Source organism: Aquarana catesbeiana, linkage group LG02, assembly GCF_042186555.1.
Source record: "Aquarana catesbeiana isolate 2022-GZ linkage group LG02, ASM4218655v1, whole genome shotgun sequence".
In the NCBI taxonomy this organism is placed as follows: Eukaryota; Metazoa; Chordata; class Amphibia; order Anura; family Ranidae; genus Aquarana; species Aquarana catesbeiana.
In genome coordinates, this window is record NC_133325.1 from 662,844,349 (window position 1) to 663,421,064 (window position 576,716).

Below are 576,716 nucleotides of genomic sequence, written 5' to 3' on the forward strand. Positions count from 1 at the left end.
TCAAAAAAGTGTGCTCTGTCCTCTCCCTCTACACGGAGGCGGGCCGGGAAAAGCATGGCGTATTTGATGTTTTTGATGCGGAGGCGCCTTTTGACCTCCATAAATGTGCGCCTTTTCCGCTGCACCTCTGCAGAAAAGTCTGGATAAATCGCTATCATTTTATCATCCAAAGGGATGTTCCCTTTCAGTCTGCTGAGGCGAAGTATGGCATCCCTATCCCTGTAGTTCAGGAACTTCGCAATAAAGGTGCGTGGGGGGGCTCCAGGTGGTGGTAGTCTGCCCGACATGCGGTGTGCGCGCTCTACTACAAATGTAGGGGAAAAGGAATCTCTGCCGTATGTATCGCAGAGCAGATTTTCAAGAAACGTGGGGGGGTCTCTCCCCTCTGACCCCTCAGGGAGACCCACAAATCTGAGGTTGCATCGCCTGAGGCGATTCTCAATGTCATCTTGTTTCTGAATCAATTGATTCACTTGATGCTGCAGCTCAGATGTTGTATTTTGCAGGGGGGGGAGGGAGTCCTCCATATTGCTCAGCCTGTTCTCTGCCTCAGTGACCCTGCCTTTTAGTTTTTGAAAATCTTGTCTTACCAGTGAAATGTCCACCTTAACCTCTTCTATCCGCGCTGTGAGGGATGTCTGGCATACTGTTACGGCTTCCTGGCATGATGAGATCGCCTCCAGCACCCTCGCTGTGTCAGTCCCAGCAGGAGGTTCTTCGTCCGGCGCGGCGGCGCCATCTTGGCTGGAGGGGTCCGTGCCTGGCCGGCGGTATTGCTCAAGTTTTGCGGCCGCAGCAGATGCCTTTTTGGTAGGTGACATGGCTCCTGTAAGTTGCAGGTACAGCGGCGGTATGTTCAGGGCTAAAGAAAGTCGTTTGTCGGTCCCAGGATGTGAGAAACGGATCAATGGCCGGCGGAGCTCTGTCTAGTTGCGTCCTACTGCATGCCGCTCCAGGCCACGCCCATGTCTCAGGACTCTTATGATGAGATACTTGCGCTTCAGTTCCTGGTCTGTTTACCTGCTGTATGAGGGGATCTTCATGTTGGAGTTTATCATGTGTTTAATATCGGGGACAAAAGATGCTGGAACATACAGAGGTGGTCATGAAGGCCCAATAGTCCACAATGGTGAGGAACAGAGTTGGGCATTAGGCAGAGAGAGCTCCCTGTTGAACTATTGCGAAATATTTTACTTTTTTATTACGAATTAATAATTGAGTTGGTCAGCCAAATTATGTTAAGAATGCTTTTTATATTTTGCATGTGCAGGAATATAATACAGGTTATAATAACATCTATTAGGTCATTACACTGATGATGATTAGCATAGCTCTAATATCCCCCTGTATTATTAAGTACAAAAAACAGTGGCGGTTGTAGTCAGCAAAGGACTCCTGTGGAAGAACAATTTTTGTGACATCCCCCATGTACAAACATCGATTCACTGTGCATGGAAGGGCAGATAGATATCTGAATAGAGAGCAACTGTGAACACCCATATATATCCCAATGTGGGGCGCTACAAGTCATTTGATTAATCATATGCAGGGTGACACAAATATGGATAAAATACATAACAAATAATATATAACCTATGAAGTAAAATTAACATATCCCAAACACAGTGCAGTGTTTTGAAACAAACAGTAATGGTAGTCAATAATAGCAGCAAAGAAATAGTTGAAAAATGGTGTCTTCATGCAGTGTGTATTCTCCCCCACCAGGTGTACCCTCACCTTAAGGGCTTTAAAATTAAGCCTTTAGTTAGTGGCAACAGCTTAGATGATCATCCTGTGTTTTCCTCATCCATACAGTGGCTGGTTAACTTCACGAGGTGTGACAAAACCGGTAGGAGGAGCTTGACTGGCTGACACAGAAGGTAGTAGGAAGTGCTGTGGAGATACAGGACAGGGGAAACGCCGTACACCGGGGCTGCAGATCCAGAATACAGGTGACGATCTCACCCCCCCAACATATCAGCACACTTTTAACCTCCCTGTTGGTTTGATTATGTCAGATATTTGATGCTCAAAGCGGTACAATATTTTGCATGGAAATTTGGCATTTTATATTGTAGGCCTGTAATTCTTAGGGATAACTAATTTAAATCTGTCCAAATAAGAGTCTAGTAGACATCCCGGTTATGATAAAGTTTGAAACACGAAATCATAAATTATAATATAATAAATAACTGTAAATAATTATAACAAATAATAATATAATAATAATAATAAAGTGTATTCAATAATGTAATCAAATCAAAAACATTTGCTCAGTTGCAGTATTGTAGTGGTAGTTACTTTCAGTGTTTGATGATGAATTTCCCAACAAATCTCTATCACTCAATTCTGCAAGTGTTCTAATTTATTATCGCTTCTTTCTAGCTGGTCTAAAACCACTTTTGATGTAAAGGGACACTTTTTGGTTGCTATCGACAATCTCCAGTTTCCAGGCAGAAAGAACAGTATATATAATATAAAAGAGCATGCAGGGCACTGGACAAAGCACTAGGGACAAAAGGGATGTGAAATAATTTGATACAGTAATGTAATCTGTAAGATTATAGTGTACTGTATGTATTGTGTGTTTTTACTTTTTGAATTTGACGCCATGCTCCGTCTCCGTGCGTTGCAACGCTCGCAGGGAACGGAGCTCGGCACTGTGATAGATCGAGCGGAGGACACAGCTCGCACACACAGCGGGGAGACATCGCAGGGTCCTGGGGACAAGGTAAGTAACTTTGCCTGGATCCTGCAATGCGATCCCGAGTGGTGGCTCGGGGTTACCACTTTTGGTACTGAAAATTCACCCCGAGCCACACTCGGGAATACTGCCAGGGAGGTTAATACTGTTTTTTTATTATATTAAATGTGAGTGTAAATATATGAGCTTAAGTTGATATTAAATTCTTTTTAAAACGGAATTACATTATTGCTTGCCTCTGTTATTCCTTGTATGCATATGAGGTGGCTTAATTTTAAAGACCCTAAGGTGAGGTTATCCCTGGTGGGGGAGAGTGCACACTGCATGAAGACACCATTTTTCACCTTTTTCTTTGCTGCTATTATGAACTACCAATACTGTTTGTTTAAAAACACCATTGAGGATTGTGTACAGATACACTGAGCACTTGCACTTTATCTTGGACAGTATATATAGTACAATTGAGCACTTGCACTGTGTTTGGGATATGTTAATTTTACTTCATAGGTTATATATTATTTGTTGTATATTTTATCCATATTTGTGTCACCCTGCATGTGATTAATTTACTTTTAGCACCGCACATTGGGATATACCGTATTTATCGGCGTATAACACGCACTTTTTTCCCCTTAAAATCAGGGGAAAATCGCGGGTGCGTGTTATACGCCGATCCCCTGCGATCCTGACCTGTCAGAACTAAAAAATCGCTGACCGCGATTTGAAAATGGCGCCGCCGGTGCCGAAATACACAGTGCCGGTCCTCGGCTCTTCTCGGCGGCTTTCGGTTTCACTCGAGCGCCGCTCGAACCTAGCCAAGTATACTCGGCTAGTTTCGGATAGCTCCGCTCACCGTCCGAGTGGAACCGAAAGTAAACGAGAGCCGCCGAGAAGAGCCGAGGACCGGCTCTGTGTATTTCGGCGCCGGCGGCCCCATTTTCAAATCGCGGTCGGCGATTTTGAAGCTCACAGGCTTCAGCAAGACTGCACTGGGGCAAGGCTGGACTGGGGCAAGGCTGGACTGGACACTGACATGGCTGCACTGACATGGCTGCACTGACATGGCTGCACTGACATGGCTGCACTAGCAAGGCTGCACTGACATGGCTGCACTGACATGGCTGCACTGACATGGCTGCACTGACATGGCTGCACTAGCAAGGCTGCACTGACATGGCTGCACTGACTTGGCTGCACTAGCAAGGCTGCACTGACATGGCTGCACTGGCAAGGCTGCACTGGCAAGGCTGCACTGACATGGCTGCACTGGCAAGGCTGCACTGGCAAGGCTGCACTGACATGGCTGCACTGGCAAGGCTGCACTGACATGGCTGCACTGACAAGGCTGCACTGGGCAAAGCTGGACTGGGGCAAGGCTGCACTGACATGGCTGCACTGACAAGGCTGCACTGGGCAAAGCTGGACTGGGGCAAGGCTGCACTGAGAAGGCTGCAATGATGGGCATTTAAATGTAAGTTTTTTTCCCTTCAACTTCCCTCCTAAAAGTTTTTTTTCCTTAAAATTCCCTCCTAAATTGAGGTGCGTGTTATACGGCGGTGCGTGTTATACGCCGATAAATATGGTATATGTTTGCATTGTCACATTTTGAGGAAGTGTGGGGAGTATTGGCAGCTACTCTATAGTTTAGTTGACACCTTTTTTATTGAATATATTTAATTTTTTTGAGGTTTTAGTTTGGCAGCTCACAAGGTTTATATTTGTATTAACTGTGAACACCCCCACCCTCCACACATGCAGACTTTCTGCCAAAAAAGTCATTAAGGCAATGCCCATCAGGCAGGATGTGAAGAAGGGCTTGCTACTTAATACCACTTAGATATTTCATACCAGTAGACCAGTTAGGGTATCATGATGAATGCCCCCGCATTCTTCCATCCTTGATTTAAAGGGCATTTAAACCCAAAAATGTATTATACCTCACCTGTCCTTAGATGCAGTGTTTCTATATTTGCACCTGATTATCTTGTGAATAACACACTTCCTGTCTTGGGGTGACAATGTTTACTTCTCCATTGAATTGATACAGGGAGCTACGGTTGCCACACAAGATGGACATATCTGCTTTTGTTCATATCTATTACATGGAGGATGATATATTAGTAGTTTACACATTGTTTTTTTTACTTTCAGGTCAGCTCACAAAAAGTGTGATGGAAAAAGTGAATATGTTATTATATGTTATTAGCCTGAAAAATGAAAACTAATGCAGCCACCACATCTAAGGACTGGTAGGCTGTAGTAGGTTAAATTTTTGTTCTTGACTTTTGTTATGCTTTAAATACTGCCCTGGCCTATGCTTTAAAGGGGAGTGGATCAGAGGGCACCTAACAATATCTTACTCCCCTAAACCCCAACCGGCTCTTGTGCAGCTGCAGTCGCATTGACCCCACCCCCTATCCTCACAGATACATTAGGAGTTACACCAATTGTGCCTATAACCCCTGAATAAAACATCCTCTGCAGCTTCTTCATACTTGTAGTAAAGCACCAGCCCGTGCTCTTCGTCTCTAATAAATTTGGACCTTGCTTTGCAATTTAAAATTGAACTGCTGTTGGACAATGTCATCTGTTCTCTCGAAATTCTTTTGATAAAACACTGCCTATACTTTTTTTTTTCTCAAGTGCATTTTGCTATGGTATGTGAACAAGCATATGCAACAAGTATGAAGTAGATGTTATCCGAATTTGGCTGCAAAAGTGGAAATTCATTTCAAGGCATCCCCCATGCATTGTCTTCGAAGCTGCATGAAAATGCGTCTTCTGCCCTGTACAGGATTTTACATTTCTTTACCTGTTCTAAATATGTTATATTCTAAAATGCTAGTGCACAGATTCCCACGCCTTTTTTGACAGTAATTTGCCTATTGGCTCTAAAATGGAAAGAATGTATTAACAAGATTCACCACCTCCCCTCTTAGACTTAAGTGGGATTTGCCACTAAGTTCAGGTTTGCTAAATTTTCAACGAACCCTTAGAATTTTATTGCAAGTTTTCCAGACCTCTACATGCAAACAATTAAAGTGGGACTTTAAATAAATACTGTTTGTGGAAAACTGGCACTTCATTGTTCTTGCAAGACAGAAATGGACTGAATTGAATGTGACATTTACTTACCCCCTCTACAGTTAAGTTCCAGGTATGACAGTGCTTGGTGGCTTAATAGTTTATGGCAAGACATTCTTCCTCCTGGCTGATTGTGGAAGCCCTTTCAGTGTAATCCTCCTGCTGTGAGCTGGAGAAGTTTATGGAGAAAGAAGACTGAATACAAAGTTCACTTAGAGGGACCTGCCTTGAATCTGAAAGTTAAATTTAGTTTGAAAGAGAAATTCTTTGCAAAAGACTTGTATGGAAACTATTTTTAATAGATGAAATTCCTCTTTTTATATTTGTGTCAAAGAATGTTATGTCTTACAATTCCTTGGCTTCTGTTGCTATTTGATTTTGCTTGCATGTGAGTATATTTCACAGGATAGAGTAACCAAATTAATTAGGATCAGCCGATCTATGGACCATTGAAAGGGAATCTTTCATCCAGGTTTAGAGTATCTAAAGCCTAAACATTATTTCTAGTTTTGGATAGCGTAGGGATAATTAAAACCCATGTCAGGTTTTTTTTTTTTTTGTCCTATTGGGGAGAATTTGCTTCCCGCACTCTATCCACTGACTGTCAAACTGTCAGTCTTTGGAAGAAGAACTCTGCCCAAAGCAAATCTCTACAGCTTCTAAAATAGAGATAAATAGATCTTAAAATGTAACCTACTAAAAGGTATCAGTTTTTGAACCTAGGAGGGCTGATAAAACTGTGTCTTCATGTCTACTTCCCTTGATTTTTGTTCTGGTGACAACTCAAAATTTTGGATATTTTTCTTACTTTCGGTCCCAGTGGTCAGCAAGACAAGCAGAGAGAGTGATTCTCCCTCACTGGGACACTAAAATAACCATTTCCAGCGCTGTTATAAAAAAAAGCTTTGGATAAACTCTAAAGTCAACCTTAACCACCTCACCTCCAAAAGATTTACCCCCCTTTATGACCAGGCCATTCTGTAAAATACAGCACTGCGTTACTTTAACTGACAATTGCGCAGTTGAGCGATGCAGTACCCAAATAAAATGTATGCCCTTTTTTCCCACAAATAGAGCTTTCTTTTGGTGGTATTTTATCACCTCTGCATTTTTTATTTTTTGCATTATAAACAAAAAAGACCAACAATTTTGAAAAACAAAAAAACACATTTTTTACTTTCTGCTATAAAACATATTCAATAAAAGAAATGTAAAAAATCTAATTTCTTCATCAGTTTAGGACAATATGTATTCTGCTATTTTGATAAAAAAATTCCAAAAAGCATATATTGATTGGTTTGCGCAAAAGCTATAGCGTTTACAAACTATGGGATATATTAAAAGAAATTTTATTGATTTATTTATTTTTTAGTAGTAATGGCGGTGATCAGCCTCTTATAGCAGGACTGCAATATTGCGGCAGACAAATCGGACACTAACTGACACTTTTGACACTATTTGGGGACCAGCGACACTAATACAGTGCTAAAAATATGCACTTTCACTGTACTAATGACACTGGCTGGGAAGGGGTTACCATCGAGGCAATCCAAGAGTTAACTGTGTGCTTAGCCAGTGTTTGTGTACGGTGTGGGAGGTGCTTTTATTAGGAAAAGCCATTGATTCATGTTCCTGCCTTGCACCTCCTGTTCCTGCGCTAGTGCTGGAGACATCTTGTGTGCTGGTAAAAAATGCCACACTTTATGGTTAGTAAATTTTAACTCTTGCTGATGGAGAGGCTAACTGTGCCTGAGGGAGAATTCTGACACAAGTCCTTGTACATCAGAGCTCAGAGGGGGGCAAAGAAGCAACACATAGGGGTCAATTCACTAAGAGTTAAATAACGGCCAAAAAAATGCAGTAAAATACCGCATGCGGTAAATCAGTTGTGAAAGTTCAATTCACTAAGAATTTGCTGTTAAATACCGAATGCGGTATTTGTTCTATTTAGCGGTAATTACCACATTATTTATTGTGGTAATTTACTACATTGGCTGGGATTTGTCAAGAAACAGCCTGGGGGTCGGGGATCCCCAGGTTGTTTTTTGACAATTCTGGTTGCTAAGCAGTGGGTCCGGAAGTGTCCTTAACAACTGATGACTCAGTTTGACAGTTCTTATATAGGTAAGGACGGGGTCCGCCCCCTTGTGATGTCAAAGACTGGTGCATGCTGGGTCAGTGACCTCACGAGAGGGCAGGACCACCAGGTGGCCCCGCCCTTACCTATATAAGAACTGTCAAACGACAAAGGAGGTATTCGGTGGCTAGCCATCCTCGGGAGCAGGCCTCTTTTTTTTGTGCTTGTTTTTCAGGTTTCGGCGGTGTGCGGGCGTCATGATTGATGATAGATTTACATTGGGGGACTGTTTTTTTTTTTATTTTTTAATAAAGGAATTGTCAAAAACTGTCTCATGGTTTTTCTTACTTTTTGGCACTTTTTTGATGAATGGGTAGGGGTACTAGGTGCTTTGGGGGTGGGGGGGGGGGGGGCTCTGCTGAGGGTTGAAGGCATGTGACCTGGTATGGTTCAGGAGGGGGGCGCTCGCTCATTCCCTCTTTACTGACCTGTCGGCTCGGATAAGGGTCAGGTAATGGTCTGCATGCTCGGATAAGGGTCTGGTATGGATTTTAGGGTAGACCAGATGACGTTTTTTTTTAACATTTTGGTGTAGTAAAATAAATCCATACCAGACCTGAAGGGCCTGGTATGGACTGTGTGGGACCCTAGGCTGTTTTTTTCTCATACTTTTTAATTGTCTGCTATTTTTTTTTTTACTATCAGCTGTTAGCGGGGAAGCCACTGACAGCTGATGAGTCATCGGTTGTTAAGGACGCAGTGGTTGGCTTCCTGCTTAGCAACTAGCTATTTGTCAAAGAAGCTGGTAAGATTATGAAACCAGATCAAGTGATGTGACGTTTGATTGATTTTTTTGATTTTCTTAAATATTTTTGTTATAAACTCATGTATGATATAGTATCCATGTAAACTTATTTTTATTTTGTGTAACAACTCCTTTATGATATCTCATCCATGTTCTCTTATTATCTTTAGTACTCCTTAATATATACCAAAACTCCTGAGGAAGCTCCCAATGAGCGAAACATGTAGAGTGGTATTCCGTTGAGTGGTATTTCCCTGACTGCTTGCCTTTTTTGAGATGTGGATATTGATACACTTTTTTTAACTATGTTGTGTAAATTATATCAATTGTAATAAAACCTTTTTTATGGATAAATCATACATGTCTATTTACCCTATCTATTACCAATATACCAGCACCTTAAAAGTCCCGGGGGCTTTATAAACCCCCTTTCCCCCCCCCCTTTTTTTCTTTTGCTTACAACTCTCATGCATGTATTTCATCTGTGTATTTAGCTGTTTGCCTGGCGTTCAGCTTTAAGATAGAGGTTGAAGAGCCCAATGCCGCTATAAATATTTTTCTTTATGACCCAAGTCATACACAGTTTATTCCCTGAAATATAGAAATAATATTTTTAATAATAATTTTAATATTTGTACATCACTGAAATATCATAAGTTCTTGTGTAGGCCAGAAGGACTGTATTATTTTAAGCTGCATAGTTTAACAGCTCTGTTATCTGCAAACCCAGTTATTAACCACCTGCCGACTGGCTTACTCATATATACGTCGGCAGAATGGCTCTCCTTTGCAAATTGACGTACCTGTACATCAGTCCATAAAAGCAGGATATTGGGAGCGCGTCCGCAGGTCCCGCGGACTCGATGTCTGCCGGCGGCCCATGGTTGCGGCGAGGAGAGGCAGAATGGGGAACTGCCTATTCAAACAAGGCTTTTCCCAGTTCTGCCTAGTGACATGACAGGGATCTACTGCTCCCAGTGATCGGGAACAGTGATCTCTGTCATGTTTAAGTAAGCCCATCCCCCCTACAGTTAGAACACGCTGAGGGAACACACTTAACCCCTTGATCGCCCCCTAGTGTTAACCCCTTCCCTGCCAGTGTCATTTTTACATTGATCAGTGCATTTTTATAGCACTGATCAATGTAATAATGTCACTGGTCCCCAAAAAGTGTAATTTGGAGTCAGATTTGTCCGCCGCAATGTCGCAGTCCTGCTAAAAATCACAGATCGCTGCCATTATCAGTAAAAACAAAAAAATAAAAATAAGTCCCTAAATCTATCCCATAGTTTGTAGATGCAATAACTTTTGCGCAAACCAATCAATATAAGCCTATTGCAATTTTGTTTACCAAAAATATGTAGAAGAATATAAATTGGCCTAAACAGATGAATAAATTAGTTTTTTTATATTTTTTTGGATATATATTATAGCATAAAGTAAAAAAAAAAATGTTGTTTTTTTTTTCACTATTGTCGCTCTTTTTTTGTTTATAGTGCAAAAAATAAAAACTGCAGAGGTGATAAAATACCACCAAAAGAAAGCTCTATTTATGGGATTAAAAAGGAAGTCAATTTTGTTTGGGTACAGCGTTGTACGGCTGCGCAATTTTCAGTTAAAGCGACGCAATGCCGTATCGCAAAAATGCTCTGGATGTTAAGGGGCAAATTCTTTTAGGGCTGAAGTGGTTAAGCAAAGTATCAGCCTACTAAATATTTCCCATACAGCTCCTTCTTTAAGGTAGAATCAAACAGTCACCTTCTTTAGACTATGCTCACATCTTACATAGCTCACCGAATATTGACTTTCATCTCTATATCTCAGACTTCTCCCTCAGGCACTGTTAGCCTCTCCATCAGCAAGAGTTAAAATTTACTGACCATGAAGTGTGGCATTATTAGCCAGCACACAGGATGTCTCCAGCACTAGCGCAGGGACAGGAGGTGAGAGGCCAGTGCGTTATACAAGAGTAGCTGGATGTTTGTTATAAAAGCTACATGTTAGTGCTGTATGCCATAATGCAATATATGAAGAGATGCTCAATGTAACAACAATAAACATCATAACTGAACTCATTGCTCAGAGCAGAAATGTAGCCTTTTGCAAGTTAGTTCTGTTAAGTATACAACTAACATTGTTAGGCATCACCTCCATCTACCTCTCATTTGTAGATCAAGTAAAAAATTAAGAATTCCATAGCTGAATGCATCATGTGTCTTATCTGCTTAAGAAGACCATCCATCAGAGCAGAGGCATCCATTCTCTTGGTTGACTATGAATGACAGAAATGTACCCCAGCATTTACAGCCTCAGTCATTTTATTCTAAACACCATTAAAAATGTTAAGGCAGATGCCAATTGTCCAAGGATATGATGGGAAGTGTTAAAGTTGTAAACCTACCCTGTTCTAATTGCGTAATTCCTATCACCATGGTGCCAGGAAGTCTGGGACAGGTGTAATTGTACAAAATGCATGCCTAAAGATGTTGTCCCATACCTGACTGTAGAGCCTGAGATGACAAGGGTGGCCTGTTACACAATTACCATCCACTGCACACTGGTAGTGGAAACAGGGGCTCCAAGGGCAGCAGAAGGATGCAGGTACAGGTTTCCACTGGGTGGAAATATGGAGTCAGCAGCCAGGCAGATAGGTACAGGATAACGATCAGGTTCTAGTTCAGGGACAGGCAAGGGTTGGCAATGTGCTGGCAATACTGAGGTACAAAGTCAGGGGGCATAGTTGTGGTCAAAAGTCCAGGCCAAGGTTGGTAACATAGATGAGCAGCATGCATAACAGGCAAAGGAATTCTGAAGAGAAGCATCAGAAGTAGCAAGATCAGGAATACAGGACAAAGGGACCAGAGATGAAAACAATCCAGCAATGATCCTAGGCAGGCCGGAGTTTGAAATGAGCTGCCGAGAGCATGCTTGTACATCTTGTCAAACACCTATTCCATGAGTATGTGCACGTTACTGCACACAAGCACGAAATGGGCATGGCTGGTAAGTTCTTGACAGGTGTCAATTGTCAAATTGCTATGGTAGAGATGTTAAAGCAGCATTGTGAATTGGTGACACATAGGGATTGATTTATGAAAACTGGAGAGTGCAAAATCTGGTGTAGCTCTACATAGAAACCAATCCAGTTTTTTTGTCAAAGCTTAAAGCAGAGTTCCACCGAAAAGTGGAACTTCTGCTTGTTCGTCTCCTCCCCGTCTCCGGTACCACATTTGGCACCTTTCAGGCTTCCACGGGACAGTGCCGTGGCCCCGTCTCTTGGAAGTTCGGCCCCCCTCCTCCTTCCTCCGCAGCCGGACCGATTAGAAAGAGCAGCACATGAGCAGTAGGGAGCTGAAAGGCTTCACTGTAGAGTTCCCTTAACGGCAATGGCGGCGGCTGTGGTGCCAACATTGTGGGCTCCCTGGACAGGTAAGTGTCCATATATTAAAAGTCAACAGCTGCAGTATTTTGTAGCTGCTGACTTGAATTTTTCTAGGTGTGGGCGGACCTCCACCTTAACTGAACAAGCTGAAATTAGAAACCGATTGGCTACCAAGCACAACTGCACCAGATTTTGCATGCTTCAGCTTTAGTAAATCAACTCTATATTGTCAAAGGCTCCCACCTCTGTTTAGGGATGTTTTTCCCAATTTGCTGTAGATGGCCTCTTTCACAACACTTGTGAACTACTCTTTTCTTTCCAAAATATGCACCTTATTGTCCTCAAAAGAATATCCCTCTCTTTAGGGTGTAGGAAGACTGCGGAGTGCCGAGCTGAAGACATTTTGCTACCTATGTCAGGCCGTACATTTTTTGATAGTTTTTCTCCCAATGTCAAATATGGCAGCCTCTAGAGAAAATCTCGGTAACAGGTAAAAAAGATTGGTGAGCTACTAATAATCCAGCAAACAATGCAAAATTGCTTTAATCAGATATTTTTGCAATTCACTGCAGATAGAATCTGGAGAGATTCTCACAGTATTCTTTCAAATGTATTTACTGAAAAAAAATTTGTTGACTGTTTACTTGACTTATTTTTAAGAGTTCTAGCAAAAAAAGTTCTCTCTTGCACTGTTCATTTTCAAACTGCAATAGTGGCAAGTAATGTAAGAAGTAGACATTCTAGTGCTGTGAAAACCCTAAAGACAGGGATACTGGTGCTTGAGCAGAAAGAGTTTAAAGGTCCTGAGCCAGGAGGAGAGTTTCTACCAGGTTTTCTCCTGGACACTGTGGCTCTTTGGATGTTTGCTACTCTTGGTGCCTGACTTGCAGGTTCCCTATGCAAGGCCACATCACTGAACCAGTGGATGCATACAGTTTTCTCTATACTTTTAAAAAGGGGGGCATACCTCTAGTACTCTAATCTTACTATCATGGAGTAAACACATTGGTCAACCCACTCCATTACTAAGTCCTCCCTGATTCTTGAAGCACACCTACTGTACTTAACTGCATGCTCAGTCTCCTCTGAGCATACTGATGACTAAGCTCCCATAACTGGCCCTCACCATTGCCTAAATATCTCAGTTTGTATTTCAGGGGTACAGCTACTCCCACAGAGTAGGGAAACCCTGATGTTTCTAGGCAAGCACACACCGTAACTGCAAAATTGATACAGCTAGGACTTCCCTTCCACTTTGACATTCTAAGGCCAGTCACAGGCTTCTCCAAAGAGCTTCCTGCCTCTAATCATGCTAATGCAAATTTCTGTTCAATAGGCATAGTCATCACAGATTCATAAGTCACATATATTTTTACAATATTTAGAAGTGCCATATTTTGGGGAAACACGTGAACCCTTTATGAAAGTTTTGACAATCTACTGCAAACTGAAGTTCAGTAGAACAATTTTTACAGCTGGCCATTAATAGATCACACTTCTCAGAAGAAGACTGAAATACACAGCTTAGTCCTAAAGTGAATGATAGTTTCTTGAAGGTACACAGTCCTTGCACTGCAGAAAGACTTAATTTTAGCTTCCTTCCTGGAATCCTGTATGCAGAGGTTCACTTGCTGCTGGTATTTTCCACACTGCTCTGCTCTCTACTGCAAACAGACTGTAATGGGGTCTGGCTGCTCAATTGCAACATACTATATATAGCACCTAAGAATCCCACAGAAAAATGATACAATGACCTTGCATCAAAGGATGAAATATGAAATGGTATTTATATCCATTTAGAGTGCCACATCCAATATTAAAGTAAAAAATGAAACCCCTATGGTGGACTTTTAAGGCACAAATAACTAAATAAGAGTATATATAGGTATCTTAGTAGAAAATTAATTATTAAATATATTCGATAAAACAAACACATGAAGTATGGAATGTATCATTCCATACTTCACCGTTTGATTTATCGAATATATTTAATAAATAATTTTCTACTAAGATACTTATACATACTCTTATTTAGTTATTTGTGCCTTAAAAGTCCACCATAGGGGTTTATTTTTTGACTTCCATCGAAGGATGCTTCAGTCTCCAAAAAACAGCATATGTACTTCCTCATGTTGCTGTTCTATCCCCAAGCTGGGAATGGATTTCCACTCTAGTAGGAAAGCTTACTTCCATGAATTTACTACTGTTCAACCACAATTAACAAACTGTCACCCACTTTACATATTGGGATAAACAGCCCTACATGGCCTTCAGAGACTCTGAATTTGGCAAGGGAGGGTTAGGATGGGGCTTTGGGTACCACTCAGTCCTAGAATTTCACCTAGCTGGTGAATTGGGTATTTTAGAAATCAGGAAACACCTGTTTGTGAAATAAGACATACAGACACAATGAGGTTGATTTACTAATGGAATAAAGACTGTTCCTTTAGCAAAGTGTTAACTAAGCTTTTCAAATACAGTGAAGCTCTGTTCATATGGAATACCCAATCTTGTAAAAAGGAGATGACTGAAATAAATGCTTCTTCACCTTATCCACTTAAGCCGTAGTACACAATGCTATTTTTTTTTCGTTCAACCCAGCAGGCTGAACACACCGCTCTGAGAGCGCTGATCAGGAGCCAGTCTGTGTAAGGTACCTGTGATAGGTAGTGTCCGAAGTAGAGCTTGTGTGCTGAGGATTCAGGAGAAAACTTAGGCAGATCAGGATGGCAACAGATTAGGCAATGCGGTACACAATCGAAACCCAGAGATTGGTCAGGCAAGCGAAGGTCATACACGTGATGGCAGTGAAGTACAAAATCAGCAGGCTAGAGAGTAGTCAGGAATTCAGGCAGAAGTTCAAACACGGTATTCAGAGTCAAAAAGCAGTCAAAACACCCAGGAAGCTAGTCCAAACAAACGGGCACTGAGAGATACGAAGTGCTGCTGTTTTTGGGCTGCTTTTATAGTAGATTATCCACAGCTGGCAGCAGTAGGGGCTAGTGAGTCCAAGGTAATGCATCAAACTAAGAGAACATAGCTATAACTCCAGAGCTCCACTGTGGCACAGCAAGCAATACTACAGCCATGGGACCAGGAACATCCCGGTTCAAATACACCCAGGTACATGACAGTCTGTAGACCTTTTTCAGTCATGCCCCTTTGACAGAAGCTGGACATTCTGTCGGACTGGCTGCAGGACAAAAGTGCCAAATGTCGCCTGGTTTCTATTGAACCGGATGATGCTGCCCTTCATGTGACTTGTGTGTACGAGGCTTTAGGGAAAAGAATATACACTTTGAAAATTGAACATACACTTTGCTAAGTTAATAGTTTTGTTTGCTTTCAATTTATGAGAGAAGTATTTAATTGAATAAGGGTGGGCTAATAAGCCTTGAAACTGTCAGGGTGCATGTACTAATTCTTGCATACTCACTGTTTGGTGCCAAACCCCTCAATACATACAGTATCAGCAGAATTGTATTCTTTTATTTGGAGTATATGACAAACAATGTAAATGCTTTAAGAGTGGTATGCAAGTGAAGGACAGATAGACTTATAACTGAGTTGTAAATGAAGCATTCATGAGAAATGCAGCCAGTCAAAAAGCTAATAGCTAGTGCTAAAGTAACTGTATCTGATATACACTCCTGATGACTTTGAGATTACTGGTTAAAGGAGTTTCCAAGACCTTGTAGATCCATCTCTAAATTCCAATACACTCAAAGCATATGTCCCTGGATCTGAAGGAGAATGGATGGTGGCCGACTCTTTGGTTTGTATACGTAACTAGGCAACTGGAACCACTTTTTCCTAAAAGCTTTTACAGACAATTCTGCTTAATGGATATCTTCCACAAAAGCAAATACTTCCAAGAGAGGTATATTTTATTTTAAATGTTGTCAATTCTGGTTAGTAGTTTGGTGATTTTTTTTTTTGGATATTGATATATGGATACGAATCTAATTGAGTACCACTCTTTTGTCTCTAAGTACTTTAATGATTATTATTACAGACATTGATCTAAAGTCCATTCTGTAACAGATTTAGCCACAGATCATTTCCAAATCTTAGATTTGAAGTTACAGATTGTGTGAAAAGCAAACACAATCATAGTTCAATGAGCAGAAAAGAGCACATTTATTACTTCAAGTTGCTCTAACCACTTAGATTTTGCTGCACTCTTTTTTTGTTGCTCTGTTGGATCAGTCGTAAAATACCATGTGCTTCTGAGTATAAGGGAACATGTGACCTCCTCCTTTAAAGCACCCCTTGGGCTTGAGTACCCCACACAGAGCTTAAACATGGTTAGGATTGTGGAGGAATAAAGCAATGGGGAAGAACAGTATAGGAGGGTGGAAGTGTAGGCTTTTCAGGGATGTGTTAGAGGTGTACTCCCCTTTTGAATATAGGAGACTCTAGAGATTGTAGGATTACTCCTATACTGTATGCATCTGTAACTGAAATAATCTGGGCAGACTGACTTTTTAATATCAGGCAAACTAGTCATTAAGCTCTTGCAACAATGGACTCTATGGTTTTCTTTTTTGCTGTTGAAGCAATATGGGTGGCCATACATGGTATAATATTTGCCATTTATGTGACTATTGAGAGCACTTGGTATAGTTTACAATGCTTGTGTAGGGATCTGTTGCCCTCTACTGTCTGTATTTGTAAATACCTGTGTTTTTAATTTTACACGGTTAATTATGTATGCGCTTCCTGTCTCTGGGAGGCTGGGTTAAAAAAATCACAGAGGAAGGAAGTAGATAGAGAGGTTTTTGGAGAATACATGGCCACATATTGGTGTTGCTGTTTTTTCACCCAGAACAGAAGCAGAGACTATTAGGCAAGTATTCCTATGTTCTAATAGTTTAATTGCAGCTGCCCATATCTTCTTAAGTGTATATCTAAATCCTTGTGATAGACTTATCTTAATCCTGTTGGTATTGTGTTACACGCACAGTGATAGATACCTAGGTATGTGCTTGTCAGGTGCTGGACCTGAACCTGGGACCTCTGCTGTGTCTGGTGCTGGCTGTTTTTGCTGAGCTACCTGAGATGCTGGAAAGCACACTGCCTGATTCATTGAACAACCCTTCCTTGTGTCTTGATTTCTTCTGAACCTTGAACTCTTTGCGTCACCTATGAACTTCCTGATTTAAAGCGGAGTTCCATCCAAAAGTGGGACTTCTGCTTTAAGGCCTCCTCCCCAGCTCCTGTTTGTGAAACAGAGATTTTGGGGAGGAGGGGGGTAGCAGGTACCCAATTTTGACAGGTACCTGCTTTCATTTCCGTTACAGTCGCCTTCGGCGATCGGAAGAAGAAGTTTTCCCTCCCAAAGTCTTCTGGGACACGACAGATCCTAGAAGACTTTCGGACCAGTCACAGAGTGCAGCGCCACTCCCTCATGTGCAGTTGGCATCTGTCTGTGAAGCCGCAAGCTGTCACAGCTGGATGCCAATAGTAGAGATGTCGGCGCCGCCAAAGGAGGACACAGGGAAAACACAGCGTGGGTGAGTGCACCACTGGATCGTGGGACAGGTAATGGCTGTTTCTTAAAAGTCAGCAGCTACACTTTTTGTAGCTGCTGACTTTTTTTTTTAAAAGTTGTTTTTATTGTAATTTCAAGGTAAATACAAAACAATACAGAGCCTATTGGGCATACCCAGGCTCAGTCACTACAACTACCAAACTAAGAGAAAAAAAAACAAAAAAACCCCCATACATATAAAGATATATATAATACTAACTAAACCACTGTACGCTCAACCACCTGTGCAGAATATTTAAAGCAATCCTCCAATTCCACATATGCCCTACAAAGGTTACTTTAGTTATTTATGAAATGAAGTGTACATTACAATTACATATTCATATCCCCCCCTCCCCATAGCTATTGATTGAGCAACCCAGGGACACTTATGAGATCAGGAATGCCACTTGAGCCATTATCGGTACTTAATAGAACATTACTAATCATCCATCGAGTCTGCATTAGCGGACAGGGATTCCGTCCAAATATCCCATATTTTGTGGATTTTTTTGCCACAGCCGCGTGACAGGTAAGTAGCCATGTACAGTGGTAGAGCCGCGTTCACTAACCTCTTCCAGAAATTTATTGAGGGTGCGGATGAGGCCTTCCATCTGAGTACTACAGATTTACGGTCATAGTATAGTAATAATCCTAGCAGGGTTCTGATTGCCCGGCGTGGGGCCAGTGGTTCTACAAGTCCCAGCAGACATACCTCTACAGACAATGGCACAGGGACAGTGGTGACAGTCAAGATAAAATTGGTTACCTCGACCCAAAAAATTTCAATCTGAGGACAGCTCTAAAAAATATGAATGAAGTTCGCTGAGGGTGAGTTGCATTTCCAGCAAGAGGCAGAAATAGATGGGTAGATTTTGTGTAGGTGTACGGGTGTGTAATACACTTTATGTACTATTTTAAATTGCACTAATGTATCTCTAGCTGATACTAGCTGTGAAAAGGGACACTCCCACATTTCCTCCCAATCTTCAGTGTCTAGTGTAGTGAAATCGACCACCCACTTTGCCTTAAGGTTTTCTAGTCCTGTGTGGACGTTAGGGAGTAACGCTTTGTATATGGTGGATAAGGGCTTAGGTAGGGCTTCATCTTTGAGCAGATTCTTCAGATTCGAGGTGTAAAAGGCCACGTGAGCATTTTCAAACAGAGCTGCCACAAAATAGGAATGGAGGCCAGGGCAAGCTAAGCCTCCCTCTCTCCAAGGTCTCTGTAGCACCGTCAGCCTAAATCTCGGCTGACCGGTTCCCCAGGAAAAAGATAATAAAATAGTGTTTATCAGGTGAAATACTTTTTTGGGGATCCAGACAGGTGCATGCCTGAGAGCATAGAGAAAGGCAGGCAGAAGCTTCATCTTAAATAATTTAATCCTCCCGATTAAAGAGAGGGGGAGATGTGCCCAAGCCTTTAGTCTTGTCCTCATCATTTGTATCAGTGGTTCCAAGTTAAGGGTTGATAGTCAGAGGTAGATGTGGAGATGTGGATACCTAGGTATTTAATTTTGTCTGTCCATAGTAAGGGGAGGTTGGGATCTGTTACGTCTTTTGTGGCTTTACCTATCGGTAAAATCTGGGATTTATCCCAGTTTACCTTGAGTCCCGAACAGCTAGTGAAATTGGAAAGAATGGTCAGCGTCTCTCGAAGGGACTGGGCAGGGTCATTCAAGAAAAGAATGAGATTATCTGAGTATAAAGCAACTTTCTCATGTATGGATCCCACCTGTATGCCCCTGATCCTATTTGCCTGTCTGAGGGCCGAGGCAAGTGGTTCCATCACCAAGCCAAAGAGAGCTGCCAAACTAAGAGAAAAAAAAACAAAAAAACAAAAAAACCTCTTCCAATAGAAAAGGGCGTTGACAGAGCACCATTAAGTTTTATCTGCGCTGTCGGGTCCTTATATAAAATATCAATCCACCTGCGGAATACTTCTCCAAAACCCATAACCTCTAGAACCGAGGACATAAAAGGCCATGCCACCGAATCAAATGCCTTTTCAATGTCTAGTGTAACCATTACCCTCGTGGAGGACTCAGTGGAAGATAGCTAAAGATGTGTAAACACTCTACGTAATTTTATATCTGTTGATTTCCCTGGCATGAAACCAGTCTGGTCTATGTTAATCAGGGATGGTAAAATTATCCGCAGCCTGGTCGCTAATATTTTTGTCAAGATCTTGAGGTCATAGTTTAGCAAGGATCGGCCGATAGGAAGTACAAAGGGATATGTCTTTGCGGGGCTTAGGGATGAGGACTATGTGTGTCTGATACATAGAAGGGGGTAAGGACATCTGGAAAAAAATATATAATCTAAATATATCAACTCGCGCTGATGGTGTAGAAAATGGGTGATAAAGAATGAATGTAGCGGCTATACACAAAGTGCTAAACACTTGACCATAGTGACAAAATATATAAATACAGCGCTCACAAACAGAGACCCATAATAGGTGACAAAAACATATACTCCATATAAAAAAAGTGTTACACAACTAAATACAGTACATATAAAACTAAAAAGGTGCTTCACAACTAATGTGCGAAATCGCAGGGAATGCTACACATCTTGTGTGCAAAGAGTGCAGAGAAAAAAGTGCAGAGAAAAATGCCGGAAGTGAGTCATGTCAATGCATTTTGCCCTCCCACAGGGCGTCATCAAAGGTCCTTTTAATGATGCCCTGTGGAGGGCGAAATGCATTGACGTGAATCACTTCCGGCACTGACATCACTTCCGGTCTCGTAGGAACGCCCCCAATGGTGTTTGCTGCACCTTCTTACAATTTCAATGCCTGTTTTTAACGTACTTTTGTAAGTAAACCTTTTTAGCGCAATAAATTTGCTTTCTTAGCATACTTCACTATTGGTCCCTCTTTTTTCTTTCTTTTTGGGTATATGTTTTGTATGGCTGAGCATTTACGTTGAAGGATCGTTTATCATTTCTTTAGTGAACCTGCCATCCTGTGTCGTTCTCTGGATATCGTTCTAAGCCTTATTGACTCCCAGACTGAAAAGCTGAGTGTCATTGTGATTTGGTGAGTGGGGACACATGTGGGGGTACCTTGGTATGCCCAATATTTTTCTGCAACATTTTTCTCTGCACTTTTTGCACACCAGATGTGTAGCATTCCCTGCGATTTCACACATTAGTTGTGAAGCACCTTTTTAGTTTTATATGGACTGTATTTAGTTTTGTAACACTTTTTTTATATGGACTATATGTTTTTGTCACCTACTATGGGTCTCTGTTTGTGAGCGAATTCCCTGCGATTCCCTGCGATTTCGCACATTAGTTTTGAAGCACCTTTTTTTTATATATGGGCTGTATTAAGTTGTGAAACACTTTTTTTATCTGGACTATATGTTTTTGTCACCTATTATGGGTCTCTGTTTGTGAGCGCTGTATTTATATATTTTTCGGTAAGGACATCTGTTTTTTACTTTCAGAGAAGACTTTTAACAGTTTTGTACATTCTGTACCATTCACTGGGTAGGCCATCTGGTCCCAGGGTTTTACCACTGGGTAATGAGCAAATCGCTTCCTCTATCTCCCCGGTGGTAAAATCTTTGTCTAAAAATTCAACATCCTCCTGCGAAAGAGTGAGTAGATGCAGGAAATGCAAAAATTCCATTTGCCGGTCTTCAGGCCAGCCAGGGACTGCCTTATATAAGTTTTCATAGAAGGGTATGAATTCATCTAGAATTAGCTCGGGAGTAAAGATCAGCTGACCATCCAAACCACAGATTTCTGACACCACTGTCTGCATTTTAGAGTCCGCAACTAAATTCGCTAGGTGTTTGCTATTTTTGTCTCCGGACTCAAAGATCCTCCCTGCCAGAGACAATGCTCTTCCTGCCTCAGCTGAAGTGATCCAAAGTCGGGGAGCCAGAAAAAACCTCCGCTGCCCTAGCCTATCCCTCCTAAAGTGTCTGGACCTGACAGCACATCTCAGAACAGACCTCTTTGATAGCTGAAATGTATTTTCCCCTGGTATTGGCCTTAAAGGCGTCCCAGCCTACCTGCGCTGAGGCTGAATACTCATTGATCTCCCAGTATTGTTGTAATTTAGGAGAGACGTCCTCCCCCACCTTCGAGTCCTGCAACCATTTGGGTGCTAAACGCCAACAGTCTCGACTCCTGGTGACCGACAACTCCAAGGTGACCTCTAGGGGTGCATGGTCAGAGAGGCCTGCAGGTAAGTACGAGACCCCCTCACCGCTGCCAGGGCACAGGTGTTTCCAAAGACCAAGTCGATCCTGGAGCCTGACTTATGAGTGGTGGAGTAAAAGGAGTAAGCTCTAGTGGTTTGATGCTTCCATCTTCAGATCTCAATATAATTAAATGATTGTGCCCATTGAAGTAGGTCTGGTGAATACACCCTGTTTGGGTTGGACAAGTCCAGGGACAGATCCAAAGTAGAATTAAAGTCTCCAGCTATGTATAATTTGGAGAATTGTAAAGCAGCTAAATGCTCATATAACTTGTAGAGGACCCGTTAGTTAAAGGGAGGAGGAACATACACATTTACTAGAGCATAGACCACCGCTCTGATCTAAAGTAGGAGGATTATGAATCAGCCCTCCTGATCAGTTTGTAGGTGTAGGACCTTATATGGAAGGGATTTGTTCAATAGGATGGCCACTCCCCTTGCATAACTGGAGTATGTCGCATGAAATGATTGCCGTACCCAGGGTCTGCGTAGCCCCAGGATCTTATTCCCCAGAAGATGAGTCTCCTGCAGGAACAAGATATGGGGTCTGTGTTTATTCAAGTATTTGAACATTAATGCCCTTTTTACCTTGTCATTGAGACCCCGTACATTCCATGATACCAGTTTTAACTCCATGAAGGCAAGGACAAATTATGATTCAGCATAATGATACCTATACGTGGGGGGTCGGCCCCCTCGGGACCAAGGGAGAATGCTAAGAGGAAAACAAAATTTGCATTGGGCATGGTGAGCATTAACAGAACACATGATATATAAGCATCAGTCAGTGGATATAGAGCGTACAAAAAAAAAACGGTAACCTGTAAACTCCCTACTGACCATGAAGTACCCAAAAAGAGAAAACAGAACAAAAAACAAGAACTTGGTCAGTTTAATACCCATAACCTGAACTCAAGCTCTTAGATCTTCAGACTTCTTTTAAAGTTCCAAAGTGTGGCGATTCAGTGCCGCTGACGCCTCTTCGATTGGCAGAAGAAAAAAAAGAAAAGAAAACTGGGGGGGTTAGATACCTCAGTGAGTTATGTCCAACAAGGTAGCTCCGGGGTAGAAGATTGTAGAAGAAATGCATATCCAGTCTAGAACTAGAAGGATCTCTAGTGAGCAATGGCTCTTAGGAAGAAAAATAAAAAATAAAAATCGCGGTCCGGGGTAAGTTAAACACACCAGCTGCCGGGGGTACACCTACAAACTGATCAGGAGGGCTGATTCATAATCCTCCTACTGTAGATCAGAGCGGTGGTCTATGCTCTAGTAAATGTGTATGTTCCTCCTCCCTTTAACTAACCCAAAATAACACGTGAGGGGCTCAGGAGTCAACAACGTCTTGTGGTGAGACCTAGGAGCTATACAACAGAAACTGATGACTGGATAAGCAAACCCTCTGAGCATGGATCCGGTAGGGAAGAAGGAATCTTTATGGTAACTTTCAGATAGCGACTTGTAGTGAGGGATAGCATCTTGTGCTTACCACAGGCTGTTCAGCCAGTCGTCTGCGTCAGCTAGAGAGTCGAAAAACCTGACCGAGCCATTGTGAGGGACCCGGAGACGGCTGGGATACAACATGCTGTATTTAATGTTCTTTTCACGTAGGCGCTTACGGACGTCATTGAAGGACTTCCTCTTGCCCTGTAGGTCGGCCGAGAAATCCGGAAACAAAAGGACTGAGGAGTTACCGTATGGAAGCGAGGGGTGTTTGCGAGCTGCGGAAAGGATCCTGTCACGGTCCCTAAAGTTGAGGAAGCGGACCAAGAAGGGTCGGGGATTTGCGCCAGGGATAACGTGACCCCTGGGTACATGGTGGGCATGCCCAACGACATAGGTCGGGAAGATATCCGCGAGGCCCAGTATTTTTTTGAAGAATTTTTCCGCAAACTCCACCGGTCGGTCACCTTCCTCCCCCTCCGGGAAACCCAAGACGCGGATATTGTTGCGTCTCGCCCTGTTTTCCACATCATTGGATTTAGCGACAAGCAGTTAAACCATGAGTTGCAAATCTGCTATGGTGTTGGTGTGGTTAGCTGTAAGATCTTCAGTGGCAGAAATTCTAGATTCTGATTCAGTCAGCCTGCCCCTGATCTTATCCAAGTCATTTCTAATGAGATTGCATTCTTCAGCAAGGTAGTCTGTTCTCACCAGCATGGAGGTTTTGCTTTGTTCAATGTCGGCCAGGATCACTGCAGTGCTGTCCTGGGAGGGTGGAGCATGGAGGGCTGTACCTCAGGCTCCATGGCTAACTCGGTCAGCAGAGTCTGCAGCCTCCCTACGAGAGAAGGATCCGGCTTTATAGGGGCCGGAATGCCTGGCGTGGATGAGTTCTTGGGCCGGTGCGAGGGCCCATGAATAAAGGGTGGGCAGTGGTCACCAATAGTCCTCTGCTAACTCGCAGGTAGTGTCAGTCTAGTAGGGAGGGCCGGCCGGGGGTACCAGGCAGAAAAGGCTTAGGGATGGAGGAAAGAGGGTGAGAAAGATGCTGGGCCCCAGGACACCTCAGCCAGCCCACCCAGGCAGTCTACACCAGATGGCTTGGCTGTTTTTAGCAGGAAGGTGGAGAGCTGGTAGGGCAGCCAAAAGTGGCAGTATCCTCGTGCTTCAGTCCAGGCCAAGCCGGCCGCGGTGCTCCGGCATAGGAAAGTGCGGTGAGCGGCAGGCTTCACTAGGCCGCACTAGGCCAGACTAGGCCGGGGGGGGCACACACCTGGCTGCAGATCACCCAGCTACCTCTGCCTCATCAGTAGGGATGGTGCTAACAGTTCGGCCAGAGCATAAGTTCGGGCTGAACTTTCGTTGTTCGGACGTTTGATGAACAGCCGAACAGGCGGGTCGTTCGATGGTTTGTTCGCCCCCCCGAACCAACCACAATGCATTGCGGCACTGAACATAAACCTGTCTCCTTGTCCACATCTATTCCTGCCATAGCCCCAACATGAGCCATTGAGGAGTCAGCTGAGTTATTTGACCACAGCATCAGCCACTTGCTCCTTGATGATGCCAAGCCATTACTGGATTCAGATGTTGGTTTTGAGGTTGAGGATGACAGGAACATGAGCCTAGAGAGAGGGAGGAACACTGGTAGAAAAATTGGCATTCATGTTCCCCAAGCCGCAGCGTATTGCCAAGTTGTCTCCAGTGGTATTGATGAAGATGGAGATGATGATGATGATGCTGATGATGATGAGGTCTCTGATGCGACTTAGGTGCCAGATAGAGCAGAGGAGGAAACTGAAGGTAAGGCGGCACAACCCCAAGGAGGCCGTCATCAAGAAAGAGTAGAGAGCAGTCATCTTATTCCATCACATTCTGCAGCTATTAGCCCACTCCCCAAAGCTCAGCTGTTTGGGCCTTTTTCAGCATATCTGCAGCAGATCGCACTGTTGCTATCTGCAAGCTGTGTCTCAGGCACATCAAACATGGCAAAAACACCAACCATTTGGATACCACATGCTTAACAAGACATTTAACATCCAACCGCTCAGCCCATTGGCAAGAGCACCTAAAAGCCACACAAAAGGGGCACAAATCTGTCCCTCCTCCTTACCCACTTCAGTCTGCCCCTGCTATACCATCACCGATTCATTACCTCTCAGCAGCCTCCACTGACAGGGATGATGTATAGCACAGGGTGTCCCAGGTCCTAGCAGCACATCTGCCAGTAGCACACCACCAGCTGTAGACTGTAGCCGGCAAATTTCTCTGCCCCCTCTGCTGCAGCGGAAAAAAAATACAGTCCCTGCCACCCACATGCCCAGCGTCTAAATGCAAGCTTGTCAATGCTGTTGGCTCTGCAACTTCTGCCTTTCAGCCTGGTGGATTCTGCCCCCTTCTGTGAATTCGCACAATGTGCTGTACCACAATGGCAGGTTCCCAGTCGCTACTACTTTCCACGTAAGGCTGTTCCATCTCTCTACCATCATGTGGAAGGGAATGTTCTGGCATTGTTGGGCAAGGCAGTCAGCCAAAAAATCCACCTTACTGCTGACACGTGGTCCAGCAAGCATGGACAGGGACCATATATTTTGTTCACAGCACACTGGTTAATGCTGCTTGCAACTCGAAAGGATGCAGGACAGGGCTCGGTGCTGCAGCTTGTTGTGCCCCCAAGTCTATATACAGCTGGTGGTGATGATGCCAGACCTGTGAGCTCTACCCCCTCCTCCTTTGCCACCTCCATGCCCTCCTCTGTAGAATAGTCCTATGAACACCAGGTACCCCCTAAGTGTTCAAAGGGCTATTCCCAGAGTCAGGCTAAAAGGTTCCATGCAGTGCTTCAGCTGGTGTGTTTAGGGGACAGGAACCACTCCGGAGCAGAGATTCTTGCACCTCTGCGGGGACAGGCCCAGAGGTGGTTCACACCACGCCAGCTGGAGCCAGGAATAGTGCTGTGCGATAATGGCTCAAACCTCCTGTCCGCCCTTAGACTGGGAAAGTTGACACATGTGCCATGTTTGGCACATGTCCTCAATTTGTGGTGCAGCATTTCCTAAATACATACCCAGAGTTGCAAGATGTGCTAAAGCTGGCCAGAAGAGTCTGTAGCCATTTCAGGCAGTCATACACAGCCAGTGCTCGGTTGACTGAAATTCATTGGAAAATCCACCTGCCCGTAAACCGCCTGATTTGTGACATGCCCACCAGGTGGAACTCGACTTTGTCTATGCTAGAGCGGCTATACATGCAGCAGAGGGCCGTCAACGAGTACCTGTGTGAATACGGCTCAAGTCGCCTTGGCTTTATTTCCCCAATGGCTGATCATTAGGGATGCATGCACTCCTTGACCACCGTTATGAGGGGAAGGTCTCAGAACTCATCCCATCCCCACAGGGAGTGCAGAAGATAAAATCTCATTCCTATGGCAGTTCAGTAAGAAGATTTTACACAGGCCCTGAACTCAGGGGGGGTTGGCCTGTTGTGTTGCATTTGTTACAATATGATTTTTTTTTTATTAATCAGACTTACGATACATGGGACATAACAATAGTGGTTGGTCATAGAGATATTGTCAGCTTTTTGGCTTGAGTAGATTTCTCAAGCAAATGCTGTTTTATACAATGGGGGTAAATATCATTGTTGTATTCAATTGACAGTTCAATTAACAGGCTATTGTCTCTATAGCTACAGTAAACAAGTAAAAAATATACTCGTCTGAGGTTCTTTCAGCTCTCAAACTGAAAGAATGACTGTTAGATTACTGTCAGGTGTTGGCTTGATTAGACAGTGGTACATAGATACCATTTTTGTATTCAATTGACAGTTTGCAACAGTCCATTGTTTCTACAGCTACAGTAAACAGGTATGTTTTCTGTTGTTTGGTAACTATGGTAAACAGCCTGACACATAAAAGGGGTGAGTAGGGACACACACACACACCGTCATGTTGTAACATCTGACGCCACTCATGATAGAAGAAACTTGCCTGATGCTCCAGGATAATCGTTGCCAATGGAGATCACGAACATACAGTAACAGAAGATAAGTAACATTTAAGTGTATTTGTACTATTATAGACCATAGGCTGTTCAGTTTGCTAGGCATTCTGCTTGTTATAGATATCTGTCAGCCTTGTATTGTATTCCTAATATTGTAATAGTTTTTGTATGTACAGCATCTTTGTATAGTAAAGCACATTTACACACTGCAGAAATCTCAGCTTCCTTGCTTATACCACAGAGTAACCTTGCTAGATAGACGCAAGAAAAACACCTGTCCGGATCTATATACTTATTTCTTAGCAGCTCCACCATGCCTATGGATCACAATTTGATCATGCAGCGATTTGCTTAGAACAGGACGATCTGAAGCAGTTCTCAAGGCGCCCCAACAGGTCATCTTCTCAGGATTTCCCTCAGATGAAACGACTGTGGTAATTACTAAGGCAGTGCAACTAATCAAATCACCTGTGCAAAATAATGGAAAGCCTGAAAACATGACCTGTTGAGGTACCTTGAGGACTGGAGTTGAGAAACACTGATCTAGAGTCTCTCCTTCAAGATGAAGATCTCCATAAACCCCTTTCTACAATTTATAAAGCATTGCTGCCATCCATTCAGGTAGGACTAGACACTTTGAAAGCCCAGTGGCGCGGTGAGGAGCAGGATCTAGATGAGGAAGATTGGGAGGATATTTGGGAGTATCCCTTTCAACACCTAATAGCTACCAGAGACAGGGTGATCAAATTTAAGATTGTGCATAGGTAATACTATACTCCACAAAGGCTACATCATATATATCCAAGCTTTCCTGCCCAATGCTGGAGATGCCCAGTGGAGCCTGCTGGTTTCCCTCATATCTTTTGGGAGTGCTCACAAATACAACAGTACTGGCGAGAGGTGACCATATTTATTCACACCCTGACTACTATACCCATTCCTTTGAAACCTACTGTCTGTCTTCTGGGATTGGTTGAATCACTGGCTTTTCCAGGTCTACCCGCACGCTATTGGAGATACTACTGTTCTATGCCAGGAAGGCCATTTTGCTTAGATGGAAATCTGACAGAGCTCCTACCTTGTCTCTTCGGAGACAGTTGGTCAGTTCAGTTATACCTCTGTAACTACTACTCCCGAGGCTGGCCTAAAAAAATTGAGAAGTATGGGACCTCTGGATTAAGTCTAATGCAGACACCAAGATTTTAATCCATAGCTTTCCTGCTTTGGGCCACTTGTTGGACTAGCTAGGCAAGTGATCTGCCCCCATAAAAATAGGTCCTGGTCCTCTTACATCCCTGTGTGTGTAACTGGAAGATTATGCGCATCTTTTTTCCTGCTTTAACCACTTGCCAACCGGCTCCTGTACATATACGTCGGCAGTTTAAAGATGGATACCTCGGTAATGGCAGCTGCTGCTGTCACAACCGAGGTATCCATCTTCTGGGCCGGTGGTCCTGTTTACGATAATGGCGCTCTCTGTGGCAGATTCACTGTGAGATCACCGTTATCAGTGGTGGGAGAGGGGCCACCCTCCTGCCGCTCTCCCGCGCCCTCCGCCACTTACCGGAGCCGTCGGCAGTGGCGGAGGCAATTGGGACCTGTCCGTGGCTGGGTATGGAGACGAGTGAGGGGAAGACGGCCCCCACCCTTCTCCATACTATAGCAGGGCGGAATCTACGTCAAAACGTCACTTCCGCCCATACGTCTTAAAGGGCCATTTTACTGTTGTCATTTTTTCAAATGACAATTTTTTTTTTTTTATTGCATTTAAGTCCAAATATGCGATCTGAGGAGTTTTTGACCCTAGATCTCATATTTAAGAGGACCTGTCATGCTTTTTTTCTATTAGAAGGGATGTTTACATTCCTTGTAATAGGAATACAAGTTCCTTCTCAAATAATAAAAGCACACTTCTCAAATGTGAGTTGCCAATTTTAAGTGCTATTAAAGTTGTCATGATTCTACATCCAGAGGTGCCTCTCCCCTTGTCTCTTTCAGTTTTGCTGGAACCCGGTTTCTGTTCCTATATGATGGCAGCCCTGAGTGTCTGGACTCTCACTACTCCCAATTAATTCATGGACTTTTTTAGACTGTCTTTTTTAGACTGTTTTTATACAATTGTGGGATAAAGTCTTCAAGCTTTGCGCCTTTACTTGTCAAATCAAATCCTCTCTCCCCCATCCTCCCCAGCACACACACTCTTTCCCCCAAATCCCCCATACCAGCACAAGTCCTCTCCCCAGCTCTATCACAAATCCTCCCATTGAAATCCCCCCTCCCAGTAAAGATCCTAAAAACACAAATCCTCTCTCCTTGTAATATAAATCCATACTTTCCGACTGTCTCAATTTGGTGGAAGATATGAACAAAACCCTGCAAATCCGGACTAAGGGCCAGTTCACACCATAACGGGCTGTGGGAAATCTGCTTTCCGTTCTTGTTTCCCACACCTCATTAAAAATGCACTGCGGTTGTGATCTGCAGAAGGTATCAATGTTAAATGAACAACATCCCAAGCGCAGTGCGTTTGCCTGCACTGGATTGTATGGTACAGTAATACCATGCAATCCAGTTTCTGTGCATTTTTAAAAGTAGTGCATGCACTACTTTTGGTGAGGTCTGGCGCAATTTCAGCTCATTCAGATTAATGGGCTGAAATTGCACTATGCATGATCACATGTGAATCGCAAAATAAGTTTCAGCACTTGGCTCCACTAACTTGCCTGGCAGGAGGGCACTAGCTTGGGTACCTGGGGAAATTGCCCCGCATCTCTTGCAGGGTGCCTAGGGTCCAGGTGCCATGAGCACCCCCCCTGCTAGCATCATTTATTTGGGGGGAAGAGGATGTGTGTTGGGGGGCTTGATTTCATATCCAACCTCCCTGCTAGCACAAGTCCTCTCTCCGCCCTTAGCGCCTTTAGCACATATCCCCCCCCCCCCGAAATCATTCCAAATATATTTTTGTTGCTTGCCCCCTTCCCATGCACTGTATCCTCCTCTACTACAAAGCCAAATGTCTATCACAGACCTGAGATCAGTGTGGCATCTGCAGAGCTCTGTCCCTCCTCCTGCCTCCTCCTCCTGTCTGTGAAGAGAAAAACATCACAGCAGGGGAGGAGGAGCCGGGTTCAGCTGCTCTGCACCTGTGTGAGATGCCGACTGCCATGTAAATATGTGCTTGCCGTGTGGGACCCCAGATACCCCCCACAAGTCGTGGGCAGATTTTACTGGTGCCCATGCTAGTGCACTCCTACTGGGTAAGTCCCTGTTCTGGCACTGGGCTCCGTTCCAGGAATCGTTGGGACTCCTGGACTTACATCAAATCCTGGGACGGTCCCAGAGAATCTGGATTGGTTGGGAGGTATGTGTTATAGCAATTACCCCCATAGGTATTCTATGCCACAAGGTGCGATCAGAGTTACAGATAAAAGTTATGGTTACATTCCTATATTTCCCAAGTTGTGAATTCATTAACCACTTCAATACCAGGCACTTAGACACCTTCCCGCCCAGACCAATTTTCAGCTTTCAGCGCTGTCGCAATTTGAATGACAATTGCGCGGTCATGCTACACTGTACCCAAACTAAATTTTTATCATTTTGTTCCCACAAATAGAGCTTTCTTTTGGTGGTATTTGATCACCTCTGCGGTTTTTATTTTTTGTGCAACAAATAAAAAAAGACCGAAAATTTAAAAAAAAAACAAGTTTTTCTTTGTTTCTGTTAAAATTTTTTGTAAATAAGTACGTTTTCTTCTTCAATGATGGGCACTGATATGGCTGCACTGACGGACACTGATACGGCGCCACTGATGGGCACCGATGAGGTGGCACCAATGAGGTGGCACTGATGAGGTGGCACTGATGGGTACTGATGATGGGCACTGATAGGCAGCACTGATAGGTGGGACTGATGGGCACTGATAGGTGGCACTGGTATGTGGCACTGATGGGCACTCATAGGTGGCACCGATGGGCACTCATAGCCGGCACTGATGGACACTCGTAGGTGGCATTGATTGGTACATATGGGTGGCACTGATGGGTACTTATGGGTGGCACTGATGGGTACTTATGGGTGGCACTGATAGGTGCCACTGATGGGCACTGATAGGTGGGCACTGATGGGCACTGATGGGCACAGATGGGCACTGACAGGTGGCACCGATGGGCATTGACAGGTGGCACCGATGGGCAATGACAGGTGGCACTGATGACACTGATTGGTGGCATTGCTGGGCATAACTAAAACATGGTGCCAAACAGTGCCCATTTGTGGGCACTGATTGGCACAGATTGGGCACATTGGGCACGTGTGGATGGCCATGGGGTACATACCTGGCCATCCACATGTTGCCCCTTCCCTGGTGGTCCTAGTGGCGATCCCTGGTGGTCCAGTGTGGTGATCTGAGGGGGGGCTGCGCTGATAAACAATCAGCACAGACCCCCCCCCCTGTCAGGAGAACCACCGATCGGCTCTCCTCTAGTCGCGTCTGTCAGACGTGAGTGAGGAAAAGCGGATCAACGGCTCTTCCTATTGACATCGTGATCAGCCTTGATTGGACACGGCTGATCACGTGGTAAAGAGCCTCCGCCGGAGGCTCTTTACCAAGATCGGTGTAGCGGTGTGTCAGGCTGACACACCGCTCCACCGATCGCCGCGATGCGCGCCCCCGCGGGCGCACGGCGGCATGTTATCCTGCTGGACGTCATATGACGCCCAGTCAGGATAACGGAACCACTTCCCGGACGTCAATCCGCTATAGGGCGGGCGGGCATCGGTTAAATAATATTAAGTCTTTTGGGGAGTGTACTGATTCAACAACTAAACAACAATTTAGCTAAAAAAAACTACCATTTTTCATACAATACTCTTTTCCTATTTTTATGTTTTTCACATTTCTGTGCTGTTAATCTCCTCCATCCTCTTTCAGTCTCTTCCTGTCTACATGCACCTACTTCAGAATTAGCTGCAAATCATTGCTCAGGACCAGCTCCTTGATGTGAAATCAGTGGACTATGCTTGTGCAATGTGTGTTGGCACAGCTTTTTATAGTCTTTACCAGGGGTATGTGTGACAGGATGACAAGAAAGGAACATAACTGTGGGACAGTTGTCACTCTACAATAGCAAGTGCCTGAACTAGGATCTTAATGACAGAATCACCTGCAGGGGTGGATTAATGCACAGGCTGGTCTAGGCTGCAGCCTAGGGCCCCACGTGTGCAAGGGCCCCCGATTGGCCATGATATTTTTATTAATTTATATATATTTATGTATATGTAGAATAAAAACCATGCCTGCGTGTTATACGAATACGCAGATACATTTTTTTTACCAAGGGGGGCGGGGATCGGGTGGTCCTCCCCGGGTGCCACCCATTGGGGGGGTGTCAGGCCAGCTGTACCGTTTCTCCTGGTCCTGGGACAGCGCTGCCAGCATACTTTAAAGTTGAGAAAACATTACTGCCAGCCCTTTCTCATGCACAGCTCCTCGTGTGTCACTCTCATTGAAAATGGAAGTCTCTTAATACCTCAATTAAAGCCGCTCTGTCTGGCCACTCTCCTCCTCCCGCTCCACCTCCTTCCCGAGTGTAGCCTTTGATTGCAGGAGGAGAGCGGTCATGTGACCGTCAATGAAACAGCAGAGGAGAGCAGTCACATGACCGGGTCAGGAAGAACGGCATTAATTGAGGTATTTAGAAGCTTTGATTTACAATGAGTGACACAGGAGGAGCAGTGTATGAGAAAGGGCTGGCAGTGATGTTTTCTCAACTTTAGAGTATTCTTTCCCAGGAGACTGGGGGTTTCCTGGGAGTGCAGGTGGGCTTTATAATGAAAGAGGCCTGTGTGATATGCAGGCAAAGGGGTCTGTGTACTATGCAGATGTCTGTGTACTGTGCAGGGAAAGGGGTGTGTACTGTGCAGGGAAAGGGGTCTGTGTACTGTGCAGGGGGGCTGTGTACTGTGCAGGAGGGCTGTGTACTGTGCAGGGGGTCTGTGTACTGTGCAGAGGGTTGTGTACTATGTAGGGAAAGGGGTCTGGATACTGTGTAGGGGGGCTGTGTACTGTGCAGGGGGGTGTGTACAGTGCAGGGGGTCTGTGTACTGTGCAGAGGGTTGTGTACTGTGCAGGGAAAGGGGTCTGGGTACTGTGCAGGGGGGCTGTGTACTCTGCAGGGGGCTGTGGGAAGTTCTTTTTCCTGAAACTTCCCTCTTAATGTTAGGGTGCGTGCTATATGCACTCTGAAAATTAAACAAAGGCGCCACTCTAAGTGCAGTAAAAAACATGGAGTTTAATAAAACTGTAAAACGGTACTCACAAAAGTACATGGTGAACAAGCATGTTGGCAAAAGCTGCCAGATATCCTGGGAGTGAGTCTGGTCCGTTTACTGGATTGCAGTGGTGTCCGATGGACAGGCTGCGCCGATGGATGCTGGCACTTCCCACCATTGGAACGTATGATTGTTCTGCTGTTGATTATTGCTTGCTTTTATGTGCTGCTGCTGCTGTTTATGGTATTTTATGGCTTTTATTTTATTGGAATATTACACAGCGTTTTGATTGGTCTCTGTCAGGATGTTGTGATTTTGCCTCAGTTAAACAGGAGCTGCTGCAGACGTTTTTGGCCTAACTGTTGGTTTAGAAAAGGTAAAATCTGTTACCAGCTTGCAGGTGTATTTTGAATGCTTTTTTTCTGTGGCATTGCTGTTTATAGTTGGCTCATGTCTGAATGTTTTTGGGCTGTAGACCTGAGAGTTGCACTTGAGGTGTGTAATATAGGTCTACCCTTTTACACATGGCACTAAATAATTTATTTTCTGGTAAAGCATGCTTAGGAGGGGGCCACACAAAAAGTAGCCCAGGGGCCCATGACCACCTTAATCCTCCACTGATCACCTGGTAGAATTTTTGTAGCGGTTGGGTTTAGATGTAATTCAGCTTTAATTATGAGACCAAATTCCAAAGGAAATGATCAAAGAATGATAGGGAGAGAGTCTCTTGTACATGGGCACCTGCAGCATCAATTGCAGTGCATTTCCCCACCCAGAACGTCCAGGTGCTACAGTATGTACAGCCACCCTCAGACATGAATGACTGTGTACAGCTGTACTTGAGTATATAGTGGTGCTAATATAAACACAAGTATAGAATATGGGTATATGCGCCATATGCCATATGCCATACTCAGGCACTCAATGTAAATTTGATTCATGAGTTAATTGTTATGAATGTATAGCAATTTATTCATAAAATCTTTACTGTCTAGATAATTGAAGCTGAGATTTGCTGTGTGTTTTGTGGCTATAACTGGAAGCTAATGTGTGGTTATATTAGAGAGTGGTGTATTGCACTGGATCCATCAGTAAAGATGTGCATATATTCAGTTTAGGGAAGTAGCAGTCTATGGAAGTAGCTGGGGTGGCTTTATACTGCTGTTCTTGAAAGCCGATACATGAATTAATAGTTCTAAAACTGTTACACTGAATGGTTCATCTACAATTTTGTAATATCACAGAACTAGTTATTTGTTCAACTCATGGCCATGTTCATGAACATGACAACTTTGTATGGGCTTGGCGAATACACTTAGGCCCCTTTCACATAGGGTGGCCTCCGCCTGCGATCCGCTTGCTTAGCAGGGGGCCTGTCCGTTGATCCCCGCTGAGCAGGTGGATGACAGGTCCGTGTTCACTCTGTTTATGCAGAGTGGACACAGACACAACCCGCTCTCCTCTATGAACTGGCAGATGTAAACAGACCACATGCTTGTTTACACCTAACTACCATCTGATCCCCTAGACAGAAGGGGAATGGATGCCCATCCATCTGTTTTTTGTGGATCGGATTGGATGTAGGTGGGTGTAAACGGACATATATCCGTTTACACCTGATGCTCCATAGAGGAGAATGGAGGTTTCAATTGGGTCCATCTGAAAAACAGACAGGCAGACCTGATAGGAACTTTCATGTGAAAGGGGTCTTAGATTGCCTATAACTGATATTAAAGGTCTGGGGGCACATCCATAAACCAATTATTCTGTCCCACTGGAGTAGCTGAAAATAGAAGCATGGCCATGATGAGTTCCCTCAGCTTTAGGTCAGACAAAATTATCACACTTTTTCTTATGGATTCCCTGCAGAATATTGGAAATTGGTGGTCTAACAGAATTTGTTGTTAGGCTCTTATAAAAAAAAAAATTTCAAGTGTCAGCAGTGACATTAGGGTCAGCAGGAGGAACCAATAAGTATTGCCAGAGACCCAGAGAAATCGACTCTCAAAAGTTTTGGTTTTTGTGTCAATTTTGGAGGAAGATTTTTGCTGATTGAAATTGTCTTTTGGTGTTGCAGGCAGCAAGAAAAGTAAGCATTTACTTGCTTATTTTTCAGGTAAGTCTGTTTGCAATATTTTTTAATAATTAATGACAGGGCCATTTTATAGTACAAGCACAGTTCTGCCCATCCGTCAAATTTTTCGAAAGCCTATGTGTTTTCTCTATTCATCCTGATTTTACTGGTCCATCTCAAGATCCAACAGGAAGGATTCTGCCATTCTGACTGAGAAGGCCTAGGTGTCTGCTGTTGTGGCGCATGAATCAGACAACTCCAGTTCCACTACCAGTGACCAATTTGCTCATGCAGAAAGACTTTCTGCATTCCAACATCAGGCTTTCAAACCTCTTGGCCTGGTTGTTGAGTGGTCATGAATAAAATATCTCCAGATATCTGAATAGTTGATAGATATCATAATGAAAGTTTGAAAGTCTTCTAACAGTTCTGCCTATAGAACGTAAATATATATATGATATACATAAATATACAAAAGTGAGTACACCCCTCACATTTTTGTAAATATTTTGTTGTATCTTTTCATGTGACAACACTGAAGAAATTACACTTTGTTACAATGTAAAATAGTGAGTTGACAGCTTGTATAACAGCGTAACTTTGCTGTCCCATCAAAATAACTCAACACACAGCCATTAATGTCTAAACCAATGGCAACAAAAGTGAGTACATTCTTAAGTGAAAATTTCCAAATTGGGCCCAATTAGCCATTTTCCCTAGACATTAATGCCCCTTAGACATTAATAGCTGTGTGTTGAGTTATTTTGAGGGGACAGCAAATTTATACTGTTATACAAGCTGTAGACTCACTACTTTACATTGTAGCAAAGTGTCATTTCTTTAGTGTTGTCACATGAAAGATATAATAAAATATTTACAAAAATGTGAGGGGTGTACTCACTTTTGTGAGATACTGTATATATACATAACCGCAGTCAGCTTTTAGGTTTAAGGGCCTTGCAGCCCATTTTTATTGAAAGAAACAAAAATAAACGTTTATACACAGGATTACCAATGCAGGGGTTCTTCTCCAATAAATGCAACCAATTAAAAATACTGAGCCACCTGGCTCATAGGCTCACTCTGCCTTGACTTGCAGCTCCTTCCTGCACAGGCCTACTTCTGGCCTTAACAGGATTCTGCAGCCCGCCTGGATTTGCGCTCTCTTATTCCAAGAGACTTCACGACTTCCTTCAGCCCCCTTGGACTTGCTAGCTAGCTGCCTCAGCTTTCCCAGCCTCCCAGACCCTGTCTTGGTCACCCAGGCCCAGGTCACAGTCCTGACATTCAAGAAGGCAAGAAGTCCAGGGATGCAGGGATGCAGTCTCAGACCGAGACAACCAGGTTCTCTGACAGGGCTCTGAATCCAGTTGGCAGCAACTGCCCTGAGCTGTGCTTAGATTTGGCTTATAATAAGTGTGGACGTACACAACACCTCCAGAATGTCAGGAAGACCTGCAAACACGACTGAAGACTCTGTCCCACCCAATACCCTTTGGAGCCTTCAAGGACTTACCAACTCTGGAGAAGAATTAAAATACAGTTTTTTCATATCTGTTGGCCCTTCTCAAACTGACTTTTTGAGAGTCCTGTGTCCATTTTAACCCCATTTTCCCAGAGACAAGGATTCTCACTATCACAAACAATAGATAGATAAACAGCCAAAGCATTAAATCAATCCACTTTATTGTACAAAACACATATTAAAAAACAAATATACTTATACAGTATATAAAGCAACCTCCACTCTGCTCAGACAATTGATGCCCTAATGGATGCTGTATAAACTTTGATCTTCGTAAATGTTTCTGTAAGTACAGGGGCAACTCCCTGTATGTGTGGTTGGAATAAAACCTCCTCAAAAGCAAGCAACAAAAAAACTAAAGGAATTACATAAAAAGTTGTATGATCGTATCAAAAACCATTCATGGCTTCACTTGAATATTGAAAGTTTGTTTTATATAGAAAAAGTGCTGGTGTCTGTTTGGACATAACCCCCACTAACCCCCACTGGATATGCATCTTCCATATAAACTATGCATCCATTCAAATAAAATGTAACATTGTGGAGGTCTATATAGTATTCAAGATCCCATTCAAATATGAATATAAAACTGTTAAAACTACTGTGTTACTCAGAGGAGGAATAGATACTTTCAAACCATCAAGCGTGGTATTATGCCTCCCTCAAACACTATAGTTGAACACTGTAGTTGAAGTATAGTAAACAATTTGATCCAGAGGAGGACTAGATACTTCCAAACCATAAAGGATGGTATTATGCCTCCCTCACACACTGTAGTTTAGCACGGTAGTTAAAGTCTAGTGAACCGTGTGATCCAGAGGAGGACTATATACTTCCAAACCATCAAGGATGGTATTATGCCTCCCTCACACTACGCAGTTGAACACTGTAAATGAAGTATAGTAAACAGTGTGATCCAGGAGGACTAGATACTTTCAAACCATAAAGAATAGTATTATGCCTCCTTCAGACACTGTGATTGAACATTGCAGTTGAAGTATAGTAAACAATGTGATCTAGAGGAGGACTAGATACTTTCAAACCATAAAGAATAGTATTATGCCTCCCTCACACACTGTAGTTGAACACTGCAGTTGAAGTATAGTAAACAGTGTGATCTAGAGGAGGACTAGATACTTCCAAACCATCAAGGATGTTGTCCTGCCTCCTTCACACACTGTAGTTGAGCATCATGCATTGATGATTTTTTTATGAGCACATTTATACACGCAGTTTGCTGATTTTAGAAGAAAGTGGATGTCCCCATTGGAAAATAAACTAATACACATTTACTATCACATATTTATTTGTCTGTGGACTGCACTATTATTATGCACTTTATAGTTTATGAATTGTCTGATACATGCACTTTATAGTTGATGAATAGTTATATATATTTTCATTTGTATCATTTGAGATTTATGTTGTATTTTATACAAGTGAGTTTGCACAACATCTCATATATTTATAAATGCAAAAAGTATACCATATATAAGCATAACTGCAATCACCGTCATCTAGTGGGCACAAAAAAACATGACCATCACATTGCACCACAACTTATTTCAAATACAACTCAGATGTTACATATCTATAACTATCATGCAGTGATGGCCTTATTCCGCACTGACCGATAGGTATATACCAAAGAAGAAAACCTAAAAACAGTTCATATTAATACAAAAAAGAAGTTTGAACAATGCTCCAGCCTAAATACTTTAAGTGCACCTCTAAAACAAAAATTCACAGTGCCTTATTTAAATCTCATTGACCCAATCCAAAAATATACAAAAAAAATTGAAAACGATTATTTCACAAGGGGCAGTGAGGATGTAGCTAAGGATGGAGGTATGGCACATTTGAAGGAAGCTTCCTGAACATGCTGTTTAGCGAAACATGTAGAGGCAGTGACGTGTGTGCCATATCTGGTAAGCATGGTACAAAGCTGCATGGTGACGTCCTTTCCATATTTGGCAATTGGAACGCACATCGGTTCTCGCAAGCAGAATGGCCGAGGGGCATACAGGCTGATTACATTGGCGCCGAGAGACCAGGCACCAACAAATGTGAGTGTACTGATTTTAGCTTTATTTGCAATTTTTAAATAAATACTGCACTATGAGATCACTTTCTGTCCTTTTGCTGTCTATGGCCATTCTATGAGAAGAAGTAGTAGTATTACTGGGGAAGAGATATCTATGAAGAAACAGTGTCATCATGCTATCCACCAGCTGGAATGTGGTTGTAAACTCTGGGAATAAGTGACCTTTCAAGGAGCCATTTAATTGTGGTGAGTGCTTTGGATTGTCACTTGTGGTGAAACACTGGGCAATAAGGAGTGGAAGGTTATTGTTACTAGAAGCATGGATTTTACTTTTCTTTCAAATAGAGTTTAATTTGGATTTTAATATCACATTTTTATTTATATTTACATATTTTTGCACTTATAAGAATTATTGGATTATGAAATTTGAATATATTTGTTTGAACACATTATGAGAGCGCTGGACCATATTTTGCAATATCTGGATGTCATAAGTGGCACCAGGTGATGTAGCCGGATGGCTCAGCCCTTTGCCTATAAAAGAACTATTAAAGCGCAGAGCGGGCAGACAGCAGGAGGCCTCCCAGGAGGCAGAGCATTTTTTTTTCTTGTATTGTTTGAGTCCAGCAGGCATCGTGATCGACAATGGATTTACATCGAGGGACACTATTTTTTTATTTTTTTAATAAAGGATGATGTACCCAATACCCATTCACATGGGGGGGTGGGATCTGGGGGGGCCCCCTTTTCAAAGGGGGCTTCCAGATTCCAGAAAGCCCCCTGCCTGCAGAACCCGACAACCACAGCCCAGGGCTGTCGGGAAGAGGCCCTTGTCCCCATCAACATGGGGACAAGGTGCATTGGGGTGAGGGGGCAGAGCCCTCCGCCCCAGAGTACCCACTCCCCCATATTGAGGGCATGTGGCCTGGTATGGTTCAGAAGAGGGGGCCGCTCGCTCATCCCCCCTTTTATGGCCTGCCAGCCTGCATGCTCGGATAAGGGTCTGGTATGGATTTTGGGGGTGACAACTTTAAAAAAAAAAATTGGTGTGGGGTTCCCCTTAAAATCCATACCAGATCCAAAGGGCCTGGAATGCATTAGGGGGGAACCCCACGCCATTTTTTTTTTCATTTTTCTTTTATCTGTTTTACCGCGAGGAGGCAATACATTACAGACGCGAGCAAATTTAACCACTTGCTGCACACCATATAGCAATATGACATCGGCAAAGTGGTTACGATATCCTGACCGGACGTCATATGACGTCGCCAGGATATCAAGCCGCTGCGCGCCCCCAGGGGCGCGCATTGCGGAGATCGTTGTTGCGGTGTATCAGTCTGACACTCCGCAACTCCGATCTAGGTAAAGAGTCTCTGATGGAGACTCTTTACCATGTGATCAGCTGTGTCCAATCACGGCTGATCACGAAATAAACAGGAATGCTGTTGATGGGCTTTTCCTCACTCGCGTCTGTCAGACACGAGTAGAGGAGAGCCGACCGGCTACTCTTCTGACAGGGGGGTTTGTACTGATTATCAGCGCAGCCCCTCCCCAAGGATGCCCACACTGGACCACCAGGGACGCCACCAGGACCACCAGGGATGCCCACCACTAGTCACCACCAGGTATGCCACCCATGGCCACCAGGGATGCCAATTAGTGCCCACAATGGATGCCAATCATTGCCCACAATGGGCATCACTTATTGGCAGGCATTATTGTTTGGCACTGATTGGCATCCATCAGTACCATCCATTAATGTACATCAGTGCCACCTATCAGTGCCCATCCATGCCCATCCGTGCCACCTATCAGTGCCCATCCATGCCACCTATCAGTGCCCATCAGTGCCACCTATGTGCACCCATCAGTGCTGCATATCAGTGCCACCTAACAGTGCCCATCAGTGCCGCCTATCCGTGCCCCATCAGTGCCGCATATTAGTGCCCATCATCAGTGCCCATCAGTGCCACCTCATCAATGCCCATCAGTGCCGCCTTATCAGTGCCAGTCAGTGCAGCCCCATCAGTGCCCATCAGTGAAGGAGAAAACTTACTTATTTACAAAGTTTTGTGACAGAAACAAAACAAAAACTTTTTTTTTTCAAAATTTCCAGTCTTTTTTGTTATTTGTTTAGCAAAAAATAAAAATCCCAGAGGTGATCAAATACCACCAAAGAAAGCTCTATTTGTGGGAACAAAATGATAAAAATTTACTTGGGGTACAGTGTAGCATGACCGCACAATTGTCATTCAAAGTGCGAAAGCACTGAAAGCTGAAAATTGGTCTGGGCAGGAATCTGTATAAGTGCCCTGTATTGAAGTGGTTAAATTAAATTTTTTCCTTGAGAAATGTCAGTTTTGCTGCAGCAGGTTCTATACATGGTACAGATAAGCCACTTTACAGGCAAACTAAGCGGACCCCCCCAAGCACGATATTTAAAGGAATTTTTCATTTTCATTGTTTCACTTTAACCACTTTCTGAACGCCCGCCATAAAAAGTTTTACGGCGCCACTTTGAAGAGGAATATCGTTGTTATGGCAGCAGCTAGCTGCCATAACCCAGGTATCCTCTTCTTCAGCGGGCGGTCCGCTTTCAGATAAAAGTTGTCTCTGCGGCAGATTCGCCGCAAGATCACTTTTATCGGCGGCGGGAGAGGGGACCCCCTCCCGCTGTACTCCGGTGTCGCTTACCGGAGCCGTCAATAGCGGCGGAGGTGATTGGGTCTGCCCCTGGCTTGGTATGGAGAAGACTGAGAGGAAGATGGCCCCCATCCGTCTCCATATCATTGCAGGGCGGAAGTGTCGTCAAAACGTCACTTCCGCCCATAGCTCTTGAAGGGACATTTTTTTTTTCAAATGACATTTAATGATATTTTTTTTAATTGCATTTTAGTGTGAATATGAGATCTGAGGTCTCTTTGAAGCCAGATCTCATATTTAAGAGGTCCTGTCATGCTTTTTTTCTATTACAAGGGATGTTTACATTCCTTGTAATAGGAATAAAAGTGACACCATTTTTTTTTTTAAAGAACAGTGTAAAAATAAAAATAAAAGGTAAAATAAATAAGAAAAAAAAAATTTAAAAGTGCCCCATCCCGCCGAGCTCGCGTGCAGAAGCGTGTGCATATGGGAGTAGTGCCCGCATATAAAAAAGATGTTCAAACCACACATGTGAGGTATCGCCACAATATTTAGAGTGTGAGCAATAATTCTAGCCCTGGACCTCCTCTATAACTCAAAACATGCAACCTGTAGAATTTTTTAAACGTTGCTTATGGAGATTTTTAAGGGTAAAAGTTTGTCGCCATTCCGCGAGCGGGCGCAATTTTGAAGCGTGACATGTTGGGTATCAGTTTACTCGGCATAACATTATCTTTCACAATACAAAAAAAATTGGGCTAACTTTACTATTGTCTTATTTTTTAATTCAAAAAAAGTATATTTTTTCCAAAAAAGTGCGCTTGTAAGACCGCTGTGCAAATATGGTGTGACAGAAAGTATTGCAATGACCGCCATTTTATTCTCTAGGGTGTTAGAAAAAAAATATATAATGTTTGGGGTTCTAAGTAATTTTCTAGCAAAAAAAAGTGTTTTCGGCCCTTAAGTGGTTAAGCTTTATTAAAATCACTGCTCCTTTAAAAACAATCATTTCAAAAAAAAAATTGCATTGATACATGTCCCCCAGGGCAGTACCCAGGTCCCCATACCCTTTTTATGGTAATAACTTGCATATAAACACTTTTTAAGCAATTACAGTAACAGAAACCAAACTCAAATTTTGATTGGACTTTACTGGTACAAAGAGGACAAACACATAAATGAGTACAAATGTTTACATAAAGTTTATTACAGTTATAGTAAAACATTTTGGGTATTTGAGAAGAGGTTTATTACTAGTAATGGGCCAAAACAACCCCCAGTTCAGTTCACACCACAACTCCCAAACAGGCAAAAAGTTCTGACCCCACCCACGATTTCTATTAAAGGCTATGAGACCCGAGCATGAAAAATCAAAAGCCCCCATTTTTAAGGCTTATATGCAAGTTATTGGCCATAAAAGGTATGAAGGCTCCTAGTACTACCCTGAGGGACATGTCTCAATGCACAAAAAAAACTTTTAAAAAAGATCGTTTTTAAAGGAGCAGTGATTTTAATGATGCTTAAAGAGAAACAAAAAAAAAGAAAAATTCCTTTAAATATAGTGCCTGGGGGCCCCCTTAGTCTGCCTGTAAAGTGGTGCATCTGTACCGTGTATAGAACCTGCTGCAGCAAAAATGACATTTGTAAAGAAAAAAAAATGTTAAATTAATTATCTTGGCTGCAAGTTATTGCCTGCAATACAAAAAAAAAAATGGAAAAAGGGTGTGGCCCCCCAATCCATACCAGGCCCTTTGGGTCTGGTATGGATTTTAAGGGTCCCTCCTCAAAATCAATACCAGAACCTTATCCGCTCATGCAGCTTGGCAGGTCAGGAAAGGAGAGGGACAAGCGAGCCCCCCCCCAAACCATACCAGGCCTCATGCCCTCAACATACCCAAAGCACCTTTCTCCATTTGATGGTGACAAGGGCCCCTTCCCAAAAACCCTGGGCGGTGGTTGTGGGGGTAAGTGGGCAGGGGGCTTTTTGGCATCTGGAAGCCCCCTTTAACAAGGGGGCCCCCAGATCCCGGCCCCCCTATGTGAATGAGTAGGGGTAAATTATACCCCTACTCATTCACCCAAAAAAAAGTGTTAAAAAGAAAAAAAACTGTGCCTGCCACAAAGACTAACCGCCGAATGCCTGCTCTGCTGTTTGACAGTTCCTGGTGATGTCGCCTGGTGGCACCACCCCTTGTGACGTCACCGACCTAGCAAGCATCTGTCGGTAATGTCACAAGGGGGCGGTGTCACCAGGTGACATCACCAGGTGGCCCAATGCCTTACCTATTTAAGAACTGCCAGAAGGAGGAGCAGGCATTCGGCGGTCTGTCTTTGCTGCGTGTGGAGAATTATTTTTCTTTGCAGGTTCGGCGGTGCAGCGGGCATTGTGATTAACAATGGATCTACATTGGGGGACAATGTTTTTTAATTTTAAAGACATTTTTAAAAAATGCCTTCTGTCTTTATTTATTGTTGACAATTTTTTTTGGGTGAATGAGTGTGAGATACAATGTACCCCATACTCATTCAGATAGGGAGGGGGGCCGAGATATGGGAATTCCAGATTCCAATAAGCCCCCTGCCTGTAGACCACCACAACCATTGCCCAGGGTTTTCAGGAAGAGGCCCTTGTCCCTATCAACATGGGGACAAGGTGCTTTGGGGTGGGGGCAGACCCCCATGTTGATGGCATGTGCCCTGGCATGGTTCAGGAGGGGGGGGCGGGGTCGCTCACTCGCCCCCCCTTTCATCGCCTGGCAGCCTGCATGCTCGGATAAGGGTCTGGTATGGATTTGGGGGGCCACGCCATTTTTTTAAAATTTTCTATTTAAATTCGTTAATTTTTTTTTTTATTCAGCTGTCAGCAAGGAAGCGCGTTGACAGCTGTTGACTCATCCGTTGTTAGGGATGTGGTGGCCTGCTTCCTGGCCCCACTCTTTAATAACCTATTGACTGTGCTCTTGTCGGGCGAACATCCCGCCGAGCACACAGCAAATTCAGGTGTTCGGCGAACACCCGAACAAGCAATGTTCAGGCCAATCTTATGCTTGGCCCGAACCGTTCACCCATCCCTAGTTATTGCATAATAAAAAAGCTGGCTGCTTTAAACACACTGGCAGTCTTATGGTTTGATCAAGCTACTGTAACTGGCATTTTTCCTGGATGGCTCAGTTTACATGTAATTGTATCAAAAAAAGACATGTGAAATAAAAAAGAAAGGAATTCATTTACCGAATACTATCATTACAGGTATTATTATTATTTTTTTTTTTAACAGTAATAGGCCTTTAACCACTTGGCACCTGCGCTATAGCCAAAAGACGGCTACAGCGCGGGACTCGGCTGATCACAGATCGGGTAAAGCGCCAATAAAAGCGTGCCCTTTACTACGTGATCAGCTGTCAGCCAATGACAGCTGATCATGGAAGTAAACAGAAGCTGGTTATTCAAAAGGATTGGAAGCCAGATCCCCAGTCAGGCGACCAAGAAGTGGGGGCATGTTGGACTATTCCGGTACGATGAACAGAGGTATGGGTATGAAATATAAAAAAGCAGTAATAAAAATTATAATTGTTTTTATTGATGCAGAAAACACAACAATGGTAATACAATAAAACATAATAAAAGTACAGGTATATCACCAGTAGGATCATTGGTATACAGTACAACACAAAATCTCAGATATCATATCCTCGACTAGTTTCGCGGACATAAACCGCTTCGTCAGGAGGGAATCTGGAGATGATTTTGAGCAAAACAGTCTCAACCTAGCAAATAGAGGATATACAATAGAATTACCAAATTACATAATTAATATAATTATAATCTAGCATCAATGTTCACAAAAAGGGTAATGCAACATTCTAGGGGGAAGGGGAGCGAGTCTGCTTACCCAGGTCCCAACAGGTCCCAGGCGCGCGGCCCCACCGCCCAAGAGTATTCTCCCACGGCGACCTGGGGGAGCTAACAGAATGACGGGGGTAATAAGCGTAAAGTAAATATTATCGGGTAATAAGGTAACCTAAATTATCACGCACAGAGGTAGAAATAAAAAATAATGAATAAATAATAATTAATAATGAATAATAAAAATGTGGGGGTGATACTAAAAGATAGTGATAAGGGGAGTGACTGGTGAGGGATATGAAATGGCATAATTTGAACCTTAAGTGTACGAGAATAGAAGGATGAGTATGTGACCGAAAGGGTGAGGATAGGTGATAAGGGCCAAAAGGCATGGTGGTGCATAAAATGAGACAGTGGGGAGGTGAGAAGGAAAGATAGGGGCAAGGGAAGGGAGGGGGAGGGGCTGGGGACAGAGAGGAGGAAGGGGAGGTGGGGAAGTAGGGAAGCCCAGGGGGGGGAAAGGGGAGGGGGGGGAGAAGGGGGAAGGGAGGGCCAGAGGAGGAGGGAGGGGGGGGGAAAGGGAGGGGGGGAAGAAAACAAGGGGGGAGAATAGAAGGGGAGGAAGGCAGGGAGGGGGAGAGAGGGAAAGGGGGGAGGGAGGATGTGACAGTGGGGGCTAAGTGAACGAGGGGTGGAATTACCTGATGCTAGTATAGACGTGGATGGATATCCATGGGAGGCATCCTGCCAAAGCAAGTGCCATGGTGGGATGGGTAAGAAGGTAATAGAGGCTGTGAGCGATGGGTGAGCACAGATCACAGCACGTTCAACTCAGCCTAGGGCAACTGCAGAGGGGAAAAAACAGTATGTTGAATAGTCGATGCTAGTGCCCAGAGGTACGGGACTTGAGTAAAAGATAGAAGGGTACTGACCTCAGACTTGCGCCAGGCTGATTTAGGTATGGAGACCTAGGAGTGATGAACCGACCGTCAAGATAGCAGGACTAACCTGCCATTTGTAGCTCCCAACCCTGCGACGCTGCGCCGCGCTCCTGTGGGACGCTGGCGCGTGACGTCACAGGGTCGGAGGTTCCACATGGCGCGCGCACGAAGAGATCGCGCGCGCACGCATGCGCACTGGCCATCTGGCCACGGGGACGACCTCCCCACCAAGACCTATGCAAGAGGAGGGAGCGGTCCCGTGTCCGAGACCAATCCCTCCACCAGGGACCTCACCAGGCCGCCGCGGGAGAACAGGGAGGAGGGGCCCACGCCGGTGCCCTGGGCGGAGCCAGGGAATGGGAAAGCAGAGTCACAATACAGAATGGGTAAAAAGCAACGATAAGGAGGTTTAAGCAAAATAAAAACGAATAATAGAATGGTAGAACAAGTTGAAAGGCTTAAATAGGTGAACTAGGGATTGGTAAATACCCTAGAAACCGGTGCAATAAACCCTCCGAGGCATAGACCCATAAACACCTAATAGCATAAATGCATATAAGTAAGGAGGGCCAAGAACAGAGCCACATGAGTGGGTAAAAACATGTGGATAAGAGGGCGGGTAGCCAAGTAAAAGTGTCTGGCCGACCTAATGGGCGTCTGTCTCGGAGGGTTGCAACGGGGCTGGCAATTAGCCGTAGTGGTAATAACAAAAGATAAACTTGCATGTAGAAAGAGGCCCCCCCAGAGAAACACAAACTATATGTGTCAGTGGGGGTAAATTAAAAATGAAGGGTGGGGCAACTGGGGTCTGTAGGGTAGAGGGCAAAAAATGACCCATCCCCTATAACAGCCCACCCCAGTATCCCACTCGACATGATGCCGGGTGTGTTATCCACCCAATGTATACGATTAGTGAAGTGGCCTCTATAATGGGTAATTAGAGTAACAAAAATTGTATAGGTGTACCATCATCCAAAAATGAATAATCAAAAGGATTGGAAGCCAGATCCCCAGTCAGGCGACCAAGAAGTGGGGGCATGTTGGACTATTCCGGTACGATGAACAGAGGTATGGGTATGAAATATAAAAAAGCAGTAATAAAAATTATAATTGTTTTTATTGATGCAGAAAACACAACAATGGTAATACAATAAAACATAATAAAAGTACAGGTATATCACCAGTAGGATCATTGGTATACAGTACAACACAAAATCTCAGATATCATATCCTCGACTAGTTTCGCGGACATAAACCGCTTCGTCAGGAGGGAATCTGGAGATGATTTTGAGCAAAACAGTCTCAACCTAGCAAATAGAGGATATACAATAGAATTACCAAATTACATAATTAATATAATTATAATCTAGCATCAATGTTCACAAAAAGGGTAATGCAACGTTCTAGGGGGAAGGGGAGCGAGTCTGCTTACCCAGGTCCCAACAGGTCCCAGGCGCGCGGCCCCACCGCCCAAGAGTATTCTCCCACGGCGACCTGGGGGAGCTAACAGAATGACGGGGGTAATAAGCGTAAGGTAAATATTATCGGGTAATAAGGTAACCTAAATTATCACGCACAGAGGTAGAAATAAAAAATAATGAATAAATAATAATTAATAATGAATAATAAAAATGTGGGGGTGATACTAAAAGATAGTGATAAGGGGAGTGACTGGTGAGGGATATGAAATGGCATAATTTGAACCTTAAGTGTACGAGAATAGAAGGATGAGTATGTGACCGAAAGGGTGAGGATAGGTGATAAGGGCTGGTTATTGGCGTTTTTTTTCCTTCACGCTGTCAGCGTTAAGAAAAGAAGAAAGCTATTAACTGGCTTCTGTTAGAGGGACATCGGTCCCCTTAGTGCCCACCAGTGCTGCTAATCAGTGCCCTCTAGTGCCGCTAATAAGTGCTCGGTAGTGCTGCTAATCAGTGTCCACCAGTGCCATCTATCAGTGCCCATCAGTACTGCTAATTAATGCCCATCAGTGCCACCTATCAGTGCCTATCAGTGCCTCATCATCAGTGTCACTTATCAATGCTGTTTATCAGTGCCACCTACCAGTGCCTATCAGTGCCGCCTATCAGTGCCACCTATCAGTGCCAACTCTCCGTGCCACCTTTCAATGCCACCAATCTGTGCCACCTATCAGTGCCAATCAGTGCCACCTATCAGTGCCCATCAGTGCCACCCATCAGTGCAGCCTCATAAATGCCTTCTTATCAGTGTCCACCAGTGCCACCTCATCGGTGCCCATCAGTGCCACCTATCAGTACCCATCAGTGCCGCCTCATCAATGCCCATCAGTGTAGCATATCAGTGCCCATCAGTGCCGTCTCATCAATGCCCATCAGTGCAGCCTATCAGTGCCCATCAGTGCTGCTCCACCAGTACACATTAGTAAATGAGAAAAATTACCTGTTTGCAAAATTTTATAACAAAATCTGAAATGTTTTTTTTTTTTTTTCAAAATTCTCTGTCTTTTTTTGTTTAGCAACAAATAAAAAACCCAGTGGTGATTAAATACCACCAAAAGAAAGCTCTGTTTGTGTGAAAAAAATGATAAAAATTTTATATGGGTACAATGTTGCATGACCGCGCAAGTTTCATTCAAAGTGTAAGAGCGCTGAAAGCTGAAAATTGGCCTGGGCAGGAGGTGCCCAGTAAGCAAGTGGTTAACTATATCTGACAATACTAACACTAGTACAGTTTATCAGGCAATCAAATCTAAGTAATTAGTTTGTTTACTATTGTTTTATTACCAATTTGTTTAGTTTTATGTTTGTGTGGAAGCTGGAGGAGAGCCATCACCATTTACATATTCAAACGTTTATCTTGAGGGAGATATTATGTGCTAGGCTCTTTCCATCTATTATTACTTAGGAAAAATAACAATCACCTAAGTCAGGGTACTGCGATTCAAAGGAAATTGCATGCATTATCCTGTTGGGAGGACTTTGATTTTGAATAGCACCTCAATGTACTAAGGCAGTGCAGCTCCGACGCATATACATTGCAGTGCACCACAATGCATAGTAATGCACTACCATGTGTTGCTCTGTGCTGCGTTGGAAAAAATGCTGCATGTCTTTTTTGGTTATTTTGGTGTGTTGGCAGCCTATTCATTATAACGCAACATATGTTAATGAGTACCAAAGTGTGTTAATGTGTATGTGTTAATTCAACGCACCAGAATAGATATGTCTGAATAGGCTCCTAGGCCCTGTGGCTAACATGGCTATTTATTGATTCATGGAACCCATATCTTGTGAAACGTGTCAAACTTGAATTGGAAGTATAAAAGATAAATTTCATACTGTGAATCCTTTTGATTTTAGCCACTAGCTGTTAGTAGGATATGGAAAGTTTTTTTTTCAGGTTTTAGCAATTACATGTCTGCCAGTTGCACAGATGTGAGAACCAGTTTATTTGTATGATTGCTAAGTCCAGAAACCTTTATAGCAAAAAAAGGGCTGTCTACAGATTCAATAGAAGAAATCAATTGAAAACACTCACTCCAGATCTGCTCAGGGCCCATTCACGCCTGTGTGTTACGTAATGCACACATTACACGGCAATGCGGATTACATGTATTTGTGCATTGTGGTACTATTCATTTTCAATAACACCCCAACACATCTAAGCAATGCACCTGTGTTGCAATAATGCATAATAATTCATTACCATTATGGTGTGCTGCTTTGGAAAAAGCGGTGCAAGTTCAAATAAATTGGCATACCTAATGCAACAACTATTAACAGACAACATAACATGCCTTAAGGCATGTTTAATAATGCACCAAAACCATCTGAATGGACCCTTAAAGGATAAGTTCACCTTTGTTTACGTTTTTTTTTTCTAAATTCCAGCCCCCCATGTACCAATATAGCATTAATGTACTTATTTTGCAAAAAATATCAAAGCTTTCCATTAAATCTGCAGACACTTACTTCACTTGTCCTCATCCATGTTTTCAAACGTATCCATTAGTAATGCCTTACTTCCTGGACAGACTAGAGGTCATGACACAGGAAGGAGTTGACCAGCTGACCTCATTAGCACACACTCTGCATCATCTATCCTCCTACCTACCCACCTATTCCCAGCTGCACATTATTTAAATGAAACACCATAAGTGATCAACCTTCTCACTAAATACACAATATACAATCAGATTGCATAGTGTATGGCCATCTTTATACAAGTACATAGGAGGGAGTGGACAGAAACACTCAGCTGTCAAGCCCTGTTCATATCTCTGCATAGTGGGAATTCAAATTCCCACATGCGGTTTATTTATTTTTTAGCGAGGGGGGGGTGTGTTTTGGAGCATTTTCACTCATCACGTATAGGGTAGCCCATCCACCTGAATGGGCTGCCCTGCACGCAGCTGCTTAAAAAACGCACCTAAAGCAGCGTTTGCGTATACATTTAGGCTCATTTAGGTAGTCAAGCATTTGAGTGTTTATGGATTCTATTGGCCAGAATATTAATTGTTTGTGGTCATTGGAATAAATGAACTTTTATTTAGGCATGTCAAGTGTTTTTTCTGCCCAAAAGCTCCTCTCCAGATTGTTTTGGTGATGGGTTTTTATTTTTCAGTTTGTAAACCAGGGACGTGCAGTCAGGGGAAGCAGGTGAGGCAGAGCATGAACATAAAAAAAGAAAAAAAAATGTTCAAGCTTCGAGGGTCGTAGCTTGGTGACACTGGTCAAAATTTGGGGCTCCTATCATCTATGGGTCCTGGGGATACGGGGCTCGTTGCATAGCCTGTCAGAAGCTACATACAGAGTATCCAGTTTAAATGCAAGCTGGCACACTCTGTTTGCAGCAGACTGAGAGTATGAGCTCACAGTGCCTCTCCTCACTCCTTGTCAGAAGCACAGAGCTCAATGAACAGCTTGAAGCCTTGGACCAATAGTAAAGTACCATTGGCCCAAGCTGTCCAATAAAAATGCTGCAGTGGAGGCTCTCCTCTCACTGTGGTGTCATAGAAGGGGGCATGTGTCTAAAAGACAAATGCTCCCTTCCAGCCCAGCTCTTATAACTAGTAAAAAACATTGGTTTATGGGTAAAAGCAGGGTCTGCCCTACCATGGGTCCCAGTGGGTCCATTGGACCCAGGCAGCACTTACAGAGGGGCAACAAACTGAACCACGGCTGTCTCTCCTTCTCTTCTATTTACCCAGCAACTTGAAGACCAAGATTTTTTTCCAGCAGTTTTGTGTGTCATGAAAACAACTGCACCCCGAGCCAATCCGCCTGCCCCTATACTACCCTAGCCTGTCCATATACTACCCTAGCCCGCCCCTATACTGCCCTAGCCCACCCCTTGGAATTGAACATAATGGTATGTCATATAAATTTGCATATAGACAAGGTGCCCGTTGCATGTAAATCTGACTTTCTGATAAAATTCATTTTGGTTTTAATTATCATGATATAAAATAATGGATGTGGAGGCCTTTTGGGGGGCATGATTTTTTTTTGGGGGGGGGGGGTGTTTAGCATTTCATTCTTGGTCGCACAATGTCTTGGGCCGGCCCTCGGTAAAAATTTTACCCACAATTCCATGTTTTTCTCACACAGTTAAGAGGAAGAATGAGAATCTGCTACTGTTGAAAATGTACTGTTTTAATCAAGCTAATTCATATATTATTATACTATACTGTATGTTATAACATCATGTAGCACTAACTCACAGTGGAGCTGCTGGTGTAAAGCGGGCTGTTACCGTCACCTTGTTACCTGTAATTTCACCAATACCGGGTCTAGGGGTCCCCGTTGAGCTATAAGACAATGTAGGCACCAGTCACTTGAGTACTTTTCCAATGCTTTAATGGGAGATAACTGAAAGAAGTAGCAGGAAAGAGGTAGAAGGAGAGTTGCAGGGAAGTTCAAATACCTTTTCTTGGCGTAGCATCAAGGAATTTAAATCTTTAGAATGAATGTATCCTCAGCTCAGGATTGAATCTCTGCCCGTCCGGATAGGTCTCTCTCACTAACCTAGTACATGGAACGCAACACGAACAAAAAATCTCTGCCACAGACTTGAATGAAACAAATTCATACGATCCTCTGCCACAGGATGTAGTAGTTTTCAATGAACAGCAAACCCAGTACCAGAACCTTTAAGCCGACCCGGCAGTACTTGTGAGATAGGGTAGTTTAGGATATGTCCTCCAATCGAGTCACCAGGCGCTTCTTAAGACCAGCCTTGCATGGTCTCTCCCAAGATGGGTCCTCCCCGGATCTTCCTAATTGTCCGGCTTCTTCCCGCAGGACAGACAGCACAGGACCATCCCAGCTATAGCAGGCCCCAGACAGGCTTCTGGGTATACCTGCACGGCTGCAGCAACGCAACCCTCCAGGCCAGAGGGCTACGAGATAGAACTCACTGACACATACCTCTAGGCCAGGAGGGCCACGAGGCAAAAAGACTCCTAGAAACATGGCGTCTGTCCCATAAATACCCTCTCCCAGAATGCAACTCAGAGGACCACCTCCGCCGAGTTATCTCCGGGACAGAAGAGCACTCATACACTTCAGCTTGTCGCTTTTCCAACACTGACCTATGATGACAACACCCACAGGCACATAGTGGAACTGCACACAACACAGCCAAGCTGGAACAGAGGCTAATCTAACATTAGATTGAATCTGAACTATGTACAAAACAGATGACCCACTAAATTTACCTATAAGCAGTAGATTGAAAAATCTACCAGCGCTACAATAATAAATGTATTATTTATCTACTGTGAGAATACTTCAGTAATTTGATCGTTAAGCCACCTGCTTGAGTACAGTTTTTGAAAATATAGTAAATGACCTTAAAAACAAAATATAATAATTATTTGTATATTACTTACTTATGGTAATTAATCCCTTGCCACTCAGGCCAAATCTGACACTTATATGTCCAAATAACCAGGCAGGCCGTTCAAAAGCCGTTCCGGTTTTGAACGGCCCGCCTGGTTATTTGGACATATATATATCTTTTGTGGCCCCCAATGATCTCCCAGCGCTGGGGCCACAAAAGATATATATGTCCAGATGCCTTGGAGGGGACAGGGAGGGGGCGGGACGAGTGCTCTGCACACAGGAGTATTTCCTGTTTACACAGCGGCCTCTGTAATAGGAAGTCCCGTCTTCGGCCATTGGACGACTGTTCTGTCCATTAAAGGAGGCAGGACTTTCTATTAAAGAGGCAGGAGAAAACAGGAGTTTCTCCTGTATCTAATCTTTTGACACTCGTCCCGCCCCCTCCCTGTCCCCTCCGAGGCAGCAGATGAATGGGCATCAGTCAGGCTGCACTGATTGCAATGGTGAGTCTGCATTCCTGGCAATGATGGGGGGCTGCATTCCTGGCAATGATGGGGGCTGCATTCCTGACAATGATGGGGGCTGCATTCCTGACAATGATGGGAGCTGCATTCCTGGCAAAGATGGGGGCTGCATTCCTGACAATGATGGGGGCTGCATTCCTGGCAAAGATGGGGGCTGCATCCCTGACAATGATGGGGTCTGCATTACTGGCAATGATGGGGGCTGCATTCCTGACAATGATGGGGGCTGCATTCCTGGCAATGATGGGGGCTGCATTCCTGACAATGATGGGGGCTGAATTTGTGGCAATGATGGGGGCTGCATTCCTGACAATGATGGGGGCTGAATTCCTGGCAATGGTGGGGCTGCATTCCTGACAATGATGGGGGCTGCATTCCTGACAATGATGGGGGCTGCATTCCTGGCAATGATGGGGGCTGCATTCCTGTAAAAACTGCATTTTTCAGGCCCAGTGTTCATGAGTCCTTAATTTTCAGTTTAAAAGCCTCAGCCCCTCAATCATAGATGCAGAAAAAATAAAATAAAACATGTTAGGAATGCAAAGTGACTCAGGAACCACAGCCTACCTGGAGTTCTTCTTTACGATAGATTTAGTGGAGTTTCCAGCCAGCACAGTGGTAGTCTTTCTAGTATTGGCAGTTCACTGATTCTTAGTAGAAGCAAACATTTATAAAGTGGTAAACAATGGCTGACAGTGCTACTCAATACAAACATAATGAAGTGATTTACTAAAGCCTTACCATACCAACAAATCTATGTGCATTTCAAACAGTCAATCGGGTTAAGGAGGAACAGACTACAAAACAAAAGTAGCAATAACAATCTAGATCACACAAAAACAGATTTATTAGTTTGGTCAGCTTAGTTTTACTAAGTAAATGTATAAATGTCCAGTTTAGTTCTCTAAATATAGAGACGACATCTTGGAAAGTAACCCGTTGAGCAACTGGTAAATTGGCTGGATCTCTTTGGATGAGTGTAAATAGTTACAAAACCAAAGGCACGGTTCACACTAGCATGGCTTCAAAGTCGTGGGACTTTGAAGCCTACATCTCCGCACGACTTAATCACAGCTTGAATACGACTTCTTTAACAGAAGTCAATGTAAGTTGTGTTGAAGTTGCCCCAAAGTAGTGCAGAAACCTTGTTCTAAGTCAGAGCGACTTGAGTCACACCGATAAGAATGGTTTAATTGCCATGTGGGCTTAATGGTAAATATGATGGATTAAAAAGCAACTGCAGGCAACTAGTGAAATCAGTAAATTGGCTGCTAATGCCTTCCATTCTAAAGCCAGAGCACTGACTCAATTTAAAGCCCCATACCGCCCCTTTAAAACTTCTCTAAGCATTGCAGCTGCTTTTAAAATTAAAAATGCAGTTTTCATTTTGCAACAATCAGTTTCTTTCTGGCACTGTCCCCTGCAGACTCACCACTATGTGGTTCAGCACCAGTCCACTTTTGTGTTGAATGAAGCCCAGCTACTAGTAATGAGCTTCATGTTCGAGTCAAACCCATGTTCGACTCGAACATCGTCTGTTCGACCATTCGCCGAATTGCGAACGATATGGGCCGTTCACGCCAAATTCGTGTGGCGCGTCACGGCCCATAATTCACTGCGGCATCGCAGTGCATTGCTGGCTGATGATTGGCCAAGCATGCACTATGACCCGCATGCTTGGCCAATCACAGCACCATCAGTAGAGAGAGCTGTAATTGGCCAAAGCCAGGGTGGCTTTGGCCAATTATGGCTCAGGGGGTTTAGAACACGCCCCACACTATATAAGGCCGCCTGCACGCCCTGTGTAGTGTGTTCCGGCGTGCTGGGAGATAGAGAGAGAGAGACAGTGTCATTTCATCTGAGTTAGATAGATTAGTCAGGACAGTCAGTCAGTTAGCTGCACTTACAGTGTATTGTGTATATATATGCATCCCAGGTGTTGTAAATATAAATATATATATATATATATATATATATATATATATATACACTGTATTCAGTTTAGCTAGATCCGTTCCTGTTATCTTCCTACTGACAGGCAGGCTTGTCTTATTACAGTATTTACAGCTACCTGAAGAAAATTGCTGGTGTTCTTTTGATCCTATTAGTACCACAGTCAGGCAGCTAGACTATTTACAGTTAGTGTAGTGCGTCCTCCTCACAGTGTTCAGCTAAAGCTACAAGTTAGTTTAGTGTGACTTCTGCACAGTGTTCAGCTAAAGCTACAAGTTAGTGTAGTGCGTCCTCCTCAGTGTTCAGCTAAAGCTACAGGTTAGTTTAGTGTGACCTCTGCACAGTGTTCAGCTAAAGCTACAAGTTAGTGTAGTGCGTCCTCCTCACAGTGTTCAGCTAAAGCTACAAGTTAGTGTAGTGCGTCCTCCTCACAGTGTTCAGCTAAAACTACAAGTTAGTGTAGTGCGACCTCTGCACAGTGTTCAGCTAAAGCTACAAGTTATTTTAGTGCGACCTCTGCACAGTGTTCAGCTAAAGCTACAAGTTAGTGTAGTGCGTGCTCTGAACAGTGTTCAGCTAAAACTACAAGTTAGTGTAGTGCGACCTCTGCACAGTGTTCAGCTAAAGCTACAAGTTAGTGTAGTGCATCCTCCTCACAGTGTTCAGCTAAAGCTACAAGATAGTGTAGTGCGTCCTCCTCACAGTGTTCAGCTAAAGCTACAGGTTGGTTTAGTGTGACCTCTGCACAGTGTTCAGCTAAAGCTAAAAGTTTGTGTAGTGCGTCCTCTGAACAGTGTTTATCTAAAGCTACAAGTTAGTGTAGTGTGTCCTCCTCACAGTGTTCAGCTAAAGCTACAAGTTAGTGTAGTGCGTCCTCCTCACAGTGTTCAGCTAAAGCTACAGGTTAGTTTAGTGTGACCTCTGCGCAGTGTTCAGCTAAAGCTACAAGTTAGTGTAGTGCGTCCTCCTCACAGTGTTCAGCTAAAGCTACGGTTAGTTTAGTGTGACCTCTGCGCAGTGTTCAGCTAAAGCTACAAGTTAGTGTAGTGCGTCCTCCTCACAGTCTTCAGCTAAAGCTACAAGTTAGTGTAGTGCGACCTCTGCACAGTGTTCAGCTAAAGCTACAAGTTATTTTAGTGCAACCTCTGCACAGTGTTCAGCTAAAGCTACAAGTTAGTGTAGTGCGTCCTCCTCAGTGTTCAGCTAAAGCTACAGGTTAGTTTAGTGTGACCTCTGCACAGTGTTCAGCTAAAGCTACAAGTTAGTGTAGTGCGTGCTCTGAACAGTGTTCATCTAAAGCTACAAGTTAGTGTAGTGCGTCCTCTGAACAGTGTTCATCTAAAGCTACAAGTTAGTGTAGTGCGTCCTCCTCACAGTGTTCAGCTAAAGCTACAAGTTAGTGTAGTGCGACCTCTGCACAGTGTTCAGCTAAAGCTACAAGTTAGTGTAGTGCATCCTCCTCACAGTGTTCAGCTAAAGCTACAAGTTAGTGTAGTGCGTCCTCCTCACAGTGTTCAGCTAAAGCTACAGGTTAGTTTAGTTTGACCTCTGCACAGTGTTCAGCTAAAGCTACAAGTTAGTGTAGTGCGTCCTCCTCACAGTGTTCAGCTAAAGCTACAAGTTAGTGTAGTCCGTCCTCCTCACAGTGTTCAGCTAAAACTACAAGTTAGTGTAGTGTGACCTCTGCACAGTGTTCAGATAAAGCTACAAGTTATTTTAGTGCGACCTCTGCACAGTGTTCAGCTAAAGCTACAAGTTAGTGTAGTGCGTGCTCTGAACAGTGTTCAGTTAAAACTACAAGTTAGTGTAGTGCGACCTCTGCACAGTGTTCAGCTAAAGCTACAAGTTAGTGTAGTGCGTCCTCTGAACAGTGTTCATCTAAAGCTACAAGTTAGTGTAGTGCGTCCTCCTCACAGTGTTCAGCTAAAGCTACAGGTTAGTTTAGTGTGACCTCTGCACAGTGTTCAGCTAAAGCTACAAGTTAGTGTAGTGCGTCCTCCTCACAGTGTTCAGCTAAAACTACAAGTTAGTGTAGTGCGACCTCTGCACAGTGTTCAGCTAAAGCTACAAGTTAGTGTAGTGCGTCCTCTGAACAGTGTTCAGCTAAAGCTACAAGTTAGTGTAGTGCGTCCTCCTCACAGTGTTCAGCTAAAGCTACAGGTTAGTTTAGTGTGACCTCTGCACAGTGTTCAGCTAAAGCTACAAGTTAGTGTAGTGCATCCTCCTCACAGTGTTCAGCTAAAGCTACAAGTTAGTGTAGTGCGTCCTCCTCACAGTGTTCAGCTAAACTACAAGTTAGTGTAGTGTGACCTCTGCACAGAGTTCAGCTAAAGCTACAAGTTATTTTAGTGTGACCTCTGCACAGTGTTCAGCTAAAGCTACAAGTTAGTGTAGTGCGTGCTCTGAACAGAGTTCAGCTAAAACTACAAGTTAGTGTAGTGCGACCTTTGCACAGTGTTCAGCTAAAGCTACAAGTTAGTGTAGTGCATCCTCTGAACAGTGTTCATCTAAAGCTACAAGTTAGTGTAGTGCGTCCTCTGAACAGTGTTCATCTAAAGCTACAAGTTAGTGTAGTGCGTCCTTCTCACAGTGTTCAGCTAAAGCTACAGGTTAGTTTAGTGTGACCTCTGCACAGTGTTCAGCTAAAGCTACAAGTTAGTGTAGTGCGTCCTCTTCACAGTGTTCAGCTAAAACTACAAGTTAGTGTAGTGCGACCTCTGCACAGTGTTCAGCTAAAGCTACAAGTTAGAGTAGTGCGTCCTCTGAACAGTGTCCATCTAAAGCTACAAGTTAGTGTAGTGCGACCTCTGCACAGTGTTCAGCTAAAGCTACAAGTTATTTTAGTGTGACCTCTGCACAGTGTTCAGCTAAAGCTACAAGTTAGTGTAGTGCGTGCTCTGAACAGTGTTCAGCTAAAGCTACAAGTTAGTGTAGTGCGATCTTTGCACAGTGTTCAGCTAAAGCTACCTGTAGAAGGTTGGTGGTGTTTTCCTGATCCTATCACTACCGCAGGCAGCTAAAGTATTTACACGTTAGTGTAGTGCTACCTCTGCACAGTGTTCAGCTAAAGCTACCTGTAGAAGGTTAGTGGTGTTTTCCTGATCCTATCACTACTGCAGGCAGCTAAAGTATTTACAGGTTAATGTAGTGCGACCTCTGCACTGTTCAGCTAAAGCTACCTGTAAAAGATTGGTGGTGTTTTCCTGGTCCTATCACTACTGCAGGCAGCTAAATTATTTACACGTTAGTGTAGTGCGACCTCTGCATAGTGTTCAGCTAAAGCTACCTGTAGAAGGTTGGTGGTGTCCTTATACTGTAGGCAGGCAGTTGATTTTGCTAGCTGCAGTATCAATATATATATATATATATATATATATATATATATATATATATATATATATATCCCACCTTAGTGCAGCTACAGGCCATTAGTATGTCTGGAAGGCCAACAAGGAGAGGCAGACAGTCACAAGACAATAAAAGAGGGCAAGCAGGCTCTGTGTCTACGGTGCTGGTCGTGGAGACGGTGCATCCTCATCAGCACGTGGCCGTGGGACACCATTGGCCTTTTTTTCGGCAGCTGGCCGTGTTGAGCCGCAACATGTGGAAGACTTGGTTGAGTGGATGACCAAGCCGTCCTCATCCTCCTCATCCTCCCTCACCCATGCTCAGGGTACTTTGTCTGGCAAAGCAGCTGCCAAAGCGGTCTCTTCCCTTGGCTCAATGGCATCAGTGACTCCTTCCCTAGCCCTACCATGTCCTCCTGAGGAGTCCCTCGAACTGTTTGACCACAGTGTTGGGTACATGCTCCAGGAGGATGCCCAGCATTTAGAAGGCTCTGATGATGATACTGAGCTAGATGAAGGCAGTAACGTGAGCACGGACAGAGGGGGTGCCCAAGAAAGACAGCAATCTGGCAGTCATGCTCCCCCTGCTGCAGCATACTGCCAGGTTTGCTCCAGTGATGAGAAGGAAGGGGATGATGAGGTCACTGACTCAACGTGGGTGCCTGATAGGAGAGAGGAGGAGGAGGCACATCATCAACGAGGCAGGATGCCCTCCAGTGGCCAGCCTAAGGGCAGCACACTGACTGCATCACACCGCAAAGCTCCGCATGTGCAGGGCGCTGCTGTCTCTGCACGTTATAACAAAAGTTCTTTGGTGTGGGCCTTTTTTGAGACGAGTGCATCATATCGCACCCCTGCTATTTGCAACATATGTCTCAAGCGTATCTCGCGTGGCCAAAACATCTCCCGCTTGGGCACCACATGCCTGACCAGACATATGTTGACCTGCCATGCAGTTCATTGGCAAGCATATCTAAAAGACCAACACCAAAGAGCAAAGAGTACCTCTCCTTGCTCCTCATCAGCTGAGATCTCCAACCCCACTATACCTTCAGTCCTCTCTGAGACCTGCACTGAGAGGAATGAAGGTGTAGAATTAGGTGTGTCACAGCCAAGTACTTGTGGGCAATCTGCTTTCGGTACACCAATGTCAGTGTCGGGGACTATACTCACCGAGGCCGAGATGCCGAGAGCGGCTCGCCCTTACGACCACGCGCACCCGACCCCTGGAGATGATACAGGGAGTTGGGGGCACGCGGAGGCACGGGCTTCCGGAAGGGACTGGATTCCTGAAGGAAGTCCGAGTAACTGTGGACACAGGAGAAGCTGCAAACAAGTGGTTAGCTGAAACTGGGGTAACTGGCCAGAGCAAGTCCGTGTAACAGGCTGAGATCAGGGGTATCAGGCAGACAAGGGGTATCCGTAAAACAAGCAGAGGTCAGAGGTATTCAGCAGGCAGAGAGAGTGTCCGTTTAACTAGCAGAGGTCAGGGTATCCAGCAAGCAGAGAGAGTATCCGTTTAACTAGCAGAGGTCAGGGTATCCAGCAAGCAGAGAGAGTATCCGTTTAACTAGCAGAGGTCAGGGTATCCAGCAAGCAGAGAGAGTATCCGTTTAACTAGCAGAGGTCAGGGTATCCAGCAAGCAGAGAGAGTATCCGTTAACTAGCAGAGGTCTGGGGGTATCCGGCAGGCAGAGAGGGTATCCGTTAACTAGCAGAGGTCTGGGGGTATCAACAGGCAGAGAGAGTATCACAGGGAGTATAACAAGGAAACTGGGTACAGGACAGGGCACAGCTGACGACTAACCAGCAACCCGACTGGGCGCTGGAGCCGTCAGAAGTAGCCCACCGGCGAGCGCGTCAGCGTGACGCGCCGCCGGGCACCCGCACGGCCACGGCGCGCACACGGGGACCGCCGTGCACCCGCGCGCGCCGCACAGCTGGGCCGCGAACGAGTGCACGGCGCAGCGTGAGTCCTCCGCGCATGCGCCGTGGAGCCCGGCGGACGGAGGCGGCTTGTGCCTCCTGACAGTGCCCCCCTCCTAAGGGCGGACACTGAACGCCCAGACTGGACATTACTTCCGGGTGGTCTCGGTGGAAGGCTTGAATTAAGCGTGGTGCATGTAGGTTCCTTGCAGGTTCCCAAGAGTTGTCCTCAGGTGGATAACCCTTCCACTGGATCAAATACTGCAGTTGTCTGCCCTTCTTCTTACAGTTAAGGATGGACTCCACCTCAAATTCATTCTCACCATCCACCCTAACTGGTGGTGGAGGAGGTTCCCCTCTTTCCGGAAAGGTGTTGTCCACCACAGGCTTCAGTAAGGACACGTGGAAGACAGGGTGGATCCTATAAGTCTTTGGTAATGCTAGCTCCATAGCCACAGGGTTGATAATCCTTTTGATGGGGAAAGGACCAATAAACTTGGGTCCCAATTTCCGTGAAGGCACGGATAGTTTAAGGTTAGTAGTGGATAACCAGACTTCTTCTCCAAGTTTAAAGGTTGGATCTTTTCCCCTGCCTCGGTCATATTGCTCCTTGTAATCCGTTTGAGCCCTCAGCAACATGTCCTGAATTCTTCGGAAATTTGCCTGTAAGGAGGTCACTCTGTCATGCACGGCAGGGACTGCTATTTCGGGAACATTGTTGGACAGGAAGGTGGGATGAAAACCACAATTTGCCCAGAAAGGCGTTTGGTTAGTAGCGGTGTGAACAGAATTGTTATACGCAAATTCAGCGTATGGGAGAAGGCTTGCCCAGTCATCTTGGGATCCCGAGCAGAAGCATCGCAGATATTGCTCTAGGGTCTGGTTCGTCCTCTCCGTTTGGCCGTTACTCTGAGGATGGTAGGCTGATGAGAGGCAGACTTTGATATTTAAGGCTTTGCAAAGCTCCCTCCAGAATTTGGACGTAAATTGTACACCCCTGTCCGATACGATGTTCTTTGGTACGCCATGGAGTCTGATGATTTCCTTGAAAAAAATATTGGCAGTTTCTAAGGCCGAGGGGGTGCCTTTCATGGGCAAAAAATGGGCCATCTTGGAGAGACGGTCAACCACGACAAAAATAGTGGTAAAGCCCCCCGAGGCTGGCAGGTCTACTATGAAGTCCATGGAGACGTCAGACCATGGTCGTTCAGGGATCGGTAGGGGTCTTAGTAAACCCCAGGACTTGGTGTTTCGCCCCTTGTTCCGCTGACACGGAGGGCAGGATGCCACATACCTCTTGCAATCCTGTCTCCACCCAGGCCACCAAAAGGAACGGGAAACCAGCTCAGACGTTTTCCTCACTCCAAAATGCCCTGCGAGTCTATGGTCGTGGCACATCTGGAGGGTTAGTGACCGTGTCTCCTGAGGTACAAAAATTTTTCCACGGATCCAGAAGAAGTTACCATTTCTCTTCAGGGACTGCACCTCTGGTTCCGTGCAAGAGTTGGATGATGATTTGATGGATGACATCAAATCCACTTGTGCCACCCCAAGGAAGTTTTGGGAAGACAGGATAGTACCAGGTTCTGACGTCTGGGACTCTGCCGAGAACATCCGTGAGAGTGCGTCTGCCTTTCCATTCTTTGAACCGGGTCTATAGGATATGTGGAAGTTGAAGCGGGAGAAAAAGAGGGCCCAGCGGGCTTGTCTAGGTCTTAATCGCTTTGCTGTCCGTAAGTACTCCAGGTTCTTATGGTCTGTAAATATCATTACCGGATGTAATGCACCTTCGAGCAGATACCTCCATTCTTCAAGCGCAAACTTTATGGCCAGCAACTCCCTGTCACCTACATCATAGTTTAGCTCGGGCGGGCTGAGCTTCCGGGAAGCGAATGCAACAGGGTGAAGGATAGCCTTGGGCCCTTGTCTCTGAGAGAGAATTGCTCCTGTGGCAATTTCTGAAGCGTCCACCTCCAAAACATATGGTTGAGCAGGATCAGGATGGCAAAGAATTGGAGCCGAACTGAACAGATTCTTTAATTTCGAAAAAGCCTCTTGTGCGGCCTCACTCCACCGGAAAAGGTTGTGCTGACGGGTTAGCTGGGTGATGGGTGCTACAATGGTCGAGAATCCGACAATGAATCTCCGATAAAAGTTAGCAAAACCTATGAAACGTTGAACCCCCTTTTTATCAGATGGAGCTGGCCAATCTTGGATGGCCTGTATCTTTTGGGGATCCATTGCGATTCCGCCGGCCGATATGATGAACCCCAGGAATTGTACCACTGATCTCTCGAATTCGCATTTCTCCATCTTTAGATAAAGCTTGTGCTGTCTTAGTATAGTAAGGACCTTCTTGACATGCCCCCTGTGTAACTCAATCGTAGGAGAGAAAATGAGTATGTCATCCAGGTAAACGACAAGGAAGTCATCCAGGTATTCTCGGAATATGTCGTTTACTAGGTGCTGGAATGTGGCTGGAGCATTGCATAGCCCGAATGGCATCACCAGATACTCGAAGTGTCCAAACCTGGATCTGAACGCTGTCTTCCATTCATCCCCGGCTCTGATTCTAACAAGGTTATAGGCACCCCGCAGGTCTAGTTTGGAAAAGACCCTAGCAGATCGAAATCGTTGGAATAGCTCCGGGATGAGTGGTAATGGGTATCTATTCTTAATGGTGATATTGTTGAGCTGCCGGTAGTCCACACAAGGTCTAAGGGACCCATCTTTCTTCCCGACGAAGAATATTCCTGCTCCAGCAGGTGAGGATGAAGGACGGATAAACCCCTTTTCCAGATTCTCATCGATGTACTGTCTGAGCGCCTCCAGTTCGGTCTCGGAGAGAGGGAATATACGACCGAACGGAATCACGGATCCCGGCAACAGGTCGATCGGACAGTCATAAGGCCGATGAGGTGGTAGGCGGTCAGCCATTTGTTTATTAAAGACCTCCTGGAACTCCAGATATTCAGAGGGGATCTGTTGAAGGTTGTCTGACGAGGCAGTAACCGTGGCACAGACCTTCGGGGTTAGAGGGAGGCAATGCTCCAAGCAGTATGGAGAGGAGAAGGACACCATCTTGGAGCTCCATTGGATCTGCGGATCATGAGCTTGTAACCAAGGCAGGCCAAGGATGACTGGGAAGATGGGAGAATGGATGAGGTCGAGCCGTAGGAATTCCTGATGCCCGGAATCGGTGATTACTAAGATAGGCTGGGTCTCCTGGGTGATGGGACCTGAACTGAGAAGAGAGCCATCGGCTAGATGCACTTGTAAGCCTTGGGCCTTTGTTTGCAAGGGGATACGGAGGCTGCGGGCCAAGGCTGCATCCATGAAGCAGCTACAGGCCCCTGAATCAATGATGGCGGGTAGGCGAGACTCCCCTTCCGGCAGCTGCAAGGAAACAGACAACATCACATAAGATTTTGGAGCATTGTTATCCAGATGATTCATTAATCTAGGCTGGAGGAACTTACTGGGCCTTATTGGACAATTGCGCAGGAAGTGTCCCGCTCCCCCGCAGTACAGACACAGATTGGACTGTCGTCTGCGTTGCCTTTCTTCCGAAGTTAGCGGGGCCCGGACCAGGCCTAGCTGCATGGGCTCAGCTTCAGGAGGTGTTGTGGAAGACGGTGGTGGCGTGGATGGAGTTCTAAACGGCGTCCACGTAGGGCGTGGACCCTGAAACCGCTCCGAGCGACGTTCACGCAAGCGCCTGTCCAGCTTCGTGGCTGCTTGAATGAGCTCTTCCAAGGTCTCCGGGGTCTCCATCCTGGCTAGCTCATCTTTGAGGAGTTCAGACAAGCCTTGACGGTACTGGTAGCGGAGAGCCGGCTCGTTCCAATTTGTGTCGGCCGCCCACTTGCGGAATTCCACCGTATAATCTTCGATGGGTCTTCTTCCTTGGGACAAGTGGTGGAGAGTGGCTTCAGCGGTAGCCTTCCGTTGCGGATCATCATAGAGTTGGGACATACCCTCGAAGAAGGTGTCTATGGAATTTAACATAGGACTTCCCTGTTCCATTAAGCCATGAGCCCAGGCCTGAGGTTCCTCTGACAGCAGTGAGATAGCAAAACCCACTTTGACGATCTCTGATGCAAATGTCCGGGGCTGAAGGGCAAAGTAAAGCGAACAGGCGTTTTTAAAAGACCTGAATCTTTTACGGTCTCCGGAGAACCGTTCGGGCGTAGGGACCCTGGGTTCAGGAAGTGCCATGACAACGGTAGGGCTGGCGGCGGCCTGGGGGAGTGCCCCTTCATTGCTGGGTGCCGGAACTGCAGTGGCGGAAGGAAGTACTCCAGCAATCTGTTGGAGGCGGCTGTCAACTTGAGCATACCCCTCCTGTAGCTTCTGGACTGAGTCGGCCAGGGTGGAGACCTGTTGGCACAGGATCTCCAAAGGAGAGCGCGCTCTGTCGGCCTCAGACATCTGGCTGGTTAGTACTGTCGGGGACTATACTCACCAAGGCCGAGATGCCGAGAGCGGCTCGCCCTTACGACCACGCGCACCCGACCCCTGGAGATGATACAGGGAGTTGGGGGCACGCGGAGGCACGGGCTTCCGGAAGGGACTGGATTCCTGAAGGAAGTCCGAGTAACTGTGGACACAGGAGAAGCTGCAAACAAGTGGTTAGCTGAAACTGGGGTAACTGGCCAGAGCAAGTCCGTGTAACAGGCTGAGATCAGGGGTATCAGGCAGACAAGGGGTATCCGTAAAACAAGCAGAGGTCAGAGGTATTCAGCAGGCAGAGAGAGTGTCCGTTTAACTAGCAGAGGTCAGGGTATCCAGCAAGCAGAGAGAGTATCCGTTTAACTAGCAGAGGTCAGGGTATCCAGCAAGCAGAGAGAGTATCCGTTTAACTAGCAGAGGTCAGGGTATCCAGCAAGCAGAGAGAGTATCCGTTTAACTAGCAGAGGTCAGGGTATCCAGCAAGCAGAGAGAGTATCCGTTAACTAGCAGAGGTCTGGGGGTATCCGGCAGGCAGAGAGGGTATCCGTTAACTAGCAGAGGTCTGGGGGTATCAACAGGCAGAGAGAGTATCACAGGGAGTATAACAAGGAAACTGGGTACAGGACAGGGCACAGCTGACGACTAACCAGCAACCTGACTGGGCGCTGGAGCCGTCAGAAGTAGCCCACCGGCGAGCGCGTCAGCGTGACGCGCCGCCGGGCACCCGCACGGCCACGGCGCGCACACGGGGACCGCCGTGCACCCGCGCGCGCCGCACAGCTGGGCCGCGAACGAGTGCACGGCGCAGCGTGAGTCCTCCGCGCATGCGCCGTGGAGCCCGGCGGACGGAGGCGGCTTGTGCCTCCTGACAGTCAGATTGTAACAGGCAAATTTCCCTGCCCCAGCTGCTGCACCGCCAAAAGAAGCTCGCTCCCAGCCATCCACATGCCCAGCGGTTGAATGCTAGCTTGGCAAAATTGCTAGCACTTCAACTGCTACCTTTTCAGTTGGTAGACTCTGCCCCCTTCCGTGAGTTTGTGGAATGTGCAGTTCCTCAGTGGCAGGTACCCAAACGCCACTTTTTCTCATGGAAGGCGATTCCGTCTCTCTATTGGCATGTGGAAGGCAATGTCTTGGCCTCGCTGGACAGGGCGGTCAGCGGTAAGGTGCATATTACCGCTGACTCATGGTCCAGCAGGCAAGGACAGGGACGTTACCTAAGTTTCACGGTGCATTGGGTCACTCTGCTGGCAGCTGGGAAGGATGCAGGACAAGGTGCAGTAGTGTTGGAGGTTGTTCCACCACCACGCCTCCAAACTGCCACTACTAATGATTGTGACACACCTCTCTCCTCCACCCCCTCCTCCACACTGGGGCAGAGGTTCTGTCAGCTCTGCAGGGGCAGGTTCAGAGGTGGTTGACACCACGCCAACTTAAGGCAGGAATGGTGGTTTGCGACAATGGCACCAACCTCCTCTCCTCCCTCTGACAGGGACAACTGACCCATGTGCCCTGTTTGGCTCACGTCCTTAACTTGGTGGTGCAGCGGTTCTTGGGCAGGTATACGGGCTTACAGGATGTCCTGAGGCAGGCCAGGAAAGTCTGTGTGCATTTCCGCTGGTCATATAATGCCAGTGCTTGGCTGGCAGACCTCCAAAAGGAGTTTAACCTGCCCAAGAACCGCCTAATCTGTGACATGCCCACCAGGTGGAACTCAACGTTGGCCATGCTGCAGTGGCTGCACACGGCAGAGGGCCATCAATGAGTACCTGTGCGACTATGGCACCAGGACAGGGTCAGGGGAGCTTGTTTTTTTCCCCACGCCAGTGGGCCATGATCAGGAATGCATGCACTGTCCTGTCACCATTTGAGGAGGCCACGAGGATGGTGAGCAGTGACAGTGCATGCATCAGTGACACTGTCCCCCTTGTCCACCTGTTGGAGCACACGCTGCGTGGAATAATGGACAGGGCACTTGAGGCAAAACAGAGGCAGGAAGAGGAGGACTTCCTTAGCTCTCAAGGCCCCCTTTATCCAGACAGTGTTCCTGCGATCACACAGGAAGAGGACGAGGAGGAGGAGGAACAGGAGGAGGATTGTGTCAGTATGGAGGTGGAGCCTGGCACTCAGCATCAGCAGTCTTTAAGGGATCAGTCCCAAGAAACACATGGACTTGTACGTGGCTGGGAGGAGGTGGCTGCGGACCATGTCGTCCTTAGTGACCCAGAGGACTCCGGACCTAATGCCTCAGCAAACCTACGCTGCATGGCCTCCCGGATCCTGCGAAGCCTGAGTAAGGATCCTCGTATTCATGGTATCAAGGAGAAGGACCAATACTGGCTGGCAACCCTCCTTGATCCACGTTACAAGGGTAAGGTTGCGGACCTTATCTTGCCATCGCAGAGGGAACAGAGGATGAAACATCTTCGGGAGGCCTTGCAGAAAGGTCTGTGCAACGCGTTCCCAGAGACTGGGAGGTTACAAACTCCTGTTCCTGGACAACGTGTTGCTGAGGCTTCGGTCGATCAAAGAAGGAGCGGTGGAGAAGGTGGCCGTCTGACCGATGCGTTCAGACAATTTTTTAGTCCGCAGCCCCAAGGTATGATTGGTTCCAGCAACCATCGCCAGCGTCTGTTTTACATGGTGCAGGAATACCTAGGGGCAAGATCTGACTTGGACACCTTTTCCACCGAAAATCCTCTGGGTTACTGGGTCTTGAGGATGGATCATTGGCCAGAGCTTGCAGAGTATGAAATTGAGCTACTGGCCTGTCCTGCATCCAGCGTTCTTTTGGAACGCACTTTCAGTGCTGCTGGAGGCTTTGTAACTGATCACAGGGTGCGTCTGTCCACCGACTCGGTCGATCGACTGACCTTCATAAAAATTAATCGGTCTTAGATCACCACCAGCTACCAAGCACCTGATGCTGATGTAACCGAATAATTGTTTTTGAAATGTCAGATCCCTTCAAAGACTGCCTATGCTGATGCTGAGTGACTGTCCTGTTATGCTGAGTAATTATCCTCTTCCTCCTCAATGATCATGCTGATAGCTTGTAAGAACATTTTTGGTTCTGGGTGCCGCCACCAGTGCCTAAGGCCCAATTTTTAAGCCCCTGTTTAACAAAGGCATGTAATTACAATTTTTGATGCAATTCTTTGCAGCAGGGCTAGTTCCTGCACTCCAACTAGAGTATCTGTGAGGGGTTGCAGTGTTGTGGCACCAGCACCAGTGACTAAGGCCCAATTTTTCAGCCCCTGTTTAACAGGGGCGTGTAATTACAATTTTTGATTCAATACTTTGCAGCAGGGCTCGTTCCTGCGTTCCAACTAGAGTATCTGTGAGGGGTTGCAGTGTTCTGGCACCAGCACCAGTGACTAAGGCCCAATTTTCAGCCCCTGTTTAACAGGGGCGTGTAATTACAATTTTTGATGCAATACTTTGCAGCAGGGCTCGTTCCTGCGTTCCAACTAGAGTATCTGTGAAGGGTTGCAGTGTTGTGGCACCAGCACCAGTGACTAAGGCCCAATTTTCAGCCCCTGTTTAACAGGGGCGTGTAATTACAATTTTTTGATGCAATACTTTGCAGCAGGGCTCGTTCCTGCGTTCCAACTAGAGTATCTGTGAGGGGTTGCAGTGTTGTGGCACCAGTGCCTAAGGCCCAATTTTTAAGCCCCTGTTTAACAGGGGCGTGTAATTACATTTTTTGATGCAATACTTTGCAGCAGGGCTCATTCCTACGTTCCAACTAGAGTATCTGTGAGGGGTTGCAGTGTTGTGGCACCAGCACCAGTGCCTAAGGCCCAATTTTTCATCCCCTGTTTAACAGGGGCGTGTAATTACAATTTTTGATGCAATTCTTTTGCAGCAGGGCTAGTTCCTGCATTCCAACTAGAGTATCTGTGAGGGGTTGCAGTGTTGTGGCACCAGCACCAGTGCCTAAGGCCCAATTTTTCAGCCCCTGTTCAACAGGGACATGCAATTAGAATTCGTGATCTAATATTTCACAGCAGGGCCTGTTTCTGCGCCCACCAAGATTAACTGTGAGGACTTATGCCCTGTACACACGGTCGGACTTTGTTCGGACATTCCGACAACAAAATCCTAGGATTTTTTCCGACGGATGTTGGCTCAAACTTGTCTTGCATACACACGGTCACACAAAGTTGTCGGAATTTCCGATCGCCAACCACGCGGTCACGTACACCACGTACGACGAGACTAGAAAAGGCCAGTTCAGAACCAAGCACCCTTTGGGCTCCTTTTGCCAATCTCGTGTTAGTAAAAGTTTGGTGAGAGACGATTCGCGCTTTTTCAGACTCGTGGTTTTCAGATCGTTTTCTGCCGTTCAGTTTGTGCTTGTGGGTTTGTATCTGCTCTTCAGTGCGTGCAAGCAAGTACCATTGACTTGTCAGTGTGTTCTTGTGCGTTCGTTACTGTTTTTCAGGTCGCTCTTCACAGGCCTTGCTGTTCTTCAGTGCGTTCTGTTACTTCGTTCTGAGTAGCCTTGTTGCGTATGCGTACTCCTCATAGAGTTCGTGCTGTGCGGGGGCTTGGTGTTGGGGTCCTGACCTTGACACAAGTCCAGTCCATGAACAGGGTGGGGAGGAGTTCATGGACCAAGAATTGGTTGCTTCAGCGTGACCAGTTCTCTCATATGCCTTTGCTCCGTGAGATCCGTGAGAATAATCCTGATGATTTCAGGAACTTTCTCAGGATGACGGACCCCGTATTTCACCGTCTGCTGGCTTTGCTGACCCCCTATATCAGCAGGCAGGATACCTGCATGAGGCAAGCCATCACTCCGAAGCAGAGGCTCGTTGCTACCCTGCGGTACTTGGCGACAGGGAGAAGCCTGCAGGACCTCAAGTTCTCGACAGGCATCTCCCCCCAGGCTCTGGGTATCATTATCCCAGAGACCTGTTCTGCCATCATCCAGGTCCTGCAGAAGGAGTATTTGAAGGTAAGATTTTTATCCTTTAATATCACATTTTATTGTATTGAATGTTTGATAATATCTTGTATTTCTTTCCTCATTCCCTAATTACCATGATTGGAATATGCTGTGAATGTCCCCTTTGTCCTCATGCATGCTGGATTTTTATGTAATTAATTTTTTAGGTCCTACATACAGATTGTCCTTCACTAACATCCCCAGCATGCTGTACAGCCCCCTTTATTCACCTCATGTAGTCACTTAAAACAATGTATTTTATCAGCTCCATAGTAGTGCTTTACCCCAAACACCCCCTAAAATGTTTTGAAATGTTATTTTAGCTTTAAATTCAGGCAGAGTGGCAGAGGCTTCTTTTTGTGGTGTCCCCAAATCATTTTTAGTAATCCTCCCTCCCCCAACTGCTAAGTCAGCTGATCCCAATTCTCTATCTATCCTCAATCATCTATCTGCTGACTTTGCCAAACCCATACACACTATACCCATCTCTTTAGTGGTCAGATTTATGGATGAATTCCCCAAAGCATGTAGTGCAAGGGCCTGCCTGTATACTTTCAAATGGTACTGTTTAAACTTTCCTATTATTATCTTGATAGGTAATAGCAGAATGTCCAAATGTGCTCAAATGTGTACAGTGTGTATTTATATCTTTGTATTATGACACTTCTTACCTGTCCAGTGGGCTGCCAATAGTGTAACTAAGGAGGGGCTGTTCCAAGTAATACCCTGTATTTAGGCATTCATCTCTCAATGAAGTGGAGAGGGTTACCTGTCCAAGATTTCCCCACCCCCCATAATGTTAGAAATGGCCCATGAGAGGGGGGGAGGGGGAATATGATAGGTGTACCTTATACTTTGGTGTTGTTAAATTCCCCTTAATAAATGCTATCTGGAGGTTACCCCAGAATGTTTGTGCCTAATCTGCTTGCTATGTTTCCGAGCAAAAATATTAATTTTTATTTTTTTTCCTCAACAGTTTCCTTCCACGCCACAGGAATGGCAGACTGTGGCCTCCCACTTTGCCCAGCGGTGGGACTTTCCTAACTGCGGAGGGGCAATTGATGGGAAACACGTCCACATCATCCCACCACCCAACTCGGGGTCGTACTATTTCAACTATAAGGGGTTCAATAGTATTGTGATGTTGGCGGTGGTGTCTGCTAATTACTTCTTGTATGTGGATGTGGGGAAGAATGGCTGGATGTCCGATGGTGGAGTCATCGCCCAGACGGAGTTCTACAGGCGTCTCCAGAATGGCAGCTTGGACTTGCCAGCTCCAGAGGACAATGTGGAAGGACTCCCATTCGTGTTCGTTGCTGATGAAGCGTTTGCGCTGGGGGACCATCTTATGCGGCCATTCCCGATGAGGACCCTCACCCCGGGAACAGAGGGTTTTTAATTACTGGCTGGCCAGAGCCCGAAGAGTGGTGGAGAACACATTTGGAATCCTGGCCAGCCGGTTCCGCCTATTTCTGACACCTATCCATATGGCGGAGTATAAACTTAATCATATAATCATGGCGTGCTGTATTCTCCATAACTTTTTACGGAAACATTCGGCCAACTATGCTGGCTCAGTTGGGCCTGAGGCCGGAGTGATACCTGAAACAACACTGACGGCGCTTGAAAGCGGCCGTCCTGGCTTGCCCTCCCTGAGTGCCCGTGATGTCCGGTTACGATACCTGGAGTTCTTTGCGGGTAGGGGGGCCATCAATATGCCTGCAAATTTGTGAAGCCTTTTTCAAATAAAAAAGCAAAAAAAATAAATTCTTTGTGGACATTTACTGCTTGTGTTTGTTTTAGCTGACCCTGACAGAAATGTGTTGAGTCCAGAAAATGGCGTGATTGTGTAACCTTATACAAAGCACTGTTGGCTGTTATTTACTAAAGGCGTATACACTTTTTATACTAGAACTGCTCTTGAAACTGCAATGAAAATGCTCTTGTAGTGCAAAGAGGATTTCCCCCTAGGAAATAACCACCATTTTCTCAGAAAACAGCAATTACATCACCACAAAAGTGTTGTAGCGTTGAGACAATAATCCACACATTCTTGATTAACAAACTTTTTAATACCTGCACAATCACATGTGCATTTAGAAACGGTTTTTAAAACAAACCAACATGTTTGTTGTATAACAATTTTTGGGGTGGCATTATCAAAAATAGAAATGTCCATTTACGATAAAACAGGCCTGTGTAAAACCAACAAGAAAGACAAAAAACTTGAACTTACAAAGTTCACATTTGGTAAAACTTGAAGGCAATATCAGACATGAGTATTTAGGAACTGTGTTTGATATTGCGTTCAGATGGGGTCAAATCACCCCTTGAAAAGCCAAATTTGGAAGATGCACACCAATTTACGAATGTCAACATGTGTTAGCTGCCATCACGGGGGATCAAGGGACGTGTTTTGTGGGAGCAAGCCCTTCCTCACCGCTACTTTATTATTGAGGAAGGGGTTGCACCCCCAAAACGCGTCCATTGATCTCCCGTGATGGCAGATAGCACATGTTGGCACACTGTGTGCATCCTCCAAATTTGGCTTTTCGAAACATTGCAAAAAAATGTAAAACATTGTACCACACAAAAACAAAAGTGATTTTGTGGGGTTTTAAATTCGCCCCAAAACATCAATGATGTTATTATTTTTTTGTATCACATCATTAATTTTTTTCTTGATGTTTTCCAGTTCTAAATTACACCCCATGATCTCCCCGATCAGGATCTGGGCACTTTCTGATGTGAAAGGATCTTGATCCCTAACCTCACGATCACCTAAAAAGAGAGAAACCAAACAAAAACAGGTATCAAAAATCTGCCAGCATCCATCTCTTACCTGAGTCTGTGGTCGCAGACACTCACCTGTTGTGGTGCCAATTTCCACCACATCTTCTTCCTCCTCCTGCTCCGCTTGTGTTGGGGGTATTTCACCTTCTTCCTGAGGTGGGGGGTCTGTGGTCTCCTCGGATGAGGGGTGTCCTCCGAGTCTTTTCTCCCCTATGTAAAACAAAAATGGTATAATTAGCACACAGATATTTGATGGCAGAACTATAAATAGGAAACATTGCTTGGAAGTGGGGTACAATTGTCAATTTTAGCAGAGTTCCAAGATGTTGCTTTTTTATTGTCCTTTGTCAACCTGCAATACTTTACCTGTTTAGTACAAGCTTCACAGATGGAGACCCCCCTATAGTATACACTGGAGCACCTGTGTACCCCCCCTAATAAAAAGGGTGTTCTGGTGTCCCACACTAGTGCTCCAGTGTCCAGATGTGAAAACAGCTGCTGAGTGTCCTCTCCTTACACAGAATCTAGTTTGCATTTCATTCTAGTAACAAACCCATCTACACAACCAAATATTTTGCATCCAAGTAGGCCCTAAAAAATGTAGGAAAATGCATATGGCCTAAACAATGGTGTTTTAGAGGGCGAAAAAAAAATGTTTGATACGAACGAATAATGGGCCCATGAACATTAAAATTGACATTTTAAACTGTACAATTAAGAAAAGCATATGGAGCAGCACGAACGTAATAAAGACAAAAAGAATAGGAACACAGCACAACTACTTACTTTTTTGCAGCACTCTCCGGATCTTTCGGTACTGCTCGGGCTCTCTTAATTTGAGGTCCGACCACCGCTTCCTGAGCTGATCTTTCAATCGTCGTACCCCGAAATTCCTGTGCAGACTTTTGACCACTTTCACCATGATTTTGGCCTTTCTGATATTGGGGTTGGGGTAAGGCCCATACTTTCCATCATAGTCGGCCCGCTTCAGGATGTCCACCATCTCCAACATCTCCCCAAAGGACATATTTGTGGCCTTAAATCTTCTCCTTCTGGATCGGGACGTTTCTGTCTCCGGGCTTTTCTCCTCCTCCTCCTCATTGCTATAATTAGCACGCACCTGCTGTGACTCCGCCATGTGCTCTTCACCCGCTGTGCCGAAAAAAAAGGGGCGGGGAATAGACTAGAAAGAATGTCAGGGGCGGGCGGAGTTACACGCATGCGCAGTGTGTATAAAGCCTAACACACGTGCGTATTACGTACGATCTGTAAGCAGAGGAAGGAGCATTGGACGCGCCGATTGTAAGAACAACGGTAAGAGACAAACTTGTGCCTATACTGCTTCTAGATTGAGGCCTATATTGTAACAAGATTAGGAGAGTTTTGTCTGACATTAGGCTTTGTCTTGTGTTGTGTCTTGCAGTGAACATGGATATCTTATTACAAGATCATGACTATTCATTGACATGTTCAGGGAGCTGCCCTGTTTGTGGGAGATCAACCACCCACATTACAGGAACCAAACAAAGAGGAAGGCAGCACTGGATCAATTGTTGGAAATTGTGAAGCAGCTGATCCCCACGGCAGACATCACATATTTGAAGATCCTAATTGGTGGCCTGAGGAGCACATATGTAAGGGAGCGCCAGAAAGTCCAGGATTCGCAGAGATCCGGAGCAGCAGATGACATCTATGTCTCCAGGATGTGGTACTATGACAGGCTGCATTTTCTGGCAGGTCAGACTGAACCCAGGTCATCACTCTCCAGTCTTCCTTCCACGCTTCCTTCCCCTCCGGCTGAGGCTTCTGACGCCCAATCTGGACCTTCCAGGCAACAACATGTGGAGGAGCCCAGCTTGAGCCAGGTATAGCATTCCTCTAAATAGTTCAGGTTGTCCAATCAATGATGTTAACTAGATGTTAGTTTGGAGTACTAATTTAGGATTGTGATTGATGATGCAAAAACTAAAACCGTGTCCCTTTTTCATACACAGGGAAGTCTCAGCCAGGAGGTGGCTGGGCCGAGCCGGCTGCCTGATATGCCGGTCCCTCCCCAACACCTGGAAAGAGAAAGTGGCAGGAGAAGGAGTGCCCTAGAGGAGGCTGCCATAGGCCTCTTTTGGAGGGCTACAGAGGCCCTGGGAGCACCACACACAGTGGAGGAGGACATTGCTGCCATCATTGCCTCTAAAATGCAGAGGATGGAGGAGGGACAACAACTCATGTGTGAGTCGCTCATATTGGAGGCTCTTAATAAAGGTATGAGGGGCCAAATTAAATCTCAGACACACCTTTGCGAACAGATGGTCCTCCTCCTCCTCCTGCAGGTCCTCCTCCTCCTCCTCCTTCTCCTCCAGGTCCTCCCAGTCCTCCTCCTCCTCCAGGTCCTACTCCTCCTCCTGCCACATCTCCAACAGCACAGCCACAGCCCGGAATGAAGCGTGGAAGGAAGACCAGAAAGTGAGGACCCTGGGTTCAGTCTGGTCGGCCAAAAGATGCAGCCTCTTGTGGTACCACAGCCTGGGGACACAGATGTCATCTGCTGCTTTCTGGATCTCTGGGACTTCTGGACCAGACTGCCCTCCCTTACATATGGACTCCTCAGGCCACCAATTTTGATGTTCAAGAATTGATGTCTGCCCTGGGGGTCCCAGGCTTCGCTAATTTCTCATGTTTATCCAGTGTTGCCTCCCTCTTTGTTTGGTTCTGAGCCCTTAATAAAGGATTTTTGTTTTGAATTATACTTGCCTATGTGTGTTTTACTTCATAAAGGACAGTTGGTTTGTGAGGATTCAGGTACATTTCAAAAATACAATGTGAAATTAACAAGGGACACCAGCACCAAACAATCTCCTTGAGATTAAATAATAAAAGATATCAATGGTGTTGTGGTAACTTGACACACAAAACACACACAAAAATAGTCTGGAGTAAAACTAAAAATAACATTAAACAAAGATCAGCCTTGGAAAAAATACAAACATAAAATCTAAACCAAAAATGGCTTTAAATCAAAAAAAAGAAAACAAACAAAAAAAAATTCTGTCAGATGTGACAAATAACAATATATTCAGGGAATCCCAAGAAAAAAACAAAAAAATAAGTTTGTGAGAAGTGTGTGTGAGCAGCAAAACTACTTAATTCTTGTCACATTATAAAGAAGAAGAGAGTGCGCTGTATTAAACCATTTTTAACATTGCAGCGTGACGAAAGTGCTGTATCCATTGCGAACGCTAATTTTACATGACCGAGCTGTTCCGTGTCGAAATTTCTTCTGAGCATGCGTGGCACTTTGTGCGTCGGAACAGGCCACACACGGTCGGAATTGACGCGATCGGATTTTGTTGTCGGAAAATTTTATCTCCTGCTCCCAAACTTTGTGTGTCGGAAAATCCGATGGAAAATGTCCGATGGAGCCCACACACGGTCGGAATTTCCGACAACACGCTCCGATCGGACATTTTCCATCAGGAAAATCCGACCATGTGTACGGGGCATTACAGTGTTGTGGCACCAACAACACCACCACCAAAGGCCCAAATTTTCAGCCCCTGTTCAACAGGGGCATGTAATTACAATTCTTGATCGAATATTTCACAGCAGGGCCCGTTTCTGCGCCCACCAAGATTAATTGTGAGGACTTACAGTGTTGTGCCACCAGCACCACCACCAAAGGCCCAATTTTTCTGGCCCTGTTTAACAGGGGCATGTAATTACAATTCTTGATTGAATATTTCACAGCAGGGCACATTTCTGCACCCACCAAGATTATCTGTGAGGACTTACAGTGTTGTGGCACCAGCACCAACACCACCAAAGGCCCAATTTTTCAGCCCCTGTTCAACAGGGGCAAGTAATTACAATTCTTGATCTAATATTTCACAGCAGGGCCCGTTCCAGCACCCACTAAGAGTAACTGTGAGGACTTACAGTGTTGTGTCACCAGCACCACCACCACCATCATCAAAGGCCCAATTTTTCTGGCCCTGTTCAACAGGGGCATGTAATTACAATTCTTGATCTAATATTTCACAGCAGGGCCCTGTGAGGGCTTACAGTGTTGAGGCCAAAACAACACCTAAGGCCCAAATTTCTGCTGAGTATATAGGGCAGGCCCCTACTTTCAAACATCCAACTTACAAACGACTCCTACTTGCAAACGGAAGGAGACAACAGGAAGTGAGATGAAATCTACCCCATAGGAAGGGAAATTCTCTCCTGTAAGAGTTAATATGGGAAAAAGTTTTCTCCTTTCCACTGATGCTTTATCACCAATCCTTGTTTCACTAAAACTAAAGCCCCCAAATTTTCAAAAAACATTTGTCATTGGGACAAAAAGTGAGGTGAAATCTTCTGAAGAGGAGCACAGACAGCAAAACAAATGTCACAGGGGTGATAACCCTTCCCTATGTTTTCCAAAAAGCTTAAAAACAGATTTTTTGGCTGGAGCTACACTTTAAAAATGTACCAGTTCAAAATTACAAACAGATTCTACTTAACAACAAACATACAGTCCCTGTCTTGTTTGCACCGCCTGTATACTGCTGTTCAGAGTATAAAGGCCCCACGCCTTTCCTTTTTTTAATTTGGGTGCGGGGTTCCCCTCAATATCCATACAGGACCCAAAGGGCCTGGTAATGAACTGGAGGGTACCCATGCCGTTTGTCTCACTGATTTTCATCCATATTGCCAGGACCCGACATTACAGTAAAGCTGCAAGCAGTTTTAAATGACTTTTTTTCCTTTAAAAATGTCATTTTGTGCAGGGACTGTTCTAAGCACGGGAAACATGCACCACTTTACAGGCATACTATAGACACCCCCAGGTACGATATTAAAAGGAATATTTCACTTTTTTTTTTTTACTTTAAGCATCATTAAAATCACTGCTCCCGAAAAAACGGCTGTTTTTAAAAGTTTTTTTTGCATTGATACATGTCCCCTGGGGCAGGACCCGGGTCCCCAAACCCTTTTTAGGACAATACCATGCAAATTAGCCTATAAAATTAGCACTTTTGATTTTGAACGTTCAAGTCCAATAGATGTCAATGGGGTTCTAACGTTCGTGCGAATTTTCGGTCCGTTCGCAGGTTCTGGTGCAAACCGAACGGGGGGGTGTTCGGCTCATCCCTACCAGCTACCTTTTACCCACTTCTTGTAAACCCTATGAAAGCAAGCCCCCTAGGGGACCCGTTATCAAGTAACCTGGGCTCATGGCACAAAGTTGCAGAGATGCATGCTCATCATTGGTAACCGCCCAGCCAAGAAGCCAAAAGGAAAAGGAACCTGTGTGTCACGTGGAGGTGGAGTATCACGTACCTGGTAGCAGAGCCTGATATAGTGAGGAAGGCCTCTCTTACACCTCTGACTCGGGGCCCCTGTTAGTATAAACAGAAGGTGTAGGAGTGCAGGGTGACACGAGAGCCTGTAAGTCTTGCTAGCAACAAAGCAGATATCCACACTGGGCAGGTGAAGTTGTTAGGGGTCTTCAGTAAGGCAGGCAGACTCAGAGGCAGCCAACTGAAATAGACTGGTACTGTTGACAGTTGGCAGATGAGACGGTTGCTGGTAGCAGACTGTAAGTCAGCAGGAACAGCAGGGTAGTAGGCAGTTACCGGTGACAGCAGGCAAAGGAGCAGCGTCAAGCAGGCTGGGTCATACACTGGCAGGCTAGTTCAGGTGCAGGGGCACAGGGACACAGGCAGAAGTGTGGTCAGGGTACAAGCCGGGTCTGGAACCGATCAGTGAAGCAGAAGCCAATGTACTGTAACTGACAGGAGTGGAGGTAAGAGGACAAGCCAAGTTCAGTGCAGGCAGAGTTCAGAGGGTAGTCAGGACAATCCGTGTTAGCAACTGGAATCAGGATACAGGAACACAGAATACAATGGAGGCTGAAGACAAAGCAGCACCAATCCTGAGCACTGACACAGTTTAAATAGCCCTTCTGGTGCCAACATCTGTCACAAGTGCACACAAGAACACCGACTCGAACTTGTGAAAAATACTGTAAACAGATGGAGCACAGGAACTCGCAGTTGCAGGAGTCAAAGCCATGGTCAAGAAATGCAAGAGTGAGCAACAACTGGACAGAAGAGGCACCAATTCGAAAAGGTAAAAGCAGGGTCAGAAGCCAGGCCGATATATAAAGGAGCAAATGTCCCCCAAATAAATGATAGGACTTTTCAGGCAACAAGAAAAAGGGGGTCTAAGCAAACATTAAATAAAAGTAAAATTTTATTAATATATAGGAGAAAATATAAAATTATTCAGGTGCAGACACCACTGAAAATAAAGTAGGTTAAAAACAAGAACAAGTATACAAAAACTGTATCGTTAGTGCGTGGTAATTGTAGACATTCAGCCCGACGCGTTTCAGGACACTTGGGGTCCCTTCATCAGGGGTGTCCCTTCATCAGGGGAGTTTAGAGTGAGGCAGAGTTACCATAGCATATTCAATTAGATGAACTGGATAGTGTGCACACCTCCAAATAATGTGACGGCTACTGCCGTATGGTCGTTGGATAACAAATTAAAAGGCCGTAGAATAGTATGTAGATCACTGCTTGGCTATGTAGAACCAAGGAGTCTGCGTGCTTAACTGCAGGTTGGTTTGAAGCAGACAATGACACTATTATAAACTGTCTTGCAGTCAACGATGTGCAGAGCGATCCGCAGCATCAACAGCACATCCGTTTGGATGTAAGTGAGAGAGGCTAAAGCTTTATATATTGTATTTGGGATTGGCAACCTCTAGCCCCCCCCCCCCTTTTTCGGTGGATCTCTTTAATCAGAAGCCAGGCCGAGGTCAATAAAAGATTAGCAGAAGACGTACAAAAACAGCTGACAGAGGACAGAGTCAGGACACAAGCCAAGGTCAGCAACAGGGGATCAGAATCAAGTACAGTAAGGAGGTAAGCCAGGTTAAAACATAAGATAACCAGGATGCAGGTTTATTTACAAGTCACTGAAGGTGATGACCAGTGATCAGTTCTCCTCAGTACTGTAATGCCTTAAATAGGCTACTGGGCACAAAAGTCTAGTGCTGGATGAGCATGTTAACTCACACTAATGAGCATGCGCATATCTTCGGACATGGCCATAGACTGAAGGTGGGGGTAGGGCTTACATTTGAATTTACCTTATTTACAGTTCTATACAATCCCATGCAACTAGATTTTTGCCAATAACCACATGTGGGTTTGCTTCCTGATTCTGCAGGGCACAGGTTCCTCTTTTTTGCTCTGTAAGAGATAGTAAAGACTAGGAACATATAATAGTTGGTACTGAATGCTTGTGTGTTGAATGCTGTTCTTGTTTCTTATTGATGTTCTTCTCAGTTCTGTCCTCAGAATATTCCTTGTAAATCCTGTCTCAGCTTCTGAGCTTCAGTTCCTGTATTCCTGGTTCCATATCCAAGCTCACCTGACTCCTGCTCCTTGCTTGCTCCTGGTCTGCCAAACATCTCCTCGCCACTTTCCTATTCTTAAACCTGCTTTCCCTTGACCTACTGAACTCTCTAAATCTGACTGCTAAAGCCCCGCACATATGGGCAGAATGTCAGGAGACATTTGCCGGTTCAACAAAAAACATCCGACACTCTGCTCGTGTGTATGTTGATCTGTCAGACTTGCATCCTGGAAAGCCAGCAGTCGACCAACTTCTGATCAACTCTCTCAGCCAATGGCAGAGAGCGCTGATCGGAGTGTTCTAGCAGTGGGGCCGTCCCCCTGTCAGTACACAACAGCTCAGCAGGGGAGATCACTAGACTAACCTTGCATGGATAGTACAGTGTCTCCGACCAGAGTTGTCAGTATATTTTTCATGCGACCCAACTGTAAAACCGCGTACACATGATCAGAGAATTGTGTGATGACAGGCTGTTGGCGAACAAATGTTGGATGGCAGGCTTTAAAATTTTTCCGCAGTAAAAATGTCTGCTGTTGGATTTTCCGAGCGTGTGTACACAAGTCCGTTGGACAAAAGTCCAAAGTACAAACACGTGTATTCGGAAGCAAGGACGAGCCAGAAGCGGTCGGTCTTGTAAACTAGCGTTCGTAATGGAGAATTAACATTCATGAAGTGGCAAATTACGAAATCTTGAAATGCAGCACACATTCTCTTCTTCTTTAATGGGATAATAATAAAGCTGCTTTGCTGGTGATACTGATGGAGTTATTGCAAACTAATTTTAAAAGGCTTTTTTTTCTAGTGATATCAAGAACAATATTATTATGCTTGTTATTTTTATTTTGGTGCAAGTTACCACAACACTATTATCCCATAGTTTTTAAGATCAAAGATACAACTATGTTGGTGTCCCTTGTTAATTTTACATTGTATTTTTTAAAATGTAACTGCCTACTCCCAAACTGTCATTTGAAGTAAAACACATAGCCAAGTATTATTCTCCACAATTTTTTATTTTATATGTGCATTAAAAAAAGAAAACAAATAAAATGAGATATGCTATCTGCCAATAGAACTTGCATCCAAAAATATAGAAAATATAACTAATCAAATCATTATTATTCAACCAAAAAAAATAAAATAAAAACCTCATGCATGTGTCCTGCTTCTTAATCTAGGGGGTCAACAATGCCAAGAGTTGGTGAAAAAAGGGGTCCTTCATCCGGATTATTCTCCCGGAGCTCCCGCAGCAAAGGCATATGGTCACGATTAATAAAGCAACCAATTTTTGGTCCAAGAAATCGTCTTCCTCCTGTTCCTGGACTGGACTTGGGTCAAAGCAATAACTCCAAGGCCAATAATAAATAACACGTTATCTCCTCCGATTACGCAACATGGCTGGTTGGCGAACGGCCGTTCAGAAACAAACTGAAAAGTGCGAACTGAAAAGTGCGAAATGAAAAGTGCAGATCAACACTCCCCAAACTTCTACTAATATGAAATTAGCAGAAGGAGCACAAAGGGTGGCGCCTGACAATTGAACTTCCTCTTTTCGGCTCGTAGTACGTCACTACATTCGTGTTTGTTGGCTGACAGTTGTGTACCATTTGTATGTAAGACAAAATTCAGGAACACGCCTTCGGACAAAAGTCCAAGGTTTTGTCTGTGGAAAATCCAATCGTGTGTATGAGGCTTTAGTGTGTACCCGGCTTTACTTCTCCTCATCTTACTAGTATTTGACAACCCCATGACCTCTGCTGTTTACCTGACTATGGGGTTGATTTACTAAAGGCAAATGGACTGTTCACTTTGCAAGTGGAATTCTCACTTTGTAAAGGAATTTTCCTTTAGCTTAGTGAATGTGGAAAAATCTATTGTGAAAAGAATACTCAATCACGTGCAAGGAAATTTAAAAAAAGTAATTTGCTTGCACATAATTGAATGATATAATTCAACAGAGATTCACTAAAGGGAAATTCCCTTGCAAAATAAACAGCCAATTTGCCTTTAGTATATCAACTCCTATGTGTCCTCTACAGACTACTCCACATGTCCTAGCTCATCCTTTGTGGGGAAATTCCTACTTCTGAAAGGACTCCTGTCATAACAGAAACACGGAGATCACTATTATTAACCTTTCCTTCTAAACACGCTAACTGCCTGGCTGTTCTGCTGACTTTCTTATTTCAATACTCGATGAGCCAGAACAAGTGTAAATATAGGGGCTAATGACAGTCCCCAGGTTACGAACAAGAAGGTTCTGTAGGTTTGTTCTTAAAGTGGAGTTCTGATTAAAAGCCAGCAGCTACAAATACTGCAGCTGCTGACTTTTATTAATCGGACACTTACCTGTCCCAGGGTCCAGCGATGCAGGTGAACAAAGCCCTGCTTGTCTCCCCCTCCTCTCTGTGGCGCTGGCATAGTAACTGTGGGCGCCCGGCTGTGGCTTCACAGCCGGGCAACCACTGCGCATGCGCGAGCCATGACTGGCCGGGCAATCATCTGGGACCTGTGACGTGTCTCAGATGATTGCCGAGAGGGGGGGAGAGGTGATCTCCCTCCGGTGCCGCGGTGCGCCGGGAGGAAGTGGGAACTGGAACCCTCTAAAAAGAGGGTATCTGCTCCCCCCCAAAAAAATGACATGCCAAATGTGGCATGTCAGGGGGTCACCTTCCCTTAAAGCGAAAGTGGAAGTTCCATTTTTGTGTGGAACTCCGCTTTAAGTCGAATTTGTATGTAAGTTGGAACAGGTACAGTACATTTTTTAAGTGGCTGCCCAACAGTTTCAGGGGACCAGCGTGATGTCATGCTGCCTCCATTCTTAAAGTGGAACTCCAGCTTTAAGGAGTCCTAACCCCCTGATGTGCCACATTCGGCATGTTATTTTTTTGGGGGGGGGAGTGGGTACTGAGTTTTGACAGGTACCCAGCTCCCACTTCCGCTGGCACCGCCTAGGCGACTCCTCTTCTCCCCCTAGGTGACTCCTCCTCTCCCCTCCCTCCCTGAAATTTTCTGGGAAACGTCACAGGTCCTAGAAGATTGCTCGGCCATTCAGAACAGCGCAGCGCGACTCGTGCATGCGCAGTGCGCACCCGGCTATGAAGCCGCCAGCTGTCACAGCCGGGTGCCCACAGTAGTGATGCCAGCACAGAGAGAGGAGGGAGAGAGGAACAAGGCTTCAGGCGGATGTATCGCTGGACCATTGGACAGGTGAGTGTGTGTTTATTAAGATTCAAATTGGTGACTCAGAAAGCAATAAAGCAAGACAATCAGCAAAAAAGTAAGGCAGCTATGATTTTCAGAAAATGGCCAGCAATGGTAACCTTTATATTTTTATAATGACAGGTTTATTAAAGCTCAGATTCAGTGCTTAAGTTTGAGTCACCTGAGTACCAATGCACGCATGAAAAGTGGCCTAGAATGGTAGCTGCTAAAGGTGAAGTGTGCCACATCGGTGGTCATCTGGTCCTTACAGAAGCCAGACTCATACAGACTTCTGAAAATCCCCTTTTTAATTTCACGATCAACATTTCACTGGGTGCAAACGTTCATATTACATTGAAGTTATATATGTGAAAAACATAATATATTTTTTAACAGGAAAACTAAAAAGAATACTTTAATTACAGATGCTCTTTCATTGAATAGTGGCCTCTTGCATTACTGGTATGCCAAAAAAAAAGGAATGCTAGGGTAGGTAGGTAGGTTTTGTCCTCTGTATGCTGTTCAAGGTAAAATTTTGACTCTGGTCTTCCTTCAAACAATGTAAATGGCACACAGTTTATTTGTATGTCATTTTCTTAAGTTTGTCAGTAACAAATTTGCAATTATAAGCAGTTCATAGACTGTAAACATGGTTGGGGTATACATACTGTATTCTGCTAGTGCTAGGAGCATATACGTGAAAAGCTAGATACTAGATAATATATGCTGTGTATGTTTATGGCAAGTAATATTTTTTTTACAGCTGTGAAACTATACTGTCAAAGCAAGTATTTTTTCTTTCTAACACCTTGACTGCGTAGGTTACAGTACAGTAACGCTCTGTTGCCCAGATTGCTGGATATATGTGGTTGTTAACATTTGTGGAAAAGTTGTTATTCTTCTGTCATTTCAAATTATTGGGGCAGAAAAAATCCTAACCATATGGATTACATGGTAGATGGATATTTGAAAACAATCTGACCTCTAAAGCATATTTGGTCTCCCTGTGTTCACAAATATATAAATGTGCCCTAAAAGGTAAAACTATGCTCCAGTTTACTGTATATTTCCCCAATTTAGCAAAAAGTGCTTTGGCCAGGTAATTGATCTGTAAACATGACATTGGTTCCCCAAAGTTCTATGAGGTTACCGTCTAGTATGAACCTAGTGCCCATGTGCAAAATGTAGACTTGTACCCCAGTATTGCTCAAAAATACATCCACTTCAGCTACATGTTTAAAGTGACTCTATGGTGCTAAAAGTGTATCAATGATAGTAGGAAGGTGTTTAGATGTGCCTACATGTGTGCTTCTGTTCACTGTGCAAGCCTGGGCAACCTGGAATACAAATAACAACTTCAGGAACTGATTTCACACATGACCCTGTCCCTTCTTGCCTCCCTAATGATGCATAGGAAAGCCCATCATTCATTTAAACCAATAGAAAGACAAGAAAACATTGTGGCCAAGCTCAGTCTTCAGAATGGCTACTCTTAAATCTAATGTGCAAGATGAGGTGAAAGGGGATGCAGTGGTGTTCCTAGCATATTTGACGCCAAACTTCTTGCTACCCTTCTACTATAATAATATAGTAATACTCATACAAATAGACTAATAATAATAACAGCCATAATAAAATGCAAAAGATGGAAACTGTACTGACCCTGTAGTTTGGTGGTTAGTATAGTTTCCCCTAGATGTAGTCTATAGGAGGCACATTTTAATATTCAATTTGTTACTTTTGTGGGGCATATAAACAAATTATTGTCAAAAAGTGGCAAAGAAAGCTGAGCACCACCATGATGGCTATTTACCAATGCCAAAATAAAAATAAAATAAACATACAGAAAGGAGAACTCCTTTTTATGAGGTTTGAGGGCTACATTGAATATACACAGAGCTTTAAATTGCAGGTTTGAGGGATGTTTTAAATCTATATGTGCTGTTACGGAACAGCACAATATTCATGGACAGTCTCAGAGACTGTATGGCATTGCATATCTGGCTATGGAATTGATATTTTTACTTTTAGAAGTAGCAGACACACAGCAGCACTCCAATCTTGATTACAAAATGTATTCCAGTTAAAAAAAACAAAAAACAAAAAACACACTTTTTCTCAGGTAGTTTTATCAGTATAACATGTCATTGAGATAATAAAAGTTCACCACTCCAAGATAATCACCCCTCCTAGTATCAGCTGTCTCCACAACGAAATGGGTGTCAGCTCTGTTTGCAACAGGAACATGGAAACAACAACACTGGATAGCTACATTCCAAATATTCACCTTTTATTGTGTAAAAATAAAGTCCAAAAGCATCCACAGATAGGTACAGACCAACTGGCATAGCTAACACATTTCACACCGGTTATGGTGCTTACTCATAGCTAAAGTGCTACACACACATACAGGCATATCTATCTATCTATATATATATATATATATATATATATATATATATATATATATATATATACACACATACACACCAAAACAATCAATGTGACAAAAACATGTGAGACGTTGTCCATGAAAAACACCTGTGAATATCAAAATATAAATAGCCTATGTCCATTAATCAATTAATCAATGAATTAATCTTCACAGAGAATTTCACATTAAAAATATACAGTTGTGCTCATAAGTTTACATACCCTGGCAGAATTTATGATTTCTTGGCCATTTTTCAGAGAATATGAATGATAACACAAAAACATTTCTTTCACTCATGATTAGTGTTTGGTTGAAGCCATTTATTATCAATCAACTGTGTTTATATCAGAAACCATGAATTAGACTGAGACAGAAGTACAGTTAAATCACACTTGTTTAATAATAATCTAAAAAGGTAAACAGAGTAAATGTAGTCAAAATATAGCCAGAGTTTAGGAACCGGAACGGATAGTCAGACAGGCCAAAACGTCAGGGAGCCAGAGAACAGTGTAGTAGAACAGAAAACAAGATCTGGAGCTAGAAGGAATGTCAGCCAAGCAAGTCTTTAACAGGCACACAGGAGAGCGTCTCTAGAGATGTGACCAAGGCGAAGGCAGAGATCATCTGGACTGGATGGCTTAAGTAGGCAGGACTGACGAGCAGGATATCCTCAACAGGTGAGTCACTGTGGAGAGATAGGAGCCGACAGCTGAGCGGCCAGCTCAGTGATGGAAGGGCTGAGCCCAGCCCTGACAGTTTACTCTTTTTAAATCATAATGGCAAAAGAAACTACCCAAATTACCCTGATCAAAAGTTTACATACCCTGGTGATTTTGGCCTGATAACATGCACACAAGTTGACACAAAGGGGTTTGAATGGCTATTAAAGGTAACTATCCTCACCTGTGATCTGTTTGCTTGTAAATTAGTGTGTGTATATAAAAGGTCAATGCGTTTCTGGACTCCTGACAGACACTTGCATCTTCCCTCCAGTGCTGCACCGACGTTTCTGGATTCTAAATCATGGGGAAAGCAAAAGAATTTTCAAAGGATCTGCAGGAAAAGGTAGTTGAACTGTATAAAACAGGAAAGGGATATAAAAAGATATCAAAGGAATTCAGAATGCAAATCAGCAGTGTTCAAACTCTAATCAAGAAGTGGAAAATGAGGGGTTCTGTTGAAACCAAACCATGGTCAGGTAGACCAAGTAGGTCAGCCTGACAGGAAAATTGTTCGGGATGCAAAGAAAAACCCACAAATAACTTCAGGCGAAAAACAGGACTCTTTGAAAACATGTGGTGTGGCTGTTTCAAGATGCACAATAAGGAGGCACTTGAAGAAATATGGGCTGCATAGTCGAGTCGCCAGAAGAAAACAGCACAGAGACAAGCCTCAAACCTTCGGGCACAAAGTCATTTGAAGTGATGAGACCAAAATTTAGCTTTTTGGCCACAACCATAAACACTACATTTGAACAGGAGTCAACAAGGCCTATGATGAAAGGTACGGAGGTAGATCGCTGATGTTTTGGGGATGTGTGAGCTACAAAGGCACAGGAAGTTTGGTCAAAATTGTTGGCAAGATGAATGCAGTATGATATCAAAAAATACTGGAGGAACATTTGCATTCATCAGCCAGGAAGCTGCACTTGTGTCATGTACCTGGTCAGAGGCCAAAGTGCTGAGAGGGCTTCCCTTGCCGCTAAGTGCAGAGCGCCCCCTGAAGGTGGTACAGGGAGTGCTATACTCAAAGAAGCAGGGGTTGCCAGCTGCGACAGGCTGAAGTGATGAAGAGATGTCCACTGGAAGGTGCCTGACAAGCAGGGTGGACTGCTGGGTGGGAGTCCCTCAGGAGTACCAGATGAGACTTGGCAGCAGGGAGAGCCAGGAACAGAGTCAGGAGCCAGGCCAGAAGTCATACACAGCGGATCAGCCAGGGGTAAGCCGGGGTCATACATGGATCAGCAGGCAGAAGCGGAGTCACTGGAACAAGCCAAGGGTCAAAGCTAGGAAATGGAGATAAGACAGGTCAAAGGCAAGCCAGGTCGGTAACAGGAAATCCAATGATAGCAGGAACAAGAACTCAGGAATACACAGGAAAGCTGAAGATCATCCAGCAGTTAATAGTTGCTGCTGCAGGCTTTAAAAAGGCCACTGGGCACCAGGGTCTATCACGTATTGCGTGCGCTTTGGCGTACGCGCATGCGCACTGGAGAGTATAGCTTCCTGATCGTTCTGCCCGTGTGCGCATGCGCATTAGCATTGCCAAACTTGTGTTTGTCAATCAGCGTTTCTACTGGCTATTGATAGATATGCCAGTTCTTTTGCGGATTGTTCTCTGACAGCATGGGACGTACTTGGATATTCCAACATGACAATGATCCAAAACACAAGGTCAAGTTGACCTCTCATTGGCTACAGTACAATAAAGTGAAGGTTCTGGAGTGGCCAGCTCAGTCTCCTGACTTCAATATCATTGAGCCACTCTGGGGAGATCTCAAACGTGCAGTTCATGCAAGACAGCCCAAGAATTTATAGGAACTGGAGGCTTTTTGCCAAGAGGAATGGGCAGCTTTACTATCTGAGAAGATAAAGAGCCTCATCCACAAATACCACAAATGAGTTCAAGCTGTCATTGATGTTAAAGGGGGCAATACACGGTATTAAGAACTGGGGTATGTAAACTTTTGATTAGGGTCATTCGGGTAGTTTCTGTTGGCATTATGATTTAAAAAGAGTAAACACAGTTGATTGATAATTAATGGCTTCAGCCAAACACTAACCATGAGTGAAAGAAAAGTTTTTGTTATAATTCATATGATCTGAAAAATGGCCAAGAAATCATAAATTCTGCCAGGGTATGTAAACTTATGAACACAACTGTGTATATAAAAGAGAGCAAAAATTAAAAAACAAAGAACAAAAAATGTCCACACACAATATAAAACTTTTTATGTAGTAAAATATATGTGCACAGATATATACAATGAGGTAACAGAATATAGTACACCTCACCCTCTCAATGTGTACGAGTGTGCACACACAAGCAGAACCCATATTGAAATACACAAAATCATATACAGCATACACAGTAACAAATCCCCCTTCCAAAACATCAAGGTATGCCATATTGGTAACCATAATCTAGGGAAATGTACATACAGTGAGGAGGGAAAGTATTCAGACCCCGTAAATTTTTCACTGTTATAATGCAGCCATTTGCTAAAATCATTTAAGTTCATTTTTTTTCCTCATTAATGTACACACAGCACCCCATATTGACAGAAAAACACGGAATTGTTGACATTTTTGCAGATTTATTAAAAAAGAAAAACTGAAATATCACATAGTGCTAAGTATTCAGACCCTTTGCTCAGTGTTTAGTAGAAGCACCCTTTTGATCTAATACAGCCATGAGTCTTTTTGGGAAAGATGCAACAAGTTTTTCACACCTGGATTTGGGGATCCTCTGCCATTCCTCCTTGGAAATCCTCTCCAGTTCTGTCAGGTTGCATGGTAAACGTTGGTGGACAGCCATTTTTAGGTCTCTCCAGAGATGCTCAATTGGGTTTAAGTCAGGGCTCTGGCTGGGCCATTCAAGAACAGTCACGGAGTTGTTGTGAAGCCACTCTTTGTTATTTTAGCTGTGTGCTTCGGGTCATTGTTTTGTTGGAAGGTAAACCTGTGGCCCAGTCTGAGGTCCTGAGCACTCTGTAGAAGGTTTTCGTCCAGGATATCCCTGTACTTGGCCACATTCATCTTTCCCTCGATTGCAACCAGTCGTCCTGTCCCTGCAGCTGAAAAACACCCCCACAGCATGATGCTGCCACCATCATGCTTTACTGTTGGGACTGTATTGGACAGGTGATGAGCAGTACCTGGTTTTCTCCACACATACTGCTTAAAATTAAGGCCAAAAAGTTCTATCTTGGTCTCATCAGACCAGAGAATCTTATTTCTCACCATCTTGAAGTCCTTCAGGTGTTTTTTTAGCAAACTCCATGCGGGCTTTTATGTGTCTTGTACTGAGGAGAGGCTTCCGTCGGGCCACTCTGCCATTAAGCCCCGACTGGTGGAGGACTGCAGTGATGGTTGACTTTCTACAACCTTCTCCCATCTCCCGACTGCATCTCTGGAGCTCAGCCACAGTGATCTTTGGGTTCTTCTTTACTCTCACCAAGACTCTTCTCCCCCGATAGCTCAGTTTGACCAGACGGCCAGCTCCAGGAAGGGTTCTGGTTGTCCCAAACGTCTTCCATTTAAGGATTATGGAGGCCACTGTGTTCTTAGGAACCTTGAGTGCAGCAGAAATTTTTTTGTAACTTTGGCCAGATCTGTGCCTTGCCACAATTCTGTCTCTGAGCTCTTCAGGTAGTTCCTTTGACCTCATGATTCTCATTTGCACTGACATGCACTGTGAGCTGTAAGGTCTTATATAGACAGGTGTGTGGCTTTTCTAATCAAGTCCAATCAGTATAATCAAACACAGCTGGACTCAAATGAAGGTGTAGAACCATCTCAATGAAGATCAGAAGAAATGGACAGCACCTGAGTTAAATATATGAGTGTCACAGCAAAGGGTCTGAATACTTAGGACCACGTGATATTTCAGTTTTTCTTTTTTAATAAATCTGCAAAAATGTCAACAATTCTGCGTTTTTCTGTCAATATGGGGTGCTGTGTGTACATTAATGAGGAAAATAATGACCTTTAATGATTTTAGCAAACGGCTGCAATATAACAAAGAGTGAAAAATTTTAGGTGGTCTGAATACTTTTCGTCCCCACTGTATATTCTACTCTTTCCTTCCTCCTTATATCTATTCTATTCAAAAACATATACATAAATAAAGAATATATATAAATCTAGAAAATACAATATAAAAATGGAAGAGAGGAAAAAAGGAGGAAAGGGGCAGAAAAGGAAAAAGGGGGGGGGGGACACAGAGGAGAATGCCCCAGCATCCAGTAGAGGTGATACTGTGGTTTACTCATAGAAATGCAAAATATCCCATCCGAAATTGAGGCCAATATGCTTTCTAGGTTTGAGATGGAATATCCAATACACCTCTCTTTTTCACATTAATCTAAACTTGTCACCTCCCCTCTTAGATAGCACCATATTTTTAACTCCCTGAATATGCAGACTACTAACATCTTTATCATGACATTGGTTCACATGTCACTGAGGACAACATTGTCGTCCAATCCTCACTCTTTCCAGGTTTTGGGAAAGTTGATAAGTTGATAAGTCCCACCTTTCAGCTTCTCCGCCCCATGAGCCCCAATCCTCCAATTTCTTGGCCTAATAATGAAGACATGTAGCAACACTGGCACACGAGCAGAAGCCAATGTTCTCTTCAAGCTACTTTAGGTCCACACAGCAATGTGGGCTTTCTCAATGTTTCTACTGCCAACAGTACCCTTGTTATCAGCAGCCTCTGCCTGCAAATAGATAAGCAAATTTTTTGCTATGGAGTTTATTTTTATTTATTGTATTTTAAACTATGGATGAACTCAGTGTATACTAACAATTTTTACTTTTCAGATGAGTCAGGCAAATTGGGGTCGATTTACTAAAACTGGAGAGTGGAAAAAATCTGGTGCAGCTGTTCTTGGTAGCCAATCAGCTTCTACTGTAACTTCAGCTTGTTTAATTAGGCTTTGTAAAAAAAAAAAAAAAATTGAATGCTGATTGGTTTTTATGCAGAGCTGCACTCTCCAGTTCTAGTAAATCAACCCCATTGTGTTAAAAACTATAGTGGTGAAAAACTCTAATGTAACTGCTTTTATTAGTAAGATGCTTTCTTTTTTTGGTTCATTTAACCACTTAAGGACCAGCCTCGTTTTGGAATTTAGGTGTTTACATGTTTAAAACTGTTTTTTTTGCTGGGAAATTACTTAGAACCCCCAAACATTATATATTGTTTTTTTTCTAACACCCTAGAGAATAAAATGGCGGTCATTGCAATACTTTTTTTCACACCGTATTTGCTCAGCGGTCTTACAAGTGTGCCTTTTTTTTTTAAAATTCACTTTTTTGAATAAAAAAATAAGACAACAGTAAAGTTAGCCCAGTTTTTTTTACATTGTGAAAGATAATGTTACGCTGAGTAAATTGATACCCAACATGTCACGCTTCAAAATTGTGCCCGCTCGTGAAATGGCGTCAAACTTTTACCCTCAAAAATCTCCAAAGGCAACGTTTAAAAAATTCTACAGTTTGCATGTTTTGCATTACAGAGGAGGTCTAGGGCTAGAATTATTGCTCTCGCTCTAACAATCGCGGCGATACCTCACATGTGTGGTTTGACCACCGTTTTCATATGCGGGCGCTACTCACGTATGCGTTCGCTTCTGCGCGCGAGCTCGTCGGGATGGGGTGTTTTAAAAAAAAAATTTTAATTATTTTTCTTATTTATTTTACATGATTTTATTTATTTTTACACTGTTTAAAAAAAAATTGTGTCACTTTTATTCCTATTACAAGGAATGTAAACATCCCTTGTAATAGAAAAAAGCATGACAGGTCCTTTTAAATATGAGATCTGGGGTCAAAAAGACCTCAGATCTTATATTTACACTAAAATGCAATAAAAAAAAAGTCATTAAAAAAATGACATTGAAAAAATATGCCTTTAAGACGTATGGGCGGAAGTGACTTATTGACGTCGCTTCCGCCCTGCAGTGTCATGGAGACGAGTGGGCGCCATCTTCCCCTCACTTGTCTCCATGCACAGCTAGGGGAGAGACGCGATCCCCTCCGCCGCTGCTGACGGCTCCGGTAAGCGGCGGAGGGCACCGGATTGCGGTGGGAGGGGGGCCCCTCTCCTGCCACCAATAAAATTGATCTTGTGGCGAATCTGCTGCAGAGACCACTTTTATCTTGTAGCCGACTGCCGCACGAAAACGGGGATACCGGGGTTATGGCAGCTAGCTGCTGCCATAACAACGATATCCGCCGCCAAACTTAGGACGTATATGTACATGCGGTGGTTGGCAAGAAGCAAACATTTACTTTAAAAGACCTAAAAATAAAAGGAACATGACAAACACATTAAGCCTGAATTGACCTTAAAGTGGTGTTCCACCCATAAAACAAAATGCTTTACTGTGCTGGAAATCCAGCACAAATAAAGAATTGGATAAAAAAAAAAAAAAATTCACTTACCTTGTTTTCTTGTTGCTATGTGGTCCCTCAAAATCTGCCTCTTCTATTGCCTGGGCTGAAGACATCACTTCCCTCTGCTCCACCGTTCGCTAGTGCTCCTGGGAGATGTGTGTCACCATTTCCCAGGAGGCACTAGGCAGCGCTGAGGGCTATCACAACGGGGCGGGACTTCCTACGACGCCGCTCGTTGTGATGGCAACCGGAGCTGTTGACGGCGCTCCGATTTCCCTCTACTGTGCATGCACGAGATTGTGAATAGAACGGGCGGTGCATGCTGGTCGATCAGCAGCACCGTATCCCGGAAGAGGATGCCTGTGGGCTTCACATGCGCACAGGCAAGATGAAAACCGTGATGAGCATATTTTATAAGTTTCTTTTTATGGAGAAAACAGACAGCAAAGATCTTTAAAGTCGGAATACGTGAGCGAATGGAAAATAATAAACATACATGCTCACCACTATGGCTACAGCATCACTGTAATGCTGCAGCTGTTTCCCATCAACTCTAAGACTGAGAACTAAGTGATCACATGACTGCTGATCACTTAGTTCTCCATCGGTGCTGAACAGATAGCCAGCTGCCGATCAGGCATCTGGATGGATTTAAAAAATATGGATGGGATCTTTACAGAGCCTTTAACCGCTCTGTGACGTCCCACCCACTGTCGGCTGACTCTGGGTCACAGGAGACCACAAGTAGGGATGGGCCGATAAGACCCCTGTTTGGTTCGGACCAGAACTTAAGAACACCGCAAACGTTCGGACCAGAATAACGAACCCCATTAAAGTCAATGGGGTCTGAAAGTCAAATATTAAAAGTGCCCATTTTGAAGGCTTAAATGCAAGTAATTAGGCATACAATGGTTATAGGGGTCTGGGTCCTGCCCTGGGGGACATGGATCAATAAAAAAAAAGTTTGTGAAAAACGTAATTTTTAAATGAACAGTGATTTTTTGATTTTTAAAGTGAAAGCCTAAAAATTAAAAATTCCTTCCAATATAGTGCCAGGGGGGTCCCCTTATTCTCACTGTAAAGTGGCAGATCTGTACCATGTCTAGAATCTGCTGCAGCAATAATTGAATTTATAAAGCCAAAAAAAAGACATTTTTCCTGCAAGCTGCCTTTATTTTGCTCAGCAACAGCTGGGGAGCCAGTGTGTATGATGAGGCCACAATGTAGTGCACTGGGAACAAGATTGGAGATTTTTTGGATACATTCTGGTGTTACTTTGACTTCCTGAAAAATTGGTCTTTGGGTGTCGGTGGTGCCTTCCCACCGTAACCCCATAAAGATAATCTTGATGAAAGCAAGAATTTGCCTTGCTGTAAAAAATTGCAATGATATGCACCTGTCAAACAGGTGCAGAAAAATTGGTGTTTGGGTGTCGGTGGTGCCTTTCCACTATAACCCTATAGAGGTACTCTTGAAGAAACCAAGAATTTGCTTTGCTGTAAAAAATTGCAATGATATGCACCTGTCAAACAGGTGCAGAAAAATGACTCATTGGGTGTCGGGGCACCTTCCCACCGTAACCCTATATAGGTGCCCTTGATGAAGGCAAAAAAATTTGCAATGATATGCACCCGAAAAATTGGTCTTTGGGTGTTAATTGTGCCCATGAAACCTATACCAAAAACATTTTTCCAGGTTAAATGATTGAACCCTCAAAGCTAGGCAGCCTGCTGGCCCCTTACAGTACCAAGGGAACGTCTGCCTCTCCTTGTTGTTCTCCCAGACATTATTGGGAGGGAGGGAGGGGGCGGAGCTTATAAGCAAATGTAACGAAGACGTTGAAATCTGTACGTAGATGCACTTTAATCAATGTAAAGAGGTGTTTGGTGCCCTTTAATTTGAGTACTCACACTACACAGACACACTCCATGGATACAATATAATATACTGCAATATAATGCGCCAAACATACAGTGATGCACAGAACTATATGGCGTTAAACTGGCAGTAACGCACACAGAAGTAAATGGCATTAAACTGGCAGTAACGCACAAAACTATATGGCGTTAAACTTGTAGTAACGCACACAGAACTATATGGCGTTAAACTGTCAGTAACGCACGCAAAACTATATGGCGTTAAACAGGCAGTAATGCATGCAAAACGATATGGCGTTAAACAGGCAATAACGCATGCAAAACGATATGACGTTAAACTGGCAGTAAAGCACACAAAACAATATGGCCTTAAACTGGCAGTAACGCACGCAAAACTATATGGCGTTAAACAGGCAGTAACACACGTAAAACTATACAACGTTAAACTGGCAGTAACGCACGCAAAACTATATGGTGTTAAACTGGCAGTAATGCACACAAAACTATATGGCGTTAAACTGGCAGTAACGCACACAAACCTATATGGCGTTAAACTGGCAGTAACGCATGCAATACAATACGGTGTTAAACTGGCAGTAACACACGCAAAACTATAGGGCGTTAAACTGGCAGTAACGCAAGCAAATAGACGGTGTTCAACCGTCACTACACTGAAGCTATCTGAACTGTCCCTACTCTAGCTATATACTAATGTCAAGATTACTGACATGGTCTCACTACACTACACTGAAACTATCTGAGCTGTCCCCACTCTAGCTGCACACTATGAAAAGCTGAATGATGGTCCTCCTCACTACACTCACACTATCCCTAGACTGACACTAAACTAATATTCTACACTGTCAATTGAAGCAAAATAGCACAGTATAGCACACTAACTAATAGCACTGAACAGAGCCCTGTTCTATCTCTCTCCACACCAAAATCACACTGAAAATGGCTGAAAATGGCTGCCATAATTAGATAAAGTCATGAAGACAGTGTCCAATCATGACTCTGACAGTGCTCTGTGCCCTGATTGGCTGAAGCTTTCACTGCTTCAGCCAATCAGGACTTGCAATGTACTGTTCAATGCCACAATGCATTGTGGTCGGCTCAGGGGGGCGAACAAACGGTGGAACGACCCGTTTGTTCGGGTGTTCACCGAACGTCCGAACAACGAAAGTTCGGCCCGAACTCATGCTCGGGCTGAACCGTTCGCCCATCCCTAACCACAAATAAGTGCACTCCTGTGACCCACAAGAGAAATATAAAAAAGCTTTGGCCAGATTTCTCTTTTAAAATCAGAGAAGTGTAGCAAGGGTTTCCTACAATAAAAATTATAGCTTTGCAGCTGAGGCACAGCTACAAAAAATTCCAGTGATAGGATAACATGTTTTTAGACCGAACAGACTTCAAATTCAATATATAAAGCAGAAAGTACCCCCCCGGTACTGTGGGACTTTAGGGGCAACCTATAATAGACACTTATGTTAACCAGTTCCCGACTGGCGCACGCCCATGTACATCGGCAGAATGGCACAGCTGGGCAAATCACGGAGAGGAAGAACGGGGAGATGCTAATGTAAACAAGCATCTCCCCGTTCTGCCTAGTGACAGTGTCACTGATCTACAGGGAGCAGAGATCAGTGATGTGTCACACATAGCCACGTCCCCCCCACAGTTAGGCTAGTTAGTTATGTCTTCATAGGAAGTCGGTATTCCCTGTGACCTTTTGGAGCTGCTTGTGCACTTAGGGGTCTCCGCTCCTCCCCGGGATTTTGGGGTCTCTTGTCTACTCTCCCCAATAATTTTCCGTATGAACCATTACTAGGGTAAGCTATGCGTATTAGAGTATTTTTACTCCCACGCCCCGCCTGGACGCGGATCCGCATGGTGGATATGGAGTTCTGCATCCACGCTGTGGTGGTTATCATTACATGTTTTTTCTTTGATAGATGGACACCAGCCTACTGGGTTTTTCTCTTTGTTTCAGACACTCCCCTTTTGGTGCTTTTTCAATTGGGATTCCTCTGGGATAGTGTTGCCCCTGCTGAGCTTGCTCCTCTGGGGCCACACGGGGGGACCAGTGTGGATAAGGCGGGGCCAGACATACGACCGATTCCTTTTGGATTCTCGTGGCACTCTGTACGTACTCACCTCCGAGACCTTGACAGTGAGCTTCCTTTACTGAATATACCTGGGTATGTGTGTTATCTCTTTTGTATATATATATATTTTTTTTTATGTTAAATTACACAGAATGGTTTATGATGCAGACAATGTGTTTAATACATATGATCTCTAATTATCTTAAATTTATATTTCATTATGTAGTGTAATTCCTCCTACAAGTTTCCCCTGATGAAGGGACTCTATAGGTAGTCCCGAAACGCGTAGGCCCAGGTGGAAGACTACACGAACATACATTCGAATCCCACATCAGTATATTCATTTTTTATATTATCTATTGTGTATTGAGTGAACTGTATCAGACTTTTTTCTATTTGTATTTTTGTATATTTGTGTCAATAAAATTGTTTTTTACTACTTCGTTGCCTTTAAAGTCCCACCTATCTTTTGAGGGGTCAGTTTTTCTTCTCCTTATACTAGGGATGGTGGCAACTCATATGACCTTCTTGGATGGTATTCTCCTTTTTATACCCCACAGTTAGAAACACTCCCCAGGACATACTTAACCCCTACACTGCCCCCTAGTGGGTAACCCCTTCCTTGCCAGTGTGATTTACACAGGAATCAGTGCATTTGTATAGCACTGATTGCTGTATACATTACAATGGTCCCAAAAATGTGTCAAAAATGTCCGATTTGTCTGCCATAATGTTGCAGTCACCATAAAAATCGCTGATCGCCACCATTACCAGTACAAAAAAAAATTATCAATAAAAATGCCATAAAACTGTCCCCTATTTTGTAGACGCTATAACTTTTGCACAAACCAATCAATAAACGCTTATTGTGATTTTTTTTACCAAAAATATGTAGAAGAATACGTATCAGCCTAAACTGAGGAAAAAAAATATTTTTTTAAATATTTTTTGGGGATATTTATTATAGCAAAAAGTAAAAAATAATGCGTTTTTTTCAAAATTTGACGCTATTTTTTTGTTTATGGCGCAAAAAATAAAAACCGCAGAGGTGATCAAATCCCACCAAAAGAAAGCTCTATTTGTGGGAAAAAAAGGACGTCAATTTTGTTTGGGAGCCACGACGCACGACCGCGCAATTGTCAGTTAAAGCGACGCAGTGCCGAATCGCAAAAAGTGCTCTGGTCAGGAAGGGGGTAAATTTTTCCGTGGCTGAAGTGGTTAAAACATGAAAAAAGTTTTATTAAAGTATTAAAAACATGGTGCGAACATCAGCATAGAAATGCATGATACATAGTGCAAGTTATGATACCAAGCTCATAGAGAGCTAATGAAAAACATGAAGGTTGCTTCTCATGCAGCCAGATGCATTTCGGGAATCTTGGAGTATATCCCTTCTTCAGGGGAATAGAGAAGACCATAAACTTGAAAGTACTCTAACACAGAACAAAGCACAGAATTTTAAGGACATATATCAGGGCATGAATTACGCACACATGTACATTGTGGCAGCCGCAAAATCTCATACATACCAATACTGCATCATGTCAAAAATAAAAGTTTTCTTGAAAAAACTATTATATGAAAATGGATGGACTGAAGAAATCCCTGTCGGTATATCACCCAAATGAATGGGGAACCCCTGAGGCCTGAGATTTCCCACACAGGGATCTCAAAGAAAATGCAGCCACCCCAGAATGCGAGAGGAGAAGGCTTTCCAGATGTACCCGTGAATTAACAAAATGAAAATCTTGAAAGCAGATAGATATTTAGGTATATAGGTGAGATGGTTTGACCTGAAAAAAGAGAATAAATGCATGGGGTAGACCATAAAAGGAATGGCTAAATATAACATATGAATTGATCCTCATGATGTCTTGTAAGAAGGGGGGATTTCTTCAGTCCATCCATTTTCATCTGATAATTTTTTCAAGAAAACTTTTATTTTTGACATTGTGGTTTTCTCTTTTGAAAAAAACTAAAATTCAAAGACATGTGTCAGGAGTTTTCTTACAATTAAAATGATAGCTTTGCAGTTGTGACAAAGCTCTTTAAAAAAATCCCCAGTAGGAGGACAATACTCTTTTATTTAAATAGTCACAAAATCAAAGACACAAGGCAGGGATTTTCTTGTAAGTAAATGGAAAAGAAGAAAGGGGGGTGCCAAGGGGTGGTCATGTTGAGAGGGTGTCAGTAGGTGTCAGTAGGGAACGGTGGTCAACAGAGGGATCTCTTGTGAAAGTGGTGCATTTTGAGCTCTCTCTTGGATGATAGCAGTTGATTGGCCACTTTGAGTCGACACCCAGTAACTGTGCTTCACCTTGATCACCCAAATTGGTAAATCCTTGTGTAGGCAATGGAGCTTGAAGAACTTGAAATGCCACAAATACTTACTGGACCAGGTGTCTGGGGTCATGTGAACTCTGCCTTTGACAATATGGTCGAGCAACACAGACAGGTTTTCTCCAGGTAAAGTTACAGAGCAGGGATGGCCATCTTGGAAAGCAATAGCACCTAGGTTTCTGTCATCCTGGGACAGCACAAGCTATACATTTGTGTACGTAGCCTATTTCCACCATTTTGTATGGAAGCAGTTGTAGTGCCAGCATCTCTACTAGGGTGGCAGTGAAACACTAGACGTTCTTCTGAGAGTATTTTTTTTCTTAGGCAACAGAAACCGGGAAGGGTGAACCGAGCCCTTAGGGTTGTCTCAGTCAAGTGCTGCTGCCACCAGTCACTCTCTTGCTGAGTCATGTGTTTGCACATTGCAGTAATACCCAAGCAGATGTTAGGATTTCCATGACACATGTGCGTCCTGCAGAGTTTGCAGATCACAAAGCTGTTGTTAGCAGCAGACATAGTAAATAAGAGCCACACTGCAGGGGAGGCTGGACTGGCCTTAGGAATAACAGCGACCTTTGCCTTTGGGGTAGTGCCACCAGAGGGATTTAGATGACTGCTGTTTATTGCTCTCAGCTAACTGCCCACTCCACTCAACAACTTTCAGAGCAGGGTATGGGAGCAGTTCACCCCAATGCAGCAGCATGTAGTTCAACAATTACTAATAAGAAGAGTGGGGGTTTCCAGCTGGTCAACATCAACATGACAGACATTTTCTCAGAAGAAAATGGAGTCAACCCTGACTCTCAGCTGCAGATTGGTGCCTAAGAGCCTTGTGACCTGAGACTGAGGGGCTTTGTGGTTAACTGATCATCGCAAGGGGTTTATTATGGAAGCATAGGAAGATGGCTAACCTGATGAACAGTGTTCTTCACTGATGTGAATATGTTGTTAATATGTTGCCTGTATATTGCTGGTGTTCTGCAATAAAGACTCTATCAGTGATTCTGTGAAGATGTGATGCTGTGTTGTATATACACCAATTATCCATACCTTTATGACCACTGACAGGTTATATGAATAACACCGATTATCTCATTACAATGGCATCTGAGTCGGTGAGCTATTTTATGCAGCAAGCAAACATGCTGTCCCTGAAGTTGATGTGTTCAAAGCAGAAATAAATGTGCATCACAGTTTGTTATGAATGGGGCTGTGTATCCGCAGACTAGTCAGAGGGCCCATGCTGACCCTTGTCCACAGCCAAAAGTGCCTACAGCAGGTACATGAGCATCAGAACAAGACCATGAAGCAATGGAAGAAGGTGACCTGTCTGATGAATCATGTTTTCCCATTATGTGGATGCCGGGGTGTGTGTGTTACTTACCTGGGGAAGAGACGGCACCAGTATGCAGTACTGAAAGAAGGCAAGCTTGTGGAGGCAGTGTGATGCTTTGAGCAATGTTCTACTGGGAAACCTTGGGTACTGCCATTTATGTGGATGTTACTTGACAAGTACCACCTACGTACCATTGCTGCTGACCAAGTGCACACTTTCATGGAAATGGTATTCTCTGATGGCAGTGGCCTATTTCAGCAAAATAATGTGTTCCGTCACTGCAAACATTTTTTAAGAGTAGTCTGAGAAACCCAATGAGTTTGAGGTGTTAACCTGGCCTCCATTTGCCCTAGATCTCAATCCAATTGAGCATCTGTGGGATGTGCTGGAAAATCAAGTCTGATCCATAAAGCCCCCACCTTGCAACTTACATAAAGGATCGGTTACTGATGGCTTAGTGCCAGATACCACAGTATACCTTCAGAGGACTAGTGGTGCTCATGCCTCAATGGGTCAGGCATGTTTTGGTGGCAAAAGGGGACCTACTCAATATTAGGTTGCAATAAGGTTATGGCTGGTTAGTGTACTGTTAATGTGAGAATAGTTGCAGTAAAGTGTTGAGATGCATTTAAGAGTGAACATCACTTTATTTAACTATTTGCCTCTGGTCAGGGATGTTTTGGGATAGCTGGAAGACATGTCCAAGATGGTGGATCCAAAGACAGGTATGTGGTAGCTCTATCCAAGAAGATGTGAAGCAGGACCTGGGACAGCTTAGTGCCAATGTTCCCTACATTTTTTGGCATAGTTGGCAGGATTCAAACCTGTGTGGGGAGACCCCTCTGTTTGGAGAAATGGCAGGGGATGATGTGAAGAAGGATTGAACCTTTGACTGTGCTGTGGTGGTGTCAAGTTGCTGGAATGGGACTGATTGTGAACATGCATGCTATCCATGCCTGTCTGTCAAGAGCCTGAGAAGAAAATTCAAGAGTCGGCAGCCTTGAATTGTGACCAGTAACCATCCAGCAACACTGGTCGTGAGACAGCTACAGAGCCTTTTGCTGCAAGATTACCTGCAGAGCTAAAGCCCAATTGACCAGTGTTGTTTGGTCTAGGGGCATAGCGGGATGTCCCGAGGAGTGCCGCGGTGGCTGCAGAGCCCCGGATGAAGTAAATGAGTGACTCTATGAGTACTCCAAAAGATACAGGGGCTGAGAAGTTAAGCCATTGTCATGAGGAATCTTACCTCTACAATAAAGTGAAGGATGCTGGCATGCGATTAGGGCCTGCTTCAATGTTGGGGCCATGGCTGACAAATTTTTGGCTCCTGGATGAGGATTGGGTCAGTGACTGACCCGGTTGTCCCAGCTCAACCTATATTTGGTGTATTATGTTCAAGAGCTTTGCAGTGTACCCTTATGTTCCAGAGCCATTGTTCCTGTTATTGGAAGTGGAGCATCCAAAAATTTATGAGACTGCTATGGGAACTGCTATGGGAACATTTGGAGATTCCTGTGTCTCAGTGGTCTTGGAAGGGAAATTCATTGCTGGCTAAAGAGTTCTGCTTTGTAGAATGGTATAATGACCACCACATCTACATGAACAACGTAGTAATAGTCTAGCCGAATGGCAAAGAGATGCACTACTATGTGTGGCACAGAATTCAGGGACTAGGAAGTGGTGAGAGTACCCGGACCACTATTTCCACTTCTAGTTTTACAGACTACTGCTGTGTGTAGTTTCTGCAATTTTTTATTGTGTTATTATTCCTATAGTATAAAAACTGCTGCCATGTATTCATATTATGTTTGATTAAAATTGCCTATGTTTTTTTTTTATTGTGCTTCCTTCTAACATGTACGGGATATAACATTAGTAAAGTTTGGCTAAACTTATTGATGCATATTATATAAAATTCTATAGGGAATAGTTCTGCGTATCTGCTCCCTAAAATGGTTAGGAATATTTGTATTGTTTGCAATGGTTTAAGAGCTAATTCAGGCACTTGGATTTGTTTACCTAGAATTATATTTCCTGTTTTATGTATGTTTGCATTTTACTGCTGTTCATCTGTGAGGTTATTGCAAGCCAGCTTCCTGGGTTGGGTACCCACTGGCACAGGGACCTGCCATATTTAATTATGGGGTGGGGGTGAATGTAGGCAGGTGAGTTAGCTGGCTTGCCAGTAGATGGCTCTGTTGTCATTATGGCATGGTAAGGGAAAGATCTTAAGCAAGTGTTAGCTTCCTTTTTAGAGAAAACCCTCCTGAAGTTATGTTGTGGGTGGAGCTAGTGCCCATATATTAGCAGTGGGCAAGGCTGGTGCAAGGATTTTTGACACCCTTGGGGAAACCTAATTTCACCACCCCCTTGGCTCCGCCACTAACTCCATCACCTGTGCCCTGCCCATGTAACACATGTGACCTACCTGCCCCCTACACTGACCTACCTAAACTAACCTACCTGAATATTACACTGACCTACCTGGCCATTACACTGACCTGCCTTCTCCCTACACTAACCTACCTGACCATTACACGACCTACCTAACCACTACCCTGACCATTACATTGACCTACCTAAACACTACACTGAGCTACCTACACTGACCTACTTGACACATAGGCTGACCTACCTGACCCCTACACTGACCTACTTAACCACTACACTGTCCTATCCTGACCCCTCCACTGACCTACCTAACCACCACACTGTCCTATCCTGACCCCTACACTGACCTACCTGACCACTACACTGACCTACCTGACACATGCACTAACCTATCTGACCCCTACAATGACCCACCTGACCCCTACACTGACCTACCTAACACATACACTGACCTACCTGACTACTACACTGACCTACCTGACACATACACTGACCTATCCTGACCTCTACACTGACCTACCTGACCACTACACTGAGTGAGGAGGAGATGTGACAGCAGGGAGATCAGCAGGACACATCGGGGGGGATTGGCGGCACCTGCAGCGGATGTTTTCCAGCAGTGAACAGGGCTCACAGTGACCAGAAGAGGAGAGCCAAGTTCACCTTCGCCTGGGGCTTCACTGGGACAGAGGCTGTGGTTGCGCCCTAGGCGGCTGCCTAGTGGTAGAGCTGGCCCTGGCTGTGGGTGGGGCCTAAGTCAGAGTGGGGTTTGGAAGCAGTACCCCCATGTGCAAAACCATGTAATTCCGCTAATAAGGACAGTGTGGAGGTGCCCAGCTGGGCAGCATCAACAAACTGAACAAATGGACTTTTTCTCAGAAGCAAATGGAGTCACCTTGCCAACCCTGACCCTCAGTGGCAGGACCTGTGGCTTGGTGCATAGAGGCCTTGTGGAGCTTTGGGGTGAGCTGATTGTTGCAAGGAGCTTATTATGAAAGCATGGGAAGATGGCTAACCTGATGACTAGTGTACTGCACTGATGTGAATACACTGTCAAGATGTCGCTTGTAGTGTATATTGCTGGCATTCTGCACTCAAAACTCTGTCAGTGATTCTGTGATGATGTTATTCTGGGCTGGATATTTATGTGAGAAGAAATGCAGTAAAGTGTCAAAACAAATTTAAAAAGAGACATTCCTTTATTTAACAATGGGTTTCTAACCAGGGATGTTGTGGCAGGGCCTGTCTAGTGTGGGTTCACTACATGTGTCCCCTCAGTCTTCCTCCTGCAAATCTGCTTTGGAATGGTCAAATAGTTCTGCAGACTCCTCTGTTTTCACAGCTATGGCAGGATGTTTCTAATACAGGAAAACAATAGTAGAAAGAAAAATTGGGTCTGGAGAAGATCTATAGTGGATGGGGGGGGGTGCACAAAGGTACAGTATGTAGCCCACCCCACTACACTCCGCGGTATAGCACTGTATTTCTCCCTACAAGGATTTGTTAACTTTCCCTAACCATCTCCAAACAGAAGAAGTGCTCCTTTTCACTGGTGTGCTGTTAGTTTGGCAATAAGTTTAGTCCCCCTACATTGGTAGTCACTGGGAAGAATGCCCCTCACAGTGGAGCTTAGCCCCCTTTGATGGTCAGTGCAGTTCCCCTTTTTACAATAGTGGTCAGTTTTGAAGTACCCCTTACATAGGTGGTCAGTGGAGATGTGCCCTCTTACAGACATCTAAAAACATCAATGGTGTTTATGGTTACTGAGCTGAGAAACTAGAAGAAATGCAGACACTGCTCACCTTAGTGAAAAGTGGAGATGCACCACTGGTCTTTTTCCACTAGCTCTGCTGAGTAATGTTGGTGTCAAAACTATGCAAACAATGTTAAGTAAGAGATCAGCTGAGTGGCCTCCATGCAGACAATGCACAACCTTATTGCGTGCACCTGGGGTGGACCACATTCAACACTCTATTTATGGTATGCCACTGGGGGAGGTATTTAGGTTGCCCTACAAGAAAGAGAAGCTTTAGTCTGAGGTGTCACCAGGTCCAAGCAATGTGGCAGTGACACAGAGTCTACAGAACCACATGCATTGGACACTGGTTTACCCTCTCTATTCTATTCATATTCTGGAGTACACTGTACAATATGTGACTACAGAACAATATCCATTTGTTTATACATTTTTTTTTTCAGGCTAAGCAATCTGCATATATGTTTTTCAGCTCTGTATTAGGCAGTTTGGCTGGAGTTTCACTTTACAAGCAATACAGTTGTGTGTTATATTTTACATTGATCCTATTACCCTGAGATATGATGTCTATAATGCCTTTTACTTTCCAATAGGGATACATTTTTCCTTATTAAACATATGTTTAATTTGTTAATAGAAAACTGCATATATCAGGTAGAAAGCATATTAGGATTTTACAATTATGTACTCCACCAGGGATCGCTTAGAGATGAAATTGCATAGCATACATCATCTATATATTTTGGAAGTGTGATATCAGTACTCTGAATATTTAATGTAGGCTGTATTAGCTATGATAATCTTCCTAATACAGCTGTATAAATTGTTAGACAGGATGATAAATGGAAAATAATGTCTGATTTCAAACAGTGGTCTGGGTATTTGGTTTGAGTGGGGAAACGGCAAACCTCCGGTACAAAAGATCCATTGAATACTGATTACATAAGAGAGTAATTGATGTGTTATTGTCCAATTCAGCCAAGCTTGTATATGTTGAAACTGAACATTTGCAGTCAGGGACATAACTACAGAGTTGCTGTAGTTTTGATTGGGCTCCTGGACCCCCTAACACCCCCCCATGGCACCTGGCAGTGTCAACTTTGAGGATACCATCACTGTTCTTAACATAAAGTATACCTAAATCAGTGGGCAGGTATAAGGAGCCTATTCGCATAGTCAGTGTTCGACAATGGAGTGGAGCAGCAGTGTAAGGAACTCATTTTTAACCTTAAAGTGGTAGCAAACTCCATTTTTTAGCTTGTACCTACAGGTAAGCCAAAAATAAGGCTTACTTGTAGGTATAGTTATTATCTCCTAAACATGCACCGTTTAGGAGATATTCACATATGTAGAAGCCGGTGACGTCACCAGCACATGCGCACTGCTCTCTGAATGAATGATTGTGCTGTCCATTGAGAGTGTTGTATCATGATCGTGATTCCGATGAACATGCACAGGAGTGACATCATTGCAGCTCGGCCATTCAAGCAGCCAGGGCCCACAAACCCGGAAGGAAGACTGTGTGAAGATGGAATCTGTGTCATTTGTGACAGCGTGCCTACAGAAAGAGGAGAATGTGTACAAAGAGAAGGGAGTGTGTACAGAAAGGGGGGAGTGTGTACACAGAGGCTGTGTCAATTAGGGGTGTTCTCAATTTTGTTGCCAACGGTTTAGACATTAATGGCTGTGTGTTGAGTTATTTTGAGGGGGCAGCAAATTTACACTGTTATACTGTGTTATACTATAAGCTGTACACTCACTACTTTACATTGTAGCAAAGTGTCATTTCTTCAGTGTTGTCACAGGAAAAGATATAATAAAATTTTTACAAAAATGTGAGGGGTGTACTCACTTTTGTGGGATACTGTAGCTCCCTTTCACATCACTTCATATTACCACATCACACCACAGTGGTGTCATGTGCGTCCAACCCCCAGTAGTGTCCTCTTCCCCCCATCACATCTTCCCTCCCACAGTAATGTCCTCTACCCCTCTTCCTCCCCCCACAGGCAGTAGTATCCTTTGCCCCCCCCACCCACAGTAGTGTTCTTTGCCTTCTACCCACAGTAGTGTCCTCTGTTCCTCTGCCCCTCTGCACCACCCCCCCACACGGTAGTGTCCTTTGCTTCCCCACAGTAGTGCCATATGACCCTCTGCCCCTCCATAGCAGTGTCCTCTGCCCCCCTTTACATCACCCCTCCCACTGTAGTGTCCTTTGCCCCCCCATAGCAGTGTACTCTGCCCCCTCACAGCAGCCCTGCACCTCCTTATAGCAGTGTCCTGAGCCCCCACAAACGCAGTATCCTCTGCCTCTTTACATCACCTCTCCCCCATGGTAGTGTCCTCTTCCCCCCTTCACATCATCCCCACTCTAGTGTCCTCTGCCCCTCTGCCCCCTCATAGCATTGTCCTGTGCCCCCCCAAAGCAGTGTCCTCTGACCTGCTTCACATCCCTCCCCCCATAGCAGTGCCCCCCCCCCCCCCATAGCAGTGTCCTTTGCCCCCTCATAGCAGTGATATCTGCTTGCCCATAGCAGTTACCCCTGCCCCCCTTCACATCATCCCCCCAATTACTGTAGTGTCCTCTGCCCCTCATAGCAGTGTCCTCTGCCTCCTTCACATCACCCCTCTCACGGTTGTGTCTCTGTTCCCCCACAGCAGTGTGCTCTGCCCCTTCACATCACCCACCATCCACAATATTGTCCTCTGCCTCTCATAGCAGTGTCCTGTGCCCCCCCAACAGTAATGTCCTCTGCCCCTCTTCACATCACCCCTCTCCCCTCTCTGTAGTGTCCCCTGCCCCTCCGTACCCCCCTATAGAAGTGTCCTGTGCCCTGCCCAAAAGCAGTGTCCTCTGCCCACCTTTACATCACCCCTCCCCACAGAAGTGTCCGCTTCCCCCCTTCACATCACCCCCCACTGTAGTTCCGCTGCCCCCCCCAGCAGTGCTCTGTGCCCCCCCAAAGCAACGTCCTCTGACCCCCTTCACATCCCCCCCACATTTAGTGTCCCCCCCAAAGCAGTGTTCTTTGTCCCTTTCATATAACCCCCCCACACACACACACACACACAAAAACACACACCAGTGTTTAGATAGCACTCTCCTACCTTACACAGGTGTACTACAGAGCAGAAAGCAGGAGGCAGCACAGAACTGGATGGAGGGCATAAGCAGAAGCTGCCTGAGTTAACGTTTCCTATTAACAAGCTGGTGATTGGTTGCTAGGAACACCTCGATTCCTAGCAACCAATCACTTGCTGGTTAACTCAAAGGTTAACTGAGGCAGCTCCTGCTCCCACCCTCCATCCAATACTGTGCTGCCTCCCACCCTCCGCTCTGCCAGAGGCTGGGGGGTGGGGGGGGGTACACTGGAAAAGTCCTCTGTGTTCACAATCTACCCATCGGCTGCCCTTGGTTGACAGGTAGATTGCGACTGACGACTTGCCAACTGCTGCCCTATGCTATTTCTGTACATTTTCCTTTAGCTGTACCAATTATATATAATGTGAGAACAAATCTTAAAAATGTATGCAATAAGTCATCAGCCAGGTCCTTGCAGTACATAGTTGATGGTTAATAGATCTAAAGGTGATTGTACAATCAGATTGCATAGTGTATGGTCAGCCTAAGGCACTCCCAACTGTGGTAGCATTTCTTCCTCCTGCTTAGTATGTGATGATACCAAAGGAACTGCCCAGAGCCCAGGATGCCAGAGCAAGAGGAGTAGAGGCCTGAAGCCGACTGCAGTGTGGGTAGCTCCAGTAGACCTAATGATAACTGAACTCATGTAGTACAGGAGGGTGGCACTACATGGATAGATTTTTGAAGTTGTCACTGCTGACTTGTTTTAAAGCCCAACTCTAGACATTACACAAAATCTTCCCTGTAGTGTTCCCTCCCTGTACTACAAAGGTTAAATGCCAGTTGGGTCTAGGGTGAGATAATAGGCTGCATTACTTACCTAACTCCTGCTCTCCTGTTCTCCCTGTGTATGGTCCCTCTGGGTCATCACATACAATGACAATGATGTTTTATACTGGCCATACACTATTCATTCTAGTGGTACAATCTCCTTTAGATCCACCATCAACTATGTAATACAAGAACCTGCCTAATTTGCTGCACATTTAATAGATTGTCTTGGTTGTCCTCATATTTCCTCACATTAAAACATTTTTTATAAATTTGAAGGCAATTGTACAGTGTACAGCCGGCCTAAAGGCCACCATACACCATACAATCTGATTGTACAATCTCCTTTAGATCTAACATCAATTACACATTTTAAGGGCCTGCCTGATCTGATTTAGATGCAATGAATTGTTTTGGTTTGACCTCATTTTACATAGGTTTGGTAAACATGAAAGAGATTGCACAGATTGTATAGTACAGTATATGGCCAGCTTTAGAGAAGAGGCATGGTGAGACCAGTCACATGAATAGTGGGAGCAACAAGAGGAGGAAATAGGGTAAGTATTACTCCTTATTTCTGCAACCCTAGACTGAATGAGTAGTTAAGCCCTGCAGGGTGGAGGGGGGTCAAGGTGTCATTGCAAGGTTAGATTTTGTCTAATTCCTGGAATTGGGCTTTAATGATGCATTGATGACTACAGTGTCTCAGCTTGCTGCCATGTGACAAATCTGCTTTAAATATGCATACGCAGGATGCCAGTGTTATCTGAAAATGAAATGATTTTTCTCTGAGGCTCACTATTGAACTCTTTAAGCATTAAGTTATTAGGAATGTATTTGTTCTTAAACCTTTATGCAATATCACAAGCATGTAGCCTACATAATTGATCTGGGGTCAATGGCCTGAGTTCCAAATCCATCATTTTGGGAAAAAAACTGGAAGCGCCCTCTGTCTGTCTGTCCTTCCTCTACTGTACGCTTCTATCAATAATTCTGTTTTTTCTAGTAGTTGATACACTCTTCAAAGCCAGAGAAAATAAATCCTTCTTTTAATAAGCCGCCACATCGCTGAACTCAGGCAAAAAATCTCTAAGAGAACTAGATTTATGTAACACAGAGCTGGGCCTCAGGAGCCTGTCTGGCGCTGGCTTGGTTAACGGGGTTAACTTGTCCCCACTTTCTTCTCCTATTCAAGGCTGAGGGTAGAGAACAGATAACTGTGGACACACCAGGAGGGAGGCAAGGAAAGGAGGGGGCACTGGCCTTTTCTTATTTCTATCCTATTAGAGCGCATAGGGAAGGCAGCTTGCTGGGTTTGATCTCTCAGATCAGGGGCTGGAGAAGTTGCTGCTGATGTGAGCAGACAGCCTGGGGGCATCCAGCAAGGCAGACACATGGGTGCCATGGCATGGAAAGGGCAGCTACCTGCATTCAGTTTGGCATCTCTTGTTCTCCAATAGGAGCAGCCACAGATTCGCTTGACTGAAACTCTCAGTAACAAAGCAGCAGGGGAAGAGAGAGAGGAAAAACACCTTAAGAGGCAGCAGCAACATCACATGGCAGCTGAGAGCAGCCTGCTCTGGGAATAAGATGGTATTTTTGAACTCTGCAAGCAAAAAGCGCTTTCATAAATTTTATATGGGAGGCGTTTTATGAGAGAGAGAGAGAGGAGAGGAGAGAAATACAGGAGGACGAGAAGAGGAGAGAAAGAGAGAGGGAAGAACAGACAGAAAGAGCTTAGAGTTTAAGAGTATTGGAGAAACAGTGGAGGTAGGTAAGGAGACAGAGAAAAAGTGAAGAGGGAGGGAGAAGAGGAGAGGAATACAAGAGGGAGAAGAGAGGAATACAGGAGGGAGAGGAGAGGAGAGAAAGAGAGAGGGAAGAACAGACAGAAAGAGCTTAGAGTTTAAGAGTATTGGGGAAACAGCGGACATAGGTAAGGAGACAGAGGAATACGGGAGAGAGAAGAGAAGAATACAAGAGGGAGCGGAGAGGAGAGAGGGAGAACAACAGAAAGAAAGGGCTTAGAGTGAAAGAGTGCTGGAGAGACAGGTGAGATAGGTAGGAAGACAGAGTGAAAAGATAAAGAGGAAGAAAAGAGGGAGCAGAGGGGAGGAGAGAGGAAAAAAGGAAGGAGATGAGAAAAATACAGGAGAGGACAGAAAAGGAGAAGAGATAGAGCTTTGAGTGAAAGAGTGCTAAGGAGACAGGGGAGATAGGTAAAAAGACAGAGTGAAAAGGTAAAGAGGGAGGAAAGAGGAGCAGAGGGGAGGAGAGAGGGAGGGAGGGAGGAGAACACTGAGGAAGGCTGGAGCAAACACATACATACACAGACAAGCCGGATCGCAGAAAGGGAGCAATTGGCTGGAAGGGGGCTCTCATCAGCGCTGACTGTCTTTGGCAGTCTTTCAGCCCCTGGCTCAGCTTCTAGTGACAAGGGGCTCAATGACTCTCCTTAGACTCCTCTCCCCCAACACTAAGGGGGTGGAGAGGTGTGAGCCGTTCTCAGCCAAAAAAGGGGGCGTCTTCCCCCCCTAAATACCCAGAGACAGAAGACTGCGAAGAGAGTTGCTGCTTCCATAGCTGGGGGGGACACCCAGCCCCTCTCCAGATTTATAGGACATACTCCACTTTTTCAGACCTCCTGCCTTTTCCAGGACTTGTGCCCCCTAATTCTCCTCGGATTGCCTCTTTCTGCTGGACATTAAAGTGCGGACAGGGGAAGAAGGGCTCCGATTCGTGCCTCTCGGATTAAACAGGAACGCCCGCAGGAGCCGGACAGTCCCTGAGACGCGTACAGGTGGCATCATGCAGCGCACAGGTAGGGTGCAAACGGGGAACCCGCTCATGTGACAGGTCATCACACACTGACAGCTACTTCTTACATCCCGACAATAAGACATCCATCATTTAATGTGTATGGATTCTGAGCAGACACATCCACATCTTCTGATGTTAGTTTACTGATATCCGACATATCATTGCATTGCTCACACATCCCAAAAAATGCAGAGCTCTCCCATGGTCCTTACAACTCTTATTAACGATCGCTGCTTATTTCCAGCAGCCTATTATTGTATTATAGATGCCTGAAGTTCTTAGCGAGCCGAAAGCTCGAAGGCAAGAGTCTAGGCAGGAATGGTTAACCTCTTCTTGGTCCTGAATCCAGAGCGGCATCGTCCTGAAATCCTCAGCCTTGTCATCTCTAAGCTGCCCGGTATTATTCTTATTAGCGGGTGCTGTCCACGGTGCTGACTATAATGCTGCCCATGGGACTCTCCATAGTTCTGTCCATGGTGCTGCCCATAGAACTCTCCATGGTGCTGTCCATAGTGCTGCCCATAGAACTCCCCATGGTGCTGCCCATAGTACTGACCCTGGTGCTGATTATAGAGCCGTCTATAGAACTCCCCATGGGGCTATCCATAGTACTCCTCGTGGTGCTGTCCATGATGCTGATTATAGTGCTGTCCATATAACTACCCATAATGCTGCCCATAGTACTGACCATGGTGCTGATTATAGTGCTGTCCATATAACTCCCCATGATGCTGCCCATAGTACTCCCCATGGTGCTGTCCATAGTACTCCTCATAGTGCTGTCCATATAACTACCCATAATGCTGCCCATAGTACTGACCATGGTGCTGATTATAGTGCTGTCCATAGAACTCCCCATGATGCTGCCCATAGTACTGACCATGGTGCTGCCCATGGTGCTGATTATAGTGCTGTCCACAGAACTCCCCATGATGCTGCTCATAGTACTCCCAATGGTGCTGCCCATGGTGCTGATTATAGTGCTGTCCATAGAACTCCCCATGATGCTCCCCATAGTACTCCCCATGGTGCTGCCCATAGAACTCTCCATAGTGCTGTCCATAGCGCTGACTATAGTGCTGTCCATAGCGTTGACTATAGTGCTGTCCATAGCGCTGACTATAGTGCTGTCCATAGAACTCCCCATGGTGCTGCCCATAGTACTGACCCTGGTGCTGTCCATGGTGCTGATTATAGTGCCGTCCATAGAACTCCTCATGATGCTGCCCATAGTACTCACCATGGTGCTGTCAATGATACTCTCCATGGTGCTGTCCTTGATGCTGTCCACGGTGCTGCCCATGGCACTGTTCATAGTGCTGCCCTTGGAGCTGTCTTTGGTACTGATGGATTCTTTACTGATGTACATAAATCTTAACTGTAATTAGACAATGGCTACTTGGCTGTGCTTGTATCTTAAATGCTCATAGTATTGTCAAGACTATCCTTTAATAAAATGGAGTGCATTAGGTGACAAAGGCAATATAATGGAAGTAAATTGCTTAGAGAATGTCACCTGCCCATGTTGTATTCATGGCTGTGCCCAGATGGTGAGGCTGTGTGCCTGCCCACTTCACCTGTCTGCCCTTCTGTTTTCATTCTTGCACTAGGTGCCACATTCCCTGAGCCTGTCAATGTCATCTGCTGCTATATATGTTCCTGGTTGCCTAGTGTGTGCTCAGCTGATCCGCGCCCCCTTTCACCTGTCACCTACTATGCATTCGCATGGCTGTGTGTATCACTCTAATGTTACCTGTAATGATCTGGGGCATCTGACTGAACATTAATTTGGTTCCAGGTTAGCTGTGCTCTTGTGTGTGTGTGTTAAGTTACTTGTTGTAAGCATTTGTCACTGTGAGAGAGACAAACTTAAGATGTCATCTCTTATTACTGGCCCAAGTGTTGCAACTGAAGAGCGAACGTTTTGCCAGCACCTTGCACTCAGTGGAGCAGAAAGCCTGTGTTAAATGTATTGGCTCATTTTACAGGAACACAAAGAAACACACTCGGTCTAGCAATGCATAGAGCAATGAAAGTGTTCAAAGTGCAATAAAACAAAAAACAACAAATCACATATATTGGAGTCAGGACTGTTAGATGATATCTTACACTGGCCATACAATTAGGAGATTTGTTGCTTTCAACCAGAAAGGTTTCTTGTTTTCAAGAAACCAAGCAATAATCTTTGGAAAATGTCTTTTTGAATGGCATTGATGTGGTTCTGTTCAGTGTGTATCCTATTTTTATTTTTAGTATCTGGGAATGATAAGATGGTTGTGGCTGAAAGCTGAATGAAATGGACCAAATTGCCACAAAATTGTCTAGTGTTTGGTCAGCTTTATTGTTGCACATCCTCATTTGTTTTGTCCTATTGAATATCCCCCAAAATGTGTTGGGTTCACAGCTAATGTAATATTTTTATTTTTATTTTTTTTTTCATTTCTATTGCACCATTGTGTCATGTAAAGTACTGTAAAACAGTGCTCATAGTACAGAACATAATTGGAAACAGAAGGCAAAAGCACGCTGCTATTGAAGCTTACAATCGACTCAATCTTAGGACTCATAGGTATAACAAGGAATGCAGTTGGCAGATGGAATTCAGTGGTATATTAGTAAACTTATCAATAATTCAGTTATGATTTAGGTTTATAGTGCTTGGATGCACAGCTATCTCATCACTATGGTCTGAAAAGTCTGCCGGGTACCCATCCATAACTCCAGGACTGGTACCAGCAGATGGGGGGAGGTTCATGGTGCTGGAGTTGGGATGGCGTTTGGTCACAAATGGGCATTAGGAAGAGCCTGTGAACAAATGCATTATCCTTGCAAAGAAAAGTCAAATAGAAGAAAACAGATGGTGATGTAATTCCCTAAGGGAGCAGGGACATTACACATTAGCATGGATCACATCAGCAGGTTATTAAAGGTGCGAGAGACTTGCTGCTTCTCTGAAGGAAAGGGCTGGAAAGTGGGGATGAAGCAAGTGTCTGAAGCGATTTCTCCAAACTATCTCCTGAGGACAACTCAGTCAGTCCTGGTTTGTGCGAAAAGCACACTATTAATCCCATACGTGTATAAGGGCTAGCAACACTTAACAGTGACAATCTATGTAGACAGCTAGGCTGAGGTGGTGTTAACAAGCTTTCATTTTCATGTTTATGTGTGACTTCTACTAAAACATGCCTGAGACTCTTATGGCGAGTTTATCTGTTGGTACTCACACACATTATAATATGTTTGCTTACAGGCCAAATTTTCAGATTGTTATGGGTTTAGTATGGTCATATTAAAGAGAATGTAGAAATGCAGCGACCTGGAGCAGATAAAGAGTTCATAGTGCACTAATCTTGCTACAGCAAATTAAAAGCTGATAGGTTGCCATGAGTTACTGTGCTGTACACATCATCATTGTTCTGAGCACCATTTAATTAAATCAGCCTGATCTAAATGCATGTAATATGATAAATATTTTTAGTGTTATACTAACTAAAAAATTGAGGAAAGTTTAAAAGTTTGCAGGATCACACACCTAAAGGTTCTGATCATTCAAATCCAAGAATCCATTAATATTTAAAGTAGAAAAATCACCTACCAATGCTTTCTCATCCATTAAATAATTTTTTTTATACATTTTTATTATATATTTGCAGTCCTTTTGTATATGGATGTCTCATGAATATTTCCTCCTTGTACAATTTACCATAATTTTTGTAAACTGTACAAGAAGACTGTAAACTAGGCACATAGGCAATTAGACCCTAAGACGATCATGTTGTTGATTGATATATACATTAAACGGTGAGTGTTTATTAGGTGAGTTCCCAACAGTATCTAACATGTGCTGCTGGCTTATTTACACATGATAAGTACACTTGAGTAGAGGCAGAGAATAGCATGGCAGTCAGGCCACTAGATTAGGGACAGTAAGAGTTGGTCCATGTATATAACTCACTGGATTTATGGATTTGTTGCAATGCATGACTGCACTGGATTCCTTTGTGCCATGCAACAGTTTGGTCTTCTGAAGATTTCAGAAGTTTATGTCTTGAAAAGGACTTTAAAAAGTTGTCATATAAATGTTGTATGATCTGTATGAGGAAAGACATTTTACACTGTAAGGGATTATTTTAATACTCATCCAGGTAACAACTTTTCAGTGTCTGCATATGGATTTTCGCCCCCTAGGAATTCTAATTTACACTATATAGCTGTGTCTTCTATGCCCAGCAGGTTTATACAGGTCATTCCCATCTGCCTAGGTGCTTTGGTGTCAAGGTGACAGGTTGCTGGGAAAAAATAATTGGTCCTTTGCCAAGGGAGTTACTTCAGCATACATTCCAAGTTGTTTTTGTTCTTTCTACATACAGCATTGGAAATATGTGTGTACTTTAAAACAATTATTTTGTAAAATATCATCATACACATCCTTTTAGAAAATTATTCTTGTTTTAAGATTCCTAAGCTTACTGAAGGTGCAGCACTCTCAGCCTATGCCATATTGACTTAATTCTTTACAAGAAGACTTCAAACCTACTGTACTAATCAACAGAAATCTCCAGCCTCAGAGTGATGCTTTCTCACCGCTTGCCCTTGAAGAGTGTTCAAGGGCACCATGCAGACAGAAAAGTGAACCCTTGGAGGCTTCCATTAATGGGAGCATTGATTCTTTAAAGCCCTTTAGTCTTACCAAATAGCTTAATATTTGCTGCAAATTTTTTTATGCAACACATTAACTAATGCTTGTAATGCTACAAGCCTGATTTCACAGTCAACAACACTGCTGTAGGAAATCTACTGTATATATAACTATGCTATGTGTATTACTACTCTGCTAATACCTTGCCCATATTAACAATTTACTATTCTATGTTATATGTCAATATTATACTATATATATTGCACTATTATTCCAGGTATCATATTATACTGTTATTCTAAATATGTATCTACAGTACTCTTGTTGGTATACCAATTCTATACTGTGCCACTGTAAGTAAAGTTTTTAAAAGTAGGAATATGAATGCTTCCACTATAGACTAATTTTTAAAGGTGCATGTTTGGGGGCTGACTTCCTAATCTTTGCTCTACTACTTAAGTAAGTATTTGATACAGGACAAGCATGCAGTCAGTGAAGGATGGTACGTCTGACCTGCATTCTTGATCCAGTTCAATGACTGAATGGTGAAACAAGGGGGCTAGAACAGATCCATTATATACAAACACACAAGCATAAACACACACATTAACACACACAAAATAAAATGTTAATCTTATTACATGGAAAGAGGGACCCCATTACATAGAGAATATTTAGGAAAATTACACATCACGGTCACATTGCCAATCATGCACATCATTAAGATTTAAAGCATGGAAATGGTTCTTCAAACCTACCGTGCTTATTTCACACCTACTTTTTCTTTACATTAGTGTATATAAATAACCAATGAAAAGGGGATTAGGTTCACAAGGGAGACAATCCATCCAAATAAGGGGCAATTGAATGTTATATGCATACACACAGTCTCATGCATAGCCATAATATTAGCAAAAATGCAAGTAGCATATAGACCTTTCATCAGATTTAACTAAGGAACATGAAATGATAACATATTTTTATATTGATCATACTGGCATATAAACCAGTGATCATCATGATGTATTGAACAAGCAAAAATCTACATATTTATTACCTTACTTCATAACTTCATATAAACTCACACACTGGCAATACACAGAAAGACACAAAACATGGCACCATGCACACATACACCATGCGAATAAGCACAATATGGTACCCTTTTTCATTTTTTAAAATATTGTCATTATTATTTTTGCATGTTGCACAGTATATTCAGTGATGGCACTGATATGTTAAATAAATGTAAATACAAATTTGCTGTGAAGGAACAAACAGTATAATTTACTAATTAAAATTTCAATTGACACCTTTCTGTTTATTACTGTAACACAATCAGGCTACATATACAGTAATAAATTGGTTCATGTTTTTGTGTATTTTTAAAAACTGAGGCCAGCCATACACATTTTAAATTGTTAATAGGCAGGCTGAATGTACCAAGTTGACAGAACCATCAACTTGGGTACAACCAGCCTGCTGGATTCTCTTGGGATTATCGCTAACCTGTGGTTGCAGGAAAGAAATTTACACCATGTATGACCAGTGCTGAAGAAAGGGAAACCCTGTTCAAGGATCATGCTGGAGAGTTGTACCACTGCTATCACATACAAGCAGCAGCCCTGCTCTCCAGCATTCCAATTACACCCCCCTCCCCACACACATACACACACACGCACTTCTCCAATCAGCATTCTACCTCCCTGAGCAGTGCTGTTGATTAGAGTAGTGTGCAGGTGATTGTGGCAATACTGAAGATCCAGGCTGCTGCCTGTGTGTAAGAGCGGTGGTACAACTCTGTAGCATGCATAGCATAAATCTTGGTGTGCCTTGTGTATTTCTTCCAGATCTGTGCATTAATCCAGTGTGAAACTTTTCATGTGTGCAGGAACTTCCTGTGATAAAGACCAGTCATTGCTGCTCTCTCTCCTTATGCTGATTGACTGGTTTTGGCTTCACCCCCCCTGTAGATTTTTGCAGACAGCCTGTACTGGGTTGGCCTGTTTGGCCCCTCCCAAAGCTTTGCTCTCTGCATAATAAGGATTTCACCGCTAAAAGTAAAAACTGGGTTTCCAAAGCCAAATGATGAACACATCCATTGTGGCTATTGAAGAATATATTTGAATGAAAGTTTTTGTATCTGGAATTCAGCATTAACCATTGCAGCAGCACATAGTATGTAAAAATGCACATAAACAATAACCTATTTTATACCATGTATGTAGCTTGATTGTGTTACAGTAATAAATAGGTAGGCCTCAATTGGTCTTTAATGCAAAAACAACTAATAAGCAGTAATGGTCAATGGCCATTCAGATGTCAATGTTTCATTGTATGACTATACTAATGAAAGTAGATTTGTGATTGTTATTGTTCTTTGTAAGAATGTAACTGGAGACATAGTAGAACATACAGCTGCTATTGGACCCAGAAGCATAGGGGACCTGACAACTGCATGGCTGCATGGAGAGAGCTATCTGAGATTTTTGGGACCTTTTTACATATTATTTTGTATTTGATATTTATCATGTACTAAAACAGTCTAGTATTTTGATTAATGTATTGTACAAAATAATTCATGTCTGTGTATTCCTTAGAATAATATTTAGATTGCCAGCTCTCCATCCTTTGAAATTGTGTCTTTCTAAAAGATCAGTTACTGCCATGTAAATTATAGCAATTATTCTATCATTCAGTAAAGTACCCAGTCTTCTTTTAGCCATTTCCATGTTCAGAAAATCAGTAATTGGCAAAGTATGTTGTATACATTTTCCTAAGTGTATAATGTCTGTTACTTGCATGTATATTTTCTTCACGTCCCATGTGCATTTAGTAATTAAATGTGGTGTTTCTTGTTGCTAGGATCAAGGCAAGATAAACAGGTTAGCACTTTACTATAGATTTCAGTTTGCAAATCTATGCAGATTGACAGCAGTGGAACATTAAATGTTAATTTGCATGACATTAGTGACTGCAGGCAAAGCACCCCGTCTCTCTATGTTTCCTGAGTCATATGCATATATTTTCTAGAAATTAAAGGCAGGCCCTAGCACAGTAGTGTTACTTTATCCCGATAGCTAATTCCCTGCCTGGATCACTTGTCTTCGGCACATGCAGGTCTTATCACCTTTTCTGTAGCAGCTTTCCCAAGACGCACTGCAAACTGAGATGTACAGCAAAACTATCAGCATGTTCACCTCTTGCTAACATATGTTAATAAAATAATAACCTCTTCATGTATAACGGGGAGGTGGCTAGAAATGTAGATGGGGGCTTAAGAGTGCTGATTGGCAAAAACCAACTTCAAGCCTCTGGGCAAATTGTGAGTCTAAAGTTGTATCTTGTTAAGCATCGAGTGCCAGTCGAGCTTTGTTAAGTGGCAGTGTAATTAATTATTTAAAATCTTGTAGCTGTCTTTCATTAGAATTTATCTGTACATCAACCACAAAATCAGTCAAACACACTCATTTATAAGTTAATGCAAGCTCTGAATTATTTAGTGAGAGTTAGATCAGGGCTGGGCTGCACTCTCTCGCCACACTGTCTCTCCTCTGGGTTTAATGGTTCCCAGTAAATGGTGTGGGCGGAAGGGAGGGCTGATGAGGGTGGAGAGGATTCTGGGTGAGGAGAGGTTAGGGGTTCCTTTATTGTCAGAGCAGAAGTCTACTTATTACACAATTGTATTGGGAAGATAAGAATCTTAAGGGGTCAGTGCATATAAATTGCAAGCTGTGTTGTGTTAGGAGATTTTGCCAATCTTGGATATGTATGTGTGTCTTTTCTAGGTGCCCTGGTTTCCTCCCAGAAAAATACTAGTAGGCTGTCAGCTTCTATTCAGTTTGGCTCTAGTAGTTGTCAGTGAAAGACTGTGAGTAGGGACATTACCTCCTTTAGGGTTATAGACTGAGCACCTCCATGTTTTTTGCAAAGTTCTGGAGAATTCTACCAGAACTATATATACAAGTAAAATTAAGAAATGTTTTAGGATATTATAAGTACAGAAGAGGGTGTATAGGGAAGTAATATTTTCCAACCTGGTCAGCTTACTGTCCAGTAATATAATTGTTTAAAACTACCATCTAATAAGTTGGTGGTACGGTTTGTCCAAATTGGTGGCTAACACAGCAATATGTGAGTTAGCCAAGTCAGAAAACCTGTTCTGAGTACTGTTGTTCCTACAACATGCTGGCACTGGCCTCCTTCTTGCAGCTTATTGCTCCTATTCATGTAAACGTAATATCAACTATCCAGAGAGAGAGAGAGAGAGAGTGAGAGAGAGAGAGAGGCTTGTATACCAGCGTAGAGGATGCCCATAAATTTACAAAATGTTGAGAAAATGGCTAGAAACCCCAGGCTTTTTACCTACATCATTACTTTTACACAGACTCCTAGCTTGATGTTACAAAGAGTACTTTGCATGTTCTGGATATATGTCTCAGGTAGCAATGCTCGAAAAATTACAGATGACAGACCACAGGCAGGATTAAAAGAATAACATCCTAGTTAAATGTTGAAAGTTAAATGTTAACTCAATTGTCGACCAGTTTATTACCAAAATTCGGGAACATTGCTGTTATTGAATCAGCACTCTAGTGGTAAAAAGATATATCATTTGTATACTTTTGTAGGACATGCTCTTTTTTTCAACTGTAGACATTGGTGGACTATATGCTATATGAATGGATATGTGAATGTTTTTACACCTAGCAATGATATTGTTAGCTGGGACCAGTTCTGATTGGGTGGAGGGAGCATGTAATAGATTTTGTTTAATTGTATCCACTAGGTTTTTGTTTCTTTCTCTGCAAAAATACAAAAACCTTAATAAAAAAATGTATCTGACTAAAAAAGAAAAAATAATAATAATACTAGATGAGTCGATCTAATAGGTTTATAAAGGCATCTGAAATGCTCTGCAGACAGCTTACCCTGCAGCCCATCAAATTGTGAATGCATGAAAAACCACCCTTACAATTCTGTAAACAGCTATACGCTAATGAGACACACTGTTGATATTTTGCTGCTTGCTAGTTCCAGGGCACTCATGTTAAATGCAGTGAAGCTGGACATGTGCTCCAAGTTTCATGTAGTAATGCTATGAGGTCAGGGGTTGAGGAATCTCCCACCAAGTGATTTCTAGCCAGGTAGCAAAGAACACAGATCATGTTTACAATTTAAACTAACATATAAGATGGTGAGAAAGATAGCACACATACAAAGAAATGGTAAAAGAGAAACATACAAAAGACAAAAATGTTTTATTATATACAGTGTAATCAATGCAAGAGTACACATTGAGTTTTGATGCCATTGTCTAACAAAGTTTAGTTGTGGTGTTTTGATTTACCTGTGTTATGTATTAGAGCAGGGGTCTCAAACTGGCGGCCCTCCAGCTGTTGCAAAACTACAAGTCCCATTATGCCTCTGCCTGTGGGGGTCATGCTTGTAACTGTCAGCCTTGCAAGGCCTCATGGGATTTGTAGTTTTAAAACAGCTGGAGGGCCGCCTGTTTGAGACCCCTGTATTAGAGTATCTTAATTGATCCTTTAGGACTTTGCATGGCCATGGAACCCATCTGTGACTGTTAGATTCCTGCAATACACATTATTAGGTGCAATATAGAGTATATCTACAAATGGATAAAAATATAAGTAGTACAAGTGGATGCTTAGCAACCAGTCTGACTCCACTGAGCTTATTAGAAGAACAAAAAGCAATAAGCTGTGGCAACCTGGTTGACTTAAGTGGGTCCCTGCACTTTACTTAACACTGCTCATGATTGGCTGTAATCAGGCTCACTCCACAGGTATGGCTGGCAGATAACGGCAAGCCCAAACCTGTAGTCTGCTTTCAAATGCCATTTATCCACTGTGGATCCCCAGCATTAAGAAGACAAATAAAATAGTTCTTTACCCATTAAAAAGGGGGACTCCGTGTCATGGTGTTATGGCACACTCATAAGGCTATGTAGCTCATTGTCAATAAAATTTATGTTCATCTATTGATCCATTGAGTATGGCCAACAGCTGTACACACTGGGACACAGACTAGAATGTCAATTTGAACTCTGCATGCAGGAAGTGAGCCATAAACAGTGTAAAGTTATCCGTTTGCTGTATATCCACACGATTTACTGTGAACTGGTTTGCTAATCATTAGACTTCATCATTGCTATTTGTATTACCTTATTAATTAGGCTTATATTATATTCCAGTGCAGGCTTGGAAATGTGAAACGGAATTTAACAGACAACACTTGTACTTTTCCTTTCCTCCATCTTTTCCAAAGCAGCCTTGTAACTATATATAATCAAAGTTTCTTTTGAAAGTTGACTGTGCAAGTTGGCATAGAGATTATGGGGAGCATATTTTTGTAACAATATATTGTACCTACCACTTAGTAAATTTTCAAAGATGGCATCAAATACAAAATGAATCGAAGGGAAGAAGGGAAGGGAAAGACGGATCAATATCAAGGAGTGATCATTAGTACAGCGACATCAAAAGAATGAAAAACATATTTTAAACATAACACAATGTGATTGTTAAAGTAATCACCTTCGACCATAATTCTGGGGGACTGTTTCTGCAGGAAAACTTACAAATTTGTTGTGGTTAGCCGCTGCAATTATATAATGACTTGTTTTGACTCATTTCTAAACCAATTTTGTCTTTATGTCATAATCATAAAGCTGCAATGACAAAAACCACAATACCTTAGCTCAGCCTCTCTCAACCTTTTTACCCTTGAGGAACCCTTGGATACATTTTCAGGTCTCAGAGAACCCCTGAAAAGATTTTCTGATCTAAAGCTCATAGTGTGTTAATGCATTGGTGCTCAGTGGGAACACTAATGCCCCATACACACGGTCGGACATTGATCGGACATTCCGACAACAAAATCCTAGGATTTTTTCCGACGGATGTTGGCTCAAACTTGTCTTGCATATACACGGTCACACAAAGTTGTCGGAAAATCCGATCATTCTGAACGCGGTGACGTAAAACACGTACGTCGGGACTATAAACGGGGCAGTAGCCAATAGCTTTCATCTCTTTATTTATTCCGAGCATGCATGGCACTTTGTGCGTCGGATTTGTGTACACATGATCGGAAATTCCGACAACGGACAATGTTTAGAAGAATATTGACTTTTGTGCTTTGGGGATCTGATTAGACACTCTAGACTAGGGATAAGCCCGATGTTCGAGTCGAACGTAAGTGTGACTCGAACATTGGGTGTTTGCCCGTTCGCTGAATTTAGAAAATTATAGGGCGTTCGCAGGAAATTCGAGCGCCCGTGGAATGCCCCATAATGAACGGCGAGATCATCAATGCACTGCAAGATCGCAGTGCATTGACAGCTGCTGATTGGCAAAAGCATGCACCTGACTCACATGCTTTGGCCAATTACAGCACGCTCTGCTTTCAGAGACATGATTGGTCAAAGGCAGGGTGCCTTTGGCCAGTCATGGCTCAGGTGGCTGAGTCCATGCCCGACACTATGTTAGGCTGCTTACATAGCAGCTATACAATTTTTTTCTGCAATGGGATACAGATAGCGAAAAAAAAATCTGACAGGGGTTATAACCTTTACTTTGACTATAGTTCTACTTAAAGGCTTTCTAAGCACTTTGTGAAATTGTTTTATATGAAGTAATTTGCTTTTCTAATGCTAAAAGCCTTTTTATAAGATATTTTTTGTTGGTGTTGGGGTTTTGTAACAAGCATACAGTAGTTACCAGCTGCTCTCCCAACTATCGGTACTTGTGAATAATGAGCTGGTCTTCTCATCCCATGTATGCTCACAATGCTGATGTCAGGTGCCAGAACCTAAAAAGTGTCAGCAGGCTAATATCAATTAACCCAGTGGTACTCAGTTACTACAACTAAAAACATAATTTGGATTACATGAATCTGCCACAGCGGTAGTCTCTGGGGTGGAAACTGGAGCCACCATTGGGTGGATAGAAATTTGCTGAACCCCTTGGGACCTCTAACAGAACCCTAGATAAAAAAAACTCTGCTATAACTTGTGAAAATAACAATTTTACCCCTGTTCTTTCTTTTGGAGAAAACATGCTTGAGTGCATTATTTTTGTGAACCTTTATATGATGTCAGTATATACTGAATGTCATACTGTAGCTCCCTTTCTAGATGCTGTCTTGTAAGTCAATATCAATGTAATAATGTTTTGAAGCTGTTGTTCATCATTATGGCATGTTGTATTTTTATTGTCTTGTGAGCTAGAAAGGAAATGACTACTTACCAGATTATAATTTTTATTAGGATTACAGTTCAGAAATCTACATTGATTAAATCAAAGGCTATTGTATGTGGCAAAGAGTCCAATGGTTTTTAACCTGAACTGAAAAAAGTGACTGATGCATTTTTATTTGTTTTTGGGGCAACACCTCTGCTGTCCTTTAGATCTGCATTATTCGTAATTTAAACATATTATCAATATTGCATGGTAATGTTGCATTAAGGTAATATTTACTAAAGGGCACTTTAGAATTGTAACAGAGAAGACAGAAGTGCCACCTCCCATTCCTCTATGGCTTTTCCCAAATCAATGTCCAAAACACTACAATCCTTCCAATTAGCAGATGCATGGCGATCACATAATACCGGAGCATGGGATTACACCTTTTACTCTCACCCCCACAACTCTTTTGCCAGGTTGGACCACATTTTCTGTACGCCCATTTTTCTGGCCAACTCCACAAACTCAGATATCCATATGTGTCCATGGTCTGACCATAATATAGTGACCTTAGCTACTACCCTCACTGGCCTGTCAGACACCCCTTACACATGGCGTTTAAATGAATACCTGCTTGCAGACCCTATCACACGACAAGAAATCTCTACTGCCATCCAGGAGTACTTTACTTTGAATGCCACATGGGACATATCCCCTAGCACTCTATGGGTGGCTCACAAGGCTGTTTTAAGGAGCCATCTCCATAGCATAGCCTCAAGGAAAAATAGAGAACGCTGGCAACAAATTTATGCATTGACCATAGAATTGGACAAAATACACAAGATACAAATAGGGAATCAGACATTGTCCAATGCACAATTGGTAGCCCAGAAAAGGCTGGAGTTAGATACCCTCTTATCCACAAAAACTGAAAAGTCCCTCCACTGGTCCAAAGCCAAATTCCTTCTACATAGCAATTTTGCGTCCTCCATGTTCGCCCATAAACTGAATCAGACTATACACCCCCCTCATCTATATAAACTCCGTAATACCTCTGGTCATATGGTCTTGCACTCTAAAGAAGCCCTGACTATTTTTGAAAATTTCTACTCCAACTTACTTTCCCACCCACCCTCCAACCCTTGCCAAGCTTCACAGGACTGGCTATCCTCCCTTCCTCTACCCTCTTTAACAACCTCTCAAGTAGAATCCTCTAATGCATCCTTTACAAAGGAAGAACTGCTTAATGTAATCAAATCCTTGAAATGATTGGTTGACCCCAGGTCCTGATGGGTTCACAGACATTTATTACAAACACTATGCTTCTGTCTTGATCCCACGTTTAACCAGCATGTTCAATAACATCCTTAATGGAGACCGTTTCTCAAATGAACTGACCTTGGCCAACATGTCCCTGTTACCCAAGCATCTTAAGGATCACTCACTCCCTCAAAACTACAGACCGATATCAGTCATTAACAATGGCCTTAAAATTTTTAGTCGCGCTCTGGCAGACAGACTAGCCAACATTATTGAGACTCTGACCTCTTCCGACCAATCAGGATTCATTCCAAATAGATTTATCACAGACAATATTCGCCTAGCCCTGAATGTGCTTCAAGAAGCTAATCTACACAAAAAACAGGCCCTTCTGTTGAGCCTTGACATCAATAAGGCCTTTGATAGTGTACTCTGGCCTTACTTGTTTTCGGTCCTACAACAGATGGGCTTTAGGGACGAATTTCTAAGGGGTGTAAAGGCCCTCTACTACCATCCTAAAACAAGAATTAAATTACCAGGATGCAATTCGGACTTCTTCACACTTGGCAGAGTTATCCTGTCAAGGATACCCCCTGTCTCCCTTATAATTCGCCCTAGCACTAGAACCCCTTGCAATCGCCATTAAACAACACCCAGACAGGTTATCCCCTGGAATCTTCCCACTTTAAACTCTGCATGTATGCAGACGATGTCATGCTGTTTTTGACCCAACCCCAAATCTCCCTTCCCAACTCATTCACCACATTAAATAAATGTGCCTCTATCTCGGGGCTTACGGTAAACATACCTAAATTCACAGCACTTCAAATTAATTTACCCTCTGCACAGTGTGAGACACTCCGAGAATCCTCCCCATTCCAATGGTCAAATGACAAAATTCTGTATCTTGGCATCTATATCACAGCACAATTCTCATCCATTTTTGCGGCTAACTATCCAGCATGTGTGTACCGATTCCGGAGTTTGCTTAAAAGTTGGAGTTCATATCATATATCATTCTTGGGGTGAGTCATGGCAGTCGAAATGACACTGCTACCGAAACTCTTATACCTATTCAGATCCCTCCCTATCACTATCCCTAAATGCTTTATTGACAAACTACAACAGGATATTAATAGATTCATCTGGCAAAACAGATGGCCCAGGTTTTCCAAACACATTCTAAATAAATCTCAATCCACCGGAAGTTTGGGTCTTCCTAACCTTTGGATTTTACTTCTTAGCTGCCCGTTTTTCCCAGATAGCTCAGTGGAACATCCCGGATTCCCTGGGTCAAATTTGAATCCACCTCCATTAGACCTTATTGCCTTCCGTACATATTATGGTCACCCTCCAACTCCACACACAAGCTTACTCCCCTTAAATCCATCATTTCCCAATCACTCACCCTCTGGTATCGGTATAAAGGCAAGCTTGGACTAATTTCACCTGCACCTCCTGGCTCGTCCTTTCTAGGAGAGCACAACAAAAAATCCCACTTCAGGAACACTATCATTTTATACAAATAAGACACTTTTATATCTCCCATCATAATCTTACCCCCCCCATATACTTCGAACGGATCTGCCATGACTCTTCCAGAGGCAAAGGCCTCATTTCAGCTTTCTACAAAACAGCGTTGGCTTCGTATTTTCCAGATGAACATCCATATAGAAGTAAATGGGAGACTGACTGTAATGAAAAGTTCACTCCGGAGGATTGGGATACCATTCTAAAAAAACATGTAAGGCCACTAAATCACTGGCAGTTAGGGAAACGGCCTATAAGGTATTGACCAGATGGTATTACACTCCTTCCAGACTCCAGGTGATGTTCCCAGGAACATCTGGGCTATGGTTTAGGGGCTGCCAACTTCCAGGCACCTTTAGACACATATTTTGGGATTGTGGACTACTATCTCCAGTGTGAAGAGGAGTAACTGCTGTTGCCTCTGCAATATCTGAAACTCCTCTAAAGCTCATCACCTCAGTGTGTTTACTTGGAGCGACAATCCCAGGTATCCTCTGCAAAAAGGAATGTCTTATACATACTATTTGTATATTCACTTTGTCCATATCTATATCCGCTATGCTGAGCCTAAGAACACATTATTGTTTTTGCGAGTAATTGCGTGACAAAAGGGCCAGTACAAAACAGCACCATGTTTCATGTTGTAGGTTTCCACTGCTGGCTGGCTTAATAAGCCTGAGCTAAGGTCACTGTAGCAAAAGCACTGAAAAGCACTGAAAAAACCTGGCCTACATTGGCCAGATCATAATATGGTTTGGGTATGAGCGGAATATGATGTAAAAATAATTAACTTACTTTGAGGAATGAACTGGCCAGAGACACCATTATACACTTTTAGTAGACATATTTTTATAATCATTTTTTCAGTGTTTACCGTTTTGTTGAAGTTTTTATGTTACTTTCATATTTTTACATGCTTACTCTTCCATATTTTGGTATTGTATTCGTTTTATAGATTTGCAGGTAAACTACTAGAGAGAGTTCTGCTTTTGACTCAACATCTTTCAACCTTGTTTGAAGTGGAATGCCAGGCAAATGTCTAAATACACAGTTGAAATACATATTTGGCAACGGACTTACATTTGTAACTGGGTTCAACCATGTTTGTGATCCTGGCCAGTTATACAATAAAGCCTGGCTACCCCCTTCCCCAATCCAAACAAGCTCGCAGATTAGACAGTGATTACAAGAAGCTGATATCAAATTCAGGTATTTGTGCTAGTGTTAAGTAAAAACACTTTTGTTGAGCTTTTCTGAAAAGCCAATGCATAGCTAGACTAAATGGAGTTTTTTCTACATCTGTCTGGAGTTTCACCACTGAGATAAGATATTGGCCTCACAGAGATTACATTGTTTTCAATGATTCATAGGCCCACTGTGCAAGAAAAACAGAACCACTATGTAGCACTGTAGGACACAGAATCTGAGTATGTATATACTAAGCCAATATGGCTGCCCCATGTACTTGTATAATTAAAAACTATTAATCGAGACAAATTTATTTTAGACAAGTGTGATAACATTATTTACATCATGCTGATCCCTTTTCTGCATACTTCTAATACATTATCAAAAAGACTATACAATTCCTTTAAAAAGTAAGGCTTTGATGAAATAAGAATAAATGGTATAGTATTTCTTAGGCAAAGGTTTGCTTATAGTACCTTTCGTTTAGTGAACAACTGCTTCATCTAATCTAAATTGCTGTTCATCTCATGATATATCTTGAATTAAACCATCTTTTTCAATTAGAAGAACAAGATGCCTGCTTGCATGAGTTCTGACTTGCTTTGTAGTCTAGACATTGTCAAGAATAGTTTCTGATTCTGTGGTAAAAAAGACCACTTAGTAGCTTAATGTTATGAATGGGTTTATTCAGACAATATATTACCAGTTCAGGCGACAGACGAACATTGACAATGATCACATCATTGTACCAAATTGTGCTATTTTCTAGAATCAGTGGGATACGGTAACCACAGCTGAAAGTGAGCTGCAGAAGAACAGCCATCATGGTCACTGCTGCAATGATACAGATGGGACATGTAGTCTATTTCAGGCTCCTGGTATATTGATTATAAAATGCTGATTTTAAATAAAACTGTTTTCAAAGGTTAAACTGTGTTCAGTGTGTGTTGATTTAAAAAAAACTTACCCAATACAGAGGTTCTTTCTTAATTTCTTCCAAAAAGATTTTCTGGGGCCCTTCCTCTGCTAGTATGCTGTGAATAAAAACTAGTTTACAAGTAACTAAAAGTTTATTCATTAGCTGGCCAAACATTAGTAGATGTTAAATGAATGTTTGGATGAACATTCATACAAAAATTCCCATCAGTACTTTCGATGACTTGATGAATGTTGATCAAATTTTCGCTTGCTTTTAACATTTGGTTTTGGAGTGAATAGACTTTCCTAAACAAATTCACACATTCCACATTCTTTCCTTTAAAAAAAAAATCTGTCCTGCTCTTTTAAATTTTCTGTCACTGCCATCTAAAGTTAAAATCAGTTTGACCCCACTAAAGATTAGAAAAAATATTTTTTCTTTTTAAAATTAAAATTCTTCTAGTGGGCGATCTGCTTTTGTTTGGTCAGTAAAACAGCTAGATTTAAAAATACAATTATCCATCTTCTACACACAGTAGGGGGCATTTTTGGGCTGAAATTATGTAAACTCAATCACTAAAACTATACAAGATGTACCAACCATAGTATGTAGAAAATTGGCAACAACAATAAATGATTCATTGTACAATAAACATATGACCGCTGCATCAAGATAATACATTGTAGGGTAAATATATAACAGCTATCCAAGCTACCACAGACCACCTCAGAAACAGTATAAGGATACAATCTGTATATATAAAACTGGTCTAAACCATCCAATGAAGATGAGATGCATTCAATAAGCCCTACGCATTTTGTGGATTTATTCCACTTTTCAGGGGCAAATGCATATAATATCTGTGAAAAAACACAAATATATAAAGTAGATGCCCACAGCCAAAAGTGCCTATATGGAGCGCCATGTGAGCATCAGAATTGGACCAGGTAGCAATGGAAGAAGGAGGCCTAGTTTGATAAATCACATTTACTTTTACATCACATGGATGAGTGGACGTGTTTGTGTGTCACATACCAAAGGGAAGCTTGAGCATCTGAGAGATGTGCTGGAAAAACAAGTCCATTAAGGCACCACCTTGCTAATTACAGGTCCTAAGGATCTGCTACTAACATTTTGGTGCCATAAGCCCACAGCATACATACCTTCAGAGGTCTAGTGGTGTCAATGCCTTGAAAAGTCAGGGCTGTTTTAGTGGCAAAGGGGGCTGTTTTGGAGGCAAAAACAGGACCTACTCAATATTAGGAATGTGGTCATAAAGTTATAGCTGATCAGTGTATATAATCATTTCTAAAGCAGTGCAACAGTTTCATCATACATCCAATCTGCCCCAGATTCTACTCGACTGTCCTGGGATTTCAACAAAATCCCAGTGTCTCACTAATCTGGGCTGTGTCCCGAAGCCAAGGGCCTGGAACCCTTTGTTGCAGCACTTGGCTCCACACCTAAGCTTTCCAACTTCACTTCCACACTCCTCTGCTATCATTGGCTTCCCATTCATCATGAAATCTAGAGTTTCTGGACTAGGCCATGGCCTTTCCACCTGTTTCTCATCCCTCCACATTCTCTCATTCATTTGCTCCCTGCAATAAAGCATCCGCAATTGTTGCTCTGATTTTCTTTTGAAAGAAACTGATGTATAACATAATTCCAAGTACTGTGTCAGTTCATTCCTTGACTTTGTGCTTTACTAAAAATGATGATGATTCTTGGCCCATTCAGCAAGAAGTTACTGGTCTTTGAGAGCACATTTTAAATACAGTGGATATCAACTGAACTGAGATGGAGTCAGTTACATTGGAAAGCCAAACATTCCTATTATGATTAGGTTTCCAAGGAAGCTATTACCTTACTGAAACAGCTTCGTGCACCTCATCAGGGACAGTGAATCATGATTTGGTGCACCGATTTAGCTGGGGGTTCTGGGTCAGTTGTTTGCTTTTAGCGTTTTGCTTGAATGTAGAAATTTCTTTTATGTTTGAGCACTAAATAGTCAAAAACTAAGGAGATGGACTGAGTCTGGAAATTTGACAGAGCACAGTGGATCAGTATAACACAGGCTGGAGCTGTTTTTGGAGCTGTTTCAGTTCTCATTAAATTAAGTGATCTTGTTGTTCGACCAAATCCTTGTTCGTCTGGACACCCACATTGCTTAGAATCCCACAGGCATGTGATGGGAAACAGCACATAACTGCAAAGAAAAGCATTGGAATGGCTAATGTATTTTATGGAGATAAGCTTTTTTTTACCCTTAATCTTATCCTTGCCATTGACCTGCTATGTTTTCATCATAAATATCCTCATTCTCTAGTACAGAATTTTCTTAGAAGCCAAAATTTAGACAGACATTACGATTAGATCAGATTTACTGTGTATAGCTGCAGGATTGAAAATATTAAATAGCATCAAGTTTAACAACAGGGTTATTACATTGTTAACTAAAGGGTTTAGATTTACAAACTGAGCAATCTCAACTTCCATCCCACAGAGATTAAAGTTCATACAATGTGTGTATTGCAGCCTAACACCACAGAAAATGTTTACGTACAGTATCTCACAAAAGTGAAATACAGCCTTCACATTTTTGTAAATATTTTATTATATCTTTTCATGTGACAACATTGAAAAAATGACACTTTGCTACAATGTAAAGTAGTGAGTGTTCAGCTTGTATAACAGTGTAAATTTGCTGTCCCCTCAAAATAATTCAACACACAGCCATTAATGTCTAAACCGCTGGCAACAAAAGTAAGTACACCCCTAAGTAAAAATGTCCAAATTGGGCTCAAATAGCCATTTTCCCTCCCTGGTGTCATGTGACTCATTAGCGTTACAAGGTCTCAGGTGTGAATGGGGAGCAGATGTGTTAAATTTGGTGTTATTGCTCTCACTCTCTCATACTGGTCACTGGAAGTTCAACATGGCACCTCATGGCAAAGAACTCTCTGAGGATCTAAAAAAAAGAATTGTTGCTCTACATAAAGATGGCCTAGGCTATAAGAAGATTGCCAAGACCCTGAAACTGAGCTGCAGCACGGTGGCCAAGACTATACAGCAGTTTAGCAGGACAGGTTCCACTCAGAACAGGCTTCACCATGAACGACCAAAAAAGTTGAGTGCCTGTGCTCAGCGTCATATCCAGAGGTTGTCTTTGGGAAATAGATGTATGAGTGCTGCCAGCATTCCTGCAGAGGTTGAAGGGGTGGGGGGTCAACATATCAGTGCTCAGACCATACGCCACACACTGCATCAAATTGGTCTGCATGGCTGTCATTGCAGAAGGAAGCCTCTTCTAAAGATGATGCACCAGAAAGCCTGCAAACAGTTTGCTGAAGACAAGCAGACTAAGGACACCATGAAACCATGTCCTGTGGCCTGATGAGACCAAGATAAACTTATTTGGTGTCAAGTGTGTGGCGGGAACCAGGTGAGGAGTACAAAGACAAGTGTGTCTTTCCTACAGTCAAGTATGGTGGTGGGAGTGTCATGGTCTGGGGTTGCATGAGTGCTGTCAGCACTGGGGAGCTACAGTTTATTGAGGGAACCATGAATGCCAACATGTACTGTCACATACTGAAGCAGAGCATAAACCTCTCCCTTCAGAGACTGGGCTGCAGGGCAATATTGAAACATGATATTGATCCCAAACACACCTCCAAGACGACCACTCCAGAAGCTGAGGGTAAAGGTGATGGACTGGCCAAGCATGTCACCAGACCTAAACCCTATTGAGCATCTGTGGGGCATCCTCAAATGGAAGGTGGAGAAGCACAAGGCCTCTAACAGCCACCAGCACAGTGATGTCGTCATGGAGTAGTGGAAGAGGACTCCAGTGGCCACCTGTGAAGCTCTGGTGAACTCTATGCCCAAGAGGGTTAAGGCAGTGCTGGAAAATAATGGTGGCCACACAAAATATTGACATTTCGGACCCAATTTGGACATTTTCACTTTTGTTGCCAGCGGTTTAGACATTAATGGCTGTCTGTTTAGTTATTTTGAGGGGGCAGCAAATATACACTGTTATACAATCTGTACGCTCATTACTTTATATTGTAGCAAAGTGTAATTTCTTCAGTGTTGTCACATGAAAAGATATTATAAAATATTTACAAAAATGTTAAGGGTGTACTTAATTTTTTGAGATACTGTCTACATAGTAAAGTAGATCCATATACCTTAACTGGATTACCTTTAGTTTCCTTTTGCATCTTACTGCTGCTGATCTTCTCCAGCCTCTTTCATCTGTATACTATCTTTATATACCTGCTCCAGCATTGGCTGCAAATCATTGCTTCGGACTAGTTACTGATAGTGACAAGTGGAGCATGCCTGCACAATGTTTGTCAGCACAACTGCTGATAGCCTCCACAAGGGCTGCATGTGACAGGGAGACAATACAGAAGCACAACCTGGAGAAAGTTGTCAACCTGTAATATGAAATGCCTGAATAAGGGCTTTCAGAGCAGGACCATTAGGTATTATTTCAATAAATGCTTTAGATTTAGAAAGATTACAATTATGTTACCATGTGAAATCAGAGCTACATTTAGCAGGGTAGTGGTGGGCTCTTGCAATAGTGTGAAAGTATGCACAGCATATTTGAACATTATGGCACATTTAACTCATACAGTGCCTTCTTCCAGTGGTGACAGATCCATCCTTCAATTACCGATCCTTCTAATGTCACCACCATCTCCCCTTCTGCTACTTCCTGCTCTCACAACACCCCTTTCCAGCAATTAGATGTCCATGGATAATGTAACTCCTACAAAGGTCACCCAGCTCTATTCTCAGCATACCAACACTGCACTAAATTGCAGCGTATTGGGACAAAAGTTTTTGCACCTAGCAATTTTTCACAGCATATCTTTCATTCCTTAGCTAATAAGGAACTGTAATGATTGGCATTGCCAATGCTTGGCTTTGGCTAGGTGACTCAATCTGCAGCTAATTTGGCTATCCATGAAGTGGGTGGGGATTTTCCATGCCAAAGACAGGCCAGCAGATGTCATTGTACAATAGCATTCAGTTGCATACATTGACACATTTATTGTACAATCATACATCCTGGCATTTTGTCTCTGTGAGTAGTCTGCTGTAGAGCTCCTGCTATTAAGTGGATGAGTCTAATTTGGTAGCTGGATGGACTTTGGTTTTGACTCCTAGAGATTACACTAGATTTGAACTAAATGCGAGGTTTACGTTTTATGTACGTCCTTCATCAAAAGAAGTGGCTGTATCATGTCTCACTTGATTTCTGTTTCCCTTGAAGTGTCTTGTGCCATCTTGTAGGGGCACCGTTGTATGATAATGGCTGTGATTCAGGTTGGCCATGAACAAAGTATTTGAGGAATATTCAGTTAATATTCTTTACGTATGAGGCATACGTAACTGCACAACATTAACATATGAACTCATATTTTGCAAACATTTATGTGACTTTGTATTATATTAGGGTAATTCATTGAAATCTCCTACTTGTATTTGAACAGTAGCAGATGTTTTTCATATTGTAACTGCCCTGTGTGCTAAATGATTATTTGTTTTGATACAGTATTTCAAAAATGGATGTTTGATAAGTTCGACTAAAATCTCACTTTTTATCTGTCAGATATGGGTAAGTGGTTCTTTTTGTATATAGAATGCTGAATGTTCATTGGATATTTTTAAATAATAATTAGACTCTTTTTCTTGTTCAATTTTATCAAAGTTGGCTCATCTATTGCCAACCTTGGGATCTATGACAAAGTTGATTTCTGTCTATTAATTTTATTCACTTGCACTTTGTACCCACTAAAAAAATTAAAGGATTTCTTGTGTCACAATGGGGCAAATGCCTTTGTTGCATCAACAAAGTTTTGTGAGAGCAATTTAGCATTATACCCATCTGAACAGGGTAACATTTGCACATGGGATGCGTGCCTTCCGTGGATAGATATGCACTAGGTGTGCATCTGTGTCTATGATGAATGATTTCTTGAAAGGTTATTCTACTGCATCAATCATCATATCAGTCTGTCAGAACTGAGGATATCAAGGACCACACTAAACTAGTTATTTCACCATTGTGATGTAAAAGTATGTACTTTTTGCTGGAGAAAAGCACATTGTCCGAACTTTTTTTTTTCTTTTTGAATACCATGCTGTGCATGTGAAATTTTGGCAATGAAGGTGTTGGTGTTTTAGCTGGTTTAGGATTTCTAAATATTTTGAAAAATAGCCACATTGAATAAAAGTGTCTTCTGAATTTAAAGATATCCATTGCTAGATTAGTAAATCACAATGTTTTGGTTGGCTGGTCTGTTTTACACTTAATTTTTTTTTTTAATCCCCCACTTGATTTGGCATACTAGATGCCTTGACAAGCTCCATGTAGCTTCCTTAGCTTTCCAGATGTGCATTCCTTATAATTCAATTCCCTGTTATATCAAGGGTGTTATTACACCAATCAAATTTGCTGTAAACTGAGAAGCACTTGGCCTTTGTGTTTAGCTGGTGTCAATATAGTAACCTCTGTCTTTTCTTTTATAATTTTAATAATTTAGGGTTTATTGGTTCTGAAACTTTCATTAAAAAAAACATAGATTTTTGTTAAAAATGCATGCATGCACGTTTTTCTTCATGGCTATATATGGAATTATAATTGTAAAAAATAGTTGATTAGCTTTCAGGTCTATCATCATTTTTTGTCTTACTTTCATCCAACAGGTATCAGTTTAATATTAGCATATTAGCACTGTAATTTTAATTTCAGTTTTCTCTTGATCTGCAATTTATTAACCATTTAGCTGGTATTATTCTTAAAAGCACCAACAGATGATTATTTCCATAAATTTGGTTTCTACCATAGTTGTGTTATTTAACATAATTGATGCACAGGATCAAGTTATTTTTGTACACTTTGTCCTTTTTAGGTTTTTTCTGTGTAAATGATGTTGCTAGTAAAGAGAATAGTGATCTTGGTCATTCACAGTTTAGCTGTCCATGGCTGATATGAACCCAGACAAAAAAAGAATAATCATAATCTTGCACAAAATACTACTACTGCAGATTAGGGATGAGCTGAACACTACCCGGCTCAGTTCGCACCAGAACATGCGAACAGGCAAAAAATGTGTACGAACAAGCGAACACCGTTAAAGTCTATGGGACACTAACATGAAAAACCAAAAGTGCTTATTAAATTTAAAAAAAAAATGCGTGGGGGTCCCCCCAAAATCCATACCAGGCACTTCAGGTCTGGTATGGATATTAAGGGGAACCCTGTGCCAAAATTTAAAAGAAATGGGGTAGGGGTCCCCCCAAAATCCATACCAGACCCTTATCTGAGAATGCATCCTGGCAGGCCGCAGGAAAAGGGGGGACGCCTCCCTCCTAAACCGTACCAGGCCACATGCTCTCAACATGGGGAGGATGCTTTGGGGTCCCCCCTAAATCACCTTGTCCCCATGTTGATGGAGACAAGAGCCTCAGTCCCACAACCCTTGCCTGGTGGTTATGGGGGTGTGCGGGCGGGGGGCTTATCGTAGTCCAGAAGCCCACTTTAACAAATGGGACCCCCAGATCGCACCCCCCTATGTGAATGGGTATCGGGTACATTGTACCCCTATACATTCACCAAAAAAAGTGTCAAAATGGTAAAAATGACAGTAAAGAATTTGGGACAAGTCCTTTATAAAAAAAAAACTGTCCCGCGATGTCCATTCATCTTCAATCACAGCATCCGACGACCCGAGAAAAAACAAACAAAAAAACGCAACAACTCCGCCTCCCGCTGACTGAAGCCTCTTTATGATGACAGCTGTTATATAGCTGAGGGCGGGGCCACACAGTGAGGTAAACGGATGACTCCGCTTTCCTCTGATGTCACGTGGCATCAAAGGGGGGCGGGGTCACCCGTTTACATCACTGCGTGGTCCCGCCCTCAGCTCATACATCAGGCTCATCCCTACTGCAGAATAATTCGGGGATGTCAGGATATTTGAAGGTCATATAGAAGTAGTTTGAATAGAGAAAATGCGTGCACCTGAACACAGGATGGAGAACAACTAGTATGTAACTCACAACAACATAATTCTTACATTTAGAGCTGCATGAGTATTCACTATGCTCTGGGAAAAATTTCCTTGCAAAGTGCAACTTCCCGTACAAAGTAAACAATGTATTTGCCTTTAGTAAATCAACCCCTTAGTTTTTCTAAAGCTTTTGTTGGACAGACCTACATAAAATCATTTATGTTAGCCTGTACTGTGTTAAAGTGAACATTTGTTCAAAGCGCTTTTCCCAACTATTGAATCATTAGAAGTACTGCCAGGAAAGGTAAATGGAGAAGGTGGGATGTGCAGACTGAGCCTTGAAATCAATTACTTTTTTCAGTACTAACCCCAGAGAAACACAGCACAATGCAGGTGGTCATCATATTTAATTTGGAAGGATAAAATAAAATGATCCATAATCCTATAGAAGCTCTTGCCTTCATAATACTTGTGGGGCTCAGTGGTTGCATAAATGCATCAGAGGTGCTGCTGATGCTCAACATGTAATGATTTTATGTCAGAAATGTCAGAAATCTAACGATAGGAAAAACCTTTAGAAGAGAAGCACCTGCATTGCTCTGCCAGTGTGAAAGCTATCAATACCAGCACAAATATATACACTAGAGTTATTCTTGTACAGTTGACATTGGTCCTGGTGACGGTGTATAGGAAGACAAGATGCACATTGTCGGGAAACCCATTATACCACACATGGCCTTCAAAGGCTGACAAACACCCCCCTAGGTAGAAGTCAGTTTTATTGGTAAAGCAAAGCTATGGATCATTGTACAGTACCAAAATATTCTTCAGCCGTGAGTCACACAGCAGTACTTGATGCTATTTTAAACATTTTACATGGATGGAGTGTCAGTTGGTTTTTGAGCACGGATATTATTCTGGAACAACATGGTGAAAACTACAAAATTGCCATTCCATGTCTAGAGCTAGAATTTGATTCTGAATTGGATAGACAACCAGAAAGCACATGCTAAAAGTTATCAAGTGAATGCAAAGCTTCTGCAACAAGAACACTGCTGGCTTGATGTTTAAAGATAAGCCACATACAGAAAACACTTAAGGAAAGAATGGAAAAGTGCATAGACTGTCAGGAACAAACGTTGTCGTGTGTAGCAATTTTTCTTCAGCCTCCCTACATTATATGGCAGCAGAGCGCAGTCTTCCTATGCATGATCTGTTTCATGTTACAAAGCAATGTGACCAATATGCCTCCTGCAATGAATACCGGATGAACATGTAGCTGACAGACAGTTAATGTACTTTCTAGTAAATCTAGTTATAAAAAGACCTAGGGAACTAGTAATATAAAGGAAGCCTGGATGTTCCTGCAGCTATTTAATATGAGCGAATGACCTGTGACAGGTAGGACTACTCTAAACAAATATAAAGAGAAATTTAAATACACAGCCCCTACCTTTTTATATTAAAAACTGACTGTATCCTAAACATTGGAGGTAAACAAATCAAAAAAGATGAAACATGTTTTTAATAAGATGTAATATATAAAGTACAAAATTGCAACACAAAATATTAAATTGAATGTGAGTTTTGACATTGAAAGTAAAAAAAAAAAAACTGTTGGTCACTTCTACTAGGTACATTTGTCGAACTTTGCCTGAGAATAAAATGTTTGTTCAATGGCTGTGGGTAGCAATGCTTTTTTATTTGGTACATTTTTGTTAAATCGGCTTTAAAGTGGAAACAGGTACGTACACGGAGCTTTAAAGATCTGAATACTTACCTATTTTCAGGCTGTTCAGTTCTGGTCACGTGACCTCCTGTGTCAGCCAGAGTTGGCTGCAGGGGAGAGGAGAGAGCACGCAACAACAACTGAAAATGCCTGGGTGTGGGAACATGACCTGTAGGCTCCTATGTTGCTCCATCCTCTTCCCTGCAGCTGCCACTGGCTGACAGAGGGGAGTCGGATCATGTGACTGGACCAGAGCTGCCTGAAAGTAGGTAAGTATATAGATCTTTCTTACACAGGTTAATCAGAATAGGTATTTGGAAGGGGGAGGGAGTATTTTAAGAGTAGTTAGGTTTTGAGTGGACTTCTACATTAACACCAACTATTATTTCCCAGGTTATCTCACATATTGCACAGCACCTTGCAGAGCATATGCTCACTATCCATGCAAATCCTGTGGAGCTCACAGTCAAATGACCCAGTGCAATCACACATGCCTAAACCTATTTAGAAGAAAGTGGATTACCAAGAGAAAATACGCAGAGAATAAACAAATTCCATGCAAACAGGTTCCTGGCAGGATTCAAATGTAGAACATCATCATAAAGCATGGACAAAATAAATTAAGCTTTACTAGGTTACCAGGTTTTTTGATGGATACAGAAGTTTTTGACTTCGAAATGCAAATGGTAGCTGCATTAGGCAATGATTTCAGCTATGTCATATGCATTGATTTAAAACAGAAGTAAAATATTAACATGCCACAGGGGTATAAACTAGAGTTGCTGATCAGCAGGTGTGATAGAAGTCTACAGGAACCACAAATATAAAATATTCACAGTGTCTAACCAATTTTAGAATAGAGAGAGGTGTCCTGTATTCCTTTTGTTGATGTTAGGTGTACAATTACATTTTATGGCAGGTTCTGTTGATTGCTTTTTCTCATTTTGATTAGGTGCTTATTTAACTAAAAAGAGGATGTCTTGTATAAAAGATCATATCCTCCTATCAAAATAAAATCAGTGGTTTGATGAGTTAGGTGCTCAGCATTGAAATAATGCTGTCTTGACAGAGGGAGGACATGTCTGTTAAAGTAATGATGAAGATTATGAAATTAAAAAAGGAACATAAACACTTAAGTCATATTTTTGTTGAAAACAGAACTCTATGTTTAAAATCCAAAATAAATTTGCCATCAGTAGTAAAAATAAACCCACAGTTTTTGCTGCAATATCCGTCTTCAGTCTGGCAATGTCCCTCGCAGTCATCCAAGAGATGGCACTTCCCTTTAAGGTTCAATGATGACCAGTCCATCAAACCACTTGGCCACACTGGCCTGGGTTCACAGCACCACTGCACTGAACAACACTCTACTTATTAGGTGACTCATCATTCAGTGAGATGTTCAGTACAGGAGTAAAGACTGTCCACTGCCAATACCGAAAAAAAGAAAGAAGCACCCATGAAGTTAGGTGAAGAAGCACTTGTGAAGTCTATGGTTAAAGACAAATTTCATATATGGATATTTTCCACATAGCTGCATTGGTCCAGTTTGGATCAGTATGTCTGTGTATATCCCATACCTGGCTGATGCCCCTGGAAGCTGTAAAGTAGACTAAAGTAGACACTGCTGCTCCAGTGATCTCCACTTGCATCCGGGTCCCCTGCTGATCAGCTGCCCTGCTGCGTCCTGAACCCAGGAATATGGCTGCTGGGCTCAAGTGCTTATTTAATAATGTTGTTTTGTAGACTTTTGTTTAAGAAAAATAATTACAGGGATGGGGAGGTAATTCAAAATGAGGATATGCTTCAATTACTGGCAGAGTGGCTTTAATGATTTTATCATTCTGGATGATATTGTTAAATTTCTGCCATTACCTAAATAGCCCAGCATTTGAAGGCAAATGGAGGATAATACAAAGCCATTTTTTAAAGGCGTATCCTATCTACCTTTATGCAATACGGTCAATAAGGTTTGCTGCTAGCCCTGCCTTATTATTGCTCAAATAAAAGTAACAGTTGCTGACATTTCACAGTACCATTTCAGTTGGCAGAACCCTCAGAACTCATCATGTTCAATTTTAAAGCAATAGTATGGTGGTCATCCAAAGTCAATTGATATCAGCACCAGTTCAGGCTGGAAGGTAGTGCATGGATATTGTTACTGTCTTTCAGCTCCCTAGTTATTGGTTATTTTTCAGTTTAGATTGCTTGGTTCCATTTTGATTCATCCTTTTATGTACTACACTCAAATACCTTAATACGTATTATGGTCAGCAAGCATGTCATGATCAAAGGGTCGCTTGATTGTGTTCACACAGGACCACGCATCACCTAACATCATGTGACAAGTAGCTGAACCAGCACCATCACCCGACCCTATATTTAAAAGCTGAATTCTGTTTCCTTTGTCCTTTTTTAATCCTTGGATTTAAAATGCCTTGCTATGAAAAATCACACCAACTTTGGCTTGCAAATGAGTTCTCTGCCATGAATAATGGTGAGAGGACCAAGGGTTTCTAATGATATGTTGCATTTAGCATACACATTTTAGTTTTTGGCTTATAAATATATTAATGTAGCAACCTCTGTGGTAGAGCTTAGATTATTCCTGCTGCTTTTGGTCTGCATAGCAGTCTGTAAAGGACAAGGAAAAGAGTTGTGACCTTATTATAAACCAATTACAGGCAGATAACATGACATACAGGGAGATAAAGTGATTTCCCAATACCAATCAGGGAGTGTAAATGAGCACTGTAATAGGGTGGTATTTGGCGAACTATAACACTGGTGTGTCTGGAAAGGAGAGCTCAGTGTCTGTATGCTAGTTTAAACAGTTTAGAGGAGACATTCCTGGATTGCTTAGCTTTCAGGAATAATCAGAGTTGGAATTGATTGTTAGGAAGTACAAATCTGTACTAGGAACAAGGTACTATGTGTGCCACAAGGTTGCTTTCTAAATATAAATGAGCATTCTGGAAAGAGTTAATGCCCAAGTTTAGTTTCAGATTAAATGAGCTTGTTACATTCCAGGTGCATCACAACAAAAGGTATGCAATGTCTTATGCCCCGTACACACGATCGGACTTTCCGACAACAAAACCGTGGATTTTTGTTCGAAGGATGTTTGCTCCAACTTGTCTTGCATACACACCGTCATACAAATGTTGGCCAACAATTACGAACGTAGTGACGCACAAAACGTACATGATATCTCCATTACGAACGCTAGTTATATCTTCGGCTCGTACTTGATTATGAGCATGCATGGACTTTTGTCCGACGGACTTGTGAACACATGATCTAAAAGTCTGACAACAAACATTTGTAGGCGGAAAATTTGAGAACCTGCTAGCCAACATTTGTTGGCGGAAAGTCAGACAACAAATGTTTGATGGAGCATACACACGGTTGGACTTTCCGCCAACAAGCTCACATCCAACATTTGTTGTCGGAAAATCCAATCGTGTGTACGGGGCATTAGGGTTTGCAGTCTTTTTAAAGCAGCCACAGCCTGAGTAGAAAAACCCTTTCCCCTGCTATCATGCTGTAGAGTAGAACCCTTGCTATCTATGTGGAAGCAGTGGGCCAACACACCCTCATCAGAGTCAGAGCTCTCTAATCAGTTCAAGTGTGAGCTTTGCTGACGGCAGCATTATAAGTCTGGCTCAGGAAAGTGCGTGTCAGACCTCTGCAGAAAGACCATTGTCCAGACCAGAGCAAGGGTCCTTTTTGCAAAGACTTGCAGGGAACAGGCTTTTGTACTCAGGCTGTGGCTGCTTTCTAAGGGCCATGTCACACTAACAATTCTGTCACTTGTGAGAACTCCAGAAAGGAGTGAGTGCCAGATCATAGTCGGACAAAAGAGCCCAAGTTTGGTCTGGAAGCAGTTGTTGAAAAGCAATGTCCATTGCTGCCCAGCAACTGCTGTCAAGTTGTTGTTCCAAAAGGAAATTCAATACTGTTTCTAATATTGATTGGTCAAGTTTTCTCCAAGTTTTATCCTCTGTTGAGTCCTGATGAAGGTGTTGTGGTGTTCCCCCGAAAGGCATTGTCTGTTTTTATGTGACTCTTTATCAAAAACTAAAATGATCCAATACTCTTGTGTCTGATTTCGAACTGGTACTCATTTCTGTATTTCTATGGTTTGAACTACTCTTTGATGCCCATTGAGGGAAGCCTTGTTGTGTGGGAACTGCCTCACCAGAGCTGTTGAGCTTGTTTGAAACTTTCCTTGATCTGACTACACTTGCAATCTAAAAGTTTCCAGCGCATCTTTGAGTATGTTTTTCTGGAGTTACAAGAGTTTGTCAGTGGCAGGATTGCTAGAAAAGTTTAGAGAAAATGCAAATCTTCTTTGTATATGCTTCCATCCTGGGAACACCACCTAATTTCTCGAGCCAGTAATGCCACGTACACACGACCGGACATCACGGCATACTTGGTCCGGCGGCCCGGAGTCCATCGGACAATTCGATCGTGTGTGGGCTCCAGCGGACTTTTTTTTCCCAAAAGTTCGACGGACCTAGAAACGAAACATGTTTCAAATATTTCCGACGGACTCGAGTCCGGTCGAAAAGTCTGCTCGTCTGTATGCTAGTCTGATGGACAAAAACCGACGCTAGGGCAGCTATTGGCTACTGGCTATGAACTTCCTTATTTTAGTCCGGTCGTACGTCATCACGTATGAATCCGTTGGTTGATCGTGTGTAGGCAAGTCCGTTCATTCGGAAAGTCCGTCAGAAAGTTTGTCGAAAAGTCCGCCGGACCAAGTCTGCTGTAAAGTCCGCTCGTGTGTACGCGGCATTAGTGTTTCACTGCCTCCAAGTGCCTCTCAAAACAATGCTGCTGTTGGCATTTTCTACTTTCTGAAATGGAATTAGATCTATAGTTAATCAATTAAATTTAACATGCCATAGCACTGATACGCAGGCAGTGCTAATTGGCATGACAAAGCTCCCACAATTCAAGATCCCTGGTTCAAGAATATGACTGGGATCAAGACAAAAATATTGGGGACAATAAAAGCTCAAGCTGTCTTCATGTGGTGTCTGCAATGCAGCTCTTTCTATTACCTTACTCTGAATCTGTGACAGGCTATTCAAGTTACATTTATTCTTTATTTAGATGAAGAAAAGTTATGTTCTGTTTGACTGCATGGAAAGCGGAATATGCACAAATAATGGTAGAAGTGTCAGTAAAAGTCAAAGCACTCACACAGCAGTAAGTAGTGTGAGTAAACACCTCGGAGTGCTCTAACACAATTTAAACTGAATATTGAACGCTCTAGTTATCATATGCACTATGACCCCTAAACTGGCATTCTCCAGGGACTGCAGCAATACGGGTCTGTTCTCGCTCTCATTTGTTTCCTACCACAGTATTTTTTTCCTTTCTAGTTGAGCAGCCAGCACATTAGAATTTCAAAGGCCCTTGCGAGAGCAGAGCTGGGACAGCAGCCGTGCAGCTGCCTCACATCTCCTGCGATCTGCTTTTAATAATTGAGGATATTATATATGTGTTTCTAGCTCTTATTTTTTTTCTGGCCTATGCTGCTTGTCAGCGCCTAGTGTCTACCCTCTGATCATACACAGAGCTGCCTAAACACGGGGAACCTAAAACCCAAGCAGGGTCTACAGTATGGTTAAGCTCTGAAAGTAGGTCTCTTGCAGAATATCCCTTGAATTTAAAAAAGCTGAAATAAATCATAGTTTCTAATAGCAACCAATTAGTTTCAAGCTGCCATATTTTTAGTTCATATTACATATAAATGACTAACGGCAACATATGGGTTTCTATAACCAACATCACAGTTTAGCTTTTGCTCTTTGCTTCAGTTTTGTATAGCAACTTTTTTTTTTTTAATATAATCTCTATTGGGTGTTGTTTATGAAAGCATCAGGAAGACTTGTGCTTGATCCCAACTGCAACTAGATCATACCTTTATCACTGCATCACATGTGACTGCAAATGTTAAGACTCTTTGGGCTCTCTGAAAGCAGTTTTAAACTCAGATATACAGTATATATATCTTCCCAACCTAGCACTCCAGTGAGCGCTGGAGGGGTGTGATGACCGACAGCCACTGCTCTCCCAAATGCAACCCAACCAGGAGCTGACTGATCAGTGGTCAAGAAATCTCTCAACTCTCTGTCTGAAAGCCAGCATGGGGAAGCTGCAGAGTCACATGGATGCTGCAGCATTGAGTATGTATGTTTGTTTTTTGTATACTTTGATATCCCCAGCCTGGTGAGTTAACTTTGGGAATTGAGCCTCATTTGTTTTTTTTTTGCCTCACAGCCATCAAACAGATTCAACCTTGCTTCAACTAGAATTAAAATCACAGCAGCCAATCAAATTAGAATGTGTATTGTGCAGTAACATCTGATTGGATATTTTGCATTCAATCGGTTGCTGTGATCTCTCTGAAAAAGCGTTCCCCTCATTCACCTGGGAGTACTTAGGCATACATCCATGTGAAGGACTGTATTGACAGGTGTCCCATGCATCTACGTGCAAGCAGTCCCATCTGTGTCAATTTGGACTTAGCAACTGCACGCACCCAGCCACTGTTCCCAATTTGACATCTATGTGGGAGCAGGTGCATGCAAGTCCACAAAGGCAGACAGCGTGAGTTCAGGGACCAGCTTATACCCACACCCATATGGATGTCAAATTGGGAGCATGCAGCACCTGTGACTCAATTGACATGAATTGGACTGCATGCATGTAGATGCGTGGATTACCTGTGCATCACATGCAGGCAAACCAAACCTGTACACGGGTGTATGCTTGAAGTGGTATTAAGGGTTGAGCATTTTGTTAAAAAAAATAACAAACATGGTATACTTAAAGTGGAGTTCCACCCACTTTTACAACTCTTCAGCATCCCTCACTAAACTGTGCACTGTAAACAAATTGGATATTTTTTTATTTTTTTGCTCAGCACCTACTGTATATCTGCTTTATTCATTTTTCACTTCCTCCTCCCTGGCCGTGGCCCATCGCATCATTTCCTGTTTGCAATGCCTTCTGGGAAGGGGCGGCAACTTCCTCTGAAACTGCCATTGCTATGGAAACCTGACCTGAAACCTATTACACTGCTTGTGCTGCACTGAGCATGTGCAAGATCTGCAAGGATGAGATCCAGGAAGAAATACAGTCTGGCTTCAGATGCCCACACTTAAGATGGCCACGGCCTGCTGTAAGTTTATAAAATAACAAACTACTGCTATAAACTAACAAAACAGACCTTAGTTTACAGACTAACATTACTAGAATACATTAAGCTTGTGTATTATAGGGGTATTTTTATTTAAAAAGTATAATTTCGGCCGGAACACCACTTTAATACCCAATTAACCAATACAATAGTTTTGTACAGAACAGTCCTGATCCTCTTCTGCTCGGGTCCCTCCCTGGCACTCCTGGCTCCTCCCCTATGACCAGTTCCCTCGGCTCACTGGCTTTGATTGACAGCAGTGGGAGCCAATGGGGAGAAGGAGTCCTGGGAAAGCTTTGGCTCTTGTGTACAATGCTAGATTGAGATTGGGCTCAGGTGCGTATTAGGGGGGACTGCGGTGGGGGCCAGCACACAGAAGGTTTTTTACATTCATCTACAACCACTTTAAGTACGTCTGTGTGAACGAGGCAAAACTGAATAGTTTCATAAATAAAAAAGTATATAAATCAAATGTATAAATAATCATAGATCATTTCTGCGCATGGATACAATTGGTGCCTTACAGGCCTACATTAAACAAGGCCCAGTTACTTTAGCAAAAGTGGGTGATACAATTACCATCTATACAATTTAGATTTATGCAACCTATTGCTATTACAGCTCCAATGTTACATATTACTTTTGGAAATCTAAAGGATGTACCTAATAATGCTGCTACAGCTTAATCACTTTGATTTGTGGAGCTTACAATCTAATTTTACCCTGAACACATCAAGATAAATGTATTCATGGGCTAATGTACACAGCCAAGACTCTCCCAAAGCATAAATAGTGCATTTATGAGCTGGCACTAGAAGAATATGCTAAAATGTTAATCTCTGCACTGCTAGGGGGTGTAAAAGTGTTAATGGTGTTTGGGTGGCAGGGTGTCTCGTGTGTGTGTATGTGACTATTTGTCCAATGGCATTGTGCCTGTGGATAGGACACACTGAACAGTATGTAATTAGAGAAACATTGCCAACTCTGCCTGAATTTTAGACAGACTACTGAAAATCCTGGCAATTTCACGTCTTCTGCAAACAAGAAAAAGTATGAATATTCACCGCTCAAGGCTAAGCAGTAATCACAGTTTCAAAACCAGTACACAATTGGTGGTGAGCCTGCCAGCCCTCCTATTTTAATCCTGTATGTGGTAGAAGACAGACAGATTGGTAGAAGCTTAACAAAGAAAGAGGACCGGGTGAATCGCAATATGAGAGATACTGCAAAAAAAAAAAAAAAACAGTGGACGAAGCTCTCATTTTAAACACTGCAACAGAAAGGAAGGGATTTTTTTAACCACTTTCCTGCTTTTCCGTACAATACCAAATGTATTTTTGCAAATCCAGCCTCTAGTGTTTTCCAATAATATCTTACAACTCAAAGTACCAAGAGGGAAGGTTAACCCTTATTAAATTAGTTGTGTCATCAGGGCAATTTATTTTTTTCTTGATTTTCAATGCTTCAATCCCCACCTGTCAAAGAAAATGGAAAGTGCCCTGATGACGCTGCCGCTGGAGACTGAAAAATTGAATATTTCATAAGATCCATTATATCCAGTTTTTATACATGGAATACTGTACGCTAAGCTTGGTGGTCCGTGTTAGTCAAATCCATCTATAGCAGCAGTGACAAAGACGCCAGCACCAATCCTTCCCGTTAGAGGTACCATAACCGGCTTGCATCGGCAGCTGAGACGCGCGCAGAAATCTATTAATAGCACAGTTCACTTTGTATCTTATTTTCTGGCAATCCTTGCTGATAAACAGACCTGAGAAAGATGGGTGCACGTGTCTCCCGCGGTGCCTGGTGTGTCCTCTTTTTTTTATCCCTCTCTAGGTTCTTTTTCTGCTTCCTTATTTTAATAAATAAAACCTATTTTTTTTATCAACTGACACTGCTACATTTGCTTGACAAATCACTCCTGTAAACTATTGTTACTTATATTTTGCTTTAGCTTGGAAGTCTGGTTACAGAAGCTGACAACAACAGGATAGGGATATGGCATTTGAAGTGAATGGAATATATATATAATGGTGTGCTCTGATTGTCGATAATAGGAAATAATAGCCGTGCATACGCCTGAATGTGTGCAGACAGAAAAACAATGGGTGAAAGTACAGCATGGACTATAGTAGTAAAAACATCAAGACGATTGAGCTGAATAGACAGCTTTGAACAAACTGTATTGTGTGCCACATCGAGGGCTTGATATGTGTTCAGAAGGTATTTTTAATCAGGTGTTCTGCTAGCAGGAAGCAAGAGTCTGCTCTCTGCTAGACATGCATTGTAAATTATGGGCAAGGTCCCCTCGAATTTATCATTGCTTTTTTTTTTTTCCTGCCTTGGTTTCAGTTTTTGCCCAATACTTCTTAATTGGATAATCATCTTTTTTCTTCCTACATTTCATACTTTCATAGGAGGTAAGGTTCAATAAAGACAATAGTCCATCCAGTTCAACCTGTGTAGATGCACGTGTGTCAGTGTCTATACTTATTTCCCATATCCCTGTATGTTTTGTTCTTTAATATGCACATCAAGAGTCTCTTAAGAATATATACATACTCCACCACTGCCAGCACCAATTGTGGAAGAGAGTTCCACATCCTTATTGCCCTGACATTGAAAAACCCCTTGCGCAGTTTAAGGTTAAACCGCTTCTCCTCCAATTTCATTGTGTGGCCCCAGAGCCTCTTACACTCCTTGAGACCGAATAGATTTTTTCCTATGCTGGGATCGCCATTGAGGTATTTGTAAATCGCTATCATATCTCCTTTCAAGTGTTGTTTCTCCAGCGAGAATAAATTTAGTGTTTGCAGTCGTTCCTGGTAATTGAGGTCCTCCAATCCCCTTATTAGTTTTGTTGCCCTTTTGTGGGCTTTCTCCAGTTTCAGCACATCCCTTCTGAGGACTGGTGACCAGAACTGGACAGAATACTCCAGATGTGGCCTTACCAGAGTTTTATAAAGTGGTAGGATTAAAGTTCTATCCCTGGAGTATATCCCTTTTTTTATGCATGCTAATATTCTGCCGGTTTTGGTAGCTGCAGCTTGACATTGCATGCTATTGCTCAATCTGTCATCTACTAAGACCTCCAGATCTTTCTCCATCCTTGATTCCCCCAGCGGTTCTCCCCCTAGTGAGTAGTTTGCGTTTATGTTTTTTTGCCCCCAAGTGCATTACTTTACATTTCTCCACATTAAACCTCATTTGCCATGTAGTTGCCCAATATAATAATGTCTATATCCTGATGTGAAGTTATTGCTCTGCTTAATTTTGTGTTGTCTGCAAAAACTGAGATTGAGCTATTTATCCCATCCTCTATATCATTTATGAATAAATTGAATATAATTCAAGACAGAACCCTGGGGCACCCACTTACCACTCCAGACCAGTCTGAGTACACGTTATTTATCACCACCCTTTGGACACGCCCCTGTAACCAGTTTTTTACCCAAGAACAAACCTTATGGTCCACGCCTGCAGACCTCAGCTTGTAGATTAAGCAATTATGGGAGACTGTATCGAATGCCTTTGCAAAATCCAGGTACACTAAATCCACTGGCCTTCCCCTGTCTAGATGGCAGTTCACATTGTAGTTTTGATTTTCTTCACTCATGTTGAAGTTATCAATTCCTTTAAACCTTGAACATTGGCAGAAGAAGAATCAGGAGCGGAGCTGTTTAGGGTCCTGATGCAAAATGTTAACAACAGCCCCAAAGATGGGACTATAATCAAAATAAGACATTTCCACTACCCTGCTCACCCCATTTAACTGAAGCCCTTACAGTATTAGTTTACCTTTATCAAAAAACTGCCTAAGCAGGTAAGGGGTTCCTGTAGGTAAAAACAAACTGTTCAGCGTTTACCAAAGTTAAATAAGGCCCTTGCTAAAGGTGGAATCCATTTGCATACAGTACCCCCTGAAGTCTGGCTGAAAAGCTCTCAGATATGGCTTTATCCCATCCTGCCTTGGTGCTAGGATGTTACTAAGACACCCCTAGATGATTCAGACCCCCTCGCATGAGCGCTCTCTTCCCTGTTACAGTAGCTCTGAACTCAGCAATGCTGTAAAGGAGGAGATAGGGGACCAGAAATGTAAGGAGGGTTTGAGAGCTCACGTCTGTAATGGTTGGGGTAAGCAGTATTGGCTGGGACTGTCTTAGCCATTTCCTAACAACAAGGCAGAACAGGATTATGCCATCTCTGGGAGTTTTTCAGCCAGCTCAAGAGGTACATATGTAACCTACACCTTTAGCAAGGACATTATCCACCTTTAGTCAAAGCTAAACAGTTTGTTTTTATCTACAGGTGCCCCTTACCTGCATATGCAGTTCTTTTTTGCAAAGGTGAACTTAAATAATTGGCTGCAGAAATATGTGTTCTCAGACTTTCCAGTGGTGGGTAAGATGAGCTTACTTATTGGACAAGTATTAAGGGATTGGATCTGTAATCTGTTTTAAATCTGTGGTAAAGTAAAACTAAACTCTACTATCCTACAACTAAGAAAGCTGCCATCTTAGCCTTTGTTTAATCCTATGTTGTTATGGTGTTGCGCATGTGTTCAGATATGACACCAGATATCTAAATTGTGAGGATTAGTTCTGCTTTAAAGAGGAGCAATGGCCAATCTGAACTCTGATAGCCCCCTTCAGTAGAGATATCATGATCAAATGCCTTTGGTTATGCATATGGCTGTAGCTAAAGCCGGTCATGGATGACACAATTTTCTTTCTAGCAACCAAGGTTTGCAGGAAAGAAAATCGCACGAAAATTTGCACGAAAGTCCCTCAATCAGCACAGTCAGTTTTGATAGAGGAATCCCTCCCGCTGAGTCATTGGCATTGATTTACTAAAGGCAAATAGGCTGTTTACTTTGCAAAGTGCAGCTCTGCTGACTTCCATCATTCAAGCATGTGCTGTTTTTTTTTCCTTGAACGTGACTGGGTATTCTTTGCGGAGTGAAGCTTTATCTCGTTCACTAAGCTTGAAGGAGTTGGAAGTCTGGTCCCCAACCAGGCTGCCAAAAAACATAGGGGCATATGGACTATTGTGGTACAGTAAAGTTTGATAAAGTAATAGATGATAAACAATAATATAAAAAAATTATACAGTTGATTTTATTGATGCAGAAAAACAAATCAACAGTTTACACCATAAAACATGATTTACAGATTTCCTCTCGATGAACGGCTATGGTCCGCGAAACTAGTCGAGGAATATGACATCTGTGATGAATTGTTTAACTGTATATTTCCCCCTTTGGGGTCCATGATTTCACTAGTGATATATCTGTATGTCATCATGTTTTATCGTGTAAAATGTTGGTTTGTTTTTCTGCATCAATAAAATCAACTGTATAATTTTTTATATTATTGTTTATCATCTATTACTTTATCAAACTTTACTGTACCGCAATAGTCCAAATGCCCCTATGTTTTTTGGCAGCCTGGTTAGGGACCAGGCTTCCAACTCCTTCAATTCTAGATTCCTGGATGATGGTACAAGTTCCTACATGTTTACCTTAGTTGCTTACCATAGAGGCCACTCGCTTTCCTCGTTCACTAAGCTGTGGAGCAACTGCACTTGCAAAGTGCACAGTCTATTTGTCTTTAGTAAATCAACCCCTTGTGTTCTCCCAGAAGGGGGGGAGGGGGGGAGCCGTATCCACCGGGAGAACACAGTGATTACTGCTAGCGCCTATAAAAGGCACTAGCAATATTCACTTGAAAAATCTGACAAGCTGGTTGTAATCAAGTTAATTGATCGATCAACTTGGGTACATTCAACCTGCCCATACATGGTTCGAATCTCAGAAGGTCCCTGCTGAACAGGCTGTGATTTGAACCCACTACGCCCAGCATAAATCTCTAACCAGTGATATGTAACCTATATAAGCATTTAGATGCTCTTGCTATCCTTTATGTCTTTAAGGTGGTGGTGGTGATCACTGAACAATCTTCAGCCTCTTCAATCTGCAGCACCTCTATATCCAATTCTTCCTTCTCATTAACTTTCCTAAAGCAGCATGAACCAGAAACCAGTCCTGAGGACATTTCCCTTAAATCCCTCTATCCTGTGGCAATTCAGAGGCTTTCAAAGCCTTTTTATCACTCTTTTTGTAAAGTGGAAGTCCAGATGGAACCTTTTTTCTTGGTTTGGAACACAGTGAGGAGGATCAAATTTTTGGATGGTTTTGTTTCCCTGTGGGTTCAGAAGATTGTCTCTGAAAAGGTAAAGGGGAGCCAAAATTTGTCACTGCAACATATGTTCTCTGTGGGTGATTTCCCCTCACCTCCTGTTTCCATGACAGATGCCAAGTTTTGAATCTCCCCTCAATTTTTCCACCTGGTCAAGCCAGAGAATGCCTTGTTTTCATTGAAAATAAAAATGCAAGGCATTCTCTAAATGGTGGCGATGTGAGACATCTGTCTAACTGCAGTTAACCTCTCACTGTACAAATGCATATAAAGATTGGTGGACAGCTGTCCGCATCCACCTGTTTGCTCAGCTACAGCAATTTGCTGTCTTGTCACTGTCTTTGTCTGTTCATCTGTGAAAGAGACCTAAGTGGTAATATGATCACTATGTAAAAGAACATAAATGGTCCATAAATTGGACTTGGTGCAAAGTTACTCACTGCAATGGAAAAGGGGGCACTTTTTTTTGCGTCTGGAGGAAAAAAGTTTAAACTCTACATACAGAAAGCCTTCTTCACAGTAAGAGCTGTGAAAATGTGTAATAGACTCCTCCAGGAACTCTAGCTCTAGTTAATTGTTTTAAAAAAAACCTTGATGCACTCCTATATGCACAGCATATGAATAGCTATTAACATTAATAAGTATAAACACCAGAGATTGTTGATCCAGAAATTATCTGACTGCCTTAGGGCAGTGGTTCTCAACTCCTGACCTCAGGACCCACTAACAGGCCAGGTTTGCAAGATAACTGAAATAAATCACAGGTGATATAATTTGCTACTCTCAGTGATTTCAGTATTCTAGTCTGCATCTCCCCAAGATAATACTTAAAATCTGACCTGTAGTGGGTCCTGAGCACAGAAGTTGAGAACCACTGCCTTAGGGGATCATGAAGAATTTTCTTCCTTTTTGAAGAAGCATACATTATAAGGGTTATTTTGCCTTTGGATAAGCTGTGGATATAGGGTTCTGTATACAGAGGTTTTTACTTACCGTATTTATCGGCGTATAACACGCACCTTTTCCCCCTTAAAATAGTGGGAAAATCGTGTGTTCGTGTTATACGCTGATATAGGCTGCCACCGATGGGAAGGAGGGGAGAGCTCTGTCGAGCTGGATCTTCTGTGTACTCGGCTCGGCTCGCAGTCATGCTCAGTCCCACCCCCTGGACATCTAGCATTGACGTCCCGGCATTGGACCGGTGTTATATCCATCATAGGATCCGGGCCAAGGGGCAGGACTGGGCGTGATGCCAAGCCGAGTACACAGGAGATCTGGCTCTATTTCGGCAGCGCTCGTCCCCTCTTTCCCCTCGATGGCAGCCTATATTTTGGCAAGGCTGCAGATGGACACTGATCAAGCTGCAGTGAGGAGCAATGCTGCAGGTGGGTACTGATTAGACTGCAGATGGGCACTGATTAGGCTGCAGATGGACACTGATTAGACTTCAGATGGGCACTGATTAGACTGCAGATGGGCACTGATTAGACTGCAGATGGGCACTGATTAGACTGCAGGTGGGCACTGATTAGAAATCAGATGGGCACTGATTAGACTATACGTGGGCACTGATTAGGCTGCAGATGGCCACTGATTAGACTTCAGATGGGCACTGATTAGACTGCAGATGGGCACTGATTAGACTTCAGATGGGCACTGATTAGACTGCAGATGGGCACTGATTAGACTGCAGGTGGGCACTGATTAGACTTCGGATGGGCACTGATTAGACTATACATGGGCGCTGATTAGACTGCAGATGGGCACTGATTAGACTGCAGGTGGGCACTAATCAGGCTGCATTGATGCTCACTGACTATTATTTTGCTTCAAAGTGGTTTATTTAAAAAAAAAAAAATTTTCCTGAAACTTCCCTCTTAAATTGGGGTGCGTGTTATACGCCGGCCCGTGTTATACGCCGATAAATACAGTAATTTCTTTCTGATTTCTTTTCTATTGGTTGAGTGTGACAGACTTGTGTCTTATTTCAACATGACTAACTATGTAACTATACAACTAGTCACTTTCCTAATTGTCTGTGGTGTATATAGACCCTGCTCCCCCCTCCCCCCATGTAAGATTAAAAAAAGTAAATATTTTATGGGCAATGTTTTTACATGTACACATTATGACTTTTCTTTTGAATGTATTTTTTGTGAGGCTAGAAAAATAAAAAAAAACAAAACGTATTTTTCACCGATTCAAAACATAGTGGAAACTCATAAATGGAAACCTAGTTAGGATAGGAGTCTGTGTATGCAAAATTTAAACTCGCTTTGCATCTAAAGTAGCTTTGTCTCCCATCCCTGGAAGATGCTATGGTATTTTTTTTTTTAACATGTCGCATTTAATTAACCTAACTTGTAAAAGGATGATAATTTCTCTCACAGCAAGGTTTCAACAGATTAAAAGAGTAGAAAGCTGCAAGGTAAACAGACCTGAACCAAACTGCAGTAGTTGAGATGGGGTAGAATGTTATCACACGTTTTCAATATTAGTGATGCAGGAAAGTTGAATTTTTATAAGTGCAAACATAAAAGAGTGAGAAACTTGGAGGAATGATGCTGGTATAGTGTCAATAATAGTGTTGAAGGGGAGTTCAAAGGAATTAGGAGCAGCCAAACACTGGAATAATACGTTTTTTGGTATCCGCCGACCGAAAAAGAGATAAAAATAAGATGAGGTTATTTTTTTTCAGTAAAGGATTATATTTTGCATTTGGCATGTCACAAAAATAAATGTCTTCATTTTCCATATTGATTTTGAAATAAATTCACTATGTATGTTAGGACTTATTAGAAGAGGTCTTTTATCACAAAGACAACAGAGATTGCAAAAGTACTTCAAACAGATACCTAAAACAGCTTTTAGTTTACTACTGTCTATATACTGCTGTGCTGCAGACCAGTAGTAGCACCTACTTCGTACGGGCCAGTGCACATGGTGCATTTTAGAAGCATATGCGATGCCCATATCATTTGTTCACACTGACTTGTACACAGGAAGAAAATATTGCACAAACTGATCTCATACTGAGCTTAACCGCTTCAGCCCTGGAAGAATTTACCCCCTTCCTGACCAGAGCACTTTTTGCGATTCGGCACTGCGTTGCTTTAACTGGAAATTGCGCGGTCGTGCGACGTTGTACCCAAACAAAATTGACGTCCTTCTTTCCCCACAAATAGTGCTTTCTTTTGGTGATATTTGATCACCTGTGCGATTTTTTTTTGCGCTATAAACAAAAAAACACAGCGACAATTTAAAAAAAAAAAAGCAATATTTTTTACTTTTTTTGCTATAATAAATATCCCCCAAAAATATATAAAAAAAAATATTTTTTTCCTCAGTTTAGGCCGATATGTATTTTTCTACATATTTTTGGTAAAAAAATTGCAATAAGCGTATATTGATTGGTTTGCGCAAAAGTTATAGTATCTACAAAATAGGGGATAGATTTATGGCATTTTTATTATTCATTTTTTTAATTAGTAATGGCGGCGATCTGCGTTTTTTATCATGACTGCGACATTATGGTGGACACATCAGACACTTTTGACACTATTTGTGGACCATTGTCATTTATACAGCGATCAGTGTTATAAAAATGCACTGATTACTGTGTAAATGACAGGGGCAGGGAAGGGGTTAAACACTAGGGGGCGATGAAGGGGTTAAGTGTGTCCTAGGGAGTGATTCTGACTGTAGGGGGGATTGGACTTCCACTCACATGACAGAGATCACCGCTTTCGATGACAGGGAGCAGTGATCTCTGTCATGTCACGAGGCAGAACGGAGAAATGCCTTGTTTACATAGGCACTTTCCCGTTCTGCGGCTCCGTGACACGATCGCCGGGAGACTGGTGGACATCGAGTCCGCGGGTCCTGCGGGCACGGTCACGCTTGCGCCCGCTAACTCAGCCAATTAAAGGGGACATACAAGTACGCTCATATCCCCACCGCTGCCATTGTGCCAAAGTATATCGGCATGCAGCGGTCGGCAAGTGGTTAAAGCTGAATTCTAGGCAGATATAAAAGACATAATTTAATGCAGCTCTGTAATTAAAGTAGATGCAAACCTCTGAAATGAAAAACGAACAAAGCATTACCCCCTATAGTATGTACTTACCTCAATCCAAAGCCTCCCTTGTGATTTCTGCTCTGTCTTCCCTCTACTATCTGCATGAGAATCCAAGGAGATTGCCCACCCCCCCCCAGTACACTGAACGTGATTGAAGCCTCATCTGTGCTTGCTTCTATTTGAAACTGTGTCTGTTTGTGTCGACCATTTCGTCTATCGGGGTCTCAGATTATACTCAGCTCTCCTCTCTGTGCTGTGCAGTGCTCAGAACTGCTGTGTAAATTGTAGACTTTAAACAGATATAGAGATGACTGCAGATAAACAGGTACAACATACGAAAGAGGATTATCTACATGTCTGTATCACCCGAGGCCTGCCACGTCACTGGGTATATATAAGGGTTTACAACCACTTTAAAGGCCATTTCCATCATTCACAACATGATTTGTGTTAAACCCATATTTTAGGGTGTAATATGTAACATGGTGCCATTGCTCAGCACCCCCTCCACTTACATGATTTTAAGGGGTGTTTCTCCCTGTGGACTGCTTTAACCAAAGTGATATTAAACCCTCATAACAAAATGCATAAAATTCTAATGCCCTGTACACACGGTCGGACTTTGTTCGGACATTCCGACAACAAAATCCTAGGATTTTTTCCGACGGATGTTGGCTCAAACTTGTCTTGCATACACACGGTCACACAAAGTTGTCGGAAAATCCGATCGTTCTAAACTCGGTGACGTAAAACACGTACATCAGGACTGTAAACGGGGCAGTGGCCAATAGCTTTCATCTCTTTATTTATTCTGAGCATGCGTGGCACTTTGTCCGTCGGATTTGTGTACACACGATCTGAATTTCCGACAACGGATTTTGTTGTCGGAAAATTTTATATCCTGCTTTCAAGCTTTGTGTGTCGGAAAATCCGATGGAAAATGTGTGATGGAGCCTACACACGGTTGGAATTTCCGACAACAAGGTCCTATCACACATTTTCCGTCCGAAAATCCGACTGTGTGTACGGGGCATTAGAGTGCTTTTCATGAATTTTGTGTGTTTAATGAAAATTCTCTCCTTCCTGGTTTTTAGTGTCTCCTTTACCTTTGCCCAGTGTCAGTGTCTCCTTTGCCCAGTGCTCACATTTGGGTGCACGCTGTCGCTGGAACTTCGTGCCCTTCTCTTTCTTGTGGTGGCATTAATAAGGCACCAAACCACTCCCCTACTCCTTTCACATCCAATGAGTGACTGAGAGGGCAGTTTGAGCCTGCACTGCCCCTACACAGAAGTTGGAGGGAAGGATGCTCTCACACCTGGAACTGGTGACAGTGAAAGAAAGAAAATATGAGTAATTTGGCACACAGAAGAACAAATTATGTACTTCATATTGTCTTAAAGAACAGATTACTGTAAAAATCTTGAGCCTTCAGTACAAATTTTTTTTTAATTTGACAGGGCTGTGCCTGACTCCGCCCACACAGCTGCATCATCCATTCACATTGATAGATGAAGGAGGATGAGCGCCTTACTGTGCAGCTTCCCCTTTCACTGTCCGATAATAGGTTGGGGTGGGACCAGGACAGCCTTGGCTCAGAGGAAGATGCTGGCCATCAGACTGAGAATATCTAGTGGTAGAAAAAAATAGAGCAGGCGGACATCTCTGGTTTGAACATGAATGTTGCAGCAAAACCTTGTTTTATTATTTAGTTATTAGGTTATTTTTTTATTCTGGTATTTTAGTTGGATTTCTGATTAAACTAAAAAAAAAAAAAAACAGTTTAGATTGGCCTAAGATGATAGAGAAAGAGAACTCCTTTAACAATTCAGTGCTAGTGAGTATGGTCCTAACAGAGGCAAGGGAAGGGGCAGTGGCTCCTGATTCTGTGGGATTTCAGCCTCTGGAAAGTGTTGTCACCCTTTCATGCTATATAGCCATATAGTACAGCGGGGATGGGTAAATCGGTATTAAATAGTTGTTTGACTGGGGTTGTCATTACCATGGAATACCTTTGTTTCCTACCAGTTTTGTTCATACCCACTCCTCTGTGTCCCCACATAACATTATATTCATGAACAACAACTGTCCTAATTTTTCCTTTTAAAGAATGGGCTCACATTTGCCAAGAGAATCTCTATTTTGTTTTTTAGGAAAACAAACTGCAGAATCTGCTAGGAGAGTTCTGTACTATTGGATCCAATGTTACATTTTTCATTAAACCATTTCTTTGGGGTTCGGTTTAGCCAAACAAAGGCTGCCTCCGGTGTTCAGAACATGCAATCTCATTGTTTTCTGTGGCCCAGCATAAAAACTGGAAGCAAAGCACATGCAAGCTAAAACAAATATTATAGTAATATGCAGAGATCCCATAAAGTTCCATACAAGTTTTATCACTTGTCAGAAATGCTGCTTTCCTGTTCTGTAATTACATAACTGAGTGTGCTCCATGGTTGGGGATCTTCTACCTACCGTTATCTGTGCAATTTTCATGATTGCAGGAGTGTTTATTGGTGTTGTATCTTTCTTTATCACATTACCCTTGACAAAAGTTATCTCTTTAATTATTAGAATATATACTGTTCAGTTCAGATTTAGTATGTTGATGGCTCCGTTATGATATTGGGGTCCAGGAATATTCCTGTTAAGTGGAGTGGGGATGGTCTGACCGATCCTAGAATTGATAGAAGAAGCTGTCCCCCACTGGATTCTCAAGATAATGCAGCCTCGGTGTCTTTCTATGATTGGATGTAAAAACATCCTCTCTAGAATCCATGACATTGTACAGAATGGAGAACGCAGTGTGATGGAGATTTAGAAGAGTAGTTAGCAATGGAAGGCAGATCCGTAAGCTGATAGTAGCAAAGGCAATGACCGGGAAAGATCAAAAGGGAACTTACCTCTTCTTATCTCAAGTAATCTCAGAAAATATAAGTCTATTCATACATACGGTATATGAGCAGTCTAAAATAAGTGATCATTTTGAAATACATGTCATTGCCAGAAAATTTAATTTGTAGAGCTGGAATTTCAGTGTTTCTACTTGTCTTTTAATCTTTTTTCAAACATCTTTTGGTAGAAAAAAGTACTCAATGAATGTTTTTTGCATGAAAAATCCCTTTGGAGAAAAGCCTATCTTATTGTTGTGTGTAGCCTGAAAATTCTGATCTCACTTAATTCCATTTTATGTTACATTTCCTAAAGTGAAGGGCCTAATTCATTAAATATGAGTGAGTGAAATGTTACTATGCATTCTGGTGTGCTAAAACGAATGTAAGCAAGGTGCATTGGGGTGCCATTAACAATGGATGGCACCGCAAAACAACTACAACAAGGATTCATTAGAGATGAGCCGAACACCCCCCCGTTTCGGTTCGCACCAGAACATACCGAACAGGAAAAAAATTCGGAAGAACGCACGAACACCATTAAAGTCTATGGGACACGAACATGAAAAATCAAAAGTGCTAATTTTAAAGGCTTGTATGCAAGTTATTGTCATAAAAAGTGTTTGGGGACCAGGGTCCTGCCCCAGGGGACATGTATCAATGAAAACATTTTTTTAATGCTTAAAGTGAAACAATAAACATGAAATATTACTTTAAATATTGTGCCTGGAGGGTGTCTATAGTATGCCTGTAAAGTGGCACATTTTTTCCCGTGTTTAGAACAGAACTACAGCAAAATGACATTTCTATAGGAAAAAATTAAAACTGATCGCGACTGTAATGAATTGTCGGGTCTCGGCAACATAGATAAAACTCATCCCCCCCAGTCCATTATCAGGCCCCTTGAGTCTGGTATGAATATTAAGGGGAACCCCAAACCAAAATTAAAAAAAAATTGTGGGGGGGTCCCCCTAAAATCCATACCAGGCCCTTCAGGGCTAATATGGAAATTAAGGGGAACCCTGCGCTAAATAAAAAAAAAAATGGCTTAGGGCCCCCCCCAAATCCATACCAGACCCTTATCTGAGCATGCAACCTGGCAGGTCGCAGGAAAAGAGGGGGGATGAGAGAGTGCCCCCTCTATTGAACCATACCAGTCCACATGACCTCAACATAGGGAGGGTGCTTTGGAGTAGCCCCAAAGCACCTTGTCCCCATGTTGATGGGGACAAGGGCCTAATCCCCACAACCCTTGCCCAGTGGTTGTGGGGGTATGGGGGCGTGAGGTTATCAGAATCTGGAAGCCCCCTTTAACAAGGGGACCCCCAGATCCCGCCCCCCATGTGAATTGGTAACGGGGTACATTGTAAAAAAAAAGTTTCAAAAATGGCAAAAAAGACAAGAGACAGCTTGGGACAAGTCCCTTATTAAATAAAAATAAAAAAATAAAAATGTCCAGTGATGTAAATTCATGCCGCCCGATGGACCAAAAAAGAAAGAGAAAAAAAGGCACAACCGTTCCGCCTCCCTTCTTCTGGGTGACAGTTCTTATATAGCTGAGGCCCATAAACAGTTGACCCCGCCCCCCTCTGACGCCACAGGGAAGCCACGGGGAAGCACCTGTGGCATCAGAGGGGGGCGGAGTCACCTGTTTACATCACCGAGTGGCCCTGCCCTCAGCTATATAAGAACTGTCGCCCAGAAGAAGCGTCAGAAGCGTTCGGATGCAAGCATCACCATACATCTGTGAGGGCATAGGTGGAGGCCCACTGTGCCAGGGCAGACTCACCCCAGGTCTCCCCCCTCAGTCTGTCCTGCCCTGGGTAGGGAGCCATATTAAAGTCTCCCATCAGAATGATGGCTGATGTGTCATAGCCTAATTTGCATAATATCATTCAAGATAGGAAATGATGCTGGGGATGGCAGGTACAGTCCCACTAGAACCATGTTTCTACCATAAATGCAGGCGTGAATTATAGCATATCTCCTGGGCCGGATCTGTGCGCACCTCCATATTTGAAGGGGCAGGGGCCTCCGTATGAGAATACTAACTCCTCGGGCATAATTAGAATAAGTTGCATGGTAATGCTAGCCAACCCAAGGCCAACAGAGTCCCTTAACCCTTGAGCCCTGGAGGTGAGTCTCCTGTAGGAAACATATGTGTGGATTGTACTTTTGAAGAAACGTAAACACTAAAGATCGCTTGAAATTACAGTAATTTGCAACATGGGCAAAGAGGCATATATAACAGATCCACACGTGATATGGCATAGGCCATCAGCAGCAAGGAAATCAGACTGTGCACAGGAGAGACAGCATTAGCAGTAAGAAATAGCACATTGTGAATAAGGTATGTATGTAGACTACAATATAGGACATTAGAAAGAGAATAAAGCACAGAACATAATGAGTAAAAAACTTTTAGAACAAAACAGAACCGTGCTCCCAACCTTCCCATACCCTCAGGGAGCAAAATAACACTCCCCCTCCCTGCATCCCCATCCCAAACATGGAGTGATGACATGGAGTAATATCCCAAACACCAGACAACCAGTCTGTTAGGTCAGGTTAGGAAACAGAGGGACGTGAGCTAGATGGATCAGCTCACAGGGCTAATTACCAGTAATACACCGGAGATGCTGGCAACCATTAAACAGCATATGGCTATTCATAGGGTAGTAGTAGTTCTCCAGAGCAGCACAGGAGTTAGAACATGTGTAGGCATTAGAGGCAGCAGTAGGTCGTTGAGCCTCCAGATATCAAAAGGGAGATCCCATAAGGGGGACAACAGTAGTATTATGCTGAAAATAAACTTCTCCTGCAAGCAGGGGCACAGGGCTTGAACATTCACGGGGCCTGGGTATCACATGCACTATAGTGCTGAGGCACGCGAGACACCCCTAACAACCATTTTAGTGGAACAAAGAGGGGATCCCATATAGCAAGGCGGTCAGGCATTCAAACTCAGGAGGAAATAGGGACAGAAGACTTTTGCCCCTAGCCTGACAGGTGCTTCTAACTGCCCCGATCAGCAGTGAGGTGGCAGGGTGTCAATCCAGGAGGAAGCTTCAAGTGGAGAGGTAAAAAACTGGACCGGTTCCCCATCCTGGACACTGTACCGGATATTGCGAGCCTGCAACGCCGCCTTCACTTGGTTGAACAACTTTCTAAGCTTCTGGGTCTTTATGGAGTAGTCCAGGAAGATGTGTAGCTTGCCATACTGATAGCGTATTTCCCCTGCAAACTGGCCAGTCTCAGCACCTCGTCTCTGTCCCAAAAGTTGAGGAGGCATAGGATGAATGTGCGTGGGGGAGACCCTACAGGTCCAGGCTTAGGTGGGACACGGTGCGTCTTCTCCACCGTGTAGTATAGGGAGAAATGGGCATTAGGTAGCAGAGTGCACAGGAGATCTTCCACAAACACCGTGGGGTTGAGGCCCTCCACACCTTCCATCAGCCGCACAATATGCAGCTTATTCCTCCTATTACGGTTCTCGGCATCATCCACATTGTACTCCAAGGCTTTAATTTTGGTCTGTATGGTATGGAGAGCTGAGGAGAGCTCTGTTACCATGTCTTTAGAGAGGTTCACACGCTGTTCCGTTTCGGACACCCGGGAGCGGAGCTTGTCAATGTCCTGCCTCATGAGACCCATTTTAAGCTGCACCGCCTCTATCTTAGTAGTTAAAGTGGCCTGGCAAGTAGCTATTGCCAACATTATGTCTGCCACAAAGCTTGGCAGAGGAGAGGTGTCCTACAGCGGGTCCGTCTGAGACGCCATGTTGCTCCTCCTCGTACCACAAGGCTCCACACGGGCCACAGGAGACGGGAGCTGTACCTCCTCGATTGGTGGGAATCTGAGCTGTTTTCCTCTGCCAGGGGTTCACTTAGCTGAGTGGCATCTCATCTGGGTAGAAACCACTCGCGGACAGATTAAAATAGTGCCCAGGAGACTGATAATATTCGGGTCAGCAAGCAGAGCACCGTAGTATGCGGCCGCTCAAGTCGCCATCTTGGACATGCCCCCGGCACGATGTATATTTTCAGCAAGACACTTGTCACTGCAGTTCAGTCTCATGATTTTACATGTTTTACAGTAATTGATTGAAAAAACAACATTTCCAGAAAAACTAAAGAAAATGGAACCACCTACAAAGGAACCAACTGCAAATATAGATTTCAGTTCAGCAGTGATTAAATTGGTCACATCTAGGTTCAAATAACAAGTCAACTTTTTTGCAAGTCCCTTTCCACACTGTCCACCCACAAAGAAATCCATAAAAATCCTAAGTTGGTATAAAGGCACTCAGGGTTCTTGCTGGGGAGATTGATCAAAACAGCGATATTTCGATGAAGCTCAGTCTTGAGAAAGATGGATAGCGCTTCATTGAAACATCAACAATAAAAACACTGCTGTTTAAATCTACTGTATGTTCTCTGCAAGACCCATGACTGCCTCTATACCAGCTTTGAAAAAATAAATAATTATATATATACACATACAGTATCTCACAAAAGTGAGTACACCCCTCATTTTTTTGTAAATATTTTATTATATCTTTTCATGTGACAACACTGAAGAAATGACACTTTGCTACAATGTAAAGTAGTGCGTGTACAGCTTGTATAACAGTGTAAATTTGCTGTCCCCTCAAGATTACGCGACACACAGCCATAAATGTCTAAACCTCTGGTAACAAAAGTAAGTACACTCCTAAGTGAAAATGTCAAAATTGGTCCCAATTAGCCATGTTCCCTCCCCAGTTTCATGTGACTCATTAGTGTTACAAGACCTCAGGTGTGACTGGGGAGCAGGTGTGTTAAATTTGGTGTTATCGCTCTCATTCTCTCATACTGGTCACTGGAAGTTCAACACCTCGGGGCAAAGAACTCTCTGAGGATCTGAAAAAAAGAATTGTTGCTCTACATAAAGATGGCCTAGGCTATAAGAAGATTGCCAAGACTCTGAAACTGAGCTGCAGCACGGTGGCCAAGACCATACAGCAGTATAACAGGAGAGGACACTCAGAACAGGCCACACCATGGTTGACCAAAGAAGTTAAGTGCACATGCTCAGCGTCATATCCAGAGATTGTCTTTGGGAAATAGACATATGAGTGAGTATGAGTATAGCTTTTTTTTTTTTTTTTTTCTTGTTTCATCAGTCTATCAATTAAGGGGTGTGATTAATTGCTCACAGGTGCCTATTTAACTTGTTGTAGGACTCAGTCTGAGCGTGCTCAGTTTGAAGCTGTGGAGCTTGGTGTAAGTGGAGCTGGATTAAGTGGGAGTTAAAAACAAGAGTTTAAAACAGGAGGTTATAACAGGGGTCATAGTACCTGTGTAGTGTGAGTATCTGAGTGTTGTCTGAGTAGTGTGTGTGGATCGTTAGTACTTGTGTATTGTGTACCTGTGTATTGTCTTGTCGTGTACCTGTGTATTGTCTTGAGTATTAGTGCCAGGAAGCTAGTTGTTAGGTAATTTGGACAGGGTAAAATCCCCAAATCCTCACCAAATTTAATAGGTACGATGCCCGGCGGGTGTGGAGAGGCGACTCTTTGTACATCTTGCCGCATGTATGCGTTCCTTGATCATCCGATCGAGGGCGAATACTGCTGTGCAAAATATAAGCACATTGTTTCCCTGGAAGCCCAGGTTCTGATTCTGGGGAAGCAACTGTCAGCACTGAGAAGTCCCTCCATACTAAAGGTGAGCCAGGAACGTACACGGCAGGTGCCGGCAGGGGCCAGCACAGAGGCGGGTGGAGACAAAGAGGTGCAGGCACTAGCAAAGAGTAGATGGGTGACAGTCAGGAGGGGTAGAGGGGGAAGTGCCAGGGAGGCCGATCCAGGAGTGGAGCATCCCAATAAGTACGCTCCATTGAGTGACATTGGTGTAACCAGTTAGGGACCAGCACTGCTGGAGATGAGGGACTCTCCTAGCTGCCAGGGGAAGAACTCCTCCAGTGAGAGTGGGGGGGCAGCAAAGGGAAAGGAAAGACAGATTCTGGTGGTAGGGGACTCAATTCTTAGAAGGACAGAGAGGGCAATCTGTAACCAAGACCTGAAGCGCCGAACAGTATGTTGTCTACCGGGTGCTCGGGTTCGGCACATCACGGATCTTGTGGACAGATTACTGGGAGGGGCTGGGGAAGACCCGGCTGTCATGGTGCACGTTGGCACCAATGACAAAGTCAGAGGCAGATGGAGTGTCCTAAAGAACGATTTTAGGGACTTAGGAGCTAAATTGAGGAAAAGGACCTCCAAGGTAGTGTTCTCAGGAATACTACCGGTACATCGAGCAACACCAGAGAGGCAGAGGGAGATTAGGGAAGTAAACAAGTGGCTGAAGAGCTGGTGTAGTAAGGAGGGGTTTGGGTTCCTGGAGGACTGGGCCGACTTCTCAGTCGGTAACCGGTACTATAGAAGGGACGGACTGCACCTAAATGAGGAGGGTGCAGATCTGCTGGGAATGAAGATGGCCAAAAAGTTAGAGGGGTTTTTAAACTAGGCGATGGGGGGAGGGTCCAGAGACAGTGATAGCCAGCGCGGAAGATATTCCAGAGGGTAGTATTGGGGGCATTAGTGGTAGGTTAACCAAAGCACAAAAACACAAGGTGAGTATAGTAGCAAGTCCAAGTTGCAATCTTGAAACACCCAATACGAGGACAATATGCGACCGGTCTAAACTATGTGGCATGTTCACCAATGCCAGGAGCCTGGCGGACAAGATGGGTGAACTAGAGATACTGTTGTACAAGGAGGATTTGGATTTTGTGGGAATTTCAGAGACCTGGTTCAACAGCTCTCATGATTGGCTGGCAAACATTCAAGGGTATACCCTATACCGCAAGGTCAGAGAGGGTAAAAAAGGGGGAGGGGTATGCCTATATATCAAGAATAATGTACAAGTGAATGTGAGAGATGACATCACTGAGGGGGCTAGGGAGGAGGTGGAATCTTTATGGGTAGAGCTCCAAAGGGATGAAGCTAAGGGGAAAATAATACTGGGAGTATGCTATAGGCCCCCTAACCTGAGGGAGGAAGTGGAGACGGATCTCCTATCACAAATTGGATTAGCAGCAAGGATGGGAAGTGTTATCATAATGGGGGATTTTAATTATCCAGACATAGACTGGGCGGAGGGAACCGCGCATTCATTTAAGGCTCGCCAGTTCCTTAATGTCTTGCAGGACAATTTTATGGGTCAGATGGTAGACGCACCAACTAGAAATAAAACATTACTGGATCTACTGATTACCAACAATACAGACCTGATCACAGATGTGGAAATACGGGGCAATTTAGGTAACAGCGATCACAGGTCAATTAGTTTCAGTATAAATCACACAAATAGGAGACATGAAGGAAACACAAAGACACTGAATTTCAAAAGAGCCAACTTCCCTAAACTACAAACCTTGCTAAAAGGCATAAATTGGGATAAAATATTAGGAACAAAGAATACGGAGGAGAGATGGGTTTGCTTTAAGAGCATATTAAATAAGGGCATTAGCCAATGTATCCCATTGGGTAATAAATTTAAAAGAGCGAACAAACATCCTGGATGGCTTAACTCCAATGTAAAAATGCATATAAAAGCAAAGGAGAAGGCCTTCAAAAAATTCAAGGTTGAGGGATCATCCACAGCATTCAGAATTTATAAAGAATGCAATAAGAAATGTAAGGGTGCAATTAGGATGGCTAAGATAGAACATGAAAGACACATAGCGGAGGAGAGCAAAAAAAATCCCAAGAAATTCTTTAAGTATGTAAACAGTAAAAAAGGGAGGACAGACCATATTGGCCCCATAAAGAATGAGGAAGGACATCTGGTTACAAAGGATGGGGAGATGGCAAAGGTATTGAATTTATTCTTCTCCTCAGTCTTCACGAGTGAATCGGGGGGCTTCAGTAACCAAAACTGCAGTGTTTATCCTCATGACACAACACAGGAAGCACCTACATGGTTAACAGAGGACGGAATTAAAATTAGACTTGAGAAACTTAACATTAATAAATCACCGGGACCAGATGGCTTGCATCCGAGGGTACTTAGGGAACTCAGTCAGGTGATTGCCAGACCGTTGTTCCTAATTTTTACAGTCTATTGACTGGAATGGTACCAGCTGATTGGAGAAAAGCCAATGTAGCACCAATATTTAAAAAGGGCCCAAAAAACATCCCTGGGAATTACAGACCAGTTAGCCTAACATCAATAGTATGTAAACTCTTGGAGGGGATGATAAGGGACTATATACAAGATTTTAGTAATAAGAATGATATCATTAGCAGTAATCAGCATGGATTCATGAAGAATCGTTCTTGCCAAACCAATCTATTAACCTTCTATGAGGAGGTGAGTTGCCATCTAGATAAAGGAAGGCCCGTAGACGTGGTGTATCTGGATTTTGCAAAAGCATTTGACACAGTTCCCCATAAACGTTTACTGTACAAAATAAGGTGCGTTGGCATGGACCATAGGGTGAGTACATGGATTGAAAACTGGCTACAAGGGCGTGTTCAGAGGGTGGTGATAAATGGGGAGTACTCAGAATGGTCAGGAGTGGGTAGTGGGGTTCCCCAGGGTTCTGTGCTGGGACCAATCCTATTTAATTTGTTCATAAACGACCTGGAGGATGGGATAAACAGTTCAATCTCTGTATTTGCAGACGATACTAAGCTAAGCAGGGCAATAACTTCTCCGCAGGATGTGGAAATCTTGCAAAAAGACCTGAACAAATTAATGGGGTGGGCGACTACATGGCAAATGAGGTTCAATGTAGAAAAATGTAAAATAATGCATTTGGGTGGCAAAAATATGAATGCAATCTATACACTGGGGGGAGAACCTCTGGGGGAATCTAGGATGGAAAAGGACCTGGGGGTCCTAGTGGATGATAGGCTCAGCAATGGCATGCAATGCCAAGCTGCTGCTAATAAAGCAAACAGAATATTGGCATGCATTAAAAGGGGGATCAACTGCAGAGATAAAACGATAATTCTCCCGCTCTACAAGACTCTGGTCCGCCTGCACCTGGATTATGCTGTCCAGTTCTGGGCACCAGTCCTCAGGAGGGACGTACTGGAAATGGAGCGAGTACAAAGAAGGGCAACAAAGCTAATAAAGGGTCTGGAGGATCTTAGTTATGAGGAAAGGTTGCGAGCACTGAACTTATTCTCTCTGGAGAAGAGACGCTTGAGAGGGGATATGATTTCAATTTACAAATACTGTACTGGTGACACCACAATAGGGATAAAACTTTTTCGCAGAAGAGAGTTTAATAAGACTCGTGGCCACTCATTACAATTAGAAGAAAAGAGGTTTAACCTTAAACTACGTAGAGGGTTCTTTACTGTAAGAGTGGCAAGGATGTGGAATTCCCTTCCACAGGCGGTGGTCTCAGCGGGAAGCATTGATAGCTTCAAGAAACTATTAGATAATCACCTCAATGACCGCAATATACAGGGATATGTAATGTAATACTGACACATAATCACACACATAGGTTGGACTTGATGGACTTGTGTCTTTTTTCAACCTCACCTACTATGTAACTATGTAACTATGAGTGCTGCCAGCATTGCTGCAGAGGTTAAAGGGGTGGGGGGGGTCAGCCTGTCAGTGCTCAGACCATATGCCACACACTGCATCAAATTGGTCTGCATGGCTGTCGTCCTAGAAGGAAGCCTCTTCTAAAGATGATGCACAAGAAAGCCCGAAAACAGTTTGGTGAAGACAAGCAGACTAAGGACATGGATTACTAGAACCATGTCCTGTGGTCTGATGAGACTAAGATAAACTTATTTGGTGTAGATAGGGTCAAGCATGTGTGGCGGAAACCAGGTGCGGAGTACAAAGACAAGTGTGTCTTGCCTACAGTCAAGCATGGTCTTGGGAGTGTCATGGTCTGAGGCTGCATGAGTGCTGCCAGCACTGGGATGCTACAGTTCATTGAGGGAACCAATAATGCACACATGTACTGTGACATACTGAAGCAGAGCATGATCCCCTCCCTTCGGGGTTTGGGCCACAGGGCAATATTCCAACATGATAATGACCCCAAACACACCTCCCAGATGACCACTGCCTTGCTAAAGAAGCTAAAGGTAAAAGTGATGGACTGGTCAAGCATGTCTCCAGATCTAATTCCTATTGAGCATCTGGGGGCACCCTCAAACGGAAGGCAGAGGAGCGCAAGTTCTCTAACATCCACCAGCTCTGTGATTTCGTCATGGAGGAGTGGAAGAGGACTCCAGTGGCAACCTGTGAAGCTCTGGTGCACTCCATGCCCAAGAGGGTTAAGGCAGTGCTGGAAAATAATGGTGGCCACACAAAATATTGACACTTTGGGCCCAATTTGAACATTTTCATTTAGGGGTGTACTCACTTTTGTTGCCAGTGGTTTAGACATTAATGGCTGTGTGTTGAGTTGTTTTGAGGGGACAGCAAATTTATACTGTTATACAAGCTGTACACTCACTACTTTACATTGTAGCAAAGTGTCATTTCTTCAGTGTTGTCACATGAAAAGATAGAATAAAATGTTTACAAAAGTGGGAGGGGTGTACTCACTTTTGTGAGATACTGTGTGTATATATATATATAAATATAGATTTAATTCGGTAGACCAACACAAAGTGGCACATAATTGTGAAGTGGAAGGAAAATGATAAATGGTTTTCTGTCAGATTGGATGGGCAGCCTCTGTGAGCAGCAATTTTCAAGTTTTACCAGAGATCCTTAATTGGATCTAGGTCTGGACTTTGACTGGGCCATTCTAACACATGCATATGCTTTGATCTAAACCATTCCATTGTAGCTCTGGCTGTATGTTTAGGGTCATTGTCCTGCTGGAAGGTGAACCTCCACCCCAGTCTCAAGCCTTTTGCAGACTCGAGCATGTTTTCTTCTAAGATTGCCCTGTATTTAGCTCGATCCATCTGCCCATCAACTCTGACCAGCTTCCCTGTCCCCGCTGAAGAAAAGCATCAACACAACATGATACTGCCACCACCATGTTTCACAGTGGGGATGGTGTGTTCAGGGTGATGTGCAGTGTGAGTTTTCTCCCACACATAAAGTTTTGCATTTAGGCCAAAAAATGCAATATTGGTTTCATCTGACCAGAGCTCCTTCTTGCACAGGTTCGCTGTGTCCCCCACATTGCTTATCACAAACTGCAAATGGGACTTCTTATGGCTTTCTTTCAACAATGGCTTTCTTCTTGCCAGTCTTCCACAAAGGCCAGATTTGTGGAGTGCACAACTAATAGTTGTCCTGTGGACAGATTCTCCCACCTGAGCTGTGGATCTCTGCAGCTCCTCCAGAGTTACCATGGGCCCCTTGGTTGCTTCTCTGATTAATGCTCTCCTTGCCCGGCCTGTCAGTTTAGGTGGACGGCCATGTCTTGGTAGGTTTGCAGTTGTGCCATACCCTTTCCCTTTTTGGATGATGGATTGAACAGTGCTCCAAGAGATGTTCAAAGCTTGGGGTATTTTTTATAACCTAACCCTACTTTAAACTTCTCCACAACTTTATCTCTGACCTGTCTGGTGTGTTCCTTGGCCTTCATAATACTGTTTGTTCACTAAGGTTCTCTAACAAATCTCTGATGGCTTCACAGAACAGTTGTATTTCTACTGAGATTTAATTAAACACAGTTGGATTCTATTGACTAATTGGTTCCACTAGATTTTAGTTAGGGGTATCAGAGTAAAGGGGGTGAATACAAATGCATGGCACACTTTGCAGATATTTATTTGGAAAAAAAATGTAAAACCATTATCATTTTCCCTCCACTTCACAATTATGTGGCACTTTGTAACATGAGAAAATGTGGAAGATTTCAAGGGGTATGAATACTTTTTTCAAGTCACTATATATATATATATATATATATATATATATATATATATATATATATATATATATACTGTGTGCTGTATGTATTTTTTAACCTTTTGAACATTGGAAGGTTTTACTCCCTTCATTATCACATTTTTTTTTCTACATACTGTCACCGGTATGATATGGTATCATCAAATGACTGGTGAGGTGGTCATCAGGGTGACCGATGTTAAAAAATAAATACATCATTTTTTATTCAATTTTTCTAAACATTTTTTAATAAAAAAAGATGAGAATTTTACACACTCACATCAAAGTAGTTCTGTGTAACCATAGTGACGCTGTACGACTCTGGGGGGGGGGGGGGGTGATCAAGGATTTCTTTTTTTTTACATTATTATTGCTTATAGTTTTATTCGTCATGAATGGCTTTCAGCTTGCTTATGATTGTGATCTGTGATTGGCTACAGCTAATCACATGGTACAGGGTGCTGTGGTACATGATACATGATCCAGGTATCAAGTGATAGCTGTGGGCCAATCACAGCATCACAATAGTAAGCAAAACTGTTTTGTTTATATTGTAATCATGTGATCATTATTTATAGCAATCACATGATGCCATGGCTGCTGTGTCCACCGGACATAGCAGTCACAGGATCATGGCTATCCTATGACATTACATAGGCTATCTCCCCTTCAGTCCACTATGAATGCTGCTGCCAGGCTCATCCACCTTATTAGCTGCTCCGTGTCTGCTACCCTCCTCTGCCAATACATTAGCTCCTGCTCACCCAACAAATTAAATTCAAAATAATAACAACAACTTACAAAGCCATCTACAACTCAGTCCCCAGCTACATCACTAGCCTAGTCTCAAAATACCAACCAAATCATTCTCTTCATTCCTCCCATGACCTCCTACTCTCTGGCTCCCTCGTCACCTCCTCCCATACTCATCTCCAGGACTTTTTCAGAGCCTCTCCCATCCTATGGAACTCCCTACCCCAATATGTCCAATTATCTCCTACTCTGTTTGTTTTTAGACGATCCCTGAAAACCCACCTCATTAGAGAAGCCTATCCTGCCCACACCTAACAACTGTACTTTAACTTTATCTATAAGCTCATCCCCCACAGTTATTACCTTTTGTATCACTTGACCCTCCTTCCAAGATTGTAAGCTCTAACGAGCAGGGCCCTCTGAATCCTCCTGTATTGCATTGTATTGTAACTTTACTGTCTGCCCTCATGTTGTAAAGTGCTGCGCAAACTGTTGGCGCTATATAAATCCTGTATAATAATAATCATGCTACTGCACACCCCAGGGAGCATGCCAGTGCGCATGTACAGCCCGAGGTACCTGTAGCAGTAAATCTACTGTTAGCAGGCAGCAAGTGGTTAAATTTAGATGATTGAAGATGAATTTCTTATAAGAGTCTTCCAGATGGGGTAATTAATCACAAATTAATAGAAACCCTACTCTAGTATTTTTAATGTACAAAATAATGCAAAATACCATCTCTTTGATTTTCCTAATTTGATTGCTAATTCCCTAACTTTATCGTTGGAATGTAAAATGATATATTCATTTCACACTGTATTTCAATTAATTCTAGCCTACGCCTATTAATCTGAATGATTTGAAGTTTGTAAAACTTACTTTGTGAAGATCCCCCACACATTTACTTCCTTGAATTTTGTGACACATTCACTATGCCCTTTAAATAGGCACTGCTGTGTCACGGAATTCGCAGATCCTGTGTGAACTACAGAGGTGCTGAAAGGAGGAGTTTCAGCAGGGGGAATCGTTACAGGAATCACCAATTGCAGGCAGTAAGGTACCATGGGATATGTAGCCCTTAGAGATTGAAAGTAAAGAGCAAAGGACAAGCTGCAAAGCATGCAGAGAATCCAGGAAGTTATGGAAAGAGGTGGAAAGCAGACAGGCAGCACTCTCAACATGAAAGGAAAGTTTTCAAGTAAGCTGGAAAGGATTTGGACAAATAACTATTGTTTGTATTGTTATTACAATGCTGGTGTTAAAAAATGAAATGAGTATGCTGTGACCATAAAGATTCCCTTTCTGTTTTCCAGTGGACCATGTTCAAGAATGAGAAATGTTCTATCACCTGACACCTTATTTCTGGCTGCTTAGTAATACATAAAGCTCTGCAACCAGCAAAGCTCATGCCCTTTATTGGTTGGAGAGTTTTTCCTTTGACTCAGAAGGGGGGTATCAGATTTCTGAAGAGAGGCCGCGACTTCCCTGCAGAGAGCAATGTCTTTCTCTGCAGAATGCTAGTAGGGGACAGGCTGATGTTTTCTAAATTAAATTAACTGTAAAGCCTCGTACACACAATCGGATTTTCCACAAACTGTCAGACTTTTGTACGAAGGGCGTTGGCCATGAACTTGTCTTGCATACAAACGGCACACAATTGTCGGCCAACAAACACGAACGTAGTGACGTACTACATGGCTTTTCAGCTCTTTAGCGCCACCCTTTGGGCACCTTCTGCTAATGTTGTGTTTGGTGAGCATTGATTCCGAGCATGCATGTTTGTACTTTGCACTTTAGTCTGACGAACTTGTGTACACACGATCGGAAAATCTGACAACAGAATGTTGTCCGCGGAAAATTTATAAGCCTGCCATCCAACATTTGTCCGCGGAAGATCCGACAACAATTGTCCGATGGAGCGTACAAACAGTTGGATTTTAGATAGTATAAAAATCAAAAAGTCGCGCTAGAAACTGAGGGTGACAACAGGAGGTGTCAAAAAAATCTCATAAAAATATGAGGGTGAGTGATGATCACTGAGTGAATAATAGAAAATTTTGTGCTTATCAATGTAATTAAACACTGTGAAAATAAAAGATAAATCTGAAAATGACAATTAGTTGATGGAACACAGATATTGACCACTATGTCCGAAAAAAGTAATCAATAATAAGTGACACAATCACTAACAGATGAATATCTCAAAATAACAGAAAAAGTGATAATGTGACACATCTATGGAAACTATACCATAATTCATATATAAAAACAATATAAAGATGAAGAAAAATAAACCCAAAAAAAGTCCATAACTCAAATGAAAAAATAATGATTAAAGTCCATCCATGCTAGATGACATGCATGAAACCAAGTTTGTCTCCAAGTGCTCTGTGAAAATGGAACATAAACTTGCTGTGATGACAGTAGAGTGCGCAGATAGACCTCCACCTCTTAATAAAAATGCTGCCTCTTACCAGATGGAATTGGTCTCTTACTAACAGGAGACCTAAAGGGCGGATGGCTGCAACCCCAGCCAGGGATCTTTAAAACAGGCGCTTGGCGTCCAAATCCAGGGACTCTCCTCCTCCCTGAGCTACGTCCCGACGACACCGCTATTCACATACCCGGAAGACACGGGTTACCTTGGAGCCGGCCAGCTTTCGCATATACGCTTTTTAACTACAATGGTTTTGTAAGTGCAACCTTTATTTTTACACTCAATAAAACGTTGGATTTTATGCTATGTGGAGCACTTTGTTTTTTACATGGGGATATTTCCATTTATGCTGATGTGAGTTGGAGAGAGTCCCTGGATTTGGACGCCAAGCGCCTGTTTTAAAGATCCCTGGCTGGGGTTGCAGCCATCCACCCTTTAGGTCTCCTGTTAGTAAGAGACCAATTCCATCTGGTAAGAGGCAGCATTTTTATTAAGAGGTGGAGGTCTATCTGCGCACTCTACTGTCATCACAGCAAGTTTATGTTCCATTTTCACAGAGCACTTGGAGACAAACTTGGTTTCATGCATGTCATCTAGCATGGATGGACTTTAATCATTATTTTTTCATTTGAGTTATGGACTTTTTTTGGGTTTATTTTTCTTCATCTTTATATTGTTTTTATATATGAATTATGGTATAGTTTCCATAGATGTGTCACATTATCACTTTTTCTGTTATTTTGAGATATTCATCTGTTAGTGATTGTGTCACTTATTATTGATTACTTTTTTCGGACATAGTGGTCAATATCTGTGTCCCATCAACTAATTGTCATTTTCAGATTTATCTTTTATTTTCACAGTGTTTAATTACATTGATAAGCACAAAATTTTCTATTATTCACTCAGTGATCATCACTCACCCTCATATTTTTATGAGATTTTTTTGACACCTCCTGTTGTCACCCTCAGTTTCTAGCGCGACTTGTTGATTTTTATATGATTTATGGTTTACTACTTTCTAGTCGCAGCTTATGCCAATTAGTGTAAGCGCAGTATTTATTTTTACCTTTCTAGTTGGATTTTAGGCCAACAGTCTGTCAACACACAATTCCCGTCGGAAAATCCGATTGTGTGTACGAGGCTTAAGACACACCTTTAGTTTTGATGCACTTGATTAGCTGGTTTAAACTGAAAGTTTAGTTGCACTGTAACATTTTTCTGCATTTTGTTACTACTTCTTAATGTCACTTTACCTCCTTTTGCCATCTTTGTTCTATTCTGTGTCTGACCTTCTGTTTTAATGCTCATCTCACCATTGACAGAGCCATGACTTTTGTGGCCTTCGGCATGGTGCTAAGATTGTATGGGATTTTGCCTGAGGCAAGATAGAATGCAACCCTCACTTTCTGACAGGTGGGAAAAGGGCTCCACCTGCAGTGATGAGAAAAGAGTATCAAATACTGTATATGGCTTACATTTCTTGATGACTGCTCAGTTTGCCTCTTTTTTTTTTTTTCTTTTCTTCTTTTAATAAATCTGCCTTTGCTAACTTCAAAGAATTTCTTTCTATGTGCGCCTTTTTAAGCTTCTTCTCCTGGCATTGTATGTAATGAGCTGATGAGCGGTGGGGCTTTAAATGAATGTGGTGAGGACCTGCATTTGTTGAGCTATTTTTAGGAATACCCTAGTGAGTGAAAAGTCCCAGGGAATTGCAATTTATCTCTGTAAACCTTGTCCAACTTAAGTCAAAAGTGCTGGCTATGCAAAAATTCTGTAAATGCAAGCAGTATCCCTGTAGTTTTGGACCATCAATGCTGGTGTCTGATGCAGAAGGCATGAGTGAATGAATATTAGCACTATATAAGATGGCATTTTGTATTTTTCCCATCTAGGATGTAATGCAATATTTCAGCACAACTGACCTCATGAGTTAAATCGTTTGAAAGGAAAGTGGGTTTCCCATAATAGCTTGTCAGGATCATCCTTTCATTTTCTGTCTTGCACTTAGTAAGGAAATCTGGAATCTGGTTGCCATAGGCAATACAGAATCCCTATAAGATTGTTGCCCTAGGCCTGAGAGAATGTAAGAGAACCTGTCACCCCTGAACTTACAAAAGAATGTGAATATTCACTTTTAAGTCATTACAATTATTCAGACTTAAAGTGATTGTAAACGATCACCTTGTAAAACGACCCATTCAGTTTAAAATATAAATGAAAGACAAAACAATTTTGTATAGTTAAAAAACTGTTATAGTTGAAAAACAACATTATAAATACATTTTTTTCCTTGTGTATAAGTGATCACAATCCCTCTGTTCTCAGCTGCATAAGAGCTGGGGGGAGGAGAAGCAGCAGCAGCACACTGCGCTTCCCAGTGAATGGCTGTGCAGTGGGGGCGGGTCAGGACAAGTCTGATCATTGGAGGAGAGCACACTGAGTGCCCAGCAACTGACCACTGTGTGCTCTCCTGCTTAGTGTGGTAGGTTTTTACTAGGAAAGCAAAGGGACTGGCAGGAACAGTGCAAGGAAGCAATACAAAGAGAACAGGATACTTTCTCATACAAGTACATGCTACAGCAGGCACATATCAAAAATATGAAGAGTTGGGGTAACAAACGCTTTAACAATAAAATTTGTATATATCCCCCCCTTTTTTAGCTTTACTTATCTTGTTATTGATCTGAAAATCAGTCGCTGGTCTGTGAACTGCTTGACTTCATTCTTTAACGCATACTGTCCTCTAAAAAAAAATAACCATGGATTGCAAACAGCTCCAGGTCTCTGTTGTTCAATATGGTTATTAACACTTAAGACTGATAAATTGAATGTTTTCAGCACAAGGTTGGGCAGCTGACAGACATAGTGAGGCATTGCAACTCAAGAGCTGCTTTTGGCCAGATTGTTTTAAGAAAGGCTTGGATTATTTTCAAAATGTACATAACATAACTGGGTACTAATATTTATAGGTAAAGTTGATGCAGGGAATATCCAATTGCCTCTTGGGGGAACAGGAAGGAATTATTTTCCCTGCTGGAGCAAATTGAATCATGCTTTATTGGGATTTATTTTGCCTTCCTCTGGATCAACTGTGGGTATAGGATAGTACAGTATCTCTCAAAAGTGAGTACACTCCTCACTTTTTTGTAAATATTTTATTATATCTTTTCATGTGACAACACTGAAGAAATGACACTTTGCTACATTGTAAAGTAGTGAGTGTACAGCTTGTATAATAGTGTAAATTTTCCGTCCCCTCAAAATAACTAAACAGACAACCATTAATGTCTAAACCGATGGCAACAAAAATGAGTACACCCCCTAAGTAAAAATGTCCAAATTTGGCCCAAAGTGTCAATATTTTGTGTGGCCACCATTATTTTCCAGCATTGCCTTAACCCTCTCGGTCATAGAGTTCACCAGAGCTTCTCAGGTTTCCACTGGAGTCCTCTTCCACTCCTCCATGACAACATCATGGAGCTGGTGGATGTTAGAGACCTTGCACTCCACCTTCCATTTGAGGATGCCCCACAGATGCTCAATAGGGTTTAAGTCTGGAGACATGCTTGGCCAGTCCATCACCTTTACCCTCAGCTTCTTTAGCAAGGCAGTGGTCATCTTGAAGGTGTGTTTGGGGTCGTTATCGTGATGGAATACTGCCCTGCGGCCCAATCCCTGAAGGGAGGGGACCATGCTCTGCCTTAGCATGTCACAGTACATGTTGGCAAACTGTTTGCGGGCTTTCTTGTGCATCAATCTTAGAAGGGGCTTCCTTCTGGGATGACAGCCATGCAGACCAATTTGATGCTGTATGCGGCGTACGGTCTGAGCACTGACAGGCTGACCCCCCACCCCTTCAACCTCTGCAGCAATGCTGGCAGCACTCATGCATCTATATCCCAAAGACAACCTCTGGCTATGACACTGAGCATGTGGACATAACTTCTTTGGTCAACCATGGCGAGGCCTGTTCTGAGTGGAACCTGTACTGTTAAACCGCTGTATAGTCTTGACTACCATGCTGCAGCTCAGTTTCAGTGTCTTGGCAATCTTCTTATAGCCTAGGCCATCTTTATGTAGAGCAACAATTCTTTTTTCAGATCCTCAGAAAGTTCTTTGCCATGAGGTGCCATGCTGAACTTCCAGTGACCAGTATGAGAGAGTGAGAGCAATAACACCAAATTTAACACACTTGCTCCCCATTCACACCTGAGACCTTGTAACACTAACAAGTCACATGATACCGGGGAAGGAAAATGGCTAATTGGCCCCAATTTGGACAATTTCACTTAGCGGTGTACTCACTTTTTTTGCCAGCAGTTTAGACATTAATGGCTGTGTGTTGAGTTATTTTGAGGGGACAGCAAATTTACACTGTTATACAAGCTGTACACTCACTACTTTACATTGTAGCAAGGTCTCATTTCTTCAGTGTTGTCACATGAAAAGATATAATAAAATATTTACAAAAATGTGAGGGGTGTACTCACTTTTATGAGATACTGTATATATAGTACTATACATGTGTATGTGTGTATGTATGCATCTCTCTCTCTCTCTCTCTCTCTCTCTCTCTCTCTATATATATATATATATATGTATATATATATTTTTTTCCTTTTATTGGTTGAGCTGGATGGACGTGTGTCTTTTTTTCAGCCAGACTAACTATGTAACTATGTAAGGATCAGGGTCTTATAAAGTAAGTAAAGCTAAATAAAGGTGCAGAAGTAAAATTTTCATATGTATGGATACACAATTGTAATTAAATTTAGTATTAAATATCAAAAGTCTTGCATGATTCCATTTGTCACAGGTAACCCACACTTTTGCCATCTGGTTACAGTTTATGCTGCTAAAGACCCACATTTTGCAGGCCATAAGAAGGAACAGTTTAATATTCTTTCCTATTTCACCTTATGGGCCAACATTCTTCATACTTCTGGTGCCATTCATGTCCTTCCTGTGCCACAATCTTGGTCACATTTTACCTGAACAGTTAAGTGCTCTATCTTTTCTAAATAACTTTTCTTCTACTAGTGAATGCTTGAGTTCACCCATAAACCTATTTTGATTGGTCGTTTTTTAGGAGGGAATACTATTTGACTGATGCTGACACTTTCTCATATACTGTACCTATGCTAGCCACTTAGGAGGTTGTTTTGTGTTTGCATAGCCTCCGGGATCTGCTTTTTCCCCTCAACTGCTTTTGAATTTTTATGATACTTTTTGTTTCTTACTAATATGCTTCTGTATCAATTGTGGAGGAAAGGGAAGTGGTATTTAGGAATTTTATATGTCTGTAATTTAATGAGAAGTCAAATGCTTGACTTTTATGTAGAAGATAAGTGGTAGAATGACTGGAAAAATTTGGTGACATGGAGAGTCTAAAGTATTCTGTGGATTCAGATTTATAGGGGTTTTCTTAGATGTTCTGATAACAATTTTGCTGATAAAAACAGAAAATTAAATGGTACGTCTTCCTCCTTGCAGAACTAATACAAACTGTTGTATAGTGATTGGAGATGATGTTTGCCATGATCCAATCGCTTAATGGTAGATATATTGATTTGTTGGAAGACCAGTTCTGCCTACAATCCAAAAAGCTGTACATTGCCCATCTCTCTGGGAAGCGCAAAAGCACCAATGCATTATTGTGGTATTTGCATCTGCTTCTGCAAGTTTAAAGGGACTGTATAGACTTTTGAATTATGTGTATATATCTAAATTAAAGAGATCAGATATTTCTAAGTAATCATTAATAAGTACCAGTGCATTTGAGAACCCCTATGTTTGCAATTATATGCGAGGTCTGTCTATTAAATAACTCAAATTTATTTATATGTATTCCAAATTTAATGCTTGTCCCCTTCAATATATTTTTGCATTAATGCATTGCTGTAGTCTGGTTTTCCACTGGTTGAATGCATGGAGAAAATCAATTTCTGTCAGCTGTTTCAACACATCCGCCGTTTTCTTCTTTACAGCATCAACTGACTCAAAACTTGTCCCTTTAGGCACTTTTGGGAATTAATTCTCCCATCCCTCGCTGAATGTTTTATGCCACTTAAACACACCCGCACGAGACAGGCCGTCATTCCCATAAGTAGTAGTAAGCATTTGAATACATTCTGTTGGTGTTTTGTGCAATTTTACGAAAAATGAAAAATTGACACATTGTTCAACTTTTAAACTTTTTTTTTGGCACACTAAAGAAAACACAACCAAACTAAATGGCGACTCACAATCAACTGAACGTTATAGAGTGTTGCTGCTTGTCATGCAGGTTCAAACATGTTCAAGGTCCCCAGGCATGCAGTTACAACTGGTTCTGACTGCTTTGTTTACTACGTGGGATCACAGTCTTGTTATTTACTAGACACACTTCCTATGTACATGGGGCATTTAGGCTTTGTCTTGAAGCACTCTTCAGTAACTGTTTTATGGCTGTGTTATACATGATGTTGAAAAACTGCACTCCCTATATGATCATTATCTTAACACTAGAGTTTTCAAGCAGGAATACAGAATGAGACAATGTAGATGTCTGAGCTACATCTAGTTGATTGCCTACAAATTATTGTGTTTAATACAAAAAAAATGGAAGCGCAAGCACTTAAAAAATGAAAGCCACATCAGAAATTGATTTACATTTCTAATACATATTGTCCTCCTAAAAAAGAGACAATAAATATTAAAAACATTGAAGCCTAGAGTGAAAAGAGTGTACTGATGTTACATTACCTGCGTCTAGTTTAGATGCTAGAACCAATTTGCTCAGTATCGCTACCCAAGTACCCTCCATCTAATTCAATTTGGTATGCTTATATGTACCCAATTAGGTAAGTATTACGTTATCTAAACTAGAGAGAAACTGACAATGAGCTAAACTAGCCTTTTAAGTTGAGAGGAACCCTTAAACATAATTTTCAAGTCTCAGGGTACCCCCACCAAAACAAGTTAATTGGTGGCCAGTGGCAAACATGCCACTCACTGTGGTAGACAATGAAAAAAATGCCATTCTTACATTGGTGGTGAGAATGCCACCCTTTTTGTTCACTAAAAAAAAATCATTGGTGCCATGCCACTCGTTCTGCCAAATGGCATTGGCCTATAGGGGTTAATTGAGCACAACTTAAGAAATCCCCAGCAGTCTCTGGAGGAACCCTAGGGTTTCATGAAGCCCTGGTTAAGAATGGCTGAACTAAACTATTCCATATACTGTAACACACTTTTTGAAGAATGGAGAAAATGAGTGCCAAGGACAGATCTGGAAAAGAATAATAGCTAAACAACAATCAAAATCACAATAAAAAGAGAGAGAGAGTGAATGTTCACAGATAAAAGAGTTGAATCAAAGATTAGAGTCGCTAACAGGGCTTGTCCAAGAATCTAATCTCTAACCTAAGTAAATAAATCTTTTAAATGTTAAAGGTGCCCAAGGAGAAGGGGCCAGATAAACTATACATGGTGCAGTGCCCTGAAATGTGACATGGGGGAAAGTTTTCTAATACTGGAAATGTTAGAATCCGAAGAATCTTTGCATAGTAACCAATCAGCTTCTATATTCAGCTTGTTCAGTTAGGCTTTGAAAATGAAAGATAATAGATGATTCTTCCATACACATCTACTCCACATTCTGGATGCTCCAGTCTTAGTAAATTTCCCTCTGTATGTGGTTGATATCTTAGGTCAACAGCTGTTAAGAGAGGTAAAAAGAATGATTGTACTGATCCACTTATAAGTTCCTCTATTGCCTCATATAAAGATGTATATAGTCTATACAATAACAGGTATACATGGAAGAGCAAGCTTGTAAAATGTGAGAGTCATAAATGATAACTTGAAGCTGAATTTTAGGCATAAAAATGTTTATTCAAATATTGTCTTCATTAGCCACAAAGATACTAATCCACTTTATGTGCACCAAATGCCTTTATAAATATGGATATTATCTTTTAAAGTATCAGTGACAGCATCACTATACGGTACTTAGTCTGTGCAGAGAGCAGAGCTGTGGGAGTGGCCCAATAGGCTCAACCCACTGCAGGCTGCCTACAGAAAACTACAGGAGTGGGCAGAGACAAGACCAGTACCCTGCAGGAGGAGAGGAAGGAGAGAGAGAGCAACAGTGACTGGCCCTTATTAAAGGAAACTCCTGCCCACTTTCACACTAGATTACTGCACAGGTCTGGAAGAAATAAAAAAAGAGGAGTTGAGCTTTAAAATACCTCACCAACCTGGAGCAAGTATATAGATGAATATTTCTGCCTTTTTCTCTTTTGTATGCTACATGTTTCTCTGGAACAGTGACTCAGGATTGTTAAAACCAGACATCAAGCATTTTCAGAATCTGTGTATGTGTATGAGTGTACAGCTAGCCAGAAGATATAAATTACATTATGAAAGGCATATACATATGTACAACAGAACCCGAGGAAAGGTGAATTGGGTAAACACCTAAATAACTACTATAATTCATTATTCATAGTTTATTACTGCCAGAAAACTGACATTTCATAAACAGGTTTGTAAACACTCTCCCCTCCCCAAATATCACCGCTTAACATCGCAGCCTGTCTAGGTGCCTATGTTCCACTAACAGCCGTCCCCCCACCGGTTTATTCATGGAAAGAGCAGACTCATTTTCAGTGACAAGCTCATATAGAAATGAACATAACGAGCCTTACTTTGAGACGATTAATTTTTTACTATTTATTTTAATTACTTAATTGTGGTTTTGAGTGCTTTGTTAAAAGTCTGATACAAACAAATCCAGTTGAGGCATTAATATTAATGTCAACAACGTCTGGAATTCACGCATGGGCAGCTTTTACCCTTAAACTATACGCTTAGAGGTTGCTCAGAGGTCATTTTGTAAATGTATAATTTATTTCACTGATGTCAGAATCCCTCTTAATTATTAACACTGGATGCATAGCTGTTAAATACTTCATCGTGGATTATTTTATGCATTGTATTTAGTATAATAGTTTATAAAATCAAGATATAAAAGTGTTTTTTATTCACTTTCAGACAGAAGGCAGACTTGCTTTTCTCGGATGACCATTGGCACGAGTCATGCCTACTTTTCACCTTCGATGTCTGGAGTATTTATACACCTTCAGGGCCCCTTCACAATTATGCATATGCATTACAATGCATGATTGTGTGCTAACAATGGTGCAGTGTGCTGCAGTGCCATTTATTTTGGAAAGACACCCTAGCGCTCTATAACAGTAGCTGGCAATGACCTGCATTGTAATTCACCAGAACCCACATGCCATGCATTGTGGTGTGCTAAAAAAAAAAAGGCACATCTGTCTCATCTGTGTCAGTTTTCAGCACTGTGATAGTTTGACTAACACATTAGTTTACTTTTTTTTGAGACAGATAGAACTTTCTTTTGGTGATATTTAATACATGCAGCTTTTTTGTGCTATAAAAAGAGAAAAAAAACCTTTTCCTAGTACAAAAACCCCTGAAATTACCCTTTTTTTAAAAGTAGACACTCCAAAGTTATCTCATTTTTTTGCCACGATTTTTCAGAAATTAAGAAACCTGCTGATGCTGAGGGGTTTAAACACGGAACTTGAGAATTATGCACTAGATAATTATTATATATTTCATACACAGGAGAGAGGAAATGAAGGGGTTTTACGAGGTGTGTCTTAAAAGTTTGGTAAATGGTTCGATATCTTAACATGGGCCAGGTTTGCATGCATGCATATGGCTATTCAGGGACACATCGAAAAGCACCACCTAGCATGGAGTACACGTACCCTTAGGGTAAACTCACTGCGGGCAGACAAATGTAGTCAGTGTGAGAGGTAGGGTCACAGTGCAATGAAGCAACGAGTGAACATCAAGTTCTGCTACAAATTGGGGAAAACGGTGACGGAGAAGCTGGAAATGTTGGTGCAAGTGTACAGGACAGGAGCCATGAGCAGAAAATGTGTTTACAACTTCTTTGTAGAATGCGGGGTTCGCGGTCTGACCCGCAGGAACTAATTCCTCATTGATGTTGACAATGTTGTTGAAGAAGGAGATCAACATTGTCTTGGCCTTTTGCAGGCAACTCTTTTTGGGTTGCGGGGAACACAGTGAACACTATTCCATCGATTGTCTCTTGGGTTTTTTATTGCCTGTGACAATGGTTTGCAGAAAGGATGGATCCTGGTCACACACGGTAATGAAATCTCCAGAAATTTCCATCTGTTTTGCTTTGTGTTCGTCTGTCAGCTTGTGAGGCACAAACCAGGAACAGATCTTCTGCTTACCCTAATCTTCACAGGCAATGGTGCACACCGTGTTTTTGTTAATGCCCAATTCTTCCACCATCAATCGTAGAGTCAGTTGCCTAATTTGTGCCAGCATTTGTCGCACCCATGTCTGGGGTTGTGCTTGTCAATAGCTGTCCCCAATGTGACTAATCCTCATTTGTTTCCTTCCCATCATGAAAGCATTTGAACCAGTCGTAAACACATTTTTTTGCTCATGGCTTCTGTCCCTCTGCACTTGCACCAACATTTCATGAGTTTCCATTGCCGGTTTCTCAAATTTGAGAAGAAATTGATGTTCCCCCGTTGCTCCATTGCACTGTGACCCCCACCTCTCACACTAACTACATTCGACTGCCCACAGTTGGTTTACCCTGAGGGTCACATATAGTCCACACTAGGTGGCACTTCTCTTCGTGTCTCTGGATAGCTATGTGCATGCGTGCACACCTGGCCCATGTTGCTGAGATATCGGACCATTCTATCTATGACTGTGTAGCACAAGAGTGCCTAGGCATACTCACATACAAGGAAGTGCTGATATTTTTAGGAGGAGTTCATAAAAAAAAATAACATTTTTGAGGGTACTGCTTAGGCACAATTAACACGTTTAGCCCTGGTTCACACCGGTGCAGCTTTGAAATTGCGCTATTTCAGCACGATTTCAAAGCCGCACATCAGTGGGATTTGCACTGCCGATTTCATTGCGGCTTGTGACTTCATTTAAAGTGGAGTTCCACCCAAAAATGGAACTTCCACTTTTTGGATTCCTCCCCCCCTCCGGTGTCACATTTGGCACCTTTCAGGGGGGAGGAGGGAGCAGATACCTGTCTAATACAGGTATTTGCTCCCACTTCCTGGCATAGATCACAGCGGCGCTTGCGGTGACCTATGCCACTTCTGGCGCCTACCCCGTCCTCCCCCCAGGTCCCAGAACACAGCAGGGACCTGAGAGGACGTGCAACGCGACTCGCGCATGCGCAGTAGGGAACCAGGAAGTGAAGTCGCACAGCTTCACTTCCTTATTCTCTTACCGTGGATGGCGGCGGCAGCAGCCGAGAGCTGAAGGACGGATCGGCTTCGGCTGCCGACATTGCGGGCTCCCTGGACAGGTAAGTGTCCATATATTAAAAGTCAGCAGCTGCAGTATTTGTAGCTGCTGGCTTTTAATATTTTTTTTTCAGCTGACCTCCGCTTTAACAGAAGTCTATGCAAGTCTCAATGAAATTGGCAAAAAGTAGTGCAGGAACCTTTTTTCATAATCGCTGCGACAAGAGTCACTTTGATATGAACGATTCCATTGCTGGCAATAGGGTGCGACTTGTCATGCAATTTGGAACTGTCAAATAGCAGTACATGTCACACGAGTGTGAATGGGGGCTTACATGTTTCCAATAGCATAGCAAATCTTCACTTTTACTTTACTTAAAGGGGTTTAAATACTCGCCATATAATGCATTAGGGTGAAAAACCTTCTTTACTGCAGCAGCGCCCCCGAGTCCCCCTTATACTTACCTGAGCCCCGAAATCTGCACGACAGGAACGAGCACACCAGCTTCGAACGGTGTCTTGTGTCTGGATTGGATAGATTGATAGCAGCGCAGCCATTGGCTCCCACTGCTGTCAATTGAATCCATTGACGTGGGCGCCGGGGGGTGGGGCAGAGTCCTACAGTGAGTGTCTATGGACTCGGGAGCGCGCCTGCAAGGTAACCTCCCAGGTGAGCGCTTCTCCTAGGGGGTTATACGATGCGGGGAGGAGCCGCGAGAGCCGCCGGGAGAGCCCAGAAGAGGATCCATTCTGTGCAAAACGAACTGCACAGTGGAGGTAAGTAGGGCATGTTTGTTATTTAAAAAACACAAAAAACAAAGCCTTGCAATCACTTTAAAAGGTGTTTTTATGGTGCTTTACATTGCAACAACTATTGTATTATTTTTAATAAGAGTAAAGAGTAAAAACTGAGTGAGCTACACTTTTTTTGTATTGATTATAAGTTATTTAAATCTCTGTGTTGTTTTCCAAAACTCTGCAAATGAGTTGCAGACAATAATACTAGCCATAGGCACATTGATTATTTTGGCTGAGCCAGCAGATTCAAGCATCATTTACTACAATCTTTGAAAGTATATTTTGCAAATTAGTAAAAATGACTAATCAATAAAAATGTAATTTCTGATTTTTGTTAGTGTTCTCCATACGTGTGATATGCTAAGATGATTTTAATTACTATGTCTAAGAAAAAAAAAAACCTTCAGTACATCTCTGCAACACATGCATATTTCCTATGTTTAATCTTTTTAAAAATGCTATAAGTTCAAGAAACAAGCTGGACACACTCCTATGACATCGGCCCTCATAAAGCTTTGTTGTTCCAAGTCAAGATCACAAGTGGGTCTGTCCAAACCAAGCCACACTTTGATGTGTTTCACCCAAAAAGGACTTAAGTGTCTCTTAACACTGGTTTTAAATACAATTTTCTATTTAAGAAGGTATTCTTAATTCAAAAAGGTACTTTTTTTGCTCTCAGCCTCCTCCAAATCCCCAAATTCCTTTTTCTTTTTTTTTTTTTGCTGCTGTGATCCAACTTGTTGGAGGGTGGCTATACTCATTCTCCGTGCCTCCACTTTATGTAAGAAGGTAGCCCCCCTCTCTTGCCTACTTCTGAGATAAACCAGGGACTATAGACTAAAGGATGTGCGGTGTGTAAAGAATAGTGCATATAACTGCAACTAAAACTAAAATGCAATGCTTGTTCCAAACAAAGTGCTATGAGGAACGAATAATGAGTAGGGCTGGCATGACAGGGTGGAATCAGACAGCTCAGCGTTAATGTGTTCAACGGGATAGGTGGGAGGTTTACTTACACGATAGGTTGAGGAGACGGGGTGATGGGGAGGAGAGTAGGAGAGTAGACTGTAGGAAGGGGTGGGACAGTTACAGTCAGAGTTGGGAAGTCATTCGATGAATGTCCCATCCTCACTCCCTGAGATAGGATAAGTAGGTTGGAGGTAGGTAGGTGTTGAGATGGCGGTTGGGACCCCTTAGATGGGGTTAAAAATCTGTTGGTGGGATACAAGTGGGGAACCATCGTTGTTATGAGGTCCTCTGGTTGGGTGTGGTCCAATAAGGGGGACCGGGTAGTGGTAGACCTGTAAGGTCTGTGGTAAAGTGTTAATGTCCCAGAGTCTGTGATTTGCGGCTGAGGACATCTATCTTTGGTTAATGTTACTGTTAATTTTTTTTTATTACTTATTTTGTTTATTAAAAGGCCTTATGGCCATTTAACTCCACATTGTGTTATGCAATCCATTGGGGCAAAGGGGGGTGGAGTTTATAGGGGGTAAGTAGTAGTTTGGTAGCGACCTCTGAGCTACCCTAGTCATGGAAAAAGAGAGGTTCGTGAGTTCATGGAAGATGTTACAAGAAGGCAGAAAAACACACGCAAAAACATTTTCATAGAAAATTTATTACAGGGTCATTAATTAATGAATGTGAATGAGTGACTTTTGGAGAATAATCATATTGTCTAGTGTCACTTTAACCTCCCTGGCGGTATGATTAAGCTGGATTTTAGGTGCTGAAAGTGGTACAATTATTTTGCATGGGAATTTGGCGTTTTTTATTGTAGGCCTGTAATTCGTAGCAATAACACACTTATATCTGTCCAAACAAGAGTCTAGTAGACATCTCGGGTGTGATAAAGTTTCAAAACCCAACTCATAAATTGTAATATAATAAATAACTATAAATAATTATACCAAATAATAATATAATAATAATAAAAAAATATTCAATAATGTAATCAATTAAAAAACACTGAAATTTGCTCAGTTGCTGAATTGTCGCTGTCATTACTTTTCAGTGTTTGATGATGGCTCTCCCCACAAATCACTATCGCTCAATTCTGCGAGTGATTCTAATTTATAATCGCTGTTTTCTAGCTGCTCTAAAAGCACTTTTGATGTAAAGGGACAGTTTTGGTTGCTATGGGCAATCTCCAGTTTCCAGGCAGAAAGAACAGTTTTTATAATATAAAACTGCATGCAGGGCATTGGATAAACCACTAGGGACAAAAGAGAGGTGAAATAATTACATACAGTAATGTAATCTGTAAGATTACAGTGTACTGTATGTATTGTGTGTGTTTCACTTTTTGAATTTGGCGCCGTTCTCCGTCCCCGTGCATCGCAACGCTCGCAGGGAATGGAGCTCGGCTCTTTGATGAATCGAGCGGAGGACGAGCCGCTCACACTGCGGGGAGACATCGCAGGATCCAGGGGACAAGGTAAGTAAGCTATTCCTGGATGCCGCAATGTGATCCCGAGTCTGGCTCGGGGTTACCGCTCTTGGTACTGAAATTCCACCCTGAGCCAGACTCGGGATTACCATCAGGGAGGTTAATAACACAGGAAGTTAACCCTTTTTTGGATGAAACTTGAAGCTTGCAGCATTTTTTAAAAGATAAAACAGCTTATGCCATTGAAGTGTGGTTTGCTTCTTCATTTTACATGGGGAGCATTGACAAGCTCCATTGGGCACCACCTAAAGCCACTAAGATAGAGAGATTACAGGCTTTGAGCAGGCTTTCTTTGGCACTGTCAAAAGATACCTATATCCTACCAGAAATCCAGAAATGAACCGGATGCCTCTGCCGCATTGAAATTTCAAGTAGTGTTGTCAACCCTAACCAATTCACTTCTTTGGACTACAACCCCCCCACCCCCCTTGTTTGGGAAAAAGGAGAGAGAAAGGCATTCTATAGGCCTGTCCTAGGGTGACATTGCTGCTTCTTCATAGATACAGAGCAATGCATCGTCACCCTAGGACAGGAAGTATGTTACTGTCAGAATTACCATGATTCAAATAAAGTAGTAAAAAAGGCTGAAAAAGTAATCTATCTGGGTTCTTATTAGCATTTTGGTTTAGGGGGAGGAATCTGTAGTATTGAAGTCAGAGGATCGCTATAACCACCAAGCACCTATAATTTTGGAAATGGAAGGTTTCCTATAACATTTTTTCAAAGTGTACATTTTCCCCACATGCAATACTACATTGACCTCAATTACTTTTAAAAGTTTCCAACAACCAATCAGCTTTCAGAAGTTCTGTGTAGTCACACTAATGCCAGTACACAGAATCTGACTTTCCGCCAACAAAACTGTGGATTTTTTCCGAAGGATATTGGCTTGAACTTGTCTTGCATACACACGGTCACACAAATGTTGGCCCAAAATTCCGAACGTGAGAACGTGGTGGCGTACAAGACATACGACGAGCCGAGAAAAAGGAAGTTCAATAGCTCCTTATGCTTGATTCCGAGCATGCGTGAAATTTTGTGCGACGGACTTGGGTACACACGATTGGACTTTCAGACAATAAAGTGAGGTTGGCAGAAAATTTGAGAACCTGCTCTCAAACATTTGTGGGCAGAAATTGTGGGCAAATGTTCGATGGAGCATACACATGGTCGGACTTTCCGACAACAAACTCACAGTGAACATTTCCCGTCGGAAAGTCCAACCGTCTGTACGCGGCATAAGAAAAGATGGCTTTGACAGGTTACTATGAGCAACTTTGCTTCGCACATTGCCTTGACAAACAAGGGCCCATCTGTTATTCCCCACACTTCCAATTAGAGAATGAAGCCAAGCATCCTTTTATTTATGTCTTTCATTTTTCACAGTTACGCCTCTTTGTTGTCTGAGTTAAAATGTATCCTACCTAAGCCGTAGGAGTTAATACCACAACCAAGGTACTATGCATAAAATGACACAAATCCTGCTTTCGGCCACTGTATTTCTGTACCTTACAGTAAATCAAGCTCTTGATAAGTTGAAGAAGATGAGCCAACTTTTATTTACAGCGAAAGAATTTCTAATATCCGCGTTGCCAAGAAACAGCAGAGCAACTGCAAAAAAAGTTCTAGTCGACATGATTTAGTGCGAGTACAGAAAGCAAAGGACCAAAAAAAGGACAGTGTGCGTGTGGCATCTATTTATCATGTAGACTGTATTAAAGTCATATAGCAGGCAAGTGATTAACTATCATGTCTTTTCATGCAGACATCCAATTTAAAAAAAAAAATGCCACTCTGAGTTAAATACAATGTGGAATGACGTCAGCACCGATCGGGCCGTTTAATTGATGAAAAGTGGAAACAAAAAATGGCAGACACAGAGATGGAAGCTGATAGAATCTCTGCTTCCTCATGTGCTGCCGTTTAGCCACTCCCTACAATGACTGAAGATACAACCGAGATAACATCTTGTAAAATTGTATTTATTTTATTTTGCTGCTGTCATGCACAGCACATTTCAGAATGACAAGTCAGATGGCTGGATATACAGACTCAGGGACATAAGTGTCATGCAGAGTGCAGCAATAGCTGGCCCAATTCCTAGAACACAATTTGTTTAAACAATGGGGTACCAGCTCTAAAAGGTTTTCCTTATGTCTGTGCAACAATCGAAGGTTTCAGCACTGTGCTAGATAAAGCTGGACTACAGTTTGTATTAAGTTAAATAACCGTATCATTTCTTCCATTCTACAGCTGGATTATAATAAAAGCGTATGTTTGTGCAAAATAAAAATATATATATATTCAGTATATTTCTGAAATACGTGCACATTACCTCTTTGGAATGTAGAAAACTACATGTTTATCTTCCAGAAATCCAGTGTACTTCCAATTTCTGGTTTAGGCTGACAGCAGTGCTTTTGGTGCACTGAAAACCCAACTAGCGCTGTCAGTCCAGCCTTCTCTTCACATACCCAACCCCTCTCTGCTGCTCTCTATTGGTTTAGTAACCAGCTACCTTAACTTCAAAGAGCCTGACCACCCACTGTGTGTATGCAAAGGGCTCAAAGAAGTGTAGTTATACAGGGTGCGTACGTCAGTAGGAAATGACCTCTCTGCAGGTACTCCTGTAAAAATTGTACAAGCCCCGTGAAGATATTTCAGGGAGTAATGCATGTTTCTCATTACAGGAAAAAGGTCAAATAAAACTGGGATATGATCTAAAGGGGCCAGGAAGGTTTGGGGATAAATTCGGAAACTGTTTGAACATTCCGTTTAAAGTGAGATCCCTAATTAAAGAGGAATACTAGACAACCTGAACATGTAATAAGTAAACTGCAATACTATAAAGCAAAACCACCTAGTTACCCCTGCAGTTAGATTCATTCACTGTCACTCTGGGTAGAACTTCAGCCTCTTTTTACATGATGTGGCACTGTGCCCAACATCTCTCATGGTCCAATGTGTGGGTGTATTGACAGTGGGCTCTGTGAAGGGATTGCAGCTTGGGGCTGCCACTGCTGATCTCCTGAAAATACAATTTGCTCTTTTGCAAATGGGTACTGAATGGCCATTTTCACTGAAATTAAAGCGTTTGTTAACGCAAAAAAAAAAAATTAATATCCTGGTCCCTTAACCACTTACCCACTGGGCACTTAAACTCCCTTCCTAACCAGACCAATTTTCAGCTTTCGGTGCTCTCACATTTTGAATGACAATTACTCAGTCATGCAACACTGTACCTATATGAAATTTTTGTCTTTTTTTTCACACAAATAGAGCTTTATTTTGGTGGTATTTAATCACCACTGTTTTTTTTTTTTTTTTTGCGCTATAAAACAAAAAAGACTGAAAATTTTGTAAAAAAAATGCATTTTTCTTCGTTTCTGTTATAAAATTTTGCAAATTAGTAATTTTTCATATATTTTGGCCAAAATTTATACTGCTACTGCTACATATCTTTGGTAAAAATAACCCAAATCGGTGGATATTATTTGGTCTTTGTGAAAGTTATAGAGTCCACAAGCTATGGTACCAATCTCTGAAAATTGATCACACCTGAAGTACTGATGGCCTATTTAATTTCTGAGACCCTAACAAGCCAGGAAAGTACAAATGACCCCTTTTTGGAAAGTAGACATTCCAAGGTATTTAGTTAGAGGCATGGTGAGTTTTTTGAAGTTGTAATTTTTTCCCACAATTCTTTGCCATATCAAGATTTTTTTCTTTTTTTTTTTCACAAAATTGTTATATTAGCAGGTTATTTCTCACACACAGCATATGCATAGCACAAATTACACCCCAAAACACATTATACTATTCCTCCCAACATGCAGGGAGCGCCATCAGGCGTTCTTGGAGCATACATTACACATATAATTTCTTGACTACCTCTTGCACTTTTGAAGGCCCTGGAGAACCAGGACAATGGAAACGCCCCAAAAATGACCCCATTTTGGAAAGAAAATAACCCAATGTATAATCTATGAGGCATAATGAGTCTTTTGAACGTGTCATTTTTTTCTACAAGTTTTTGGAATATGTGTAAAGAAAATGAAAACGCATTTTTTTTTACACAATGTTGTCCATTTACACAATGTTTCTAACACATAGCATGTACATACCAAAAATTACACCCAAAAATAGATTCTCCTACTCCTCCTGAGTATGGCGATACCATGTGTGAGACTTTTCCACAGCGTGGCCACATACAGAGGACCAACATGCAGGGAGCACCATCAGGTGTTCTAGGGGCATACGTTTCTAATCTAATTTCACTACCTATACACTTTTGTGAGGCACTGTAGTGGCATGGATAACTGATGTGGCATGGATGAGCATGAATGGGGATGGATGACCCATGGATGGGGATGGCTGAGCATAAATGAGTATGGCTGAGTATGGCCGGGTACGGCTGAGTACAGATGGGTACGGCTGAGTATGGCTGGGTATAGATGGGATGGCTGGGTACGGCTGAGTATGGCTGGGTATGACTGAGTACGGCAGGGTACGGCTAAGTACGGCTGAGTATGGCTGGGATGGCTGGGTACGGCTGAGTATGGCTGGGTATGGCTGAGTATGGCTGGGTACAGCTGGGTACAGCTGAGTATGGCTGAGTATGACTGTGTACGGCTGGGTAGGACTGAGTACGGCTGGGTACAGCTGAGTACAGCTGAGTACGGCTGAGTATGGCTGGGTACGGCTGAGTACGGCTGGGTACGGCTGAGTATTGCAGAGTATTGTTGGGTATTGCTGAGTATGGCTGAGTATGGATGTGGTATGTCTAATTATGGATGGGGGTGGATGGGATGGCTGAGCATGGATGGATGATAAGTATTGCTGAGGATGGATGGATGGCTGAGCATGGATGGATGGATGAGTATCCTGAGTATGGATGGCTGAGCATGGATGGATGGGTGAGTATGCTGAGTATGGATGGGTATGCTGAGTATGGATGGCTGAGTATGTTGAGTATGGATGGCTGAGCATTGATGGATGGATGAGTATGCTGTGTATGGATGAGTATGGATGGGTGAGCATGAATGGATGAGTATGGATGGATGAGCATGGATTGATGGATGAGTATGCTGAGTATGGATGAGTATGGATGGATAAATATGTTGAGTATGGATGGGTATGCTGACCATGGATGACTGAGTATGCTGAGTATGGATGGCTGAGCATGGATGGATGAATGAGTATGGATGGGTGAGTATGCTGAGTATGGATGGGTATGCTGAGCATGGATGGCTGGGTATGGATGGATGGCTGGAATGGGCACATATCAGCGCTGTGGTCACTACACATCTAGCCCACAGTGCTGCTGCCACCGATCTCTCCCCCTACACTCGCACTGTACCAATAGGTGCGGGGAGGGGAGAGAGGAACCAGACGTGACGCCGGTTTGTTTACAAGTGATCGCTCCTTCATTTGACGGAGCGATCACATGGTAAACGCCCGCTATCAGCGGCCGTTTACAGTGATCCATGATGCAGCGGGTCCAGGTCACGGATGCCCCCAGGGGGCGCGCAAGAGCAGGATTCTGGGGGGACGTCAATATACGCCCTCTCAGAGTTATCTGACCGAGCTGCAGCTATAGCGCGGTCGGCAAGCGGTTAAAGCGGATTAAACAGCACAGTGCTTGTGCTGTATAATCTGCCCCCCTCTAGACTGTAAGAAAAAACTCCCTGAACCTGCCAATTTATTTTTTGCTGTCTATCACTGGGGGATTTTCCCTTCACTTCCTGTCCCAGAGATGCAACAGGAAGTTGGTGCAAATCTCCCAAAGTGAGGGGAACTCTCCTCTTATGCTGGCCATACACTAGCCAAAAAAATTATTTGAAAATCTGTCATTTGGACCATTCATTTGTTTTTCGTCCAGTTAATGGGCACAAATAGAAAATTGATTTGAAAGGACATGCAGTTGGGGGGGGGAGGGCAACTTAATAGAAATTGATAAGTATATCCTATTTTGGCAAATGACTGTATGCTTGTAAGGTTTGTGTAATGTTTACATGCATCTGGTGGTACAGCATATATGGATCCTATTGGCTGCTGCCAGCCAGCATTCAAATATCAACAATGTAGAATATATAATGTAGATTTTACACTATTAATCAGCTTTGGCAACATTCATAATTCTTTCCCAACACACAGGCACTATGGGGTTGATTTACTAAAACTGTAGAGTGCAAAATCTGGTGCAGCTCTTCATAGAAACCATCAGCTTCCATTTTATTTTTTTGGTCAAAGCTTAAAGTGGAGTTTCAGCCTGTATTAAAAAAAAAATAAAAGTCAGCAGCTAAAAATGCTGTAGCTGCTGACTTTTAATATAAGGACACTTATCCCACAATGTCGGCACCCCTGGCCGATTTGCCCATCGACTTTGGGCGCAGTCGCTGGCAGCCTTGCGGCTTCATGGCCTATCTCCTACTGTGCATATGCGGTGCTTTCTGAATGGTCCCTCTGTCTTCTGGGACCTGTGTGACTCCCAGAAGACAGCGGGGGGGGGGAGGGAGTAGGGGCAGGAAATTTCGTAGATCGCCGCATTGTTGTGTGGCGATCTTACCTGATAGTGGGAGAGGGTACCTGGTTTTGACAGGTATCCGTTCTCCCCTCCCCCCAAAAAGTGCCAAATTTGGCAGTTGGGGGGGGGGGGGTGAGCAAGAGGAGTTTCCACTTTTGAGTGGAGCTCTGCTTTAATTGAAGAAGCTGAAGTTAGAAGCTGATTGGCTACTATGCAGAGCTGCACCAGATTTTGCATTCTCCAGTTTTAGTAAATCAACTATAGATAGATCTGTATTCTTTATCATTTTATAAACCATGGGGTTGATTTTTTTTTTTTTTTACATAGCTACCCCCTGCTATTGCACTGTTTATAGGAAGGTATAAAAAACATGCTGCTGAAAGAAAACAATAGAGTGAATGCCAAAGAGCTGGTTAAAAGAGAGTGACACTGGAAGATAGATGTGTGGAAACTGAGCGAAAAAGAGAAGAGAGATCGCTCAGGGACTGTAATGCAGAGGAGCTCAGAGGGAGGGGACACCCAGGGAGCCTCTATTGAGCTTGCAGTTTGTACGAGCGAACCAGACGCTGTTTGTATTTCTGTACTGTGATGAAATGCAGTTTTTAATGAAGCAGAGAATAGAAGAGCCTTTAAATAACCCAGTTATGTCACAAATGGCAACTTTTGCTGGAGTGAGATAAATAATTATAAAGGTCGGCAGGGGAAGCAGAGGGGGCAGGTCCAGACACATACAAACACATTTGGAGAGTGATGCATTTGCTGTGAAATGCTGTAAAGAAAACTTTGCTAGAGAAAAAAAAGAAATCACAGGCCCCCTCATGCATCTCGCACAACCATTATGTTTTCATGTAGTTCCTCGATAGCATTATCAGCACAGGGAGAAGCAGTGTGGTGCTTAATTTAATAAAAGACTGACCCAAGAAAATTGGCTGGTCTCAGTTATTTGCATTCATTTACAGGGAGCCACAGCTGAAGGCTCAATACAAACACTTTGGTCAGGGTTTGATAAGAAGTATTTGTTTAAAGTTAAACTCCAGTCTAGATCAGTTATACAGGCTCCTCCTGTACTGAAATTGCTTACTCTGATCTCACTGCACACTGTGAGCTTCTCAAAGTTCGTTTTAGAAGCTTGCCTCATGTCCTGGCTGGAGAACATTCAGCATCATCCAGCTTCACCATCCTTTCTTCCCCAGCCAGACTGTCCCTGGCCAGCCTCATGCATTGGATTTCAGTTCTTGCTATCATGGAGACTTAAAGTGAATGTAAAGTCTCGTTTTGTTTTAGTTAAAAACAGTGGTGGATGCGCACCGCACTTACCCCCATCTAGCTCACGATCAGCGCTTCCTCCAGGCGATGTATTCACTCAGCATCTCCTCCTCGGCTTCATGGCGGCTTCCCCTGCATATCCTCCTCCTCTACCCCTTCTCCTCCAATATGAGCGCTTCTCCTGGCCAATCAGGTCTCAGGACCAGCTTCCTGATTGGCTGGGAGGAGAATCAGGTTGACAATAGCTAATATTAATTTTCTATTGTCACACAATTGGCTGGGCTCAGGGCGCAGTGCTCTGCACCTCGAGCCCACCCTTTTTTTAAGGCCAATTAGAGCCTCAGGCTCTAATCATGCTCTTCTGGAAAAAAAAAGCCCACTGGAATCCATGTGTCCAGTGCCCTGCATTTAGATTAGGGGCCAGTCGCATGGAATAGGGGGCCGCCATTGGTTAGAAATAACAAACATGTTATACTTACCTGCTCTGTTCAGTGGATTTGCACAGGGCAGCCCGGATCCTCCCCTTCAGATAAAGTACCAGCCCGTAGAGATGTAGCTAAATGCTCTGGGCTGCAAAATATGAATGGGGCTCCCTGTTACATCTTTCTTTCAGCAGCATATTTTTGACTATTTTTTCAGTATTTACCTTTAGGCAAGGCAGGTTTAAAATGAAGATGTGATGCGTGCTGAGCCTTCCTGGTTCATGCTCAGGTGTCTTCTGTCCATGAGAATCTGTCTAAAATTCTTCCCAAACAGTTAAACACACATTTGAAGTGTATATGTGTCAACTGTTTTATCTACCAAATGGATTCTACTCAGCCACTCGTGTGATTCAGACACTTCTGCCACAGTGCATAGCCAAGTGGTCGTCCCAACTTTTCACTGCTACGTGTAAGCAATATAGTTGATCCTCAACTGCTATCAAGCTGCTCCTCTAAGGAGAGGGTTTATTACTGGTTCTAATGTAAATCTGTGAAGTCATTGTCCATCCATGTTTTATTCTGTGTTGAGCGCTGATGAAGGGAGAGTGCTGTTGCCCCTGAAATACATTGGTTGTGTTTATTTAACTTTTTTTATCAACAATTAAAATTTTCTTGGACTCTTTTATCCGATTTTGGTCTGGTGCTCCTTTCTGTATTTATATGGTTTGAGCTATTGTTGGGTGCCCGTTGAGGGAAGCCTTGCTGTATAGGTAGTGCTTCGCCATAGCTATTGAGCTTGCTTGAAGTTTTCTTGCATCTGACTACACTTGCAAGTATAAAAGTCTTTTTGAATGTGTTGTTCTGAAGCATCTTCCTATTCTCAGCATTGAAACTGGAGAATGGAGGAGCCGCAACACACTGATGAGGTCTGCCCATTTTTATAAGCAAGTGACTAGCATTAGATTGACTGAGCTGTAATGCACAGTAATGCTTTGCTAGACTGATTGGCAGACCAGTTTCTAATGCTCCGTACACAAGCGAAATTTCCATCGGAAAAATCTTGGATGGTTTTTCCGACGGAATTCCGCTCAAGCTAGGCTTGCATACACACGGTCACACAAAAGTTCTCTGAACTTTGGACCATCAAGAACACGGTGACGTACAACACTACGACGAGCCGAGAAAATGAAGTTCAATGCTTCTGAGCATGCGTCGAATTGTTTCCGAGCATGCGTGTTTTTTTGCACGTCGGAATTGCATACAGGTGAATGTAATTTCCATCAAGAACTTTTTCTGTCGGAAAAATAGAGAACCAGCTCTCAGTCTTTTGCTGGCGGAACTTCAGACAGAAAAAGTTGGATGGAGCATACACATGGTCAGAATATCCGACCAATAGCTCCCATCACTCTTTTTTTGACGGAAATTCTGACCGTGTGTATGCAGCATAACATATATAAAATGGAACTCCAGAAATGGTCTTTTAGCCAACTTATTTTGGTCTAGATTGGCACAATTTAATTATCCATATCTGATGGGCTGCTGGAGATATTGAAAACCACTGTTTTAGCCCAAGCTACACACTGTGAGAGCCACAATCTTCCTGCTCAAGCAACTTCCCCTCTGTCCACTGAACACAGGAGGTTGCTGCCATTCAGAGAACACTTTGTAATTTTCCAATCAGTACAATTCGTTCTCTGAGGTGGAGAACAGGGGCGGATGGTGTCACAATCTACTTTCAGACAACATTTTGTACTCATTAAAAAAAATACAAGGCTAAATGGCAGTAGGGCTGGGCAAGCGACCCTCTCTGTGGCTTAAGCAGGACCCGGAAGGTGGTGGCTATCACTGTAAGTTGCCAATGAATTACTTAAGTTCTGCTTTAAAAGAAAAGTATGGGGTTTGGGGTTTTTGCGCATTTATACTTACCTAGGTGGATGCAGCCCCGGTCTGATGCTGCATCTGTCCACCGCCGGATCTAACACTGAGAACTGAGTGATCGCTTGGTTCTCACAGCTCCATGAGCAGAGAGCTGCTGACTGTCAGTCAACACTCTCTGCTCTGCCCTCTCCTCACTCACTGGAGTGCTGGGCTGTGGAGGGGACAGGGCTAAACTGAGCCGGGTGCCGGTCCAGGCATGTGGGCGGATCCCGCCCCCAGTGTTGTGATCTTGCCCAAGCCTGGAATGGCTCTGTGACATCAGCAGACAGCGGGTCACAGGAGTGCAAAACAAACTTCACTCCTGTCATCCACAGGAGAAGTACAGCCAAATGAGCTTTGGCTGTACTTTTTTATTAAGCAGCCTATAGACATCCCAGCCCTAAATGTTGTTTTGTATGAAAGTCTGTTGTACCAATTTGCATGTTCTCATTGGATGAATGTTTGCGCCAATGGAAAAGAGAGCATTTTGCAGATATCCCTGTTACCAGCCTATCCTGGGGGGTAGGGAGTATTCATCAGTTCTTCTCACTAGATGGCTTGCATAGCAGATTTTTTCTACACTTAGACACCCTGTAGACATGCAAGTGTTTCCTATCTGACTGGGTTTGGTGAACATTCAGTACATGTCTACAGGCACCTTTATACTAGCAGTGTTTAAAAATATATTTAATTTTCTTTGAATAAATTCATAACTGGATTAAATGTTCGCTTTTCATCTTTGCCTGGAGTTCAGCTTTAAATTGAATGAATGAGGACAGCAGCATCAGCACAAACCGAAGCTAGAATCCACTATCTTTTCGAATGCTGATGTTGCTGGCCTCAATTATTAGGTATTCCTCTCTTTTACACTAAAAAGCCATGTAACCCATCTCCTGTGTAAAACAGGAAAGGCTGTAGTAGCAAAAAAGAAACATATTTACAAATATAGTACTTATATAGTGTTACAAATACATGAGCATGATGGCATCTTCTAGCAAATAGACACAACAGGATAGAGCTCCTATTGGCCCAATAATGGCACTTGTGCCCACACATACAGGTTTATTATTTTGTATTTTATACATATATGTATTTATAATTTGTTTTTTGAGATCTTCATTTAGTGCAAAGTCCAAGTGATTTGGTTTACAGGTATAAAGTAGCCCCAAATTATCACATTAAGGGGTAAAAACAAAACAGCATACATGTCAACTGAGGTAGAATATTGGGGCAATTGTACACACTAGCATTCAAAAGAAAATTGGCTAACAGGGAACTTTGTAGTCATAGAGGTGAAATAGTACAACACTCACTGTTAACCAGGACACAAAAGCAAGTCAGCAGCGTTTCTTTTTTGCATAGCAAGGGTAAGTTGAAAAGAGGGGAGAGGAGAGAAGAGGGGAGAATTAATAGCAAAGGGAGGAAAAAAAAAAAAAAAAACAAGTAAAATATTCAGGTAAATAATAGAAGCATAAAAATGAGAAGGTAAGAGGCATGCCAAGCAATGTTCAGGTTGCATCCACTAAGTCCATAACTTTGGGATTGATCTAACAAACCACCTTATATTTAGTTGATAATTAATACCGGACCCAGTAAAACTGTGCCTTTTAAAACCTTTCATGTTGTTGCCCAAGAGACAGGGTGAGGTGGTATCTTTCCATTTGGTCGGTATACAGGCCCTAGCAGCATTTATTAAAGGAATCACCAGGAAGAGGTGGTATTTCCTCTTAGAAACAGAAAACTGAGCTGAAGGAGGCAAGCTGCTGAGTTTTTCCCTAAGGATAGTACAGTGAGTTTCTGGATCAGTTCACAAACAGTCTTCAGGTTCACCAAACGGGTTGAACCCACTGACTGTACCAAAAGACATGCAAAAAAGGGCCCTCTGACTCTCCACATCTCCAGCAGTTATGGTTAGATGCAGCGACTCTGTTATTAACTTATAGCTGGACTCCTGGAGTATTCTGGAAAGAGAAGACATGCAAAATGAAATATGTAGCCTCGCTGTTCTGCTGTTAATTTTTGGTTAAGATCTCTCTCCAATTTAGGAAAAAATGGGGCAATGAAATTTTCAGGTGGTATAATGAGAGTGGTGTAATGCCGTGTACACACGGGCAGACTTTTTGACCAAACTCGTCCGCTGGAACAAATCCGTCGGACAATCCGACTGTGTGTGGGCTTCAGCAGACTTCTGACGGACCATTTCAGTCGAAAATCAGACGGACTTTAGATTTGAAACATGTTTCAAATCTTTCCGACGGATTTGAGTCCAGTCGAAAAATCCATTTGTCTGTATGCTAGTCCGACGGATGAAAACCAATGCTAGGGCAGCTACTTCCTTATTTTAGTCCGGTCGTACGTCATCATGTACGAATCCGTCGGACTTTGGTGTGATCGTGTGTGGCCAAGTCCGTTCGTTCGAAAGTCTGTCGGAAGTCTGTCAAAAGTCCATCGAAAGACCGTCGGGCCTTTGATGCCGAAAAGTCTGCCCGTGTGTGCACGGCATAACAGATGGACATAGCATGTTGGGGAAATATCTTTACATAACATTTTAAACATGAGCTAGGGAAGGTCTGATTGTTGGGGCCACAAAGTGGTAAGAAAATGTCTGATTTGAATGGCCTGCCAGACAGAGAGCTGCGATGCAACCATAGTTTTAATTTCCTCCACTGATTTCTAACACCCTCTAGAAAGAATGTCAGCTAAATGCATAATTGTGGATGGAAGGGTAAAAACAAAAGGCCTGTAGACCTGGAGGGGAATCAGATTTACCATTTATCAGCATCTTAAGGGAGTAGTTTTGGAGAGGTGTACTTCATCTTCAGGACAGTCATTACAATGGTGCCTATTATGGGCCAGTTTTTGACTGCCATCTGACTAGATGGAGGGAGCCACCCACCTCGTAACTATTGGATGCTTGTAGCAGTCTATGACCCTTGAGGGAAGAACAGCTTGGTGGTACTATAATGGTTTGGGAAGACCACGTTTTTAATTCTGGAGGGTCAAGCTGCCTACATAAACTGGAGCATGTTTCATTGTTCTACAGAAGGTGTGCAGAATATAGATTGGAAGGGTTTGAAGAAGACACAGCAGTCAAGGGAGCTCATTCATTTTCAAAATGTTGTGTCTCCAAAACCACAGTTTTTTTGAGCAGTTGCCTTCTTTGCAGATCTCATCAGAATGTCGAAAGAAGAGCAGGAACATTTTTCTTTAACTGTTGGGTAAGATAGACTCCAAAGTACCTGATTTTCTTGTTCACCCACTTGAAAAGATAGTTAACTGTTATAAAATTAGCTGGGGTGGGGGATGTTAATGTTTACTGATTCTGATTTTGCAAAAGTAGTTAAGTAGTTTGAAAGCTTTGAGTAAGTCTCTTATTCCTGCAGGATGTTGGGGATAGTGAGCTCTCTTTTAGTGCTAAAAAATAGCAGATCATATCCGCTATTGTAAAGTTATTACAACAATTATAATCAGTAATGGCCATGGCCATTGTGATATCAGCACTGATATTGTTGATTCTTTCATATTAGCACTGATTTATAAATCTAGTTTAAATAGGAATTAATAGGGAAGCAGAAGGTCTTCCTTGCAATATTAGTCATTTAAACCAGCCTAAAATTAGTAAAATGACTTTGCGTATGCACTTTAGCAGACTGATAGCTTTTTCTTACAGTACCTGTCAAAGGTTTGATTATGATTATTCTTGTATAAAGTGCTGGGGCTTGGCATTATTTAACAACATGACCAGTTCATAGGATCTTTACATTTTGAAATTTTGCTTATTTAGCTTGTGTTTTTTTTCCAGTGCATATTGTTACTATCAATTTAAGCCAAGATAAGAGGTTAAAAAAAACAAGATCAAGAAAAAGATGTCTCTCTAAATAAAATCTGCCAGAAGGCCCCTAGGACTGATAAACAATTAGGAGGACCTGCAAAAGCCAGACCTGAACCTCAGTCTTTGGAAGAACTCTCTGCGCACATTGTGCGTGACTGGGTTGTAGTGCGTTCATTTTGCTTTTGATAGCGTATGCAGATTTTTAGTCCGGCATGCATAAGTGAATTGCTGGAGTGTATTTTTCTGTAAGCACATGTATGCATGGACATGTAAGTGCATATTCATTCATGAATATTGGCCTGTTTATATGCATGAGCTGACAAATAGGCCCTCAAAACAGCTGCACTTTATGAAGTCAGCATTTCGGCTGAGCTTAATGAGAGTCTGATTTGGATATGCAAAGTGTATATGTTGAAATGAGAGATATAATCCTAAGGGAGAAAGGCAAGCTGAATTGCTGTGTTTTTTCCCTATAACTACATAAGTAAATCTAGATTATTTAATTGTACAATTTCAATCATGTGCAATTAATTACCTGCTTATACTTCAAATAGATTCTTATGTCACATTGTACACACTCAGTATATATCTGCATGGCTGCCCTCATTGCCAACTTTCCTGTATGATCTGTAGTAGGGACCAAACATTTATAAAAATGGTATAGTATATTGTGAGTTCAGATATTGGCTTGTTGACTTTTAAAGGTTAACAGTACTTTAACCACATCATCTCTTTTAATATACTTCCTGGGATAGTGGAAAATGCTAATTTAAACATCATACCCTGCCTTTCTCCTCCCCGTGCTTTAGGAGACGTTAATATACAGTAGACCAAGCCTTAATAAACATTGGGGGTTATTTACGAAAGGCAAATCCACTTTGCACTACAAGTGCACTTGAATTGCACTGAAAGTACACTTGGAAGTGCAGTCGCTGTAGATCTGAGGGGAAGATCTAAAATGAGGGGAAGCTCTGCTAAAATTATGTTTTTTCATTTTCCTTGCATGTCACCCTCAGATCTACAGACTGCACTTTCAAGTGCACTTGCAGTGCAAAGTGGATTTGCCTTTCGTAAATAACCCCCATTGTGTCTACATTCAGTCTATGTGCAGTCTGTATCTCTAGACAAAGACTGAAAGGAAGAAAGGTTTTGGAATGTCCCCACTGAGCCATACATTATTTCTACGCTGCACTGCACTCATACAATCTTTGGAGATCAAAAACTGCTAGAAACAGGCAGCCCCAGCAAAACAGCTTCCAATATATAAGGAAAAAGAAGAAGGCAAAAGTTAGAGGTATCTTCAAAGCTGCTTGCAAACCCTTGTTATATTAGAACTACCAATTTAAAAAGTATAGGAACCCCCAAAGAAACTACTGGACAAATGAATTACTAGTTTAATCCAAAATAAATATTGATCAACAATACATTTTTTTTTTTTGCTAGTCATAACACATCGATTTTCTCATGCAATCTTTGTATGATCTGATGATTTTAATGGATCTGATGTCTGAAATGATCACAAAGTATAAATTCACCTGCTTCAGTTGAATTTACAATGTAAAAAGTTTCTGGGAAAATTAAATGAAAATCAGAAATTATTGCTTTAAAATGTATTGCTGCATAAGCTGTGGTGTATGTAATGATTATTTGTGTTCCACATTGCAGGGAGTGGCAGGGGTGTTACCTTTGCCCTATATACTTTGCACTGTAATGTGTCCCCCTTTTTCATCTCAGAAAGTTGGAAGGTATGTAGGGATGGGTCAATCCAGGTGACCATTTCTATTGTCCCGCGCATGTTATGAGTGTTTTGTGCGGGATCCAAAATGGCTGTATGTCTCAAATCTGACCCTCAGCATTGATGGCCAAATCATGATAATAACACAAATGCTAAGTAGTTCATTCCATCTGGCAAAAGCAAGCCCAAAGGAAACCTGTACACAGAGAAATACAGTACCTTTGCTTATATACAAATGTAAATGGTAGTTGTTCAACGGTATCTGGCATTAGTCTTTCTGAAGGACTGATCAAGAAAAGTCAGAGTGAGGTCAAATCTCTAGTCTTCCAGACCTGTCCCAGGTAAGTAACTGAAAAATACTGAAACCATTGGATCTGCAGCTGATAGTCTTGGATTGAGATGACAACAGTACCAGCTTTCCTATATTCTAAACACAGGCTTTCTTTTAAATGTTGACAGAGTGGTAATGTATTTACTGATGTGGAATGGCCATCCGTACAGAAACTTTACATATTGTACTTTTATGTATAATCTATTCTGCATGATTCTGCAGTATGGTCAGCATGACGGTTCTTTTTTCAGCTCCCGGAGATGACTTGCGGAGAGGAACCAGACCATAGTCAGCAGCATATGTAAGACAGCTATAATGCAAAGAACCACAGCTTTAGTCTGGCTTATGATTCAGGATATTAATCTCATCACTGCCAGAGGGGCTTAGTGTTCAGTGCATAGCAGAGTTTTATATCAGCTAGCAAAGTTGACAATTTTGCACTCCTGCATCTTTATCTTTATATGATCCTGATCCAAACCTGACCAAATAGGTGAGATTATTTTAATCAGTAACATATGTTTGGTGATGGCAGACAAGGCTGATAAAAGTTTGACATTGATGTGTAGTCACAGAGAAAATAGTCTGAACATGCCCCCAAGGCAAAATTAAACATAAAATACCCTGGAAAATATCCAAAGCACAGACCTACAATTTGCAAAATCATGTACCTTGAAGTACCCTTTATCACCATGCCAATTTTCCACTAAAGCCAATTCAACAGATTTTATTTTCTAGTGTTGAAACAATGTAATCTGTACCAAGGATGATATCCAATATAATAGTCTGCAAATGAAAACAACTGCACCTAATATTTTATGCAGTCTTTGTGTATATTTGTGGATTTTTGTATAAGTTAATATTTTATGTAGCCTGTGGAGATACATATGCCTTGTTGTTGTGCACTCTGCAGAACATAGTTATAGCAAACCTGTTCTTTGTCTACGTTTAAATGCTTTATTTTGTTGGCAAAAAGTTTGTGGGAACCCCCCCCCCTAACATTTCTAGCCACAGCCATCTTAAGTATGGGCAGAGGATTCATGTAGCATTTACTTCCTGGAAGGAATCCATCTGCCCTTAGCACCGGCATGCAGGTTGAAGTGTGTGCTTAGCCGAGTAAGCCCCTCCTCCATATGAAAAAAAAATGCCCATAAAGTTTCCTGGGATGTATTATATCATTTTGGCCTAGGCCAAAAGTCAAGAAGCTATTTTAAAATGGAGCTCCACCCAAAAGGGGAAGTTCCGCTTGTTTGCCTCCTCCAATCCCCCCACCGCTGTCACATTTGGGGGGGAGCAAGTACCTGGTTTTGACAGGTACCCGATTTCACTTCCAGCTGATCTCACTGTGGCAAACTCAGCTGGAAGTTCGCCCCCCCCTCCTTCCCCCACCGCCGGGCCATTCACAAAGCGCAGCATGCTTTGTTTCCTTTAGCCGAGATGTTGGCGGCAGCACCCCGAGAGCTGATTGAAAAATCGACTAGGGTGAAGACATCTCTGGATTCATGGACGGGTAAGTGTCCTAATATTAAAAGTCAGCCTCTACAGTATTTGTAGCGGCTGACTTTTAATTTTTTCTGAAGGAGCCTGGAGCTCCGCTTTAAAGCAGTAAATATATTATGCCTTCCTATTTTTTTTACTAATGCTAGCAGCATAAGGATAAAAAAAATAGTTACTGTAATGTAGACTGAGAAAATAAAATTCCCCTTTAAGCTCTTAGTCACAGTTGTATACACTAAAGAAAAACTGTGAGTCAACTTAAAAAACTAGGACATTGCTCTATAAATGCTAAAAACAGTAAGGTTAAACATTTTACCTCCCTTTGTTGCATTGAAAATGCATCTGTTGGCCATTTCAGAATATTACATCCTGATGAAATGCCTTTATCCACTTTTTACATTACAGCATGCTGATTGACAGTTCAGTTTGTAGGGAGTAAATCAGGACAAATGTCTTCAGCAACATGGGAGTTTTTTCTGGTTTAGACATGATCAGATATGAACAGGACTAGTAGCAACATACAGGAATTACAATTGTGTAGCTGTGGATGTCAATAAAGTTGACCGTAAATATGGGTCTGTTTTTACAGAGGGTTTGTTGTAGCTTGCTATTTAGAGACCATTGCAGTTCTATAATCATTTATTCTTCTCTTTAGAATGTATTAAATTGTTAAAGATTTGATGTGAAAGTGGCCATAAACATTAAGAAAAAGTCTGGTTTCTTTTTGGAGTGTCTGGGCTACAAATATCTCGGCACTCCAGGAAGTTACTTCGACATGTCCTTACAGCCACGAGATGTATTATTGCCCTGCACTGGAAAAGACGTGACCCCCCCACTCAAACGGACCTATACACCAGAATAAAAGATATAGAGCTGATGGAAAAAATGACGGCTAGACTACAAGATAGATTGGAGGTACATGATAAGGTCTGGGAAGAATGGCGTAGACGCGAAGACCCGCCCTGAGCTGATGATAGAGCCTCCCCTTCCCCCCCACTTCTTCACTACCCTACCCCTCTTTTCTTCTTTCCTTTTCTGTTCTTTTTTCTTCTCTTTCTTCTCCTTGGATTATGTTCAGGTTAAAAATGAGACCTGTTTGTTGACCACTAAGTGTTATCTGGATTTTACTATGAAGCTACAGTACTTGGCTGCTCTTCTTTTGATGCTTAATACTTATCAGCAAGGCCACAGGCCAGTTGTAACCAGTGTATTACAGTCTCATTGTCTTTTGTTCTTATTTACGTATATGTCTAATAAAAACTGTTATTTGAAAAAAAAAAGAAAAAGTCTGGGGGTGCGGGCATGAAATGAAAGCTTAGCTTTGGGCATAAATAGAGATTCTAGTTGCACAGGCATGTTTGTTTTGGCATTTGCTGGAGCGCAGTGTGGCTCACTTGCTATATAGTACCAGAACAGGCATGTCTCGGGAAAAGCAATAGTCGTTGGGTTTTACACTCTTTTCAAGCTTTCTTTAGCAAAATTTTTTGTCTGGGGACTGTCTGAAACTACCACTAGAGAAGAGATCACTGCCTCATTTAAGCCCTTAAAGTGGAACTGTGGCTACAATATGGACTCTTACATATTCGTAAGCAGTAAGTAAATGTTAAAACAACACTCCACCAAACTCTGTAATTGCTGGCACTGTAGAGTAATTCATCCTCAAAGTTAGCAATAAAAGTTGTCATTAAATTTAGGTCTCAGCACTCTGCTCTCCCCTCTTTCCCTGCACTTATTAAGCTTTTTAACTTTCTAGGCTAAAAGAACCCCTGCTAATAGTTTCTATAGTTAACTGATTAATAGCATTTTGGTCTATAGGCGGAATGGTCCTTACATTTCTGGACAGTGAAAAGAATTCCAGATAGCTAAAAAGGTCATTGGTGTAATTTGTCGCTTATCTAAGAAGTGGAAATTGCTCATTGCTCAGGAATCCCCTAACAACCTCTGGAGGAACTCCACAGTTTCACAGAACACTGCTTCAAAAGGCTGCATTAGAGATTAGAAGCCTGGAAGACTGCTTAGTCACTGTTGGGAGGGGGGAGCTGAAAGAAAATGCTTTTGCTGTGAACTCTGAGAATCAATTACTCCACAGTGATTGTAGCTAAATACGTCAGAAAAGCTTGCTTTAAAGTTTATTATTATTTTTTTATTTCTCTTTCCAAAGCCCAGCCACAATTTTAGCTTAGCAACAATGCCAGGAAAAGTGGTATTTACTCAATAGAGTTTTTTTAGTCACAACATTTGCTAATTTGATGGATACAGTGAAATTTAGTAATCGCAGAAGGAACAAAGAATGGATAAACCCATCTTTTTACTGAGCTAAAAGCATTCACATACCATTAGTGGCTGCTTAAGACTACATTAACGCTTTGCAAATTTTTGTTGAATTCAGTGATATGTCTCTCATAGCATATCAACGTGCATGTTTTCGAGTTTGCTGGAAAACAATTTAAAAAACTGATCTCTGGTCATATCAGGACAGATGATGTCTTGCATATAAAAATATCCAAACAGTCCCGAATTTTAGCTTTGCTTCTTTATTGACTTCAGTGCAGTTAGCTGAAGATGCTCTTTGCCATATCAAGTACTCCTTTCCAACTTGCACATTGTGATTCTGCTGCAAAGGGATACCAAGGTTTGTATTTTGAGTTTATCTTGCAGATCCTGTCTCTGGGGAAACAACTAGTTCAATTGTAAACACTGATCATATTACCGAAGAAATGTATTAGACAACACAACATCTCTTCGAGAAAACCGAGTGTGTTATATTCCTGCAAGCTCTACAAGATATTTAAAAGGGATTTACACTTCTTAAAAAAAAATCTGTGAGCACCTTTTTTTCAGTGCTTAGTAGTGTCCTGTGGTTGGACCTCCTCCTCCAGACCATCACTGTTTTATCTGAGGATGTTCTCAGTAGCTGTAGCATTTATCGGTTTACTGCTTTGAGAGTAAGGCTGGGTTCACACTGCTGCGGTGCGGGAACGCAGCGAATTTACTGCGGGTTCCCGCATCGCACCAACTCGCACGGCAGTTCACACTGCCATATGCGAACTGCTGGGGAGTGTCATACAATGTTAATGACACCCCCAGTTCAGCCCGCATATCGCAATGCAAACTGACAATTCGGACATTTTCGGATCGCATAGGTGTGAACACCCATGCGATCCGATTTTGGTCCGAACAAAAAAAAGGGTCCTGTGCGAGTTTGGACCGAATGCGGTGCGATATCAGCCATACTATCTGTATGGCTGATATCGCACAGCACAGACATCGCATGTGATGTGAACAGCAGTGCGCTGCGAATCACATGCGATGTCTGCCACCGCAGCAGTGTGAACCCAGCCTAAAGCCATACATTCCCATTAATAGATGGATGGATCAATGGCATACCAATGCTTATCAGTGTCCTGTGGTTAGACCTTCTCTTCCAGACTATGACTGTATTATCTGAGGATGTTCCCAGTAGCTGTAGCGTTTCGAATTTATCGATTTACTGCTTTGCAAGTAAAGCCACACTTTTCAAGTACTAGATGGACAAATCAGTGGTGGGAAGGAGGCTGTTTAAAATTGAACACAGAAATATGATGTGGATAACGATAATACAGACCCAGTCTTGCACCATTAGGGGTTGGAGAGGTTGCTGTTGACACACACCCTGAGCCCCTGCATAGTCAACGGTCTGGAAGAGCTGACATCATATTCACAACCCCCAGTCTCAGATCCACCATTGTTTCTCTGAGCGGAAAGCATCAGTAGCTGCAGCATTTAGAATTTACCAGTTTAATGTTCAGAGAGTAAAGCCACATGTTTCCTGTAATATATGGATGAATCAGTGGCAAAGCAATGGGGGTTTTTCATTTGTTTCAATGCCTGGGGGCCTGGAGGGTGGCTGTGCAGACAAATTAAACACAGAAAATCTATGTTTATGAAGATAGCACAGACCCAATGCTGTACCACAATGGGTCAGACAGGTTGCTATTGACGCACAACCTAACTCCTATATAGTCAACAGCCTCAAAGAACTGATGTCAGATCCACAGTCTCTAGTCCCAAATTACCCTTTCTAACTCGTAGTTAGTAAGAAGTAAGCATAATTTATGTAGCTGTCTTAGAAGAATAGGTTTATTTCCCTTACTCTAAAATGAATCATGTATGTTTATATTAGGCTACGTAAGACTGTAAAAATATCCCACTGTGACTCCTCAGCTAAAAACTGATAAGACAGCTTTGCAGTTCATCAAAAATTCCACAGTTTCAGACCCATTGCTAAAGAAACTTAAATATCAGGCCTATCAAGTTTCAGTATATGCTGTACCTTACCCTTACCCTCCCTTTTCTCCATATTTGGTTTATAACATAGAAGACCAAGAAGATAGTCAGGAACTTTAAATGCCTTAAGTTAAAGTTGATAAAGTTAAATGTTCCATTGTAATGTGGATTTATAATTGTAACCTTGATACAAATTACACAAAATTTTAATTTACATAAAAAATGCTACAGTCTAAAAAAAGTTTGTATTAGAGATAAGGACCATTCACATGGGTGCAGAGGGCCATAGACGGTAAAAAAAATTTTGATTTTTTTTAAATTAAAATAAAATAATGGTATACTTACCTGCTCTGTGAAATAGTATTGCACAGAATGACCCCAAACCTCTTTGGGTCCTCCGCCGGTGTTCTGGGCTCCTCCTCTTCTCAGTGTGCCACTTCCTATGGGGGCGCACCTGCAGACCCATTCCCCAGTCAGGCTGTGTGCATCTATTGACACACACAGAATGGCACAGCTCTGCCCCCCGCTGTCTGCTCAAAGGATTTGATTGACAGCAGAAGGAGCCAATCCCACTGCTGCCTCCCTCTGTAAGCAGTGAGAGAGGAGAGAGCCACTGCAGACGGACACAGCACTGGATCGTGATCAGGCTCAGGCACTGTAAGTATATACGGGGTGTGAGGGAATGATACAAATACAGAGGCAATTTGAACCTTAATGCAGGGAATGCATTAAGGTAAAATATATCCAGCCTTTAGAACCACAGGTCCCCTAATGAATCCTGTCATGAATTAATTAACATTGACTGCTCAAGCCCTGAAGAAGAGGGAGGCTTTTTCCACTGAAATATGTTGGCTGTATTTGATACCATTAATCATTAAATATTTTTAAAAGGTTTTCAAGTGAAATGAGCTTTTGTACTAGGCAGTCGTCTGGACATATCTAATATTATTGTGATGGTAATTACTATTAATGCTACTACAACTCTTGCTTGGTGAAAAAAAATCTTATATACTCAGCGCTGGTCCCTAGTAGTGTACAGATTATGCTGACAGTTCCCCTGCTACCAGTACTTGATTTAGATATTCTTTTTGCTAAGACCATTGGCACTATTGTAACAGTTGACTGTACTGCAGAATGAGGACGCTGGTGGACCCCACTAAAACTTTGCTTTGGGGCCCCATTATCTGTGGTTACACCGCTGGGAAGGATAAAGAGAATTTTTTTTTCGATTAATAAGGTTCAAATTAAAGCAAACTAAACTCAGTCAATCAACATTAACTACTTGTAATCCTTATGCTGCTAGAATTTAAAATAGATAGTAAGGTGTATTATATATTCCTATTTAAACCTTTTTTTCTTTTTTTTCGTAGTCTATTTTTCTCAGTTGCTTTTTGGTTTCTGCCCTAGGCCAAAAAGATCCCAAAGATGCCATACATCCCACGAGTCTTCATGGGTATTGTTTCTTTTTTTTGGAGAAGGGGCTTTTTCAGCTAAGTACACCCTCCAGCCTGTATGTCTGAGCTAAGAGCAGATGGATCCCAGGAAGTAAATGCTACATGAATCATCTGTTCTTACTCAAGATTGCCATGGCTAGAAATGCAAGGGGGTGTTTTTCAAAGTGATTTCTCAACAAAATAAAGCATGGAGACATACATGGATGGATGAGTCTGCTTTGAATATTAAAAACAAATTAAACAATGTTTTTGATTTGTGGTGATTAGATACAGATTAGTTCCGCTTTAAAAAAATGAACGTGCCTATGCTTTAGAATAATTTGTATGTTGTGTATACACTAGAAAATTCGGAAATGTGTTTAAAAATCCTGCTGTCATAACTGCCTAAAGTCTACCCTTTTATTACCTCCCCACAGTACCATGCACAGCCTTAATCAGTCTGGGAGTGTGAGTCAGTAAGGCTCTAGCAATCTGACATGTTTTCAGGCATTTGGGCTGAAATGAAAGTACTTACAGCTTGCAGGTAAACGAGAAACTAGTGTGGACCTCAGCGATATGCCTTCGCCCATCATGAACTGACAGGTAACACAGGAAACTGCAGAGCTGTATTATTCATTTGAGGTTTCACCTCCTGGCAATACAGTGTGGCAGGTTGCCTCTATTTGGTAACAGTTCACATACAAAATGCATGTTTTGCTTGGAGTTCCACTTTATTGTCTCACACTGGTCTTGTATATAGAGCTGGGATTTCAGCCAGGGTTTCCAGTAATGGGCCAGCTGTTTTCTGTTCCAGACCACAAAATCGAACCCTACAGTTTTAGTAATTAAAAAAATGAAACAGTGCACAGTTGTGTCCTGCTAGTTAAATAATGACATGAAAGGTTTTTATATTAAAGGCATTTCAGGCAGACATTAAAACAGAATATGAAACATCATGGAATGCAATCACTTGCTTAGTGGCGCTATTCCTCATCTGCATACTTTGAACTGCCACTGAATCATGTTGCAAGGTGTTTCCTGAATAGCAAGAGCAGTTTGTTGTTTAAAATCATCCTTTCCATTCCCATGCTTGCAAATATTGTTCTACATAATCTGCAACACACTTCCCTAAAATATGGAGCATGAGTATACTAAACTGTGCTGTTGCTGATATGCAAATTTTGACTTCTTCACAGAAGTCAATATCTAAGTCCTGAACTCTATCTCTAACTACTCCGCTTGGCCGTTGATGTATGCAGGGATCAGTGACACAAGAGTGTCACAGGAAGGTCAAAGTTGAATTTGACAGCCTGGTTTTACCTTCGTTGTAATTTTGTCATTGAGTTTGCACTGCTGAATTGTTTGAACAGTTCATATTTGGCAGAACATGTAACCTATATGAAATGAAAAAGTTAATGTGCTATAATCAACATTTAATCGAATGTGCTGCCTACAGTTCGTGTGCATTACTTAAAGGAGGAGTGTGGAATTGTGACATAATAAACATACATACTCACCTAGATGGCTGAAGCATTGATCCAATGCTGCAACTGTCCCCCACCAGCTCTAGGACAGAGAACTGAGTGATCACATGACCGCCAATTGCTCAGTTCTCAGTCTTCACTGAGCAGAGAGCTGTGACTATCAGTCACCGTCTCTCAGCCCCGCCCCTGCAGTGCTCACGGGAGTGCCGGACTGGGGAAAGGGCAGAAGCGTCTGGCTCAAGCTGTCATTGGCACACTGGAAGGCTGAGCCAGCAGCTAATCAGGCAGCAGGGTGGATCCCAACATTAATTATGGGATCCCTGCAGAGCCTGGGCCAGCTCTGTGGCATCAGCCAACAGCAGACTTTAGCCTGCTGTCTGCTAAATCTGAGTTACAGGAGTTCAGAAATAAGTGCACTTCTGAGACCCACATGAGAAGTACGGTCAAAAAAGCTTTGTCCATACTTCTCTTTTAAAGTACCATTAAACCTCAGCATTTTTTCGTTTAAAGCATTGAGCACAAAAAAATAAACTTTTTGTTCAAATTTTTACCCCAGCACTTTCAGTTGTCAGTTGTCTTTGTGCTGTTTTCTTGAACATACAGTCCTCGCAGGAAAGTGTTAACAGTGGACAGTGCAGGCCTAAGCCAGTCTTTAATGCCGCGTACACACGACCGGACTTTTCGACGGACTTTGCGGCAGACTTTCAGAATGAATGGACTTACCTACACACGATCAACCAAAGTCCGACGGATTTGTACGTGATGACGTACGACCGGACTAAAACAAGGAAGTTCATAGCCGGTAGCCAATAGCTGCCCTAGCGTCAGTTTTTGTCTGTCGGACTAGCATACAGACGAGCGGACTTTTCGACCGGGCTCGAGTCCATCGAAAAGATTTAAAACATGTTTCATTTCTAGGTCCGTCGAACTTTTGGGGAAAAAAAGCCAGCTGGAGCCCACACACGAAAAAACATGAATATAAAAATATAAAGTTTATTACATATCAGATTCAAAAATATTGGGTAAAAGGGTAAACATGTGTACAGTTATGCCCTGTACACACAAAAATTGTCGGAAAATCTGATCGTTCTGAACGCGGTGACGTAAAACACGTACGTTGGGACTATAAACGGGGCAGTAGTCAATAGCTTTCATCTCTTAATTTATTCTGAGCATGTGTGGCACTTTGTGCGTCGGATTTGTGTACACACGATCGGAATTTAAGCGGTCGTGTGTCGGAAATTTCGACGGAAAAAGTCAGATGGAGCCCACACACAATCGGAATTTCCGACAGCACAATCCGATCGCACTTTTTCTGTCGAAAAATCCGACCGTGCGTACAGGGCATAACAGTGCAACAAAACCTCAACCAAAACATAATAGTGAGATGAGACAGCTGACACGTTTCGAAATTGAAGGTTTACAATCTTCTTCAGGGATGCTCATAAGGTAAGTATGGAGGTATTCTATAATGCAAGAGCAACAGTAAATAATCATTACATTCGACATGGTAAATACAGGTGTGGTGCATACATTGTATAGATACGGACCAGGCCATATATACTGCCTTCAAATGGACAAGCCAGAAAGCATAAAAACAATTAGTTGTGCCGTCTCAAATATGCTTGGTCTAAGGCAGAGGGCACTATTAGTACTAGTACGGCCTGCAGGGCCACAAGGTGCATCAAGGTAGGCCAGATATCCTCAGGTAGATCTCTATATATAACATTTTATATACTGTTAGTGTAACAAAAACATGATTGTGACAACAGGAAATGATTCTAAGGTCTCAGTAGCAAAAACTTACATGCAAAAACACTGGTAACAGTATAGCCATGCTGCTGGATGTGACTGTCATCCAATAGTGGGTGCAGTGCTGGGTAGAAAGTATATGGCTAGATCATAACCATCTGACATAGACACCTGACATCCCTGTTGACACAATCATTTTTTGTTCCACTAACAGTATATATAATTTTATATATAGTGATCTACCTGAGGATATCTAGCCTACCTTGATTCCCCTTGTGGCCCTGCAGGTAATACTACAGCGCCCTCTACCTTAGCCTGAGCATATTTGAGGAGGCTAATTTATGGCTTGTCCATTTAAAGGCAGTATATATGACCTGGCCAGTACCTATACAATATGTACACAACACCTGTATATACCATGTTGAATGTATTGATTATTTACTTTTGCTTTTGCATTATAGAATACCTCCATACTTTCCTTATGAGCATCCCTGAAGAAGATTGTAAACCTTCAATTTTGAAACGCGTCAGTTGCCTCGTATCACTATTATGTTTTGGTTGAGGTTTTGGTAACCATATCACACTGTTATACTGTTATGGTACATATGTTTACAAGCCATACCCTTTTTATATCAAATATTTTTTAATCTGATATGTAATAAAATGTATATTGACTTTACTTTAATGCACAGAATGCATTAAGGTAAAAAAAACATAGACTTCAGAACCACTTTAATGCAAACAGTGTAGGAAGACACAGCTTTACTGTATGTAAAGGAGATCCCATAGGATGCTGCAAGATAAAAGGACCACTCTGAAACAGGAAACCTAGAGCATGGCACCAGGTTAAACTGGAACATAGGAAAGGGTTCAAAAATAATGAAGATGCATACTCAGTAAGAGATTAAATCAGCTACTGAAAGTGCTTAAAAATGAAGGCTTAATATCACTTTAATACCCAATGTCCAGTAGTTGCATCCAGCCAGCTACCAGCTATAAATAGTTTTGTGCAAGTTGGAACATGTTTTTTGATTGGCTGATCTTGCTTTCTGCATTCTTGCCTTTTATTAGTAAATCACAGCTTTGGAAATAAGTTGCTCAGGGAAAAACCAACGCAAGACAAGGATGTGGAAAATGACCTGTTATAAAAATACAAGGCATCTTAGCTTTTGCAGCAGTTATTATTAGTCATTTAACTAAGCAATCACATAGAAGTCTTGTGGTTATTGGTTTACCACCATTACCAAATGAAGTGAGTGATTGTAGCTGGGAGGCATGTTTCCACATCAGTGTGTTAATTACCAGTACAGAGCTTTTTAACAAGCTTGTGGAAACAAAGCCATAGTCTTAGGCCCCTTTTTACACAGCTGTTCCTGATCACAGCTGACTGTCAGTTTTTTAGGCAGGTCTGAATGAATGTTCAGTGTTAGTCTATGGAAACGCACATGTAAACAGATATGCTTGTTTACATCAGATTACATCCAAGTCCATCCAGGTCTAAAAAAAAAAATACAGAAGGTCTGCGTCCTTTTTTATTTTTTGGACCTAAACATGATGGATCTGAGGTATAGGAATGCAAGCAGATAAATGTTGGTTTACAGCCATCTGCCCATAGACCTAACAAAGAACTTGAACTTTAACTTGGCCCACTGATGCCCCAGCAGATGGCGCTCCCCCACACTCCAGCTGTGGACAGTCCATCAGCTCCATCATGTCCAATACAAGACTATAGACCCATGTTGGTCTTAATGAAGTCAGGACCTTAGATGGCTGGAGCATGGGGTGCAGATGCTTCAGAAAACAATCTAGTAGCAAGGAGGAGGTAGATCCTCTTTAACAAGCTCCCTAGACCTAAACAAGCAATTAACCTTTTCAGTAGAGATGCAACTACAAGGGATCATTTTTAAGTTTCCTGGAGTTGGGCTTTAAAAGAGAAGTAAAGGATCCCCCCCCCCCCCATTTATACTTACCTAGGGGGATACAGCATTGGTACGGCTCACTGAGAGGCTGAGCTGGGTGTCCATCCAGGCACCTGGCAGATCCAGACTCCCATTGTTGGGATGACGTGGTGCCTGGACTGATTTCTGTGACGTCAGCAAAGAGCGGACTTCAAACGAGCTTTGGCTATACTTCTCCTTTAAGCCCTGTTTTTATTTTCATCATAAGACTGAGGAAAAAACTATACAGACACCGATGTGTGTATATACAGTATCTCACAAATGTGAGTACACCCCTCACATTTTTGTAAATATTTTATTATATCTTTTCATGTGACAACACTGAAGAAATTACACTTTTCTACAATGTAAAGTAGTGAGTGTACAGCTTGTATAACAATTTAAATTTGCTGTCCCCTCAAAATTACTCAACACACAGCCATTAATGCCTAAACTGCGGGCAACAAAAGTTAGTACATCCCTAAGTGAAAATTTACAAATGGGGCCCAATTAGCCATTTTCCCTCCCCAGTGTCATGTGACTCGTTAGTGTTATGGGGTGTTAGGTGTGAATGGGAAGTAGGTGTGTTATATTTGGTGTTATCGCTCTCAATCTCTCATACTGGTCACTGGAAGCTCAACATAGCACCTCATGGCAAAGAACTCTCTGAGGATCTGAAAAAAAGAATTGTTGCTCTACATAAAGATGGCCTAGGCTATAAGAAGATTGCCAAGACCCCGAAACTGAGCTGCAGCTTGGTGGCCAAGACCATACAGCCGTTTAACAGGACAGGTTCCACTCAGAACAGGCGTCGCCATGGTCGACCAAAGAAGCTGAGTGCACATGCTCAGCGTTATATTCAGAGGTTGTCTTTGGGAAATAGACATATGAGTGCTGCCAGCATTGCTGCAGAGGTTGAAGGAGTGGGGGTCAGCCTGTCAGTGCTCAGACCATACGTTGCAAACTGCATCAAATTGGTTTGCATGGCTGTCGTCCCAGAAGGAAGCCTCTTTTAAAGATGATGCACAAGGAAGCCTGAAAACAGTTTGCTGAAGACAAGCAGACTAAATACATGGATTACTGGAACCATGTCCTGTGGTCTGATGAGACCAAGATAAACTTATTTGGTTCAGATGGTGTCAAGCATGTGTGGGGGCAACCAGGTGAGGAGTACAAAGACAAGTGTGTCTTGCCTACAGTCAAGCATTGTGGTGGGAGTGTCATGGTCTGGGGCTGCATGAGTGCTGCCAGCACTGGAGAGCTACAGTTCATTGAGGGAACCATGAATGCCAACATGTACTGTGACATACTGAAGCAGAGCATGATCCCCTCCCTTCGGAGACTGGGCTGCAGGGCATTATTTCAACATAACGACCCAAAAAACACACGTCCAAGATGACCACTGCCTTGCTAAAGAATCTGAGGGTAAAGATAATGGACTGGCCAAGCATGTCTCCAGACCTAAACCCTATTGAGCATCTGTGGGGTATCCTCAAATGGAAGGTGGAGGAGTGCAAGGTCTCAAACATCCACCAGCTCTGTGATGTCATCATGGAGAAGTGGAAGAGGACTCCAGTGTCAACCTGTGAAGCTCTGGTGAACTCCATGCCCATGTTAAGGCAGTGCTGGAAAATAATGGTGGCCAAACAAAATATTGACACTTTGGGCCCAATTTGGACATTTTCACTTAGGGGTGTACTCACTTTATTTTGAAGGGACAGCACATTTACACTGTTATACAAGCTGTACATTCACTACTTTATATTGTAGCAAAGTGTAATTTCTTCAGTGTTGTCACATCAAAAGATATAATAAAATATTTACAAAAATGTCAGGGGTGTACTCACTTTTGTGAGATACATATATATATATATATATATATATATATATATATATATATATATATATATATATATATATATATATATTATTACATGTATTTAAAAAATAGATATATTTATCTATAGAAGTATTGTATTGGTCAGTGTACATAAATATAGGAAATATACACGTATGTCCCCCCAGTGTCCCTAGCAAAATATTTATTTTTCTTTATGACAAGTTCATTTGGAAACTTTTCTAACTCAGGTTAAAATTGTAAAAATATTTAGGGGTGGGAACTCAAGGGAGGATATTTTTTTTTCTTTGCTTCTCTACGGGAAAGAAAAAAAAAATATATAAAAACCCATAGTTCATAAATGTGTTAATTCAGATGGAGTTTCATGCCAACAAGCAAATTGAAAGGGCAAATTTGTAGGTGGATTTAATTTAAGGGCCCACCATTTTGATTTAAGTCATGCATTCCAATGTGTTCAAACACATGTGTCATGGTTCCCCTTAACAAAGATAGCATCTGTTTTCATCTTAGTACTGCCAGGCAGTGGGCTTTGAAAAAGAAGATATATACAATTTTTCTGTGTTTATTGCTTTGAAGACCTATAGAAGTCAATGGCAATGCATTCAAACACATATAGCATGCCTTTTGATGTGTTGGCAACAGGTATTAGCAGGTCTTGGTCAATGGCTGTTAACCCAACCCAAGCTCAAAAACACATTGAATATGTGCATCAAAGGAAATGCACATTGATTCATTACAACACACCTCTATGAACAGGTATAGATCCAAATAGGTCCTAAATTATTCAGACTGCAATAAATGAAATGTGATTGGTTGCTATAGGTTACTGGAACTTTTGCATAATTTACATGGGGGTACATTTAAAAAGTAGTCACATGGCCATACTGCTGTTTAGAATAAAAAAGAGAGCTCTACACAGTCATAAAACATTGTGCATTGCGCTCTGCTGACTCAGCTGGGAATAGAAAGCCAAAGGAAAAAAAATGAATTTGTAAAAAAAAAAATCCAGGAGGAAAGCATGGTCAAAGTCATATGACTGACCCTCTTCCAATCACAGAGCCCTCTCTATTACCGTAGGCTCAATATCACTGTCTTTATTCTTTGAATGGGCTGCAAAATACAGGCTGTGGTATTGAGAAATTTAATGAAGATCAAATAGTAATATACACTCTATGCATCATCCCTAAGTGTGTAATATTTGTGTACTGTATGTAAGTAATATATTGTGCTGCCATTTCATACTACATACAGTCTCACAAAAATACCAACTGTGAAAACACAACATAGCCATGGTACTTTGCAATGCTTTATTAAATACCATCAACTGCCCTAAATAAAATACTGTATTAGCAGGGGGAGCAGTCATATAGATTTATAATTATAATCTTCTGTGACAGCATTATATGCACAGTGCTTTTCCTGTTTAAACTCTACAAATAATTAAATACATGATTGAGGTCACAGATCAAGCAAAATGACTGCCTCCTGCAGACTAAATTCAGTGACTTTACTATTAAATATCAGAAAACAGCAGCTGCACACATCAAAAAGAATAGATTCACGAGAAATCACATTATGTGAAGACAATTATGCTTAATTTAGAGTTTTTTGGGGGTGTTTTTCCCCCCCTTGAGTAGACGAAACACAATCTTTTAAGTATATATTTCCTGTAAGTATAATTCATGTTATCAGGTCAATGAGCCTTTAATATCAAATACAATTATGTTATTGTGTAACGGTGTAACCACAGTCAGAGGTTTCAGGCGATCTCAAGGAAGCAAACTATTTGTTTATAAGCTCTGGAAATTGTTTTTTTTTTGCTTATAAGTTGAACTCATGCATATCAGCTACTTATGTTTATCTGTTTGATTTATGATACCATCATAATGACTTTACACAAAGTAAAGTAACTGCAGACTTGATAAATAGTTTTATCAATTAAACACAGTGCTTGAAAAATACTTTATAAAAATAAATTACACTTTTCTCAATAAAAAATGGTTTATGAAGGATCATTGAGTTTACGGGTTCACAAATTGGTTTCATAAACTGCAATGGAATCAAATTTATATTTGTCTAGAGGACAAGTCATTTTCCCAAACTTCACTTACTTTGGTACAGCTAATGAGACTTTGGACTTCTTCCAGTGCCACATACAATGCCATCTAGGTTAAGTTTTCCTGTTTTAAGGACCTGTCTATATCATGGAAGCTGCTATTTGCCTTTTACATTTATCTAGATACTGTAGATCTTGTCAAATTACAACCAATTTAGCCCATGGTAGTGGATATCTCCAGTTTGTGTTCAATATTCCAACACCTGCTTCATATTAAGACACAGAGAGTATGCTTCCTCTAACTGTAGTCCACATAGTGTTTTTTTTTTTTTAGATATACATAAAAAAAAAAGATCAGCTTAAAATTCTGGTCTACTTTTTGCTTTAGGCTTTAATTTGTTTTTAATTGTATTTAATATTTATTTTTTAATTAATGTATTTTAATTGGTCTATTTTGAGTACTATTTGTTTGGCCTAAATTGTCTGAGAATGTAAAAGGGTAAAAATGTGCTGTGTGAATGTGTTAATGATTTGCACAGGTGCAAAATAATCTTCTACATATTTTCCTTAAAACGTTTGTTTCCTAGGATCGGCATCGCCATCAAATGGCAATAATGACATTTTTCTTTTAAATGAGGTATTTCAAGAAAAATACTGCATTATTGCCCCTAGATGGTGCTAACAATTCCAGGAAATACGTATATTAGGCAAATTACAGTGAAGATACATTTTTCTTGTGCGAATGATTTACACAGCCGCACAATTTTTATTATTGACTCCAGACAGTCAAAAAAAAAACCTCAGACAGTCAAAAAAACATTTTGCAGAAGTTCTATCCCTTTCTACTCTACAAAAAAATTGATTTTACCTGTATCCTGATAGGGAGAATTCCTGTCAATTCCTGTCCTGGCAAATTGTAAATCTCATTATTTTTCTATTAAACCAGTTAATGGGTTAGAGGGGGTGACTGAGAGGGATAGGAGGGCGGATTGTCATGGCCAGAGATGGGATTTAAATGTTTATGTTTATTTTTATAAGTCTTAAAAAAATCTAACTCCAACATTTTGACCAATATATTGTGTTGGTTGGCAGTGAACTCCTCTCATTCTAACATTCTCTGGAGCAGTGATGTGCTGTTCCCGTGGTCCACAAAGAAACTTGGACTACCTCACTTTGCACAGATACTTCTAAAGCCTGTACATATATATATTTATTTATATTTATTTATTTATTTATTTATTTATTTATTGTTCCAGTTTACCATATTTAAAAATGTTTACCAAAAGAAATAAATAAAAATAAAATAAAATAAAATAATAAAATAAAAAATGGAATTGTATTTATAATGATAATATATGTGCATTGGTTAATATCAGCCAGTCAAAAATCTGATTTGACTGATCCAGAGTACATGCAGAACTGTTTTTAAGGCAGGGCAAAAGGGGCAGCTGCTCTGGGCCCCATCATTGTTGTGGGGCCCAAAGCAGCTGCCTCATACTTGCCAACTATCCCAGTTTAAATTTCCTTATCCCTTGAAGTTTTAGTCCTGTGCTGTGTCCCTATTGCCATGTACAGGTAACTCAGCTGCAGACCCTGTGTTTACACGTAAATAACCTGCATTGATACATAAATAGCAGCGGCATTGATATGTAAACAGTCACGGACCTCGGCATTGATATGTAAATAGAGGTGGCATTCATATGTATATCATGTCCCCCTGAGGTCATATCTACCATCACTTCTGTTGAATGCTGCCCACTGGGGAGGTAAAGGAGCATGGAAAGTCCTGCCTACAACTATAGTCATTAAGCCTACCATCAGCCTCTTCTGCAAAGGCAAGCAAATTGGAGGTGGAACCCTTCTTCAAAAGAACATGCCACAGCACCCTGAATTTTGGTGCATGTGAATACCCACGTCTCAGCCGATGCATGAGGGTGTCGTTAACAATTAATGGCACTTTTGTGTATCTGCTAAAGGGCAGCATGTTTCTGTGGTGTCAGGAAAGCGATTTTGCATGTATTCCTGACACACACACAAATGTGAATGCAGGCTAAATGTCTCAGTTATATTGGTGGTCGGTGTAAATCTTCTCATTACATTGGGACTTGGTGTCCAATCCTTTAATTCACACTAGTGGCCAGAATGAAGGTCCCCCTTACATTGGTGGTCAGTGTAAATCCCTCTTACATTGGGGGTTACTGTGAATGCTCCTATTACATTAGTGGTCAGTGTAAATCCCCATTACATTGTTGGCCAGTGTAGAATCTTCTCTTTATATTGGTAATTGTTAAAAAAATCCAAACTTGCATTTGTGGTCAGTTTTGAATCCTCCCTTACATTGGTGGTTCATGTAGAAGCCCCTTTAAATTTGTGGTGAGTATAAATCCCCCTTACATTTGTTGGTCAGTGTAGAAATACCCCTTTATTGGCTGTTGATGTAAAATCCCCCATTACATTGGTTGTCAGTGTAAATTCTTCATAACATTGGTGATCAGTTTACATTTCCCTTTACACTGGTAGTAAGTGCAGAATTGCCCTTACACTGGTGGTTACTCAGTGTAAATCCTCCTTTACATTGGTGGTCAGTATAAATCTCCCCTAACATTGGTGGTCGGTGTAGAAGTGTCACCTTACATTGGTGGTCAATACAAATCTCCTCGACAATAGTTGGCAGTGTAAATTCCCCCTTACACTGGTGGTTGGTGCAAATGCTCTTATTACATTAGTGTCATTGTAGAAATGTCAGTGTAAGGCTATTCAGTAACTTCTAGGAACCAATCAGTGAGCAGTAATAATGTGTAATAACCTCTAGCAATCAATCAGTGAGCAGTATTGATGTACAGTAATCTCTAGCAACCAATCAACAAGCAGAAGTCATGTTCTGTAACCTCTAGAAAATAAACAGTGAGCTATAATGTATGCTGTGACCTCTAGCAGCCAGTCAGTGAGTGTTAATGATACACTGTAACCTCTGGCAACCAATTGCAATTGCTGCATGATCTGATTAGGTAAACCGTTTTTGAGTCTAGCTGCTATTTATTGTTTGTTTCAGAGCAGGTGGAGAGCGAAATTGCATGGAAGAGGGGGCCCAAGAAAATGTTTGCCCAGGGTTCAGTCAATATTAAAGATGTGGAAAGCATAAGTCTGATTAAGTACTGAAGGTTATCACCCTACTCCAGACTTCATAATACCATACCCCTTGTGGCTTCACTGCCCCCAATGGGGCAGCCATCAGCTGTATTTTATGCTTTTTAACCTATCATTTTCAGGAGTCTTTTGAAATATCATGCTGGGTCTTCTACCTCTTCAGTTTTTTTCCCAGCCATGGGAGGTTCTGAGTAATGCAAAGAGTGATATTAATGTGAAGACTTCTCTGCATCAATACATTGTGAGTGCAAGGCACCATGCGTAGGAGGTGGGGCCACGATGCCATGCACTCAGTCTTTCTTCAGTCTTCCGGGTTGAGGGCTTCTGGACATCATTCAGCCAAACAGACTGAGGGCATCGTGTGTTGAAGAAAAGGTATTGCAAGGAACAATTCATAGTGAAGGTAAATATTGCAGTAGGCTTCTTTTTTTTCAGGGGGAGATATAGAAAATAGCCTGGAGTTGGGCTTCAAAGAAAAGCTGTAATGAGAGAAATATGTAGGTTGGCATTGCTGACCTGCCTCTGAAGGAGTGGTTGTCTTGTTGTCTCCGTATTCAGTGCACTTGAGCCATTGACCCAGAACAACCATGCAAACTAGGAAAGAGAGGCCAAGGTCAGAAATTCTTATATGCATACTAGTTTCAGGGCAGTGACTCAGAAAGTACAAATTCCATTGGATATTAATGACAACCAGAGAACTAACATTTTCAGCAAAGGTCAGAAACTGCCACCTCCATATTTTCTCAGCACAAGTTTCCTTTGATTCACTATGGTCATAAATAATCTTCATTGACATACATATGTTATGTGAGTAATATTGCTCCTGGTGAAAAAAAAATATTACATAATTGCTCACTGTCAGCGTAGACAGGTGCATAAGAACCACATTCAAATGAATACTGCATGTCAAAACATATTAAAAATGAATGTACATCTAAATACTTGGGTCATTGTGAATTCTGCAAATATAACTAATCCTGCTTGGAGATGGATAACAAGTTAGGCACACAAAGTCCACAGACACAAAAGGCCGAACAATGCTGTCCTGTCTGTTCTCTGCAAAGCTCATTTATTTCTAAATAGTATATATATTTCAACTATAATTCCCCACTTACTGACTATTGTTTGTGATTTCTTCAAGTACATTTTTTTTTTTTTTTATAAAATCTGAAGTATTTGAACTAAAAGTGCTTTGCAGAGAAAACCGCAGAGTAGAATTTAGATTGTGGCAGCACTTTTCTGGGAGAAAGGGATTTTTTATATAGCAATTAGTGCTGTATTTCCCTGTTTTATATTTATTAGAACATGATATTCGGGCAACAAAATACCTGCTTATAAAATCTTCCAGACCGAATAAGTTTATCATATACCAGCTAATTATCGATTGGAGGTTTAAAAAGTGTAACTTCACCTCTTGTGTTTTTCTTTTTTTTAAACCCCACTTATACTTTGTGCTTGGGTAGACTCAATAAACATACTCACACGACCAGCGACTCCAGCCCCAGCATTATTCCCATCCTCCTTCAGCCACTCTGTGGAACCCGATGCATCTCGGAATATGTGACATGCATATCTTATGAGACACAGAGAGCAGGATGCACATCGTTCTTGCCTAGGTGAAGAGTGGGAAGAACCAAAAAAAAAAAGTGTGGGGGGGGGGGGGGGTCTTTTTGGAGAGGGTTAAAACAATGCAGTTATTTTTGCTGTGAAAATCCACTTTAATGAAGAGACAGAAAACAAGGAATTTTGCACTTACAGTAGATGTTGGTGTGCCTGCATGTATTTCATGCATGCACTTATCTTAATGGAAAACTTTATCAGGACTCTGTCACTTTTGTAAACTTCCAAGAAAATGTTTTCACATAGTAAAGGGTTAATACTTATCCCTCCTGCTGCCTTCAGCAGCCCCAGTGAATGAAACTACTGTAGCATTGGACACACCTCTGGGTTGTTCAATGCCTAGTCTGCTGCCTGATCTGCTGCGGGGTGCTGCAGTTCTAGACCCCAACCTGTCTCCTGTAGCATGCAAAGGAGGACCGAGCATCTGGCACTCCTGCCGGAAGTGTTGGCTGCTGAAGATTTTTTAGATATTGAGAATAAAGCCAATTAACACGTTTACCTTCTTTGTTTGCAGCAGCAGAGAGGCCACAACCTGACTTTCATTGTCCTATTGCATCACGCTGATTGACAGCATCAGCACAGAAACAGGAACACCTATTCCATCATTCTCATGCACATACTAGCTTGTATTTTATGAGTATAAATAAGCTGTCCTTTACAGACAGGAAAAACAAATGGGAATCAATAAAAAGTTCTAACTAGGTCAGCTCTCAATTTTAAGGTGTGTCAGAGTTATCAACCTCATCTGTGGTACAAGAAATATTCAAACTTAACAAAAGGGAGTTATAAGATGATAGGCATTATCAGACCTATTCATGATTAAGCCATCATCAGTGCAAAGTGATGTAGTTCATGAAAACCAGGATTTATGGAAAATCTTAATTTAATTAGTATCATACTGCAGTTAATGGATACCAAATACACTTCCAGCACTTCTGTGCTAAAGGATATAGACCAAGCCCTGCTACATGAGATACGTGCCCCCACAAAGGGATGCTGTGCAATTACAGGACTGCACAATAGTAAACATATAAAAGGGTAAAAAAAATTAATTAGGGCCACTATATAATATGAATTTGTATATAATTTTTTAGATGAATTCAAGGTATGAATTTTATTGCATAGTTACTGTGTACATAGTTACAGCCTGGACCAATGTAAGTATGTACTGTATATACCGAAAAAATTTCATTCTAAGATTGTACCATCTCTGGAATTATGTTCTGCGCTTCAGTCTACCGACCTGTTCCAGTCGGGATTTAGGCCGGGACGTAGCACTGAACTGTCCGCACTCGACATAGGCGAACGCCTGTTAAAGGTAAAGGATGCGGGGGGGTCAGCAGCCTTGGTGCTGCTCAACCTCTCCGCAGCCTTTGACACTATCGACCATCAAATCCTGGAAGATCGCATGGAATACCTTTTTGGATGTAGTGGCACTCACCTCCGTTGGATCAACTCCTTTCTCACTGATAGGACCCATCAAGTGCGGATGAACGCTTGCAGCTCGCCAATGGAACCACTTCTCTATGGAGTCCTGCAGGGCTCGGCATTGTCGCCCCTGCTATTCAACTGCTATATGCGCCCACTCGCTGCTACACACAAATTAGCATGCCAGATCTACGCAGATGATACGCAGATCCTGGCTGATGCTGACAATGGGCCAAATGTGCACCTACACATACAATTGCCTCCTTCACATACAAAAATGGATGGCCGACAACAAGCTAAGCCTCAATGAAGCAAAGACCGAGGTGATGCTGGTGGGTCCTCAATCAACCACCAATTTTCTCTTGGCCTGGCCCACTTCATTCTGCCCCATCCCAATGCCGGCAAAACAGGTCAGGAACCTAGGTATCATCTTTGATCCCTGCCTATCATTTATACCTCATGCAAAACTCTGTATCAAAAACTCCAACTTTTATATACAGAGACTCCGGAAAATTAAAGATCTATTTTCGCACGAAAACCGGCTAACTCTTGTACAGGGCCTTATGCATTCCCGGTTGGATTGCTCTAACATATTTTTTCTTGGACTTCCATTGAAGTGGCAAAAATATTGCAAGCAATTCAGAATCAAGCTGCTCGCCTGGTCTCCGGATGCGCCAGAACAGACCACATGTCTTCTGTGCTGGAAAAACTGCACTGGCTCCCTATCGCCAAGCGAGTACTACTCAAGGCAATGTGCTATATGTATAGGGCACACCGGAAACTGGGCCCAATTTATTTGTCTGAATGGGCCCCTCACCATGTACCATCAAGACCACTCCGATCGGCCAACTTACTTCTCACAGAACCGACAATCAGCAGACTAAAATTTACTGGTAACTGATGCCTGGTTACAAAGGGCAATGAGCTGTGGAACTCCCTTCCAGTGTCTCTAAAGTCCTTACCCTCCCTCCTGAGTTTCAGGAAGAGTTTAAAAACCTTCCTATTTATCCAGGCCTACGGATAATCTAATGAAGAATAGAAATCATACAAAAACATGGATTTTGTATGCTCATTTTTCCTCCCCCATCTGGAGGGTTAGCCCCCCCCCCCCCCCCCCGGTTTTTCTCTGTTTTTACTCTACCTCTTTCCTATTGGGCACCCTAGGCTCCTTTTTTAACGTTCTTTTGGAAATCTCACTTGATTTTAGGGTGCGCATTCGGCGCAATACAAATCCCATATCAAATCAAATCAAAAAACCATACTTGTGATAATGCTGTGAAACTGGAGTATCATGATAGTTTCCATCGCTACTACAGTGATCAGTGCAGTCTTTTGGGTCCCATGCCAAGCAGCTGCCCTGTTGAAGAGTGACCATAGGAGGTTGCTCTTGGCATGGGTGCCATTCACAGAACCCTTTGCCTTTTTTTCAATGAGATTTTTTTTGCTGGTCAATGAGAGAGCAGTAGGTGGGAGAAATGGGAAGGGGGGGACTTTTGGAGGTGGGTTCTAAAAAAACTCCATAAAAACTCAAACCTTTGCCCCCTGCTAATCTTTTGCTACAAGAAATGCCTGCAATGTGCTAATGTGCCAAATTTATTGGCCCTAAAAAGTTTATGGTGACTTTTTTAAACTCCAGACAATAGGGCAGGGGTCAAGGGCATGCTGGACAGCAGAAACGTATGGACAGTGGACTCACCACCCTTTGCTGTCTTTAAAACAACCACCTTTTTTGTGGCTAGTCATAAATAGATAAAAACTCCACTTTCTATCTATCTATCTATCTATCTATCTATCTATCTATCTATCTATCTATCTATCTATCTATTCAGTATATTTATCTATACATTGATATAATTTATAGAATACATATAGAATATATACTGAACACTAAAACATGAATGTTAATTAAAAAAAACTCTCTCTGAGCAATGCATGTTACATAGTGGATAGCTTACATGTCATATATTAAATTTCCCTTTTAATAGACATTTAAAAAGTGTTCACAAGGATCTTTGCTAACTGCTATATTTAAGATCCTGTTTTCTGGACGTTAAGCTCATCATCTTTCTTTTTTATTTTCTATGCACAATGGCCATTGCTGCCCACGGAAGCTACATTTTATTACCTACTATTTTCAGGTCTTAGGATCATATTGAATGTTCGCTGGGGACTCTTCCTGGGGTGGGCGTATCTCTTGATTGCCAGCTCATGGCAGATTAATGGCTCCCAAGGCAGTAATACCATTAAAGGAACCATGTCCCTGTCCCCATGGACCCACTGACTGTTTAACTTGACATCATTACTGCTAAATCCATTGTCAGAAACCTCCCCTGAGGTGGTCTGAAGAAAGCCTTATGATAACATATGTATGGCTGCCCATCTATGTAGATGCTAATTTTTTTGTAAGCAGGGTTGAATTGATACACGGGTTGCCATGTGAGAATTAGGACATTCATAAATTGTCTCTCTTACAAGGTCAGACGGATATACAAGACAGTCATTTGTCTGTAGAGTCGGTTTCACTTTTTCCTCACTTGGTTGCAGATTATTACATGCAACTATTTCAGGTATCTTTAGTTCCTCTCTGTCTCATAGCACCTGTCTTTCAGCAAGCTATTTTTCCTTCTTTCATTATCTATATATAACACAAGGGCACTCTGTCTTCCCCGCAGGATCTCCGGCTCACAATGGGGCTCCCCCTGAAGCAGGTTATGTCTCCTATACAAGGACACTTCGATATACACGCAGAAAAAAAAAAAAGCTTTGTACTGTCTGCATGTTGTGAGTATAACTAAGTCTGGTCATAGAAAGGCACATGTCTCAATGAGACTAATAGGAAATAAGACATTTGTCTGACCTCTATTGCATTGTGCTGCTGCCAGGACTCAACATGACCTTCTCTGACTTGGTGTTAGCTGAGCATGTTGGGTCCTCATCTTCACAAAAAGTAAAACAATTGGTAACCAATTTTCTGGTATATGTGCTGTAAAAAAAGAGCTGATTGTTGTAAAAGCACATTTTTACCTTCTAGGAAACGCCTACTTGGACCAATGCCCATGTCCTGACTTTCACAGTTTGAATCTGGTACATTGTTAGCAAGCCAGGTCATGTATGACTTCTCTAATTCATAACCTGGTAGGTTACTGAAGTGTTTTAAAACATCTTCCATGCTCATGGTAAGGATTGTGAGGAAAGCGGTAGTGTATATCCAGTATATGTGGAATTATAAGCCAAAAGACCCAGAATGAGGCTGTCCCTTTGTAGGTCCAAACAGTATTAGGATTTGTACCAGTGCTTTGTGTGGGTTTCCCAAGATAAAGGGGCCAAAACCATATGGTCATGACCAAAGTCTCTAGTGGTGAGGATGTAATAGTCTGTATAGTGTTCCCATATCCACAAATTCACACATCTAATACAACGCTGATTGACACTGCACCTAACATTTGGCAAAATTTTATAGCCAGTGTACATGTGCCTTCACTTTACATGTTATGGTATGTATACCGTATTTACGAACAACTACCTGCAGTTATGTGAAAATTTCACAGACTGGAGACCTACTTTGTGATTGTATGGCTCTGATAACTTCATATAGTCTCACAACAGATATAGTGTATTTTTCTTTGAGCACTGTTAGATAATACAGTGCTAAAAGAAAAGTATAATATATCTGTTGTGAGTAATTGTGTATAGCTGCTGTTCTGCCTTGTCTAGCTTGTCACTGTCTGCCCACCAAGCTTTTATGCACTCAGAAGATGTCGTTTTATATTATCTCACTGTGTATGTCATTTATCAGACTGCAAAATGAAAAGATTTTTCTTCCATTTACAATAGTGGCACACATAAAGTGCAAAAAGTTCACCTTAGGTTACGTTATAAATTTGACAAATGGCAGTCCCAAAATGTTAGTACATCGGGATGCCTGCAAGTATCTTTGTTATTGCTCATGTCATTGTCTTGGGTTCCCCAGTGCATGTATGTCAAGGGTATCCATACACATGCCTTAACTTATAACTGAACCCTACCCTACTGAAACCAAGCACTACCCTGTCATTGCACAGTCTAGCGTGGTAGAAGGTTTTACTGGCCACTGAGGATCTTGTATTGAACTGTTTAATAGTGGTAGGCATGGTTTAGAAGTTGGCTGCAAGTTGGGGCAGAAGCTGAGGCCCTTCGCTTACAGTATCCGGAGGAACAACAAAAATACTGTTATCTCGGTAGCACAAACAAAGATGTTGTATATATTATACCCTAAATTGGTCAGGTTTGCAGTAAAAAGTGCATTACATTGATGTTATTGCACTCAATTTTTAATCATTGTTGCACAAAATTTTGGACTATCTGCTGGCTAACAGTTCCTTCATGTCTGTGGGTTGCAGCAGACACCATCAGCCAAGGCTTATAAGGAGAGAAGCATTTGGAAAACTTGGAAATATTGTCCAATGGCAATCATTTTTCTTCTAGTAAGCTAGTGCAGGAAGTGTGTGTGGTGCACCTCCCTGGAATCTCTCCATATAGACTAAACATGAGCAGTCACTTAATGTGACCATTTGTGTTTAGGGAAGTTCAGTAAAATTCACATGTCTGATGGAGGTCAGCTTGCACCTGCATTTCTGCCCCATTTCTACAGCGCATGGCCACCTTGGCACAAAAAAAAATATTTTTTTTATATGAACACCTATACAGCACAACTCTTAAAGTGAGCCAGAGAGCAGTATCACTCCACAGTTTCTGCGCTGCATAATTCTCCCATTCTGGTATCAGCAGGAAAAAAATTGCATAGTCCCATTAAATACAGAAAAGGTTAATTGGAAAAGTGAACCATAGCCAACACCCTTCACGCTGCTCAGACAGGAACTGTACAGCCTCTGTGTATTTACTGGATGACTAACAAACAGGTATACCGCCATGCTGTTATTATACCTGCAGGCTGGTAAGATGACTTGGATACAATTCTGCAATACCACCTGTAGCATGAATGTAAATTCATATATTTTACTTGTAAAAAGAACATCGCTATAAAGTATTTTTTCCAATGCAGAAGCTGGAAGAAAAAATTCAGGAGCTAAGCTCTATGTGCACACCTTTGTCTTTAACTAACAATGGTCTATCTATCACGCTGCCCTAGAAAGAAGAGCTGAGAAAGATAACATGCCAAGAAAGCAATAGCAACAATTTTTCTTCATATTTTAAAGAGCCAATGTCTGGTTCAAATGCAGATTCCAGACATCCAAAGATTGATGCTATACGACATTTTTACGTGCTACGTATAATTTGGCGGAGCAGGTTTTTACTGGCTGTGCACTATGCGAGTTTCACAAGATACTATATGTGGTAAATTCAAATGTTAGTTGTGAAAGTCACTGTATAATGGTGGTGTCTTCAGCATCTTAATTTTAATCAGCCAGCATGGAATGACTTCTAATGCCAGTTTAAAGTCTAACCCAAACAATTCTCCTTTTAGTTGGTTCATAAAATTTCTAGCCCATGATACCAACTTTTATGACTTTACAGCACATGGTTATTATTTACTTTCCTTAGTACATGTTCTACCCAATTGCAAGCAATGTTCGACTGTCTCTATGCTTATAAAAATCCCAGAATCAGGTTTAACCAAAATAAAAGTTATGTCCCTTTAGAGCATTGTGTGGAATGTGTGTAGTTTACTGTTATGGCCTGCGCTACCTGCTCCTCTATGTCCATCCATCAAGGGCTACCTCCTAGTGGGCATTTTGAGTTGGTTTCTTGTGTTCTGGTTCATTCACTGTATACCCTTGTGATTGACAGCTTTAACCGCTTACCGACCAGCCGCCATCATTTTACTGCGGCAGGTCAGCACGATGCCGCGAACCGTTGTAGCTATACGCAGGCTATCGGGATAGCAGGCGCGTGCGCTGCACAGCGGGGGTGACGATGCTCATGGCCGCCGGTCACGTTGACTGCCTGCCACGAGCACGAGAGACAGAACAGGAATGAGTGTGTGTAAATGATATGGTATGCTGTAGGCCATTCACCTGGCACCCAAAATTATTATTGCAACGTTCTTATACAGTATACTAGTCTAGTGCCATTGTAAGTACTTTTTAAAAAAAAATCAAACTAAGCACATGCAAATACCAAAGGATATTTTGCCCCTGCTGCAGAGGGGCAGCTGGGGCAGAGCCTGTGTGTCAGTATATTTGTGTACTAGCCAGGGCTTTTTTTCTTGGAGAATAGGTGCAGGAACTCTCCCTGTCTGAATGAATGAATGAATGATTTGTATAGCGCTGCAGTTGCGAACTGAATCGCCTCAAGGCGCTGGATCCGTCCTGTGTTGTCAAGCTTCTTAGAAGAGGTAGGTCTTGAGTTTCTTTCTGAAGGCCTGATGGTTTTCTTCCATGCGAATGTGAGTAGGTAGAGCGTTCCATAGCCATGGTCCTTGGACTGCGAATCTTCGTTCTCCCTTTGTTTTGTAGCGGGTTTTTGGAATAAGGAGGAGGTTATTGTTAGAGGATCGAAGACTGCGATTGGGTGTGTAGTGTTTTATTTTCTCGCATAGGTATTGAGGAGCGTTTCCGTGTATACATTTGTGGGTGAGGCAGAGGGTCTTGAAAGTGATCCGATTCTTTACGGTTAGCCAATGTAGGCTCCTCAGGGAAGGGGAGATGGATTCCCAGGGTTTTTTTCCTGTTAACAGTCTTGCCGCCGTGTTTTGGATGAGTTGTAAGCGCGCAAGCTGATATCGGGGTAGTCCTATGTAGAGGGAGTTTGTGTAGTCGAGTCTGGAATTGATGATTGTTCCAACTACTGCTGCTTTGTCCTCTTCTGGCACGAATGGGATGAGTCTGCGTAGCAGGCGGAGGAGATGGTGAGATCCGCTGACTACTGATCCTATTTGTGCATCCATTGACATTTCTGAGTCAAAAATGACTCTGAGACTCTTGGCTTTGGTGCTTGGCGAGATGGTCTGTCCAAAGATGGTGGGAGGTGTCCATGGGGTCTTAGTTTTGGAATTTTGGTTTCCGTGTAGGAGAAGAAGCTCTGTTTTTGATCCGTTGAGTTTGAGAGAGCTAGTAGTCATCCAGTCGTCTATCAGAGTGAGGCATTTTTCTAGTTGCTGAAGGTGGTCTTTTTCTCCGGTGATGCGGAGGTAGAGTTGGGTATCATCCGCATATGAGTGGAAGCAGAGGTCCGATTTTCTGATGATTTTGAGGAGTGGGCGGATGTAGTAGTTGAAGAGCACTGGTGACAAGGGTGAACCTTGAGGGACTCCAGAAGAGATTGCGCGGGTTTCAGAGTAGAATTCTCCTAGTTTCACTGTCTGAGAGCGATTCCCTAAGAAGGATGCGAACCATTGTAGATCTGAACCTGTGACTCCTGCTACTTCTGTGAGGCGGATGAGTAGAGTATTGTGGTCCACTGTATCGAACGCTGCACTGAAGTCCAACAGTACCAGGAGACATGATTCTCCATCATCAGCTGCTTCGAGGGCGTTGTCCCATAATTTGAGGAGTGCCGTTTCTGTTCCATGGCCTGGGCAGAAGCCTGATTGCAGAGGATCCAGGAGATTGTGTGTGTCCAGGTGGTGTTGTAGCTGTTGTACTACTGCTTTCTCCATAATCTTGGAGATGGTGTTGAGGCTTGTTATCGGTCTGCGATGGTTAAGGTCCTTAGGGTCGAGGTTGGGTTTCTTTAGGAGGGGTTTGACGATGCCATGTTTGAGGGCAGTTGGGACAGTCCTTTCTTTGAATGACTGGTTTATGAGGTGTGTTATAGTAGGAGCCAAGATGTCGGAACATTCTTTCAGGAGTTTTGTGGGAATGATGTCGTTTGGTGATGTGCTGTCTCTGAGGCTTCTGATGATGTTTTTGGTGGTGTCAGTGGTGATTGGGATCAGCGAAAAATTCGGTGCTTGTGTGATGATCGTATCGATTTTTTCTTTTTGCTTTAGTTGGATGAGGTTGGTTGTTTTTTTCTGTTGAATTGTTTTCCGGATGTTGTCGATTTTTTTTTTGTCTGAGTCACCCCTTGTCTCTGCCCCCTACCCACCTCTGACCACCGTCCCTTGATTCCACCCCCTACCCACCTACCAGTACTGCCCTTTTAAAAGTATACCAAGTATCATTTTGTGGTGCTAAATCATTTGTATGGAACATGTTAATGATAAAAAGAAACGCAGTAAAATAGATCCCCTGCTGCCAGCAATAGAATCCCAGCAATAGATCCCCACACAACAATAGAATCCCCCAGCAACAATGGACTCCATCCCAACAACAATAGATTCCCTGCAGCAACAGTGAACCACCCACAACAAAATATCATACCCAGTAACAAAATATCCACCCAAGCAACATTAGGCCCCCCCAGCAGCAACAACAGATCTCCCAGGAGCCAGCATCAATAGATCTTCCAGCAGATAGACCTCCCTCAAATAGACCTCTCCCTCAACAGTAGATCCCTTCCAGCAACATAAGACCCCCCAGCAACAATAGATTCCCCATCAGCAACAATAGACCCTCACACAAAATCAGATCCCCACCAGTGACAATAGATCCCCCAGCAGCCAACAACAAAAGACCCTCCAGCACACCCCACACCCCATGCTATTACATACATTCAGTGATGGAGGTGCCGGAACTGCATTCCCCCGCATTCCTGCTGAAAAAAAGCCCTGGTGCTAGCTAACAGATCACAACTTTTGCTTAAAGTAATCCCCTTCATGAAACAAATATTTGGCCTGACATTGCTGACTTCCTTCTGAAAATGTTAGTTGTCTGACTATGCCTCCTCTCTGTACCTTCAGTACCTTAAGTATCTAAACCCTATAACATTAATAAATATATTGCAGATGATGTGATGGTTGCATTTTCTTAATTTTTCTCTATTTTCACCTGCTGATCTTGCCAGGAATGCACTTCATGTCCTAGGGCAGTGATGGCAAACCTTGGCACCCCAGATGTTTTGGAACTACTTTTCCCATGATGCTCATGCACTCTGCAGTGTAGTTGAGCATCATGGGAAATGTAGTTCCAAAACATCTGGGGCGCCAAGGTTTGCCATCACTTTCTCTTTAATAAATCAACCTGGTAATAGTAACACAAGCAATTGTTATATTTGAAAATCCAATATAAGCTTACTTGAAAACTAATGTTGTTAGTTCTGCCTGTCTGCTGGCCATCTTTTTCCACAACTTCCTTGATTCCCTGCATGCACTGCAGATTCCCCTTCAATGTTTACTTTTGATTTCCAAGGACTACATATCCCATGGTACCTCGCTGCCTGCAAGCAGCGATTCCTGTAATGACTCCACCTCCTAAAATGCCTCCTCTTAGCCCCTTTGAACTTCAGAAGGCAGGCCCTCTGAAATGTGTGACACAGCAGTAGCTACTCACAGGACACAGTGAACACATGTTCAGGACTTCAAGGAAGTAAATGTGTGGGGATCCTCACAAAGTAAGTTTACAAGCTTCAAGATTGTTCAGAATAATAGGAGTGGGCTAAAAATAATTTCAATATATTATTTTGAATTTTAATCATGGAAACATTTTAAGCTGAGGAAGGAAAATACAAAAGTAGCTAAAGACAGATGACAGTTTCACCATGTGGTCCTTTTTGGCTGTATTTGGTAACGATCCAGTATTTGTTAGTCAGGGTGTGACAGATATGAGTTATCATTCTTGGGGAACAAAATTATCAGATAATTTAGAAAACCGTGGCCAATCACTGTTTTTCTTCCTGATAACGGGACTGTCTGCATGCATTTCCTCCTAACTCCCTATTGCCTTAAAAAGGAGCACTTGTGCATTAAGTGGCTGACTTGGGAGACACTATGGTTAACTATCACATCCAACTGTTTTCATATGCTTTTTGTTAGGTTATTTTAGAAGTGATATCCAAATCGCTGTATCATAAACCACCCAGAAAAGCTGTAGGAAGGGTTTGCACATAGGACAGTGATACTGGGTGGGCAATAAATGGAGCCCCCTATTCAAGTGCTAAGTGGAGTATTTTATGCGTTGCGATTCCCAGAATCTCTTCTGTACCCCTTGTCTACTCTGAATACTGGCTTATATTCCCAGGAGCTGCTGCTGTGTGCTTACAAACAATTGCCCAGTGCCATTTCTCACGTTTAGCTTTTCTCATGTTAAGCTGGGTGCAATTCTAATAAGCTGTTATGACTCAGCAGAGGACAATTACACAGTATCACTTTTCGGTTTGGTTGTTATGCACAGGATCTGTTTTTATACAGCATGTACAAACTACTGTCTAATCCAGTTATGCAGCCACAAAAACACAGCTGTCCTGACCTGGCACAGACCAGACTGAGATAGACTATGTCTGGAACAAAACGACAAAATTACAGAAATAAAAAGATTAGTTTATCTCACTTGGCAAGTTTTTATGAGATTATAAGCAACAAAAGCTTCAGCTTAAGGAAGAAACACATGATTTGCTAATAGGCAGGTAGTATGTAGAGGCCACCACCTACCAAGAGCAGGTCGGTATCCCCAGGTGGATCTCCTCTGAGTTTATAAGGAAAATGTCTGATTTGTCATGTTGGCAGAGTTTGGTGTTTGTCAAGGAAGAGCTCTCTGTGGGCAGCTCAGCACTGTGCTCTGCATTTATCTGATCACAGTGTAATGTTTCATAGCCAACAATTCTATTACCATTGATTGTCTGTAAGAGCCGCATTAGACTAGCGTGAGGTCATCTTAAGCGCAGAGACATGGTGGAGATGAAACTTCAACTGAAACCGGCAGCTATTGTAGAATTTGCCCTGACCTGCTTGAACGTCTAATACATGTTCTGTAGATTCCTTGCTAGACGTTATCTGTGAGTGTTGGGAGTTTTTTTTTTTCATTTTGTTTTTTTTTTTGTCACGTTAGGAAGACTTCATACATTTTGCCATTTTTCAGGCATACCCCACTTTTAAAGAGGAAGTGAACCCTCAGCAAAAAAATGAAAAAACAAAAAACCCTGCAAGACAAAGGCATAATTAGCTAGTATGCATAGCATTCTAGCTAATGATGTATTACCTCAGATCGAAGCACCAGCATCGGTCCACGTCTCCCCCTCCAACCGCCGACATGTTGTCCCGGAGTGACTTCCGGGTATCACGACTCCGGCGCTGTGATTAGCCGGATCCGCGATGACATTACTCCGCGCATGCGCGTGGGAACGGCACAGTACAAAGCTGGAAAGTGCAAAATCAGGCTCACTGCTGCATAGAAACCAATGAGCTTCTAACCCCAGCTTGTTCAATTAAGCTTTGGTAATAAAACCTGGAAGCTCATTGGTTTCTATGCAGAAGTGAGCCTGATTTTGCACTTTCCAGCTTTAGTAAATAAACCCCATTGTGTACTTAAAACTGGGGTATGCCTGTATTAAGCCAATTTTGAGGCAGCCATTGAGCAATTACAAGTCACAGCATGCAGTGACATCCATACAAGGATTTACTGACTACATCACTCTCCAGATACCCTTGTTTCCCCATCATTACCAGCTGCTCTTCCCTCCAATTCATTTACAGGGATACGTCCCACCTACGGCTCTTCTTCCCTATGCAGGTAGGGACAAGTAGAACATTATGCAATTGTCTATGTTTGGAGACAAGGTATTTAAACAAAGCCTGGATTTACCATTAGGTGTTGTGCCAATAGCCATGGCTTTTCTTTGTTTATACCCTTTTTCACCCCATCATTAGTGGAAATACAGTCATCCCATATATGCTTACTTAAAGCAGACCTTTCTCCCATTTTAATAAAGCATGCTGATGTAAAATCATCATATACTGTTGAGTCAAGTTGGGAGTTGTTTAGCTCATTGGTAGTGCAAAACAGTGAGTTTGCTCCACACCAAAAGTATGTTTCAAGGCCATTTCTGCCCACTTTTATTTAAAAGAAAGCAAAAGTTCACAAATGAATATCTTGCCATGCAGGGGGTTCTCACCAATCATCAATACAACAAAAGACAGTACAGTGTAGACATGCACCTCTCACTGCTCCCTTCATATACTGACCCTCTCGGTAGGGTAAGGCACTGACCTTTAACTCTGTCTCTAACATAAACCAAGCACACACCTGCACCATTAGTGTGCCTGTTTCCTCCAAAATCTGGCATAGACTGCCATTTAAGACCATAACATGGGCTCGCCCTGCCACACTGCTCAAAAAACATTGACTTAACTTAGCTTCCTTGTGTACACGTCCTTGTTCCCTTGAAGGCACTAGTGACATAGCTCTGGTAACATAGGTGCCCCTGGGGAAGGCAATATCACTAATGCCTTTAGAGGGATCTGCTACCTAAACTTCAAGATCTCACAGTATTCTCATACTACACACGTACTATATGAAGTGTATGACGTCATGCGCTTCATCTTGTGCGTGTGCATATGGCATGAAACTCATTTGTTGATAAAAAAAATGATCTACCTGAAATCTCGCAAGATCTCACGAGATTACAGGAGAAAGCTTTTTTTTAAAACAGATGAATGTGTTGTTGTCCAGTACATATGTAAGCCGAGGTATATCATATCATGCTCTACATCCTACACATGAGCAGTTTAAAAAACTTTTTTTAAATGGTGGCGCAGAAGCAGAGACCTAGGCTGCACAAAGGAAGATTGAAGACACAATATAAAAAAAAATCAGTATGGACATTGGTAAGTGTACTAGTTTATGTACACTGTTATTGCCAATTTTGGTAGGGCTACGGTCCTCTTTAAACACTACTACAATTTTCTAAGCCAGGCTAGGATCAGTAAAGCAAGAACCTAGCAGAGGTGATTCTAGCATAAAGGTATTGCTTTGTGCAAAGGTTGACTGTCTTTTATAATGGAACATTCTCTATACAGAACAGAAGACGAAAATGTACACCCATTCCTGCTTAAAGACTTGAAAAATTTGAATGAAAGCTTGAACCTTGCAATTTGGAGGAGTACCATCAACACGTCATGCCTAATCACGCTAGCTAGTAGGAAGAGCACATTAGTGCTATTATTGCTACTACTTTAACTTCCTCTTCTTTCCAGTTGTCCTTATTGGCAAAAGGTGCTCATGCAGATTTCAATCCCCCAGCTAAAATCAAGTACTAAGAATTTACATCTGTCATTTGTCCATACACTTAAAGCTGAGATTCAATAATAAAGACACAAATGAATCCTGATTGACAGAGAAATGAGCTCATCATTTTAATTCTTCCTCCTCCATGTCCATTCCCAGGCTGGGGAAGGGACGAGACCTACTGTACTCGTATTACTTTACTGAAGCAAAGAAAAAATAAGGTCTCTGTCTTTGCCAAACAGGGATTTAAAAAATCTCAGTAGTGGATGGCCAGAAACACAAATCCTTGGCAGGTAAAACAGGTCCCATTTGGGTATTTCAACTGTTTATTTAGCTATTTGCCTGAAATGCAGCTTTAATGACACTAAATGATATCTTTATCTTTATTCTCCAAAAACAATCCATACATATCCAAACGTAATGGCCCTGTAATCTATTTTTTATGAAATGACTTACTATATTTTTCTTCGTCCTTGTAACGTCCTTCATTAGCCTTTGAACCTCTCCTTTTCTTCTCACTTTAGTTTCTTTGGATCGAGCAGTGCATGTTATTTGCGGCCATGTACACTGCTCTATGCACTATACAAATCCCATAGTCCATAGATCATCTCGGGAGTCAGCAAGAGAGGGTGGCTACGTTCCTATATACAGTGGGACCATGGGGAATGAATATAGCCACCCTCCATCAGGAAGTCAGATCACTGTAGTATGAAAAAATGATATGTGGAAATTTGGAGGAGACTGAAAGCAATAGCAGGTACTTTTTGAGTTAAGAATACATACTCATATACATACTCATACATACTCATATACATACTCATACATACTCATATAGATTTTTTTCTTTTTTTTAAACCGGAGGTTAGTGTCACTATAACTGCTAAATATGCAACATTTTGATGTTTGGCATCTGTGCAGAATTTCTAATAGTTAACAGGAGCAGCAGAGCATTGATTGCATACATAGGTGTGTTTTTTTCTACTTAATCCTGGGTATTTGACCTTTGAAAATAAGCATGTAGGGGCCTCTCTGTGCTCTATGCACAATTACATAATAACTCACAAATACTGGCAGATCACACTTATTCTAACAATACTGATCACATTTACACTGAGATGAAGTGTGAACCATGTATAAATATTGCTTACACTATTTGTAAGTACAGATTGAACTGATATAAGATCAGCGAACCAAACAGTAGATCTTGCTTTTAGGCAAAGCGCAGTTAATAATGTTACAGTGGGTAGAGAGAGAGGCATGAAACTCCCGCTTCTAATTGTTGCTGGTGTTACAGATAATATCTACAGTAAGTTCTAAAGAGAAATGGCAAACACGTTATTTGGAAAGATCCTTTTTGATGTCTGATAATAATGAACATATGTCTGAACAGATATCGGAGTTAGAGCTTTGTAGAAATTTGGAGAGGATTGTAGTGGAATAAGGTCCTCAGCATAATATTTGAAATGTAAAGGTATATATTAGATTAGCAGCATAAATACCTTCATCATATTTTATTTATAGCTTAGATATGCCGAACCAACATTTTTGATATGGTTCAAATAAGTCACAAAAATAATAGGGAATGGAGTTCTGAGCATATGGTAAATTATTTTATAATATGTTTAACAATAGGGTTCTTGTGTATTTATTTATTGATAACTGATTTGCATAGAAGCAAATGTTGCTGTCCAATAAAAACTCATGGAGCCATTTTTATGTCCTCTATTGCCGCGTACACATGATCGGATTTTCCGACAACAAAACCGTGGATTTTTTTCCGAAGGTTGTTGGCTCAAACTTGTCTTGCATACACACAGTCACACAAATGTTTGCCAAAAATTCCGAATGTGAGAACGCGGTGATGTACAGCACATACGATGAGCCGAGAAAAAGGAAGTTCAATAACCAGTGCGGCTCCTTCTGCTTGATTCAGAGCAAGCGTGAACTTTTGTGCGACAGACTTGTGTATACACAATCGGACTTTACATCAACAAGTTTTGTTGGCGGAAAATTTGAGAACCTGCTCTCAAACATTTGTGGGCGGACATTCTGACAGCAAATGTTCGATGAAGCATACACGCGGTCGGACTTTCCGACAATGAGCTCACATCGAACATTTCCCTACGGAAAGTCCGACCGTGTGTATGCGACATTACACTAAAGGGAAAGTTTAATTGATTACAAAGTTTATAAGTCTTTACACTACTGTTTTATATCTTTTTAGCCATTTATGTATAATCTTTAATTTACGAATACACACTAAACCGCGATGATGTCAGCACGTCTGCCTCTCTGCCTCTTCGGGAGGCAGACGTGCTGACGTCATCGCGGTTTAGTGTGTGTGTGTGGACGGGTGTATGCTAACAGGCTGGCATTCTTTACCAGCTTTTTATCCTCCACTTAGATGTAATTGCATAAATTTTATTTTTAATAAAATTGATGTTTTATGGATTCACACTATGGTGAGTTTCTTTCCATCCCTCTGTGACCTGGATCGTTGGTCCATCCACCGAGCTGTATTCTCCCGGCCTATCCTCAGCCTAATTTCAAGTGATTTGCTGCTGGTGCTGGTCTGATGTCCGGATATCGTTCTAGATTACAGGCTTGATATTGCTTGCCCTCTGGTAAGCGTGCATTTTGTATGGTGGAGGTTCACTATCTATGGTGTTTTTTTTTTTTGCACAGAAGGATCGATTTATTTACATTCACTTCACTGGATTTTATATTATACTTATTTCTTCACTGGACTGGTTTTTCGTTATCCCCTTTCATTTTTGGACTTATTATTCAATTTCTTAGTTGTTAAGTTGTTGTAATACACTTTACTGGTGTATTTATTTCAATTTTATAGCACAGCTTTTTGCTTTCTTCCTATTTCACTGTGTTTGTATATATCCTACAAATTTGAGCTGCAGCTTTCCACGTGTATTTGTTTATTAATTTTTTAGTTTCAGCGCGGTATTTATTCTTTGTTTTTCACTGTACATTTACTGTGGCAGGGCGGCCCGGGTGCGCAAAATCACGTACCTGTATGTGATTTCATGCTTGTGGTTTAGGGGGCATGCGCCACTCCTGCTCTGATTGGACACAGCAGGAACCAATCAGCGGGTCCGGCAGTCGGGTGCCGCGACCCGCTGATCATTCACAGGAGAGACAGAGCAGCGGTGAGCCGATGTAAACAAAGCACACCACTGCTCTGTCAGCGAGGAAAAGAGAGAGATCGTGCTAAGCTGAATCATGATCTATCTTTTCCTCCAGTGAATCCACTCCCACCACAGTTAGATAACACCTCCAAGGGAACACATTTAACCCCTTGATTACCCCTGTAGGTAACCCCTTCCCTGCCAGTGTCATTTATACAGTGACCAGTGCATCTTAGCACTGATGACTGTATTGGTATCACTGGTCCCCAAAAAGTGTCACTTAGTGTCAGATTTGTCTGCAACAATACCGCAGTCCCGGTAAAAATCGCAGATCCCTGCCATTACCAGTAAAAACAATAAAAAGAAATGAAAAGTCCCTAAATCAATCCCCTATTTTGTAGACACTATAACTTTTGTGCAAACCAATCAATATACACTTATTGGGATTTTTTTACCAAAAATATGTAGCAGAATACATATTGGCCTAAACTGATGAAGAAAGTTGTTTTTTTACATTTTTTTTGTTGATATGTATTATAGCAAAAAGTAAAAAATATTGTTTTTATTTTCAAAATTGTCTGTCTTTTTTTGTTTATAGCCCAAAAAATAAAATGCACAGAGGTGATCAAATACCACCAAAAGAAAGCTATATTTGTGGGGAAAAAAGGACATCAATTTTATTTAGGTACAATGCTGCACGACTGCGGAATTGTCAGTTAAAGCTACGCAGTGCAGTATCGCAAAAAATGGCCTGGTCAGAAAGTGGGTAAAACCTTCCGGGCTGAAGTGGTTAAACAGCAGGCTTTTTATAGCAAGGCCACTAAGAGTTACCTTGCAAATATATGAAAAGAAGCCTCTGCTGGATAGATAATATAAGCGATTCACAATAATAAGAAAATAAGCATTAAAATTACATTTTTAGTCCTAAACATATCAAATATCAAAAATATATAAAAACACGTTTGAATCCTTTTAAGTTTAACAGGCTAACTATTGTCCTGTATACTGTATATAATAGGTAAATGACGGATTCCGGATGCTACTCTGAAAGGATCAAGATGGTTTATGTCAGTGGTTCTCAACCTTACTAGTGCCTTGACCCCTTGATAAAATTTCCCAAGTTGTGGGGACCCCTAACAGTAAAATTATTTTTGCAGCGTCGGTTATCGGCACCCAAGGCAAGAAAAGTAATTTTGCTCCCCTTACCCACGGACATTACGAGTCCCTTGCACTCGCACAGTATTAAAACCCCTTATGGTACATTTTAGGATGTACCATTCTTTCTCTTTGTTCTCCTTTCTTTCCCCTTTATCTCTCTCTATTCTAAGTTCTTGCTTTTTTCCCCACCCCTTTCTCATATTTTTTCTCTCCCTTTTTATGTGTTCCTCCCCCTCTTTTCCTCTCCCTTCCATGTATTCTCTATTTTTATTCCTTCTCTTACCCCTTGGTGGGGGAACGGGATGAGTGACAGTGCTGGCGGGGGGTGGGATGAGTGGCAATGCTGGGGAGAGTTCTGATCGGCCAACTTAGGTGCTCTTGATCAAGGTCATCTGCTGATCTGAGAACTGTAGAGGGGACTTTTAATGGCAGCTATAATCACAGGTAGTATTACTCACTGTGTCTCCGGCTTCACTGTGTCCCCGACTTTGTGGTGTCTCGTAGCAGTGACACCTATGTTGAAATCAGGATAGGGTCTCCTCCAGCCCCTCCCACTTCACATTCCTCACCAGTCAGCTGACCTCTAGTCTCTGCCCCCCAGCCATGCCATGAACTGAATGGGCAGCTGCAAAGAGGCTGAGTGGGCCCAGCTGGGCGGCCGCGAAAAAGGCTGGGAGAGAGCGGTGCGGGCTTCAGGAACAGCCCAGGATTCAGTGACCCCTGGCAAATCATCATTAGACCCCCGAGAGGGTCCCGACCCCCAGGTTGAGAACCACTGGTTTATGTTATCAGCTACAGAACCTGCCCAGATACAATATGTACTTTGAAAAGGGTTATCACTCTAATAAATATTCACAAACATTTGTATCTATATCTTAAAAAAAATAACAGGACTGTGCTGTTAATACCTTCTAAACACACTCAATAACTCAATAACAATAACTATATTATTGGGCCAGCGTGGATAAGAATTGTAAGCATGGAGGTGTATACTTTATATCCTAACAAAGCCATACATCCATATAAAAAAAATGGTATGTAAGAGTATTCATAGTGTATACATATATGCTCACTGTTACCCATCTCCCTTGGGGTTCTGCATGAAAACAGTCCACTTGTTTCACACTTGTTGACATGTCTCAAAACTTGTGACAAACTTCGAAATTCTGTTATTTCTCCACCACCCTTCGGTGAATATAGATTGTTTTATACCATCCAATTTAAATACCTGGTCTTGCCTGATCCTTATGTTTAATGGCTCCCTTATGTTTAATGGCTCCATGCCAAGTATTTTGCCTCCAAGGAAATTGAAAATAATTAATCTGTGGCTATGCTTGCTTGGTACAAGTGCTGGTCTTGTTGAGCTGTATGATTAGAGAGGGAGAATGGGAATGACATGTGAGGAAAGTTCATCATGTCATAGAAAACCGCTGGTTGTTGTTGAGGCTTAGATGTGAAGGAACTGCAGTGATAGAAGATTGGCTTAAAAGAAGCAATGAGAGATGTTTGGTAGCAGAGTTGTTTTCTTAGCTGTGCAGAATGATGACAAAACTACATGGGGCCTTGTGATAAGAGAGCCGAAACTATGGTTGAGGTACGAGAGAATTCTAGGGTTGAAATAGAAGGTGTCCACATAGAAAACAGATGTGTTCCAACACAACACAAGATTTTAATGTAACTTTAGCAGAGTAAATTGAAAGTAGATACAATACAGCTGATTCTATGTAAGAAAAAAAAAGTAAAAATGTCAAGTGTTGAATAATGCTGATTGCCAGGTTTAAATTTACCATGTGCTAAACAATACAGAAGAAAAAGTGGCTTCTGAGTGCACTGAATTTATACAGTATATATTGTGGAAGAGACTGTAAACGCAATGGGGTTGACGTACTACAATCAAATAGGCTGTTCACTTAGCAAGGGAATTAACACCAGCGCTTAGTGAATGTAGTGAAATTTTACTTTGCAAGTAATACCCAGTCAGGTGCAAGTTCAATAGAAAACAGCATTTTTGCTTGCATATGATTGGATGATGGAAGTCAGCAGAGCTCTGCCTCATTCACTGAGCTCTGTGGCAAATTCCCTTGCAAAGTGCAACTTCCCATGCAAAGTGAAAAGCCTATTTTCCTTTAGTAAATCAACCCTAATGCTTCCACATTACATTCCACATTGCTTACTTTGGGAGTCTAGTGACGTAAAAGCTGCTCTAGCCTCTCCGTGCAGCAGTAGATCATTACTATAGTGATCTTGTTGATTGCAGCTGCATTGGGGGGGGGGGGGGGGTCTGGGGTTTGGATCTTGTCTCAACTAACCAAATTCAACCCCACCATGAAGAAAAATAATTGTAAAAATAAAAGTAGAAAAATAGAAAAATAAATAATAATACAATAATATATATATATATATATATATATATATATATATATATATATATATATATATGTATATATATATACATACATATATATATTTATATATATATTATTCCATGGGTCACAACAATGACGATGAATTACATAAAGCATCAAATAAATACTCAAATCAAGTAATGCACACAATGTCGTTTAAATTTTTAGCAATCGCAAGTCTGTGAAAAAGTCACAATTGTTCTAATTTGTATCCTTGTCAATCTGACTTAGTTTTGCAAAAATGCACTACAGCCCCTTTAGCATCTGTGAATTTTCAACCAGTGTGTTTTTTGGAAAGGGTCAGGGACTTTTTTGCCTGCAGCAGGTTGCGTTTTTGGTTCAATGGACTTCAATGGAGACACATAAAAAATGCAGTGCTTGCGTTTCTGATGCATTTTCACTGGTGTCGATTACATTTTAGTGTAAACATATTGGACAAATTACGCAAAGTTGCATTGCAATAAAATTACAGAAAAATGCACTTTTCCATTTTATTTTTAATAATTATTCCCAATAGAAACCAAGGAATCAAAACATTTACTGTATGAATGCAAATTTTCTACCAAATGAAAGCCCTAACTGTCTTAAAAAAAGAAAGTGTAATAGGCGTGCGCACAGGGTGTGCCGGTTGTGCCCAGGCACACCCTAATCACCCCATGCGCATTAGTGTTATCGCTCTGTGTAGCAGCAGGAACATGGGAAAGATCTCCCTCTTACTGGCTCTGCCATAAGAGAAGTGTCTATGATCTTCTCTTTTCACTGTGCCGGCAGGGAGATCAATGTGCCGGGAGCATATGTATGTAGGCACATACACATGCATGTGTGTTTGAGCTTAATGCCCCGTACACACGGTCGGATTTTCCGATAGAAAATGTCCGATCGGAGCGTGTTGTCGGAAATTCCGACCGTGTGTGGGCTCCAGCGGACATTTTCCATCGGATTTTCCGACACACAAAGTTGGAGAGCAGGAGATAAAATTTTCCGACAACAAAATCCGTTGTCGGAAATTCCGATCGTGTGTACACAAATCTGAAGGACAAAGTGCCACGCATGCTCAGAATAAATAAAGAGATGAAAGCTATTGGCCACTGCCCCGTTTATAGTCCCGACGTACGTGTTTTATGTCACCGCGTTCAGGACGATCGGATTTTCCGACAACTTTGTGTGACCATGTGTATGCAGGACAAGTTTGAGCCAACATCCGTCGGAAAAAATCCTAGGATTTTGTTGTCGGAATGTCCGAACAAAGTCCGACCGTGTGCAGGCATGTACTGGCCATTGGGACTACAGGGAGTTTCCCGGTGGGCCGATGGCTCAGTGGGCCGATTTCAGTGACAGTGGACCGCTGCCTCCCTCCAGTCCTCTGTCCCCCCCCGTCCCCCCCCCCCCGCAGTGCTCACCTCCTCTCCCTGGCTAGTTATGCAGCGCGCCTGAATACAGACATGATGCTCAGGAGTCAACACTTAGAAGCTCATCATACGATCTGGAAGGAGGGCGGCCTCACTTTCCTGCCTAATCTTGTTCCATTGGGGGGGGGGCGCCACAAACTGATTCTTTGCCCCAGGTGAAATAATGTCTAGCTTCCCCACTGATACTGCCTATAAGAGAAATAATGTAAAACGGCTAATAGCTAGTGGGGGGGGGCTTGGGTGGCAAGCCGGCATGGGAGAGACCTGTCAAAGTGGGCCAGTCTGGGTGAAGTCCAGGGCCAAATTTTTGTCCCAGTCCAGCCCTGACCGTGTGTACGGGGCATTAGGGTGCACACCCTAATGCAATAGGCTGCGCACACCTATGATGTTAGGGTAGAAACACTAAAAGATAAAAGGGACGTAACTGAGACATCACTAAAATAGAACAAAACACACTTGGGATTAGAGGGTAATAGGGAGAAAAAGTCCCTGGGTGGTTAACCACTTCAGCCCCAGAAGAATTTACCCCCTTTCTGACCAGAGCACTTTTTGCGATACGGCACTGCGTTGCTTTAACTGACAAATGCGCGGTCATTCAATGTTGCATCCAAACAAAATTGATGTCCTTTTTTTTCCACAAATAGAGATTTCTTTTGGTGGTATTTGATCACCTCTGCGGTTTTTATTTTTTGTGCTATAAACAAAAAAAGAGTGACAATTTTGAAAAAAAAAACAATATTTTTTGCTATAATAAATATAAAAATATATAAAAAAACACATTTTTTCCTCGGTTTAGCCTCGGTTCACACTGGGACGACTTGTCAGGCGACCTAGGTCGCCTGACAAGTAGCGTCCCGTTCAGTACAATGGAACCGTTCTAATCGGAGCGACGCAAGTCGCTCCGACTTAGAAAAAGGTTCCTGTACGACTTTGGGGGCGACTTGGGGCGACTTGCATAGACTTCTATACAGAAGTCGTTTTGCAAGTCGCCCCAGCAGTCGTGTGCAGGTCACCTCGGTGAGGCGACCTGCAAGTCGTGCCGCCTCTGGTGTGAACCGAGGCTTAGGCTGATATATATTCTTCTACATATTTTTTGGTAAAAAAAAATTGCAATCAGCGCATATTGATTGGTTTGCGCAAACGTTATAGCATCTACAAAATAAGGGATAGATTTATGGCATTTTTATTATACTTTTTTTTTTATTAGTAATGGCAGTTTTTATCATGACTGCGACATTATGGCGGACACATTGGACACTTTTGACACTATTTTGGGACCATTGTCATTTATACAGCGATCAGTGCTAAAAAAATTCACTGATTACTGTATAAATGACATTGGCAGGGAAGGGGTTAAACATTAGGAGGCGATCAAAGGGTTAAGTGTGTGCTAGGAAGTGATTCTAACTATGGGGGGATGGGCTACCTAGGGCATGACAGAGATCACTGCTCCCGATGACAGGGAGCAGTAGATCCCTGTCATGTCACTAGGCAGAATGGGGAAATGCTTTTGTTTACCGTTCTGCTGCTCTGTGACACGATCGCGGAACACCGGCGTACATCGAGTTCGCGGGTCCAGAGGGCACGGTCACGGAGCACGCGGCGGGCCTGCGCGTGCCCACAATGCCACTTCTTAAAGGGAACGTACCTGCACGCCCATTTGCGCAGCCGTGCCATTGTGCCGACGTATATCGTCATGCACTGGTCGGCAAGTGGTTAAGAAGTTCAGGTAACAGCAAACCATCACTTGCTTTCCCTAATTTAGTGATCTTACTTCAGTACTTTCCACTTTTAGTACAATTAAGTGTTAATCACTTCATAAAGGGGGGGGGGGTATATTAGTAAAAAAAAAAAAAAAAATGGAAGTTTTAAAATTAGTCCAATTATCTTCACAGTAAATGAACTTTTTATTATATTATATATATGTTATTCAAATTATTAGTCATCATTTTCCTTTCAAAGTGATTGGCTATTCCATCAGAGTTAATAAAACAAGTTCTTCATTGGAGACCAGCATAGCTGCAGTTGTATCATTCTCAGTGCCATTGGCCAAATCAAAGCAATTCCCAAGAAAGAGAAACAAGCTATACATTCTAGTCAGCTACAGAGGAAAAAAGGATGCTCAAATGTAAGATAAATATGCAAAAGAATCAGACACCTTACATGCTACTAATTAATATATATATATATACATATATTGTATATTTGGATCAATGTATTCTGGATATCTGCACACATTCACTAACCATCAAAGCACAGCATTGTGAAATGTGTTGTATAAAATATATGAGAAATAAATTGGGGGCAAGGTGGCAAATCATCAATCTATTCTATTTGTGTTCCATGTTTTATTTTGTACATCAAAACAGGCTTTTCCTGTGAGGAGTTGTGAATCTTAACTTGGTAACTTGAAGTTAATGCTCATTTCTTGTTGTGATCCATATTAGCTTCACAAGCAATCACAATGTATTTATGTATTACACAGAGGTCTAGATATACTGTCTTATTCTAAAGTAATAACAAGGATTTTTTTTTACTTTACCTTCTATATAAAGTTATCCAATTTTCCCTTGTACTAAGGATGGCCATAGATCATTTGCTTTTTTTTTTTTTCATCAGTCAGCAGGCCGATCGAGGAGCCATAGATCGAAATTTGGGTTCTGCTGAATCGGCTGAATTTTGAACCATCTATTGCCAGCTTAAAGGCTAAGTTTACCTTTTTTTTTTTACTAAATTCCAGCTCCCCTATATATAAATATAGCATTAATGTACTTTTTTTTCAAAAATAAAACAGCTTTCCATTTATTCTATACACGCTTACCTAACTGTCCTCAGGGCAGTTAGAAAATCCTGCTCCATTACTTCTGCCTTACTTCCTGAGCAGACTTTTGGTCACACAGAAAGGAGTTGACCAGCTGATCTCATTAGCACACACCTTGCATCATCTACCCTCAGCTGGTCAACTCCTTCCTATGTCATGACCTAAAGTCTGTCCAGGAAATTAGGCAGAAGTAATGGATAAGTGTTTTTAAACATCCCTGAAGCCAGTGAGGTAAGCGTGTGTAGAATAAATGGAAAGCTGTTTTATTTTTTGCAAAAGAAGTACATTAATGCTATATTGGTACATAGGGGAGCTGGAATTTTGAAGAAAAAAAAAGGTAAACAAAGGTGAACTTAGCCTTTAAGGCATTATTAACCGCTTGCCGACCAGCCGCCATCATTATACTGCGGCAGGTCAGGTTCCCGCAAATCGCCATAGCTGTACGTTGGTCCTTTTAACAGCTATAGCAGGCACTGCATGGCTGGGGAGCTGATGCGCATGGCCGGCGGCTGTGATGGCCACCCGCAATTGCTCCACAGAGAGCCAGAACAGGGATCTGTCAATGTAAATAAACAGATACAAAAAAATACATAAAAATGCCATAAGTCTATCCCCTATTTTGTAGACGCTATAACTTTTGCGCAAACCGATCAATATACACTTATTGTGATTTTTTTACCAAAAATATGTGGAAGACATACATATTGGCCTAAACTGAGGAAGAAGTTGTTTTTTTTTGGGATACTTATTATAGCAAAAAGTTTAAAATATTGTTTTCTTTTTCAAAATTGTCGGTCTTTTTTTGTTTATACCGCAAAAAAATAAAAACCGCGGAGGTGATCAAATACCACAAAAAGAAAGCTCTATTTATGAGAAAAAAAGGACATCAATTTTGTTTGGGTACAGCATCACACAACCACGCAATTGTCAGTTAAAGCGACACAGTGCCGTATCGCAAAAAGTGCTCTGGTCAGGAAGGGGGTAAATTCTTCTGGGGCTGAAGTGGTTAACCACCTGGGTCCCAGGGACTTTTTTTCCCAATTACCCTCTAATCCCAAGTGTGTTTTGTTCTATTTTAGTGATGTCTCAGTTATGCCCCTTTTATCTTTTAGTGTTTCTACCCTAACATATTACACTTTCTTTTTTTAAGACAGTTAGGGCCTAGTCATTAAGGGGGGACATCTTCCGGGGCTGAAGTGGTTAAACCCCAAACCGAAAATATAATATATTGCAGCTTACCATTCATTAGATGTGGTGGCTGCATCAGTTTTCTTTTTGTAGGCTTTTTATCCTTTGTTTTCAGCTGGTGATCTGGCCAGTAACACATCTGTGTTAGAGTGCCTCCATTCTGGATGAAGGAGCACAGGAGCACCTTTGGATGACAGCATTGTCAGTCTGGCGGGAGGGGAGTGATTGATGGACTAGCAGAATTAGATATACTAACAAATTGAAGCCAAACTCCAGCTCACACTTTATAAGCGGTTATAGCAACTGTTTTCTTTTTCCTTTTGGAATCAAAGGTTTTACATAAATAAATAAAAGCTGATCATTGTAAGCACCCCTGTCAAGTCATTGTTTGTCTCCTTCATCTAACTGCTACATCTGCAGGAGAGCTTGTTCTTTTGAAAAGCAACAAACTTATTGGCCAGATCACCAGGTGAAAATAAGAGAAAGAAAGCCTAAAAAAAGAAAACAAATGCAGCCATCACATCTAAGAACTGGTAAGCTGCAATATAGTAAATGTTTGCTTTTGGGTTTAATACTGCCTTTATGTCCTTTTTTTCCCACAAATAGAGTTTTTTTTGGTGGTATTTGATCACCTCTGTGGTTTTTTTTTTTTTTTAATTTTGAAAAAAAAAACAATATTTTTTACTTTTTGCTATAATAAATATCCCCCCCACCCCAAAAAAAAAAAAAAAAAAAATTTCTTCATCAGTTTAGGCCAATATGTATTCTTCTACATATTTTTGGTAAAAAAAATTGCTATAAGCGTATATAGATTGATTGGTTTGTGCAAAAGTTATAGCGTCTACAAAATAGGAGATAAATATATGGCATTTTTATTATTTTTTATTAGTAATGGCGGTGATCAGCGATTTTTAGCAGGACTGCGAGTCTGCGACAATGCAGCGGACAGATTGGACACTTTTGACACTTTTCTGGAACCAGTGACATTTATACAGCGATCAGTGCTATAAATATGCACTGATTACTGTGTAAATGTCACTGGCAGGGAAGGGGGCAATCAAGGGGTTAAATGTTTTTCCTGGGAGGTGTTTCTAACTGCGGGGGGAGGGGACTGACTGGAGGAGGAGAGAGATCGCTGTTCCTGATTACTAGGAACAGCAGATCTCTCTCTCCTCCCCTGTCTGAACGGGGATCTGTCTGTTTACATTGACAGATCCCTGTTCTGGCTCTCTGTGGAGCGATCATGGGTAGACGGCAGTCATCGCGGCCACCAGCCACGTGCATCGGCTCCAGCATTGCACCAAGGGCGGGCGCGCGTGCCTCCCACCGCTCTTAACCACTTAAGCCTTGGACCATTTGGCTGCCCAAAGACCAGAGCACTTTTTGCGATTCGGCACTGCGTTGCTTTAACTGACAATTGCACGGTCGTGCAATGTGGCTCCTAAACAAAATTGACGTCCTTCTTTCCCCACAAATAGAGCTTTCTTTTGGTGGTGTTTGATCACCTCAGCATTTTTTGTTTTTTTCGCTATAAACAAAAAAATAGCGTCAATTTTGAAAAAAACGCATTATTTTTTACTTTTTGCTATAATAAATATCCCCAAAAAATGTATAAAAAAAGCATTTTTTTTCCTCAGTTTAGGCCGATACGTATTCTTCTACATATTTTTGGTTAAAAAAAGTTGCAATAAGCGTTTATTGATTGGTTTGCGCAAAAGTTATAGCGTCTACAAAATAGGGGATAGTTTTATGGCATTTTTATTAATTTTTTTTTTTTACTAGTAATGGCGGTGATCATCGATTATTATCTTGACTGCGACATTATGGCGGACAGATCGGACACTTTTGGCATGATTTTGGGACCATTCACATTTATACAACGATCAGTGCAATTAAAAATGCATTGATTACTGTGTAAATGTGACTGACTGTGAAGGGCTTAACCACTAGGGGGCAGTGAAGGGGTTGAGTATGTCCTAGGGAGTGATTCTAACTGTGGGGGGGTGTGGCTCTGTGTGACACAGCACTGATCACCGCTCCTGATTACAGGAAGCGGTGATCAGTGTCCTGTCACTAGGCAGAACGGGGAAATGCCTTGTTTACAGTAGCATTTCCCCGTTCTTCCTCTACATGAGACGATCGCGGGTATCCCCGCGGACATCGAGACCGCAGGACCCGTGATCACACTCACGGAGGTCGCGGTGGAAACCGATTCTTAAAGGGCAACGTACAGGTATGTTAATCTGCCTGTACGTGCCCTTCTGCCGATGTATATTGGCGTGAGCCGGTTGGCAAGCAGTTAAAGCAGGCCAACGTACACCTACGGCGGTTTGCCTAGCCGTGCCAACCTGCCGCTGTATAAGGACAGCGGCCGGTCGGCAACAGGTTAAATAACCTGTTTTTGAATGCTTTTTAGACAACTAAATAGCCAGTTAAAGTGGTCACATTTAATTGTAGTCATTTTATATTGTTAGGTAAATATTAACAATTTGGAGGCTCATGTAGGTTATGCCTTTTGTATTTGAATAAGTAGCTACTCAAATACAGATATTTTAATGTGAAGCATAGAAAAAGGCTGTATTTGACCTCTATGTTTTTGTTTTTTGCGCTTTAAACAAAAAAAGATCGACAATTTAAAAAAAACAAAAAAACAATGTTTTTTACTTTTTGCTATAATAAATATGTAAAAAATAATAATAATAAAAAAATCTTCATCAGTTTGGGCCAATATGTATTCTTCTACATATTTTTGGTAAAAAAAAAAAATAAAAAATCGCAATGCAAACAGATGCAGTCTCTGAACTGTCATCCACCACAACACATTAAAGTGAATGGGAACCTATATCTGTCAAAGCAGTGAAACAAGGACTACACAACCCTTCAAAGCAAACTTGTATTTTGCCCACTCAGGGAAAAGTAAAAGGTTCACTTTATTCCCCTAACTCCTTACCAGTATGCATAGATCCCAACTGTCCCTAATTTCGAGGGACTGTCCCTCATTTGGAGCAATGTCCCTCTGTCCCTCTTTCCTACTCATTTGTCCCTCAATTTGGTCTGTTCTATATAATTGTATATAAAATGCACTTTTTATCTTAAAAAAAGTGTTTCCCAGTGCTAAACCTTTCATCCAATTTCTAAATGGCTACATTTGTAAATACCAAAAGCAAATAAAAAGGAATAGTAGTGGTAAAAAAGCACTTGTGGATTTAACCAATCATTTTTTATTTGTACAATTCTCCTTTAAGGGGGTGTGTGGCAGGGGGTGTGTCCTATGCCTACATACTTTTTCTAATAGGTGTCCCTCATTCCCATTTCACAAAGTTGGGAGGTATGCCAGTATGCACTTACTTTCATTTCTCTGCCACTCTGTTTAGCATCTGAGAAGGAAATACCTGGTACTTTTAGGTATGGAAGAGCATGTGACTCCATGGGGGATGGTTTACTAAAACTGGGAAGTGCAAAATCTGGTGCAGCTGTGCATGGTAGCCAATCAACTTTTAACTTCAGCTTGTTCAATTAAGCTTTGACAAAAAAAACCTGGAAGCTGATTGGTTTCTATGCAGAGCTGCGCCCCAGATTTAGCATTCTCCAGTTTAAGTAAATCAACCCCATGTGACAGCACTGGGCCAATAAGGATGACCGCAGTGACTGGTCTTACACATGACTTCCCTCAGCTCCCAGTGGCTGCACACAGTAGAGGGGGAGTGAAAAAGAAGTACCTATATCCTGCTGGGGAGGGCTATGATAAAAAGAACCTGTTATTTAGCCACATGTGGGCATTTTAAATGTGGGGAATATTTAAATATACTTACATCCTGCTGCATGCACCAGTATGTATACCTGTATATTATTGATATTATATAAGGATACCTAAACATATGCATTGAGAATTCCTGCTGTACAAAATCTGAGTCCATTTTCTAAGTTCTCTACTTTCTTCAAATAAACCATTGCACAATCAACTGCATCTCCAGTTACATTTGCCCAATTTATTTAGATATTAGAGAAGACTCACGGTCAGTAATTGACAGCTGACCTTATTCACCCTTTTCCAAAAACGAAAACTGTGCAGACATCAACTTTAATTCAGGATGGATGCTTATGAAAAATGCATACTGCCCATTAGTGCTCATTATCAGCAAACAAAGCTGCCAAAAAACAGATCACTCCAAATTGTCAGGATATGACAAAAAGCTTTCTATCATACATGGGGGGTCAATTCACTAAATCAGAACATATGCTCAATTTTCATTACCATACATTATTTAATAATTTTGCTATAACAATAGAAAATTGAATTCACTAAGGGTTTTATTGCACAGTCCAGGCAGACTTATAGGATCCATAGAAAGTACAGGCCGGCAACTCGACAGCTGTTCCATAGAAAATATTTATTTAAGCATTACAGCAATGACATCATCCAAAAATACTGACGCGTTTCGGCCTTAGGCCTTCATCAAATGCACACCAACTATACTATATAGCGGTTGAGCTTGGGTGAGTTTTTCTCTTGCAGATTTATAGGATGTTATATTATCAATTTTTGGGTTGTGTTGTATGTAAAATTCAGTTAACAAAAATGAGTGGTAGGGTGAAATACAGCTAGCTTCTGCCTGGCATTAAAGTGTATTAAACCCAAAAGCAAACATTCATTATATTGCAGCTTACCAATTCTTAGATGAGATGGCTGCATTCACTTTCTGTTTTAGACTTTCTTCTTTTACTTTCACCTGGTAATCTGGCCAGTAAGTCTGTTATTTTTCAACAGAACAAGCTGTCCTGCTGACGTAGCAGTTAGAGGGTTGAGACACCCCATTTAACATTGACAAAGGTGCTTACAATGATCAGTTTTTATTTATTTATGTAAAACCTTTATCTCAAAAGGAAAAAAAAAAAAACAGCTGTAGCTGCTTAAAAAGTGTGAGCTGGCTTCAATTTGTTAGTGTATCTAAATCTGCTTAGTCAATCTAACACTCCCCTCTCTCTAGTCTGACAATGCGGCTGTCCAAAGTTGTCTCTGTTGCTCCTTCATCCAGAGTGGTGGCACTCTAATACAGGGGAGTGTTACTGGCCAGATCACCAGATAAAACAGAGGGAAAAAGGCAAAAAAGGAAACAAATGCAGCCGCCACATCTAATGATTGGTAAGCTGCAATATAATACATTTTCTGTTTTGGGTTTAAAGTGTTACTAAACACAGTAATATGAAAATAGTTCATCCGCCCCCCCACAGTGCCCACAGCTTATAAATCTTTTTTTTTTACATTAAAATATTGCCACTATATACCTTTTTGGATGATCTGTATACCACGGTTACATGATAAACTGCACAATTTCTCCAGTGCTGAGAGTTCAGGAAGGAGAAGATGTTCACTTCAGCCTGTATACACGGCCACATGTGTGATGTCAATATCATGTGACCTGGCTAGCTCTGATCAACAAGTAAATGTTCTCTCCAGCATAAAAGACACAACTGAGCATGTGCAGGTTGGCTACTCTGCCTGTGTTAGCTGGCCTTCCCCAGATAGACAGTGCAGGAGGGGAGGATTTTTACACAATACAGAGGATTAACCCCTTAAGTTCCACAGTGAGTATAACAAGCATGCTATGCTGCATATACAGACTGATTTTACTGTTGTGGGATTAGTAGCACATTAATACCGCTCTAACGTTGAGGTTTTCAACCTGTGTTGTTGCAGTGTGCTTCGGTAGTAAACAAAAAGTAGTAATTCCTGAAAATGCGTGGGAGCCTTCAGAGTTTATTTTGTTTGTAGCAGATTTTCCTGGTTTGTGGACCTTGAGATGCCTGATAGAACAAGTCAAAAACATGTTAAAGTTGAATTTCAGGCAGACATAAAAGACACAGACAAATGCAGCTCTATATCCATTAATACATTATAAAATGCATTTATTTAATGCAAGCAATGAAAGTATTTGGATCTGAAATAGTATCAGCCTTTTGCAATCCATTACAGTAGAGCTCAGACTAGGTGAAGGCAATGGAGCACAAAGAGCTAGTCAGCTGTTTTGCAGTACTCTTGAGTTAACAAGGAATGTAGTGACAAGAGGAGAGAACGACAATTACATGAGCTCATCTCATCACTCTGCTTCTTGTCTTTTCACTGCCCACTCACAGACTGGGGGAGGGAAAAGACTTGTATATCATAGTGAACTGCAGCAGTACAAAAAGTGAAGTATTCTGCCCTGAGAGATATAGCCATTCTGTGCGGTAGAGCTGTATAAATCACAGGACTGGATAGAATTTACCTGTGCTCCCGCAGAGCCCCTTTGTCCCTTTCAGCTGTCAAGAATACTCAGTACTTCAAGGTATGCATAGCTCCCGGCTGTCCTGATTTCGAGGGACCTTCCCTGATTTGGAACAAAGTCCCTCTAACCCTCTTTCCTCCTCATTTGCCCCTTATTTTGGTCTGATTTATATAGTTATAGTATATATGTATTTAAAATGCACTTTTTACCTTTTAAAAAGCATTTCCCAGTGCTAAACCTTTCATCCAATTTTGAAATTGCTGCGATTGTAAATTTTAAAAGCCAATATAAAGGAAAAGCAGTGGTAAAAAAAGCACTTGTGGGTTTAATCATTTTTTTTGTATAATTCTCCTTTAAGGGGGCGTGGCAGGGAGTGTGTCCTATGTCTACATACTTTTGCTAATAGGTAATAGGTGTCCCTCCTTCCCATCTCAAAAAGTTGGGAGGTATGGGTATGGGAAGCATGTCCCCTGCTCCCCTGTGACGGTGCCCAGGCCTAGCAGCTAATTGTTAGGCCCAAGCTTTTCACATAACCAGGAGAGGGATGTGACTGCTCCTCTGGATTGTAGACACAAGTGATTTCAGTGCTATTGTGGAGGAGCAAGGAGCTGCAAAGGAGGGCAGGGAAGTATAAGGGTGCACGGGATGCTCTTTGCAGAAATACTTTGATCTTCATGGGCAAGGTGATGGTAAAACTTTAAAGATTCTCCAGAAGTAAGACTATGAATAAAGATCTTTGTTTAGAGCAGAAACAAACTATTTTAGGTGGAAATAATAAAGCACTGCATGAGAAAAAAAATAACACTAATGCCTCGTACACACGATCGGATTGTTGGCCAACAAAACCGTGGCATTTTGTCCGAAGGGCGTTGGCCCAAACTTGTCTTGCATACACACAGCCACACAATTGTTGGCCAACAATTCCAAACGTAGTGATGTACTAGACATACTACATGGTTTTTCAGCTCTTTAGCGCCAACCTTTGGGCTCCTTCTGCTAATTTCGTGTTAGTAGAAGTTTGGTGAGTGTTAATTCGCGCTTTTCTTTTCACGTTTTTCATTTTGTGCTTTTCAGTTCGTTTCTGAATGGCCGTTCGTCAACCAGCCATGTTGCGGAATCGGAGGAGATAACATGTTGTTTATTATTGGCCTTGGAATTATTGCTTTGACATTATTTTTTGGTTGAATAACAATTTGATTTGGTATACTTTCTATATTTTTGCTTTTGCTATATATTATTGCTTTGACATTATTTTTTGGTTGAATAACAATTTGATTTGGTATACTTTCTATATTTTTGGATGCTTAGAATGCACTTTTTGGTTAAGTTCTATTGGCAGATAGCATGTCTAATTTTATTTGTTTTATTTTTTTTTAATGCACAATTAAAAAAAAATTGTGTACAATAATACTTGGCTATGTGTTCTACTTCAAACGACAGTTTGGGAGTAGGCAGGTACATTTCAAAAAACACAATGTAAAATTAACAAGGGACACCAACATAGTTGTATCTTTGATCTTAAAAACTACAGGATAATGGTGTTGTGGTAACTTGCACCAATAAAAAAAAGCATAATAATATTATTCTTGATATCACTAGAAAAAAAAGCCTTTGAAAATTTGTTTACAATAACTCCATCAGTATCACCAGCAAAGCAGCTTTTTTATTAATATCCCATTAAAAAAGAAGAGAATTGTGCACTGCATTTGGAGATATCATATTTTTGCCACGTCACAAATGTTAATTCTCCATTACGAACGCTAGTTTACAAGACTGAATGCTTCCAGCTCATCCTTGCTTCCCAGCATGCGTGTTTGTACTTTGGACTTTTGTCCAACGGACTTGTGTACAGACGCTCGGAAAATCCGACAACACACATTTGTCTGCGGAAAATTTGAAAACCTACTATCCAACATTTGTTGGCAGAAAGTCCGACAACAATTGTCCGATGGAGCATACACACGGTCGGATTTACCGCCAACAGCCTGACATAGAATATTTCCCGTTGGAAAGTCCGATTGTGTGTATGCACCTTTAGAGCCTGTTTACACTAGAGGGTGGTGCGGGAAAGGTGTGTTCCATGAAAGCCCTTGCAGTGCTAATATAATGTTAATGGCACCCCAAATGCAGATTACAAACCTGGTGCGTTTGTGGGCACCAAATTGCAAGGTACTGCAGTATGTGATTTCATACGACACGTTTTTAAAAGTAGTAGTAGTGCATGCCCTATTTTTTCTCATTCTGGTACAATTTGCAGGACAATCATATGATTGGACTGCAAGACTACACTGCACAGGAATGTGTGGGAATCGCAGGGGAAGACGGCACGCGTTCCTGTGTGATCCTGATGTGAGGCGGCCCTAAATGGAAAAATATAGGTTTGCATTGTTTGAATAACTATTTAATAGAAAAAATAATGATTGCACTTCTAAGTTAATAGATCAGTGTGGGATTTGAATGTTTTAATGAGAAAACTACTGTGCGATACAATAAGGCAAATATAAAAATGTAATCTTTACATTCTAGGCAGTTTAGTAAGTTAATGCACATAGGCATCAGACAAAGGACACAGACAAAAGCCATACAGCAGAGTACTTTTTTTTACTGGACTTCAGCAAATTGTAGCTGTTAAAACAGAACTGAAGTGGCTGCATTTTATCAAAGCGTATGCCAGCACAGAAATATTTACTCATCATGGGAAACTTATGACCTGGTTTGGCCATCTCAATCAATGCAAAGTCATCATGTCATCCTCTGCCATCTTTCCCAATCTTCTTCAGGTCCAGCATCTTCTTTATTTACAGCCGAGTGGCCACTGATGATGTAACCACTGTGTTGATGAGCTAAGAGTTACATTTTCCTGCCTATCTGATCTTAGGATGAGTGGGAGTGGGTCAAGAGTGTATATAGCCCTGGCTAGCAGACTGGTAAAGGGTTTTCTTGACAGAAGAGACTTTTTGTAAGTTGAGTTCTGTTTTAGCACTTGTGCAGCAAGCAGGCAATAGAAATTTTATGAATACGTTATCCTACTTGAAAGACTCACAGGCTGCTCTTTTCTGAAACAATATAACCTGTCTATTTTCATCCAGTTGCCAATCTCCTCATTCACATAGACCACTTGTCTAGTACAGCAGACATCCATCTGTGTTAATCCAAGGCTCTCAATTACATTCTCCTTTGCACCAAAGCCAATGACTGGACTCCACCATAGGTGGCCCTTCCATCAATCATCTACTGGATTCCTGTACAGCATGAAAACTGTTTGTAAACACCCATTGGTTCTTTATACTGGTAAATGAATCCTGTATCAATATCTATCTATCTATCTATCTATCTATCTATCTATCTATCTATCTATCTATCTATCTATCTAGCCATAAACCTTGCAGTTGATTGAAGCATGGCCTACAGGAAGAGCATACTGTATATAGCATTACTGAGGTTTAGGTAAAACACTATTTTAAAGTGTTATAAACCTTACAATGGATTGAAGCATGGCCCACTAGAAGAGCATATGTAGCATCAATGAGGTTTAAATAAAACACTATTCTTAAGGGTGTCATAAAAACTACAATAGATGGAAGCATGACCTACTAGAAGAGCACACGTAGCATCACTGAGGTTTAGGTAAAACACTATTCTAAGGTGTCAGAAAACGTATAATGGATTGAAGCATGACCTACTAGAAGAGCACATGTAGCATCACAAAGGTTTAGTTAAAACACTATTCTAAGGTGTCATAAACCTTGCAATAGATTTAAGCACGGCCCACTAGAACAGCATATGTTGCATAGATGAGGTTTAGCTAAAACACTATTTTAGGGTGTCATAAACCTTACAATGGATTGAAGCATGCCCCACTAGAAGACCATACAGTATGTAGCATCAATGAGGTTTAGGAAAAACACAATTTTAAAGGTGTCATGAACATTACAATGGATTGAGACAAAAAAGAGTAGTGGGTCCAATTTAACAATGTATTACAATGGATTGAACTTTGACCCACAACAAGAGCACATGTAGCATCATGGAGGTTAAGGCAAAATACTCTTGATCTAAATAATATCTGAACATCAAACATTGGCAACAACAGTGAAATCAGCCACAGTTACTAAGTCCTAAGTACAATTCCTTTTAGGTAAAATGACTTTGTATTTTTTGTGAATACCCATTTTGTATTAGGGCCCTTATGCACAAACAGATCATTTTCCCTACTATCACTGCTGTAGTCAAATGCATACAGATCCTGCATTTCCTGGATTGCTTAACATAGGCTGGAATGCATGCAGAAAGCAGGTCACAGTGAAGACCTGCCTTCCACATGGGAATGTCTGTGTTTGTACAGCAGCAGTACTATATCTGTTAGCCTTAGCTCAAGGGCACTTATGATTGTAACATTTAACTGAAGGTAATTTGACTTTCAAATTTAACTTGCTATTCTATATTCCTTGATGACTTCACCCACAGATTTGAAGACTCTTTCTGTATTGACTTCCTGCATGTCAGCCAGTGTAATGAGCACCCTTGCTAAATGACTGTTGAGAGAAAATCCACATAGCGATATTGCTTTCTGTGAAGTAATATGTTTGAGTTTACACACATCCTATCCATAGTCAGATGATTTAGTGAGACTGATGGGTGCTAGAACATGTATGTCCAAATATAGATTTCAATGGAGGTACAAGGAACATTGAAAACCTAAGTTACATGCATAGCTACAAATCATACAGAAAACAAGAAGCAAAGTAATCTGTTGTTGTTGCAAGCACTGTATGTAGCCTTAACTTGGCTTGGTATCAGCCTCTTGCAGTCTACCGTACAGCAGAGCTGAGAGAGGGAGAAAAAGATGCAGCACCCGGAGCCAATCAGGTGTACTCCAGTCCAGGGAGCATGCTAATAGGAGGGAAAAGCAGACAGAGAGTTGAGATCACCAGTGTGCTGCTTCTTCTTTCACTGTGCAGTCACAGGTAAGTGATTAAGAGGAGACTTGTAAGTGAAAGTGTAACTGTAGGAGAGAGGGATCAGGTTCACTTCTCTGTTTTGTGCTGGGTGGATATAATTACAAAATATTTGGTAGGTAAAAATCCCATTGTGTATTTAGCTGTTTGCCTAGAGTTCAGCTTTAAAAATGTTCCTGTAATAAATTATCTCTGTAAAACCAAAAATAGCAAACAAACCACGCTTAGTGTAAACTAAACAAATAAAAGATGAACATATGAAGGTAACAGCAGCACTCACTGATAGCTGAATACCCAAAATTCACACTAAACATAAACAATGTGTTGCGCTGTTAAAAATTCAATTAACAATTAAGGGCGTAAATGCAACAAATTCTGCTGTGAGAATAAAAAAACTATAAAGTAAAAAGTCCACTGTGAAGTGTGTCCTTTGCACCACCTCCACCCATCCAGTGGTCACGGCCAGCACCATACCATAAGGCTTACCAGAACATTAGACCCCAAAACATAGGAGGTCCAATATATCTTAATTCTGCTCAAGGATGGATAGATGGCTCTCCGCTTGTGCGTCTCTAGGGGTGACTCTCATAAACAGCAGAAGCAATTTAAACTGCTCACAGATGGATGAATGGCTCTTTTCCTTGTGTTATCCACAAATTCTCAAAAATGTAGATAACATGTAGATAACAAAAATGTAGATAACACAGGGGACAGAGTCATCCATCTGTGAGTAGTTTAAATCACTTCTGATGTTTATGAGAGTCACTCCTAATGTGTGTGTGGTTGGTCATGAGTGACACAAGCAGAGAGTCATCCATCCATCCTTGGGCAGCATGAAGCTATATTAGACCTATGATTTGGGGTCTAATGTTCCAGTCAGCCGATTGGTGTGGTGGTGGCAGTGACCACTGGATTGGTGGAGGTGGCGCAAAGGATACACTTTACAGTGGATTTTTTAATTTATCATTTTTTATTTTCACATAAGAGTTAGTTGCATTTATGCATTTAATTGTTTATTGAATTTATAACAGCGCAACACATTGTTTAGTTGCATTTTTGAACCTAATTGTTTATTGAATTTATAACAGCGCAGCACATATGTTTAGAATAAATTATCTTTGTATGTTTTCAATTACATAAAGCAAAAAATAAATTCAGTCTGTGTGTTATAAATATAAGGGAATGCTTGTTGGCTGTACAGCTTATTTGAGCTATTAATTTAGATGAACGGAAATTGTGTTAATAATTATGATATATGATATACTATATACAGTTTGTAAGAAAAACAATTTTTACTTCTGAGACAGTATGGATTGGACGGCAGATTTATTGGAAGACAGACAAAACTTGTCTAAGCATATAATATGCATAGGAGTGTGCGTTTTGTGTCTTTATTCATGAGCCATGCATCTGCCTAGGCAGCTTCATATATTGCCTACTCTCTGGGTGATCGGTTCCCAGCTGTGAGAATTACAACTCCTTTACATATTCATTTAGCCAAACTTCTATTTTTCCAACATCTAATGATCTGCAATGTACTCAAATTGTTCTGTCACTGGCACATTACATCTACACATTACTCCAGAGAAGTAATGGATTTTAAGGATCAGTATACTCATCTACAGAATAATTTTGTAGACATCCCCTATGAAATAACTGATAAATAACCTTTATATTGTTCTTTAAAACACAAGTTTACTTTTAAAGCATTTTCCACTTCTAACATATTGACTACGGTTCTACATTTAAATCAGTTATAATGAATTGTCTTTTTTACTTAAAGTTCCTTTTCTTGGCTTTGCTGTGTTTTTCTGGTCTGATTTTATGCTCTTCTGGCTGGAAAATGAACACTTATGTCTCCAGCCAGGAGCCTGGCATTACACTTGTGATCCACTGATTGCAGTTGCAATGTTTTGCAAGCTCATTTGCAAAAAGAATAATAAAAAAAAATAATAATTGCATTTTTTTCAAACAGTGGACTTAGCCTTTAATTGTGTAGTGTGGATGACTGTTCTAAAGGTACTTTATGTGCTTTGCACAGTTCCTATAGAGTTCCATTCTTACTGAAGGAACAGCTCTTTCTAGGTAGCACTGCATTTTACTGCAAAATGCAAATCCATAAACAAAGTCCGACTACATGATATCTAGGTTGACGGTAACTGACAATTTACATAGTCTAAGCACACTTCAAGCTGAACTCTGGGCATTTACAATGTTATCCACAAATGTAGCGGCCAACTTACCTTCTTGTAGATCAGTTAGTACCAGACCAGTGATATGCCTTTTCATATCTTCACATGTTCCCACCCCCAACACTGTAGCTCCTGTTCAGGCAACTTGTTTTTCCCAGCGGCTGTTTGAGCACAGGGAGACTGGTTGCCTCAACGCCCATAGAATATTTAAGCAGTAAAGGTTGATCTAAAGAAGCAATAAAGAAAATGTTGGATTGTCAAGGATGCCACCCAAGAAATTAGATAAAAGTATGACATATAATAACACATAAATATATAAAATCCAAAAATGGGGTAGACAACACCCCTAATCAATTGTAAAATTGATATATACTGTATATTACAGTGCCCCTTTAAAGGGAGGATAAGTGACTGCAAACGCATTTCCCAGGGACTGCTTCATCAGGACACTCAACAGGAGACTGGTGTTGACGTGCTGGCACATCAAACACATCTGCAAAGCAAAAGGATACTTCTTCATTCAGTTACGCTGCATTTGAGCAACACAAACCAAATGCGCTATTTATATCATTTTTAATATTCAAAGCAAACTATCCCATCCGTACATGTCTTCATGCTTTATTTTGTTGCGAAATCTCTTTGAAAAACACCCCCTAGCATTTCTGGCTGTGGCCATCTTGCCTAAGGGCAGTTAAATAATGTAGCATTTATTTCCTGGAATCCTTCCATGCTCAAGCATGCAGACAGGAGGGTGTACATAGCTGAAAAAACCCTCCTTCCTTCTGAAGACTCCTGGGATGTATGACATCATTTGCCTAGGCCTAGAAACCATAAAGTAACTGAAGAAAAGTTAAAAAAAGTTTTTAAACAAGTAAATATGATATACTTTTCTATCTATTTACCAATGCTAGCAGCATACGGAATACAACTAGTAAATGTTGATTGAGAGAGTGACTTTCTACTTTAAAGAAAATGTGTCAGTACAAATAGAAAAGGCCAGGGAAGTTCTCTGCTCCCCTGTCAATGCCCAAAACAAATCCCCTATCAAGGCCTCCTAGTCCCTAGTGCCAGCTTAGAATGTTGAGGAATCTTTGCATGTTACATCAACCGGCAGCAATGAATGAAGCCCTCCTTCTGACTGCTGCTGAAAAAGAAAATCCTGTGATGATGCCACAGGGGCAAAACAGAAGCAAGTGGTAAATATTTAGTAACAGGTAATAAAAGAAAACATATTTTAAAAAATATAAAAGATGATTTGGGCTTGCCTGGAGTTCAATTTTCAGGGTAGATTCCGACTATCCATTTGTGTAATGCCTGAACATTTGCTTTAAACAATATTAGTGCAAGAAATACAACATCACAACTGCATGCAAGACAGACTGCAGATGATTTGTGTTAAGCATTGTTGTTTTTCTAGAACGTTTTTCCATTTTAGCACAAATGCAGGTACTTACAATGTCAACCTGAATTAGAAATGTAAGCTAACGTTTGTGGTTCTGTATAGCACAGTGCAAATCATGGGAATTTTAGTATAACATACATTGACAGGTAATTACGCAAACAGCACTGTTTTTAAATTAATACATGTCTAACAATTTTTCAATGACAATACAAATTGGTTTATTGGAAATGTTTATATTTATCTGGAGTCCTTTCTGGTAGCTACTTACATGTGACTTAGTACATCAGGGAAATATAAAATTTATGTAATTTATTGCAATCTGAATGGAGCGCAAACAACTTGTTTTGCAGTGTTTAGAATCTTATCTGCTATTTTCCAGACTTGTATGGACTTCGGCACAACAGTACCTTGGCAGCAACTGCAAAGCACTATGCTAACAGCATCAGGGCTTCTGGGAACCTCTGACGTTGTCTCCCTACCCACCTGGCTTATGGTCCTGTATATGTCACATGACTATAACTCACCTGTGGGATACTGGAAAGCATTTGGGAAATCCGGAAACAACAAACAGCTAACATCCCTTACAGAAGTATTGATTTTTACATTAAAACACTGAAAATGTTTGACAGTGTTTAAAATTACAGCTTTCCACTAAGAATTTTATGTCTGCTTTCATAGACATCCATCTGGTTTCTAAGAGGCAGAAAGGAAAAAAAAAAAAAAAACATTGAGTGAAATAAACCTTTTGTTGGCCTACTGATTATTGTTTTTAAGCCTGTTGAGACTAGTTAACCACAGTGGTCATTAAATCCTAAAAGCATAATTCTTCTGGACAAAAACCAACATATAAAAAGTATAATTTTACTCTGCAATTTATTCTTTTTTGCTGTTGTGAAAACAGAGTTTGCACAAGATGCTTCTCTGAGGAAGCAGGGATCTGAGAAGACATCTGGAAAACAGCAGGTGAAAATCACAATTTGAAAATTCGTTGGAATTGTTCTTTATTTTTTTGAATTAACAATAGACTTTTCAATGGGCATAGCATAGGTTTGTACTCCTTTGACCATAAGTTTATAGCTTACAAAATGTAATACAAATAGGCTGTCCGCTTTCCATATGGTCAATCATTTTTCTTTTACTTAAATGTGTTAATGGGATGTGTTTTTAACTGCTTTTCTCTCCATACTACTAGAATGCAAAAGTAGCTTGGAATTGCTTAATTCAGCTAAAGAAGAGGTCAAATGTAGGTCAGAAGGAGGTCAGAAGGATCTCAAAATATTCTCAAATGCAAGCTGAATGCACCCAAAACCTGCTATGTTTTCCCATCTGCACGAGCCCTGAAAGTCCTTCTTAAGATGATGTCTATTATTACATTTAGTCAGAAAAGCCATTTGTGTGCCCTTCTCATCCTGGTTTAACTTTGTTACTGTGCCTTTAAAGTGGACATGTGCTTAAAACCTAACATATGGCTGCCAAGCAGGGATTCACAGTTTGTTTTAAAAAAAAGTAATCAGAAAAATCACCTTGATGTATAATTCCTCATTAGAAACAGCAGCACACTTTCTTTTCAATCATTTTTATTATGGTTTTTATATTGGGAGGAGATTACAAATGGACAACAAATTACCAATTAACATCTGAGGATGCAATCTTGTGCAGTCAATACACAGCATACATAAACAAATTAACATTTTTCAGATACGAAACTGCAGAGATAAATGTGTTGGTTGGGAAATGGAGGCCCATGCAGGGTTTCTGCAGGCTCAAGGCTATGGGGTTCCTGGAGAGGGATGTCATGGGGTGGGTGAAGGAAGCTCTGAGCCTATAGTATGGCAATTGGGGAAGGGGGGCATACTTAGCTGAGTTAGAGGAGGAAGGAGAAGGAGGGGAGGCAATAAGGACATGGGGTGTTGGGGAAGTAAGAAGGAAGATTTAAGAGGGGAAAAAGTAAAGCAGAAGACAGAATGAGAGGTAGAAAGAAAGGAGAAAAAAGGAGGAAGGAGTAAAGGCAGTAGTGTGTGTGTGTGTGTGTGTATGGGGGGGGGGGGGGGGTCCATCTACTCTGAGATAGTCTTTCTGCTGAGGGATCTTTCTAAACAAGGGTATGGTTAGTGGGTGAGGCTTAACTCTGAGGGGTCAGAGAGTCTTAGTATCAAAGTAAAACCAGTATCAGAGGGGGGCACAAAGAGAATGTTCCCTTAAGAAAGGTAACATGTACTGTATGTGTCAGCTGTTATCTTGAATGACGTATGAGTTTAAAATGGCTGACAGGTATGCTTTAGGACTGGAGGTTAGGGGACAGACATTGTATTTGGTCGATAAAGGATTTTGTGTTTTTCAAATATATTTACGGCTCACCATAGTCTTCTGTGCCTCCATGCTAGTCGCTAGTTACCAAAAGAGAACTAGCTGTTGACCTGTAGAAGTATTCAGGAAACCTGTTTTTAGCATTTCAGTATATTTCTGATAGATATTCCGGTGAATGAATTTCAGAACTGCCTATTGATACAACAGCAGGTAGAGTGCTATATTACAACTGGAATTTTACTCATCTATTTCCTTGGACATTTTGATCCCCAAGCTAACAGGTTCAGTTCATTCATTTATTCTGGACTTATGATGAAACCTATTTATATAGCATTTAAAATGACTGGTAGACTTTTTAAAAGGAGTGGGCCTGGAAAGTTTGCACCACATTAGCAAAAGCATCCATCAATGTTCTCTCATTGGAATCTGTCCACAAATATATACTTAGATTGTATTTAGTTCCATACTAAATTTTCAAGGTTGTGTATTATGGTCTGTCCATTAATTCAGAAATACGGTTCATATTCCAAAATAGACCTTTTTCATGTACAGTTGATCAGTTGATGTAGACTTCATTGGGCTGTTTTATCACTATAGACCTTTGGGAAGTGCTTTTCAATGAACATCTTAATTATGTATTTATTGCTCAAAATCAACAAATTGCCAAAAACAGCTTGTTAATTTACTTTTATAGGGCGTACACACGGTCGGACTTTGTTCGGACATTCCGACAACAAAATCCATGGACGGATGTTGGCTCAAACTTGTCTTGCATACACACGGTCACACAAAGTTGTCGGAAAATCCGATCGTTCTGAACGCAGTGATGTAAAACACGTACGTCGGGACTATAAACGGGGCAGTGGCCAATAGCTTTCATCTCTTTATTTATTCTGAGCATGCGTGGCACTTTGTCCGTCGGATTTGTGTACACACGATCGGAATTTCCGACAACGGATTTTGTTGTCGGAAAATTTTATCTCCTGCTCTCAAACTTTGTGTGTCGGAAAATCCGATGGAAAATGTCCGATGGAGCCCACACATGGTCGGAATTTCCGACAACACGCTCCGATCGGACATTTTTCATCGGAAAATCCGACCGTGTGTACGGGGCATTAGCCTTTTCTCTCCCCCCTCCCCCACTTGTTTTCTAATTTTCCAAAGTAGTGTAGTATTGTGTCCTGTGCCATCTTTATTGTCTAACTTTTCTGATCACTGTCACTTTTTCCAAAAATGAAAAATTCTGAAGATCCTATTAGTAGTCTCCTCTTTACCTTGTTCATAAACACATACAAGTGTGAACCACATACAAATTGAATTCAGTTATTCTAAAGGCCTTTATCAAATATATTATTTTACTATAAACCAGACTTTCCTTTTGGATTTGGAAATTATTGCTGTAAATATTTTCACCTATTTGTTTGTAAGAATAACTTTTACTCTTACTTGATTTGATTTATATGACAAACAGTTTGCTATCTTAAATCTGATGCCACACTATTCCAACCTTTTTACAATTATGTAACTATGTAAATGGAGCTTAGGGGAAATGACCCGGGATTTGCTGGTATAGAAAGCAGGTCTTCATTTAAAAAAAGTACACTTACAGTTTTCTGGAAAACTCTATAATACACATAATAATTAAAAATTCATATAAATCTATCTATCTATCTATCTATCTATCTATCTATCTATCTATCTATCTATCTATCTATCTATCTATCTATCTATCTATCTACATATAGATAGATGTATATCTATATATAGATATATAGATATACATAATATAATTAATACTTATACAAGCAAAAGTCCCTAGTTTGACCAGGAACAGTAATGAATACATATATAGTATGAACTGTCAATGTAAAAATTCATTTAACTACTAAAACAAACATAGCTGACTGGCACAAAGATCACTTTAAAAAGGATCTTTGGTCAAAAAAAAAAGAAAATTTAAAGTCAGCATCTATAAATACTATAGCTGCTGCCTTTTACTAAATGCACATTCCAGGGATCCAGCACTGTCCTCACCAGTGCTGCCTTGTTTTTTGCTGGTGTTCAGGTCACTGGTGCTGTCATCTTGGATGTAGGAAGTTGTGAAGCTGCAGGAAGTCACATCTGGCACCCCACTGCACATGTGTGAGTTGTGGTGCATTTTCTGCATGGACCTATAGCCTCCTGGGACCTGAAATGTGTCCAGGGAGGTTGCAGGGAGGGGGGTGCAGAAATTTCTCCCGGATCGCCTAAGCAATTCAAGTGGAAGTGGGTGCGGGTACCTGCCAAAAATGTTAGAGGAGGGGGGTAGGATTAGAAAAGCAGAACCTCCCTTTTCAGGTGAAGTTATGCTTTAATAACTGCTGGTTGTGCAAGGAAATTTCATTATAAGTTATTGCAGTCAACATTTTCCCCGGTTAGGGATCCTTGTGAAAACATGTCTATGGGGTTGATTTACTAAAGGCAAATCCACTCTGCACTACAAGTGCACTGCAAGTGCACTTGATAGTGCATTCGGAAGTGCAGTCACTGTAAATCTGTGGGGAAGATCTGAAATGAGGGGAAGCTCTGCTGATTTTATCATCCAATCATGTACAAGCAAAAATGCTGTTTTTTATTTTCCTTGCATGTCCCCCTCGGATCTACAGCGACTGTACTTTAAAGTGCAATTCCAAGTACAGTTGCAGTGCACTTGTAGTGCAAAGTGGATTTGCCTTTAGTAAATAACCCCCCCCCCGACAACTCAGCTGAGTTGTGTTCACCCTGTAGTGAACAGAGCTCAGTATTACAGAGAGCAGAAACCCTTGTGTATTGGAATACGCTGAGCTTTGTAGCTTTGTCAACGGCCATCAAACTGCAACCATTGGTTTTTGTAAACTGGGAGCTCAGAAGTCCATTCTCTTGTGCTACTCTGCTGGTAAAAACAAAAGACTTTCATTAAAATGATATCAGGTTCACATGAAAGGTTCTGTGTGAATAGAACTTGTTCTGTAGCATCAGTGTGCCTTTCAAATATACACGCTCTGATATTCCGGTGGCACCTCATTATAGAGCAGACTGCACCATTTGCTGATGCAGATGAACAAAGTATGTTTGCACTCCAAGACATTAACAACATGATATAACTCTCCAAGAGAGCACTACTTTTACTGTATATTAGACACAGCTAAAAGCCTTGGCCTGTTACATTTAGCTTGGCAACAATGAAGAGGGAATATAGATAACGTCTGTCTTCATAAGGAAGTATTTGTTCTGTCATATTGTCTGAAGCTGCTCTGCATAACAACTAAATGAATACAGTAAAGGACAGCAAAAATGCACATGAAATTTCCAGAAGCACTCAGTAGCTTGACATACTCGCAAATATGAATTCAGTCAATGGAAGGAACTAACATTCATATTGTAAACCATGGAGCCATTTGTCGAAATGCCATTAAAATGTAGTAACAGAGCTTTTAATAGTGAATGAGGCCACTTGTGTTAAGTAAAGCAGCAGCCTTTTCAAGGTTTTCTCTTAAAGGGTTTACAAAGACACACTGCATTAGAAAGGCCAGAGTTGTGTAGGCCTGCAAACATTAAAATATACAGATATTGTTTTGTGTTATCTCTAATGTGAATAAATCTTACTGGTTCATTAACAGTTTCATGCACTATCTTGACATCAGCATTACAAAGAGTGCTATATATGCATCTGTGTTATTAAAAAACAAAGCATATGAAGCTGCCTTTCGCCACTCTTGTGGTGCCTGCTCATCCCATGAGAAGCCTCCTCCAGTATCCTGGAAACCCCAAGTTCCTGGGCATAATAACATGTAAATTTGAACACTTCCTAAGACTTTCAACTGCCTACCACCTCCTGCCTGTCCATTCCTCTTGGCCAGTAAGGCCACCAGTCATGGTAATGAGCTAACAGGATGTAGGCGGGGGGAAAGGGGAACTCTTAAGAACTGTAGAGCAAGATTTTTTTTAAATGGAAATGTGAATGATATGATATAGAAGTAGTCTACCTCTTTGCCATACCTCTTGTGACTGTGCCCAAATAAACATATACTATATGGCGAAAAGTAGGCGGGAGACTGAAATATTTACCTTTTTATATGCCTTCCGGATTAGGCTATTGTGCTAGAGCAAGTAGGCTAAAACAAGTTAACATGTTATTTATTTAGAAAGGAGAAATAAAATAAATGAAAAAAAGAAACAGAATAATGTTACAAATGAATTGCAATAAAATATCAAAGAGCGGAAGTGAGGAAAATAGCTGCTAGTCCCAGTCTTTAATAATACAAGAGACTACACTAATATTTAATCACCACACTTTAACTACCTGAAGCCAGGTACACACAGACTGAAAGTCATCTGGTTCAGCTATGTACTCTGTGTGTACTCCTCTCTGTTCAACAGAAACTGGTCTAAAACAAAACAGCATTCGATCACTGCATGCAGCTAACGGCTGCAGCTCTGATCTGTGTATTCTGACAGGGGGGGAGCCCCCCCGTCATAATGCAATAGCGTGACAGGGAAGATCCCTGCATCCACATTGCTTCTGGGGATCTGTGAGTTTTTAAATAAAAACCTTCCAAAAAACTTTGCATGCATACCCTACTTTACTCTGGTCTCACCATCTCATCAACCCCCACCTTAAGGACTGAAATAACTAGGGAGGTATTTGATGTTTTTCCCTGGAATATATATATATATATATATATATATATATATATATATATATATATATATATATATATATATATATATATATGTATATATATTGTATATATAAGTGCTCTTCTGTTGAAGCTCTTATAATATCAATAGTGATATTATGAATAATAATAATAACTATAATAATATACACAATGCACAAAGAAGCAAAGGTCTTATTTATTTACAAAGAAATTATAAGACTAATACATAGAAAACTAAAGGAATAATACAGAGAATGGAGGAATTAAAAACATTGATGATATATTACATAAACCCATCCTTGGGTCCTTTATCGTGGCTGGGATCCAAGAGAGAGATAAATTGGCCTGACTCATAGGAAGCTGGGCACTGCAAAGGGGGACATGCACCCATGCCAACATGTATACAATAACATAAAAAAAATCTCTCTGCATACTTACAACTGACAGCTCTTCTTACCAGCTCCAATGCCCACTGACAATATGGCCGCTGTGAGCCGCAGTTATTTGATTTTGTGACTTTTCTGACCGGGGGCAAAGGCTATGCACTGTATTATAGGATTTCACTTTTTGTGGCAGTAAACTTGTGAAGTTGTTGATCGCAAACCCATGGCAGCAGCAAATCAGACCTCATCCTTATCTTTGACTGATGCTTGATCTAGAGTCTTGCCCATTGATTGCAATGTATAGTCACTCTAGGGCAGATATAACCATATAATCACACCGGGATGCTTTAAATTATTTTCTTCTCCTGTGCCTTCTCCCAGGAGACAGATTGGTCCATGTATGCAGACTGTGAGCCAGGTCTTCTTGTCCAACATCTGTAACTGAAATTGCAACACTCTTATGACTGAATAGGTACAAATTCCCATAAAAATACTTTGAAATCCTGTCTAAAGCCAAGTTCCCAGAAAAGTTAGAAGCCAAATCCATACAAATGCCTTTGGTTTTGGAATAGGAGGATTAAGTTCACATAGGTGTGGTGGTCAGGTGTCCACAAAGTTTGGACGGTTAGGTTTATTATAGGGTACAGGTGCTTTGGAATGGACATTGGGTTTAAAGCCTGGTACACACAGGCTGAATATTTGTATTGGCTAATTCAACAGAAACCATCCGAAATTCGGCCCATGTGTACACCAGCCTGTCCAACAGAAGCTGGTTAGCTTCTGTTGAACGGACATGCTGGAAAACCAGCATCTGATCGGCATCCGATCATCTTTGGCAGCCAATGACTGTAAGTGCTAACTGATGTCTTCTGGCGGGGGGGTGGGGGGTGTTAGTCCCCCCATCAGAACACAATAGCTCAGTGGGGAGGTCACAGTACATCAGATAGTTAGTACAGCGAGCTCCTCATTTTTTCCATTCAGCCCGCTGGCTTGAATGAAAAAAAAAAAACTGATATTGTGCGCTAGGCTTTGGTTACAGTTTTTGTTCAGTTATTTCGCAGCGTTAGCAAAAATGAAAATAATAAAAATGAAAAATCTATTTTTGACAGGTGCAGGGCTTGCCATAGTTAAATACCAGCAACTCACACTTATAAATATGTACAGTACATGAAGTACACCAAGAGGCCAGCTTTTCTACATGGGCATATTGAGATGTCATCTATGCAACATGAGGGCAAGAAATGCTTGCTGTATTCTGTGACTGTTTACTGAACATTTGTATTTTTATATAGTAATAATGTTACATGTAACATAAGAGATTATTCTAGTGGTACAAACATTCCAGAACCTCATTGATAAAATTTTTCTTTGAGAAATAGGAGATATTGCATTAACATGACAGCAAAGCATCATCAATAATAAAACAATATTTAATTTAAAACAATATATTTCTATTTTTAATTCACAGAAAACGTGAGAAAATAGATTTATGAGTCTCTCAAACGTCAGCAATTGCAAAATATGAGATGTATGTAGTGCCACAAATCCCCATACTGAAGAAATCTAGTCTCCTCTGGGGCTCCAGCAGGCAACACATGTCCCTGGTCACTGGCAGGGCTTGGAGAAGAATACAATTCCTATTTTGCTGCTGTGATACATATTGTAGTCATTGAACACTCTTCCTTACTCACAGAGGTGGTTGAGTTCCTGCAGAGTGGAATTCAGTCTTAAGCCAGCTTCAAAGATCAACTGGTAAATAAGAAGCTTTTTATGTTTGCAAATTGGGCAGAGTATTTTTTCTTTCTTATGTTTACTGATTTATTTTTTTTTCTTTTGTATCTCCCTCTCCTGGCATTTTTTATTGTTTGCAGGACATTTTTACCAGCCATGTTCATCCTCTCCTGGACATATTTTGGAATTTTGAAAGTATATTTAGTAGATAGATTGATCCTCCACTGTATTTTCTTAAGCAGCCACCATAAAAGAAATATATCAATCTACGACTAGTTAATACTCACTGATACTATTGTTGGCTCCACTCACACAAAATGTACAGTTCTAGCTAAATATTTTTCACAACAATATGAAAGATAAAAGTTCTAAACCTGGATCATGCTATGTTAGTGTTTCATATCTGAAAAAAAAATATGTCACAGTCTAATATTGTTAGCCTGCAACTGTAGGCTTAGGTCAGAACAGTATGTAGGCAGGCACAGTTAGCTACTTTGTCACTAGGTGGCTCTGTGCCAGAATAGTGTCTGTTTCCAGTAAGTAAGATCTTTAGGTGCAAGGCCCCTTTTAGCTGGAATCCTCCTGCAGGGATATCAGGGTGAGTCAGCACACCCTACACCTATAAAGATGTAATCAGCACATGTATGCCCTAGCCAGGGCAGGAGGCTGGGTAGAGTGGACCTGTACATAGCAGGAGCCAGCTGTAGTCATTCTGTCCCTTACGGAGATGGGGCCTAGGGCGGATTGCAAATCTCCTTTTAGGCCAGGCTGGAGATCCCTGAATGCTTCTCTTAAGGGTTGCGGGGAGAGATGTACCTAGCAAGGAAGTGACTACAAACAGCACAGTCCTGTGAGTACTAATGACCCTGGGTAGAAGAGAGAGTAAAAGGGAGATAGCTGCTAAAATACTGCACATGATTTCACCTGTGACTACTGTGAACCATCCACTAATTGTGACTGACTGTGTAATGTCAAGTTACTCTGGAATGTATGTCCTTGTGAAACTGTATTGCTGTTTCCCGATCACCACCAGTAAAATGCACCAAAATCACTTTTATGGATGATACAAAGGTCTGTGGCCTGAAATGAACCATGTTTCTGTTATGAACCATCTTTCTGTTATGCTTTTAAATGGGTGTTGTGTCTGATGATACAAATCCATTCTGAGTGGTGGTAAGAAAGGCTAAGAAGGAACAGGGAATCCCAACCAATATTACCAGAGGGGAAAAGACAAATCAATCGGTTCACAAAGCTAAGGATTTCAAGTACCTTTAACTGGACAATTGATTCACTTCTTGGAGCAATCATTACTGCCATACAAACTTTGTCAAACAATGAAGTATAAAAACTGACGTTATTTCTGTATAATTGACTTACAGCCTACTTGCCAAAGTTCCACAGTTTTTTTTAATCAAAGGCATTATAAACCTTTCTATCTGCACCTCGTGTTTTTCACTTACAGATGTTTATTGATCGTGTGGTTTTATGGTGTCATTCGTTGGCCTGTACGCACAGCCTAGAGTAGAGCAAATTTTCACATTCTTTGTCAGGAATTTCTGTTGGTGTTCAAACTGCAGGCATGTCATTGCTGCGGTTAATGCATGACTTCTGTCTGTAGTCTGAGAACTAACATTTCCTAACATTTCCTCATCCAACAATCTCTGTTTTGCAGGTGCGAGGTAAACAGTAATTAGATCTGACACAGACACAAGAAGGCAGAGCAATTAACGGAGCAATTACTGTGCAGTGTTTCATGACATTAGCCTTCCCACATTTGTGACGTGAACACTAAGGAAATAGTAAGGGATGAAATGAACACTGCGGGACCCAGAACAAGAAGTTATCTGGTCCCTTTAGTGAAAAGGGACAAGATAGGTGAATAAATGAGTGGACAAAGGGTAATTTATCAGCCATGGCACTACAAACTGCAGTCACAACCTGTGAGTCCATCATTACACGGTAAGGCAAACAAACAACACAGGGAACATAACTGCAGTGATACCTAGATAAAACAACAAAAACATTTGAAAGTGTGCAATGCTTTTAAATACTAATATCTCTCAATATCATCCTTCAATAATTAGGCAAACCTTCATCCAAACAAACCCACACACCCTAATCCCCCAATTTCATTTTTTTATGAAATATGTTAAAAGTCAAGTATGGCAAAATACACTTGCACTTGAGATTGACCCTATGTGATTCAGAGTCGAGTGACAGTGGGTTAGAGCCTGGTGTCAGCTGACATGGCAGAGCCGCTCCAGGCTCCTAAAGGATCCTGACCACATTGTCGGGATCCACCTAACTACCTGATTGAAAGCTAGCTCCGCCTCTCATCACATGGCTGAGAGCTGAAGCCAGCTGTGCCCAGCCTCTGTCCAGCCCGGTGCTCCACTGAGCACTGAAGGGGCAGAGTGGAGAGCAGTGACTCATAATCAGTCTGAGCAGACCAAGAACGAAGCGATGAGCAGTCACATGATCAGCGCTCAAAGCGACATAGGACAGTTTTAGCACCACACGATGCTGCAGCATAGAGGTTAGTATATACGTTTTTTTTTTACATGTATATATACCCCACACTTCTCCTTTAATACCTATGCCCTTCAAGGTCCAACAATGGGAGCTGTTTTGCCAACACATGGCCTCATTTTGGGTGTCAGTGTCACGCTAACAATACTGCAATTGACATGCAAATTACATAGAAACTGAACACTTTGGCCTATACAATCTGTTACAATCAGATATGACTGTGTAATTGGACCGGTCAAATTGAATACAAAGTACATTTTTCAATTTACTTTGAAACTTGTTTGTTCAGTATTCCATTTATAATACAGTTTATTTGCTACTGTCTCAGAAAAAAGCTTGAGATAGAAACCTGGGAACATCTCGGATAATCACATAACAGCCTCTCAAATTCACTTTGAACTATGCAGAGAACTTTGATTTATTGTGTTTGTTTGCGGCTCTAAGTTGTGATGTGACACATATAGAAAGCAGCTGCTATTCCATTGAAACAGCTGGGATTATCAGATGACAATCCTACTACACAGTATAAGAGTGTGATCATATGATAAAATAGTAAGGTTACTTATAGCTTACTAAGAGCAATTGATTACACCTCCACATACTCCCTTTTAAAAATCCAAGAACCAAAGGATCCTTATTCTTTTTGGCAATTTTGGGTATAGATATGAAAATTATTTTTATACCCTTGACACCCCTTCTGAGCAGATCATTTTTGTCACAGATAAGGACCAACGTTGCTAGACTGGGAATGTTGTGCCAGTACATATTGCTTATACTCTGACCATTCATAACCTTTTAGCACAGAGACATTTCTTCTCTGGTATTCTATTTAAAGTGGTAGTAAACTGCCAAAACAAAAAAAAATTGGACCCCCTCCAGGTTTATTACACTGCATACTAGCACATTATGATAGACTTAACTGCAAATGGAGCCCTCTCGTGCAGCATTGTCACAGCTCCCCCGGCGCTTCCATCTTCACCTGGTCTTTCTTCCCACTTGTTTAAATGGCCAGGACTGCGATTATGTCACTCCCAGGCATGCCCATGGCAGTCTCGGTTGTGGAACAGAGCTCTGCATTCCACGGCATACTGTATGCCCTAGAATGCAGAGAGTTACTGCACATTCGCGGGTGACATCATTGGCTATTGCCGATATGAATTTCTCATAAACGGTGCTTGTTTAGGGCCAGTTCACACCACATGCAGTCCAGTGCGTTTTTTTTCTGCATCAAAAATGCATGAAAAGTAGGTTATATGGTTTTCAATGGCATAGTTCACACTAGTGCTTGCAGTTCCAGTGCGTTCCAATTCCAGAAAAAAAGTAGAACATGCTGCATTTTTTCTGCACTGGACTGTACTAGAATGCTGTAAAACGTATCAAAAATGCACCGGAATGATCCTAAATGCACCAAAAACGCACTGCAACAGAAAAAAAGCACTGGACTGCATCAAAAACACATCAAAAGTGCACTGGAACGCATCAAAAACGTGCATGCAGAAAAGCACTTGGAACGCATCCGAACTGCGTTTCTATGGTGTGAACTGGCCCTAAGGAGATATTCATTGTACCTATAGGTAAGACTGATTGCAAGCTTACCAGTATGTACAGATTCAGAAAGACTCCTTACTATAGCTTTAATACACCTGTTTTTATAAAGCCCTGATGAAGGGAGGTTCCTCTGACCCCCCCCCCCCAAAAATGCATTGGCTTCAGTATTGGTTTTAATAAAGCATATAATTAACAGAATATGATTATTCACAATATTTTTCAGATGTGCAGGCTGAAGTTCCTTTGCCACTGACTTTTAGAACAGGAGCTGCCTATTTATACCTACATCTTTTTCAAATAGGACTGAGCTGAGCTAAACCCCATGGTGGTCCAAGAGACACCACAGTGTTCTTTTCTTATATAAAAAAGTTCTAACATGTCAGGCATACCACCCTAAATTAATTTGACCAAAGTTTTGTGAGTCTTGTGAAACAAAAGTTAAATTCCAAGGGCCATAACTGATGTGTAATAACTAGAGTATGGCATTCAGTTTAAATAAAATATGACTAAAGGTCCATATCTTATTTAAACACATGTCCTCAGGCTTACCCACATTTTTGGCAAATGGTACTGTCACCAGACAGTCAGCTCAGGTATACATCCATATACAATATGTAATAGATTGCAACCCTTCTGGGGCAAGGCTATTCATTGTATCAGTTTCACAAATAAATAAATAAATGAAGAATCATAAATAATAGCACCCGTTTTCATAATTCATAGATGCAGACCACTGGGGCATAATGGATTTCTTTGCATGTCTCTGCCTAATTGGACTCATAAGGGAATGGTTACATGAGAATTTCTTGTATTTAGAGAAGTCATTCTAGTTGACATTTTATAGTTATTATTGACCCATCCCATTGTTATCTTCCCTGCACATATGAAAGTCAAGAGTTTATTACTTTGTGTAGTCATAGGTTGTGCACAGCAAGTGCAAAAAGCACCTATACATGTCCAGACCACCCATTTTTTTTTAAGTTTTGATTGAGTGAGAAAGAGTTAAAACTCCTGTTGAGTTCTTAATGCTATCAAGGGCTCTGATAGAACTTGGTGGTCTTTTTATAAAATTTGCATAGCCATTTGTCCAGAAAATCTGTATGTATATTAGTTCTGTAAAAATTGGGCAAAAACAAATATTCTAGAGGCTATTTTATTTTATGATCGAATGTTCTTTTATTATGGGCAGTTGTAAAATGCTGCATTACGGGCCCTAAACAAAATCAATGGTTCTATAAAATTGTTACATTGTGTCTCTTGTTACAAAGAGATATGTTTTTCCTATGCAATAATGTATTATATTACTGCCTATAATAAAAGAACAAAAGAATAAACAAAGGGATATGCGGATATGTGTTTGCTGATAAGAATTTTACCATACATGAAATAAAAGGAATTCTCCAACAGCAACATCTATCTATCTATCTATCTATCTATCTATCTATCTATCTATCTATCTATCTATCTATCTATCTATCTATCTATCTATCTATTTATCTATAGATAGATAGATAGATAGATAGATAGATAGATAGATAGATAGATAGATAGATAGATAGATATATAGATATAGATATAGATCTAGATATAGACATATATCTATATCTATATATATCTATATCTATATATATATATATATATATCTATATATATATATATATATATATATATATATAGATATATAGATAGATAAATATAGATATATCTATCTATCTATATATAGAAAGATAGATAGATATATAAATATCTAGATAGATAGATAGATAGATAGATAGATAGATAGATAGATAGATACTGTAGATCTATCTATATCTATATATATATATATATATGTTAGAAGGCCAGTGTGCTGGCCTGAATTTATGGGAGGAGCCCGCAGGGTATTTAAGCTGACCACTTCCCCTTCCTCTTTGTCAGTTTCAGTGAACGATACTACATGTCATTGTGCTGACTCTTACCAGCTTACTTTGTGTTCATAAGTCTGTGCGTTCGATTACAAGTGGGTTGCGGCGTCTTCGTCGGCGGTTCTCGCTTGCTGTTGCAGGTAGGGTTCAAACCTTTTTTTTTCATATGCAATGTTACCATTGGATATGTTTCCTATACCTACAAACTTAGATTTGCAGGCTTGCTCTGCCTTGCTTGTCATCCTATCCACAAACATACGATTTGTTCGTAGATCCAAGCCTCTGAGCCATTGTTGGTTGTTCTCTGATATCACTCGATACAGGCTTCATTTTCTCATAGGACTCACTGTCTATGGGGTTGCCGTCTCATCCATTTGGAGATCAGCTTGTATTATTTGCATGGGTTCTGTGTCTGATTGAGGTGGTAATTAGACCTTGGCCTTGTCTGCACTTTGATTAGCCTGGGGGGCTGGGCGGTTGGAATGTGTTCGGTTTTAGAAGTAAGGTGTGGTATACACGCTGCAACCGATTTGTATTGGATTCACTTCATACATCTTACAACCGATTTGTATCAGTGCCATCTCTTTACAGCCGATTCATATTGCATACCTGCTACAATCCGATTCCAACCTAGTCGCATCGGCAGCACAACGGTTCGCATCAGATGCATCCCGCTCACTGATTCTTATTAGTCCCTGTTGTACCCCACAAATGGTTCGTTGTTTATGTAATTTTCTACTGACTGTTTCGTATTGCTTTCACGTCATACGAATCACAGTCGGATTCAAGCCTAGTCGCCTCGGCGGCACAATGGTTTGCATCGGTCTTATCCTGCACACCAATTTGTAGTGGTTCTTACCATACCCTACGATTCATTATTTATTTTTTGTCCGATTCACATCACCTCAGCAGCTACATGCATCACAGTCCACTCCGAACCTAGTCGCACAAGCGGCACAACGGTTCGCGTCACGAGTATCCCACACACCAATACGTAACAGTCCCTATAACAAATCGACGATTCGTTACGTATGCCACTTCGCAGTTCCTTCCTACATATACAATTTCTGCTATCCTTTTCTTTTTCGCCTATCAGTAGGTGACCTTTCTTGCAATCGCTGCAAGCTACGCATCTCATCATAACTCCTTGCAATCGCTGCAAGAACACGCATCTCAGCATATACCCATTTGCAATCGCTGCAACATGCATCTCAGTATAAACTCCTTGCAATCGCTGCAAGAACACGCATCTCAACATTTACCCATTTGCAATCGCTGCAACATGCATCTCAGTATAAACTCCTTGCAATCGCTGCAAGAACACGCATCTCAACATTTACCCATTTGCAATCGCTGCAACATACATCTCAGTATAAACTCCTTGCAATCGCTGCAAGAACACGCATCTCAACATTTACCCATTTGCAATCGCTGCAACATGCATCTCAGTATAAACTCCTTGCAATCGCTGCAAGAACACGCATCTCAACATTTACCCATTTGCAATCACTGCAACATGCATCTCAGTATAAACTCCTTGCAATCTCTGCAAGAACACGCATCTCAACATTTACCCATTTGCAATCACTGCACCATGCATCTCAGTATAAACTCCTTGCAATCGCTGCAAGAACACGCATCTCAACATTTACCCATTTGCTATCGCTGCAAAAACATGCATCTCAGTATAATCTCCTTGCAATCATTGCAAGATCACGCATCTCAACATTTACCCATTTTTGCAATTGCTGCAACATGCATCTCAGTATAAACTCCTTGCAATCGCTGCAAGACACGCATCTCATCATAACTCCTTGCAATCGCTGCAAAAAACACGCATCTCGGCATATACCCATTTTGCAATCTCTGTAAAATTATGCATCTCAGTACAAACTCCTTGCAATTGCTACAAATACACGCATCTTACCATTTACCCGTATACAATCACTGCAAAACATGCATCTCAGTATAAACTCGTTGCAATTGCTGCAAATACACGCATCTTAGTGTTTACCCACTTGCAATCGCTGCAAAACATGCATCTCAGCATTTACCCATTTTTTGCAATCACTGCAAAACACGCATCTAAGTATAAACTCCTTGCAATCGCTGCAAAAACACGCATCTCAGCATTTACCCATTTTTGTAATCACTGCAAAACACGCATCTCAGTATATACTCCTTGCAATCGCTGCAAAAACACGCATCTCAGCATATACCCATTTGCAATCGCTGCAAACATGCATCTCAACATATACTCCTTGCAATCCCTGCAAGCACACTCAGTGGTGCTCATACAGCCCACTTCATTTTTTAGTGGCACTTAATCGGTCACTCGTCTCCAGTGGCATTCATACGAGCCACTCATTGTTTTCGTCTATCTTTTCTCCCTCAGGTCAGTCGAGTTCAGGTTCCATCCTGTACCAGGTTGGACGTTATTTCCCAGGTAAAAAAAAAACAAAAAAACAAACAAAAAAAAAAAAAAAAACGCTATGTTTGCATCTTCACCAGGGCCAGTCGCATACAAGGGGGACACATAAAAAAAAAAAAAAAAAGTAAAGAAATCTTGTTGCACTCATGTCACCCCTACTGCAGGTGTTCCCGGTCGACCGAGTTTCGATCATAACCAGGACCTCGCTACTAGAGCGTCAGTCAGGGCCTAGTTCATGGGCTTTTCTATCGCATCATTCTGCAGCACCCTTTCACTATACCATTACTTCACATACATCATTGGACGTGATCTCCAGGCGTTAGTTCTGTCACATATGTCTATACATGACACTCTGTTTTCGAAGGGCGACCCTTCACCTCGCAGACAAGGTCGCTAAACAGTAGACTTGCTGGCAGTGCAAGTGTTAGCAGGCCGAGCACACGTCACCCCCTACAGACCGCAACATTCCTACGTAGGCCGTACCAGACTTCTACTTCTCGCCCCAGTACGCCCTGGGGTTCTGGTCTTCAGGTTTGTGCTTGCCACAGACAGGCACCCGAGCTATCGGTTATCTGGCCAGTCACCTCCTGGCCCACCTCGGTCGCCACGCACTCTTCTGAGTTTTCTAAATTTCCACTCAACATAAGTTCTGCACAACAGAACTCTGTCAGCTCCTGTCTATGCCTATCATTCCTTTTTCTGTACTTCTTCCTTTTTCCTCCTCTGAGTTTTCTCTTTACCACTCCGCTCTCTATCCTATGGCTATGACTCCTCTTAAATATGAGCACCCAGCCCCCTTTTTGTCTTCTGGCAGCGAGGACTTCACACCCGCCCCTCTGTTACCCCCCCCAAACGGCTCAGAGCGCGGCTGCCTGCAGTCCCTCAGGGGACGGAACATCCCCAAACTCATAGCTGAGTCGCAGGGATATTCCCTTTCCTGCTAACGGCCAGGAAGGCAAAGCTTTTCAGGCTCCTCTTCCCGCCTCCAGCTGCAGCTGGGCCCAACAGGCATCCCTACAATCCATACACTCTTTGGTCTCCCCCTTAGCCGCAACAGTTCGGACGTCCAGACCAGAGTCACACCTTTGAAAGTTCGCCCATCCATGGCCCTCCCGGACCTGGTCATGGTCCCGATGACAGCTTCTCCTTCTGCAGGTACACCAGGCTCTGCACCTATCGTCCTCCCCATTCATCTTGTCCCAACCAGCATCAGGGAGGATATATTGGACTTGACTTGGCTGACAACAAATCATACGCCTGGGGGGGATGTCTCAGTGGTTGTCAAGTCGAGAGACCCCAGCCTCAGTCGTAAGCTGTCAGCCACTGAGTTCACCCTGGCCTTCGGGATGTTCAGAGATGTACTTTGTTCAGCCACCCTCAGCAGTAGGGAGGAGCGGGACTTATACCTTCATGCAATGACAGATCTTGCTTACAAATATGGAGGTTTTGCCGTCTACGACCATCGGTCGTTTTTCAGCCAAAGCAGCAGCGAGACTTGCCCAGTTCCAGATAAGCTCTGACTGGAGCCTCACAGACACGGAACTCTTTTGTCGCTACTTCGCCCACAAAGCTGACGGTTTTGCCCAATCCCTCACTTAAACCTGTCACACCAGGCCCAATGTCACAGGGTTATCCATTATGCGGACGATTTTCTGCTTATCGAACACCTAAACATACCCCCCTGGTAGATCTAGACAAGCTAAGAGAGGTCTTTAACAATCTCAATGAACACATAGTGGAAGGCCCAACACATTTCATAAGTTTCTCAGGCATCGTCCTGGATACGCACGCCATGCAGCCTAGCCTGCCTTCTGACAAATTAGCTTGTGTTAGGTTGGTCATTCAGGAGTTTACCCAGTCACAGGAATGTACTAAAAGACAGCTGCAGTCCTTGATAGGGATGCTCAATTTCGCTATGAGAACAATTCCTCAGGGGCGGTCGTTCATCTCAAGGCTCTTAGTCTTTCTTGCCCGAGTGCAGGACCCGACCAAGTCCTCAGACTAGACCCAGCAGCAATAGCAGACTTGGCTATGTGGGACGAGTTCCTCTTCAACTTCAACGACATATCAATGTTTTTCCCTCAGTATCAGCTCAGTCGCGCCAGGTAGTCACAGATGCTGCAGCCTCCATTGGCTTTGCTGCAATTTTTGTCCATCACTGGTTTGCCAGACCTTGGCCCCCGGAAATCTGCCTGATTCCTGGCTTCCCTCGATCTTCGTCATTGTTCGAGCTGTACCCCATCGTGGCAGCAGCCCAAGTCTGGGGCCACACGTGGACAGATCAGACAGAGCTCTTCACCACAGACAACCAGGTTACAGCTGACATCATTAATAAGGGTAGATCCAAGTCGCTCCCCGTCATGTCCTTCCTGCGCAGTCTGCTGCAATTGTCACTACATCACCAAATTTAACAGTTACTGTAAGCATATCCCTGGCAAGTGCAATACCGCAGCCGATGCACTGTCCCGCTCCAATTTTGTCTTTCTTCCAGGAGGAACCCGGAGCCGACCCATCATCCACTCCTATCCCACCTTGGTCTCAACTAACAATGGATTGATGCCACACATTGCCAATGCAATCTCAATGAACACATAGTGGAAGGCCCAACACATTTCATAAGTTTCTCAGGCATCGTCCTGGATACGCACGCCATGCAGCCTAGCCTGCCTTCTGACAAATTAGCTTGTGTTAGGTTGGTCATTCAGGAGTTTACCCAGTCACAGGAATGTACTAAAAGACAGCTGCAGTCCTTGATAGGGATGCTCAATTTCGCTATGAGAACAATTCCTCAGGGGCGGTCGTTCATCTCAAGGCTCTTAGTCTTTCTTGCCCGAGTGCAGGACCCGACCAAGTCCTCAGACTAGACCCAGCAGCAATAGCAGACTTGGCTATGTGGGACGAGTTCCTCTTCAACTTCAACGACATATCAATGTTTTTCCCTCAGTATCAGCTCAGTCGCGCCAGGTAGTCACAGATGCTGCAGCCTCCATTGGCTTTGCTGCAATTTTTGTCCATCACTGGTTTGCCAGACCTTGGCCCCCGGAAATCTGCCTGATTCCTGGCTTCCCTCGATCTTCGTCATTGTTCGAGCTGTACCCCATCGTGGCAGCAGCCCAAGTCTGGGGCCACACGTGGACAGATCAGACAGAGCTCTTCACCACAGACAACCAGGTTACAGCTGACATCATTAATAAGGGTAGATCCAAGTCGCTCCCCGTCATGTCCTTCCTGCGCAGTCTGCTGCAATTGTCACTACATCACCAAATTTAACAGTTACTGTAAGCATATCCCTGGCAAGTGCAATACCGCAGCCGATGCACTGTCCCGCTCCAATTTTGTCTTTCTTCCAGGAGGAACCCGGAGCCGACCCATCATCCACTCCTATCCCACCTTGGTCTCAACTAACAATGGATTGATGCCACACATTGCCAATGCAACCCGGCTCATCTACCACTCACTGTCTAGCAACACACTAAAGGCTTATCCTACGGCCTGGAACACCTACCGTAGGTTCCTTGCCACTTGTCCCGGAACCACAGTAGATGACGTCACTCATGTCCTAGCCTTTATATCTTATTGCCACACACAGCTGGCTCTCCCTCATACCCCTATCAGGCTGTACCTGGCCGGTATCCAAGCCACTATGTCCTTTTATCTTTCGGAAAACGCAACAAACCGGACCCGGAGTGGATATAAACTTCTTTCGAACCAGCAACGCCTGGTGCCCAACAACGATCTTTTGACCGTCTGCTCTTTCACCCAGCCAGCCAGTCTCCAGCCCGTTACTGCCTTTTCAGGTCAACCCCCTGAGTGGAAATCAGTTTATTAAACATGTTTGGGTCCTACTGGTCAACTTAGGCCTAGACCCTGGGCGGTATTCTGGATATTCCTTTGGATCGGCGCAGCCTCAGCCACATCTCAGCATGGAGTACCAGACCATGTGACCAAGAAGCTAGGCAGGTGAAAGTCTGCCTGCTTTACCAGATATATATATGTTCCCTCAAGATGGCCCTTTCTCCAAGCTCACTCAATGAGGTTAGAGGCAATAAAGATACTTCCCTACCTGGTTATTTTTGGCCCCTTTTCTTGCCATACCTACCAGACGACCAAAAGCCACACCTCAGGTCTATTTATGTTGTGAGTCTTGTCGCGTGTTTATGTGATCCACATTTGTCTCGGTCTTAGGGCCACGACCATAAGTTAGAAGGCCAGTGTGCTGGCCTGAATTTATGGGAGGAGCCCGGAGGGTATTTAAGCTGACCACTTCCCCTTCCTCTTTGTCAGTTTCAGTGAACGATACCCTCCCTCCCATTCCCCTTTTTACAGCACTTCTCAGCAAATTCTCCTCCACAATCATCCATTACTTATCTTGGGTATGGCCCATTTTCTTGCCATACCTACCAGACGACCAAAAGCCACACCTCAGGTCTATTTATGTTGTGAGTCTTGTCGCGTGTTTATGTGATCCACATTTGTCTCGGTCTTAGGGCCACGACCATAAATATAATATATATATATATCTATATATATATATATAGATAGATAGATAGATAGATAGATAGATCTATATAGATATATATAGATCTATATATATCTATACATAGAGATATCTATATGTATATTTATAGAATGTGCTACTACCTGTGCGTAAACAGAACACTGACATTTTCTTTTGATGATAAAATTAGATGCATCTTTCCTATTTACAGTCTTTAAATCTCACTCACACCCATACTTTAACATCATCAGCAATGTATAAATATATAGCGTGCACGTTAAGTGTGAATTAATGCAGAAATGTAACAAAAAGAGGATGCTGTGATTGCGGTACGTGTGTGTGTGGGGGGGGGGAGTTGCATCCTCTCCACAGCCTGTAGAAAACTAGTACATTTTATCAAAACACATTGGCACAACAGATTTTTAAAGCCTATGTCACCTACTGCTGTGATTAAAAATACATTCATTGAAAATTTTGATCTACTGACAGAAATGAAAGAAGTAAAAAAAAACCTCTGTTGGCATAACATGGCAGTAAACTTCATAATATCAAGGGTTTTTAGGGGGCACAATTTATCTGCATCAGTACTTGTACTGAAGATTATGGTTTAACTCCCTGATGAACCTTGTACATGCCCACTGGTTTAAAACAATATGTAAACCCAACATTTCATATTCCTGATATGTGTCTGCTGTACCATGTACTTGTATTAAAAAGTATCCTGTTCTCTTTGTATTACTTCCTTTGTGGGAAATCCCTGGTGTTCCTGTCAGTCCCTCTGCTTTCCTATCACAAACTGACCACACTAGGCATGTTCTCTAGCTGTGCTGTGAACTCGGCCTGTTCTCCACCAATGATCAGACTTATCCTGACTTATCCCCCCCCCTTCACCCGCTCTCCACCCCCATACACATCCATTCACTGGGAAGACCAGTGTGCTGCTGTTTCTCCTCCCCTAGCTCTTATGTACAGTATACAAAAATGTTTTGCCTTTTATTTAAATTTTTAACTGAATGGGTTATTTAACAAGGCGAGGGTTCACATCTACTTTACCGTGAACCCCTTTGTCACAGAGAGGGCTCTCAGACATACACCTTTACTGTGGAATATCCCTAAACAGTAAAAAGAAGTATCACTGTTAACACGCAGATGAATGTTGCATACGCAGCTGGCAACACAAGTACTTGTAGTATAACAGATGATTTTGCTTCAGAGCTTAAAGCAGAAGTAAACCCATCAATTTAATGATTTCATATAACTGTTACATTCCCAGCATACCAGGAATGTAACTGTCACATTGGTGGTGCTCAAACCATCCAATGGCTGGTGTCATAACTGATCACATGTGCAGCATCATGGCTGTTCAAGATCAAACAGAGGCCAAGATGGCAGCTTCCTTCGCTGAAAACTATAGGAGGGTTTACTTCCACTTTAATCACAGGGCTACAGTCCTATCACTGCAAGGCACAATTATGTAATATTTGATCACTCACATCTCTTCAGCACATTTATAGAGGATAACAGCCCTGTGAATTGCTCTGTTGGCATGTGGGCATCTCTGGCACTGCTAAGATCTAGTAACTCACAGCTCACCTTCACAGCTGATTATCAGCTCCTAGATTCAGTGGCACTGGGAGTCCATTTTGAAGGTGCATTCTCCAAAAAGGCCTGAGCAGTTACAACTTCACTGTCCTAATGGTTAGTTGTAATCTACCCAGACTAATGCCTCGTACACATGATCGGACTTTCCGCCAACAAAACCGTGGAATTTTGTCTGAATGGTGTTGGCTCAAACTTGTCTTGCACACAAATGTTGACCAACAATTCTGAACATAGTGACGTACAAGACATACTACGTGGCTTTTCAGCTTTTAAACGCCATCCTTTGGGCTCCTTCTACTAATTTCGTGTTAGTAGAAGTTTGGTGAGTGTTGATTCGCACTTTTCTTTTCGCGTTTTTCATTTAGCTTTTCAGTTCATGCTTTTCAATTTGTTTCTGAACGGCTATTCGTCAACCAGACATGTGTGAGATAACGTGTTATTTATTATTCGCCTTAGCGTTATTGCTTTGACATTATTTTTTTGGTTGAATAATGATTTGATTTGGTATATTTTCTACATTTTTGGATGCAGAGAATGCACGTTTTGGTTAAGTTCTATTGGCGGATAGCATGTCTATTTTTTTTTTTTAATGCACAATAAAAAAAATTGTGTACAATAATACTTGGCTATGTGTTTTACTTCAAATTATATTTTGGGAGTAGTCAGTTACATTTTAAAAAATACAATGTAAAATTGACAAGGGACACCAACATAGTTGTATCTTTGATCTTATAAACTACAGGATAATGGTGCTGTGGTAACTTGCACAAAAAAAAAAACAAAAAAAAAACATAATAATATTATTCTTGATATCACTAGAAAAAAAAAGCCTTTGAAAATTTGTTTGCAACAATTCCATGAGTATCACCAGCAAAGCAGCTTCATTATTATCCCATTAAAGAAGAAGAGAATTGTGCGCTGCATTTGGAGATTTCATAATTTGCCACGTCACGAATGTTAATTCTCCATTATAAACGCTAGTTTACAAGACCGACCGCTCCTGCTTCCGAGCATGCGTGTTTGTACTTTGGACTTTTGTCTGATGGACTTGTGTACACACACTCGGAAAATCCGACAACACACATTTATTGGTGGAAAATTTGAAAACATATCCACAGCTCCCTTTCCTTTAATCGGTGAAGTTGGGCTCCACCATAAAACGGGACACAGAAAGGAATTAATAGTGTAATACTGTCTTTAATATCTTAAAAGCACTTGCATAACATGTGTAAGATACAGCAGGTTGCAGCGCAGCTGGGGAAGAGGCAGAGGTCGGTCCGTCAGTCAACATGTGATGCAAGAAGCGCGGCGTGCGTCTCAGCTGTTGGTGGAAATAGAAAGCTCCTGTATCATGCGTGTCAAGCCTCAATTTTGATGCATTTCGCGCTCAAGCGCGCCTCATTAGGAAAATGGGGAAGCCCAACTTCCCAGATTAAAGGGATTGAAGTCCGGCTAATCCTGGAAACAGTTGAATAGAGCAGCTTGGAAGATTTTAGCTAAAGGAGGAAGGATCCCCTTTATTATATGCCTGGTGGTCACTTTGTGGCCAAAGATATCTGGTGAGCACATTTATATGTCACTTCGGGTGAAGCACTTCTTGTTCTTCAAGATTTAAAGCACACTGCACTTTAGGAGGCACGGTGTTGGAGTATATATAGAAGATTTGAATTATCATATTGTTTTTTATCCATAATTTATATTTCTGTTGGACTTTTTTGATATTATATCTATGTTTAACTTGTTGATCTATTATATATTCACTTAACATTGGAGTATTGTATGCTAACTTGCGCCTTTTATCACTATTTTTAATAAAGGATTATGGACTTTTACCATTAAAGTTTGGTACTCTGTTTGCTGATTTCACCCAAATATGGCTTTTACTTTGGAAGGAACCCTCTGTCTTGTTGTAGAGCTGCCAAGGTCATTGTATCAAGTCACACCACCAATTTTTTGTTTAATGGTTGGTGTATTGAAAAAAACAACTTTTTCTTCTTTTTCACTGTCTCTGTATGGGACAGCCATCTTGTTGGATGCAGGGCTTTGCTTTCTCATGTCAGAGCCTCCAGCAAAGAAAACAGTGAGCAGTATAGCAGTGACACAACCAAATCTCACTCATAATGACATGGTACTAGCAGTCAAGGCAGCAATGCCTTATATCCCAGACTGCATATAAGCAGTGCCTAGGCACACTCACATACCAGGAAGTGCACTGCTAGTTTTCAGAAGGGATTCAAGAAAACAGGAACTGCACATTTTCAGTGTACCGCTTAGGCATGATAACACTTCTAGATATTTCCTTTAATATAGCAAATCTTCCAAATTTTAAGTTTGGGTCCACTTTAACCACATACCGACTGCCCTATAGCACATTTACTGCTAAAGGGCGGCTGCATTGCACAGGATCACTTTTATATATGTGATCCTGCATTTCTGGGTATCGGGTACCGGCAGCTCGCTTCTGCTGTGATTTTACACAGCGGGTCCTGCGAACCCGATGTCCGCTGGCACCCGCTGATCATTCGGTACACAGACAGAATGGCAGTTTGCCTATGTAAAAAAGGCAGATTGTCGTTCCCTCCGTACAGAAGGCGTGTCAGTTAAAGTAATATAGTGCCATATCGCAAAAAATGGCCTGGTCAGAAAGGGGAGTAAATATTCAGAAGGTGAAGTTGTTAAGTCATTTGAAGGTGTAACATGAAGTATTGTACATTTAGGGCTTTGTTTTGGGTAGTCTGTATGGAAAATCAAATGTAAATATAATAGTGGTAACTGGGCAAAAATATACAATTGGAATATATTGTATATTTTTGAGAGATGTCTTGCCTGCTAATAGATTTGTATTTCTGTCTATCCATCCCTTGAATTTACATAGTCCTGCCAGAAGGCTAAGCTAGGTTCATGAGGTAAAATTTTTGTGTTGCAGTTAGGCACAACCAGGTCACCTCCAATTTGTGTTCGGACAGTGAAAGAGCAGCAACTGACTGATAAGATCATCTCTCTGCTCTCTCTTTTCAGATTGCTCTGTCTTATCAGTGTGAATCCAGGATACTATATATAATTGACCCCAGATTCTGTTTTTCCTTCTCCTAGTCTGCTGTAAATGGGAATATTAAGTTTAAATCAAGACAAATTTAAATGCTTGTGCTAGTTGTGTTTAAATATATTTAACAATTGTTTTAATAAATACTTAACTGCATTCGTTGGCATTTTTTTTTATCTGACAGAATTTCAGATTTAGAGGAGCTTTCCCCCAATCAGTGCTGAATTGCACCATTGTACTAGGAACAATAGTACTGAAAAGCCCTGTGGAAGAAAAAAACTTCCTATCAGGTTCTATATTCAGCGCACATTTCACATAGACTAAAGATTTATTGGTATGGGAAAGGTGTGTTTTTTTGGTATCCAGTATGGTCCTGTGGCAATTATGAAGTGACACTCCATGGGGATGGCCTGGCATTAAATTTAGAACATATTGGTGGATAAGATATGAATTAAATAAGCTTTGATGTCAGTTTCTGTTTAAATGATTCCATTCATTCATCTCATGACCTTGTTGCCACACTTATCATATGACTAACAATCAAGCATGTTCTACTTGTTACTTATTAATAATACTGCACTCAGGGGGGGCATCCATCATGGGCGATGAATCTTTTTTTTTTTTTTTTTATAGCCGTCTTGTATTACTGTAAATGAAAGTTCCTTTTCATTTGGTGGAAAAAAATCACATATCATGCTATGTTCTGAACCAAATTATGTTTCACAAACATGGCGATCACCCCTCTGTTGGTGTAAAATGCACTGAAAACGATCGGAAAAGACCTCAAGTGTTGGAAGGCACAGACAGCTCTACACTTTTCATTTTGAAGTTTTCTCTGTGGAAGGAGAATTTCAAAGCTCACACTGCCTGATTTCTTTACCTATCCTCAGGCTCATCTGTGTGTAGAAGTGGCATCTCTCCTGGCATCTGAGACAGGCATCCATGTGCTGAGGAGATGGCAGGAGATCCATAAGCAATTCTGTGGCCACCAGGAAGTCGGGCCGGAACCAGCGTGGAACGCAAGGAAATGACGTCACCGGAAGCAGAGAGACATCAGGGAGAGAGACCATTCTGAATAGACAGAATGGGTAGGCTACGTGCTCAGAGCATCAGCTCCTTCTAGTGTGTGGCCTACCCATTCTGCCTATTCAGAACATCTTGCTCCCTGATGTCTCTCTGCTTTCGGTGACGTAATTTCCTTGCGTTCCACGCTGGTTCCAGCCTGACTTCCTTGTGGCCACAGGATTGCCTACAGATCTCCGCATCCCCTCAGCGCATGGATGCCTGTCTTGGACGCCAGGAGAGATACCACATCTGCACACAGGTGAGCCTGATTTTATTTTTATCCTGTGAGTGTATTATACACCTTGCCATTAAAACTATGATTAAATACTGCACTCAGGTGGCACTTCCTGTGTTTTTTCCTCAATGACATAGTCATGCTGTTGCTGTCTTCTGAAGACTGAAAAGCACCTGCTGCTTGACAGCTAATAGGAAGTAGCCATTTCACCCAGGCGTCAAAGTGGCCAACCAAAGGAATCCTCCCACTTTGTAGTCTGGAACATAGAAGCTTCAATGAGCAGTTAGCGTTGGAGGGGGCTTTGTTTAAGCAAACATTTCAAAAGAGATCTATTGTAACAGACTAGCTGGTTACATTAACAACACTAATGTCGTTATTGAATGCTGCATTTTGAAAACCTTAATTGTGCATTTCAGTACCGAATAGGCCTGTTAGTCTATAATTTGCATGTAAGATACTGTATTTTATACTAATGATGGAAGTAATTTGTATACTGAGGATAGGACTAGCCATTTTCCTAATTTGGCTGTTATGAGATGTAGAGATACTACAGTTTGATATAGATGACTGCTCTTATTCACCTCGTGCAGATACCATTGCTTTTTATCTACGACAGCTCTGTACAATAGGCCATAGTCTTATTATAATAGGCCTGTCCTGTTTTTGAATGTACTCACATTCCTTCCAGACAATCTCAATGTTGCTAATGTTAAAAGCCTCTTCACAGTTTCACAATACTTTAAATGGGCAACACTTTAAGCCTAACAAGAGCACTTTGAGCAGCCTTCAGCTGTCAGACCTTTCTTTGCATTCAAAAAGAGGCAGCTTTCCCAGTTAGTAATTCACTGCATTCAGAAATGCCGATGTCCCACCTTCACAACTGATTGGCATTATGAACAATGAATGAGACCAGAAGAATGTTAACTTAGGAAGCTTTGAAAAAGTCTGCACATTTTCAACGTAGCTGCACAGGGTGGTATCAATAGGATGGAAGAAACGGTAAAAACAACTTTGAATTTCTGCATACATTTGTGTACATTTTACTTGTATTCCAGGTTTAACTTTAAAGGCAGGAGGTATGACAAGCAAGCACTTAGGTCTTCTTTGCTCATGCATAGTACAGGACAGCAGCATTCGAAAAGTCTTGAGTCCATTCATCTCTGTAGTTGAATACCATGAGTTGTCAGAATGCTTCCTTTACGAAAAGGGGTTAACCTGCAGAGAAAATTGCATTGTGGACTGGCCACCACAGGGCACATGCTCTGCAATTATGTTTCATTATATTCTGACATTTTGAAACTATTGCTGGTTACACTGTAAAAGTATTTCATTGTGTTTTATTTGAGTGGGGGTATTGTAAAACATAAATGAAGCTTGTCATGCTTGTGTTGCTGGAGACTTCACACAGAGAAAGGGCTTTCAGAAAAGGAACCTAATGCAGAAGAGTTCAGGGACTTAATTATGGTGTAAGATTGGGCTATGATACAGTTTTTTATGTTATATCTTGCAAGTATCAAGATTTTTTTGTGTGTCCCTGACCAGATTCTTGTGATAACATGGTATGTTTAACTAAATGAAGATTGGAAGCCCATAGAGGCTTTCTGCATCTGCATCATCTTATCTGATATGTTATGTTGCTCCGCAGAGACAGAGAAGCCTGTTTCAGAGGCAGTCAGTGAATACCAATGTAGCATATGCTGCTCTTATCTGAATTACTGTAAAGGAGTGTGCTCTGCAGGCTTGGACTAAACATTATATCCAAGAGGATCCTCCAGTGGCCCTTAGTTGTAGAGTATGAACACATGGGTATATTTTAAAGTGGCTCTAAAGGCAGAGGGTTTTTTTTTTACCTTAATGCATTATATGCATTAAGGTAAAAACCTTCTGCATTCAGCTCTCTCCCCAGCACCCAGTTATACTAATTTGAGCCTGATTCATCCAGCATTGTGCATGAGAGCAGCTATTGGCTCTATCCCTTCTCATTGGCTCAGAAACATTGTCTCCCTCTGCTGTCAATCACAGCCAGTGAGGAGAGAGCAGGGGGCAGGGCCACGCCAAACTCTGTGTGTCTATGGGCACACAGAGCTAGCTATGGAACAAGCATGCACTATAGTGGCATTTGGCGAGGGGAGGAGCCAGGAGCCGCTTGGGTGCACTTAGCAGGTGGGAGCAAGGAGCACAGACAGGGGACCTGAGAAGAGAAGGATCGGGGTTGCTCTGTGCAAAACCATTGCACAGTGCAGTTGAGTATTACATGTTTGTCATTTTAAAAAATATCCCTTTACAATCACTTTAAATGGGTATGGTTGTTTTGATCTTCACTAGGTTTGTGCCATTTTTGCCCATAGTGAACACATCTGCCATATATATGGAATTGTCTAATGTTTAAATTGATAAAGTTTGAAGAATATACAATAATTGGGCTCCACATACACCTTATTTTCTAGTTATGCTGCATTGCAGGAGCATTGCTAGCTAGGACTGTGAAAGGCTTGGTGTAGTCTTGGGCACCCTGAGGACTGGCCAGATTGTATGGTTGAAAGGGAATAAATTGGTAGGGTTGAGTAAAACATGAACACACTGCTATGGGCCCAGCAACACACAGACTGCAGAGCTCAGGAGTAATTTATACACAGAGAACAGGAGTCAGGAGTGCATAATGCAGATAGTGCATAGCACAGGAGTAAGCAACAGAGAGTGCAGGGATCAGGAGTGCAAAACACACAGAGGGATAGGGATCAGTAGTGTGTAACAACCATGTGCAGGATTCTTAGGTGAATAATGCACAGAGTGAATTGGTGAGGAGTAAGTAATGCACAGAGTGTCTCCCCCTTCCTTCCAATACAATTTCTTCCACCTTCAAGGACAAAACTGTCCTCAATGCAAATTCCTTATCACTTTCTGAGATATACTCACAGACCTTGCATTGCCTGCATCTAATGGTGAGTGCCCCAGGTCCCAATGCCTCAACTACCCATATTTCTTTTTCTTTAATATGTCCCTTATGCAGCTGCTGGCCTCTGTTCCCACCCTCTGACCTACCCGCCACCTGCAAGAGCTGTAGCACAGAGATGAGGAGAAGCGTTTTGAAACTCTTCCTCAGCTCTGTGCTACAGGTCTGACAGGTTGTGGGGGTAGGCCAAGTGCCCTGCACTAGCAACACCTATGCTGCACTGCATTGACAATATACAGTGGTAAAGTACAAAGACGTATGTGAAATGCCTATGTATACAAGCCCATAAATTATCCATACCAGGAAAGTTGAGTCTGCTTCAGAAGTACATTGAGAGATAGCAGTGCCATACAATGACTCCAAAACCTTTTTGATAACTGCTTGGTAATATGTATATGAAAAATCTGAGATAAAAGTTCAGCTGTACATTGGCCGCATCTTACAATATAAGTGGTCATTTTAGATCATTTACTTAGCCAAAGCCCCCCCCCCCAAGGGCTTGCTCCTTTTTAATGATATGAACGTCAATTAAAAATGAAAAAAGATCCAAAATGAAAATTTTATTTTAAATCTTATTCTTTATTTTAAGCTTTATTTGACTCCTTTTTTTATTTTTATATCCTTACAATGTTTCTAAACCAATAAACACATTTTTACTATATTGCAGTCTACCAGCCCTTAGATGTGGTGGCTTTTTTAAGCAGGCCAAAAATGGTCGAATTTCGAACAAATTTTCTTTTCAAAATCAGAAAGTTCGTTTTTTTTGTGATCCGATGATGCCACCATTGATTTTCGAAATTCGGCCGACCAAGCCTCAATTTCACCTCATGTTGCAACAGAAAAGAATTTTCGTGGCTGGGAATCTTCTTTTCTCTTCGTAAATTTTCTTTTCTTATTACATTTCTCAAACGATTCTCCCATCATTGATTAGAAAATCGTCCATTTTTCTAAAAATTTGCAACATGTCCGATTCCTCAAATTTGATTGCCGCACGAAGATCGGCCATTGCTGCAGCCCACTAATAGTAATAAATTTGTACGAAAATGCGTAGATACGATTTTCGAAAGAAAATTCTTTCGAAGTTCGAACCGCATATGGCCGGCATTAGTTTGCTTTTTTAGAGCATATTTCCTTTATTTTTTTTCTTGGTGATCCTGCCAGTAATAACATGCTCCCAGTATTATGGTGGAGACAACATTCATGCACTGTACTGTATCTATGGTAAAGCCATGTCACCCCAGGACAAGAAGTCTGTTAGCATTATAGAACATATTTCTTTGTCCTCATTTCTAAAACATGAGGGTGGAAGTGTTCTTTATTGCACAGAGGAGAACTTGCCAGGGTAATAACTCTGCAGAGTGCAAAAGCACAAGCTTGCTGGATTTTTTGCATTATCAACAGGGAGGAAATGATCCTTCTAGAAGCTCTTCCCAAATTTGTATGCTCTCCCCAACCCACATCACTGGCATAAACCCTTCAATGATTGTGTCATACACCATGGGTGTAGACTCTGCTTGAATCAACTTAAACTAATTATGTAGACCCTTAGCACAACACAACCACTTTCCATGGAGTTAAGAGTCTAAGAGATAGCTGGTGTTTCACCAGAGACCCCCCTAAAGGGAGTCTGGAATTAGCTGCATGCTACCCCAAGGTCTTCCTGAAGGTACTCACAGCTGCAGAGTAGAATATGTGTCCAGAGAGCTGTAGAATTAGTTGCAGAGGTTCAGTAGTAGTAGTAGTGGTAGTGGCTTAGGTAGATTAGGATGTAGGGTGCTCTGGTAGCTGCACAGATTAGTAGTAGGGGACTGTGTGGAGCAAAGCAAGTTGAGCACTGTAGCAGAAGCCTGGGGACCAAACAGCGGGCTGTATCAGAAAACTATGGATTGATTGGTAGACTGTAGCAGGAAACTGGGCAGACTGTAGCGGGAGACTGGATGACTGTAGCAAGTGACTGGGTGCTTGTAGCAGGAGACTAGGCAGACTGTATAGACAGTAACCAGAAACAAGAGACCGGTAGTTACTGAAAGGGCACTAAGATATGTGTGCTGTCTCACTGACTCAAAGCTCGCTTGGTGTCAATGGGGGTGATTTACTAAAGTCCAATAGACTGTGCACTTTGCAAAGTGTAACTGCACTCCGCAAGTGCAGTTGCTCCAGAGGTTAATAAATGAGGTAAGAGCCCTTGCACACTGGGGCGGTTTGCAGGCGCTATTGCGCTAATAATAGCGCCTGCAAACCGTCCCGAAAGTGCCGCTGCTTTCATTCCAGTGTGAAAGCCCCGAGGGCTTGCACACTGGAGCGATGCGCTGGCAGGACGGTAAAAAAAGTCCTGCCAGCAGCATCTTCGGAGCGGTGAAGGAGCGGTGTGTATACCGCTCCTTTACCGCTCCTGCCCATCGAAATCAATGGGACGGCGCGGCTATACCGCCAGCAAAGTGCCTCTGCAGAGGCGCTTTGCGGTGGTATTTAACCCTTTCTCGGCCGCTAGCGGGGCGGTTTTACCCCCCGCATACCGACGGTAAAACGCTGCTAATAATAGCGGCGTTTTACCGCCGACGCCGCCCCCCGCCCCAGTGTGCAAGGGCTCTAAAGCATAATTTTGAAAATAATACCCAATCACATGAAAGGAAAAAAAAAACAGCATTTTTTGTTGCACATGATTGGATGATGAAAATCAGCAGAGCTTCTGCTCATTTACTAAGCTCTGAAGGAACTTCTTTTGCAAAGTGCACAGTCATGTTTGCCTTTAATAAATCAACCCCAATGTTTCCATCTTGGGCTAAAATAGACTTCCTGGTCACATGATCCATCATGTGATGTGATTGTTACACTCCAAAGAGTACCCAAAATGCTAAAGCATGGCAAGTAATTGACTGTGTCATATTGGCTAGGGTGGAATAAATATTCATAGCCCAATACATCACTCTGTCTACCGGTAAACACTGTACAGTAGCAGGCAGAGCCAAATAATGTCAGGAGAAACTCAACAATCCAACCAAAATACGATAAAAAAATAAAGCTTATGCTAACTACAGCCTAGCTGAAAGCACTACATTTGTATAGGGACACTCCAGATTAATGCAGGGTTCCTATATCAAAACATTGTCATGGTATTTGTAAAAAAACAAAAGAGCAAATAATATCAGTTTATTGTCCACATATGCTTTAGAAGTATTGTTTTTCTCTCTCATTCTTGGGTCCTCCTTCTGTAATAGAAATTAAAACAATTAAAACAAAAAAACAAAAATTAAAACAAACAAACAAAAAGTACAATAACACCATACAGAGTTAAAGTTGTCTTTTGCTGTGGATTTCTTTCTGCAGAGTTAAGTGTGAATGAATGAATGAATGAATAAACACACTATGGTAGGGATTGGGAATCAACAAAATTGTCATCCTTAAACTGCAGGGAACATTTGAGGTTGGCCATTGGTTTTAAGAGGACCTGATGCGGAACAGATAAAGAAACAATATTCTATGTGGATGTGTTCTGCCTTTGTTGAAATAAAGAACATGTAAGATGGATATTATTTTTATATTTTCACTCTTCCACTTCATTTTATTAAATGGTAGAAGAAAGATAACTTGCCTCCATAGGGGTATTCAAAGTGTACCTCTCAAAAGTCCTACACCCCCTTTTGAGCCATTAAACGTGTCAAAGACTCAGATAACCTTTAGCTATGGGGTCATATTTTTACAGATGGGGAGATGTTATTTGGTGGACCTTTCTCTTGGCACAATTGGCTGATGTGAATGTACAGGCTTGTATTGACATAGCAGGAAACTGAATGCCAGCTCTCTTGCGTCTAAGATGCCACCCTATGTGTTTGGTCTGGTATCTGTGGGGAAGGATATACTTGCTCTATATTAGGGTCACATTTTCTCCATTTCCTGAAAGTGTTAGATAGTTTCTCATTAATAGTGTTACTAAACCCAGGACCCTGCATTCACTCTATCTGGTCGTACACAGAACATGGAAATGCAATAGTTTTAGTAAATATAAACTTCTAAATACCTTTTCTCATCAGCACTATATACTGTAGCAGTATTGTGACTTCTATCAGTGTCTGGTTAAATCTTGTAGGAGGGGGCTTTCATTCTCCCCTGACTGTCCTATGAGGCTGCATGACTCCTGACTTTCTGTATGGACAGTGCTGATTGGCCCTGTGCTGATCACAAGCACCCAAGAAAAAAAAAAAAAAAAACTCTTTAGCGATACACACCTAACTGAGCAGGTACAGAGTGACTCCAAAGGCTCAAATCAGGAGATGGATTGGGGATTGTGGAAGAAGGGCAGGATCAAAGAAGACAGGATCAAACAGAGGATTAACCCCTTCGGTTCCACAGTGAGTATAGCAAGCATGCTTTACTGCATATACAGACTGATTTTACTGTTGTGGGTTTAGTAACACTTTAATCTAGAGATGAATCAAGCCAAAGGGTGACAGCAGAGGTGGGTGCTTTCTGCTTATGACCCCTCCTGTAAGGTGTCATGTTAGGGTATATGTAAACCTTAACAATGAACTCCCCTTGTTTCTCTTTTTATATACTATTGAAAGTGTTTTGTTTGATAAGTGCAAAAAACTAAATTATGATCCTTCTAGAAATCTAAGGAGCTAATACCTTCTTTGCTCACTGTTATCAGTTACATTGTAATAGTTCTCCCTGTGGACTACCTAACATCTCTCTATAACATGGGGGTATTTTGTAACAGTTGTAACAGTTCTGTATACAGTACAGTGAATGAACATTAGCACCCTAGGACGGAAAGTGTGTTTCAGCAGGATCACTAGGTGAAAACAAAGGGGAAAAAGCTTGAGAAAAGAAAAGTGTATGTGACCACTAAATCTAGGACAGATAAGTTGCAATATATGACATTTTTGTTCCTGGAGTTACATAAATTCTTTACTACCAACGATTTTTAATACAGGCAGTCGCCGAATTCCAAACATTCGAGTTACAAACAACTTGCACTTATGAATGGAGGGAGAAACAGGAAGTGAGAGAAATTTACTCTTAGGAAGGGAAATTCACTATTGTAATGCCTGGTACACACAATGAGATTATCGGACGAATGATCGTCCGTTTACTTTTGCATGCTAATCTCAGATCGAACCTGAAGAGTTTACTAAAGTCATGAAAATTCTCGTATGACAGAATAAAAATTCAGAAGTGATGTCATGTTTTGTAGTGTATTTGTATTGCATTTTCGAAAGACAACTGTACTGATTAAACGAAAATCATACGATGTGGCATCATACAAAAATAAAATTCGTACATGTCCGATCAAATAATATCGGATGAACTGTCCTGATCGGCTCTCGAAAGCTCTGTACTCCGAAATCTCTATTTTTCGTACAATTTTCTGAACGTGCGTCCGGGGCTTTAGAGTTATCATGGGAAAAAGGCGTCTCCACCAAGCTTTATCACCAAAATCCAATTATCACAAGGACAGAAATTGAGGTAAAAATCCTCTGAACAGGGGTACAGACAGCAAAACAAACATTACAAGGGTGTTAACCCTTCCCTATGCTATCCCTATGCTATCCAAAAGACTTAAAAATGGTTTTATTGGCTGGAGTTACACTTAGGCTACTTTCAGATTGGGGCATTGTGGGCGTCGGTAGTAAAGCGGCGCTATATTTAGCGCCGCTTTATTGTAGTTTTAGCGGCGCTATTCGGATGCTAGCAGGGCGGTTTTAACCCCCGCTAGCAGCCGAAAAAGGGTTAAAACCATCAGCATAGCATCACTGCAGCGGTGCTATGCCGGCGGTTTAGCGGCGCTGCCCAATTGTTTTCAATGGGAAGGGGCGCTTTAGGAGCGTTGAATACACCACTCCTACAGCGCTCCAAAGATGCAGCTTGCAGGACTTTTTGTACTGTCCTGCAAACGCACCGCTCCAGTGTAAAAGCACTCGGGCTTTCACACTGGAGACACAGGAGAGGTGCTTTACAGGCGATATACAGGAGCTATTTTTAGCGATGTAGCGTCTGTAAAGCGACTCAGTGTGAAAGTAGCCTTAAAAAATGTACCTGTTCTGACTTACATACAAATTCAACTTAAGAACAAACCTACAGACCCTATCTTGTTCATAACCTGAGGACTGCCTGTATACAGTATATCTCCTTGATGACAGATGTCTTGGACAACTGTTACTAATGCCAGTTACAGAATCCAGATCATATATTATATTATGTACAGCAATAAATGAATGAGACGTACTGGACATAAGGCCTTTTTTACTTTTTCCCCTAGCTTGGCCTTGGCAGTATTATCTATTAACTGGTAATGCTGCTCTCTGATTGCCAGCATATTGTAACAGAATACATTGTCAAGTTGCATAAAAATAATGATGGTTTCTGGTTGGTTTTCACAAATATTCATTTAGCAGTACCCCATACTGCTCACTGAAGCAGTTTGGAAGAAACGTATGTTATTTTCTTTAAGCAGTTTTTATATACAAGAAGGATTATGATAGCATTTGATGGCTTTTAAAAGCACAAAGCTGTGTGACAAAGACTTTGAGACTGGTGAATGAGGCATTTGAAAAGCTAGTTGAAATTATTGGAGTGGCTTTACTAAGAGGAAACCAACATCTCATTTATTTGTGCTCTACACTTGAGATAGCAGCTTACTTGTACTTGGGACTAGATTTTAGCCTGGGGAGGTGACTGTGATATTAGGTAAAGCTGTTCCAGACACAATCAGGGCATTGGGTCCATGAGGTAAGAACTTCATCTTTTCTGATATGATTCTTGGGGCAGATAAAAGCAAAGTTCTCACCTTAGCTCTTGAAGACTTATCCCCGCAGCAAAGCAGTCTAAAGCTGGCTATATATGAATAGAAGTTTGTTTGAATTTTTTTGATTTTCTAGGCATTACTGGGGTCAAAGCAGCATTTATTTTCAACCATGGTGATGAGAAAAATTCAAAGGAACAGGATGGAAAAAGAAAATATCCATTTTGCTGATCTTCCCTAGCTAGAATGAATCCGGAAGTGACATGTAAACCTACACTTCCAGTTTTTGGTGACACTTTTCCTGGCCATTGTGGCCAGGGATGAAGCTAAGTGAGCGTGATCTGTCCTCCACTAGCATCAATGTAAGGCAGGTGAGACCTCAGGGGTAATGTTTCAAAAATATTATAATATATAGGGGACCTTTTGTCTCCTATGTGATATAAATACAATTTTAGTGAAAGTTAAAAGAAAAACCCAAAATGGCAAAAAATAAAGTTACACCCAAGCACTTAACCCCCCCCCCCCCAAAAAAAAAACTATTTTGAGCTTGAGTAACCGTATGTGCATGCACGCATGAATGTAAATGTACCCATCAGAGGCCATTATGTATGAAAACAAGTGATACACATGTTACATATCGCTGTGAATGAAGGAATGAGAGGGAACAATAATCATTGTTAACTCTAAATTGATGACCTGTAGGGGCTTTTAAAGGAAAATTTAGGCCAGCAAAGATTGTTGTTGTCAAGCAGGTTCACACAAATTTAAAGCTTGACATATTGGTTATCTATTTACTTGGCATATCTATCTACCAATAAAAAAGGGTAATACATTGTGTTTTTGTGTCCTAAAGTAAACTTTATTGTATTTTTACTGACTTTTTGGAATTACCACTATTTTAATATTCTGCTTTCAGAAAATATATAATGTTTGGAGGCCTTAACTAATCTTCAGGCCTAAAATGATTTTTTTAAATATGCGTGCAAAATAAACACAAAAATGGCTCTGGTAGCAAAAGGGTTAATTACTGAAAATAATAGATGAAACTCGATAAGGAAGAAGGATAAGATAACTGAAGCTAGAAAGAAAAAAATAAGAGGAAGACAAAGCAAGGAGTAACTATGGAGATAAAAAAAGAATATAGAAAAAGTTAGTGCAACACAATAAGTCCTTAAAAGGTCAATCAGAGCAAGCAATAAAGACTTCTGTACAGCCGGAGTTACCATCCATTTAGGTCATGTAAAAGAAAGTCATTCAAATGTATTAAGACAACAAAAGCCCATAATCGTCAGTTTTATGGCAGTCTATCCAGACTGTCCATGTAAAATAAAAGCTGTCAAAGTTATCTATATGGTAATGTGTGGGTTTTTCATATCATTAATCTCATTAATACTCCAAATCCAAGGCTGTAGGGGAGAAGCTTTAGTCTTTTTCCAAAATAGTGAGATCAAATATTTCGCTACATTTAGAAGGTGTGATTGATCTTATATATCTGCTCATCAAGCTGTTTCTAAGGTGTCAAGACTGGGAGTGAGGAGAGATCTATCCAATGAGGACACCGACAAAAACAAAAACACATATTTAGTAGAGCGAGGACGGGTTAGCACTTCTGTATATACAATATTGCTGTCCATAGCAGTGACAGCTGTTTAACCCAATTTCTTTTACCAGTGTCACAGACAAAAACCCAACAAAAAGTTTAACTCTTACCCACTCTATCCAAAACCAAGAAAAAATGGCTTGAATTAAGCTGGGTTATACACACACAGCATTTCTTTGTTCAGGCTGCGGGCTAAACAATCCCCAATTCACACTGTACAGCGTGAATGGAGGAAACACTCACTGCGTATATTGTATTCTGACAGCCGCAGCTGGTGTCCATTATAATACCTGAACAGCAGCTGCATCTGTTCGGCTGACAAGTTTCTATCCACCTTATGCGATTTTTAAATTACTTCAATACAGGGCATTTACACCGCCTTCCTGCCCAGGCCATTTTGCAGCTTTCAGCGCTGTCACACTTTGAATGACAATTGCGCGGTCATGCTACACTGTAACCATGTGAAATTTTTACTTCACTCAAATAGAGCTTTCTTTTGGTGGTATTTAATCACTTCTGGGTTTTTTATTTTTTCCTGAAAAAAAAAAGACGGAAAATTTTGAAAAAAATTAAAAAAATGTTCTTAGTTTCTGTCAGTAAATTTTGTAAATAAGTAATTTTTCTCCTTCACTGATGGACGCTGATGAGACACTGATAGGCTGCACTGATGGGCACCGATGAGGTGGCAGTTATGGACACTGATGAGGCAGCACTTATGGGCACGGATTAGGTGGCACGAATTAGACGCACTTATGGGCACTGATAGGTGGCACTGATATGTGGCACTGATGAGCACTGATTGGCGGCACTGGTTGGTGGCACTGATGGGCACAGATAGGCTGCGATAGGCGACACGGATAGGCGGCACTGATGGGCATTGGTGGGTGGCATTGATGGGCAGCAGTGACAGGTATTGATGGGCAGCAGTGGTGGGCAGCAGTGATAGCCAGCACTGACTGGCATCACTAATGGGTTCTGATTGCTTACACTTGTAAGCACTGTTTGCTGGCACTGGTGGGCACTCACTGCTGGCACTGGTGAGCACTCACTGCCGGCACTGGTGGGCACACTGCTGGCACTGGTGGGCGCTTTATTGTAATCAGGGCACTGCCCTGATTACATGCCTAGATGCCCTCTGTGAGGAGATGCCGCTGATCATCTCTCCTCTCCTCACACCCTGTCAGTGTGAGGCGAGGAGAGCCGATTACCGGCATCTCCGTGTTTACATGTGACCGCCTGTGATTGGACACAGCCGATCACATGGTTAAAGAGCCGTGCTCGCAACCCTTTACAGAGATCGGGGTCACGCCGTGTCCTAGGAACACGGCGTGGTCTCGATCACTGCGTGCCTCCCCGGAGGAGTGCGAGTGTGGCCATTCTGGGCACCGTCATATGACGTCCACCCAGAACAAGAGCCGCACTGCCCCACCACCAGCGGCAAATGGTTAAACAATTTTTTTAAGGATGTGAGATGTGGGTGCTGCCTGTCTGCTGGTACTCTCTTTCCACAGCTTCCTGAATTCCCTGCATGATTTCCAGCTTCTCCTCTGCTTTTTACTTTCCATATCTCAGGACTACATATCCCATGGTACCTTGCTGTCTGCAAGCAGTGATTCCTGTACTGACTTAGCTCCTGAAAGCATGGAATATGTGTCACAGAATCCACAGACGTAAATGTGTGGGAAACCTCACAAAAAAAGTTTAAAAATCCCAAGATTGTTCAGAGTAATAGGAGTAGGCTAGAAATATTTGAAATACAATGTGGAAATAAATATAAAGTTTTAGGATCATTCACACTGCTGTTATATGAAGTCCTGTTGGGACTTCAAAGCCCAGTAAAGGCAATGGGCAGTGACAGGAGGGGGAGGGGAACCCCCTTCCGCCAGATGGAAAAGTGATCAGGTGGCTATATAGCTGCTTAGATCACTTTTACCTTGTGCAGAATCGCCGGCTGAACAAAATGATATAGCTGATAGCTGCAGCCAATACTGAGATATCACCACTCCCATCTGAGGACGATCGGGTGCATCCTAAGGACAGGAAGTGGTTAAGCTGAGTATAAACGTATTGAAAATCATCCAATTCAGCAAGAACTGCTTGGATTTCGGTATGTGTGTACTGCTGTCTGTTCAAAGGTCATGCTGGTAAACCACCATTTAGTTAACATATGCAGCCAATGACTTCAGTGCTGATCAGTGTATTCTGATGGGGTTGGGGGGGGGGGGGTTCCCCGCTGTCAGAATACAAACACACAGTGGGAGAGATCCCTGCATCAACATTGCTTGTGGTAGATTTCGGGATCTCTCAGTGTGTATACCCTGCTTTATTCAGTATGCAGTACAAGAAGCTGGGAACAAAGTGCAGCACAGGAGCTAATCACAAGTCACCTTTACTGAAACCACAATATTAAGAGATGACATCTGGTATTGGTTGCAATAGGCACTGCACCTTGCATTTATTGCTTTTTTTTCTTGTCTGTCTAAGTAAAAAATCCTATTAGAGTCCTTTGTGCCCTCTCCATGATCACCCCCGTGAGCAGGCAATGATTTTAATGTTAGAACCTCTTTCCAGGAGGGGAGACACAAAATTGGATAAAAACCGTGGTTTATTATTTGACATTTCCCTAAAGTAAGGATACATTAATATTAATGCTGTATTTTTTAATTTGTGAATGCAAATTTCTTTCCTTATAATTAAGTTATAACTCTTGAGAGGAAAAGGGACATTTTTTGTGCCGATAAATGCCAGTGGTGATGCAACAAAACGGAAGTATCCATGCACAAGTTGAGCATTTACGAGGGAGTCATCTATATATTTTTCGTATATTGCTTGCCAGTTATTAACAATATTAATGATACATCGGATTTAAAAGATGAGTTCTTCGACACATCTCCTTTGTAGTTCCTGGCTGATTTTTTTTCCTGCTTGGTGTCAGATAATAAACAAGGGTTGCTCTCGGCAACAATTGCACATTTCCTTTTACACCCATTATAAAAAGATGTTTACATGCAAACAAATCCACACATTTTGCAACAATTTATATTATTAAATAACTTGCTATGAATTTACTTTTCAATTTTGAGACAAATAGCTCTGCGCGCACTGTTTTATTGCGAAAGAATGAAGATAATGTTTGTCATAATCCTCTGAGGCATTCGGTTGCTATGGAAACACAAAAATTTTTTTGCAAAATTAAAAACATCAACCAATCTGATATATTCATTGCAGCACCAGACACTAACCGTAACGGTGGAATTGTTTTTAGCAGGCTAAGGGTTCTATGACAAAATTTCCTTTTAGTATGGATTTTCTGTACTTAGCATTAGGCATTATGTTTTAATAAAACAAATACTCTTAATGAGACACTAAAGCAATTAAGCATTAATCCGTCAAACTAACAGTTCATTTTTTTTTTCACATTCTTTCATAATCGTCTGAGTTTTGGAAAATCTTTTACAGATGGTCTCCGAGAATGAATTGCATTTCCATGTCTACGTGATTTCCAGACTAATATGTTCATCAGCAATTAAAAGTAGAAGATGCTTAGATGGTAGGTGAACAGCCATAGTGGCCAAGGTTATAGGGAGACCATACGCTTTGCATAAACAGCGAGTGGCCTCACAGTTGTTAAAGAGCAATTTCAGACAATGAGTAATACTAATCAGCAAGCTACTAATGCCTTACCTGCGAACTAACATAAAACGAACCCCTTTCATTGCTCACAGGCCAGCTGGTATACTCCTCATTTCCCTGTAATCAGCCGGGGGCCAAGGCCCTGGAGTCCACTCTTGCTCCATTGTAGTCCACCATACAAATAATGGGATGCACACTGAATACATTCAATCATAATCAAGTCCTGCTGTGGGTGAAACGTGTTTGGGGCATGACTTGTGAGTGAGTGGTGTGCTGTTATTGCAATAAACCATGGCTGGTGTTGAACGTCTTTGGTGTGCAGCCAGTTATTTAAATGGTGAACATAAATTACTGTTTTTTTTTCAGTGCTGTCTTTTTCAGCAACTTCCTATATGCATATTCTTGCTCAACGTTGTTGCTCTTGACCAGCCATGCCTGCCGAATGTGAAACAGCAAGGCCACATATAGTCTCTACCAGGGGTGTGTGTGACAACACATCAGAGTACAATTGGGAGACAGGCACAGAGCAATTCCATCCCATTACACGAGGGGCCTGAGCAAGGACAGACCTTTACTCCTATTTACTTCTTTAAACCTTTAGTTTAGGTATGGCAATTTTTGAAGCTTGTTCTAATGTAAGTAAGTGCCATAATTGTGGGATCCCCGTGCAAGCTTGAAATCAGTGTAGTGGGCACCGCTACTACAGTGATCTCCACTGGCTTCCAAGTCTCAAAGCCAAATGTCTCGCTTGTTGCATTGTGGCACAGGAGGCTGCTTGCTCAACACAAGCACCATTCGGGGAACACTTTTAATTTTAATTGTTGTCTGATTGGACAAGGTGAAGAGGTGGGGCAGTGATGTTAGGATCTCTGGCTCATCCAATCAGAGAACACTTTGATTTCACTGAGAAAACGCAAACTGTTCTCTAAAAGGTGCCCTTGCAGAGCAGGTGACCTGCAGTGTTTAGTAAGCAGGAGGGCAACCGCTTAGCATGGGACCCAGAAGGTAGAAAAAATCACTGTAGCAGCAGTGCCAGCTTCCGTGTGTATCCCACAGGTATGGTAAATACTTACCAAGCTGGACCAATGTAACTGTACAAAATGCCATAAGCTTCACCTTTAATGAATTTTACCTCCTTCCACCTTTCAGGAAATCACAGGAGCACAGCCTCCATTTCCACCTTCCTGACCTAAGCACAGATGATGACCCCCCCCCCCCCCCCCCCACAGCCTACCTGAAGCCTCCTGGGATACTATTGAATGCATCACAGGAAGCTTTGGGGCTATGCACAACACACTGAGCATAAACAATTAAGTATCTTTGTGTGCGTGTGTGTGTGTGTGGAAGGGAGGGGGAAGCTGCTAGGACCTGGAAGAAACAACCAGCACCCAATGATATCAGCAAAGAAGATGTAGTGTAGTGTAGTGTGTGATGGCTTTTAGCAGATTACTGCAGGACAATGCTCTATTTACTGGGCAGGTGAGCATGGTTTTTGATCTAAACCCAGCTGACAAGGTAAATGGGGGCTAGGAGTGAAGTTTATGTTTAATGGCTGGATCACCAAGTATTTTTTGAAGAAGCTAAAGATTTAAAACAGTTGTCAAAATAAACCAAGGTCTGATACTAAGACCAGAAGATGAATCCATCAGGTCCTGGGTCTCAAGTCATTTAGTAGAGCATGACAAAAGAGTACATTGTGGCCTAAAATCTTCATGGTGCCGTTCTATCTACTTTCTCTACTAAAGGGTTGTTGACAATGATCACCAATGTAAATTTTCTGCAGAAGTACATGCAGCCTGAATTAGATGTTCCCTGACTAATCCAGTCTACATACCATAGGACAAAAGTTGAAAAAACAAACAACAAAACAATCATAATAAAAAGAACCCTTTCTGAACAGCTTTCTGAACCCTAAGGCAAGAAATATGTAATGATATTGGACTGCATCATCTTACTTAGGAGAGCACTATATTTTGGGATTTCACTATATGTACGTATTCACATGTATGTCAATTTCTTTTGAGGGGGGGATGATGCGTCATTTGTGAAAAAAAGGCTACAACAAGTTATTTTGCATAAGAACAACAACATCTTCACATCTTCCAAACTAAATGTAGGGGAAAAAAAACCCAATGCATTTGTTAAACCCTACCATCTAACTAAATTTGAATAGATTTGCACCCAGCTGCTCAATACAAGACACACAGCTCCCAACTGTTCCTCAATTAGAGCCAAGGGCTCTAATAGGCTTCCAAATTGGTAAACAGCGGGCGCAATGCTGTGCGTTCGCTGCTTACGTAGTGCTGTGTTAGGGAAGCGAATAAATCGCTTCCCTAACACTGACCCGCCTCTCAGTCAATCAGGTGCACCGGGTCTGGTTACCTGTCACCCGATTGGCTGAAACGGCAGGCGCTGTGATTGGATGCCTATCGGGCGTCCACTCGTAGCAGAAGAGGACGGGAGAAGACATCGAGGACTCGGAGTGAGCGTGGAGGAATGCGCTGACCCGACACAGGTAAGTGTCACTGGCAATATTTGATGGGGAAAACTGGTGGCAATTGATGGGGCACACTGGCGGCAATTGACGGTTACAGTGGCTGCGCTTGATGGCACAGTGGTGGTAATTTATGGGTACAGTGCCTGCGTTTGATGGCACAGTGGCTGCATTTGATGGCACAGTGGCTGTGTTTGATGGGCACAGTGGCTACGTTTAATGGGCACAGCGCTGGCAATTTATGGGTACAGTGGCTGCGTTTGATGGCGCAGTGGCTGCGTTTGAGGGCACAGTGGCTGCATTTGATGGGCACAGTGAGGCTGCAATTGATGTTTTTTTTTTCTCAGTTTGCGCCCCCCCAAAAAAGTTTGAGCATCAGCCGCCACTGCATCAGAGCCTGCATAATTATGCTGTAAGGGGGAGCTCTGTGGACTCTAATGTAAAGGGGGACTCTGATGTAAGGAGTGCTCTGGGAACACTGATATAGGGGGGCTCAGATGTGAGGGGGCATGCTGTGGACTCTGATGCAAAGGGAAACTCTGATGTAAGAGGGTCTCTGATCACCAAAGCCACCACTTACATCAGAGTCCACAGAGCACTGCTTGCATCTAAGTCCCCCTCACATTAGTGTATTTAGAGGCAGAGGGAGGTGGGACACTTCAGTCACCATGGATGGTGAGCTCACTCACCTCAGGAAGGAAGGAGGCTCAGGCAGTCTGCATATTTCCTCCCCGGTGTAGTTGCCAGCTGCTGGGCTTTTCCTCATCCCCTTTCTGAGCACAGCGCTTCCGGGTGTTGGCGTGTGGGAGGGGCTGCAGACACATACAGGAGGAGAAGGGGAGGAGGAGGAGGAGCAGCAGATCCAGTTCTCTTTCTCTCTCCTCTCCCATTGCGAGGAGGGGGGCTGTCAGTGCTGGGTCCAGGCAGTGTTAGAGAGAGTGTAACAGACACTCTCTGGTTACAATTTCAGTCAGAAACCCTGCTATGGAGCTGCAGTCAGGGTTCTTGGGGCCCCCCAGAGTGGCAGAACGCCAAGGCCTGATCGCAACTGCGATCTTTGTGACCCTAGTAGTCGCACCACTGCACTGCATGAATTCCTATTGAATCAGCTGAAATTTGAGCTGTGGTTGGCTTTGTTGGCAACCCCCCCACCCCCATCAATTTTTGTCAAAGGAACCCGCCAAAAAATTATCGGGCGAACAGATCTTGCATCCAATTAGATGCAAACACTGTTCAGGTATTCATGCTGTTTAGGGTGGATGGGAGAATGGATGGGTATCTTTCCTTCAGCTGGTGAAGCGTGCATGGTCAGCTTATTACCTTTGTTCCCTTTTCCTCCTCAGTTTTTCGTCTGATGTAAAGACCTCCAAAGAAAGATACTATTTCCCTTCCAAAAGTACAATGCTACCCTAAACCTTTTATTTAACCTCTATGTTATTACACTTGTTATGAAAAACTAGTATTATAACAATTATTAGTGTAAAAAAGAGCACTTGTGGATTTAGCAAACAGTTTTTGTATAATTATTCTACTGCTCTCTCTCTCATATCTTCGTCTGCATTTCTTTAAATTTAATTCTACCTGTGTTCTTTTTCATCTCAGAGGGTTGGAAGGCGTAGGAACGTCATTTTCTCCATGTGAAAAATAATTATATACCAGGCAGAAAAATATCATGAGCCCATTGGGAGGTATTCAGTACTATTTTGTAGATGTAATAATATACAATAAAACCTTGGATTGCGAGCATAATTCGTTCTGGAAACATGCTTGTAATCCAAAGCACTTGTATATCAAAGCGAATTTCCCCATAAGAAATAATGGATACTCAAATGATTCATTCCACAACCATTTATTCATAAGTCCTTCAGTTTATAGTACATATAAAAAGATTATAGCAATGTGATAGGTTGGGTAATCATAAAATGTCTATCCACAAACGGAAGCCTCCACAAGGGGATTAGAAACAAAATCCAGCAGGAGCTACAGAGTATAAAAGAGAAGAGAGGCACCTCTAAGTGTAGTAATACAGTTACATTTAATGAAGGTACAACATTTAGCAACTCACATGGTTGATGAATAAAACAGGCACATCTAAGTATGCAGGCCTCCGGGGTAAAGCTGTCCACATAGACCACCCTCCGCACCGCTGGCTTTCATTGCTGTCAGTCTGCCATCATGACCGGGAAGACTACCCTGCAATAGAGCGATCTGAAAGCCAGGCTTGAATCGATTGTGGAGCGCAGCCTGGAAGAGATGACGTCGGTGAGGAGAATGGTCTATGTGGACAGCTTTACCCCAGATGCCTGCATACTTAGATGTGCCTGTTTTATTCATCAACCATGTGAGTTGCTAAATGTTGTACCTTCATTAATTGAAACCATATTGCTACACTTAGAGGCTCCTCTCTTCTCTTTCATACTCAGTTGTGATGTGACGCTACTTGTAAATCAAGACATCGCTTGTATATCAAGTCAAAATTGAATAAAACATTTTGCTTGTCTTGCAAAACGCTCTCAAACCAAGTTACTCTCAATCCAAGGTTTTACTGTAAAAAAAAGATTCCCTGCCCCTCGGTCGCCCATTGTACCATACTTCTTATAGTGAAGCCATTATTTATCTGCTCTGAATGTGTTTGGGTATCAAAATGACACCCTTCTGTCTTGTTACTGATGGCTGATGACCATGTCAGATATATGTGAGGCACTGCAGCCCCCCCCCCTCACCCTTCATATACGCACAATAAAGTAAGTGAATAAAAGTAAACAAATGAAATAATAAGCAGCAGAGCTGTGAGTATACGGCACACATTCTCTCCAGCAGCTGATCTAGAGTTTCAACCTGTCATGAAATAAGAGATTTCAAGCAGCCGTTGCCCATGGACTGTATATTGAGCTCCTTCCCAGTGGTGAGTGTCATCATGTGTTATATAGAGAGCACTGATGGCATGGCTAACAACAGAACTATTTATGATCACGTTGTCTCTTTGCTCCAGACAGTGAGAAAAGGAATCTCTCAGGGCATGCCATCTCTCCTGGGGGGTTATTGGAACACTGATGTTTACCTAAGTGGAGAGGCTGCTGCAGGGAGGAGTCGCATGAAACACCTGTATGTGACAGCTTATGTAATCCAAGCGGAGGGGGGGGGGGCAGGAACAGGGAACATAGACTGTATATGATAGCTGTAGACATGAGAGGAAAAATACTGTCTAGTTACCTAGGTGTGGCGGATTATAAAACAAGGTCAAAACAAGAGATGGGGATCTTTTCAACTAGAACAAAATGAATGTTAGTATGGTGAAGGGTTCATGTAATTATCAGTGCCATCCAAGAATGCTGAAGGTAAAAGAACAATCTTTGATTGTGTTGTTCCAGCTACATTCCTGTCTAGCTAAGCTGACACTTTTGAGGCCAAAAAAACACCCTTATATAATATTCTGAATTTCAGGACGCAGCATTGCTGGATTGTGCTATAAGAAAGCACTGCAGAGAGCTATGATGACGTCCAAAGTGTAGAAACTCATAGCAACCAGTAATATATTGTGGGATTCAGATCTGTAAAGGAGAAATTTTGATATAGGTTGAACATATAAATATGGTTGTAATAGATTAGATCACCCTTTATGTCCCTTGCCTGATATCCTGAGTGGAACACAATCAGGTGCACCAACATCCTAGAATTTCAGCTGTCACTATTGATTCTTATATTTCTTATTAAGAATAAACTTAGGGGCATATTTATAAAGCAGTGAACGTGACTTTCACCTAACGTTCACTGGTGGTCATTTAAAGGGGTTGTAAAGGCTTGTGTTTTTTCACCTTAATGCATCCTATGCATCCTGAGCCCCAAACTTCCTTGGGCGCGATCCCCCGTTGCTCTCTCCATGGCTTCTCGGCTCTTCATTGGATAGATTGATAGCAGCGCAGCCATTGGCTCCTGCTGCTGTCAATCAAATCCAATGACACGGGCACCAGGGGGGCGGGGCCGAGTCATACACTCGGCGGCTATGGACGCCGAGTGTATGACAAGGGAGCGCGCCCGCAAGGTAATCCCCTCGGGAGAGAGCTTCCCAGAGGGGGTTATCTATTGCCAGGGGGAGCCGCGAGAGCCGCCGAGGGACCCCAGAACAGGTGGATCGGGGCCACTCTGTGCAAAATGAACTGCACAGTGGAAGTTAGTATGACATGTTTGTTATTTAAGAAAAAAAAAAAATTTAACCTTTAGTGTCACTTTAAAGGATAACTAAAGATTTGTTTAATTTTTTTTTTTTTAAACAAACATGTCATACTTATCTCCTCTGTGCAGTTGGTTTTGCACAGAGCAGCCCCGATCCTCCTCTTCTCAGGTCCCTCAGCGGCGCTTCTGGCTCCTCCACTTCACGAGAGCCCTGTTGGAGAGCTGCTCTCCCCCGGGGCACTCATGTGGGCACGCTCAGACCCGCCCCCTGGCTCCCACGTCATTGGATTTGATTGACAGCAGTGGGAGCCAATGGCTGCGCTCATAGATGTGCGCAGCCCATTTTATTAGGGTGTGCACCCCAAAGCTTAAACACACGTCTCTTTCTCTGCGGCCTCAGCTGCACTGCACAGGGTATGAAGGGGAGGAGCTCTGTGCTGAGCAGCTTCCTGTTCCTTTACAAGATGAAGCATACTAATCACAGTTTAATATGCTTCAGCTTTGAATGAACACAGAGAGCGAGTGTGTTCACTATGTTCATTTAGAAAAGGAATTATAGAAAGGGAACCACTATGGAGAATGAGAAAACTCCATTTTTTGTTGCCAACATCCCAATATATAATATGGTTAAAGAAAGAAAGTACCCCCCATTACTATGGGACTTTAAGGGCAAACTTTTGAAAACAAAGTATTTTGAAACATAGAAAAATTTATTAATTTATAAGTTAAAGGGTGTGATGGTGTGAAACAACACTGTACATAAAACAGTACATAATATACCGTATTTATCGGCGTATAACACGCACAGGCGTATAACACGCACATTCATTTTCAGAGGGAAGTTTCAGGAAAAAAACTTAAATTTTAAATAAGGAACTTTGAAGCAAAATAAGGGTCAGTGCCCATCTGCAGCCTCACCATTGCCTTCAATGCAGCCTGATCAATGCCCATCTGCAGTCTCACAAGTGCCATCAATGCAGCCTCATCAGGCCACATCAATGCAGCAGCCTCACCATTGCCATCAGTGCAGCCTGCTCGATGCCCATCTGCAGCCTAGAGGGGACAGGGAGGGGGGCGGGATGAGTGCCAACAGATTACATACAGTGAGAATCTCCTATGATAGACAGAACAGTGGTCCAATGGCGGCCCAGGAGACAGGACTTGCTATTATAGAGGCCACCAAGTAAACAGGAGTTTCTCACTGTATGTAATCTGACGCCGCTCGTCCTGCCCCCCCTTCCCTGTCCCCTCCGAGGCAGCTAAAATTGAAGTATTGGCGTATAACACGCACATGCTATTTGCACCCAATTTTCATGGTGAAAAAGTGAGTGTTATACGCCAATAAATACAGTACATATAGTATGAGAGAAACACTTCTCCTATATTCTGATGTGTTTCGGGAATTTCGGGGTGAATCCCTTCTTCTTTGTTTTTGCCCCTGAAGAACGCTTTGGGCTATAGGAGAAGTGTTTCTCTCATATTATATGTATATTATGAACTGTTTTATGTATGGTGTTGTTTCACACCATCACACTTTTTAACTTATAAAATAATACATTTTTCTATGTTTCAAAATACTTTGTTTTCAAAAGTTCGCCCTTAAATTGCCATAGTACTGGGGTGTACTTTCTTTCTTTAACCATTTAGAAAAGGAAGGGGCCAGTAAATGACATATTGACTAGCCTATGGGTGCTCAACCTGTGGCCCTCAAGCTGTTGCGGAATTACGAGTCCCATCATGCCTCTGCCTTTGGGAGTCATGCCTGTAACTGACCACAGCTTGCAATGTCTCATTGGACTTGTAGTTCCGCAACAGCTGGAGGGCCACAGGTTGAGCACCCATGGGCTAGCCCCTTCCCCTGCTCTCCATCCTGAAACATCCCCCGTAGCATCCAGGGGGAGAGGAGAGGAAAGAAACCAGTAGCACTGCGGGGGGCAAAACACAGAGGGAAGCCTGGGCAGTAGGGGAAATTGGGACTACACAGAGTGATTAGGGTGTGCCCAGGCACACCTGGCACACACCCTGCGCACGCCTATGGCTGCGCTGCTATCAATCTATTCAATCAAGACCCGAGACACCGGCTGAAGTTGGTATGCTCGTCCCCGTCGCTGGAAAGACCGGGTTCAGGTAGGTAAAAGGGGGGCTCTGGGGGGTAGCTGCATCACAAGAGGTTTTTCACCTTAATGGATGAAATCCATTAAGGTGAAAAACCTCAAGGGTTTACAACCCCTTTAAAACACATGCATGGGATGTTTCACCTGCTTAGTGAATGTTAGATTCATGGAGGAAGATTTACTAAAACGGACACACACAGAATCTGGTACAGCTGTGCATATTAACCAATCAGCTTCTAACTTGATCTTGTTCAACTCAGCGGGTTCACACTGATGTGGCGCAGGACACCGCATGTAATTCACACAGGAATCACCGCACATTCCTGTATGAACTACATGTGGTGTTTCTGCGGTGTGATTTGAGCCATGGATTTCTATGGCTCAAATCGCACCGCATCTGCACCAAACTCATGCAGGTCCCTTTTTTTGTCCTCACCAGAATCGGATCACATAAATGTTCACACCCATGCGATCCGATTCTGCAAATCGCACTGCGTTTTGCAAACCAATTTTTGGGGTGTCATTAACTTATCATACACTCTGCAATCAGTTTGCGATTTTAATGCCGTGCAGAATCCGCCGCAAATTCGCACCACATCTAATGTGAAACAAGGCTAAAGGATAAGTTCACCTTTCATAACACCCAAATTCAGTGTGTAACATGTAACATGTTATGAACAGACCGGCCCCCCGCTCCCTGCTCTCCCCTCCACTCACCCGCTCTGACATTTAGCGGGGATCTTCTCAACCCCCCACCCCACCCCACCGCTGGCGGTCAAAATTTACAAAAAAAAGTTTTTCACAGTCCTCTCTGAATTGAAAACTACAAGCTTTTGCGGCTGTCGGCTCGTAGTTTTCAAGCACTGTGGTAGTTCATTGATTCTTCCTGTCATCTTGTATCTGCTTGTCCGTATGATGTACGAGCACACAGATACATTGACAGGACTGCAGGAGACCTGCATGGCACCAGCGATCTGCTAATTGCTGGTGTGATCCTTCAGAGGCTCCAGAAACCTGCAAAAAAATGGGCATTTATTATTTTTTGTTAAAAGGTTTAAACTTTGAACATAACCTAGAAGCTGATTGGTTAATATGCACAGTTGCACCAGATTCTGTGTGCACCAGTTTTAGTAAATCACCCCCATAGTTTTTCACTTAGGCCCCTATGTTATAGTGAACCCGAAGGCAAAAAATAAAAAATTGCAAACAGGCAGGCTTTTAATTGCAGAAGAGCAGGGATGAGCCGAACACCCCCGGTTCGGTTCGCAGCAGAAAAATTTGTTCGAACACACGAACACCGTTAAAGTCTATGGGACACCAACATGAATAATCAAAAGTGCTCTTTTTAAAGGCTTTTATGCAAGTTATTGTCATAAAAAGTGTTTGGAGACCTGGGTCCTGCCCCAGGGGACATCTATCAATGCAAAAAGAAGTCTGAAAAACGCAGTTTTTTCGGGAGCAGTGATTTTAATAATGCTTAAAGTGAAACAATAAAAGTGTAATATTCCTTTAAATGTCATACCTGGGGTGGTGTCTATAGTATGCCTGTAAAGAGGCGCATGTTTCCCGTGTTTAGAACAGTCTGACAGCAAAATTACATTTCAAAGGAAAAAAAGCCATTTAAAACTACTCGCGGGTATTAATGAATTGTCGGTCCGACAATACACATAAAAGTTCATTGATAAAAACGGCATGGGATTTCCCCACAGGGGAACCCCGAACCAAAATAAAAAAAAAAAATGCGTAGGGGTCCCCCTAAATTACATACCAGGCCCTTTAGGTCTGGTATGGATATTAGGGGAACCCCGTGCCAAAGTTTAAAAAAAATGGTGTGGGGATCCCCCTAAATTCCATACCAGGCCCTTTAGGTCTGGTATGGATATTAAGGGGAACCCCATGCCAAAATTTAAAAAAAATGGTGTGGGGTCATCCTAAATTCCATACCAGGCCCTTCAGGTCTGGTATGGATATTAAGGGGAACCCCATACCAAAATTAAAAAAAAAATGGTGTGGGGGTCCCCCTCAAAATCCATACCAGACCCTTCAGGTCTGTATGGGTTTAAAGGGGCACCCCGAGCCAAAATGTAAAAAAAAATGGCGTGGGCTCCCCGAAAAAATCCATACCAGACCCTTATCCGAGCACACAACCTGGCAGGCTGCAGGAAAAGAGGGGGGGGCGAGAGAGCGCCCCCCCTCCTGAACCGTACCAGGCCACATGCCCTCAACATTGGGGGAGTGCTTTGACCCCGCCCTCCTCTGACGCACAGGGACTTCCCTGATGGGTGACCCCACCCCCCTCTGACAACACGGGGAAAGTCACAGGGAATTCCCCATGCGTCAGAGGAGGGCGGGGTTACCGGGTGGCCCCGCCCTCCGTTATATAAGAAATGTCAGAAGAACCGAAGCATCACACGGCGGAAGACTCCCACTGAGGCGGATCGTGCGGACGGAGCGGAGAAGATGTCTGGAGGAAGATGCGGGACGAGAAGAGCGGAGGAAGAAGATGAAGAAGAAGAAGATGAAGAAGAAGATGGAGGAAGAAGAAGAACACCGAAAGAAGACCAGAAGAAAGAAGATGGAAGAAGAAAAAATGAATAAAGGACTTGTCAAAAACCGTCTCTTGTGTTTTTTAACCTTTTTGACACTTTTTTGTGGCATGGTAGGGGTACATTTGTTCATGGGGGGCGGGATCTGGGGGTCCCCTTGTTAAAGGGGGCTTCCAGATTCCGATAAGCCCCCCACCCACAGACCCCCACAACCACCTGCCAAGGGTTGTGGGGATGAGGCCCTTCTCCCCATGAACATGGGGACAAGATGCTTTGGGGGGGCTACCTCAAAGCACCCTCCCAATGTGGAGGGCATGTGGCCTGGTACGGTTCAGGAGGGGGGGCTCTCTTGTCCCCCCTCTATTCCTGCGGCCTGCCAGGTTGCGTGCTTGCATAAGGGTCTAGTATGGATTTTTGGGGGAACCCCACGCCATTTTTTTAAAAAATTTTGGCGGGGGGTTCCCCTTAAAATTCATACCAGACCTAAAGGGTCTGGTATGGATTTTGAAGGGGACCCTCACGCCATTTTTAAAAAAAAATTTGGTGCGGGGTTCCCCTTAATATCCATACCAGACCTTTACAACCCCTTTAACTCCCGGTACCCTAAGCCCCCATTAACCCCTGTCATGCCGGCCCTCTGTTTATTGCTTTGGGTTATACTACGGGCCACTCTTTTAGCTTGGCTGACTTCCCTTCTGGTTTCTGATCCTGTTTGCTGATCTCTGGACTCCTGTTTTTCTGGCTTTTCTGACTACCTGTCCTGGTTACCGAACTCTGGCTATGTTTTGACTAAGTTTGCTCTGTTTATACCATTTTACCATTTTATTAAGTAGTGTGATTTTTACTGCACTTCTGTCTCAGTCTGATTCATGGTTCCTGACACCATTATAGTTTGCCTTTAATATCCTCTGATATTTATATGAGCCATAGGGAGACTTTCAAGAGTATTTTACACTTTATACACTGCAAGACATTGTGAAGATGAAAATGAAGAAGTGGCAGAAAAATTCCATTGGCCAATCTAGCTTTGTTCCAACGGAATCTGCCTGTAGGTGCCAGTGATATCCAATACACTGATAGCATCTAATATCATCTGCAAGTGTCTGACCAAATACTAGCAATCCTAATGAGCTATTGTTCCTTAATTTATTCTGCCTTCTCTACAAATGATCTTTGATTTGAAATTCTTATAATTACGCATGGTGTAGTAAACGCTAAACCGCAGGACGTACCTTAATCTCATTGATGTTTGTTAGCGATTTATCCAAAATGCAGGAAACTGGTCAACATCAGTGTTTTCTGTTTACAATAACTGTAATAAGAACTAATGTGTCTTGTGAAGTGCATTCTAGACAAATTCATTAAAATCATGTGTGGAAGCATTTTTTAAAAACTAATAAGACAATGTGTACACCATGAACCCTGATTTAATTATACTGGCTATGCGTGATATGTAGAAAATATGAACACTGCTTAGCCTCCTGCATGTAACTTATTGCTATTGTATTTGTAATGTTCCTTAATTAATGGAATTAATTAAATGTAATATAGGGAATGTTTTCCCTAACACCCCGTTTGTATGATTACTTGCTGATTGCCTCATTGAATATTCACAAAACAATGTTCTTTGTTGGAGAACATTCCGTAATACCAGTAAGACCTTTCCTGCTGGTTCCATACATCATAGATAGACAACCACCAGAGAAGACTTCAGGCTGTAAAGAAGTCTAGACTGTCAGGAACTAAAATGACAAACCATCTCAGAGTAATATTAATAATGGAGTGCAATGCCCCATAAATAAATTGAGACACAAACCTTATACATACAGATATAATATTACATTTATTTTTCAGACCAGTGATAGCAAAAGCCCAACAAAATCATAGCAAATGAGGCAACGATCACTGAAATGAAAGGCAAAACATGTATGTATAGATATGAAAAAAACATTATAAATACCTTTTTTCCCCTTTTTTATAAGTGATCACATTCCCTCTGTTCTCAGCTGCATAAGAGTTGGGGGATAAGAAGCAACAGCACATTGATCTTTCCAGTACTAGGCTATGAAGAGGGGGCGTCTGATCATTGGAGGAGAACAGGCTGAGTTCTCAGCTAGAGAACTGACCATGATGTATTCTCCTGCTTAGTGTGGTCAGTTTTTAATAGAAAAGCAGAGGGACTGGCAGGAACACCAGGTATATCATACAAAGGAAGCAATACAAAGAGAACAGGATACTTTTGTATACAAGTACATGGTACAGCAGGCACATATCAGGAATATGAAATGCTGGGATAACAAACACTCTAAGCACCAAAATATTTTCAGCTTTTAACCCATTTTTACCCCCAAAGTTCTTTCAAAACTTCAATACAATTTAGCTGACAGAAATGAACATTAAACATTACTTGAGTGGCCTATCTGCTCTGGCTGCTTGTACTTCACTATAGACCATTAAGGCCACCCATCATGTTAAAAGGTCAGTAGTAGGGGACACAAGGTGGTAGGTTAACCCTTGACATTAGGTTCACATGATGGTGTTTGCATAGGAAGACCTCCTGGGATTCAAGTGCTATGTGCTTTGAAAGAAAGTGGAAGATAGAAAGGGGCAGCTAGGAATGCCTAGACTTAGCTAGTCTGCAATGTTATACACAATTGTATTTTGGGGGGTTAATTTGAGTAAAATTAAAGTTTTTTTCTATGGAGTTGTCAACCTGAACTAAAATAATTTAACATTGGATTTGATGAACATGGGAAGAAAGAAAATATTTTTGGTTATTTTATTTTTATTTATTTTTTTAGCCCACTCTTTATCTTCTCTATTGTTCCATCATAAACATCTTCTGTCTTTTGTGCATGCAACACATCACACCTGCTTTATTCATCTACACTGACTGTTTTTTCAAGGCTCTGCAGATCTTCCTATTTATCTGCATGGCTTTGTATTTTAGTTTGTCAATCTACGTGTTGCCTTTTAAAACTAAACTCAAGGCAGATAGAAAGAAACACATATAATGCAGATCTGTATTCCTACAATACAGAGGTAAAGTAAAATGAATGGCAAACCTTTTTTTTTAATTCTGGAGAGATGGTTTAGAACACCTATTAGGCTTTTATTGCTGTCTGTGCCCCTGTTAACCTCCCTGGCGGTATGATTCTTTCGGATTTTAGGTGCTGAAAGCGGTACAATTATTTTGCATGGAAATTTGGCGTTTTATATTGTAGGTCTGTAAATCTTAACAATAACACACTTAAATTTGTCCAAACCAGAGTCTAGTAGATATCCCGGGTATGATAAAGTTTGAAACACAAAAACATAAATTATAATATAATAAATAAAAATAAATAATTTTAAAAAATTAAAAAAAATAGTAATAAAATACATTTCCCCACAATTCACTATCGCTCAATTCTGCAAGTGTTCTAATTTACTATCGCTGTTTTCTAGCTGGTCTAAAGCCACTTTTGACGTAAAGGGACACTTTTTGGTTGCTATGGACAATCTCCAGTTTCCAGGCAGAAAGAACAGTGTATATCATGTAAAACTGCATGCAGGGCATGGGCCAAAGCACTGGGGACAAAAGGGATGTGAAATCATTTCATACAGTACTGTAATCTGTAAGATTACAGTACTGTATGTGTTATGATTTTGACATTTTTTTGAATTTGCCGCCAGGCTCCGCCCCCGTGCGTCGCGCCGCTCGCAGGGAACGGAGCCTGGCACGGAGAGGCTTCCGAGGAGGACGGAGCCCTCGGACACTGCGGGGGACATCGCAGGATCCCGGGGACAAGGTAAGTAACGCCGCCCCAGGATCCTGCAATGCGATCCCGAGTGTGGCTCGGGGTTACCGCTAATGGTACTGAATTTTAACCCCGAGCCACACTCGGGAATACCGCCAGGGAGGCTACGGAGATTCACCCTCTCTATTTGTCCTGTTTACCATTATCATTGAAAGTGAAAGTAAATGAAAATCCCAAATTATGGCTTGTCCTCAGAAAAGTAATAGGAGAAAATCTTCCAATGGAGACACTAGTTCTAGTGACCTGGGGTCCCAAGGGATTTCTTTAATTTGCAGGAAAGGGGCATTGCTAAGTGGCAAAAAAAACCAGGGGCTTCAGCCCGAAGTCCGAGCCCAGCACCGGGGAGGGGGGGTTGGTGTGTGTTACCTACCTGACGCACACTGACCTACCTGACCCACACTGACCTACCTGACCCAGACTGACCTACCTGACCCACACTGACCTACCTGACCCAGACTGACCTACCTGACCCACACTGACCTACCTGACCCATACTGACCTACCTGACCCAGACTGACCTACCTGACCCACACTGATCTACCTGACCCAGACTGACCTACCTGACACACGCTAACCTACCTGACCCAGACTGACCTACCTGACACACACTGACCTACCTGACACACACTAACCCACACTGCCATGATACACTTACCTACCTGACACACACTGACCTACCTGACCCACACTGACCTACCTGACCCAGACTGACCTACCTGACACACACTGACCTACCTGACACACACTAACCCACACTGACATGATACACTTAACTACCTGACATACACTGACCTACCTGACACACACTGACCTACCTGACCCACACTGACCTACCTGACACACACTAATCCACACTGACATGATACATTGACCTACCTGACATACACTGACCAACCTGACATACACTAACCCACACTGACATGATACACTGGATTACCTGACACACACTGACCTACCTGAACCACACTGACATACCTGACATACACCGACCCACACTGACATGATACACTGACCTATCTGACCAGACTTCAGGTGACATGACCTCCTTCTGCAGCTCAGCCATAGTGTGCGGCATGGCCGTAGAGTAGACAGCAGGCACTCCAGGCAGCCAGAGCCATGACACAGGACAGGAGAGAAGAAGAGAGCCACCCACCCGAGCGCCGAGTGGGGATTTTCTCACAGTGGCATTGTAATTCCTGCCTTCTGGAGCCTGCTGTGCCTATGATTGATGTCACACGTCCTGTGGTCCCTGCATTGGATCAGTGGGACATCCATCATAGGCGCTGCAGGCTCCAGAAGGTGGGACCTGGTATGTCACTTAGCCATGCTCGGGTCAGATCGGTCCCTGTTCTGCGACGGCGCTCGGGCTGGGGGCAAATAACAAAACTGAGTATGCCCGAGACCCGGGGCTTTTTGGGGACCCACTCAGGGCTCCAGCCACCGTCGGCCCCCTCGACGACGCCACTGTTGCAGAGATTTCCTCTCATTTCCTGTTTTGGCTATGGGACAGGAAGTGAAGGTAAATCTCCTCAATGGGAGACAGGGGTTATAACCCTCACTTACTCTATCCAAAATGAAAAAAAAAAAAAAAAAAATGTGCCTTTAGTTCTACTTTAAAGTTTTTTTTTTTTGTTTTATTGTTTTTTTTTTTTATTGTAAGCATAGTATGTACCTGACGTAGACCTGATATCAACCCCTTGCAATGCACTATATAGCATAGCTCAGACTAGGAGAATGAGAAAAATTAGCCTGTCAGATGTGCTGAAAGAATCATGTGCTAATAAGAAACATGCTGATAGAAGGAAAGAGCAGATTGAATAGGAGATGAGCTCATTGCTTTGTAGTTCCTTCTTTTACAGTTCAGGCACAGGCTAGGGAAGGGACAAGACCTGTAGATGTTATGTACCGTAAATGCAGCAGAAAAAGAAAATAGGTTTCCTGTCCTGTCAGAAAAGGCAGTGCTGTGTAGGACTGCCTAAATCTCAAAGATGGATGGGCATAAATGCAAATCCTTTGGCTGGTAAAACAGCTCTCATATATACACTATATTATCAAAAGTATTGGGAGGCCTGCCTTTACACACACATGAACTTTAATGGCATCCCAGTCTTAGTCCGTAGGGTTCAATATTGATTTGGCCCACCCTTTGCAGCTATAACAGCTTCAACTCTTCTGGGAAGCCTGTACACAAGGTTTAGGAGTGTGTCTTTGGGAATGTTTGATCATTCTTCCAGAAACGCATTTGTAAGCTCTGGCACTAATGTGAACTAGACGGCCAGGCTGGCAGCCTCCACTCTAATTTATCCCAAAGGTGTTGAGGTCAGGACTCTGTACAGGCCAGTCCAGTTCCTCCACCTCAAACTCGCTCATCCATGTCTTTATTGACATGGTTTGTGGACTGGTGCGCAGTCATGTTGGAACAGAAAGGAGCCATCTCCAAACTGTTCCCACAAAGCTGGGAGCATGAAATTGTCCAAAATGTCTTGGGATGATAACGTCTTAAGAGTTCCCTTCACTGGAACTAAGGGGCCAAGCTCAACCCCCGAGAAACAACCCCACATCATAATCCCCCCTTCACCAAATAATTTGGACCAGTGCACAAAGCAAGGTCCATAAAGACACGGAGGAGCGGGTTTGGGGTGGAGGAACTTGACTTGCCTGCACAGAGTTCTGACCTCAACCTGATAGAACACCTTTGACAGCAGAGATTGCAAGCCAGGCCTTCTCGTCCACATCAGTCCCTGACCTCACAAATGTGCTTCTTGAAGAATGGTCAAACATTCCCATAGACACACTTCTAAACCTTGTGGACAGCCTTCCCAGAAGAGTTGAAGCTGGTATAGCTGCAAAGGGTGGGCCAACTCAATATTGAACCCTACGGAATAAGACTGGGATGCCATTAAAATTCATGTGCGTGTGAAGGTAGGCATCCCAATACTTTTGATAATATAGAGTATATGTCATCTGTGTAGTTAGTTGTTTGCCTGACATTTAGATTTAAGCTGCCCATATACTTGCAGGCTGGTCCTTTTGAGACGACTAAGACTGTTGTCAAAACAGGTCAGTTGTTTTTCTTGCCACTTCATATAACCAGCCATTAAAATCGCTATATGAACTACAGAGTTGCCGGCTCAATTCTTTTACTTGTTTGTGTTGTGGTGTGTAGGTGTGTAAGGAGTCGGACACACTGAGCCTGAGCACCTGACAGAGGATCTTGGAAATTGAACTGGGAGTTCCCCATTGTGTGCGCTGTCTCTCTTCAAACTTACCTGCTCAGTTTGAGACTTCTGCTGTTCAGTATTTTCCAGCTAAACTATAAGCAGATTAAAAGAAAATATAATTGAACCCGCAATTGTGAAAAATTGAGGTTTATGTCTGAAAATCATCCAGTGGTGCTCATGTGTAAAATGATTGTATAATTAATTGGACAATAAGCTGTAGCACAGTACTGTTTCTCTTTTTTTGGGAACCATTTACAATATTACTGAGCAGATTTTCACCATAGGATAAGTGCTCCTGAAATGTAGTTCTCAATAGAAGAGACTAGCATATAAATTGTCATGGACAATTTCATTTTTAACAGCAAAAAATTGTAATCGGCAAGCTCTCATAATTCTGCACTCCTGAAATGCTTCCTATAATGGTTTTAGGCTAGGTAAAAGATTTGGTAAAAGGAAGACTGGCAATCACTACTCCTTAGAATTTTGTAAAGGCGCCACTGTGCTTTTTCAAAATGTATATTTGTCCCTATGTATGTTAGTATTAAACATATCCAGCTTCTTACGACTGAGGGGAATTGTCTGGCACCTGCTGTGTAAAGGACAATAACAAATATGTTTGCCTGAAATATTGAAATGTATAGTGGCGTGATGTCTTTTTCAGCAGAGGTAATGGCTTTGGCATTTTCTGCATTATGATTTTTCCTGATCCTTTAAATGCTAAAGAATCATCATGCACAGATTGCGAGCGAAGGCAAATGTGAAGATGAAAGTCACAGACTAATGTCTGGATATCCTCTTTGGGTCTGAGTGCATCTTGAGGAGCACCAGGCTTTCCCAGGGGAACAGCAGAAGCAGGTGGACTACACCAATATATTAAGTTGGGGTCACGTAAGCCACTGCTGCAAGGTCTGGCTGGCAATATTGTTCATGGAATAATCCAGCGCAGCCTATAAAAAGGCAGAACTTATTAATAATTTACCAGCAAAATATTCCACTCTTCATATGAGAACAAGAGGCAGAAAATAGAAAACAGAACAACATCAATAATGTGATAATTCCTACTGTGAGAACATAGCTAGATGCATAATAACATCTTATTTTAAGCATCCATTAACTAATGCCTGATTAATACGCAATTACAAATTAAGTGCTGGGGAATAACAGTCAACAGTCCGCAAACATTCTGCAGCCAGCGAGTCTCAGACATTGCTGACCTCAATGCGATTCATGGGAAAGGCTAAAAATAGCACTATATATACAAGTACTATAAAAGTAAAAATAGCATTCTGTGCAGGAATGCTGAAAGTAACACGATTTCAGGTTCTTGTTATAATGCTGGCTAATATAGTTATTTAAAAGGAAAATTTGACCTACTTATACGCTGCATATATTATCTTTAAATATACAGAGCTATACTTAAGAGGAGCCAGCGAAAAGAAGGTGAAAATTTGGATTTGGAAAAAAATTTACCACTGTCGTTTATAAAAGTAGGGTCAGTGTGGATAAAACTTTAAGGTAAGCATGTTATTTGATGGCATGAGATATTTGTGGTAATTGGTCCAAATCTAGGGCTCACATTCACAAGACAGGGGACCTAATTTATGAACTAGCTGAGGGAAGAATTTTTTTAGTTTGTGTTGTCCCCAGAGGCATAAATAAAAACCATGAGACCTGGTGCAAAATGTAGACTGGTCTTCATTTTGTCTCATTCACATACCTTCAACCGTTCCATTTAGCCCTTAAAAGGGGGCCTACTCAAAAAGTGAAGATTTGCTATGTTTATAAGGATAAGGAATATATCAAAAGGCTCATTGTGCCTAACTACTCTTGAAAATCTACTTTTTGCCTGTAACTCCTCCTAAAAAAATAGCAAAGCTCTTCCTGTGCCTAAAGCTTCATAGTTGCATATAGTTTATAGTGTTATATCTAGGCAGTGCTGCTAGCACCAGAGATCTGGAGTGGGATTCGGTAATATCACTAGTCTGTTTTTCAATGGAGAGGAAGCTCTATTTGAGGTTCTGCAGACAAGCATCCCCCTGCTTATGCTTGATTTATTGTGTGGATCCCAGTTTCCTTTACCTGTCCTGCTGCTGCTTGGTTATTCCTTCATTGGTCATCAAATCACCAATCATTATGCCGCGTACACACGGTCGGACTTTTCGTCTACAAAAGTCCGACAGCCTGTCCGACAGACTTCCGGCGGACTTTCGGCGGACTTGCAGCAGACTTTCTAACGAACGGACTTGCCTACACACGACCACACAAAAGTCCGACGGATTCGTACGTGATGACGTACACCGGACTAAAATAAGGAAGTTCATAGCCAGTAGCCAATAGCTGCCCTAGCATGGGTTTTTGTCCGTCGGACTAGCACACAGACGAGCGGATTTCGGGGTCCGTCGTAGTTACGACGTAAAGATTTGAAGCATGTTTCAAATCTAAAGTCCGTCGGATTTGAGGCTGAAAAAGTCTGCTGAAAGTCCGGAGAAGCCCACACACGATCGGATTACCAGCCAGCTTTAGTCCGTCGGCGTCCGTTGGACTTTTGTAGACGAAAAGTCCGACCGTGTGTACGCGGCATTAGAGGACCAGCTCTAACTATGGAGGCAATGTGCTGTCTCAACTAAGTACTGGGGAAAAGATCAGCTGCAGAAAGACCAAGAGCAGTACTGTGACTGGTCCTTTGCCTGTTTAGGTTCAGTTTCCATAACTCACATTCTCGTTAAAGAGGAGTTCCACCCAGGGGGGCCGTCAAAAAAAAAAAAAAAAAAATTAAAAGTCAGCAGCTACACTATACTGCAACTGCTGACTTTTAATTGGACACTTACCTGTCCCTGGGTCCAGCGATGCGGGGAATCGAAGCCCCGCTCGTCCCCCCCCTCCGCTCGTCGGCGCCGACATTTCAACTGTGGGCGCTGGGCTGTGGCTTCACAGCCTGGCACCCACTGCACATGCGCGAGCAGCGCTGCGCGCCGTGATTGGCCGCTCAATCACCTGGGACCTGTATTGGGTCCCAGATGATTGACAGGAGGGAGGGAGCAGAGCGGAGCCCTTCCTGTGCCTGGGGGGAAGTGATGTCACCAGCCCAGGCAAAGGAACAGGCAGATTACGAGGGACCACCTAGCAACAGGCATTTAGAGGTAAGTGAAAAAAAAAAAATATCCAAATGTTTTTTTGGTTTTTTTTTTAGAATTTTTACAGGTATTTTTGTTTTTTGGGTGGAACCCCACTTTAAGTTGCTAATTTTAGATGATTAAGATTTCACCTTTTTTCAGTTGTTACTTGGAAAAAAGATCAGAAAAGTATAAAAACCCTAGATGGGGCTGTGGAGATTATTGATATATTATGAGACAGATATATAAGGGACCACCAGACCTAACACTTAACCTCCCTGGCGGTATGATTATGTCAGATTTTTGATGCTCAAAGCGGTACATTGTTTTGCACGGAAATTTGGCGTTTTATATTGTAGGCCTGTAATTCTTAGGAATAACACACTTAAATCTGTCCAAACAAGAGTCTAGTAGACATCCCGGTTATGATAAAGTTTGAAACACGAAATCATAAATTATAATATAATAAATAACTATAAATAATTATAACAAATAATAATATAATAATAATAACACTTATTCAATAATGTAATCATATCAAAAACACAGAAATTTGCTCATGTGCAAAATTGTCGCTGTCGTTACTTTCAGTGTTTGAGGACAAATTTCCCCACAAATCACTATCGCTCAATTTGCAAGTGATTCCAATTTATTATTGCTGTTTTCTCGCTGGTCTAAAACCACTTTTGATGTAAAGGGACACTTTTTGGTTGCTATGGACAATCTCAAGTTTCCAGGCAGAAAGAACAGTATTTATAATATAAAACTGCATGCAGGGCACTCAACAAAGCATTAGGGACAAAAGAGATAATAATTTAGTACAGTAATGTAATCTGTAAGATTACAGTGTACTGTATGTGTAATGTGTTTTTCACTTTTTGAATTTGGCGCCGGGCTTCGTCCCCGTGTGTAGCGACGCTCGCAGGGAACAGAGCTCGGCACTGTGATAGATCGAGCGGAGGACACAGCTCACACACACAGCGGGGAGACATCGCAGAATCCTGGGGACAAGGTAAGTAACTTTGCCTTTTAAACGTAAAGTGCTTATGTGCCACTAAATGTGTAAATGATAAACATAATAAAGTGCTTAATGCAGAAAATAAATATAAAGCAGCTGACTTCTAAAGTGTTGCTAGCACCAAAAGTATATGTGATTTGTGGTGAAGCAGTGCTAAATAACTCTACAACAATACTAAAATATAGATTGCTCCCCAGAGCTTTTCAGACTCTGCGCATGTGCAGACAATTTTTTAAAGGAGCTGGTCGTGGAACTCAGTGTTTGTGGAGAAACAGCCTTGATGCTACAGTGACCATCTGTCTAGGATATATCCAAGGAGGAGGAAAAGGACACATCAATGGTATATATCTGTTGATGCACGACTAGACCCATCTGGGGTCTTCCCTTGAGATGAGAGGCTAACACACACAGGGTGTGGATTAGAGAAGGATTTTTACAAGCTATTATATTACCTGCTTTTGGACTTTTTTCTTTCTTTGCCGCACTTACTCTGATAGAGACTATTGCCTAGTATCTGTAGTTAGTTACTTCGGATACATTTTGGATTACTTATCCCTGTTGATTTTATATTTTCTGATGCCATTTTTATTGCACTATTTTGCACATTGGGAAGTGAGATTGATATCAGCACTTTATTATTAGCACTTTATACCTTAAGATTGGTTTAGAGGTATCCAGGAACAGTATTAGCACTTTATTATTAGCAATCTATATTTTAGTATTGTTGTAGAGTTATTTAACGCTGCTTCACCACAAATCACAAGTAACTTTGCCTCCTGCGATGCGATCCCGAGTGTGGTTCGGGGTTACCGCTTTTGGTGATGAAAATTCACCCCGAGCCACACTCAAGAATACCGCTAGGAAGGTTAATTCAATAACTAAAATTCTGTGTGACAGATACTTAAAGCTGAACTCCAGAAAATAGTCAAATGCTAGGTTGAAATGTGTATCCATGATCTGTCTTACCTGCAAAAATACAGTACCTGTAATTCTTTTCAGACAGTTTTGTAATCTAGACACCCATGATATTGCCCATTTCTAGCTTGGTGACCTTTTGTTATTTTGTTGTGTATAAAATTATGGATGTTGGCCATGAGTGTCACAATATTTTCTATGCATTTAGGCTATACACTAGCCTGCCCCAACCTGGTGACTGGAGAAACAAAAAAACAACAGTACACTGCTAAGGTCATCCCTCCACTGTACCTACCCAAAGCATGCTCAAGAAGGTAGTCTAAAGCAGGTCTTAGGTGATAAGATTTTCTTTCCTGCAACCACACATTGCAGAAAATAAAATTGCTTGACTCCCCTATCAACACATTCAGTGTTGAGGGGGGAATTGCTCTCGTGGAGCTATTTTTTTCTCCCGGTGGAGGGCACGGGAAGCCATCCTTGCCAGGAGAGCACAGTGATTATCGCTAGCAGCTTTAGCTGCTGGCAATAATCGCATATGAAAATCTGACATGCTGGTTGTACCCAAGTCGATCAATGGATCAACTTCGGTACAGTCAGCCTGCCCATAGATGTTTCAAATTTCTGTCAGTCCCTGCTGATCCGGTCGAGATTCAAACCATCTATGGACGGCTTACCAGCACCGGTACCTTTTAAAAATTCAAAGAAACTATCAAAGTTCGCTATAGTGTAGCAAAGAACTCCATCAGCAATATTTGTGCCATATTATTTATAAAAAGGAAAAAATTACAATCTTTTGACTGAAAAATTATGAAAACTGTGGACAATGGACAAAAACATCACCTTTATTTTCATTTTCTTTTCTCCAATTTTTTAAGCAACTTGTATTTCAATTACATTTACTGAAACTTCATTTTTATTTCTGCATGTGCACCCCTATCCGCATTGAGGAAAGCAGAGGAAACAACAAAGAAGAATGTTTATCTAAAAGGTTTAGACATAGGGGTTTATTTACTAAAACTGGAGAGTGCAAAATCAGCTTCCAGGTTTTTTTTGTCCAAGCTTAATTGAACAAAGCTGAATTTAGAAGATGTTCGAGCGAACACCGAACCATATGTGGTATTCGGGGCAAATTCGAAAGCCGCCGGAACACTGTTCATGATTTTTCATATTCGTGTCCCATAGACTTTAACGGTGTTCATGTGTTCTGCCAAATTTTTGGCCTGTTCGGAAGTTCTGGTGCGAACCGAACCAGAGGTGTTCGGCTCAGCCCTAATGCCTACCATGCACAGCTGCACCAAATTTTGCACTCTTCAGTTTTAGTAAATCAACCCCATAGTCAAAGTTTTGCTGGCCTTCCATCTAAAGCCTAGTACACACGATTGAATTTTCCGATGGGAATTGTGAGATGACAGACTGTTGGTGGAAAATCTGACCATTCTGAATCTGACCAAAATCTGTACACTCCATTGGACAATTGTTGTCAGATCTTCCGTGCACAAATGTTGGATGGCAGGATTATAAATTTTCCGCGGACAAATGTCTGTTGTCGGATTTTCCAATCGTGTGTACACAAGTACGTCAGGCAAAAGTCCAAAGTACAAACACGCATGCTCGGAAGCAAGGATGAGCCAGAAGCGGTCGGTCTTGTAAACTAGCGTTTGGCATGGAGAATTCACATATGTGAAGCGGCAAATTATGAAATCTCGAAATTCAGCGCACATTCTCTTCTTTTTTAATGGGATAATAATGAAGCTACTTTGCTGGTGATACTGATGGAGTTCTGCCAAACGTATTTTAAAAGGCTTTTATTTTCGAGTGAAATCAAGAATAATATTATTATGCTTTTTTTTTTTTTGGGCAAGTTACCCCAATACCATTATCCCGTAGTTTTTAAGAACAAAGATACAACTACGTTGGTGTCCCTTGTTAATTTTACATTGTATTTTTTTTAATGTAACTGCCTACTCCCAAACTGTCATTTGAAGTAAAACACATTGTCAAGTATTATTCTCCACAATTTTTTTATTGTGCATTAAAAAATGAAAACAAATAAAATTAGACATGTTATCTGCCAATAGAACTTAACCAAAAAGTGCATGCTATGCATCCAAAGATATAGAAAATATAAAATATACCATTATTCAATCAAAAAAAAAAATAAAAGCCTCATGCATGTGTCCTGCTTCTTAATAAAGGGGGTCAACAATGCCAAGAGTTGGTGAATGCAGGGGTCTGTCATCCGGAGATAATTCTATAAATCATCCGGATTATTCTCCTGGAGCTCCCGCAGCAAAGGCATATGACATAATTGGTTATGATTAATAAAGCAACCAATTCCTTGTCCAAGAAATCCTCCTTCTCCTGTTCCTGGACTGGACTTGGGTCAAAGCAATAACTCCAAGGCCAATAATAAAAAACACGTTATCTCCCCGGATTCCGCAACATGTCTGGTTGACGAACGGCCATTCAGAAACGAACTGAAAAGCATGAAATGAAAAGCGCAAGATGAAAAGTGCGTATCAACACTCACCAAACTTCTACTAACATAAAATTAGCAGAAGGAGCCCAAAGGGTGGCGCTTGACAATTGAACTTCCTCTTTATCGGCTCGTAGTACGTCTAGTATGTCACTACGTTCGTGTTTGTTGGCCGACAATTGTGTGCCACTTGTATGCAAGACAAGTTTTTGGCCAACGCCCTTTGGACAAAAGTCCAAGGCTTTGTCTGCGGAAAATCCGATCGTTTGTACGAGGCTTTAGAGCCTTCCTTCTGAGACAGTGCCACACCACGCCCTGCTCTAATGAGTCTATCTCTACTAAGCTGGAATAAAGTTGCTAACCACTTTCACAAATATTCTTACCAATTCAGTGGTGGGTACGCACCCAAGCAGCACCTCTTGGCTCTTGACTGGCAGCTTGAATTTTCAAGGAGTTTTGAACTGTTTCGCATAATATTCTGCCACTGGCCAACCTAAACTTAAGTGTGGATTGGGAGTTGGGAGTTTAGGGAGCAATCACAAGTGTGAAGTTCTAATGTAGGAAGGTATAATTGTGATTTTATACCATTTTATGTTCTTACATTTTTATGGGAAGGATCATTTTTCCATCAATATGTAATGGTTGTGCTATACGTGAGGACCAAATTGAATTTAATTTAATGTGAGTTTTTCTTGAATCAAAGGACTGACTTTTAAAAAGTATGCAATGTCCTGGACTGTCTTTGAAGTGTCTTCATTTTTTAGGGGTAGGGTATAGAGGGGCTTCACATTTTTAACATTTACAGTTGTATATACCTGGCATTCAGGAGTGCTGTGAAATACTGAGATCTTTCACAAATGTGAAAATAAACAGTTTCTAATTTTACTTATTTACCCCGGTAAAACAGAGTTTCACAGTACTATTTCAGGGCATGCTGATTCCCCAAATGACTGCAATTATTGCCTTTCTTATTTGTTTTTAAGAAATCAGCATGTTCCGTAGTATGGTGTAAAGGAGCTTGAAAGTCTGTATTGCAGAAATGGAATAAGTTGTGTAATAAATATTGTAATGAGATTATAGTTGAAATTTTACTAATTTCCTGTGATTTGCGGAAACTGGACTGTAGAAAATAAAGTCACTGGAAAAGCTGGCAACTGGAGATAAGTGCCTTTTGGAGCCATGATGTTAATTTATTTTCTGCTGCCCTAGGGAAAGATAGCCTAGAAAATAGGTAGAAAAGGTACGAATGTTCCTTACTTTGTTGGTACATTGATCTTGTCCTAGGACAAAGTAGCACTTTAATGAAGGATAGTATGTAGCAATCCAAAGGAAATTCTGTCTGCTAGTCAGTGCTCACTTATTACAAACTATATTACTTACATTTTGTAGTCTCTTTTGCTCTAGAAAAATATTTATGTGTCTAGAATGTCTTAAGTGGAAAAATATATTTCCCTAGTTAATACAAACATTACTTATTCACAAGGAGCCTAGAGCCTCTTAAAGGCATTGAGTTTATTTCCTAAAACAGCGTGATGGGCAGTAACTATGTACAAATGTAGTGCCCTTTAGCATATTGTGGAAAATAAGTCCACAATATCTGGAACTAGAGGCAGGGGCAACTGGGCATTCAATAATCCTAATATAGAAGATATACAGGGCACCAGAGGAACGCCCGGCAGCATGTAGCTGTTGTGCCGAGAAGTTTAATAGGAAACGTGCCCCTGGGAGACAGCCATTTACTGCACACTGTGTAGTGTACTGTGCAGTGAATGGCTGTCTCCCAGGGGCACATTTCCTATTAAACTTCTGCCTCTGCCTCTAGTTCCAGATATTGTGGACTTATTTTCAAATCCTTTTATTATGCATCTCACCATGGATATTATAATATTATATCCCTAACCAAGATAGGGAAAAATATATTCTCTTATCTGTTGCATCTTTGAACCTTGACCGTGTCTTGAAGAAGCCTTACGGTGAAACGCGTAGACGTACAAGAGCTCATTGCACATAATATACAGATGCACAATATATGACGTTTTTAACCCTTTTGATCTATCTATGTAAACTTTAATAAAATTGATTATTTTTTACTAGATTTTCTCTTTATTGTTTCTTAGCCGTTAAAGTCAGCCATTTTGGTAATACTAAGTACTACCTGAAAACTTCCCCAATGACAGAACACACTGATCAACACTGCTAGGTATAGCCAGCAGTACTGATCGAACGGCATTTATCCGACAGGCTAGTTGTACAGAAGTCAGCTGGTAGATTGATTTTTTGTACATCTAGCCTGCCCATACATGCAATAAAATTTGGCCAGTCCCTGCTGAACTGGCCAAATTTTGATCAATTTGAGGCTGGCTTTCATTTCACTTATAGAGCTGCGTAGGTGAAAATTGCTTGGGAAAAAAAATGATTTTGTTTATTTTAGTTTTTTTCATTATTTGTGTGCTGTTTCTTTAAATTGTTTTTTTTTCCTTGTTTGCTCTCTTTCTTTTTCTTTTTGTAAAACTTAAAATAATGAGGCTAATAAGGGGCCATTTTGTTGGCACAAGAATACATCCAGAATAGTTGAGTTTCCCTAAATCTCAGGAGATAAGTCAAGCCCTTGCACTTTTAAAAACTCCAAAAACCACCTTAAAGTGATATTAACATTTTTTGTTTATCTTTTTAAATAATAAACGTGTTATACTTACTTGCTCTGTGCTGTGGCTTTGCACAGAGCAGCTCAGATCCTCCTCTTCTTGGGTCCCCTACTGGTGCTCCTGGCCTCTCCCCCTTGTGAAGTGCCCCCATAGCAAGCTTCTTGCTATGGGGGCACTCATGTGTGCTCACTCCCAAGCATCCTCTGTGTGTCCATACAGAACACACAGAACACGGATTGGCCCCGCCCCCATTTTGCATAAAGGTAAAAAACCTTCAGCTTTTACAACCACTTTAGATTTGTCTTTGAATTTGGCTTTAATGCATCTTCCAATATTTCAGGGAAATTAAAACTCTCAGAAGAGATCTCCAGATGAATGTAACAATCCTGTACTTGAGGAACTAGAGTACATTTCAATGCAAGACATGCATGTATTAAACAAGTATTCTACTGTTAGCCTGTCATTAAACATTGAATTGCAGCTGATGGTCAATCTTCCCTAGAGCTAAAACAGGATTCTGAAGTGCATATTTTAAAACTGCATGAAAGAAAAAATGGGGGCATGATTTTTATTTGCCAATAAAGAGGGTAGCCAGTGATTAGTATAATTCAATGAACTAGTCATCATGCTCTAAAAGTGATCCAGTAAAACATCTAAATACACAAAAGAAAAAGAGAGGGGCAAGTGGGACTTTAAATGAAGCATGTCAATTGAAAGTATAATAATAATGAATACATGTGAGTAGGTAAAATGATTGGATTTAATTTATAGTCAAGTCCATGATTTTGATGCATACAGTACCAATAAAGTAGTATAGATACAGACATAGTCGCATGAATTGATATATAAGCATATTTAGCAGTAACAATCATTAAAGACTCAGTAGTGTAAAACAAATCAATGGACATACATATATGCAATTCATAACAGAAATACATGAATTAAAATCGCCAATCAAAATCACAAAATCGCATGAAATGAGAAAACTCGATAAAAAATTGATAAATATCAGGGATATGATTTGGGCTTGATAGGGCATCCTTAGTTTGCGAACCCGACGCGTTTCTTGGCTTCTTGCCAGTCATCAGGGGTGGGATGCATAATTTAACTGAGAAAAACAAAAGAATATCATAAATATTGATACATGTGGAACCTCCAGCCAATAGAGAAAATCGTATCAGAAATGTCCATTGTCTACTTTGAATAGAGAAGCTACTTACAAAATAGCCCAAAAGTCAAGGAGAGTCGCCAGCAATGGGATCTGTTAGGGTGTGAGATATAACCGTCTCAACCGGGGTTGAGGCAGGGCACCGACCATCCTCCCAAAGTGATTGGAGGGTGGGCCAGGAGAAACCACAGCCAACTGATTCCTGAGCCCTCAATATACTGGTCAATGAGTTGTAAATGGGAAAATCTGCAGAAAATTTAAGAAAATGGAATGTGTCAAAAAAAGTAAATCTAGAGTAGAACGTGTTGGATGAATAGAATGACTAAAAAAAAAATATGTACTAGGTACATCTAAAAGAGTAAATGTGTGAAAAATGAGATGATAAAGGGGAATAGAAATAAAATAGATGCATAAAAATGCACGTGAAAAGAGATAGAAAAAGAAATCCCTAGGAAATGTGTGAAAATAGAGAGTGTCGTGCGCCAGGTAAATGGGTGAGAGGATGGGAATGTGTATACTGTAAGCAGAAAAAAAAAAAAAATTAAATAAAAATATATATTAATTACCCATGTATTGAATAGTGGCTGCTTAACAGAGCGGTCCCTTCCTAGCGAAGCACAGTGAGGGAGTGAACCGTCAGTCTGTCGGTCCCAGCTGATATACTCTGGCCCTGGGCGGGTCCCTGCCAGCGTCATGCATGACGTCATTGGCAGCTGAGAGACGAGAGAGCATTCACAGCTGAGAGTAACTCAGTGGATGTCTACTCATCACAGCTGTAGGCGTCAGATGGAGAAAAAAAAAAAAAAAAAAATGCATGGCGCCGATGCGTTGAGATCGGGCCCCAGCCGCCCCGAAATAAATGAGGAGAGGTGGGGAGGGAGCTGAGCGCATCGCAACCCCGGACATAGAGACTGAAAAATATCAAAACACCCCAGCCCATATGCTGGATTTAAATCAATAAGTGGATTCCAGGGAATAAAAACCTTGGAATTAGTACAAAATAGTTCTCAATAAACTCAAGGAAACACATGTAAAAATATATTATATAATCACGGACTGTTACTGTGTTGGAAAATTGGTAACGGAGTTGGGATAAAAATACAAAAAGATATTTGAACTAAGGATGAACAAAAATTAATGATGGTGCGACTTGGTTTCTTTTGTATATATCTAAATACACAGTTAAAGTACATACACATGTGTTCATTGTGATAACATTAACTGCCATAGAATTTATATTTCTATTTTAGCCATAATTGTATTCACACACCCCTGCCATACTGCAGAGCCAGGCATATAACAAAAGGTATTTTCTGGTTCTATTTTTTCCAATGTCATCTCTCCATCCCAGCTTGCTTCTTGGAAAACCACTTAATTGCTTCATTTTGACTTGGAGCGAAGTCAAGGTCCTGTGTACAGCCTGGGCCAAGGATCCAAGGAGCTTCACAAAGACACGCCGATTGATTTAAAAATTAATATAGGTTCTTGCAGACACCTTGGCACTGTTCTTACCATAAGCACTTTTTAGGAGAGATCCCATTTATTTTAAAATGTGGTTAGCTGCACTTTTGAAGATAAAAAACAGATACTAAAAGAATGAAAGTAGAATGTTTCACTCTCTTATGCCGCGTACACACGATCAGAATTTCGGCCCGCAAAAGACCGATGAGAGTTTTCCGTCGGAAAATGCGACCGTGTGTATGTTCCATCGGTCTTTTGCTGGCCGAATTCCAGCCAGCAAAATATTGAGAGCATGTTCCCAATTTTTCGGTCAGGAAAAGTTCCTATCCGACAATGCGATCGTCTGTGGCAATTCCGACGCGCAAAATTCCTACGCATGCTCGGAAACAATTCAACGCATTTTATCTAGATACATTTTGATCAGAAATTATATATGGGAAAGATACGTTTTTTGATATAAAGGCAAAAAAAAAAAAAATTAAAAAAATAAGGAGAAAAATATCAATATACCAATATAGATGGCAGAGAATAACACTTCATCATCGGATCAATATAGAAATACTTTTTATTTTGCACAATTGTGGTGGTTATTATACACAAAAGTTAGCGCAATCCACTTTTTACTAAATTCGACGCATGCTCGGAAGCATTAAACTTCATTTTCTCGGCTCGTCACAGTGTTGTACGTCACCACGTTTTTGACGGTCGTAAGTTCAGCGAACTTTTGCATGACCATGTGTATGCAAGGCAAACTTGAGCGGAATCCCGTCGGAAAAGCCATCATATCTTTTTACGACGAGAAGTCCGATCGTGTATATGCGGCATTACTGTGTTGGTAAAAAGCAGTGTCTTTAACTGTGACTGGTGACTGTTAAGTATTGGTTCACCAAAGACAACTGCCTGTCATGCCTATCCCTTGTGCCAATGGGACTTGTTAGACTTACAAGTGTAGTCAAATAAAAGAAAACTTTCAAGAAGCTCAATTACTGTGGCAAGGCAGCACACACAGCACCTTTTCCCTTGATAGGCACCCAACAATAACTCAAACCATAGAAGTACAGAAAGGCGCACCAAACCAAAAATGGTAAAAGAGTCCAAGATAATTTTATTTGTTGATAAAAAAAGTAACATAAAAACAGCCAACGCGTTTCATGGGCAGAACCACTCCCCCTTCATCAGGGCTCAACACGGGATAAAACGTAGAAGGACTCAGAGAAAACATTGACTTCCCAATTCTATATTAGAAGCAGTATTGAACTCTCCTTAAGAAGGAACAACCTGACAGTTGCTGAGCAGCAATGGGGGGCTCCCAAGAGATAACCCTTGTGCCAGACTCATGCTTAAGGATAGGGCTCAACAGGTTGGATGCTGTAAAAAGTAGACAGCACACATGGAAAATTTAGCAACAGAGCATTCAATCATTAGTAATTCATTTTCTCCTTGTTTCAATAACAGGCCAATCAGAACGAGCACACCCCGCTATCAGCGGATGCAATCTCGTGTTGCACAGACATTTTATTGAAAGGGCTTTTGTGTCTTCTCTTTCAATCTCTTCTCTCTCACAAACCCTTCTCTAGGAAGCGGAATTTCACGAGCAAAAGAAAAAGGTTTTGATCTTGATGTTTAAATCTAAGGTGCTGATTTACCAGAAAGATGTAAGATGTGATGTGTTTCCCAGGGGTAGCACAGCAGTTCCATGCAGCTTTTTATTCTTTTCATCACATTTAATTTGTGTGAATCACTGAGTTTGTCCGTGTCTGAGAAAAGAAGCAGGAGATAGCATGGTCCTGTGAAATGGCATTTTGGTGTCTATCCTGATAGACCGTGGATTGTTGTAAGTATTTTGGAGCACTAAGGATAGTGATCATGATATATCTGTTAATCAACCATCATCTTTCAAAATAATATACTCCTTGGGAAGTATTTACCATAAAGAACTTGAAGGCCAGAGCCTAGGGCAGCAGGGTTAGCAGGGAGGCAGATCATAAAGATCAGACTGTCTGTTGTTGCAAATGAGCAATTAGAGGAAAGAATAAATATGACCTGTGCTCAATCATGACTGGTAGTCTGTCAGTGAGTGCATTTTCATGAAGGGTTGAAGCATCTGAAAGCATATTTGATTTGATATGAGCTTTAGAAGGCAATTCAGCTCTAATAAGTACATGATTTAAAGGGACATGTAAACAAGGGGCATGTAAACAAATTATGGATGAGTGCATCACCTCCCCATAACCAGTTTTAGATTATTTACACAGTTCTCCACAAGAGAAGATAGTGGCCTAAAAAAGATAGCTTTCATTTTCAATACTCTTAGCTTTTAAAGGCATCATCCGTAGCTGCTTTTGTTATTTTAAAAATTGTGGTTTGATTCTATGGCTGGTATGGGAGCATATACTTCAGCTTGCAGTCTGCAGAGAGAAGCTAGTCATACAGAGGGCAGCAGTGTGCTTCTTTGCAGTCAGATAATATGCAGCCTGTTCATTCCAATGCCCCATACACACGATCAGACTTTCCGCCAACAAAACTGTGGATTTTTGTTCGAAGGATGTTGGCTTAAACTTGTCTTGCGTACACACGGTTACACACATGTTGGCCAACAATTATGAACGTGGGAACGTGGTGACGTACAAGACGTACGACGAGCCGAGAAAAAGGAAGTTCGATAGCCAGTGCGGCTCCTTCTGCTTGATTCCGAGCATGCGTGAACTTTTGTGCATGACCTTGTGTACACACGATCGGACTTTCTGACAACAAAGTTTTGTTGGTGGAAAATTTGAGAACCTGCTATCAAACATTTGTTGGCGGCAAGTCTGACAGCAAATGTTCGATGAAGCATACACACGGTCGGACTTTCCGACAACAGGCTCACATCAAACATTTCCCGTCGGAAAACCCGACTGTGTGTACGTGGCATAAGTGTAATTATTTTATAGTGTATTTCTATAAACATATTTATATATGTAGAATAGTAAAGAAAAGAATAGTAGTATAAAAAAGAACAATTTTGGATTCCTGTCGGGGCTCAGTGATTCACTTCTTGCATTTCTCTGACATGCATTATCAGATATAATCACAAGTTAATATTATGTTTAGTCTGTCGCTACCCCTTTTGTAAATAAAACTCAAAGCTGCCTAGAATCACTTTCTTTTTGGTGAGACAACAGTACAATCAGAAGAGGATACAATCTATCTAACATTGCACAGTGCACTGTTCTTTTTTTCTCAAATTACTATCTTATTAAGAACGGAGGTGTTTGGTTATAGATGACCACTAACAGAAGGAGGCAGAGTGGCAGATTTCTTACTGCTATGGATGAGCAACATTAGGAATTTTCATTTCCTCAACATTTTGGTAAAATTGATTGATTTCTGAAAAATGTTGCCATTGGTGATATTGTGATTTGGAATTATGCTGCAGTTACTCCACTCATCTGTAGTTAGCTTAGGGTGGTAAAGGAGGGAGGAAAAAACTATTAGGAAAAAAAAAAAACATTATAAATACAGTATACAAAAGCAACACAATTAAGTTGAGTTAATAAAAGAGTAAGGAATCTTTACTCAATAAATTGTAACTGTATTAAGTTTGAATACACAATCACGTGTGGATAAAATAAATAAATATACATTAATACTATATCCAAAGTCAAATGCTGAACCTTTTGCTGTATGTTGTTACTGCCTGATGTATTTCTATTGGTGGAACTGTTGCATAAAAAATTAACAGGAATTTGCTTTTCCCATGATTGGATAACTAAAGTAAATCTTCACTCGCTTTTTTTTTTAATTGGTTGAATTTTCTGTAGCTAAAATCTAATTAACAAACCAATTAAATTATCAAACAATCAGATTGAAACATGTGGGCACTGTTAGGGGTCTGCTAAGATCACTCTAATGATTTGAGCTCTTTCCACTACTAAGGGCATGGGAAGAGGATTACCTTTATGAACATTTATGTAAGAGATCCCTAAGGCTTACGAATCATGGATTAAAATCACAAGTTTTTGTCATTTATGATTATGAAAGTAGAGAAGCTAAAATACAAAGAAAATCATAGACAGAATTCTGTTTAATGTTCACCTTTAGCTTGCATCCTGAGACTGTCCCCACTATGCAGTAAATCCTATTTTTAGCCAGTCGATATGAAAAGAAGGTGAGTGATGCAGTAATTAAGCGGCTAGTAGCATTTTGCTGGAGCAGAAGGTGATGCACCATTACCTGTGTTATCACATAGCTCATCAAAATGAACACCAGCATATATTTTAGATACTAAAGTAAAATAAGTATGTATTTTAAAGCACTACTAGTTCACGTCCATTAACTTCTTACAAGGCAAAACAGGCATGGAGGCAAATATCTGAGTGTTGTTTCATTTATCCACCGTATCCTTGTAGTAATTATGAATAGACTCAAATTTTCCATCTGTGGTTGATGGCAATGCCTGTAAATAGTGGGATTTTGTGGTCTTTCAAAGCCTAAGTTATCTAGTTTCAAAATCGGAACTGCACTTTTAAACCGTCAGTAGTTTTTACTACAAAAAAGACCATAAATAGAGTAGTTTGTCTAAAACTGAATGTAGCCAAGCTGGACTAGTGCTACCGTTTTGTGCCTTTGGGGTTTTCCATCAAAAATACCTGAACTTGCTTACACAGATGTGTTTAAAGTAGCTGTAAACCTAAACTGAACAACATTTAGTTTATATAAAAATACTTGCTTGTAACTTTTTTCCTTTGTTGCAATTCAGAGATCCTTTATTTATTTTATTTTTTTACATTCCCTTACAGTCTACATGCATGTACATTAAGTGAAGGCTGCATGATATTTCTTAGGGTGGGTATCCCGATGCTCACAACAGTGGACCGTGCCTGGGTAATGTTTGTTGAAATGTCCACTTGTAGTCTACACTGGAAATCCATGCAATAGGGTGACAACACTCATAGGCAACTGAGAGACAGTGACACAAAAGTGTCACCTTAAAAGCAGAAAGTCCCTAAACAAGGACATGCATGGCAGGATAACCAGATATTATTTTAATGAAGGATACAGATTTCAAAATATTGAAAATAGCTTTATAACATGGATTCATGACAGACTATTTTCTGAAGTTTAGTAAGTACAATATCCTGGTTTCCAAGATTTATATCTTTAATTGCTAAACACCCTATATGAATCAGTTTAAACGTTTAACATGCCTAAAAAATGTGAAAAATATGAAAGTATTGTGTAATTATTTTAGGGCTGCATAATAAAATACTAACACTTCTGCTTCTATCAGTAAAATCACCATCAATCAGCATAACAACAAAAACATTATCAACAAAATCAATAGCAACTACAAAAAAATAGCAGCAGCAACCAAAACATAATAATAGCCATTTTTTTTAAATAGTAATAACAGTAATATAGAGGTAAAATAAGTAGCTGTAAGGTCTTTTTTTTCAGCTGGTTGACTCTACTATGGAAGACAAGAGATTACAATAGGGTTTTGTATTTACGTTCAGCAAACCCACTAATTTTGTTACCATGTTGTAAAAAGGGATGCTGCCACAGCCACAGTTCAGTTTTACGGCCTTTGTATGTTAGTTCTCTCCAAAATGTTAAAAGAGAAATTTGGCTTCTTCCTCTAAGCCAAAATTATACAGCAGGGCTGACATTTTCTGAGAAATACCTGCCAGGGAAAAGCCCATTTGTGTCCTTTTCATATACAGAAAAAATGTTTTGTCAATGCATTTGGAAAATTGAACATTTTGTTTTGAAATTCTTGCCATTATTTTTTTTGTAAATTCTTTAGTCGCAATTGTGTTTTTCATATGAATAGCCATGGTTATTAACAAAGACCACACTCTTACAGGTTGCATCTAACAATGAGCGATGTGGAAACATCTTGTTGCCTATAGAAACCACATTTTCTTTTCTGTTTCCTTTGCAGTAAAGAAGGATTAAAGAGAAATGCAATCTGGTTTCTGTGAAACAGTACTTCCAACAGACATATTTATGCATAGCCTCTTATGACTACATTAAATGTGTTTTTTTCAACAGTTAGGGATTGATTTACTAAAACTGGAGAGTGCAAAATATGATGCAGATAGTACATAGTAGCCATTTAGCTTAGACCTCCTCCACCAGGGGGTTACCCAAGACCTCTACTGGTTAAAATGCTTTGCTATAAAGACAGAGGGGGAGATTTACTAAGACTGATGCACTCGGAAACAGGAGCAGTTGGCAATGGTAGCCAATCAGCCTCTAACTTCAGCTTCACAACACTTTGACAAAAATCCTGGAAGCTGATTGGTTTCTATTCAGAGCTGCACTAGATTTTGCACTCTCCAGTTTTGATAAATCAACCCCTTAGTGTTCTACACTCTAAGGCAGAGCATCGTGAAAGGTTATGGACTATTTTTTTTAAACCTAAACTCCTGCATTGTTATGGTTCACCTTATTTGCTATTCCTATGCCTGGTTATGTAATAAAATTTAAGTTTTAACCTTGACCTCATAAATTTAGAGCATAATCATCATCATCATTATTTAAAATTATCAGTAACATTTGACAATCTGTGACATTTGAAAAATACAACTTCTGAAACCATTTTTCTTAGAGTAATGGAATCTTTGTATGCTGGTGCTTGAAAAAAGCTAACTGAATCAGCTCACATATGAGTGGGAAGGGCAAAGAATGTGAAAAATATGATTACATTTTACAGGAAGTGCTCCGTTTTATTGAACTGCAGTCTTTTTGATTATTCGAATCCTCATACATACATTCAAAATGCGTAACTTTATTGATCCAAATGTGCAGGAACGTTTATACAAGATCTCTAGCTTCAGACATATCATAAGTATTGAAGTGGCACGTGATTGCCATGGCAATAAGGCACTTCAGCATCAGTTTAATCAGATCACTGAATTGTAAAGAGACAAGCAAAAGCCGCACTCCTGCCATCTCAGGAACTCCATTACTAATTAGGATGTGGAAGAAGGGCTGAGAGGTTTAGGGATGTATTGATTTCTTTCAGGATCCCCACAAGAAGGGGAGGGATGTGTTGTTTCATTGTACAAACACGGGCCCCACGAGACACCTTTGTATTTCCTAGAAAATCTCTACAAAGATTACATTGTGCTGCATAGGTGCAGACACAGACCAAGTGGGAAGAGCAACTTCAACCTTAACATACTTTGGGATTCAAAGTTTTCTTTGTGCTTAAACCAAGCTATTCCTGTCTAAAGGTCAGCTGTCTTTTATGAGAGATGAGGATTACAGGAGTTCTGCTATTGGGGGGACAGAGGGGATATGTGCACAACTAGGTCTTCCCAATAAATGCGTGAAGGAGATTCATTAACTCCGTTGTTCGTAACCTTCTTTGAAGTGTAACTCCAGCCAAACCTTTTTTTTATCAGTAGTATTGGATAGAGTAGGAAAAGGTTATAACTTCTGTCAGGTTTTTACTTTTGTCTCTGTCCCTATTGAGTAGATTTCCTCTCACTTCTCATAATGACAATGTCATCTCTGGGGCATACAATGAGGGACAATCTCCAACAGGAACAGCAATAAAAAATATTGTTAGAAAATTGGGGGAAAGCTAAAATGTCTGTAAGCGTTTTATTGGTGTCTTTGTTCCCATGGCTGGCGTTCAGCTTTAATATTTTCTGTTCTTCAATAACGTTTTATTCAAATTTAGTATAGGGACACAGTATATGAGACAGATAACGAACACGTAATTGTAAAAGGGAAAAGGGTACAATCTAATTTACAAAATTAGATAGAATATGGTCATGCTAAATAACAAACCAGAAGGGCAAAATAAAGAGAACCCAGTAGGAAGACCGGTACAGTGCCTTGAAAAAGTATTCACACCCCCTGAAATTTTCCACATTTTGTCACATTACAACCAAAAACGTAAATGTAGTTTATTGGGATTTTATGTGAAAGACCATCACAAAGGGGCACATAATTGTGAAGTGGGAGGAAAATGATAAATGGTTTTCATTTTTTTTTACAAATAAATGTCTGAAAAGTGTGGCGTGCATTTGTATTCAGCCCCCTTTACTCTGTTACCCCTAACTAAAATCTAGTGTAGAACCAATTGCCTTCAGAAGTCACCTAATTAGATAAAATAATAAATAGAGTCCACCTGTGCGTAATTTAATCTCAGTATAAATACAGTTGTTCTGTGAATAGCTGTATTTATATTGAGCTGTTCTGTGAAGCCCTCAGAGGTTTGTTAGAGAACCTTAGTGAACAAACAGCATCATGAAGGCCAACAACACACCAGACAGGTCAGGGATATCGTTGTAGAGAAGTTTAAAGCAGGGTTACGTTATAAAAAAATATCCCAAGCTTTGAACATCTCACGGAGCACTGTTCAATCCATCATCCGAAAATGGAAAGAGTACGGCACAACTGCAAATCTACCAAGACATGGCCATCCACCTAAACTGACAGGCTGGGCAAGGAGAGCATTAATCAGAGAAGCAGCCAAGATGCCCATGGTAACAGCTCTGGTGGGAGAATCTGTCCACAGGACAACTATTAGTTGTGCACTCCACAAATATGGCCTTTATGGAAGAGTGTCAAGAAGAGGGCCACTGTCGAAAGAAAGCCATAGGAAGTCCCGTTTGCAGTTTGTGAGATGCCATGTGGGGGACACAGCAAACATGTGGAAGAAGGTGCTCTGGTCAGATGAGACCAAAATTAAACTTTTTGGCCTAAAAGCAAAACGCTATGTGTGGAAGAAAACTGACACGACACATCACCCTGAACACACCAGCCCCACCTTGAAACATGGTGGTGGCAGCATCATGATGTGGAGATGCTTTTCTTCAGCAGGGACAGGGAAGTTAGTCAGAGTTGAAAGGAAGATGGATGGAGCCAAAGACAGGGCAATCTTAGAAGAAAACCTGTCTGCTGGCTTTGCCATTTTTAGATGTTATTTTGTCTATTTTAAATAAAAAACCTACGATTTTTTAAACTACTGTGGATTGTTAAAGGTTATCTACAGACTATCGTCACATCCTATCCTGCTGATTTGCAATTGGACACTCCCCCTTCTGCTTTTGCACCTATTTTGCACAATTGAAGAGACTTTCAATCATTGTGATATTTGATGCACTTTTTTTCTATTGTCATTGGACTATTTTAGATGACATATGATTGCACTTTTGCACATTGACTTAGGATTTGTTTATCGCATTTGCACTTTATTTTTATATATAGCACTTTATGTTGTTTTAGTATTGGTTATAGTATATAGCGCTGCTTCACTTTACTATTTACATATCTTTTGGTGCTGGTGACACTTTAGAAGTTCATCAGCTATATACACTTTGATTTACACTACTTTAATACATTTCTAGCAGCGCATAAGTACTTTACCTAATTTTTTTAAGCAAATAATGAGACTTATTTAGAAAAAAATGGATACAAGGGACAATAGCAGTGTTGTTCCTAACAACCTGATTGGTTGACACTTGGCCAAATATAATATTTAAATGGAGCCTGGCCTTTTTCTTCTCATCTCTTTTTGTCTGAAAGAATATGATTAAATGTTAATGTGCTCACTGCTCACTGTGGACTACAAAAAAACTCTCCATGTTATGAAGATGAGTAGGGAAAGAGGTGTCCTGTAGTCTTAACACACTTCCTGCCCTAGGGTGACGACTCGGCTCCTCCACATTTAAAGTACAATGAGCACGCATTGTCACCCTGGGACACTTGCAGAAACACCAGATGAAAATAAAGGGAAACAATCCTGAAAAAAGAAAAAAAGCCACCAAATTTAAAAACTGATGAGCTAAAATGTTATTATTTTTGTGTTCTTGGGTTTAGATACCTTTTAACTTGTTATTCTGCTATGACAAAGCAAGCTGCAACACTGACCAAAATAAAACAACTGTAGTGACTGCTCACCAACATCTGTTATAGGGAATGGAAAAAAAACAACTGGTAGACATAAGAGGTTTAATGTACTTTCCAGGAGTCTACTACTGTGATTTCCAACAAGAATCAATAAGGGTTAAATGAAGTCTATAGCTTGCGTGGGACAGTTTAGGTCTCTTTGTGCAATGATCCTCAGCAGTCAATGAGCTTTTAATAGTATGACAGTAAGTTGGCAATGGCTGACAACTTATTGGTCTTTTAGCCAATGTTTAATTTTCCGTAATATGAATATTGGTATATATGGGTATTTTATTTAAACGAAATGTGCTATACCTATTTGTGTTACATAGTAGAATTCAGTTCAGATGACCGTTAACTGGGTCATGTTGTTTTTAGCACCTTTAGCACCACTAAAATATGCAAGAAAAATAGGATTTTTATAACAGCTTACCTGTAAAATCCTTTTTTTTTAGGTACATCACGGGACAAAGAGCCTCAGTAATTACTGATGGGTTATAGGGTATCACTAGGTGACTGGACACTGGTCAAACCCTAGACAGGAAGTTCAACCCCCATATAACCCCTCCCCTTACTGGGGATACCTTAGTTTTGTAGCAAAGCAATATAAGTGTATTAGAAGAGGGGCGGGACCTCTGTGTCCCGTGATATACCTCAAAAGAAAAGGATTTTACAGGTAAGCTGTTATAAAAATCCTATTTTCTTTCTCGTACATCATGGGACACAGAGCCTCAGTAATTACTGATGGAATGTCCCAGAGCAATGCTATTTGAGGGGAGGGGACCACACAACGTAGGGTGTAATCAGACCTGCGGACCTCGTACCGCTGCCTGCAGCACACTACGCCCAAAGGCGATATCCTCATGCCTTCCCACATCCACCTGATAAAATCTGGTGAATGTATGGACTAAAGACCAGGTTGCGGCCTTGCAGATTTGAGCCATAGAGGCCCGGTGATGCACCGCCAAAGAAGCACTAATAGCCCTTGTGGAGTGTGCCCTGATTTGAAAAGGTGGAATTTTCTGTTTCAAACCGTAAGCTTGAATAATCATTTGTTGATTCCATTTTGAAATGGTAGACTTTCACGCTGCCTGTCCTCTATTGGGACCTCCTGGCAACATGAAAAAAACATCCGTTTTGCGAATTTGAGCAGTTGCCTCCAGATAGGCTTTGACTGATCTTACTAAAAGAATGTAGTGACCTTTCTTCCGTAGAACAGGGATCTGGAAAAAGCAAGGTAGTACAATATCTTGGTTTAGATGGAAATCTGAAACCACTTTCGGTAGAAAGCTAGGATGAGGGCGCAATACCACTCTATCCTTATGTATGATCAAATAAGGCTCTTATAAGGAAAGGGCTAATTCTGATACTCTTTTAGCAGAACAAATGGCTACCGGAAAAATTAACTTTCTTGTCAACAAAACCAAGGGAATTTGACGTGTTGGTTCAAAAGGCTGTTTCTGTAAAACTGACAGAACCAAATTCAAGGCCCAGGGGTTTAGGGGCGCCTTAACCGGAGGATTAAGACGCGTTACCCCCTGCATAAATTTTCGGACTAAAGAATGTGAAGCAAGTGGCCGTTGAAATAACACTGATAAGGCCGAGACCTGGTCCTTGATGGTACTCAAGGCCAGCTTAATTTCTAATCCCATTTGTAGAAAGTCAAGAGTTCTACCTATGACATATTTTCTGGGATGCCAACCCCTGGCTTCACACCAGGATACATAATTCTTCCAGACTCTATGATAAATTACTCTGGTAGCTGGCTTCCTTGCATTGATCAAGGTAGAGATCACAGGACCTGAAAGCCCACGATTCTTCAGAACGTGGGTTTCAATAGCCAAACCGTCAAATTCAGCGGTTGTAAGGCAGGATGGAACACTGGATCTTGAGATAACAGGTCTGGACATGACGGTAGGGTCCACGGGGAACCTACTGTCATCCTTACTATTTCTGCATACCAAGCTCTCCTGGGCCAAGCTGGGGCCACCAGAAGTACCAACTTCTTTTCCTGCCTGATCCTGCGAAGGAGTCGTGGCATTAGCAGAATAGGAGGGAATGCATAAATCAGTGAGAACCGATGCCACGGAATCACCAACGCATCTGTCCCGCATGAAAACTATCTATCCCCGGAATGAAAACTGATGATATGCATGACACATGCTTTTCTGCCCAGACTAAAATCTGGTTCACTTCTCCCTGAGCTGCATGACTCCTGGTGCCTCCTTGATCATTGATATAAGCCATTGCTGTGGCATTGTCGGACTGGATTCTGACAGGGCAACCCTGTAGCCTGAGAGTCCAGGCTTTTAGGGCTAGATACGCCGCATGGATCTCCAGAATGTTGATGGGTAAGGTCCTCTCAATTTTGGACTATTCTCCTTGGACCGCAGACTGTTCCAGAACTGCTCCCCAACCCGAAAGACTGGCATCCGTTGTTACCACTGTCCAGGTAACTGGTAAAAAGGACTTCCCTTTTTGCAGGTTTTCGGGTATTAACCACCAACTGAGGCTCTGACACACTGTAGGAGACAGACGCATCGGAAAATCTAATGCCTGCACTTTCTTGTTCCAGGCAGACAGGATACTGTGTTGCAGCAGTCTCAAATGAAACTGAGCATAGGGAACTGCTTCGAATGAAGCCACCATCTTTCCCAGCAGCCTCATACAAAGGCGAACAGAAGGACCCTTTTTTGTCCTGACTACCTGAATCAGTTCTTTTAAAGGAACTGATCTTTGCCAGAGGTAAAAATATCTTCTCTTGGCTTGTATCTATGACCAGGCCCAAATACTCTAGTCTTCTTACTGGTTTTAAGAAAGACTTTTCTAAGTTGAGAATCCAACCTAGGTATTTCAAGTAGTTGAATGTGGTGACCAAGTTCTGGTCCAGGCAGGCTACCGACCGGTCTATCAAGAGCAGGTCATCTAGGTATGATATGACAGTTATACCTTAGGCCCTTAATCTGGCCAGAGGAGGAGCCAAGATTTTTGTAAACACCCGAGGTGCAGTGGCTAGCCTAAAAGGCAGGGCTATAAACTGAAAGTGGCATTTTCCCACTTCGAAACGCAAGTACTTTTGATGAGCAGGGAAAATGGGTACATGCAGGTACGCATCCTTGATGTCTATTGACGCCAGAAGTTCTCCTCCTTGTAGGATGGAGACTACTGATCAAATTGATTCCATGCAAAAGGATCGAATCTTTAGGAATCGGTTTAGATCCTTTAGATCCAGAATGGGTCTGACATCTCCATTTGGTTTTGGAACCGTGAAAAGGTTTGAATAAAACCCCAATCCCTGCTCTTCCGTGGGAACCACCATGATGACCTTTTGCGACAGAAGTTCTCCTCCTTGTAGGATGGAGACTACTGATCGAATTGATTCCATGCAAAAGGATCGAATCTTTAGGAATCGGTTTAGATCCTTTAGATCCAGAATGGGTCTGACATCTCCATTTGGTTTTGGAACCGTGAAAAGGTTTGAATAAAACCCCAATCCCTGCTCTTCCGTGGGAACCACCACGATGACCTTTTGCGACAATAGTCGCTCCAATGCTAGAAGGAGAGACTGCTTTTTCTCTGGATCTCTGGGGACATTTGATCTGAGGAAACGAGGAGAGTGGAATGCTCAGAACTCCAGCTAGTAACCTAGAGTTACCGTGGAGATCACCCATCTGTCCTGGAAATCTTCCTGTCAGAGCTTTGAGAACTGTAGCAGTCTTCCCCCCACCCGAGCGAGCAGGGGCGCTCCTTCATAAAGAGGCTTTAGCGTCTTGTCTAGTAGGCTTCTTCCCCCAGGACTTCTTTTGTCCCTGGGGTCGACTTTGAAATTTATTTCTTGAGCCTGATGGAGGAGGCCATTGTGACGGCCTGGAGGCTGATGCTCCTAGCACTGGGGAAAGAGCCCATTTAAAAGAGGGGACGCTTACTCCTTTTCTTAACTGGTAAGAGTGTGCTTTTCCCACTAGAGATCCTTTGGATATAATTGTCCAAATCCTCTCCAAACAGCCTTGCACCACGAAATGGAAATCCAGCCAGAAGCTTCTTACATGGTGATTCGGCTGACCAATTTTTCAACCATAAGATTCTACGCATATGCACCAACCCAAGCGAGAGGCGAGAGGTTTGGATAATAGAAACTCTGATTGCGTCAACAGCAAAACATAAAGCCGCTGGAAGGTTGGCCAACCCCTGGGCTTGTTGTTCAGGTATAACCTTGAGGACCTGTTTAACATGGTCTCTCAAGTATTGACAGACTCCGATTGCTGCCACTGCAGGTTGAGCTACTGAACGTGCTAAGGAAAAAACATTTTTTAACAGGAATTCCATTTTTTTATCAGTTGGATCCCTAAGCATCTGAGCATTGTCGACAGGACAAGTCAGACTTGTATTTACGGAGAAAATGGCGGCATTAACTGCCGGTATACCCCACATTTTTCTAAATTTTTCCTCCATAGGATAAAGTGTTGAAAACTTTTTAGGCTGAAAAAAATGTTTATCTGGGTGATCCCACTCAGAATAAATGAGCTTTTCTAGTAAACTATGAACAGGAAAAGCATGTGTTGTTTGAGGAGGCTTCAGTGAACCAAAAGAAGAGGAGGGTTCTTTAACTGACTCAGGTACGGGCAACATAAATGTGGAACGGACCAACCCAGCAAGAATTTGCACTAACACCTTCTCATCCTGAGAAGCTGAAGAGTGCCCTTCTCCACTTGATTCCTCAGAAGAGGAATCATTAGTCTCATCCCGATCCTCTGAGAGGGATTCCTCTCCTTTTTCCCAGAGTTCCTCTGCTTGAGAGTCCTGGGTAACAGAGGGAGACCTAGTGCGTTTTCTTCCACTGAGTGAAGATGCGATTAAGGCCATTAGTCTTTCCTCTAGCCCATTAATGGTTGAGGAAAAAACCTCCTGCGTAATATATACAGGGGCTGAAGTGCCAGAAGCAGATGCAGCCCCTGACCCCAACGGCTCACCCTGGCCAGCCATCCCAGGTCCCTCAGAGGGGGAAGGTGCTGCAGAAGGGGGTCCTCAGAACCTGATGGAGATCCCCTAGAGCCTTTGGTTTTCGGGGTATTTGTACCTCTTCTACCCATAGTGCGAAGCAACAAAGGTTGAGGTACTACAAAAAAACACTGACTGCTGAGTGATGTAGTACAGCAACTGCCGCTGCTATCAATGCTCAGTCTGGTGTTTTAAGTAAATGCTGCCTGGGAGAATGCCTGTGTCCCACCTCACATGCGCCCGTCAGCTCTGTGTCCCTCCATAGGCTGTGTGCACCTAAAAGAGAGTGCACTTTATAACCTGTGTAGCCAGCGATGTGGGCGTTTAATCACGCCGGATGTCATGTTAATGCTCCGCCCCCCCTCCTCCGACCACTCCTTGTTTTTTTCAAATCCTCGGGACAAGCATGGAGGGGAGGCTGGGGTGGAGGAGAGAGAAGGGCCAGTGGATGGGAACCTGCCGAAAATGGCGGTAGCGGCGGCAGCGGGTGGTGCGGTATACTACCGCTGTTTGCTCAGGCCACCCTGGCCCCCCTAACCATGGGGGGAGAATCCCTAAGAAGTGAACCCCCCAACCCATCTTACCTGGAGCCTGGCTGGAGGAGCGTACAGCGTGGACACTGAGACAGACAGAACAAGCATGAAAAGGTATGTGCTCTTGACAGCCCTGGTGGCGACAATAGGCATAGCATACATTTACTTAAAGGAGAAACCTACTAGAATTAAAAAATTCCTGAGGAGTCTCCCTTACCTTATCCAGCTGCAGGGTTCTGTTATACAGACCCAATCTTTACCTCTCATGGTGGGCTCCGTTTGAAAAAACCTTCAGAGACTGGGGCCTCCTTGAATAGGGGGATCCGCAGTTCTGGCCCAGTAAAGCACCCACCCAGGGATTTGGACTATAAAAAACAAATACTGGATCCCGGGGAAGAAAAAGTGTTACAAAAAGAGAAGTGTTACAGGTAAAACCTTGTTTCTTCAGACACGAGGCCCGGGTACCATCCAATTTGGCCTGAAAAAGCACTTTGAATGGATCCGGTTGCATGGCTTGCCCCAGTATAGGATATTCCTTTGGAGCTCAGCACAGCACATCCTATTCGTGACCAACACCTAAGAGACTGGTGAAAAAACTGAGGTATCCCCAGTAAGGGGAGGGGTTATATAGGGGGTTGAACTTCCTGTCTAGGGCGTGACCAGTGTCCAATCACCTAATGAATCCCTATAACCCATCAGTAATTACTGAGGCTCTGTGTCCCGTGATGTACAAGAAAGAAAATGTACTGCACATTTCTGGGCTTCTTTGGATAGTTTGAACTATAATTATGAATGCTTGTCCATAACAATGAATCAGATTTCAGCTTTTGTCAGTCATAGCATTCAAGAATGGCTGCTCTTGGCCTGTGTGTATATATATCTTCTAGTCCAGTGGTTTCCAACCTGGGTTCTGGGTTCCGCAACAGGACATTTCTGGGGTCTGCATTGGCATACATGTGCCTGTAAATGTACAACTGGGAAGTGTAGACCTCTATTCAGGCAGTGATGAAGCCTCAATAGCAGGGTAAAAGCCTTCCTTGCCCAGGCACAACGCCGGTCTGAGATGTGAGTGCTTGTGCATCCTGAGGCAATGCTGTGAAAAGCTGCAAAGCCCTACTGGTGTATCACTCCTTCTCCTTCTTCCATGACACTTACCACTACAGCCATCCAGGGGATGCTGAGAAGTTCTGGGATGCTGCTGATGTATTTACAATAACAAGCAAATGAGCTGCCAGATTTCATCATTAAGTAGGTCTCTGAGTGAACAGTTAAAGAACCCCACCACCAAAGTCTGTGACCTGTTGTGGAAAAACATCCTCTAGAAGTGTCTGGCAGGTCTTTAACCGAGACACAGTGCAGTGGGACAACACCTATGTATCTCAAACCTGTTGTGTTTGGTTAGAAGCACTTGTAATAGCTGTGCTTAGTTTTTAGTTTTGTTGGTTTCTTTATTTCATTGAGATCCTTCTCAGTGGCAAGCTTAAGGCATTCCTAGCTATCAGGCCACACTTCATTGCTTACTGTAGGGTTTGTATAGGGGTCCAGTAACCTACCATCCTACTCTCCATTCATGGACACACAAAATGATCAGGACCTATCCCCTCCCATCCTACTTTTAAGCATAATTTGTTCACCCCCAGAATTTAATGAGCTATTAACTTTGCCTCTGCTCCACCCTTTATTCCAACCCCCCTCCCCATTGAGGGGCAAAATTTATGGAAATGGGCTGGCAAGGGGTACACATGTGAAAAAGGTTGGGAATCACTGTGTCAGGGCTGGGCTCAGCCCTTCCTTCTCTGAGCTACCCGCTCAGCTGTCAGCTAATTGCCAGCTGTCATCTCTCTCCACAGTTACCCAGCTGTTGTTGATCCTGCTCATCAGTCCTGCCTTCTTAAGCCGTCCAGTCCAGAGGAGCTCTGCCTTCGCCTTGGTCACATCACAAGAAACTCCTGCGTTCCTGTTAAAAGACTGGCTTTGCTGACATCCCTTCAGGCTACAGATCCTGTTTGCTGTTTCACTACTTTGATCCCTGACTCCTGGCTTGGCTGACAATCTGTTCCGTTATTGAACTTTGGCTATGTTTTGACTACGTTTGTTCTTTTTACTTTTATTATTAAACAAGTATGATTTAACTGTACTTCTGTCTCGGTCTGATTTCATGGTTTCTGTCACTCTGCTCTAGTTCCTTCTCCATTGCAGTATATATAGAGCTTTCAATGCAGCAGGTAGCAACAAACATGTGGTTGATAAATTTACCCTGGCTGGTCTAGACCTTTCTGCCAGGACCACAAAGAACTGTGGGAACCCAGTACAGGACTGTATTCTGTCTCATTTCATCTATAAGGAGAAAATCTGTTTATTCTTCTTTATTATAAAGTGCATGCATAAAGTCAAAAAAACATCTTTTTTAGTTTTGAAAAGAGAGTAGGGAAGAATTAGGACTCCAGTGAAGTTATAACTGCTGTCTGTATTCCTGCTATGTCAGTTTACACATTCTTTTTGTCCTGGTGACCATTGTCACAGAGACAGAATATGATAGGAAATCCTAAATTTTGCAGTTGTTACTGGTGAGGGTAAATCTTCAGATGGATAGACCTATTCCTGTGACAGCTGTTTAGGAGGGGAGTTCACCTCACTTTTTGAAGATTTCTTTCTTTGCGTCATTGGAACAGGAAGCTAAGGGAAATCTCCTCAACAGGAAGAAGACAGCAAAAAATAAACTGAGTTTTAAACTTTCAAAACTCTATCAAAAATAAAAAAGAACCAAAGTTTTGCCTGTGCATACTTTACTAAAACTTTAGTAGCCTATGTTGCTTTTATAATGGGTTTCATAAAAAAGGAATTGTGAAAATGCCGCAATAGTAGTTGTAGTAAAATAGCAAACAAAAAAAAATTAAAATAAAAACTTTGTTGTACATGTCTATGTGCCATGGAAACATTCATATCGATTTGCTTTGATATATATCCTAGATAACCATGGTTAGGAATTCTAGACTTAGAATTACACCACTGTAAAATCAATAGGCTCTTGTTCTGTGATTCATCTGGAGAGGTATGTTTCATCCTAGAATCCCTCTGCTTGTAATTTGTGTGAAAATTGGAATTTTTTGGTCATCATTTTCTTATTATCATGGTCAAAGTGCTGCTATTTTGACGTTTTAAAAAATCACCAACTGTGCTACAAAGTGGTGTAGTAAAATTCTATTTATTGATGCATATCTAAACATATACAGTACAGTACACACACACACACACACACACACTAAAAGTAATCCTATTTTAAATATCTAAAATTTACCCATGCAGTGTCCACTCCCCCACTGCCCCACCCCCACATTGCATGGGTTAAATGTTCATTTTGTCTAGGGGATAATGAATAAGGTGAATTACTTACCTTATTTCTCAATGATACAGGCTTCCTCTATGCTGTAGGACTGGTCTACTGAAGCCCCCTCTCTTCACCGCTTGACCAGTTGCAGGCTCTCTGACATCATCTGTCATCATTGGACATCATTGGACGCCGAGGGCCCACCCACATCCCGGGAGTCACACAGAAAAGTTAAAGGTTTCAGGAGAGAGAGAATTAGGGTAAGTAATTTACCTTATTTATATTCCCCTAAGCAAAATGAGCATATAACCCATGCAGTGCTGAGGCGGGGAGATGTGGGGTGAAATGCATGGCTATATTTTCAGACTGGACACATTTCCATATTTATTGGCCTATAATACAAAATCAAAACAAGGTTTTTATTTAAACAGTGTACTAATAAAATCACTATATGATATTTTTAACCATTTATTAAAATCTGTAATTTTAATGATAGTAGTGCAAGGCAAAGGTGAACACACATAAAAGAGTGGGGCAGAATACTACCTAATAGGCAGTAAGGTATTACAAAAGTCTGACTCATTCCAGAAATCAAACTGCCAGAGGTAAGGAAAGCTCATGTTTAAAATATTAGTCTGGTCTTGATTACAAGGGGTTAAGAATATTAAATAAAATAAGAGTGAATAAGAGTGAACAAATGCTGATATCTTCTGTCTTGCCCTCTCAATTTAATTACACTGGGGAAGTGACAGGTGTATGTATGTACACAGGAATTTAATGTTAGCCGTTTTCAAAGCTTTCAAATTTGTTACCTTCCTCAAGTGATTAAGAGGATTATCCTAAGACAGTTATATTGTCTTATAGTATTAACAAATAATTCTGTACTTGATTTATTTACCTGTTCCCATGGGAGTAATCGGTTTACAAGTGATCATATTAGCCTTTACGCACATGCTGTTCCAAAAGCAGCATGAAAGACAGTTGTACATATTAAGATTTTTGATGTTTTTCTTAATTTTTCCCATCTGGAAAATAATTTTACTTATTTTTGGTTTGAGAAAAATTTAAATACATCACATTATATCATAACATTTTAAAACAGAAGTTATGGAAGCCTAATAAAAAACGACTTTCACATGGTTACATTCAGGACTGTTTTAGAGTTTTCAACATGGTAAGCACATTGGCATAGACATATGGCAAACCTAAGAGTGTGTTGACACCGTTCCTGTGTCAAAATAAGACAAATAATGCAATTTGACTTAATATGAGTTATCTGAAATTTTCCACGGCCAAAACATTTGCAGCTCATGAAAAGGTAACTTGGAGTCTACTGTCCAATATATCACAGGTTACATTCAGACTTCCTAGGCAGGTCTTTAGTCTGGACGGTGGTGGTAAGAAATTACAGTAGAGTATTTTTTTCATATTTACGTTAGGCTTTCCATAAGTCAGAAACAGCAAGAAGTCTGTGTTTTTGAAATAGCTTTCCTGTCTCACATGTATGGATTCTTAGCAGGACCAGGAAAAAATGGGGTGGAGCACAAGGTGCAGAAACCCTAGGTGCAGCATTTCAATGGGGAGAGGTGAGCATTGGGGGGGGGGGGGGGGGGCAGGTGAAGAAGTGAGGTGATTGCCATCACCAGAAAGTGCAGAGAGCAACTGCAGTAGTGGCAGCGGGGTGCCCTTTTTGCTATAGAGAAAGTCACACTTCTGTATGATGGGGTTAACAAACACTGCCACTGACCACCAATGGTGAGGGAAGTTTTAAATAACACTGCCACTGACCATCAATGCAGGAAGAAGGTTAAAAGACTACCAATAAAGGGGGGTCTAAATAGTAAAACAAGACTGACCACACATGTAGGCGTCATTAATGCATAAACCGGCACTAATGCTGGGGGTTATTTTTGCTGCTACTGACACCAATGCTGGAGGTATTATTGCAGAATATGACACCAATACTAGGGGGTTATTATTATGAAAACTGGCACCAATGCTAGGGGATTATTGTTGCAGAAACTGACACCAATGCTGAAGGGTTTTAATTGTAGAGACGGACACCAATACTGGGGGTTATTATTGCAAAAACTGGCACCAATGTTGGGGGTTATTATTGCAGAAACTGGCACCAATACTAGGGACTTATTTATGCAAAACCTGGCACCAGTGCCGGGGGCTATTATTGCAGAAACTGGCACCAATGCTGGGGGGGGTGTTAATATTTGCAGAGACTGGCTCTAATGCTTGGGGTTATTATTGTGGAAACCAGCACCAATTCTTGGGATTTATTATTGCATCCACTGATATCAATACTGGGAGTTACTATTACTGAAGCAATGGGGCTTACTTTACTCCCACTTCTTCTTCAGTGTGCTATGCATAAAAAATAAAGCAGGATTTAACATTTTATAGTTTATAACATATGATGCACACACACCTCATTCGTAATAAATAGGATGGGGGGGCAGTTTGCCATTTTTGCCCTGAGCACTGGGTGACCATGCCCCAGGACTGGTTCTCGGATCACCACGTTACTGACAAAATGGAGCTTGGTGGACAAGGGCACTGCATGGATAAAAAACGAAGCAGGTAGGCTGCGGTCTGCGTATTATGTTGTTGAAGAGACTCTGTGACTTTGTCTATTGAACATAGGAGGTTATTTACGAAAGGCAAATCCACTTTGCACTGCAAGTGCACTTCCAAGTGCAGTGAAGGTGCATTTGGAAGTGCAGTCGCTCTAAATGTAAGGGGTAGATCTGAAATGAGTGGAAGCTCTGCTGATTTTATCATCCAATCATGTGCAAGCTAAAATGCTGTTTTTTATTTTCCTTGCATTTCCCCCTCGGATCTACAGTGACTTTACTTCCAAGTGCACTTTCAGTGCACTTTCAAGTGCACTTGCAGTGCAAAGTGGATTTTCCTTTAGTAAATAACCCCCATAGTCTATTGTTGACATGTATACTTACCCTGTCATGATCTCCAGCCACCTCTTTGTACTGCTGGAACCCTTCTGAGCCTTCTGGGGCTTCTGAGTTGAGAAGAGAGTGTAGCCTTACCTTTGTAACAGTGCTCTGGCTTTGGTGGACAATTGCTATGCCTGAGCATGTGGGGTGGGGGTTGGGGGATGGAAAATTCAAGCTCCAACACCAGATGGAATTAAAGCTTTGACAGGCAAGGATGATGCAGCAAGGAGGTAACGAGGAAGCATGTCCCGATATGGCAAAGCAACAGTAATTCTTTAATCTTACTAAAATGTACCTATTAGTGTTATTTTCTCAGAGGGTTGCAGAGAATATTCCAAGATCTTCAGTATTTTTAATGGAGCTCTATAGTGATACATACAATTTAATTTTTATCATATCAGCATTGTAATAGCAATACAAACAATGGTTATTTTCGATAATCTAATAAAAGCCCACTTGATAAAATTTGCTTTCATGTTGTGAGTTCTGCCTGTCTACTGGCCATCTAATTCCACAATTTCCAGGCTTCCCAGCATGCTACAGCTTCTCCTTTGCTCTTTACTTTCAACTTCTGAAAACTACATATCCCACAGTACCTTGCTGCATGTACGCAGTAATTCCTGTACTGACTTTGCCTCCTGAAACTCCTCCTCTGAGCACCTCTGTTGTTTAGAAGGCAGGCTTTGTGAAGTGTATGACACTCCACTTAAAGGGCATAGTGAATATGTGTCACCGAATTTAAGGAAGTAAATACTGTATGTAGGGTCTTCATAAAGTAAGTTTACAAACATCAAGACTGTTCAGATTTATAGGAGTAAGCTTGAAATTATTGAAATACAATGCTGAAATAAATATATGATTTTACATTTTGACCACAAATTTGTTTTAAGAACTCCAGGCACAGTTTTTTTCATTCATTCTTTTGTAAAATCAGTACCTCTGCTCTTATGCAGTAAAGATGCAAAATCTACTATTCTATTCATGCCAGTTGCTATTGTTGTATTTCCAGAGCACTGTGGGTAGCTGCTGTTTAACTATCACCTCTTCAATTGCTCATTCACAGAATGCCTTGTATTTTGTGAATACGATCAGTTCTGTGAATGGACAAGGGGGGAAAAGTGGAGAGAAGCTGCAGCACCCTTACTCACAGCATGCTGGAAGTACAATTATAGTTGTAGTATCTGGCATAAACAAAAAAGTGGATTTTACAGTATGCAGCAGACAGCTGTACCTTTACCACATGCGAACCAAAGTATCTTTTTTTTTTTTTTTTTTTTTTTGCACAAAAAGAATTTATAAAATTGTCTGTGCCTGGAATTCTGTTCTAAATAAAGAAGTGCCATTCCCAAACATCTGTCTGGCTGGTGGATTGTTCATTCCAGTATAAGACTTGCCATAGATGGTCAGGCAGCTCACTGAAAATGATTTGATCCAAGGCACTTGTCTATCCTTAAGTGCAATAACTTAACAGATAGTTACAGTCAAAGAGTGGTAACAACACATGCAGTATGCAATACTTGCTCTCTTAATGGAAAAGAGAATAACTGTCTTTTTTGTGAGCCAAAATGAATACGTACAATGACTCACAGTGCACATTTTTGCTCTCTAGAAAAGTTTTACATATTCTTATCCTTGCCCAGCTCTCACTTTGCAGGATCAAGTCATGGTGACCACTGCAGATTTAATAAACGCAAATAGAATGTGCACTCTGCAAGTGCAGTTGCACTAATTTTCCCCAGAGCTTAGTAAATGCGGTAAAGCTCTGCTGATTTCCATCACCCAATCATATGCTATCAAAAAAATGTTTTCTGTCTTTTTTCCTTGCACCTGATTGGGTATTCTCTTCAGAGAGAAGCTTTACGACATTATATTTACTAAGGAAAATGAGTGCAACTGCACTTGAAAAGTACACAGTCTATTTGCCTTTAGTAAATGAACTCTAAAGTTTACTGAATTAGGTTCAAGAGAATTAGAAAACCCTCTGATGTTGATTGTATATTTTATGTGTGAAAAGATTAGGGTGAAAATGATTCCTTTAAAAGAAATTAAGCTGAACTTTATACAAAAAAATAAGCTGCCAAAGGATGTATACAGTATTTCTTTCAATTTTTTTTTGAGAGTTATACATCTTGCCAGACAGCAGAGCTAAGCAGATGACACCACAAACAGGTAATAAAAAAAAAGTGTTCTTCTCTCTCAACTTCCAGCCTTCTGACTGGAAGATGAAAGAACAGATTGGCGAGGTCATTCCTTTGCTCAGTCTGCTCCTATCAGAAGTCTGCACTGTATGTGTGGGCATGCAACCTCTTGCCCTTTCCTCTCCCACTCTAAGTACTGATGTACAGTGGATTGCAAGAGGCTGATACCAAGTCACATTTAGAGGAAGAGGAACTTTGGCCTTTACAGAAATACTGTAGCTGATGACTTTTAATAAAGAAACACTTACCAGCCCAGGGATCCAGCGCTGTCCTCACCTGGGCTCTTTTTTTGGCAGTCATCAGGCCTTCAGCACCATCATCTTGGACATGGGAAGCTGGCCGTGACTTCCAGATGTTTCCTAGCTGGCTCCCCACAGCGTGAGACATGCTGCTCATTCTAAATCAGGGGTCTCAAACTGGCGGCCCTCCAGCTGTTGCGAAACTACAAGTCCAATCATGCCCCTGCCTGTGTGAGTCATGCTTGTAACTGTCAGCCTTGCAATGCCTCATGGGACTTGTAGTTTCGTAACAGCTGGAGGGCCGCCAGTTTGAGACCCCTGTTCTAAATGGTCCTGAAGTCCCTTGGGACATGTGACATGTCCCAGAAGAATGCAGACGGGGAGGGGACCGAACTTCTGCTCTGCTTGCCTAGGTGAGTAGAGCAGAAGTAGGAGTGGGTACCTGTTAGAAATATGTATCCGCTTCCTAAAAAAAAAAAAAAAAAGGCTATAAGGAGAGGGAGGGTGGAGGAGGATGAGCAGAACTTCACATTTTAGGTGAAGCTGTGCTTTAAATACTTACAATAGCAGCAATTAAACAATACCTTTTAATGATTTATTAATTAACACAGTAAATAGCTGCATCCATTTGTGACTTTTATAACTGCATGAGGTTCGTTTTTATTTGCTCAAATGCTCAAGTGTGCTTTCACAATTGTCTAAATTAGCTTTTGATTGAATGCTTCTGTGACTATGTTGGCAACATTACAATGTAAGCGCCACTGGGAAAGGTGCTGATGTCAATGATGGACGTAGCTTGACATTCCAATATTTTCAATGACATATAAGCTTAGTCATAGTGCAAAAAGATAAATAAACATTTCAATTATTATTATTATGCTTTTATTAAGATGTACATTATTAGATTGCATCTCATGGCTCTTTTACTGTGATAAACTGTGAAGAAACTGTTTGCAGTTATGTGCCCTATTTTTGAATATTCTTTATTTGTGTACAAATTAAGATATTCTATGACCATATCATATCTATGCAGCATGGTTTTAGTTAATTTTATGGCTGTAATGATTGTTCATAGACCCCCGAGTTCCATCAGCTGCAACTCCAGCACTCAGCCACAAAACCAATTTGGCTGGTCCTAAAATATATGTTTGCTGAGGGGCTTTGTTGAAAGGTCCTGCAGGCAACAGGGCATTCTGCCAGATGGTACAATTGTTTTTCCTGTTGGATTCTGCATCATTTAGGTGCATAGGCAGGCAATGTCCACACACAGGGGTACAGTTCAATATATCTCATGCAGAATCTGCTTTCTATTTTATACCGAAATTATATTTGCAAACCAGATAATTACCTGGTTAGCATTCACCTAGATCAGCGGCTTGCTGTTGGCAATAGTTAAAAATACTATAAGCCCTGCACATCCTGTTTCCACTAATACATCCGCAAATTACTCTTAAATTCTTGTTTCAGATTATACTAATAAATCTAAGTATATGAAAGCATCTAGGAAAATAAAATGAAGAAAATGGCATTCATTGTGGGAAGATTGTGCCTGACAAATATCACTGAAGGGAAATTAAAGTTGTAGTATTTTAAGTCAAGATTTTTTTTTCATGCACTTTCCCTATGTTGCCTACTGGTACCATCAGCTCTATTGCCCTAATTCTATGGCCCTGACCCCTAAAAGCCTAATAGTGACCTACAGAATCAGGGAGAGCTGACATCCTTCCTTGTAGAGTGGGTTACTAGGCATAGTAGGTGTAATGCAAGATGGAATAATTGGGCGCCAGTCACTTTTTGGATGCGAACAGAAGAGATGTATTGTCTCTTAAGAACTGGAGTAGAGAGGGTTAGGGCCAGGACACCCTTAGGCAGATGCAATGGTAATTGGCAGACTCTCAGACAAAATAATAGGCAGACAGCTAAACAGGTTGAGGGCCTTCCAGCTGGATATGGCCATTGTATTTGTAGAACTGCTGTCTCCTATGGCAACTGAACTTTCAACAGTCAATAGAGATCCTTTTTTTTTAACTTTAATAATAATAATCTTTTGGAAAATTTGTGGCCTCCATTGCTGACCTGTCATTTTCCAAATTCTAACACTGAAGCCATATATAGCCAGGTTTTCAATATATAGCAAGGTGAGCACCAAATACGCCCCCGCAGGAGTTACAAATGAAAAATGCACAGAACAGTAAACATGTCAAGGTGCTGAATATAGTCAGACAATAGAAACAAGCGAATGGAAAGACCAAAAGGGAAATCTCGTTAGAAGAATAAAAAAATACAAAATTGTGTGCTTCACATCCTAAGGACAACCCAGAGTAAGAGAAGAAGGGAGATGAGTGGTTAGAGACAAACTGTAGTATTTCTACACTGGTATACTGAAGCTAAAATCTGTTACTATGGGGTCCATTTAAAGGGTTATTTCTGACTGGTCAGCACCGTCATGTGACCACTTTGACCAATTGGAATCATTCTGATCTGTCCTGGATGCCCTACAGAAGGGGGAGAAGAGTGGGGATTTCAAAACCCCAACCATTATAGCTGCTGCATGAGCACTGATAATTACTCATGGAGGTAAATGCAGCAGGGAACAGGGGGGAAAGAGAGTTGACAATGTTGGGTGTTAGTTCCCCTTTTCATTTTTTGTGAAAGGGTGAACTTACACTTTAAAGTCACAGAGCAGGCTCACGTTGTAAAGTGTCTTTTCACTTAGTGAATAAGGTGAAGCTCTGTTCACTTTTAAATGTCCAATCATATGCAAGCAAAAACTGTTTTGGGGGATTTTTTTGCATTTCCCTTGCACCTGGTCGGGTAAAAACAATTAACACAGCTTCTCCTTTATATGTGAACATACACTTTAGTGCACAGTCTCCAGACTTTCCTTAACCAACCCCTATTTCTCTTAATTTTTCCTAATCAGCTCACATTTACCACATATAAGAGTTGTTGGTAGCAATGCCACACATTTTTTTTCCTTCTGTGGATTCATATTCATTGTTTGTGGCTTGATGAAGTTACATTTTCATGTGTTTCAGTATGCCTAATATGAAGTATCATTAGTACAATTGGATTCAAGCAGAGAAAGCCATGTTGAGACTTGAGAGGGAGCAGTTTAGCCGTCTAGCAGATTAGCATTATATCTCTTATTGGATCAACATGAAAATTCTGACCTGCTGCTTCTATGAACGTTTTGATTATTCTATGGTGATCTGTGTACCAAGCTTATTGATTCCACAATATACCAACGCCACGCAGCCTGACAATTATTCAATAATGTTTTTTACAGTACAGATCAAATCTAATAAATATTCTGAGGCTTTGGGTTCCTTCATTTGATACATTACACAAACACAGCACAGCAATGGACAGCAACAAGTCTGAAATTGATACATATCAGCATAATAAAGCATTAGTTTCATACCGTGATTATTATAAATCCTTGCCAAATCCCCATGTCAATGTCTTTGATGATCCTCGGGCAGACCTGTCTTATTATTTCTTTTCTTTGGAAGCAGTACACCTGAGTTTTTCGAGCTATACAAGCAGCAATGCAATAAATTGCAGCGTTTTCTTCACTGCTTCGATAATAGGCTGGCTGTGTGAATTAGAACTGAACTGGGAAACATTTTGGAGTTTTGTGCTTGCGTGACACAATTCATTTAAGGACAAAACACCATGCACCCTTGTGTCAGCTGCTTGTGCAAAGCACTGCTGGATTGTTTATCCTAATGAGCTAATAGCTGTCTCAATTGGATAACATTGGCGACATGTAAGACTGTTTAAGACAATTTGTCGGTGTATGTCTAGCAAGGAAGGCTAAGTATTGTTGAAGTCTTGCAGTATAATCCAAATGATGTAGCCAATCCAATATAAAAAGGGAAAGCAGTTTGCTTCTACAAACCATAACAATAATAGTCCATTCCAAACAAAGGGCATGCAAAGTTTTACAATTTGTTTCCTTTAATAAGAACCTCTCCCCTGCCAGCATGTTGCAGAGTGGAACCCACAGTCAGAACTCTCCAATCAGAAGGAAGCATGACCCTTGATGATTGCAGAGCTACAGTTCTGACTCATTAGGGGCATGTTGGACCTCCACAATGAGACCACTGCTTCCATACAAATAGCAAGGATCTTTCTCTGCAGCTCCTAGCAGGGAATATGCTTTTCTATTCCAGCTGTGGCTGCTTTAGAAAGAAAATGAAGTGTACGACATTGAACATCTTTTGTTTTGATGTATCTGGAATGCATTTAGCTGATTTAAACTTAAAGTGATTGTAAAGTCTCGTTTTTTTCCTATAAAAATAACAAACATGTTATATGTACTCGCTCTGTTGCAGTGGATTTGCACAGAACAGCCAGAAACCTCATCTTCTCGGTTGTCGAGTCCCACGTCTGTGATCCTGGCCCCTCCCTCCTGTCGAGTGCCCCCAAGCAAGCAACTTGCTATGGGGGCACCCGAGTTAAGTCACAGCTCCCTGTGTCCATTCAGACACAGAGCGCCAACCCAGCCCTGCCCCCTCTCTACCCTTATTGGCTAGCTGACTTTGACAGCAGCGGCAGCCAATGGCGCCGCTGCTGTGTCTCAGCCAATCAGGAGGGAGAATCTCGGATGTCTGAGACACTCGTGGACATCGCTGGACAGAGAGGGACCTTAGGTAGATGTTAGCGGGGCTGCTGCACACAGAAGGCTTTTTATCTTAATGCATTAAGATAAAAAACCTTCCGCCTTTACAACCCCTTTAAGGTTTAATTGGACTTTAAGGTGTTTTGGAAGTGTAGCATTACCTCTCAGGGATAGGTGTATGTGCTTTTATTTAGTTGTAATAACTCCCTGTCAGAGCAAAAATGTTAGCCCAGTTTCAGCCTGTAAGGCCCCACATGGAAGCCAAACTGTCTTCTGCCTGAGCTCAAGGTTGATGATATCTTACATTCTACCAGGCTGCTGGAAGAAAGTAAACGGTCAAAAAAACAAAACCTTTTGTTTTATTTTTTAAATCTTATCTTATCATGCCTTTCTACACCCTTTCTGTGTGAAGGTGGCCATCTTGGTAAAGAAAAAAAGAAAGGGAAAAAAGCAGTGCCCACTAAATGTAGCAGCAGGATTGACATGCTATGCTCAAAATTTTCAACATATGAGGTGTTTACCTCTAGAATAAAAGTGTTGGCTTTACATACTACACTTAGTGAGAGCTGCATTTTTCCCCTTTGGTTTCCCACAGAGCCCCTTCCTCTCTTTCCGGCTGGCAGCCACGGTGTAGCCCTAGGATTGGTTCTTCATGGACTGTCCTCTTTAATTTGAAAGACTGAACTTTTTTGGACGAAATAGCCCCTGAGTTAAAAATCATCCCTTACTGGCTCTTCGTTCTCTAGCTCAGTGCCTCACTCTGTTACATTTGTGTTTATCTTTGTAAAGAAGCAGGGCTATTCTTCCTCATAATTGACAATACCACCCCCAAAGCAGTATGAAAAGGGTGATACCACAGATCAATCAAGAAGAAGCAGAGAGATTGGGGCACTGCAGGTCCATAAGTCCAGATTACTGTGCAGGAGGCCCTTGGAAGAACAATGAACACCACAGGAGTGACATCACCAACTCTCAGTGCAGTGTTAAGGAAGATACTCAAAATCCATCCAGAATAGTAGTCATCAGACCAGAGAGTGGGTGTTATATATCTCAGGCGATCTTGTAATGCAGACAAGGAGTGCCTAGAAATGGTCACGTCAGGAAGTGCCCTGCAACTTATTGGAAGGGGTTAAAAAAATTTGATTTTTTTTTAGGGTACAGTTTAGAAACAATTAACCTTAATAGATACTCCTTAACACAATAACACAAAAAATGCCCTTTTTAGTATAGGTCCACTTTAAGTAATTGTTATGACTGAGCTCAAGCAGGAGATGGGGTAACTTTACAGCTTGAAACCTTGACTCTGTCAGGGAGGAAATACAAGTAAATAATATAAAATCAAGCAATCCTTGAAAGAATAAGGCGCACTACAAAATCAACTTAACAGCGGAAATTATTATTTTTTTGAAATGCTAATTTTTGCCTGGTTCACCCACTAGAAACATCTCCTTTATATTAGAATGGTTCATAGGTTCACCTACTAGAAACCAATTAATGAACTTTTCAGTAATTAAGCATTACAGATTTTAGGTTGATTGACAACCCTTACTTCTGTGCAGCCTACAGGGTACTTAGGACAACTTAGCTTTGTCATATGGCTCTCCTGCCCTATGGAACTATAAGTCTGAATAAAAAGTAAGGTGCTACTGGGTTCATGAATCACTTATACTGTTTCCATATGATTGGGTAGGTTTACAGTATTTTTGCTCGTGAGATGACTAGATGATAAATTATTGTCTTGTATCAGGAGTTGCCAGTACATAAAAATAAACTAGAAATTGGTTTGTGTTTCGTCCTCCTGGGCTATATTACCCTGATTGCTGTCTGACTCTAGTGTGTCATTTTATTCAACGTTCTCTGTGCTCTTATGATTGGAATATCTACTGCTCTGCCAAGTTTTAATCAGGTTATGACTGAATAACATAGAAGTTATGGATCTTCCTATGCTAAATTACAGAAATCATTACAAGGTACATGGATTTAAAGGCACCCATTATAGGAGTAGGCTGCCACGTGTTCGGCATTTCTGTATTTTTATCCAGACTGATGTACAGATAGAACAGGATGGAGTACAATGCAAAAAATGTGTCTGTGATTCCTAATGCTGTTTTAGTACTTGACTCCAAAAAGCAGAGTGGAAAGAGTCAGTGGGGAGGAAATGATGCCTGCTTGTATGGCTACAATTAAATACTTTTAAGCAGTGATATTCAACCTGTAGCATGTAAGACAAATGCAGACCTTAAAGGTGGCTCTTTTAATCCACACAATACTCCGAAAAGCACAGAACAGATTAGCTAATGCACTCAAATGACACACTTAAAACTAAAGTACATTGGGATGTAGATTTTTGAGAGTCAGATCATTGCTAAAGTGGTTCTCCTTGAGATATAAGGATTGAAATTGCTTCAGAGAATAAAACATATCCGCCAATTTATCTTGTACTCTAGGGCAATGGTGTCATGATCTAGATTTAGGACAATTAAAACAGGACAGTTCTTATGGGGGAGACGTGGGTAATGGTTTGTGAATTATAGTTCATTGTGTGACCTGGAAGTTTTTACATAACTTTTGTTATTTTAATTATTTTAGAAGTATATGACATATAGAACTGTGTGAATTGATTTAAAGGGGAACTGTGCATTTAGAAAATGTCATTTAGATTGGTTTATTTTTTTCAAAATATTGGCATTATCACAATGCTAAAATAGATCACAATATATGGATTAAAAAAGATAAAAATGCCGAGCTATGGGGGGGGTTTGGTCTAAGTATTTATTTTAATTTGCCATTTGCCTATCACAATTTAACAACCAATGTGTTTTGGGGGTTATGCACCAATCATCCTTTATTAGTGATTACATTTATTGTGTGAGTATGACCTGGATGGGTAAATGTTCTACCCATCCAGATTTAAACTTTTCTGCTAGCTGCCAAACAACTCAAGTGAGCTTCTTGGTATCCCATTCCACCATTCTTCTAGAAAATAGCTAAGAAGCCTGCATTTTATAGATATAATCATCTATAACATCTCTAATCATAAGTCTAAATTATTGTCTAATACCACTACCTTGACCACCTATATTTTGTATATGCTCTCCTGTCTGTGGACTGCTCTTTGATTCTGTGGTCAAAATAAATGTGTCCATTCTATGCATTAAGGTGAAAAACCTCCTGTGCTGCAGCTGACCCCCTCCCCTTTTTCTCACCTGAGCCCGATCCAGCGATGTGCACGAGTGCAGTGACTCCAGCCACTGTCTCTCTCCTCATTGGACAGATTGATAGCAGCTGGAGCCATTGGCTCCTGCTGCTGTCAATCAAATCCAGTGACACGGGAGCGGGGGGGTGGGGCCGAGTCCCACAGTCTCTGTCAATGAATGCAGCAGCAGGACTCGGGAGCGGCTATCCATAGGGGCACCCAATAAAGGGGAGGGGCCTGAAGCTCCAGTGGGGCACCCCAAAAGAAGAGAATTGGGGCTTCTCTGTGAAAAACAATTGCGCAGAGCAGGTAAGTATAACATGTTTGTCATTTTTGTTTAAAACAAAATGTGGGTTTACAACCCCTTTATTATCTGTGTTTGCAAAGTGGGTTTATTTCCTTTGTGCCTATTAAGGAATATTTAACTGAAAGCCTGGAGTCCAGCTTTAAAGAGGAGCCGCATTTTCCCCCCAAAAATAATAAGTCAGCAGACTACTAATACTGTAGCTGCTGACTTCCAGTATAAGAACACATACCTATCCAGGGGTCCAGCGCTGCCCTCACCTTAGCCAGTTTTTCACTGAGCTTTGGGTCCCTAGCGCTGGCATCTTAACTAAGGGAAACTTCCCACTGTATGAGCCGCGATGCACTTTGTGAATGGTTCCACAGTCTTCTGGGACCTGTGACTTGTCCCAGAAGGCTGCGGGCGAGGGGGGGTGAACTTCTGCTCAGATCACCTAGATGATCTGGGCAGAATTGGGTACCTGTCAAAATCAAATACCTGCTTCCACTTAAAAAAATGAAAGGCCTAATGTGGCGAGGGGGGTAGGAGGCCAACAAGTACAACTTACTCTTGCTGGTGAAGTTCCGCTTTAAGTCTTAACTCTTTAAACACTAAACAACCTTACACCCAACTGTAAGTATATATAGATAGATATATATATATATATATATATATATGATGTATAGAGAGAGAGAGAGAGAGTACTTATATACAATATATATATATATATATATATACTTATAAATCAAACGCCTGAAATTGATTGGGATTATGGGCCTGCATTGAGCAATGTAATGTAAAAGTAAACTTTTCCTACCTAAAACAGGAATTGTTGAAAAAGGTTTTTTCCAGCTTGGCAGAAGACTGCTAAACACAAAAATAGTAATAAAGCAGTAATTCTCTGTTGGCTTGTCTGTCTTTTTCAGAAAACAAGAGCCTGCAAAAGTTTCAGTGTGATTTTTGACACAAATAAAAAAAAATGGTTGATAGAAGTTCTCTACTGGCTTCCTGGGTTATTGGCTGTTTTCATTGCAGAAGACAAGAGGCTGCAAAACATTTGTATGGTGCTATGTGTCAGGAAAATTTGAAGTTTCACCATGATGTGTCACGACTTAAAAAAGTGGGGAACTCCTGGTTTTTAGAGTTTTAGAAAAAAGTAACTCATATATCAAATAGGTAGAATCAAAGTTGTTTTTATTTGTTTTAAAACTCAATGGATTGTTTGGGGGCATTTTGTCCACAGGCATCACTGGAGCAAATGTACAGGGGAAACAGTATTTGTAATTAGGTGTATGCATTAGGCTCCATGCACACTAGCATTTTTCATAAGCTCAAAAAAAGGTAGAAACAAATGCTGGATGAAAAACGCTGATAATAGCATTTTTGTGCCAGCTTCCAGTAGCATTTTATTAGCTTTAAGAAGCATTTAGAAGCTTTTAGGAGCATTGGAATTTTGTTAGCTTTTTGCAGTACATGAAGCTTTTTTTTCTGCTGGAAAAACACTACAAAAAACATTTATTTTCTGCTCCTAGACACTGAGTCTCAAAAAATGCTGATAGCCTAATGTAGTGTGCATGGACACATAAAATAACACTATGTAGGAGAGCGCATGCGCGAGGGACTCCAAGATGGCCGCGTAAGCCGGGAGCTCCTCACTACCCCAGCCAGCTAGCCGCCCTGGCGCCGTATTGGAAGCCGCTGCCAGCCCGCACACAGCAATTTCGGCAAGGGGAACACAGCGGTTCCCCACCCATGCCATCCACAGCGGTCAAGAAGGACCTGGGACCCCGTTTTGAGGCTGAGAAACATCAGGCCGAATCCAAGATGGCGGCCGCGCCTCAGACACAAGCAGCGCCTCAGACACAGGCAGCATCAGGGGGGATACAAGAACCCAGGCAAGTGATCGCTCCTGCTACTCTCTCCTACCCTTCCACTGCAAGCTCCTATGCTCATCCCACCTCATCCCCCTCAGGCCACAACTCGGCTTTCCTAAATGAGAGCCCCCTGGCAGCCCCCTTGTTATCTCCTATGGGACACTCTCCTCTTTCTCAGCATAATATTGAATGCATGGGAAGCACAGGCACAGATATGCCCCAGAATGCGGGAGACCTTTTCCTCAAACTATCTGACTTACTGGAAAGGGGCTTAGCTAATACAGCTCAAAAAATAACAAATGACATCCGATCAGACTTCCAGAATCTGGGAACCAGAATTGAAGCGATCGAACAAAAACTGGACTATACAGTCTCCAGAACCAATCAAAATTCTGATCACTTACAGATCGTGCAGGATCAGTTGGATGTAGCCTTAAGTAGGATCGATGATTTGGAAAACAGATCAAGAAGGGAGAACTTCAGGGTCAGAGGCATCCCAGAATCGTGCACGGATGTACCCGCAGCAGTACAAGAATTAATTAAATCCCTTATCCCTGATATATCTAAACACTACCTGGAATTAGACAGAGCCCACAGATCTCTGGGTCCCCCCAGAAAAGATGGGTCCCCCAGGGACATCGTGGTGAAGCCGCATCACTACGGCGTGAAAGAGAGCATCATGAAGCTCTCCCGCCAGCAACCACACATATCATTCCAAGGACACGAAATTCAAATATTTGCCGACATATCGCCTACGACGATCCAAAAACGTCGAGCCCTTAAACCTCTACTTCTAGTCCTGACACAAAAAGAAATAAAATACTGGTGGGCTTTCCCCTTTGCTTTAAAATTCATCTACAAAGGCAAGACACACTCATTCACCACTCTACCTGAAGGAGAGCGGATTCTCCTGTCTCTGAAGCTTATTTCCCAAGAATTGGAGATGGACACATCAAACATGCAACCCGGATCTTATAAGAGACAGACACCAACCAGCCCAGTTTCCCCTTTATGGAAAACCACAAAGAGTAGACGAACAAGAGAACCGATGCCATCCTGAACGATCTGGTTGCTCCCGGACAGTACCCGGACACATTACTCAGGAAACTTTCCAGGCCATCATCCACCTTAAAAGACCATCTTGAACTATTTAGGATCAGGATCCAAGATCTCTGAACTCATCAGGGACACTGGACTCCCACGTCCAGATGGTTTTTCACAGGTCTCGACACAGCTGACCGATTAGGTCACTCCACACCTAGAATAAGAATCGCTGTGTCTTGCGACCACCACCAATGGGTCATCTGATCCCTCTCAAGCGACTCGCTAACAAGTGGATCCCACCCCTTCCCACAGAGGACGCCTAGATTTTCCACAATCAACATTGCAACGTACACTGAAGAACAAGTTATCGGGACTTCCCACCTGAGGGTCCGCCTTTTCACCAGCTGGTGTTCTGGTGGTCCAGGGAACGGACACGACAACTCACGAGCCTATTAGGAATGGACAGCTCCTACTGGGGTATTTTTCAGCCCCCACAACTATCCCCCCCATTGAACTCATCCCTGCCACTCATCCCCCTCCCCTCCCTTTTTCTCCACCCTCCCACCCCCCCTGCCCTTAACATATCCCCCCAAGCCTTTTTGGCCTTCAGCAGGACTTTATTTTTGTCTTATTTTTTATTAAGCCGGCTGGCTGTGATACAATTGAACTTAAATGCTTTTCTGTTGACATGGTTGTCCTTACTAGATTTTGTTAATTTCATTTTTTAGGATTACCAATTGGGTTGGCTCTGACTGGGGTAGCAGTCATGCGCCTCCATCCATCTATCGACAATGGAACCTCCATGGTCGGGAGATGGACTGATGACCTCTTCGGAGGGCTATTTTTGTTTTTGGATGGGTGGCATGGAGGGGATCTTTACACCCCCTCGATGCCACCGGTTCCTTTTGGGACTAATCTCTCGAAAACACTTGCATTTACTCTCTTTCTCTTTCTTTTCCTCTTCTGTCCTATTTTCTAACCCTTTCTTTTGCTTGTGCCAGTCCACAGGATGCTTGAACAGCCCACTATCCTCCAGGCTCCAGGTCCGACCTCGCGATCCGAATAACTATGCTCCACCGCGCCCAGAGGAGGTAAGAGATACCGCACTACACACAACTCCCCCAATTAGACGACATGTCTAGTGGCAATTTGGTTCACCCTTCCTTTAAACTAGCCTCCCATAATGCCCAGGGACTAAACTCAGTGGTCAAAAGGCGTAAATTATTCCAATCTTATCACACCCAAAAATTGGCGGTACTCATGATCCAGGAAACACATTTCCCACCCAATTATAACCCAACATTTCTACATGCTCAATATCCCACATTCTTTTTAGCGAATGCAGAGGATAAGACCAGAGGTGTTGCGGTTATATTCGCAAAACAGTGCAAATTTAAGCCCGATTTAGTGCACAGAGACCCTGAAGGCAGATTCCTGTTGGTCAAGGGTAAATTAGATGAAAGCCTCTATTCCTTTATCTCGTATTACTCCCCCAATAAGGGCCAAACAAAATTCTTCCAAGCAATGCTACAAACTCTAACTCCATTATTGGAAGGAACGGTAATTTTCGGAGGTGACTCCAATGTGGCCTTTGACCCAGGCCTAGACAAATCCAAACCTTTAAAAGCTCAATCAATTCGCCCCACAAAAACAAGCTCCAAGATTGCAAAAATAATATATCAACAAAGCCTATCCGATATTTGGAGAGAACTTAACCCCACTAAGCGGGATTATACACACTTTTCTAACCCTCACAAAACATACTCCAGGATCGACCACATACTAATGTCAGTAGTACATATACCCTATGTGATTAAGGCCTATATAAAGGATTCTGCCCTATCGGACCATGCTATGGTGATCGTAACACTAAGGGGCGGCTCTCACAAACCACCCAATACCCATTGGAGAATCAACGACAACATTCTTAATGACCATATCTCAGTCATAGAACTTGAGAAGGACTTAAAAGATTATTTTCTGCGGAACAATGTGGAGGGAATTTCAGCCGAGACTCTATGGGCCGCTCATAAAGCGACCATAAGGGGAAAACTCATTCAAATAGCTTCCAGGAAAAAGAAAGAGCAAAAGGCGGAGATAGAGAAACTAGAGAGGGAATTCAAGGCTCTATGCAAGCAACATAAACGGGACCTTACCTCGGTCACCATAGCCCAACTAGATGCAGCCAGAACAGCATTAAATCTGGCCCACACAGTGAGGGCAGAGACACACCTGAAATGGAATAATGCAAAATTCTATTTTCAGCGAGATAAGATGAGTACCCTTCTAGCAAGAAAGCTATCTCCCAAAATCACCAACTTCTCCATCCCCAATATTAGACTTCAGGATGGCACCTCTACCCTTAACCCCCCTAAAATCCTGCAAGCCTTCCACTCTTTCTACTCTAAATTGTACCAGCAAAATGACACAATGTCTGATTCCTCCTTAAAAGCTTTCCTAGATAGCATTAACATTCCAACCCTAAGTAAAGAGCATAAGGATATCATGGAAGCCCCCTTCACCACGGAAGAAACATTAGACGTCATTAAAAACTTAAAAGGGAACTCAGCTCCTGGCCCCGATGGTTTTTCTAACCAATACTATAAAACATTCAAGAAAACTTTGGCTCCCTTTATCACAAAATTCTTCAATTCCAAAAGAGAAGGGTCTCCCCTTGAGTCACATTTAAATTTAGCTTTCATTTCGGTCATACCCAAGCCTGACAAGGATCCATCTCTAGTCGAAAATTACAGACCGATCTCGTTGATTAACAACGACCTGAAAATACTCACTAAAATCCTCGCTAATAGAATCAACTCCTTCATCAATCAATATATTCATAAAGATCAAGTTGGCTTCATGCCGGGAAGACAAGGCCCGGACCAGGTCAGAAGGGCGGTCGATATAGTATCTCTTTTACAGTCGGGATGGGATGGAGGCCCAAGGCAGGAAGGCTTATTACTGTCTTTGGACCTCCAAAAAGCCTTCGATTCCTTATCTTGGTCCTTCCTTTTTGCAGTCCTGGGGAGATGGGGATTTGGGAATAATTTTATAAATACCCTGAAAGCACTGTATTCCACTCCGAGCGCCAAGGTAAAAATGCACGGCTTCTACTCAGACCCCATTCAAATAACCAGGGGAACCAGACAGGGGTGTCCCCTCTCCCCAGTGATCTTTGCCTTAGCTATAGAGATCCTGGCTATTGCGATCAGGACTGACCAAAACATCAAAGGGGTTAAGTGTGGAGCGCAATCCCACAAATGCGCCCTTTTTGCGGACGACATCCTTTTATTTGTCACTTCCCCTACTATCTCTCTTCCCAATATTTGCAACCTCTTGAGGGCATTTGGATCCTTGTCAGGCTTAAAGGTCAATATGGATAAGTCACAGGCATTAAATATTTCGCTCTCAGACGCAGATGTGAATAGGCTCAAGCCTGCTTTCAAATTTAAATGGAACGAATCCTCAATCCGATATCTAGGAATTAATCTAACCCCTAAGTATGAGCAACTCTTCCAGGCTAATTTCCCTCCCATGTTCCGCACATTAGAATCTGACATCCAAACATGGTCCAACTTTAATATATCCTGGCTGGGCAGGATCAATTCTATCAAAATGACTCTTTTGCCCAAGCTTCTATACTTGTTTAGGTCTCTCCCGATAGATATTAGAAAACATCATCTTAAACTACTACAAGGGAAGATAATAAAATTCGTTTGGGGTAAAAAAGGATATAGAATAGCCCGGAATGTGCTTCTTAGCCCCAAAACCAAAGGGGGCCTGGGTCTTCCAGATCTGTTCAGATACTTTCAAGCGGCAAGGCTGGCCCAACTATCTTTGGTATATTTCAAAGTTGAGAAACCTGATTGGTTAGAAATAGAGAGACAAGCTGCTCCGACATATACCCTAGACTACCTGCTCTGGTGCCCTATGAAATTAAGGCCTACCATTTTAGCTCCAACACTGTCTCAATCCTTTAAATTATGGGACTCGATGAAATGCTCCCCAGCTTTAACTTCACCTTTACGCCCTCTGGAGCACATCTTCCATAATCCCCGCTTTGCTCCGGGTCTGGACATTAAGTCATTCAAATGGTGGTTAGACAAGGGGATGTACCGCATAGGCCACTTTCTCTCCCCATCTGGCCCATTGACGCTAAAGCATTGCCTAACTAAACTCAAACTCCCTGGGTCAGAGAGATTTAGATTCGCTCAGATATCCCATTTTCTTGCCTCCCTAATGAAGGGACAAGAACTCCCTCTGGAATTTACTCCTTATGAACGTTGGTGCGGTCAAGCACTTGACACAAGGGGGGGCATATCTCTCCTTTATGCGTCCCTTGTGGAACCCACCGCAAAATTCTCTTACATGGACTCATGGGAAAAGGATCTGCGGGAGACCTGGAGCCTGGAGGAATGGCAACAGAGAGGATCCACAGCCTTTAAAGGTATTCTAAATATAGCATTGATAGAAACTAATATAAAAGTGCTTATGAGATGGTACTTAGTTCCCTCCAGACTTGCAACTATGTTTTCCTCTGCCTCCCCATTATGCTTTAGAGGGTGTCAAGCCCAGGGCTCTATGATCCATATCTGGTGGGAGTGTCCGAAAATAAGAGGTTTCTGGAACAAAATATTCACATTAATCCGTAAAGTAACGGAACTCCCCATCACTAAATCAGCCCAAGTGGCCTTACTCAATGCCTCATCCCCTAAAACAACAAAATACTCTCAAAAATTAATTTCCTTTATGCTACTAGGAGCTAAGACTACGTTAGCCAAAGCCTGGAAGCAACCCACAGTGTCTTTCCAGGCTGCCAAAAGAAAGATATCTTGGATCATGTCACTTGAAAAAATAGTCAGCTCTATGACGGACACCTCTAGGTCATTTGAGGCGACATGGGAGCCCTGGGCTAGGCACCTAGGCATTTCCCTTATCACAGGAATTCCATTATCTCAGCCTAGTTGAATATTTTATTCATATTAAAAAAAAAAAAAAAAAAAAAAAAAAAAAAAAATAAAGGGGGTCCTTGGACTGGTTACAAACGTTTTCCCCATGACAGTGAATTCTCTTATCTTGTCCTTTCTCTTCTTCCTCTCTTCGCCTTCTCTTCCTCTTTTCTGTCTCTCCATATCATTTTGGTATGTACAACGAATTGATTCCAAGCTAGCAGTGTAAAAGTTATGTTTTACTGTCCGTTTACATAATAGCAGAACCTCTATTGCCACCTTCAGATATTCTTCAACGAGTTTTAGCTCATAACTCAGAACGGATTTCGGCTTGTTGGGGGGTTTCTGAAGGAAGGGATTTATGGCCTTATTAAGGGTCTCGTGTTCCCACCTCTCGGGCGATGGTAGGTCCCCGGGGGTGGGTACGGTAGGTTTTCTGGATCAGCCTCAATGCTCTCCCTGTGGAGGGCGGAGTCCTAGCACAGTGAGTTCCCGTCAGGGGTGCCGGGATTCTCCACCAACATGGGGAACATCAACAGCTGTTTTACCTAACGTATCAAAGGCTACAGTTTACGGTTTTGAACCTATGTTTGCTTGCAATATCCATGCATTACTACTATCCCTTACTAATGGGGGATTCTTCCAATATTCCTTTGTAACTTATGTTCATCTTTGTACTGCACTGCTCTTTAATAAAGCTTTACATTTTCAAAAAAAAAAAAAAAAAAAAAAAAAAAAAAAATAACACTATGTAGCTTCTAGGAGCAGAAAAAATGCTAATAACAGCTTCTAGGCGCTTAAAGTGGTTGTAAAGCCACTATAGTATATTCATGCCATCCCCTCTGTTAAATAACCATATGTGTCTCAGTGTCTGTGCTATATAAAGAAGATGCCTATTTTCTACCTTAAATCAGAGTGTCTCCCAGCGCTCACATGACTCCTCGCCTCTCTCCTCTCCCAGGCTGATAGCTACAGCAGGAGGGGCTGAGAACTCCCACTGACGTCAGCCGGGCAGGAGCCAGTGGCGTTGTTAGGTGGGTGCGGGGGGTGTGGGCCGACCCGGGTGACACCCGCCAGAGGGGTGACACCCGTAGGTAGCGGCACACACCGCTACACTGCCCGCTGCGGCTTGTGCTGTGTCCCTCAGCACAGCGGACTGAAGCCGCCTCCCCTTCCTCTCTGTTTACTTCACACAGGAGGAGGAGGAGCCCGAGGGACACACACGGCTGTGTGCATCTGTCCGCGCTGTTCTGAGGTCTGTAAACTTTATGCATACAGTATGTGGGTGGACATGTGCAGGGGGATTCTATACTAATGGGGGGCGCTGCACTGAGGGGGATTCTATACTAATGGGGGGCGCTGCACTGAGGGGGATTCTATACTAATGGGGGCTCTGCACTGGGGGGATTCTATACTAATGGGGGGCGCTGCACTGAGGGGGATTCTATACTAATGGGGGGCGCTGCACTGGGGGATTCTATACTAATGGGGGCTCTGCACTGGGGGGGATTCTATACTAATGGGGGGCGCTGCACTGAGGGGGATTCTATACTAATGGGGGGCGCTACACTGAGGGGGATTCTATACTAATGGGGGGCGCTGCACTGGGGGATTCTATACTAATGGGGGTTCTGCACTGGGGGGATTCTATACTAATGGGGGGCTCTGCACTGAGGGGGATTCTATACAAATGGGGGGCTCTGCACTGAGGGGGATTCTATACAAATGGGGGGCTCTGCACTGAGGGGGATTCTATACTAATGGGGGGCTCTGCACTGAGGGGGATTCTATACTAATGGGGGCTCTGCACTGAGGGGGATTCTATACTAATGGGGGGCTCTGCACTGAGGGGGATTCTATACTAATGGGGGGCTCTGCACTGAGGGGGATTCTATACTAATGGGGGGCTCTGCACTGAGGGGGATTCTATACTAATGGGGGGGCTCTGCACTGAGGGGGATGTCTATACTAATGGGGGGCTCTGCACTGAGGGGGATGTCTATACTAATGGGGGCTCTGCACTGAGGGGGATTCTATACAAATGGGGGGCTCTGCACTGAGGGGGGAATCTATACTAATGGGGGGTCTGCACTGAGGGGGGATTCTATACTAATGGGGGGCTCTGCACTGAGGGGGGGATTTTATACTGATGGGGGAGTCTGCACTGACGGGGGATTCTATACTGATGGGGGTCAGCACTGGGGGGGGTGTATGTACTGATGGGGCGGTCTGCACTGAGGTGGGAGGTTGATACTGATGGAGGGGGGTCTGCAGACTCTGTAGTGAGGGAGGGTTTCTGTACTGATGGGAGGTCTGTACTGAGGGAGGGGGTCAGTACTGAGGAAAGGGGGTCTGCACTGAGCGGGGTCTGTACTGATGGAGGGGGTCTGTACTGAGGGAGGGGAGTCTGTACTTAGTGGGGGGGTCTATATTGATGGAAGGGGGTCTGTACTGAGGGAGGGGGGCTATATTGATGGAGTAGGGTCTGTAGTTAGTGGAGGGGGGTCTGTACTGAGGTAGTTGGTGGAGGGGGGTGACACCAATTTTTTTGGCATCGGGTGACACCAACCCTAGTGATGCCACTGGCAGGAGCAGAGGAGAGAGGTGAGAGAGCCGAGCGGTCATGTGAGCACCGGAAATACGCTCTGATATAAGGTAGAAATCGGCATCTTTTTTATATAGCACAGACACAGACACAGACATATCATTATTTAACCACTTGCCGACCAGCTGCCGCACTTATACTGCGGCAGGTCGGCTCCCCTGCGAGAACCAACATACCCGTACGTCAGTCTGTGCATGTGAGAATGCGGGTGCACGCGCGCTGCGGGAGCGCACCCGTGGGTCCGGCGGACTCGATGTCCACTGGCCGCCCACAATCGCTGTACACAGAGGCAAAACGGGGATCTGCCATTGTTAACCAGGCGGATCCCCGTTCTGACAGGGGACATCTCAGAGGTCTGCTGTTTGCAGTGATCGGGAACAGCTATCTCTGTCATGTACCAGGCAGCCCACCTCCCCTACAATTAGAACACACTGAGGGAACACATTTAACCCCTTGATCACCAGTGTCAACCAGTGTCAACCCCTTCCCTGCCAGTGTCATTTTTACATTGATCAGTGCATTTTTATTGCACTGGTCAATGTAATAATGTCACTGGCCCCCAAAAAGTGTAATTTGGGGTCAGATATGTTTGCCGCAATGTCGCACTCTTGCTAAAAATCACAGATCGCTGCCATTCCCAGTAAAAACAATAAGAAAAAAAAATATGCCTATTGCGATTTTTTTTTTACCAAAAATATGTACCAAAAATATGTAGAAGAATACATATTGGCCTAAACTAATGAATACAGTTGTTTTTTATATATATTTTTTGGAAATGTATCTTAGCAGAAAGTAAAAAAAAAAAAAGAAAATTTTCAAAATTGTCACTTTTTTTTGTTTATAGCGCAAAAAATAAAAACCACAGAGGTGAACAAATACCACCAAAAGAAAGCTCTAATTGTGGAAAAAAAGGACACCAATTTTGTTTCGGTACAACCGTGCAATTGTCAGTTAAAGCATCGCAGTGCCGTTTAGCAACAAATGGCCTGGTCATTGAGGGGGCAAATCCTTCCGGGGCTGATGTGGTTAACAGAGGGGGGCTGGCATGAATATACTATGTTTATTATTTCAGCAGGAGGGGTGGGGCGGGCACTGTCACAAGCTGACCAGCAAGGAGGGAGGGTGGAGAGGAGGCAAGAGGGGGAGAGAGAGGAGAGCTGCAGATGAAGAAGGCTCATAAACTGACCATGGTGTTAGGGCTCAGAAGCCATGATAAATCGTGGTCAGTTTACAGGGGGGAGGACAGAACCAGGCAGGATCAGCCAGGTATTGTAGGTTATACAGGAGGTCAAACTACACAGCACAGGCACTTTACTGTATAACATGCTTTAAGGGAACAGGATCCCTTTTTTTTTTTTTTTTTTTTTTTTTTAGGGTAACAAATACTTTAAAAAATGCTAGTGTGCATGGTGCCTTAAAGTGTATTTTATTTTAATTTAAAGATGAACTATGTCTGCTCACATAAGTTGTAATAAAAACATCTTTGCCATTCTGAAGCTTCCCTCCAACCACTTTGCATATTATTTTATATATACTGTGATTTAGTACTTGCCAAATATGCTGCGAAATCTCCCGCCATTGAGTCTGGCTGCAATCATTTTAACTGTGGACAGCTGAAGCTGCTGCCTGTTCACTTCCTGGATTTACACAGACACACAGAGGCACATCTCCAGCCCTGCAGCTCTCATTGGCCCTCTTATGACTCATCCCCCCTTCCTGGCAAACGCTCACAAGAGTGAGAGAGAGAGAGCTGTGGATGATGTCATAAGCCTAGGCTTTTTTTCAGAGTGGAAACAGAAAGTGGGCTATATAAGGTATTTACTGGCAGAAAAAAAATGTTTTACTATCCAAAGTTAAAATAATAAGGGCAGAAGATTTAATAGATGGAAAGATGAAAAAAATGACTGAAGTTCCGCTTTAAGTTTTGGATAGAGTGCTTACCCTGACATTTTTTTTTTTTTTTTGCACACCATGTCCCCACTGATCTCACCCAGATTGAAATTGAGATACAATCCAAACTTTTTCATTAGTTTTGGAACTGAACTACAAAGTCCAGTCGGGGGACACTTCCAGTGACAACTGTCTAAGACCCCTTTCACACTGGGGCAGTTTGCAGGCGTTATTGCGCTAAAAATACCGCCTGCAAACCGCCCCAAAACAGCCTCCGCTGTTTGTTCAGTGTGAAAGCCCGAGGGCTTTCACACTGAAGCGGTGCGCTGGCAGGAGAAGAAAAAATCTCCTGCCAGCCGCATCTTTGGAGCGGTGAAGGAGCGGTGTATTCACCGCTCCTAAACCGCTCCTGCCCATTGAAATCAATGGGACAGCGCGGCTATACCGCGGTAATACCGAGTAGTTTTAAACCTTTTTTCGGCCGCCAGCGGGGGGTTAAAACCGCACTGCTAGCGGCCGAATACCGCGGCAAAACAGCGCTAAAAATATCGCTGTTTTACCGCCGACGCCCCCTACCGCCCCAGTGTGTAAGCAGCCTTAGAGAAGATTTACATCACTTTGGAGAGATTTCCTTCTAATATCCCGTAATGTCCATGAAACTGAATGGAAAATTTGCAATGGGCTCAAACCCTTCCATACTCTATCCAAAAAAGTGTTTGCCTTAGTTATACTTTAAGGCTGAGAACTCACCTTTGCCTGATGCTTTTCCATTGAATCTATGTGAATTCATCATAAAACATGTTAACATTTGTTAAAAGGCACTTCTTATCCTGCTCAGCAATGTAACTGCAAGAGAAACTAATTATAAGGTTTTATTACGATGGTATATTGTACTAGCCCACATAGCATGGACATTCCCCGGCAACCCGTTCACTTGTTTCTGAGGCTGTTCAACAATGGGAACCTGTTTTCCATCCGGTCTCACTGTTCAAAGATTTTGGCCCAAGACCCAAAAAATCCTACATACCCCTTTTCAATTCACAATTCCTTGTACAGTTCCTAACATGAAACCCTCTAATATCTCTAAAAAATAATTCATAGTTATGGTCCATGTCTTAACAGTGGCAAAGGGTGCAAAGGCCTGGATCATACATTAAGTGCATCGAAAGTCAAGGCTAGATTGCATTGGGTAATAATTGTTGAAAAGTTGACAGCGAAGACATTGAGTATGATGCATAAATTTCAGGAGGTCTGGACACCGTGGGTCTCATGTTTCCTACCTGCAGACTTCAATCAATGCCTGTTGGAGCTCTGATAAACTTTATAAGCCATTTTATTTGAGTCTGAGCATGGTGAGCCTCCCCCAGCATGACTCTTCTCTCTTTCTACCTCTTACCCTGACTTTCCCACCCTTATTTTTATTTTTATTTCTTACTTTGTGTTTATCTTGACTTTACCTTACTCCACTAGAGCCTCTATTCTTTCTCCTCGCTACCTCTCTTATGACTGGAAATGGCTGTGCAATATACTGTACCATCACTTAACCTTTATTGGAGTTACATGAGCATTGTTATTATGCTATCTATATGTTTGTTGAACATTTACTCTTCTATGTCATATGTATATTTAAAAACCTTTTAATAAAATTATTGAACAAGACAATGTTGTGTCTTGTCGACATGCAATGTTGCGTGTTGACCTGCAGTGCAAAGTGCACTGCAATGAACTTCAACATGCAATTTGCTGCATTTTCAAATAATAAAACGGAAAACACATCAAGCAAAATGTAAAGGAGTGTTTTCATCCAAAGTTCTTGAGAATATTTTAAAATAACCTGCTTTTAATTAGACTGCACTTTTTCTTATCTTAAGTTAACATTTTCACCTAATCATAATAGATGTGCAAGAACACATCAGATTAAGAAAATGTCAAGAAGACATGGGTTCAAAATATGCCAGAAGAAGTTTAAAGGTCATCCAAACTCAGCTGTCATTTGTGTAGTAACCAAAGTAGGCCAAAGCCATGTCCTTTCTGCCAAGCTTGCAATAGATAGAAAATAGAAAACATATAAACCTCTTGTGCATTGGAAACGCAAACAAGAATAAATTGACCATTCATTTGGCTTGGAAGGCTTTCTTATGCATGCACCACGGAGATAGCACTTCATTATAGATTCTACGTCCATTCCCAAGTGCCGCTAATGCAGGAACCCTACTGATGTCATCACCTGTGTTAGAAATGGGAGCAGCTAGAAATTCATTATAAAAATATATTGCTCTATGTGAAACAGAAATTACACTGCAGAAATCCTTGTTTAAATTGTGGCACATTTCAGTCACTGCTCTTCCATAGCACATAATGAAATAGCAATAATATCAATGAGCTTAGCAGAATAACAGTCACACATTACCCTCTGCTGATGTTCTCTATTTCATATCTAAAATATGTTTTCTAATAATAATGTAAAAATGGTCTAGAAGGAAAATTAAAGGGACACTGAATCTTACTAAATTTAGTGCACATCCACATCCACACAAAGGTATAATTCAGAGCAAATCTTGCCCCAATTTTACTGTTATCACAGGGAGACTCTGCAGAGCTGGCAATTTGATAGTATCCAGTTATTGGGTAATGGAATACATTTTGTATAAAATTAAAGTCGGAACCAGCTAAAAGTACACACAAGGAATCATTCTAAATGTAGTTTTATATCTAATATATATATATATGTCATCCGCCACTTACCCTTCTAAACCTGGAGTCCTAGTAGACATATTGAAGCCAGACACCACAAGCAAACACTACTTTTAATGGACTACTATGGATTTAATCTCAAAATATTAATAATAAAAATAATTAAAAACATTATTAATAATAATGACATAAACGTAATAATATTAACAAATAAGACAAAACAGACACCAGCCATGTCTCCTTAAAGTGGATGTAAACCCGATTCATGAAATTTGACCTAAGCAGTTATATATGTAGTGTCTATTTATCTCTCTCCAAGGCCCTAAGTCCTGTGTCTTTCTGCTGCTGCGTTCTTCTGTTATCAGCATAATAACTTCTGACAAGTTTTCCGACAACCAGATAAAAGCAGCCTGAAATTTGTGTTGGGGTGGGTGCTATAAATAGATTAGGAGAGAGCTGGTCTATTCACAGCACAGCTCTGCACATTTCTTCCTTCCTCTGCAGAAGGAGCTATGTGTGCCTTTCCTCCAAGCAGCTGTCACACAGTGTATGCCAAGACTTAACTTCTAGTGCTGAACAGGAAGCAAAAATCTCTAATATGATATGCACTTTCTAAAGAATATAGCGAGCTGAAGACAGCAGATATACATGTAAAACTTATATAGGGAGATTTATTTCATCTCTGTGTCATCTGAGGCTGTTCACTTCACTGGGTATAGGAATGGGTTTACATCCACTTTAATGAACATTTGTTTTACAAAACCATGTCAAAACAAGTAACTATTCCCGATCCACATTAAGACCCCTTTCACACTGGGGTGCTTAAAATAGTGCCTGTAAAGCGTCTAAAAAGCACCTCTATAGCTGCCCCCGAGTGAAAACCTGAGGGATTTCACACTGGGGTGGTGTGCTTGCAGGATGGGAAAAAAAGTCCTTCAAGCAGCATCTGTGGAGCGGTGTGGGAGCGGTGTATGCACCGCTCCCAAAAAATGAATGGGCAGCTCTGCCAAAGCACCTGCAAAGCGCCGCAACACAGGTGCTATTAACCCTTTCTTCGGCGCTAGCAGGGGTTAAAAGTGCCCGCTAGTGGCCGAAAAGCACTGCTAAAACTAGAGGCGCTTTACCGCTAACACCTGCACCGCCCCAGTGTGAAAGGAGTCTTAAACTAAACCCCCATCTCTTCCCCCTATCCTGAGGGTTTTCCATATTAACATAGAATAACTTTAGATAGTAAATTGGTACATCCAACAATATGGATCAAACCAAATATTTTAAGGCTTTTACAGTGCAACTTGCTTTGCTGTGGATCCCATGTGTGGAAACATACTTTAATTTTGGCAATGGGATATTATCTTTCCCTATGTAATTTAGAGGAGTGGGACTTATTAATACCCACTAATGCTGGCACTTGTGGCTGGAAATATTGCATGCCTGTATACAGGTTGTGGGTGGAAACATTGGGTGTCCCATATATAAATGCAATGTGCACCTCTGGCAATGGACTTTATAACAGTGGCCCTGGGAATTCCTTTGCAGTCACAAAAACATATGCAATTTGGGTGACTCAACAATTGTCTCTGAGGATCTTTACCCTCAATATTCACAGTGAATATCTGTGCTTTTATAATGCAACATAATGCAAAATGATGTTGCAGGATTTGTCCTGAAAATGAAAGTGTGTTTACTAGCCACCTGTTTTAAAACATGTTACTTGTCATCAATGCACAGTTCCCACTTTCTTTTACCCATGTTAGGGACATCATATTTATCCGACAGGGAAGCAGGGAGGTTTACAACTTTCTTGTGAAAAAAAGGGAGGTTTACAACTATTTGCCACAAAGGATGTCTATGGCATGCATACTTTTTTTCTGGACTTTAAAGGGGTCTAATAAGTGCAAAAACTCCTGTTTTCTGAAAGGTGCACCTAATAGTCAGAGGTTTTTATAATACATTGATCAATATTTTTGAATATGATAGGTATGAGTCCTGGTTGGATCTATATTGTTGGATGCACCAGTTTTTTATCTAAGGTTATTCTTTGGTAGTATGGAAAACCCTCAGAGTAGGGATAGAGATGGGAGTTTCGTTTTAATGGGTGTTAGGTATATCTACATGTTTTCACATGGTTTTGTAAAATAATTCTCATTAATGAGATTTCACATTTTTTCATTCAATATGTTAGCTTCAGTGTCACAGTATCTGGCAGCGTTTTCCTAATAGAGGCTTTCACCCCACCACCACAATCACAGCTTTCAGGACAGAAAGCTGCTATTACAGATTCCAGTAGCACTGTCACCTGCTGGTGAGACTGAGCACAGTGTGATAACTAAAAAATAATCAGGCTACCCTGATGCCATTCACTAGGTGCACTATAGGCAATTAAAGGATTAATACATATTTATTTGATATGTATGCAAAATTAAAAACTAATTCCGGTTTTGGATAAAGCGTGGAAGGGTTAGAAACCATGTCAAGATTTCTACTGCTATCTGGGGCTCCATTTGAGATACTTCCCTTCACTTCCTGTCCTGCTGACAACATTTTTCCATACAGGGTGTGAAGGAAACCATCAACAGGCAAGAATGAAAACAGACAGGAGTTCTGTTCCTTCCACATTCCATCAAAAACTAGAAAACAAGATTTTCGCTTGATGTAAATTTTAAGCAATCTGTATTATTCTCCTCCAGTCTTTGCTGCAATAAATTAAATATCCTAAACCTTTTTAGGAGTCACACCTCAGGAAAAGGTTCTAACTCAGTCTTCTACCCCTACTCAAACAGTTTACCAATTATGCTGCATAATGTGAGAGGGAATATTTAGAGAGAGACCCACCTTATCTACATACATCTCAAATGAGGATTGGAGAAAAGGTTTTATCTTTATTCACAGGAGCCAATAACCTACCAGCATGTCTTTGGAGTGTGGGAGGAAACCAGAGTACCTGGAGGAAACCCACGCAGGCACAGGGAGAACATGCAAACTTCAGGCAGGTAGCCATGGTTGGGATTCAAACCGATCACCCTAGGGCTGCCATGCAGAAGTGCTAACCACTTAGCCACTGTGCTGCCCCAAATGAGGAGAAGCTTCACTTCACTTCGCATCTTCCGATTTTGGATATCCACATCTTCCCTACATATTCTAGAATGAGCCCAGATGCTCAATGATATTATGGCAATGGAGACCATAGTAGCAGAGGATAACAATGACCTTGAACAGAATTGTACCCTGCGGACATGTTGGAGAGCCTATAGAAATTAAGATAGCTTTTGAGCCATATCCCTTATGTAGTGAGCACACTTGCTCCCAATCAGTTAGATATAATAGACTAGTCTGTACAACGACCTACCACTATATGTATTTTCACTAATGAAATACTGCAATACTGTTCAAAAGACTTCTTTGTTCTTGCTGATTTACTCTCAATGCATAAACCAGATAACGAACATTGTAATCCCAGGCCCTCACCTTTATTTGCATCCGCCCCAACTCTTTCTCCCCTTAATCCCCCCTACTCAGTTGCAATGTTCCTTTACTTTCAACTTTCATTTTTTGATGTATTTTTACATGTTATATATTTATTCTGGTTAAAAGCAATGTTACTGTACATAGAATTTTGAGATGATATCTATGTAATGTTTGTTTCCATTTCCTTGTACTTTGAATTAAAAGCTATTTTGTTTAGGAGAAATACCACCATCTAGCCAGCCCATGGCTGACTTAGTACTTACTAACTCTCAGACTAGTCATTCATTTCCTCTGAAAGGAGGCACTTGGTTATTTTTATTTTCCTTTTGCAGAGATTAGGTAGAGGGATACAGTAATGATTAAATGTGCACCTATCCTATAGCAGGGGTTCTTAACTAGGGGTATCAATATCTCTTAGGTTTATGGAAACCAAATGATGGAGGTATGGGACTAGGCCTCTGAATAATTAAAAAAAAATAACAGTATTTACTGCAATATTACATTTTTTGTGCCTATTACTATCTCTTGTGCTTCAGCTGTCATCATGACAGTATGATAGGGAGACAGACTTTTAACGCTCAATCTGCTTGTGTTGTACAGCAATATTAAACCTGAAATCAACGTAGATAAATCCACTCGATGTGTCAGATGACATCTGAGTAAAATTGTTAGTAAGTGGACCTCCATTCAATGTTTTAATTGCACAAAGAAACTGCAAAAATCTCAGAAGCTAGTTTGTGTAGTTTTGATTCACTGTTTTTATATAAATGATGAAGTCCCCATGATTTGCTGTTCCTAGATATCCATATGTAAAGTAAAACCAAGCTATTGACATTTTTGCAATCATACAGGTACCTAGTAAGACCTAGTAATCATTATGATTTAATTATTTTGAAACTGGGCTATACGTGTAAAATGATAAGGAGCTTCTGTCCTAAAGTAACCACAGGACTGGGCTTCAGTATTGTTTAATAGAATTATTAAAAGTAGGTTATAGGAGGTGAGGTGATTCCATGTCATTGCATAAAAGACCAAAGTTACAGTTTCCATATTTCTTAAAACTTTCTAAAATCTTAGTTTAGTATAAAACATCAGAGATAATATAGACATAAAGAATGAAGCCAAGCTTGCAGTATTATCACATTATGTTGGTTTCACAATTCTCTCCTATGAAAACAAAACACATGACAACACCCTGTAGAACTACCGGTATATTAATTTTGTGGCAACAAAAGTGCCATTGTATACCTACTCATATAAGGCTCAGACCCATCTTTCTAATCCTAGGAGCAATACCTAGTAAGATGCTATCTAAAAGAAGAATGTAGAACTGGAGTTCAGATTTTTCAGACATCACTGTTTGTTTATTTGTGCCAAGTTAGTGGTTTACAAACTAAGGAGGTTAGGCTAAGAATGTCAACTCTGGGGATTGCACCTTTCAAAAAAAGTCAGCAATGGCAATTCTCATATTTTTTTCTTTATGAAGTAACTTGAAAGAGCTACTGATGCTTAAAGTGGTTCTAAAGGGTGAAGGTTTTTTTACCTCCATGCATTCATGCATAAAGGTATAAAACCTTCTGTGTGCATCAGCTCCCCTCAGCCCCCCTAATACTCTCCTGAGCTCCCTCTCGATCCAGCAATGTGCACGACAGCATGGTCTCTCCAGGGACTCTGCCTTCTCAATGGCTGAGACAGAAGTGGGAGCCATTGGCTCCCGCTGCTGTCAATCACAGCCTGTGAGTCAATAAGGAGAGGGGGGGGTGGGGCTTAACCGTGACTCTGTGTAGGAATGGACACATAAAGCAGTGGCTTGGGAGTGCATCAGCTTGGGTGCCCCCATTGCAAGCTGCTTGTTCTGGGGGCATTCGACAGGAGGGAGGGGACAGGAGTGCTGGCGGGGTACCAGAGAAGAGGAGGATTGGAGGTGCAAAATCACTACACAGAGCAGGTAAGTATGACATGTTTGTTATTTTTTTTTTTAAATTGTCTTTAATGTCACTTTAAATTCTGTTCAAACAGCCAATATTCCTTTAGTAAATCAACCCCACTGTATACTTGAGTATACAGTGGGGTTGATTTACTAAAGGAATATTATTGGCTGTTTAGTGAATCTTAGTGAAGTTGCGTTCACTTAATAACCCAATCCTGTCCTAGCAATCGTCTAGTTTTTTTTCAATTCTCTTGAACATGATTGGGTATTCGGTGTGAACAAAGCTCCATCATAAGCTCAGTGAACATCCATTTTGCAGAATAAACAATCTTTACTCCTTTAGAAAATCAAACCCCTATAAAAGAGGAGGTTTATTTGGACAGAGTTCATAAATATGAACCGCTTTGGAGCCCTTGCTTTGGACACTACCTCCCCTCCAATTTTGATGAGTTCCTCTTACTCCCGCGATGCCCTACTGTTATACATTGACTTGGAACTTTATCATGGCTCATTACAGTCTCCTCCCCTCCCTGTGACTTCCCACTTCTCTCATCTTTTTTCCCTCTTTTCTTTTTCCCCTCTTCTTCTTTGCTCCTTTCCATTGCTGATGCTAGATGGCCCTTTTTTCCTTTAGCCCTTTGGTACAGGGACAAGTCACTGAGGTACCATGTTGCGCTATCAGCTCTTCTCCTTTTCCCGACCTATTGAGGTCTTGATGTTTAGCCTTTTAGTTTTTACACTTAACCTAGACTAATGGGGTTTACCTGTATTGTTTTTCATACCTTGCCTTTTTTTTTTTTTGCATATCGCTATTCTACAATGCAAACTAAGGGTACTTTGGCCTATATTGTTGCTGCTTTTCTGTTGTAATATGATATCATGTCCCGTGTCCCCCTGTGTGGGCTTTTGATCAAGCCTTTTCTGTTAGGTGATGCCTATATCTTTTTTCTTTTTCGTGTTACGATTGTTTTATACGCATTATTTGTCTTCTAACTTTTGTCAAAAAGTTTGAACTAGAGAATCAAACCCAATATATAAACTTCTCCAAAAATGGATAATTCTAGTTTGCTTGTAACTAAGCTTTAGTGTTTACTAAAAACAAAGCTATTTTTGTGTTGAGTAGGCATTACCTGAGTTAATCCAGTATGAATATGTATTACCAATTAGAACACATGCACATGCATTAAGGATGTTAACTCACCTTGATCACTTAATGCTGAAAACTTGTTATAATATGTGTGACTTGTAATTACTTATATTTTTTACTTACTCAGCTGCTATGTATGCATAGCAAATCCACATTTTTAAATACAGCCAAATAATGAGTGTGGAAATAAAGATTGGCAATACATGACCTTTAGAAGTCCATGATCTTTCAAACACAAAATCTATTTTTAATGAAAGCTTCATTATTTCAGACATCCATAGTTACTTTTCTCCAATAGCATAGAGATACACAGATTTGCAATTTTTTCTTGTATTAAAGTAACCTTACCGTGAAAGAAACATGATGACTTCCATTGTGGGCCTCCATCTGAAAATGCTAGCTGATTGGCTGTCAGTGTCCTCAAAGCTGGTCTAGAGGTCTGGGGATTTGTTATTCCCGTTCTTCTCCCTTTTCTCTGTGCAGCACTCTCAGGATGCTGCTTGGTCAGCACTCTCACAGAAGATTGCTCTGATCCATTCTGGAAGTGCTGCACAGAAAAGAAAGTGGAAGAGCGGGGATTTCAAATCCCCAGACCACTGGACCAGGTGCATGGGCACTGACAGCTCAGCAGTGGGGAGGGTGTACAGTGTTAGTTCACCTTTACATTTTTTCTGTAAAGGTGAATTAACACTTTGTTGCTTTCTGAGTAACTCACTTGGAAGTGGCGTGCAGATAAAGTAAGTCAAAGCTAAGTCAGAAGTCCTTATCTGCGTAGGGATCTGACTTAGACTCTGCTGTATAGCCTGCTGTTATTTCACTTCATTCTTAAATAAAGTACATCTTTGTCACATATATTCTCAGAGAGATTCCTTATATCTGAATTTAGAAGCTGCACTACAACATTTCTTCATTTGCACAAAAAATTGGAAAGGTGATGTAAAATACACTCAACATTAAAGTAGACCTAAACCCTAACTAGATAACAATTAGTTTGCTAAAGTTGGCATGGCAGCTGTTAGCCTTCACCAGGAGTACATATGGTGAGGTAACAACAAGGGCTTTCATAGCAGGATAACAAGATGTAAATAACTTTTGAAATAATATTAACATTTGAAACCTTATGCAAGAGTTTATAGGGTTTAGATATACTTTAAACACATGTAGCAATATGATAAACCTGCCCACAGGTTGGTTACTTTGATATTATAGATAGTTTTCTTCAGATTGATAAAGGTCTGGCTGTCATACACACTATATAACTTTTTAAGAACGTGTTCAGGCAAAAAGAATTGCACGGATCCTATAAAATAATCTCTGAGAAGAAAATTATAATTTGTTAATATGGTGTCTCCTTTTGCCTAACATGGCAGACAGTTAACCCAATAGATGGCATATTATAGTCATATCAACGTCAGATATTTGATTTTGTAAACTGGTTTAGGTTATTCAACATACACAGAAATGTTTACTTTAGAGCTCTTTCACATATTGTACATGTTTCATTTCATATCGCACAAAAAAGTGGACATTAGCAAAAAAATAAAAATGAATATTATTTATATGCATCTTTTGCATTGAAGTTTATTATACAACTAATAGGGTTTTCTGATTTATATTTTGCAGGATGCCACGTGGATCTACTTCTGGTTCTTTTTGGACTGCAGTTGCCTTTCATTTCACTATGCCCCATAAACTGTGTGTGTTATCCTTCACCAATGACTGTCAGCTGCCAGTCACACAACTTTGGAGTTGTACCGGAGGGCATTCCAGAAATAAGTGAGAGAATATTCCTACAAAACAATCAAATAACCATGCTCCTTCGTGGACATTTCAGCCCTTCCTTAGTCACACTGTGGCTTTATAGCAACAACATTACCTTTATAGATCCAGATACATTTGAAGGGTTTGACAACCTTGAAGAGCTGGATCTAGGGGACAATCGCTATTTGAGGGCTTTGGCAGCAGAGACCTTTCAGGGTCTGAGCAGACTTCATACCTTAAACCTGTATAAATGTGGCCTCAGTTCTTTGCCTAGTGGAATATTTAATGGCCTCCACAGTCTGCAGTATCTCTATCTTCAGAACAACCACATTGAGTTCCTACAGGATGACATCTTTATCGATTTGGTGAATCTAAGTCATTTATTTTTACATGGCAACAAGCTTTGGAGCCTCCATCAAAATACATTTAGGGGCCTGGTCAACTTAGACCGCCTTCTTCTCCATCAGAACCAACTCCAATTTATTCACAAAAATGCATTCCATGATCTTAAGAGGCTGACCACACTTTTCCTGTTTAACAACAGCATTTCTGAACTTCAGGGAGAATGTTTAGCGCACCTTTTTGCTCTAGAGTTTCTGAGATTGAATGACAACCCCTGGGACTGTGGCTGCAAAGCTAGGTCTCTGTGGGAGTGGTTACAAAAATTTAGAGGGACAAGTTCAAGTGTGGAATGTGAGTCACCTCCAATGTTGCAAGGTAGAGATCTCAAAACTTTGAAAACAGAACAATACATACACTGTTCAGGCTCTGAGTCACTTCACCAAATTAAGACATTCAGCACGACACACCAGATATCACATAAAGGACATCATTCACATCATTCCTCAAAAGAAAAGGGAAAAGATTTGCACCAAAATGAGCCAGCTGCCTATCCAGATTCACGTCCAGGAAATAGGAAACCTGGGAAGAACTGCACAAACCACAAAAACCGAAATCGGATCTCAAAGCCCCTCTCTGGGAAGAGCATTCATGACGTACAGGATTACATGCCGGATTATCAACTGAAATTAAATTTTGACACTATCCCCACTGCTACAACAAAGAGGAAGACTAAATGTACTCGTAGGACGTCCCTCAGGATACCCAGTGGAGTGCAGGCACCAGGCAACAGGTGTGATGGGGTCAGGGTATCTCTGCTGCTCTTTTTCATGGTCTTGGCTGTCATTGTACGCTGACCTGATGTGGAAGAAACTCTAGCCACTGCCACCACTTTCTAAAGGACCAGCATTTCTTTCTGTTATTCTTCTTTATTTGTGTATGGAGGATTTGACATGGAGGATCAGTGAAAGTGGCTTCTGGTGATCTGTTGGCTTGTGTTGGTGGATTATAAATGTGAATTGGATGCAACAGAAGTTGGGGGGAAGCATTATCACAAGCCTGTACCCCATACAGCCCCAGCTTTGCACGTACAAAGGGCAACATCTTTCAAGAAATTGCAGAAAAATCATGATTCATTCTAGTTACCAACTGGACATGCAAATTGGGGCATTCTTACTAATCCTTCCTTTTATTTTTTTATATATATACATTTTTTGATCTTTTAAGTGGGATCAAAATTGTTTTAAAAAAAACTCCCACAAACATGACAAGTCAGGCCTCCTACACATGCAAAAGACACTGTGTGAGTAATATTTCCAACTGGTTCTTTTGGCCTATTCAGATGTTATTGGTCTTTGGGCCAATGCTGCTCAGAAGACAATCTACAATTCCTGAAAAATAAACTCAGGCATATAATCTCTATATAGCAGGGCTCAGCTGCCATGCTACCAAAGGAAGGTTGTAAGCATACAATAGGACTTGTTAAAAATAAAATGAGATTCCTGCAGGCAGCCTGTTTATTTTATATCTGTATCCACATAGTTATTTAATGACACAGTCCTTTCCCTTCCCCTCTATCTGTCCAAAATATTCATAAGTGTGTCTATAAATGTTTCTATGGCTATATCTAAGGGAAAAAAAAATCAGAAAAAGAAAATTGTGCTGTTTGTTTTTTAGCAAATAGACATTATTGGCTTTGAGCTTGAGAACATTGGCAAATCTGCTTAGTTATTGGGTGGGTGGGGGTTATACATAAAAAGCCACTGTCAAAGGCAGGGAGTACACATTGGTGGCCTAAAGTGCCATCTTGAAAAAGCTGCAGAAGGTGTTCTTCATGTAACACTAGTCCGTTTTCAGAACAACCTGATATTCCTCATGACAAAGAAGGCAGGGGGACAAAGGTGAATGAAGGTACATTTAAGTGGAAAGTGAATCGTACATTTAGCATTTAAGAAATGCTTATTCTTTTTCAGCCATAGCAGTCAGTGTCGAATTGGGGAGCAAATGATGAAATGAAGTATGCTCATAAAGTTTGCTCATAAAGGAAAAGAAAACAATGGCTCCCTTCAGTGTTAGTTAAGTGTTTGCCTTATAGCTGGTCTAGAGGTATTCACAGCATAGACCTGTGTCCCAGGCAATGACCATAATCATGTCACCTTAATTAAACATTACCTTATGTGTTATGGTACAGCCCTTGGTTTAGCTTGTGCCTATGACACAGATTTTTTTTTCTAAGTAGGTTTCCGAAAGCTCCTGGGTAGAGGCCTTTAAGATATGTGAAAATATATTTAATTAACAAAATAAAAATATCAGAAGGTATATAGTGAGGCTTTAGTGGAGTCCGCCTGTTCCTATTGCTGTCTGCAGAGTATTCTGTGTTCTAACATAATAATACATTATCATGAAGGGAGCTACTGGTCAAGAAGAAAGGATGGTGACCAACACAAATAAATTCAAAGCCTTTTATTCTTTGGTTAATCTTCATAAATGGCCCAACAGATTTCCTCAAAGGCTAGCAGGGAAAGAACACAGCACAAACAAAACTTTACAGTATAGAAAGTGCTATAGGGACTGTCAATAGTTTTCACTAAAGTTTTGCCAACAGCAAAAAATATATATATATATATATATATATTTCCTCTAAAGTAAATATATTAAATATATCAAATTTAAAGACCAGAATTGTTCTTTTTTTTAACCCTGTAAAGACGGAGTACACACAGTAATGGATAACCCCACTGCTGGTAACAAGTAGCAGTGTTAATCAGATATAGATAACAGATCTAGTGAGTATTACACACACAATAAAATGTTATTTCCTTGTAAGAGAACTTGTGTGACCAGAAGAGAACACTGAAATAAAGTAAAATAAAAAATAGCCTTGGGTAATAAAAAAAGAAATCCTCTCTGCTTGCTTTTTTTTTCTCTGCACGATTTTGATGTGATGAGAATACAATGGTTTCAGGCTGTTCTATTCATTCCCTAGGCTCATTGTTTTTGAATGCACAGCATTTGTATGCACTAGTTATGCTGTCTTATTACCATATTTTAATGTGCTGACCACTGTTTATTACAGTAGTAATGGCCCCTAACATTGTATTCTTGATGTGATATACTACATACATAGAGCCACAGTGTGTCTATTATCTAATCAAGGAGGCAAGCAAAGTGACAGGCAAATTGGATTTTTGTTTCTCTTTAGCAGTGCATGGAGATGGGAGAGTTCAGGGCTTAACCGAATGTACAGCACATTCTGCTCCATTCATTCCAATAGATGTTAGACTGATAACTTCTACCTTTATAATCGGGCACCGCAAAGCAATCAAGTTACCAGAAAAGAGTGTGTTGCAAAGAGCATCTCAGGTTTTCTCCTGCTAAGACAAAATACCACAGACTGTAATTCATGCTTTTCCATCTGATAATCACACTGCAGTTATTTCAAATTTACAAATCATTGCACGCCATTTCTTCTGCATATTTCTTCCAACAAGTAAGGTAAACTTCTTAATGCAAGAAATAACTTTTAGAACGTTTCTTAAAAAGGATGAGACAATTGCTCTGCCTGCACCAAAACTGTTTACCAATAGTATCCCAAGAATCATTAATCACTTGACCACTGGGCTCTTAAAACCCCCTCCTGCCCAGACCAATTTTCAGCTTTCAGCTTTCACACTTTGAATGACAATTACTCAGTCATGTAATACTGTACCTAAATGAATTTTTTGTCCTTTTTCACACAAATAGAGCTTTCTTTTGGTGGTATTTGATCACCTCTGGGTTTTTTAATTTTTGCGCTATAAATGAAAAAAGACCGCAAATTTTGAAAAAAAACGCATTTTCTTAGTTTCTGTGATAAAATTTCGCAAATTATTAATTTTTCTTCATAAACTTTGGCCACAATTTATACTGCTACATATCTTTGGTAAAAATAACCCAAATTAGTGGATATTATTTGGTCTGTGTGAAAGTTATAGAGTCTACAAGCTGTGGTGCAAATCATAAAAAATTGATCACACTTGATGTACTGACGGCCTATCTCATTTCTTGAGACCCGAACAAGTCAGGAAAGTACAAATACCCCCAAATGATCCCTTTTTTGAAAGTAGACATTCCCAGGTATTTAGTAAGATGCATGATGAGGTTTTTGATGTTGTCATTTTTTTCCCACAATTCTTTGCAAAATGAAGATTTTTTTTTCCCCACAACATTGTCATTGTAATAGGTTATTTCTCTCACATGGCATGTATATACCACAAATAACACCCCAAAATACATTCTGCTACTCCTCCTGAGTATTACAATACCACATGTGTGGGATTTTTTCACAGCCTAGCCACATAGAGAGGCCCAACATACAGGGAGCACCATCAGGTGTTCTAGGAGCATAAATGACACATCTAACTTGTTGACTACCTATTACATTTTTGAAGGCCCTGGAGCACCAGGACAATGACACGTGACACTGACATGGCACTGATGACAGATGGCACTAATACGTGGCACTGATGGCACTGATGTGGCACTGATGACAGATGGCACTGATACGTGGCACTGATGACACTGATGTGGCACTGATGACAGATGACACTAATATGTGGCACTGATAACAGATGGCACTAATACGTGGCACTGATGACAGATGGCACTAATATGTGGCACTGACAGATGGCACTAATACGTGGCACTAATGACACGTGACACTGATGACAGATGGCACTAATATGTGGCACTGATGACACGTGGCACTGATGACAGATGGCACTAATACGTGGCACTGATGACACGTGGCACTGATGACAGATGGCACTAATACGTGGCACTGATGATAGATGGCACTAATACGTGGCACTGATGACAGATGGCACTAATACATGGCACTGATGACACGTGACACTGATGACAGATGGCACTGATACGTGGCACTGATGACACATGACACTGATGACAGATGCCACTGATACGTGGCACTGATGACACGTGACACTGATAACAGATGGCACATGACACTGACAGGTGGCACTGATGACAGATGGCACTGATACGTGGCACTGATGACAGATGGCACTAATATGTGGCACTGATGACAGATGGCACTGATGACAGATGGCACTTATACGTGGCACTGGGGACAGATGGCACTGACAGGTGGCACTGGGGACAGATGGCAGTGGGGACAGATGACAGTGGGGACAGATGGCGCTGACGTCACTTTTTTTTTGTTTTGTTTTTTTGACTCAGGCTGCAGCCGTTCGCTTTCCCTCCTCACACGCTGTCTCTGTGTGAGGAGGGAGAGCCGGCGATGAGAGATGATCTCAAATGTTTATCTCACTGGGAGAAAAAGACACATGTATAAGTGAATAAATAAAATAAAAAAGGAATGAATAGATTAAACAAAAACATGATATTCTATAAAAAGGAAATTGATTTATCATTTAAAATGGATTGTTTTCTGTTCCATCAAAAAAAATCCATGGAAAAAAATGTATCATCATAAATTCCATTACCATGAGTAGAAGGACTTATGAGTATCAGGGGTGTACACCTTTAAAGTCATTATACCTACATAAAATATTTAAATGCTTATGGTTTATTGCAGATGATCAAATGCCATAGATACTCTTATATGAACCCAACATTTTTAAGAAAAATCATAATTAAAGGGATTGTAAAGTCAGAAGGTTTTATATCTTAATGCATTCTTTACATTATGAGAAAAAGCCTTCTGTGTGCAGCAGCCTCCCTCAGCCCCCCTAACACTTACCTGAGATCCCTCTCTGTCCAGCGATGTCCACGAGTGTCTCAGCCATTTGAGATTCTCCCTCTTGATTGGCAGAGACCTAGCAGTGGCACCATTGGCTGCCGCTGCTGTCAATCAAAGTCAGCTAGCCAATCAGGAGAGAGAGAGGGCAGGGGTCCATGTCTGAATGGACACAGGGAGCTGTGACTTGGTGAACCCATAGCAAGCTGCTTGTTGTGGGGGCCTTCAACAGGAGGGAGGGGCCAGGATCACAGAAGAGGGACTCAAAAAGAGGAGGATCCAGGCTGCTCTGTGCAAATCCACTGCACACAGCAGGTACATTTTACATGTTTGAATGTAACTGTAGATCAAAAGCATGGAGCTGAACTTCAAGCATACTGTATATAAAAGATAAAAATGAATGCAGATTTCTATTCATTTAAAAAAACAGAACATGTATATTTTTTTTAAATGCAAGCAGTGTAAATATCTAAATTTGACTGAATCTTTCTCATATCCTGGACCCACTGTGTAGGCTGCTGCTTGAAGGCACTGTGCTCAGGATGCAGAGTCTAATGCCGTGTACACACGGGTGGACTTTCCAACCGGACTGGTCCGACGGAACAAATCCGTCAGACAATCCGATCGTGTGTTGGCTTCATTGGACCTTCCGCTGACTTTTTCTGTTGAAAATCAGACGGACTTTAGATTTAGAACATGTTTCAAATCTTTCCGTCGGACTCGAGTCCGATCGAAAAATCCGTTCGTCTGTATGCTAGTCCGACGGACAAAAAATGACGCAAGGGCAGCTATTGGCTACTGGCTATGAACTTCATTACTCTAGTCCGGTCATACGTCATCATGTTCAAACGACCGGACTTTCGAACTGACTTTAGTCCGTTCGTGTGTGTGCAAGTCCGGTCGTTCGCAAGTCCGTCGTAACTCCGTTGAAAGTCCGTCGGAAAAACTGTCGGACGTTTGATGTTGAAAAGTCCAGCCGTGTGTACACGGCATTAGGAGCACCCATTCTTCCTCAGAACTCTTGATTGTTGAAAAGGATTTTGATTTGGGCAGATCCCAGGTTGCGGCCTCCAAGCACGCCCATACAGGGTAAAGCTGACCAGATACAGACATACACGGAAGTCACAGGGAAGTAGATTTATAGTAGATACTGGGGTGCTGAACACATGAAAAGACGGGAGTTTAGAAGCCTCTGGGAGCATTGGTGCACTGGGTTCACAGGAAGGCAAGAGTGCAGATGTCTCTAGCAGCACAGGGTAGCTGGGAACACAGGAAGACAGATGTGAGAATCTCTTGCAGAACTGGAAAGACAGGAACACAGGTTCACAGGAGTGAATGTTTCTTGCAGCAGTGGGGTTCTGGAAAAACAGAAAAACAGAGACATGCAGGACTCTACCAGCACTGGGGAATTGAGGACAAAGAAAGTTCAGGAGTACACAGGCATACAGGGGCAACAATGCTAGAAGCTCACAGAGAATAAACAAAACACACAGGGGCAGAAATGCAGGAAGCTCTCTGGGAGTGTACAGACCTCAAGAGTACAGGGAAACTGGAACACGAGGGGGAGACACTAAAGTTCAGTGGAACTCATGGAGCTGATGGAGGTCACAGAATGGTAGGGGAGAGGGGGTGTGTGTCACTGGAAACATTCAAAATGGGTGTCACAGAGGTTGAAAGGAGAGGAATGCTGTAGACATGTGGAGTACACAAGGGTCACTCTGGAGAAACACAGAGGACAGGGCAATTTGCACTTTGAACTTGGGGTTACTCTCGGGGTCACTCAGAAGACAGAGTAACCCTGAAGTCTCTTAGGTAACCCTGAACTTAGGGTCATTCTTGGAGTTACTCAGAAGACAGGGTAACTCAGAACTCTTTTGGGGTAACTAGGAACTCAGAACTTTCTCAGAACAATGAATTACAGCCTCAGAATTTACAGTTTTCAACAGAAAAGATATAGGGGTGTGTTTTCTAATAAGAACACTGGTTAAAGCGTCAACAGTCAAAGAGTAGATTTCCACTAACTTCCTGTCACATGTAGCGCTACCCCAGCAGGAGCCACTGGAATTATTTGGTCCCATATCCCCACTAAAGCACACACACCCAGGTACACAACATTTTCTTCTTCTCTCACTGGCTTACTAAAACAGTCTAGTGGTATCTTATGTATTTTTATTGCTGATGTAACTTGAATATGTATGGGTGAAGCATGGGATACCACAAGTGAACTGAAGAAACTGAGGACTCTTCTCACTATACTGTTAAAGGACTGTCACAGAGTCTCTACTTGCTAGGGGAAAAGCTGAAGCTTGCTTCTGCGTAAAGTCTCTGGGGCATAGAACATAGGTCAGTACACACAGGCCTCAGGATTATCAGCTGCCACCTTCTGATATCCACTGAGTGCTTTGTTAATTAGGGGGATGCAGACTCATGATACCACAACAAATCAGCCTCCACCTGGTATCCTCCAGGGTGCTCCTCTAGACTAAAAGAACAGAAAACCCCAGCCCCCCCCCCTCCCAGACATAGGACTCCTCCAGCAGGGCTCACCCTGGATCTGAAGACCTCCTGCTCTGGTTCTTCAGGCTATTTATGGGCTCTCCAATCACCTTCTGGACACACCCCTCCAGGAATTGGCTGGGTTCTTGAAGCTGCTGGGTTATTCAAGCTGCTCTCCCATTCTTCCTCCCACTGTAATTCTAGAATCTTCCAGAATGCAGGGGGGGGCAATCAGACCAGCAGCCTGTGTAGCACTGAGCAGCCTAAGGCAATCAACTCCTGCTCCACTCATTACAGTGGAGCTAAACTAAATTTACCTAGCAACCTGCACTAACTAGGAGGATGCTGCACACATGTCAAAAGTGAAGAGAAATATCAACAATCTGGCAAAAGTTTTAGCCTTTCCAGCTCTATCTAAAACAAAACAAAAAAAAACATGTAGTGGGAGTTCCACTTTAATGTAAGGTATGCACTATCACAAAATTCATCCACTTTGGCCCACAGTCTGGTTTTAGGTGTGATAAATAACCTACATTTTCAGATTTTTTTTTATTTTTTACTATGGGTATTTAAATTGTTACATTTTTTGTTAATGAGAATGCATAAACAGTGCTCCCTAGTGCCTACATCGTGTTTAAAACTGTACAACATCTAAATTGGTGTCCACATAAAAAAAAGTTATGCAACAATGGCGATTATACTTTATATCCATTGATCTATGGTTATAAATGAATCCACTTTTTATTTATTAAGCAACAACCAGCTATATCCTATGAGTTGAAACAATTACCAAAAAAAGATAAGTGTGAATAGATACAGTGGCGTAAATAAATACAGTGCATTGCAAAAAAAAAAATAAAAAAAACAATGCTCAACTCAATAAATCAATAAAATACAATGATCAAAACATCCATCATATATTGTAAATATAGTATATGCAATAAGTTCACTGCCTTCCACTATCCGTACATTCAAACACAATCCATTGTGCAAAAAATCTTTACTACTGTCCCCTTAATTATCTTCCTGTGTGCCATCAACAATCCTCTGCCTATGAGAACTCACCAGAATTGAATGACCCCCAAAACCTCAGGACAGTCTTAAAGCAGACCTTCCATGAAAATAAAAGATCCATATTATTGACAGTTCCCATCCTTCAAAAAAATATTGTTTGAAATAACCTTCCACATTGCAGGAGCACATTGTCACAAGATTTTGAGCATCTAGCTTTCTCTGGAAGTGACATCATCCATGTTTATTAAAGGTTTTAAAAGCTGGAGTCGAGGTAAGTATTTATTTTAAAAAAAGCTTTATTTTTTGAGAAACAAAGTCTACTCTAATATGTTTTTTTAAATATCCTTCCCATATCCTTCATAGTATTACCAAATGACCAGCTCATAAAGATAAGGAGTCTGTGAAAGAGAATAGAGAAGCCACCAAAGGTGAAGAACATATTTGTTAAGATCAATTCATCATTCACTCAATTCATCAATCGCACTTTACATTTGTGTTCAGTATACCAAAAAAACACAACTTCAATCACTGGAGAATGTGTGCATGATGATGTAATGGACATAAAAATGTTGCCTCTCATTCTCCCATTCTCCTTCAACACAACAAAACAGTAGGAACAAATGCAACAGGATCCAAAGGGCTGCACACTTGAAAACTACCTCTGCTTTATTGATAATCATTATAACACCAACAGTAGACAGAGTAGGAGCAAGGAAACTCAGTCAACACGTTTCCCACTACTAGCGCTTACTCATTTAAGTCATGAATATGTGCTAATAGAGCGAAATGCGTTGACTGTGTTTCCTTGCTCCCACGGTGTCTACTGTTGCTGTATATGGCGTTTGAATTATTATATATAAAGTGGATGCAGTTTTCAATCCCATTTCATTTGTTCCACATGGCTGGATGAGCGGTGTTTGCACCTGAATACTCTGGAGGTGAAATGGACTGAGTTCACCTGGAGCAGCAGCATACACATTGAGATAACAAAACAATAGATTCTTGTGTGAAGACATTCTGCTTTTTGGCAGACAATGTCCTGTCTCGAATAACGCATTACAGCAGTCAATATGATTAAGATAATCAGAAGACACAAGGGTCAGGGCTTCTACAAAAGGATATAATCATTCAGGTGAGTCTAGGGAAGCATAATGATTATTATGGCCCTACAAATGTCCAGGGCCACCTCAGTTGCATGTCATTTGACCTTTGTAACACATTCAACCCATGCTGCGCACTGGCCCTCAGGTAAGAAAAAGTAACAGCAGTAATTTCTATTATATCAAGATAAACTGTGCTGAAAATTTTATAGGTCATTAAAATGATTTCCTAACTTATGTATTAGGGGTTGGAGATGTTGGAACTCTTTCTAATAGCTTGCGATGATTATTATTTTTTTTTTCATGTACGCAGTCTACACAGTTTGAAAGCTGAGTTACAGACAAGTGGACTTAGCTCTGACACCCACTCTCTGTCCTTGAGAAAGTTACTTTATCTTCGTGCCACAGCCAGCAAAATAACTACTAGAACCTATGAAAGACAGCTATTCACAGACTTCATATTGTTCTATATAAAAAGATTAAACAAATACATATCTACCCAGACAGATTGTTTTAGCAGAGCATGCAATTTGAAGTCCATAGAGTCTGTAAGATATTTTTAGTTCTTTTCTGTTAGGAGAGGAAAACAGACAGCTGGAAAATACCATCAAAAATAAAGTGCTGAAAGAAATGGCTGACTCAGATAAGCATATAGAGTTTATAGAAAGTTTACTATACAATGGGCAAGACAGGCCTATGAACATTCTCTATATATTATGTGAGAGGAAAAATAAAATGTGTTTGTACATGTTAATTTGCTCATGACTAAATGAACAAACACTCTCTATATGACCCAAAAATAAAAATGGATAAATTGATTTCAAGCATGTGAGAAGTGTGGCCAAAAAGCACCTGTAGCTTGCACTCTTGACTTCTTAAGTGATGATTGTCTGAGCCAGGGGTCTTCAAACCTTCTAAAGAAAGGGCCAATTTACTGTCCTTCAGGCTTTAGTATCTCACAAAAGTGAATACACCCCCTCACCATTTTGTAAATATTTCATTATATCTTTTCATGTGACAACACTGAATAAATGACACTTTGCTACAATGTACAGTAGTAAGTGTACAGCTTGTATAACAGTGTCAATTTGCTGTCCCCTCAAAATAGCTCAACACACAGCCATTAATGCCTAAAACGCTGGCAACAAAAGTGAGTACACCCCTAAGTGAAAATGTCCAAATTGGGCCCAAAGTGTCAATATTTTGTGTGGCCACCATTATTTTCCAGCACTGCCTTAATCTCTGCAGCACTCCTTCATTAAGGATGAGCTCCGGCGCGTTCGCATGCTGCACGTGCCGAGCCCGCCAGGAAGTTGGCATGGCGCAGCGCTAATCACAGGCAGGGAGATATTTCCCGATCTCTACAGCCACACATCGGCACAATGTCTCACTACTTGTGATTAGCGATGCGCCGTGCCGACTTCCTGGTGGGCTCGGCATGTGCAGCATGCGAACACGCCGGAGCTCATCCTTATCCTTCACCTATCTCCCAAAGACAACCTCTGGATATGACACTGAGCACCGCTGTATGGTCTTGGCCACCATGCTGCAGCTCAGTTTCCAAGTCTTGGCAATCTTCTTATAGCCTAGGCCATCTTTATGTACAGCAACAATTCTTTTTTTCATTGAGCATCTGTGGGGCATCCTCAAACAGAAGGTGGAGGAGCGCAAGGTCTCTAACATCCACCAACTCTGTGATGTCGTCATGGAGGAGTGGAAGAGGACTCCCGTGGCAACCTGTGAAGCTCTGGTGAACTCTATGCCTAAGAGGGTTAAGGCAGTGCTGGAAAATAATGGTGGCCACACAAAATATTGACACTTTGGGCCCATTTTGGACATTTTCACTTAGGGGTGTACTCACTTTTGTTGCCAGCGGTTTAGGCATTAATGGCTGTGTGTTGAGCTATTTTGAGGGGACAGCAAATTGACACTGTTATACAAGCTGTACACTTACTACTGTACATTGTAGCAAAGTGTCATTTCTTCAGTGTTGTCACATGAAAAGATAAAGGGGTGTACTCACTTTTGTGAGATACTGTATATATTACAAGCACAGAATGCATAACTTATTGCGTCAGTAGAGAATACATAAACTTCAGGCATCCCTTTCCTTTTGATTACTAACTTACACCATAGAAATACGTGTGTTCAGTTCCTAAATAGTTTCCCTACACAAAGATCAGCCATAACATTATGACCACCCACCATAACCTGTTGAGGCATGGACTCTATTAGACCTCTGAAGGTATGCTGTGTTATCTAATACTAAGCTGTCAATGCTAGACTCTTTAAGTCCTGTAAGTTGCAAGGTGGGTCTGTCATTGAGATTTGGAGAATATGAATACCTCTTCAGCACCTTGAACCCATTGGGGTTAATTTACTAAAACTGGAGAGTGCAAAATCTGGTGCAGCTGTGCATGGTAGCCAATCAGCTTCAAACTTGTTCAATTAAGAATTGACAAAAAACCTAGAAGCTGATTGGTTTTTATGCAGAGCTGCACCAGATTTTGCACTCACCAGTTTTAGAAAATCAACCCCATTGCGTTCCTTAAACCATTCTTGAATTCATCAGACCAGGTCACCTGGTTCCATTGCTCTGCTATCTAGTTCTGATGCACATGTGCCCATTGTAGGCACGTTTTCTTGTGGACACGGGTCAGCATGGGCACCCTGACTGGTCTGTGGCTATGCAGCTCCATATACAACAAACTGCATTGTACTGTGTGTTCTTATACCTTTCTATCAAAACCAGAATGAACCTTTTCAGCTATTTGAGTTACAGTAGCTCTTCTATTAGATTGGACTATACAGGCAAGCCTTCTCTCCCTGTGGGGTTTGCTGGTTTTCCTTCCTGGACCACTTTTGGTAGTTCTTGACTACTGCAGACCAAGAATATCTCACAAGCGCTGCCGTTTTGGAGATGCTCTGACCCATTTGTCTGAACATTACAATTTGGTCCAAATTCTTGAGCTTGCCAATTTTTCTGCTTGCAACACATCAACTACTAGGACAACAGTTTTGCTTGCTGCCTAACATATCCCACCTACTTTCAGATGCCATTGAAGTGCTCTCCTTGGTGGACACCCCTGCGGTCGCTCCCGAGTCCTGCTTCTGCGTGTATTTACACAGAGAGCGGGACTCGGCCCCACCCTCCAGTGCCCATGTCATTGGATTTGATTGACAGCAGCGGGAGCCAATGGCTGCGCTACTATCAATCTATCAAATCAAGAGCTGAGACAAAGGACAGAGAGGAAGAGCGCGTCTTCGCGGAAGGAACGAACAGGCTCAGGTGAGTAAAATGGGGAGCTGGGGGGCTGCACAGTGTCAGAAGTTTTTTCAGCTTAATGCACAACCCCTTGAAGCTCTGGTGAACTCCATGCCCAAGAGGGTTAAACGGTTGCCACTGGAGTCCTCGTCCACTTCTCCATGACGACATCATGGAGCTGGTGGATGTTAGAGACCTTGCGCTCCTCCACCTTCCGTTTGAGGTTGCCCCACAGATGCTCAATAGGGTTTAGGTCTGGAGTCATGCTTGGCCAGTCCATCACCTTTACCCTCAGCTTCTTTAGCAAGGCAGCGGTCGTCTTGGAGGTGTGTTTGGGGTTATTATCATGTTGGAATACTGCCTGAGGCCCAGTCTTCGAAGGGAGGGGATCATGCTTTGCTTCAATATATCACAGTACATGTTGGCATTCATGGTTCCCTCAATGAACTGTAGCTCCCCAGAGTCGGCAGCACTCATGCAGCCCCAGACCATGACACTCCCACCACCATGCTTGACTGTAGGCAAGATACTTGTCTTTGTACTTCTCACCTGGTTGCCACCACACATGCTTGACACCATCTGAACCAAATAAGTTTATCTTGGTCTCATCAGACCACAAGACATGGTTCCAGTAATCCATATTCTTAGTCTGCTTGTCTTCAGCAAACTATTTGCTGTGCATCATCTTTAGAAGAGGCTTCCTTTTGGGACAACGGCCATGCAGACCAGTTTAATACTGTGTGCGGCGTATGGTCTGAGCACTGACAGGCTGACCCCTCACCCCTTCAACCTCTGCAGCAATGCTGGCAGCAGGGCTGGTGCAAGGATTTTTGACACCTTAGGGGAAACCTCATTTTGCCGCCCCCTTGGCTCCCATCAATGCAGCTTACCAGCGCCCATCAAATGCAGCCTACCAGAACCCATCAATGCAGCCTACCAGTGCCTATCAATGCAGCCTCACCAGCGCCCATCAATGTAGCCTACCAGCGCCCATCAATGCAGCCTCACCAGCTCCCATCAAATGCAGCCTCACCAGTGGCCATGAAATGTAGCTTCACCAGCACCCATCCATGCAGCCTACCAGCACCCATCAAAGCAGCCTACCAGTGCCCATCAATGAATGTTTGCTTGCTTCCATTCATTCAGGAGTCAGACACAAACACAGTCCTCTGCTGCTGCTACACCTCTGACACTATGCACGAACAGAGCGGCAGCTGCCTTCTGATGCTGAGACTTAGTTGCTTGCTGCATAGAGAAGAGAGTATTAACACCAGTGCCCGGGCACCCTAGGCAGCAGGGCACCCTAGGCGGCTGCCTAGTTTGCCTAGTGGCAGCACCGGCCCTGGCTGGAAGCCCTCATACGTCTATTTCCCAAAGACAACCTCTGTATATGATGCTGAGCACATGTACTCAACTTCTTTGGTCGACCATCGCAAGGCCTGTTCTGAGTGGAACCTGGCACCCCAGATGTTTTGGAACTAATTTCCCATAATGCTCATGCACTCTGCAGTATAGTGGAGCATCATGGGAAATGTAGTTCCAAAACATCAGGGGTGTCAAGGTTTACCATCACTGGCCTAGGCCATCTTTATGTAGAGCAACAATTCTTTTTTTCAGATCCTCAGAGAGGTCTTTGCCATGAGGTGCCATGTTAAACTTCCAGTGACCAATATGAGAGAGTGAGAGCAATAACACCAAATTTAACACACCTGCTCCCCATTCACACCTGAGACCTTGTAACACTAGAGAGTTACGTGACACCGGGGAGGGAAAATGGCTAATTGGGCCCAATTCTGCCATTTTCACTTAGGGGTGTACTCACTTTTGTTGCCAGCAGTTTAGACATTAATGGCTGTGTGTTGAGTTATTTTGAGGGGACAGAAAACTTACACTGTTATACAAGCTGTACACGCACTACTTTACATTGTAGCAGTCATTTCTTCAGTGCTGTCACATGAAAAGAGATACTAAAACATTTACAAAAATGTGAGGGGTGTACTCACTTTTGTGAGGTACTGTGTGTATATATATATATATATATATATATATATATATATATATATACTGTATATACAAAATAAAAATGTGCTGCGCTACAACATATATCTCAGTGAAAATAAAAATATGAATATGCAAAATGAGCCTGATACAGAAAACATCAAATCACATGCAATAAACCCCAAATATAATGTATATATGAATGATAATATAGTGCATAAAAAACGTAAAAACCACAGTGAGTAAAAATGTTTGAGGGACAATTTAATTCAAGTGAACATGGGAATCATATAGAAATAAAATCCTCTCTATAGAATATGAATGTCAGTTGCAAATAGAGTGAAAATGATTCCCAGTGGCAAAATGAACAGTCCTTCTATAGTTTAGTGTAGGGGTGTCAACAGAAGAAGTTCAAAGTTATCCAGGAACTCAAGAGAGGATTATGTCACCTGGATGTAACAAGCAGGAGGCGTAAGTAGCCCCTGATGACATAATAAATAGTGGTCAGCACCAGGGTCGTCTTTAATATTTAAAAGAAAGAGAACTGCGCTATTTGGAAAAATAAATAAATAAACTCAAGCAGCAATTCTCCTGTATGACATAATAAAAGTTGAAACAATATTAGATAAAATAGAATCAGCTAATAAGTAAGACAAACAATGTAAAACACCAGTCCATAAATCAATCCACCAGTGAGTCTTGAATGTTCCTAATAGATTCCACCATTCCCCACCTCATGCACCAGTGCCACCACCAACAGTAAAATTAGCTGCTTACCAACTCCAGATGATCCATCATTACAAGGTATCATTCACCGCCTTTGGCTTAAACCCAGCCCGGGCATTTTTCCTAGTTATGCGGTTCCCCAATGCTCATGACGTGACTTATTGGATTGGATGAACAGTATGCCCAAAATATAAAAGGCTCCACATAGTGTAAATAGAGGGCTGGCAAAAACACATTAGTTCAAGCTCTAGTGGGTGAAAAGTGAGCTAGGAGTGCACGTCTAGATACAACATCAATCAGAATTGATGCACCCCAAAACAGGAAGTATTCAAATAAATATCCGATCCTTCACGTATGGACAAATCTGCACTAATACCCAAGGCATCAAAGAGGCTTCACAGGAGGTGTGTGTCTGGGTCTCTTCCGAGAGCCCACTAGTCCAGCACCTAATTGTAATACTGATTGGACCCTGGGCAAACATTTTCTTGGGTCCCCTCCATTCTGAGACATACAAAAAAATAGCAGGTAGACTCAAAATCAGTTTACTGCAGAAGCTCAAGCAGCAATTGCAATTGGTTGCCAGAGTTTACAGCCTATAATTACAGCTCACCGACTGGTTGCTAGAGGTTACAACACATAATTTCTGCTTGCTGATTGGTTGCTAGAGGTTACTGCACATTATTACTGCTTACTGATTGGTTGCTAGAGGTTACAGCACATCATTACCACTCACTGATTGGTTGCAAGAGATTACAGCAGATCACTACTGTTCACGGATTACTTGCTACAGGTTACTGCACATCATTACCACTTACTGATGGTCAGAGACTGCAAACATACTACAGGAGAGGGTCAAAGACTGCAAACATTCTACAGGTAAGGGTCAGAGACTGCAAATATACTACAGGAGAGGGTCAGAGACTGCAGACATACTACAGGAGAAGGTCAGAGACTGCAGACATACTACAGGAGAGGGTCAGAGATTGCAGACATACTACAGGCGATGACCAGAGACCGCAGACATACTGCAGGAGGCTGTCAGAGATTGTGGACATACTGCAGGAGACTCTCAGAGACTGCCGACATACTGCAGGAGACTGTCAGAGACTGCGGACGTACTGCAGAAGACTGTCAGAGACTATGGACATACTGAAGGTGATGACCAAGACTGCGGACAATATCACAGGAGATGACCACAGACTGCGGACTTACTACAGGAGATGACCAGAGACTGCGGACAAGCTACAGAAGATGACCAGAGACTGCAGACATATTACAGGAGATGACCAGAGACTGCGGACATGCTACAGGAGATGACCAGAGACTGCAGACATGCTACAGTTTTGGAGAGCAGTTAGGCATTATATGGGGGGTAAGGACATACCTGTCCAGCCAGGCTCACCATACACTTTCAGATGTGATAATGCAATCATCCAGACCATTAGTCATATATTCCAAACCTCAGTCCCACAGCCTTAAGATGTAACTCCCGGATTCCTGTTTGTCCAAACAAAGGCAGCGATTCCCAGCCAGGCAAATCAGTCTCATCAGTTATCAAACATGGGGATGGGTCAAAAAAGCAAACCATAGTGAAGTCCAATTTAAACAATAATATATTAATTTAAAATTTTGCACTTACAAGTATCCCGCAAATATAAAGCATATACAATGCACTGGAGGAGAAAGCTCCGATCGCCAAGCTCCAAAATGGCGCATGTATGGTGCGACGTACCTCCTAGCTCCTTCCTATAAATTTCTTTACATATAATGTCATCAGGGGCTACTTACGCCTCCTGCTTGTTACATCAGGGTGACATAATCCTCTCTTGGGTTCCTGGATAACTTTGAACTTCTTCTGTTGACACCCCTGCACTAAATTTTTGAAGGACTGCTCATTTTGCCACTGGGAATCATTTCCACTCTATTTGGAACTGACATTCATATTCTATACAGAGGATTTTATTCCTATATGATTCCCATGTTCACTTAAATTCAATTGTCCCTTGAACTTTGCTACTCACTGTTTTTTATGCACTATATTATAATTCAAATGTACATTATATTTGGGCTTTATTGCATGTGATTTGATGTTTTCTGTATGAGGTTGATTTTACATTTATATTTTCACTGAGATATAATTTGTAGCACTGCACATTTTTGCTTAATTCACATTGTTATACTTAATAGGTGAGTATTGTGCTAGAAGCTTTTTTTGGGTTCACATTGGCCATAGTGCGAAAGATCCTCTTTCTTTTTATATATATATATACACACACACACAGTATCTCACAAAAGTGAGTACACTCCTCACATTTTTCACACCCCTAAGTGAAAATGTCCAAATTGGGAACAATTTGTCATTTTCCCTCCCTGGTGTCATGTAACTTGTTAGTGTTACAAGGTCTCAGATGTGAATGGGGAGCAGGTGTGTTAAATTTGGTGTTATCGCTCTCACTCTCTCATACTGGTCACTGGAAGTTCAACATAGTACCTCATGGCAAAGAACTCTCCAAGGATCTGAAAAAAAGAATTGTTGCTCTACATAAATATGGCCTAGGCTATAAGAAGATTGCCAAGACCCTGAAACTGATCTGCAGCACGGTGGCCAAGACCATACAGCGGTTTAACAGGACAGGTTCCACTCAGAACAGACCTCGCCATGGCCAACCAAAGTAGTTGAGTGCACGTGCTCAGCCTCATATCCAGAGATTGTCTTTGGGAAATAGATGTATGAGTGCTGCCACCCCAAACTCGCTCATCCATATATTTATGGACCATGCTTTGTGCACTGGTCCAAATCATTTGGTGGTGGTGGTGGGGGGGTTACGGTGTGGGGTTGTTTTTTAAGGGTTAGGCTTGGCCCCTTAGTTTCAGTAAAGGGAACTCTTGAGGTGTCAGCATACCAAGACATTTTGGACAATTTTATGTTCCCAACAGTTTGGAGATGGCCCCTTCCTGTTCCAACATGACTGCACACCAGCGCACAAAGCAAGGTTCATAAAGACATGGATGAGAGAGTTTGGGGTGGAGGAACTTGACTGGCTTAAAGTGGTATTAAACGCAAAAGGAAATATTTATTTTTATATGTATGCATTTGTTTTCTTTTTTAGGTTTTCTTTCTTTTATTTTCTTCTCATGATCTAGCCAGTAAGTCTGTTGCTTTTCCACAGAACAAGCTGTCTTGCAGATGTAGCAGTTAGAGGATTGAGACAAACCATTTAACACAGACAGGTGCTTACAATGATCAGCTTTTATTTATTTATTTAAAACCGTTTTAAAAAGGATAGACCTGTTTGCTTTAACTACCCTATAAAAGCGTGAGCTGGACTATGGCTTCAATTTGTTAGTGTATCTAAATCTGCTAGTTTATCTAACACTCCTCTTCCCCAGACTGACAATGCTGCTGTCATCCAGAGTGGGGGCTCTCTATTACAGAGGTGCTAGTGGCCAGATCACCAGTTATAAAACAGAAGAAAAATTTACTAATAAAGAAAACTAATGCAACCATGACATCCAATGATTGGTAAGCTGCAATATATTACATTTTGGTTTTTGGTTTAATAGCGCTTTAATGTAATAAAATGCTAGCAATAAAAAAATGCTTAGTGTGACTGAATCATTTATGTAAGATGCCCCTGTAAATTGTGTTTCACCACCTGTTTTAATATTCTAATGTTCAAAATGGTCAGGATATCCTGTATAAAGAAGGACACATGGCACCTATGCTAAAGCAATCTTAAGCTCACCCAGTGCTAATAATTCTACAGATATCAGTTTATGCTGCAGTGGTGGAGATGTTGAACAAACCTGATCATAATGAGTTAAAATTACTTTTCAACATCTCTGGTCCATACAGGACCACTAAAATTGAAAATGTTCATATTTGAAAAGTGAAGGTACATTAACTTTCAATTTTAATATATATATAAAAAACACATTTAGTAAACTATTATCTCTTAATTCTCCCAGCTGAATCTGGATTTTCTGATTACAAAACAATTGTAATGAAGATAAAACATATATCGTCTGAAATCAAAACTCATCACATAAAGAAGCACTAATATTCAAACTAGAAAATAAACAACAAACATTTAATATATGCATAGGTCTGCTATATCTGCAAGTCTATGCCATATGAAAAAAAAATAGATAGATAGATAGATAGATAGATAGATAGATAGATAGATAGATAGATAGATAGATAGATAGATAGATAGATAGATAGATAGATAGATAGATAGATAGATAGATAGATAGATAGATAGATAGATAGATAGATAGACAGATAGACAGATCGATCTATAGATAGAGATATACAGTGCCTTTAAAAAAGCATTTTTACCCCTTGAAATTTTCCACATTTTGTCATGTTAAAACCAAAAATGTTTTTTTATTTTATTGGGATTTTATGTGATAGACCAACACAAAGTGGCACATAATTGTGAACTGGAAGGAAAATGATAAATGGTTTTCAATTTTTTTTACAAACAAATATGTGAAAAGTGTGGCGTGCATTTGTATTCATCCCCCCTGGGTTAATACTTTGTAGAACCACCTTTCACTGCAATTACAGCTGCAAGTCTTTTTGGCGATGTCTCTACCAGCTTTGCACATCTAGAGAGTGACATTTTTGTCTATTCTTCTTTGCAAAATAGCTCAAGCTCTGTTAGATTGGATGGAGAGCATCTGTGAACAACAATTTTCAAGCTTTGCCACAGATTCTCAATTGGATTTAGGTCTGGACTTTGAATGGGCCATTTTAACACATGAATATGCTTTGATCTAAACCATTCCATTGTAGCTCTGTCTGTATGTTTAGGGTCGTTGTCCTGCTGGAAGGTGAACCTCTGTCCCACTCTCACGCCTTTTGCAGACTCTAACACGTTATCTTCTAAGATTGCCCTGTATTTGGCTCCATCCATCTTTCCATCAACTATGACCAGCTTCCCTGCCCCTGCTGAAGAAAAGCATTCCCACAACATGATGCTGCCACCACCATGTTTCACTGTGGGGATTGCTTTTAGGCCAAAAAGTTTAATTTTGTTCTCATCTGATCAGAGCACCTTCTTCCACATGTTTGCTGTGTCCCCCACATGGTTTCTCGCAAACTGCAAACGGGACTTCTTATGGCTTTCTTTCAACAATGGATTTCTTCTTCTTGCCACTCCTCCATAAAGGCCAGATTTGTGGAGTGCACGACTAATAGTTGTCCTGTGGACAGATTCTCCCACCTGAGCTGTAGATCTCTGCAGCTCCTCCAAAGTTACCATGGGCCTCTTGGCTGCTTCTCTGATTAATGCTCTCCTTGCCTGGTCTGTCAGTTTAGGTGGACGGCCATGTCTTGGTAGGTTTGCAGTTGTGTCATACTCTTTCCATTTTTGGATGATGGATTGAACAGTGCTCTGTGAGATGTTCAAAACTTGGGATATTTTTTTATTACCTAACCCTGCTTTAAACTTCTCCACAACTTTACCCCTGACCTGTCTGGTGTGTTCTTTGGCCTTCGTGATGCTGTTTGTTTGCTAAGGTTCTCTAACAAACCTCTGAGGGCTTCACAGAATAGTTGTATTTATACTGAGATGTAATTATACACAGGTGGACTCTATTTACTAATTGGGTGACTTCTGAAGGTAATTGGTTCTACTAGATTTTAATTAGGGGTATCAGAGTAAAGGGGGCTGAATACAAATGCACGCCACACTTTTCACATATTTAATAAAAAAAAAATATTGAAAGCCATTTATCATTTTCCTTCCACTTCACAATTATATGTCACTTTGTGTTGCTCTATCACAAAAAAATCCCAATAAAATAGATTTACGTTTTTGGTTGTAACATGACAAAATGTGGAAAATGTCAAGGGGTATTAATACTTTTTCAAGGCACTGTATATACAGTACTGTGGAAAAGATTTAGACAGGTCTGAAACAAATACTGTAAATTATGAATGCTTTCAGAAATACAAGTGTGTATTGTTTATTTTTTATCAATTAACAACATGGAGAGTAAATGAACAGAAGAGAAATCCAAATCAAATCAATATTTGGTGTGACCACCCTTTGCCCTCAAAACAGCATACATTATTCTAGGTACAATTCAATTCATCCATGAAGACCACTTCTCCAGACAGTAATTCTGTGCTGATGGCACTGCTGGGCATCTGCTGCATTAAGTTTCCTTGGCCGACCACTGTGTCTACAGTTCTCAATGTTGCCTGTTTCTTTGTGCTTTTTCAAAAGAGCTTAAAAAGCACATCTTGAAACCCCAGTCCGCTTTGAAATCTTTGCCTGGGTGAGACCTTGCTGATACAGTGAAATGCATCCACGTCGGCATCCACGTCAGTCTACTGCTGGATGCTGGAGCGAACGGTCAAAAATTCAACAGTTGTGGTGAATGTGCCTTCGACAACAAAAATCCCCCTGCACATTCAAGTGATTTCACGTACCACCTGCAGGGTCTTTTTCCTCCTTTGGCCTCAGTGGGTCCTCTGGCCTGACCCTCCCAGGGTGTGTGTTGTGAGGGAGCTGGGTCAGCACTTTGGGCTGGGCACCCCTCCTGGAGGCACCCTACAGTAGGTGCCACCGATATTGTTAGTGGCGAGATTGACACCTGCGAGCCCCGTCGCGGGAGCCAGCGCCGAGCTCTGTCGCTCCTCCCACTCGCTGCCCCCAATGGATTCCTATGCTCTGTCACTCCTCCCGCTCGCCGCCCCCAATGGATTCCTATGGATGCGCGGCGGTGATTTCCAGTGCGATCCTATCACGCTGGAAACACAATATCGGCGGCAGGTACTGTATCTTTGTTGGATTTCTGGCTCAAGAAATTGGGAGCATCTTTTGCACTCATATGTTTTTAATCAGCACATTTTGAAAAGGGCTGCCATCCCAATACATAACATAAATTATCCTTGCTTAATTATACCCCTGGAGAAGGAGAGTTACACATGTACTCCGAAACGCATCAGATGCAAGAACCACCAACTTACAAGTTGTATTATGTTATGATGACAGTATTGTAAATATGTTCCAATACACTATATGTCTTTTTATACATGTTTTGCACATATTATATTGAATAAAAAACTTTTAAAATTCGAAATATACTTCTGTAAAAGTTCTTGTACCTTTAAAGTCCACAAGGGGATTTTGTTCTTTTTCGTAATATTGGATGTGGCACTTAAAATGCTCAAACATAGCTCAAACATGCTCAAACATAGCCGACTCACCACTTTCATTGCTGATGCAGTGTAACTACCTTGTGTCTTTTTGCTGTATTCAGTCTTGCCATGGTGTATGACCTGTGACATGAAATTGTCAACAACCTCACCTTAGTAGCAGAGTTTGGCTGTTCTTCACCCAGTTTGAATCCTCCTACACAGCTGTTTCTGTTTCATTTAATGACTGTGTTTCAACCTACATATGAAACTGATGATCTTTAGCACCTGCTTGGTATAATTGGTTAATCATACATTTCACTAATCCTTACTTTGTGCAACTGTAAAAAGAGTGCAAGTGTAAGAATTGATGCTGGTTTAAAGACAAAGGGTAGTCACACCAATTATTGATTTGATTTAGATTTTTTCTTCTGTTTCCTCATTTTACAGTTTGTAAATTGTTAAAAATAAACAATTGAAATACATATCTTTGAAATCATTCTTACTTTACAGCATTTCTTTACACTTGCCTAAAACTTTTGCACAGTACTGTATATTACATGAAGTTTCTGGAATATCTATTAGACCCCTTTCACACTGGGGTCGCGGGTGCATCAGCGCTAACGTGCCACTTGTTTTAGCGGCGCTTTACCGCTGTTTAAGTGGAGCTTTTTTCAGCCGCTAGAGGGGCACTTTTAACTCCAAAGAAGGGGTTAAAAGCGCCCGTGTTGCGGCCCTTCCAAAACCCTTTTCAGGCGCTTTATTCCATGTTATATGGTCTTATATAAGCTACTTAATAGAATAACATTTGCACGTGTTCACTTTATCCCCTGCCATTTGGTCTTACATAAGAAATTTAATATAACCACTTAGCGCCCCCTATCACCCATTTGTAAGAACAAATACAGGCTGATCTTCCTACAGCAAGAGCTTGAAGAATAATTCCACTTTCAAGATAAGAAAAAGCAAATAAAAATAAAATAATATAACATATACAATTCCTACACAAACCATATTGTATTTGAATGTCCTTCTTGTGTGATTGGCTGTGATCACATCTAAAAAGGTGCAGACCCTGACACTTTCCTCATTGGAACCCTGCAAGTGCAGCATCTGATTGGTGATTATAAAGTCACTCCTATTCACATTCACTTTGCACATTAACATAGACAAACATGACAGCAATTTCTTCAAAATAACAAAAGGTAGGAAGCTGCTACAAAGTTTGTTGAAATCCCTGCATTGTACATAGATCACCCAGAGGGAGATTCAATTCATATGCTCTAGTCTTTTTTACACTCGTATGACTCATATGGAACTACAAGGAATTGCTGAAATAAAGGTATGTGCAACTTCTATATCATAGCGAAGAGCAATGTGTGCAGTACAGTAAGACATAGTAACCTATTAGCAGTCACTTTACATTTGTCTGTTTTCACTAAATCCAAAAACCTTTTAGGAGCTAAAATACACTGAATGCTAAACGTTACCAAAAAAAAAAAAAAAATAGATTCAATGGGGTTGATTTACTAAAGGCAACTTGACTGTGCACTTTGCAAAGTGCAGTTGCTCCAGAACTTAGTAAATGAGCAGAAGCTTTTCTGACTTCCATCATCCAATCATGTGCAGGCAAAAATACTGTTTTTTAATTTTCTTTGCACGTGATTGGGTACTCTTTGCAAAGTGAAGGTTTACCTCATTCACTAAGCTCTGGAGCAACTGCACTTTCTAAAGTGCACAGTCTATTTGCCTTTAGTAAATCAACCCCATTGGGTCCATAGCAAAATCAAGTCCTTGACCTTTTTACCTATTATTATACCTATTATATTATTATTATTATTGAGCTTTCTGTTGATCATCTCCTGCTCGTCTTGACTGACGAGCAGAAGATGATCAACAGAAAGCTCAATAATTCTAGGCCTTCAAGAAAAATGGCCGCCCAGTAGTGTGTATTAGACAGCTATATAAAGACACTCATTGTGCCTCCACTTATCCCCTGATGAAGTCACGTGCTGTGTGACGTCACGCGTAGGGACGGGACAGGCACCTATGCTGATTGAGGCTTACGAGCTCGCCGCTCATTGGAGATAAGCCACTATTTTACTGTTGTTATGTTAGTACCTATGTTTTATACTAATAAAATTAAGTTTTAGCCTGACAATATTACGCTATTTGGGACCTTCCTTCTTTCTATTTCCGTGCCCCCTTACCACCTGAGGGAATAATGTTCCGGTATTAGGAATAAGGATGGTACTCCCAACACTGGTCTTATGCTGTTACCCCATTACCTTAAGGTAAGGGGTCACTACTCACTAGTGTGTGTCTGAACACGAAGAGGAGCACTATTTTGATTTACCTGAGCACTTCACTGCAATCTGTGCATGCTAGGAAGTCGGTTTCACTTTGTGAAGGATGACTTTCATATGTTCACTCACTTTGATTGATTTGAAGTCTTTTTGCATTGTCAGTCACGTGGATTTTGTTACTGCACAAGTCACTTTGATTTCTATACCTGTTGTGTGCATGCTACACACAGGAATTTACCGTTTACATTGGACATTTTGCACTTTATAGAGGAGGATCTATTCCTACAGCAATCTTTGCACCTTTTTGATAAATTTGTAACTTCTGGATATACAAAAATTAGGAAAATAACAAAAGGTGGGACTTTGTGTGAGGAAGGGGGGCCGTACAGATCCCATCCTCCATCCCATATAAGTATGTATAAAGGGGTTGAGGGGCGGGACTTTGAGTGAAGCACACGGATGCATTAGAGAAATGAATTTATAAAATGGTTTATTAATTGAGTCATTTCTTAGAACATAAATTGGGGGTATATAGTTCAGTACATAAATAGCATATCAATACCTCAAATTACATATCACATATAAATGCATTGTCCAACCAAGATTTAAAACAGTATTTTACAAGTACACGGGTCACGTAATAACATGATTAATTGCATTGCAGTGAATACTCATAAAAGTAGCTTGCGCATTAAAGCGCCATTAGAAATAATAGTAAAAGATAAGATAAGTAGGAAAAAAAATCTAAAAACATACATAATGACTCTGTTAGAAGATATATGTCAGTATTTTACAGTTGCACGGGTCACTTCAGAGCGTGATTAATTGCAATGTAAATGATACTGGAAAACAAAAATGGATGCATTAAAGCATCACTTGGGAAAAAAGGAGTAAATATACTTGGTGAAGAGAAACGGCCGTGGTAGGTTCATGAATGCACTGTTGTAACGGTAGTTGTTAGCTCTACGCGTTTCGGGACCTTAAAGTCGCTCATCAGGAGCAAAACCGTATTGGTTATCTAAAAAGATGAAGAATAGGGACATGGGTGGTTATCTGAAAAAATGCATGGGCAAATGCAGAAAATGTGAAAACCCCCACACATATCCATACATTTGTCCCACAAACTTACATGAGCGTGACCGCGCATTGGAGAGATCATCGCCGCACAAGACAATCTGGCCAAGGATGCCACTCCCCGGAGCTGAGGGGGCCGACCTGGCAGCGCAGCCAGCAGCGGCAATATCCCCAAGTAGTGACGGGAAAGAGGTGAATGGGAGGTATGGTGCATGGGAGAAGTGAATGGCCCCAGGCGGGGGAACCTGCTGGAGAAAAAACAGCCAGTGAATGAAGTGCACTGGAATGGAAAGGGAATATGGGGGAATGTGTAGTGATGGAGAGTGAGAAATGATGAGGATCATAGTGAGGAGACAAAGAGAAGTGAAGAGAAGAAAGGAAAGGGAGAGGAAAGATAGGCAATGGGAAGAGAGGAGGAAAGATTGAAGGGGGAGGAAAAGGGGGAAAAAGCAAATGAGAATAAATAAAGTGAAAAAAGATTGCCTGCTGCACAGTGAAATTGGACAAGAAAGCCAAGGAAAGTGGTGTGAGGATAAAACTAGGCATCAAAGACAGAGGTGCCAATCACACCTTGGGGGGGTAAAAACCCCAGCCGGGTGAGCCGTCCAGATCCGATCTCCAACGTCATGCTGTAGCCCAGTGAGGAACAGGGAACACACCAAAGGAGCCCGGCATAGCCAGCCCTGGGCGTCAACCTGGTCTCCCCACTGCTGGAGATGGAGAAGCCGGTCAGCTGATTTATAGGTGCCGAGTAGACACCAAACAGCTGACACTGATTGCATAACGCTGACGAGCAGTGGGGGGAAATCCCGCCCACCCTATGGGAGGAGGGGGCGGTGGGAATACCCACAGTGCTAGTCACAGCTCCGGGAAGTAACAGGAGTGACACAGGATATGCCCAATGACGGACAGTGACCCCCAAGCTTGCTCACACTACATATATAGGAAAATGGCATTAGAAAAAATATAAAGAGTATTATTGAGATGGATGGGGGGGTTGGGGTGGTGAGGTAAGTTGTTCCAGTAGTATGTGCAAATAACCACCTATTGCACAGGGAGAACTGGAAAGGAAATAAGGGAATAGTGTAAACGGCTGAGAAGCAGCCATAACAAGTATTAGGGCTTTATTAGCATTGCAGCCGTGTGCTTCCATCCCTGTAGGTTGAACAAAAATTAGGAAAATAACAAAAGGTGGGACTTTGTGTGAGGAAGGGGGGCCGTACAGATCCCATCCTCCATCCCATATAAGTATGTATAAAGGGGTTGAGGGGCGGGACTTTGAGTGAAGCACACGGATGCATTAGAGAAATGAATTTAGAAAATGGTTTACTAATTGAGTCATTTCTTAGAACATAAGTTGGGGGTATACAGTTCAGTACATAAATAGCATATCAATACCTCAAATTACATATCACATATAAATGCATTGTCCAACCAAGATTTAAAACAGTATTTTACAAGTACACGGGTCACGTAATAACATGATTAATTGCATTGCAGGGAATACTCATAAAAGTAGCTTGCGCATTAAAGCGCCATTAGAAATAATAGTAAAGATAAGATAAGTAGGAAAAATAATCTAAAAACATACATAATGACTCTATATGTCAGTATTTTACAGTTGCACGGGTCACTTCAGAGCGTTATTAATTGCAATGTAAATGATACTGGAAAACAAAAATGGATGCATTAAAGCATCACTTGGGAAAAAAGGAGTAAATATACTTGGTGAAGAGAAACGGCCGTGGTAGGTTCATGAATGCACTGTTGTAACGGTAGTTGTTAGCTCTACGCGTTTCGGGACCTTATAGTTGCTCATCAGGAGCAAAACCGTATTGGTTATCTAAAAAGATGAAAAATAGGGACATGGGTGGTTATCTGAAAAAATGCATGGGCAAATGCAGAAAATGTGAAAACCCCCACACATATCCATACATTTGTCCCACAAACTTACATGAGCGTGACCGCGCATGGGAGAGATCATCGCCGCACAAGACAATCCGGCCAAGGATGCCACTCCCCAGAGCTGAGGGGGCCCGACCCGGCAGCGCAGCCAGCAGCGGCAATATCCTCAAGTAGTGATGGGAAAGAGGTGAATGGGAGGTATGGTGCATGGGAGAAGTGAATGGCCCCAGGCGGGGGAATCTGCTGGAGAAAAAACTTCTGGATATGTATATTAACTGGTAGTTATTATATATACTATGTTTGCACTTTGCACTTTCTTATTTATTGTTTGGTTTATATGCAGGATTGGTCACATACTATTTAAAACTTTTTGGTATCCATTTATTTCTATCCACACCTAAGTATGTTTATTTAGCACCGCAGCTGATTGGTACTATTATCTGAATAAAATTTTTGTTTATGCTAGGATTAGCGCAGCACCACCCTATTATTACATTCAATAGGCATAACTAGTTAGGTATGCCCTTGTCTGTGCTGGCCATATAATATATCTTTTACTGAGAATGATGAATGACCCTTCATCATTGGGACCACACTGGACACCCTTGTGCTGCATATTGCCTTGTTGTATGAGGCTAATAATCTACAGCTGTTATTGGGTGTTAAGGACTTTTGAGAACATTGCCAGGGACCACTGAAAAAACAACAATTAAGACCCAAAGATCCATTTGAAGATTGCATTATCTCTTACATGCTGTGTGGGTGTGGGTCAAGTTTTGGTGCTATCAGAAAGATGTGGCTAAACCATGGAGCATACCGGCATACCTTTGGGTTATATTCAGGTTCATTTAGCGATTTATATTACAGGGAGGCTAGGGTGAGATTTGGCTGCCAGGATGAAAATTGAAGTGATCAGCACAGGTAAACCATGTCCCTGAGTGCAAAATGAGTGCTGTTAAGCATAAGTAGATATGTTCCTTGTTATGAAATATTCCTAGAAATGACTGCCTTAGTTTAGCAATGTTCAATAATAACTAGTCCCTAAACACTCTTTATGGGTCAGCAAAGATCAAGATTGTACTTCCTAATCATAAGCAGCTTTAAGATGTATACAGCACGGTCAACCTATTTTGTTTGGTTAAAAGAACACACACACACTTCCCCTACCACAAAGTAAAAGCTAAGTGCTTATGCAGATAAATAATTGAGACCCATTGCTGTTCTCCTTACAAGGTTTAAAATCAGTATGGGGGGAAGGGAGCTGGCGAGGAACAACATTAAGGCCAATTTACATCTCCATCTTACTTGTGTTTATTTTCATTTTTTTACATGTTTTATTCCAGCCAAATAAATCACAGCCCAGGTTTGATTTCAAGGGTTGAGGTGTCACTTCTGAAGGATAAAGTCTTCCCAGTTTTATCATTTCACTTGCAAATTTAATAAAACTCGAAAACAGCCAGAGGCATCAGAGAGAATGTGACTGCATGGAAAGAGACCCCGATGGCAGGAGGGAGGGGATGGAGAGAGCCTTTACCTGCCTCGGAAAGGAGGGCTCAGGCTGTGAAATAAATGAAATTGCTTGTAGCTGTTTTCAGGTTGCCAGCCTTTTCTGAATGAGATCCATCCAAGAGCTGCAGCTCCCAAAGGTATATTGAAGGTATATTGCACTGTTTATGATGAGACTACTGTAACATCCAAACATACATGAAGACACATTCCATTCAGTATTAAAAGGAAATACAGGCAGAGAACACAGTCTACCTGCCGAAGACCTTTAATTTAGCCATATTTGCAGACTCTGCAACTGCACAAGGGCCCTCTGTGTTTAGGAGTCCATTTACACAAGATATGGATTAGGTGGGTGCTGGGAACCCCTCCAGCTGTCGAATAGACCTGGACATTGCTCTCTTCTAGGTCATGTGAGAAGCTGGAAACATTCCTTATGATGCTCTAACCATTCCCCCAATTTGAATGGGATGGGGGGAAGCGGGGACCATAAAATGTTCTCCTACAGGGACCTTTGCTGACTATGACTGTTAACAAATGGCTGAATATATTGTGTAAAAGCTTTAGTACCCAAGCTTGTTTTTTCCCGAGGCTCTCTCAGCTCCACCTCACAAAGTCTCCATGCAGTCCAATTATGCACCACCCTCAGTTAGAGGCCCTTGCTCTGCCCCACTGCAATCCACAAAAAAACATTTTATGGGGAAGTTACAGAACACAGAAAGACCAGTACAAGGCTTCCGCTTTCTAAGAAAAAAAAAAAAGTTCCAAAAAGCTTAATTTATCCTGGCAAGGGGACATTTAAATAGAACATTCAAATAAAGATAAAATGTATAGACTTTTCAAAATTAGTCTAATATATTATGGGTTGCATTAGTGCTTTATTGAAAGATAAGAAAAAGAAAATTGATTACCATTACATATTTTGACTCCAAGTCAATCTCCTTCAACATTGACTTCATCAGATGACATAAGGTATATATTTTTTTGCTAACTGGATGGTCCACTGAATACTGTCCCTGGCACAGAAAAGCAGCCTAATGTTACATGATGTTCCTAACTAACGAACATTATCTAGTTTTGGTTGAGGAGCTCACAAAGAACTGGGTGGACAATAAGGTTCCATTTTTTATGGCTTACAACTTGATTTTTTTTTGTTGCTACCCTAAAAAAAAGTGTCTTTTCAAACTCACATTTACTGAATATCAGACGCTCCTTTACATCCACTTTCCCAGTTTTTATGGTGGCCCACATTTTTCTCTGAACCATGTATGTCTAAACCGTAAGGCTTATGCTGGGCATAAAAGGCTTTAATTGTGGATGATTCCTGCTGAATATTTTGAATACCAAAATTAGAGTCATTGGTAATATCCTGTTCAACAAACTTTCATGTGAAAATTGAAGGAGCCAGGTCATTCGGTTATACAATACACATAGTACATCAGTTACAATACCTGACAGGAGAGATTCCTCTATCCACATGGTTCAGTATACATGGCGGAATCTATTGCTGTACTATTCTGACACCTTTGTGTAGCCTATTGTAAGTCTTTGGATTGTATGCATGATTTAAAATGGTCATTTGATTAACATAATCCTAAAAGTTTTAATATAGCTAAACATAAACAAATATGATTCACAATATGATTCACAATATTAAGTTATGATTCACAATATTAAGTTATTCAATATGTGTGGTCAGTCTAATACAATCAGCAAGTCAAAACCCAAGGAGTTGCTCAGGTGTAACATAACATATAGTATCTCACAAAAGTAAGTACACCCCTCACATTTTTGTAAATATTTTATTATATCTTTTCATGTGACAACACTGAAGACATGACACTTTGCTACAATGTAAAGTAGTGAGTGTACAGCTTGTATAACAATGTAAATTTGTTGTCCCCTCAAAATAACTCAACACACAGCCATTAATGCATAAACCGCTAGCAACAAAAGTAAGTACACCCCTAAGTGAAAATGTCCAAATTGTGCCCAACCTGTCAATATTTTGTGTGGCCACCATTATTTTCCAGCACTGCCTTAACCCTCTTGGGCATGGAGTTCACCAGAGCTTCACAAGTTGCCACTGGAGTCCTCTTCCACTCCTCCATGACGACATTGCGGAGCTGGTGGGTGTTAGAGACCTTGCACGCCTCCACCTTCCGTTTGATGATGCTCCACAGATGCTCAATAGGGTTTAGGTCTTGAGACATGCTTGGCCAGTCCATCACCTTTACCCTCAGCTTTTTTAGCAAGGCAGTGGTCGTCTTGGAGGTGTGTTTGGGGTTGTTACCATGTTGGAATACTGCCCTGCGGCCCATTCTCCGAAGGGAGGGGATCATGCTCTGCTTCAGTATGTCACATTACATTACATGTTGGCATTTATGGTTCCCTCAATAAACTGTAGCTCCCCAGTGCGGGCAGGACTCATGCAGCCCCAGACTGGCACCACCATGCTTGACTGTGGGCAAGACACACTTGTCTTTGTACTCCTCACCTGGTTGCCACCATACACGCTTGACACCATCTGAACCAAATAAGTTTATCTTGGTCTCATCAGACCACAGGACATGGTTCCAGTAATCCATGTCCTTAGTCTGCTTATCTTCAGCAAACTGCAGGCTTTCTTGTGCATCATCTTTATCATCAGCACTTATATATCTATTTCAAAAACAACCCCTGGATATGATGCTGAGCACGTGCACTCAACTCCTTTGGTCGATCATGGCGAGGCCTGTTCTGAGTGGAACCTGTTCTGTTAAACTGCTGTATGGTCTTGGCCACTGTGCTGCAGCTCAGTTTCAGGGTCTTGGCAATCTTCTTAGAGACTAGGCGATCTTTATGTAGAGCAACAATTATTTTTTTCTGATCCTCAGAGAGTTTTTTGCCGTGAGGTGCCATGTTGAACTTCCAGTGACCAGTATGAGAGAGTGAGAGCAATAACACCAGATTGAACACCTCTGCTCACCATTCACACCTGAGACCTTGTAACACTAACGAGTCACATGACACCGGGGAGGGGAAATGGCTAATTGGGCCCAATTTGGACATTTTCACTTGGGGTGTACTCACTTTTGTTGTAAGTGGTTTAGACATTAATGGCTGTGTGTTATTTAGAGGGGACAGCAAATTTACAGTGTTATACAAGCTGTACACTCCCTACTTTACATTGTAGCAAAGTGCCATTTCTTCAGTGTTGTCACATGAAAAGATATAATAAAATATTTACAAAAATGTGAGGTGTGTACTCACGTTTGTGAGATACTGTATATCAAATGTCTGAATATAGGTGGGGAAACCCTGCAGGGGATGAGACTGCACTTTCACTTAGAGATCAAAGGTCTGCTCTTTCTGTAATTGTGGCAAAGTTGCTTTCTACAATAGGTCAAGGTGAGTATCTTCAGCTTCAACTCCAGCAATCTGACTGCAATTGTCTTTTGTTTTTGGCTCACGATAGCAATGGGTGCAACAAAGATGGATTATTCACCCTAAGCAATACCTTGCTTTAGACATGAAGGATTGCTGTTCAAACTGTTGCCTTGCAAGTTGCAGAGTGAGCTGTGTCTGGCTTATCAATGTGCTTTGTGATATTCTCTACAACCTAGAGTCCCCTGAAGGTTCTCCATGAACAGCAAAGACAATCCTGCCTAATGTAGTATGTTCAGTGTAGCGGTAAACCATCTACATTCCCATAGATAGCACCCATGCATTGCACTTGTGACTGTCTGTAAAAAGAAAAAGTAAGTGCAGCACTGCCAGATGATATAGGCCTTTACAAAAATGTGCATTAAAAAGACAGATTTTTTTATGAGACTTCACATTTATGTGATTTCCCCCGATGGCTCACCTTTATGAATAATAGAAAAACTTCAACATACTATCATTTGTAAGCATACTGCATTTGTTTGCCTTTATACAAGTTTATGTATTTTTAAATTAAATGTTACTAGCAAATACAGCATAATAAAGCAGTCATTAACGCCTGCTATATACCCTATTTTAGAATGTAAATTACCCCTAATAGCAATAGTTGAGTGCAAAAGGCCAAAAAAGTTATAGACTCTAGGGAAATATTACATGGCTTCTATTTTCACTTAATGAAACATTATCACATTACCCATATCAGCTGGGTAAAGCTTTAACTTTAAAGGAAATTTATAGTGGATTTGAGTCAGTTTTAATTTAGCTGTTATAAACATTTTGTACCTGTTTTTAAACATATACTCAATCTTTGTTTTACAAATACACATTTAATACATGACAAAGGATACCTAGAGTATTATAGATTAGCTAAAAAGACATTGCGGTAGATGAAAAATGCAAAAAATACTTTTTTTAATCCTGACCATAATAAAGAAATTAAATTATCTTCAAAAGTATTATACATTTCCTTTAATGTCTTTTATTATCATAATAATATCCATCCATCCAGTAAATGTACCGTATGAACATACCATTTTCCCTCCGATTTACATCATCCATTATTTATTTCAAGATCAGATTAGAAAAGTAGGCTTGACTGCTCAGTACCTTATGTAAAGTATTTTGTTCTGTAATAAAAGTTGGTATTAGTACTTGATTTCATACCTAGGTTTAAAGCAATTGATTCTGAAACAACCTTTATTTAGGAGCAACTTAAATTAGTTTGCTATGTTCGTAATTATTAATTTTACATATGCAAAGGCGACTCTTCACAAGTCCCAAGTCAGTCAGTATTAAGATGGACTTTTTTCTTACATAGATTGATGTGTGACTTAAATCTGTAATCTTCCTGTGAGCTACAACTTCGCAAGGCATATATTTGCACAATTAGATTGTCCTCAGCAACAAGGAATGTGGACCCATTCTAGATGTTCATGCAGATATTGTGCTAACTACATCTTTGATTTCACCCAAAATATAGCTTTTTATCATGTTCCAAAGGCTCTTTCAAAGCTGTCTGTTTAACTGATTTTCTTCTCTTTAAATGAATTGTAGAGGATTATCTACTAAAGCTTCCTCTAAGAAGCAATCTTTGGGTGAAATTGCTGATAAAATCAGAGCAAAATATTAAAATTAATATAAGTAAAACTAGTCTTGTATTAGGCTTTCTCAGAATTGTGTTTGTGCAAGAAAATTAAAAGGGATCGAAAGGTCTGGATAACATAATGGTTGGCAATGTAAGTAATTAACATGAACTCCACATGTCATATTAAAATTAAAGAAAAAAAATCTATCTTTTCAGATTAGTTATTATAACTTTTTATTGGGATGTTACCGCACAAATTATAGTTACTAAAAGAGGTTGATTTCTCATTATAAAGTCACAGGGGATTTCAGGTCAAATTTAAATCCATTATCTGAGTGTCTGTGTAATGACAAGGAGAAAAGGCCACTCCAACACTCTCATTTGTCCATGATCAGCAGTTGTCAATTTACATTCCACCTGCAGCACCGCCTGCTGGTAAAATTGGGAATTTAATGTGACTACACAATGATAATGGTTCTCTCTGTGCACCAATGTGTTAGAATAGTTGGACTTCAGTCTGCCAAGCCATGTAGTATGTAAGTATCTCCTGCGGGTTATAGCACTGGTAGAAAAAGGTAATCACATAATTTTTTCTTATATTATGCCACTGGCGGCTCTCAAAGCTTCTTATCAAGAGCCAGTCACAGTGGTCATATGATGCAGAAGCCTTGAAAGGTTAAAAATGCAGTTTTTACATTTTCGAAATTCTATTTTTGAATATAAAAATGTGGTATGCCTACAGGGGTAGTACTTAAAAAAAAAAAAAAAAAGTTTTTAAGCTAAAGGCTGTGCATTACCACTTACGCCACACGGGTGAAGATCTTAGTGAAGTAAGGTTGTGGGTAAGAATAAATCTTTATGAAAGAATGGAAGCGAGAGCAAAGGTGGGGCAAATAAGGATACATGCAAAAAAAAAGTGCATCTAAAGCTGAACTCCAGGCAGATATTAATGCAGTTCTGTATTCATTAATGCATCATTAAATATACATTGGCAGTATGTGAACCCTTTGGAATTACCTGGTTTTCTGCAGTAATTTGCCCTAAAATGAAAATTGCTTTTGTTTTGTGTGATTTAGATGATAATCAGATCACATTGTATTACAAATTACTGCAGAAAACAGTTAATTGCAAGGGATTCACATACTTTTTCTTGCCACTGTATGTTTCAAATGCAAGCAGTACCTAAATGCAATGCAAGTAACTGAATCTGAGCTGGTATCAGCTTCTTGCAGTCCCTTGTACAGCAAAGCTTAGATTGAGGAGGTAAAAGCAGCACAAGGAGCCTGCTGATAAAAATTGAGAGCAGAATAACACAGAGATGAGCTAATACGCATCTCCTTTTATTTTCCAGACACTGTCCAGTTTTTTGGTGTCTCCAATGCTTAGGAAGAGAATATAGAGAAGGCGTATAAAGGGGCTGACACCAATTTCCACTGCAATCATTTTTCAAACCAGGAAAGATGTTCAGCTTCCAGGATGCAGCTGAGGATTCAGTGCTTTGCAATTTGTAAGTCATGCTGTGCACCATGTCAAATTTTGTAGAATTGTCGATTACTATGTAAAACCCTGTTCAGAGAGTGGACACGTTTTTGGGAAATCAAGTCCTAGGGGTGGCTGAAATTACAATTGTTTGTCCCTGAACCTTTTAAAATGGTGTCTAATTCATAGCAGGTATGGTATTTCCAATATTTTAATGTTGGAAATACCAGCTGTCAGTGCAGTATTAAGCTGAGTGGAAGTGATTAGCTCCTGGGTTGTTGATCTTGCCACAAAGTGCTTAGCAAGAATACTTTGTAGTTCGGTGCTACACAATACTTCTGTGCTTCTGCACTGTGTTTAAAGCGTATATCAAGGCAAAATTAGCAAAATTAGATATCAATCCTGTGCAGTACATCTCTGTAATACATGCGCATTTCCTTGTGTTTTAAAGACACAGTATTAAAAATATGTAAAGAAACAAATAAACTATATGCTAAAAAGTGTTCACAAATTCTGAACAGAGACAGCCACCCTCACTAATATTTACACACAATAAAATACAAATTAGATCAATCTGAAAATGTGTGCCGCTGTCACTTTAAGTGATGTGTTACATATATAATATATGATTCACTAGTGCATATTGCATTTTCAATTAAAGTCCACCAAAAGTGTTAAAATCAAGATGATATCATTGCAAAAAATCCACAAAACCATATCAACAATAGGTCAAAGTCCACCAAGAAATGTGAGCGGATCTTCATATGACACACTGTTACTTTGTACCAGCCACCAAGAATATACACTGCTACTTACCAGAGAGCTAGACCTCAGATGCAGGGAGGTCTAACAGTGCTTTATGGGAAAAACCCCAGTGGATGGATGGAAGGTGGATGATCAATACAAAGCAGAGCCCGCCATGTCCACACAGCCCTGGTTCAGTTCTGCATAGATCGCCAATCAGAATATCAACCATTCACACAGGGAAGAGAGCAAGGACAATCACAATACTGTAGTACATTAAAACACCATTTATTAAAACCAGGAATGTACTCACATATAAGAAAAGGTACATAGCATGCCATGCCCAGGGGCAGAGCTAACGCAGTGACGTTATCACACCTGCCAGGGTGTTTAAGGCAGCCATAAACAAACAACTCAAATTGGAAGTGACATAATACATGTCATTTCCATCTTCATTCGTCACAGAGCAAGGGGAGGTATGGATGTTTCTCCATCTCCTCTATCTGCAGCCGACCTGACTAAGTGTAGAGGTCCCGGGGTCTGTTGTGGAACAAGAGAGCCTGGGAATGGTGGAAAGTGGCAGGGGGGCCTTCCGTGCCCTGTAAAAGTAGAGCTGCTCAGGTCACTTTTATGCCCTGTACACACGGTCGGACTTCCCGACGGAATATGTGCGATCGGAGCTTGTTGTTGGAAATTCCGACCGTGTGTGGGCTCCATCGACTTTTTCCATCGGAATTTCCAACACACAAAGTTTGAGAGCAGGCTATAAAATTTTCCAACAACAAAATCCGATCCTTTAACCACTTACCTTACTGCCGCACGACGATGTATGTCCAAACTTTGACGGCGGATATCGTTGTTATGGCAGCAGCTAGCTGCCATAACCCCGGTATCCCCGTTTTTGTGTGGCGGCCGGCTTTCAGACAAAAGTGGTCCCTGCGGGGGATTCGCCGCGAGATCACTTTTATCGGTGGCGGGAGAGGGGCACCCCTCCCGCTGCGATCCGGTGCCCTCCGCCACTTACCGGAGCCGTCGGTAGCGGCGGAGGCGATCGCTTCCGTCTCCGTCCTGTGTCTGGAGACGAGTGAGGCTAAGATGGTGCCCACTCGTCTCCATGACACTGCTGGGCGGAAGCGACGTCAAAACGTCACTTCCGTCCACGCCTCTTAAAGTGGTGTTCCGGCCGAAATTATACTTTTTAAATAAAAATACCCTTATAATACACAAGCTTAATGTATTCTAGTAAAGTTAGTCTGTAAACTAAGGTCTGTTTTGTTACTTTATAGCAGTAGTTTGTTATTTTATAAACTTACAGCAGGCCGTGGCCATCTTAAGTGTGGGCATCTGAAGCCAGACTGTAATTCTTCCTGGATCTCATCCTTGCAGATCTCGCACATGCTCAGTGCAGCACAAGCAGTGTAATAGGTTTCAGGTCAGGTTTCCATAGCAACGGCAGTGTCAGAGGAAGTTGCCGCCCCTTCCCAGAAGGCATTGCAAACAGGAAATGATGCGATGGGCCACGGCCAGGAAGGAGGAAGTGAAAAATGAATACAGCAGATATACAGTAGGTGCTGAGAAATTTTTTTTTTAAATATCCAATTCGTTTACAGTGCACAGTTTAGTGAGGGATGCTGAAGAGTTGTAAAAGTGGGTGGAACTCCACTTTAAAGGCACATTTTTTCAAATTTCATTTTTTTAAATGACTTTTTTTTTTATTGCATTTTAGTGTAAATATTAGATCTGAGGTCTTTTTGACCCCAGATCTCATATTTAAGAGGTCCTGTCATGCTTTTTTCTATTACAAGGGATGTTTACATCCCTTGTAATAGGAATAAAATGGACACCATTTTTTTTAAACAGTGTAAAAATAAATAAAATATTGTAAAATAAATAATAAAAATAAAAAAAATAAAATTTTTAAACCCCCCCCCCTGTCCCAACGAGCTCGCGCGCAGAAGCGAACGCATACGCGAGTAGCGCCCGCATATGAAAACGGTGGTCAAACCACACATGTGAGGTATCACAGAGACCGGTAGAGCAAGAGCAATAATTCTAGCCCTAGACCTCCTCTGTACCGCAAAATATGCAACCTGTAGAATTTTTTAAACGTCGCCTATGGAGATTTTTGAGGGTAAAAGTTTGACGCCATTCCAGGAGCGGGTGCAATTTTCAAGCGTGACATGTTGGGTATCAATTTACTTGGCATAACATTATATTTCACAATATAAAAAAAAATTGGGCTAACTTTATTGTTGTCTTATTTTTTATTCAAAAAAGTGAATTTTTTCCAAAAAAAGTGCCCTTTTAAGACCGCTGCGCAAATACGGTGCAAAAAAAAGTATTGCAACAACCGCCATTTTATTCTCTAGGGTGTTAGAAGAAAAACCATATATAATGTTTGGGGGTTCTAAGTAATTTTCTAGCAAAAAAAACTGTTTTAAACATGTAAACACCTAAAATCCAAAACGAGGCTGGTCCTTAAGTGGTTAAATTCCAATTGTGTGTACACAAATCCAACGGACAAAGTGCCACGGATGCTCAGAATAAATTAAGAGATGAAAGCTATTGGCTATTGCCCCGTTTATAGTTCTGACGTACGTGTTTTACATCACCGCATTCGGAATGGGATTTTCCGACAACTTTGTGTGACCGTGTGTATGCAAAACAAGTTTGAGCCAACATCCGTCAGAAAAAAATCCTAGGATTTTGTTGTCGGAATGTCCGATCAATGTCCGACCGTGTGTACGGGGCATTACAAGAAAGAGCATCATCCACACTGCCATGATCCTGGTAAAACTGCTTGTTCCCAAGGATGTACGGGTGTATCCTAGAGATAGAAACTGGTTAATACCACTTTAAGGCAGTCCATTAATTTGAATGGGATGCTAAAGCACCTCAAGACATATGTTAATGGATTGCAGTTTGTAAAATCAATCTGTGTTGTGGTGCACTGGTTTGGTGGGATGGAGGGCCATTCAAAAAGAAGAATTGTGTTGTACACTGCATGTGCCCCAATGAGGTAAAAGACTCTGGAACTAACATAATTAAACTTTAACTTCCGTGAACTGGTCCTTCTCTGTTAAGGTTCAAAATGCTCGCTCACCCTGGGATGGGCACTCTCCTCTTCTCTTGCATTTTGAATGGACCTTCAATGTTTTCATGTATGGTGCAGAACTGCAGATCCTGCGTTGTATGTTGATAATGTTAAATTGGGGGCTTCTGCACAACCGCCAAAAAGAAAAAAAATGGCAAGTTCTTGGGGAGGAAGCCTGTGGAAGTGAGGAATAAGGTAAGTATTCTTCTCTGTTGTAGCCACCCTAGTGCTAACTAGCTTACTAGCATCTTACTAGAGGAGGGAAGAGCAACCAAAAAAAAGCATTTTTACAAGCTTACCTGATTTTGGTTTAGAAGCCCCACTCCAGGAACATTTTCACCCCCTTCTATCTGATCACTGGAAAGAAAAACACAATCCCTATCTAAAAGCTAATCCTCTTCTGTTTACTTCCTGGAAGGATCCTTCTTCATGTCATTGCTCTCATGACGTGGACACTTCCTATTGGATGTCCAGCAGTGGAGTCCTTTCAGGATCCAGGAGAGAATGTTGTCATTGCAGCAGAAGAGGGGGGCATCTCATCACTGGATCAGAGGTCCCTCACCTGTGGTAGTAGCAAGGGACCTGGTGGGGGGGCATATAGGTGAGTATATCTGGCTTCAAATGGTGAGGTGAAAAAAATACATATCAGCATGGCTAAAAAAATAGTTGTGGCCTAGAGTGAGGCTTTAAATAATAGTTAGCTTTTTGTAAGATGTGCATTATACAGTATCTCACAAAAGTGAGTGCACCCCTTTATTTTTGTAAATATTTTATTATATTTTTTCATGTGACAGCACTGAAGAAATGACACTTTGCTACAATGTAAAGTAGTGAGTGTACAACTTGTATAACAGTGTAAACTTTCTTTCCCCTCAAAATAACGCAACACACAGCCATTCATGTCTAAACCGTTGGCAACAAAAGTGAGTACACCCCTAAATGAAACTGTCCAAATTGGACCCAAAGTATCAATATTTTTTGTGGCCACTATTATTTTCCAGTACTACCTTAACCCTCTTGAGCATTGAGTTCACCAGAGCCTCACAGGTTGCCACTGGTGTCCTCTTCCACTCCTCCATGACGACATCACAGAGCTGATGGATGTTAGAGACCTTGCGCTCCTCCACCTTCATTTGAGGATGCCCCACAGATGCTCAATTGGGTTTAGGTCTAGAGACATGCTTGGCCAGTCCATCACCTTTACCCTCAGCTTCTTTTTCAAGGCAGTGGTCATCTTGGAGGTGTATTTGGGGTCGTAATCATGTTGGAATACTGCCCTGTGGCCCAGTCTTCGAAGGGAGGGGATCATGCTCTGTTTCAGTAGGTCACAGTACATGTTGGGATTCATGGTTCCCTTAATGAACTGTAGCTCCCCAGTGCCAGCAGCACTCATGCAGCCCCAGACCATGACACTCCTACCACCATGCTTGACTGTAGGCAAGACACACTTGTCTTTGTACTCCTCACCTGGTTGCCGCGACACACGCTTGACACCATCTGAACCAAATGAGTTTATCTTGGTCTCATCAGACCACAGGACATGGTTCCAGTAATCCATGTCCTTAGTCTGCTTGTCTTCAGCAAACCGTTTGCAGGCTTTCTTGTGCATCATGTTTAGAAGAGGCTTCCTTCTGGGACGACAGCCATGCAGGCTATTGTCATGCAGTGTGCGGTTTATGGTCTGAGCACTGACAGGCTGACCCCGGTACTGCACTTGTCGCACCCCTTCAATGTCTGCAGCAGTGCACTCAACTTCTTTAGTCGACTATGGCAAGGCCTGTTCTGAGCGGAACCTATCCTGTTAAACCGCTGTATAGTCTTGCCCGCCGTGCTGCAGCTTAGTTTCAGGGTCTTGGCAATCTTCTAATGCCCCGTACACACGGTTGGACTTTGTTCGGACATTCCGACAACAAAATCCTAGGATTTTTTCCGACGGATGTTGGCTCAAACTTGTTTTGCCTACACACGGTCGCACAAAGTTGTCGGAATTTCCGATCGACAACCATGCGGTCACGTACACCACGTACGACGAGACTAGAAACCAAGCGCGGCACCCTTTGGGCTCCTTTTGCTAATCTCGTGTTAGTAAAAGTTTGGTGAGAGACGATTTGCGCTTTTTCAGACTCGTGACTTTCAGATCGTTTTCTGCCGTTCAGTTTGTGCTTGTGGGTTTGTATTTGCTCTTCAGTGCGTGCAGTCAGTTCGTATCGGAGTTTTCTGTGCGATCTTGTCCGCTCGTTGCTGTTTTTCAGGTCGCTCTTCACAGGCCTTGCTGTTCTTCAGTGCGTTCTGTTACTTCGTTCTGAGCAGCCGACCGTTTTCTAGCCATGTTTCGTATGCGTATGCATACTCCTCGTACAGTTCGTGCTGTGCGGGGGCTTGGTGTTGGGGTCCTGACCTTGACACAAGTCCAGTCCATGAACAGGGCGAGGAGGAGTTCATGGACCAAGAATTGGTTGCTTCAGCGTGACCAGTTCTGTCATATGCCTTTGCTCCGTGAGATCAGTGAGAATAATCCTGATGATTTCAGGAACTTTCTCCGGATGACGGACCCCGTATTTCACCGTTTGTTGGCTTCGCTGACCCCCTATATCAGCAGGCAGGATACCTGCATGAGGCAAGCCATCACTCCGGAGCAGAGGTTGGTTGCTACCCTGCGGTATTTGGCCACAGGGAGAAGCCTGCAGGACCTCAAGTTCTCGACAGGCATCTCCCCCCAGGCTCTTCTTTGTGGACATTTACTGCTTGTGTTTGTTTTAGCTGACCCTGACAGAAATGTGTGGAGTGCAGAAAATGTCGTGATTGTGTAACCTTATACAAAGCACTGTTGGCTGTTATTTACTAAATGCAAAGACAGTTTTCACTACAAGTGCACTTGCAACTGCACTGAAACTGCACTTGTAGTGCAAAGTGGATTTCCCCTTAGGAAATTACCCCCATTTTCTCATCAAACAACAATTACATCACCCCAAAAGTGTTGTAGCGTGAGACAATAATCCACACATTCTTGATGAGCAATCTTTTTAATACCTGCACAATCACATGTGCATTTACCAAAGGTTTTTCTGACAAACCAACATGTTTGTTGTATAACAATTTTTGTGGTGTCATTATCCAAAATCAAAATGTGCATTTTATAGAAAACAGGCCTGTGTAAAACCCACAAGAAAGACACAAATCTTGATCTTACAAAGTTCACATTTGGTAGAACTGGAAGGCAATATCAGACATGAGTATTTAGGAACTGTGTTTGATATTGCGTTCAGATGGGGGGAAATCACCCCTGGAAAAGCCAAATTTGGAAGATGCACACAAATTTCCCAATGTCAACATGTGCTATCTGCCATCAGGGGGGATCAAGGGATGTGTTTTGGTGGAGAAAGCCCTTCCTCACCGCTACTTTATTATTGAGGAAGGGGTTGCACCCCCAAAACGCGTCCATTGATCTCCCGTGATGGCAGATAGCACATGTTGGCACACTGTGTGCATCCTCCAAATTTGGCTTTGAGAAAAATCACAAAAACATTTAGCACATTGTAGCAGACAAAAGAAGAAAGTGATTTTGAGGGGCTTTAAACTCGCCCCAAAACATCAATGATGTTTTTATATTTTGGAATAACATCATTGATGTTTTGCTGGATGTTTTCCAATTGTAAATTACACCCCATGATCTCCCCGATCAGGATCTGGGCACTTTCGGATGTGAAAGGATCTGGATCCACAACCTCACGATCACCTAAAAAGAGAGGAAACCCAAAATAAATTAGGTCTAAAAAATATGCCGCCATCCATCTCTTATCTGAGCCTGTGGTCGCAGACACTCACCTGTTGTGGTGACTACTTCCACCACGTCTTCTTCCTCCTGCTCATCTTGTGTTGGGGGGATTTCCCCTTCTTCCAGAGGGGGGGGGCTCTGGTCTCCTCGGATGAGGGGTGTCCTCCGAGTCTTTTCTCCCCTATGTAAAACAAAAATGGTATAATTAGCACACAGATATTTGATGGCAGAACTCTAAAGATGAAACATTGCTTGGAAGTGGGGTACAATTATCTATTTTAGCAGAGTTCCAAGATGTAGCTTTTTTAGTGTCCTTTGTCAAGCTGCAATACTTTACCTGTTTAGTACAAGCTTCACAGATGGAGACCCCCCTATAGTATACACTGGAGCACCTGTGTGGCCCCCCTAATAAAAAGGGTGTTCTGGGGTCTCACACTAGTGCTCCAGTGTCCAGATGTGAAAACAGCTGCTCAGTGTCCTCTCCTTACACACAATCTAGTTTGCATTTCATTCTAGTAACAAAGCCATCTACACAACCCAATTCTTTGAAGACAAGTATAGGGCCTCAAAATGGTGGCTAAATGCATATGGGCTAAACAATGGTATTTTATAGTCCGAAAAAAAAATGTGTGATCCGAACGAATAATGTGCCCATGAACATGAAAGTTGCCATTTTAAACTGTACAACAGTTCCTAAAAGCACATGGAGCAGCACGAACGTAATAAACACAAGAACAATAGGAACACAGCACAACTACTTACTTTTTTGCAGCACTCTCCGGATCTTTCTGTACTGCTCGTGTTCTCGTAATTTCAGGTCCGACCACCGCTTCCTGAGCTGATCTTTCGATCGTCGTACCCCAAATTTCCGGTGCAGACTCCTGACCACTTTCGCCATGATCTTGGCCTTTCGGACATTGGGGTTGGGGTAAGGCCCATACTTTCCATCATAGTCAGCCTTCTTCAGGATGTCCACCATTTCCAACATCTCCCCAAAGGACATATTTGAGTCCTTCAATCTCCTTCTGGATCGGGACGTTTCAGGCTCCGGCCTTTCCTCCCCCTCCTCCTCGTTGCTGTACTTAGCACGATCCTGCTGTCTATCCGCCATGTGCTCTTCCTCCACTGCGCCGAACAAAAAGGGGCGGGGAATAGAATAGAAAGAACGTCAGGGGCGGGCGGAGTTATACGCATGCGCAGTGTGTATAAATCGTAACGCGCGCGTCTTACGTACGATCTGTGAGCGGAGGAAGGAGCATCGGAGACGCCGATCGTGCTAACGAAGGTAGGATCTAAACTTGGGCCTATACTGTTCGAAATTGAAGCCTATATTGTAACAAGATTAGGGGAGTTTGGCCTGACATTAGGGTTTGTCTTGTGTTGTGTCTTGCAGAGAAAATGGATGGGTTCAACAACCACAATTTCCTGCCCCTGTTTATTGACAAGTACAGAGAGCTGCCCTGTCTGTGGCAGGTCAGACACCCCCACTATAATCACAAACAGAAGAGGCAGGCAGCGCTGGAGAAACTGCTGGAGTTGGTGAAGCCGGTGGTCCCCACAGCAACCATCCCTTATTTAAAAGCTAAAATTGGTGGCCTGAGGAGCACTTATCTTAGGGAGCGCAAGAAGGTCACAGATTCCCAGAGATCCGGAGCTGCAGCAGATGACATTTATGTCCCCAGACTGTGGTACTATGAGAGACTGCGATTTCTGTCAGACCACACTGAAGTCAGGGAATCCCTCTCCACTCTTCCTTCCACGCTTCCTTCCACCCCAGCTGAGGCTTCCGATGTCCAACCTGGGCCTTCCAGCCAGGAAGAGGTGGAGGAGCCCAGCTTGAGTCAGGTATAGCATTCTTCTACAGATTTCTGGTCAATAAATAAATGATGTTTACTAGATATTATTATTGATCACTAATTGCTGCTTGAAAGTGTTTTACATATCAATAGACAGTAGTGGGCACCCAAAATTGGGACAAGAATGCAAAATGCTGGGCTCAGAAGGATAGTCTGTTATATTTGTTAACATTGAATTTGCAGCAGTCAGGAGGTGAAAATTGTGTGTGATTGATGAAAACAATACTAAAACTATGTCCCTTTTTCATACACAGGAAGACCTCAGCCAGGAGGAGGCTGTGGAATGTGGCAGTCAGGAGGAGGCGGGGATTATTAGTGTCAGCCAGGAGGAGGCGGGGATTAGTGGCAGCCAGGAGGAGGCGGGGCTAAGTGTCAGCCAAGAGAAGCCAGGGACAAGTCACAGCCTGACTGAGTCTCAGGTCCCTCCCCTCCGCCTGCCATATAAAAGTGCCAGGCAGGCCACTCCCAGTCCTGTGCAGGATTCAGCGTACAGGCTGATCCAGGAGGCTTCGGCGTCCCTCAGAGCCTTCCCCAGTCCTGAAGAGGCCTTTGCCTGCATGGCTGCCACCAAATTGCAGGGCATGCAGGAGGGCCAACGCAAGATTTCTGAGGACCTGATTTATAAAGTCCTTCGTAAGGGGGAGAGTGGGGAACTGACACCCAAGACGGATGTCATTGAGATGGACCATCATCCTCCTCCTCCTCCTCCTCCTCCTGCTGCCACAACTCCACCACCACAGCCAAAGGCTGGAAGGAAACGTGGAAGGAAGACCAAAGGGTGATGACCCTGGGTTCAGTCTGGTCTGACAGAAGCTGCAGTCTCTCGTATGACCACAGCCTGGGGACACAGATGTCATCTGCTGCTTTCCGGATCTCTGGGACTTCTGGACCAGACTGCACTCCCTTAGATATGGACTCCTCAGGCCACCAATTTTGCTTTTAAATAATTGATGTCTGCCCTGGGAGTCCAAGGCTTCACCCACTTCTGCAGTTTCTCCAGCGTTGCCTCCCTCTTTGTTTATAGTTGTGACCCCTTAATAAAATATTTTTAGGTAAATTCTACTCTCCTGTGTGTGTTTTCATCCAAAAAGGACAGTTTGTTGGTGAGTATTCAGGTACATTTCTAAAGTACAATGTGAAATTAACAAGGGACAACAACACCAAACAATCTCCTCCTACAGATTAAATAGAACAACATATCAATGGTGTTGTGGGAACTTGTCACAAAAAACACACAAACATTTTCGGGAGTACAAATCAAAATCACCAAAAAAAATAAAATAAAAAGAGAAACACAAAAAAAGATTCTACATTAAAGTAAAAAAACAAAAAAAAAAAATATGTTGTCAGATGTGAGAAATCAAAATATATTGAGGGAATCCCGATAAATAGTAACGAAAAAACTTTGTGAGAAGTGTGTGTGAATATGAGCATCAAAACGACTTAATTCTTGTCACATTATAAAGAAGAAGAGAGTGCGCTGTATTAAACCATTTTGAACATTGCAGCGTGACGAAAGTGCTTTATCCATTACGAACGCTAAGTTTACCAGAACGAGCTGTCCCATGTCGGAATTTCTTCTGAGCATGCGTGGCACTTTGTGCGTCGCAACAGGCCACACACGGTCGGAATTGACGCGATCGGATTTTGTTGTCGGAAAATTTTATCTCCTGCTGTCCAACTTTGTGTGTCGGAAAATCCGATGGAAAATGTCCAATGGCGCCCACACACGGTCGGAATTTCCGACAACACGCTCCGATCGGACATTGTCCATTGGAAAATCCGACCGTGTGTACGGGGCATTATAGTCTAGGCCATCTTTATGTAGAGCAACAATACTTTTTTTCAGATCCTCAGAGTTCTTTGCCATGAGGTGCCATGTTGAACTTCCAGTGACCAGCTAGAGAGGGTGAGAGCAATAACACCAAATTTAACACACCTACTCCCCATTCACACCTGAGACCTTGTAACAATAACGAGTCACATGACACCGGGGAGGGAAAATGGCTAATTGGGCCCAATTTGGACATTTTCACTTAGGGGTGTACTCACTTTTGTTGCCAGCAGTTTAGACATTAATGGCTGTATGTTGAGTTATTTTGAGGGGACAGCAAATTTACACGGTTATACTGGCTGTACACTCACTACTTTACATTGTAGTAAATTTCATTTGTTCAGTGTTGTCACATGAAAAGATATAATAAAATATTTACAAAAATGTAAGGGGTGTACTCACTTTTGTGAGATATTGTATATATTCATATAAAATATGGTAAGGTCATGTTTATAGATACAAAAGCGGTTCTCTCTGTAGGCTATTTTCACACAGTATATCAATTCTTTGTGGAGTAAATGTTTTTCTCTCAAGGTTTGGTCATCCTGCTGCATAAACATGCATGGGAAAGAATATTTCTTTCTTTTCACGGTCACTCTGCCCTTGACTGGTTCACCTTCTGAGCATTGTTGTCGTTCTCATTTTCTCACACACTCTGTCTTTCTTTTGTAGCCCTCGCAAGAATGGAAAGTGCGGTAAACAATGGGACGGGGCACCTCAGCTAATGGATGTGATGCGTATGATGTGAATTGTTTCATAGATTAGTGCATGTGGTCTACATATGAGAACACTGTGTGGCATTGAATATGGGGGAAGATTCATTACCACGGAAAAATGACTGGACATCTTCATTTATTTTATCCCCTGTGCAGCTGCTTCCCTGTTCCATAGACGAATTTCCTCTGTCCAGATTTATATGGCTGACCTCATGCCAATGTGGGAGGATGTTCTCTGGTCTCTGTCTAAAGCAGTATTGTGTGCCTGTTAAAAATATCTGTTCTACAGCTACTGTCATCAGTGAATTTTAATTATTAATCGTGCTGCAGTATCTTTAAGGGAGAACACATTAAATTATAAAAAGTTTATATAATATCTGCTAATGTGCACTTGCCATTTCATTTGTTTTTGTGATAGGGAGCTGCGGAAGTATCTGCACTGACGCTATATTCAAACTGAACTGAGCATCTTTGGTCATTTTCTCATCCTATCACATACCTGGTGAAGGGTTCCTGCGTGTCCCTGAAACATGGCACTTTACCACTGTGATATGATTATGAAATAAACGCTTATGCCCTGTACACACGATAGGATTTTCTGACAACAAAATCCATGTTTTTTTCGGGCGGATGTTGACTCATACTTGTCTTGCATACACACAGTCACACAAAGTTGGTCGGAAATTCAGAACGTCAAGAACGCGGTGACGTACAACACGTACGACGAACTGAGAAAAATGAAGTTCAATAGCCAGTGCTGCTCTTCTGCTTGATTCCGAGCATGCGTGGAACTTTGTGCGTCGGAATTGTGTACACACGATCGGAATTTCTGACAATGGATTTTGTTGTCGGAAAATTTGAGAACCAGCTCTCAAAGTTTGTGTGACGGAAATTCCGATAGAAAATGTCCGATGGAACCTACACACGGTCGGAATTTCCGACAACAAGCTCCTATCAAACATTTTCTGTTGGAAAATCCTATCGTGTGTACAGATTATTAGACATTATTTCAATGTTCCTTGGTGTGCTGGTGACATATACTTTGGTTTATGATACAGGTTATCTAGCTGGCAGTTGCGGCAGCACCCGTTTACTCTTTGCCTTTTCCGTCTGCAATGAAAATGTTATACATGGTCATTTTTAAAGGCTCTTTTTTTAGTGTTTGTACAGGTGTTTTTAATTGAATGTTCTTTATGTTAATTATTTGTAGCCACTGGAAGTTAGTTAGTAGGAGAAAGAAAATGTTCAATATGCCTATTTTTCAAGCAGTTTTTTAGGTGCAACTCTGTTGGGGCCAAAATTGCTTGAAGCTTGTAGCTCAGAACAAGCTTTTACTTTTTCAGGCAACAAGCTTCAAGCTTTAAGCTACACTAAGCTCAGATGTGAACAGGCATCAATGACAACAATAGGATTTGCGAGCTTTGCGCTACAAAACGCTCAGGTGTTGGTGGAGTCTGAAAGTGACAAATCGTTTACTAGTAGGAATGCAGGTTTTTTCTCCAAGTATATTGAAAATGAGAAAGAATTCCCTGCTGAATGGAATTACTTTGTATACAGTGACCTATGTTCTGTGAAAACACTAGCAGTTTTCTCAGAGATGGGCTTTTACTGCCTGTTATGGGAAAAAAACGCATGTTAAGCTGTGGTGGGCTATCCACTGAAGTGAATGAAGGTGTGGCCTGAATGCATAGTTAGTGCTGTAATAAAATTAGGAATTTAAAGAAGAACTGAAGGCAAAACTATATTTTTTTCATTTTGATAGAGTAATGCCACGTACACACGAATGGATTTTCCAACAACAAATGTTGGCAGCATGTTGTCGGAAATTCCGACCGTGTGTAGACTCCATCGGACATTTTTTGTCGGAATTTCCGGCAACAAAAATTTGAGAGCTTGGATCTTAAATTTTCCGACAACAAAATCCGTTGTCGGAAATTCCGAGCGTGTGTACACAATTCCGATACAAACACATTTCCAAGCATGCTATGAATCAAGTACGAGACAGAAGCGCTCGGTCTGGTAAAACTAGCATTCTTAATGGAGATTTCACACATTCGTCACGTTGCAAATTTTGAAATCTTTCAATGCAGCACATTCTCTTCTTCTTTATAATGCTAGAATTATGAAGTTGTTTTGCAGCTGATATTCACACAGAGTTCTGACAAACTGATTTCTTTATTATTTCTTGTGATCTCATGAATAATTTTTTTTTCACCAGATCTCCCGAATAATGTTTTTAATTTTTGTTTATAGTAATCTCCTTTTTTTCATTGGGGGGCCAAGTTACCACAACACCATCATTATCTTATATTTTTTAACCTCAAGGAGATTGGTTGATGTTGGTGTCCCTTGTTAATTTGACATTGTATTTTTGAAATTACCTGCCTACTCACAAACAAGCTGTCCTTTTTTAATTTAAACACATAGCCAATGGTTTTAGACAAAAAATAGACATTTATTAGGAGTCATAACAAAATAAAGAGGAAGGCAATGCTGGATAAACTGGTGAAATTAGTGAAGCCTTTGTACCCCAGGGCATACATCATCTATTTGACAGGGAAAATTGGGAGCCTGAGGAGTCCATTTAATAGGGAGCACAATCCAGTCCAGGACTCTGAGAGATCAGGAACAGCAGCAGGTGACATATATGTCCTCAGCAGTGGCGTAACTAGAACCTTCAGGGCCCCGGTGCAAGAAACCATGGAGGGCCCCCCTGACCTCCAGCCAGGGCCCTTCCCACTGATCGCGGGGGCAGCAGGACCTGGATAGGAGGGGGAACAAATCCCCTCCATTTTCCTCCTGCAGCCACTTAATGCCTATCAGAGGGAGAGGAGGAGAAGCAGACTTTTAATGGCTGCAGGAGAAAAATTGAGGGGATTTTTTCCTCTAAATGCCCCCCATCCAGGTGTTCAGTGGCAACATGTGCGCTATTGCAATTGTTACCCATGTAGTTACGCCCCTGGGATGAGTGGCAGCAGTGGTGGTTGGGAAGGGATAGGATCAGTGACATCAGTGGTGGGGGATGGGATGAGTGGCAGTGGTGAGGGAGAGATGGGATGAGTGGCATGAATGGCAATGGTGGGGGGTGGGATCGATGGCAGCAGTGGTGGTTGGGTGGGGATGGGATCAGTAGTAGCGGTGGGATGGGTTGAGTGGCAGCGGTGAGGGGGGATGGGATCAGTGGCAAGGCTTGTGGTTGGGGGGTGAGATCAGTGGTGGTGGGGGATCAGTGGCAAGGATGATGGTTGGAGGGGGATGGGATGAGTGGCAGTAGTAGTGGTGTGGGGGGTTATGAGTGGCAGTAGTGGTGGTGTGGGGGGGTATCAGTGGCAGTAGTGGTGGTGTGGGGGGTATCAGTGGCAGTAGTGGTGGTGTGGGGGGTATCAGTGGCAGTAGTGGTGGTGTGGGGGGTATCAGTGGCAGTAGTGGTCATGTGCAGGGGGGTATCAGTGGCAGTAGTGGTGGTGTGGAGGGGGTGTATCAGTGGCAGTAGTGGTGGTGTGGAGGGGGAGTATCAGTGGCAGTAGTGGTGGTGTGGAGGGGGAGTATCAGTGGCAGTAGCGGTGATGTGGAGGGGGTATCAGTGGCAGTAGTGGTGGTGTGGAGGGGGTATCAGTGGCAGTAGTGGTGGTGTGGAGGGGGGTATCAGTGGCAGTAGTGGTGGTATGGAGGGGGTATCAGTGGCAGTAGTGGTGGTGTGGGGGGATCAGTGGCAGTAGTGGTGGTGTGGGGGGATCAGTGGCAGTAGTGGTGGTGTGGGGGGTATCAATGGCAGTAGTGGTGGTGTGGAAGGGGTATTAGTGGCAGAAGTGGTGGTGTATCAGTGGCAGTAGTGGTGGTGTGGGGGGAACCATGGCAGCAGTGGTGTGGGGGGGATCAGTGGCAGTAGTGGTGGTATGGGGGTATCAGTGGCAGTAGTGGTGGTGTGGAGGGGGTATCAGTGGCAGTAGTGGTGGTGTGGGTAGGTATCAGTGGCAATAGTGGTGGTATCAGTGGCAGTAGTGGTGGTTTGGAGGGGGGTATCAGTGGCAGTAGTGGTGGTGTGGAGGGTGGTATCAGTGGCAGTAGTGGTGGTGTGGGGGGTATCAGTGGCAGTAGTGGTGGTGTGGAGGGGGTATCAGTGGCAGTAGTAGTGGTGAGGGGGGGTATCAGTGGCAGTATTGGTGTTGTGGTAGGGATCAGTGGGAGCAGTGGTGTGGGGGGATCAGTGGCAGTAGTGGTGGTGTGGGGGGTATCAGTGGCAGTAGTGGTGGTGTGGAGGGGGGTATCAGTGGCAGTAGTGGTGGTGTGGGTGGGTATCAGTGGCAGTAGTGGTGGTGTGGAGGGGGGGTATCAGTGGCAGTAGTGGTGGTGTGGAGGGGGGTATCAGTGGCAGTAGTGGTGGTGTGGGGGGTATCCATGGCAGCAGTGGTGTGGGGGGGATCAGTGGCAGTAGTGGTGGTATGGGGGTATCAGTGGCAGTAGTGGTGGTGTGGAGGGGGTATCAGTGGCAGTAGTGGTCATGTGGAGGGGGGTATCAGTGGCAGTAGTGGTGGTATGGGGGTATCAGTGGCAGTAGTGGTGGTGTGGAGGGGGTATCAGTGGCAGTAGTGGTGGTATGGGTAGGTATCAGTGGCAATAGGGGTGGTGTGGGGGGTATCAGTGGCAGTAGTGGTGGTTTGGAGGGGGGTATCAGTGCAGTAGTGGTGGTGTGGAGGGGGGTATCAGTGGCAGTAGAGGTGGTGTGGGGGGTATCAGTGGCAGTAGTGGTGGTGTGGGGGGTATCAGTGGCAGTAGTGGTGGTGTGGAGGGGGGTATCAGTGGCAGTAGTGGTGGTGTGGGGGGTATCCATGGCAGCAGTGGTGTGGGGGGATCAGTGGCAGTAGTGGTGGTATGGGGGTATCAGTGGCAGTAGTGGTGGTGTGGAGGGGGTATCAGTGGCAGTAGTGGTGGTGTGGGTAGGTATCAGTGGCAATAGTGGTGGTGTGGGGGGTATCAGTGGCAGTAGTGGTGGTTTGGAGGGGGGTATCAGTGGCAGTAGTGGTGGTGTGGAGGGGGGTATCAGTGGCAGTAGTGGTGGTGTGGAGGGGGTATCAGTGGCAGTAGTGGTGGTGTGGGGGTATCAGTGGCAGTAGTGGTGGTGTGGAGGGGGGTATCAGTGGCAGTAGTGGTGGTGTGGAGGGGGTATCAGTGGCAGTAGTGGTGGTGTGGAGGGGGTATCAGTGGCAGTAGTGGTGGTGTGGAGGGGGGTATCAGTGGCAATAGTGGTGGTGTGGGGGGGTATCAGTGGCAGTAGTGGTGGTGTGAAGGGGGGTATCAGTGGCAGTAGTGGTGGTGTGGGGGGGTATCAGTGGCAATAGTGGTGGTGTGGGGGGTATCAGTGGCAGTAGTGGTGGTGTGGAGGGGGGTATCAGTGGCAGTAGTGGTGGTGTGGGGGGATCAGTGGCAGTGTTGATATTGAGGGATGGGTGTCACTCACTTGCCGATCACTTGGTTCCCCTCCTTGCTCCATCTTGCTTGAGCGAGCAGAGAGGATGGGTGGGGGCCTGTGAGTGAAGGCGGAGCCAGAGAAGATGGGCGGAGCGGGCGGGAACTGTGCCCGTGAGTGCAGGTGTGACAGAGAAGATGGGCGGAGACTGTAAGTGAAGGCTGAGCTGGAGAAGATGGGCGGAGCCGGGGAAGATGGGCGGAGCGGGCGGAGATAGAGACGATGGGCAGGGACTGTGTGGGCGGAGAGGATGGGCGAAGCGGGCAGGGACTGTCCCCGTGAGTGAGGGAGCAGAGGATTGGCGGGGAGGATGGACGGAGCTGCAGGAGAGGATGGGCGGAGTGGACCAGGACTCCGGGACTCCACATGAATGACTCCTGGGTGGCGGCGGGCCCCCCCACAGAGGCAGAACTCAAGGGCCCAGTCGCAAATGCGACTGGTGCGACCCTGATAATTCCGCCACTGGTCCTCAGGCTGTGAGCTTACAACAGCCTGCGTCTTTTTGCCAGACCAGACTGAACCCAGGCCATCACTCTCTTGTCTTCCTTACACGCTTCCTTCCACACTTGCTTCCAGGCTGTGGCTCTGGTGTTGGAGTTGTGGCAGGAGGTGGAGGAGGAGGAGGAGGATGGTCCAACTCACATAGGTGGGTTTTGCTTGTGAGTTCGCCCCTCAACCCCTTATTTAGGGCCATATATATCACTTTCTCACAAAAGAGGCGTTGGCCCACCTCCATTTCCTGCATTTTTTTGGCAGCCATGCAGGCATAGGCCTCAAGAAGATTGGGGGGGGGTTCTGTGGGCCGCAGAAGCCTGCCAAATTAACCCAAGTGCTGACTCCTCCACGCTCCTCCCCTTCCTGGGCCTTTTTTGTTGAAGGCGGAGGGAAGGGAACCTGGGATTCAGTCAGGCTATGGGCCAACCCTCCTGGCTACCACTTATCCCCGCCTTCTCCTGGCTGCCACTTTCCCCTGCCACCTCCTGACTGCCAATTTCTACAGCCTCTTCCTGTCTGAGGATTTCCTGTGTATGAAAAAGGGATATAGTTTTAGTTTATTTTTCATCAATCACACACAATTTTGAGAAATATGTTGAACAATGCTATACCTGACTCAAGCTGGGCTCCTCCACATCTTCTTCCTGGTTGGAAGGCCCAGGTTGTATGGAAGAGTGGAAGGAAGGGTTGAGAGTGATGGCCTGGATTTTAGTCTGGTCTGACAGAAATCGCAGTCTGTCATAGTACGTCATAGTCTGTCATAGTACCAGAGCCTGGGGACATAAATGTCATCTGCTGCTGCTCCTGATCTCTGGGAATCTTGAACCTTCTTGTGCTCCCTATTATATGTGCTCCTCAGGCCACCAATTTTGCACTTCAAATAGTTGATGTCTGCCATGGGGATTTGCGGCTTCACAAATTCCAGCAATTTATCCAGTGCTGCCTTCCTCTTTAGTCGATTTGTATAAAAGGAGTGTTTTGTCTGCCACAGACAGGGCATCTCTCTGTACAAATCAATGAATCGGGGGAGGAAAGCATGATCGTTGAATCGATCCATTTTATCTGCAAGACACAACACAGGGCAAACCCTAATGTCAGGCTATACTCGCATAATCTTGTCCCAATATAGGCCTCAATCTCTAAGCAGTGAAGGCCACTGATGCCCCAGGTTCAAATTGTACCTTCGTTAGCATGATCGGCGCTTCCACTACTCCGTCCTCCACTCACAGGTTGTACGCACGACGCACGCGTGTTACGCTTTATATACGCTGCACATGCATGAAACTCTGCCCGCCCCTGACCTTCTTTATAGTATATTCCCCGCCCCTTCTCTTTCACCGCAGTGTATGAGCACATGGCAGAGAAAGAACAAGTGCATGAAGACAGCAGCAGCAACAACGAAAGCCCGGAGCCATGAACGTCCTGATCCCGGAGGAGATTTAAGGCCTCTAATATGTCCTTTGTAGAGATGGTGGAGATGGTGGACATCTTGAAGAGAGACAACTATGATGGGAGGCATGAACCTTACCCAAACCCAAATGTCAGAAAGGCCAAGATCATGACTTAAGTTGTGAAAAGTCTGCAGAAGAATTTCGGGAAAAGGCAATCCAAGGATCAACTGACGAAATGATGGTCATACCTCAAATTGAGGGAGCAGGATCAGTACAGAAGAATCAAGAGAGTGTTGCAAAAAAGTAAGTATTTTGTCATGTGTTCCTATTCTTCTTCCTACGTGTGTGCTGCTCCATGTGCTTTTCTTTACTGTTGTACAGTTTAAAATGGCAAGTTTCAGGTTCGTGGGCACAGTAAATCATTCATAGTAAACATCGTTCGTTCGCCCACTGATACAATGTTTTTGGCAGATGCAGGTTAACTACATGTGTTCATTATTTGGATTAAAAGAAGTTTAGGACATTGTTGTCTAGATTGGTTTGTAACTAGAATGAAATGCAAACTTGATTCAGTGTAAGGAGAGGACACTCAGCAGCTGTTTACACATCTGGACGCAGGAGCACTAGTGTGGGACACCAGAACAAACTTTTTAGGGTGTCCCACACAGGTACTCCAGTGGATACTAAGGGTGTCTCCATGTGTGAAACTTCACCCAAAAAGGTAAGTATTTCAGCTTGAAGAAAGGGAAAAAATCATGTCTTCAGCTTGGAACTCTGCCAAAACAGACAATTGTACGACACTTCAAGCACTGTTTCATGTTACTATTTCTTGCCCCAAATATCTGTGTGCTAAGTATACCTATTTTTTATTCACATAGGGGGAGAAAAAAATCGGGACATCAGAGGACACCAGGCCAACCTCCTAAAGAAGGTGAGGTCACCACACCACAACCTCAGGATGTGGAAGAAGGAGCGGTTTATGAAGTGGGCAAAATAGTGACCACAGCAGGTGAGTGTTTGAGACCACAGCTTTAGGTAATAGATGTATGCCTGCATATTTATAATACATGCTGTGTTTTTTTAATTTTAGGTGATGTGGATGTTGTGGAAGAAGAATCTCATTTCACAAGTGCAAGTGCACACGTCCTCATGGGGGAGATCATAGTGTGCAATCGGGATTTACAGAAGATCAAGGAAGACATCAATGATTTTGAAAAAAGACTCAAAAACATCATTGATGTTTTAGGCAGAATATAAAACACACCAAAATTTTTGATTTTTTAAATTTTTATTAGAACTTTTCTAAAAAATGTTGAAAGCCAAATTTTGAAGATGCACACAGTGTGTCAACATGTGTTATCTGCCATCACGGGATATCAAGGTATACGTTTTGTGGGTGCAACCCCTTCCTCGCAACTCAAGTAGCTGAGAGGAAGGGGTTGGACCCCCGAAACACGTCCATTGATCCCCCATGATGGGAGCTAGCACATGTTGACCTTAGGCATGGGATCAGGAGTGAAATCCCCATTTTGACTCCCAATTTGTGTGCATCTTCAAATATTTGACTTTCACAGGGGTGACATTACCCCATCTGATGAAGGCAATATTAACACAGTTTGGACATACTAATGTCTGATATTGCCTTCAATTTATCAAAGTTGAACTTTGTAAGTTCCTGAATTGTGTATTGTTTTATGTTTTGAAAAACATACCTGTTTACCACAAAAAAGGATATTTCTACTGTCACCCCCCAATATATATATATATATATATATATATTCCAAAAAATATGTTGGTTTGTTCAAAAACCCTTTTCTAAACACACATGTGAATGTGCACAGAGTAAAAAAATTTCTACTCAACAATGTGTGGCTTCTTCTTTCAATGCTCAATAGCAGTTTTTTTGCTTAATTTGATGTTTACAGTGACAATGGGGATTATTTCCTAAAGGCAAATCCACTTTGCACTACAAGTGCACTTGTAGTGCAGTTTCACTGCACTTTCAAGTGCACTTTTGCAGTGCACTTGTAGTGCAAAGTGGATTTTCCTTTAGTAAATAACACCCACAGTGCTTTTTAATTTGCATCAATCAGGCCATTATCGTCACTCCAAAAAATTAATTCAGGGTGCTGAAAATGATGAATATTATTATCGTTAATGCATTAAATACATTAACAACAAAAAGAAGGTGTGTGTGTAGCAAACCCACAACATAATAGTTAGCTGAAGAAGAGCTTTGTCACCTCATGTATCAAAGAAATTACATTGGAACTATTAAAGAAAATGGCCAAAAAAAAACACATTGGAGAACCTAGGAGACAGCTAAAAGAAACACAAGCAGTAAATCAAAGGAAATATTTTTCAGTTTAAAATACAAATTTATTTTACAAATACATTTATTTAAATACATAAAATGTGATGTTAAAGGATAAAACTTACACTAATATAGTCCTTCTGCAGGACCTGAATGATGGCAGAACAGGTCTCTGGAATTATGATCCCCAGAGCCAGGGGGGAGATGCCTGTTAAGAACTTGATGTCCTGCAGACTTCTCCCCATTGCCAAGTACCGCAAGGTGGTGACGAGCCCCTGCTCGGGAATGATGGCTTACCGCATGCAGGTGTCCTGCTTCATAATATAAGGGGACAGCAAAGCCAACAGACGGTGAAAAACGGGGTCTGTCATTCGGAGATGATTCCTAAAATCATCAGGATTATTGTCACAGATCTCCCGCAACAAAGGCATATGAGAAAATTGGTCACACTGGAGCAAACGATTCTTCATCCATGAACTCCTCCTCACCCTGTTCATGGACTGGACTTGGGTCAAAGTAAGAACCCCAACACCAAGCCCCTGCACAGCATGAACTCGACGATGAGTACGCACCCACAACATGGCTTAAAAACGGTTGGCTGGTCAGAACGAACTAACAGAACGCACTGAAAATCAAAAAGGCCCGAGAAGAGTGAGCTGAAAATCAGAAACGAGCGGACAAGAATGCACTGAAGATCAAATACATAATATAAAAATATGCACTGAAAACCAGATGCAAACTGACTACACACACTTAAAACCAAATACAAACCCACAAGCACAAACTGAAGAGCAGTAATGAACTGAAAAGCACAAGGCTGAAAATCGCAAATCGTCTCTCACCAGACTTCTACTAACACGAGATAAACATGAGATTAGCAGAAGGAGCCCTAAGGGTGGCGCACTGGCTATTGAACTTCCTCTTTATAGTGCCGTCGTATGTGTTGTACGTCAGTGCGTTCTTGAGGATCGGAATTTATGACAACATTTGTGCGACCGTGTGTATGCAAGACAAGCTTGAGCCAACATTCGTCGGAAAAAAATCCCAGGATTTCGTGGTCAGAATGTCCGATCATGTGTACGTGGCATTAGAGAGTTTTAACCCCTGTCATTTTTTTGTACCCTTAGATTTTCCTTAACTTCCTGTCCCAAAGCCAAAACAGAAAATAAGAGCAAATCCCTCCAAAGTGAGGGATCTCTGGCAGTTACCAAAATCACCATGTGACCTAGTAGGAAGATTTTCCCTTTATTACTGTGGTGACCACTCAAAAGGGAGACACGCACAGCAATAAAAAGCTATCCATGGGGGCATGGCTTGCACGATCGTAATGGCTGCATAAGCTGATAGCTCTGCAAGCCGACTAGGGAACATCCAGCATAACCAGCAGGATCCTGCGCCCATGGAGACCAGACACAGCTCCACACAGTCATCAGAGCCTGCACCAGCGATGTCACGCAAAAGGAAGGAAGAGTGAAGCCCCAGAAAGCTCACAGCCTTAGTTCTGCAGCCAACACCAGGCAAAGGGAAATGCCAAGATGGTGCCGGCGGCGTGGCCTCATAGACCTCATCATCCTACACTGATCTTCCAGATGACCTGCATCTATCCTGGGATCACCTCCTGTCAGCCCGATCCTGAACAGCCCAGCCAAAGGGTGGATGTAGATGGATCCTTCTCACCAGGCATCAGGCACAGCAAGTACAGCAGGGCACCTGGATCACATAGGCCTCAACCTACAATCATCTATTTCAGACAGTCTTTGATACAACAATGAAAGACATGCTTCTTTCCTTGCAATCATCTCTCATGGCAAACCTCTCCTCCTTTATACAGAAATTTACATCTAAAATGCAAGGTATGGGAGAGAGTGCAGTACATTGAGACTACAATGGATGAATGCACCACTACAGTAAACAATTTAATCGATGCATACAAAGACCAAAACAATGACAATGATTGGATAAAAGCGAAGCTCACAGAGCTCGAGGATCGCTCGTGTCGCAATAATGTCAAAATGCGAGGGTTGCTCGAATCCATCCCACCATCAGACCTGTATAAATACGCCAGTGAGTGACCTGATCTCCAATTTACTCCCTGAAGTGTCACCAATTGAACGTACCATTCAGTGGCGGCTGGTGCTCAAAATTTTTTGGGGGGGGTGCAAACAAACTGAAAAATATTGTGCCCATCAAATGCAGCCACTGTGCCTATCATATGCAATCACTGTGCCCATCATATGCAACCATTGTGCCCATCATATGCAGCCACATGTGCCCATCATGTGCAGCCACTTGTGCCCATTATATGCAGCCACTTGTGCCCTTCACATGCAGCCACTTGTGCCCATCATATGCAGCCACTTTTGCCCATTAAATGCAGCCACTTGTGCCCATCATATGCAGCCATTGTGCCTATCATATGCAGCCATGTGTGCCCATCAAATGCAGCTACTGTGCCATCAATTGCAGCCACTTGTGCCCATCAAATGCAGCCACTTTGCCCATCATATGCAGCCACTGTGCCCATCATATGCAGCCACGTGTCCCCATCATATGCTGCCATGTGTGCCCATCATATGCAGCCACTTGTGCCCATCAAATGCAGCCACTTGTGCCCATCATATGTAGCAACATGTGTCCATCAAATGCAGCCACTTGTGCCCATCAATATCAGCCACTTGTGCACGTCATATGCAACCAATTTTACCCATCATATACAGTCACTTGTGCCCCATCAAATGCAGCCACTGTGCCCATCATATACAGCCACTTGTGCCCATCAAATGCAGCCACTTGTGCCCATAAAATGCAGCCACTTCTGCCCATCATATGCAGCCACATGTGCCCATCAAATGCAGCCACTTGTGCCCATCAAATGTAGCCTCTTGTGCCCCATCAAATGCAGCCACTGTGCCCATCATATGCAGCCACTTGTGCCCATCATATGCAGCCACTTGTGCCCATCATATGCAACCATTGTGCCCATCATATGAAGCCACTGTGCCCATCATATGCAGCCACTGTGTCCATCAAATGCAGTCACTTGTGCCCATCAAATGCAGTCACTTGTGCCCATCATATGCAGCCACTTGTGTTCATCAAATGCAGCCACATGTGCCCATCAAATTCAGCAACTGTGTCATCAATTGCAGCCACTTGTGCCCATCAAATGCAGCCACTGTGCCCATTATATGCAGCCACTGTGTCCATCTTATGCAGCCACTTGTGCCCATCAAATGCAGTCACTTGTGCCCATCATATGCAGCCACTAAGCCCATCACATCCAGCCACTTGTGCCCATCATATGCAGCCACTTGTGCCCATCAAATGCTGCCACTTGTGCCCATCAAATGCAGCCACTTGTGACTGTCATATGCAGCAACTTGTACCCATCATATTCAGCCACTTGTGCCCAAAAAATGCAGCCACATATGCCCTTCGTATGCAGCCACTTGTGCCCATTATATGCAGCAACTGTGCCCATCATATGCAGACACTTGTGCTCTATCATATGCAGCCACTTGTGCCCATCATATGCAGCCACTTGTGCCCATCATATGCAGCCACTTGTATCCATCAAATGCAGCCACTTGTATCCATCAAATGCAGCCACTCGTGCCCATCATATGCTGCCACTTGTGCCCATCAAATGCAGCCATTTGTGCCCATCATATGCAGCCACTTGTGCCCATCAAATGCAGCCACTGTGCCCATCATATGCAGCCACTGTGTCCATCATATGCAGCCACTTGAGCCCATCATATGCAGCCACTGTGCCCATCATATCCAGCCACTTGTGGTTATCATATGCAGCCATGTGTGCCCATCAAATGCAGCTACTGTGCCATCAAATGCAGCCACTTGTGCCCATCAAATGCAGCCACTGTGCCCATAATATGCAGCCACTTTGCGCATCATATCCAGCCACTTGTGCCCATCATATGCAGCCACTTGTGCCCATCATATGCAGCCACTTCTGCCAATCAAATGCAGCCACTTGTGCCAATCAAATGCAGCCATTTATGCCAATAAAATGCAGTCACTTGTGCCCATCATATACCCCTACCATTTCACTAAAAAACTGTCAAAAATGTTAAAAATGACAAGAGACAGTTTTTGACAATTCCTTTATTTAAATGCTTCTTCTTTCTTCTATCTTCCTTCATCTTCTTCTTCTTCTGGTTCTTCTGGCTCTTCTGGTTCTTCCTCCGGCGTTCTCATCCAGCATCTCCTCTGTGGCATCTTCTATCTTCTTCTCCTCTGGCCACTCCGCACGCATGGCATGGGGGGAGGCTCCCGCTCTTCTCTTCATCTTCTTCTTCATCCTCTTCTCTTCTTCCTTCTTCTTTTCTTCTCTTCTTCATTTTCTTCTCCGGGCCGCTCCGCACCCATGCTGGCATGGAGGGAGGCTCCCGCTGTGTGACGGTGTCTCCTCGTCTGACAGTTCTTAAATAATGGGGGGGGGGGCCACCCGGTGACCCCGCCCCCCTCTGACGCACGGTGACTTGACGGGACTTCCCTGTGACGTCACGGGGAATGCCACAGGGAAGTCCCGTCATGTCCCGTGCGTCAGAGGGGGCGGGGTCACCGGGTGGCCCCGCCCCCCGTTATTTAAGAACCGTCAGACAAGGAGACGCCATCACACAGCGGGAGCCTCCCTCCATGCCAGCATGTATGCGGAGCGGCCCGGAGAAGAAAATGAAGAAGAGAAGAAGGAAGAAGAGAAGAGGATGAAGAAGAAGATGAAGAGAAGAGCAGGAGCCTCCCCCCATGCCATGCGTGCGGAGCGGCCCGAGGAGAAGAAGATAGAAGATGCCGCAGAGGAGATGCTGGACGAGAACGCCGGAGGAAGAACCAGAAGAGCCAGAAGAACCAGAAGAAGAAGAAGATGAAGGAAGATAGAAGAAAGAAGAAGCATTTAAATAAAGGAATTGTCAAAAACTGTCTCTTGTCATTTTTAACATTTTTGACAGTTTTTTAGTGAAATGGTAGGGGTAAGTACCCCCTTACCATTTCACCCGGGGGGGGCCGGGATCTGGGGGTCCCCTTGTTAAAGGGGGCTTCCAGATTCTGATAAGCCCCCAGCCCGCAGACCCCCACAACCACCGGCCAGGGTTGTGGGGATGAGGCCCTTGTCCTCATCAACATGGGGACAAGGTGTTTTGGGGGGCTACCCCAAAGCACCCTCCCAATGTTGAGGGCATGTGGCCTGGTACGGTTCAGGAGGGGGGGCGCACTCTTGTCCCCCCTCTTTTCCTGCGGCCTGCCAGGTTGCGTGCTCGGATAAGGGTCTGGTATGGATTTTTGGGGGGACCCACGCCGTTTTTTTTTTTTTTGGCGCGGGGTTCCCCTTAAAATCCATACCAGACCTGAAGGGCCTGGTATGGAATTTAGGGGGACTCCCACATCATTTTTTTTTAAATTTTGGTTCTGGGTTTCCCTGTGGGGAATTCCCATGCCGTTTTTATCAATGAACTTCTATGTGTATTGTCGGCAATGCAATAGCCGCGGGTAGTTTTAAATGGGTTTTTTCCTTCGAAATGTCATTTTGCTGTTAGACTGTTCTAAACACGGGAAACATGCGCCCCTTTACAGGCATACTATAGACACCCCCCAGGTACGAAAATTAAAGGGATATTACACTTTTATTGTTTGACTTTAAGCATTATTAAAATCACTGCTCCTGAAAAACCGGCCGTTTTTAAAACTTTTTTTTGCATTGATCCATGTCCCCTGGGGCAGGACCCGGGTCCCCAAACACTTTTTATGACAATAACTTGCATATAAGCCTTTAAAATTAGCACTTTTGATTATTCATGTTCGTGTCCCATAGACTTTAACGGTGTTCGCGTGTTCGAACGAACTTTTTTCCTGTTCGCATGTTCTGGTGCGAACCGAACAGGGGGGTGTTCGGCTCATCCCTAGCAGCAACTTGTGCCCATCATATTCAGCCACTTGTGCCCATCAAATGCAGCCACTTGTGCCCGTCATATGCAGCCACTTGTACCCGTCAGATATAGCCACTTGTGCCCCTTCAAATGCAGCCACTGTGCCCATCATATGCAGCCACTTGTGCCCATCAAATGCAGTCACTTGTGCCCATCATATGCAGCCACTTGTGGTCATCATATGCAGCCACTTGTGCCCATCAAATTCAGCCACTTGTGCCCATTATATGCAGCAATTGCGCCCATCATATGCAGCCACTTGTTCCCATCATATGCAGCCACTTGTGTCCATCAAATGCAGCCAGTTGTACCTGTCATATGCAGCCACTTGTACCCATCATATACAGCCACTTGTGCCAATCAAATGCAGCCACTTGTGCCCATCATATGCAGCCATTTGTGCCCATCAAATTCAGAAACTGTGTCATCAATTGCAGCCACTTGTGCCCATCAAATGCAGCCACTGTGCACATTGTATGCAGCCACTGTGTCCATCTTATGCAGCCACTTGTGCCCATCAAATGCAGTCACTTGTGCCCATCATATGCAGCCACTAAGCCCATCACATCCAGCCACTTGTGCCCATCATATTCAGCCACTTGTGCCAATCAAATGCAGCCACTTGTGCCCGTCATATGCAGCCACTTGTACCCGTCAGATACAGCCACTTGTGCCCCTTCAAATGCAGCCACTGTGCCCATCATATGCAGCCACTTGTGCCCATCAAATGCAGTCACTTGTGTCCATCATATGCAGCCACTTGTGCCCATTATATGCAGCAATTGCGCCCATCATATGCAGCCACTTGTGCCCATCATATGCAGCAACTTGTGTCCATCAAATGCAGCCACTTGTACCTGTCATATGCAGCCACTTGTACCCATCATATACAGCCACTTTTGCCAATCAAATGCAGCCACTGTGCCCATCATATGCAGCCACTTGTGCCAATCAAATGCAGTCACTTGTGCCCATCATATGCAGCCACTTGTGGTCATCATATGCAGCCACTTGTGTCCATCAAATACAGCCACTTGTGCCCATCATATGCAGCCACTTGTGCCCAGCATATGCAGCCACATGTACCCATCAAATGCAGTCACTTGTGCCCATCAAATGCAGCCACTGTGCCCATCATATGCAGCCACTGTGCCCATCAAATGCAGCCATTGTGCCCATCATATGCAGCCACTGTGCCTATCATATACAGCCAATTGTGCCCATCAAATGTAGTCACTTGTGCCCATCAAATGCAGCCAGTTGTGCCCATCAAATGCAGCCACTTGTGATCGTCATATGCAGCCACTTGTGCCATCAAATACAACCACTTGTGCCCCATCAAATACAACCACTTGTACCCCATCAAATGCAGCCACTGTGCCCATCATATGCAGTCACTTGTGCCCATCATATGCAGCCACTTGTGCCCATCAAACGCAGCCACTTGTGCCCATCATATGCAGTCACTTGTGCCCATAAAATGCAGCCACTTGTGCCCATCAAATGCAGTCACTTGTGCCCATCATATGCAGCCACTTGTGCCCATCACATGCAGCCACTTGTGCCCATTATATGCAGCAATTGCGCCCATCATATGCAGCCACTTGTGCCCATTATATGCAGCAACTTGTGTCCAGCAAATGCAGCCACTTGTACCTGTCATATGCAGCCACATGTACCCATCATATACAGCCACTTGTGCCAATCAAATGCAGCCACTGTGCCCATCATATGCAGCCACTTGTGCCAATCAAATGCAGTCACTTGTGCCCATCATATGCAGCCACTTGTGGTCATCATATGCAGCCACTTGTGCCCATCAAATACAGCCACTTGTGCCCATCATATGCAGCCACTTGTGCCCAGCATATGCAGCCACATGTACCCATCAAATGCAGTCACTTGTGCCCATCATATGCAGCCACTGTGCCCATCATATGCAGCCACTGTGCCTATCATATGCAGCCAATTGTGCCCATCAAATGCAGTCACTTGTGCCCATCAAATGCAGCCAGTTGTGCCCATCAAATGCAGCCACTTGTGATCGTCATATGCAGCCACTTGTGCCATCAAATACAACCACTTGTGCCCCATCAAATGCAGCCACTGTGCCCATCATATGCAGTCACTTGTGCCCATCATATGCAGCCACTTGTGCCCATCAAATGCAGCCACTTGTGCCCATCATATGCAGTCACTTGTGCCCATAAAATGCAGCCACATGTGCCCATCGAATGCAGCCACTTGTGCCCATCATATGCAGCCAGTTGTGCCCATTATATGCAGCAACTGTGCCCATCATATGCAGCCACTTGTGCCCATTATATGCAGCAACTGTGCCCATCATATGCAGCCACTTGTGCCCATCATATGCAGCCATCTGTGCCCATTATATGCAGCAACTGTGCCCATCATATGCAGCCACTTGTGCCCATCAAATGCAGCCATGATTCCAATCTTATGCAGCCACTGTGCCCATCATATGCAGCCATTGTGCCCATCATATGCAGCCACTGTGCTCATCATATGCAGCCACTGTGCTCATCATATGCAGCCACTTGTGTCCACCAAATACAGTCACTTGTGCCCATTATATGCAGTCACTTGTGCCTATCATATGCAGCCACTTGTGCCCATCAAATGCAGCCACTTGCGCCCATCATATGCAGCCATTGTGCCCATCATATGCAACCACTGTGCCATTTATATGCAGCCACTGTGCCCATCATATCCAGCCACTTGTTTCCATCAAATGCAGCCATTTGTGCCCATCATATGTAGCCACTTGTGCCTGTCAAATGCAGCCACTTGTGCCTGTCAAATGCAGCCACTTGTGACTGTCATATGCAGCCAATTGTGCCCATCATATGCAGCCACTCGTGCCCATCAAATGCAGCCATTTGTGCCCATCAGATGCAGCCACTTGTGCCCATCATATGCAGCCACTTGTGCCCATCAAATTCAGCCACTTGTGCCCAACATATGCAGCCACTTGTGCCCATCATATGCAGCCACTTGTGTCCTTCAAATGCAGCCATTGTGCCCATTATATGCAACCACTGTGCCATTTATATGCAGCCACTGTGCCCATCATATCCAGCCACTTGTTTCCATCAAATGCAGCCATTTGTGCCTATCATATGTAGCCACTTGTGCCTGTCAAATGCAGCCACTTGTGCCTGTCAAATGCAGCCACTTGTGACTGTCATATGCAGCCAATTGTGCCCATCATATGCAGCCACTTGTGCCCATCAAATGCAGCCATTTGTGCCCATCAGATGCAGCCACTTGTGCCCATCATATGCAGCCACTTGTGCCCATCATATGCAGCCACTTGTGCCCATCATATGCAGCCACTTGTGTCCTTAAAATGCAGCCACTTGTGGCCATCACTCTTTACTCAAGCATCCCTCAGGAGCAGGGCATCAGGACAGTGCGTACCTTCCTTCGCGAACAAAATCATCATCGGTGGGAATACTGGGAATTAATTTTGGACCCTTTACAGTTTATACTCACACGTAATTGTTTTACCTTTAAAGAATCCCACTTCCTCCAGGTACAGGGAGTAGCCATGGGCACATGTTGTGCACCCACCTACGCCAACCTGTACCTGGGGAGGTGGGAATGTGCCATTTTCTCGGATGACACTTTAACGCAATACACGAGCCAGGCGCTATGCTGGCTATGTTACATTCATGATATATTCATCATTTGGTCCGGTACAGTGGACACGTTGAATACTTTCATTGACACACTGAATCATAATGAACTTCAACCTCAAATTTCCAGTTTCCAGCGATATGTCTACAGTTACCTTCCTTGATCTCACTATCTTCAAGGACAGTAACGGTTGCCTGGCTTCAACACTTTTTAGAAAAGAGACGGCAAGCAACACACTTCTACACGCTGACAGTACTCATCCATACACCCTCATCTGCCGTATACCTTATGCGCAATATTTAAAACTTTGTAGAAACTGTACATACACTGATGAATTCAAACTACAGGCCAACTCACTTTGTGACCGCTTAAGGGCCAGGGGGTACAGCAAATCCCTTCTACGTCGGGCATACAACAAAGCTCTGCGCCAATCACGTAGTTCGTTGTTATACAAAACCAAGATTCCCAAATCCAATCATATAGTGAGATACATCACTAGATACTCTCAACATCATGCCGAATTGCGGAATGTTCTAACAGCACAGTGCTACGGGATGACCCTATTCTTGCCAAATATGTCAGTCCTACTCCTGATATTACCTTCCGTAGGTCCAGGTCCCTACGGGATAAACTTACTTCGAGTCATTATTCTAGCAATTTAATATCTCAACATTACCCCAATGGCATCACCAGGTGTAGGAGGTGCACTTTTTGTCCATGGATTCGCACGGGCACTCAGTTCACACTCCCCAATGGTGAAGTATTCACCTCCACTTTCCATGCTGACTGTGAGACTCAAGGAGTGGTCTATTTAATGACATGCAAATGCAGAGCCTTTTATGTCGGCAAAACGAATAGACATTTCCGCTCCCGTATTAAAGATCACATCTACTACTCAGGTGGAGGGAAAATGGTCACCTCAGTAAGTAGACATTTGGACCTATACCATAAATTCGATACCTCAGTGGTTTTCTTTATTGCTCTTGCAGTTATTCCTAAGGACCCACGAGGTGGCGATTGGGACAAGCAAATACTCAAAAAAGAGATACTCTGGATAGACTGTCTAAATGCCCTCACGCTCCTGGTATTGATGAGGCTCAGTCATATAAACCCTTTCTTTGATCTGTCTGTACACAAATTGTCTTCGTTGGTATAGGCAGTCTATCACATGAGAATTTCTTCATATAAATAATATTTTCTGTCATTTTCTCCAGTCCTAATGTGCGATTTTTCAATCTACATGCTAATGTACATTTCATGTTTAGATTTACCATATATATCGACTTGCCAGTGTCCGGTTCCTATCCTCAGGGACCGATTACTGTGGTCAGTGTTAACTATTGATGCCTGAACTTTATATGGTGCTTACACATATCTCTATATTTTGTATGTTTTACTTCCTGTATTGTACTATAATTTTCGAGCTAGTTCTCTTGTGCTTGTCCGACTGCCTGGCTCAGGCGGGCGCCCTCTGGGGGTGAGTTCTTTGTCAATACGTGGCCGCCCAACGTCACACCACTTTTCCATCTTGTGCTGTGACGCACGCATTGGTCAGCAGGGGAGCCACCTGCCTTCCCCAATGCTGACCAATGCCATTTCACTCTGTGTGCGCCCCCTCCCCCCTTGTGGGAGGGAGCATCATCATCTTCCAGATGACGCTCTCGTCGATCGGGCCTATGCGCAGTGGTAGTTTTTGGCCGGTCCGGATGATACCACATCGGCGGCGCCGATTGTTGATGACGGACGGGACGTACACTTCAAATAGGACCACGTCCTGCTATCTTTTATCAGCTGACACTGTAGGTGGTTGCTGATACAGGCTGGATTGTCCATATCACGCCATTGAGGTAGGTTTTATCTGCCTAGCGGAGCAGGTTCTATCTTTGTATAGGCCACCTTATTTACTATATATATTTTTTTCATTTACCTATCTCATTCGTTTTTAGGTGAACATAGTCCTGACTATACTTTCCCTATATGATGGGTGTCTGGCGCTGTTTGTCTCCATGCATGTATATGCCATGCTGGATTCCTCTCTGTTAAAGGATTTGTATATTCTGCATGGGACCTCTTGTTCTTTCGATATACAGCCTTCACTATAGTTCAGTTATTGGTAAGCTTAGACATTCAAGCTAGTATTATTCTTTACTATTTTCTATATTTTTCTATGTTTAAATTTTCTTATATACTTCCCTAGAGGCAGTTTTCCATGCCCATTTTGGACTCCACGTGCTGTACACTCTATTCAGCATATCCCTCCAACCACAGCGTGTATGACTTAGCATATCATTTTTAGAATATAGTAAGTAATAATAATAAGTATTAAACATTATCATTTTTTAAATACCAATTTACTATTTTACAATCCAGCTCTAGTTCTGGCTAGTGACCATTAAATAAATAGTTACTCAATACCTTCTCTATATACTTTATTACAATGTTTGGTACGCCCCCGTGATGACTCTTCATCGTCCCCTTTGCTTGCCCAGCCTGTGCCGCTGCGGTCTGGCCAATACAGGTCCTGAACTGCTCGATCCAATATTTTTATCTTTACTTGTATGTCTCTTGTCTATTGTTAGACCACGATTTACTAATTGTACGATTTTATTTATCTTTGTTAGCCACATTTCCATTTGCTCCTGAAGAAGCGTGAAGGAACACGCAACATGTTGAGCACTTTTTCGATATGAACTAAATTATCATTGATCTGCTGTCCAGCCATATCCCCGGACTACTGTACACTTTGGATGGATGTCCTTACGTCCGAGCTTCTATCTATATAGATGGTTTTGGACAGCAGTAACGTTACCAAGTTTTTTCACATTTAGATGAATTGTGGTGTTTTAATTATCAGTGTTTTTTTAAATATTTTTTCAATAAACTATTTCTTGTAAATATAAATCCATGTGGTGTTACTGTGCCTAAAAAGTCCAAAGTCCCTCTTTTTCCTTTTTTTCACATTAAGCTTAGGACGTGGCACTTTTTTACTGCGTATGCATCCACAGTACCACTCTGTGTTATGATGCACTTATATTGACACTTGTGGCCATCAAATGAGGAGCTGTGGGATGGCTCCTGTGTCCTCCATGTTTCCTCCTCCTCTCTTTTTCGGTCTGCTAGGTGTCCAATCGAGGCGCCTGTGCCTTAGACCTATTAGACCTACTTGATTGGCAGAGAGGCGTTTCGGTGTTAGAAAAGCAATATTCATTAGCTTTTCTAACACATCTGGGTGGACTGCGAACGCATTTTCTGCGCTCCAAGTCCACATATTTTGAAGCCTATTAGAGCCTATGGCTCGTATCAAGTGCTTCAAAAAAACACCCCCACCACTGGAATTTAGGTGCCCGGCATCTGAAAAGGGGCTGGATGCCTGAATAGGGGGTGGCAGTGGCGGCCATGGATAGATTCTTGCTATGCATGAATCTATCCATTGGTCATAGAGGGGGTGGCTGGAGAGAGGGGGCGGCACCCATGCGCCCTTAATGGATGGGCCACTCCTGAAACCTTCTCTGCTTCTATCTTTAACGCAGAGAAGGGGTTGGACAGAGTCAATTAGAACTACCTCTCTCTGGTTCTAAGGAAATTCGGATTTGAAGGCTAAATTTCCAAAGTCATACTAGTCTTGTATACTAAACCCTCTGCACGAATATATGCATCCAACCTCCTCTCCACTCCATTACAAATTACAAATGACACAAGACAAGTGTGCCCTCTATCCCCCTTGATCTTCAATTTAACGATGGAACCCTTAGCTGAACATATTAGATCTAACAACAAGATAACAGAACCCCACAAATACAAAATCAGCTTATTTGCTGATGACGTGATATTAATGCTATCTAACCCATCATCATCCCTTATAGAAGTTCAAAAAATTCTCTTGTGGTTTAGCAAAGTCTCTCATATTACAAAGCAAACTAAACCAAAACGTACATCCTAGATTTAGGAATCAACGCTGTAACGCGAAACCTCCTACAATAGCAATTCCCATACACATGGGAAGATACAAGCAAATCCTATCTAGGTGTACAGCTAACAAGACCCATTAAAACACTCTTTCAGCATAATTACCTTCCCCTCCACACTAAACTACAACAGGATCTCCATAACATGGCCAAATGCGAATTCTCATGGATGGGGAGATTAGCTGCATTCAAAATGATGCAACTCCCTCAAATCATCTACCTTTTTAGAACACTTCCAATCCCAATACCAACCAGCTACTTTAAATCCCTACAATCCCTTTTATCCAGATTTGTTTGGAATAGGAAGAGGTCCAGATGTACACCAAACTAATCAAACATAGACTTTGTGGGGGTGTAGGATATATTGACTTTTATGACTACTATTCGGCATCAATCTTGACGCAACTTAAAGAATGGTTCTTACCCTCCCCGACAACGGTCTGGGGCTTAATTGAATCATCATATAGTCCTCATTACCCTTTATCATCATGGCTATTTAGTGCCCAACTAGGAGCATGGGTTCCGTCCTTCATACCCTCAACCATCATAATAACACTCCGGTCTTGGAAATGGCTACTCCAACAAGCTCAAACATACACAAACAGCACTACCTTGAAGATCCCTCTATCAGCACTAGCCCCTTTCATACCCAAATATCCTTCACATCCTGGATCGAAAAAGGGTTAACCTACATTCATAACCTATGAATCTGATTTAGGACAGTCCTTCATGATAGCTCAGTGGACTAACGCTTCTAAGGCCATACAGAGGGCTACCTGCTGCTCTACACTGTGGGGACTCATCACAAAAATCTCACTAAGATGGTACCCGACACCAGATAAAATCTCACGACACAGTCCTCAACTATTCAATAGGTGCTGGAGAAACTGTGGTCAAACGGGGGATATCCTACATATCCTTTTGGAATGCCCTATACTCACAACATGAGCTATATTGCATAAATGCTATATTTACCATTATCTCTAAAATTACTCAACAGCAAATCCCTATGAACCCAGGACTAGCAATACTATTCCTAGACATAGATTATCTCCCATATAAATCACAACATACTATTACCCACATAATTCTAGCAGCAAGATTATCAATCATGAGAAAGTGGAAAAAACCCTACCTCCTACTCTAACAGAAGTGATAGATCTAACTAATTTATATTGCTCCTATGTGAATGGACATGTTCCATTCAAACACAGAGTGTGGCTTGGCCCCGTTCCCTGCTCTCTCCTCATTGGCTCACTGACTGTGATTGGCTCAATGGCTCCTGCTGTGTGAGCCAATGAGGAGAGAGAGACCTGGAAGAGACGCTGCTCTCATGCACATCGCTGGATTGAGATGGGGCTCAGGTAAGTGTAAGAGGGGGCTGGGAGGGGGAAGCTGCAACCAGGAGGTTTTTTTTAGCCTTAATGCATAGGATGCATTAAGGTAAAAAAAAAAACTTCAGCCTTTAGAACCACTTTCAATCTATCAATATATCAATCTAAATTCACACAGTGTAAGTACCCACATTTGATCGATATCAGCATCTTGTAATCTCCTCAATAGCAATGCTCAGACAGGGGAGAAAGAAGCAGCACAATGAGTCTGCTGATTGAATCTGAAAACAGAATGACACAGAGATAAGTCAGCAGTTTCTCCTTTCACTGTCCAGTCACAGACTTTGGGTGGGAAGGAAACCTGTAAGTGAAAGTACAACTGCAGCAGAGAAAGGTCAGGTTTCCTCTTCTACTAGACAGGGATGTGTTGCATGGCTGAATTATGTAAATCTCAGGACTGAATAGACAAAAATACAAATCTTTGGTGGGTAGCACAGATCATATATATGTATTTTGATGGTGTACTTGGCTGTTCGCCTGGTGTTTAGATTTAAAGTGTGGTTCCTCCAGCTAGCTAACAACACCACGTGCTGGACCAGGCACATCTTCCTATGCCTTGTTTGACACAAATAGATAGAGGTTTGCTGACTATTCTATCTGTGAGGAGACCTCCACCATCCCATCTTTGTAGGAGCATTGTAGGCTCGAGGCCTTATGACAAATTTTAGCCCCACCAGAATTGGGCACTAATTTTCCCAGTTTCCTTTGCCCAGTAAATGAATGTCCTTTCAGAAGTTGCCTTTTGAATAGTGAACTATGAACACAACATAACACATCCCAGCTTAAGGGACACATTAATGTGAATACATTTCCTTTTCCGAGGATTGCTAGCCAGTATTCCACTTCTTAAAGCTCTGTTCTTCCTCTTCTACATTCTAATAGGACAATCATGGCTCAAAGAGAGCCCAGAAAAGGGTAGACACAGGTAACACTACTGCTCACAAGAGGATTTCTTGGTTGCTTCCTCCCATATCCCTGCCTGATTCTAACTCCTCCCACTTTATACCTCCTTCCTGGGAAAGGAGTCCAACCCACACCAAAAAAGGAACAGGTTGGTACCATACTAAAAGAGATCCTAACCCATTCTTACACTACTGAAAGAGCAGTTGGTGTGAGAAGCCACAGTGCCCAAAGGGGAAATGCGATTTGACACACCCAGAAGTGTTGGGTACCAGTGGAGCCTGTAGCCTTTCAGGAGAGTGAAAAACTTTTTTGTGTTTGAAAGACAAGGGCTATAGGCTTCACTGGTCCTCAACACTTCTGGTACCCAACAGAAGTGATAGATACCAGTGGAGCCTGTAGCCCTTCAGGAGAATGAAAAACGTTTTTGTTTTTGAAAGGCAAGTATAAATGGTTTTGTTTAGCTAGCTTCTCCTTTTTTGACGTGTCTGGTACTTCCAAAGGGTGCAGAGGTTACACAAGCTCACAGCTGCAGTAGCAGCCATGGGCTTTATTCTATTTTAAATCAGTGGCTTAGGGCTCAACTGTAAAGGCGATCTGGATGGCTGTGGGAGCCACCTGATCACTTTTACATAGATCAAGGCTGCCTCCTTAGTGGTTCCTGGGCTCTTTGACTCCTCCCAGGAACCTTGAACCGCGAAAATGCTATAAACAGTGCAAGCAAGAGATGCTAGGGGAACATCTGTTCCCCCGATCCCTCTGTAAAATTGCAACTGTGCAACACATATTGGGTATCACTTCCCACATCAGAATGAGAGAAATAAATCTAGGTTCATGGTTAACTCCAAAATGATTAGCTGTAAAGGCATTTAAAGTATCTCCTACAGTATTGTTGTTTTTGGGTACCTTATTTTTTGTTATTCCACTGTTTTGAGGCTTAAAGTGATTGCAAACGATCACCTTGTAAAAAAAACCCATTACGTTTAAAATATAAATGAAAGCCAAAACATTTTTGTACAAATATAAAAAAAAAAACATTATAAATACCTTTATGTTCCTTTTTTATAAGTGATGCCATTCTTTCTGTTCTCAACTGCATAAGAGCTGGTGGGAGCAGAAGAAACAGCACATTGAGCTTGCCAGTGAATGGCTGTGCAGCGGGGGCGTGTCAGGAAAGTCTAATCATTGGAGAAGAACAAGCATAGCTGGAGAACTGACCACGTTGTGCTCTTCTTCTTAGTGTGGTCAGTTTTTAATGGGAAAGCAGAGGGACTGGCAGGAACACCAGGGATTTTACACAAAGGAAGCAATTAAAAAAGAACAGGATACTTTATCATACAAGTACATGGTACAAGAGGCACATATCAGGAATATGAAGTGTTGGGGTAACAAATGCTTTAACACATTTGATGTCTATTTACTCAACAGGATCTCATCTATTATTATGTAGATAGATGATAAGGAGATAAAAATGGCGCTGCCCTCTGTATTACTTGATTAGCAGTACAAATGTTATAAACTTTACACTAAGTACAAATGTCTATGATATGTAGGAACTCCATCACTAGGTGTCGTGTTGCGGTCTCAAGAAGAAAGACCCTATAATATGAGAAGGCCAGAAAAATTATGAAATACTATAAGATGAAACACCTATGGTGCAAAAAATATTAATTGGTGCTGGATAAAATATTGTGAAGAACACCCCAGTGAAAAGTTATGGTCTACCGTGTATTATTGTGCTCACTAAGGTAAACCAAATCTATACACTAGATAAAAATAAAAATAGACCCCAAAGTTCAAAAGTTTTGGGACAAAATGGCGCCAAAAAACAAAAAATTTTTTTTTTTTTTGTAGATTAAGTAAAATAACATCAGTGAGTTAAAAGTGTCAGTAAAATATCTGTTAAACCAGTCCCAAATTATAAGTGAAATATTAAATTGGGTAGTGAATAACCCCAATATTCAAAAGTGTTGTGACAGTAAGCGCCTACTAAAAATAAAGTAAAGTGTAAGACACTTGATGGAGTAAAATGTAAGATAAAACACTCCCTGAGCATAAAATACAATGCATATAGCAGTCCCACAAATATCATGCACAAAAAGTAGTTTCCAGTATCTTATATATCAAAGCTGGTGATGGTTCATTTCTAAAAAGTTTGTTTATATGTATATGTAATCCATATAGAAGAGTTTTTAACCAGATGAAAGAAGTAAGTTCAGTATATATACTATATATTTTTCACCCTTCAGGGCTTGCATCAGTGACTTCTGTGCTTTTTATTCAGGTAGTGACTTGATGTGCTCACCCCCAGTGCTCCCCCACTCACCAGAAATAATCACCCCTGCAGGGGTACCGAGCGACAGAGTGGGTGCCTTAGGGTGGTTGGTGATCTCTCCGGTTGTGCTGCTCTTCCTCTGATTAATACGATCCTTACAAATATTCCAGGGTAGGGTATGTGCTCCAAAATAACCAGACTACTCCATACCACCTTTGTCTGTTAAACTCTCCGGAAATCCAGAGACAAGAGAAACACATGGAGGCTTCCTTCGTGAAGTATGTCAAGTATTTATTGCACAAAAGCTAAAAACAGTCCACAATAGCAAGTCTCAATTAGGAAAAAATAAAACCGGCACCGCTGTATGCAAGGATGGGACCAGAAGCGAGCTGTAAGCGTGCGTCCCACCTTGCGTTCCAGCCTCCACTTCCGGGTATGACGTGTGAGCGTGACTCCGCCTTACGCGTTTCGTTATAGGACGTTTTCAAAGACTTACCTATGACGAAACGCGTAAGGCGGAGTCAGGCTCACACGTCATACCCGGAAGTGGAGGCTGGAACGCAAGGTGGGACGCACGCTTACAGCTCGCTTCTGGTCCCATCCTTGCATACAGCAGTGCCGGTTTTATTTTTTCCTAATTGAGACTTGCTATTGTGGACTGTTTTTAGCTTTTGTGCAATAAATACTTGACATACTTCACGAAGGAAGCCTCCTTGTGTTTCTCTTGTCTCTGGATTTCCGGAGAGTTTAACAGACAAAGGTGGTATGGAGTAGTCTGGTTATTTTGGAGCACATACCCTACCCTGGAATATTTGTAAGGATCGTATTAATCAGAGGAAGAGCAGCACAACCGGAGAGATCACCAACCACCCTAAGGCACCCACTCTGTCGCTCGGTACCCCTGCAGGGGTGATTATTTCTGGTGAGTGGGGGAGCACTGGGGGGTGAGCACATCAAGTCACTACCTGAATAAAAAGCACAGAAGTCACTGATGCAAGCCCTGAAGGGTGAAAAATATATAGTATATATACTGAACTTACTTCTTTCATCTGGTTAAAAACTCTTCTATATGGATTACATATATATATAAACAAACTTTTTAGAAATGAACCATCACCAGCTTTGATATATAAGATACTGGAAACTATTTTTTGTGCATGATATTTGTGGGACTGCTATATGCATTGTATTTTATGCTCAGGGAGTGTTTTATCTTACATTTTACTCCATCAAGTGTCTTACACTTTACTTTATTTTTAGTAGGCGCTTACTGTCACAATACTTTTGAATATTGGGGTTATTCACTACCCAATTTAATATTTCACTTATAATTTGGGACTGGTTTAACAGATATTTTACTGACACTTTTAACTCACTGATGTTATTTTACTTAATCTACAAAAAAAAAAATTTTTTGTTTTTTGGCGCCATTTTGTCCCAAAACTTTTGAACTTTGGGGTCTATTTTTATTTTTATCTAGTGTATAGATTTGGTTTACCTTAGTGAGCACAATAATACACGGTAGACCATAACTTTTCACTGGGGTGTTCTTCACAATATTTTATCCAGCACCAATTAATATTTTTTGCACCATAGGTGTTTCATCTTATAGTATTCCATCATTTTTCTGGCCTTCTCATATTATAGGGTCTTTCTTCTTGAGACCGCAACACGACACCTAGTGATGGAGTGCCTACATATCATAGACATTTGTACTTAGTGTAAAGTTTATAACATTTGTACTGCTAATCAAGTAATACAGAGGGCAGCGCCATTTTTATCTCCTTATCATCTATCTACTTTTGTAATTAGACCCTTAGGGGTACTAATTAGGGATAGGCAGCAGCCCTTAGACTGTCCTAAGCGCGCATTTATACATTTATATCATCTATTATTATACACAAAAAGTTAAGAATTATACTGTGTTTGTCTCCACTAAAATTCACTTTAGTGTTTTTTTTCCCTGAAAATTTTGATTTAATAAACAGTTGCGCAAATAACATAACATAACATGTAACATAAAAAAAAATCAACTACCATCTCTTCATTCTACAGGGCCCCTGTTTTTAGGAAATATGCAATATTCTGAGGTTTTTAAAACATTTTCCTGCCAGAAATGTAGATTTTAACATGTGTGACTTGTGAATGAAAAAGGAAAATGCTCTGAAGGGGAAGTGATTAACCTCCCTGACGGTATTCCCGAGTCTGGCTCGGGGTGGATTTTCAGTACCAAAAGCAGTAACCCTGAGCCACACTCGGGATTGCATCACAGGATCCAAGAAGAGGTTACTTACCTTGTCCCCAGGATCCTGCGATGTCTCCCCGCTCTGTGTGCGAGCCGTCCTCCGCTGGATCTATTACAGTGTCGAGCTCCGTTCTCTGCAAGCGTTGCGACGCACGGGGACAGAGAACAGCGCCAAATTCAAAAAGTAAAAAACACAATACATACACAGTACACTGTAATCTTACAGATTACATTACTGTATCAATTTATTTCACATCCCTTTTGGCCCTAGTGGTTTGTCCAATGCCCTGCATGCAGTTTTATATTATATATACTGTTCTTTCTGCCTGGAAACTGGAGATTGTCCATAGCAACCAAAAAATGTCCCTTTACGTCAAAAGTGGTTTTAGACCAGCTAGAAAACAGCGATAATAAATTAGAATCACTTGCAGAACTGAGCGGTAGTGATTTGTGGGGAAATTCGTCATCAAACACTGAAAGTAATGACAGCGACAATTCTGCAACTGAGCAAATTTCAGTGTTTTTGATTTGATTACATTATTAAAAAAATTTTTATCATTATATTATTATATGTTATAATTATTTATAGTTATTTATTATATTATAATTTATGATTTAGTTTTTCAAACTGTATCATGCCCGGGATGTCTACTAGACTCTTGTTTGAGCAAATTTAAGTGCGTTTTTCCTAAGAATTACAGGCCTACAATATAAAATGCCAAATTTTCATGCAAAATAATTGTACTGCTTTCAGCATCAAAAATCTGAAATAATCATACCGCCAGAGAGGTTAAGACGCTTCTACGGATTTTAATTTTTAAATAGGCATATGAAGAAGTGTACAACATAATATTAGGCATAATTATCAATTATCCTTTTTGACCATTTAGAACTAATATTTTTTGTTTTTAGATATTTTCCATGGTTTATGCTTCTAATGAGCAGCTATAAGGCCTCGAAACGGGCCAAGCCTTACACTTTACCACCATTCTACCATGGACCAATTTATATTCTCTACGGTTTTATTCATGTTTATAATCATTCAGTGTATGAATTATGTTTATATATATATATATTTTTTTAATTCTATATTTAGTATTGTCTTTAACTTGCCTATGTTTATAATACATATCCATTGTCTGTCCTACAACTGTTTCAATGATTGCGGACTACTATGTAACTTATGCTGTAAATGATCAAATGCTTTTGGAGGTTATATACGCATTAAGCTGTATGTTATATTATACAACATGAATAAACAGTGTTTCCCAGTCACTTGACTTCCTTTTGTGCTGCTGTGTGCTTCATATAAAGTCCGACCATTCGCTCTCAATTTTAATCAATGATAGGGATGGAGGCAGTTACCCCTTTGGTTCCTGCCTCATTTAAAGTCCCAAAATTCTTTTTCTTTTTTCATTATAATATTAGGCATATTTCTGTGCTTGGGAAGCCCAAGTGCTGCATACATGCTGGTATACCCACGTATATGGACATATTCCCTGAACATAGACATACCACATGCTACATGTTTATGCAAGTACTGGCATATTCTCCTTGTACAGACATGCAAGCCATTCAAGCCTATAGGTGGCTGTAGGCAGCACCTGGGCTTCCCTGGGAAATACACTTAGCTTTACATTGTATGCAACTTAATAGGCCTTGTTACAGAACCAGTCACAACTAGGCTTATGCAAGAAATTAAATATTCAGTCTCAAAAATGAACAGGAGTGCCTATAAAAGCAGCAACACCCTCTTGTAAACAGAGATCAGAGAACTGCATTATGGGTTTACATACACATTTTACAGTCTGTTCCTGACATCTGTAAAATGCCAAGAAAGGAGGCATGTGCTGGGATGATGTAACTCCTGCATGTGCACTCAGGAGTAACATCACCAATGGCCACCCAGCTGTCAAAGAGGAATGATGGGAACCCAGAAGAAGACTGGGAGAAGATGGCTAGAGATGACGAAGGGAAGAGGCAAAACTCTGATCTGTCAGCACTGGAAGAAGGCAAACAGCCGGATGAGTTTGCCATCATGTGCAAGTATGCTGCAAATATAATAGCGAAAGCAGCAGATCTATAGTTCAAATTAGAAAACTTGTCAAAAACATACAATAATACAGCCGTGGCTATAAGTTTGAGAATGACACAGTTTAATTTTCACAAAGTCGGCTGCCTCAGTTTTTATGATGGTAATTTGCATATACTCCAGAATGTTATGAATTGCAATTAATTGCAAAGTCCCTCTTTGCCATGAAAATGAAATTAATCCCATGAAAAGTGTTTCCCCTGCATCTGCATAGAAGGCTTCAGAGCACTCAAGAAGGTCCAGCAAGCTCCAGGACTGTCTCCCACAGTTGATTCAACTGTGGGATCAGCGCACCACCAGTGCAGAGCTTACTCATGAATGGCAGCAGGCAGGTGTAAGTGCATCTGTGCACACAGTGAGGTGAAGACTTTTGGACGATGGCCTGGTGTCAAGAAAGGCAGCATAGAAGCTACTTCTCTCCAGGAAAAACATCAGGGACAGACTGATATTCTGCAAAAGGTACAGAGATTGGATTGCCGAGGACTTAGGGAAAGTCATTGTCAATTGTTTGGGGCATCCGAAAAAAAACCTTGTGCAGAGAAAAAAAGGTGAGTGCTACAATCAGTCCTATGTCATGCCAACAGTAAAGAATCCTGAGACGCACTATTATCCTTAAAAAAATTGGTTTGTTGCTTTGAATATCCTCCAGAAAACTTTCACCCTGTAGTACCAGATCCTCAGATGACAGCCCCTCAGTTACCTTCAGCAACTCTCTGCAAAGTAGACCTCCAGATTGCTCCACTGAGGCCTCGATAACCCGTCGACACATGGCAGAGTTTCCTAGGGGGCTAATAGCTTTGATCTCCTCCTCAGGGAAAAAGACCAGGCTGCTCTAAGTCTCAGAGTATTTATACAGACTCTCAGTCACCATTTGGGTACTTCTCCCAGGTATTGGCCAGTGCTTCATAAAGATTCAGCTGCTAATTAGACTTTTCCTGCCCACTAACTTACAGAACATTTCTCTACAACCGGGGGAGGCAGTCAATCCTGCAGCCACTAAAACATTGAACAGACCAGAAAAATCAAATGCAGCTACACTGATTATAGTGAGCCAAAACTAAATTTGCCTAACTATGAAATGTAGCTCCACTGGATACAGAACTAAACTTACCCAATGCTAGCATCTATCTAGGAGGGTGCTAAACTTGTATACAGCTCAAATGTGCTTTATTAGAATACAAGAGCCACATAGCTGGTAGAAGCAGCCAGTGTCCTAGCTACATAGGATGCTAGACGGCAATAGCCATCAGTGTCCAGTGTTCAGTAGCAGAGGATGTTAGATGGCTTCTTTGAGATGCTGCTTGTGTTTGAGAAAAGGGCCATTTACCCTGTAATGCTGTACACATGTAACTGTTGCTCAAACATTGCATATGCTTAGTGTACAGTGCACTTTTTACGCAGCATTTTGATGTTAGTTTCTGCCAACAAGTGTACTAGTTGTCACATTTTCATGCAGCCGTGTGCATGAGGCCTTATTACTTTGAGCACATAATCACCCACAGTGTAATTCTATTGCTGAATATTTTTCCAGCTGACCACTATAAACCCCCCCCCCTCCCCAAGTTAGGCCAGAGCTAAGGATGTATTCCCCCTCCCCCTCCCCATAGTCATAAGCATGCACACTTGTGCAGACCAATACATGCTGATGCAAAAAAAAAGACCTTTTGGTGGTTGAATAGTGCAGCAATGTTCCCATAAACCTGGTCTAACCTCTTGTTTTTCTACTGCACAGTTACCGTAGCCTATATTTAGCCCATTCCTTGACATGTTAGCAAAATAGTCTGCTTCCTCCATTTCTTCCCAACAACCGAATATGTCAGAGCTGCATTAGTTGCAGTGTAGCTCTGCTGAATTAATTGTTCATAAGCCTTACATTAAATATGAAAGATCATCCTTAACCATATGTTTTCAAGAAGCCTGTGAGCAGTGCTAAAGAAATACTTTACTGTGCATACAATGAGGACCATGGAGAGAAGAGACAGTTCCATGTGAAAAAATTAACAGACCTTCTTTCAAACCTAATTTAAAATGTGTCATTAAATAAGCATTTAATAAATGAAATTTAATAATAACATTATTCATAAATATTCACAGTCAGTCTGAGCACATGTAACACATCTAGGAATTTAATACCAAACATTGTTTACCAATGAGCATGCTTAATCTTTACTTATTTAAAATTGAAAATTAAACTCAGAAATAAATTCAGCAACCATAACTTATCTAATCGATATCTCGGCTTTTCCCCATCCTCAGCTGCAGCATGCCTGGCCACCGCCTGCACTGTTGTGGATAACCTGGTAACCCGATAACCTCTTTTGATGTAGGAGAGAAATTCCTAAACACACAGACTATAGATGGGTGTCTAGATGTTTCTCATAGCCACCAATAAGGTTCAAAACGTGGAAGTTGATATGTGAGACGGAAAGCAAAATGATACACAGTATAGATTTAAAGAGGAGTTCCCATATAAAAAAAAAAAATTAAAAGTCAGAAGCTACAAATACTGCAGCTGCTGACTTTTAATTGGACACTTACCTGTCACAGGGTCCAGCGATGCGGGGGATCGAAGCCCCGCTTGTCTCCCCCTCTGTTCGGCGGCGCCGGCATTGCAACTGTGGGCGCTGGGCTGTGGCTTCACAGCTGGGCACCCACTGCACATGCGCGAGCAGTGCCACGCTCCGTGATTGGCCGCTCAGTCATGTGGGACCTGTAATGGGTCCCAGATGATTGACAAGAGGGAGGGAGCAGAGCTGAGCCCTTCCTGTGCCGAGGGGAAGTGATGTCACCAGCCCAGTCACTGAAAGAGGGAGACTACGAGGGACCCCCTAGCAACAGGCATTTAGAGGTAAGTTAAAAAAAAATTCCAAATGTTTTTTTTTAGGGTGGAACACCACTTTAAGGAAGTACGTATCCAGTGGCCCTGTGAAATGCTCTCTGGATTATTTTTGCAGTGCATTATAAAAAACTTCAATCAAGTTAAAAACCAACTGTGAATATTTTTGTTTTGGTAAATATTTTTGTTTTGGTAATAAGAGGTGTTAACATAAAAAAGCAGCTCTGGCTACAATACTCACCTCCTTTCTGGCGCTGTTGCCACAGCCCTTTAGATGTTCTCTGTCTAGTCCATTCTGTCATTTAACCTGTGAGTGCAAGGCTTTCATACACCGGTCCCCTGAGTTGGGAGCCTCCAACAGGGCAAGTTGGGGGCAGGGGGCAAAGATTGGTGTTGGTCTTTAAAGATGAACTCCAGAAATTCAGCCACTTTCTAAAATGTTCTGGATTACTAGGAGTTGGGTTAAATAAGCTGACCACCTCATGGAATTATCATTTACAATTTTTACGAGTACAGCTATCACTATACTTCTGATGCTGGAACTTCTGGTTTCAGCTACTGCAGTTGCAGAGTCATATGAGCCCCTGTGTCCACCCTTCCCTCCTTCTGTCCAGTCACAAAGCTCACAAAGCTAGCAAACTCTGGAGGAACCCTAGAGTTCCACTGAATCCTGGTAGGTTATGGCTAGTGTAAGAAGAAAGAAAAGAACATGAAAAAGAAAGTAGAATTTCTGAGGTTTTCAAGTAAGGCCGACCTCTGGGATACATTATTTAATAAATATACGCTGATTAGCCATACCATTATAATGACCCACCTAATATTGAGTATTTCCCCCTTTTACCATCAAAATAGCCTCTTTTGAATCATCGCAGCATGGACATCACTAAACCTCTGATGGTATGCTGCGGTATCTGGCACCAAGCCATCAGTAGCACACCCTTTAAATCCTGTAAGTTGTGAGGTGGGGCCTCCATAGATTAGCCTTGTGTTTCTAGCACATCCCACAGATACTTGATGGATTCAGATCTGGAGAATTTGGACGCCAAGTCAACACCTCAGACTTGCTGTTGTATTCCTCAAACCATTCTTGAACCACTTTTGCAGCGTGGAAGGGTAAATTATCCTCCTAAAAGAGGCCACTGACATCAAGGAATACTGTTTCCATGAAGGGGTGTACTTGGTCAGCAACAATGTTTAGGTAGGTGGTACATGTCAGGTAACATCCACATGAATGGCGGGACCAAAGTTACCCAGCAAAACTTTACTCAAAGCATCAAACTGCCTCTGCCAGGTTGTGTTCTTCCCATACTGCATCCTGGTGCTATCTCTTCCCCAGGTAAGATACACACATGCATCTGGCCATCCACATGATGTAAAAGAAAATGTGATTCATCAGACCAGGCCACCTTTTTTCATTGCTCCATGGTCCAGTTCTGATGCTCATTTGCCCAATGTAGGTGCTTTTGGCTGTGGACACGGGTCAGCACGGGCACCCTGACTGGTCTGCAGCTACACAGCCCCATACACAACAAACCGATGCCCATTTTTCTCTGCTTTTAACACATCAACTTCTATACTACTATATATAAATGATATGCCAGATTCACATTTGAACCCCATGTGTCCCCTCCTTGCAGTTGAAAATACCTGCCTTAACCACTTTGTAGTGGTTTACAAAAGCTTAATTTAAAGCGACCAATTATACAGAAATATGCAGATTGAAGATAGTGACAGAGTATTAGGGAACCTTGGATGCCCTCAAACTGACCTTGCTATCACCATTAGATCTGAAGATTCTCCCATAATATTGTACTTGAGCTGACCCCTGTGTCTGTACCAGCTGTCTGTGCCATCACAGCTCTACAGAAAAATAAAAACACATTTCCTGCTGGCTTCATGAAGAGCTGTTTTCTTTTGCAGTCCTGCTGTATGGTGGTTCTAATTTGAAATGTCTTTTTAATCATAGCAGGAGTCCTAATTAGCGTGTGTGGTAATCTTTCAAGTGAGGCTGGAACTGAATAGTGTTTTTCTGCAAGAGGAATGCACAGTTTCTCGGGAAAAGGTTTGGCTGGTGGAGTGAGAACAGCGTGTACAGCCCTCATTGTGTCAAACGATCCTATGGAATCAGCCACGTCTGCTTTATAGAAAATGGCAGAGAATTAACGTTTCAGCCATTAGAAACAATATACATTTCATAGGATTTTAAAGGACCAGTAAACTTTAAAACAAAACGTTCCTGAAAGACACGGAAAAGACACAGAAATGCAAATCTAAAATGTTACAGCTAATATGCTAACACAATTACCAAACTTTTAAAGCCTTAAATATAATTGAAGCTAATTGTATCTAATTAAACGGTACAAACAAGGCTTATACAAATATTAACTTAATGAGGACCACTCCTGAATAGAGTTTGCCTGTCTGCAAATGTGATTTTAGCGACTTATAAATATAACCCAGATTAAAAATTACATTGGCTGTACACCGAAAACATTTTACTGGTCACCTGTTAAGATGCAAAAAAATTATACTCACCAGTCTCAAAAGGGAGGGAGAGGGGTATGTGAGTCAAAATGCCTGCTGAGCTAATTAAAGCACAACTAAAGGTTGGGTTTTATTATCTGTTCTGACATTAATCCTCTTTTCCTTCCTGCTTTAATTTTTGAATTGTTTGTGCACAAGCAGCAGTCTGTAAGATGCTGGGTCTAAGAGTAAACGCCACAATGATGTAACTCTCTTGTGCATGTACTACCTCTGCTGTTCCTCACCTGCCAGCAGTGACTCAGCTGCCTTCCAGGCCTTCTAATTACTAATCTGAACAAAAAAGAGATACTTTGGCAAAGGGAGCAAGGTGAGCAGAGCTGCTGGGAGAGAGACTTTATTAACTTTAGTGGTTCTGCTGTGAAATTTGAGGATGAATTGTTCCACCATGCCTGCAGATAGAGAGGTCAGCGAAGGCTTGTTTTAAAGTTCTCTTAGACTAACTTCACACAGATGGCAGGGTGGGGGACAAAAAACAGTCAGTTTATCTGTGTTTTTTTCCCCTGTGAACGCCCATCCACAAACAGATATGGTGGCCACTTTGGTCTATTTACATGGCAACTTTAACTCAACGCAGTGAGTATGACAGGTGGCACTGCCTGTCAGTCTCTCTCAGTTTAGTCAATGGGACTGCATTGCAACAGCATGCCCAATGCAGCTTTGGTGGTTGGGGAGAGTTAGTGCAATTGAAAATCCCCACTGAAAAGGAAAACAGGCATCCAGGAGGTGTCCCTACCTGAAAGCCTGTAACTGACCCTAAACTGCCTCTGAAAAAAAGGACCGGTAGAGTCTGACGCCCATGTGAATGAATCCTTACTGCTTACTACTTAAAAATGTTTCAATTCTTGAAAATCCATCTTGAAAAACTCCAATGCTGCGTACACACGAGCGGACTTTTCGACTGGACTGGTCCAACGGACTGAGTCCGGCGGACAATCCGATCCTTTGTGGTCTTCATTGGACCTTCAGCAGACTTTTCCAGTCAAAAATTTGACAGACTTTAGATTTGAAACATGCTTCAAATCTTTCCAACGGACTCGAGTCCGGTTAAAAAATCAGCTCGTCTGTATGCTAGTCCAACGGACAAAAACCTACGCTAGTGCAGCTATTGGCTACTGGCTATCAACTTCCTTATTTTAGTCTGGTCGTACATCATCACGTACGAATCCGTCGGACTTTGGTGTGATCATATGTAAGCAAGTCCATTCGTTGGGAAAGTCCGTCGGAAGTCCGCCGAAAGTCCGTCGGATAGACCGTCGGACTACTCCAGTCGAAAAAGTCCGCCCGTGTGTACGCTGCATTTCTGAAAGCAAAACAACATGGAAGAAAAACCTAAAGAAACACTTTACACACCCTGACTTCCTAAAGGCAACTGTGAGGTCACTGGAAAAGCTGAAGATACCAGGATCTGAGGAAGAAGTCCCAGTGCTGTCATACTCATCAAGGTGAGCCCACTATAAGCCTGGGTCTAAGGTGAGTATTTTTTACATTTTTTTTTGCCCTTCATATCGTGCCACTCTTACTACTAAAGAGCTTCACCATGATCATAACTTTTTTACAGAAAACAATAACATTTGACAAATAAATTAAAAAGGACATTGTCACGGGCATGGCCAGAGCGGAGGCTATTGGAGAGGACTGTGTGCAAGCCTGTTGCCCACCGATTATGGGCCCTAGCATTTGAGGTGAATGAGAAATCCAGTCTGAACTGTATTAATCGGACTCAGTCATGTATATATTGTATGGGGACTCCTTACTGTATATTTGTGTCCCTGAAGAGGGAGGGGGGATTCCTCCAGCAGCCCCCTGCTGATAAGACTGATTCATTCTGCTGGGACACATCCTGTGAGGAGATGCTGGTGTTATCAACATGTGTTTATGTTAATTGAGAGAGCTGATCACATTAGCCACCAGCCCTGGCTAATAGACGAATGGTCTAGGCTGAGGAGGGGGGAGATTGTTGTTTGTATTGTTAATTGTATTAATGTGTGAAGCTCGGTGCCCACAAGACTGTCATCTGGTCTGGGTACATTTTGTAGTAAATTAGGTCATGTTAATTAGGTTAGCTTTGAGTCATCCCTGCTGTATAAAGGTCTGTGAGATCTCAAAATAAAGGCAGTTCTGATGTACTCCAAGACTGGTGTTGTCTAGTTCTTGGGGTTCCTATAGCCAGATCCATTGGACTCGTGTTCCAGAACTTAGGAAGCGGTATATGACGGAAGCACTCAAGCGGAGTGTGGGACGTTCCGTGACAGACATGTTCAGGCACCTCATACTGTTCAATAGGTGGTCAGTGGCCTGCATCAATGTTTAAACAGAGAGAAATGCAGGTCTCGGCAAATTGAGGTAGCGGGGCTACAGGAAGATAATGATTTGCTTAGAGATCCAGCAAGTTGTCAGATACTCAAAACTGGGATTTTCATCAATGACTAAATAAATACAGTCAGAACTTAATATACTACAAGTTATCTGTTTTGGGTCAACCTAAAAACCAATAGTGATGTTTGAATTTTTTTTATGCAAACATTATATTCATGTTTTTAAAAAAAAAAGTCTAACAGAAAGTTTAACTAATTAGCACTGATAAAATCTTATATGTAAATAACCTGCCATAGCCCTCAGTATTCCCAGCTTTATCTTTCTTTTCTTTATACCCTTTTTTAATCAGTTTTATGGCCACATAGGAGACATGGATGTTGTTATGGATCTGCCACCAGGCACAGGGGTCACCTAAAGGGTTAACAATGGTACAAAGTAATTGCAGTGACTGGTGCCAAGCTGCCTTATTTAAACACTTCAGCTGCACAGAGACTACGCTGTCTGATCTGCAGCTCATACATGTTCCTGTGTCTACCTGTTCCCGAGATCCGATCTGTTTCCTGTTTTGACCCAGGCTTGTCTAACTACGATTTACTTCTTTTATCCTGACCCTGGCTTGCCTTATGACTACGCTTATCTCTCCATTTGACTGATATCCTGTTGCCGAACCTTTGCCTGTATGCTGACCATTCTCTGCCTGCCACGTGTATAATTGATCATCTGTTAATGAACCCGGCTTGTCTGACCATGCATCCAGTGTCTCCACAGCTCTGCATCTTCCAGCTTCCTGTTTCCTGCTTCCTGTCTGCTGAGCTGACTACACCTGCTGTTACCTGCTGGTCTACGCTGGGAATTCATCGGCTGCACAAAAGACGATCCAGGCACTCTTACACCACTTGGCTCTTGTGGCTACTGTTCATAACATTGGTGGTCTATGAGCTGGGGTTGTACAAAAGGCCTTCCTGCTACACATCAGGCTCACCCGTCAGGTACGTGACAGATGTCTTCTCTTCCAGAGTTTGAAACAGTCTCTGGCACGCCTTGCTTATGCTAGATAAAATCATGTATATAGTAGTAATGCAGTCTTATGCCCCGTACACACGGTCGGACATTGATCGGACATTCCGACAACAAAATCCATGGATTTTTTTCGACGGATGTTGGCTCAAACTTGTCTTGCATACACACAGTCACACAAAGTTGTCGGAAAATCCAATCGTTCTGAACGCGGTGACGTAAAACACGTACGCCGGGACTATAAATGGGGCAGTAGCCAATAGCTTTCATCTCTTAATTTATTCTGAGCATGCGTGGCACTTTGTGTGTCGGATTTGTATACACACGATCGGAATTTCCGACAACGGATTTTGTTGCGGAAAATTTTATAGCAAGCTCTCAAACTTTGTGTGTCGGAAATTCCGATGGAAAATGTGTGATGGAGCCCACACACGGTCGGAATTTCTGACAACAAGGTCCTATCACATATTTTCCATCGGAAAAACCGACCATGTGTACAGGGCATTAGTGTTATCATCATTTTAAAGAGTTAATCAAAGCTACAAGTAAATTTGATGATCTAATGAAAAAATATTGTATTTATGTCTAAAGCTACAGGCAGAATTGATACAGGAGATGTGAAGAGATGTATGAATTTGCTTACCTAGGTTGACAGTGCTTTTCTTTTGCAGCTATGATCCTTCAATATTTAGCAATCTCTGTTGAAAGGCTGCCTGCAGACAATGAGATCCTAGCATTTCCTAGGGAGGAGAAGGGTCACCCCTGCCTGTACTATGTGCAATAGTTGACAGCTCTTCTCAAAATCTTATATTACTTTTAAGTTCAGGCACCACTGACGTCATCAAGTGAGGTCTGTTGGGTTAGTAGAAATGCAGCATCAGAATGATTGTCAGCTCCCCTCTTCAACCAGTGCTGCCTAGCAGAACACTTCTCTTTGTGGCCACGGAGATTACATTTTTTAGTCTATGATCATGCTGTAACTAACCACATTTATTAACTGTACACAGAAGGATAAGAGAATAAAAAATACCTATTAAAAGTGGTGGGGAAATATGGTGGAATGAAGTGGGGTGCAGCCCAAAGGAGCCTGGAGATGAACTGTAAATCAGAAAAGCCACTCGTTTACCTAATTTGACTTTTACTTAACAGACTGCAGCCAAACTTCCAGTACATATTTGTAAGACTAAAGCCTCTTTTCAGATAAATATGTTGTGCAGACGTCAATGATCAAAAATTGAGAATGTTTTTCTTACATTTTGCAGTTCAAATGAGGGGAAATATTTTCTAAAATAAATCAGTCAAGCTAATTGATGATTGTTGATCTTCCTTTGAAATGATTTATGAGTCACTTTCCGGGAACAAGCATGCAGCTATATGCAACTGGATCAGTATGACGGCCAGGAAACAAATTTTTTTTTTTTTAAGAAGTAGACAAAAAAGAAGAAGTATTACTGTTAGAAATTCTGTATATAGCCCTACAGAACAGACAGTGCACAGTCCACATGGAATTTGCTGCTTAACTGCAGACAGGAAAACAGGAACTTTTTATTCAGGGAAAAGACATAGAGCTATCATAGAGATAAAGCCAGTAACTCTGTATCTTCTTCTTATAAATGCTTTATTTATGCAAAATAGCAAGTACAGATTCCATAAATTCTAGAGTTAATAATAAAGCATTTCAGTTGATAATCAGCACCACATTCCAGAAAATGGTAGAACAAAAAAAACAGCTGGATATTGGGATTTTGAAGGCGCTAAATCCTCCTTAAGGAATAACATTTGACAAAGTAATATAAAAATATATGTTTTATTTTTTATTATAAGTGCTTAAAATAGCATCTATAACAAAATAGACATTGGGTGCAAAAAATTTTGTACAGCAATCTCTAAATGCAGAGCAGACATCCCCTATGCCAAGATATGCTAATTCCTCTATACTCATACATGCATACAATCATGGATACCCATGGCATACACCATAACATATAGTAGAGGAAGGAGCGCGACCCATAAAAAATATATTTTTATATCACTTTGTCAGATGTTATTCCTTAAGGAGGATTCAGCACCTTCAAAATCCCAATCCCCAGTTGTTTTTTGTTATTCCATAAGTGTTTTGGCCAAAGCCTTCCTCATTGGCAAGCGTGAGGTACAGCGTTGACGTCATCACGCCTGCTGAGGCATCTATTGAGTTCTGTAGCTAGTGAAATGCTGTTACACTTTTTATGTTTATAAGTACCTTTCTTATTTTAATAAAAATAGATTTTACGTACTACACTTTTGGAGATCTTCTTCCTCTTGCATATTATAGGCTGGCGTAGTTTCTGAAAAATGCTGCTGCTGGAATGTGCTGTGAGTGTTGTACTGGGAAGCTGACATCCATCCGTGTGGGATTTCACACTAATGCCCCGTACACACGGTCGGACTTTGTTCGGACATTCCAACAACAAAATCCTAGGATTTTTTCCGACAGATGTTGGCTCAAACTTGTCTTGTATACACACGGTCACCCAAAGTTGTCGGAAAATCCGATCGTTCTAAACGCGGTGACGTAAAACACGTACGTCGGGACTATAAATGGGGCAGTGGCCAATAGCTTTCATCTCTTTATTTATTCTGTGCATGCGTGGCACTTTGTCCATCGGATTTGTGTACACACGATTGGAATTTCCGACAACGGATTTTGTTGTCGGAAAATTTTATATCCTGCTCTCAAACTTTGTGTGTCGGAAAATACGATGGAAAATGTGTGATGGAGCCTACACACGGTCGGAATTTCCGACAACAAGGTCCTATCACACATTTTCCGTCGGAAAATCTGACCGTGTGTACAGGGCATTATAGAGCAGTCAGACCTCCTTCTTTTGAGGTCAGAGGATCTGGTAAGTAGTTTGCTATTGCAGTTACACACAGTGGTGGAGAATCTATTCACTTGTTGGAGGATCTGACTGGCTATATTACTCCTTTTGTTTTTATGGACTTTGGCACACAGTACATATTATTATTTGGGACTTTTTATTTTTATTTTATGAACACATATATGAACCTATTTTTTGTTTTTTGGACTGCCTTTGAGTTTATATAACTGATTTTTTTTTGCACTTGCATTTTTTATTTGGTTATGCATTCACATGAATTTTATATATTTATTTGTATGAATTTTTTTTTATTTATCAATTTTTATAAAGCACTTTTCTTTGCATCTCTTGACAGCACAACTAATTAAATTTAATAATGATATAGCATAGAAATATCTTTACTGTATGAGGATAGAATATATAATTCCCCAATCAACCATATACCACTTCATATGATTCTATAGTACTGTAGTAGTCTATCATTACAGTGGTAAACTGTGGAGGGATTGCAATCTCTCGATGGCTTTCACAGGTACACTTTTTCAGGAGGGGGATATTCTAAATTGTACAAAAGAAAAACCATCACCAAAAGTATAATATAATATAATATACAATAACAAAGCAAATATATAATGAACAAAATATATCAATGAAATGACATCAGGCAGAAAAGGGGTATCCTGCAGAGGCATATATTTTGTATTTGTTATGTAAATATTTTTGTGGCAGGAACTATAAAATGCTCTGCAGTGCAGACAATGGTAATAGTATACAGTGCCTTGCAAAAGTATTCACCCCCTTGGCTTTTTACCTATTTTGTTACATTACAACCTTTAATGTTTTTTTAATCTGAATTATATGTGATGGATCAGAACACAATAGTCTAAGTTGGTGAAGTAAAATTAGAAAAATATATACATAAAACTATTTTTCAGAAATAAAAAACTGATAATTGGCATGTGCGTATGTATTCACCCCCTTTGTTATGAAGCCCAAAAAAAGCTCTGGTGCATCCAATTACCTTCAGAAGTCACATAATTAGTGAAATGATGTCCACCTGTGTGCAATCTAAGTGTCACATGATCTGTTATTACATATACACACCTTTTTGAAAGGGCCCAGAGGCTGCAACACCTAAGCAAGAGGCACCACTAACCAAACACTTCCATGAAGACCAAGGAACTCTCCAAACAAGTAAGGGACAATGTTGTTGAGAAGTACAAGTCAGGGTTAGGTTATAAAAAAATATCCAAATCTTTGATGATCCCTAGGAGCACCATAAAATCTATCATAACCAAATGGAAAGAACATGGTACAACAGCAAACCTGCCAAGAGACGGCCGCACACCAAAACTCACAGACTGGGCAAGGAGGGCATTAATCAGAGAGACTGTATATAGTATATTTAGGCCCCTTTCACACTGGAGCGGTTTGCAGGCGCTATTGTGCTAAAAATAACACCTGCAAACCGACCCGAAACAGCCACTGCTGTGTCTCCAGTGTGAAAGCCCAAGGGCCTTTAAACTGGAGCGGTGCGCTATCAGGACGGGAAAAAAAGTCCTGCTAGCAGCATCTTCGGAGCGGTGTATACACCGCTCCTACCCATTGAAATCAATGGGACAGCGCGGCTATACCGCCAGCAAAGCACCTCTGCAGAGGCGCTTTGTGGTGGTTTTGAACCCTTTCTCAGCCACTAGCGGGGGATAAGAGCGATCCGCTAGTGGCCGAATACCGACAGTAAAGCGCCGCTAACAATAGCAGCTCTTTACCGCCGACGCCACCACCGCCCCAGTGTGAAAGGGGCCTTATACAGTATAATAAAATGATATTTCTGTATGTAAGACAAAAAGTATAATAATAATAATACAAGAACATTTTACCAAAATGGATGTTGAAGCAAGAACTGCTGATATAGTCTGTCCGAAAAGGTGTAGCTGGAAGATGCTGCTGGCAGCGGTGGACAGAGGGGGAAAGCCAGGATAAAAACATAACACCAAGTCCTTAAATGAAAAAAGAGAAACACCAGACACTAGTCTATTGTACCTTATATTAATGCCTAAATCACTGGTCTGTTGCCCTTTACTTACCTTTATCCAGCCCTTGGGCCACTATTTCTCCCACTGATAAGAAACACTATTCTGCCAACTGAACCAACAATGTGGCCTTAATCCTTCCAATGATAACAACGATGGGGCAGTGTTCCTCCCCCTAATACAAAATGTGGCGATCTTTACTCCCACTGATGCCAAGAAAATTTCCACTCCCGCTGGCCACAGTCCAGCCTCCCTAAAGTTTGAAAGACAATAAACAAGCCCTTTGTTTAGAAAGTTTGGAGACCCATGGCCTAAAAGGATCCTTAAAATTAAATATGGATTCAGCAAATTGATGTCCATATCAATACCCCTCTGCAACACCAAAATAACAAAAAAAACATGGGCCTCCCAAAATCTACAACAGACCCTGCTCGAAACATGCAGTCTGGCTGGCCAGTAAAGGGCAGGACGAGCATGCGCCCCTCCTCCTTAACCATACTATAAACACGGGGATCTCTTGTGATGCCAATGACCAATAATGGCCATGTCCATATTTGGTCAATGACATCACCCAGGAGACCCTGATTTGTTGTTTCAATTTAGTGCCCAGGTCCAGAAACTGTCAAGATTGGACATATCGTTGGACATATCATTTCCTTTAGTGGGTTGGCAGGCATAGTTCATTGTTAATGACAAAAATCTGCATTGTTGGAAGATGTGGTTGACGATAAATTTACATCATAGGACTTTCTGGGGGGAGGATTATTATTTAATAAATGCCTTTTCAAAAAGTGTTGATTTAATGCTAACATGTTTTTCTGAATGATTAGGGGTGATAAGTAACCTTTACTCATTGACATATGGGGATTGGTATCTAGGGCCACCCTCACTCAAGAGTATTTTAAAGATTCTGATGAGCCCCCTGCCTGCAGACCCCTACAACCAGTGGGCCAGGGTTGAAAGGAGGAGGCCCTTTTCCTCATCAACATTGGAACAAGGTGCCTTGCCAGGGGGGTACCCTTTCCATGTTTGTGGATATGCATCCTGGTATGGTCCATGACTCATTGGTTGTTAGGATGCTGGTGGCAGCTAACAGCCAGCCTGAGGGGAAGTTGTTACATTTGGTAGAGGTAGTAATACTGTTGTTAAATGTATCACTTACAGCTGCAGCCAGCAGTAGAGTTGGGCCGAACAATCCCAGGTTCAGTTTATGCCAGAACTCTTGAATATCATAAAAGTTCGGACCTGAACCCTAAACTCTAACAAAGTCTATGGGACCCAAACCTAAAAAAATCAAAAGTCCCAATTTTACAGTATTATATGCAAGTTATGGGCAATAAAAAGGGTATGGGGGCCCGGGTACTGCTGGGGGGGACATGTATCAATGCAAAATTTTAGGAGAAGTGATTTTAATGATGCTTAAAGAAAAACAATAAAAATAAAAAAAATCATTTAAATATAGTGCCTGGGGGGTCCCCTTAGTCTGCCTGTAAAGTGGCACATTGGTACCATGTATAAAACCTGCTGCAGCAAAACTGATATTTATAAAGAAGAAAAAATTACATTTAAATTGTCAGCAATACAATGCCATTGCCAGCAATACAAAAATGGTAAAAAAATGGCAGACCCTCTGGGTCTGGTATGGATTTTAAAGGTAACCTCACACTAAAATGTAAAAAAAAGCATGCAGTTCGGCAGGTCAGGAAAGCGTGCCCCCCCCCCCATGTTGCCATGTTGAGGGTATGTGGCCTGGTATGGGTCAGAGGGGGGTGCTTTGGGGCAGGCAGGCTTTGTACCATGTATAGAACCTGCTGCAGTGGTTTTGTTTTTGGGTCTAATATCGCTTTAAGCTGTCTGTGGACTCAGCAAGGAAAATTGTGGATGCAAAAATTCTGAATGAACAACAGATTTAAAAGAGAGTAAGGTGAACCCAAAGAAATTCTTCATATATATTAATAGTAAAAAGGTCAGGTTTGAGCATGTGGGCCCTTTGCAAAATAATCTGGAATGGGTGATTGGAGACAAAAAGAGGGCAAATGTATTAAATACATTCTTCAGCTCTGTGTATACAAAAGAGCATGGGGGATCTCATATCCATAATGGGGATGGTATTGACACAGCCCCAAATGATCCACTATGCCTTATAATTGATATGGTCCAGAAATATTTAGACAGAATAAAGCACCTGGTCCAGATGGCATACACCCACGGATCCTAAAAGATTTGAGCTCTGTCATTTCAAGGCAATTGTTTTTAATTTTTAGGGACTCTTTAATGACTGGTATAGTACTATTGAATTGGTGTAAGGCCAGCGTGGTGCCTACATTTAAAAAGTCATCCAAGTTGAGGGGGCAGGAGGCGGAGCCTAGCGGAGCAGACATGCATTGTTAGAGCTCCACACCGCTGAGGAGAGAAGAGAAGGACAACGCGGAGCCTGCAGGCTCAAAAGGTATCCATTTGAACCTTTTTGCCCCAGGGAACAAACTGTGAAAGTTTGGGCAGGAAATATGGTACTGGGAGGAAACCATGGCAGAAATAAAAATCACCTCACAAAGAGCTCACAGGCACTCACTGCAGCTGAAGCAGCTCCAGTCACCTCACAAGATACAGCATCAGGGCGCTCTCACAGACAGAAAATGTCACAGCAAGACTCTCCATTTGAGTCAGATACAGAACAAATCCTCTCACAAACTTCTCCACAAGCCTCCTCAGTATCCCCAGTAATATTATTACAATTTGAAAAGATGCTTCATAAGGCTTTAAAACAAACCTCAGACCAAATAACAAAAAGCCTAACCAAAGAAATAAGAGAGCTGGGAAACCGCACCGCAGCCTTAGAAATAAAAATGGATGAAATTGAAATTACAACCCAAGAAAATATAACAGAATTGGAACAATTAAAAAAAGAGAATTTAATACTTCAAACTAAGCTCGAAGATTACGAAAATAGAGCCAGACGTTCAAACTTGCGCATAAGGGGAATACCTGAAACTGTGACAGACCTGCAATCTACTATTACTGCTCTATTACAAGAACTAAAGCCAGATATCCCTATTGAACGTTTAGAACTGGACAGAGTACACAGAGCCCTCACAGCCAAAAAGAAAGATGGACCCCCACGTGATATAATCACAAAATTTCATTATTACAGAATGAAAGAACAAATACTAATTGCTGCAAGAGAAAAAAAGGAACTTAATTTTCAAGGACACAATTATCAAATTTTTGCTGACCTATCCCAACTTACTATTACTAAAAGACGATCCATGAAACCCCAACTAATGGAACTGCAACGCCACAACATTATGTATCAATGGGGCTTCCCTTTTTCAGTCAGATTTAACTACCAAGGTACAATTTACAGAAGCAGATCAGCAGATGAACTACAACAAACCCTTTTAAAACTAAATCTGACAGAACCCACAAGCAGCAACACTCCCACACGCAGAAGAATGGCATCATCTTCACCTTCAGGCAGCACCCAGAAAATTTCAGAACAAAATGGGAATCATCATTCTCACAAAAGAGGCCGTTATGCCACATCATCCATGGACCAAGAAGATTCAATGGACTGACATTAAAATTCCTGATATCTCTTCATTTATTATACTAAGAGATGGTTCTCTATAAAAAACCTGTATTTATAACTGAATGTAACTGCATTCTGATAGTCACACACTGTGTGGGATCATGTTACATTCCAGTTATATTTCTTATTACTTCTGATTCATATAGCCTTAGAATATATAAGTGAAATAAGGAAATTCTTGTTCAGTTATATATTATCAGGTAATAACAATAGATGTATTACTTTTTAGGACAAATATGTTCAATAATCCAGAAGTAATGGAAGCTTTTTCTTTCTTTTCTTAAAACAAATATATTATTACCTAACTAGTTCCTAGAATTATGTTTTTGTTTATTCTAATCTGAAGCAATACAACCTCAATTTTATGAGTTAACATATCTAAACAGTTACATATGAATAAAATATGTAATTGTTTACTCTAAAAGGGTTAAAATCCCAAAATAATTCAAACTATCTTCATGAATACCAAAGTTATTAACAGTACCTTTCTAACTGAATTATTTAGCCTAGGGCAAGACTAACCATATACAACCACCCTGGAATAAATAATTTCAACAAAAACTATATTCTGCACTCCAATTAATGAAACATCATTTTGATGTCTTTTGACATAGCACTTCTCTCCTGTAAGCGGAAGATCTGTGTACCCCCATTAGCCCTCCTCATTCTCCCAACCATATTATGTGGGAGTGTGACGAAGGCACTTATTCCCCTGAGAGAGATATTTATTCTCTTTCACGGGTAAATTGTGATTACTTGCAAAAAATAATTTATACAATGTATCATCTAATCTCATATGTTTTTTGTTTACTCTTTACTCCAGAATTCACTGGTTTCTTTTCTATCTATTCATCTCTTCAGTCCACACAGGTTGATCTGCGCAGTCAGCTCTGCATAACAAAAAGTAAGTCAAAACTATTTGATCTATTGCCATGGCACCACTGAATATACTTTCCCTGAATGTTCAGGGAATAAATGTCCCTCAAAAAAGGACCAAAGCCTTCCGTACTTTCCATAACAAGAAGGCTCACATAGTATGCCTCCAAGAAACACACTTCACCAAAGATTCTACTCCAAAATATATTTCTCCTTTTTATCAACAAATTTACATGGCTTCTGCCTGTACCAAGCAAAGGGGAACTCTAATTGCATTTCACCGATCCACACCATTCACCTTATCATCAGAAATTAAAGACCCAGAAGGTAGATACCTGATACTCATGGGTTATATAATGGATACAGCAATCACGGTGATTTCCTACTACGCTCCTAACAAACAACCTACACCATTCCTCTCACATATATTACAAGTGATTAATACACACAAAATAGGAACAGTGATAATGTGTGGGGATTCGAACCAGGTCCTCCTCCCATTTCTAGATAAATCACCTTTTACACCATCCAAAATAACCTCTAGATTACCTTTTTCTCAACTTCTTTCCAAATACAATCTGGTAGATTCATGGAGAGAAAGTAACCCAATGAAAAAGAAATTCACTTATTTCTCGCACCCTCATCAAACCTTCACCAGAATAGATCATATTTTTCTAACAATAGGAATGATACCAGAAATTATTGCATCAGATATAATTCCGATTCCGTGGTCTGACCATAATGCAGTATACACTACTATAGCCTCAGCCATACCAAAAGCGCATGACCCAACGTGGTACTTACCGGACATAATGCTCAAACACCCACTACATCAGATGGCCATTGAACAAGCTTTAAAGGAATACATATCAATTAATAATACAACAGACATCTCCCCAATAACACTGTGGGAAGCTCATAAGCCTGTCTTGCCTGGTACAATACAAAGACAAATGGCACTATTTAAACGGGAACGCAAAAATCTAGCAAAAAAACTAGAACTCAATTTTAATGCAGCCTACATATCATTTCAAGATAATCCATCTCAGAGTACAAAATCTCATCTGGAAAAATCTAGATTGGAATACGATCTATTTCTCACTGAGTCAGTTGATAAATCCCTCAAACGCTCCAAACACAATTTCTACATGAATACAAACAAACCAGGTACATATTTGGCTCGGGCATTAAATTCAACTAACAAATCTTTCAAACCAATACGTTTGAAATTATCAAAAAATGTTTACACTTGTAATCCAGTTAAAATAGTCCATAAATTTCACTCACATCTCGCAACTTTATACAAGACAAACAATGAATTTAATCCTACAGAAGCTGAATCCTTCTTCTCAAAAATAACCTTACCTGAGTTATCTCAGAATCAAAAAAGCAGTTTGGATGAGCCTATAACTATAGATGAAGTTGCTAACGCCATAAAAGACCTAAAACTTAACAAAAGACCAGGCCCAGACGGCTACTCGGCTTTATACTATAAAACATTCTCAGAAATACTCTCTCCCATTCTCACTGAAACTTTTAACAAACTTCTAGATGGACATTCTTTTTGGCAAGAAACACTAATGGCAATTGTTTGTATGATCCCAAAACCCCTTTCTGATGATACTTCCTGTGTGAATTATCGGCCTATCTCTCTGTTAAACCTCGATATTACATTATTAGCAAAAATAATAGCAAAACGCCTCAATAGCATTATAGGAAAATTAATACATAGAGATCAAGTAGGCTTCATGCCAAATAGACAGGCAGGCGATAATATATGCAGGGCAGTGTTATTGGCACATATTGCTAAAAAACGGAAAATCCCTTTATGTTTTCTATCTCTCGATATTAAGAGGGCATTTGACACAGTATCCTGGCAATATATGCAATATTCATTACAAAAATGGGGTTTTGGACCCCACTTTTTAACATGGATCAAAGCATTATATAATAAACCCAAAGCCTATATAAAATATGCTGGATACAAATCTGAAGCCTTTAATATCGAAAGAGGTACCCGACAGGGTTGCCCATTATCTCCCTTATTGTTTGCCCTTATACTCGAACCCATGGCCCAATACATCAGAACAAACCAAACTATAACTGGCATTGAAGTAGGAGGTATTACACACAAATTATGTATATTTGCAGACGATATATTACTTTTTCTATCATCACCACAGGTCTCTGGTCCTAACTTAATACCAGCTCTTGATGGATTTGCAGCCCTATCCGGCCTTATGATTAATCCTAAGAAATGCCTAGTGCTTAATATTTCACTCACAAACATGGAATTGATCCCGGCTAGGGCTGCACTCCCATTCACATGGGCAGAAAAATCAATCCCATATCTTGGAATTCATTTAACAGCATCTCATTCTGACTTATTCTCAACCAATTATCCTCCTGTATTAAGACAGATCACAAATCTAATAAAACAATGGTCGCAACTTCCTTTATCCTGGATAGGGAAGATTAATGCAATCAAAATGACTATTCTACCCAAATTGCTTTATCTATTCAGAGTCCTCCCTATTCCAATTCCTTCCTATTTTTTGAGAATAGTACAAAAAAGAGCAACTTCGTTTATATGGGGCTCTTCTAAACCACGTATACCTATACACACACTACATCTTCCCAAAAATAAAGGAGGCCTGGGATACCCTAATTTTACTAACTACTACAGAGCAGCACATTTGGCCAGTCTGTCCAAATACCATGCAAAACAGGAAATCCCATTATTTATAGAGGCTTCAGAAAATGACCCTCTATTAATATCAAATTTATTATGGCTTGATCCTAAAGACCGCTTTAAAATTCATAATCCCATAACTAAACACTTCTTATCTCTCTGGGATAAACTAAAAACCAAATATCAGTTACAATCTCCACACAATCCTCTCCTTTCTTTTATCAGAAATCCGGCCTTTTATCCGGCATGGATCTACCCAAATTCTTTTAAAGCTTGGACAACATCAGGCATTCAGACACTAAATGACTTCATAGCATCTAAATCATTCCTTTCATTCCCATCGCTTAGAGAAAAATATGATCTACCAAACTCTGAGATATTTAGATATCTCCAAATCAAAAATTTCTATACACCATTCCTAAAGGGGGATACACCATTATCCCAATTATCCATTTTTGAATCAATCTGTACAAAAGATCCATTTGCTAAAGGTACAATTTCATCACTTTATAATCAATTATATGGAGTAGCAAATCTTAATAGACCCTCTTACGTTCAGAGGTGGGAGGAGGACCTGGGACGAACTTTAGAAGACATGGACTGGTCTAACATATGGCTCACATCTAAGTCATCTTCACCCAACATCTTAGCACTGGAGGCAAATTATAAAGTCCTAACTCGCTGGTACCTTGTACCCGCTAGAGTGGCAAAATATTCACCTAATACCTCAACTCTTTGTTCTCGAGGATGCCCAGAAATAGGCACATATTTACACATATGGTGGACGTGCCCAGTAATCCAAACCTTCTGGAAGGAAGTCTTCGTGATTGCATCTAAAATATTTAAAAAAATAATACAACCAGATCCATATTTAACTTTACTTAATCTAAAACCGGAATGGTTAACACTCTCTCAATTCAAACTTATGATCCAACTAATAACGGCTGCAAAACAAACAGTGGCCAAGGCATGGAAATCTCCTACATTGGTACTAGCAGAAACAATTCACAGAATGAATAATACAATGTCCCATGCTAAGATGGTAGCCATCGATCAAAATCAAATTCCAAAATTTGAAAAAATTTGGCATCCTTGGATAAAACAACAGTTCCTGTCAAACTTCAATGACTCTGTCCTGTTGCCATGGTAACAGATTAAATGACTTACAGAGACACCCATTCTAAGGCTTCAAAGAGAACTAAAAAGAATAATAAACTGACGAGCGGGACAACCTTGTGGACCATACCTCTACCTTTCAACCCTTTTTCTTCTTTCTCTTTCCTTTTCTCTACCTTACGATTAAAGCTAATTATCAGAATTTATTTGACCTATATACACTCTACTTGTAAACAATATGTATAGTAGGTATAAATCATTTAAATACCTACAAAAGTAACTAAGGGAATGATATATATCTTTAATTTAGGTTTACGTGAACCCAATGTTTAATATTTGAAATTTCATGATATTTACCTATATAAACCCTACTGTAAAACAATGAGCTTACTTTATAGATCCTTGTGAACTTACTTTATGTATCTTTATAACATTGTATACTCAATAAACTTCTTTTGACAAGGAATAAGTCATCCAAGTTTTTACCAAGTAACTATAGACCTGTTAGTTTAACTTCTATATTCAGGAAGCCCGCCAGAGGGTCTAGAACACAAACTATAAAATATAAACAAACCTAAAATAAGTGCATAAAACCAATATTGAATAGATAAATACCTAAATTTTATCAGAATTGGGTCACTAATTAAGTCCTGAGTATTAAGTCCTGAGTATTAATTGGATGTGTGATTATGATCCATAACTTTTCTGAAAAATGTGATATAGCAGTGAGAATAGTGCCGCACCAATCCTTATAAATATATCTTTTTATTGATAGCAAAAGCTAAAGTTTGGGTCCATTGACATTGACAGTCCTGGATCCGCTGCATTCTGCTCATCAGTCTTTATCATCATCTGAGTCTACAGAGTAGGATTCTGGTGGATCTGGAATTGGCAAGTCCTCGCAATGGAGTAGAGGACGCAGTGCAGATGGAATATTTGGATATTCCACGGTCCACTTCTTCTTTCTTGAGATCCCTTTTGCAATTGGGGGAACCATGCAAAAAAAGCAGTTGCTACTATGATTGGTGGGTTCCCCTGACACCATTGGAACTGCAAAAGGCATGGACCCTTTCTTCTTGTTCTTCTGGTTTAGCCAATGACGCAGATAAGTTGAACATGTAATGCAACAATATGAGGGGCTCAGCTCTTGTCCTGATCCCCTATTTTGCACCCAAAATAAAGGTGGTATGCCTTTTTTCCCACTGTCGTCATACTGCACTTTTGAGATGCAAATATACAGTATCTCACAAAAGTGAGTACACCCCTCACATTTTTGTAAATAAATTATTATATCTTTTCATGTGACAACACTGAAGAAATGACACTTTGCTACAATGTAAAGTAGTGAGCGTACAGCTTGTATAACAGAGTAAATTTGCTGACCCCTCAAAATAACTCAACACACAGCCATTAACCACTTACCGACCGCCGCACGACTATATACATCCTGATTTTGAAGAGGGATATCTCGGTAATGGCAGTAGCTGCTGCCACATCCGAGGTATCCATCTCTTCAGACGGCGGTTCGGTTAACGATAATGGTGGTCTCTGCGGCGGATTCACCGTGAGATCACCGTTATCGGTGGCGGGAGAGGGGGCCTTCCACCACTCTCCCGCACCCTCCGCCGCTTACCGGAGACATCAGCAGCGGTGAAGGCGATCAGGTCCTATCCGTGGCTGGGTATGGATACGAGTGAGGCTAAGATGGCCCCCACCCGTCTCCATACCATAGCAGGGCGGAAGCGACGTCAAAGCGTCACTTCCGCCCATACGTCTTAAAAGGCACATTTTTTTGTTGTCATTTTTTTCAAATGACAATTTTTTTTTTCATTTATTGCGTTTAAGTCCAAATATGAGATCTGAGGACTTTTTGACCCCAGATCTCATATTTAAGAGGACCTGTCATGCTTTTTTCTATTACAAGGGATTTTTACATTCCTTGTAATAGGAATAAAAGTGACCCTTTTTTTTTATATAAAAACAGTGTAAAAATAAATAAAATAAAATAAAATAAATAAGAAAAAAATTTTTTAAAGCGCCCCGTCCCGATGAGCTCACGCGCATAAGCGAACGCATACGTGGGTAGCGGCCGCATATGAAAACGGTGGTCAAACCACACATGTAAGGTATCGCCACGATCGTTAGAGCGAGAGCAATAATTCTAGCCCTAGACCTCCTCTGTAACTTAAAACATGCAACCTGTAGAATTTTTTAAACATCGCCTATGGAGATTTTTAAGGGTAAAAGTTTGACGCCATTCCACGAGAGGGTGCAATTTTGAGGCGTGACATGTTGGGTATCAATTTACTCGGCGTAACATTATCTTTCACGATATAAAAAAAATTGGGCTAACGTTACTGTTGTCTTATTTTTTTATTCAAAAAAGTGAATTTTTTTCCAAAAAAAGTGCGCTTGTAAGACCGCTGCGCAAATACCGTGTGACAAAAAGTATTGCAATGACCTCCATTTTATTCTCTAGGGTGTTAGAAAAAAAATGTATAATGTTTGGGGGTTCTAAGTAATTTTCTAGCAAAAAAAAAGTGTTAAAAAAAAAAAAACGTGTTTTTAACTTGTAAACACCGAGTCTGAAAAAGAGGCCTGGTCTTTATGTCTAAACCGCTGGCAACAAAAGTGAGTACACCCCTAAGTGAAAATGTCCAAATTGGGCCAAAGTGTCAATATTTTGTGTGGCCACCATTATTTTCCAGCACTTCCTTAACACACTTGTGTATGGAGTTCACCAGCGCTTCACAGGTTGACACTGGAGTCCCCTTCCACTCCTGCATAACAACATCATGGAGCTGGTGGATGTTCGAGACCTTGCACTCCTTCAACTTCCGTTTGAGGATGCCCCACAGATGCTCAATAGGGTTTAGGTCTGGAGACATGCTTGGCCATTCCATCCCCTTTACCCTCAGCTTCTTTAGCAAGGCAGTGGTCATCTTGGAGATGTGTTTGGGGTCGTTATCATGTTGGAATACTGCCCTGCGGCCCCCTCTCTGAAGGGAGGGGATCATGCTCTGCTTCAGTATGTCACAGTACATGTTGGCATTCATGGTTCCCTCAATGAACTGTAACTCCCCAGTGCCGGTAGCACTCATGCAGCCCCAAACCATGACACTCCTACCACCATGCTTGACTGTAGACAAGATACACTTGTCTTTGTGCTCCTCACCTGGTTGCCGCCACACACACTTGACACCATCTGAACCAAATAAGTGTATCTTGGTCTCATTAGACCACAGGACATGGGACAACAGCCATGCAGACCAATTTGATGCAGTGTGCAGCGTATGGTCTGAGCACTGACAGGCTGAACCTCCACCCCTTCAACATCTGCAGCAATGCTGGCAGCACTCATACGTCTATTTCCCAAAGACAACCTCTGAATATGACGCTGAGCACGTGCACTCAACTTCTTCGGTCGTCCATGGCGAGGCCTGTTCTGAGTGTAACCTGTCCTGTTAAACCACTGTATGGTTCTGGCCACAGTTTCAGGGTCTTGGTAATCTTTTTATAGCCTAAACCATCTTTATGTAGAGCAACAATTCTTTTTTTTCATATCCTCAGAAAGTTATTTGCCATGAGGTGCCATGTTGAACTTCCAGTGACCAGTATGAGAGAGTGAGAGTGATAACACCAAATTTAACACACCTGCTCCCCATTCACACCTGAGACCTTGTAACACTAATGAGTCACATGACACTGGGGAGGGAAAATGGCTAATTGGGCCCAATTTGGACATTTTCACTTAGGGGTGTACTCACTTTTGTTGCCAGCGGTTTAGACATTAATGGCTGTGTGTTGAGTTATTTTGAGGGGACAGTAAATTTACACTGTTATACAAGCTGTACACTCACTACTTTACATTGTAGCAAAGTGTCATTTCTTCAGTGTTGTCACAGGAAAAGATATAATTAAAAAAATACAAAAATGTGAGGGGTGTACTCACTTTTGTGAGATACTGTAACCTTGCCACAAATATATCAGAAGTTATCTGTGTTGTTTACACAGTTTTTATGCATCTTGGCTTCTGCAGGAAAATATCATGCAAATGTTCCTTGGAAATTTTAGACAATGACACTTTCACAAGTCATCAGATGTAACTGTATGATGCGTAGATCTGACCAAGACAAATGTAACTTGCAATACAAGAATAATAAATTACAGTTAGGTAATAATCTTTAGTCTCAAAGTGAAGATACATTTATACACTTCCATGTGGTATTATTTTTATTGTTTTACTGTACTTTGTCAAGAAGGTACGAGGCATCATGATCATCAGACACCTCCCTCCCTTGAAGGCAAATATACTCGCCTGTGTATAAATCTTTATTGTAAAATATCTTGAAAACTTTAGCCAACCAGTACCTTTATCACCTGTTTTCTAACTCACCTAACCAATATATGTAAGAATTAGTATATCTTGGCTGGGTTTACACTGCTGCGATTTCAGACATCACATGTGATTCGCACCGCACTGCTGTGCAAATCACATGCGATGTCTCTTCGTCGCGAATTCAGCCATACAGATTTTATGGCTGAATTTGCATCACATTCGGATCAAAGTCGTGCAGGACCCTTTTTTTAGTCCACACCAGAATCAGATCGCATGGGTGTTCACACCCATGCGATCCGATTCCTGTCCGAATTGACAGTTCGCACTGGGACATGCAAACCAAAGTGGGGATGTCATTAACTTTGTATTGACACTAGCAATTGTTCGCACAGGGCAGTGTGAACTGCCTGCGAGTTGTATGCGATGCGGGAACCTGTACTGGATTCGCACAGGTTCTTGCATTGCAGCAGTGTAAACCAAACCTTTATCTTGGAGGTCGATAATTTCCCAAAATTTGTAGACCAGTGTAATATATGTGTCTAGTGATATCACACAAACATCAAACTAATTAAAAAGTAAAAGCCTGACTCACCATCTAACACATATAAAAGAGAAATTTAAATATAAACAGATGATGCCAACTCAACAGTGGCGGCTGGTGGTCAAAATTTTAGGGGGGGCGCAAAACAGATCTGGCCCTCTAACTCGCCCCCCCAAGGCAGGCTCTTGCACTACATAGTAGATGGCAGATCTATAGGAGAGTGCACAGACTGTATTGTGTATGGTCTGATAAAAAAGGGGATTGGACAGAGTATGGTCAGCTTTAGGACAATACCAAGAAATACACTGCTTTCATATAGGAAAGAGGATGGATAGCCAGGACATACACAACCAGCAGGAAGGGGTGTGCAGGGATGGATGTACAGGTAGGCGAGTGGGTAGGTGGATGGATGGATAGGTGGGTGGGTGGATGGATTGATGGGTGGGTGGATGGATGGATAGGTGGGTGGGTGGATGGATGGATAGGTGGGTGGGTGGATGGATGGATGGATAGGTGGGTGGGTGGATGGATAGGTGGGTGGATGGATGGATGGATGAGTGGGTGGATGGCTGGATGGATGGATAAGTGGGTGGGTGGATGGATAGGTGGGTGGATGATGGGGTGGGTGGATGGATGGGGTGGGTGGATGATGGGGTGGGTGGATGGATGGGGTGGGTGGATGGATGGGATGGATAGGTGGGTGGGTGGGTGGATTGATGGGTGGATGGATGGATAAGTGGGTGGGTGGATGGATGGGATGGATAGGTAGGTGGGTGGATGGATAGGTGGGTGGATGATGGGGTGGGTGGATGAATGGGATGGAAAGGTGGGTGGGTGGATGGATAGGTGGGTGGATGATGGGGTGGGTGGATGGATGGGATGGATATGTGGGTGGGTGGATGGATGGATAGGTGGGTGGGTGGATGGATGGATAGGTGGGTGGGTGGATGGATGGATGGATGGATAAGTGGGTTGGTGGATGGATAGGTGGCTGGGTGGATGATGGGGTGGGTGGATGCATGGGATGGATAGGTGGGTGGATGGATGGATGGATGGATAGGTGGATGGGGTGGGTGGATGGATGCATGGATAGGTGGATGGGGTGGGTGGATGGATGGGGTGGATGGGTGCACTGAGGAAGGAGATATTTAATGATCAAGAGATGGTAGATCTGCCTGTCAGTGTTCTGATCCATCACAGATCAGTGTACAGTGAAGGAAGCTTGTCTGGATGGATGGGGTGGATGGGTGGATGGATGGGGTGGATGGATGCGGTAGATGGGTGGATGAATGGGGTAGATGGATGTGGTGGGGTGGATGGATGTGGTGGGGTGGATGGATGGGGTGGATGGATGGATGCGGTGGATGGATGGGATGAATGGATGGGGTGGATGGATGGGGTGGATGGATAGGTGGGGTGGATGGATAGATGGATCAATGGGGTGGATGGATGTGGTGGAGTGGATGGATGGGGTGAATGGATGGATGCGGTGGATGGATGGATGCGGTGGATGGATGGGATGAATGGATGGGGTGGGTGGATGAATTGGATGGATGGGGTGGGTGGATAGGTGGGGTGGATGGATAGATGGATCAATGGGGTGGATGGATGTGGTGGAGTGGATGGATGGGGTGAATGGATGGATGCGGTGGATGGATGGATGCGGTGGATGGATGGGATGAATGGATGGGGTGGGTGGATGAATTGGATGGATGGGGTGGGTGGATAGGTGGGTGGATGGATCAATGGGGTGGATGGATGTGGTGGGGTGGATGGATGGATGGGGTGAATGTATGGATGCGGTGGATGGATGGATGCGGTGGATGGATGAGTAGGGTGGATGGGATGAATGGATGGGGTGGGTGGATGGGGTGGATGGATGCGGTAGATGGGTGGATGAATGGGGTGGATAGATGGATGCGGTGGATGGATGAGTAGGGTGGATGGATGGGATGAATGGATGGGGTGGAAGAATTGGATGGATGGGGTGGGTGGATAGGTGGGGTGGATGGATGGATGCGGTGGATGGATGAGTAGGGTGGATGGATGGGATGAATGGATGGGATGGGTGGATGAATTGGATGGATGGGGTGGGTGGATAGGTGGGGTGGATGGATGGATGGATCAATGGGGTGGATGGATGTGGTGGGGTGGATGGATGGGGTGAATGGATGGATGCGGTGGATGGATGGATGCGGTGGATGGATGAGTAGGGTGGATGGATGGGATGAATGGATGGGGTGAGTGGATGAATTGGATGGATGGGGTGGGTGGATAGGTGGGTGGATGGATCAATGGGGTGGATGGATGTGGTGGGGTGGATGGATGGGGTGAATGTATGGATGCGGTGGATGGATGGATGCGGTGGATGGATGAGTAGGGTGGATGGATGGGATGAATGGATGGGGTGGGTGGATGGGGTGGATGGATGCGGTAGATGGGTGGATGAATGGGGTGGATGGATGGATGCGGTGGATGGATGAGTAGGGTGGATGGATGGGATGAATGGATGGGGTGGGTGGATGAATTGGATGGATGGGGTGGGTGGATAGGTGGGTGGATAGATCAATGGGGTGGATGGATGTGGTGGGGTGGATGGATGGATGGGGTGAATGTATGGATGCGGTGGATGGATGGATGCGGTGGATGGATGAGTAGGGTGGATGGATGGGATGAATGGATGGGGTGGGTGGATGGGGTGGATGGATGCGGTAGATGGGTGGATGAATGGGGTGGATGGATGGATGCGGTGGATGGATGAGTAGGGTGGATGGATGGGATGAATGGATGGGGTGGGTGGATGAATTGGATGGATGGGGTGAGTGGATAGGTGGGGTGGATGGATGGATGGATCAATGGGGTGGATGGGTGCAGCAAGGAAGGAGATATTTAAAGCGGAGTTCCGCACAAAAATGGAACTTCAGCTTTTCGGAACCCTCCCCCCCTCCGGTGTCACATTTGGCACCTTTCAGGGGGGAGGGGGGTGCATGGGAGTCTATGCCTCTTCCCGTCCCGACCGCGCTGTCTGCTGGGAACACACAGCTCCCAGCAGAGAGCGGGGACCACTAGGGACGCGCAGCGCGACTCGCGCATGCGCAGTAGGGAACCGGGAAGTGAAGCCGCAACGCTTCACTTCCTGATTCCCTAACCTAGGATGGCGGCGGCAGCTGCCGAGAACCGAGCGGGTTCTCGGCGTCCCCTGCCGACATCGCTGGACCCCGGGACAGGTAAGTGGCAATGTATTAAAAGTTGGCTTTTAATATATTTTTTTTTTTTTTGGCGGTGTGGGTGAACCCCCGCTTTAATGATCAGGAGATGGTAGATCTGCCTGTCAGTGTTCTGATCCATCACAGATCAGTGCACAGTGAAGGAAGCTCACCTTCCCCTCCTGCTGTCATCTCCTGTCCTCCCAGCACAATGTCACCATCCAGTATGATCAGATCCCCCCTGCCAGGGAGAAGCTCTGGTCTCTGCTCTCAGACTGGGTGTAAATGCAGCTGGATGAGAGGAGAGGACAGCCTGAACAACTAGCATAACAGAGCATTATCCACTGCGTGCCAGGCTGCCCCTCCCCCTACCTGCCACACTAGCAGCCCCATCCAGATGTACTGTCTATGGAATGTGCTAAAAGCTTCTCTCTCAAGCCTTCACTGCACTCCTCCTCCTCCTCCCCAGATCCACTACACAGGCAGCTGCTGCAGGTCTGAGAGCACAACACAAGTTGCTTAATCTTACCTGCTAGCAGCTTCAGTAATGTGTCCCGATCACCGGCCAACTCCTCTGCTCGTGTTCAGACCAGCCAGCAGTGGCGGCCCATCTATTCCTTTCTTGTTTTCCCCGTGTGCTCAGTGGAGAGGGGATTTGCTCTCCACTGAACACACGGGGATTTGTCCTCACAGCGGCCATCTTTTTGTAGCCCACCGGAAGTGACTTTGTTCTGACACTGATCGCCAAGCCTTCTCATCCAACATCACACATGCTCTTCTGGAAGAATGGTCAAACATTCCCATAGACACACTCCTAAACCTTGTGGACAGCCTTCCCAGAAGAGTTAAAGCTGTTATAGGTGCAAAGGATGGGCCAACTCAATATTGAACCCTACGGACTAAGACTGGGATGTCAGTAAAGTTCAGGTGCGTATAAAGGCAGGCGTCCCAATACGTTTGACAATATAGCGTACAATATACACTACCGTTCAAAAGTTTGGGGTCACCCAAACAATTTTGTGTTTTCCATGAAAAGTCACACTTATTCACCACCATACGTTGTGAAATGAATAGAAAATAGAGTCAAGACATTGACAAGGTTAGAAATAATGATTTGTATTTGAAATAACATTGTTTTTACATCAAACTTTGCTTTCATCAAAGAATCCTCCTTTTGCAGCAATTACAGCATTGCACACCTTTGGCATCCGTCCACAACACTTTTTTCCAGTCTTCCTCTGTCCAATGTCTGTGTTCTTTTGCCCATCTTAATCTTTTTCTTTTATTGGCCAGTCTCAGATATGGCTTTTTCTTTGCCACTCTGCCCTGAAGCCCAAAATCCCGCAGCTGCCTCTTCACTGTAGATGTTGACACTGGTGTTTTGCGGGTACTATTTAATGAAGATGCCAGTTGGGGACCTGTGAGGCGTCTGTTTCTCAAACTAGAGACTCTAATGTGCTTATCTTCTTGCTTAGTTGTGCAACGCGGCCTCCCACTTCTTTTTCTACTCTGGTTAGAGTCTGTTTGTGCTGTCCTCTGAAGGGAGTAGTACACACCGTTGTAGGAAATCTTCAATTTCTTTGCAATTTCTCGCATGGAATAGCCTTCATTTCTAAGAACAAGAATAGACTGTCGAGTTTCAGATGAAAGTTTTCTTTTTCTGGCCATTTTGAGCGTTTAATTGACCCCACAAATGTGATGCTCCAGAAACTCAATCTGCTCACAGGAAGGTCAGTTTTGTAGCTTCTGGAAGGAGCTAGACTGTTTTTAGATGTGTGAACATGATTGCACAAGGGTTTGCTAATCATCAATTAGCCTTCTGAGCCAATGAGCAAACACATTGTACCATTAGAACACTGGAGTGATAGTTGCTGGAAATGGGCCTCTATACACCTATGTAGATATTGCACCAAAAACTAGACATTTGCAGTTAGAATAGTCATTTACCACATTAGCAATGTATAGAGTATATTTGTTTAAAGTTAGGACTAGTTTAAAGTTAGCTTCATTTAAAAGTACAGTGCTTTTCCTTCAAAAATAAGGACATTTCAATGTGACCCCAAACTTTTGAACGGTAGTGTATATAAATAGTGAACACAAATAATTCTATAAAGCCCCTTTCACACTGGGGCAGTTTGCAGGCGATATTGTCCTAAAAATAGCGCCTGCAAACCGACCCGAAACAGCCGCTGCTGTGTCTCCAGTGTGAAAGCCCCGAGGGCTTTTTTTAATTATTTATTCATTTTTCTTGATTTTTAATGTTAACACTTTTTTTGCTTTCACAACAAGGAATGTAAAAATCTTTGTGACAGCAATAGGGATGTGACAGGTACTCTTTATGAAGGGATCTGGGGTCAATAAGATCCCAAATCCCCCATTTGCACTTGAAAGCATTCAAAATGCCCCATATACCCATAACCTGACCTTGCGTTGCCCTTCTCGTATCTAGTACCACCAAATACCCAGCCATCTAGTGGTAGAAGAGAAAAGTGCAACAAGGCCAAACTTAGGGAGAAATCAATAGATCAATAGCAATCAACCAGCATAACTACTCCTGGAAAGTAAATTTGTGAGGAGCAACCCTGCCTGAACTCCAGGGTGCTACACTACCATCCCTGCAGGTTTTCCCGTCAGTTTACAAATAGGGAGCCATAGCTGTCTTCTTTTATATATACAAAAGGCGCCAAATTGAAACAACAGGGGGTGGGGGAGCGTCTCGTCAGTGACGTCATGTCGTCCATGCCATCCCGCTCGTTCCAGCTGCCAACCACGCCAAAAGGTGCCAAATTGGAATAACAGGGGGGGGCGGGAGAAGATCTCGTCAGTGACATTACGGCGTCACGCTCATGCCGTCCCACTCGTCCCAGCCATCAACCATACCAAACGGCGCCAAATTGGGACAACAGGGAGCGGGGGAACGTCTCGTCATTGATGTCACGTCCATGTCGTCCCACCACCAACCACGTCCAGACGAGACGGAGGCACCCGCAAGTATTAGTTACTGGATGGTGGGCGGGAACACATCCAGTCAATGACATAAACACCTCCATATTGGCGTTGTCTCATGTGCCGTAGCTTACATGCATGCCCAGTCACCCAGTGGCAAAATTTAGAGGTAAACAATACCTCAATTTTCCACGCATGTGCAAATATCTAAAAGGGAGATTCTGGCAAGCCACCACTCCTGAACGCGCCCAAAACACATCGCCATGCCCACCTACTACACGTATGACATCATTACGTCCTCAGGGGCCGCCATCTTGGTTTTTACATACTGCTGGTTCATCTTCTGGTTCTTCCTGGTGTGCTTCCTGGTACACTTCCTAGAGTATCTGACATCACATCCACCTAGAGGTGTCTGCTGTAACACCATCACTTGCCTGACGAAGGGGTCCTGCGCGGCCCAGAAATGTTGCACCTCCCTTGTGATGTGTCCGTTTTCGATTAAAAACCTTTTTTGGACAATCTTGTTTGCTGATCCATGGTGTGCTGGCGAAGATGTACTTCTGCTGTAACACCACCGACCACCTTGTATACTGCCACATACTGGAAACTTGACAGATGTGCTTGTAGCTTCATTTTACATATGAGTGAAATATACAATTTTCATTTTTATTGAATTTTAATAAATACCATATTCAGGTAGTGGCTCTCTCATCCTCTTTGTTTTCTTTTTGGTGTTTAACTTTTCGTGTTTTAATGGACTTTCTTTATGGACTCATTGTTCTAATATAATCATTTTTCCTTGTTTGTGTTATATGATTTGAATTTGTGCGCTAAAATTGTTTTGTGTCCGAGTGTGAACTTTACATACATGACAACATTAGGGTAGTGAGTGCAGTTTTTTCTTTTAGCTCTGGTGCAAAAAAATCACAAAAAAATGTCCCCTCTGGGGGTAGAGCTACACATGTATGTTTTATTTTGATTAAATATTTGTCTTGGGTTGTACAGCAATATTCAAGGAAGTATAAGCATTTACACAAAATATGGTCTAAAAAGAGTATCTTAACCACTTGCCTACTGGGCACTTAAACCCCCCTCCTATCCAGACCAATTTTCGGCTTTCAGCTTTCAGTGCTTTCACACTTTGAATGACAATTCCTTTGAATGACAATTATTAGTCATGTAATACTGTACCCAAATTAATTTTTTGTCCCTTTTTCATACAAATAGAGATTTCTTTTGGTGGTATTTGATCACCTCTGGGTTTTTTATTTTTTGCGCTATAAATGAAAAAAGACCGAAAATTTTGAAAAAATAATTTTTTTCTTCGTTTCTGTGATAACATTTTGCAAATTATTAATTTTTCTTCATAAATTTTGCCCACAATTTATACTGCTACATATCTTTGGTAAAAATAACTCAAATTAGTGGATATTATTTGGTCTGTGTAAAAGTTTAGAAGTTTAGTAGAGTCTACAAGCTGTGGTGCAAATCATAAAAAATTGATCACACCTGATGTACTGGTGGCCTATCTCATTTCTTTCGACCCGAACAAGCCTGGAAAGCACAAATGCCCCCCAAATTACCCCTTTTTTGAAAGTAGACATTCCAAAGTATTAAGTAAGATGTATGGTGAGGTTTTTGATCTAATTTTTTCCCACAATTCTTTGCAAAATGAAGATATTTTAATTTTTTTCCACAAAATTGTCATTGTAATAGGTTATTTCTCTCACATGACATGTGTATACCACAAATTACACCCCAAAATACATTCTGCTACTCCTCCTGAGTATCGCGATACCACATGTGTGGGACTTTTTCACAGCCTAGCCACATAGAGAGGCCCAACATGCAGGGAGCACCATAATGTGTTCTAGGGGCATAAATTACACTAACTTGTTGACTACCTATTACACTTTTGAAGGCCCTGGAGCACCAGGACAATGGAAATGCCCACAAAATGACCACATTTTGGAAAGCTAACACTCCAACATATAATCTATGAGGCATAATTAGTCTTTTGAATGGTTCATTATTTTTCCATACGTTTTTGGAAAATGTGGAGAAAAAATAAAAACACATTTTTTTTTTACACAAAGTTGTCCATTTTAAGATATTTCCAACACATAGCATGTACATAGCAAACATGACACCCCAAAATACATTCTGCTACTCCTCCTGAGTATGTTCAGGACAGAATGGGGACAGGGGTAGAGGCTTCTCCCACCCAAATCTCTTTGAAGCCTCCGAGTCTCCGGACCCTAATCTAGGAATGTGAAACAAAAAAATGTGTTTTCTTTATCCAGAAAAACGATTCTGGAGCCCCTCACATATGCGAGACCCCTGTGTTATGAATCCCAATAATCCAATAGCAGAGTACAAGATCAGTCCAAGAGGCAGGCAAAAAGCATAGTAAAACAGTCCAGGGTCAGTTCCAGATCAGGCAGAGGTATGTACAGAATCAGTAGGCAGAAGTGTGATCGAATAACAAGCCAGGGTCAGTTACAGAGCAAGCAGAGGCATAAGGGGTGTGAAGGTAAATGGCAGGAAGTGAGGGTTAAGGTTAACCATATTTCACTAATAATTTACTGAAGTATGGTAACGGCGGAAACAGTCACCTATGCAGAGGTCTCTTTGGGAAGGACATTGGGGACAATAATAAGTGGTGTCTCTTCTGTCCTCTTCTGTCCTCTGGAGCACACCCGGCATTTTTTCTGACATTTTTGGCCTGTTGGTCTGGGAGGGATTTTAATGTTTTCTGGTGGGCCGTTCGGGAATATAAGAGCAGTGGTGATTTCCTCCTGGTAGCCAAGGAAGGCTTTGGGGCTTTCAGTGGAGTTGCGATAGGTTATATAGATGTTGTATATGGCCAAATTAAACAAATAAATTGATACTTTTTTATACCACTGGTATGTTCGACTTGTGGCAAGGTAGGGTTTGAGCATTTGGTCGTTGAAGTCGACACCCCTCAAGAACATATTGTATTTGTGGATACATGTTGGCTTTTGGATTGGGCCATTCCTCCTGGTGATCTCCACAAAGGTATTATTGTGGATCGAAGACAGCATGTAGACATCCCTTCTGTCCCTCCACTTCACAGCCAGAATTTCCTCATTCCTCCCCTCTTCTTAACTACTTGTTGATGAGCCTTTGAGGAAAGCCCTTCCGATTCTTCCTTAATGTGCCACATGCTGGAGTGTTCTTCCTGTGAAGGTTGGCGGAACAGGGGCAAACTCGTATAGAAGTTGTCTACTTACAAATGGTAGCCTTTCTCCAGGAGTGGGTTTATGAGTTCCCAAACAACTTTCCCAGCCTGCCAGTAAATTTGATAAGTGTTTCATACACGCATATGTGTTGGTCTGGGGTAAACAACTGGGGGAAGATTTCAGAAAAATAATTTAGTACTGGCCGAATTTTATAAAGCTTATCATAATTTGGGTCATTTCGGGGAGGGCACTGGGTATTATCATTATAGTGTAGGAACCTCATAATCATGAGATATCTGGTTCTGGGCATTACTGAGGAAAAGATGGGCATGTGGTCGATGGGGAGGGTTGACCAATATGAACGTAATTCATTTTTTTTGGTTAGTCCCATACAGAGTGTGAGGCCCAAAAAAATCTTAAACTCCTCCACTGTTAGGGCTCTCCACTAGTAGGGACGGGCATAATAGGACGTTGGGTTACTTGCTATGCATTGTTATGCATACAGGTTCCACTGGGCCACAATTGATACTAGCATGTCCTCAGTAAAAATTACGTGGAAAAAATCTATAGTGGAAAAAATGTTTGTGTCCACCTGGACTCCTGGCTGGTCAGTGAAAGGGGGAATGTTAGCTTCTCCTGAATTAGGAGGAAGCCATAAGGGGTTCTGAAGGGAATAGGGAAGGCTGGCATGGGACCTAACCCTTTGGGACTGAGGTGACACCCCACTGGTACTTGACCTTTCTTGCCAAGGTACTGCAGTGCTGGTGGATGGCACTGCGGTGCTGGTGGATGGCAATGCGGTGCTGGTGGATGGCACTTCGGTGCTTGTGGATGGCACTGCGGTGCTGGTGGATGGCACTGCCTCCTCACGAGAATGCCTTTGTCTGGCGGGAGGACTATCATCCTCCTCTGAGGCTGTCAGTGTTCCACTGCTTAGGGCAGGCTCGTAGTTAACGTCAGACTCAGAATCTGAATTTGAGGAGGAATCCGAAGCAGAGAGCTCCCCGTTAATCTTGTCGGTTGCAAGAATATTGTACGCCTCCTCTGTTGAAAATCATTTTCTAGACATTGTTGGTGGGCATTTATGGCACTGATGACACTGATGACTGATGACAGAAGGCACTGATGACATGTGACACTGATGACAAATGGCGCTGATTACACGTGACACTGATGACAGATGCCACTGAATACACGTGACACTGACGTGACACTGATGAAAGATGGCACTGATGACACGTGACACTGATGGCAGATGGCACTGATGACACGTGACACTGATGTGGCATTGATGACACGTGGCACTGATGACATGTGGCACTGATGACAGATGACAGATGGCACTGATGACACGTGACACTGACAGGTGGCACTGATGACACATAGCACTGATAGATGGCACTGATGACAGATGGCACTGATGACAGATGGCACTGATAGATGGCACTGATGACAATGATGGGTACTGTGACACTAACAGTGATGAGCCCTGTGACACCAATGGGCACAATTGCACAGATGAGCACTGTGACACCAATGGGCACTATTTGGGCACTGTATGTACTATGTTTTGACTGTAAATTATCAGAGTTGGCAATCACAGATCTACAGCACAGAAGCTCTCCCTCCTCATACGCGGTCTCTGTTTGAGGAGGGAGAGAGTGGTCAATGAGAGATGATCTCACATGTTTACATGTGAGATCATCTCTCATTGGACACGACGATCATGGGGTTAATGGTCGCTGTAATTGGCCGTTTACCACGATCCGTGATTGGCTGTGTCCAAGGCACACAGCCAACACAGATTTTCCCCGATACGCGCCCGTGGCTTCACTAACACTGAGAACCAAGCGATCGAACACTGAGAATCGCTCGGTTCTCAGAGCTCCGTGAGCAGAGAGCTGCTTTATTCTCCTTTGAAACAATCAGTAATAGAACAAACAATAATATTTCATATTGGCTCCTTTGTGCAACTGCACTGCTTATAACCATTGCTATTTCTATTACCTTCATGAAAAAGCCAGTGGTATAGTGGCCTTTAGATAGGTAAGAGGACCTTGGTTGCTTTGTTGGGCTACCGTGTGTCTAATCTACGTAGATATTCCTTTTCACATGAAAACAGGGCTAAAAAGACAAGGATCTGAGCATTTTTACAAGAACTTTCCCATTTATTAAAAAAGACCCTGTACAAACAAGATTTATTAAGAAAATGAAAATCTACAGAAAATGCATATTTTATTTCATTTCTTTTACATTTTGACAGTGTTCCAAGCATCTTTTCACTGAAAGGGGAAAATGTAGAAAAGATTTGAAATGTGTTAGTTCAGAAAGTAGATGAAAACATGTGGCAAGAAATGAAAGCCAATATATGTTGTGTGTGGGTTTGGTATGGACAACACTGAACATTTGAGCCCTAGGGGTTATTTACTAAAGCTGGAGAGTGCAAAATCTGGTGCAGCTCTGCATAGAAAACAATCAGCTTCCAGGATTTATTGCCAAAGCTTAATTGAACAAGCTGTAGTTAGAAGCTGATTGGCTGCTACGATACACAGCTACACCAGATTCTGAGTGCACCAGTTTTAGTAAATCTAACCCTTTGGCTGTATCGGGCACTGGTGTAACCACCCACATGCAAGTTAGGATAACTAGAATTTAGCTTGCTACACTTTTTTCCTGTGTAAAGTGTATTTTAGTGCTGATACAGGCTTGCAAGCATTACTTTGCTGTGATCCACATTCTCATTTTAGCATAGTTCCAACAGCTGATCGTAAATGGGGAAAATACCATTGAAGAGCCTCCTTTTCCAAGCAGAAACAAGCTCCTACAAGTCCTAACTTGTGGCACTAAGCTGCAAATGGATTCCTGGTTACTCTGCCCACAAACTGCACTTACTGTACTCTTCCAGCATTACCCCAGATGATGTCTTAGCAGATGAAACGCGTCGGATCCACACTCTATCCAGGCCATTGCATTCTACACAAGACTAATGTGTTGGCTTTTATATTGAGCTTATTTTCTATAGATTTTATGTAAGCGGTCTACCTTTTTTTAATAAATATACAAAATGCGGTTTTACACTATGTGGAGGCTCTGTTTTTCTTTTATGATCCATTGGAACTTTAATACATCCAAATGATTGGCAATCCAGTACCATCATGAGGCGGTGATGCGGGATCCTTCCAACTGCTTCCATATCCATTGCTTGAAGTTTACATGCTTGGCTGTTATAGCATTCCTTGAGAGGCGACTCCATACCATCATGAGGCGGTGGGATCTTCTCAGCTGCGTTCATATCCATTACTTGGAGTTTACATACTTTGCTGTTATAGCATTCTGGTAAGCGCAATATTCAGTTTCGGTGGTGGATACTCACAAACTAGGGTGGTTATGGATTATCACTAATGCCATCTTTAATCATTTTTTTACACCAGAATTTGTTACTTTGGACTTTTTTTTACATATTATGCTTTGAATATCGCTTGATATGTTATTAGGTTGCACTGTATGGACTTTACTATTTTTTGATTTATTCATCAACACATATCATTCATATTGTTTGGGCACTTTGCTGACTCATATTTGATTTTGTTAGTCAGTTTATTATTGATTTCGAATTTTTCAACGCTGCACTTGTATATATACTTATTTGTTCACAATTGTTTGTCAGTTGTAGTGCTGGCAGCTAAACCTTGGTTTGTTGATAATTAGTTAGCGCGGTATTCTCCATTATATCATTTGACTCTTCCAGGATTACTGAGTAACTTGTGCCACAGTGATCATCAATGGAAGAAGACACTTCTTTACAACAATGTAAGGGCCACTTCTATATTTACCACCACAGTGAGTGAGCATGTCCACTGATTGTTATTCTCCACTGAGTCATAATGTGAAGGCACCTTCTCCATGTATCACCAATGTAAAGGGATGCTTTGCCACTGGACTACAATAACCACTAATGTAAGTGGAGACCTTTCCTCCCTGATCATGAATGTAATAATCTTTTTACTTCTGCCCTCCATAATAAGGGGAGAAATTACACTGGTTATCAATGAAAATAAGGAATCTAAAACCAATAAAACAGGGACATTTACACTAGACACCAATGGACAACAGTACTCAATCTTCTGCAATCAAGTGTGGTACTCTAATGCCCCGTACACACGGTCGGACATTGATCGGACATTCCGACAACAAAATCCTAGGATTTTTACCGACGGATGTTGGCTCAAACTTGTCTTGCATACACACGGTCACACAAAGTTGTCGGAAAATCCAATCGTTCTGAACGCGGTAACGTAATACACGTACGTCGGGACTATAAACGGGGCAGTAGCCAATAGCTTTTCATCTCTTAATTTATTCTGAGCATGCATGGCACTTTGTGCGTCGGATTTGTGTACACACGATCGGAATTTCCGACAACGGGTTTTGTTGTCGTAAAATTTTATAGCAAGCTCTCAAACTTTGTGTGTCGGAAATTCCGATGGAAAACGTGTGATGGAGCCCACACATGGTCGGAATTTCCGACAACAGGGTCCTATCACACATTTTCCGTCGGAAAATCTGACCGTGTGTACAGGGCATAATTTTCAAAAAGACGCTCTTAATTCCAAAAATCCTAGGTCCATTCACACAACTTTAAATCCCAGGTGTTCATTATGTCATGCCTCAGTCAGGGGTGGTCCATAGACACTACATACAGGAAAACAGAGAAGGAGCACCAGCCTAGTAATAACTAATACTACCATTTATTAAGAGGTAAAAATTGGTAATTATAGTCACAAAAAGGCTCATCACAAATATCCAAATGCAGAACAGCCAGAACCACTGCGCATGCCTCCTAATGGACTGGAAAGAAGCCACACAGGCCTGTAGAAGCTGACAAGTTTTGAGGGGTTCCCTCTTTGTCAGAGCTCAATATAAAAGGATCAATTGCACCTATCACCAATGTAAAGAGGACATTTATTCTAGCCACTGAGGTAAAGATTGACCACCAATGTAAATGGGACATAACACTCCCCATCATTATAAACTATTGATAATACTGAAAATCATCATAAAGGGTCCTATTTGTTACTAATAGCTAGTCTTATGGAAACATTTATACCTATCACCAACATAAAAGGTGTTCTCCCACTGAACACCAATGTACAAATAGAAAAGAAGGAACTCTGGCTGTGCTGGTCCACCAGAAAGGGCAAACAACCAAGAAAAATGTATGGCACAGTTTAAAACTCATATGTTGCATTTATTAGGGAAAACAATTTCAAGCACTGCTGTTGCTTTAGTATACTTGCGTGGTAGGTGGGGCATTCTAGGATTTCTACTTTGTCAGTGGTTCTTTGGCTCTCAGGTGCTTTGATTTGCAGGTCCTCAGCAACAAGAAAATCTCTTTCTGTCACTGCGGTCCGGCAAGTAAATAAAAAAAAAAATTCTAATCTATTTCTTTATTTTCTATTGTTTTAATCTGTTTGGAAATTGGAAAACTATTCGAATTCGAAAACTATTCAAATTTTCTAAAGTAATCAAAAAGTATTCCAATTCGTAAAGTTTTCCAATTCGAAAGGTTTTCCAATTCGAAAAGTTCTCAAATTCGAATAGTTTTCCAATTTCCAAAAAAACAAAAATAGACTAGAAAATAGAGGAATAGAATAGAATTTAAAAAAAAAAAACTCTATTCTATTTCTTTATTTTCTATTCTATTTTAATCTGTTTGGAAATTGGAAAACTATTCAAATTTGAAAACTTTTCGAATTTGGAAACTATTTAAATTTGAAAAGTAATCAAAAAGTATTCCAATTCGAAAAGTTTTCCAATTTGAAAGGTTTTCCAATTCGAAAACTTCTCGAATTTGAATAGTTTTCTATTTTCAAAAAGAATAAAATAGGCTAGAAAATAAAGGAATAGAATAGAAAAAAAAATTAAAATTTTCTATTCTATTTCTTTATTTTCTATTCTATTTTAATCTGTTTGGAAATTCGAAAACTATTTGAATTCGAAAACAAATCGAATTTGAAAACAATTCAGATTCGAAAAGTAATCAGAAAGTATTCCAATTTGAAAAGTTTTCCAATTCGAAAGGTTTTCCAATTCGAAAAGTTCTTGAATTCGAATAGTTTTCCAATTTCCAAAAAGAATAAAATAGACTAGAAAATAAAGGCATAGAATAGAAAAAAATTACTATTCTATTTCTTTATTTTCTATTTCATTTTATTCTGTTTGGAAATTGGAAAACTATTCGAATTCGAAAACAAATCGAATTCGAAAAGTATTTGAAAACTATTCGAATTTAAATTTCGTCCAAATGTTTTTTTTCGTTATTTCAGATTCATTTGAATTCGGTACTATTCTAATTCAGAAATTTGGATACATCCAAATTTCCGATTAATGAAAATTCGTCCGAATTTTAATTTGGAACGAAACAAACTGCACATGTCTAGAGTAGGCACATATAATGTAAAAGCAGATCAAGCTCACTCTTCATCCAACCATTAGCTACTTAATTTAATGTCATATATACTAACATTGTAAATAATATGGAAGGGCAGAGGGCTTCCAATAAAAGTTATCTCCAGATATCAGTTTTCCCATTTACATACGTTTCCCAAAGTGGAAGCATAAACTCTCAAATTCATTAATTGAACTGCTTAGGTGAAATTAGTTTGAACACAAAAAGCTCTGCATAATGTATAAATTATTTTTAAATACTTAAAATTGGTACACATGCAATTGTGGGTGACTCCAAACTTTGGTAATTTGTACCATTTTTTTCTTCTCATAGAATTTAGAGAGGACAAATTTCTCTAGGTTGAACTTTAGAAGAAGACTACCCTTATACTAGAATCAAATAAGAGTTGACATAAAGCTATCAAAGTGCTTCTAACACACCTCCTTTACAATGTAAAGCTGTTCCTGCATTCTCTAGGGATGCAAAAACCTGAGCACACACCAAGTGCATGTCCCACATTGCGCCAAAGTTGAAACTTTGACACAGCCACCCATTACAACACACAGTGCCATGCATGTATCTGAGCAACCAATGGAGATGAATGTGGATCGATTCATAGTAGTGGGATTACCCTTAAGGTGTTAATGTTAATGTCTTTCAACCTAATGGCATGGTCTCGCTTCAAAAAAGGAAAAAGCCTCAATACTCCTGTTGCCTTCTCTTTTATATAAAATAAATCTATATTCTCACAGCAAGATGCCTAATCATAACAAGGCCAAATGGTAAAGTTGAAGGATCAGGTTCAAAGTCTATCTTAAAAGTATTCCTAAGTGATTTGGTCAACTGATAAGTGATTTAACTGAAATATCAGTAATGTTGGAAAGATTCTTTAAGCTGCCCACAGACATGAGAAAATTGTAGCATGATCCAGACATTTTAAGCCAGATATGATAATATTTTGATGTTTGTAGCATCAACAAACACTTCTTGATACACACTTCTTAAGAAGAAAGATCGATTGGAGAAGCCTGAGAATCTTGTCAGACTCCTATTTTCCTCCCATGAGGTGAGCCTGAAGGCAGGTGGAGGCTTTGTTGTATCTTTCAACCTGAAGGTGGCACTGTGTGGTTTCTTCAGACTGGCAGGGGTCCATTGAGGAATACATTTCTTCTGCTATTGGCTCCAGGCAGCTATCTTGGGGGCCAGCAATCAAATTGGATAACAATTTGGGCAGCTATGCTGACTGAAAATTCCATAAATAGTGGAATTCTGCATCATTCAGCACGTCTGCAGTGTGGGAGCAAGAATGGGACAGAGCCCTGTTAAGGGAAAGGTACATTTTGAGGAGGGCAAGAGTAGGTTTTTCCTGACAGGGTGTCTCCTCTGTCAGCCTGTCTCCCACTGGCAGCCAGAAAGCTGCAAGGACATTTGAGGAACCCAGTGTGAACAAGCAATATCATAGTCTCCTTCTAGAGAAGAGCTCCCCTGACATTCTGTGGTATGTACAGTAAGTGTCTGATATACTGCTATTGAAAAATGCATGAAAGTCTATGACCTGCAACATACAGGGTTTTGAAGACAGACTCCTTCCTGTTTTTACTTCTGCCTCCATAAACATGCAATGCTTGGGTGACCTCTGTGTACCTGTTTATGCTTAAACCTATCTACTAAGATGACCCTCACAAAGCCATCATCTGAGGTATTTGGCCACCCTAGTTTATGAATACTCCTAGGAAAAAAACAATATTCAAAGTTAAATTCTTTTTCATTACATTATTGTTTTGTTTCATTGTTTGGAAGATAGAGAAAAGCTGAAGTAATACTGCAAAGCGCAGACCTCTAGGAATGGGTTTTAATTCTCAGGAAGTCAGCCACTTACTTCAAGCCTGTATAGCTTTTTTTAAATTTCAAGCAACAATGACCTAAGCTGGTAGTGCTGTACACAAATGATAAGGCACAAAATGCTTGTGTGTAAGACTGTCCTAATGCTCTTCTTGATGCTATAAGTAGCCATTAGTTATCTAATGCATATCCCAGAGTAGATTATTTTGCTTGTGAAGTGGCTCATCATTGTCTTATTGCATACATAAATCTTTTCATTTTCCACATTCTTTTATTGCCTACTTTTGTTTCCAGCATTTCCCTCAGAATATGAACTGCTCATCTGGGAACCAATCACGTGGCAGGATTCATCATTATGCAACATTAATTCACACTCAAGGACCTATCAAAGAGACTGAACCAATGACAGATACTATGCATAAAACAATGAAACATGGTGCATCAATATATAAAAATATGAATAGAAAAGGCACTGGACAAATTTTGGGAAAATATGCTCATATGCAAGAGAATGACTTGCAAAGAAATGGTGATTACAGAGCATAGAGAAGTACAGGCTGTGGGAGGACTGGGCATGTTTTTGAGCAGGCCTCATGCAGAATCACTGGTGTGTGTTAGATAAATATAAGACATGCTGTGCAGGGCTATACTATGCCTAACGTGCCATGATAGATAGACCTTTGTACTAGGAGGTAGAAAACAAAACAACCTAAACAATGAAGTCCTTGATTCACTTCAAGAAAAATCACACTCAGTGCTGACTACTTGTATATTTGTAACTTAAAAAATGACATTCAAGATGTGACTTACTCTTTTGTGGGTATGCAGACCTAAAACCAGTATGCATTCAAAATTCATAGTGTTAACAGTTATGTGTCATAGAAAATGCTTTATTGGGAGGTCACACAAACTTGGGGCTACATTTTTATTGTAGAACATTTGTTAGTAGAACTATAGGCAAAACTTTTTTTTATTTTGGATAGAGTAAGGGAGGGTTATAGCCCCTGTCAGTTTATTTATTGCCATCTGTGTCCCATTGGGGAGATTTATCATCACTTCCTATCTTATAGCAAAACAGGAAATGGAGGAAATCCCTGCAAATTAAGGGAAAGGGAGTCCCGGAGCAAAAAGAAGGAAAAGGAATGAGCGGAGGACCAGCATGACAGAGGTGGACAGTAGGACAGGCAATTAGAGGTATAAGTCAGCATAGCCCTTTAAGGCAGGTGGGGGTGGCTAGGAGCTGGGAGGGGTCCTGGGAAGTTTAGATGGGAGGAGTGAGTAGTGGGCAGCCAGTTGGGAGAGGAAAGCGATAGGAGAAGCTTCCTACCCGTTCTGCTCCTTGCTCTACACAATGCCCAGCATGGCCGACGTTGACCAACTGATATTGCATTTGCGAGCGGCGGTGGCCACCCAAGGAATGGACTGGCTACAGGCACAGGTAGTGGCGCTCATAGGGGAGCAGGACACAGCAGTGGTTGCGGGGGGGCAGGGGATCCCATGTGCTCGGTGGTCAGAGCTGCCGGAGCGCTTCAGCCTGGACCCCTCCCCTGGAGCTCAGCATCATTCTCAGAGGCCTGACAGGGACCCTCCGGCCCCCTCAGCCCAGGGCACTCTGGTTGGAACTGGTGGGGAGGCCGGGAGGAATCCGCGCTGTGGACGGAGCTCAGGGAGGGTGTCGAGTGCTACACATGGTGCCTCCCCTCCTGCACATCACAGGTGTCCAGAGCATACAGCCGCTGCTGCAGTGGGAGACCAGAACAGACAGTCAGCTCAGCGATGGAGAGACATGAATCGGGATGCCGGCCTGTCTTCTGGGGCGGTCGGTGGTCCTGCAGTGACCGGGAGACGGAGCCTGATGAGCGTTAACACAGAGGAGAATGGCGGTGACAGCTGTGCAGCGGAGGCCTGGGCCAGGGGGTGAGCCAGGAGTCCATCCATGCCATCAGTGAGCGGGTATGGTGTTCCAGGAAGGAAAAGTAGGAGGGACCAGCAACACAGACCCTCGGCAACCAGGCCAGGAGCTCCTGGGGTGCAATCATCTATTGTGCAGCCAGCGGTGAGTGACGACAGGTCGGAAGGTGAACTCTTCGGGTTGGAGGTGGATGAGGACCAGGGACATTCAGCAACGATGGATTCCGGCACAGCGGTTGGTGGGCCCAGTCCTGGGCAGCATGGTGAGTGTGTTTCTTCTTTATCTATCTGTTCTTTATTGCAGGAGTTGCTGGGTCAATGTGGCAGGGGGCCCTGTGATGGGTAGGTCGGCACGGGCAGGGAGCGATGGGAATCCCGCTGAGCGGACGGCGGATGCTGTAACAACTACAGGGGGGTCGGGGGTGGTCCTTCGGGATTTGTTGTCTGGGTTACGTGCATTGGTCCAGAAACTTGAGCTGGGCGATGGGGACACAACACCTCCGGCGACGGCATGGGCACCCCCCGGGGGGATGTGAATGCAGCGGCTTCCCCTGTGCCAGTCGGCATCTTGGGCGCAGTGCCTGCGGCATCTTCCCCTGTGGGGGGTTTGGGGGGGTTACTTCCCCTTTGATCCCGGCTAGTACTTCGGTGTCGGATAATCAGGAGAATGCAGGGGCCAAGAAGGCGGATTCCGTTAGGCTGGCTCACTCTGCGAAGTGCGAGGTCTACGTTTGCTTTGAGGGTCCCTTGGGTGCACATCTCAAAGCGGAAGTTAAGGAAAAAATTTGGAAGGGGGAGTACGTGGAAATCTTCACATTACTGCCACTTTAAAAATTCATTCAGGATAGATTGAAAAGAGGAGAGTAAGAAGGAAGACGAGGAAAAACGCCACGATTGGCTGATTCCTCATACTTTCGCCAACTGGTTGCAGGCTTTCTCAATTTTGGCAAGTGTCATTAGAGAGAAGACCCCGGAGCACTGTTCTGCGCTGTTCATTTATCTGGAAGACATTAGCAAGGCTCACAGGACTTATGGCAGCATTGCTTGGCTGTGCTATGATGAGCAATTTCGACAACAGATGGCCATCAGTTCATCTCTGTGCTGGGACCACAAGGACATCAGCTTGCGGATGAAACTTATGACGTCGGCGTGGGCTCCCAGCCAGTTTTTTCAGGGGGGTCTGCCTCAGGACAACTGACCAAAAAAAGATGGGTCTCCTGCTGGCAATTTAACGGAGGGATATGTAAGTTCAGTTGAGCCTGTAGCTTCAAATATACATGTTTTGGCTGCAAGGGATCCCATGCATTGTCAAAGTGCTTCAAAAGAGGTAAGGGTCGTACTGGAGAGTCTGCAGGTAAGAGGGACGACATCAGTGCAAGTGGAAAGGATGTCCCCTTTTCTCAGTAGGTATGCTGCGAGGTTGTTAGAGGACGGTTTTCTTTTGGTTTTCATTTACCATGTTCTCTTTCATCCGTCCTGCCCATGGCCAAGAACTTGCGTTCCGCCTTGCTTCAGCCTTCAATGGTTTCTGAAAAACTGCTGAAGGAAGTTACAATGGGCCGGCCCCTTTCCTACAGTTCCACAGCAGGACTTGGTGGTCTCTCCTTTGGGAGTAGTTCCCAAAAAAGAACCGCACAAGTTTTGGTTTATTCACCACCTCTCATTTCCAAAGGGGGGTTCGGTCATTGATGCTATTGCCCCAGAGGAGTGTACGGTGACCTACACTTCTTTTGATGCGGCGGTATCATGGGTGCGACGTTATGGGCATGGTGCACTCATGGCAAAGTCAGATATCGAATCTGCCTTCCAGTTGCTGCCGGTTCATCCGGACAGCTTCTGTTTGCTGGGCTGTACTTGGAATGGGGCATACTATGTTGATCGTTGCCTGCCTATTGGCTGCTCAATCTCTTGTGCCTTGTTTGAAACCTTCATCTCCTTTCTGGGATGGGTGGTCCGGGATGTCTCCGGCTCAACTCTGTCATCCATTATTTGGATGACTTCTTGTGTGTGGGTCCACCGGCTTCTAACATTTGCTCAGTCCTGTTGGGAACGTTACAATATATAGCTGATCGTTTCGGGGTCCCTTTGGCTCCTGAAATGTCAGAGGGCCCCACGTCCCTGTTTTTCTGGGTATTGCCTTGGATTCACTATGGATGGAATGTCGTCTGCCTGCGGACAAGCTCGAGGCCCTTAAGTCTGAGGTTCACAGGATCTTTGGGAAGCGCAAGATTCAGTTACGTTATTTGCAGTCATTGTTGGGTAAGTGCCAATGCCTATGGGCAGGGTTTTTTGTTGCCTGCTGTCCACTTCGACGGCCGGGATTAAAGCGCGCACTCATTTTGTACATTTGACCAAGGAGCACAGAGATGATTTGCAGGTGTGGCATGACTTCCTTGAATCGTTCAATGGCTGCGCTTTATGGATGTCTGGGCCCATCAGGAATTTTGATTTAGAACTGTTTATGGAACGCAGCAGGTTCTATGGGCTATGGGGCTTTCTTTCATGGTAAATGGAGTGCGGGTCCTTGGCCCCCTGCATGGGGGGAGGCTGGGTTCTTGAAGAATCTGGTGCTCCTCTGGCTTTTCCCGATCATGGTGGCAATGGAACTCTGGGGCAAATCTGTAACCTGAAGGTGAGCTTCCACTGTGACAACCTTGGTGTTGTCCAGGTGGTTAACCAGGTTTCAGCAGCTTCACAGCAGGTGGTTTGGTTGCTTCGTCATTTGGTTCTGCGTTGTTTGCAATTAAATGCTTTAATTTATGCTGTACACCTTCCTGGGGTGGAAACCACTTTGGCTGATGCTTTGTCTTGATTTCAATGGGACAGGTTCGGAGAGTTGGTACCAGACGCGGAGCAATGCAGGGTCTCCTGTCCCAACTGGCTGTGGAGCATTGCTTTGGAAGCACAGCAAAGTGGATTCAACGATCAGTGAGTATGGTTACATGGTCTGCTTATTCTAAGGTATGGCCGGAATGGTTAGCATTGTTGCAGGAGCTGGGGATTGCCCCAGAGAGTCGGGAGGTTAACCACGCAGTCCTCAATTACATTACTCTGAGTCTGGAGAAGGCATCCACGGTGGATTGTAAGTTGGCAGGTTTGGCCTTCCTTTTTAAAATTACAAGGTTGTAGGGACAACATGAAGGGCTTTTGGGTCAAACAGTTGGTTAAGGGCTACAGGAGAGCCCATAAGCGTAGGGACGGGCGTAATCCGGTTTCCTTTTCCATGTTGCATGACCTGTTTCTGCATTTAAGTTCCCTTTGTAGCTCGGATTATGAATGTTCATTATTTACACTTGCCTTTTTTGGGGCGTTGAGGATGAGTGAGTTGGTCAGCCCTTTCAAATGGGCTCAGGGGAACCTGCTGGTGCAGGAGGTGGCTTGTTCACGGGACTCGGTCAGTTTATGGGTGTGACAGTTCAAAACCGACCAGAGCGGAAAGGGCATACGAATCGTTGTGTTTCACATTCCGGACTCGCTTATATATCTAGTGGGGGCAGCAGAATCCTTCCTTTCCGTATGGCCTGGATTGGGGTGTTCTTTCCTTATACATAAGGATGGGTCAGCCCTGTCTCGTAAGTGTTTAACGGCTGCGGGTTATGACCCTAAAGGGTATGCCTCCCACTCCTTTTGCATAGGGGCGGCGACAGAGGCTGCCAGGGTGGGTTTGAATGATGAAGCAGTTAAGTGAATTGGTTGGTGGAATTCTGACAGGTTTAAGCTATATATTCGACCTCATTTGCAGTGGAATTAGGATCATTTTATTTTTTTTCTGTTGTCTGTTTTGTATGTAGATCGGGGGCTGGTTGTGTTATGAAGTTGTTTGTCCCCATTTTTTCAGATGGAAAGGTCAGCCTAGTGTGGATCCTGGGTCATTCTTACCTGTTCTGGGGGGCCAGACAAGCAGATGTTCGGCCCAACGGTAGGCAGCTGGGTATCCTTAGGCAGGAAGCTCAGGTTAGATGGATTGGGGTACCAGGCATGTTGTGGAGCAGGGTGCTTCAGGAAGTACATAGTTTATCTCGGCTTGATAGGGCACCGGATATTTTGGTGCTGCACGTGGGGGGCAATGTTCTGGGGGTCAGGCCCATGCGGGAACTTATCCGCGATGTAAAATTTGATTTCTTGCAGCTAAGGCAATTCCCTGGGATGATAATAGTGTGGTTCGATATGGTTGGTAGGACGGCTTGGCGCTGGGCTTGGTAGCGTAAAATGGGGGAGAAAAGTGAATAAAGAGGTGGGAAAATTTGTGACTCGCAATGGGGGCTTAGTTATACGGCATAGGGAGTTGGAAGTGGATACCTGGAGGTATATTCGGAGTGATGAGTTGCACCTTAATGCTGTTGGAATTGATCTCTGGGCCCTGGGGTTGCAGGAGGGAATCCTGAGGGCATTGAGGGTGGGGAGGGGCACGCAAGGGTAAGGCTTTACCTCTTACCTGCTGTGGCAGTGATGGGTCTTTGGAGGAGGAAAAAAAGGCTAGAAGAGAAAATGTTTGTGACCCATCTGTGGTATGGGGTTCTTGGGTACATTCTAGTTAACGAGAGGTTTAACTAGGAATGGGTAAAATGTAGGTCACTGTGGATGATGAGTATTGTCTCCAAGTCTGTGTTTTGCGACTGGAGGCCTAAGTTGGAAAGAAGTTTGTCGCAGTGACCAAGTTGTGTGTCATCACCCTCAAAGACTACCAAGGTTTAGATAAAAATGTTGGCTGATGGTTATGTTAAATATGTTATTTATTTGAAGTTACCAATTTGTTAAATAAAAGGCCGTTAAGGCCATTTTACTCCAAAGTCCTTGTCACGTCTTTTATCAGGTAATTTTGGGGGTTGGAGGCTATGGTCTAACAGGTTGGGGTAAGGCTGAAGGTTATCTGCCCTTCACATGTCATGCCTTGGGGACCTCCAGGTCACCAGAACTACAGCCGTGACCAAAAGTTTTGAGAATGACACAAATATTAATTTTCACAAAGTCTGCTGCCTTTGTGAAGAAGGCTTCAGGGCGCCCAAGAAAGTTCATCAAGTGTCCGGACCATCTCCTACAGTTGGTTCAGCTGCAGGGTTGGGGCACCACCAGCGCAGAGCTTGCTCAGGAATGGCAGCAGGCATCAGCACGCACGGTGAGGCAAATACTTTTAGACGATGGTTTGGTGTCAAGAAGGGCAGCAAAAAAGCCACTTCTCTCCAGAAAAAACATCAATGTGCAGACTGATATTCTGCAAAAGGTACAGGGATTGGACCGCTGAGGACTGGGGTAAAGTCATTTTCTCTGATGAATCCCCTTTCCGATTGTTTGGGGCATCCGGAAAAAAAACGTAAAATAAAAGGCCTGTGCTACCATCAGTCCTGTGGCAACAGTAAAGAATCCTGAGACCATTCACGTGTGCGGTTGCTTCTCAGCCAAGGGAGTTGGTTTACTCACAATTTTGCCAGAGAACACAATCATGAATAAAGAATGGTACAAAAACATCTTCCAACAGCAACTTCTCCCAACCATCCAAGAAAAGTTTGGTGACATATAATGCCTTTTCCAGCATTATGGAGCACCTTGCCATAAGGCAAAAGTGATAACTAAGTGGCTTGGGGAACAAAACATTGACATTTTGGGTTCATGGCCAGGAAACTCCCCAGACCTTAATCCCATTGAGAATTTGTGGTCAATCCTCAAGAGGCAGATGAACAAAAAAATCCCCCACAAATTGTGACAAACTCCAAGCATTGATTATGCAAGAATGGGCTCAGTCAGGATGTGGCCCAGAAGTTGATTTACAGCATGCCAGAGTGAATTGCATAGGTCTTGAAAAAGAAGGGTCAATACTGCAAAGCTTCACTTTGCAAAGAATACCAAATCACATGCACGGAAAAACAAAACAAAAAAACAGCATTTTTGCTTGCACATGATTGGAGGATAGAAATCAGCAGAGCTTCCCTTCCTTTATCCTTTACTAAGAGAGCAACTGCACTTGCAGTGCACAGTATATTTGTCTTTAGTAAGTCAACCCCTATGTTTTTGTTTGTAGACATTTTAAAGAATAACTAAAGGCAACATTTAAATTTCTCCTCTCTGATCTGTACTTCTGGAGCCCCTCACTCTGAATATGTGAGAATCCTGTGTACACTTTCACCCAAGCAATACAGTGGCAGGCCCTTACACTGTCAAAGTAGATAATAAAAACATAGGGAAAAGTGACTGCTAATGAGCTGTAGCATACCCGTGACCTCTGGAAGCATGATGGTACCCCCAGAGACAGGGTGGGCTAACATTTCACTTCAGGGGCAGATTACTTAGGCATAGTGGGACAAGTAGAAAGACAGCCACCAGTCACTTTTAGGTAAAACTGAAAGTGGTTTTATTACTCACAGTCAGTGGGAGAGAGGGTTAGGGATGAAGATGCTCAGACTTAAAGCAGAACTCTGTCACATCACTTGGCACAGTCCAGGAAAAAAGGCCGTTATGTTGAATCTGACACTCCCTTGGTTTAGCGTCCTTCTGTAAACCATGTGATCAGCAATAATTTACCTTCCAGGAGAGGAATCCAACTCTCATACCTGAGGCTGCAGGCTACAAGCCATACAGACACTTTCAGTGGGATCCTTCTGCGGGTCTCCATCCTGTTCCCAATCTTCTTCAGGAGAGTCAACCAGCCTCCATGGGACTCCATCCTGCCTCAAGTGAAGATCAGCAGTACCAGGCCTCAGCTCCAGGCCTCATCGCTTTCCAGGCCCCCTCAGGCATGCAGGCCTAAATCAGAAGCTAAATCATGTGCACCCTCCCCAAGCTGGAGCTGGGGAGGAAGAGAGCTAGCATCAGGCAGCCCCAAATATTTATACCCTTTCCTATAATGCACCACTGGAAAAAGAAACTTCTAGTGGTGGGCTGGGAAAAGATAAGCATATTCATAAGCACATCACTACTGCGTAGCTCCCAACTGTCCCTGATTTCAAAGGGACTGTCCCTGATTTGGAACAAAGTCCCTCTGCCCCTCCTTCCCCCTAACTTGTCCCTCATTTTGGTCTGATTTATACAATTGTATATAAAATGCATGTTTTATCTTTCAAAGAGTGTTCCCAGTGCTAAACCTTACATCCAATTCATAAATTGTTGCATAAATGAAGAAAATGGGCTTTGAGGTAACCAACCTCGGGACTTTAATGGTGTTTATATCTTAAATAACAAGTCATCAATAGTCTGAATAAAATAAAATTTATTTATTTAACCACTTGACGACCGCCTCACGCCGATTTACGTTGGCAAGGTGGCACAGACAGGCAAAATCACGTATATATACGTGATTTGCCTTCCGCGGGTGGGGGGTCCGATCGGTCCCCCCCCCCCGGTACCCGAGGCGGTCGCCATTTGTTCCCAGGCGTTGAGAGGTCAGGGGGAGGCCATCCATTGTTGGCCACCCCCTCCCGATCGCTCCCGGCGAATGAGAATGCTTCCTTTCCCTCTGTAAGGTAAACAGAGGGAAAGGAAGTGATGTCATCCCTCCTCGAGTCGGTCTTTTTGATCCGGCGCCGAGGAGAGAAGACATCAAGTAAGTCTGCACAACACTACACTAACAGTAGAACACGCCAGGCACACTTGTCACCCCCCATCACCCCCCGATCACCCCCCGATCACCCCCCTGTACCCCCTGTCACTCTGACACCAATAGCATTTTTTTTTTTTTTTGCATTGGTGTCAGTTTGTGTCAGTTACAAGTGTTAGGGCAGTTAGGTTAGCCCCCTTTAGGTCTAGGGTACCCCCCCTTAGGTCCAGGGTACCCCCCTAACCCCCCCTAATAAAAGTTAACCCCTTGATTACCCCCTGTCACCAGTGTCGCTAAGCGATCATTTTTCTGATCGCTGTATTAGTGACACAGGTGACGCTAGTTAGGGAGGTAAGTATATAGGTTCGCTGTCAGTGTTTTATAGCGACAGGGACCCCCATATACTACCTGCTAAAGGTTTTAACCCCCCGATTGCCCCCTAGTTAACCCTTTCACCAGCGATCACCGTATAAGTGTTACGGGTGACGCTGGTTAGCTAGTTTGTTTTTTGTAGTTTATTACAGTTTATTACAGTTTATTATAGTTTTAGGGCACCCGCCGTTTATTACCCTATAAAGGTTTAACCCCCTAATTGCCCGGCGGTGATATAAATTACATTTTTAGGGTCAGCTTAGGTCTGCGTCGCCCCAGGCAGCGTCAGGTTAGCGCCAGTACCGCTAAAACCCACGCACGCAGCATACACCTCCCTTAGTGCTATAGTATCTGAGCGGATCGATATCTGATCCGATCAGATCTATACTCCCCAGCAGTTTAGGGTTCCCTGAAACGCAGTGTTAGCGGGATCAGCCCAGATACCTGCTAGCACCTGCGTTTTGCTCCTCGGCCCAGCCCTGCCCAGCCCACCCAAGTGCAGTATCGATCGATAACTGACACTTACAAAACACTAAGCACACATAACTGCAGCGTTCGCAGAGTCAGGCCTGATCCCTGCGATAGCTAACAGTTTTTTGGTAGCGTTTTTATACAGTCGCTGACAGTCAGGAGCTTTTTTGCCTGTGAGTCTCACTAGTGTACCCCTAAATTTAGAGCCCAAAATGGCAAATCGAAGGTACACTAGTGAAGAGGCCTACACGTTTCTGAGTATGACAGATAGTGAAGAGGAAGTCACTCATCTGTCAAGTTCAGGCTCAGAATACGAACCTGTAGAGGACAGCGGCTCCATGACAGATAGCTCTGACGACAGAGTTGTGGTCCCTGCTAAGGTCAGGCGTACCAGACCCCAATCTTCTTCTGTCCTTGAAGTGCAAGAACCGCAGGGCTCTCGTATGGAGCAGAGAAGTACTAGCGCCGCTACTCCTTCTGGTGAACTGGCAAGCACCAGCGGCCTAGTACACCCTGGTCGTACATCCAGCACTGCAGTATCACGTGGTGACGTGGCGAGTCCCATAAGTGCAGTTCAAGCTGGCGAGGTGGCAAGCACTAGTAGTGTCCCGCTGCCACCAAGAAGACAAAGACAGGCCCGTCGTGCCCATAGTGCCCTTCCTGCTGCATTGGCCAATCCGAATTGGGAACCCTCCACTTCTGCAGCACCCGTACTTCCCCCTTTCACTGGCCAACCCGGAATTCAGGTGGAAACAGTTGACTTTACGCCACTGGATTTTTATTCACTGTTTTTCACCGAAGATCTCTATAGATCTATTGTGGACCAAAGCAATTTATACGCTGGTCAACACATCGCCGCTAATCCCCAGTCCTCCCTTGCCAGAGATTGGAGACCAATTACGGTCTCCGAATTTAAGACCTTTCTGGGCCTTTCCCTCCTCATGGGGTTGAATAAAAAGAGTAAGTTGCGGTCATATTGGTCCACTGACCCAATTTACCATTCACCCTTGTTCTCTGCTTCCATGGCCAGGGCACGATACGAGCAGATTTTGCGGTACATGCACTTCAACGACAATGAACTCTGTCGTCCTCGTGGAGACCCTGCATACGATCGGCTCTACAAAATTCGGCCCCTCGTAAACCACTTCAACCAACGTTTTGCAGACTTGTTTACCCCCCATCAAGTTGTCTGCATTGATGAGTCCCTGATTAAATTTTCTGGCCGCTTGTCATTCAAACAGTACCTTCCCAGCAAGCGTGCCAGATACGGGGTCAAGATGTATAAGCTCTGTGACAGGGCCACAGGCTATACATATAGTTTTATGGTTTACGAGGGCAAAGATAGTCACGTAGAGCCGACAAACTGCCCTGACTACATAGGAAGCGCTGGCAAGATAGTGTGGGACTTGGTGTCACCCATATTCGGAAAGGGGTACCACTTGTACGTGGACAATTATTATACGAGCGTGCCACTTTTTAGTCACTTGTTTGATCAGCAGATTGGAGCATGTGGCACCGTGCGACCTAATCGCCGGGGCTTTCCCCAGCGGCTTGTAGATTCCCGTCTTAGGCTGGGGGAGAGAGCCTGCTTGAAGTATAATAATTTGCTCGCTATGAAGTGGAGGGATAAGAAGAATGTTTTCGTTCTCACCTCCCTTCATGCAGACACGACGACCCAAATTCCTACGGCGACTGGTGTTGTGGAGAAACCCCTCTGTGTCCACGAATACAACCTTAATATGGGAGGGGTGGACCTCAACGACCAGTTGTTGGCGCCGTACCTAGTTGCCCGTAAGGCCAGACGCTGGTACAAAAAAGTGTCTGTTTATTTATTTCAATTGGCTTTGCTGAACGCTCATGTGCTATACAGAGCTTCAGGACAGACTGGATCCTTCCTTAAATTCCAGGAAGAGATCGTCAGAGCCCTTCTGTTTCCAGACGGTGCTCTACCTCACCTTCCCCAACCAAATGCAGTAAGCCGGCTGCATGAGCGGCATTTTCTTTATGCCATCCCGAGTACCCCTACCCAAAAAGCCCCCCAAAAAAGATGTTGTGTCTGCAGCAAGCGCGGATTTAGGCGTGACACCCGGTCTTATTGTCCCTCCTGTCCTGGCAATCCTGGTCTTTGCATGGGTGAATGCTTTGAACGCTACCATACATTAGTTGAGTATTAGCGTAGGGTTCAGCACTGCACAGACTAGGCACACTAACACAGGGTCTCCCAAGATGCCATTGCATTTTGAGAGACCCAAACCTGGAACGAGTTACAAAAGTTAAAAGTTACTAAAAAAAGTGTAAAAAAAAAAATTTTAAAAAAATTTAAAAAAATAAAAACACAAAAAAATATATAAAATAAAAAAACCAAAAATAGTTGTTGTTTTATTGTTCTCTCTCTCTCTATTCTCTCTCTATTGTTCTGCTCTTTTTTACTCTATTCTATTCTGCAATGTTTTATTGTTATTATGTTTTACCATGTTTGCTTTTCAGATTTTTTATACTTTACCGTTTACTGTGTTGGTAACCATATTATTGTTTTCAGGTACGCCATTCAGTTGCAGCGCGGATTTATTTATCTTGACAGCAACAGCGTTTGCTCCCACGATATATAAAGCCGTGACTCCAGCGCTGTCGGAGGTGATTTCACCACCACAGTTACATACTTCAGCATATATGCCGAAGCGTGGGGGCAGCAGTGGGTGGAGGAGCAATTTGCTCCTGCCTTTTGCGGGAGGATGCCCCCATGCTTCGGCATATATATATTTTAGGCACAGGTTGCGTTAAATGTTTTATTTTTTACTATGTTTTTTTTTTTTGTATTTGCTTTGCAGGTATGGTAAGTCTTACTGTTATACTGTAATGTTACTTTGTTTTATTGTTAACCATCATTTGCTTAGCAGGTACGCCATTCAGTTGCAGCGCGGATTTATTTATCTTGACAGCAACAGCGTTTGCTCCCACGATATATAAAGCCGTGACTCCAGCGCTGTTGGAGGTGATTTCACCACCACAGTTACATACTTCAGCATATATGCCGAAGCGTGGGGGCAGCAGTGGGTGGAGGAGCAATTTGCTCCTGCCTTTTGCGGGAGGATGCCCCCATGCTTCGGCATATATATATTTTAGACACAGGTTGCGTTAAATGTTTTATTTTTTACCATGTTTTTTTTTTTGTATTTGCTTTGCAGGTATGGTAAGTCTTACTGTTATACTGTAATGTTACTTTGTTTTATTGTTAACCATCATTTGCTTAGCAGGTACGCCATTCAGTTGCAGCGCGGATTTATTTATCTTGACAGCAACAGCGTTTGCTCCCACGATATATAAAGCCGTGACTCCAGCGCTGTCGGAGGTGATTTCACCACCACAGTTACATACTTCAGCATATATGCCGAAGCGTGGGGGCAGCAGTGGGTGGAGGAGCAATTTGCTCCTGCCTTTTGCGGGAGGATGCCCCCATGCTTCGGCATATATAAATGGTGCATGTATGCCCATCATTAGAAGTGGGTGGATGAAGGGAGGTATTCTAATGGTGGGCATACCCACCGATCAATATCTTTTTTTCGTTCAGCCCACAGGCTGCATGAAAAAAAAGTTTACAATATATGCCTAACAAGGACCAGCAACGTACTGGTATGTTTATGGACTTTGAGTGGTTATACCAGAATGATGCCTGCAGGTTTAGGTATCATCTTGGTATCATTCTTTTCAGCCAGCGGTCGGCTTTCATGTAAAAGCAATCCTAGCGGCTAATTAGCCTCTAGACTGCTTTTGCAAGCAGTGGGAGGGAATGCCCCCCCCCCCACTGTCTTCCATGTTTTTCTCTGGCTTTCCTGTCCCAACAGGGAACCTGAAAATGCAGCCGGTGATTCAGCCAGCTGACCATAGAGCTGATCAGAGACCAGAATGGCTCCAAACATCTCTATGGCCTAAGAAACCGGAAGCTACGAACATTTCATGACTTAGATTTCGCCGAATGTAAACAGCGCCATTGGGAAATTGGGAAAGCATTTTATCACACCGATCTTGGTGTGGTCAGATGCTTTGAGGGCAGAAGAGAGATCTAGGGTCTAATAGAGCCCAATTTTTTAAAAAAAGAGTACCTGTCACTACCTATTGCTATCATAGGGGATATTTACATTCCCTGAGATAACAATAAAATTAATAAAAAAAAAATAAAAATGAAAGGAACAGTTTAAAAATAAGATAAAAAAGCAAAAAAAATAATAAAGAAAAAAAAAAAAAAAAAAAAAAAAAAAGCACCCCTGTCCCCCCCTGCTCTCGTGCAAAGGCGAACGCAAGCGTCGGTCTGGCGTCAAATGTAAACAGCAATTGCACCATGCATGTGAGGTATCACCGCGAAGGACAAAATGAGGGCAGTAATTTTAGCAGTAGACCTCCTCTGTAAATCTAAAGTGGTAACCTGTAAAGGCTTTTAAAGGCTTTTAAAAATGTATTTATTTTGTCGCCGCTGCGCGTTTGTGCGCAATTTTAAAGCATGTCATGTTTGGTATCCATGTACTCGGCCTAAGATCATCTTTTTTATTTCATCAAACATTTGGGCAATATAGTGTGTTTTAGTGCATTAAAATTTAAAAAAGTGTGTTTTTTCCCCAAAAAATGCGTTTGAAAAATCGCTGCGCAAATATTGTTTGAAAAAAAAATATGAAACACCCACCATTTCAATCTGTAGGGCATTTGCTTTAAAAAAATATATAATGTTTGGGGGTTTAAAGTAATTTTCTTGCAAAAAAAAAATATTTTTTCATGTAATCAAAAAGTGTCAGAAAGGGCTTTGTCTTCAAGTGGTTAGAAGAGTGGGTGATGTGTGACATAAGCTTCTAAATGTTGTGCATAAAATGCCAGGACAGTTCAAAACCCCCCCAAATGACCCCATTTTGGAAAGTAGACACCCCAAGCTATTTGCTGAGAGGCATGTCGAGTCCATGGAATATTTTATATTGTGACACAAGTTGCGGGAAAGAGACAAATCTTTTTTTTTTTTTTTTTTTTTTTTTGCACAAAGTTGTCACTAAATGATATATTGCTCAAACATGCCATGGGAATATGTGAAATTACACCCCAAAATACATTCTGTTGCTTCTCCTAAGTATGGGGATACCACATGTGTGGGACTTTTTGGGAGCCTAGCCGCACACAGGACCCCGAAAACCAAGCACCGCCTTCAGGCTTTCTAAGGGCGTAAATTTTTGATTTCACTCTTCACTGCCTAGCACAGTTTCGGAGGCCATGGAATGCCCAGATGGCACAACCCCCCCCCCCAAATGACCCCATTTTGGAAAATAGACACCCCAAGCTATTTGCTGAGAGGTATAGTGAGTATTTTGCAGACCTCACTTTTTGTCACAAACTTTCGAAAATTGAAAAAAGAAAAAAAAAAATACATTTTTCTTGTCTTTCTTCATTTTCAAAAACAAATGAGAGCTGCAAAATACTCACCATGCCTCTCAGCAAATAACTTGGGGTGTCTACTTTCCAAAATGGGGTCATTTGGGGGGGGGGGTTTGTGCCATCTTGGCATTTTATGGCCTTCAAAACTGTGATAGGTAGTGAGGAGTGGAATCACAACTTAACGCCCTTAGAAATACTGAAGCCGGTGCTTGGTTTTCGGGGCCCCGTATGCAGCTAGGCTCCCAAAAAGTCCCACACATGTGGTATCCCCGTACTCAGGAGAAGCAGCAGAATATATTTTGGGGTGTAATTCCACATATGCCCATGGCATGTTTGAGCAATATATCATTTAGTGACAACTTTGTGCAAAAAAAAAAATTAAAAAAAAAAAAATTGTCACTTTCCCGCAACTTGTGTCAAAATATAAAATATTCCATGGACTCAACATGCCTCTCAGCAAATAGCTTGGGGTGTCTACTTTCCAAAATGGGGTCATTTGGGGGGGTTTTGTGCCATCTGGGCTTTTTATGGCCTTCAAAACTGTGATAGGCAGTGAGGAGTGAAATCACAACTTTACGCCCTTAGAAATCCTGAGGGCGGTGCTTGGTTTTCGGGGCCCCGTATGCAGCTAGGCTCCCAAAAAGTCCCACACATGTGGTATCCCCATACTCAGGAGAAGCAGCTGAATGTATTTTGGGGTGCAATTCCACATATGCCCATGGCCTGTGTGAGAAATATATCATTTAGTGACAACTTTGTGCAAAAAAAAAAAATTGTCACTTTCCCGCAACTTGTGTCAAAAAATAAAATATTCCATGGACTCAACATGCCTCTCAGCAAATAGCTTGGGGTGTCTACTTTCCAAAATGGGGTCATTTGGGGGGGTTTTGTGCCATCTTGGCATTTTATGGCCTTCAAAACTGTGATAGGAAGTGAGGAGTGAAATCAAAAATGTATGCCCTTAGAAATCCTGAAGGCGGTGCTTGGTTTTCAGGGCCCCGTACGCGGCTAGGCTCCCAAAAAGTCCTAAACATGTGGTATCCCCGTACTCAGGAGAAGCAGCAGAATGTATTTTGGGGTGTAATTCCACATATGCCCATGGCATGTTTGAGCAATATATCATTTAGTGACAACTTTGTGCAAAAAAAAAAAAAAAAAGTGTTACTTTCCCGCAACTTGTGTCAAAATATAAAATATTCCATGGACTCAACATGCCTCTCAGTAAATAGTTTGGGGTGTCTACTTTCCAAAATGGGGTCATTTGGGGGAGTTTTGTGCCATCTTGGCATTTTATGGCCTTCAAAACTGTGATAGGTAGTGAGGAGTGAAATCACAACATTACGCCCTTAGAAATCCTGAACGCGGTGCTTGGTTTTCGGGGCCCCGTATGCGGCTAGGCTCCCAAAAAGTCCCACACATGTGGTATCCCCATACTCAGGAGAAGCAGCTAAATGTATTTTGGGGTGCAATTCCACATATGCCCATGGCCTGTGTGAGAAATATATCATTTAGTGACAACTTTGTGCAAAAAAAAAAAAAAATTGTCACTTTCCCGCAACTTGTGTCAAAAAAGAAAGTATTCCATGGACTCAACATGCCTCTCAGCAAATAGCTTGGGGTGTCTACTTTCCAAAATGGGGTCATTTGGGGGGGTTTTGTGCCATCTGGGCATTTTATGGGCTTCAAAACTGTGATAGGTAGTGAGGAGTGAAATCAAAAATTTATGCCCTTAGAAATCCTGAAGGCGGTGATTGGTTTTCGGGGCCCCGTACGCGGCTAGGCTCCCAAAAAGTCCCACACATGTGGTATCCCCATACTCAGGAGAAGCAGCTGAATGTATTTTGGGGTGCAATTCCACATAGGCCCATGGCCTGTGTGAGCAATATATCATTTAGTGACAACTTTTTGTAAATATTTTTTTTTTTTTTGTCATTATTCAATCACTTGGGACAAAAAAAATAAATATTCAATGGGTTCAACATGCCTCTCAGCAATTTCCTTGGGGTGTCTACTTTCCAAAATGGGGTCATTTGGGGGGGTTTTGTACTGCCCTGCCATTTTAGCACCTCAAGAAATGACATAGGCAGTCATAAACTAAAAGCTGTGTAAATTCCAGAAAATGTACCCTAGTTTGTAGACGCTATAACTTTTGCGCAAACCAATAAATATACGCTTATTGACATTTTTTTTACCAAAGACATGTGGCCGAATAAATTTTGGCCTAAATGTATGACTAAAATTGAGTTTATTGGATTTTTTTATAACAAAAAGTAGAAAATATCATTTTTTTTCAAAATTTTCGGTCTTTTTCCGTTTATAGCGCAAAAAATAAAAACCGCAGAGGTGATCAAATGCCATCAAAAGAAAGCTCTATTTGTGGGAAGAAAAGGACGCAAATTTCGTTTGGGTACAGCATTGCATGACCGCGCAATTAAAAGTTAAAGCGACGCAGTGCCAAATTGGAAAAAGACCTCTGGTCCTTAGGCAGCATAATGGTCCGGGGCTCAAGTGGTTAAACAATGTTAAAAAATCAGGAGACATGAGACATGATTTAGTACAAGAAAACATTTCTTCCATAAAATTCAGTGACATATCACAAAAAATACCACTTTACTCAACATTACAAAGAGGAGGAAAAATATTTGGGACTTTAAATGAGGTAACAGGGGGCCGTTCAAATCCCCTCCTCCATCCCGGTTCAATAATAAGATTTAGAAAGGAAAGCAAAGGACGGGACTTTACATGAGGCACACGGACGTAATGGAACAATAATATAATAAAAAAGGGCTTTAATAGATTCAATTAGTCATATAATAACATATATATTGATAATGCTTATTGCTGTATATCAATTATTGTATATTTCACTAGAACCTAATATTGCACAATAATATATATTCCAACAAGGAATCATTTACAATTACATAGAACATAGAATGCATATGATACACATAGTACTAGGTATCTATACAGAGTGACACGCTAAAGTGTCATTTGAAGGGGATAAAAGAAAACAAACAAAAGAAGAATAGATCTAGATGGAACGTCCTTACATCGTTAATGGTAGTATATACATGTCGGTAGTTGTAAGCTCTACGCGTTTTGGGACCTTCTAGCCCCTCATCAGGAGCAAAACCGAAATAGTTAACTAAGAATGGGGAGAACAACCATGTAAAATTAATTTAAAGGGACAAGTGGGCAAATGTGAAATATGAAAGACCCACACATATACACATTATGCCCACAAACTTATGTGTACATCTGCGAAGTGATGGTGCAGCCATGTGAGTCACAGACCAGCTAACGATGCCACATCCCGGAGCTGAGGGGGCGCTACGAGGAAGACACAACCCACACAGACAAACCCTGGGTTGGTCAGACTATGTGAAGTGACAAACGTGGTTGTTACACGGTTGTTCTTCCCATTATTAGGTAACTATTTCGGTTTTGCTCCTGATGAGGGGCTAGAAGGTCCCGAAACGCGTAGAGATTACAACTACTGACATGTATATACTACCATTAACGATGTATGGACATTCCATCTAGATCTATTCTTCTTTTGTTTTCTTTTATCCCCATCAAATGACACTTTAGCGTGTCACTCTGTATAGATACCTAGTACTATGTGTATCATATGCATTCTATGTTCTATGTAATTGCAAATGATTCCTTGTTGGAATATATATTATTGTGCAATATTAGGTTCTAGTGAAATATACAATAATTGATATACAGCAATAAGTATTATCAATATATATGCTATTATATGACTAATTGAATCTATTAAAGCCCTTTTTTATTATATTATTGTTCCATTGCGTCCGTGTGCCTCATGTAAAGTCCCGCCCTTTGCTTTCCTTTCTAAACTTTACTCAACATGTTTTTTTCATATATCTCATAAATTGTTGCATGTTTACATTTCAAAAGCCAGTATAAAGGAATAAAGGTGAAGGGCGGGGCATGAAATGTGCCCGCCCCCACCACCTGTGGGATCGTGTAAGACCTAATCAAATTAATTAAAGTTATTTTAAAAAAAAATAATTATTAAAATTGCTTACCTGAGATTGGTTAATAAGTTTGACAGTTGCCCCAAACAGTCCTCTGGCACGAGCATCAGCCTGTAAAAGAAAAGAGGATGCGTCATTAATGGGCAGAAGACAGCGAAGATCAGAAGAGGAGCACATCTGCACTTACTTGTCATGAAGCAGTTACTTTGCCAGATGATGGACCTGGCAGCGGCTGAAGATGTGACATCTGGATGCGTCACTGCCTCTCTCTTCCTGGCTCTTCTTCTATCCTGGGACAGATTCCTTCGGCTACTTTTTCTGCCGTGTTCCCCCCTGGATCTGTTGTTTCTGATCCTCCGGTGCCATGGTCTGGGCCATCCTCTCGCCCCCCCTCTTCTGCTCTTCAGTTCCCGGCTACTGACATGTCGTCTGCTGCCTTTTTTCCTCCTGATCCTCTGGTTTCCGGGAGCGGGCATTCTTCTATTCCGTCCGGTCCGGTGAATGACGGTTCCTCAGTGCCTCGGATTCAGATGTCGTCATCTCCGCCTTATTTATTTCCTTCGGGCCCTCCTTCCGTCCACGATGTCACTCGGCCTTCTACTTCAGCTGGGATCGCTGGCACATGCGCAGACCGTTCTGGTAGAAGAACACAGAGACATCTTAAGCGACCTTGCAGGTTCGATTCCCCGGATGGGCATGTCGATAGGAGAATCAATCAGAAGAGGTTATTTGATGCTAGGTGTGCTAAGGATTCTGAAATTGGTTTTGTTTAATGTTATTGATTATCCTAAAGTTCTTTTAACCCCTTCAAGTGCTGCTGCTTCCGCTACAGTGACACAGGCTTCTTCTACGGGTCCTTCAATGACTGCCAGTTGTCATGGTGACTGGTGCTGATGGGGTGCAAGTTGGAAAAGAGCGACTTTGTTAAAAAAAAAAGGTATTGTGTTGCCTTCTACAGTGTTAAGTAATAATGATTGTTTGGATCCTAAATTGAATTATTTTCTTAATCCAGCTATTCCACAGCCAACTGCATCTTCTGCTGGTCCTTCGTTGCTGCCTGTTCGCGTTACCATGGTCTCTGGTCGTGACTGTACATCTACTGAATGTGAGCTTTCAAAGGTGCATATGTTAGCAGAGTCAGCGAAAACTAACGATGCTATTGTTTCCAATCCTGCTGGTGAGTTTGCTGATTCTTCACAATTTAGAGAATTGTTTTGTTCATTTTCTAAATTTTTGTCCACATTCGCTAGTTCTTTTAATGTTGACCAACCCAAGTCTGCTTCTGTGTGGTTGGATCCTTTGTCTGTGTCACATAGTGTTCCTGTCTCTACCTCGGTTGCTACTGCAACTGTGCTTCCTCCGCTGATTCCAGAATCTTGCTTGAAAGAAGTTATAACATGCAAATTGTCTCCCCTGGGTTTTCATTTAACTAGAGCAATGAAAGAAAGAATTTGGTCGGGGGAGTATATTGAGATTCTGTCTTTACTTCCATCCAATCATGAAAATAGATTGGACAAGAGGGATGGTGATCGAAAAGATGATGATAAGAAGAAAGTGGCGCAGCGCTCTTTTAACAACTGGCTGCAAGCATTTTGCATTTACACTGGCGTGCTCGGTGAGAAACGTCCCGATTTGTGTTCAGGCTTGTTCCAGCATGTCGAGATAATTTTAGAAGTGTACAGGAATTTCCCTGGTTTTTCGTGGTTTTATTATGATGAGGCCTTTCGCCAGAAATTGTCTGTACACAAATCTAGGAAATGGGGCTCAAAAGATGTTGTTCTATGGCTCAATCTTTTGTTGCCTCAGAAGCCTTTGGTTAAAGTTAATGTTTCCAAACCCGCTAATATATATCGCCGGGGTGTATGTTTTCATTTCAATGATGTTCTGTGTAAATGGCCTAACAACTGTAAATACAAATATGAATGTAGTCCTTGTGCTGGTTCACACCCTGCTTCACGATATTTTAAGAAATTGTCATCTAGTGCTTCTGCTCCTTCCAAAGAGCTTTTTTTAAAAGCCAAAACGCCAGTGAAAATACTAAGCATGTTGCTATGGCTTCACATGTACCCAGAGCCTCTGAAGGCAGTCGTCTTGCGTGATGGTTTTTTGTTTGGTTTTCACTTGCCTTCTTTTTCTGGGATTGGTTGCCGCATATTTCCAAATTTGCCTTCGGTTTCTTTTCATTTATCTATTGTTCGTGAGAAGTTGGATAAGGAATTACGGGCAGGTAGGATTGCGGGTCCATTTTCTACTCCTCCGTTTGCTCATTTTCGTATTTCGCCACTTGGTATTGTTCCAAAAAAGGAACCAAACTCTTTTAGATTGATACACCACCCATCTTTCCCTATCGGTTTTTCTCTGACGATGATATTGACCCATCGTGGTGTTCTGTACAGTATTCTTCGTTTGATGATGCATTGTTTAAAATTAGAAACGTTGGTTCTTCCGCTTTACGTGCTAAAGCTGACATACAGTCTGTGTTTCGTTTACTTCCTATTCACCCGTCGGCTTTTAACTCTTTGGGCTTTTATTTTCAAAATGAATTTTACTTTGTTAAGTGTCTCCCTATGGGATGTTCACTTTCTTGTTATTATTTTGAGCTATTTTCTACATTCATTGAATGGGTTGTTAGTTTTCGTACGGGTTCCAATAACTTATTGCATTATTTAGATGATTTTCTTTTTATTGGTAAGGCTGGTTCATCTGATTGTTTATATTTATTTACTGTCCTTAAGATTGTTTGTAAGGAGTTTGGTATACTGTTGGCTGATGAGAAATCTGCCTACCCTACATCTTGCCTTGAATTTCTCGGTATACAAATTGATACGGTTTCAATGGAGTTTCGTCTGCCTGCTGTGAAGATTATTAACCAATTGCCGATCGCCGCACGCCAATGTATGTTTGGTGGAAGATACCGGGGTTATGGCAGCAGCTAGCTGCCATAACCCCGGTATCCCCGTTTTCGTGCGGCGGTTGGCTTTCGGATAAAAGTGGTCTCTGTGGCGGATTCACCGCAAGATCACTTATATCGGTGGCGGGAGAGGGTCACCCCCTCCCGCCGCGATCCTGTGCCCCCCGCCTCTTACCAGAGCCGTCGTGCCTGGAGACAAGTGAGGCTAAGATGGCGCCCACTCGTCTCCATGACACTGCTGGGCGGAAGCAACGACAAAGCGTCACTTCCGCCCTTATGTCTTAAAGGTAGGGTTGTCCCGATACCACTTTTTTAGGACCGAGTACAAGTACCGATACTTTTTTTCAAGTACTCGCCGATACCGATTACCGATACTTTTTTTTTAATGTCTCGTGACAGTTTTCTTTTTTGCTATTTTTTTTGGGGGGGGGGTTGAACGTTGTATGTGTGTGTGTTTTTTTTTTTTTTACAATTTTTATTTTTTACAATAATATTTTTTTATTCTTTATTGTTTTTTTTTTTTTTTTAATCAGCCCTTTTGGGGGGCTTTGGTGAGATATCAGGGGTCTTAACAGACCTCTGATATCTCCCCCTTGAGACAGAGAAAGAGACAGAGGATAGATTCCCCAGTCCCTTTCTCTGCAGCCTCAGCTGCACTGAGAATGAATGGAGAGAAGACAGCGGCTCCTCTCCATTCATAAACTGAGACATCGTAATCACAGGAGATTACAATGTTTCAGTTATGTGAATGGACAGAGTCAGCTGACTCTGTCCATTCACAAAGGAAGGAGGAGGGGGACGGAGGAACGGAGGGGGAGAACGGAGGGGGACAGATAAGGAGAGAGGAACGGAGGGGGAGAACGGAGGGGGACAGATAAGGACAGAGGAACGGAGGGGGAGAACGGAGGGGGACAGATAAGGACAGAGGAACGGAGGGGGAGAATGGAGGGGGACAGATAAGGACAGAGGAACGGAGGGGGACAGATAAGGAGAGAGGAATGCAGGGGACAGCGGAGAGGCACAGAGGAACGAAGGGGGCATGGAGGAGGATGCAGTGACAGTCAGCTGTGAGCGATCACCGCTGTATGTCACTAAAGCTGGTGAAAGCCGCTGGGGGAGAATCTTGTAACTCCCCCACGCGCCGATCACAGCTGTCCTCTAGGTATCGGGGGAAGCATCGGGAGCATTTGCCTGAGTACAAGTACTTGGGCAAATGCTCGGTATCAGTGCCGATACCGATACTAGTATCGGTATCGGGACAACCCTACTTAAAGGCATATTTTTTTCAATGTCATGTTTTTAAATGACTTTTTTTTAATTGCATTTTAGTGTAAATATGAGATCTGAGGTCTTTTTGACCCCAGATCTCATATTTAAGAGGACCTGTCATGCTTTTTTCTATTACAAGGGATGTTTACATTCCTTGTAAAAGGAATAAAAGTGACACTTTTTTTTAAAAAACAGTGTAAAAATAAATAAAATCATGTAAAATAAATAATAAAAAAAAAAAAAATTTTTTAAAAAAACCCCAGTTCTGACGAGCTCGCGCGCAGAAGCTAACGCATACGTGAGTAGCGCCCGCATATGAAAACGGTGGTCAAACCACACATGTGAGGTATCGCCGCGATCATTAGAGTGAGAGCAATAATTCTAGCCCTAGACCTTTTCTGTAATGCAAAACATGCAAACTGTAGAATTTTTTAAACGTCGCCTATGGAGATTTTTAAGGGTAAAAGTTTGATGCCATTCCACGAGCGGGCGCAATTTTGAAGCGTAACATGTTGGGTATCAATTTACTTGGCGTAACATTATATTTCACAATATAATAAAAAATTGGGCTAACTTTACTGTTGTCTTATTTTTTTATTCAAAAAAGTGAATTTTTTCCAAAAAAAGTGCGCTTGTAAGACCACAGTGCAAATATGGTGCAAAAAAAAATATTGCATTGACTGCCATTTTATTCTCTAGGGTGTTAGAAAAAAACAATATATAATGTTTGGGGGAAGTAATTTTCTAGCAAAAACCTGTTTTAAACATGTAAACACCTAAAATCCAAAACGAGGCTAGTCCTTAAGTGGTTAAAATTCCAATTCTGTTAGATTTTGTTCTTTCTAAACGTAAAGTTAGATTGAAGGTTTTACAATCTTTGCTTGGTTTGTTGGCGTTTGCGTCTAGAGTGTTGCCAATGGGTTGCGTTTTCTCAAAATGGTTATATCACGCTATTTCGGGAATTTCTTCTCCTTTTCATTTCGTGCGGATTACTTCTGGAATGAAGGACGATCTTCTGGTGTGGCGTCATTTTTTATCTACATTCAATGGTAGTTGTTTATGGCAGACCCCTTTTTGTTCGGCTTATGCACTACATCTGCATACTGATGCCGCTGGATCTTGTGGCTATGGTGCTTATTGGGATGGGCATTGGTCTGCTGATTTGTGGCCGACATCTTGGAAAGATTCGAGTTTGACGCCTAATATAGTTTTATTGGAAATTTTTCCTGTTTTAGTGGCTTTAGAATTATGGGGTGTTCATTTTAGGAATCGTCGTATTTTACTCCATTCTGATAATAAGGATGTTGTTTTTGCTATTAAATGTTTGTCTTCTAAATCTCTTCCTGTACTTGCTGTGCTTAGATTGTTAGTATTTAAATGTTTAGATCTTAATATATGGCTCAAAGCCAAATACATTCCTGGTAAAGACAATCTAATTGCTGATGCTTTGTCCCGTTCCCAGTTTCAGAAAGTCCGGCGTTTGGTGCCGAATGCAGATCCAACTGGCCTATTATGCCCTCAACACTTATGGGACCTTCAGTGAATCCTGTCTTCGTTGCTATTAGGGCTTCTTTGGCAACTTCCACGTGAGCGTCATATAAAGCTGCGTGGTCTTTGTGGTGTTCCTTCTTGCTTTCTTCTGGGCATCAACAGCCCCTTTTTTCTGAGGGATTAGTTTTATCTTTTCTATGTTTATTGATGTCTCGTGGTTATTCTCATTCTCATATCGTTAAGACTTTGTCCGGTGTTTCCTTTTTCATGCGAATGCAGGGTGGAAGATCCTGTATGTCCTTTTTCTCTGTTAGGCATGCTTTAAAAGGTTACAAGAGGAACAGAAAGATTGCTGATACAAGATTGCCGATCTCTGTTGACCTTTTCGGTCGTCTTTGTGACGTTTCTAGGGATGTTAGTTTTTCTCCTTATGAATCATTGTTATTTACTTTGGCCTTTTGTTTATGTTTTTTTGGGGCTTTTCGAGTTTCTGAATTGCTGCCACTTAAGGTTTCTGAAGACTCGGGATTTATTCTTTCGTGATGTGTTTGTGGGAATAGATTCTATTCAAGTGCTACTTCGTAGGAGTTATGCCCCGTACACAAGGTCGGACTTTGTTCGGACATTCCGACAACAAAATCCTAGGATTTTTTCCGACGGATGTTGGCTCAAACTTGTCTTGCATACACACGGTCACACAAAGTTGTCGGAAAATCCGATCGTTCTGAACGCGGTGACGTAAAACACGTACGTCGGGACTATAAACGGGGCAGTGGCCAATAGCTTTCATCTCTTTATTTATTCTGAGCATGCGTGGCACTTTGTCCGTCGGATTTGTGTACACACGATCGGAATTTCCGACAACGGATTTTGTTGTTGGAAAATTTTATAGCCTGCTCTCAAACTTTGTGTGTCGGAAAACCCAATGGAAAATGTCCGATGGAGCCCACACACGGTCGGAATTTCCGACAACACGCTCCGATCGGACATTTTCCATCGGAAAATCCGACCATGTGTACGGGGCATAAGACTGATCCTTTGGGTCATGGTAGATGGATTACTTTGCGAGCTAATCCTGGTGCTTGTTATTGTGTTTTCCTCTTTGATTAAACAATTTTTGGGTGTCAGACCTGTATCTCATAAGCAATTTCTGATTCATGTCATGGGTACTCCCGTGACTATTTATCAATTCGAGGCTGTTCTGAGTAGATGCCTCAAAGCATTACCTTTGGAACATCTGCAAATTACATCTCACTCATTTCGTATTGGTGCAGCCACTACAGCAGCTGTGGTTGGTCTTACTGAATCTATGATTAAAGATATTGGAGGTTGGAGATCAAACTGTTATAGATCATATGTTAAACCTAAATTTTGTTTTTAATTTTAGATGCTCACCATGTCATCTGGATTATTGGACACTCTTATATTTTTTGGGCTCAGAAGAGAGCTGCATGCAGAGTCTATGGCAATAATGTAGGATTACCTTATTCTGGTTTTACTGTTCATTGGTATGGAAGATGTGGTATGCGTTGGAGCGATCTACGTTCTGGTTTGTCTTATCTACATGATTGCTGGCCCGTTCCTAAGATCATTATTTTTCATTTATCGGGTAATGATCTTGGTAAACGTAAGACATTAGAATTGCTTTCTCAGATTAAGCTTGATCTGTTATGCTTACATGCTATTTTACCTGATACTGTGTTAGTTTTTTCTGAAATAGTCCCTCAACTTGATTGGTTGCTCTGCTCTGAGCGTAAGTATTTGGAGAAAATTCATAAGTGAATTAATAGGGCTTTGGATAAATTCATGCTTTCGGTTCATGGTATGTCTTTTCGACATGTGGACTTGGAAGGCGGTTTGCTTGGTTTTTATAGACCAGACAATGTGCATTTATCTGATGTTGCTCTTGACATTTTAAATTTGGATTTCCAAACCTGTGTTGAATTGGCTGTTGCCTTGGTGGGGTGCCAGGCTCCTTGAGATTATGAGCCTGGCGTATGGAAATAGTTTTTCGTTTTTATTTGTATAGCTTGAGCTTAAATGGCTGAGCTACATATATATATATATATATATATATATATATATATATATATATATATATATATATATATATATAAATGTACGTTTAATATATTTAAATTTTAACACACGTTAAGTGTGTTGATTATTTATGATTTATTAAAAGTTAATATGAATTGATTTATCATTTGTACCTATAAATAAAAGGCTACGGCCAATTTAAACCAATTTATTTTACGGAAGTATTATTTATTCAAATAACAGAATATTTTATTAAATATCAATTGCTAATGGTTATGACTACGATCCCATTGTAGTGGTAAAAAAAAGCACTTGTGGGTTTAACTAAACTTTTTTTGTATAGTTCTCTTTTAGGGGTGTGGTAAGGGGTGTGTCCTATGCCTACATACTTTTGCTAATAGTTGTCCTTTGTTCCCATCTCGAAAAGTTGGGAGGTATGCCCACTGTAAGATCTCTCGCTAATACCACAGGTGACAGTCCCACCTACTGACAGAAGAGAGAACAGACAGCACGGCTGGTCTTAAATGAAGCTGAACAAACCACAGGCTACAAATTGGCATAGGCTGACTACAGCCTCACAGAAGTAACTTTGGACACTCTTGCATAAGGCAGGGTGGCTACTGAGCCATTGCTCTGAACAAAGACATCAGGCACACATGTTTTTACTTGGAGTAAAAAAAAAAAATAATTGTTTCGCTCTGCTGGAGTACTCACATAGGGAGCAAGTAATAATCAAAAGTTTCCCTAACTATTTTTTTTCTTTTTTCTTTTCTTTGAAGGAAATTGTAGCTTGCAATAAAGTACTGGTGCTCGACAAGAGTTAAATGAAATGATATTTTTTATGGCAGTAAAGGATGGTAGTGCCAGTAACTTGCAGTAAACCCTGAGGCAGCATTGCAGAGATGGAGAAGTGAGGATAAAACACTTGCATACATACAAGTGTTATTTATTTACCCATGGATATATAGATTTTCTTAAAGCAATTGTTTCCCTTTATGGGGCTTGTTGATATGGGAGTTGACAGGGAGACATATGTCTGTACAATCGATATTTGATGAGCATTTTTTATGTTCCATCAGCACAAAGAGCTCTTTACAAGAGGACACAATGAAAAAATAAATTGTCAGCTTTTTGTACAACCAGTGGCTGGCATTGTTGTGTGTTGGCAATCTGGCAGAGGCAGTATAGGGACTAGAGTATTGTGCCAATTACAGAATGCCATAGCTGACAGGTAGAGATTTATTTCTTATAAACACTCTTGTGAGCCAGTGCCTAGGGAAGCAATGATCGAGGGGCAGCAACATCTACAAATTGTTATAAGATCTACTGATTAAAATTCCCTGTTCTTGCCACCTGTGAATATTAATGTCTGAATTCAGAAAGAACCCTGCATGGGTAATGAAGCGCAGGAAACATTAAGAGGAGTCAGAAGGCTCTTTATAGCTCAGGAAAATTGAAACTGTGGTGTGTGTACAGTTGAAAAGTGATTCTCATGAGATTCTCAGCTTTCCCCAACTGCCCGTGATGAGAATCAATGGCAACATAGCGTGCAAGTGGAATACACTTGAATTCAAGTTTGCCCATTAACAAATACCCACAAGTCCACTGAAATGGGCCCTAAAGGTGGCAATAAACTGTACAGTCTGATTGTACAATCACCTTTAGGTTTACCATCACTTATGTAGTGGTAGGCCTGCCTGATTTCATACAAATGCAATGAATTGTTTTGGTTTGTCTTCATATTGCATTATTTTGGAAAGTCTAAAGGGGATCATACAATGATTGTACAATCAGATTATGTAGTGTATGGCCAGCTTAAAAATTGCAGGTTTTTATTGCTCTCTGGGTGTCCATACTGGTTGGATTAATTCTATTATTTCTTTGTGTGACCACTTTTACCAAAATTTTAATTCATAGTAAATTAACAACTTTAGATTAATCACCCAAACAAGAGGCTAGGGGGAATCTTCCAATTGGGACACCAGTATTGGGGACAACAGTCTAAGGCCCTTTTCACACTGGCAATCCAATCAGGCCCACCAGTTTTTCAGGTGGACCTGATCAGACCTCCAGTCTCTTCTATGGAGCTGCAGATGTCAGCGGACACATGTCCGCTAACACCCGCTGCATCCGATCCAATCCTGTCTGCCAAAAACAGACAAATGATGGTCCTATTCCCCATTTGTCTGGCGGATCAGATCCGATAGTGTCAGATGGAAACAGACAGGCAGTCTGTTTCCATCCAATTGCCCCATAGAGGAGAGCAGGACTGTGTCCGTGTCCGCTCTGCATAGCGGAGCAGACATGGATCTGTCATCCGCCTGCTGAGCGGGGATCCTCGGATTGATCCCCTGCTGAGCAAGCAGATTCCACTTCACTGAGGTGTGAAAGGGGCCTAAGAGGGGAATTTAAAGTGATTGTAAAGTCTTGTTTTTTTTTTTTTTCTATAAAAATAACAAACATGTTGTACTTACCTGCTCTGTTGCAGTGGATTTGCACAGAGCAGCCCAGATCCTCCTCTTCTTGGTTCCCTCTTCTATGCTGCTGGCCCCTCTCTCCTGTGGAATGCCCCCACAGCAAGCAGTTTGCTCTGGGCACCCAGGCTGAGCTGCAACTCCGTGTCTCCATTCAGACACGGAGCTGTGGATCTGCCCCACCCCCTCTCTCTCCTGATTGGCTAACTGTCTTTGATTGGCAGGAGCCAATGGCCACACTGCTGTGACTCAGCCAATCAGGAGGGAGAGTCTCGGATGGCTGAGACACTTGTGAACATCGCTGGATAGAGGTGGGCTCCAGGAAGTATTAGGGGGGCTGCTGCACACAGAAGATTTTTTATCTTATTGTATAAAATGCATTAAAGGCGAAGTATAGGGTACGGCTTTTTTGCAGATTTATACTTACCTAGGTGGATGCGGCATCTGTCCCCCGGTGCCTCTGCACTGAGAACCGAGTGATCGAACACCTCCAGTCGCTCGGTTCTCACAGCTTCCTGAGCAGAGAGTTGGTGACTGTCAGTCAAAGCTCTCTGCTCTGCCCCCTCCTTACTCACTGAAGCTTGGAGCTGTGGAGGGGGAGGGGGCGGCTGGCTCAGGCTCTTAGCGGCTCACTGAGAGGCTGACTCTGGTATCTGTCGGTCCAGGGATCTGGTGGATCCCAACTCCGTGGTCGTGATGATGCTGTCGTGAGGACTTCAGTCCGCTCTCCGCTGAAAACAGGTCACAGGAGTGCAAAACGGACTGCACTCCTGTGATCCATAGGAGAAGTACAGCCAAACGTGCTTTGGCTATGCTTATCCTTTAGGATAAAAGACCTTCTGACTTTACAACCCCTTTAACTTACTTTGTACAGATCACTTGCTGTTGCACCATAGGGAAAGGAAGTAAAAGGAAATCTCCCCAACAGGACACAACAGACAGCAAAAAAATAAACTGACAGGGATTTTAACCCTACTTTAATCTTTAAATACATAATATGCTTTAACTGGGAAAAATAAATACTTATAACAGATGTCATATATTATTATTTTTTAAATTATTTATTCTTTATTCATTATTTTCGTCCATTACAAAATATCTTTAAAAAACAATTCATGTATTCCAAGCATGATATTTGTCCAACATAGTTTATATCTCAGCATTATTATACTATCCATCAAACTTTCCCCAATTCCCCTCCCCTCTCCCCCCTCCCCATTGGAAAAATAATCACTGTTAATAAATACCCATGCTGGCTTCCGAATTTTCCTATATTTCACTGCTATGCTACACCAAGTCTTGTCTTTGCTTTTAAACCTTGCTAAAATTCAGTGTGCCATTCTACTACTATTAATTTATCTAGAGAACATGTATCCCTTTTAATAGTTCACCGCTCTTACTCTAAGTTTAAGCCACTAGGAAGGGGGGACCCATTCTCACCTGCCATGCTCTCCACATCTTTTCAAATTCTCTAAGATTTCCCCTCTTTATGTAAGTTTTTCTTTCAATATAGTTTCATTTATTGTATTAATCCATTCACTCACTGCTGGGGGTTTCGATGTCATATATTACAGTACAAATAGGAACTCAGATTTATTTGTTTCTTCATCATGGGAGTTGCTTTTTAGGTTCAAGTATTACAAATTAAAGAAACCTTGTTACATTTTAAGTTGAATGAAATTTAACAGATGGGTATTGCTGACAATGAGATATGATCAAAACATTTCTAGATTTTATAAGGATTAGTGTAAAGAGAATCACATCAGTATGTTCATAATATCAAGAATCTATGTATACATTTTTTCTTACAAATATTACTTTTCAGTCAAAAAAAGTAAAATTTACATAGGCAGCAAGCGCTGTTTCTTTCCCAAAAGGCAAAGGGCTGCTTTTTCTTTTGTCTGTCTCCAAGCCTGTAGACTTTGACCATTTTATCAGCAAGCCTGCAGTTCCACAAATAAAAAGAAGACAACAATGCTGTTATCCCTTTGTTATGTTTTAAGGTGCTGGCCCATCATTTCTGTTTCAGATTTTGTTTCCCTTTCTCAGTCTCAACAAATGTTGTAAAAACATGTTTCTAAACTGGTGCTTTTAAAATCATTTTTAAGAAAATCTTGTTGCACTACTGGTGTCCTCCTTTGTCTTGAAAAAAAAAAAAGCACAATTTCAGAAAAAAAGCAGTGACTTAAAGGGAAAGATTAAGGGAAATTAGGAAATTAGAAATGAAGGAATAAAAGATGGAATGCTGGGTGTAGTAATTTATATAGTATATAGCATATAAATAGAACTGTGGCCAGGCTATGACCATGCAAGTATTTTCACATTCTTAAAAAGCAGCAAAATTTATAATAAATTTTCACTGACCTCTGCAGCTGCGAGCACTGTTGACCAATTAATGGTAAACATTGACAAGAAAAGAAGTAAGCTTGTTTGAATGAGGTCTCACCACTCTGCTTCACTCTTTCTGTACACCTGCTTCATTAAAATATTAGAAATTTAAAGGCTGGCAGGTTGCCAAGTCAGTACTGGCGAAGAAATACACCAGAGAATATAGTGTACTTACAGCAGGGGGGGCTTGGATTAGAGTGTATTTACAGCTTGTTGGGTATATATAAATATATGAATGTTAATAGCCTGCCAAAAAAAAAATTACTTCAAGCTTGGAGAATAACTTTCCAGGTTTAGGTGCAAGACTTACATTATTGAGTTTAAAATATGATTTAGGTAGCTAAAGTGTTAAAAAGGATTGGTGCATATCAGTTAGGGGGAGGGAAATGAAAATCTAATTGTTTGCGCACCGATATTATACTCACTTTGACCCAGCCTAGGATCTCCCTACCAAATTTACATGCTGAGCTTGACAACTATGGGGCCCTCTCAGGATATAAAATAAATACATCTAAGTCAGAGGCCCTTCCAATTAATATCCCTGAGGATGAAGTTCACCACTTAAAGACCTGTTTCCCCTATAACTGGAAACTTACTGCCCTGAAATACGTGGAGATTTACATTACCCGACCTTTACCACCTTGTACCAAGAAAACTTCCCCCCTTTATTTACATTTATTAGGGAACTGGGGCAAAAGTGAAAGACCTGGACTCAAATTGAAAAGCTGTGGCTAGCCCCTACTCACCCAAACTCCATGCTATGGAGTACAGATGTGACTCTCGGTAAGTCCCCAACTGCTAGGGCCAATGGTACTTGTACGAACGCTGTTGGGACTCGCTAAATCGATGTACCTGCTCACCTCCACTGCTTCCCCGGTCACTTTCTTTCTGTTTACTCCCAATGTCCCGGACAGTTTGACCTCACAGATGTCTCAATTCTGGGTGGATAGGGCCTTGTTTCGGTACGGTCAGTTGATGGATACCAGAACCAGAACACTAAGATCATTCCAGAATCTGAAAGATGCCTTTGATCTACCCAGACAGGATTTCTTTAGTTACCTACAAATCCACCACTTTGCACAGCCTTTTGCATCGAATTTACAATTCTCCCCCTTAACCGAGTTTGAGAGAATATGTTTAGAGGGCTCATCCCCCAAAGGTATGATATCGCGCACCTACCAACTCCTGGTTACAAATATGTCACCAACAGGACCTCGGAATACCTATATGCGCAAATGGGAGCAGGCCCTGGGTGAGGTCATGCCCTTGAAGACATCGCAGCTCATCTGGTCACAAGCCTCTAAGAGCTCTATATGCACTTTATACAAAGAGAATCAATACAAGATCTTACTTCACTAGTACCAAACCCCCGACCTGCTCCATTCTATATACCCCTCTGCCGATCGCCGTTGCTGGCGCTGGCGCGAAGAGGTGGGGACACTGTATCATATCTACTGGACCTGCCCGCTGATAACCCCTTACTGGCAGATGGTACAATCTCTTCTCCAATCCATCTTCAACTCATGGGTGCCACTTGACCCTAAACTGTTCCTTTTAAGCCTCCCCCCTTCTTCCTTCTCTAAAACCTCCAAAAAACTCCTGGCTCAAGTGCTAACGGCCGGACGATGCTTGATAGCCCTGAAATGGAAAAAGAGGGAACCCCCCTTTCTGTTTGAACTGCATACCAGGATTAGTGACGTCAAACGGATGGAATATTTGACAGCCTCCCTAAACAATACTCTTGACAAACACAACTGAGTATGGGAGTTGTGGGATATGCTAGACGCTCCCAAGCCCAGCTGAACTTGGGGTTGATTCCCCCAGACAGCGCGGAGGCTCAGGGCCGGGTGGGTGTCCTCCTCCCTCTTACCTCTTACCTATCTCTAACCCCCTCTTCTCTCCTTATCTCCACCCTTCTTAGCCCTCTTGACTCTACCTAACCTCTCTATTCTTTTTTCTCTCCTTCCTTTTGCATCTGAGCAAGTTTGAAATAAGTGGTAGCGCAGAGTCATTGACTCATACCTCATTGTTTATTCGCGGATATGCAATGTTTTTCCTTTTTTATTTTGTTCCCTTCCTGTTATAAATGCCTCAACCATGTTTCTATACAGGTGACAATGTGTATGAATAGCCCGCTTGATGTATACCACTTATCACATAGCAAGACCTTTCCTTTTTCTGTTTGTCTTTTTAAGTTGGAAATTAATAATGGAAATATGGAAACTCTATAAAAAATTGTCAGTTTTCAAAAAAAAAGTGGAAGACCTCTTCTCTTCTGGGGCGTATAGCCTCTGTCAAGATGGCTATCCTTCCTAAGCTTTTGTACCTGTTCCAAACACTACCTTTTCCTGTCCCTTACGAATACCTGTGAAAACTACAAGCTGACTTAATTCGCTATGTTTGGAACTATAAGAGACATAAAATACCCCACTTAGTATTAATGGCGTCAAGCTCCGATGAGGGTCTATCGTTCCCCAGCTTCATAAAATATTACCAAACGGCCTAACTACACGCGATAGTGTCCTGGTTTCCCCAACGCTCCTATAATAAATGGATGAAAATTGAGAAAATTTGGTTGGTGCCTGTACATCCTTATTGGTTACTCTGGAATGCAAATGGGAAGGTAGACTCTAGTTGATTGTTGGGGTCTATGTCCCAGCTTCGGCTGCTTTGGCACAAGTTATCACGTGAACATGAGCTCAGATCTGAAAAATCACTGCTGACCTCCTTCCTCTGCAAACCTAAGGTGCATGATAGCCTAACCCATCAGATGTCATCGCCCTGGGCGTGACAGAATTTATTCCACTTTGGACACTTGGTAGACCCTAGATCCCGCAAATTGCTACCATTTACCGAACTTCGGGATAAATATGATCGACCTCGCCAGGTGTTTTACGGATACCTGCAGATTCACCACTATGCCCAATATATAACTCCAAACTTGCAATTTTCCACACCATCCCCTTTTGAATGCACTATATGGGAGGGCTCCCCGCACAGGGGTCTAATTTCTGATATTTATCGGATACTAAATCCCTACTCCCTGACAGACCAGGGTAAACAAGCTTACATGCTTCGTTGGGAAAGAGTACTTGGTGAAGAAATTCCCATGGAAACGTGGCAGGCGATCTGGACTCAGGCGGCCAAGAGTTCTTTGTGTATTCTCTATAAGGAAAACGCTTATAAAATTCTCTACTTTTGGTACCTAACTCTGGAGGTGCTCCATGTCATCTACCCCTCTAGTTCTGATCGATGCTGGTGCTGCCAGGGAGATAAAGGCACCCTTTTCCACATTTATTGGAGCTGTCCTTTAATAGCTCCATTCTGGCATTCAACGCAGCAATTACTGACTCGCCTCTTTGAAGTGCCAGTACCTATGACACCAAAATTCTTTCTACTAGGCCTCTCCCCATTGAAAATAGCCAAACCCTTTAAGAAGCTACTTAGACACATCCTTACAGCCGCTCGCTGCCTTGTCGCCCTCAACTGGAAGAGGCGCTCTCCACCTTCCCCAGATGCCCTGTTTGCTAGGGTCAAGGATATAGAGCTCATGGAGAAAATGAGTGCTAGAATATGGGATAGACTGGATAAGACCACAATAAGGTCAGTGGCATCTCCGGGAGGACTCGCCTTGAACCTGTGTTGGAGCTAATGTGATGACCCTCTACTTTTCTTTTTTCTTTTCTTCCCTATCTTCTTCTTACTCCCTCATCATATTAACTTCTTTACTCTCCATGCCTTATTTTATGTCATGTCAGATTTCCTATATCACTTAATATTGTTCTAATGTTCCAGCAGAGATATTATATAAAACTGTATGAAACGTATATTGTGAACTTTGAAAATGACCCTTCCTTTCTCATTACTATTTCGAACATTCACACATTGTTTTTTTTTTTTTTTTGTACCTTTTCTCTTCTGCGATAACTAATAAAACTGTTATTTGAAAAAAAGTGGAGGAGAACACATCGGGAAGTCAGAGATTACATTTTTTGGGGCTTGCTTCTTAAGCAACAAGAAGGATTTATGTCATAGCAGCCTGGCAGGTTGAAAAAAAATGTAAAACACTTTGCAATTTTAAGTAGTAAATAAATACATTATTTTGAAATACCCTGTATGACTGTGTATGGCCTTGGCTCTGGCTCCTGACCATGCTACTATCTCTTATCCTCCCAAATCTCTGTGTATGACCTAGATCAAATCTAGACCTTGAACACCCCTATTCAGTTTCTTCCTACAAGTCTGATCCTACACCACCTTCATCCACTACGGGCTGAACCTGACCTGCTCCACCACAAGTGTACCTCGTGCTCCTGCTGCCCTCCTTCCCCGCCCGCCTGAGAACCACTCAATGGGGCACTTCCTGGAGCAGCCACCAGCAAACCAGTCTATCAGCACCCTTGCTTCTTTTAGCCTTGCACATCCTGTCATCACCTCCAGAAGTGCTAGTACCATAGCTGCAAAGGAGTCCCTCTTATCACTTTGGTTTCCAATCAGGTACGTGAGAAACACCTGGCCTATAGATGATACAATAAGGTATATGCCAGTAACCATTATGATTGTGGTTGTCTGTACAAATGTATCACACAGTTCAGCCTGACTTAGCTGGGTCTAGTAGCCCCAGCAGCACGTAGCCCCTAGAAAAAGGCAAACCAAGGCCATGTCATTACTAGGCGCTCACCAGCCCTAAGTGACTTTGTGTAATCTGACACTACATCAAAAACTTGAAGTGCTATGTGTAGCAAGGTATACTTGGTATGAGTTTAGTTTACAATGATGACTGAAGCATCAGCAAGCCTCAGATCTAATTTGTCTTATTCATTTTTACCATATCTGTTAGATCCTTTGTCAACAAGCTTTGTCTATTAATAGTTAACTTAATACATAAGACATTGTAACAAGAGGCGCATGCGCAGCAGCTCCCAAGATGGCCGCGTAAGCTAGGAGCTCCATGCTGCCCTGGCCATCCAGCTATCCCAGCACTGGATTGTAGCCCGCAGGACGTCTGCTCTCAGCGACATTCGGTAGGGGAACCTCCCCGCTACATTTACATTCATGGAAGCTCAGCATGCCACAATCTGGGACCTCAATTCTCCTCTGAGGGAAATCGGGTGGAATCCAAGATGGCGGCCGCGTCTCAGCCATGAGATCAGAGCACAGGCAAGTCCTGACCCCGGCAACACTAGCCTACACCCCCCTTGCACCCACCAGCAACCCCCACACCCTGACCCCGTCCCCTGCATCAAAGGAATCATTCATTGAGCGTTCATTGGACAACTATATGTTGTCCCCTCCTGGATACCATATCCACTGCAGGAAGCTCTGCCTAGGACATACCCCTCAATGTGGGGGACCTGTTTCTGAAACTATCTGAGCTTCTGGACAGAGGTCTAGCACAAACAGCGACCAAAATCACAAATTACATCTGTTCAGACTTCCAAAATCTGGGCTCCAGAATGGAAGCAATCAAGCATAAACTAGACGTCATATCCAGGTAATTAAGGAGCAGCTGGTCGTTGCCCTGTCCAGGATTGATGATCTTGAGAAGGGATAACTTCAGGATCAGAGGCCTGCCAGAGTCTATTACAGATATCACTAAGGCGGTACAGAACCTCATCAAAAATTCTCATCACTTCTACCCCCCCTCACAAACTGGAGTTGAATAGAGCTCACAGATTCTTGCCCCCCCCCCCAGGAATGATGGTTCCCCGAGAGACGTAGTAGTCAAACCCCATTTTATGCAATTAAGGAGGAAATCATCACGCCAGCACTTGCAATTAACTTTTTAAGGGCACACTATTCAAATTTTTGCTGATATTTCGCCTATGACGATTCACTGCCCTTAAACCATTGCTGGGGATCCTCTCCCAGAAGTAAATCAAGTACTGGTGGGCCTTCCCCTTTGCTCTGAAGTTTGCCTATAAGAATAAAAGCCTATTCCTTCTCAAGTTTTCCGGAAGGTGAACGAATTCTTCTAAATCTGAAGTTAATTTCCCAGGACTCAGCAATGAACACCTCAAACCTACAATCAGGGTCCTCCAAGCGTCACACACCTACAAGCCCCATCTCCCCAATGTGGAAGTCAGCTAAAAGCAAGAGAGTGAAGGACAACATGCCCCCCTGACTTTGGCGAGGGGCCTCTTTTTGTTTCTCCCCCCTAAAGCCCAGTTATTCCAGGCAGTTACACTGAGCGTTCCTTTTCAGTTTATGGTGATCCGCAGGGCTCTCCCCCGGAACTAAATACTTTTCTTTCCCTTCTCCCACTGGGGGGACAGCCAAGACCTTTCTTAACCCAGTATTTCCTTAACGCTCCCCTTTTCCATTTTTTATTTGTTGTTTATCAGGGCCATCACTCTACGGAGCAAGGGTCAGTGGGAAGGATCCCCCTTTGAAGGAGCAAGTGTTTAAGCAAACTCTATTTCTGTCTTTTATTATGATATTACATCTCTGTTATGGGGTTCCGTGTTACTTTGAACTTCCTAATGTGTACTAGCATATACCTCAAGCAACTCCCTTCCAGCACTGCAACCTTCCCTTTTACCCCCTCCCTTTCCTCCCTGCCTTAGTCACCCCTCATACCCCCCTCCCTATCCTTCTCTCCCCATCCTTCCCTCCCCACCCTTTCTTACCCCTTATACAGCCTATTGGCGTTTTAGCCTCTCACCTGCTGGTTATGATCCATTTACTGGTTAATGATAAAGTTTTTTTTCTTTTCAGAGATAGCTGTGGTTGGGGCAGTAGTCATGTGCCTCCACCTACCCTTAAGCTGTGGTCCACCCATACCCATACCATAGGACATTAGCCCTTCCAGAGGGCTATGATCACTTGTTTTTGTGAAATGATGGGAGGAAGCTTTCCTCCTCCTCTCATCCCAGGCCTATATTAGGCCAATTGGTGCTCAATTCTCTTCTCCTTTTTTTCTCTTCCTTTAACTTCTTTTCTATTCTTGCCAGTGTACGGATGTCTCCGCTCCACACAATCGCTCCAGGTCCCCGGACAACCACTCAGCTTGATCATGGTCCTCCTTTCACTCAGCTGGACATTGTAAGTGACGGTAGTAATGATATCCACCTTTCCTGTGATCCCCATGGCATCTGACAAAATGCTCTCCCCAAACCCTCCGCATAGAGACAGAAAGTTCTCCAGGCCTATCGTGGCCAAAAAATTGCTATAGCTTTGTTCCAGGAGACGCAATTCCCAAGACGGTACATCCCCTCTTTCCTTCATGCCCATTTTTCCCAATTTTTCTTAGCAAGTGCTGAGGATAAGACAAAGGTAGGGCCTTTGTAAATTTTGTAAATTTAGTGTACAATCGGAGCACAGAGATCCGGAGGGCAGATTCATCCTTGTTAAGGGAGTACTAGATGACCGCCTTTTCTTTTGGTCTCATATTATGCACCCTATAAGAGACAGACAAATTTTTTCCAGACAATGCTTCAAACACTAACTCCACTGTTAGGGGGCACAGTGATTCTTGGGGGAGACTCCAATATAGCCTATGGTCAGGGACTAGATAAATCTAAGCTCCATCCGTGCAACAAACTCACCCCACTAAAGGAAGCTCCAAAATAGCCAGACTAATCTTCCAACATGGCCTTGCTGATATTTGGAGGGAAATCAACCCCTCTAAACAGGACTACAAGCACTTCGTGAGCCCACACCAATCCTATGTCAGAATTGATCATATTTTTATTTCATCGACACATATCCCCTCAGTTATCAAATTCTTCCAATAAGGACTCGGTGTTATCTGATCACTCCATGTTACTGCTCGTTTTGCACAGAAACTCCACTGGACCACTTCTCTCCCACTGGAGACTCAACGAGTCTATACTTACTGACCCCATTAGAGTCCTAGAACTGGAAAAAACATTGAAGGAATATTTCCTCCTCAATGACATTGAGGGAATCTCGGCTGAGACACTATGGGCTACCCACAAAGCTATGACCCGGGGGAAGCTGATCCAAATAGCAACCCAGATAAAAAGAGAATGAACCTCGGAAGTGGAGAAATTGGAGAAGGACTTCTCCACATTGCGCAAGCTACACAAAAAAGACCCCTGAAGGGTCTCTATAGACCAACTAGATGCTTCACGCATTGATTTAAACCTAGTGCTCGCTATTAAAGCCGGAAAAAACATACAATGGAGCGGGGCCAGATTTTACTAGCATAAGAACACCATAAGATCAATGCTAGCCTCTAAACTGACCTCCAGCTGAAAATTCGGTTGCAGGATGGGTCCACAACTTTAAACCCCCAACGGATATTGCAATCCTTTCAGGCATTCTACACAAAGTTATACAAGGCAGAGGAGACGGTTGACATGACCAAAATAAACTCAGTCTTAGACAACCTCCCTATCCCTACTTTAAGGAATAACCACAAAGACATAATGGAAGCCCCGAACTCAGCTGACAAAGTCCTTGATGTTATCAAAAGTCCCTTATTTCAAAACATTCGCAGAAATCCTGGCCCAACATTTTTAGCCAAATTCTTTAATTCCAAAAGAAAGGGGGACCCTCTAAACTAGGCATGTCCGCGTTCTGGTTTAGAATGGCTCACCTGGTAATTTGGACATATATATCTTTTGTGGCCCCCAACGAATCTCTGAGCACCGGGGCCACAAAAGATATTTATTCTGGCTGCCTCGGAGGGGACAGGAAGGGGGCGGAACGAGTGTCGTACATACAGGAGTATCTCCTGTTTACGCGACGGCCTCTGTAATAGGAAGTCCCATCTCCTGCGCTGCCATTGGATGACTGTTCTATCTATCAAAGGAGGCGGGACTTTGTATTAAAGAGGCCACCGAGAAAACAGGAGTTTCTCCTGTATGTAATCTTTTGGTGCTCGACCCACCTGGATCAAGCTGCACTGATGACAATGGTGAGTCTGCTGCATTCATGGGAATGGTGGGTCTGCTGCATTCATGGCAATGGTGGGGCTGCTGCATTCATGGAAATGGTGGGGCTGCCTCATTCATGGCAATGGTGGGAGTGCTGTATTCATGGCACTTGTGAGGCTGCAGATGGGCACTGATTAGGCTGCATTGATGGGCACTGACCCTTATTTTGCTTCACAAATATTTATTTAAAATTTACGTTTTTTTCCTGAAACATCCCTCTTAAAGTGAAAGTGCGTGTCATACTCCGATAAATACGGTATATAATATATAACACACCCAAGCTCAACTCTTCAACACACACAGCCACAAAGGCAAGATCATTCTCGTTGGACAGTGTATTAGTGCTCAGACGAACACGCTTGGACCAATCTTAATGGTTCAAAGAATGTCAGGCAAAATGGTCGGCCCTCGCACACGTTCACTTCATCAAATATGGCCTTCTTTTAAAAAAGTTTGGACACCCCTGCTCTAAACATCTTAATTTGGCCTACATCTCCGTGATCCCTAAACCAGATAAGGACACGGAAATAGTAGGGAATTATAGACCCATCGCGATTAACAACGGCTTGAAAATCCTGACCAAAATCTTAGCAAATCGCGTAGGATCCTTTATCAGCCTATACATACACAAAGACCAGGTGGGATTCATCCTGGGTAGAGGGCCCAGGCCGAGTGAAGAGAGCTATCGACATAAAATCAATCTTACAATCAGAAGGTTTGCTTCTCTCGCTTGACCTACAGAAGGCCTTTGACTTAATATCCTGGCCTTACCTTTTTGCAGTACTAAAACGTTGAGGCTTTGGGGAGAAATTCATATGACTTTTGGAATCTCTCTATTCTAATCCGGAAGCCAGGGTCAGGCTTCAAGGATATTATTCGGAACCCATCAAAATCACTAGAGGAACTTGCCAAGGCTGCCCACTCTCACTCTTAATATTTGCTTTAGCTATCGAAACATTAGCAATAGCCATTCGTGATAGTCCAGATATCAGGGGGGCCAATGCGGATGATCAGTTCATAAATGCGCATTATTAGCTGATGATTTACTTCTCTTTGTCACTTCCCCAATTACCTCTCTCCCAAACATATGTAAGCTTTTAGATTCCTTTGCGGCCAGAGATTCCATCTCTCACCTACATGTAAACCTATCTAAGTCTCAAGCGTTAAATGTTTTCCTCCAGCCCTCATTAGTAGCTCTACTGAAACTATCTTTAAAATTCGAATGGAGTGACTCAACTATCCGATACCTAGGAATAAACCTCTCCTCTAAGATTGAACGACTGTACCAGGCAAATTACCCTCCCATGTACAACAAGCTTGAAACTGACCTTAAAACTTGGACACAGTTCAAATTGTCATAGTTAGGTAGAATCAACTCAGTCAAGATGACCCTATTACCTAGACTACTCTAACTCTTTCGGTCTCTCTCAGTAGCGATCAGAAGAGATCACATTAAATTTATATGGGGGAAAATTGGATATAGATTCTCTTTAGTCCCAAATCACAGGGGGCCTGGGACTCCCCAACCTTTTCTGGTATTACCAAGCAGCAAGGCTAGCCCAACTATCCACGGTCTACTCTAGACTAGAGAAGCCTGATTGGATACACATAGAGAGACAAGCGGTCCCAACATATATAACTTCCTGCTCTGGTGTCCCCGAAAAGCTAGACCCCCAGTAATGTCCCCCACTCTCTCCCACTCCCTGACTCTATGAGATAATGTGAGACATCTGCCCTCCCTGATCTCTGACATTCAACCTTTAGCCCACATTTTCCACAACCCACAGTTCAACCAGGGCATGGACATTAAATCCTTTCAATGGTGACTCAACAAGGGGATGTACCATATTGGCACACAACAAGGTTGGGGTTTGCATACAAACTAGCGATTTTTTGAAATTGTTTTCTAAATAACATTATTATAACTAACAAGGTTGATCCAGGCAATTACCTTTTACTTATTACAGATGTAGCGCATTGGCCATTTCTTCTCCATCACAGGCCCTTTATCACTGAACCACTGTGTAAGCAAATTAGATCTCCCTGATTTATACAAAATTGGGTTTTGCCAAATCTCTCACTTTTTGTCTTCCATTTTGAAAAACAAACATAATCCTTCGAACTCAAGCTTTGGTGCGGACAGGTGACAGGGCAAAAAGGTGGCATATCCATAACCTACTTGTCACTTTCCAAATACACCTCCAAATTCCCATACATGGAAGCTTGGGAAAAATACCTGCCAGACTGCTGGGACTTAGAAGACTGACATAAATCTGTATCTAAATCCTTCAAAGGTATGCTTAATATCTCGCTAATAGAAGCCAGTCTAAAAGTTCTTACCAGATGGTATCTGGTCCCTACCAGACTCGCTGCCATCTTCCCTTCTTCCTCCCCGTTATCTTTCAGGGAACGACACAATGTTTCACGTATGGTGGGAATGCCTGAAAATTAGGGGGTTTGGAATAAAATGTTCAACCTCATCCATAAAGTCTCTGGCCACTCAGTTCCAAATTTCTCCTATATAGCTATTCTGAATGGCCCCATACAAAAAAAAAAAAAACACATCCAAAAATTTTCTTCTTTATGCTGCTAGGAGAAAAGATCACTATAGCTAAGGCCTGGAAGTCACCCAAGGTATCTTTTCTAACAGCCAAAAGAAAGATCTCATGGATTATGGCCCAGGAAAAAATAGTCAGTTCTATCCTAGACACAGCCAAAAGATTTGAAGCAATATGGAAACCATGGGCCACATATGTGGTAATCTCTCTAATCCAAAGCACCAACACTACATAAGCTTGGGTGTTTCTACGGAATCTGGCAACTTTACTTCTTCTCGCTCTTATCTATCTCTTCTCTTTCTCTCTATCCTTTCCCTACTTCTATCTTAAGTTTGGAGTTATTGAGAACTTGTGACATGGTTATTTTTGTTCGGAGTCTTTAACAAATATACATAACCAGGTGTCAGCTAACTACTGTTAAGCATACTCTTTGAGACTTTAATCTTAGACTCATTTGTTGTACTAATAGACTGGTAATTCACCATAGGGGCCTTCTATTGCTCAGAACACTATTGGCGCCCCCAAGATCTTGGGGCTGGTATTAGTATAAGCTTCACTGACCGCTGTAATTCTCCCCTGTCATCTCGCGACACAGTGTTTTCCCAATAGGGGTGTTGGGAGCTAAGGACAAATTAGCTACCTTACTTTTAGTTGTTCCTGGTTGTTCAGGACACAGATAGCCCCACCACTATATTGTCTGGACATTGCAGCTATAAAAATACAATGCTTGAATATATGCACGGCTAACAAAACATTCAATACCATTGTGCTTTTGTTTCTTTGTATTTCTTGATACTCAAATATTTTGAAAGTAAGACAATGTATAAACAAAGCATTTAACACCAGATGTGCAGTCCTAAGCCCACGTTAACACTGCTCTGACATGAAATTTGCGCAACTTTCGATCCAACTTTGCCCTGCAACTTCAGTCCAACTTTAATCCAACTTAATGTGACTTTTTACACTCTATGGCATTTAAGTCATGTTATGACATTTAATCTGATGTCATGCGATTTGTGCTCTCATAAGTTGGATCCTATGTCGCACTAGTGTGAACCAGGCATTGAGCTCATGTTTACCAAAAATTTAATAAACAAGAGACCTTATTTTAAAACGTGTCCATCTAGCAATATGTTGGATAACCAACCCAAACTAATGAACACCACAAAAGAGTCAAGTTGCTGGGAGGGTGGATGAGGTGCTTTCTACTGCTTCTGAAGTGGTGGCACCAGACATGGGCTGCAGCACGGATTTACATAGTGGCCCAAGAATCAAGCCCACCAATGGCAAATAAGCTGTTCATTTCACAAGGCAAGTTGTACTTTACAAGAGAATGTTCCCCAGCACTTAGTTAACGAGAAGAAGCTCTGATGTCTTCCATCATCCAATCATGCAAGCAAAAATGCTGCTTTTTATTTTCCCTGCACATAATTGGATATTATTTGCTAAATGAAGTTTCACCTCATTCACTACAATCTGGTCTTGCAAAGTTCAAACTCCCTTTGCAAAGTGGGCAGCCTTGCAAATCCCAGTGTGTCCAGGGCTCTTGAAGAGGAGGACCAACCAATGCACAAACTGAACTCCAGAGGTTAGTAGCAAGAGGGCCCATATGCCCATATTTTAACACAATACAGCCCCTTGGACATATTATTTTGTACATGCAGTCATTATTACAGGTACATCAATAATGTGTAAACACGTATACAGTATTTGAAAAATGGTTTAAAAATAAATTGTCTTTTTGCCTATAGCAACCAGTTTTAATGGCTGTTTAATTTTCAACTCTTAAACTTCAAACTGATTGGTATGAGCAACAAAAAATGTTTATGTTAGCACACTTTCCATACATATGTCCCATTGTGCACATCCAGGTTCACCTCTTTGAGAGAAATATCATGATTCAATTGCAGCAACTGGAATTATGTCATTGTAGTAGAGTGGTTTGCTCCAGGGTCTGCCAGAAACCAGGTACACTACTGGCTGTCTGTTATTGGAAATATTTTAACTCCATTGACAAAAAAGTCTCCACATTTGTTTGGAATCTGTTAAGAAAAAAGACGTTAGCAAGAGTGTACAAAATCATTGGAAATTGTGCTGTGGAAATCATAAGGAAGCCATTTTCTTTTCTTTTTATATTCTGAATATGCCTTTCTTGGCCTTATTTTATAGCTCATGATTCCCTATGGTGATGATGAAATAAAGGTAATTGATCATTTTTTACCACCCACAATCTCCTGTGTGGCATTCAAGACCAAGCTGAATTGCTGTATTACATGATTAGTAATTTCTAGTTTTATTTATCTTTGTATGGTGCTTCCTAAAAGAAGGGTGACAGAAAAATGCTGTTCCTTTCTTTGCTCAAAAGTCAATAAAAAATGCTACATTAACATAGCGCCTTAAATGCGTTAATCATTTTCTTTCCAGATTTGCTAACAGCAAAATGATTAACACATTTGAAGTATCTGCAAGTACCTTGGAAAGCATTTACGGATGTTTCATTCAACTTGGCTTTATATGCTGCAATATCATTGACATTATCTAGTAAAATGTTCAGTATAACTGCAAGCTTGACTCCAAAACTGGCAACATTGGCATAACTACAGAGTAAATATGATGGCCTAGAGGTCTGTTTTGGGCTGAGCTGAGATCCCCTTGGCCTGCACCAAAGGTGGTCTGGCAGCTTCTTCAGAGCCACTGGGAGGATAAGACAGCTCAATATTATATGTGCAGTAAAATAGCAACTTCTTTAGCACCAGTGTGGAAAGAAAGCAATTGTTAACCCCTTTGTGACCAGAAGTCATTGATACATGTCCAGGCTAAATGTAGCACTGTGAGCATGCAGTGATTAACCTGGCAATAACTAATCTGTATATTTGAATTTTAAATGATGTATTCTTTTAAGAACATACAAGACATATTTGTGGTATGCTATTTTAACCACTTCAAGTTCTTAGGATGTACCCAAATGTCCTATGCTGCACTGGAGTGGCAGCCATAATCCTAGTACCAACATTTTCACCTGGCAATGGGCTTTCTTGTATAAGTGATCAGAGTGGCTCAACAGCTGCCCAATCTCTTCTACAGGGCATGGAAGGGGCCCCTCAGCCTCCAGCTTTACTTGGCTCTCCTGAGCAATCAGGTAGCCTAGTACCGCCACAACTTGGTGTAATGCTGCATTAAAAGGGGAGGAAGGTATATCTGTACCCACCTCCCCTCTGTGATGTAAAAAAACAGAAGCAGTAGGATTTAGAAATGTTTTACTGTGTGTATCCCAGTGCCTACAAAGTCCATGTTTAATTTCTAAAAGTAATTCAGTCAAATTAGGACGTGGCACATTACTACTTATCTTGTATCCACAGTGCCACCCTGTGGTGATGCAAAGAAACCTGTTTCTAATACAGTAAGGATTTAGTCACTTCTGATTTTGGTCTGTTGTTTACGTCTAGCGCCAGACCTCCAATATAACTCTAAACTGGTAACCTGTAAAGGCTTTCAAAGCATTGCCTATGGAGATTTTTAGGGACAGTAGTTTGTCACCATTCCACTGGCGCACACAATGTTTAAGTGTAACATTTTAGGTATCTATATCCTCAGCATAGCATCTTCTTTTATATTTTACCAAAAATGGTTGTTATAGTGTATTTGTTCACTAAAATTCATTAAAGTGTAAATTTTCCTAAAAACTTACCTTTTAAAAATGTCTGCCCGAATATCATGCAACATAATGTTTCAGGGTTTAAATAATTTCCTTGCAAAAAAATGCAGATTTTTACATGTATGTGAAAAGTGTCAGAATTAGCTGGAGGTCAAGTTGTTAACATGAAAATTTGCTTTCTTTTATTCTAGGGTAACAGGCTAAAAAAGCTATATTTTTTAATTTATTTTTTTTAATTATTTTTATTACTTTTTAATATTGTTATTGTGTGTGATATTTACACTATTAAACAGCTAAAAAAATACCCTTTCAGACTGCAGTGCCACCTGCAAGCTGAAGGCTTATTTTATCAGTGAGGCCTCCTGCCTACATGTGATCATTGTGTAATAGCTGTTTATTGCAGAGCTATAGGTCTGACTCAGCATGGGTGGTCTAACTTAGTCTAGTAGGAAAAAGTAGTGGTTACTTGATTGGCAACCACTCTAAGTGCTTCCTGGTCATAAGTGGCAACCAGAACTGTCAGTGACTGGATTGAGAGCCAACAGCCATACAAAGTGTTTGCTCTCAAAGAAAGTGTGTTTATTAATGTTTTTTCATTGCAGGGCATTGGGCTGGGGAAGATCATATACAGATTTCCAATGCAAGGAAAAAAATAATTATTACAGGACCACTAGAATTAAAGTTTTCTGCACTGGATGAAATTGGGCCACCCCTGCTGAGTCAGACCTATAGCTGTGCAATAAGCAAATGTAATTATCTCTGCTATTTGGTGAGCTGTAGCATGGGGTGCGTTTGACCTCTGTCATAAGATCACTGCTTTCACACAGAAAACTCACCATGCTGGCAGGGAATAGGCTTTTCTGGATCTAGTGCTCCTGTCCTACAACACCACTCACTTTATAGGGTACAGAATACTCTGCTTTTAGACTTCTCTTTATTATAAATTAATTATATTCATTACCTGACAGTTCATTGTGATCTGCAGAGATCTGACATTCTCCTCTTTTTATGAGAGCTAGGTCACTCCAATCAACAGGGAGCATGACATTTCCCAATTGCAGAGCTATAGGTCTGACTTAGCAGGGGGCATTTTGGACTTATGTAGAGAGACTGGTGTTTCCAAACAGTGAGCAAAGGTCCTATATGCTGGCAGGGGATAGGTTTTTCTACTTAAATTGTGGCTGCTTTCTAAAAAAAAATGTACTTTAAGACTTTGAACAACATTTGTTTTGATTCACTTGGGGTGTATTTTGCTGATTTACACTGAAAGTTTAGTTGGACTTTAACTTTCAGACAATTTGACTGTTGTAATGAGCAGTCAATTGCTGAAGATCAGAAAGTTAAAGTAAAGACTAGAAGCAAAATATTCTGTACCCTATGAATTGTGTTCTGTTGGAGGACCTACCTTACTGGAAACATGAAAATCCAGAGGCATAGACAGCTAAAAGTATAAACAAATTATGACTCTTCTTGTAAGTCAAGCTTGGCACTGCTCTTTGCTGTCCCCAAACCCTATAATTTTTCTTCAAATGTGAAAGATAGCCTTTTGACTACTAAGTAGACTTGGGAATTCAGAAGGAAAGGGTCTAGCCTTACCTTTACAAGAAAAGCTGTAATTTGTATATTAGTGCATTTTGACATGTGGTTTTAACTAAAAAAACAACTTGTAAGCATGACTTTTCCCAGGTCTATTTCAGGTTTCTGTAACTATTTAAATATTTTTCTGTTCCCCAGCACTTTAGCAACTTTTAGAAATGTGTAAAAAAAGAAATATACTGGTTTCCTTGCTAAGATATATGATATACAGTGCTTATCATAAACTAAAAACATCAAAAATGTCTCCATCTCACCAGCTTTGACTGTTCTCTAAACCAAAAGAGACAAAACAGAAAGGGAATTGACTTATGAAATAAGTATAACCCTTTTTAAGCCAGTTTGCCAAAAGGGGCTCAACTAGTATCCAGATAAACTTTAAAGCTCTGGTCTAGAACTCTGCGTGCATGTGCTGGCTTCAAATCAACTAGTGATTGAGAAAATGATCCTAGTGTGAGTGGTGGGGGCTGCAAATGTCCTCATAATTAAGGTTTGTTGGTGGGCATTGCCTTCACTTTTGTAATGCCTACTACTTGTCTAAAGTAAGAAATGTTAAAGTTGCTGCAAAGTAAACAATCCGATTTTTTTTTTTTAATCTCCACTTGTCTTTTTCAAGGGCACTTAAAAAATAAGGTCCATTTTAATCTTAGTATATACTATTAAAATAGCAAACTACAAATGTCATTATATCATTAGAGCCATTTTTTTTTTTTTGCAAGAGAGAAGTTTCACAGAAAGAAAAGTAAAGTAAAATTTAAACTATAATAATAATTATAAATAAAAGCCTAAATGGGCTAATGGCAGTGCTAATAAAATGATTGATCATGCACAGAGCAATCTAAAAAAATATAATGTATAACTTGTAATTGATAAAGTCCGTGTACACTTTATGTTGCTAACGTGGATGATTCTGAATGAGTCCTAAAACATCCTAAGAAGTGTAGTCATCAAGGGTCGCTACATTCATTCTATTTCACATCACACATGCTCAAAAGTAAGAGGGGGGTGTGCAAGAAAGCCCCCTCTTGTAAAAACTCTTACCAGAGCCAAACTTGATTTTGGCATGTAATCATAGACCATGGGAATCGCCGTCAATGTTCTCCCTCAGTGGACGGTCAGCTTACAAATGGTTCAGTGTTTCAAACCAAAAATAGAAAAGATGGACAAACATAGCGTAATCCCGTTTCTAAAACTTTATTAAATGATAAAAAAGGAAGGGAATACCCCACTTACCCCACTTACAAGATTAAAAAACTAGACAAGCGTGTTCACAGTATACATCAGGCTAACAGCGTCTCTTGCTGCTTACGATAAGAGCCTTCAGACTCTCCTTGGATAACCCGGTGTGTGTACGTCGTGTAGCTCCACTCTGACGCGTTTCGTCACTCATGACATCATCGGAGGGTGGGGCTACATGGCATCCCTACTCTATTTAAACGCCTGGGAATGGAAATCAATTTGCATATTAACCGATTCAGCGCATCGCAGGATGAGCGTACATGCAGAGTGCTAATGGCTATAGCCAAACTGACAGGTTAGATTTTATCAGCAACTCCGCCATACACACCCAAGCATGCCGATCGTCTGTGCAATCTAAAATGTAAAGAGTGTGCATCCTTACAGTACAGCACAACTTCCCATTGCTATACGATTGAACTGGTTCCTGGTAAGCTGGCCGCTTGTCTAGCGGACGAGCAATATATATGTTTATATATTATTGTATTGAAGGAACTACTGAAAAATGTTGTGTGTATACAACTAGTTCCTTTATGTTTTCAGAAAGTTAAGATACTTATTCCAGGATAACACCAACACACTTGATGAACTGTCTTTTTTCAACCTCACCTACTATGTAACACTTTTGTTTCGGAGTAAGTGGAAACTGATCTAGCTATTAAGCTTGAAGGACAACTATTACAGTGATAACAACTGTAAACCCATCATGCGGAGCTATTACACAAAAATGCACAACAAACTTAACTTGTCTTCAGAATGTCAGTTGTCCAGTCCAGAAGGGAGAATTGCCATGAAAAATAAACTATAGACATAAACCTGAAACAGAGTATGTCTGACACAATATATAAAGCACACAGCATTTCAATTAAGCTAGTTTGTAAAAACAATGATATAAACCTGACAACCACAGATTAGTTCCACGGTTAATGAGAAATGAAAAATACAGCAGAACTTTAGACAGAGGTAATAAGCATCTGATGTTATACTGTCATAAGCAACTTTGAAGGGATACAAGACCAGCCACCCAGCAAAAAAAAGAGACAGCAGCTCTGACTGGTCTTTACCAGAGTCCTGCACAATATAGCATACAGTGCCTTGAAAAAGTATTCATACCCCTTGAATTTTTCCACATTTTGTCATGTTACAACCAAAAACGTAAATGTATTTTATTGGTATTTTATGTGATAAACCAACACAAAGTGGCACATAATTGTGAAGTGGAAGGTCTTCACTTGTCTGCATTAAGCCCTACACTTGTTTGTTTGTCTGTTTGTTCTTTTGTTTATCTGACACACGTGGAGCAAGCTACTGACTGTTCTTTATTGTTCTACCAAAACAATTAATAAAAACCATTGAAACAGAAAATGTATGACCAATTTTTTTACAAATAAATATGTGAAAAGTGTGGAGTCAATACTTTGTAGAACCACCTTTCGCTGCAATTACAGCTGCAAGTCTTTTTTGGGGATGTCTCTACTATCTTTGCACATCTAGAGAGTGAGAAATGTTCTTTTTTGCAAAATAGCTCAAGCTCTGTCAGATTGTATTGAGAGCATCTGTGAACAGCAATTTTCAAGTCTTGCCACAGATTCTCAATTGGATTTAGGTCTGAACTTTGACTGGACCATTCTAACACATGAATATGCTTTGATCTAAACCATTTCATTGTAGCTCTGGCTGTATGTTTAGGGTCATTGTCCTGCTGGAAGGTGAACCTCTGCCCCAGTCTCAAGTCTTTTGCAGACTCTAATGCCCTGTACACACGGTTGGATTTTCCAATAGAAAATGTGCGATCAGAGCTTGTTGCCGGAGATTCCGACCGTGTGTGGGCTCCATCGGACTTTTTCCATTGGATTTTCTGACACACAAAGTTTGAGAGCAGGCTATAAAATTTTCCGACAACAAAATCCGATTACGTCAATTCCGACCATGTGTCGACAATTCCGACGCACAAAGTGCCACGCATGCTCAGAAGAAATTCCGAGACGGAACTGCTCGGTCTGGTAAAATTAGCGTTCGCAATGGATATAGCACTTTCGTCACGGTGCAATGTTTGAAATTGTTTAATGCAGCGCACTCTCTTCTTCTTTATAATGTTAGAAGAATGAAGTAGTTTTGCTGCTCATATTCACACAGAGTTCTCACAAACTTCTTTCTTTATTATTTATCGTAAATTCATCACTATATTTTGATTTGTCACATCTGACTAAAAAATTATCAATTTTTTATTTTTTGGTTTGGCTCATTTACTTGAATTCCGGATTCAGGCCCAACTGAGCCAGCATAGTTCACAGAAGTTCTCCGTAAAAAGTTGTGGAGAACACAACACAGAACCAGGATGATATGATTGAGTTTATACTCCGCTATATGTATGGGTGTAAGAAATAGGCGGAACCGGCTGGACATTATTCTAAATGCGTTCTCCACCACTCTTCTGGCTCTGGCCAGCCGGTAATTAAAAACCCTCTGGTCCGGGGTGAGGGTCCTCATAGGGAATGGCTGCATAAGATGGTCCCCCAGCGCAAACGCTTCATCTGCAACGAAGACGAATGGGAGTCCTTCCACATTGTCTTCTGGAGGTGGCAAGTTCAAGCTGCCAATCTGGAGATGCCTATAAAACTCCGTCTGGGCGATGATTCCACCATCTGACATCCGGCCATTCTTCCCCACGTCCACATACAGGAAATCGTAAGTAGCCGACACCACTGCCAACATCACAATACTATTGAACCCCTTGTAGTTCTAATAGTATGACCCCGAGTTGGGTGGTGGGATGATGTGAATGTGTTTCCCATCAATTGCCCCTCCGCAGTAGGGATGAGCTTCGAGTTCGAGTCGAACTCACGTTCGACTCGAACATCGGCTGTTCGTAAGTTCGCCGAACAGCGAACAATTTGGGGTGTTCGCGGCAAATTCGAATGCCGCGGAATACCCTTTAAAAGTCTATGGGAGAAATCAAAAGTGCTAATTTTAAAGGCTTATATTCATGGTATTGTCATAAAAAGTGTTTGGGGACCTGGATCCTGCCCCAGGGGACATGGATTAATGCAAAAAAAAGTTTTA

General features: G+C 42.1%; 1 protein-coding gene across 1 annotated transcript; it reads left to right on the top strand.

The window, feature by feature from the left end:
* Positions 1 to 110,530: 110,530 nt before the first annotated feature.
* On the top strand, positions 110,531 to 400,991 carry RTN4RL1 (reticulon 4 receptor like 1). The gene is made up of 2 exons (XM_073616617.1): positions 110,531 to 112,077; positions 397,609 to 400,991. The coding sequence occupies exons 1-2, from the start codon at positions 112,065 to 112,067 to the stop codon at positions 398,940 to 398,942; spliced, it is 1,347 nt and encodes a 448-aa protein (XP_073472718.1). The 5' UTR covers positions 110,531 to 112,064; the 3' UTR covers positions 398,943 to 400,991.
* The last annotated feature ends 175,725 nt before the right edge of the window (positions 400,992 to 576,716 follow it).